General features: G+C 45.2%; 2 protein-coding genes across 8 annotated transcripts; both read right to left on the minus strand.

Annotated features, from left to right (window-relative positions):
* Positions 1-8,724: 8,724 nt before the first annotated feature.
* LOC119650697 (sodium/potassium-transporting ATPase subunit beta-2) lies at positions 8,725-49,068 on the minus strand. Of its 4 annotated transcripts, none has more exons than XM_038053682.1 (7): positions 48,547-49,068; positions 17,157-17,297; positions 16,846-16,965; positions 10,088-10,380; positions 9,855-10,023; positions 9,631-9,771; positions 8,725-9,562 (listed from the first exon to the last, which is right to left on the minus strand). In XM_038053682.1, the coding sequence occupies exons 1-6, from the start codon at positions 48,689-48,691 to the stop codon at positions 9,668-9,670; spliced, it is 972 nt and encodes a 323-aa protein (XP_037909610.1). In that variant the 5' UTR covers positions 48,692-49,068; the 3' UTR covers positions 8,725-9,562; positions 9,631-9,667. The 4 variants fall into 4 exon arrangements, with proteins under 4 accessions (XP_037909610.1, XP_037909609.1, XP_037909608.1 ...); XM_038053681.1 differs by having other exon boundaries at positions 8,725-9,559; positions 48,547-49,067; XM_038053680.1 differs by having other exon boundaries at positions 8,725-9,771.
* Positions 49,069-65,644: 16,576 nt separating this feature from the next.
* LOC119650696 (protein madd-4) lies at positions 65,645-341,765 on the minus strand. 4 transcript variants are annotated; one of them, XR_005249352.1, is made up of 20 exons: positions 340,419-341,765; positions 248,204-248,288; positions 208,266-208,382; positions 201,819-202,102; positions 194,063-194,234; positions 186,764-186,908; positions 167,179-167,308; positions 166,854-166,956; positions 166,218-166,313; positions 165,378-165,527; positions 164,803-164,969; positions 135,182-136,359; positions 135,017-135,080; positions 124,908-125,004; positions 124,389-124,508; positions 76,467-76,727; positions 76,079-76,408; positions 75,709-75,859; positions 74,684-74,823; positions 67,177-67,314 (listed from the first exon to the last, which is right to left on the minus strand). XR_005249352.1 is itself a non-coding variant. In XM_038053676.1 (19 exons), the coding sequence occupies exons 2-19, from the start codon at positions 248,249-248,251 to the stop codon at positions 67,196-67,198; spliced, it is 3,732 nt and encodes a 1,243-aa protein (XP_037909604.1). In that variant the 5' UTR covers positions 248,252-248,288; positions 340,419-341,765; the 3' UTR covers positions 65,645-67,195. The 4 variants fall into 4 exon arrangements, 3 of the variants coding, with proteins under 3 accessions (XP_037909604.1, XP_037909606.1, XP_037909605.1); XM_038053676.1 differs by lacking the exon at positions 74,684-74,823 and having other exon boundaries at positions 65,645-67,314; XM_038053678.1 differs by lacking the exons at positions 74,684-74,823; positions 165,378-165,527 and having other exon boundaries at positions 65,645-67,314.
* Between the last annotated feature and the right edge of the window lie 234,951 nt (positions 341,766-576,716).

Raw genomic sequence — 576,716 nt, forward strand, 5'->3', positions numbered from 1 at the left:
ACAGCCAATGACTTTAATTACGAACTCTTCGGGATTTTCACTAGTTCCTTCTATAAGGCTTTAGTTGCGTCTAACTGCTTGGTTGGAGGGGATCATAGTTTATCCTTCCGATTTCCTAACGTCTGACTTGGACGTTTTCGTTCCTGAGAACTTGCTAATCCAGAATTTCACATAATTGTTCATGGACTTATCTGTTTTCAGTTCTAATTGAAGGTATATACTATATGCCCACGTACATCACATATATTCAATAATAACAGAGTTTCCAAGCTGTTATGAATTACTTCGCTAATTCAAAGGGTAAACATCGGCTTAACTAAGAAGTTTCAGAAATTTTCTGTGAAACACTTGCCCTCATAGGCCCCATCCGTAATCAGTCACATTTTCCAAAAGCCAGTGTCCAACCAACAAGTGCTTTAGCTGGCTATTTTCGTCAATTTCAAGATATAATTATCGCAAACGTATTTCGAGTTATTTATTGAATAAAAATAGTACATGTGTACAGACATGACGCCATTGTTAGCATGGAAACATGTCGATACAAAAGGAACATCTTTTGGCATTCCTTTTTCCATCGAATCACGTTGCAAGAACAATAAGATGACGGCAGAGCTCAATTTCAAATCAACAGTGAACTAGGCAACTTTTATGTCATAGTAAACTGGACAAAATTATCACAGATATAATTTGTTTTATTCGGATAACTGCCATCGGATGATGTCAATTTGATACGCCAAGAGAGTCGAGCTCTACAGATAGCCAATAAAGGCAGATTAGGGGGTATTTGTTCAGTATATCGCCATTGCGAAGACGGTGCTTGACCTAATCATATAATAATGAATTAAACTGTTTTTTTTCTTTGATTAAAATCTTGATAAGATAAGGAATGAAATACCGCATTGAACCGCATTGAACTAATTTAAGTTTTATCTTATCTTTTTATTGATTTTCAGGATGATTGGCGTTGGTTACGTAACGTGAAGATAATGGAAAATTTTGGATTCCTTAAAGCAAGAACTTTAAATTTTTGGACGAATAGAGGTGGGGTTACTTAGGAGGCGTTCTTTTTGATGATCAGAGTGAAAGTGGCCCAATAATGGCCTGGTTCAAATCGGGACTGATGACCAACCTTATTGTAACGTGTGTTTCTTCGAGTGATGTTACTTGTTTCAATCTTGAAAGCACTTTAAAAAGTCGTTTATCTGGTTTCAGGGCCCTGCCAACGCGCTCACCATTCCTTTGCTCTGTTCCAGCAGTCTAAGTCTTCCTCTTTTATACCCTATAACATTTTGATTATCTCCTTTGTTTTAACTTCCAAACTGCATGGTCTTACTCCTTAGCTGATTCCACAATTGTTAAAAAAAAATCAAGATTTTATCCCATAATTCATATGAAAATTCTTCATGGTTACTACCACCAAAAGCCCATAAATTCTCAAGATACTATAACTAACGAGAGTTACCTACTCTTTCTTGTTGTTGTGCTATGTATTCTTGGCCTATGGACAATTAGATGGACGGTGGGTAATCGTAGTAGATGGCTATATTGCCATGAGATGGCTGAATTGGAAGACAAACAATAACAGACTGGTCAGGGTAGAAGGTGAATGCTTCAGATAAAGGAGGCCAATTTTCCAACGTGGGCATTGGAGGTCATGGATTGGATCGGATTAGAAAGAAAGAGTGCCAGAGAATGAAAGTAAAGTACCGACAAATAAAATCTCAAATTTCGTCGTAGTAGCAGGGGTTTGCCAGATTCGCAGACAAATGAACATTTATCAAGGGTGGTGACAAAAGGAGAGGATGTTGTGATCTAACTTTCTTTTCATTTTACCTGAATCGATTTAACTAAAATATAAGGTTAATGTAGTTTGTCGACTTAATATCTCTCCGACTTGGGGACTACTGCTACAGTCGTTTTCCTCTTTACTTTCCTTATTCCCAGATGAAGAGACGTCCTCTTCCTTGCCTCTCTAAAACTCAATACAGATGAAAGGACATTTAATATCAGATAGACTAGTAGATGTCTGTCTGAAGATATGAAGGAGCCAAAGCTAAAGCAACTGAAAGAGAAATGTTAGGTGAAGATTTTTCATTTAGTTTACTGGTCAAGTCTCCATTATGTTGTGTAGCAGTTTCTCTACTACTATTCTCCGTCCTTACGTAAGGCGAAGGAAAACCACACCTTGGAAGTGGACTGATTTATCAACCACAACCGTCTGCTATCATCAACGGAAACAAATCGGATTCTGGAATGATCATAGTTTCCTCGAAAAACTAACTTGAGGGAAAATTCGAGCAGTTCAGGTTGGACCTTCTGAGGTTAGCGCTTACTTATATCCTGAAAACCTCTGTCAAACAAAATATGGTGATTTCGGTCCAAAATAAGAAGTATCTCAATAATACAGTGCGACACCATAACACAGACTTCGGATATAATGGTAAGGTCCTTAGGATAACACTGCGATCGTGATGAGCGGTTTGAATGCCAAAATAGGTTTTGATATAGGGGAAACATAAATATGGTGGGCGTAAGGAAACATCTACAATTCCAGCAGCTTCCTACGCCACAATGTTCATCCAATCAAATCAACTGGATCATGATCAGTAGTCGATTTTTGAACCGTTTCTAAGGTATGCGTACTCAATCTGTCATAAATGACAATGATTTGCCAACTAAACTCCGCATCACCAAGGAACACACAAATCTCGTGGATTCAAATGAAAGCGAAACCATCTCAGCCATGAACCGACTCAAGCTTCAAAAGAGGGACAAAGACGGCTCCGGTTTCGTACCAGGGCAGAGGCAACTCATCCGACGCTACTTTTTATAATTCGCAAAACACGTTGAGGGTGCATTCGGAAAAGCTTGCCCTCACATGGAGAAAACAACCCGCCCCCAATTACGATCTTACCTTCAAACATTTCCCTGACTGAAAAAACGACCATTTTGGCAAACAACTCCTCCAAGCCACCCAAACCAAAATCTGCTAGTCCTTTGGAGAGATTGGTATCAGGAATCAGTGGCCTGATGAATACCCAAAAAGGAGGGTTAGCCTCAAACTCTTCAAGCTCCAAGACTTTCGGTACCTCTCAAATGACTCAAATGACAACAAGCCTATATACTCGTATGTACATCTGAAGATATCACGAACTTAAGCCATGAGCGACAGGACTCATTTCAAAGCAAACTTCTGCTAACGTTCAGCACCGCCAGAATTTGCAGTCCGTCATGTTAGGGGTAGAATTTTCGCCAGCGGTAGGACGTTCCTTCGTAACTGATAAGGTCAAAACTAACTAAGAAGTGTCACATTGTTAAGGACGTTGTCTTTTCTTGGGTCCAAGAAAATTATGGTAATGCAGATTTTAAAGGCCATAGACTGTATTAACCGTGGTAATATTTTGGGGACGCTAAAGTAGCCCCTGAGCCGAGAGTGTACTCGATTGTTGCCAAAAGAATTGTAGCATACAGCTGAAATTTTCAAATCTTATTTGGAGATCACGGCAAGGAAGTCGCTTTAAAACATGAATTCTACTTCGAAAGGTATCGGTCCCTATTATCAACTACAGAGCAAAAGTTGAGGATTCATTATAACACGACTCTCAAGACTGGTTTTGTTAAGAATAGGAAATAGAAGACGTATATTCTGGTGTACTCCAGTCCCGTCTAGTTTTCGCTACAACTAGGCACCCTTAGTGATGTATTTTCAACATTTTAGAGTCGATTCTTTTGTGTGCTGACCCACGTTGAGTAAGAGATGCAATAAAACAACGCTTAGTAGGATCCAAAGGACAACATTGCAGGCGCCAGTCGGACTCCGAAGTTCTTCTTAGCAGATGCCCTTAATAAACTCCTACATGGGTTATCTCTGGGATTTCATACTATCATAAATACGCCATATTGTGCAATGCTGTCGGATAGCGTGAGTTCTAGGCTTACTATATACATACAGGATTCGGGCTAACCAAACGGGGACCTCATTCTACAGCTTTAAAAGTCCCATAAAGGTCAAGTCGAAGGCTTCTGCAGCCAAGTCAAAAATCTACTAATGCCGTGTTTGCTTAAAAACATAATTCGCTATACAGTACAGTGACTTAAAAGAGGTCACTTCTAAGGTAGGAATCTGCACTGCCTTAGCTTCACGACTTAGAGGATCGATTCATGTTAAGCCTCAGAAAGAGAGGTACGGAAGTACGCCGATGGCACCCATTCGACTACCAGTAGAGGCATTGTGCATGCCTTAGAAAGCAGATCTCGTTGAAGAGATGGTTCGAGTGTCTCTTGCAAGGATATCTGGTGAGACTTTCCACAACGGTTTCATTATCCGGGAATGTGACAAGAAACCGATGGAAAAGAGGCCCTGATAGCAGGCGTACTGGCCGAACTTGCAAGTTCTCTGGTTTCATAAAGGCACTAATTGCGGTGAGAAAATAAGGATGCTATGCTGATCCAAGTCTGACTTTGGTTGACTTCCAGGATGATTGGAAGGAACATTGGCTTTCAATGCGGAAAAATGGAGACAAAAGTTCATTGCTAGCGACTTTAATGCATGTGTCATAGAATGGGAAAGTCTACTACCGAATGCAAGGGGACATTGGCACTTGGAGGCCTTGACACAGTAAGACAGCATATTGGCTAACGATCGTCATGTTAATGCTAATCAAAAGGGAGTGTTCAATTTGTTTGTGGACCTGACTTTTGTTAGTCTTTGACTAGCTCACGATCTGTCTTGGAATATCGGAGAACATTACACCCACAGTAAGCACCAGGCAATCGACTTTCCGTTGAGGAACAAGCCAGGTTGTTGGAGACCTGCTCATCCAAGAATGAGTAGAACGTCAACTTAGTGCGTGAAAACAATTGATGAGCCAATGGAGAGAATCATCCATACCACGGTTACAAATTTAACTGCTGGTGAAAATTTGAACTGTTTGATCTTGGGTCGGTATGTAATCGGGCCAAATAAGTGGTCAAAAGAGCAATGTATTGGACTGACCAGGTTGAAGCAGCGTGTATACATAGGAGCTCAAAGGAACCTTAAGCTAGCTATAAACTGAAGCAATAGGGATTAGTTCAAATAATTCTCTGCAGAGGCAGAGTCTTCAGTACGATACATACAATTGATTGAGAGAATATACTGTCTCTACGGGTATCCTAATAGGCTCTGTGCTGAGACCACTATTGTAGAACATCACGTTTAACGGTGTCCTCAAAGACAAGAGGATTTTTCCCGAAGCGCCGGGTAGAAACTGCGGCTGCTCGTTTTAGAAGGTGGAATTACATAATTAAAGTCCTAAACCAACAATCAAATACTTTGGAGTGATGATAGATGATGAATTGAACTTTAAGCAGCATTTACAACATCCTCGAATTAATTGGTTGAATATTAGCATGGCCTTACTAAGAATAATCCCAAATGGTGAGCGCGATGCCTTCGTAGGCTGTTTGTAGCTAGAGTGGTGAACTCTATTTTGCTTTATGCTGCGCCACTCCGGGGAATTCCACCGCACTGTCTTCTTCCTTGTTATGTCCCTTCCTCTCCTAAGTGCTTATGCTCTTACCCTGTTTGGTTCACCGCTGAAGTCCACAAAAAACTACATCAGAAGCACACTGCGAGGAAGAAGTTCCTGTCTTCTAGAACATATGCTGACTTCTTCAAATCTCCTGTCTTATTCGAATCTCTACGTTCCTCGGTCAAATCCCTAATACGTAAGTCCAGAAACGAATATTTGATCAGTGTTGAAGACTCACTAAAGCGCGGAAACCTCAAACCTTCCTGGTCCCACATACGCAACTCCCGCTGTCCTGCCCAGCTATCCCCTTCGTCCGTTAAATTCTAACTAACTCACCCCAACTATTTTGTGATTTACTCTGCCGCAACTTTTCCTCAGTCTATGTTCCCCTTCGTTCCTCCGAATCCCTCCCGCTAGTGGATGTATCCTGCCCCGCATTGCCTACCATTCTCCTTCTTACTCCTCTCCTTGGCGAATACCTTATTGGCAAACTTGATGGCAATATCGGACCTGACTACGGTGGTCTTCCAAACCTCTTTTTGCGCAAAACTGGTAAGTCCATCTGCCTTCCTCTATTTCTTATTTTCAACAAGAGCTTTGAACAGAATTACTTTCCCGGTTTGTAGAAAGAGGTTCTCATCATCCACATACACAAAAGTGGCGATCGTGCTCTTGTCGAGAATTGCCGGCCTATTTCTCTCCTCTCTTCCTGTTCCAAAATCTTGGAAAGAAATGTGAGCGACTGGTAGTCCGCCCACTTTAGTCACCACATAGTGAAAGAGCAACACGGCTTTGTTAAGCGTAGGTCCACTACCACCAACCTACTTGACTTTACCATCTTTGTCGCCAAATGTCTAAACTCACGGCAAGAAGTGCATACCATTTACATTGATTTAGCTAAAGCCTTTGACACTGTGAATTACAAGATACTTCTATCCAAACTCTCGTCTCTAAGCGTTCCCATGCCACTTGTTTTATGGCTTGCCTCTTACCTTTCTAACCGATCATGCCGCGTCTCTTTTGACGGTTGCACTTCCCGCTTCTTCTCCCCCTCTTCTGGTGCCCAACAGGGATCTATTCTGGGTCTTTTGTTATTTTCATTTTTTATCAACGATCTTCCCCGCCTCCTTACTTGTCCCTGTTTGCTCTATGTCGACGACTTTAAGCCAATGGATTATGTTTCCCTTCAACTTAACCGGGACACTCTGGTCCGTTCGTGCTCGACTAATGGTTTAGCGCTAAACGTTAGAAAGTGTCATTTTATTTGCGACTCGCTAAAATCCTCACTCACTTCTTTCTCCTACTCTCTTAACAGACATTCCTTATACTGCTTAAATTTCACTTAAGACCTCGGAGTCACTTTCGGCAATTAGTTCCGCTTTGACACCCATTATCTCGACGTGAGCAATCGAGCAGCAAAATTGTCAGGCTTTATACTTCGCTCCTCCTCTGATTTTGACTCCATCCAACCCTCCTTAGCTCTCTTTAATTCCCTCGTGAAGAATACCGTCGAGCACTGCTCCGTGATCTGGTCACCTTCCCGTAACTGTGATTGCCTAACCCTTGAAAATATGCAACGTAAATTCACCCGTTCTCTCTTCATTAAGAAAACCTTCCCTCGTCTGGGGGCCACCCCTCCCGCTTTCGCTTTCTGAACCTTCCCTTCCTACAACAGCATAGATCCTATCTGGATCTGGATTTTTTAAACTGGTCTTGGGTCTGATGGCATACTCCGCTGCTAACGATCTGCTGTCCTGCGTCTTATAACACACATAACGCATTTTCAACGTGCCCTTCGCAGAGCTCAAAGTCCCTTTTCATTCCCCGATTCCTAAGCATGGGATAAGATTATTGCTTTGTCCTCCACCTGAGGACAATAAGTATGTTAATTGGAGTTTACTGTGTTTGTTGTCCGTTAAATAAATAATTAGATAAGTATATCACATTCGATGCTCAAAAGATAAGTGCCTTTATAGGAAGACCACCTTAAGAGTGTGCTGTCGCTTTACAACCATTTGACGGTAGCCAGAATGGTGTCAATCGACATTGTGGCCAAAGAGATGACGTGTAACTACAATGGTCCTGGTTCTTTCCCTGTTCGGAGCGTGGAAAACGACGAAGGGAAGAAAGCGTTGAGAGAGGAGCATCAACAAAGGGAATAGAAAAGGGTTGATGGAACTATAGATTGATTCTCAGCATCAAGATATGAACACAGAAACCGCATGGTAAGGTAAATTATGAACTCATGCTTTTTTTTTAAAGATTGCGGGGTCCTAAGTCCGCATCTACTTGATATCGGACCGGACCAAATGCGGAGCAACTTAGTCCCTCATATCTTCTTCCATTGTCTCAGAGTCGTAAAGGAAGGAATCTAAAGGAGACATTTGAAGAACGATAGCAGCGCGAGAACTGTAGTTAACCACATGGTGTTTCGGATTCGACACACAATCGATAGACAAAGGGAAATGCTGGGGTCATGCAGTAGTTCCGCGGAGAAAGGCCTGTCCATTGGGTTTGTTTTAGGAGAGTAGAAATCCTACACGCCGGAACATATGTACCAGTGCCTTTGGAAGATTTTTGCCTCCAAAAAAAAAAAATAAAAGCCGGATAGATGGACAGACAGGCATTGAATCGACATATTACTGAGCAATCTACATCTGACAATTTGTAGTCGCGCTATTTTCAGGATAGAGGTAAGGCAACTTGTCAAGAGTTGCTTCAGTCTTGGATGAAACTGCGGTTCTTCCACTGGAGGAGGAGGCCAAAACCACCAGACTCGGCATACCCTAAAATTTGTATTGCCGAAGTGGCAGAGAGGAGAGAGAAGATCTGAGTCGACTAGATTCTAGCCCCTTGCCTTTTTCAAAACAGTCACCGTCTTAAGAGTATGTAGTATCAAAGCGGCGCACCACAAGGCTAATTGTGCTTCTAAGAGCGGTCACTTATATCTTCTAGTCGGTGACTTTGTCCCACGTTGACATGGATAAATATGACTTACTTAGTTGTGCGTCGACCTTTCGAGCCTTTCTGGTTGTGTCATAGACTTTTGTGCTTGTGCATCCAGGACACCATGGATACATTTCCACCCCTTGTAGCCATAAACCAAAGTGTGACCTAGCAACTGCCACTTCGGCTTTCTAATAAACATGAAGGCAGGAATGTGGTCTATGTGCGGAGTAACAGTCGCTGTCACAGTAATAAATCACACAAAATCTTTTAAAATAATTTATTTCAAAACTTTCATCTCTCCTAACGTGACTTCAAAACGTTTTCGAACGTATTTTAAATACCAAAACAAACAAAATAGCATACATATCTTCTCTACTAAATATACATACAAATCTTGAACAACAGAAAAAAAGGAATTTTCTCTCTCATGAAGTAAAATGTGATCGATTTAAGTGCAGCGAAATGTCCTTAAAAATTAACAATTAAACACAAATTACAAAAAAATAGACGATGAAGGAGCTAAAATTCTATGAAATTGAAACACATAATATTTAGCATAAAGAGATTCGGTACAATTTTCGAGAAAAATAAAAAGATTTAAGAAAAAGATACAGAGGCCCAGAAGAGGATTAATATTTTTTCGAATATAAAATTATTTAATTTCCTCTTTCGTTTAATTTTTTCTTTTTTTTTTTTAATTTATCGGAATGGAAAATTGTTAATGGCAGTCCATTTGGAATTAGTACTATTTCATTTGTCGAGGTGCAACAGTTATAATTCGTTTTAAATCCTTGTTTTCAAAAAGATGTTGACAATTCTCTTGGTTTGATAAAGCTTTTTGGAACTTCCTAAATTGTCAAAAATAGGCGCAAAGGAGCATTTCTATCCATATCTATATATCTTTTCTCTCATAAATAGATTCATTTTTTAGTAGTGTAAATTTTAAGGCAATATCTTTCGACTGTCTTTTTGATTTTAGAGATTTATTCGGTGAGGTTCATTTCATTACCCTATGTCCTTGTGGTTGGACATTTTTCTCGGTTTGTTTTACGGTCTTTGTGATGGTGGTCAATCGTCATCTTTTGATGTTTGTTTCTCTACTTTGTCAAGTAAATTATTGCTTAGTTTTTAAATTACTGTTAAATTTATTACAAATTTCTATACTAACTTTGTTTGCGTAATAGGCGTTTAGTTTTTATTTGGTATTAATCGATTAGCAACTCGAAATGTACAGATCCTATTCTATCTTTTCGGTCATGGATGATGTTTTTCGCCCACGCCTTGCATTCAATGTTGATTAAGATGCCCTCTGGAGAAAAGATACAAATTTATGTTAAAGATTTTACATTTTTCAAGTGAGATAGTATTTGTATCTATATCAACTGAACTTACGTGTTGGTCTCTCAAAATGAATAGCCACCAGTGGACTCAAATAGCCTTCCGAATTCTGATAAGGATAGAAATATCCAGGGAAACCTTGTGTTGGAATGTATCTGATTGGGCCGAGATTCTCTTCATCTGCAGGATTTTCACCTTCGCAGGATATCCAAATTGTGTTCATCTGAAAGTCAAAACTTAAAATAAGAAAATTTCAAATCTACAAAGGATTGGGTTATAGGACATACCCTTTCTTTTGCGGTGGTTTCCTCACTCTTAATGAACTTTTTCAACTGGTCAGGCATACCATCAGGTAGCGCCTGTGAATCGTTGTAGTATTCTGGCACCCAACCGTAGATTTTATTCAGTTTCAAGAACACACATGGTGAACTACGATGGTAGCTGTAGTTATTTTCTTGATTACATGGCGCCCAATTCTTTATATCCACATCACAAACCTGACCCTTGGGTGGAGGTTGATTATAATCACAGTTGAAAATATTTTGCCCTCGGCCAGGCGTTAGACCGGGAATTTTGTACACTGAAAGTAGATGGTGAGAATTGTTAGGGATACTTGTTCATTATTTGCACTGAACCTAAACCAAATTAAACATTTGACGGACATTTGGAAATGTAAGCCATAAAGGATGTTAGTTTTGAAACTAGGACTCATAAATTAACTGCTAGTGATTACTGAAAGTGGGTTTCTGTAAAGGGAAGGGGGTTTAAAAGGGTAAAACGCAGACATATCTATATCAATTTTGTTAGTGAGCATAAAAAGGATAGAAGGATCCATATCCAAATCAGTGGAAAATCTAAATCCAATGTCCATGGCGCCGTCAGCCAGAACGGACAGTACAGAAACTTCATTAATGAGAGGAACTGGAAACGTAACTAGGGCCGGCATGTCGGTGACCCTGTTGTCTAACTCTTCCAAAGGACGGGAGAGGAGGCCTCGTCAGAAGAAAACTTCACCCGCAAAGGAGAAGGGACTACAGGCTTGCTTGTCACAACCTTTTTTTCTGTCTCTACTAGAAAAAGGGGAAGAAAGTGAAGCTGTTGATGTGGACGGAATTGGTCTAATTCCGTGATATGAAAATAGATCAATGCAGCCCGAACACCATGACCCGCGGAGGGCTTTCAACCGACGACAATGGAAGGCACTGCGAAAGAAGGCGAAGTTTCTTGGGAAGGAGGACATGTGCGTTGTTACACCACCAAGTGTGGCGATATCCAGAGAAATTGGACGCAAGAAAGCGGAACTTTTGGTAGAAGGTGAGAAAAAACCGATAACCTCAATGAGATCCACACTGAACGCAGCAGGGTTTTCAGTTAGCGGCAGCTTTCATATTAGACTACAATTATGTCTACAAACTTAAGAATGCCAAAGCCTCTTCCTATCTACTGGAAGAAAGGCTGGCAAAAATGCAGGACCTTATACTTTTCTGGTACAAGAGCCATGGGTTCGTTTTCACCAAATCTGTGGTATTGGGTCAGTCAAGGGGACTAGGATCTTCTTCGATGAGAGATCCCCGAGATCAAGGGCCTGCGTCATAATATCAAAATTGTTAGAGGCAACCATGCTGAGACAATTCTGTTCCCAGGATCTTGCTGGGGTCAACTTACCATACCAGGTTGATGATAAGAGAAGAAACGTCATAGTTGCCTCTGCTTACTTACGCAATGATTATTTGTGTCCTCCGCCGACCCAAGAACTAAGATGTAGAATCAAGTGGCCTTGAACCTTTAATAGGTTGTGATGCGACGGCTCAGCATATTTGTTTTTCGATTTTATCATTTCGGCTGGTTTGATGACCGTGAACATAGGATGTGCCCCTACAACAAAGAGGAGCTCCCTAGGGGACGAAACACTCATTTGAAGCTGTTACCAATGGAAAGGCAAGAGCTGTTATACTATCAGCACTTCAAAGACCCTGGCATGGATGACATCTATCCACCGATGTCAAAGGAGGCTGTAGAGCACTTAGAACAGGTTCTAACAAATGTTTTCCCGAGGATCTCTTGCTCTGGGCTACGTGCCTTCCTCATGGCAGAAGGTGAAGGTAATCTTCATACCTAAATTTGGTAAAAATGACTATTGAAATCTAAAGAACTTCAAGCAAATCAGCTTACTCATTTCGCCGAAATGTCTGGAGAGACTGGTTGAATGTCACATTCGTGGGAAGGCGTTAAGGTCGCACCCCGTAAATGAAAATCAACATGCTTACCAACGTGGAAACTGTGAGTCTGCTCTTCACTCTTTGGTTTCAAAGATACAGGACGCAACTCTGAAAGGCGAGTACGCAATGGGAGTGTTTGTGGACATTAAAGGGGCGTTTGACTGTGCGCCCTTCCAAAAATTCAGTGATGCCGCCAAGGCTATGCTAACGCAGAGATTGCTGTGTGTTGAAGTGGGTATTAATCGCTTCCTAACAACGAAAGCAACGAAAGGCCACGTGGTAGTTTTATACTGTAATCAAGAAGTCAAAATATAGAATGCCAGGATAGCAACCTTCTGTTTGCTAACGAACCACCTTAAAGACGGGGCTTCGTGATACTCCGGTAACTGGCTTCGAGGACCGCAACAAGCGGCAGTAAAAGCTTAACGAAACATACAACTTCACGGACGGTATCCTCTATTCTTGAACGAAGTCGGTTTAAAAACGGATAAGCTGGGCCAAGTACCGGTTCAGAAGGCAACAAAATGTTTTAGATCTTGTCACGTACAATAACCCGACGCAGTGTACATAACAACTCAGAAAGAAAACTAGGAAATCATTCCAGGAGCTGTCTTTAGATGCTTTTAAATAAAAATATGTGGTGAAATTCAGTCGGATGAATCGGACCTGAATAATAAAGGAAAACAAGGATGACTTGATATGGGCAATAAATTCATCTGAATCCTCATCCTCCTGATTCAGATGAAATCTACTCTATGCTCCCATAGAAGGAGATATGAAGATCCAGGTTGGGTCTATCTGATTTCTTTCCTTGACAAAACTTTAGAGAAACTGATTGAGAAACTCATAAACGGTTACAGATTAGGGAAATCCTGTGAAAGAACTTTCACTGCCTAAACCTTCTTATTAAAGCAGGCTACAGCTGTCACTCTTGTATTTATAAGAAAGGGAGATGTGAGAAACATTGTAACAGACTCCAATAATATTATCCATGAAATCATAAACCCCGCCTTCCAGCAGTCAACCAAAGTCAGAACCACAGAGAGATAATCCGGGTCCGGAGTTAAAATTATGTGGGAAAATCGAGCCCGGGGTGAAAATTACACGGATCTGAGGTGAAAATTATGTAGTGCCCTTGTTATTCCCTTCTTCATTGAAATTTCTATTCTGGGCTCCCGGATGGGGGACTTTGACAAGTGTTACTTAATTTGGTGCTAGATGCCTAAAGTGCATTGTGTTCTGAGGAGTAGAGAAACTGTAGACCATGAACTGTGATTGTAACGACCTTTCCAGTTTTTAGCACTGGCCAGTGTTGTCATAGTTGTTATCATAGAGAACTCAGAGGATATAGAGGTCAACAAAGGATAATCCTTTCGAACTGAAAGGCCAAGAAGAGAGCAGGGACGCTTTTACATGGGCCAGAACTCTTTTGTGGAATCGGAAACGGTGTCATGGCTATGGCATTAAGAAATGAAGAGGGACGGTTGAGGGAACTATACTGGGCAGGCCTACCAGGGATGGAGCAGTCCAGGGTGGTTATTGACACATTACTTCGGGCTAGCCCTCCCGCTCTCCCGGCTTTGGGAGCTTTCAAGTCAGTCAGTCAGTCAGTCATTCCTTTCACCAACGGAAGGGGAGGGGAGGAAGGGAATTGTTAGTTCAGGGAACCCCTTACCGTCCGATCCCTCTGCTGGTCGAGTTCAATCTTCTTCGTAGTAGTAGAAGAACCCGAAGATAATGCGCAATACGATTCCAGCAAAGGATTGCTTAAACCTCACCAAAAAGAACCTCTGGGAATTCTCACTGGTCATTGTCGGCTGAACTATCACCTACGGAAACTAGGGATATCTACGGACACTGCCTGCAGGTTTTGTGCGGAGTGTGATAAAACTTCTATACACGTCCTGGGACAGTGTCCGACACTTGTGCAAAGTAGGTCGATCTGGGAGAACACTTAATACCAGATGCAAAGTTGAAAGATTTGGAAGTAGGGAACATACTAAAGTTCCTGACGGTTATAGGCTTGCTTGAGATACTATGATTAATAGGTACACTATAACCAGTAAAAGGGGCACAATAGTTATTTAAGATAATTCCGTTGAAGACAGTTTTAGGTAGAAAGAGGTGCGTAGCTGATTAGAAAATGGAAGCGGCCGAGATCATATGTCGAAGTGCAAGTTGGTCGGCATAGATATAATTATCTATGTGAAGTTAAGTATTGGCACCTCGAGAAAGCCTATCAAAAGAAGAAAGGAAAAAGAAAGAAGAAAAACGCTAACTTGCAAGGGCGTTGCCGAATACTGCTTGGAAATTGCTGGTGGGATCGATACAATTGCATCACTGGCTAACTGATCGATAATATTCCCTTCTATTTTACCGCTCCTCCTTTAATCTGACTCACGAAAAGCGTTTAATGTTGTTTTAAGGGAGCGCTCGTGAACAGTCGACTGAAATTTGGGAAAGGAGCATGAAAGTACTATAAAACTTTTTCGACGGGTTGGTCATGAAAGGGCACCGGGCCCTGAGATGTTTTCGGAAACTGTTACAATGAAGCAGACCTTACCTGTTTGAAAAATAATAGCCATATTCCTGGCGGAGATATATGGTATCTAACTGCGATTGTACCATTTCAACCTCTTTCAATATAGGAAATGGGTTTATTTGAACCAAATGGCAATGTCATTTCAAACCAGTTGGTATGGAACTATCCCCATATAATGCCTAAGCTCGTTCGACTCAATGAAATATTCCTGATTTGGCTATCAGGTACTTGAATTTCGCTGATGAAAAGGAGTCGACAGATGGGCTTGTCAGGAGACTGACTTCACAATAGTCGCATGTACTCGGTCTTTGGCAACAAGTCGTCCACTGTTAAGTTTGCTCAAAATAGTAAAGGTCAATGGAGAAATATTGGCTCATGCCATATGGTGAAAATCCTTGGGAAGAACTTGATTTCAGCAGAACAATATTTTGATTGCCCTTTACGAAACAGGACGCTGCTCTATATTATTATCTGGAAAAAATATGCCTGGTCAGCTTGGCCATAAATAACGAATATGAGGAAGAAAATATATGCATATTTCATTTACAGCTATCCGGTTTCCTCAGACCTCCTACATCGGAATGTCTTCGCCTTTGGGAAGTGTCCTTTGCTCTTCAAAATATTGCGAAAATAACAGGCTATTATCTGCCTGAATGGGATAGTAAAATAGATAAGCCTGAGTGCTTGGAGCTACGGTTTACCCCATTTCCTAACATAGCGCTCGGTGAAAAAGCTATTCGAGGTTGAAGGTTTTTGGATAGTAATCTGCCGAATACAGGGTATTCGTCTTCCTTCAATTTCAACCGCAAATCAAGTATGTTTTCCACCGGTAGTATCATGACCCTGGAATCCAAAATGCATTGAACCCTGAACAAGGTGAAGGACAGAGTGCGGTTGCGGACTTTGATGAAGTTGTCGAAGTTGTTTCTGTAGGTCCAGTATATCGTAAAATACTCATAATGCCTGACTGAGACGGTTTTATCGGTAAAGATTTTGGTTTTCACAAAATTTACCAGAAAGAACTTTGGCATAGAATAATTTAGTGAGAGTCATTGCCGGAAACACCCGGAGGAGGCAGATGTGTGATCCATTTATTTGGCAATGGAGTTCTGTTCTGGAAAAGACTAGAAAAAAGCATCAGCTCATGATCTGCTGAAAATCCTCAAGGTGTTGGCTTTAAGACATGGCTTTACATTGCCGAAAGGTGGAGCTATTGAAACCAATGGAGCCAGCTAAAATCAGATAGCGAAGTCACAGCCAAACCGGTTACGTATCATCTCATAACCAACAAGCCAGACTGAATAGCTTGCGAATTAATAGTTTGTATATACGCTATTTGGGGAAGGAGAACCATGTTGACTAGAAATTGGAATAAAAGCGATCCTTGACTGGAATCTTGGAAAGTTCCTGAAAGAGGTGAAAGAGGCGATGAGATGGAGATATTCAAGATGTGAAAATACCTTTCCCAAATAGTTGGGTATTGGATCAGGCTGTTCACTCCAATAGCAATGTCAGTAAGTCAGATTGTACCAGGGTTATCCTCGACATGATAGCGTGGAAGCATCACTTTTTCACTTGATATTGGGCCAGTGAACTTACTTATCCCCAGTTTTCATAACCACCGATATGGAGAGGTCTGTTGATGAAATACAAAATGAAGAAAGACTAGTATTGGATAGGGCCTCAAAGAAGGGGAAAGAGGATTAATTATCAGTTGGTACTTTCTTAGGGAATAGCTTTACTTCATAACAAGTATTGTATTCTAATATTAGTCAGGAATAATAATAATATTCGCTGGTACGACAATTCAATTGGATCCGGGCCTTGAAGCATGCTAGAACACTTAGTCCAGTCTTCTACCCACTAAGTCATCCGGATACGTGAGCAGGAATATGTCTTTTTATTTGAATAGAATTCCAGACCTTTTGCTATTATAGAACCAGTTGCACAAATGTCAAATATTCCTATTGTGACCTATTCCCTCTTCGCAACAAATTCCTTTTAAAGCTCTCATTTATTCCTATCAAACGTTACATAACTATTTTGTTATCCAAAAATAACTTCCATTAAAGGTTGAGGTAAAAACTTCCTACACCCGAAATTATCCTATACATTTTATATCTATTTCTAAACACAATATAAATCTTGCATGAAATGAAAAGAACGTACGGAGTTTTTTTTTGTGAACAACTACTGAGAGCCATTTTGATTGATGTACAAAAAAGACAACCAGGAATTTTCTTTAAATAGGAATTGTTTATATTGAGCTTTTTTGTCTACTTACCAGCAAGGAATTCATTTAATGATTCTGTCCAGTATTTGTAATTGTTGTAGTCAGTTCCTTGGTACCAAATTAACGTACTCTCGACATTGTCAGACGGAGGCATCGGTCGGAAGCCAAGACCTAAAAAGAAGTAGACCCACTTGAGTGATACTATATTAACAAAAGGACTTCCACTCCACATATAAATTCATACATAATTCAGAATAAACTGAATAAGTATAATGTAAGAAAGGACTCACATAATTGTGGGAAATGGGAGTCTATTATGCATAGTATGATTCCATGTAGGTATAAGTGTGCTCGGTACTTACCTGGATTTGTGCCTATTATAGATTTATTTAGTGTCCACTTTGGTATTCGAGGATCAAGCGTTTGGAAGAATACCCACATACATATTGCCACCAGTGCAGCTAATATTCCATAGAATACGGCGTAAAATATGCCAATTTTCGCTGAAAGATACAACAAATTGTTTAAGTTAATAATTTTTCGTCTCCACTTAAATTTATCTTGAATTCTAATATAAAATTTTGAATTCAATAGTAAATATACAGTAAAAGGAACAAGCGGGGCTGTCGCTCCCTTATTTGGAAGCATCTTCACTGCAGCAATGCAAAGCCTGAGAACTTTGTCCGGTCGTTATTCTTCATATAGCAAACAACGAAGAGGAGGGTGAATGTCATCATTGTCCTTGTTAATGGAGTTTGGTAGTCCTGAAGGTATCAACATAGCTTAACATATACCAAATATTTTAGATTCGAAAATCGAGAAACATTTCCTTCAATCCAAGGTGTCAATGTTTGTGTTTGAAGGGAACTTCAGTGACCTGTAATCATTCATCTAAGTAAGCCTGACCTTACCGTGCTACGGGGGTTACAAAACGGTGGACCTCATAGCCTCCACACTCATGGGATTCATATGAATCAAATGAATACAAAAAAAAAACAATAAGCAGAGGCAAACTGGTCCATTACGCTGAGGCACATCTCTGCAATACTCTTAACTAGGTGGTAACACTTAAGAAAGGAGAAGTTGTGAGATCGCGGAGCCGGCCCAAACTCAACGTTTGCCTGCTGGACTACAATCAACTAGGCTCCATGATGAGAAAGCAGGGACCAGACGTCAAAAACTGTCGCAGACGCTAAATGGTATATGCATTATTTAAAGGAAGGCCTGAAATTTGAAGAGAGGAGAATGCTCTCAAACCGAAACCCGAACTCAGGACGGAGGAAACCTTGGGTAGGTTAGCGGTGAAGGTAGAACTCAGGAGACCTGCCGTTAACTATGTTAATGTGGTGAACGACCTATATCCGGAAGTAAAGCAAATCATCGAGGACTTTATCGTCGGACAGATATATAAGGGAGGGAGTACCCTTAATCACTCAAAAGTAGGGTCTGCACATATGGCTGTGGAAAGTATTCAAAAGCAATCCGGAGGACAAAGCAAAACTCCTTGGGGAGGGTTATGAATCCCTGCAGGCAATCAAACGCAATAGGTTCCGCACCGATAAGAGGTCTGATAACATCCCAGTACTTGAGCATAAGGAGAAATCAAACAAGATACTATCGCCTATTCGGGAGGAGAGGCTGAACTATCTATCTAGACCATATCTCTAAAGGCTCAAAGCGGGCAGAGAGTCATAGGTAAACCTCCACCATACAAAAATTGCATCTGCAGTAAATGCAAGAGCAAGGAGTTCCTGAGTTCTGGAGATCTCGTGGTTGCCCAAGCTCCATTGAGGTTTGCTGTCCCTTCCTTCTTCTGTTGCCGGTACTCCAATCCCTCCATCCTTGCCATTCCTGCAGTATCTGCAAGTTGATTTACGCCTGCCGCTGGGCCTTCTCGCTACTGGCGTACTGCTGAACCAGAAATAGTGCCTTCCGTTCCAGTCGCCTCGTGACTTTCTATCTTTCTCTTGGCAGTCGCGAGACCGTTGTACATACCTCCGTTACTCTAGGCCGTACTTGAAGACGGACCCGGTACTCCACAAGAATAATTCCGTTCCGTCTGGTGTTTGCCGGAGTTGTTCTACTGCTTTCGGGGTCCTCGTTGGACTCGTTTTGTGGCAACTGGGAAGAGAATGATGGTGCACGTCCTGGACGACGAAAAGGTTTTTACGGTTCCCCGTTGGAAACGAAAGAAGAAGGATTGTGGCTCCTGTAGCCCGGGAGTGATCTTATACACTCCAATTCCTATTTAAGGTAAATGATTCTCTGTGTAAAAAAATACCAATGCTGAAGGATGACGTCATATTTCAAAGAATAATAATCCTGCCTGATCACGACGAGCTCACATCAGTGGTCTTCATTCCTAACGTGAGTAAAAATAACACTTGTCGAACAAACTCTTTCATTTTGTCTCAATCCTCCCTACTGAAAACAGTGCAGGAAGTCTTGGACAATTCCATTAGAACTAACGTTTGAAAAAGTAACCCCTTAAGTCTATGTCAACATGTTTGCCGGGCAGAATGATTAACTGAAAATTCCCTGTATCAGTTGACGAAGTATAATATGCCAAGAAAATAACTCTGGATATTGAAGGTACTTTTGATAAGTCATCGTATGCGGAAATACAGACTCTCGTAATCCAGAAGGGGTCAGGAATATCCTGACTCCGGAAGATGCACTTCGGTAACATACATATGTAATCACCGCGAAAACAAAGTCAATGATTACCAAGCGAACTTAACACAACAGCCAGTGAGGCGATGTCATTATGGTTTACTTTGAAAGTTTAACGCTACTCAAAGAGAGAGAGGAGAGGGTGAGTATACGTACTCTGTAACTCCGTTAAATTGCAAAACTCATTCTCCTTTGAAAAAGTATATCGTCCTAAAGTGAAACCATTTCCAAAGCCGTACGATATAACTCCGAACCCCTTCCCCGGAACGGTAAAGAAAGGTATGAAGCAGGAGGTCTTTTCTCTCAAACCGAGTTGAGATATCACCGTGGATTTGGTTACTCCGTCTTCTGGGTAATATTGGGCTAGAAGGAAATTAGGCAGTAGATAGGTGGACAAGAAAGGAGCAGTAACACCGCCATATGGACCAGAACCCTTCCGCCCATGGAAAATTATGACCCGAAGCATTCGCTCGATTATTTAAATCATCCCAAAAAGAGCCTTAGAATCATAGTGGGAATACTCACAGACCGCTGCAGGCTAAATTACCACCAAGAAAAGCTAGAGATATTTGCGGTACTCTTAGCAGGGTGGCGATGAACCTTAAATACATTTTCTGGGAAAATATCCGGCAATTGTGAAATTTATTTTAGCTTATACAACTAGGAGAATACATAACCTGCTCAACGATCGATAAGCTGCAATGAACGGAAGAATCTGCTCATCCTCCGCTCCTACAAGCACTACCGACATTTGGAGCAATTCCACTTATCAGCACCTCAGAATTGCAGGAAGCAATCAAATGAATGAAATAGGGTAAAGCAACAGGACAGCTGGGCCCAACACTCTGGCTCAGTAGGTTCATCCATGGAGTTACCGGCTTCAAAAAGTACTAACCGAGACCTTTAATTCGATACCCCACATGACTATATTTGATGAAAAAAAATTTATACCCCCGCTTTTGCATGTATGGGGACCCCCCCCCCCCCCTTAAATTCGATGTAAAAGTGTTTACACAAAACCTTAAAAATGAGACGAGAAAATTCAAATATGACTTCTAATTCAAGCCCCGCAGAATGGAGTGTAAAGCACCCTTTCAAACTATTACAACAAATTGAATATAAAAGGAACGATATAGGCTTCTGCTTCCTTATTTGGAAGAATCTTTTCTTCAGCAATGCAAAGCCAGGGTCGCTTGCCCATTCGTGTATTAGCAACTAGGAATGAATAAAATTTCAGGTCATTACCCTCCAAATAACGAAGAAGAGGTTGTATGTCATAATTGGCCTCGGCAATTGGTAAGTTTTCATGCTTCCTACAGGTATTACGCCAATATGTTCCCATTAAATGACAAATACCTAGTTTGAACCAAAATTTGAGGGTAGATATCAGTGGCCGCTCCGAGAAATCAAATTAGCGCTTTGGTGCACCATTTTGATGCCACAAATTGCTAAGACCATGACTGCTCTGGTAAGAGCAATTGGCCTACTGTGAAGACCACGTCTGAGGTTAGCATTTCAGACGTTAAAAAGAAAATAGGAACGGGCGCTAAGTCGTACCTGCATTATCTGAAGGGATGGCTAGAATTGGAATAGAGGAAATGCTTCTAAAAAACCAAACTATCCTAATCCAAGAAGGTGGGCTCAGGTAGGTCAGGGGTGAAGAGTGAGGCAGCAAACTCAGTGTTAGCTAAGCTAGCGTACTGAAGGGCAAACCACACTCTACTTTGATTATTTCCTGAGTAAATACTCACTTGTAGGAGAAAGAAACCATCGAGGAGCTTATCGCCGGGTAGATATGTAAGGGAAGGAGTATGAAGATTCTATTCAGTGGCTCGGAGGACACATTTGATGAAAAGACTACCGAGGTTGATGAAGGAAACGGGGAGGTTATGGAGGTGGAAAAGCAGGATTGTCAAAGCGAACCTGTTTTCTATTGAGGAAGAGAGGCTGGACGATCCAGACCTGCCCTATTAGAACTAAAGGCAGAAAACAAGTCATAGTAAAGTGCCATATTGAAGAAGGAAGCCGACACTTCGACAGTGGAAAAAAAATCTAACCATTACCGGAGTCAATGGTAAGCCTTAAGATAACTCTGGTAAAACTCTAACGTGCAAAAGCTTCATCTGAAGTGAATGAAGGCTCAATTCTAACGGGTGACATGAGGAAAGTGTTTGTTTAAAAACTCTGGATATACCGGGGCAGACTGGTGGTTTGCAAGGAGGAAGCATGTAGGTAATTTGCCGCTCTTTCTGGAAAAACTAAGAGCTTGCATCATTCTTAAATTCACATTAAAATATTTATATCTTTTAGAGTTTCTTATCTGAAATCTCTTGGCTGTCCAACGTCATGATATGGGGCTACTTCCTAGAAGATGACACCCGGATTCCACCGGGGCAAATTATTAGGCAGGCGAGGTATTGTGAGAGGAAGGGGTTACTACTACTTTTCAGTGGCGAAGCTGACGAATCCAATAAAATCTGGGGAAGAGGTGACACCAATTGAAGAGATGAGCGCTTCCTTAAATGTATTCTTAGCAATAGGTTAGACCTATCCAATGTAGAAAGTATGCCAACATTCCTGACTAGTTTCAAGTATTAAATCCTAAAGATAAACCTAGGGAAAAGTCTTATCAATGCGTTTGTCAAGAATTGAAGGGTTTTAGAGGTTTTTAGCGCTCCTTTTGAGATAGTAAGGATAATAAGAGATTCCGGGGAGAATGCACTGAGATTGCTATGTAAGGCATTTGAGCAGTAATGTCGGTCATCTTGAGGAAGTATCAGAAATAAACTGAAACAGGTAGAAAACCTCAACAGACTCATCATTGCCACGTATGAGGCAGTTTGTCCAGTTCGTAATCACAGCGTTGTAGCCAGAAATTTCGTTAGTCTGCTTCAAAAAAGCAGAGCTGGATGCATCTATTTCTCCTATTATATGCCCAAAGATAATAACATTCTATTGGAAAATAGCAAAATAGGTATGCTCGGAAACTTTAGTAAAGTAGGCGTCATCCGTGAATGGTATCTTTCCAGCACCAGAAAAGCCTAGAAATCACTATGGGTGGCAAAAAGGTAGTTTTGCCGTAGGACACGTACAAGGGTATGGAGGCAGGGGAAAGTGGATTTCTTTTCAAAAGCGCGTAAAAAGGATCCTTTTCACCTGACTACACCTGACCGCCTTTGTACTAAAAATAGTGACGAAGGTCGTAGACCACGAAGTTGGGACTAACATTGTAACGAATAATCGTTGACATCTATCTTATCTTAACATGCTTTTGAGGCAGGACGATCGACCAAAGCCGCTTTGTATCAGCTGACGGAGTATCACGAGATTCAATAGATACCAACCAAAGGGATCCTTGTTAGTTTTTGGATATCGAAGGTACTTCCGATAGTTCATTGCAGCAGAAATACAAAATGCCATAATACGTAGTGGAGACAGTCATGAATACCACTCAAGGTTGTCCACAGGATGGGTTGCTATTACTGATAATGTGGAATGTAGTAGTTGACGAACTCCTGCGACAGCTAACAACTGTTGAAATAAAGCTTCAAAGCTAGATTGTCCCATGAAACACACATTCGGCATTACATCATGGTGTAGTATTTGCTCATTTTAGCTAGGCCACCTTTATTCAATGCACGGCGTTCATAATTGCGCTTTCCTGACCTGGATAACCAATGAGAGAGTAGGTTATGCATTCTCCGAAGATGAACAGCCTCTGAAGTGTCCCATTATGATACTACTAGCGTTCCCCGTGGAATCTACATCCTTCTCCGAGCAGAACTGGGTAAAACATTGCCTATTACTCTGCTCGATGGTTTGAGGCTTTTATGGGCTTCTACATAGGCATGCTCTTTTTGTCCCTGATCGATTGCGCCTATTGGCCTTTGTTTTGATGGCAACTCATTCGAAGGCTGGTAAGTTCACTATTCTACCAGCCATTTGGGGAATATTACATGCTTTGCATTTCGGTACACGAATTCATTGTTTGCTCGTCCTTTATTTTAGCAGACCAACCTGATATTTTTCCGTTTTGTGGTTGCTCTGTGGTGGATGCCTTACTTGCACTTCTTAGCAATATGGCCTTTTCCCGCACACTTTCTACTTCGATCGGACTGATTAGTGTCATTGGTGCATGCCTTCGTGAAGTGTCCAAACATAAGGTTTTGAAGCACCTTTTTAATGAGATCTGTTCTTTTGGACGATGAACTTTTCCTGCACTGCCTCCACTGGCAGTCGTTTGAATACTTGTATAAGTTTTTCTCGGATTCACGGTGAATCCTTCTCCGAATTCCTTCAACTTAAACAGTTTTTTCATGGCAGTGAAGATTTCTTCCTTGGATGTCATCAAATCTTATGTTTTTGGGGTTTGGCTTCGAAAGCCAACCGTTTCTCCCACGTCGGAATTTTTCAACTCAAATATGGACCCCCTTTGAGGTCCTTTGGGTTTTGTCTCCTCTCCCTATTTCTCTTTCTGGAGATTACAATTGACTCTGGGCGAAATTTTCTTTTCATTTATTATGGGTTTCGCTAGAAGAGGTTCTCACTTGGGGGATATGTTTTCCCGTTTAATTTCGTTTGTTAGCACGCAGAATGTAGTTAGGAGCCTACTGACGCTCTAGAGATTCCCATTTATGTCGTATTCTTTTATTTGGCCACATGTCTATCGTAGTCCGATTTGGTGTTACTTGGACGGCCTGTAACACTGTTAGGGCAGCAGATTCCAGCTTATCTCTAATAGATTTCATTTCATATTTTCGATAGCTTGTCGTGATTATTCTTTATAAACTCGAACAGTTCAACTATTTTTGTTCCAAGCTCTCCACGTTCTTCTGAATCAGGCATGTTTCTTCGGTAAGTCTTGGCCGGATTATTTCTGTAACATACTGCTTAACATTTTTTTTGAGCTCCCCTTTTGCTATCTCTGGCATTGGAGGGAATCTTAACATTTATAAGCTTCCCCTGGAGTACCTCTTAAAGAGCCTTCGTCGACCAGCGATCTATATCAACTTTGGTGTTCTTTATAGACTCGTGCTTCGTTCAAACACCTTCTTCTCCAAATCTAAATCGCTTGTAGCATTAGACCAAGTTATCTACTACTGAGGCACTCCGGTTGAGGGATATCAACAGCCGAAAGGAAGCTTGCTCACTAGCAAAACCGCCGGTACTGAAGTTCTGAGCCCCTGCATGAAACTTTATGGGTGGGGCTATATATCAATCCAGTTAAAGCTGCCATTATACAGATTTTAAGTGGGGAACAGATGCCAAGTATTTAGGAATTACACTTGATCGAAAGCTACTCTAGAAGACACACCTCGGGAACATATTTAGGAAAGTTACCATATCTTTAATGATTTGCAGGGAAGAAATAGGGTTGGACCAATAGTAACGCCCCAGGAAACGGTAGAGAGTAACACAAATTTCAAAAATCGACTGTGGCGATGAAAATATAAGCCATGGTATCCTTGGAGTGACTCCTTCTCATCTTCAAATATAGGCACTGGCAAAAAAGGCAATCTGCAGAATGTCCGGGTTTATCAACGAGACGAAGAGCTGTCTAAATCGGAAAGAGATTACCATTATTTCTATGCAGTACGCCGAAGTATTGGTATTGAAGGATATTATGATGATAAAGTTTCACTTCCATATGAATTTAAAACACAATGAAGCAACAGGGCGGACTGAGAGAGCGTTGCAGTATTCTAGAGCTTATACCACAGGACTCTATAGGAAGCAATCAAACGAACGAAATCTGGGAAAGCAACAGGACTTAATGACGTCACAGGTGAGCTGGGACCAAACAGTCTTGCTCAGCAGGCTCTTACATCGTTTTATGAAGAAGGGCAAGATAGCACGCCCGTTCCAATATGGAAAAAGAAGGGCAGTCCAGCAAAATTTTCAAATTAGCACCCAATCCGAGTGCGGTACCATACCATGAAATCCAGATTTATGAAAGATTTTTTGACAACCCTATGAACGACAGCATTCGAAGAACTGTGAATCAGGTTAGATTTGTCAAGGACTACATAACTATTGACGCAGTACGTGATGCGAGGTTGCACTTGCACGTGAGAAGTATCGACCTTTCTACATTGTTTTTCTGGATCTAGAGAAGGTGTTTGGCGTTGGTTTGTTGGTAAGCTCTGCGGCAGCACCAAGTGATGTTTCTGCTGGTGTTCTTTAAGGAAGCGCGCCCGCACCGCTTCCCTTTGTTTTTTTTAAGGACACTATCATATGGGACTCCAACGTCCCAGGAGGACTATCCCAAAAACCTAAAAAATGGACGAAATTGACTGTGAACACCCGCCCGCCAACACTGATGTTCCACTGAAGTGCCCCGTCAACAACAGCTTGTTCTGTGCTAGCCATGTTCGGGATAGTGGGGGTTCTTTTGGATACTTGAGTCCCTCACGTGATATTTAGCAAAACTTGATCTGTCCTTAAACCGATGCGTCGGATCGCACCGGAACTTGACATATAAATAAAGGGAATATAACGCGAAGCTATCGGAAAACATGCAAGGCTGAAACATTTCGTCATCCGAATTTCACGAACGAAGGGAAGATCCAGACGGATCAGATCTTTAATGGATGCTTCTCTTGTCTGAGACCTTCATGAAATGTGGCCTTTGGGGGTTCCCACCCTTTTTTAGCATCCTTAGGCCATAAAAATGGAGGATAAAGCGGTGATATCAGGAGTTCCTGGGACACTTCAGTGAAGCTTCGGTATCTGCGAGTGGATCTTATGGGCAATTTCGCCAAGGTTTTTCCGATAGCTCTGCCCCGCTAGATGGATTCTCGCCAAGTAGGATGATCTGTTGAGTATTCTTCAATCTATCAAGCCATTAGATAAGTTAGGAACGACTTTCTGAGAAAAGGAGATTAAATTTTTGTACTGTTGCTGTTCCGGGGGATACTGTAAGTAACGCATTCACCCCTTTTGTGAGCTTAACGAAGATATATATATATATATGTACACATGGAGTATCTGCTAGACATATCGAAAATAGTTTACTCATTTATGAACTTCACTAGAATATTATCCCCGTATTCCTTGACTCCAAGCGGACCTTTCAAAAATACTATTTCAACCCTCTTTATTACAGTCTCTGAAAGTTTGTTTTCTGACGATGTTTACAGAAAAACTCTGCATGACTTTCTTAGATATAGATGACGAAAGTACAGATAAATCTTGGCCTGAGAGGTTAATAATAAAAGTGTCGCTAATTGGTTAGTCAACTACAAATTTGCCGTTGAAATACATAGTCCATTTTAAAGATATGTATGTTCTACAGCAAGTAAAAATAATGATTGAAAATGTTTTTGAACTTGAAAGCTCGTTCTGGGAAAAGATACAATAAACTAAATCGGAATTGCTATCGAACTTGGAATGCTGGAACGCAGCGCATCTGTTTTGAGTTTATGCATTATAAATGCATTTCGATGGAATGAAATCTGCATTTATGCCGGTTTGAAAAGAACCATACGAGGTATGCGCTATTTGCCTTTTACAATATTAAAGTTGATTGGAAAGATTCAAACCCAACCGACAATTATGTGCATGCCCGCCAGATAGTCTGCCAACAGCAATGCACATATGTAAATTCTAAGAATTGTTGCAATCTCGATTCGATTTGTATAATCTCCAACCCCCGGACCTCATTGGTTTTTCATCCCCTCAACGGCCATGATACCCGACAATGAGCTGTTTCGACAATTATTCACAAGAACACAAAGTCAAGCCTCCGACATTATTTGTAAATTGGCAACATCAGCGAATACCACTCGACAATTGCTGAAGAGGAAATCGATTCAATTAATGACTCACATGTGGAAGTTGTTAAATTGTCAGTGCGTTGGCTCCGCTCTCTGGCTTTGATGTGCTAACTCAGCGATTAAGACGGTCTCCGTCACATGGACTGAACTTTCAATTGGTTATGTGACATTGCTCCGAACTGGCGACAGTTTGGGTTAAGTGCATAATTTAATTCCTCTAGTTAAAGATTTAGATGGATCATGGAAGGCACAAGATTGAATGTGGGGCTATATGTTAATTGCATTAGGGGAATTGGCTGAGTGAGGTCTTATTATCTAATAGTCCGTTTTGATTTTTAATCTGCTTGGGATAATTGGCAATAGAGCATTTCTCCTATTGAAAGTGTTAAAACAGTTGGAGCGTGGATGACAAATGAAACTTTGTAGTAAATCTCTGGAAACAGGCTAAACAAACATTCTAGCATTACATTGAATACTTTAATCTACTTCCACCGTATCTTCACAAAGACGAACTTTTCAGAAACTTGACAAAAGAAGGAGTTAAAGCCGAGTTTTAAATAATATTTTGGTACCTCTTGACAAGCATTTTAGAAATTAGCTTCCTCACTGCTTTTGCTAACAGTGGCTGTTTCCTCGAGTAGGGACTAATCCCACGGCAACGACCTTTGCCTATCCAAAACGGACTATGGTTGGTTTTTGGAATGTGCGCACACTCCTCGACAACGTAAGTGACAGTCCTCAGAATCCTCGCTTTCTCCAACTTGAGCAGGAATTCCAGCGATATAAGCTGGACATTTTGGCCCTTGGCGGGACTCTGGAGAGTACTCCTTTCCCTTTTACGGCAACGCGCTTTTGTACTTTGGAAAGCCTAGGATTCCGCAAGGCGCATTCCCTGGGTGCCGGCTTCTGACAGACTTCTAACTTTTGGATATCGGTCCAGGTTAAGGAGCATCACAATTTTACAGTGCTCCACCGGAGACTTCAGATGTAGTGAAGGGGGATGCTTCCTGGGAGCAATTAAACGCGGTACAGGGGAAGCTTCCTAAAGGTGACATTGTGATTGTGATGGATGATCTGAATGCCAGGGTGGGATCTTTGGTTCGTACTTTTCTGCAGCTTTTAGTGATTGATGGTACACTATTTGAGAACAGGGCCTGCCATAAGGTTTCAATTGACCGACGCCGTGCGAGCAATCAGATCGACCACTTCGCGAACAGCGAGACAAGCGCTCATACTAGCCTCGAAAGGAATCACCATCTGATGGTCGCTTGTACGACCCAGCTATCGCTCGACAGTAGAACCTTGCTAGTACCTACTGAGTAATCCGTCTGAGAATATCGATGATCAAAAATGCGCTTTTCTCGGGTGCCGCACAGGTCGTCAACCGCGTCCCGATGGGGTGCCTTAAGATCTGGGTAACTGCAGATTCGTGGAAGCGGATCGATGAACGGAGGGGGTTGAAGGCTCTACTGATCGCGTGATGACGGGCGTGACGCCCTCGAACTCCGATACCCAGCAAAATCTCGAGAAGTTCAGCATAGTGTACTCCATGACAAGAGAAAATTTATTTATTTATTTAACACTTCACCTGCAGTTATTGCAGATCTACTGCTTCCATTCGTACGGAAATCTTAGGAATCCGAGACCTATCCCAGAGAGTGGAAGAAGGGGATGATCGTTAAGATTCCAAAAGAGAGAAATTCAATGGACGATGACATCTTTCCATAAAAACCTCGACTACGCTTATGGCATCTGCTTGCTCTCTCACGGGGTCATGGATTTTGGCCAAATTTCTTTGGATTTGGAAAGCGAGGCAAGTAAGCTCGGACTGAAGATAAACACAGCAAAACCAAGGTTTTCAGTCTGACGGGCCATTGTACTCTCCCCATCTGCATTAATGGGCAGGACATCGAATCTGTCGATCAATTTGTATGTCTAGGAAGCGTGGTTTCTGCTAACGGTCGCACCGAACTGGATGTTGCGTAATACATTAAACATGCTAGATCTGCTTGCGCTGTCCTGTCTGAAAATCTGGAAATGTAGTTATCTCAAAACCAAGATTAAGTTGAGAATGTTGCCATATGCTATATGGGAGTAGCGCATGGGAAGTGACCCCCACTCTTACTGGAGGGTTCCAGGCCTTCGTGAAAACCTGCCTGCATCATATGATCAGAGTGCTCTGGCCTGATACCATCTCAAACGAAAAACTTGGTCGCCGTGGGCTTGACCCTTGTTCACACTGTGATGGGAAGGCGAAAATGGCAGTGGATAGGTCACCCATTAACGAGGGACGACAATTGCATTGCGGACTATGCTATGTAGTGGAATCCACTCTCCCAAAATGGCCGACGATTGAGTCGTCCCAAGGGCACTTGATGCAGAACAGTAGAGGACGAATGTGAGGGTCTCGGGAAATCGTGGGGGGAGTTTTGCCATAGTGGAAGAAGGAGGAATGTAGGTGCAAAATGACTGCTAAAGTTTTTCAGGAGATAAATGGTTGAATATATTACGCAAAACCATAAACAAAACAAGAAGTTGCCCAAATGATATTTTGAGAAGCAAGAGCTTCTGCAATTGAATTGAGGAATGAGGATTACGGGTAAATTGCATACAATATATCCTAACATGACTTTAAGCATGCATACATACGTACATAGCTCCCTATTTTTACTAAAATAGATGATAGGCGAAAAGCTCTGTCGAGAAAACAGTTGCAGAGTCCAGCAGGCAAGGCCAATCGCTTGACGATGGAGGTATTGGGTTAACTCGGAAACTTCCTGAGGGTTGGCGCTTGGTATTCTCACTTACTCTAAATACTCTGGGTTCTTTATAATAGCACTCAACGTGCGGCCAAGCTTGGGACAATATTTTCTGTGACAACTGTCACCTCTTTAAAAATGAAGCTGACATTAGAATTGGCTATTTACCGCAGCTCCGAGGACTCAGGCCTTTGTCAGGCCTATTGTACTATCCCCGTAAATCGCCGCTTTTACAGAGAGTGCGCAGACTGTCCGTTGAAGAAAACCTTGCCGATATGTCTTCGCCTAAGATTTGAGGAGGCTGGGTAGCTGCATATAAAATGCAGGGTTGCCTGTTCCTCCTCACATTGGCTGTATACAGCGGAAGCGACCGTCCCATCGTTTTCTATATGGTAGTTCAGGAGGCAGAGTTCCGTTAAAAATCTTATTAAGGTTTTGATGTCCCACTTTTTAAGAGATAACAAAAATGCTAGCCCTGTGCTCCTTCAAAAGGATTTTCGTCTGCCGGCTAGAGGTCAAGTTTCACCACATGGCTGCGTAAATCCTTACAATTTCACCGTTCATTGTACACTGGACAGTGGATCATCGGATGCCAAAAACTGGTTCTGGCCTCACCACTGTGGATCCAGACCCTTCGCTAGCCAGTCTGTCAGCTTGATCATTACTAGCGATGTTTTAAGTGCTCTAGCCCCAACATCAGGAATGTTTCGTTTAGTCGGCCAAGTTTCAGCAGAAACTGACAGGAGCTCCACACCAATTGAGGTTATATGTTGTTCCTGTTTAATGCTGATAACGCTGCCCGATTGTCGCAACAGATTCGAATTCCACCCCCACCCCCGGTAGATTTAGGATAGCTCCGAATGCCGCGATGGGTGCTCATTGCTCCAGTAATACCAAGGCAACCGAGCCTTTGGATCGTTGCCAGCTTTTTCCTGCTGTTAGTAAAGTTCAGTCTCCGCAACCAGACGACGCGAGGGTACATCAAAATGGGCTTTATTATGAATGTATACATCCAATGAATCCGCTGCGATGAAAGTTCCCAGGTTTTAACCCTCGCAGTCCTACGTCACCAGAGCAATCTTAAAGATTTCTGATATTGTCCCTGGGTATGATACTTTCTCGTTAATACTTGACAGTTATGTAGATGATAATGGCTGCTGTTAGGAGCTTAAATTTAAAATGTGTAGCCCAGTGAATTGGAGTTTAAGAATACACTCAAACTATTCCCTGCTTGTCATAAAAATGTGACTAAAAGGCATTGAAATTTGTGGGCTAGGACCTCATGTGTCAGTATCAACAACGCCACCAATAGCCTCACGGTTGTGCCCTTTGGCTATCGAAAATTACTCGACAGTGCGCACACTCCTCGAACCTGGTATCGAAGGACCCCAGAATGTTCACTTCCTCCGATTTGAACGAGAATTGCAGACATATAAACTGGACATTTGGGTGGGATTACATAAGGTACTCCCCTCTCTCTTGTCACACTTGGGGCAATGCGCTTTTGTATTTTGGAAAGTCAAGTGATAGGAGACCAGAATCAGTCGTCGGATTGTTTCTAACGGCTACTGCAAGGGGCACTCTTTTGACCTGGGAGTCGCTTTCTGATGGGATCTCCACTGGCAGATTATGGTCCAGAGAGAAGGAAATCGCAAAGGTACAGTGTTATGCAATATAGGAAATTTTCAACATAGTGGAGAAGTTTGCTATAAGCAATTACATGCAGTACAGGAAAGGCTTCCTAAAGGTGACATTGTAATCGTGGTAGATAATTTGAATGCCAAGGTGGGCTTTGGCAACACTTTGCTCAGACATGTGATGGGGAAATACGATCTTCGAGACCATAACGATACTGGTGGGAAGTTTGTGAATATCTGCAGTTTCCAGTTCCACATCCGTGATTGCGGCCAGCAGTACATTTAGGAATTATCTGTTTGATCGTCATAGGGAGAAAGGTGTTGACACCGGTCTTGAAAGGTATCACCAACTAATGATCGCTTCCGTATTGTGTCCAGCACCTCTCGAGCGAGTGGAAAGCTGCGACCCCCATTAAAAATTAAATTACCTTTTTTTTTTCGCTGGTCCTGGTTGGCGGTGAAATTCCGCCTCTTGTGGATGAAGTGGCCTGTCACCCTAATATGCGGATAAACACTGTTCCTTCAAAGAGATTTCACTTCTCGCCCATTTATGCATGCCTACATCGCGGGCAGAGCTCCTCGGAGTTCAAGCGTGGAGTTGCGCTGTACAACTCGGGTGCCTTACCCGTTAGTTGCGGCAGAGGTGGTAGATAGGCCTCGCATCCACTGGTATGAATGCTGAGCCTGCACTCAGTATAAACCAGGACCGTTGTGCTTGCATGGCGGGGCTCTGATTGTAGTCCCAAAATCAATCCGTGTCCCAAGAGGACCGTGGGATTAAGCCTTCACGGCAGGTACTCATGTTAAACCCCCAAGACTTTCGCCCATCTATGCATTTCAAGGGAGCAAAGTAGCTTGGCTTGACTGTCTTCCCGGAGAGCTATTCATCGCTACTGCTGCACTCTCTTCATTTTTTTGTTTCCGAAAAATTTGAATTTTTTGCAGAAACATTTCATGGTAGGTGATCCATTAGCTATTCTGAGCAGGCTACTGTCAACCACGCGGACAAAGTTAAGCTTGGCCTTGCTTGGCTTGCAGCTAATTGTACCTCAATTGAAGCGCACGCGAAAAAAGTCTAGGAATATGAGCTGCATTATAACATCTAGACTTATATATACATCTAGACTTGCATATAGAATGGCCTTGAAACTAAAATAATAGTCTGGTCTGTGATAAAAACTCGAAATACCATGTCAAATCAAAAAAGGAAAAGCCAATAAGGGACTTGACAGAGCGCATCAAACAAAACATCTCACACCTGGGATGATTGCAATGGGGGCGAGTAACAAGAACGATAGGTTTGTTTCTCATCTAATATTACGGTTAGGCTCACCTAGATATCGCCCCTTTTTTATTATCACTAACGCAATTATCCGACCGTCGATAGAGTAGGGAACATAATATCTTATTGCCATGAGGCTAGGCCCCCCGCCATTTACAATTAATTAAAGCTTCATTCTTAAGGGTTGAAGCCCTTTAGTTGAGGAATTATTGAACCAGATAATCACTGGCTACCAAATAAGGACCGAAGAATACGACGTGAAAGTCGTCCGAATAGCGCTGGAAAAATCCAAAATCAATGTTTTTTTGGACCCTTTTCCTATTACTGATCTCTCTTAGTGACAGGTCCCGTGACAAACCAAACAAGAAAATGAATCTAATATCATTAAAAGCAACAAAGGATGGAGTAACTAGCATTGGAAAAATGATAGAGCGTCCACCTCAATGGACGCCCCAGGACGGGCCCCGGTTCTGTCGATAAATGAGCAAGGGTTCTTGACGCATGAACGGCGCCAGGACGTAAGTAAGTTGATCCAGCCAAAAGAAATACGAGTCTTCACCCTAAATATTGGTACCCTAATTGGAAAGACTGAGGAACTAGCAAGAGCCTTTCGAAAAAGGCGTATCGATATCAGAGCTCTGCAAAAAATACAAGTGATCTCGAGCGACTTGTCCAAAAATGGCCTCTGCAACACGGTCTCAGATTGAATCAGAATAGAACTGAGTTTTTGAAAACCGATTGACATGAACCAGGCATAATCACAGTCAGCGGAAGTAACTTGCCCGGAACTGAGCGATTCAAATATCTCGGCTCAGTGCTATCAGCCAATGGAGAACTGCGTTCACGCATTAACGTAATCTAGTGTTTTTTTATATCGACATATCAATAAACGTTTCAAATTTAAAATTTACCGCCATGTTGTCCGCCCTGTCGCACTTGATGGTTCTGAGTGTTGACCGACTATAAAAGACAATGAACGGCGTCTTGCGGTACGAGGATGTTGCGTTGGAATTGTAGCATGATACGTTTTGTTCACATCCGAAATGAGGATATCCGCGATCGATAGGGGGTTGCACCGATCATGGGAAAATTGCAGGAGAGGCGTTTTCGATGGTATGGTCAGGCAATTCACGCTAATGAGAATTCACTCCCCAAGATTGGTCGGAACCTCGAACTCGATAGTAAGCGACCAAAAGGGCGTCCGAAATACCGGTGGCTTGATATGCATGATGGGGATTTGAAAGCCGCGCGATTGGATCCAGATCAGGGTCTCAATGGTACAAAATAACGCAACCGGTCACTACGAACCGATGCCGCTTGTCAACGTGACAAAGGCTAAAACAGAAGAAAGAAGAAGAAGGGAACTCTTCATGTCTTTTGGGGTCAGGCCCCACGTTGGGCGCCATTTGCAATTTGTTGGAGATCAATGTCGTTTGATCACTCCAGAGCATCCGTATTCATTATCAGAGGGTGAAGTCCTGATTTTTTGGTCAAGGAATATTTCACCCTTAATAAGTAGTCATAAAATGAGGATGTAAGAAGACTAGGTGAAACTGAGTTGACAGTTGTCGTTTTTTTTTTGAGAGGTGAAGTAGAGAGGGTACTTTGAAAACCTACTGTTGAAAATAGTAAAATAATATTATCTGGTGCTGTGTGAGAAAATAGCGGGGACAATAGTTCCATATAACCACGAAATTCCCTTAATTTGGTCCTGCATGAGTTTTCTCTAGGTTTTTCCAAGGAAAAACTTCGGTCAAAATGCCACGAGGAAGCTGGAGGCTGCAGTTTTAACGGGTTATGAGCAGCGCTGGGCAGGATAGGTGAAGTGTTTGTGAATATATTTTGCTCATCAATCGAAAAGGGTTCGATTAGTGTTAAATTAAGTACTCAACAGAGAGGTATCGCTTCACTGGACGGGAGAGCTTCTGACTTCTTGGAAATGTCAATTTCCATTGAACTTATTACTGATCATATACTATGGTGACTTGTTCTTGGAAACGAGAAAAATATAGTACTAGCCTTGATTTCTCTGTTCACTTGAATAGATACTGTCAATGCTCAATTGATGTCATGCTTCAGATGCTCTCTTGTGGAGTACTGAGCTTATTGTTTTTGGTATAGGAAGTCGCTCTCCTTCCTAATAAATCCACATTCTACTAATTGTTACTATTGGATTTCGGGAGCTGAATTCCTGTCTCAATTAGCGATACCTTGTTTATGCTCCAACAACTACTTACTATCGTTGTACACATCTCCCTGCGTCAACGACCTAAACTGTGTATCTATGACTGTTTGACGCCACCGCCCAAACCATGGGACCAGGTCATTCCGCGTCACCCAACCGCAACTTGTGCTACGCCAGCAAATTGACTGAGAACTCACTATGATTGATGGTTTCAACCCCAAACTTTCCTGTCTTCATTATAAAGAATTTAATGCCAAATCGACTCCCAACTCTCAAATTGCATGCTTGGCTTGCACATGGGATTTTTCCAAATGTAAACACGGACCCACGCGAGGTAGAAATTGCACAGGTGGTAGGCATCGAAGGTGCATTTTACTCGGGCAGGTAAGAGTCAACAGGGACTGGTTTTGAGTCATAGACGGCGGTTAGAGCGAAGAAAGCACTTACGACTTTATATGAGTTAAAAACCTCCTACAACTACAGAGAGAAGGTTCCCCGCCTAAAATATACATACACAGGGTTTTCGTGGTGGTGGTGTTAACAGATAGAGGTAAGGTGTTGTTTGGTTAAAACGAAGAGTTTGCCGGGGTTGAAACTGAACAGAAATTCAACGGAATTATTCGAAAGGATGGGTCCTTGTTAGAGCTGCTGGCGTTTTCTTACCCCATGAAACTGTCGTGCGTCCTAGGTAGGTTCCTTCGTTGGGATTGTGAAGAAACCGTCGCAGATTGAACTTTTCGCGTTCGTATGCTTTGTAGTACTCATTATCCAAATCTAATTTTGAGTTCTTCTTCGACATGACTGCAACTGGACTTTAGGCTCCTTGAATGTTATCAGTGACAAGCGGGACCTCACAATTTCTCTGCTCTTCTCAGATTACAACAAAAAAACGTATAACTAATATTCACTTCACTTAAACAACTACAGAACTTGTCAGCAATCTGAAAATGTTGCTGAACATGTAAGAAAACAAGGTGTGTTAGCTACAGCTCGCCAAGTAACACGATCACTTTGAATGAAGATTCCACTTAATAACGCTTTCTTCCTTTCAACTGTTCACGTGTAACCACATCGTACTATCTGGCCAGGACCAAGGCTTTTACAGGACTCATTGATATTCGGAACGGGCAAGTAACCGGACGACTATTATGAATAATAGTAAGCAACACTTGGGGCTGAAATTCTGACCGTGCTGACGACGGGACCGCGTGCACTAACAATATTCCTCTCTGGGCTTGGTTTCGCTTGGTGACTCTTCCAACGCTACTGCTGGTCATTAACAATACAAAGCTACGAATTGCCTCGGTACGGCAATGAAGGGAAAATTGAGAAAAACATTGAAGGAAAACGCGGTGTTGGAAATGAAAATGCCGGTTAGGGTGCTTACCTGGAGAGGTGAGTCCCTAACAATAGAGCATTTGTTAGAGTGTGTTCTCATTTGGGTAATGAAGCCTTATCCAGGGAATATATCTCGGCTAGACAGTCCTTTATTATGTCTCAATGGAGTAGCGTTGGGACTATATGCATTCACCATTAAGATACAGTATCTTTCCAGGTTTAGTACGCAAATTAAAATTAAATTCCAAATACCAAATGAAGTCCTTTAAAAGACCATGGGGGCGAAAGGACTTCTTGACAGGTTGCAGTCATTTGAACTATTGAAAACTCATCAAAATATGTTACTAGATATACTCTACCTCCATTCTACCCTAGACTATCTTTTCCATTCAACATTCAACTCCTCTACAAACGAAATATCTGTTACTCCAATAAGCAACCATACACACTATTCATCTTATAAAAAATTCCAGTTCTACAAGATTCGCTGACAATTCAGAGAAGAATTCTTACGACAACTGAGTACACATATTGAGAAGTATCTGAAGATTTTATTGAGATCTTTAGAGTTCAATACACGTCCACTGTGCCCACGAAACAACTGGCATTCAGAGTATCTCTTATAAAAATTTGAGCCGAAGATGTTTAGATACACTACATCGAACTCAGATGAATCAAAGGCACAAATTTGTTGCTAGAGCGGATTATTGAGATGAAGAATGAGAACTTGATCTGAAAAGATGCTCTTCAGGTTTTTTGTGAGTGACTGACGGTTGGGTTCCCGGAAGAACCCCATGTACGAGCACTGTATGCAAATACGTCGTAATTAACATACTTGGAAAAGGTAAGTACCTCTGAATGGGGTTTTAAATTTGTGCACATTAAATGCGTATCGAAAAAGACTAGGTTTGCGTTTGCAGAGGGTAGAATTTGCATGTTAACTATGTAGACTGTTTGAGGAGGGTTGAATTAAAAACGGCGGAAATAAATTCCAATCAAACTAGTTTCTACCCTGTTGTCAAATATGATATAATAGTATCTGGGACTACGTATGAGTTGAAAATTTAACTTCCCTTGTAGCTGATTTTGGTGTACACTGACAATCTAATGAAGGGGTTCTGTTGAATTCCACTGTAAAATTCAAGGTTTCTTCTTAAGCAGCTATGACATATCTTGTAGGATTTAGTATCTGTACTTTTAATGTCAGATTGATATCCAGGATTCGGAAAAAAATCTAGGTGAATTGGAGACGAAGAATTTGAAATATCATTGCTGTCTTGCATGAGGACAGGTATTATTGGTAGTTGGCTGGCAGGACTTTGTATTCATCAATGATGACTGTCCAGCTGCGACACTATCACCTCCCGGAGCGCCCTCCAGCGCAGCCCTGCCTGCTTCAAGAGCTTTGATGAACTTCCCGATGTTCACCCTAGTGACATTCCGCAGGCAGTGGGAGCGTCACGTTGATGCTCCCCGGCAAGTAGCGTCAACCACTTCGAACGCAATGTACTGGTGATCACTTGCCGATAAGTCTTCTAGGACTCGCCACCCGTTCGCCGATGATGCCAATGATTCCGACGCAAAAGTGATGTCAGGAATGCTTCCTTCACAGCCTGGGTGCGAAAACGTTGGGCCGGATCCGGTGTTTAAAACTACGAGCCCGGGTCTAGCCGCCATTTCCAGAATCTGGAGTCTGACTGCGATATGCCCCATTCAAGGCCTGTGGCATTAAAATCAGCGCCTACCATGATTCGTCCCTCCGCGCTCGAAACAGCATCCTCTAGAGCATCAAGAGGGTCCCGAAAGCCCGGCATCGTCTCGTTCGGCATCAGGTAAACGCTAAAAAATGTTATCTCTATACACCGGGTCCAGACAAATCCGTTCCTTCAGCCTTCGCCAAGAACACGAAGTCGAACGTCGTCCCGAACCCAGCTAGTAGAGGTGCCCGATAAGTCGAGATGTCGTGAGGCCGGGTCTTTGTTTCGGTGTTGCTCGCTAGATCAGCATTTACTTCCGCAGCGAACTGTGCTAGCAACTGGCGAACGGTTGCACTCCGGTGCATGTTAATTTGTAAAATGCGGATCATGCCGTTCGCACCCTAGCCCTTTCCAATTCCGCCCTGAAGATTGGACACCGTCCCGAGCTCGCAGTGTGTGCGACACTCTCACCAGATGCGCCACGACCCCTGCAGAGAACGCAACTCCCGCTTCCATTGCAGGTCTTGGCTTGATGGCCTACTTGGCCGCATGCTGCTCTCTGGTCCCGTCCCTTATAGCACTTGGTGGGGACAATCCGCATTCGTACCTTGCATACTATCCATCCAATTTTGATTCTCCCGCTGCTAAGGAGTTTCCTCATATATTGCTCGGGGACTTCCACCACGGCGAGTTTTTAGCCTCGAGCATCTGCTCCTGGCTTTTGGTTGGCAGCCTCCTTGTCTTTGGACGGACGTGTCTCTCACAGCGTAGTCAGTTGTTTCTTTTTTTTTTCTTCTTCGCCTTCTTTTTTGGGCCCTGGAAACTACTTAGATAAAGTCTCCTTCAAGCTCGTCGTCCTCTTTCCGCTTTTTCCCGAGTTCGCTTTGCATTGGACTATCTGCAGCCCGTTTGGTGCTAGAAGCGTTCTGAGCGGGGAGTGCGGCTCTTTCTGCTCTCCAATCGTCTTCCGCTGCTTTCCACGTTCACTTATAGAAGGAGATGCGGTCCATTCAGCTTCTCCAGTTCCATCAGCCCGTTTTTGACGCCTTTGCTTACGTTCCTCTGGTTTGGGCTTACCAATCATCACGACCAAATCCCAATCTATATCCTTTAAGCGAAGCAGGGTCACACGCTTGCTCATTCACACGTTTGCTCATGTCAAGTCCATCACCTTCTTAGGCAGGAGATAACAAGGACTTGTTCGATCAGAGATCATTTGAACTCTTTTATCCCGAAAGTTTTTAAACTGATTATTTTTGCAACTGATTTTGCTTGGGGCATTACACTCCAGGAGACCATCAATCTCGATAGATCGATGGTAAGGCCTATTTTAGAGTATGCAGCTATGTCCACTATGAATCCGCCAAGACATATTGAAAATAAGCTTAACTCTATATCTGCTTGTATTCTGAGAAGATGCCTGAGGCTGATCAGAACCACCCCCTTGCACCAGATTTTTGCTTTGGCTACGGAGCCGCCGCTGCGTTTCAGAAGGCTTCTCTTGGCAGCCAAAGAACTTCTCAATCTAAACGAAAGGAATGCTAAAACCTATAATTTGGTGGTACAAAACCCGAATGCTGACAATGGTTTGTCTTCGATCAATAGGTTTTTCCGGAGTTTGTTTGACACTGCAGTTCCCAATGAAGTTCCGGTGATTTCAAATAAGGTTCAGGTCATCTTGTCTTACGATTTGGGACGAACTTGTGGCGGCTGCTTGTGATAGTTGAGCCGAAGGCGTTAGATCCAGAGGTTTTTCGGTCCTGGCGCCGGATGCTGCCTTCAGGCGTGATGGTTCGGCCTGTGAGGTTGTTGGTCCGGACCGGACCTAGGTCTTATGCTTTTCCTTCGATGTCAGTTTGGTTTTGGCGGCTGATCTTTTGCTGTAATTCCGGCCAGGTGCTCAGAGGTGGCGGGGAGAAAGGCGGGGTGGCAACCCTGTCGGCCAAACCAAAACCAAGTGGCCGAGGAGAACCTCCATAGTATTCACTTTGGTTTGCCGGCCGTGATTCGGTAGGCGCATGCTCCAAAGGCGTAATCAGAGCGATCAGACCCGAGTCTGCAAGGGGACTCATCTGAAGTGGCAAATTGGTCACGAAACCTTACCAGGGGTATACTGGTACCATAGGAACCGGGAAAGCCCCTCGACTCACATACTTCGGGTGAACTCCTGTTGTATGTGAGGACAGCTCGGTTATTTGCGGTTGGCCTCCCTAGTGGGAGTTTCATGGTGGTTGTGGTTATGCTCAAGCGAGAAGAGACCTTCGGGCCTTGACGTGGTGTTGCGTATCAACACAACTCCATAGTTCGGTAGAGATTTAGGTAATTCTTGCATCCACCAGTATGAATGCTAAGCCACGCACTTGGTATAGACTGGTACCGTTGTTGCTTTTCTCAGCGGGGCTCTGATTGTGGTCACAAAATCAATCCGTGTCTTAAGAGGACCGTAGGATTAAGTCTCACAACAGGTGGCTACGTAAAACACCATGGGCTTCACTGCCCTTGTAGCTGACTTTGGTGTACACTGACAATCTAATGAAGGGGTTGTGTGAGTTCCACTGTGACATTCAAGGTTCCTTCTTAAGCAGCTAAGACACAACATCTAGGATTTAGTATGTGTAGTGTTAATGGCAAGTAGATATCTAGGTTTCGGAAAAAATCTAGGTGACTTGAGACGAAGAATTTGAAATGTCATTGCTAACTACACGTCTTGCACGAGGACAGGTTTTGATGTCGGACTACCAACTAAACACCTCCCTGTCATCAGAGAACTAGCCTGGAAACGTTTGACACTTTACTTCGGGCTAGCCGTTCCGCTTTCCCGGCTTTGGGAGCCTTCAATTCAGGCAATCCCTTTCACCATCGGGAGGGGAGGGGGGGGGGGAAGTGAGTTGTTAGTTCAGGAAACCCCCTCCCCTCCGATCCGAATGCTATCTTCTTCGCAATAAGAAGAGTCAGCATATAATGCGCAACATGATTCCAGCTGCCAGCGCTCTGCTCACAAAAGCAGCTCATCACAATACTCAACCCATCGCTCCAACATGCCCACTCTGCCGGAACTCAGATTTCCCTCTTTGTCTCGGCAGGATGAGCATCGAGGTATGTAAGGCTTTATCCTGGTGACTTATTGGTAAAACTTCCGCACCTGGTGGAATCGCTCCCTCTATTTTTCGAGTTCCCAGACTTTATAAGCCAGTTCACTTCCGATATTCAACACGTGTCTGGAAAAGATAACGTGGTTGCTGACGCTTTGTTACATGTTGCAGAGGTCAAGATTCTCGCTACCGTCGATTTTCCGGGAATTGTCGCAGAAGGACGACGCAGTTCTTCAGACCTTGAGGACCAACTTCAAATACACATTCTATCCAGTTTTTTCATATCTTCGGCTCAACATCCAGTATATACTGCGAAACCTCAGACAGGGAACCAAGGTCATATATTCCGGTCAGTTTCCGAAAGGAAGTGTTTCATTCCGTTCACGATTTGGCGCAACTAGGCAATCGAGCAACGAATCGGTTAGCTACCGCGAAGAATTTGTGACCCTCCATGAACAAGGACATTAATTCTTCGGCCAGACAGTGCGTTGCATGTCAGAAATGCAAAACTAGGAAAGGGCTCCCTCGTTCCGCCAGGCGTTTTCGCACAATCCGCCTTGATATCAATGGTCCTTTCCGAGACTCGAACATTTTCAGGTATTGCCTCACAACCATCGATAGGTTCACGCTGTGGCCTGAGGCGATACCTCTGAAAGATATTACTGCACAATCTTGTGCCGGCAATTACAATCAGCGATCAGGAAATGCAGTTTTAATTCTCACTTTTCTCAGAGTTGGCCAAGCTCCTCGAATTTAAACACCACCGGACAACTGCGTACAACCTGCAATCCAATGGGATGCTCAAAAGGTGACACAGGGCGCTGAAGGCTGCTATAATGGCCCAAGATGATCCTTCTTGATCGCAAGTTGTGCCACTCGTTCTACTTGGCGTTTAGACAGCCAATCGGGAAGCCCCTAAGAGCCAATATATCTCAGCGACCATGTTCTGGACATCAGGTCAAGAATCAACCCTACCGATCTGTTGCGTCTGATCAAGGATATAATGCCAACAGTGAAACTAACACCACGCGAAAACCGTGGCTGACGTGTTCACATGTCCTAATTAGGACGGACGGTCAGTTCGTTCGAAGTCCTCCAGCAGGGCCGACATCATTATAGTCTCAAAATCGGGGGCATGGTCAAACAGGTCACCTTGGCTCGACTGAAGCCGAAAGGCGCGCAACGCGTCCGTTTTAATTTGCTGCAACCAAGTTGAGAGAGCCGTGCATCTGAACCCCCCCTTTGGTGTCAACTGGGGGTGGAGTGTTGTGGCGGAACGAGCAACTTGGGGTTCGGACGCACGCAAGTATGATTCGTGGCAGCCATGACATCGAAGAATAATTTTTGACATTGAAAACTGTTTATGGGGGAGCGAGTTGTATGGTTTGTAATTAATAGGGAAGAAGTTAGGAAGCCCATAGGGACTAGGCTCGACATTGGTGTCACATTTACCAGCAAAGGAACTCAACCAAGGAAGGAATTCGGAGAGGAACTGAGAGAGAGGACAGTTTGCACCCAGAAGAGGCGTATTCAGCGCAGCGGTCGAGGAGCTAACAGATAAAATAAGGTAGGTCGCATCATTGATGTGGGGGTTTGGCAGCAGAGCCAGCAAAATTAATGAAAGTGAGAAGAGATTGACTGGGGAATAGCGATTGTGGGAGTTAAATGGTTTCACTGTGAGTGAGAGTAGTCTCGACTTCATAGATTAATGAGTAGCCTTGAAGTGAGCAATGTTGGCGTCATTCTTTGAAACCTGACACTTCTGCCGCAGTATATATTTCAGGTTGATTTTTGAATGGATCTCCGCGGTGAACCAAGCTAAATTAGAGCACAGGCATGTAGGAGAACAAAAGATGTAACAGGTGAGGATATCAGAAAAGATATTGTCAAAATTACTAAGAGTTGGTTACCTGTCAGGGTAGGTAATATTCCATCCCAACTGATTAATATTATGGGTAAGTTGAGAGCGGCAAAGTTGGCTTTGCATAAATTGAAGTTTTCGCACAGATTTAGATTAGGACCGACAGAGTTCCATTTTAAATACAAATGCGGTATAGTGAGTGTCTATTTTGACTTAAGGGGATGTGCAAGGAAATATGTGGAAGTAACGTGCGGGTAGATTGAAAAAGTAGAGGTCGGGAGTGCCGTTTAAGAATTTTTTGGTGTTGTTGAATCGCAGTCCAGAAAAGGCATTCATAAAAGAACAGAATAGCAGTGAAGAAAAGGAGGGTTTGTTGGAAGAAATTAGAAATCTAAGCCAATTGTAAGTATAATATATATGATCACCTTTCACACCTACGCGTCATCGTTCGTGGTTACCGAAAATGCGCTCCAGCTCTCCTCACGAATTCCCGAGACGTTCGTAATCGCCCTCAACTGTTTTGCGCCAAGCGCCCTTGCAGCGACAGGTATTGCAATAGCTTGGAGCTTTCCATGTGCTGCCCCCATATGACAACACAGAACAGTCTCAAATTGATCTTGGTCTTGAGATAACTGCGTTTCTAGATTTTAGAGTGGGTAGCGAAAGCAGATCTAGCGCCGGGTAACATCCAATTTGGTGTCGCAGTCGGCAGAAACTAGTTTCCTAGCGATGTAAATTTATCGGCACTTTCGATGCTCTGCCCATTAATGCAGATGAGGAGAGTGAGTTGAGCCGTTAAACTGAGAACTTTGATTTTGTTGGTGTTTATCTTAAGTCTAACTCCACTTGCCTCCCCTTCCAAATCCGGAGCCATTTGATCAAGGTCCATGACCTGAAGAGAGGCCAAGCAGATGTCATCAGCGAAGTTGAGGTGTTTAAGGAAAGATGTCGTTGTCCATTGAACTCCTCCACGTCCTCCGGATAAGGCAGCACGAAAAATGTCACTTATTACAAGAAGAAATAATATCGGTGGCAAGATGCAACCCTGGCGGACTCTGCCTCAGACCTCAAAGTCCTCGCAGGTTTCACCTCGGTGCAGCATATGACACACGTGCTATCATATATCGCTCTGATAATTGCTATTAGTTTCTCCGGAATGTCCCTCCAACGTAGAGAGCTTTAGATACACTCTCTGTTCACGTTATTGAAAACTCTCCCGAAATCGATGAGGAACATGCGCAGTGAAGATCTAAATTCCACGCACTAATCCAAAATGACCGTTGGGTGTTGATGTGGTCAATGCCGGCGGGTCCCGAGTGGAAACCAGTGTGCTCTCTTCGATCAAGGTTTCGAGATGTTCTCTGATGCGTTCTAGAATTACTTTAGCTATTATCTTTTTAACGGCAGGGAGCCAAATGCCATACTCAAAACGGGTGCTTTTCTTTGGAATTTTAACGGTTATCCCTATCTTCTACTCTCTGGAAAAGTTCTCGGATTCCCAAGATTTCCGTGCGATTGGGAAAGGGTCATCACTCACAGCGGTCAATGGAGCATTCAACCCCTTCCGTTGATTGATCCGTTTCTACGATTCTGCAATCAGCCCGAAGGCTGGGTGTTTGCCATCAAAGTTTACACCTAGGAGCAGGAACAGGATGTTGAGGAGGGTTAGGAAAGTAGCACTTTGTGTGGCACTTGGTGTCATTTAGTCTCAGCTTGTTCACCGAGATACAAGACAGTACAAGTGAGCACAGTGCAGGGGGGACGAAACAGACGCAAATAATTTCAGATTGTCTGCATAAAATAAAGGCAATAAACTTCAAAGCAAAGAGAGAATGAGCGGAAAGGGTAACCATGAAAAGAAACTCTGCAAGAAGCGTTTGCTGGGCAGAAGGAGAGTTATTAGTTGATTAAGGAGTTGAGTTGAGCAGAGGGAGTTTGCCGAGCAGAATATTGTGGTTAATGGCATTAAAGCCTTTAGAAAAAAAAAACCGGCGTAAATAGCATGTACCTCCTAAAGCGAAGTAAGGCAATCATTGACGAAGTTAAGTCCAGAAGGTTTGAAGAAGTTTACTGATGTTTAACAAAGCCATGCTGCTTTTTGGCTTTGAGTGACTGAAGTGCGCGGGTAACGAATCGTCCATGTATCTTTCAGTTTTTTGGAGCAAGAAGAGAGGAGAGAGATAGAACGGTAGACCTCCGTTAAAGTAGGGTCTGCGCTTTTCAGGATAGGGATAATAAGGGCCTCTTTTCCGAGATGAAAAAAGGATCATTTTTTGAAACTTTGTTGATGATTATACAAAGGGCAAGGGAGATGTAATGTTCGCAGTTAATAGGAAATAGGTTAGGAAGTCCATCGGGATCAGGTCCGACATTGGTATCAACTTTACCAAAGAAGAAGTAAACGGAGAGGAACGGTCAGCGACTCGAAACAATCTGTACCTAGAAGAGGCATAGAGACCGCATTGGTCGAGTTGATAAACAGGAAGAGAAATATGAACAGAGTGGGTCGCAGAATTACTGTAGGTAGTTAGCAGTGGGATCACGAGATTGAACTAGGATGAGTAGACCGGTTGAACATGGGGAGGTTAAAATCCCCGCAGAGGAAAAGAAGGTAACAGTAACCAGTTCAAGCAAACTGTCAAACAAATCATCACACAGATAGGAGGGATAAGCACTGGGGAAAATGTATAGAATATATAATGAACGGAACGGTGTTGGACTTGGAGACACGTAAGGCAACACAATTACAAGGATAGCCAGAGAAAGGGGAGACCGGTTCGATGAGGAGTAAATGTTTAATTGCAATCAGAACTCCATCGCCAGTGGACTAGATGTGATGACATGATGCCGTTCGGTATCTGTCGCAGCGAAAATGGACTTCCCTTCGGGAGCTCAGAATTCGTTAATCAAGGCTCCTGAAATATAGGTGACATGATGTTGCTGAGACGGCCAGGATAAATGGAAGCCCCCTCAAGCTTGACTCTTAAACCTGGAGGTTTGATTTTTGTAAAACAAGAGGGCAGTGAAGACGGAGTCAGGGAAAGTGACTTTGAACGATGCCACTTTTCGGTGGAGGTGGTGTCTTTTGTAAATTTAATACATGTTTCGTTTGAAGTAGTAGCCTACGCTAGCCAGGAGAAAAGGAGCTATTGTGATCGAAGAGGGTGGGGGGGAGGGGTATCTTTAACTCGGAGGCACTGGATTTAGTGCAACGTTTACCACTGTATCTTCTGCCTGGGATTCGTGACCTAATGAGGAGCCTGCGAATATTGTCCTTTTTCAAGGAGCGCGGGGGTGAGCCAGGAGTGGAGACTTTTTCGGGATATCTCCTGAAGCTAGCTGTACAGAAGGGTATATTGTAGACTGAGCAACAGATTGGGCTGTCGCGGGTGTAGTACATATGAGGCTCCTGAACCAGGAGCGGATGGACGAAGAAGTTTCCAGCTTCTGTTGAAATAAGTCCTCGCTTTTCAGGTATTGGCAACGCACGAGTTTAGAAGGAGTTATAGGGTTGAACATTGATTGCCAGGATCGGTTCTTGGGATCAAGGAGTAGGAGTTTAGGATGTTGTTTCCTAGAAGAATATGGGAAACTGGAAAATCTACAAAAAAGGGAAGTTGCCACGTTGCCGGCGAGGAGAGCTGGCACTTCAAAGATGCAAACCAATTAGAAAATCAATCAATTGGAGGTGAAAGGATACAAGTGTTTCCGGGTCATAAAATCAGGATGTAGATTCGTTTTAGATGGACGTGAAAGGTTTGTTTTTAGTTGTAAGGTAGAGATTATTGGAGGCATATGGGTTTAATAAAGGATTGTAGAGGAACAAGGGAGGAGATAAGAAAATGGTTTAATAAATCAGAGATTTCATCCCTCAATAATTTCAGAAGTAAATTTGCTAAAATTTAAGAGAGTCCTATAAAATATGCAAAATAATATATTACAAGTTTCGACTAACAGGCAGGTCGCCAGGACTGAAAGTCCTGGGGGTTTAACGTGAGTACCTGCCGTGAAGGCATAATCCCACGGTCCTCTTCGGACACGGATTGATGGGACCACAATCAGAGCCCCGCCATGCAATCACAGCGGTCCTGGTCTATACTGAGTGCAGGCTCAGCATTCATACCAGTGGATGCGAGGCCTATCTAACACCTCTGCCGCAACTAAGGAGTACGGCACCCGAGTTGTATAGTGCAACTCCACGCTCGAGCTCCGAGGAGCTCTGCCCGCCATGTAGGCATGACCACAACCACCATGAAACTCCCACAAGGGGGCCAACCGCAAATAACCAGGCCGAGAACACATCCTCGAGGAATTCTCCTGGAGCATATGCTCTCAGAGGGCCATCCCAGTTCCCATGGTACCCTCCTCGAGTACGTGGGGACGGAACTCCCCAGGTCGCCAGGACTGTTGGAATTTGTTCGAAGTGGTCCGGGACCATGGGTTATATAAGGTCTTGTTAGATAAGTTTAAAGGACTACTTGGAAGTACCAAGCTGGAGTTAAGTTATAAAGTTATTCGCCAAAAATATTCTGTATTCTCTGACGTCTGACATAATTCACTTTCATGTATGACATCGTCGAAATTTTAATGACCAGGTCCTTGCTCATAAGGATGGAAAATATCCTGGAAATTGTGATCTTCTCATGTTCTACTCATGTTACATCGTGGAATCACTCGATTAACCACAACATGTCGTCCCTGAACAGCATTTCTTATCTCCAGGCATAGCTCTGCAACTAGGTCAAGATTATTTAACTTCTGCTAGTGAATATGTTTACAATAAATTCATTTACGCTCCCCAAAGGAGGAATGAACATATGCCTTCCTTTATGTCTTGTTAGACCCCTTTTTACACGCTTTATACATTTATTTCGTCGAGCGTGATATGGCGGTGACATGTCCTCATTTATGCATGTCTACGTGAATTGAGGGTTGGGCGCAAAAAACAGGAACTTATGTGGAACCGAGTCCTGACAATGATGTTTTCAAGGTTTATTGTAATCAAGTTTTCGCACAATGGGTATTCCTTTCTTCAATCGTGGAATCGTAGAGGGAAGGCTCTGCTAATTTGCATGCGTGCTCGTCATATTCACGTGTTTCGCTTATAGTTATTGTTCAGGATTATAAACAGGGTAAGCTGTTCGTGTAAACTGATTTTGTTCAAGGATTAATTTCGACACCGGGCCTAGTACGACATACGGTTTGAAGGTCGTCGGGAGTATGATTGTTGCTGATTGGAATGACAAGGGAAGGGTGTTGGGGGTATCTATTGAAGATTTCAAAACGCTGCTAGGAACGTATTGTACTGAGTCAAGGACTACAACAAATATCTAATAGAAATTAATGGCAAGTAGTCCTGTAGTCATGCTATTATAGATAACTCTCAAAGAAGGCGTCATTGTATTCATACTTGGCTGCAAATGGGTTGCTATTTATCATAATCTCATACTCACTCCAACTAGAAGCGGTCCGTCCGAGGACACTTTTCTCGTCCTTGTCCCAAATGGATTTCCATAGGGATTTTTTCTGTGCAATTATGACAGGATGAGTATAATAATGATGGAATGCATCAATTGATTGTTCTGCTTCGGTAGGCATTTCCGCGATGGTTTATTTTTAATGTAATCCTTTTGCTATATCAATTCACTGTACAACCACTTCATACACTCTACACTTTTTCCTCGAACTTTTCGGTTTCTCAAAGGATTCAATCTCACCGAAAACGACACATTAAATTCAGTATATTCAGCTTAACCGTACGAAGGACGAATCTTATAGCTAGCGAGGTTTCCGGGATATTTTCAAGAATCTTTTCTTAAGAAATTCCTATGGATCACTTTAGGGATCCTCGTGACGATTACAACTAGCAATAATCCCGTCCCGGGCCAGATCTGACGAATGTCTGAATAAAATCGCATCTGAAGATGAGAAAATCGGAGTCGTTTTCGTTAATAATGAAAATTGGTTCATCCAGTTGAATTGTGGCGTACGGATCAGAGAATGGGGCTTAATCAAATGTAATTCCCATTTAGTATCTACAACTGGAATTGTCGTAGTTGCGGTGAGGTATCTGAAAAGTCCCCCCGAAGATATGGACATGGAAGTGGATCGTTAGGGTACAGTGTGGGGGAGTATGATAATCACACTTTAGAGTGCGAAAGACCTGCGGACGGTGGCATTGAATTAATTTGGGCCCAAGTCCGGAATAGATAGTGCCTTTGAAGGGATGGGTTGCATAAGTTGGCCCTTCTTTCTCGTTTTGAGAGATGGAAGTTTTGCTCTTTTCCAGGATAACTACTTCCGAGCCCATGAAATGTGTATACAAACATTCACACCAGACTGTCTACCGTAGAATGACCATGACTCCACATTCCAGATAGAAGGGGCTGCATACGGTCCGGGCCTGTTCCTACTTCACTACAATCACTGCTAAGAGCACTAAATCCATGTCTGATGACGCAAAAATAGAATTCTCTCCACCATCATTATCACCGACTCTGAAAACAATTGCTCAGGCTGACGAAGACTAATTCCTCCACTTACCTACACTTGATTCTCTCAAATGAATGCCTGCCGCCACCTTGTAGGCGGATAATTAAGGCCACGGATAAGACAGCCCCTTCTCATCTCATAGGCTCTGCTTCACTCCTTCTTCCTATTCACCGAGTTATGATTTAAATGTGCCATTTGATGGCTGTAAATTAGCAAATTGTGTAAACGGATACGTCTGGAGCTCACGTCCCCACGTATATATCAATGAGATAACAAAAGATATTTGCCCTATGAAGTGATGATGCGTTTAAAGATGCAAAATTTTCCTTGCTAAATTGTTTCCGTCTTAGAAACCTCACATAGCGACCAGATGTCGGCACTTTGAACTGGTTAACCTGGTAAAGTCGAAAGGTGGAGGTGGTTCATGTTCAATGGAAATCTGTTGGGATTTTGCTAGATTGTTACGGTTTCTGTTTAAGTGTTTTGGGCTTGAATGAGTTTGGAATGGAAATTTTGGCAATTTCAGATAGTTGATGTATTCACAGAGGAGCCTTGAATTTATGAAGCCTTTGTTCATGAAAGGAAAGTAGTTGATTTATATTTGCCTCGTGTTAGGGGTTGAGAAATAATTTTGAGTACAGATGCACGAACATTTTTCGATTGATACCCAATCGTCAAGAAATTAGTATCAGAGTATCTGCTTACGAAAAATGGTAGCTCCCCACCCTACAACCATAGACATCTTTGAGTTCGCCAAGAAGAGATTACTTAATATTGGCGACCTGGCTGCCCGAGGGTTTCCCCCCCCCCCCTCTTTGGAAATTCTACAATGTGTATTCTACGATATGCCGAGTCGGGCGGTATGATCCCTTATAGGGTAGTACCGTGCCAAAAGGGGTAATCATATACGCATCTGCACGCGAATTTAGCTCTAGGAGAGCCAGGCCCTCCTTCATCTGGAGCTACCGACTGCGATTCGGCGCGAGCTAAGTCCACCATTCATGATTACTAGCGGAACGCAGACTACGCCTCCCGCCTCTCTGGCATGTTGGAAGGTCTACTCACCTTGCTCCTTTGAAAAGGAAACCAAAGGAGAATGACTTTGAGTGTGCCGCCCAGACTATCCAACGCGTCTCTTCATTACCTGTCCAGTTTGGGGGATATCGCCAATGAATACAATACCGGTTGGGTGGCAGTCAGAATGACCATATTGCACTTAGGGGGCTCGAATTATGCCCCAATCATCAACAGACCTCCAGTGTCGCCAGTACTTGCACTCGAAATACATTGACCCATCTTAGGAGACCGTACTATACAATTCAGTTACACTCTGAAAGAGTATATTGAAGACATCTAGCGGGCAGGACTGCAGAGTTTCACCTGCACGTTCGGTTCTTTGGTTTCTATAAACCTTAGTTCTATTGTATTTATTACTCTTGTTCACAGGCCTTTACCCAATAGAACGATACGTCAGGATCAGAAGAACCATGTCTGTATACATTAATCCTCGGTTGGAAACCAGCTTTGCTCACCGAGATCATTCTACAGGCGGGGAAGACTATACAACCCTCAGTCCTATATTCTATGCTTACCTATTCAGCCGCGTCAGGTGGAGTTCGGGTATCTTTCCGTTGGTAATAAATAGCATCAGCTCTGTTTTTATTGGAATTGTGCTAAGTCGCATCTCATAGTCTACAAACATACCTTTCATAACGCACCCTCCATTATCTCACTTATGACGAAGAGAAGTATCCTTAATACAAATATCACTAAGCCGTCGACAAACCCCACTACCTCACTATGTTTCTGTCGAGTTCCTGTCGAATTTCATCCAATATCAGCTAAAGAACCGATTAATGGCGTTAACCTGGGGAGTCCTTTTACTCGCAGCTTTGTTCAGATGGTCACTTCCCGGATCATATTGGATTATCCTCGCTCTTAGCATACTTACTATTTCTCTAACCCAATTTCAGTTAGGGCCTCCTTGATGGCCCTGGTATCTCCAGAAAGGCAAGTAAAGTATGTTGCTTGGAATGTAGTGCAGACCTCTGAACTGTGATAATTATCTCCTGAAGAGCGGTCTCTGTGTTTCAGATAGTCGTGCTGAAATTTGGAGAAGCGATCTCCCCATAATCGCCTTTTAGCGGATGTTGAGGATGCGTTCTTGGGTCTTCAATACTGGAGAGGCTGATTGGCGGAAAGTTGTTCACTGACTGATGGCTTCGACTGCCTTACATATCCCAACGAAATACAGCTTTGAAAAATCTCTACAAGTGACGATCTCGGGTGAGCGCAATGCTGATCACATTGCCTCCTATAAGGTACTGTAATCCTGTAGTGTATCGTTACGGTCGTGAATCAAGTGCTCTAACACACTTCAAGGCCCTCATCCAATTGGACTGTTGCGCCAACGATTATTATTATTAACCGACCACGTGATCCCGCCAATGTGAATACTGGGTGAACCTGATGCTTCGCAAGTGCTTTTTTGAAGCGTCCGGCGGCTCATCGAAGGCTTTTAATATCGATGAGGTGACCAACATGGGCCCGTCTTGAACGTCGAGCTTGAAGGATTGTTCCCTTCGCTCCAGAACTCTAAAGGTGTGTATGGTGGTTCCAGTGGCCTCTGAGGAGCGTCGACCTGAAGGAGAACCTGTGAGCTCGTCTCCAGGTTTCTGGGGGTGTCGGCCTCCGTTGTCGCGAGTCAGGAAGATGGAGTTGGCCGCAGCTTCGAAACCTCGTCTCTAAGCCGACGCAGCATGCCGGAGTCGCTTAACCCTGTTCTGATATCCAGCACAGGGTCGGCGGATTCTCTCCGTTCACTATCTCCGCGGGGCTGGCCGTGAGCTCTTCTCGGTGGGCTGTGTGAAGGCCGAAGAGGATGAAAGGCAAGGACCGCGAGATCCCCTCTCGAGATAGAGCCTCGGCACATGATTGTGCAGTAATGTCAGTCAAAGGTATTGCTTCAGGCCACCGTGTGACAGGTTCACGCCACCACGTTTCAGGCCACCACGTAACCTATCGATGATTATGAGATAATACTTGTAACCGTGGGAATCTCGCAAAGGACCAACGATGTCAATGTGTATGGTGTGGAAGCGCTTAGTCGACCTAGGGAATACGCCTACTTCCTTTCCTACTCGCTTGTGAATTTGTACTTTTGGCACGCGATGCACTGTCTGGCCCAAGAGTTTACGTCTTTGTTCATGTACGGCGAGGAGTATTTTCCGGTGGCTAACCGGTTTTTCGTCCTGATGCCTGAATGCGTAAGATTATGTACTGCGTGTAATACTTCCTCGCGAAAATCGGCTGGAATAAAAGGCCTGGGTCCCTTGTCTGAAGTCTCGCAGAGTAAGTGGGGGTTTGAGCCGAAGATAGAAAACTCCTTGAACTTATATTTGGAGGTTGTTTTTAGGCTCTGAAGCTCTGCATCTTCCTGTTCCTCGGTGATTGCCGTGTGATTGACCGCGGCGGAGACTGTGACCTACGAAATTTGAGACAATCCGTCAGCAACCACGTTGTCTTTTCAAGAGACGTGTAGGATGTCAGAAGTGAACTGGCTGATAAAGTTCAAATGCAAAACTTGGCGAAGGGACGAAGTGTTGCATCAAGAAGCTGTTTTTTGACCGATTCAAACGCCTGGATGGCCTCAGTAGACCACGTTACCTCGCGGGAGTCTTTTGCTTTCGGCCTGGAGAAGTAAGGGTTGAGGATCGCTTGGTGATGAGCCGCCTTTGTCAAGAAACAAGGATAGAAGTTTATCATGCCCAAGAACCTTCGCAGATCCTTGGTTGCTTGGATCCATGGTTGGCAGGGAAACGTTCTTAATCGCTTCAGGCTTGTCTGGGTCAGGTTGGATTCCGTCATGGGTAATCATGTGGCCGAGAAATTGCTTTTGTAGGAATCTACATTTTTCAACGTTTAGAAAGATTTCGGCCTCAAGGAGACGTTAAAAAATGGACTCGAGATGGTCCAAGTACTCAGATTCTGAAGAAGAAGAGACCAAAACATCATCCATATAGACGAAACAAAAGTTCAAGTTTCGCAGGATGCAGTGGGTGAACCTTTGGAAAGTCTGCGCATCGTTGCACAAGCCGAAAGTCATCTTGGTGAACTCGAAAAGTCCGATAGGTGTGCAGATAGTCCTTTTCGGTATATCTTTGGGAATGATGGAGATTCGGTGATAGGCATTGACCAGATCCAAGATCAAGAAAATACAGCAGTTTGTAAGGAAATGCGAGAAATCATGGATGAGAGAAATAAGCCACCGGTCACGAATTGTCTGAGCATGGCCGTCATTCGCTATTTGTGGAGAGGACAAGCAGATACCCTGTTTTATTAAATCATCAAACTCTTTCTTCGCAACAGCTTGCTTCTGGGGTGATAGTGGATGCACTTTTGAGAAGATTGAAGAGTTGTGCGCGAATGTGCTAGTTGGAAATGTCCTTGAAAACAGTTGAATGAGTGTCATTTGCGGAGTTGGAAATATTTTCCGACGTCTTCAAAAAGGCTGCAGAGTCTATGAAAGTTTTGTTCTGCAGGTCCACCAACACCGCATAGTGACATAATGCCTAAAATGTGGGTGATAATGTTCGCCAGAACGAATCGCCACGAAAACGTTTCGCGCAGTCCGAGACTCAGGTCCACCTGCCTCTAGCCATAGATGCGGATGGGAAAGAAGTTCACGGCAGGTAGTCGTAGGTTCTGCGGTATCAATGTATTTGAACGGGGTACAGGAAGAGCAAATACCTCAGCGCCCGTGTCGACCAGTAAGCAACGCCTGCTCAGACGGTTGAAGATTATAAGGCGAAGTGGTACTGCTTTTCGTCGCCGAGGCACTCAACGAGCCTAGTTTTTTGTTGCGTTGATTTCATTTAGTCGTTTGAGCTCCGTATTTGTAGTGGTACCAGCAAATCGTTGGGGTCCCGGCGTGCGACTACCCGAACGGTCTTTTGCGGGAAGCAGACCTCGATCGTGACTGCGATCGAGATCTACATCCCAAACGCAAGTACTTACCGTCGCTGTAAGTTTCGCCGGCAAGTTCGTCATCATCGTTTTTAGTTCGTCGATTTCTCGAGTTGCGTCTAAAGATGGGTGCATGCGGGTACTCTCCGGGTGCCGCTGCAACCAGAGGGACTTCAACAACTCAGAGCCGACCCTATCCCCACCCAGCTGTGTCATTTCTCGAAACAACTGGCTGGGTGTACGGTCACTCAGCGTCAGCTCATTCAGTAAGTGATTTAGCTTCACTTTTTCATTCACTGAAAGCTGTCGTATGAATTTCTCCTTCAGGCGGACGGAGGAGCAGACTAATCCGATGGTCTACTCGTCGATACCCATGAGGACGTCCGATGTGACTCCAACCAGTGCAAATTGCGCTATTAATTGGCAGAACCACGTCACCGGATTGCGTCTCCAAAAGGTGGGTACCCTGACTGCGACAACTGCCAACGAGGGAATAACGCCTCCCGCGGTTTTCTCCTCCTGCGACATGACAGCCAAACTAGCAGGCGACGTCTTCTGATGAGTTGAACTCAGTCTGCCCTGCTCTACGGTGCAGAGCGTCCCGTGCAAGTACAGAGACGGGGAACTTTGTGGGTGGCATCTGCATACCGCACTGTCTCTGAACCGGCCGTAATGGTGATCGCAGGAGTGATCCCCGTTGCCCTTCTTGCTAACGAGCGTTAAGCCATATATAAGCGCACGAGAGAAAAGCCAAGGGAGGTGGTTGCTCGTGAAGAACGGTAATGCACCCTAGATGTTAAAATGAAACTAGAGGCAGATGGATTGCGCGTCTCATCGGCAATTTAGGTGTGTAACTGAATCGGAAGCATGGTGAGACTGACTATTTCCTTCCCCAGTTCTTAAGTGGGCATGGTGGTTTTCAGTCTTACCTGGACAAGATTGGAAAGGCACTATCTCCGGATTGTGTGTTTTTTTTTCAATGAAGTTGCGGACGACGCCCACTACTTTTTTTTCTTATGTAAGGTGGGATGGAATTCGTCAGCAGCTCTATTTAAACACAGGAGATACCTCGCCAGACAACATTGTCGAGGGGATGCTAAGGAGTGGTGACAGGTGGAGCCGTGTTGTCCATTACTTTCAGGTCCTTCTCGTTGCAAAGAAGATAGAGCGTGACTGGTGGAGGAGCTGGATGACAGAGGGCTCTTGAATTGGCAGTTCCCTTTCTCCTCTCCCCTCCCGGTGGTGTAAGTAATTCCCTGATTTGAAGGCTCCGCAAGGCAGGAGAGTTCGGGGACTAGCCCGAAGTAATGTGGCAAACGGTTCCAGGCTAGCTCTCAGACGATGGGGGGGCGTTTAGTTGGTAGTCCGACAACGCACCGTTGTGGGAGCCTAACACTGTGTGCGTAAATGCATTCACCTACCCTACCCCCAAAAAACAAACTAGCAAATGAAGCAGAAGCGGAACATAGTGAACTTGCGCCCCATCGACGCAACAACCCCCGTAGCAACGCGGGAAACGATTTGGCGGAGACGAAGCGGAAAGAACAACTTTCAAATAACAAAGGCGCAATCACCACTGGAAAAGTGAAATAGCATTTCTGGATAAATCAAATAAAAGACCTAATTTCTCGAAGCTAGAGCGCCAGTACAATGACTGCCCACAAATAGCTCGATTACTTCCTAACTACCCTTCAGCGAAAATTCCTCCACACTAAGTGTGAGCCTATTATTCCAGACCAATCAACCAAGACAAGGCAGCAAATCGATAGCTCCATGTCGCACAAATACAGAACTGTTTAATTGAACGGAATATTGCCTAACAGACACTTCATTAAGCTAATTATTTTCCCTTGTCAGAAAGTTTGATTGATAATTTAGGAGTGAATTAATTTTTCTGAATTACCTGCCCCTCTGCAGAGATACTTAGACTAGCGATGACTCAAGACCCACATCCGACCTTGTTAGAGTGGAAAACTCTTCCTAATTAAGGCAGCCAAGAGCATATCCACGACAGTAATAGATTGCGGAAAGTGGTGGCACACGAATGGTCAGACTTTTTCAATTAGCCTCCAATTACCATTCACGTAATAGTTTTTCGTGTATCCAAAATTTAAGGTCTAGCACGAATCAGGCTCCGTAGAAGGCTGTGACGCTGCCTTAGTCTAGAATTTGAGTGTGTTCGTCTGTGGATACTCTGGCGTCAGCTTCTTTGCAAGTGGTGAGTTAGATCACTCTGCCATCGCGCTAGATTGATTGTATCTAAGCTGGTGGGCACTATCTGAATGCTTATTTGCAGGATGTGCTTCATATTGGCCGACACAAATGCGTTCAATGGATAATTTCCGGTCAACCTACAATGGAAGAATACCACACAGCTCGGCACACTAGTCGCTTGCAAACATAGAGTATCTTTGCTATTCCCGAACCACATGTGCATGTACTTGTCGACTGTTATCGAGGGGATGAATTTGCAACCACATCTAGTCCGCGAGTTATCTCGGTACGATCTGGATAATCGACTGGCCATCAATGTTGACACTGAACACATTACGTTACTTGCATAGTATCCGACAAATGGACCGTGAAGCCAATAGATACAATGCAGTAAAAGATACTGAGCCGCCTTTCATGGTTGTCCATTTGCACTAAATACTGGGCAGTAATAATGTTTTGACCTCAGATAGATTGGGCTGTATGCAGAATGGAGCACATCTATCGGATATGCATGATAAAAAAGCGTTCGTACCAGTCACATGTGCATGGAACCTTGATAATAGACTGTAATCACAGCTTGACATTACATTGCCAGCAGTGATAATGGATTGAAACGATTCTATCTATGCAATTCGAAGCGATGTCGGTATCTGGAAGCGTAACTTAATCGTTGGAATCTGAGAATGTTGTGGCAGATTTTTGGTTTTCGAGAGAGGGTGTGGGTGACCATGTAAATATTTCCAGGGATAGAAAGCCGAATGTTTCCCCAACAAAATGAATCTGTGGAAGTTCTGATGGTTGGATTGTACCCCTTTGGTTAGGTTATTTTTATTTTCGAGCCTTCGCTGTTCTTTATATTCCTTTCTTGACCGTTAACTACCCCTATCTATCTTGTTTAAGCAGCCTACCACGGTGCTCTATAATCCCCCTTCAGTGTTCGATTTTTTACTTATTATTTTTTCATGCTGGTCACGGCATAAACTTCCTAAAACGCCTAAAGCCCCCACCACACAATTTGAATGAACAAACAACATAAAAGCATGAAAGTACCTCCCCCGACCCAAATATGCATTCAAGTCCGAAGCACCAACAACAATACTCACCAGCTCTGAGTGGGTTGACTTTTAAGCGTGAAATAATTCCAGGGGTCATTGCTAAATCCTTCTCGCAACTGGACTTCCTGGTTCAAATGGTCCTTCCTCGGGCACAACTCTTTCACAGAAAATCACAAACAAGAGAATCCTTTCTACGTTACTACGTATAGCATCGTGAAATGTCTACGAATATTCTGAGGCGGGAAAATCGAAGGGCACAACGTTGCAAAGGACGAAAACCAGAAAACACTAATCCAACTCCAGAGTAACGTTCAACTCAACACGCGACTGACCTGCATGTAAATGCTCGCCCGCGGCTCATCAGCAACAAATCGAGTCCTAATGCTTTGCCGATCCTGAAATACTTTCGTTTTGGGACTATTGCGAGTAAAGCTGTGGAGAAATGAAGGAAAAACACACGAAAAGGATATAATAACTTCAAGCTAGAAACTACCAAACTTTAGTCCTAACTAGGAACGCAACTCCATGTCTATATGCTCCCTAGTTCGTACGAGGGGGGTGTTAATTTGATAGTCCTAGGGTGGCAGTTGTGAGTGTAGCTTCACCCGTAAAAAGACGCCACTCTAGCCAAAGACTGACCTAGGTATGGTTGCGTAGGTGTACATTGACCTGCAAGGATTGCTACTGAAATCCTCAAACGATGAAAGGACGCCAAATACATACCCCCTTCTAACAACCCCGGGGACTACAGGTAAAGCAATGAAATAGACAAATTACAGGTTATTAGTACGAAGCGCCAACTACTTACGAGCGAACCAAAGGCAACGTAGTAACTAAATTTTGGGCTATAACATCCATAATTGTAGGATCCGCATGGTACCACCGAGCTCGTGGACAGTCATTAGGGGATGGCTACTACCCTTTCCGAGGAATACTTCGCAAATTCTTGGAAACTTCTTTAATCGGATTCGTCATAGGAAACAGATTGTCATAGGGTTACCTTTTCATTGCGTGGTGCTTAGATTTTAGTGGGTTCGTCTCTTATCTAATATCTTCTGCGAGTCTGTGTGGCAGTTAAGATACGGTTTCTCAATCCGCTTGCCGTTTATATGCTTTAAGCCGGTTTGAGTATTCAGTGTGGAACGTGAATCGTTTTCAATTAAGTTGAAGCTTTCCATGGTTCATGTTTGCGCTGAAGTCGACATAAGGGTGTACATTTTTGAAATTTGGTATCGATTCAATACGGACTTCTGCCGAAAGAAGATGATTATATTAAGCAAGTACGAGAGAGAATCAAGTATAAATCAGAATTTCCTATTCACAAGTTTTATTTTAAAATTACATAAAAATTAAAAGTATTCAATTTTGCCTCATTATCACCTGATTTTTATAAGCAGGAGTAGCGACCCGACATGGCAACGACGTAAATATGGCAATGTCCTGCTTTTGATGTCAATCACAGTAGCGTCATAGTCGGATCTACTCAACGTACGCATTATTCAAATGCAGTCAGTTTTCGTATATCAACTTGTTAATGGGCTTTATTCAGTCTCTCAATAAAGATATTGTTTTTCCGTACTACAAGATATCATCCTCTCTTCATATTCCCGGCAATTCTCTATACGTCTTTTCACATTACAACATAAATAAAGTAGGAACGGGGAGAAGTCAATTGTATATCAAATCTCCTTTAGCTATTCTTGGTGTCCTTCAATCTGTTCTTTAAGGATATTAGGGGTATGGTTCTCATATAGAGACAAATGCATACAAAATAAAGGAATTTTCGAGGGCTGCCAAGGATAAATCTTCTCAATCTCCCCAAATTAAGAACGCGGAGTAGGGTACTGAATGGTCATAAAAAGGAATTGTTTCGCTACTTCGAAAAATTATCCCTTTCAGAAGATATTTACATGCCTTTGCATATATCGTTTGAATCTCATTTCAGAGTCTCCCAAACCATTCAGAGATCCTAGAAAGATTCACTGTAGGATGCTCGGTTAGGTTATTAGAGTTAAACTCCAAAATTTATGGAAAGATGCTCAATATATATCAAGATGTATGTAAGACCAGTAGGACTACAAAGAAGTGGTCTGGTTCGGAGTTTTCAGGTTGAGGTCCTTTAATTTGGCATAGCCACACACGAACTCCTCGCGGTGTCCGCAGAAAACCATCTTCGGCTGACCCAAAAGTGTGTACTGCTAGATTATGATTAGTTTCGTCCAACTGATGAGGATCGATTTACCTGCTGGTCATGTGTTAGGGGCGAGCGGATTCGACGGGGGATGAAGCGAAGCAATAGCCCGGGGATTGTCCTACTTGCACCGGAAAAGGCACTAATAGGACCTCAAGCTAAGGTGGAACAACTTAGTCTCTAGTATGTGGCCTCTGAATACCTTGGGCCGCTTCAGTTTCAAGTAAGATCCTTATTTTTGTAGTTTGACTACCCTGAGTGATCATTTTCCCAATTTGGGGGACCAAGACATGAACTCAACAAATGAGAGCAAAAAACGGCCAATAGATGAAGAACAGGTGGTGATGTTAGGCGCATCGTCAGAGGACAAGCTGGTGCTATCCAGCCAGGAAGCCCTAGCGGTGGAAGGCAGTACAGTCGGTGCCAGACGTGGCACCATGTGCAGAAAGTAACAACAGGGACCTGCAGAAGCGAGGCGGAAGGCTGACTAGCTGTCATTGAACTGGACAGAGCGAGTACCAACGCTAGTACTTTTAACCCGGAATGGTCGATATCGGGGAAAGTCCGAAAAGCAAGGGCTGACAAGGATATTGGCCACTAGAAATCAAGAGCCAGTACCAGGAGGCCATATATATTCTAAACAAGATTGCGAAGCTAACCGTACCACTTTCATGTGCAATCGACCTCAAGATTAGGTCGAACTACAAGAAAAGCAGACTGTGCGCTTGGGCGTCAGGTAACATCTGTCAATAGAGAATCAGCACCAGTGAACCGACGAGACACGTACTGCAGAAACCTTTAGCGATATGGCAACGAGTCACTTGCGTATGATGCCTGCGGATGGTAATCCCGCCATTGAAACTAATGCCGGAGCTGGGGACCAGTAGTGAGGCCTGGCTGTCGGAGATGGTTATTAAGCATCTCCTAGACGGTGAAGGGAAACAGGGAAATCCATCCTCTGATTTGATTCCTCCTAGTTCAGTTTAGTTTAAGGAGGGGGGGACGCCGCTCCCCGAAAATTGATTATTCAATAGTCTTCCGTCAGCATCGTTCGCAGGCTCTTTCAAGTCTGAAAACATTTTCTAAAGGTAGAGGGTGCGCAGATTCTTCATTGTAGAAAACCTCGTCATCTGAGATCTGAGAATTCCGGGCAGCTATTTATGAAATACCGGGTCTCCTCATACTGACTGCATATAGTGGAAACCACCAGATCAATTTTCGCCGTAAGGTAGTTTAAGAGGTGTCCCTTTAAAAGACTTACTAGAGTTTTCATGTTCCGCTTCCTAACGGACAAGAAAAATACTGCTCTAGCGGCTCCCGGCTCTTTCACAATGATTTTCACCTGGGCCCAAGAATTCACACTCTCTTGTCTCTGAATTCTCCTACTCGGTGGGTTCCAGGGAATTTCTCGATTCGTTCGTCGCTTTAACCAGCTACCCTTGGAAGGGCACAAAGCTCAAGGTTATCTTATAAGACTAGATTCACATGTCGGTTGTATCTGGTGTCCGAGGATCCACATGTGAAAAGAAAAGCTCTTCCAATTCTTGCGCCCTCAAAATCCCTGGATCCCAATGGGCGACTGGGTAGTTATCATGGAGAAGAAATCTTAGGTGAACAGTCAAACTTTTCTGCTCAGCATAAATGGAGAGTTTCTGGAGGCATTGCAAAAGGCGCTTTAGTGTGCAGTTCGGAATTAGGAACGCGGAGGTGAAGTGCAAAACTAGGGGAAAATATTAATACAGGAATCCTGGTTTGATTATACTTCAGGATAAAGCCACATAATTCAGCAAGGCCTCACTTGACCTCCCCGAGATGACCACTGGAAATAGCCTGTCGAGGATCTGTTTGTCTGCTGGTCATGTATTGAGGGCGACTGGATTTGACGGGGGGATGAACCGAAGCAACAGCCCGGAGATGTGGCTAACGGAGAGCTTGATCTCTAGTATGCAGTGTCTGAACTCCTTGGACACTGGTTTGAATTAAGATTCTTACCCTTCTAATTGGGGTAGTGGGGGTGCACATTTTTTCCAGATTACTGATGGAACCAAGACATGGACTTGTGGCGAGGCAGTTTTCGCGGCATTCGAAATTTAATGGAGAGGAGGAGGAGGAGGGAATCGAGAAATTCCCTGAAACCCACCGAGTGGGAGAATTCAGAGACAAGAGAATGTGAATCGTTGCGAATGCGAGTGGACAGATGACGCCACCGGCGCTCTCCACTCAGTTTAGACCTCGCCACAAAACAAGGGCTGCAAACTGCACAACCGCTCGGATTCCAACCAACCTCTGCAAACAGGAAAATAATCCCGTTAGCGTAAAACTAGTGCCGAAGCAGTGTACCAGTAGTGAGCCCGGGCTGTCGGAAACGGTGATCGAGCATCTCCTGGACGGTGAAGGGCTACGGGGAAATCCATCCTCAACTTTGATTCCTTCTAGTTTAGTTGAGTTTAGTGGCGGCTACTCCAAGTACTCAGGTCTTTATTGGACCCATTATACAATCCCTAGAAGTCGATATTCAAGGGCCTCCCGCGTTTGGCGATCGCAGGTTTTTTTGAATCAGAGAGCATCCTCCAGAGGCAGAGAGTGCCTAGATTCTTCATTGAGGAAGACCTTAGCGGGGCCGGGCAGCTGCATATGAAGTGCAGGGCCTTCTCTTCCTCACATTAGCTGCAAATAGTTGAAACTACCACCCCAATTGTGTGGTGCCAAACCATCAAAGGACTCCAAAGCAAATATTACAATTTGTTCCACAGTGCAAAAAACACTGATCCGGACAGACTCAGAGCATTTATCCCTGCTAGGAAGAGCTTGTACGCTTTTTTGTGTCCAGACCCTAGTTCCAGTTATCCTACCGAGGTCAGACTAGCACAAACAGGTGTGGAGAACGTATATATCTGATCGACTTGCATGGCTGACGACCGATTAGATCCACCCGAAGAACTGCAACACTTGACGTCCACCATTGTCGAAGGCCAACCTGTTGATAAACTGCGAAGTCAATGCGAGGCATTCGTTTTGAAGACGATCTAAAATCAACGGTGAGGTTTGTCTCACCTTGTCCTTTTTATTAATACAAACCTATTGGTATATATCAGAGGCAGTACACCAACTTTTCACATCTTCAACTCAGAGAACTATGGCGGTTGGAAGGAAATCCTTGATATCACTTTACTAATGGACAAAGGGACTTTCAGGATGGAGGTTTGGACAGCAGTGATCCTTCTTAGATCACAGTTGGATATTTTTATTCTAAATCGTGCTCTCGGACCACGTCTTTAAAAGGCCCCAGGAGGATCGACTGAATATCGTGACGGTCTCTCGGGGATTTAATGTGAGTATCTCCCATGTAGGCGGCACTCGGGAGCTTCTTCTGAAAGAGAGAAAAATTGTGAGCTTCAAAGTCTGTTTGAAGGTTATGCAGTTCTATTCGTTAGAGATCATCGCATCGACAATCACGAAGTAAAAAAATAGCTGGTCTATAAACAACCCCTTTAGCGTGTATATTTTCCAATCTAGAAGTCATAATAACACTCATACTAAACAGACCTTTTGCCCTCCAATAGTCATACCAAGGTGTCCATTACCAGGAACCAAAACAGAGGAGAGAGTATCCCTTCCTGTGGGCAATCACTAAGACACTCTGCCTCAATAGACTTCTGTTCGACCAATATGTGGATTTTTCTCCATTCTAGCATGTGAAGGATCCAACTGATTAATAGCGGATCGAGTCCATGTCGTCCTGGCGTGTTGCAAATCGCCGTGAATGAGCCATAACTGAAGGCGTCTTCGATGTCCATAAATGCGCCTAAGGCGTATTCTGTATCGACCATTGCCTTCTCAATTTTTGCCGTTAGATGGAGGAATACTGTCTTCGTGGATTTGCCTTTCTGGTAGGTATGTTGCCTATAGTAAAGTGGCCGCTTAGGGAGTTGTCTACCCCTTATGAACCGATCTACTAGTCTTTCCAGTCCCTTTAGCAGAAAGGAAGTTGGACTGATCGGACGGAAGCTTTTTGCGTCTGGGTAGATGGTTTTGCCTTCACATCACGCCCGCTGGTTGGAATAGAAACGTGTGGTAGGCAAGTGAGATTTATATTTCGAATGTGTACACCCAGGGCATCCATTCCTTCCATTACTAGAGCAGGAATAATGCCATCCGGACCTGCAGACTTGTATTTATGGAACGAGTTAAATTACCATTTCACTAGTTCCAGTGAAACTGCATTGCATACCAGACTCCAATCTTCTGGTTGAAGGCTGTATGTGTCTGTCAGCCACGAGATGAGATTTTGGATGTTGCCTGGGAAGTGCACTTCAAGCAAATGGTTTCCCGTTCTCTCATCGCTTTCTCATCTCTTGCTTCCAAATGCTCATGGTGACTTTATTTTAAAATTTCTACTGAAAACCCATTGATCTTCAAATGTCAGGCAATTCTACCTATTGTGGCGTCACCTGTCAGCACAAATGATTTTTAAACCTTCCCTTTACCGGTGGTCCTATCATCATCGGGCAAGCCTCGAGGTGTCTTTCATTTCGGATGTCGCCCACGTGTCGATATCGCCTACATATTCTTCTTCTCGTGAAAGCCAACACCGCTCCGGAGTACACAAACGTAATAAAACAAAATACATTATAGATGTAAAAAGAAAAGATACTGATAATTATTTGATCTGCGTTTGTTGGGAAACCGTCGTTATCCCCCAATAATCCTATTCAATAACCATATAATTATATTTCTTTGCAATGAAAAATAAGCATTGACTCTTTTCACCTGCCATTGATACAGCATACTATGTACCTACCCATGCTGGCATGCGATTACATGCATTTCGCCTAAGCAATATACGAATATTTGCCTAACACATGAACGACAGATCATTAAGGGTCTGGAAGTCGAAGGGGAAAGAGTTCCTTTCAAAGTTTTTGGGAACAATCGGTAAAGTGTGAGGGTTGCTTTTACTGCCAGCAAAGACTGATGTGAAGGGCATGTGCATAGGATAACTTTTCATGAAGTGTCGATTCGTGTTCCTCGTCATAAATATACTAGATCGTCCAGGGTCTTAAGCGTCAAAATCGCAGGCCGAGAAATCTCGGGGCCTCTCTCCCACTCCCACTTTCACGAGTCTAGTTAGAACAGACGCTTCAGTGGTGCTAAACTTAGGCTCTGAAGGGATCTGCACCACCAACGTTCTGCTATTGGGATAGCTTGGATAGCCTCGGGATTGGTGATTTCCAATTAGGATATTCTTTTTGGCCATCTCCTTAAATGAAATATCGAAACATCGAGCTTTTTATATTTTTTAAAAATAAGTAACATCTTCATTTTATTTTTCTTAATAATCATTTTTACATGAAATAATAAGAACCATTCAATAATTACTTTTTTAAAATAAACTTTTCATATTTTTTTTTTTGTAATTTAACTTTTGTTTTTTCTTGTTCAAAAGTGAGCTTAGCGCATATGCATTATAACTTATTCATTTAACTTCCTATAATTTTATTTTTATTTATTAAATTGTTCATTTTTGTGTTTTCATCTTTTTCCACCATTTATGGATGTTTTATTTTCATTTTGTTGCATTTAATATAGTTTTATTTACACTGAGACAACATTGTATATATGTATGTTATTGTAATACGTATAGCAGCGATAGAGAGATTATTGTTTGTTTATACCACTAGATCTGGATGAGTTCAACCCCTGTTGCTATTTTTCTGGTTATTCCATTTATATTTTGTTTAGGTATCTGTCAGTGAGCAGGGTGAGTGCATGGTTTTGATGTACAATTTTGTGTTAGTTTGTATATTTAACTTACATTTTATGGTAATACCGAGTTTTTGATATAATAATTATATTACAGAATACTTCTTGGGCTGGTAAACATAAGCCTGAATTGGAGAAGAATCCAAAACTGATTCGTTGATTTTCTAGAGTTTAAATAATCCAACATTTTTTTAGATAAAATTGAAAAAAAGCGAAGCAATAAATTAACACTTTTCAAAATACTTTTTAGTATCATATTTTTTCGCTTTTTATAACAATATTGAGTAATCAAACATTGGAATATAATAAATGGTTCAGTTATTTTTTGGATTTAGCTAGTTTCCATAAAACTTTGCATTGGTTTCTAACCAACATGGTTCAATATAATAAATAATTATTCAGTCAGTTTATTGCTCTATCAATACAGCATATTTCAATATTGTTATTTATTCTCTTTCGTCACTTTGGGATTTATATTTTCCATAGTACAGTTCATTTGTTTTATTCTGGTATTGTTTATTTATATATGATTTCATTGTTATATTCGCCTATCTTTTCCAATAAATTTATACAAAAATGTAAATTTGCTCTTTTCGTTTCGTTCTAAATACTTAGTCCGTGTTTTACTCCTTATTATTTAACATTAAGCCGAGTAGGGTTACAGTAGATTCATAGAGAAAAGGTAAATTTACATCTTTAGCTGGTTGTTCTGCTTCAAATTTAAGCATAGATACATATTGATATAACTCGTTAAAAATAATATATTTCCATCGGTACTGAGACAGACAGTTCTAAACTATTCAATTTAATTGTTAGTTTGTATCTTGGTTTAGATTTACAGTTTTGCGTAATGGTTTGAAACTGAAATAGTTAACAAAAGCCTCGAATTAATTTGTTTAATTGTCTTCTAATCTGAAGTGTCAGATATACAGAAATATTTATGTCACTTATTCGATACTGGTGAGATACTTTCATAACATACTTCGAGTATTGTTCATCAATTGTTCGGCGTCCTATCTTTTTTTTTATATAAAAATTTCCTTTATTCGTTACTTATGCCATTACCCTACGTTTGTTCTCAATTTGACCTATTTGTTTTGCAACGGTACATACCTAATTTCCCTATACGTATCTATAATTTCTCTAGATAATTGTTACAATTTAATTGAATTATGTTTGGTTTTACATTCAACTTGGTGTGGCGTTGTAAAATAATTAGTTGTTTTTTTTTTCATCATAATTTCTTCCAAATTCAATCAGTTCTAATTGAATCTGAAATTTTTTTTAGCGGTTTTTTTTACTGGAATAATTTTACAATTTATTATTTATATCCTAAAATATATTATTTCATTCAATTCTAAACTTTGCATAGTTTATAAACTAAAATACTATTTGGGCTTAAGACTATGACAATACTTTTAACTAATTATATATATTAAATTTACACGATTTGCAGCACTTTTGTTGGTAACGATGTAGCCGACAAAGACCCATTGAGCGAACGTTGCGACAGTAACGAGATGTATCTTTGCATTCAGATACTGAAATTGAAAATATAATTTTTAATATTTAACTATCTGGAATTAAATTGGAGGGTTAATAAAAGAATAAAGATTTTCAGGAGTATAGGTTGGGTTTTGTAGAAACGCCTTCGGGGAACGGGTTTGTGTGTCCATAAAGTGAAGGTATTAATCAGCCCAAATAATTGGGGAAACTTCGGAGTAACGCTCCAGGAACTTCGCTAAAATGTAGTCAAAAAGAAACACCATCAACTTAGCCCATTTCAGCCCAGCCCTTCCAACCTTCAACAAAATCCATTCCTACCAAGACAATTTCCTGATTAGCAGTAACTTAACTGTTATTCCCAACCCAAATACCTTTCCCTTCCTCGAAACAGTCCTTGGCATCAGCAACCATGATATCATAATCCTACACATCAAACTCCCAGACATAGTCATTCATTCCACCCCGCCTCAGTGCCCAACTTCCAGCGGGCAAACTGGAAACGCATCAACCTGGTCCTCAAAACTAAATTTCAGCCCTTCCTACTACTATTTAACAGTACAGTTCCCATGACACCATTAACCAAACATTTCGTCAATAGACTGAAGCAATTTGGCAAGTATCTCACGAACTGATCCCATCCCGTCCCATAAACTACTGCATTACCCTCTCCGATAACATCCTAAAAGATATCCAATATAAAAAGACCCTCAGGCGGAGACTATTGAGAAACAGATACTCCCCGCAATCCTCTCACCTTCTTTTCGAAATCCGCGAACTGGACAGGTCCATCCTCGAAAGAGTCCTAACTCTCTACACCCAATACCTCCACAACCGCTTCTCCAACACCGAATTAAACCCTAGTACATATAGAGAATTCATGAAAACCTGCCCGCGTTTAGGCACATCGGTCCAACAAAATGCGATCCTACCCTAAAACTCCCCCCCCCCCCCCACAGAAAAGGTGTACGTCCATGCTGACCACTTTCTCCAGACACATCACTGCACCCTCCATTTCCGTGAATCACGGTTCGACAACGAGGTAAATCCACATTCCTCAACCTACACAAAATCCCTTCACTCAAGGTCTCGCCGATCCAAAATATCCTCCCCATCCACTTTGTCAGTCCAGACTCCGTCAAGGCGTCCATCGCCTGCTCAAAAAACAAAAAATCGGTAGGACTTGACAAAATCCCCTCCATCGTCCTAAAGAAATGCACCCCTAGCATTGCTCATGTCTTCCATCATCAACCATTGCCTGATCAATGCTCGCTTCCCAACAGTTTGGAAGAGTGCTCGGATAGTTCTTACCCCAAAAAAGAATCAGAATCCTCTAAATGCCGATAGCTATAGGCCTATCTGGATCCTTTCACAATCCACCAAGATCTTCGAGCGGACCATGAAAACCACCATCGCAAACCAGCACTGTGAATCCAATCATACACTCACCGATTTTCAATTCGCCAACCGACCCAAACACTTGGTTGAGGAACGCGCCGACCATAGCCTGTCTCCTTGACATAAAGAAAGCTTTCGACTCCATATGGCAACGTGAAATCGCTTATAAGCTTTCCGAATTGCTCCCTTTTCATCCGCCTCCAAGAGCATCTCTCCTCTCCCTATTCAAATCCGGCTGGCATCCCTCAGGGATCAGTCCTCTCCGCCACCCATCCGTATCCATTTTTGGTCGCTTATAATAATTCGATGCAAAAATGACTTTCTTTTGTAGCGTTCGAGGTGCATTTCAGACATACATAGTCGCCTTTCGACATCTCTTGGCTTCAGTTCGAGTGGGACCCAATTTTCTACCTTGTGAATGAACCCCAAATGCTTTTAAACGTCTGGAAATGGTTAGCTGTGTCACGCCTAGTTCTGTTGCTGGCTCATCTTGCGTTCGGCACGTGTCTTCACTGAGGAGGGTCTCTAATTCTTTCTCTTCAAATGGCTTCTCTTGAGTAGGACGCTTTTTGCTGTTGATGTCGAAATCGCCACTTTTGAAGGGTTTAAACTGCGGCGCGCCATCTATTTGTTCTCGAGCTGGAAGAAATGTTCTCCCCGCTCGAGAACGCGGTACGGGCCCTCATATCGAGGCTGCAGTGGCTTCCGGACGGCATCCGTCCTGACCAGAACGTGCGTGCATGTGTCCAGTTCCTTGGGCGAACAGGCAGGTGTGGACGAGTGTCGGGTGGGTGGTGTGGCTTTTATGCTTCGGAGATTGTCTCTCAGCAGACGCACCAACCCCGACTCTGTGACACCCGATCTCTTGTCGAAGACCGGATCGCTTGGGAGCCGGGAAAACCGGCTCCGGGCAAACCGCCTTCAAGCAAACTGCTTCCCGGCTCACAATCGACGGGTTGTGCAAAGTTTAGGGGAAAGGATCGTTCAGGGAACCTGTGGCTAAGGGGAAACCGAAGCGGGTAGCGGTCCTCGAACTATCCCAACTCTTCGAGACAAAAGTCAGCAAAGGGGCTCGCCGGCGACGGCTAGGCCTCAATTTGCAACCAAGGCTATCGAAGCTGATGCATCTGGTTACGATACTGATCATTGCGAAGTTTAGGAGGAAACTCCTCTTAGCTGCAAAGTAACTTCTCTGGCTTCCAGAAGAGGAGCGGAATGGTGCTGAGGTTCTGGAACAACTTAGTGTCCACCTGGTCGCTGGTAGGCAGCAAAACAGGAGAGCTGATAGGCCGCAAACTTTTCTTAATATTGGCGTTCCCGAACCGGATGTTAAGGAGTTTCGGGAACAATCAGGCTGCCGGCTCTACTACCAGCTAGGGACTGTCACGTTACAAGTGTCGCCTCCTAAAACCATTGAAGGGAACGTGAAGCGCTCGGCATCTTCATCTGAAATCTAGATGAGGTGCCATATTTTCCAAATAAATTTGCAGCATTGTAAAGCGGCGACTGCAATTATTAGTACTCGGATCAATAGCTGCAAGACATTTATATACCTCATACAAGAACCGAGGGTTGCTGGTGGCGTAGTCAGGGGCCTAAATTTCCAACATGCTGACCTGTTGTATGTCAATGGAAGCGATCAGCCCCGCTCCTATATGGTAGTCTCAAAAGACTTCCAGGCTAATTAGGTTAATAACCTTTGTGATGGCGACATCACATCGGCTAAACTAACCATAAAAAGTCAACAGGGAGACAAAGTGATACTATGTTGCTCTGCATACTTCTCCTACGACGCAGAAGACGTTCCCACTGAAGCATTCATCAGAGCTATCCAATATGCCAAAAGTAAAAGCATGGGGGTAATAGCAGGATGTGATGTCGACGCTCATCACATATGCTGGGGAAGTTCCAACGTCAATGCAACATGATCGAGACTACTGGAGTATCTAGCAGGAACCGATCTGCGGATCCTTATTTTGGGTAATGAACTCACTTTGTTCAACGTGGTCAGGCGAGAGGTCATTGACATTACGGTGGCATCCCCTGACATCGCGGCTCTGTTCGGAGAGTGGAGAGTATCAAACCATATCACACTCTCGGATCACAGACCCGTTGATTTCCTAATAGGCGTGGATGCACCTCCACCCACTCCATTTCGGAATCCGCGGAAGACAGATTGGGCAACATATACAACAAAACTCAGCGCTCGAGCCATGATTGCTTAGAAGCGCATCAAATCCATTCCTGGAATTGAGAAGAGAACGCGGATGGTCACAACCAGTATTGGAGATGCTTTCGAAAAAAGCTGTCGACTCAAGATTCCAAAGAAGGGTAAAACACCATGTGGAACTCGGATTTGGCAAAACGGAGGGGAACCACAAACATGCTTCTCAATCGTGCTCTGAAGTGTGATCCAGGGGCTAGCTGGAATCGCTATAAAGAGGCACAGAAGGCTCTAAAGAAGAGCATAAGATCGGCTAAACGATCATCATGGAGACGCTTTTGAGAAGAGACTAACTTTCTTGAGGCTACCTCAGAGCTGAAGCCAATTCTGGTTAAAGAACGTAGTCAGAAACTGGGTTATTTACGTTTACAAGACGGGAGGTACACAGAAAGCGATGAAGAAACGGCAAACTATTTGCTTGAAGTACACTTCCCATGCAGTATCTAAAATCTCATCTCGGGGCGACAGGTGCAAACAGTCCTCAGCGCATCATGGAATCAAACCGCTGTTAATCTGTTGGATCCTTCACATGCTAGAGTGGTATTGGTCTCCTAGCCTATTGAGGTAGGATGTCTTAGGGGCTGCCCTTTTTCTGCTGTAATGGCTCCTGGAGGACAAAAAACTCATCGCGTTAGCATTTGCGGACGATCTAGCCGACAGTTTGCGGACACAGGATGTGACCGCATGAAATCCACAGTTTTTGTCTGGTGGCTAAGACTGAACTTTACTAACAACAAGAAGCTGCTAACGCAGATTCAGAGGCTTGGTTGTCTAAGTATTACTGGAGCGATGACTACTACGCCGTCTGCGGCACTTGAAGCTATTCTAAATCTATCCTCCCATTCACTTGGACGTAAAATGAAAAGCAGCCAACGACGCATATAGACTCGATATCATTGGAACGTGGAAAGACGGTCACCATCATACGGTCATGCGTCGATCTGGAAATTCCTTGACAAACATCTGGTAGCTCTGATGCTGGCCGATCATATAGTTTCTAGATTCCTCTTTGTGAGACATCCACTGTCGTAATCATCAAAAGAAGAGAATGGTCGATAAATGGCCATGAGTCTTTTCAGATTGCAGACTTAATAATCTTCACCGACCGGTCAGTCATGGAGGGCGGATCCGGTCTAGGAGTATTCTCGGGAATACGATTATAGAACTCGGAAAAATGATGACCATATCCCAGGGGGAGATATATGCCATTCCATTGGGAACAGAAGACCGGAGGGGTCACAATATTTTCCGACAGTTGGGCGGCATTATCAACACTAAAGAGCAACAACATATCAAGTCAGTTGGTGTGGAGTTTTAGGTGCTGCTAACATTTGGCCGACTGAACGAAATATTCCTGATGTGGGTGCCAGGGCACTAAAGCATCGATGAGGAGGCTGACAGGCTGGCTCACCGAGGGTCTGGATCCGCAATGGTGGGGCCAGAACCAGCTTATAAGACCCGCCCATCTACTGTCAAGTCTACTCTGAAGGGTGAAATTGCAAGGATTCAGGCAGCCGAGTGGGAAAATTTGAACTCTTCCCGGCAGGCGAAAATCCTTGTGAAAGGACCTGGGGTCGACAGATCGGTTGTTCCTTAAGAAGCAGGAATGGAAATTCTAGTAGGGCTTTTAACGGGATACTGCTCCTTAAATTATTATATGGAAAAGGTTGGGGTGGTGGTTTCAGCGATGTGCAGTCAATGTGAGGAGAAGGAGGAGACGGCCCTGCACTTTTTATGCAGCTGTCCGGCTTCCCCAGATCTCAGACGAAGACACCTTGGTAAGGTTTTCTTCAATGAACAATCTGCACGCTCTCTACCCATAAAGAATGTTCTGAGATTCGCTAAATCCTGCGAACGCCGTAAGTGTGGAGCCATTGAATAGGCGATTTACGGGGATAGTATAATGGACCTAACAATGGCCTGAGTGCTCGGAGCTGCGGCGTCCCCTAATAAACTAAAATAAACTCAGTAGAAGGAGGTTTATTTGAGCAGGCTCTTGTCCAGGAGGGATCGACTTCGATACGGTTTGAATTTACACAAAGGGGATGGACTTTTTTTTACTTATGTGGGTACCTGTAAGACACGTTCCATGGTCGCATCCCTCATATTCTTCTATATCATGCTCAGTGTGAGAATCGCATTGCTAATCTTTTTCAGTTCCGTTCGCTGCGTGGTATACCTTCTAAGATACTAGTATAACACTTCGAATTATTATTGTAGCTAGTTTACTTTAGATATACAAAATGCTCCGGTCTCAAACTCAGTGTTTCAATTTAGTGTTTAAAGTGAGGATCACCACTTCCGCTTATGTTGGTACATCGCAGATAATTCGCATTTTCTTCGTTATCTTTGGTTTGTAGATCCATAGGAGGTTTCCTTACAGTTCGCGTTAGGAGTGCAGCCCTTTGAAGATTCAGACCCAAAGCTATTTTTAAGTGGTCTTCCTTAGTTGGGAGGACATGGGACCATGAGGATCCCAGCATGCGAATTGGAAAACATGGCCAATCGATTGCTAATTTTGCTCAGAGACGTGCTGTGATTATCCTTCAACATGATCTTCTTCTTCTTTCTTTTTCTTCAGCCTTTGTCCCGTTCACAAGCGGGGTCGGCTCGTCGTGATCGGCTTCGCCATTTGACTTTATCGAATGCCTGATCTGGGTGCAATCTCGAGGCTTTCAAGTCCCCATCTAGCGTATCAAGCCACCGTTGTTTATGTCTGCCTTTTGGACGTTTACCATCGACTTCGATGCTCAGACCAATCTTGGCAAGTGAATTCTCTTTTGCACGAATTGCGTGACCATACCATCGAAGACGCCTCTCTCGCAACTTTTCCACGATGGGTGCAACCTCATAACGATCGCGAATATCCTTATTTCGGATGTGATCTAAACGTGTGACGCCACTAGTCCAACCTAGCATCTTCGTCTCCATTACCGCAAGACGCCGTTCATTGTCTTTTATAGTCGGTCAACACTCAGAACCATAGAGGGCGGCTGGACGGACGACATTGCGGTAAATTTTAGATTTCAGATGTTCGTTGATACGTCGATCACAAAGAACACTAGTTGTGGAACGCCACTTCATCCAGGTTGCGTTAATGCGTGAAGCAATTTCATAACGCAGTTCTCCATTGGCTGATAGCGTTGACCCGAGCTATTCAACATGATCTTCTACATTTTTCAATTCTGGAATGTGTCTTTCTGGTGTGCTCCTTATAGTGAGAGGTAGGAGGAACATAAAATATTTATGTTTGGCGTAAACTGGTGTTACTGTGCCGATTTTAGGCAATGCGCTGGCAATCTCCCAGGACCCCGGACTAATCTTCGATTGTTGTGCCTCATGGCCGATTTAGGCCCCGAGGCTGTCGGATATGAGGGAGCGGGCGTGATCAGAGAAGTTGCATCGGTTACTAAAGCTCAAATGGGGCATATTTTATTATCCTGATTGTAAGTGCTTCTGAAAAATATCCTTCCTTTTTATAGCTGTCATTTTGAAAGATACTAGATAACTAGTATCCCTAGGTTTCCTACGTTCATATCAGTTAAGTCAACACAGCCTGTCACTTTTGAAACCCTAGTTAGGAAGTCTAGATTTTTACACTGACAGGGAGTTAGGACCAACACGGCCGGTGTTCCTCAATCAAAGAAGCGCAGATTTATTTGTCACCTATTTGTATAGAAACGGAGAAAGAATAAGGAGCTCCTGCAGCAAACTAAAATGAGCCTTTAGAGAAATATTTCGTCTTACGCTGGCAAGTACATGGGCCTTAAATATTGGTAACTTACCATAGTTTAGTAGAACCGGGTGTTGGCTAGTCTTGGACCTACCCCCTAGTTTCAAATGCCTGCATACGATCGCACTACCACTCCACTTTGTTGAAAATAGGTCCGTGTCGGGGGACATTTGCTCTTAAGGACCATCAAATCTGGAAGAAAATATCCCACGGAAAATCAACCAAACATCCCGGATTTCTGGGAATATTCAATTAATCCAGGAATAATTGGATCGCATCCACAAAACACAAACATATGCGGCAACTAACAGCCAGAATAGTATTTGCTGGGGTGTTGGACGATTTAATTATTCGAACAATGGACATATTTGAATTGATCACTGCATGGATACCCCATAATCCACACGAATGAGATGAGTCCTGGGACGTATCTCTGGAAAGCCATTAATTACTCAATGAACGTTATGTTATCACTTGATGCCGCATATTCCGATATAATTTGCAAAGAAGCTTTAAACGCTTCCACTTGGCCAAATGGAGTGTGTGGATATAATATGCAAAATTAATTCGCTCTAATTTGAATTTAACATGTTGGACTCAAATATTCGTGTGGATATGAAGTGCACCCCATTATGACGGCAATCTCGACGGAGTCATTAACATATCATTTGCAATGAAGATTCTTTCATGGTAACATTTCGTGGATGTGTACATGCATTACAAACATGCATAAATGAGAGCTGGAGTTACTGCTGGGGGTGGATGAAGGGTGGTAACATGGCGAACTTGATACAGCGGGCTAGATCCTTCGATAGAATCAGTCGTTTGAAAACACCTTGTGCAGCAGTCCCTTGTGCCGTGTGTTTTGTTTGCATGAGTTGAAAAGAAAATGTTGCCCCGGGGGCTGTTTTGTTAGGTGCTTTTAAGGGTGCTGAGACTATGAGACATGGGTGGGGATGTTCAATGTTATGCTTGACATGAAATTAACCGGAGGTTATGAAACATCTGAAATGTGTAAATATAGACATTGTGGCGAACATGGAGCAGGGGTTGTAATGTGTATTTAGCTGTACTTACAATTTGACATACATGGAGCACCTTTACACACTTTCATCACAGCCGGCCGGGGTTGATTTCTGCAAGCGTTGCCGGCTGGCCTTCGTGTGCCATACCACACACACTGGAGGATTCTGTATTTGATACCTTGGGAACCGCATTGAGCATTGCACTGAAAAGAAAGATGGTTTTTGTTGAATGCGTGTTTGTTCATTTTAGGGGATTTATTATTAATAACAAGGGTTTGGTGTCGTGAGACTTTTGACGGCGTGTTTCAATGGACCGGCTCATTCAATAACTTGACTTTGAATCGTCCAGTGAATGGACACTGTATTTGCTCCAATTGGCTTCTGGAAGGTTGCCTTTTATGAGTGCTTACAAAGTTGCCTACCTGTGACCACGGCTCCACTCTCCAAACGCCTTTGCAAAGCTCGTTATAACACTCCTGCCGGTCGAGCGGGCGTTCTCCTTCATCACATTTATTACTATGTGTGTCGTTAGGAAATCTGCAGACAATATCCCGCTTTTGAATTGCCGTATTTCGACCAATACACCGAGATCGCTGACAAAGCGTCCAGGATCCTATTACCCATCGAGGACACTCTTCTTGTCCACACGACTCAAAGGCGTCGGGAATCTCAAGTCCTGCATCTTCACATAGAGCATTGTCAACACTTTGAGTTGTGTTGTGCAGTTTCACCATGCAGTAAATCGAACGTCTCTGAAATGGAAAAATAGATATGAAAGGACAATCCTATTATCCAATCCCATTAACTTACTCTTAGTCCTTCCTCGAGACCGCAAGTCTGTGAACATTCCGACCACGGTGTTGTCATCCATTCGAATTGAAGGTCCTTTTTATCACCACGTCCTAGGAGGACTGCATCTTCGGTGGTTGTTGAAAATATATCACTAATATTGAAAGCTTTTACTGGTTCGTCCTTTTCCAATTGTTCTAGTTCAATTCCGAAGTCGAGTCCTTTTTCAATGAGAACGTGATGTCCTGGTGAATTACTGAAGCTCTGTAATGGCCACAGATACTGGAAGTGAAAATATTTTTTTCAAATTAGTCCTTTCCCAGCAAGTTTGGTATTGACACTGTACTATATGTAACGTGTTCCTTTTGAATATCTGGGAACACGCATTGCAGTAATTTGTCCTTTGAAGCAACGAAAGCGGAATAAGCAGATAAAATTGATGAAGAAACATGCATGCAAAAGGAAGACACAATTTACCACACGACTAAGTGAAAAAGAAGACGCTACTGAAGAGAAAAACATAACAAAGTATCCTTCTCATTTCCAAAATAGGATTACGTCCTTATTATAGCCAACTTACATTCGTTGCCTGCGTCTTACTTGCAAGGATGTGAAACGCTTTTGATGTTACCACGTTGGTAGCTGGATGCGATACCGGCTCATTGATACTTCTTTGAAATTCGACTTGGAAAAACTGCATCTGTTCGGGAAACGTCCACCCCTCGCAGCACTATAGCTTGAATTGTCCCCTTTGTAACCCTTACCGATATTTGTGATGGGACTCATAGTACACGTACCTCCCAAATTTGTGAAGTAAATGAATCAGGACAACATATTCCCGGCACTCGGCAAGGATAACGGGGCAAGTGGAACCAACAAAGGCAACGAGGATTACATCGAAATTTCCTGAATTTCACGACGAATTATGACGGTCCACTGGCTGAAATTGGATTGCCAGCGTACACAGGCTCCATGTGATGCTGCATATCCAGCAACTGGACCGTGAACTTTAATTTAGTCGTCAGCTTGTTGAGTCCTTCCATTCATTGCCAGTTGACTGGGCAAAAGTACAGGATTGGATGGTAGCAGTTATGGTAGCAATATTTTCAGGATGCATTCGTAGTTTTCCGGGTACATATGACATGTGCGGATAAGCGTGGATGCTGCAGGAGCTTGGGGAGGATATGTTGTGCTTTTGTTTCAGAATTTGTATCATTTTAGGCGACTATTGCCGCATTGGATAAGGAGACTTTTTGATGGTTTATGATGGAACTTGTGGGGCGAAAAAACTTTGAGCTAAAACGGTGATAGGGCCTGCATTATGCGGGATTATAAAATGTTGCAAAGGACGTTGACTGTGTCGCAGTATCATAACAAAATATTTAGACTCGTCCCTCAAGTGTCATCCAAATTAATATGACCTTAGAATGCTTAGGTGCTCAGGGAGAGTGGGAACCCCAAAAGCCCCCTCCTAAAGATTTGAGGTAGGGCAAACTTCGATTAACGATGTCATTTGTCCTCGAATCTTCCTTCTCGATCGGTGTTCTCTGGTTCCACGCGACTGGTTTCCCAGCCCTACACATTGGTTAAATGATTTGTGGAATTTTGATAAATTACAAGTTAGGGACTGTCCAAAAGGGCCCTACATTCCTGAGCGTTGCTAGCACAGAGGCGGGAAAGCAAATGTCAATAGGATATTTCGATAAAGCTTCTGCATTTGCTGGAATACCTTAACGCCCAGTTTTGCCATCATATTAGGTTTTTGGGATAGCTCTGCCTTTTGGGGCGACTTTGACTAACCAGAAGGGCCTTTGGCTATCACCGAATCACTATTAGTCGTTAGAGTATTTTTAGGAACGCACTGAGTTACGTTCTTCAGGAGAACTTATCTATCAAAACCGCTTTTTGGCAAGCGTAATTGTCTAAGCCTGGCTCAGTTAAACCTACAGTACCTGCAGTAGAGAGCACTTTGGTCTACGATACGTTGATATTGCTAAAATTTACAAAACAATACTCGATCGTGTTCTGACGCAAACCAAGCTGTCAAAGAAGGTGTCTAGAGAAGCTATTAAAGAAACTGGTTTAAAAAGAGACCATGGAGTTCACCCACCCACTTCAGTAATTTCTTCGGTCGTGTGTGTCGTTTTTCCGACTTATTTTATAACGAAAAAGTTAAACTGGCCCTCGAAATACCAGTCATGAGGAATAAAAAACTCACTATTCGGTATCAAAAGGTAAAATTTGTCCTTTTTTGTTTCCAGTATTATTAATGTTACCACTCTTTGCTGCTTTAACAGTGAAGGTAGAGTTATTGTACAATTTTTCTGTGGTGTTTTGCGGTAAGAGAGAATCTCACTTTAAAGGCGAGATTCGGACTGCAAGCTAAGATGGAACAGCATTCCCCGATGGCTGCGCTGATAAAGCGGAGCTTGGTCTCTAATATACGAACGTTGAATACCTTGGACACCTTGGACAGTTTTATGTAACATCCTTTCTCTGGTGACCTGGCTAGCTAGGTTGAAACGAAGTCGTGGGCTCAACAAACAAAAATGAAAAACGGGCAATATACGAGGAAGAGGTGATAATGTCCGGCGTATCTTCAGAGGCTGAGCTACTGGCATTCAACCATGAAATAGTAGCCGCCAAGCACTGCACAGTCGATGCTAGCCATAGTACTACTGGACTTAAACCAATAACAGAAACATCTGGGAGCGAGGTGGCAGACGGAGTAGTGGTTTCCATCTTGGCAACCACTATCGTCGTACTAGGAATAGCCACTATCAGTCATGGTACTTCTTACCCGAAACCGTTAACGTTGGGGGTCCCCCCCCAAAATAAGGGCTGACAAGTATGTTGGAGGTCGGCAAAAAAGCGAAGGTTCACTGGAGTCCTGCTCAAGAACAAGACCACTAGAAGGCGATATAAATTCTGAGTAAGATTGGAGAGAATAAGGAGGTCGGTCTGTCCACGGACAGGATGAAAGGGGCTTCGCTAAATACCTGGCCATTTTCGAAGAATATAAAAACAAACGTCTAGCAAGTGGCGAAGTCTACCGCCTTTTAACACAACTGATTTTAGCAGAGTATGCATAGCTCGGACGTCAAGCATCCTCTGCAAATAGTTAAATAGCATGCCGATGGGGTACGAATGGTAAAACCTCCAGCAACATGGGTAGGAGTTACCTACGTGTGTCGTTAGTCGATGGTAATTTCGGTAGCTGCAAACTGTCGCGGGAGGTGTGGACCAGAGAGATGGATATGAATAACCAGTTTCTCTTGGTCGGTAAAGGCGAATAGAGGGGATTCACCCCCTGCTTTTATTCCTACCATGTTAACCGTGGGCCCCATGCCTGCCTTGATATTCACGGACCAAGTCCTCAGGCACTTTTTCGAATCGTACGTTATTAAGATCAGTGACACTTGTGAGGGCTTAAGCCCATAAGTCCCATAAGACGCTCGCATCTGTGCAGAAGGTCCGCACGGATAGGGACTAGCTTGTATTTTCAAAACTCCGTATCTCCATGGGCGGGTGGTTATCCAGAAGGAGCAACCCTAGGTGAACAGTCAACATTTTTTAGTTCGTATAACTAGAGAGTGCCTGGAGACACTGGGAAAAGCAAATGATAGGGTACGGTTTGGTGTCTCGAACGCAAAGGCGAAAGTGTTGCGCTTCGCGGAGTCGACCACCTGGATCCACTCGATGTCGCCAACAAGCTGTTGGAGTAGATCGAAATCGCCTTATCGACAGGGATTGACGAACTACGTATGCAAGTATATCCTGTTGAGGATAACATAAATATATCTGCAGCATTGGAAGTGCTCCTCAGCTAACCAGCCAGTCAGACATCGACGTCGTAATAATAGAGAAGCCTTGGATGAGTGGAGGTCGAACCATCAAGGACCTTCAAACCAAAAATGGGGGGGGGGGTTGAGTAGTCGACCCAGAGAATATATCCTAGCAAGAAGAGTTTCCACCTTTTTCTGTGTTCGAGTTCCAGCGGTTTAATCGTGGTTAAAATTAAAGGGGCAGGAGCGGAGAATGTCTATTTCTTCTTGACTTACATGGTTAACGACTGGTCGCCAGAAGAACTACAAAATTTAACATCTACCATCGTCGCAAAGAAGGCCAACCTGTTAATAAGTTGCACCACTAAAGCAGAATCATAACACCCAGCTCGGATAACTATCATGTTTGGGACGTTCTTGATATCAGTTCTAACGGGTAATGGGGCTTTTAAGGGGGAGAACTGGAGAAAATCTGACCAAAGGTCCTTATCATTTCTTAGTTGCATACTTTCCAATCTAACTCTCGGTGTAGAAGTCTCCCTTTCAGAAGATAAATGAGGATTGACTGAAGGAAACTCGATGAAGTTATCAAGATCAAAATCTCCGGTGCGCAAATTGACAACTGAAAGGAAAAGGTGTTCCAAACCACCCGCAAAGTCTCATGCCTTGCTAAATACAGCAACAAGACATTGACACCCTTTTGGAATAAAGATATATTCAATCTTAGGAAGCTGCCGTTATTTGTAGAGATTAAGCGGAGCTACATTTTTTTCGGATACTCTTGGAGACGCACACGCAGGTTCATATCGAAAGCGAGCAGCAGCGGCCATGAGTTCGTGAAGGAGTTTGGAACAATCAGCTTCATATCTTTCACGGTGAAAATCCTCGGGTGCATTCTGGACATCTCATTATACCGCATGCAGTATGCTCTAGTGGTCTTCCTGGATAAAAAGGAAGCAATTAACAATGTTAGTACCAAAGCCATCGAGGAAGCTACGTAACTTAGGTAGGGGACAGTCTCCATGCTAAGAACCAAGATAATCCAATCTGGTCTAGTGGATGGTCTATCTGAGGGGCAGTATGGGTTTTGGAGGGCCCATTGTACGGTCGATTCAATAGCAAAGCATCGTGCATATATCTCGCGAGGTGTCCGTTGGAAAGTGTTGCGCGGTGGTGACGGTGGATCTGAGGGATGCGTTTAACTGAGCCAAGTGAGGTTAGATTAATGGCACTCTGGCTAAGCTGGGTGTCACTGGCTATTGAGCTCGGATAATCTAGAGTTACCTCTCGAAAAAACTTCTTTAGGATGAGACGGATGACTTGGCAGAGATGGTATTTGCAAAGCACTCCAATGACGTGGAACTTGAGGGAAGCCATTCATGCCATCAAAGTATAGTGACAAATGGTTAAACTAGAGTCGGCGGATGAAAAAATGGATTATTACTAATCGTAGGAAAAACAATACTGTCAAAATCGGGGTTAGTAATCATGGGGACGTTTCGTCAATTAACTGGGTGTAATGATTAATGCCAAGTTGAGCTTCAAGGGGCGCCTGGACTATGAACTCCCTGCGAGGATAGCAAAAGTTGATCCATTTCTAGCAAGGATGATGTTTGATATTGGTAGACCAAACTATAGTTGCCGGGTGCATGTCACAATGGTGAAATCAATTTTGCTGGCTGGACCATTAGACAACGCCAAAAAAGAGTGAGCTCGCCATACATGTCAATCGTGCAGATTGTGTGCAGCGCATAGAAGAGAGTATGGGGTAAGGCAGTGTGTACCAGCTTGGGAAAATTCCCTTGGACCTTTGATCGAGTGAGGCATACTGTCTCTACCAGGGAAGGAAGGCGAATCCGGCTGTTGTGACTGCGGACTTTTGAAAAGTTACTAGGAAGGAGCTGTAGAGGAGATGTCAGCAATGGTGGGATAATTTCGACCGCTAAACTTACTTACTGATCCCGAGTATTGAGAGGTGAATTACCATCTAACAAAGTTCTTTACGGGAAACTCTTGACAGAGGAACTAATTGCATCGCTTTGACTGTTCCGAATACGCCACTATAGCCAAGGACTCGGAGCATGCTATGTTCCATTGTTTGATATTCGCGATTAAAAGGGGAAGGCTAAACGAGGTCCTCAATGTTGCTATCAAACTCTATAATCTTGCTGAGATCAGGAGCAAATTGGAGCGCGGTAAATGCAACAATAACTGGTGTGCAAAGGAAACTACAGTAACTGGATTGGAAAACTGGATGGAAAATGCGACCGATTCGTTACTTAATCATGCTAGTAAAAACCATAGCCCACCTCCCACCCCAGAACAATACTTCATGGTGGTCCCGAGGGGATATAGGCGACGAAGTGGGGGTGATTTTGGTATGTGAGAATCCCATAAGTTGCACACTTGGTGCAGGAGCAACTTTTTAAGATTTGAACCTCCACTAAAATAAAAAAAATCCAATCTGAATTGAATAGTAGTCACTTGACCAGATAAGAACTACATTCTAGGTTGGCGTCATTTCTCAGATGCTCTAGTTAACAGTAATGGACGAAATTCTACCCACATTGGACAGGAGTGGGGTGAAGATGATGGCATATTCCTATGACTTGGTGATATTGGTGTTAGGGGTCCTCCGTTTTCCCTCCGTTGCTAGTGAAATCATGGAGGTAGCCTTATAAAAAGTATGTCTTTTGGTTGCAAGATTCGGACACGGTATAAATTGCAAGATTTATTTCAAACGGGACTGATGTCATTTAGCGCCAAGTCAAGTTTACCCACAGTTCTTCTCTTGCCCCTAAATGGATAAAGAGCTCCAATGTAAAGTAACTGGGTGGAATCCTTGCACTTAAATTGAAGATTTAACATAAAACTGAGTGCTAAGAAGGCTTGTATCGTCTTCTACGCTGGCAAGATAGCCTAAGGACTTTTGTAAGGGAATGAGGGCTACGACCGAGGATGTTTGTCTGGATGTCCACAGTCGTGCTTCGTCCCATTCTAATGTGTGGTCCTATTGTGCGGTGGTTGGGCTGAGAAGTACTATACAACCAAGCTTAGTAGAATTCAAAGAACCGCGTATGCAGACGCTACCAGAGCTCTGCAATCCTGTCGGGTAGTTGACTTCAATTTACTCCAGCGCCCCTTCCTGTGGGCGTGTGTTCCAGATGTCGGATAGCGGCGGGACAGAACAACGTTCTAGACGAAGTAGTTCAGGAAGTTTGGATATTTTCAACGGACTATGGCACACGTAAATCGAGCTTCAAGGGGGCTCCGCTTTTGACCGCATCTAGGTAAGCGCATCTGCGGATTCTACTGAGGACTGTGAAGGGTGGTATTTACTCTTATTACTTGAAGATGATGACTTCAGATAGCGGAGGATTGCCACCTGCGCTACTTCAAAGAGGAGCTGGTGTTTCTATAGGGACACAAATGTTTCCAGGATTACGACAGTTTGCATGGAGCACTGGTATTGTCAAAGTGACGGAAAGAAGGGAGAAACCCTCAGGAGCTTTCTTTGGGATTGTCCAGCTTTAGCTAGAATCAAACTTCAGACACAAGCTGAAAAGTTGTCTGAGGACTTCAAAGAAATCTTTAGTTGCAGGCTGCTATCTTTGGTGAACACTACGGACAGGCTTGGAAGATCTGAGTTGGTTGGATTTGGTTTGCCTTCGTCCTTGCTGCAGCAGTCACAGTTTTAGGAGTTTGCGGTGTCGAAACGGCATAGTGAGCGCTACTTACCTATCTGGGTCGGAAATGTCGGTATAAGTTAGTGGCTGCGTGTAGAGTGAGGGAGTGGCTTAGACTCTGAGTACTCAGATCTAATGACCCATTATTCTCGATGCCATCTGATTCGACATTAGACACTTTGTGACCATCGAGAGGCCAATTCTCAATACATTTTTCTTCGAAAGTCTGGAACAAATACAAAGTCAAAAGGGAATTTTGAAATGGCGGTGTTCTGAGAAACTTTGTTTTTCATTTTATCGGATATTTATAGGACTAAACTTTGGAGGATTCAAGGTTGAATTTGCTTGCTTTCTTATGGAGTCGTGTTGCAGCTATGCCTCATCTTTGCAAGAGTTGAATATCATCCCCTGAAGTGGAGATACGACATAGTTGGACCACATCAACGGGGCTGTTGTCTAACCAAGTCTTATCTAAGGACATTTAGCAGCCATAAAGCTCTTAATTTTCTTCAATGTTCACCAATTAGTCGATTTAATGATTTCCCAATTCAATGATTCAATACAATTTAATAAAACCTACCACGAAAGCTTCCAAACTATCCAATGCCAAGAGCCCAATCATAAGTGATGGAGAGCCATTTACGAGGAATCGCTTTTCACATCATTTACCTGACACAAAAAGGGATCCTTGATTTTTTTATGGTTTTCGAAAATCGATTAAATGATTTGTGGTTGGTGCAGACATTCCTTTCGTATATTCTAAAATATGAGAGTGATTTCAGTCCGCAGGACCGCAATGGAAAAAAATAACTGATTGCGTTCGAAAATGAAATCCAGTCAGGAAGGAAGAGTGAGAAGACTTTTTTCCTATTCAGAAAATCCATTGATATGTGTAAAATAAAAAAAAAATTGGAAAATCATCAAAAGAGCTTCAACAACCCTCAGCGGTTAGATTGAATAAACGATCGCTATTGCATTGGTTCGGAGCTACAAAATCGAGTACATTCCGAGGTAATAAATGTTCAGGGTGGCACCCTCTCGCCCACATCTAAGCAACGCAAAACGCATTTGTTCCACTTATACGGACCGCTGGATCTGATGTTTTATTTTCCTTTTTTTTTTAAATGAAAATTTCCTGGTTTCATGGAAAATCGAATTAATAAACCTATTCAGGGAAGCTCATATTTATTTTTCACAATCCAAACTGATTCGCAGTCCATTCTATTCTCCTGGAAACAATTTCTAAATAGAAAAAGGGATTAAATAAATTTTCAAGTAGAAAAATGGCTGAAAAGGATAATTCCGGGAAACAGGTTTGTAACTTGTCGGGAATTGTGTTATGGATTAGAATTTCGGCCATTCGATAAGCTGTGGGTTTTTTGGAAGGATTGTTGGTGGGAAATTGCCTGTCCTGTCTTAGCTTCAACTCCAAGGATTGACGATGAAGTTAGTCCTGGATTTAGCCAATATTCACTGTTATTTAATTTTGAATAAAAATGGGGTTGAGTTGCACGAGGCTGTTTGTTTTGTCGAAATCCTTTCACTACTTGTCAGTTTCAAGTCCAAATAACACGTGTTGCTATTGGGGTTCTGCAGTCCTGCCCGGCGGACGCTCTCAACGTACTCATGCATCTTCTCCCTCAAAATTTCCACATTATATAGCGTGCAGTGCCGTCAGACTACGTAAGTCCAGATGCAAAACCATACGCCATAGAAATATTCTAGACGAAGTACCTCGAGAAATCTGGACATTCCCCACGAATTATGCAGAGCTCTTCTGACTGGCAGCCAAGAGGCCATTAAGGCCTTGTACTCAGTGACAACATCCTCCAGGTTATTGTGGCAATGCAGGAACGAGCTGAACAGTCTGGGCGGCAGGCTCAAGGTCCTCTAGGTTGCTGGTTATAGGAACATGGAGGGGAATGAGTGGGCTAAGGGATTGTCCAGGCGGCCCTCTGCTCTTGGCAGTCCTTCGGCGGGTACAGGTGCTGACAGCTATCAACGACGGAATCTACCCGCACTACTTAATAGCCCCAGACCTCAAATGGCGAAGGCTCACCACCCGTTCTCAGTCAAGGAGGATTTGCCTCTGATTCTGTGCCAGACGCGCATAAATGCGTACAAGCTTACGGAGGTCTGCACGGGCACTGGCCGGTAGAGGACCATGCCGCCAGGCTCGGCACTACAATTCGCATTGCCGAAGCTACTGAGAAGGGGAAACGTTCGGTCACTTTCTTTGCAATTACGCAGTTCTAGCTAGATTCAGGCTTTAGGAGATTCGAGACATTAGGTAAACCATCCTTTGGGGACCTCAGAGAGATACAGGGTGGGAGAGCTGCTTTCTTTTATGAGTGCTACTAGCTGGCTCTGAAGATCTGAGCCGGTTGGACTCTGCCTCCTTGCTCTCATAACAGCAACCTCGAGGTAATCTATACGCTCCAGCAAGTAGGAATGCTTTAAAGAACTTTCCGCGGAAGCAGATAAAAACTTTTGCGGAAGAGCGTTCAAGGGATGGGGCGTACACCGCAACTGACCTGCCCGCATTTTTTTCTCGATGTAGTGACGGCCCTTTTTCTTCCGTATAAAATGGAGCGCAAAAAATAACAACAACCGCTGGACGCCTTCACCATACCTGCGGTAACTGAGGGGCAACTTTTGGAGATGTATTGGAAAAGTGGTGATAGCAGAGGTCCTGGTTTGAATGTCGTTCCCAATAGAGTGCTTAATATGACTGCTAAAACCAGACTTGTCTCGTTTATTCGCGCATTTGAGACATGCATGGGGACGGAGTTTTCCCTTCGCTGAAGAGGCTAAAACTGGTTCTGCTATTGAAGCTCAATAAGCAACCGGGATTTCATGATCATACCGTCCGATTGCCTCACACGCAGAGTAGAAAAGATGCTCGAAAGGGCCCTCTACAATAGACTTCTTCTTACCATAGAATGTAGGCATGACCTATCTGAATGACGATCTGGCTGGCTTTTACAAAACTCACCGAACGATCGATGCCAAGGACGTGATTTTGAAGCTGGCACGAGATGCGATGTCCTTCAATAAATACTGCTCTCCATGGTAACATTTGACGTAAAAGACGCACTCGGTTCAGTAACCTGCGTATGGTTAAAAAGCTTATTGGCTAAAACCGGTGTCTCTAGGTACCTCTCGGAAATGAAACTTTGGTACGATCTGGGCGAGGGATCTAAGCAATATACCGACAAGGTGAGAGTAGGGCTCAATATTGGTTCCTTTTCAGTGGAAGGTCATGTAAGATTGTCCTTGTCCTTGTGCCGTTGGAGGTCGAGATAATCCGTTCCGCCGATGATCTAGCTGGGATTGTTATCGCGAAACAACCTGAAGATGTTGAAGTGACCAGCACCATAAAATCTTAGTTTAGTTCGACTGTGGGGAACGAAAAACGGAGGCGGTCTTAACTACTGATTAATATTCGTGTTGGGAATCATATCATCTCTTCAAAACCCACTATCAAATACCAGGAGGTGATCACAGACATGAAGATCAATTCTTAAGGACAGTGAAGTTCAGGTAGAGTCGGAAGGAAGATAATCAAATTATGCATTGTAACTTTACAGTCAATTTGGAGGAAGTAATAAATTCGACAATACACGGGGTGATATATGATAATTGATACCGACTTGCTTAGTTACCTGTAATTAATTTTCGTGTTATCTATGGTTGAGGGTGAGGTAAAACGACAATTAGTGGATCATTACGTTCGGGAATCACAATGGAAGCCAATTTGTTGAATGGACCTGCCAGTTTTTGCACGCAATACTACCCCCACTGGTGAACCCTGCATGAGCGAATTTGTAGGAGAAACACTCTGCATCCAGTAAGGACAGCATAGTGACTACCATAAAGAGAAACGCTGAAAATCTGGCTTGGGGAGCCTATCTGCAATACTCCAACCAGAATAGGGGAAAGGGAAGCATGACAGAAGAAAATTTCAACCGCTAAGCAGGAGGCTAAGAGGACTAAGACTAGGGCTAAGTTTTCTCTACCGAAACTTTCACCCTTCTACCAGCGAAAGGAGAACGAAGACAAATTGACATTGTGAACTACAGTAACTGGTTTGACACTAGGAGAGAGAATGAGAATGCATTTGAGAGGACCGCAAGCCGACTTAGGAAAGCAGTGCGTAAGAAAGTGGAGTGTTTTGTGGATAACTACAGGTACAATATTAATAATAATAATAATTAATAACTCCGCCGTAGCCGGTACCAAGCCCGGTTGTGAAAGGAAGAGGGATGGATAGCTTCAGTCTGAATGGCTGTACGCCATTGTAGCGTCTTAGGGGGGTCCGAAACTCTATCGAAGGGCTGCCAAGAGCAGAGCCCCGCCTGGCCGATCCGTCAACCCGGTCATTACTCCTATGTTGCTACAAGCGGGAACTCAGAGGAAGGTGACCTTCAGCATGCCACCCAGACTGTTCAGCGCGTCTCTACACTGCCCCACCAGCCTGTAGGATGACATCGCTGAGTACAAGACCTTGATGGTCGCTTGGTTGTCGGCTATGCTACTCTTGGGGCTTGGATCATGCTCCACCCATCGACAGACTTCCAACATCGCCAGTACTTCCACACTACACTGGTGAGACCTGAAAGATCATACGACTCGGATACACTGTATGTATCACTGTATGTATCCTATCCTATGCCTGTGAGGTGTGAACGTCAAAAACAAGCGTATGTTGAGCACGGGTGATATATTTGGAGGGCCAAAATGGCCGGAGTGGTTCACAGTACCTTATTATATGCAGGATCGGTCTGAGCAATGGGAAGATGCACTATGCGAGAGCAATCGGGGGAGGGTAAAGGTGACTTACCATTAAGTGGTCCTAAGAGCGTGTACCGTTTTCAGCACAATCTCAAGCGAGGCAGCGTGTGCTATTACGAACAGGGTCCCGATGGATATTTTGGTAAGTGAGGTACAGATACAGAGGACGGAAGGGCGGCAAGGCGGAAGTCGCTGGAAAAGTCCAGAAAACCGGGTACGACTGGCAGAACCCACATGATGATACCCCATTTTGAGGAGTAGATTAAGCGACGACTGTCTAGGTATGGTGGTTACAGGAAGTATCTGTACCGATTTTCCAAATGCATGTGACTTGACGCCCCGGAACGTGCTATGTTCTACTGTCCAATATGGGGATGAGGAGTCTGGAAGACTCACTGAGCATCAGCATTTGAAAATCAAAACTTTACTAAAACGGTCGAAATTCAGGCTTTGGTAATGAAAAGATTTAGGCCGAGCTTGGAAAAGCAAAATGCGCAAGGCAGACGCGAAGCGTGAAAGACTTAGTCGCTTAAAGCGCAGTTTCCCTCGGACGGTGGAGGAAAAAGAAGAAAGTGGATGGTTTTAGTGGTATCATTTTAGTGGATGGGAATCCTACATACTCCTGGAACTTGGTCCGGCAAGATCTTCCAATGATTTTCATTTCCAGTCATGTAAAATGAATACCTTTGAGGGGTTGCCTGGTGGAAGCATCAAGCGCGATCCTCGGTGAAGAAATGGGAGCAGGGATAACCACTGCATAAAGTCAACAGGGAAGAAGAAGAAAATGCAGAGGCTCTGAAGCTAAGTATTGGGTGTTTTTTAGAGTGAGCAAGGAAGCTATCGGTGGGGAATAACGTGGTAATCGGGGCATTTAATGCTAGAAATGATTTAGATTCAGATAAGGAGACCATCGAGCGAGGCACGACCTTATTAAGAACACCAATAGCGAAGGCAAAAAATGATAGGCTAAGATGGCTGGTCGACTGGTTTTGACTGAATTTGTCTAAGAGGGACAACCCAAATTGACACTACGCTTTCAGGAGAAACTCCTCAATTCTTGGGCCTCTGCCAATGTCCAAGTCGATAAAAAGTAAAACTCAGAAAAGTATCTTAAATGCTGTTTAAAAGGACTAATTTGGCCAAGGCTTATAGTGAACAGAGCCTCGACATGGAGGAACTGTTGTGCGAGTTTATCTAGGACAAGTGTAAGGTTTCACCAAGCTGTCAAAAGCATGCTAGGGGCTATTAGCGTCCTTTATAACAGGCCATTTGAAGAGGAAATAGATCCCGAAGAAAGGACGAAATTTGCTCTCCTAACAGTTTAAAAGGCTCATCCAAATAACAGTTTAGCGTAGTTCCATTGACCTGCAACCAAAGAAAGGAATGCAGGAAGAGAAACATGGAGATCATTTAGGGAATTAGCAGGTGCCAGGAGTTTGACAGGACGAAACTAAGAGTACCGAAGGAAGAAAGTGTGGACCTCTAGTGTGAGTGTGTTCAATCGATGTGAATGCTAAGGTGAACGAAAGGTTGTAAACAAAAAGGCGAAGAAGAAAGCAAGGGTGCGAATTCGATGAGAGCCAAATGTTGTCTCCAGCAACGGCAACCTATCGTCCGTGGAGATACTTAAAGTGGCTAAAGCTGATTCCGACCCCAAAACTGGAAATATCAGTAAGGTCCGAAGAATTCAGAAAGAGGATCATATGTTTAATCGGAAAAAAAAATAGCTTGGCAAAGCCGACGGTTATTGTAACCAAACTAAGAGCTCACTTGATGAGAATATTGTAGTACGGACCCAAAAATAAGATCTGTATAGACTGCAAGGATCTCAACGAGGTGATATCCAGAGCAGAAATTTGTATTGACTTGAAAAAACAATTTCAGCTGGAGGGACTGGGAGAAGAACCCATTGTAAGAAAAGCCACTGGTAGTTCTCAAACGGTTACAAAGGAAGTCAGAAAAGTTCGAAACAGATAGACTGTCTGTCATTTAAATGGGCGGATTTCAGAAAAAAGGTACTTCGAGTGCCTCAGGATAGACTTAGAGCATGTATCCTCCGAAGAAGAGTCTGCACGCTTTTCTGTGTGGGGACCTGGGTCCCTGCGACCTAGTCATAACCAAACTGAAGCAGGCAGGGGCAGAGAACGTGTATATTTCCTCGGATTACTTGGTTCACGACCGATCAGCTCCGCCAGAAGAACTACAACATTTGACGAGCATGATAGTAACAAAGGCGGCCAACCTGTTGATAGGGTGCGATGCCAATGCAAGGCATATGCTTTGGGGCAGCATCATCAAAAGTACCAGCCAATCCGCGAGGCTCATTAAGATTCTGTCCAAGGATCATTAAAGCCAATCCTTTCTTAAAAAGTCAGAAGGCTCCTGGACCGAATCTTCCAGTGAACCTTGGAGCTGCTGGTGCAGACACACTTTCTCGCTAGGATGATTTTGAGTCAGAAGCTTGTTTGGAGGGTTTGTGACCACCCCAGCCGTGCGAGAATATCAAATCGGTAACTACCGAGGATAAGATCGGCTGGGCTATAAACAGCTTCTTCGCATATACATCTTCGGACCCAGATAGCATAATGCCAGTTATGCTACAGAAGTAGCAGGAAAGGGCTGTGCCGTGGCTTGTTGAGATTTACCGGAGCTGTATCTCTTTAGGATGCTTACCACAGTCCTGGAGACGAGCACGAGTGGTTTTTACCCCGAAAGCCGGTTGGCGCGGCCAACAATTCGAGGGTTTTCGACCAATCGGCCTCACCTCTTTCGTGCTGAAGACCCTAGAGCGCGTCCGGGACATCCACTTAAGGGCGATTATGGAGAGAATGCTTTTCTCCAAGTAGCAGCATGTCAACCTCAAGGGAAGATCCACAAAAACCGCTTTCCACGGGGAACTGACATGGTTGAGTGGTCACAGCAGTACAAGCAGCATACCCTGGCTGTTTTCTTGGATGTAGAGGCAGCATTCAACAACCTTAGTATCAACACCATCAAGAAAGCCTTGACCAGAATTGGAATGAACATAGAACTGAGGGTTAAGAAGGCCTGCGTAGCCTTCTACGAGTATGCCTGCAAGAGAACCTATGCAAAGAAACGGGGTCTCTGGCCGAGGATAGTTCTCTGGATGTTGACCGCTGTGGTGCTTCCAATCCCAACGTACGGCTCCATTGTATGGAGGCAGACTTTGAGCAAAAAATACAATAGAACGAAGGTTAATAGGACTCAAAGAACCGCATGTGAAGGTGCTCCTGGGCTCTGCAGTCCTGCCCGGCAGGTGCTCTCAATATACTCCGGCATCTTCTCTCCCTAGACCTTCACATTTAATACGTTGTAGCGTGCAGTGCCGTCAAATTACTTGAGTCCGGATGCTGGACCCACTGTATTAACATCCTAGACGAAATCTGGGCATTCCTCAAAGACTACGCCACACTCGAGCGGAAATTCACGCGAAAATTTCTTTTAGACTTTCGAGCCAGGGCACAGTGGAAGACCAGCGACGTGTTGCGAGGTTATGACACATTATTCTTCATCGATTGATTAAAGATGATCTGTGCAGTTCGTGCAGGGGTTTTCTCGCATACACACAGTGCATCCAAGTCGTATGGCCTCCCAGGTTTCGCTGGTGTTTTCCAAGCAGAAGTTTGCCGATGGCTGGAGCATTATCAGAGCCCCAAGCTTTACAAAGCCATTCTGACCGGCAGCCAAGCGACGACATCCTCCAGGCTGGTAGGGTAGTGCAGAAACTCCTCTGGATTCCCGGGCATAGGAACATAGAGAGGAATGCGCGGGCTGATGGATTGGCCAGACAGGGCTCTGCTCGTGGCAGCACTTCGGGGGTACAGTTGGTGTCTCGCTGTCGAGGGTGGAATTTACTCAGACTACTTAGCAGCCGCAGGCCTTAGATGATGAAGGCTTACTGTACCAAGCCAAGGAGAATTTGGCCCTCTTATAACATATCCCGATCACGAGAGCTCTTGTGCCAGATGCGTGCACATGCATTCGGCGGTCTGCACGGGGCACAGGTCCATTGGATACATGCCGTCGGGCTCGGCACACCCTACAATTCGCGCTGCCAAAGCTGTGGAGAAGGGGGGGGGACCCTCAGGCATTTCCTCTACGATTGCCCAGCTCTAGCTGGAGTCAGGCTACAGACATTGGGTAAACCATTCTTTGGGGACCTTAGAGTGAACTGCTCTGAAGATCTGAGTCGGCTGGACTCTAGCTCTCTGCTCTCATAACACCAGTCACGGTCTTAGAAGTGTGTGGATAGTGCCTTTGAAATTGTGATGGGATAATTCAGAGGCTGTCCCCACAGATCACGTCCTCTACCCTCTTGTCGAAACTCATCCAGGAGCCATCGACTAAGTCATATACTTATGGACTGCGCGACAGAGGACACTGCAGAATGGCTTAGGACTATAGCCCTTTAATTGTTAGGCTCAGAAGGAGTAGAATTGTCGACATGTGCTGGAGATAATATGCACGGGGCACATACTGTGACAGTATTTCTTCCAAAAGCCAAAGCGCTATAGACGAAGGATCGTCATACACGATTGTGGAGAGTCTTCAGAACCAAAGTGGAGGGCAAAGGTAAACTCCTCCAGATCGGGGTAAATGACTGATCCGAGGAGGCAATCAAACGTCGAAATTGTCATATCAATTATTGATTTGGCAATATAAGTCGTTAAAAGATACTTCGGAAGAGACATTGGATGGAAAACCTATCGAGATCCCCAAAAGAATTTCGGAAATCATAAAGGTTGAAAGAGTAGGATTAACTAGGGAAGTTGACCTACTGGCCAGTGAAGAGTTAGACGACCTAAATCTGGATCTTTAAGAGTTTAGGGGGGACAGCGGCTCGCAAGAAAGCACCATATCGGAGGAAGAGGGTGATATTCCGACAGCGGGGAAGGGCTTTAAAAACTAATGAAACCAATGGTCCACGCTAGGATAGCCCAGGTAAACCTCCACGAGGCAAAAGCTGTATCTGCAGTAATTGCAATGGCAAATTCTAAGGATAATATTGGAATAATGTTGACTCAGGAGTTCTCGGTGTACCCGGGGCAGATTCGCAGTCTGCAAGGAAGAAACTTACCGGTAATTTGGGACTCCTCTTACGAAAAACCAAGCTAGCATCATTCATAAACGTAATTTGAAATGAATATGTCTTTCAGACTTCTTGACCGGAGATCTTGTCGCTGTCCAAGTCCCACTGGAAGCCAGGGGAGAACTAGAGAAGCAGTTGTGGTATCGGGCTACTTCTTAGGAAACGACATCCTGATCCCACCGGAACTAGTCGCTAGACTGGTGAAGTTCTACGAGAGAACGGTGCTACCACTTCTCCTCGGGGGCGATGCCAACACCCATCACGAAGTCTAGGGTGTGTCGCAGATTATGTAGCGTTTGTCATCTAGGAAATTATGCCGACTGATATCTCGGTTGATGGGATGACAATTGGATCTCTTTCTAACGTGGAGAAAGAACACCGAAAGGAAGAGATCTGTAAGTAAATGGAAAAATCATTGGGGACTCTTAGTTTTATTGGGCAAAATTTTCACACCTTGTTGTGCCCGGGCCTGGGTCTTTAACAGAAAGCCAGGCAATCAGGCAATGAATTGGTTTGAGTAAGATTAAGTTTTCAAGGTTTTTAGAAAAGTGAAACCCGCTTGACGAATCAAACTTTCCCCAAAACTTGCCTGGAGGCACTGGAAAGTTCGATCAAAACGTGCGGCCCGGAGTCAGGAACGCAAAGGTAAAAGTGGTTTGATCTACAAATCCGGACGACGATTTGGATCCAATCGACGGCGCCAACGGACTGTTGAGGAGATGAGGATCGAGGGTCCGACAAAGACTCACGAACCCCCTACACCAGCAGATCATGCAGAGAATAATGCACATAAATCTGTAGCATTCCAAGTTCGCCTCGGTTAATCTGCAGAACTCCAAGTTCACCTCGGTTAATTTGCTTGTCTTCCTTCTAGAAGGAGACATCCATATCGCACTAATAAAGGAGCCTTAAGGCGACCGAACCATCAAAGGGCTCCAATGCAAATATTTTAATTTATTGCAAAGCACGGGAGACGCCAATCAGGACAGACTTAGAGCATATATCCTTTCGGAGAAGAGTCTGCACGCTTTTCTGTATTCGGACCTGAGTCCCTGCGACCCAGTCGTAACCAAACTGAAGCAGGCAGAGCAGCGAACGTGTATATTTTCTCGGATTACATGGTTCACGACCGATCAGCTCCGCCGGAAGAACTACAATATTTAATGATCACCATAGCAACACGGAAGGACAACCTGTTGAAAGGGTGCTACGCCAATGCAAGGCATTCGCTTTGGGGCAGCTCGGAAATCGACGAGAGAGGTGAGTCATTGTTTGATTTTATTATTACTTCAAACCGGTATGTAACAGGGGCAATGCACCAACCTTCCATTTCCTCACCTCGAAGAACTGTGACGGTTGGGACAAGGTCCTTGATATCACTCTACTAACCGCCAATGAAATTCTTAGGATGGAGAATTGGAGAGTGTCTGACTAAAGATCATTCACAGATCATAGCTGGATATTTTTCAGTCTAGATCTCGCCACACAGGTCTCCAAACCCTTCGCAGACCCGACGAGGATCGGCTGGAGAAATTTTGGTCAAGTAATTCAGAACAAACTCTTTGGCGCGCATATTGGCAAGATTGCCATAACAGACGAACTGGAGTCAAAGGTCGGGGCTCTGGAAAAAGGATCCGATACCGCCTTTAAAATTGCGTGCCATACTAAGTGCAACAAGAAGACACTGCTACCGTGGTGGAATGAAGATCCTTTCAGTTTCAGGAAGTTGACCAGGGAAATCTTTAAGCCATAAAAATTGGCAAGCACACAAGAACTGCCTGGAAAAGTACAAGTCGGCCATCGACCGGCCGCCAGGAGGCGGAGGAGAACAATAATTATAAAGCAACAGCCAATCCACGGGGCTTAGTACAATTCTGTTGAAGGAACATCACGGCCTATCTTTTCTTGAAAAGTTGGAAGGTTCCTGAATGGAATCTTTTGGTAAAACATTGAAGCTACTGGTGTAAACGAACTTCCCTCCAGCGAGGAGGATTGTGAGTCAGCGGGTTTGTGACCATTCCAGCCATGCTAGACTATCAAATCGATAATTATCGAGGATAAGGTCGGTTGGGTTATAAACAGTTTCTTCGCATATAAATCTTCAGGCCCAGATGTCATGCCAGTCATGCTACAGAAGCAGCAAGGAAAGGTTGTTCCGTAGCTTGTCGAGATTTATCGGAGCAGTATCTGTTTAGGATACATACCGTAGTCCTGGAGACACACGAGTGGTTTTCATAGCGAAAGCGGGCAGGCGGGGCCATGAGTCAGCGAAGGACTTTCTACCAATAAGCCTTACCTCCTTCGTGCTGCTAAGGCCCTGGCCATCCACTTAAGTGCGATTATGGAGAGAACGCCTTTCTCTAACTCTCAGCAAGCCTACCTCAAAGGCAAATCCACAGAAACGCTCTCCCCGAGGTATGCCCTAGGATGACGCCATATCTCCGGTACTCTAGTTAATAGTGATGGATGAAATTTTGCAAATATTGGACAGCAGCGGGGTGAAGGTAGCGGCGTATGACTCCGTGATATGAGTGTCAGGGATGTTTCCGTCCATTGAGGGCGACATCATGGAAGGAGCGTTGCGAAAGTTGTGCCTGTGGGCCGCAAGTTGCGGACTTGGCATAAACCCAACCAAAACGGAACTGGTGCTATTCGCCACCAGGCCAAGGGTAACTAAATGCCACCTACCACGACTGAATGAACAAAAATTGGTTCTTTCCTCCAATGTAATATATCTGGGTATAATCCTGGATCCAAAACTAAATTGGAGATTGACCATAGAACTGAGTGTTAAGAAGGCCTATGCAAAGAAACGGGGTTTCCGGCCAAGGATGGTTCTCAGGATGTTGACCGCTGTGGTGCTTCCAATCCTAACGTACGGATCCATTGTATGGTGGCAGGCTTTGAGCGAAAAATACAATAGAAAGAAGTTTAATGGGATTAAAAGAACCGCATGTGAAGGTGCTGCTGGGCTCTGCAGTTTTGCCTGGCAGGTGCTCCCAATATACACCTCTCTCCCTAGACCTCCACATTTAATACGTTGTAGCATGCAGTGCCGTCAGATTACGTGGGTCCGAATGCTGGATCGTCCATATTAACATCCTAGCCGAAATCTGGGCATTTCTCACGGACTACGCCACACTTGAGCTAAACTTTACGCGAAAATTTCCTTTGGACTTTCCAGCCAGGGCAGAGTGGAAAACCGGTGGCGGGTTGCAAAGTTTTGACACATTATTCTTCACCGATTGATTAAAGATGATCTGTGCAGTTCGTGCAGGGGTTTTCTCGCATCCGAGTAGTATGGCCTCCCAGGTTTCGTCAGTATTTTCCAAGCAGAAGTCTGCCGATGGCTGGAGCATGATCCGAGCTCCAAGCTTTACAAAACCATTCCGACCGACAACCAAGCGACGACATTCTCCAGGCTGGTGGGGCAGTGCAGAAACTCCTCTGGGTTCCTGGGCATAGGAACATAGAGAAGAATGAGCGGGCTGATGGATTGGCCAGACAGGGCTCTGCTTGTGGCAGCACTTCGGGGGCACAGTTGGTGTCTCGCTGTCGAGGGTGGAATTGACTCAGACTACTTAGCAGCCGCGGGCCTTAGATGACGAAGGCTTACCACCTGTACCAAGCCAAGGAGAATTTGGCCCTCTTATAACATAGCCCGATCACGAGAGTTCTTGTGCCAGATGCGTCCAAATGCATTCAAGACTACGGTGGTCTGCACGGGGCACTGGTCCATTGGATACATGCCGTCAGGCTCGGCACACCCTACAATTCGCATGCTGAAGCTGTGAAGAAGGGGGGGGGGGGGACTCTCAGGCACTTCCTCCACGATTGCCGAGCTCTAGCTAGAGTCAGGCTACAGACATTGGGTAAACCATTCTTTGGGGACCTTAGAGTGAACTGCTTCCCTTCGTGAATGCTACGGGCAAGCTCTGAAGATCTGAGCTGGCTGGACTCTGGTTCTCTGCCCTCATAACAGCAGTCATGCTCTTAGGAGTTTTGTGGGATCAAAACAGGGCAGCACAGCCCAATTTGGTTCCTCGGAGAGGCCAATGATACCTACTCCGAAAAAGTCACCGAGTTGAGGGAAACTAAAAGGTGTGGTGAATAATGGCCTTGGGTTGCTCTCCCATCCTGATATCTTTAGACCAAATTGATAACCCCCCCCCCCCCCCTCTTCGCCAATTTTCAAAGTGATACGTGACTCCTCGTTGTTGAAAGAGTCAGTTGGTGGTGGGCATGGTCGAACCCCGAAAGATGAAGTCCATAACAAGGGACTAATCGATTTTTTTACAGGTTTCAAAATTGAAGCTACGGTTTCTGAGGGTAATTCAATATATGCCCCATTTTTCGGAATTCTTTAATGATGATGATGGGTTACATCGTATGTGAGATACTTGATTTAGTTGGTGTTGATGAAGGTTGACGATGTCCTCTTCTAATCCGTTTTTATGACATCAATTGAAAGGTTTTCCTGGAAGCTTTATTGTCTCAGCCAAGTATCTTTTCGCTCTTATTTCAGAAAACTCAAATTTTTGACGTAACTTATGCAAATGAACTCCTCCCCACGAAATACAAGTCTCGTTTCATCTTACGCTCAAATTATCACTAAAATATGCTCGAAAGGATAGAAATAATTTCAATTTACATCACGCCTGCAACTTAGTCCTTGTTTCCGCTCTACTTACTTCGAGTTCCAACATTTATTAATTTCAACTTAACAATTTCTTCAACCCTTGCATTACCGATTATCTCGGCTTTTCTTAATTTTCCAAGCAGGTTCGGCGACAAAGCAAGGACACCTTTCATCGAAATTCACTCCCGAGGAAAACTACCCATCCGCGAAATCTATTAATTATTCAAAATTAATTTAGAAATGTAGAGGTGTATCTGAGATAACTCTGATTCAAGGAGCTGATGAAACTTGCTCTTTTCATTGGAGGGCCCGGGTCCGCTGGATTTGCCCTCAGTCGAAACTTTTAAGTGCTGACGGGAAAGTTTTCCGTTGGCTGTCGCTATGGCGGATAAGACGGGAGGTGGTGGCCGAGAGGAAGCGGAAAAAAAAACAGGAAGATACGTACATTAGGTATGTGAGTGGATGCGGAAAAAAAACCTGGAGATAATTATGATTGAATAGATTGGATGCGATTTTGTGGGGAAAAAGCGGTCTGGAGGTGTGTAACGCTTGAGATTACTCATAGATCTGGAAGGGGTTGTAACTAGAACTGAAGCTACATTCCTGGTTACGCTCCGCAGGATACCCATGTCATATTTACACATTTAAAATTTTCATCTTTCATCCACAATGTCGTATCTTCTCGTGTGAGGATGAAGTCCGGACGTGCTTCTAGGAGCGGATCGTTTTCTAAACTGCTATGGTTTGGAAGCGTAACCTGCTTGCCTTGTTCCAATGTCTGCATCGTTTAGAGGATGCGTCCTTTTTTCCTTTCAATTAATTAAGAGGTGAATGATGTTGAGCGGATTTAGTACGAAACTGCATCATTAAAATTCTCGTAAAAGGTTGGAAGTTTACACAGAGCCATTTCCTGCATTTACGTTGGATGTTGGCATGCCTTTACCCACGTCGGGGTAGATATCCTGGTCACTGGTCTGTGAACGTAGTTGGAGTGCAGGTTGGAATGATCTTTTGGAAAGTGATGAACATGAGATTCAGGGGGAGTCTAATGCATATGTCGGGGATGTTGTTTAAGGAGGTAATTGCTGCGGGATTGATTATTTGCGGATGTGTGGGTGGGCGTACAAAGGATCTGTTTTAAGGCGATCTGTCGTTCCGTCCTCATTACATGGTTTTCATGGGAACCTAAATTCAGGAGAAGGAACATGCTGAATAGATAGGGATAACTCTGCAGGATAATCACTCCTTGAATCTTAAATTGCTTTCCCTCTGAGATAAAAATTGGGTCGTCCAAATTATGTCATGGGAGAGTTCCATTGTAGAAATGCAGGATTCATACACGAGTAGTTGTCCGCAGAATAGGGTCGGCTTCCTTTAACAACTGCTTTCTTCGGAGTTCTCGGTTTGCTCCTCAAAACGGTTCACTTATTTTATTTAAGGGTCGTACACACTCTATCCATATTAAGCAAGTGGTAGTCTACGGTAAGTTTAAAAATTCACTTAATTTGTTAATGATATGCAACCAAGCATTATCCTAGGAAGCAGAAACCAAAAGAAATAAAGTGAATTAAGCGTGGGGACGAAAAGCGTGAAATACAAATTTCATGCAATCCAAGCAAAATGTTAAATTAAGTAACCCTTTCCCTGCTTCGTTGGCTACATTTTTATGGTTCAAAAAAAGGATTACAATAGCTTCATGAATTCTGCAGGTTTTCTTTTTGCCATGCGGTTCTGCTACCCCCAATTTTCCAATAAAGAAGCGATGACAAATATGATGACGAAAACAACCCTGTTAAAAACGTATGACCCCCGTCTCTGCGAAAAAACGTAACGAAAGCTATGCAACTGCAGCGCAATGCAGCAAGGACTCTATTTATATAGCAAGTGTTGCCAGTGCAAGTGCAATTAATCAAACCAACCAATTTACCTAAGAAGAGTGCACTCCATGAATTTGTCATTGGTGTGTAGTGGCGTTGTTGTTGTCGTTGGATTTATTGTGAATGTGAATGTACAATGTATATAAATATATATTTCATATTTATATTATTTTGGTAATTTTTTTTTTTCATGATGTTTTTACGTGCAATACAATATATAGTTGCATGGGGGGGGTAAATATTGGGGATAGTAAAAAAAATTACATCATTTAATTAGCAAAATTAAAATGTAAAGTTGAAATTGTTTTTCTTGATTTTGCTTTGTTTATTCAACAAATTAAAATGTAAATTTAAATGTGTTTACATTGCATTGAAAATATTTTGCATTTTCCAATTATTTTAAGTATCTACTTGGAAGCGTAATAAGTCATTTTTTGAAGCAGAAACAGCCAGAGTAGGTTGTTGTGAAAAGTGCAGGCGAGATTGATATTTGTGCGCTTTTAAAAAAGGTTCTATGAAAAGGAGAAATCAAAATTATAGAGAAAAACATATGAAATGTTTTGACTGTTCAAAATGTAGCAAATTAAATGGAATTATTAGCTCAAGTACGGAGCAACAGTCAAATATTTTATGAGCAATCCAAATGAGGCAGGGGATGTCATAGCAAATAATGAATATGACTAGAATTGACTCTCAGGATATAATAGCTTATTTTTTGTAGAATATTTGGTTTTTCCCATTATTTAATGAAGTTCGTGGGTACATGATCCTCCTTTCCCTTACCCTTATTCCCAAGGCGTAAATGGCAATCATCAACCGCAACCATGCATCATCGTTCGCGCTTCAGCTCCCCACACGACTTTCCGAGACGCCCGCAATCCTTCTCTAATGTTCTGCGCGAAGGGCTTTTGGAAGAACCCACTCGGTCATCTTGGGAGTGCACTTCAAAGCGTGGCGTAGACTGCAATGTCTTTGCCGCCGACCAAGTTCTTCGTTCGATATAATATTAAGCTAGCGTCCTCCGATGATACCACCAAGACTTCGGGTGACAGTGATGATGGTCATTTTCCATGTCTTACTCCCATATAGCAACTCGGAAAGAATAGTCTCAACTTGATCTTGGTGTTGAGATAACTACATTTTCAGCGAAAGCGTTAATGTGTCAGGCAACATCTAGTTCAGCAACAGAGTCGGCAGAAATCACGCATTCTAGATATACAAACTGATCAACGCCTTCGTTGCTCTGCCCATTAATGCAGGTAGGGAGGTATCTTTAGTCCAACTCTTCTTAACTATTTCAACTATACTTACTTCTCTTTCCAAATCCAGATCCATCTGGCCCAGGTCCATGACCAAGTGAGAGAGCAAACAGATGTCATCAGCGTAGTCGAGGTGTTTGAGGAAAGATGTTATCGTCCATTGAATTTCTCTACGTGTTCTGGTGAAGAAATTCACCGATAGCAAGAATAAATAACATCGGAGACAAGTTGCAACCCTGGTGGAACCCGCTTTGGACCGCAAAATTCTTCGAACACGTGACATTTTGCGCCATCATATGTGGCTCTGGTATTTGCTATTTTTTTTCTTCGGAATATCCCTCCTGGCTAGCGTACTCCAGATACACACCATGTTCCCGCTATCGAATGTTTTCTCGAAATCGATGAAGAGCAGGTGAAGCGAAGATCTAAACTCAGGGCACTTCTCCCAAATGATCCGTAGGGTGTTGATGTCTTCAATAGGAGGATCCCGAGTGTAAAACAGCCTCCTCACTGTCGATCAAGCTTTCGAGATATTCTTTGATGCATTCCATGATTATTTTAACAATTATCTTTGCGACGGTAGGGTGCATGCTGATGCAGCTCCAATTGTCACACTCAAAACGGGTATCCTTTTTTGGAATCTTAATGATCATCCTCTTCTTCCGCTTTCTGGGAAAGTCGTGGATTCCCAATATTTCCGTACGAGTGGAAGTAGCAGATCTACGGTAACGTCAGTTGCAGTGATGAATCAGTCAATGGGGAGACCGTCAAACCCAGCGGTTTCACTCTGTTTGAGTGCATTCATGGCCGAAATGATTTCTCTTCCGTTTGGAAAAGCAGTCCGTACCCGCATGCTACGGTGATTAGCTATTTCATCCACAAGAGGGGGAACTTCACCGGATGTGATACGATTAGGAACTGTGGTAAAGCGACGTCTTTAGTTACTTGTAATTCTGGTTGAAAAGTCGACCGTTAACGTCTTTCACAGGGCCATCAAAAGATTTGTTACAACATGCAAGCCCTTTCAAGATATGGTATACACTTTTGAAATCATTGCGTTCTGCAGCGCAATAGCAAATTATCTCTTGTCAAGGCGCATACTGCGGGGTATCGGAATTATAGCTTGTCACGCCCGCCATCACTTGCAGCGGCCAACAAAAGCTTTCAACGCCTTGTGTTGATCAGTCCGGTTTCGCGATGCTGCAGTCAGCCAGATCTTATGACGCTCTGTGCGGCGGGAAAAGAGAATTTTTGATGGCAACACAATGCTCATCGATATTCTCAAACAGGTTACTCAGTATATCTGCCATCTGATCGGCAAGATAGCTCTCCCAATGTCAAGCGACAGCTGGATCATATAAGCGGTCAATATTGAACCGAAATTCTGCGAGAAGTGGCGGATGCTACCCGCAAGTGAACGTGATCGCTTTTGGAGCCGATGTCAGCCCTCTCTTGTTAACCTCATCTAGGAGACAATTTCTTTATCTACTGTTGATCGCGAAGTGGTCAATCTGATTGCTCGTATGGTGCCAGTCAGGTGAAATCACAACCCTGAACTGACCTTATGGCAGGCTCTGTGGTCGAACAATGGGCCACCAGTGGCGGGGCGGTGAAAGTTGCAGAAATTCACCGGCCTTCCACCATTATCGTTACTGTTTCCTCAGCACACTTCCGAGCAAGCTGTTATTTGAGCCCAACTTGGTATGCAGATCTCCCATCGCGATCAAAATGTTATCTTTAGAAAGTCTCCGCTAAATTGCTCGTGGAAAGAATCCGGCTCAACTATCTCGGAAGTATCTGCTAGTGCATAGCGGTGCGCATTTGTGATGATCCTTAACCTGAACCGGAATCTTGTCAGACATCGTATTCGCATATGCTATTACTTAGCTTTTCAAAATATAAAAATACATTGTCACAAGAGCGAAAGGGGTCCAGCGTCCAACCACTTTTCTCACTTGGGTCCAGCATGTCCAGATTACAATATATCGTTGGAATTATGGCTCAAGTCAAAGAACCCTTGCTATCGTTCTCGAGGAGCGGGCGCACATTCCAGAAACCAATCATAGTGCGTTTCCTATAGCTAAAGGTCTTCGACGTGAGGTAATCTGATGGGTCGTTGACGTTTTGGTAGCAATAAAGTCTCGAAATTTGCAAGGTAACTAGCCCACAAACTTCTATCCTTTTTAATGATGCTCTGAGGTAGCAGGGAGGAAGACGGGGTAAAAACCCTGTCGGCCAAATCAAAATTAAGTGGCTGCGGTGAATCTCTATGTGCTGATATCGGGAAAGGTTTTACTCATTATGGTTTGCTGGCCGTGATGCAGCAGACGAATGCTCCAAAGTTTAATCAGAACGATCAGACGCGAGTCTGCACGGGAACTCATTTGAAGTGGCTTCAGGTTATGCAACTTGTATACTGGTACCATGTGAACCGGAATAGCCCCTGAACTCATGTGTCACAGGAGAGTGAATGTAGCATCAACGTACAGCTCGGTTATAGAGGTTGGCCCCTAGTACATTGTGGCTGTGGTTCCTTTCAAGCGAACAGAGATCTTTGCCCCTCAAACGTGGTGTTGCGCCCCAAAGTTTGGTAGAGATTTAGGTAAATCTTGCATCAACCAGTATGAATAAACTGAGCCATGCACTCAGTGTAAACTGGTACTATTTTGCTTGTCTCAGCGGGGCCCTTACTGTGTGTCGAAAAACCTATCCGTGTCTGTGGGTATTCCGAAAGGTATTCTTTTTAGTCATCTTTTACAACAAGCAGGGAACATTTTGAGTGACTTCTTAAGCCCCAAAATACAGGGCAGAGGCAACTTTACTACGCAGATATTTTTGCTAAATCGCCGACTCGAGTGGACTTCTTACCCTAACCCCTCTGACTCACTACTGCTAGAAGCGTGGAAAAATATCAGTCTAATGGCATAGATACCATAATTCTAAGCAGCAAAGAGAGCCAGGACACCACTTTCCTGGGAGGCCCTCAGTAAGCTGCTCACCTGACTTCTGCCACCAAGGTAATCGCTAAAATAATCCTTTACCTGGAGAAGAACCACTCCGACGAAATGAATATCTATTGTTTGTTGAAGATGCGGGAAGTTCTGAGTCCGCATCTACTTGATGACGGATCGGGCCAATTGGGAAGCAACTTACTTCCTCACTTGTGGTCCACGGACTCCTCTTTTTGGGTTTAACGCCCAAGTTTATCAAAAAAAGTGGCTGACGGTTTCGTCCAGCGCAAAGGTAACTCATCAGATGCTGCCTCACCTCTGCCCTGGGAGTGTGACCGAAAACAGCGACTATTATCAGTGCATGTTGCTGACAGCTTCAAGTCTAGCCTGTTACATCGAGGCAACGATCTCTTGGACGAATCTAAAGGGCAGTCTGCCGGCTTGTGTTCTGTCATCGATATAATTTCGCCTGCCGATATCCTTTATACTGCCTTGCTTGAAGGTTGTGGAAGGTCTTAACAGACGACGATAGTTTTCCTGAAACTGCTCTAATAGCGTGATGCCCTATGTATGGGGCTCTATTTAGTTGACCGTGGTTTCGAGGCAAGAGGAGTCAAAATAAAGTTAGATGCGAATGAAACTAGTGTCCATAGTTCGACTAGCAACCGTGCATATTATAACTGCGCCAATAGACAAAGCATTGAAGGCATTGGACAATCTCCTAGCCCTTGTCAGTACTGCCCTCCCTAGTGTCGTCGGGGTATTCTGTTGAACCAATCTCGAAGGATGGACTACATCGGCGGTTTAGCCGATGAGGAGACCAATCTAATGCACGATCTAATCCCATTTGGAGGACTCATTACTTTCGGAAAGTTGGTTACGGGCTAATCCAATGTTGGAAGTTCAATTCATTTAAGGCCTTTAAAGGAATTTTTCTTCAGTAAACTATGGTACAAGGTCCAGAAGATGTGATCGGACTATCCTGGGATAATGAGATTGATATATTCTCCTTTCCGGGGGTATTTGGCCGATGAAAATTTGTACCAGCGGTTGCTTTATGGAACTTTCAAATTTTTGGGGCTAGGCACTTGCTTGCAGTGGTTTTCTCGCGGGGTATTGAGGGAATCACTCCCTATTAGATTGGGAATATACATATCTCGAATTCGTCGCAAGGTAAAGACGATGTCTTGGAAATATCATTGTGAGGAATGGGGAAGAGGTTGCCATTGCCAAATAAAAGTAAAATTTCCTGACATGACCTGATCGGATAAGGGAAACATGTGGACCAGTATAAGATAGGCCCGGTGGTTTCGACGATCCTTTTGAGGTTGTTGACAATTCTTTTCGAAGAGCGGCTCTATTCAATTTGATGGTCCTTTAATTGCAGACCGATATCCTCCTAAACCAAATCATTCTTTTTTTTAAATTGGAACCGAAAGCAGCCTGTTTCGTCGGCCAGTTTATTGCTGATATTGGTCGCGAATAAATTAGCACTACCATGGAGATATTATCATTGTCAAGTAGCCAATTTTTTCGACCCGATTTGATGAGCTCCGTGAATTGAGTATTCCTTTCTTGAAGAGGTGAGAAAGGTTCGGCACTTTCGATAAGTAATTTTACAAATTTAGACAATTTCCCTCTCTCCTTCAAAAATTGCCTACTCCATTCAAACTACGAAAATATGGGTCAAGATTCACTGAATATAGAGTAAGTGGCTCGATCTTGCCCTATGCAGTGCCAGTGCGGGAAGACGCACTGTAGATCTCATTTAACTCACATAAATAGACTGCAGCCTACAAAAGAATAGCCCTAGGATTGGGTTTCGCCTTTGGAAGTGTCACAGATGATGTAGCGTTTCTCATCTCGGAAATTATACCTCGGGGGATGGGATGACAAGTGCATCTCTTTTTTAACGTGGAGAAAGAACACCGAAAGGAAGAGATCTGTAAGTAAATGGAAAAATCATTGGGGACTCTTAGTTTTATTGGGCAAAATTTTCACACCTTGTTGTGCCCAGGCCTGGGTCTTTAACAAAAAGCCAGGCAATCAGGCAATGAATTGATTTGAGTAAGATTAAGTTTTCAAGGTTTTTAGAAAAGTGAAACCCGCTTGACGAATCAAACTTTCCCCAAAACTTGCCTGGAGGCACTGGAAAGTTCAATTAAAACGTGCGGCCCGGAGTCAGGAACGCAAAGGTAAAAGTGTTTCGATCTACAAATCCGGACGACGATTTGGATCCAATCGACGCCGCCAACGAGCTGTTGAGGAGATGAGGATCGAGGGTCCCACAAAGACTCACGAACCCCCTACACCAGCAGATCATGCTGAGAATAATGCACATAAATCTGTAGCACTCCAAGTTCGCCTCGGTTAATCTGCAGCACTCCAAGTTGACCATGGTTAATTTGCTTGTCTTCTTCTAGAAGGAGACATCCATATCGCACTAATAAAGGAGCCTTGGGTCGGAGGCGACCGAACCATCAAAGGACTCCAATGCAAATATTTTAATTTATTGCAAAGCACAGCAGACGCCAATCAGGACAGGCTTAGAGCATATATCCTTTCGGAGAAGAGTCTGCACGCTTTTCTGTATTCGGACCTGAGTCCCTGCGACCCAGTCGTAACCAAACTGAAGCAGGCAGAGCAGCGAACGTGTATATTTTCTCGGATTACATGGTTCACGACCGATCAGCTCCGCCGGAAGAACTACAACATTTAATGATCACCATAGCAACACGGAAGGACAACCTGTTGATAGGCTGCTACGCCAATGCAAGGCATTCGCTTTGGGGCAGCTCGGAAATCGACGAGAGAGGTGAGTCATTGTTTGATTTTATTATTACTTCAAACCGGTTTGTAACAGGGGCAATGCACCAACCTTCCATTTCCTCACCTCGAAGAACTGTGACGGTTGGGACAAGGTCCTTCATATCACTCTACTAACCGCCAATGAAATTCTTAGGGTGGAGAATTGGAGAGTGTCTGACTAAAGATCATTCTCAGATCATAGCTGGATATTTTTCAGTCTAGATCTCACCACAGAGGTCTCCAAACCCTTCACAGACCCGACGAGGATCGGCTGGAGAAATTTTGGTCAAGTAATTCAGAACAAACTCTTTGGCGCGCATATTGGCAAGATTGCCATAACAGACGAACTGGAGTCAAAGGTCGGGGCTCTGGAAAAAGCATTCGATACTGCCTTTACAACGCGTGCCATACTAAGTGCAACAAGAAGACACTGCTACCGTGGTGGAATGAAGATCCTTTCAGCTTCAGGAAGTTGACCAGGGAAATCTTTAAGCCATAAAAATTGGCAAGCATACAAGAACTGCCTGGAAAAGTACAAGTCGGCCATCAACCGGCCGCCAAGAGGCGGAGGAGAGCAATAATTATAAAGCAACAGCCAATCCATGGGGCTTAGTACAATTCTGTTGAAGGAACATTACGGCCTATCCTTTCTTGAAAAGTTAGAAGGTTCCTGAATGGAATCTTCTGGTGAAACGTTGAAGCTACTGGTGTAAACGCACTTCCCTCCAGCGAGGAGGATTGTGAATCAGCGGGTTTGTGACCATTCCAGCCGTGCTAGACTATCAAATCGATAATTAGCGAGGATAAGGTCGGCTGGGTTATAAACAGTTTCTCCGCATATAAATCTCCAGGCCCAGATGTCATGCCAGTCATGCTACAGAAGCAGCAAGAAAGGGTTGTCCCGTAGCTTGTCGAGATTTATCGGAGAAGTATCTCTTTAGGATACATACCACAGTCCTGGAGACACACGAGTGGTTTTCATAGTGAAAGCGGGCAGGCGCGGCCATGAGTCAGCCTTACCTCCTTCGTGCTGCTAAGGCCCTGGCCATCCACTTAAGTGCGATTATGGAGAGAACGCCTTTCTCTAACTCTCAGCAAGCCTACCTCAAAGGCAAATCCACAGAAATGCTCTCCCCGAGGTATGCCAAGGATTTGACAATTTCCCTCTCTCCTTCAAAAATTGCCTACTCCAATCAAACTACGAAAATATGGGTCAAGATTCACTGAATATACGTCATCTTCCCTTTCAGTTATTGCATTACTTTGCCCCTGTCAATTCATTTCACGTGGCAAGGACAATGAGCTTCCAACTAAGCACGAAATTCATCAGACTTCGTATGAATTCAAAGAAATTTACCTCCCTTGCCCGAAGTACGCTCTAAAAAATATTCAGATACAATCTCCACCCAGTTGATGATTTAATATACGGATGAAAAAAAAAGGACACCTTGGACTGTCCCTAGTGAAAAATAATCAACATTCTGATTAATTTCATGCTATTTCTCCTGGGGAGTCCAGGGTTGAGAAATGTGCTTTTTCCATCAGAACCGGTGTTACATTGGTCACCTGCTGCCAGTGGCTAGGAAGGGAAAAACAGCTCCAACGTCCTCCAATGTCCTGTTGGGGGAGGGGCGCGTATGGGGAAACCTTGCCCAGATATATGAATGTCATTTCCAGAGTCAGTTGTATGTCCAGTTTTGATGGAAAATTTGCTGTCGTTTGTCGGATCCCAGCTGAGATACCGATGACTTTTGAACGGTCCTTTCATGGCTATTTTGTGAGGATTAATTGTATCAATTTTCGACATACACCTGTTTGGAATAAGTGATAGGTTTGAGGGAGGGGGCGAACCAGGCGAGGCCATAGTTTCAAGGGAAACATATTGTTTCCCCTGCTCTAGTTTTGCTTGTATCCTTGTGTCCTTGTCCTGCTTCAACCTTCAACAATCTCGTAAAATTCCATGCATTAGAAACATGAAATAATATTTTAGTTGCGGAGCGCAGGACTCACTCACCACACCAAATATTTGGCAAAATGATGGACTTTCTGTCATTTAACTGAATGACCAAGTTTTGTAGAATCCTTGCTGAAAGTTTTGGTTCTGGTTTCCGCGCTAACCACATATGCAACCAGTCTGTTCGCAAATAGACTTAAACCACGTCTGGGAACTTTTAATGCTCGGCTCCATTTAATGAAAGCAAGGAACTTTTGCAATCGGAGCAATTAGCTGCAAAGTAAATTTTCTGTTTTCAAAAGGATGTCCATCCTCCGAAGTTTTTTTCTTTCGCTTCACCAGCTAAATCTCTTCCCATGTCCTGGATGCCCGAATGGTAGTTCCGCCCTCGCCTTTGTCTGGAAGACGGTCCCGCTTACACACATATTTGTCTTTCGCTACATTTAGAGAAACATTTCGAAAAGATTATGTCGAAGGATGTTGCAGTCATTGCTGTTGTTGTGAATGTTTTTTTGTTTGTTGCATGCTCTTTTCACAAGTCTAACTTGTGTGCTGAGCTGAGTGCTTACATCAGGCTTACAATTGCAATATTCAGAGCTTTTTAGCTCCCTTAATGCCTTCTCAGGAGGTTTCAGTCTGCTTTGCCATGCCTGTGTCCTTTGCTTTTCTTCGTCTTCTGTGTCCTGTTTCGCTCATTTGGCTGTTTTCTTTTTGTCTAGTTATCCTGACGTTTGAAGCAGGTCCTGCGACGGAGTGCCGCCTGGAATGTAAGCTGCTTTTCCTTCTTACTAGCGCTAGTAAGGATTTTATCTTCGTGTGTTGGATTCTTCCTTCCGGATAATTTTTCCTTGCATCCTGCAGTAACTTTTCCACTGTGCTTTGCAAGTATGTGTGGGAGTGGACGTGGAAAACGTGTTTATCCTTCTTGGTTCCGCTGGGTTTGCCTTCATTTTTCCGCCATAAGGATTTCCGAATGTTCCGCAAAAGGAACCTTGGCTAAGTCCTGTTTCTCGGGTTCCGAGCAGTTGGTGAATGCAATAATGGTGATTTACTAATTTTTTTGAATGACTCAATTTTTAATTTGTTCTTGCAAGCAATAAAGGTTGCTTCCATGCTTGGGTTGTGCAGCATATGCTCGGCGCTGTTTCTTGTATGCATTCGCGCGGGTTTGCCTCCCTTATTTGCCTCGTTGAATCATCGTCCTCTCGTTTTTTCCGTTTGTTATGTTTTAATGGTACTCGACATGTTGTTTTCCGGTAAATTGCTGGAAAATTGGCTGAGTTTAAATAGCCAGTCATTGTGAGTGTGCTACGTACAGGAATCGGTAGGTGGGTGGGAAATTGTAGCCCAGTCCGGGACAATCTTGCCCAAGAAATTTAATTTACGATGGAATTTCATAAGAAGGACGCGACTTGAACAGGCTGGGTGGTAACCTACTTTGGATTCTGTTGAGATGTGATTTTTGTTTTATTGCAGCTCAGGGTTGAAATGAAATGTAAAATAGTTGTTGTTGGTAAATTGAGTTGGAATTTTGAAGGCGCCGGTATTATTAGAGGAGAAGAAATTTGAATGGTTGGCTAGGGAACAGCTGGTGGACGGCAATATGAAATTTTAACCCAGTTTTCAGAGGAGTGGCCTACAACCTACCAAGGTTGTGGGGAATTGTTGAAGTTCCTTAAGTGACAATTAGATAGTAATTGTGGGGTCGGCATGTAACGTCAATTTGTGGGGAATTTCCAAGGGATAAGGTCGGAAAATTGAGATTGGCGATGCTTATGTGACCTCGCGATGTTTTGATGGTTTTATGGAAGAATAATCTGATTTTCTAACTTATTAGCAATCTAAAATTTGTTTGATTTCCTTTTCAATAAATTCTTGAGTTGTTTGTGTCCCGAAAAAAAAATTTGAACTACATTTCATTAATGGCGCCCAATGTGGGCTATCACCGATTCTTGCTAGGTCGATTGGTGCGGCCGACGTCTCTTCTCCCTGCGTAATTGCAGTATTATCGTTTATCTACTTCAAAATGGATGATCCAAACCTTTAAATCCTGAATAATTTTTCAACACAATTCGATGAAGTCACAAGCCATGCAATCTTTCTTAAGGCGAAATATAATCCTTAGACCCATGTCCCTCAAAGTCCCTTTGCTAGTGACAGAATAGTTTAGCTAGCAATGGAAAGACAGGTTACAGGTTATTGGATCTTCTTCTTCATGTCTAGCCTTTGTCACTTCCAGAAGTAGATAGGGGGCGTCTTGGTCGATTACGCCATTTTCTTCGGTCATAAGTTCTATCTGGATGGAGGGGAGGGAGGCTCTCAAATATCAGGAGATCGTTTTTCCAGCCGGCCTTTTGGTCGTTCCTCTTCGACTTCGGTGTTCAGACAGGTTCACTGACGCTTCAGTATTAAAATTGCTGGTGTATCCAGGAAGTCCTATTATAGGGATCTTATAGAAGTGTTGGGCCAGCTATCAAAGATGGAAAATTAAAGCGAGTACGTAGATTCAGAAGAAGCACTTTAAGTAACAAAGAAGGTCAAATCGTTGATCATTTTATTTCCAATAATCACCGGGTATGCAGGTATCTCTTTTTTACCAATCAAGGTTCCTTTTGTTGCCCTTTTGATGAACAAGAGGAAGTTAAAATTCCAAATTCCAATCCAAAATTCCATTCCAAAGAAAATTGCAACAGACTTATCTTTATTTTTCATAGGAAACAAAGCGGTGCCTAAAGGATTAGATGATATGCCAACACTTAGCGTTGTTACCGATGAAGGGTTACATGAGGCTTTCATTAAACTCGCGTTAACAAAGAGGTCAAATAAGACGTGAATCCAAAGAGGGACTGTGGGTTTAGTGTCAGATTTATTTCGGAGCTTTTGGCAAGCCCGACACTCTGAAACCTAATTTTGATATATAACTCATGAAAAACCTAAATGGCTTTGGACACTCCTTTACAGTAAGGAAATCGTTTTCCTTAGCAGATACAGACCAAGATTACCCCGAAGAGTCATCGCATCCATCAGAGAACGTTGTTCGATTGCATTGAAATAAACAAAAAAGAGAACGAAGTGATTTCCCACAGGATTACATGCCTGAGATCTAAGCTGGACAGAAACTCCGGAGGCATGTCACCTATATCTGAAATTGACCAATTCATACCCTGATGCACTCTCATTATTTCTCATCAAAGTGATCCACCGAACCGGGCCGAAAAAGTACAATGTGAGAGTAGGTGTTCCTGAATGTTTTATTTCAGGACCCCTGATGTGGAACATTGTGTATGATGAAGCGCTTAACCTTCGTGTGCCTGAGGAGACAACGTTGACTAGTTAGGTAGTCGCCCTGACGGTGGCTGTAATTGGAATTTATGTAAGCGAAGCTATTTATGACATAGGACTATGGTTTCGAATGGATCAATTCAACCTGGTGGGCAGAAGGAGGTCGTCCCTTTTATCAATGGTAGGAAAGACAGTATTGGCAACGTCGGGAGTCATTTCACCAGGAGATGATGATCGATGCCAAGTTAAGCTTAAAGGTTACTTGGACTATTAGCGAGACGAGGCAGCATAAGGTAGTGTATGAGGTGATAAAATCCTTGTCTGGATAACATCGGAAGAGTTCAGCATCATTGAGAGCGTCGCATTAAACAGTGTGTCTCATCGCGGAATGATAGGGAGCATCTATTTCTATTTACTAGAAAGGAAATGTCCACGAGGTCGAGCGGAACACAGAGAGCAGAATTTCCACCTGACGCGATTGCTTATTGGACACGGTAGCTATATGAAGTATTTTCACTGTTGCGGATTGGTAGAACCACCTGAATATCACCCAACAACGTGGTATGTCCGTTGTTCAAGATTTGTAGATGAAAGAAAGAGGTTGAGGGATACCCTCAACGTAGTTAGAAGACCTCATTATCTGATTGAGGAGATGCTGAAATCAGAAGCAATGAAGGGGATTTATTGGTCAGGTTTGGTTGGAAGCACAATATTCGGGAGTTATTATGGATGTCATTTACTGTCGTGGAAAGAGCAAGCAAAGAATTCGTCATTGGTGGGAAGGTAAGGAGGGTAAAATCCGGCTCAACAGGTTGGGGTGGGCAGGTCAATCGGTTAATCCGTATGAATGAGGATGATCCAGCCCGGAAAGTCTATAAGGGCAATATCTATGGTAGAAAAAGAAGACGAGGCTTACCTTGCCTGAGATGGAGTGATGACGTAGCTCAGGACACCAGACAGCTTTTAGTGATATCGAAGTGATGGACCGCGGCGCAAAACGGGGGTTTTGGAATTGCTTATTGACCGGATGCCGGTTGTTACGCCGTTGATGATATGATGAGGAAAGGATAGCACGATAATTTTCGGCTAGTTAGTGTCACCTTCTTTGCGTATGTGGATAACAGGTTTATATTTTTTAGGAACGGATTTGGAATGCCAACAACGTTTGAAATGACGTCAACATTGTCGAGAATTGGGTTGAAAAGAAGAATCCAAGATATACAAGCTGAAGAAGAATTCGCTGTGTCGGAAGCTGTATCAGCCAATTGGATAGAAGAACAAACTGAGGAAGAAGGACGAATTAGGAAAGCAAGAGATATGATAAGCAAATTTTATATATGTAAGCAGTCGAAGGAGTGATTTAGTAACAGAAATTGCGAACGGGTGGATAGAAAAATTTGAATTCCCTTCGAGTGGACCTTTGATTCTTTGAATGTGCACTTTTGAACCGAATTTCCGTAGTTGAACTTAGGGTTATAAAGTTTGCTCTATCTTCAACAACCGGAGCCTTGGAACCTCAGCTGAGTTTTGTGTTTCGCTTAAAGAGCCTTATAGACTTTTACAGTCTACCAGATATAAGATTTACGTAAGCTGGTATGAGAGAAAGGAGCAAAACGGGGAGGCTCTCTCTATTTAGTGATCTGAAATCAACATTGTGGAAGTCGAATTTGGGCCTCTTTTGAAGGACCTAGATGAGGTTACATCACTGGAGGTTATCTGAGTTGCGATAAGGGAAAAATTCAATCTTGGCGGAGCAGAAGAGAGTGCAATGAAGAGGATGGAGAGGGCTGCTATTACTAGCTTGTCGGTGGGATCAGCGGTTAAACTGTGTATCGCGGGTGAGATAGGAATAGGCTGGGTTATGTGCCGACTTGGTGAGCAAGTATTTCTCTAGAGATGCCTCAGATGCGTCGATTGCAGCCGTATGAATCAGTGTGCACGATAGGTTGAAAAGGTGCAGGAAGTGTGGAGAAGTGTCCGCACTGCAGATCCATGATACATGGTCTGCAAAGAGAAAGAGAGAGAGAGTGCAAGGCTGGTAAAAATAAACCTCAACAACAGGGAATGCTAGTGAGGTTGGTGTTGGACGCTAAAGACCTCAGCCCTAAAATTATTGCCGCCGATTTTGACGCGTGGAGGTTGGACTGCGGAAGTCAAGTGAAGATCATCAGATGCCAAATCATTCTTTACACCTCCGCGGAGCTGGATATTTTACTAGCCAACGTTGAATGTGTGCCCATCTTCGAAGCAGGGGGCTAGGTCCGATTGTCGATCTGATTTACTTCAGTATTTCGTTAGCGAGAAGATGATTTGGTGGGGTTGGGGGGGATGAGTCCAACACTTGCAGTGAATACTAAACCATCTTTCTCGATGTTAGAAACGGAGAAGACGAGAGACGAATGCGCATTAGAATTGAAAAAACCAGGATAGTTAGTTTGTCTACTATGGCTTTTGAAGAGAAGACATTCCTGACAACTTTAGAAGGGGGAAAAAGTGAGTCAGCTACATCAGCAGGTAATTAAGGCATCCGACTCTATAATGCCGCGACTGCGTTTCCACCACAGTAAGAAAGCAAAGTACTGGTGACACTAGGAAATTTCGAGGTTGCGACGATCGTGTTTGCGAGTGGCGAGGCTTTGCCAAAAGACAAGAGGGAAGACAGAGCATCAACAGATGAAGAAAGAATACCACAATATTGGAAGTAGCTTTAAGATGGCCACATCGGAAATCGCGTGGGGTGCTAACAAGGTTATAAGGATTTGTGGAAAAAAATTACTGCAAGTGATGTGCCGGCGACTTTTGCTCAAAATAATCACAATTCTTTTTCCCAACGGAAAAAAAGTGGACCTCAGCTAATGGTTCAACTGGACATCTTCTCGATTCCCTCCACGACCGAGATCTATGGACGAATTAGAGATAATAAGGCTCCGGAATTGGACGGGATTCCGAACAACGCCTGGAAATTTGTTCCAGCCCGCATGTTTCATTAACACGTTTGAATCGCGTATTTTGGAAGGAGTTTTCTTGTCCTGTTAAAGAAGCAGACATAGGTTCTACAACCCAAGCCCCAAAAACCACCTGCCGCACTTTCGTCATATTGCCGTACTTGTCTTATAGAAACTATGGGGAAAATGTTGGGGAAGATATGGATAGTATGGGTTTCGAAGGGCGTGTTTTACGGTCGATGCAATAGCACCGTTCCTGGATTGGCCGTCGTTAACCGCTAGACATTGGCCGTCGTTAACCGCTATGCGGTGGTGAAGTTTGATGTGAGGAATGGCTTCAAGTCGGCCAACTGGGATTGAATTAAAGCCATTCTGGCTAAATTGGGTGTTCCTGGTTACTTAGCTCATATAGTCGAGAATCATTTCTCGGAGTGACTTCTTTGGTACGAGGCGAACGACTGGCCCAAGGTATATGTTTTGACAGGAAATGTTCTTCAAGGAGTGCTTGATTTCCACATGCCAAAGCAGGCAATGCTGTTTGGATTTGCAGACGGCTAGGTGTTAGTTTTATTTGGGGATACAAACTCATGCGTACAAAGGATTGCTTAAACCTCACCAAAAAGAACCTCCGAATCATAGTGGGAATTCTCACTGGTCATTGTCGACTGAACTATCACCTAGGGAAGCTAGGGATATATACGGACACTGCCTGCAGGTTTTGTGAGGAGGAGCAGGAAACCTCTATGCACGTCGATACATCTGGGAGAACACTTAATATCAGATGCAAAGCTGAAACATCTGGAAGTGGGGAACATACTAAAGTTCCTAACGGTTACGGGCCTGCTTGAGATACTATGATCAATAGGTATACTATAACCAGTAAAAGGGGCACAATAGTTCTTCAAGGACGCGGTGCGACTTTCCCTTAACAGAATAATAATAATAATAGTTTTATTTGTGAAACACTCCGAGGACGTATAACTTTATGGAAGTGAAATCATTCATGCCTTCAAAGCATGGTCACGAATGGTTGAGCTGGATCTAGCGGACGAAAAGACGGAGGCGGTGCTTATTACCAATCACAGCAAAAACAATACTGTCAACATTTGTAATCACGAGCGAGTTGCCAAATCGATCATTAGATCTTGTGGGTAAAGGTTGAGCTTCAAAGGGTGTCTGGATAATCCTTAGATCCTGTGGGTTAAGATTGAGTTTCAAAGGGTATCTGGATAATCCATGAGAAAAGGCAGTAAAGGCTAGTTCATCTCTAGCAATCTATCCGCCGGGCGGGTGATTATTGCAGAGATCATGAAATTCATCCTCCTATCAGCGACTCCTATCTGGTCGGAAGCACTGGATAACACGATGAACCAGAGAATAGTGAATTCGGCATAGCGGACAATCCTGCTGAGGGAATGCAGCATCTTCTTCTATTGCTTCAGCCTTTGTCTTGTTCACAAACACGGCCGGGTCGTTTTGATCGATTTCGCCATTTGGCTCTAACAAATGCCTGATCTGGATGCAATCATGAGGCTTTTAAATCCCCATCAAGCGTATCAAGCCACTGTTGTTTCGGCCGGCCTTTTGGCCGCTTACCAATGACTTTGATGTTCAGACCAATCTTGGCAAGTCAGTTCTCGTTGGCGCCAATTACGTGACCATTCCATATATAGGACAATTTCCGGTGAAGCTGTGTATCATCACGGGAATGATTCCCCTGGATCTGTTAGCGAATTAGACACACCGTCTCTACCAGAGAAGAAGGGCGAACGCCCGATACGACTGCGGTTTCCCAAAAGGCCACCAAGAACGAACTGTACTGGAGAGAGCAGCAACAGTGGAATAATTCTGAAAGGTTGCTGGACCCACACATGTCTGCAAGCTGGCGCAGCAGGTTTTTTTCAACATTTCCACCTTGGTTCATGAAAAAAAAAACAATTCCAGAAAATTTAGCAACTGACCAGAAAAAAGCAAATCCGAAAAAAAGATGTAAGAACATGTCTAATGACCCCCTTTGTACACCACTTTTTCGTGGTGGGGGAGCTTGTGGTAGTTTACTACAACACTAAAAGTGTCCAAAAACAGATGAAGATGGAAACAAAGGATTGTAACTTTCAAAGTGCTAAGAAGTCACACACTTCGAATCCACCCGCGTCTCTGAGAAATCCGGTCGTGGCCGAGGCACGGATTTTGCAGGCCTCACCTAATTCGCGTTCCTCCACGGAGAAATCCGTGGAAGATAGGCTCTCCACTTCAGTGGGAAACCTACACCTGGTGTCTATGGCGCGCTCAGCCAAAAAGGATAGTTCAGCAACTCCCTTAATGAGAGGAACTGGAAATTTGACTACAGCCCGCCTGTCGGTGACACTGTTGCCTAACTCTTGTAAAATACGGGGGAGGAAGGCTCGGTCGAAGGAAACTTTAGCCGCAAAGGAGAAGGGACTGCAGGCTTGCCTGCCAGAACCTTCTTCTCCGCCTGTACCAGGAAAAACGGAAGAAAGGGAAGCTGGTGCTGTGGGCGCCGTCTAACGCCGGTAAGTGGAAGTAGATCTGTGCAGCCCGGACACCGTGAACCTGGGAGGGCTTCTAGTCAACGGCAATGGAAGGCATTGTGAAAGACGATGAAGTTTCTTGCGAATGAGGACATGGACTTCACCACCAAATGTGGCGATATCCAGAGAAATCAGACGCAAGAAAGCGGAACTCTTGGCGGAAGGTGAGGACAAGCTGATAATCCCCGTGAGATCCACACTGAATGCAGTAGACTTTTCAGTTAGCGGCGGTTTTCATATTAGACTGCACTTATGGCTACAAACACAAGAGTTAATTAAATTAACCTTCAGCAAGTCAAAGCTTCTTCCTATCAACTGACGACACGGCTGGCAAAGTTGCAGGATTGTGTTTATATATTTCTGGTTCAAGATCCATGGGTTCGTTTTACCAGAGTCTGTGGTATTGGATCAGTCAAGGGGACTAGAATCTTCTTCGATGAAGAACCTCGAGACCGAGGGCCTACGTTCTGATGTCAAAATCGTTAGAGGCAACCATGGCGAGACAATTCTGTTCCCAGAAACTTCTTGCGGTCAATTTACAATACCAGGATAATGGTAAGAGGAGAAACGTCATAGTTGTCTCTGCCTACTTACTCTGTGATTCTTTGTGCCCTCCGCCGACGCAAGAACTAAGGTAGTCGTAGTGTACGCAGAATCAAGTGACCTTGAAATTTTAATAGGTTGTGATGCGAATGCTTAGCATATTTGTTGGGGCAGTAGCAAATGCGATCCTAGAGGAGAAAACCTGTTTGATTTTATCACTTCAGCTGGTTTGATGACCGCGAGCGTAAGGTGCGCCCCTACGTTCGTAGACCTAAAAATTTGCACTTTGTTGTTAGAGTTGATTAGAAACTGGCGAGTGCTAGATGAAGTCTCTCTCTCAGATCACCGTTACTTAGAATTTAGTCTAACCATTCCAGCCGAACAACCTGTAATACAAAGACGGAATCCTAGGAAAATGGATTGGACGAAGTTCAATGAATTTTTTGGCGACAAAGTTGAGCTCCCTAGGCGACTAAACACTCCTTTGGCGATAGAAGATCAATTGAAAACTCAGAATGTTTGGTGGTCAAAGGGTAGTATAGGTCCCAGGGCGAAACGTGGATTGGTACCCACGATGGAGCATAAAACCTGGGAAATGCCTGCTGAACCAACACCAACAGCTCTACTACCAAACCCTATCTCCAGCTCCACGTGGTGACCGCTGGGAGCTCTTTCTTAACTGCAGACGGAGAAGGATGAAGGCGAGTCTCCCGCGCCTAAAAACGGGACAAATTGTACCAACTGGTCCTCCAGGTTGGGGTTTGGGTAGGGCTGACAACCCTACACGGAAAACAACTCGTTACGAAGCTACAACAGGAGCCTCGGACAGGACGGATTTTAAAACGACGGACCCGGCAACGAATACGGAATAAAGATTTGCGCATTTTCTCATGGAACGTACGCTCCCTGTACAGAGATGAAGCTGACCAGCAGCTAGCCGATACCCTGTCCCAATATAGGGCTGATATAACAGCGTTGCAAGAGATGCGATGGACAGGGACCAGTTTCCTGGAGAAGAGCCACTACACCATATATTATAGCGGTCATCCAGTAAACCATGTGCTCGGAGTAGGTTTCTTAGTCAGCCAAAAAATGAAACCTGCTGTTATCGGCTTTGAAAACATAAGCAAACGGCTATGCACTCTGCGCTTGCGAGGCAAGTTTAGAAATATAAGCCTCATTAACGTTCACGCCCCTACAGAGAAGACTGCAGAGTCGGAGAAGGATACCTTCTACGAGGCAGTCGAACGAACCCTCGAAGCCTGTCCCAGATATGATATCAAAATCGTACTTGGGGATTTTAACTGCCAAGTAGGGAAGGAGCCCGTATTCAGGCGATACGTTGGCTCCCATAGCTTACACGAAAAAACAAATGATAGCGGACTGCGGACTATTCAATTAGCAGGGTCACATGAAATGGTTGTTGGAAGTAGCTGGTTTGCGCGGAAAGCGGTCCACAAACATACGTGGGCCTCTCCAGACGGGACCACTTTCAACCAAATTGACCACGTGTTGATCGAACGCCGCCACCTCTCAGCCTTGATGAATGTCAGAACATATAGGGGGGCCAATATAGACTCGGATCACTATCTCGTTGGCATGGTGCTTCGAGCTCGAATAACAATACCACCTAGAATCCCCTCTGACAATCAGGTGAGAGTGAACACTGAAGCCATCCACAACACAGTCCTCCGCGACACCTATAAGAGGGAAATGGATGCCGCAATAACCGCAGTCAACAGAGGACCTGGAGATGAAGCATCAACAAATGATCTTCACAATCACCTGAAGAACGTTATCATGGATACGGCCACAAACATACTTGGACCCAGCCGCAAAAGGAGTCGGAACGGCTGGTTTGACGATGAATGTAAGCTAGCAACGGAACGGAAGAATGCCGCATACCGAGTAATGTTGCACTATCAAAGAACGCGGGCACGCGCAGAGACTTATCACGAACTCTGACGAGTGGAGAAGCGACTTCACAGACGGAAAAAGGAAGCCTTGGATGAACTAGAAAAGTATAGGGAGCAATAGCACCAGGCGCGCAAGTTTTATCAACAAGTCAGCAGGATGAAGCCTTATACACCTCGATGCTCATCCTGTCGATACAAAGAGGGAAATCTGATTTTCGACAAAATGGGCGTATTGAAGCGATGGGTTGAGTACTTTGATGAACTACTGCACAACCAGAACATCGGCGAGTTGGAGGTCCCGCCAACTGAAGACGACGGACAAATACTGCCACCATCAAGTTTAGGAGAAACAGTCCGTGCAATTCATCGGCCATAAGTCGCCAGGAGCCGATGGAATTACAGCCGAATTGGTTAAATATGGAGGCGACCAGTTACACCAATTGGTTTATCAACTTGTGCTCAAGGTATGGGACAGCGAATCAATGCCTGACGATTGGCAACGAGGCATTATCTGCCCCACACATAAAAAGGAAGATATCACGCAGTGTAGCAATTATAGAGGTATCACGTTGCTGAGTACCATTTATAAGATAATCTCCGCTATCTTATTGGATAGCCCCATACGCCCAGAACATCATTGGCCCATACAAAAGAGGCTTCACTCTAGGCAAATCAGCAACAGATCAGATTTTCTCTCTGCGGCAAGCGATGGAAAAACTGTTGGAATATGGACAACAGTTGCACCATCTGTTCATCGATTTTAAAGCCGCCTATGATAGCATAGCCAGGGTAAAACTGTACACGGCCATGAGAGAATTCGGTATCCCGACGAAATTAATAAGACTGACTAGGCTGACCCTGACCAATGTGCGAGGCCAGATAAAAGCAGCAGGATCACTCTCAAGGCCATTCGACATCAACAACGGTCTACGACAAGGGGATGCCCTATCATGCGTCTTCTTTCACCTGGCCCTCGAGAAAGTGATCCGTGATGCCGAGGTAAATGCAAGAGGTACGATCCTCTTCAAGTCCACCCAACTACTGGCCTATGCTGACGATATCGACATCATGGGAAGAAGGACCCGAGATGTACAAACTGCCTTCGCCCAAATCGAGCAGGCGGCGCGAGATCTTGGGCTGCACATCAATGAAGACAAGACAAAATATGTGGTGGCAACGTCAGCACCGAAGACGAATCAACCAACAACATCAAACCGCACTGGTCAAACACAAACACGAAGAAGAATAAGGATAGGAGAATACAACTTTGAGACCGTTGACAATTTCTCCTATCTAGGGTCGAAAATCACAACCGATAACAACTACGATGATGAAATCCGCGCACGGTTGTTGTCAGCCAACAGAGCCTACTTCAGCTTACAAAGACTGTTCCGCTCGAAACGTCTCACCCTAGGGTCAAAGCTCTTACTGTACAAGACTATGATCTTGCCAGTCCTCATGTATTCCTCGGAAACTTGGGTTCTTAGCAAGAAAAATTGCGAACTCTTGGCCGCGTTCGAGAGAAGAATCCTTCGAAGAATTTTTGGCCCCCTACATGAGGATGGACGATTCCGTAGCCTACACAATGACGAAATCTATGAGCGATACCATGACCGTCCGGTTGTGGATAAAATCCGGCTCAATGGGTCACTTAATCCGTATGGATGAGGATGATCCCGCCCGGAAAGTCTATAAGGGCAATATCTATGGTAGAAAAAGAAAACGAGGCAGACCCTGCCTAAGATGGAGCGATGGCGTGGGTCAGGACGCCAGACAGCTTTTAGGAATATCGAATTGGTGGACCTCGGCGCAAAACCGGGATGTCTGGAGTTCCTTATTAAGGCAGGCCTAGACCGGATACCGGTTGTTGCGCCGTTGATGATGATGATATGTTCAGAATAGAAATTATCCAAGATGATACGTGTCCATCCTCTAATGAGGAAGCGGAATCCACGGAACATTTGCTATGTGAGTGCCCCGCCTATAGACGCATCAGACATCAGACATAAGGTTTTTGGTGCTGATGTGCTCCAACTGCAGCGGGTAGCATACATCCACTAACGGAAATCCAGCGATACATTAACGAATCCGGGAGATTCCGGTAAACAGGGGAATCGAGTACAATGAACCACTAAGGTCTGAGTGCTCAGAGGCTTTGCCTCTCCCCCACCTAAAACACACACACACTCATGTCTAAGGTTACTCAACTGTCAAGGCATTGTTGAAGCTGAGCTGGTTGCTAACGCGGGGCTCGCTCGACCAAACGGTTGGAGGAAGTGGTTTGCTGGCACGCTCCCTTATTCGTCCATATTCTGTTCTTGGCGAGTGACTATAAGTAACCGAACTTTGCTCAAATGTCAAATATGCATACTAAGGGCGAAATGGTCAAAATAGGTCCCACTGGTTTTCCGGATAACAACAGGATAAATTGAAATTCTAAAAATGCATTGTCTGATTCGTCCTTTCTCCTCCATCTTACTGAATTGACAATCTCCGGGGTTTCTCGGACAGACGGTCGTCGAATTGATGTGCGGTTTGTTGTGTCTCGAACATGTTTATCGTTTTGGGAATACCATACTTACCAGTTTTCGCAACATTTATTACATAGTTGCTGTTATTGCCACTGCCTTGAGTTACGTTATTTTGAAAGCCTTTCCCTGACATTTTAACTCTGAATTTCAAAGTGAATATTTCTGAACCAGCAAAGCTATTGTCCTGGAAAAATTAGAATAAATTTCGTAGAATGGATTCAAAAGTTTCCGAGCTGTCAATGTTTTTCTCCCCTCTTAAATCAACTTTCCCAGAAAGATGCTATAAATTGTCGATAAATCCACTCGACTCCTTCTGCAGTTCCATTGAATTTCAAGAATTGATGCCAACTCAAGCATTTCATACTCGTTACGTAGCATTTTTGATAAGAACTTTGAGCTGTGCTTGTTAAAAACAGGAATTTCGATGAACATGCCCCCGTCCTTGCACTCAGCCTAGCTGTCAGCCAGTCTCTCAGTTCAAAACTCAGAAAGGAACGTTTTGCCCATAAAGTCACAAAGAAACATCAAACAACGAAAATTGGGATCAGCTATGTCTACTTTGTATGAACACGAATTCAATCGTCTCCTAATTGTTGTCTTTCTATAAAAATCAATCAACCATGAAAAGAAGAAAGAGAAGCGATCAAACAGTAAACATTCCAAATAAGAGGCAAACTGAATCCTGAAAAGCGTCTGAATGGAAAACAAAACTAAGCAGAAGCACATCAGCACAACATCCATCTATTGGCAAAAGACAGCCTGAAATTGATATGCCTCGTACAAGTATAGATTCATCAACACCAACTATGGAAAATAATGAGAGAAAACTACCCCCGGAACAGCGCCTCCTGCAGCACTTTCGGGGGGGTCGAAAAAGGATAAAGAACATAAAAGCAAACCAACATACTAACGAACACAGCAACAACAACGGAACTCGTGAAAACAAATTCGGAAAAACATAGAAAAATAAAGGGGAAAGGATTTTCCCTCGAAATAAAACGGAAATTTATCGATTATTGTGTTTTGTCTAGGATGGCTTCTATCTAAGGTGAGTATCTCGCAACTAGGACCACTACCCCCGACGCTATCAGCAGTGGCGAGTCCTACTTGCTCTGATCTGTATTCATCGAGTGGATATCGTGGGACTGAATGAGTTCGTGTTGTAAAGGTTTCTCCTTGAATTGGATTTATATCTGTTTTTATGTTGGTTGTCTGTTTGTTCTGTTGCGAGCTCGCTTCAATCCCAATCCCGAATCCAACGATTTTGATATTGTGGTGTTGATGTGCACTTCTTTATTCAGAATCTCTCACCTGTAAACTATTCAAGAGAGCCCGAAAATGAGGCATCGATGGTATCTTAACTGAACGACTTCCTGCACTACTTGCTGCTGTCTGTGGCAGACCATCTTTTAGACGTTCCGTTGGCTGTGACTGTGGAGAAATTGAAAATTCTATAAATGGATGGAATTCAGGAATACAGGAATGGTAGGTGTACATTCAAGAGTGAATTGTAAAACGGACAGAAAGCGTTGCTTCGGCACAGATGCCTTTCTTTCCTTATTTCGATTTCGAGCCTTTGTGTACTGCAGGATGGCAGATTGTCTGATCTGGCGTTTATCTCAGCGGAAGGAGGCAAGGTTTATTCCTATTTCCTGGCTTTCTTCAGTGCGGAGAGTAATTCAATTGATCTCAGATACCTCCCCGCGGGTACATAGGTACAAGGACTTCCCGGCTACTTACTCTATTTCTTGTAATCACAAATTGTGCATTGTACATTGCCAGCATTATTTATGTCTTTTCTATGTTTATGTTGCAGGATACGCTACATACCTCGTCGTCCATTATGCTGCTATCGGCATGCTGCATACCATCTGGCTTTTGTCGATTTCTGCTTCGTTCACGTAACTTTTTTCGGCTGTTAGTTGTGCTGGAAAAGTCAAGGATAAAAAGGATAAATTGTGCCAGGTCCACAATAAGGATATTATGTTGTTAGTATGTTTTGAAGCATATGTGGAAGTAACGAGAATGTGCAATATACCAGGGTTCAGACTGCAACGACATTATCGGTTCACAATGGCTGGGTTTATTCTTGGAGACATGTGCTACGTTGGAAGGAACTAGGATCATATTTCAGGGAGTTAAGCTATGACATGATTTCTGATATGGAAAATATTTTAGTGTTAACATGATATGTTTCGTGCGCCCTTTTACAGGGTCCTTTGTACATAAGAATATAATATACAGGATAAAGTTGAAAAATGATGTATTTACGAGTAGGGGAATTGTAAGGATCAATGTTAACTTTCTGAGTCCTAAGGTGCCCGCATACTTGCGTGGTCATAAAGTACTGTAGGTAGGTAGGTAGGTATCAGTGGCCGCTGCGAGGAGCCCAATTAGCGCTTTGGTGCGCCGTTTTGATGCCACAAACTCCTAAGACCGTGACTCTTGTTATAGGAACAGGGAAGCAGAGTCCAACTGGCTTGGATCTTCAGAGCCAGCCTGTAGTATTCACGAAGGAAAGCAGCTCTCCGACCCTGTAGCTAGAAATCTCACTGAGGTCCCCAAAGAATGGTTTACCCAGTGTCCGCAGCCTGACTCGAGCCAGAGCCGGGCAATCGCAGAGAAAGCGCATGAGGGTTTCCCTTCCTCCTCCGCAGCTTCGGCAATGCGAGTTGTAGGGAAAGCCGAGCCTAGCGGCATGGTCCCCTATGGGCCAGTGCCCCGTGCAGACTGCCGTAATCTTGAATGCATTTGCACGCGTCTGGCACAGGAGTTCTCGTGATCGGGCTATGTTATAAGCGGACCAAATTCTCCTTGATTTGGCACAGCTTGTAAGCCTTCGCCATCTCAGGCCCGCGGCTGCTAGGTAGTGCGAGTAGACTCGGCCCCCGACAGCCGCCAGCGGAACACCGACTGTATTTTCCGAGGGACTGCCAAGAGCAGAGCCTTGCCTGGCCAATCCGTCAGCCCGCTCATTCCCCTCTATGTTCCTATGCCCGGGAACCCAGAGGAGAGTGACCTTGAGCGTGCCGCCCAAATGATTGAGCGCGTCTCTGCACTGCCCCACCAACCGGGAAGATGACGTTGAGTACAAGGCCTTGATGGCCGCTTAGCTGTCAGTCAGAATGGCTATGTTACGCTTGGGGCTCGAATCACGCCCCAGCCATCGACAGACTTCCAATATCGCCAGAACTTCCGCCTGGAATACATTGGCGAAACCTGGGAGACCATATGACTTGGATACATTCGATGTGTATTCGAGAAAACCCCCGCGCCGACTCCATAGGCCATCTTTGATCCGTCCGTAAAGAATACCGTGTCATAGTCTTGCAACGCGCCGCCGGTCCAGTTTGCCCTGGTTGGAAGGTCCACAGCAAAGTTTCTCGTGAAGTTCAGCTTGCGTGTGACATAGTCCGTGGGGGATGCCTAGATTTCTCGAGGTATTTCATCTAGAATGTTGCTGTGGCCGTAGGACATCGCTGCCCAGCATCCGGACTCACGTAGTCTGACGGCACTGCACGCTGCAACATATTTGATGTGGAGGTCTAAGGGGAGGAGATGCAGGAGTACATTGAGAGCATCTGCCGGGCAGGACTGCAGAGACCCCGTAGCACCTGCGCACGCGGTTCTTTGAATCCTATTAAGCTTCGTTCTATTGTATTTCTTCTTCAAAGCCTGCCACCATACAATAGACCCGTACGTCAGGATCGGACGCACTACAGCGGTGTACATCCAGAGAACCATCCTCGGCCGGAGACCCCATTTCTTCGTAAAGGTTCTCTTACAGGCATAGAAGGCTATACAGGCCTTCTTAACCCTCAGTTCTATGTTCAACCTCCAATTTAGCTTAGGATCCAGGATTACACCCAGATACTTTACATTAGAGGAAAGAATCAATCTTTGTTCATTCAGTCGTGGTAGATGGAATTCAGGTATCCTTATCTTGGTGGTGAATAGCATCAGTTGCGTTTTGGTAGGGTTCGCATCTTGCGGCCCACAGGCACACCTTTCGCAACGCCCCTTCCATGATGTCGCTCATAATGGACAGAAAGATCCCTGATACTAATATCACCAAGTCGTCAGCATACGCCACCACCTTCACCCCGCTGCTGTCCAATGTACATAAAATTTTGTCCATTACTATTAACCAGAGCACCGGTGAGATAGCACCACCCTGGGGCGTGCCTCTGTTCACAGCTCTGGTCAAGTGGTTGCCTCCCAGATCGGACTGGATTATCCTGGTACTCAGCATGGATATAATCCAATGCGTGAGATACCCCTCCAATCCAATACCGGTCAAGGCTTCCTTGATGGCGTCCTGGACGTCGTTGAAAGCTCCTTCTATATCCAAGAAGGCAGGAAGGGTATACTGCTTGTATTGCAGCGACCGCTCAACCGTGCCAATTACCTCGTGGAGGGCGGTTTCTGTGGATTTTCCTTTGAGGTAGGCATGCTGGGACTTAGAGAAAGGCGTTCTCTCCATAATCGTCCTTATGTGAATGTCCAGGACACGTTCTAGGGTCTTCAGCACGAAAGAGGTCAGGCTGATTGGTCGAAAGTGCTTCGCGGACTCATGACCGCGCCTGCCCGCTTTCGGTATGAAAACCACCCGTGCGCACCTTCAGGACTGCGGTACGTATCCTAAACTGATGCAGCTCCGGTAAATCTCAACAAGCCACGGCACAACCCTTTCCTGCTGCTTCTGTAGCATGACTGGCATTATGCCATCTGGGCCTGGAGATTTGTATGCGGAGAAGCTGTTTATAGCCCAGCCGATCCTATCCCCGGTAATTATCGATTTGATAGTCTCGCACAGCTGGGGTTGCCGCAAACCCTCCAAGCGAGGTTCTGACTCACAGTCCTCCTCGCTGGAGGGAAAGTGCGTTTGCACCAGCAGCTCCAAGGTTTCGCTAGAAGATTCCGTCCAGGAGCCTTCCGACTTTTTAAGGAAGGATGGACTCTTATGTTCCTTGGACAGAATCTTATTGAGCCTCGCGGATTCACTAGTGCTTTCAATGTTCTGACAATAGTCTAGCCAAGACCGCCTCTTGGCGGTCCTGATGGCCGACTTGTACTTCTTTAGGCAGTCCTTGTAAGTACTGTAGCTGTGAGGGGTTATGACCAAACTACCCCACCCCAATTCTTGCAGTTTTCGCTGCTACAGGGTCTTTGGTTCGTCGAAGAAGTCGTGAGTTGAGTTGGAGCTGCTGTTGCTCAAGTTATCCCTGTTGAAGGCCGCATGGTGCTCAGAGGTCGCAAGGAAGCAGAGTGGCCAGCAACTTTGTCGACTGAGCTAACATCAAGTGATCAAGAGAACCTCCACGCAATGGCACCATAATGCTTCGAGAAATGAAGCAACTGGGTGGGAATAAGGTCGACTCTGAGCTCCTAAGGTCTCTCTAGCTGCAAAAACCCCCGGAGAGTACTCAAACCTCCTGGCCTGCGCGGACTCGAGATCGGTGGAGATGTTGTCCGCCACGGCTGACAAAGTACCCAAGGTGTATGCGAGCCCTGTGGTCGCGGAAGTTTCCCGAGACACAGCTCGGAAAACAAACGAGCTTAAGTCCATGGAGACAACAAAGCTCGCAGCGATGGTTGGTACTTCGCATTCGGGAAGTTGATCTCGATCGTAATCATGGTCGGGGTCTGCTTCCCGAAATGGCGTTCGGGTAATCGCACGCCGGAACCCTCGTCAGTCTCGACGATTTGCTGGTACCATTGGAAATACGGAGTTCAACATGTCCGCAGTACGAGGAGATGCTGCACCATTTGGTGCTGGACGCAAGGAGTCATACTTCGAAAATCATAGCGGGTGACTTCACGTATGTGAGCACCGCATTGGCAAGGAGAACTACCTGGTATGTCAGCGAGCATTATACCCACAGCGACCACCAGGTGATTTTAATAAAAGTCGCTGGTGGGCCAAGTGGCGGGTTGACTGTTCCCAGAAAGCGAGTAGGAATTCCGGGCTGGACTGCGAGGGCATTCGAGGAAGATACGTCCACTGAAGCTTTGGGAGGCCATGATGACCTGAATGGCACGATGACCGAAATGGCATCGAGAATCGTACAATGGGTGGCCGAGGCATGCGGCGCTGCTATGCTCCGGAGGCGAGAGCTTGCAAGTAAACAGCCAAACTATTGGAGGAATAGCGAATAGCGAAATCGCGGAACAAAATCGGCATGCCATCGAGCACGAAGGCAGTTCCAGCGATCCGGGGGAAAACCCGATCACGAGGAGCTCGAACGAGATTATAGGACGTTGCGTGGTAGAATAAAGGAGGCCATTCGTAGGAGGAAGAGAGATTGCTTTAGGCGACTTTGGCATGGCCTACAAACCTAGTTGCTAAGAGAAGCATGCGCAAGAAGAGCGCAAAGAAATGGAAAGGTTATACCCTAAAGACAGAATGGAGCTGCTGAAAGAAGCAAAGAAGCGGAAGACTGAAGAGCGACTAAGTGAACAACCGAATGCAATTTTAACGCAATGGAAAACTGGCCTCGCTGGGTACCTCGGCGACGGCTACCCGAAAAGCAGTATCACGTCGCCTTACAATCTTCGACCCCTTAAGCAGATGTTGCTTCCTGACCGACACAGATGCTGAGGTGGCGGTTTTCCCTGTATCCCGTCCGGACATCCTAATTCCGCAAAATCTACGACTGGCTGCCGCGAACTCTTCTTCCATCCGCTCCTATAGCTATAGGCAGGTGGAAGTGAGTCTCGGACTGCGCCGAACGTTTTCGTGGCGTTTCGTTCTCGCGGACATTAGAATCCCCATGTTAGGCACAGACTTCCTGCGTCACTATGGGCTGCGGGTGGACTTGCAAAATAAGGCTTTGATAGACACCGCAACCTCATTTCAGACGTCAGGGAAAATTTTTACCTGCAAAATGACAGTTTTTTGATCATTTTCGAGGATGTTGCCGACAACGACCGATCGCAACATGACTGCGGAACCTAATTTCTCCCAGCCGGTTAAGCACGATGTGCAACACCACATCAACACTACCGGCTATACAATCTTTTTAAAAGTGCGTCACTTTCACCCCAGAAGTTTTGCTGTTGCAAAGAAACAGTTTGAGGACTTGATGAAACATGATACCTGGCGACTCCACTTCATTTGGTCCCTCAAACAAATGGCGAATGGCGATCATGTGGATATTATAGGCGTCCGAATGCTCAGACAGTTCTAGACCGATATCCCGTTTCATCTATGATTAGGCACACTCACCTACGAACTGCCATGTTTTTACGACCTTGGATCTAGTCAAGGCGTTCCACCAAATTTCTGTTGCTCCCGAAGACATTCCAAAAACGCCTATCTGCACACCTCTCGGACTCTTCGAGTTTCCTAGGACGACTTTCGGCTTATGCAACGCTACGCAGACTTTCCAGAGGTTCATCCACTCTGTCTTGCGAAACTTGAATTTTAATTTCGTTTGCATGGATGATGCTTTGGTCGCTTCTTATTCAGAATCTGAGCACTTGCAACATCTTGAGTGCATTTTTCAAAGTCTTCTTCAGGCCGGACTTGTCCTGAACGTTGAGAAACGCAGATTCTCTTAGAGCCAGGTAACATTTCTTGACAACTTCATAACCCCTGACGATATACAACCTCACCCAGGCAAGGTTGAAGCGATAAAGAGCTTTCCTCTACCAACATACGGTAAAGGATCTGCGAAGGTTCTTGGGCATGCTAAACTTCTATTGTTGTTTCTTCCCCAAGCCCGCTCACCACCAAGCGATCCTGAACGCCTACTGGTCTATGCCCAAAACTAAATACTCCCTTGAGGTTGTGTGGTCTACTGTGGCCATCCATGCGTTTGAGTCGGTCAAACAACAGCTTGTTGATGCAACCCTGCTGGCATTTCCTCAGCCGGATGCACCCCTAGTTTTGTTCCTCGTTGCCTTAGGTACAGCGGTAATCGCCGCTCTTCCCCAACGGATGAATAAAATCTGGCAATAGTTGAGCTTCTTTACAAAGAAACCCGACTCAATGCAACTATAGCGCCTACGATCGTGAGCTACTCTCCGCGCCATAAAATACTTCCGTTTCTCTCTTGAGGGCAGGCCGTTTACAGTGTTCACGGACCACAAACCCCTTACTTTCGCGCTTAGACAAAAGCCCGATAAAGCGCCTCCTCGCCAACTTCGGCACTTGAGCTATATCAACCAGTTTACTTCTGATATCCAGCAGGTGCCTAGAAAAGACAATGTTGTTGTGGACGCTTTGTCTCGAATCTCGGAGGTGACAGTCCCCGCTGCGGTCGATTATACGGCAATCGTCGAGGCACAAAAAGACAACGCAGAGCTTCAGAACCTGAAGGCAAACTCCAAATACAAATGCAGGGAGTTTCCTATTTTCGGCTTAAACTCTTATTTAATCTGCAAGACCTCAGATAAGGGACCCATTCATTCCAGCCGATCCCAGGGAAGTATTTAAAGCAATGCACGATCTTGTTCACCCAGGCATCAGGACGACGAACCGATTAGCCACTGATAAATACTCCTGGTCGTCCATGAGCAACGACGTAAACTCTTGGGCCAGACAGTGCATCTAAAGGCACCTAAAAGGGATAGAGATTTGTAGGCTAGTACCCTGGAAATTTTGAGACTCTACTGCTAACGAAACATCAACAACGCTACGGTTAGGGACTGACCTGACGGCAACGATTTTTGGCTACCGAAAAGGAGTATGATTGGTTTTTGGGATGTACGCACGCTCCTTGACAACGGTAACGAGGGTCCCCAGAATGCTCGTTTTCTCTAACTTGAGTGGAAATTCCAGTGATATAAACTGGACACTTTGGGCCTAAGCGAAATAAGATGGTGGGACTCTGCAGAGTACTCCTCTCCTTCTTGGCAATGTACTTTTGCACTTTGAAAAGCAAAGTGATAGTATATACGAATCCGGTGTTGGGTTGCTTTTAACGGCTACCGCATGGTGTGCTCTCTTCACCTGTGCGCCGGTTTTTGCCTGACTTCTGACTGCAAGATTTCGGTCCAGATTAAGGAGCATCACAGTTATACAATGCTACATACCAGCGGAGACTTCCGATGTAGTGGAGGAGGATGCATTCTATGAGCAATTAACCACGATTCACGGAAAGCTTCCTAAAGGTGACATTGTCATCATGATGGGTGATCTGAATGCCAAGGGGGGGTCTGACAACATCTTGCTCGCACATGTGATGGGGAAGCACGGTCTTGACGACCGGAGCGGTAATGGTGGGAGGTTCGAGGATTTCTGCTACTTCCACTGCCTCGTTATCGGTGGTGCACGGTTCGAACACAGAATCTGCCATAAGGTCAGTTGGGTTTCATCGACCACTTCGCAATCAGCAGCAGATTTAGGAGTGTTCTTCTGGATGTATGTAATAAAAGAGGCGATGACATCCGTCTCGAACACTCACTATCTGATGGTCGCTTACGTTCGCTTGTGTGTTGCTTCCGTTACTTCTCCCAGGGATGGGGAGCTGCAACCCCCTAAGTTCAACATCAGCCGCTTGTACGACCCAACTGTGGCTCGACAGTGGGAGAGCTATCTCGCTGATCGAACGGCAGATCTTTTGAGTAACGCGCCTGAGAATATCGAGGTCGCTACCAAAAATGCTCTTTTCTCAGGTGCTGCACAGTTTGTCGGCACATCTCAAAAGGGCGTCATAAGATCCCGTTGACTGCTTGGAAGCGGATCGATGAACGAAAAGGGTTGAAGACTCTACTGACCGCTGCAGGTGGTGACTGGTTTGACGCGCTCGCACTCCTGTACCGACCGAAATCCCAGAAAGTTAGTGTACGCGGTGACAAAAGAGAATTTGCTATTTCGCTGGTCAGGGAAGCGACAGATGCTGCAGATCGCAACGATTTCAGAGCTGTGTACCGCATCATGAAAGAGCATGCGTTTGCCAATCTTTCGATGATCCTGTAAGGACGTTAACGGTTGGCTTCTCATTCACGATGATGAACAACTGAAGAGGTGGAAAAAACTTTTCACCAGGGTCCATAACCTTATTAAATTCGGTGAGGTTTCTCCTCTTGTGGTTGAAATGGCTGGTCACCCTAACATGTGGATACGGACTGCTCCTCCAAGTAAAAGAGAAACATTTTCGACCGTCAATGCACTCAAACGGATTAAAGCCGCTGGGTTTGACGGTCTTCCCGTAGAATTATTTATCGTTGAACCTGCTCTTTACTGCATCCACTCGTACGGAGAACTTGAGAATCAGAGGTCTTTTCCAGAGAGTGGAAGAAGGGGATAATCGTTAGGATTCCAAAAACAGGGCACCCGTTTTGAGTGTGACAATTGGAGCGGTGTCTGCATATTCCTTGCCGTCGCAAAGATAAAAGTCAAAACAATCCTGGAGCGTATCAAAGAACGTCTCGAACAGGGAGCAGACTGGTTTCCCCTCGGGATCTTCCTTCATCGACCTCATCAACACCCTACGGATCATTTCGGAACAGTGCGCGGAAATCGTCGCTGGACGTATTCTTCATTCTTTTCGAGGAAGTTTTCGATAGCGTGAGCAGAGGGAAATCTGGGGTCTCTACGTAGGAGGGGTATTCCAGAGGAACTAATAGCTATTACAAGTCACGTGCTGCACCGAGGTAAAATCCCAGATGACTTTGAGGTTCTAAGCGGAGTCCCCCAGGGTTGTATTCTGTCACCGATATTATTTCGTCATGTTGTTGGAGACGTTCTTGGTGCTGTCCTATCTGGACGTAAAGGAATTCAATGGACGATGACATCTTTCCTCAAACCCCTCGACTACTTTGATGACATCTGTTTGATCTCTCACCTGTTCGTGAATTTTGGCCAAATTGCTCTGGATTTGGAGGGAGGGGCAAGTAGAGTCGGACTGAAGATAAACACCAGCAAATTCAAGGTTTTCAGTTTGACGGGTCGTCGCACCCTCCCTATGTGCATTCATGGGAAGAGTATCAAATGTGTCGATCAATTTGTGCATCTAGGAAGCCTGGTTTCTGCCGACGGCGACACCACACTAGATGTTGCCTGATGAATTAGGACTACATCCGCTTTTGTTGCCCTGTCTGGGAATGCAGTTATCTACCCCCTGTTATTTCTGTGTTGCTATATGAGAGTAGCACATGGAAAGCGAACTCCACTGTTACTCAAAAGCTCCAAGCTTTTGTCAATACCTGTCTGCATCGTACCATCATGGTACACTGACCTGACACTATCTCAAACGAAGAACTTGGTCGGCGCACAGGCTTGGGACTCATATGTGATGTGATAGAAAGACGAAAGTGGCAGTGGATAGGTCACACATTAAGGAGGGGCGACAATTGCATTTCTGGCTACGCTACGCAGTAGAATCTACCCTCCTAAGGCGGCTGGCGAGGGCACTTGGCGCAGAAGAGTAGAGCGGGAGTGGGAGCGTCTCGAGAAGTCGTGGGGGGATCAGAAACGAATTTCAAGGAACCGCGAACGATGGCATGTAGGTGTGGTTTACGCGCTATACGTCACTAAGGGGTGAAGGCAATCATATACTCCCACTGGTACTTTTCCATTTGGGTTGATTTTCCATTTAGGTCGATGATCGTTATTCTTCAAGTTTGCTCTTGAAGACTGAAGCTCTTCAAAGTCCTTTTTTCAAGTTATCCCATTATCTGGCTGAAAGGGGCGACTATATCTACCCGCATATGGAATATCCGTAATTTTTTTTATAGGATTTTTCCTTCTTTAAAGTCCAATATAGACTACGTTCGAATATCTACATTGATGATTAGGAAACAGGACAACAAATCTTTCATTTTCTTTCACGGTTAAGTCGAATGCTGGGACCATATTCCTTTTTGTACGAGCAACAGAAGCCCATTAAATTACCAGGAAGTCGGTCAGTCAAATGAACACGAGCGTTCAAAATAGGCATTGCTAGGAACTCCAACATATGCATGGATACATAAATTTAACAAATACATACCTTTTTTCAGTGTTATCCGCCGAAGTGAGAAATTCCGTCCCACTTCTATCCCGAACTGAGCGGTCTGTAAAAGTACAAAAAGATTTCCATGAAGTTCAGTATCAGCCTCAAAGGACTTCACTATTCACAACATCATATTAAAGAGGAAAATCAAATAGGACTAACCCGAATCCTCCTTCAAGTTACTGTAATCCACGTCTGGTTGAACGCCTCCTGGTTTTGGCTTTACATCGATATTAATCTCGGCCGTACTTAGTCCTGCGTGGCACATATAAACGCCGGCATCGCGGAATGTTATTCCTAAAATTCGTAATGCTCCTTTCTTCGAAATTTTGATTTTCTTCGATTTCGTGAGAAACTTATGGTCCTTGCTCCAACGGATTTTCGTCCGATTGTATCGCTTGACAGGACATTTGATTTTGACCTGTGTCCCAAAAAAAACCTCAGCAGCGCCCCCGATTTTCAATGTGATTTTCGTCTTTTTCGGGTCATGCTGAATGTATGTGGAGTTGCTAACGGATATTGTGGGCCTAGGATCTTCCGGTGGGCAAGGTTTAACATTGCATGGTTTCTTATCTGGGGGTCGTGCACTAGGACACATCGATTCAGGCCGTTCGATTTTATGTTCCTGGGCCATAATCTGTTTGCATTCAACGCGACGCTCCTTGATCCCATAACCGCAGGACTGTGAGCATTTCGACCATTCGGAAACTTCCCATCGAACCGGACAATCAAGGACATTGCAGTATTGTCTATCAGCTGGAGGTGGTTGCGGGCACATTGTATTCGGGACAACCATTGTATTCTCCCCACCTCTTGTGACTTCGTGAATACAAGTCACCTCTCTGGTTCGAATTCCAATACCACAGGATTTCGAGCATGGCGTGAAGTCCGAGTAATTCCATCGAGGTGGACACGGTCGGTCATTACAGGTACGAACTCTTGCCTCTGGTTTTGTTTCGGGTGAGCATAAATACGGAGATACCCCTTTGCCGGTGTCTTCTCGAACACATTGAATAATTAATTCCTCGACACCTCCCAAACAGGATGCACTGCAACTTGTGTAACCTTGTTCTCGCCATACATAAGTTTTGCCTGGTTCGGAAACTCCAACACGTATTGAATCTTTTGGATAGGATTCATCGTAGCCGAAGGCAAGGGAGCAAGGCTCAACGATACATCGCTCGATTTCATCGGGTGGTTTTGGTCCTTCACATAAAGAGTCGTTTAATGTTGCCAGTGTTTTGGAGAATTCAAGAAGAATTTTGCAAACGTATTTACGCGTTCGGTATCCTTCGCCACAGGTTGCATTGCACGGTGACCATTCGGTTTCCTTCATGAATCTGGAAAATGGGAAAGCAATGGGGTTAATTTTTTGCTGAAATTTTAAATTTCACTGGAGGGAGGATGTGCCAAATTTAAAGTATCTTTTCTTCCTTCTTTTTATCCTTTAAAGGCAGTTTCCCTCAGGGATCGTCAACGATCCTTCACGGGTCGTTTACGATACGGGGAGTGGCGTCCCCGAGGTGCCCGAGCAAGTAGTTCTGACCCCCTAGCTGGCACAATACTTGCGTCCTAGGTAGTAGCCTCGAGAAAGTTTCTCGGTGAAGAGCGAACTGTTAATGACCGATACACGCCGGAGCACACTGGGAGTCCCCGGAGCCGTCGACAACTCCCTGTCGACGTCGATGGGGTGATGTGAGTCTGCCAAGGTGGTAGTTGTGGCGTGTATTAGGAGCCAGCCCCTTCGGGAGCCCGGTCGGGTAGTGTGCATTGAACCGGTGTTAGTAGCCCGCGTTGCCTCGAGCGAGCGCTGATCCGTCCGTGAATTCCGGGATCAGCTAAGCGTGGGTCAGGCCTCAGGGAACTGGGGTAGAGGCTGTGTCCCCGAGGGTATACTCGCTCCTGACTATTGCGGCCCGCTCCCTTGCACACGATGCGCTGGTAAACAACCCAAATGGAGAATAAAAACGAACGAAACGAGGAGATAGTGAAAATGGAGAGTGAGCTGGCTGCGTTTATTCGCAGCAGGAAAATGCGCCGTTCGCCCCAGCGCCCAGCGAAGGACGCAACAAGGGCTGGAATACCCGACGAGACATCGGGACCCGCAAACGGAGAGAAAGACTCGCAAAGTGATGCGGCACCTGCAACGTAGATAGGAACCCAGACCATACCGCACAGTGCTATAATTGGGGAAAGAGGCACAGTGGAAACTGCCGAAACTAATCAAATGGTTTCGAATATAAGCCGAGTGGGAGGACTGTTGACTACTCTGGCGCAAGCTGAAGAGGAAAGGCGTATTAAGAAATGCACCGCAGTTGTGAAGCACATGCGATCTGTGACGTTCCTCCAGAAAAACGTCGGCAAGGGGGTGAAAAACGGGCTAATGGAACTGGAAGAGCTCCTGGACAGGATTTCATACTATAGGCGAACATGGAAAGTAAGACAAAATCCGCAGGAAGCAGAAACAATCGCGCTTCCCGAGGAGAACACCACAAGTACCAAACGAAACGCTGACAGCCCATTGCAGAGCGAACTTGGTAAAAAACGAAAGGAGGAAGGGACATCTGAAGGAGACTTCACTCAGGTACTCTCCAGGGCTGAAAAGAAGAAGGCGAAGAGGAACAAAAGACAATAACACGTCGCGCCATCAGAAAAACCTCTGCCTAAAACTAAGGCGGACACGAAGGACGGAGTACCAAAAGAAAAGATGGGGAGACGAAGGATGACTAGACCGCCAGCTATGCTTATTAAACCGACGGAAGGCAAGACTTTTGCGGAAGTCCTCAGCGAAATCCGTTACAAGCTTAAACCCGAAGACAAACGAGCGGAAGTGTATTCCACACGTAAAACGAAGGGTGGTGGAGTCTTAGTCGAACTAGGCCCTAAGACTATAAATAAAGTCACGTTCTGTGATCAGTCGGCTTCTGGGAGAAAAACCGTTGGTTTCCAGCTTGGAACCCACGTGTGCTTTGGAAATCCGAGACCTTGGCTGTCTCACGGAAAAGAAAGAGGTAGAAGAGCCCATCACACGCGAATACCCGGAGGTAACAAGTATCTGGATTGGTATCACCTCCGCAAACTCCCGAGGCCAAAAACTCGCTGTGGTGGAAGTTGTCGAGCAATATGCGAGGAAGCTTTTAAACAGCGGGAAAATAAGAATTGGTTGGGTAGTGTGTAGGATACGAATTCGGGCCGCCCGAACCAAATGTTACAGATGTTTGGATTATGGGCACACATCTGCAAACTGTTGGGGACCTGACAGAAGGGCAACATGCCGTAAATGCGGTCAGGCAGGCCATAAAGCGAACTCTTGCAATAAAAAGGAAAGCTGCGTCCTATGCAGGGACCGTCGAGCGACTGATAAGAGCGTTGCGCACACTGCGGGACCGGGGCGGAGTCCAGTTGTCAGAGCAGAACTGGAAAGAGCTAGGACACGGTCAACATGATTTGCATCCTACAAATCAATATGCACCGGAGTGCAACCGCTCAAGAATTGCTAATGCAGTTCGCTGCGAAGACCAGAGCTGATTAAGTACTCATCAGTGCTCAGTTTCATGGCACCGAGACATATCAGGTACCGCTGTCATCTGGGTTCGGGACGGCACCCTCCTTAGGGTTCTTGCCCAAGGCCGAGGGGACGGCTTTGTCTGGATTCAGTGTTCAGGGATAACGTTTTTTAGTGTCTATCTTACGCCGAATGTGACAATGCCGGACTTTCGTCGGAGGCTTTATGCTTTGGAGGACGCTATCTTAAACACGGATGGGCGGATCCTGGTCGGGGGTGACTTCAATGCTAGGGCACTTGAATGGGGCATGCCTCACATAGATTCCAGAGGGAAACGAATTCTGGAAATGGCGGTGAGAACAGGACTGATAGTTCTAAACACCGGATCCACCCCAACGTTCCGGCGCCCGGGCTGCGAAGGAAGCATTGCAGACGTAACCTTCGCGTCGGAATCACTGGTGTCGCTGGTGGACGGGTGCCGAATTCTGGAAGACTTCTCGGCAAGTGACCACCAATACATTGCTTTCGAAGTGGTGAACACAAACTCTCGGTGTGCGCAACCCCAGCGATTTTTCTGTGCATGGAACGTCGCGAAAGTGAACACCGGTAAGTTTGTCGAAACTCTGCGAACAGGTGGGGCCGCGCTGGAGGGTACTCCTGGGGGCGGTGGCGCCGCAGCTGACATTGTCGTAAATTCAGATATGAACCTGATAACGACGGTCTCTCGGAGCCTCCATGACTAGGAGGACATCGAGGCGCGACAAACCTTTCATGTATTGGTGGACAGTGAAAATCGCAGAGCTCCGGAAGGAGTGTCACAGGCTCCGCCGCTTAACACAGCGTCTAGGCGACCGGGAGGAGTCATGTACCATAATGATGGAGTACAAATCAACCAAAAGGAGACTCCGCAGCGCAATAAACAAGAGCAAAGCTCGCTGCTGGCAAGATCTGGTCGACGAGGTGAATGAGGATCCGTGGGGACTCGGTTACAAACTGGTAACCCGAAAAATAGGGGCTCTGCGGAACCCTGTTCACTTAAGGCCGAGCAGATGGACCGCATTGTAAGAACACTCTTCCCTGCGCACTCCATATGGGATGATGACGTCGGCGCGGAGAGCGCAAAGGACTGTCCACTTTTCTCTATAAAAGGGTTGGAACAGGCAGTCCTCTCTATGAAAAACAAGAAGGCGCCAGGACCCGATGGTATTCCAGCAGAGATATACAAACTGGTATTCCAACACAGGCCAGACCTAATGTTCGGCGCATTCAACGCTTGCCTGAAAGGTGGATGGAGGTCACGTCGGGGGTAGCACAGGGATCCATCCTAGGGCCGCACCTCTGGGACGCTACCTATGACAGTCTGCTTCAACTCGACATGCCAGAAGAGTCGTGCCTGGTCGGCTATGAAGATGATGTCGCAGCGCTTGTTGCTGGATGCACTGTCGAACAGGCGCAAAGCAGACTCGGCATATTGATGGGACGGGTAAGCGGATGGATGACTACTCATGGTTTCAACCTTGCACTGGAAAAAACCGAAGTAGTCATCCTGACTAAAAAGAGAATTCCGACCCTGCGTCCTATATCGTTCGGCGAGTACAGAGACGGGGAGCTTTACGGGTGGCGTCTGCGTACCCCACTGTCTCTGAACCGGCCGTGATGGTGATCGCGGGAGTGATCCCCGTTGCCCTTCTTGCTAAGGAACGTGAGGCCATATACAAGCGGAAAGGAGATGAGCCAAGGGAGGTGGTTGCTCGCGAAGATCGGCAACAGGCTCTAGACGAGTGGCAGCTCTCTTGGCAAAATGAAACTAGAGTCAGATGGACTGCGCGGCTCATCGCCAACTTAGGTGCGTGGCTAAATTGGAAGCATGGTGAGACTGACTATTTCCTTACCCAATCCATCGAAGTTTTCAGCCTTACCTGCACAAGATTGAAAAAGCGTGTTCTCCGGATTGTGTGTTTTGCAATGGAGTTGTGGACGACGCCCACCACATTTTTTTTTCTTGTGGAAGGTGGGAGGGGGTTCGTCAGCACAGGGGATCTCTCTCCAAACAACATTGTCGAAGAGATGTTGAGGACTGCTGACAGGTGGAACCGTGTTGCCCATTACGTTCGGGCCCTTCTCGTTGCTAAGAAGATAGAACTCGTCCGGTGGAGGAGCCAGATGGCAGGGGGTTCCTTGAACTGACAGTTCCCTTCCTCCTCTCCCCTCCCGTTGGTGAAAGGAATTCCTTGATATGAAGGCTCCGCAAGGCGGGAGAGTTCGGGGACTAGCCCGAAGTAATGTGACAAACGGTTCCAGGCTAACTCTCTGACGATGGGGAGGTGTTTAGTTGGTAGTCCGACGACGTACGGAATCCGGAGTCCAACACTGTGTGCGTAAATGCATGCACCTACCCTACCCCCCCAAAAAAAGGCTGTTATAAAAGGAAGATGAAGCTTGTGGGACAGTCCTGATTTTGCTGCTGATATAAATGGGTCACCGATCTCAATAAAGTGAGAGGTTTGCCGAGTCCTTAACTCATCGAAACACTCTTATGTTTAGTTTTCACCACTTTTTCTCCTTCGAGTTTCCTTAAAGGACTCCTCTATGCGTCCTGAATTTTCCTGATGCAAGATCATTGATTACAAACTCAATTGGTTTCCACCTCAAACGCTCTCAAAGCGAGAGGCACATGGACCCGGCATATCCTTCTCTATGCAAGCCGCGCGTTTTCAATCAAACTTGAACTACTTCCAGCACTTTTGGTTCAACAATGTTACCAACAGTTCAGGATGCGCCCATGCATGTGTGTGTAAACTGTTTTATCTTTAAACTTGTAATATCCACTTAGCAAGTTCATCATCCTCCGTACAAAGTAAGCGCGATGCAGTACATTCTCTTGCTACGTTGGCATCTTCAGTCTCACTTTACATTTGCCGAAAACCTCAAGGATGAGTTGATAATGTGGAAACTTTCCACATTGCCTTCAACGCTTCACTTAACTTGTAAGTGTGTAATTTTGGAAAATTCGAATATATGCAAATGATTGTGCTGACATTAATTGAAATATTTTCCCAACTTGCTCCTGGAGTGAGCAACGAATGCCAGATGACGGAGGACGAGGGGATGAAATAGGCACGGCGATATCCCTTCTCGACAGGAAGGAATCTCTAGCCAGGTCCGCAAGCCTAGTTAAATCGCTGCTGACAGGCAATTTTCCGGGAAACATTTCCCTCTTAGAATTTTAAGTAGATTTTTTTCTATAATTAATGTTGCGCAAGGAAGCTTCGGGTAAATGGGGGAGAAGGAGCATCTGCAAGCTGAGCTGTATCCAATAGCTCACGATATGCTAGTCACATTATTGGAGATTTGTTCAAACGTGGATACGGCGAATTAGGGAGTGGTGATGCAGTGTTAGACGATACTGATACAAGCCAGGAGAATGGAGAATCCTTTTCACACCCACTCGCCTAAAAATCGATCCACTTAAAGTCAAGCATTAAAACTTTTTCCATCCTGAGTTTTACCAAACTCAAAAGTTAGGACAACAAAGGATTGAGGTCCTCTTCCTCAACCCGTTTTTGGATTATCCTTTTATTGGAAGACCAATTCAAAACGTTAGCTTCCCACTTTCTTAAAACTCTAAATTAGTCCTTAAATCAGAGGAAAAACTTTCCAATAAAAAACGGTATAAAAACAAATTAGCTTAATCGTAGAAACTTAGTCCCAATACGCCAATTGTAACTGAACACCCACAATCCTGTCGGGGCTGAATCCTGTCGGGGCTATGGTGAATGGCGAATGCTCCGCTCTGTCCCTACTTGAATAATTTCTTTGCGGACAAAAGGAGAAAGCAATTCAGAAATTAGCTTGAACAATATCCTGCGGCCAGGGAGTTTGCTATATAATGGCTTATCCATTGGAACGTTGAATCCTGCTTCGATCCATAGAGTCCTGTTGGACTTCATCGATTTCCGAAGCTAATAGTTGTAAGTTGTTTATGGTGTTTTAGCGAAAGAAATTTTTGCCGACGGTGAGGATGGATTTGTTTTGAAGGTATCGATCCTTTTTGCCGTGAAAGGTTAATTTGGAACGGGTTGTTTTAAAAAGGAGTTTCTGGGTGACTTGCAGTGTTTGGGGATAATTGGGTTTGTTGTTTTTAGCCCACCTAGTCTCGGTGTTTTTAGGTATTAGGTGACTCGCTTACTTCCCACATGCGTTTCACCACATCTATTTATACAGGCTTAGGTGATTTAGGAGTTAGGTCAGAGAGTTTGAGAGACCATTATTCCCTTAGGCAGGCGCCTAACTTTATTCGGCCTTTCGAAACCCACTGAAATGGAGAAGGGCTGGCGACAATCCAAAGGCTTCATAACATCACCACTGGGCAGTGGGAACTTTTCAATCAATGAAATCTCCCGGAGTAGATGACATTTTCCCAGCACTTATCCAGAGAGGCCTAGGAATTATCTTAGAGTCTCTTCTGAGGGTGGTAAGGGGGAGCATAGCACTGGGTTACATACCAAGGGCATGGAGACGGGCAAAAGTGGTCTTTATTCCGAAGGCGGGTAAAAAGGATCCTTTTCACCCTAAATCTTTCAGACCAATCTGCCTAACATCGTTCGTACTCAAAACGGTGGAGAAGGTCATAGACAACTATATTAGAACTGACGTTCTAAAGCGTAATCCCCTACATCACTGTCAACACGCTTACCGGGCAGGAAGGTCAACTGAAACTGCTCTGTATCAGCTGACAGAGGTACTACGGGACGCCATAGAAACAAAAGAAATTGCACTGTGCGCGTTTTTGGATATTGAAGGAGCATTCAACAACACATCGCACACGGAGATACAAGATGTCCTGAGCCGCAAAGGAGTGGGAAACACCCTGGCACTCTGGATGGGCAAAATGCTAGAAAGCAGACAAATAGAGGTACAAACAGGTACAAATTCTATTATCATGAGCACCACTCACGGCTGTCCACAGGGTGGAGTACAATCGCCGCTGATGTGGAGTATGGCAGTGGATGAACTCCTGGACGTGTTAACTAATACTGGAATACAAGTCCAGGGCTACGCGGACGACATTGTTCTAATCTGTAGGGGCAAATATGAAGATACCCTATGTGATAAAATCCAAACTGGATTAAGGGTTACTAGTGCCTGGTGCAGGAAGGTGGGACTGCGGATCAACTCAACCAAAACCACCATAGTACCATTCACTAGGAGGCGTAAGCTGGATCACCTGAAAGCCATAACATTACATGATATGGAGGTGAAACGAGAAACAGAGGTCAAATATTTGGGAATCACGCTAGACCAAAAATTACTCTGGAAGACACATGTCGGCAACACTTGTCGAAAAGCCACGAGGGCTCTGATGACTTGCAGATCCATAGCAGGAAAAAAATGCGGTTGTAGCCCGAAGATACTACTTTGGATATATACTGCAATAGTAAGGCCAATGATTACCTATGGAGCGGTAATCTGGGCAGAAAGAACCCAACTCAGCACACAAGCCAGGGAATTACATAAGCTCCAAAGGCTGGCTTGCGTGTGTATCAGTGGGGCAATGAGGACATGCCCAACGGAATCCCTGGAGGTCCTTCTGGGATTAACCCCTCTCCATCTGCACATACAAATGCAGGCAAGGAGATCAATATTCAGGATGGCCGGTAGCATGAGTGAGGCAGGGAGCTGCCTAAATCGAAGGAAGATTGATATCCTTTCTAGGCGGTATCCCGAATTACTGATACCGAGGGACAACATGACAACGAGGTTTCACTTCGATAAGAAGTTTGAAACACGTTGGAGTAACAAGGCAAACTGGGAGAGCGTGGCTGCGACATACGGCTTAAACCAGCGACTGATTACTTGGTACACTGAGGGATCCCTCACAGCAGAGGGAGCGGGTGCCGGTATCATTGGTCGAAGGAAAATGTACTTTGAGCCAATGGGCAGGTACACTACCATATTCCAGGCGGAAATTTACGCCATAGACAAATGTGCCTCCTTTAATCTGCAAAGGAACTACAAGGGGCAGAACATAGCTATTCTCACCGATAGCCAAGCAGCGATCAAGGCACTCAGGTCCAACCAGGTGAACTCTAAACTGGTATGGGAATGCCTTGAGAGACTGAATACACTCGGCTCATCCAACAAGGTCTGGATACTTTGGGTTCCAGGCCATGCTGGGTTGGAAGACAATGAGGCAGCGAATGAACTAGCCAAGAAGGGAGCAGGGATGCCTTTACACGGGCCAGAACCCTTCTGTGGAATCGGAAACGGTTTCATGGCTATGAATCTAAGAAACGAAGAGAAACGGTTGAGGGAACTATATTGGGCGGGCCTACCAGGGATGGAGCAGTCCAGGGTGCTTATTGGGGGATACCAACCCATGCGCACAAAGGATTTCCTAAACCTCACCAAAAAGAACCTCCGAATCATAGTGGGAATTCTCACTGGTCATTGTCGGCTGAACTATCACCTAGGGAAGCTAGGGATATCTACGGACACTGCCTGCAGGTTCTGTGAGGAGGAGGACGAAACTTCTATGCACGTCCTGGGACAGTGTCCGGCATTTGTGCAAAGTAGGTCGATACATCTGGGAGAACACTTAATACCAGATGCAAAGCTGAAACTTCTGGAAGTGGGGAACATACTAAAGTTCCTAACGATTACAGGCCTGCTTGAGATACTATGATCAACAGATACACTATAACCAGTAAAAGGGGCACAATAGTTCTTCAAAGACGCGGTGCGACTTTCCCTTAACAGAATAATAATAATAAACATCACCACTCCAAGGCTCTTAGGGACCAATTAAGCGCGAAATCAAATTTCCAATCATAATACTTTTTTTAATTGAGCCAAACCTGCACCGACCGTTTATCTGCCAGACTGAACTTAGTTTGATTATTATTTAATCTTAAAATCGTTGAAAAACGGATCGGGGCAGGGGTGTTTTCGGGGAATCCGACTATGAAACTGGTTCGACCTGTTAGAAAAATGACGACCGTATATAGGAGGAGATATATGTCATTTCATTGACCGCAGAAGTTTGTCTACGGCCGGGTCGCACAATTTGAATCTGTTTCGACAGTCGGGCAGCATTACCAGCACTAAACAGAAATGACATGTCAAGCCAGTTGGTGTGGAGTTATCGTCAGGTGCTGCTGAAACTTGGCCGACTGAACGAAACATTCCTGATGTGGGTGCCGGGGCGGTCAAACATTGCTGATAATGAGGAGGCTCATTTTGTCTGCTCGCCGCGGGTCTGGATCCACAGGCCATCTACCGTCAAGTCTACTCTGAAGGGTGAGATTGAAAGGGCTCACTGAGCTGAGTCAAGAAATTTGAACTCTTGTCGAAAGGTGAAAATCCTTGTGCAAGAACGTGCGGTCGCCAGAGCGTAATTTTTGTTGTCCCTTAAGAAGTGGGACATGAAAACACTAGTAGGGCTTTTAACAAGACACCACTCCTTAAAGTACCTATTGAAAGAATAGGAGTGCTGCTGTTTGTATTCAGCTGCCCGGCCTAGTCAGACCTCAGACGAAAATGCCTTGGTAAAGTTTTCTTGAGAGTCTGCGTATTCTCTGTTTCTGGAGAATGTTCTCAGATTCGCGAAAGTTGATAACAGAGGCACGATGCTTCACGCGAAGGAAATGTTCAAGTAGTTCAAGGCAACAGTAAGCCAAATGGAAGCTGCTAGTATGCAGAACATTGCAATGGGCTAACATAATTTCGAGCAGGTTGACCAATTCATCTACCAAGGAGTCCTACTCTAGAAGGACGGAAACCGAGAACACGAAATCCAAAGGCGGACTACTGCGGTTCATGTCCTCCCCATAATGAGGTCGAACAGAGTACGTAGACGAAAGAAAAGTCCTCCGAAAGATTTTCGGAGCCGTAAAGGAAGGAGATGCTTGGCGAATCAGATACAATGATGGATTATTCGACGACCCACCTGCATTGCCACATTCCACAAATTGCAGTGTGCTGGCCACATCGAAAGAATGCACGAGGGAAGGATTCCGAAACGAGTGCTGAAAGGTAGTCCTGATGGTAGCCGACCAAAAGAGCAGCCAAGGAAACTTTGGAAGGATTCAGTGGACTCAGATTTTAGATCAATTCTAAGATTTTATAACTGGAGGACGCGGTTGGAGGCGATGCATCCGGGATAGGAAGGCCCGAATTGGGTTGCCCTCTATTTCTTCAATGGCCCTGGAAGCAGTAGAGGGCAGATTTTGGAGTCAACAGTGGAGCGCAATGCTGATCACATTACCTCTTATAGGGTAGTCTAATCCTGTAGTGAGCCGTTATGGTCTTGAATGAAGTGCTCTAACACACTTCAAGGCCCTGATCTAACATGGTTGTTGCGCCAACGATTACTATTATTATAATTAGTGGAGGCTGGTATCTTAATTGACGGGAACCTAGGCAGCTCCAGCGATCCTGATGGCCCTGGAATGAGTTGAGGGCTCTGGAAAGGGACACCTGGTAATCCATGGTTAACATTTGTGGCATTTCTACTATCAAAAATGTTCCTGTCAGACGGTTGGTTAATGGTCCAAAGTAAGCCCTACCTTTAAAAAGTTTATCAATCCTATTCAAGGGTCAAGTAATTGAAAAATATAGCTTACTCATAGACAGCACTTCCAACAGCTTCTTATGAGATTCGAAAGTAACTAGCATTTCTGCGAAGTAATCGGGCGTCTTCCTAGGGAATCGGTCCTTATAATATGCGTTTTTACACATTCTCGAGATTTTTGACATTGTGCTTGACAACGGAGAATATTTAGGACGCGTCTTGTAAGTAGTATTCGAGATAGGCAGGAATGATCTTTGCCTTCAAGTAACCTGCGAAAATTCCTGTGGAACTAGATCCACATGGCAGGTACCCACTTTAAACCACCAGAATCTCCATGCCCAAAGCCCCGCTGTCAATATTTTGTGCCCTTCTCTTCAATGTTACCAACCGGTCAAATACTGAGGAAGCGCTCAATTTTTAGCCATTTATTTGATACCCGCAAAGTTAACAGATTTCTATATTTTGTAGGATGTAGCAATCAAGGGCCTAGAGATCTAGAGTGCCTGTCAATGCGACAAGGCACACATAGTATATACTGAGGCAGGTGCTATGAGCATCATGCAGATTTAAAATTTAAGTTCCGCTAAAAATAAACCTTTTCGCATTATTTTTCCAAAAGATTTAAAAAGGGAGGAAATATTGCAGATGTAGAGCCCCAATTAGGTGGACTCTGTAAGAACATCTTAGCCTAAATTTTATCTGTCATTTAGGCAAAACGAGGTGGGTTAGAATGGCCATAAAATCCAGCTTTTCCTCGTCTGTTGAGATAAAGGAGCAATTTTCTCCTTCCAACTGTTCTGAATATTTATGGCAATTCATATAAATTGAATTTTCTTTATCCTTTTTTCGTTCAGAAGCAGGGCGGCTCGTCTTGATCGGTTGTGACATTTTGCTCGGTCATGTACTTGCTCCGGAAGTAGTCGCGAGGTTTTCACGAAGACGACTCTCTCGGAACGGAACGATCAGTACAATCCCATTTCAGATATAATCCTAGCATAATACGCAACTAGTCCAACGAAACGTCTTCGTCTCCATTACTATTAGGCGCTGTTCATTGTCTTTTATAGCCGGCTAGCACTCCGAACTATAAAAGGGATACAGCGATAAATTTCCGATTTGAGAAGTTCGTTGATATTTCGACTACAAAGGAGGACAACTTTGGTCTGAGATGTTTAAATCGCTCAGTTTTCGGCAGGTCACTACCGGCGATAGGAATAGTGTCTGATCCATTAGGATTGGTCGACAAAAATGTTGTTTTATTCAGATTCAATCTGAGACCGTGTTGTATGAGGCTAACAATCCATTTTTAAACAAGTTACCCAATTTTCGTCTGACCCCAGTATTTCTTCGCCGGTATTATGGGTTGCGATAACCATCTTCCATTGCTTTATTTTATAAGTTCAGCCACTTTGCACGGATTTTATTTACTTGCTAGGCAATCTGTAGCGATCATTCCCGGGATGCATACAGTACCCAACCTGATGGTGTTCTAAATGCGTGGCATACTCTGTCGCTTAACCTTATTCATGTTTTTTAGTTAAAAGCGTTGAGAGCTGCTCCTGCCAAAATAAGAGCCCTGCGATAAGTAGCTTACGACTATTCTCTGTCCTTCAACAGTAGGTATCATAATCGAGATCAGAGATGAACCGAAGTGAAAGTGTCTTGTTACACTAGATGGGGATTTTAAAACTAGGTCAGGCCACGGGATTGCATCCTGATCAGGCTTTTGATGAAACAAAATAGTGGACCGATTATGACGAGCCTCCGACTCCGCTTGTGAATTGGACAAAGGTTAAAGAAAAAGAAGAAAGACTTGTCGACCAGGCAAGATATCTTAGGGGCTGCTTACAAGGAGGTCTTGCCTTTATTCTTCTTCTGTCTTCATTGCTATGGCCCCTAGCAATGGAAACATTGCTATGATTCCCGGAGTGCACAGAGATTTCTGCACCAGCATTAGTGGAAAATCTAGCTCCAATAATGAACGGACTGTTTGAATGCAGCTCTGCAGATTATACATAATTGGAAGATACGGACTTAAAGTGAACGCTAGAAAGATGGAAAAAGTGATGTTGAATAGGATCCTTAGGTGGGCAGCTACATGTTACTCACCTTATCGGAGGTGCGAATACAGCTGGTCAAGGAAATCAAGTATTTAGTTGGACGCTTCGGTTCCAAGATATCAACGGCGCAACAACCCATATCCGGTGTAGGCCTGCCTTAATAAGGAACTCCAGACGTCCCGGTTTTTGCGCCGAGGTCCATCAATTCGATATCCCTAAAAGCTGTCTGGCGGCCTCACCTACGCCATCGCTCCATCTTAGGCAGGGTCTGCCTCGTCTTCTTTTTCTACCATAGATATTGCCCTTTCTCCTATCTAGGGTCGAAAATCACAACCGATAACAGCCTATTTCAGCTTACAAAACCTGTTCCGCTCGAAACGTCTCATCGTAGCGTCAAAGCATTTACTTTACAAGACAATGATCTTGCCAGTTCTCATGGATTCCTCGGAGACTTGGGTTCTTAGCAACAAAAATTGTGAACTCTTGGCCGCGTTCGAGAGAAGAATCCTCCGAACAATTTTTCGCCCCCTACATGGACGGATGGACGATTCCGTAGCCTACATAACGACGAAATCTATGAGCGATACCATGACCGTCCGGTTGTGGATAAAATCCGGCTCAATAGGTTACGGTGGGCGGGTCACTTAATCCGTATGGATGAGGATGATCCCACCCGGAAAGTCTATAAGGGCAATATCTATGGTAGAAAAAGAAGACGAGGCAGACCCTGCCTAAGATGGAGCGATGGCGTAGGTCAGGAGGCCAGACAGCTTTTAGGGATATCGAATTGGTGGACCTCGGCGCAAAACCGGGATGTCTGGAGTTCCTTATTAAGGCAGGCCTAGACCGGATACCGGTTGTTGCGCCGTTGATGATGATGATGATGTAGATAAGTCCTGAGGACTTTCATAACTTCATGGGATATGCGCATCCAAATTAAAGCTCATTTTGATACAAGTGCGTAAGTTTCGTTTGGTGACCGTGTAAACTGCAGGCACAGATCAAAAGGCTCGGTTGTCTATGTACGGTCGCGATACTGGGGTCTCAGGCTATTCTCAATTCACCCCGATTCATTTGGAGGTGAAGCGGAAAGCGAGGAAAGACGAGCAAGGTCATGCGTCAATATGGAAAGCTCTCAAGTTAGGTCTGATCCCTGCTGATCATCTAGTTTCCAGATTTGTGGTTGGGAAGACATACTAACTACGTCGCAGTCATAAAAGGGAACAATGGTCGACAAACGGTCTAAAATTTCCTGAAAGTATAGACAGTAGTCCTTATCAACTGGTCAATTTTGAAAGAACAATCAGGCTTGCGGGTATTCTGGGAAAACTCGTTTACAGAACTGTTCCGTGTTCTTGGGAAAATGACGAATGTGGAGATGTATGACATTTCTCGGTAAAATGGCGAAGGTGGAAATATATATGCCGCTCTATTGGTAACAAAAATGGTACCGTTCGAATCAATTCCGATATTCAGGCAGGATTATCAGCACTAAATAGCAGCAACATATCAAACCAAGTGGTTTCGAATTGCCAATAGTTCCTGTCGAAACTCAGTCAACTGAGCCGAGGGCACCCAGTGTGTCCTGGCAATGAGAGAATCTTAGGAATTTTACCCATAATTGATCGAAGGTAAGAGCTAGACTAGTTTTACTGCCGATTAGTTGGTATTGGTCACATATTCGAAGCAACTGGACTTCCCCCCTGATCCAAGTCGATCTTATGACTCCCGGAAATTCTGCCAAGATCCTTCCTATTTGCATAAGTATGATTACCATTTTGACCATGGCATGACCAGATTTACTGTCGATCATCTGAGTTGCTTTGAAGTCTACCAAAAGATCACGTATTGAAAAAATGTCTGTAATAAGAGCTTTTAGTTCGACGGTTATCAACTAGCATATTGAGCTCTTCGCTCCTTTTCTACATAACTTGATAATTGTACTACTGGGAGCAAACAAGGTGTACACCTTCTAGTTGTGAGAGTCTGCCTTTTTTTTTTGCGAGTAGGGTAGGTGAATGCGTTTACGTACAGAGTGTTGGACTCCCGCAACAGCACGCTGGCGGACTACCAACTAAACACCTCGCTGTCATCAGAGAACTAGCCTGGAACCGTTTGACACATTACTTCGGGCTAGCTCTCCCGCTCTCCCGGCTTTGGGAGCCTTCCAGTCAGGGAATTCCTTTCACCAACGGGAGAAGAGGGGAGGAAGGGAGTTGTTGTTAGTTCAGGGAACGCCTTATCGTCCGATCCCTCCGCCGGTCTTGTTCAATCTTCTTCGCAATAAGAAGAGCCCGAACATAATGCGCAATACGATTCTAACTGCCAGCGCTCTTCAGCATCTCTCTGACAATGTTGTCTGGAGAGAGCTCCCCTGTGTCTGCATAAAGCTGCTGGCGGAGGCCATCCCACCTCTCGCAAGAGAAAAAGGTGTGTTCAGCGTCATCCGCCACTCCATTGCAGAACACACAATCAGGAGATCGCGCCTTCCCAACCATGTGCAGGTAAGACTGAAAACCTCCATGCCCACTTAGAAGTTGGGTAAGGAAGTAATCATTCTCACCGTGCTCTCTGTTCAACTACGGGTCTAATTTGTCGATGAGCCGCGCAGTCCACTTGCCCCTTGGCTCATTTTGCCAAGAAAGTTGCCACTCGTTAAGGGTGCGTTGACGTTCTTCACGGGCAACCACTTCTCTTAAGTTTTCGCTCTTACGGCGATAGATAGCTTTGCGCTCCTTGGCAAGGAGGGCAACGGATCACTCCCGCAATCACCATCACAGCCGGTTCGGAGACGGTGCGATAAGCAGACGCCACTCGCAAAGCTCCCCGCCTCTGCACTTGAGCGAGGCGTTTACGATGCACCTCCTTGTCAAGGGCATCAGCCCATACCTCCACACCATAGAGAAGGACGGACTGCGTTGCTCCTATGAGGAGACGTCTCCTAGTTGATATAGGGCCGCAGGCATTCGCCATTAGCCGACTCAAGGCCGCGACTCCTGCTGCAGCTCTGTCCGCGGCTGCTTTGATTTGCTCGAAGAAGCTCATCTTCGAGCCGAGCATTAAACCAAGGTATTTAATCGCTGGTTTTGACTCTGTAGTCAACTCGCCGATCGATATGGGACGCAGGGTCGGGATTCTCCTTCTGGTCAGGATGACTACTTCGGTTTTTTCCAGCGCAAGGTTGAAACCGTGAGCAGTCATCCATCCGCTTACCCGTCGCATCAATATGCCAAGTCTGCTTTGCGCCTGTTCAACATTGCGTCCGGCAACAAGTGCCGCAACGTCGTCTGCATAACCGACCAGGTGCGACTCTTCAGGCATATAGAGTCTCAGCAGACTATCGTAGGAAGCGTTCCAGAGGTCCGGCCCTAGGATGGATCCCTGCGCTACTCCCGACGTGATTTCCATCCTCCTCTGGCCCTCAAGCGTCTCATAGAACAGGAAGCGGTCTTTCAGATAATCCCTCAATATCCGCAAGAGATAACTTGGCACGTGAAAGGAGTTCTCTAGTGTGCCTAGCATATCTGTCCATCTTATAGAATTGAAGGCATTTCTGACATTAAGCGTTATGAGGAGCACTATTCGTCGGGATCGGCGGCTGTGTGCCCCAGCTCGATTAAACGCATCTACGACCTCCATAACAGAATCCACTGTAGATTTCCCTGTTCTAAACCCGAACTGCCTTGCGGATAAGTCCCCGGCAGCACGGATCGCTTCAGCGAGTCTACCCCTGATGAGCTTCTCGAGCACTTTTCCGGCCGTGTCAAGCATACACAGCGGTCGGTATGCAGACGGGAGCTCCGGGTCTCCTTTATCCTTACTGATCAACGCGAGTCTGGCCACTTTCCAGCGAGAAGGAAAAATGCCCTCCTTCAAGCACGCGTTGAACGCTTCGAGCAGCAATTCTGGCCGTTGGCGGAACACCAGTTTGTAAACTTCCGCCGGGGTGCCATCAAGACCTGGCGCCTTCCTGTTTTTCATAGTGAGAACCGCTTCTTCGAGTTCTCCCATTGTGAAAAGGGGGCAATCCACGACGCTTTCCGCGCTTTGCACATCAACCCGTACAGGGTGTCTGGGGAACAATGTCCGCACAATGCGGTCCATCTGGTCGGTGCTCAGTATGCAGGGCTTCCGCAGAGCCCCGATTTTCCGAGTGACAAGCTTATAGCCAAGTCCCCACGGGTCATCATTCAGCTCATTAACAAGATTTTGCCAGCCGCGAACTTTGCTTTTATTTATAGCGCTGCGGAGTCTCCTTTTTGCTGAGAGTCTGCCTTTGGAGTAGATAAATCTGGAAGTAGTTCTTACGTCGGAGTCCGAGCGCGTCACGCTCGCGGTCACTCGCAGCGGTCAATCGAGCCTTCCGCCCTTTTAGCGGAATACTACTCCTTAAACATCTACATGCGGATATTGGGCTTGGGATGCCCGAATCTGAGAAAAGGAGGAGAAGAATCGAAAACAGTTACCCGGTTTACTCCGCAACTAAGATACTTCGGGAAGGCTTTATTTAATGAAAGATTTGCTCATTCTCTACCTCTGGAAGCTGCTCTCAGATCCTTAAATGCCTGTGACCGCCGTAGGCCGGGGCCATTGTATAGGCAATTTTAAGGGGCAGTGCAATTGGCCTAATAAAGTGTCTGAGTGAGTTGTATATTATTGGAAATGAAGACCCTAAGGCTTTGGTTGAAGATGCTGGACTGCCATTCTATGTAGAATATTATAACGGTACGCATCCTTCCAAAGGGGAGGTCATCTGAATTGTTATCGGCTATCTGCAATTAATGTCAGAAAGCGGATGAAATGGTCTTGTATTTCACATGCAGATGACGGGCTTTCTTAGACTTTCGAAAGGTCATTTTCAACGAAGAATCTGCATACCCTTTGGCTTAGGAAGATGGCTTTAGAATGGCAATAACGTGTGCGGTTTCGTCTTGAAGAATCTAGACTTGTTTTCTTTTAAAATAAGCCCTTCGATATTAAGGGTCAGTATTGTAGGTTGAGTGCATGAAAATCCAGTTCCTCCCATTTTCCCACCATTCTAGTCGGAAAGTACCGAAAGAGGGTGGCGGACAGAGAGCGAATAAGTAATAAGCTCGGCTTTTTTAAGGATCTTTCAACAGCGCTCCTTAACATCTACTTCTGTGCAAATTTCGTTGGAACTCTATTAAGATCCTTTTCACTTTTTCCTTATTATTCCTTAAGAATGTAATCTACTACAACTTTGGTACCGGTATCGATGCTTTGGTTATCCTTCGTCCCTAGCAAGCCCCGTCACTCAGTCGAATCGACCGAATTCTCAGTTTTCAGTTCAATCCACTTTCAACCGCTTCGTAACGATGGTCCCACATTTGTGTGGTATTATTCGGCAACCGTCTAGTTCACAAAGTGCTTATTGTAAGCCAAAGGCGTGAATAATTAATGGCTTCAACTTTTTCTCCATTTCAAACCCCGACAAACGAAAAAGAAGTGTTTCGATAGACCGGCCAAGGGAATAGAGCCAATAAATGAATGAAAAAACACAACCACAAACCATCAGCGACAATAACAAAAACAATAGCGTCCACGGCTACAGATTGGTATAATGCAGAAACAATACCATCCCCTGGAACGTAGCCAGGGGAGCACGAGTGGATTCGTCGGGTCTCCACAGCACGAGAATTATATGGAGTTTGTTTTTGTTTTCGCAACCCTGAATCAGTCAAGCATTGAGTGAAGTTCTACTTCAGCATCCCTATGTTGTCCCTCGCTTGGAGCAATTGCTTTTCTTTGATACCGGGACTGAGTCCTTCCAGTCCTTCCAGTCCTCCCAGAGCGAGATGTTAATTTTGGGTGAAGCTAATTAAACATCAAGGTCCTTATGCTTCAATCAAGTTAAGTGGTGGCATGCCTGTAGTTTCTTGCGGTGAGAGGAGGGTAAACAGTGTCTTTCTTGTTTAGGTTTCGCCGTTGCAGATTCTTTGTTTCCGAGGAAAACACTTCAGGCGCGGAAATGATGAGAGAAAGTGGTTTGAAAGTGTTGTGACGACAAGCCTAAGCCCAGCTTAATATCCTGTCATTTTTCACTTGACATAATCACATTTCTGTCATGCCTGCGTGGAGACGGGGGGGGGGGGGGCTCCTTCAAGGTATTGTCAGTTCAGATGGGAAGCTTCGTACAGTAATTTTGGGTTAAATTTGGACTCTTCGAGTTTAGTGAACGGAAGGGTGCTGGAAAATGCGGAGGGTCTTCCTGGCGAAGAAATTCGAGGGCCCCTCAAAACTAAATATATGCAAAACTGACAACTTCCTGAAAGAATACGGGACGCTCCCAGAATAATTCCAGAATTATTATAAGAAGAGCTGAAATATCTGCGAAAGAAATTGAAGTATCTACGACGGAGATTGCTAGTCTCCCTATCCCGCTGTTACCGTAGATACCAGGAAAATCCCCCCGACTTCCTTCCCGCTCCACTGTCCTCTCCTCCTCCTCACTTGATCATTAAGCCTCGGAGTTAATTTCCATCCGAGTGTAATTGTGTTGGGAAACAAGCGTAAGCGCTGGAAAATCCAAGAAGTAAACCAACCGAACAAGCGGCCTAACAACCGAAGCAAGTGCGGCGCTAGTAAGGATTCGAATTTTTTCCGCAGCTTTAAATACACAAGCAAAATGGAAACATTCACTGCAGGCGGCCACTTCATATTTTCCACTTTTCCGTTTTCTTACGTGGAGCCCCTTGGCTGCAGGAGATTAGTGTACACAAGGTTTTTCGCCATGGAACGTTCGCCATTCGAACATTGGAGGTAATTATGAGAAAATTATTTAAATGCTTATGCTTTGCTACTGCTCCTGGGGGGGATGATGGCTGCATGAGGGTAGTATGGATGGTGGTGACGACAGCAGGCTTATGTGTAGTATGTGGTTTTCGGTATGTCGCCAAGTCATAAGCCCGACGCTGTTTGACTTACAGCCAGAGCTATTAGCTGCAGCTATTATCGCAGGATATGATTTCACTTGGCGCTCGTATCCGCGGGTGGTTCATTAAATTTTCGCAATTTATTAAGTTGAGTGAGGCGTATTTGGCTTTCCAGTGTATCGGGTTACTCGGACTTAGCTCCGCTATAAATGGATTATCATATTCTATTTGGAAGTAGCAACTGCGGTGCAGAAAGGTATGGTTGCTTCGTATTCTAATGAAGTCATCATGCGAGTTATGTACCTGTCCGACTTTAGATGGATTTAAAAGCTTAGGAACTTTCGTTTCGCCAGAAGCTGTTTTCAAATGCAAATCAGATGGAAGTGGATGGAGGTTCAACGTTCCAGAGTTGCGTGATGATGTTTGTGGTGACCTAATTCAGTTGAAACCTGGCGAAATCTGCTCGGTTTATCTGGATATTATGCTCGAGAGTGCACGCGGTTAGCTACGTAAATGAACTTGAGTTTATTTGTATGTAAATTGAATTACGGGAATTAGACGGGCGTATGTAGGGAAATTGACAGTGTCAAGTGTCCAAGCGGTCTCTGCATCATCCACTTATACTTGGTTGGTTAAACTTCTTAGTCTGGATTATCGTATTCAGCGACTTGAATAATCGTTTGCATAGTCACTAATTATCATCTGATTCCCTCAATGAGTAGAGAAGCTTTGGGAGAATCTTGTCTTCTATATTCAAGTCCTTCGATTCATTTTTGGATACTAACTTAACTCTGTAGAGTGTTTCCAAAATCTCTGTGATTTGATTGATGTTTTGGCTTAGTATATTCATTATCGGGTCGTAAAGTTCTCCCTCCACTTTACATCTCCAACTATGGTAAAAATCAAATGAATTTCTACGAAACTTTCCAGTATTATGCAGAATGGTATCCTCTGTGCTCCCCCCCCCCCTCTCTTGGATAACACCCTTTCATGGTGGAGGAACCTGTGGTACTTTACTACTACTCTAAGGGTGTTCAAAAATACATGAAGATGGAAACAAGTGATTGTTACTCTTGAAGCGGGAAGAAGTCACAGACTTCGAATCAACCCGCGACTTTGAGGAATCAGGTCGCGGTCGAGACATGGATTTTGGAGGCCTCACCAGATTCATGCTTCCCTATGGAGTAATCTGTGGAAAACACACCTCGATTTCAGCAGAAACTAGCACCCGAGGTGTATTGTGCTGTTAGTCTGAAAGGATAATACAGCAAGTCCCTTAAAGAGAGGCACTAGTAACCTCAATACGCCTATCTGTCAGTGGAACTGTTGCCTAACTCTTTCAAAAAAAAAAACGGGAGAGGAAGGTTCGCAGCAAAACAGGGACTGCAGGCTTGCCTGCCAGAACCTTCTCCTTCGCCTGTACCAGGAAAACCGGATGATATGTATGCAACTGGTCTAATTCCGGTGTATGGAAACAGATCCACGCAGTCCGAACAGGAAGGGCTCCTAGCCCACGACAACGGAAAGTACTACGAAAGAAGGAGAAGTTTCTTGGGAATGCGATGTTGGGTCAGTCAAGAGGACTAAGATCTTCTTCGAAGAATGATCCTCGCGACCGAGGGCTTGCGGTCTAATGTCAAAATTGTTAGAGGCAACCATGCTGACACAATTCTGTTCCTAGGACCATATTGCGGTCAACTTACAATTCCAGGTTAATGGTTACAAGGGAAACATTATAGTTACTTCTGCTTAGTTTCCCTATGATTCATTGTGTACTCCGCCGCCGGAAGAACTAAAGGATCTGACAGTGTATGCAGAATCAAGTTGCCTTGAACCCTCAATTAGCTGAAATCCCGTCGCGTTAATAGCAAATTAGTCCTAAAGTTAGGGCCACAACACGTCACCGTCACTCTTAATTCTCTGTACGCTAAACAGGGCTACGAGCATACAGCACTCCCCTCAAGATGACAAAAGAAGCCGCAGAACTGGGTCTGCCAATCGAGCAACTAATCGCGAAACTACACCGGGATTTTGAGTGTGAAATTATAGAGAGACGCCGCGTTCAAAATAGAAACTAATCCACCCTAAAAAACGAATCGAGTCCGTAATAAACTTAATAAACGAAACGAATATTGAACTGACCAATACTTTCTCAAGACGGACAAGGTTGACAACGTCGCCGTTATGGACAAAGGCAAGTATGACCAGACTGTTTTTCGGAAACTGGAGAATGGAAGCTTCTTCAGATTGCGGAACAACCCACTTCCCGAATGTATCAAAAGGGTCGATCGATCGTTGAAGGAAGCTAGTGGGGTATTCCCGAACATTGGGCGACTCTGAATGATTAATCCTGCACTTCTAAGAATCAGATGTCAACTGGTTGATCAATGAGTGTCAGGCCCTTGGGACGACGAATAGTAAGTATTCAGTGGCTACCTCCCTTGAACTAATACAGAAGCTGCAAGGCATTGAGACGATTGGTGAGGATGAGGTGATGGTGTCGTTCAACGTGAAAGCATTGTTTCCCAACACGCCAGTGAAAGAGTCAATTTTTGGACTCGAGTTTGGATCTGGCCCGAAATGAAGAAGGAAAATTCGAATCTATGCAAACCTTGCCAGGCTTCGCATGTACGAAAAATATTTTACGTTTGGGGATAGATTCTTCAAAACTACTTCAGGAATTGCAATGGGGAACCCCCTCCCGCCGTTACTCCCTGAAACGTTCATGTCATCAATGGAAGAATAAATTGATTCGAGGGGAATAATGCCTAAAGTATGGTTTAGGCATGTAGACGACGTATTTGCGATTGTTGCAATAGACGATATCGACATAGTCATCTTCCCTATAAACAGGATTCATCATAAAATCGAATTTACACTAGAGGTGGAAAAAAATGGGCTCTACCTTTCCTAGAACTGAGTATCGTCGACTCTAGTGGAAAGCTTAAGTTCAAGATATACCATAAGCCTACAGCAACGCAGAAGATGGTACCAACAACTTCATACCATTCATTTTTCCAAAAAACGGCAGCCTATAATTGCATGATTCACCAACTGATCCCCTACCCTCTTTCGGAATACGACTTCAATGAGGAACGATAGCATATTATTGATAACGCTATTAAGAATTGGTATAATCCTCAGACTATCGAGACGCTGATGGTACGGAAAATCAAGCAACACAACAGGCATGCCTATACAACACTTATTCTCACAGCATAAGGACAAACATCAGGAAAAAAGGAGGAAACTGATGTGCTACAACTGCAGCGAGTAGCTACACATCCACTAACGGAAATCCTACGTTACATAAATGAATCCCGGATATTCCATTAAACGGGGGATTCGAGTACCATGGACCACTAGAACCTGCGTGCTCAGAGAATTTGCCTCTCCCCTACCTCAAACCTCAAGTGGATTTGGACACGAATCGAATGGAAGTGCAGTGGACCGTCTTAGCTAGAGCCGAAGTGGAAAGGCCCATCAGGAAATGCGCAGCAGTCGGCAATGTTTCTCCAGAGGAACGCCAGCAAAGGCGTCAAAAACGGGCTGATGAAACTCGAGGACCTACTGGATCGCATCTCCTTCTACAGGCGAAAGTGGAGAGTAGCGAAAGCCGCATGGAAAGTAGAAACAGCTGCACTTCCCGCTGAGAACAATGCAATTGCCAAACAGATCGCGGAAAGAAGAAGAACTGCCTGAAGAAGACTTTATCCAAGTGATTTCCAGGGCCGAAAAAACGAGCGAAAGAAGGATAAAAGGAAACCACTGGCTACGCCGCCAGAGACCCGTCTGTCCAAAGGCAAGGAGGCTACAAACCAAAAACCAGTAACAGAAAAACGAGGAAACGAAGAAGACTGGTACGTTGGCTTTGCTCTTTAAGCCGATGGAAAGCAAGATATTTTGGGAAGTCCATAGTGAAATCTGCGAAGACAATGGAACAGAGGTGTCTTCCAGATGAAACATGAAAGGTGGTGCAGTCCTCGTCGAAAACGACCGGCAAGAATACGTTCTGCGAAGCGGTCAAGGGGTTACTGAGAGAGAAGGTACTAGTTTCTAGTCTAGAGCCTATGTGCTCCCTAGCAGCGGGAAAATCACAATTGGATGGGTGGAAAGCAGAGTACGATTGTAGATATTCCCTATCAAGTGGTATCAGTGTCTCGACTATGGACACACTTCAGCTTACAAGGCACCCGAAAGAAGCACATCATACCGAGGATGCAGTCAGGAAGGTCAGCCAAATTTGTGTTGCCTGCAGGGATCGTGGCGCATCTGGTGAGAGCGTCGCACACACTACGGGTTCGAGACGGTGTTCAATCTTTAGGGCAGATCTAGCAGGGGTTAGGTCGCGACTATCATGATCTGCATCTTACAAAATAACATGTACCGGATTGCAATCGTTCACTAGCTGCTAGTGCAGTTCGCTGCTGAGATAAAGGCTGATCTAGTGCTAATCCGCGAGAAATATCGGAACTGGGAACATGGCGTCCCGACTTTTCGGGTACCGCTGCTCTCAGGGTTTGGAACGACGTTCAACTTCTTCGTTCTTATCTAAGGCCGAGGAAATGGGTTTGTCTGGATTCGGTGTTTCAGGACAATTTTTGTAGCGTTCACCTAATGCCGAATAGGACGATGCCGGCGTCCTCCAGAGCATCAAACTAGCGCCGTTTTTAGGACGGAGGAGCCAATCCTGGAAGTCGGTGATTTTAATGCTAGGGCCCTTGGATGGGGCATGCATCAGTCTGATTCCAGAGGGGTACGGATCGTGGCTAGAACCGGACTCATAGTTTTAAACACCGGATTTACGCCAACGTTTCGGCGGCCAAGCTGCGAGAGAAGCATCTTTGACATCACTTTTGACAAGCTTTCTATTAACTGGTGGACGGAGGAGGGTCATAAGCTTCGCCGTTTGGCACAACGTTTACCAACCGCCAACAGGGAAGCATGCCCCAAAAAGGCAGAGTATAGATTTAAGATGCGATTTCATACCGACCATTGTGTATGCTTGACATGGTCTGGAAAGTGCTCATCAGGAGTAGATTCGCTGAAGTGATGTGCGTTGTCGGGGAATTATCCCCAAAGCGGTTCTGGTTCACAAGAGATCCACAGTGGATGGTGCTGATGAGATAGTGGATGCGGTTCATCGAGCCGAAAAACACTTCCGCCGATCTCGACGGATAGTGCTCTTCATAATGCTTGATGTCAGAAATGGCTTCAATTCTGTAAGATGGACAGATATGTTAGGCACATTTGAGAAATCATTCCACGTTTCAAGTTATCTCTTGCCGATATTGAGGGAGAGTAGCAAAGGGATCCATCCTAGGGCCGGACTTCTGGAATGTTTGCTACGATGGTATGCTAAGGCTTGATGTGCCAGAAGAGTCGCGCCTTGTCGGTTATTCAAACGAAGATGCAGTACTTGTTGCCGCACGCACTGTTGGTGAGCTGTCCTAATTAAAGGATGCAGCCACGAGTTGAAATGCATGCACTTGAAGTTGAATCCAGTGGAAGCTCTGCCCGTAATATCGGTGTAGGTAAAACCACCATAGAATTTTAAAATGTTAGAAATGCTGTTAATGAAGGGAGATGCAGCATCTGGAAAACCATCGTTTTCTCATTTGTTTGTCGGCTGGCTTGGGAAAACTAATAAAAGGCGTTCGATGCGATAGGCTGCTCCCGAATAAAAACCATACCAAACAAGGGTCAATGTAGCAATGTGGGTTTCATGCTTAGCGATCAATAGTACATGCCGTCACAACTGTAATTAGCATATCAGAAGAAGCAATAAGAGGTTAAGGCAAGAAGGTGGTAATAAGAAATCTCATCAACCTCGATGTGAATAAAGCCTTCAACTCTGGACAGTGGAAATGTATGAGTAAACAGTGAATTGGGGAAGTCGGATAGCGAACACCAGGGGCCAAATCCTGCTTGAAACCTTCGCCTAGCTAGACATCGTACAAGGCAACTTGGCCTACCTAGGCAAGATTGTCGATCTGACTAACTTCAGTACCTCGTCGGTGACAGGAGTGGCCTGGTGGGTGAGTGAACACTACTCCCAAAATGACCACTAGCTCATTTTTGTGGAGATCAGAGATGGGGGAGGCGACAGTCAAATGAGCAAACGATATGAAAAAAAAAACTGGAAGTCTGGTTGGTCCATTGGAGCTATCGAGGAAGAGACCCAAAGGGAACGGCGTTGGAAAAAGTGAGTCAGTTATATCAGCGGATGACTGAGGCATGCGACTCTAGCTGTGCCTTGAGGCAAACATGAACCTCTGTGACGTTGCCCACAAGGTTGCAATAAGCGAGATTCGTTAGCCAAAATCACCCCAAATGCCGTACCTATGACTCTTGTTCAAAATAATCGTAATTACTTCCCACAACAGGAAGAAATTGGACCTCAGCTCAACAGGACGTTTTGTCAATCCTTGAGGTGACCGAACTCCGAACTATGGAATTGGATTAGATTCCGAACAAATCCCTGAAGTTAGTTGCTAAATTCAGGCTCAAGTGGTTCAGAAGCACATTTGAATCGTACATGGTGGAAACAGTGTTTCCCACGCAGTGGAAAGGGCAGGGTTGGTTTTGCTATAGAAGCACAAAATAACATCTCGCGCACTTATCTGCCTTCTATGGAGAAGATGCTAGAGAGGATGATATACAACAGGCTACTTCCGTTCATCGAGGGGGCAGGTTATCCATCTGCTGGATGTTAAAAATATCTTTTATTCAGTCAATTGGGATGGGATTAAAGGCGTTCTATCTAAATTGGTGCTCCTGGTTACTTACTTCCGATAATCGAGAGTTATTTCTCGGAGAGACTTCTTTGTTACGAGACGGATGACTGACCAAAGGCAAATGTTTTGGCATTAGGTGTTCCCCAAGGCTCCGTACTGCTCTGATGCAAAACATAATGTATGACGGAGTGTTTTGCGTGCCAAAGGAATTAACGTTGACTTGTTTTGCAGGCGGCGTGACGGTGGTAGCAGTTGCAAAACACCTCGAGGACATTGAAGGGTATGGAAGTGAAACCATTAATGCCATCTAAGCATGGTTACACATGGGTAAACATGACCTGGGGGACCAGAAAATGGAGGCGGTCCTTATTACCAAGAAAATACAATATTGTCAAAATGTGGGTTAGAAATCACGAGGCCGTTTCAAAATCGATCATTGGATACTTGGGGGTAATGATTGATTGGAAAACCAAAATCTAGTCGCTGGCAGCTTCTCGTAAGGTTAAATCCATCCTGTGATTCGCCGCTCCTGTCTGAATAGGAACACGGACAACATGGTCAACCAGAGAAGGGTGAGTTCGGCATACTCGCTCATCACGGTGAGGATGTGCAATGCATATAGGACAGTATCAGGGGGGGGGGGCAGTGGATGCCACCACGGGAATGATTCCTTTGGATCTTGTAGTGAATGAGGCACACTGTCTTTACCGATGAATGAGGGCGAATCTGGTCGACGTGAATAGGGACTTCCGAAAGGCCTCAGGAAAGAGCTGTCAACATAGTTAGTGGACTCGATAATTTTGTGGGGGAAATGTTGAGGCCGGAAGCAAATTGGAGGGTGCTAAATGCAATAGTAACTGCGGCACATGAATAGCTACAGGAATTGGATCGAGCACGGAAAACGGGACTTACGCGTGACTTAATCGTCCTGGTGTAAACCTACGGGGGTATGGGGTAGAAGTCTGACTGAATTAAGTGGGTGAGAATCCCACACGGTGGCAGCTTTTTACTTGATATTATTATTATCCTGAACGTCGGAAGTATCGGGCAGGTATATTAAGGCTTGGCCGGTATCGCAAGGGCTTGAGCGGACTAAGTACAAGATGGAAACTTTACTACTTAGTAGTCGAAAACTGAGGAAAACTTACAGTTTTACGTATTAGAGCATAGGATTGAGTGTAAGCCATATGTCGCGGGACTTGGTGTTCGGTTACATCACCGCTTAGACTTGGACTGGGCGTGTAGTGGCGACATCAACAGGGATAATGCCTAATATCGGAGGAGTCAAACCATCAAGGAGCTGGTTGTTCACAAGAGGGTATACGCCGACCACATTGTAGGCAATCTCGAAGTAAGCAAGAGCTCTAGATGTACAAGCGAATATGTAGGCTCAAAGTATTGGCGGTGTACTATCCAAGGGCAAATAAAACATGGCACGTAGTCTCTAGTACTGGCACCAGTTGTTAGGAGAGCTTTATCACCGCAAGGTGGAGGATAATGGTAAGCTGTAGGACAACGTGAAGTGAAAAGGACGAATGCAATCAGGATGTGGCAGAAGCTTTGGGACGACTCTTATTAGGGTCGTTAATGCGCAAGTTGATATCGAGTATCTTGAGTTGGACTGGACGAGGTCATGGGGATGTGTACTATTATCTGAAGCGGTTTTGGACTGATTATGACGACTTTAACTTTAACAGCCATTTCGGGGCTTTTGATCTTCTTGGATAAAAATATGAGAAGGACAGAAAAGAGTGCCTATAAATCCTGAAAACCCAAAGGAAAAAAGAGGAGTGCATTGATTGGATGAAACAAAAAAAAACCTTCCAAAAACGTCGTCCAATATATCTGAAACCTGAGTCTCTTTTCGTCAAAATTATGACATAACTACGAATACGTAAGCAGAATGAACCATAAATGACTTCATCGTTACGTTCACCTATTTCAACGTGAGCTCTAACCAACGTCCTTTCTCTTCTTTCTTCTATTTGTAGTAAAAATAAGTTGAAATCTACTTACGATGGTTCACTTGATGACTTCTGCTCAGACATTGGGCGTCGTTCCGAGAGTGGTGGCATTTCCTCATGATGTGCCGCCTGCGACTGCCAGTGGGAGTAGTAAGGTTGATCGTTATAGGAAACCTGATCTGAATTCTCCTCTTCACTATGACTTGTGTCCTCGACATCCTGGATTAGAACAAAATAATGAATTAGATAAAAGATATTTGTGGAGATAATCAGATAAATTGAGAAGTAAAATTTTGTCATTGTTCGGTGTTATTTATAAGTGTTCTTCGATTATTTTAACGATGTCCTTGGGAGTCCACGAGATGTAGGTGGCTTAATTTGGTTCTCAAGTTCGTCTATAATTGTTTGATGGTTTTCTTGGGAAAAAGTTTGGTAAGTGTCCTTCCAGGGTTTGATGTATCCATTTTCGTGGAGGACTTGAATTAGTTCCTTTCTAGTAACTTCAGTCCCATCTCGAGTGTTCCTTAAAACTAAGACCGAAACTACTAACTCCGAAGAAATTTAGTAAAAGAGCAGGAAACGACTAAGATACTATGTACGGTATGAAATGAATAAAACAACACTCACATATAAACTGTGTTCACATGAAATCCCAGTCGTACAGACTTGTTCCGCTGGCGGTTTCGTATGCGGATTACATTGTGTACTTAGTTTTCCATGCGAATCCATGCATTCAACACCGCGTACTTGAATTCCGGTGCCACACGACACTGAACACTGGATGGTGTGCACACAAGAAGAGGTGTCATATAGATAAGAGGGAAAGACAAGAAAGAAAGTAGATATGCCCTTGGGGTAGGGTGAAAGTAAAGCAACATATGCTAATGCGGTTGAAAAGAAAGTTCTAAGACGTGCGGCAACTTCAGTGGAAAATGCTCCAATCCTCCTTGGGTGCGCAATCTTCAGAGGCGGATGCTGTGACCTTTTCTTAGTTGTAATTTCAAAATCCAATTTTTCAGATATCCATCAATCGCCCCTGGCAAGGGACGGCCACATTTTCCACTGAACTTGCACTTACTCCACGGAGCTAACAAGCTGAAAAACTACAAAATCTAGTCAGGTTGAGGAAACTAGATAAAACCAAGTGTCCTTAAACATTAAGAGAAACTTCCTCAAGGACTACATACGCTCTCGGTGGCGAACTAAAAGAATGGAAAAATGTTTCTTATGTGGAAAACTTGGGACAGTGAAAAGAAAAGTGAGAAAACAAACTAATAAAGAAGACAAAAAAAAGCTACTAACGGAAGACGAACAAGCAAAACTAAAGGACGAATATACTAAATGGTAGACGCATTCAAGAAGTACCACAAAACATATGTAAGCACTTAGGGGAAACATGAAAACGGGCGCACAGTGCAACATGACATAGGGTAATGTTTTGTGGTGTATAAAGATAAATGTACTTACCCCCGACCATTCAGTCGGTACCCACTTGGGGCATTCATGCAAATTGCAGCTTTCCCGGGTGGGTGGTTTCGGTGTTCGACATATATCGTCTGGAATCTTGGGAGAAAAGAAAATCTTAAGAATAAAACAAAACAGTTTTTTGTTTAGCAACGAGAATGTTTTTTCCTCGGTTTGAATGAGAAAAAGGATGTTGTTGGCGATGGCTTCCGCCAGTTGAGTGTTAGATACACATCCTTGGCTTTGGTTCAAAAAAAATGTGCAGAGCAGCAGAATTGTGGCAGAATGACACTAAGTGATACAAATTAGCTGATTCTGCAAACAGTTCGCTGGTTTTTCAGAGACACTATCATGTGTTGCTTCCTCATTTGGAATTCTGCACTTTTCAAGTACCCATGCCAAAGCGAAGGATGTACGACACTTTTATCTGTTACTTTGTGATACTGGATAGAGTCGGAGCTGAAAAAATTCAATCTGATTCGAGGATCAATTTGCATATTCCCATATTCCGGTTGGCCATTTTCTCTGAGTTTTAGATAACTCACAGCCAAAATCGTTTAGGATATTCGCCAAAAATATGTCCTTAGAGACTACAGACTACACGCTCAAGAGGATAAAAATGCAATTTCAAGAACATACTTTAGATTTAACGCCATTACTCTCCTCGGCACAGACAACTGCACGTTCACGATAACCGCCTCCACACGATTTAGTGCATGGTCCCCATTCTTCCACAATCCACCTGTATAAGGACATCATTTATTACAAAGTCATGAAAGCGGACGTAAATAGGTTAGTTAAATGAAACGAAAATTGAAGTAAGCAAAATGAGACATGAGCACTAGACGAGGCAAAAAATGAAAAAAATATCTAAATAATTCCCTGCAGTACTCATGGATTTTCTTGAAAACTGTTGAAAATGTTTAGACACGAAGGTCGTCTTGGGGGTTGAAAAATAGCTTACCTGGCAGGACACAAGTGGGTATTGCACTTGACGATAGCTGGCTCTGGTTGCACTACGGCACTGCAAAGTGAATCTTCAACATCTTCACCAGTTACACGATTTCGACATTTCGGTCGTGACATTTTATAACCTGAAAATATAAATATATATTTAGAGTGTAATAGGGGTAAGTTAGGGTGGAAATTGAGTTCAAGGTTTTTACACTTTAGTCAAGTGATGATGTTGAAATGTGGAATCTAAGGGGTAAAGTTGACACTTATGTGTTTGAGGGAATTGTTGTGGGGTTGTTAAAAAAGGTAAGTTTGCCGTTTTCGTTTGACTGGGAGATAATCAGAAAGTTATACTGAAGTGAGGGAAGAGATTTTGTATCATCATAAAAAACTGTTATTAAAAGGGGTTGGAAGATAAGGATTGTTAAGCTTTCCGGAAGGGTCTAAATGCGCAGTTGGCGCTATCACGATGAGGAACTGCATAACAGTGCCTCATCCAATAGTTCAAAAGGACATCATCTTTATCCCGGGGGTGACCGTTTGTCAAGCTAGCAGGCGGTCTATCGGAGCAAGAGTAAGGGTTTCACAGAGCGCGGTCCACGACCGACGCATTGCAACGGTCGTAGACTTGACCCAATAGGCACCGGGGGCTGGTAAGCGGTGTGTGGTGATGACTCTAGATGTCAGGAATGCCTTCATCGCAACCAATTGGGGTTGAATTAAGGGCACCCTGACTAAACTGGGTGTCCCTTGTTACTTAGCTCGGTTAATCGAGAGTAACCTCTCGGAGAAGCTTCTTTGGTACGAGACGAACGACGGGTTGAAAGAATATGTTGTGACAGCAGGTGCTCCCCGAGGCTCCGAATTGAGGGCTCTGTTGCTAACATATGATGAAGTGCTTGGTTTTCACTTGCCAAAGAAGCTGGCGTTGATTGGACTTGAAGACGGCCTGATAATGATGCCAGTTGCAAGGCACTTTGAGGACGCGGAACTTTATGGAAGTGAAACCATTCATGCCATCAAAGCATGGCTCCAAAGATAAGAAGGAGGCAATCCTTATTACCAATCCAAGGAATCAGGGTTGATAATCACGTCAATCATTAGATACCTGGGGTTCTTGGGCTATGCGCGCGAAATGCAGCAAGGGCTAACTCATGTCTAGCACGAATGATACCTAATATTGGAAGGCCAAAATCTATTCGCCGGCTACTTATCGCAGGGTTGGAGGAAGCCATCCTGTTATACGTGGCACATGTTTGGGCATGCGTACTGGATAACATAATGAAGGGTAAGGAACACAGGCAAGGGTAAGTTCCGCATACCGGTCAATCGCGGTGTGCAGCGCATATTGGATCTGGTGAGGCAGTGTGTGTAACTGCGAGGACTATTCCCTTGGATCTTCTAGCAAATGAGGTACACTGTCTCTACCGGAGAAGGATGGTGGATCCCACCGAAGTGAATGCGAGCTTCCGAAAAGCCACTAGGAGGTAGTTGTACAGGAAATGGCAGCAACGGCGGGATAATTCCTCAAAAGGCCGATGGACTCATACGCAGATCTCGTATATTGAGAGATGGGTCGAGCGAAAACATGGAGAATTGAATCACTACCTAACACAGTTCCTTACGAAATACGGTGGATACAGGAAGTACTTGCATCGCTTCGGATTGTATGAGTCCCCAAACTGTCCCAAAAGTGCCGCTACACCCGAGGACCTGGGACATGTTTTGTTTTGCTGTCCAAAATTCGCAATTGAAAGAGGAAGGTTAAATGACGCCCTCAATGGAGTTGTTGGACCCCAGAATTTCGTGGAGGAGTTGCTGATGTCCGCAACAAATTGGACTGCGATTAACTCAAAAGTAGCTGTGATATAGGAGCCAGAAAAGCGCGACAGACGCATGACTTCGTTGTGCTGGTGTAAATCATGATTTCCACGTTAAGTGCAAGCGGGCAAAGTCGACGCAACCTCAATATTCAGAGGCAATCCGCAGTACCCACAATGAGCAGCAGTTCTTCGACCCTGTTACTAGAGCACTCCTTACGGTCCTCAAAAATTGTTTACCTAGTCTTCGTAATCTGGTTCCACCTAGAGTTGCGTAATCGCAAAGTAAGTGCCTGAAGATGCCTCCCTCCTCTATGCAGCTTCGACAGTGTGAATCGTAGGTTATGCCGAGTCTGGCAGCATCGTCATGGACAGGCCAGTAACCCGTATCATCATTATCAACGGCACAACAGCGGGTATCCGGTCTACGTCTGCCTTAATAGGAAACTTCAGGCACCCCGATTTTGCGCAGAGGTCCACCAATTCGATGTTCCTAAAAGCTGTCTGGGGTCCTGACCTACACCATCCCTCTATTTCAGGCAGGATCTACCTCGTTTCCTTTTCCTGCCATAGATATTGCCCTTATAGACATTCCGGGAGAACCGTATAAATCCCCGTATGCATTTATACGTACTTGGCACAAGAGCTCTGGCGATCAGATCCTTTGGTGAAGGCTAGTAGTGCGAGTGGATTTCGCTCACCGTGACACAAGAAATTGGACATGGGATTAGCGACCTGGGTAAAGGTCTACTCTACCTTCCCTTTTGAATTGGTTTGGTGGAGCAAGCTTTCCTTGATTTCTAATCCCAGAGACTCAGAGATGAACGTGTTGGCGTATGAGAGACACCTTTCTAGCAATTTCATCGTTTATCTTGCCATGACAGCAGCGATACCCGATGCTTGGACCAAATCTTAAAGGACTTGTCAGGAAGTATGTTTCGCACTATTGTCATTTTTGATGCCAGTATAGCCCATCTTTGATCAGACTATACTAGAAAATGAATCCGATAGGGCTTCAGGTCCATCTAAAAATTTCTTTAGCGGTGCTGGTGTGAGTTGGTACGATACTAAGGGGCAAGCTCTTCTTATCGGAGTTATAATATTTTCATTCTATTTTATCGAAAAAATATTCCTTTGACACATTTGGGATTAAGCTAGCTTACGCAGGTGCGGGTTAGAAATTATGCATTGCCCATATTATTCTGAGCAAGACATCAGTTTTAAGGATAACAAGGATGACCGAATGACCTGATTGGTTGGAGAACTGAATATCTGGAATAGAATCTCCATCAAAATGCTCATCGATGATTGCTGAGAGAATGGGGATAGGCCTCTAGCTATCAGTAAAGAGAGAATTTCCGTTTTGCTTATAGACGGGTTTAGTTTGCGCACATTCTCAGATGTCCAGGTAATGAGTAGGGTGAGAGGTAGTGTCATACAATTATTAATGAGAGCGGACAAGAAAAGACTATTAGTTGCAAAGCATTTTTTCAGGAACAGGAACAGTTAACTTCTTGCTTTGCTTCGCATGACGGGGTTGATTGGCGAAATCAAGCTAGAGAGTCTGGTTGGGATAAGCAGTTGCTGGAATACTCTAGTACCACTGGTTCCTAGGGGACTATATTGCCGTGGATTTAAGAAAGGCAATGGATATATGGGAAGCTAACCTTCCTTTATACTTCGTCATCTGCAATTAAATCTTCTCTCTTACTGTCGTAATTTAAGGATCCCTGGGGATGTTTTCATTTTTATATACCAAGGTGCATCGGGGATCCTAGACTGGGCTCTCTGTATTTACTCGATATTAGATGTACACGCTGAACTCCGGCTAAGCTTCAGGACGCTGCTTTGAGGGACCCCACCTTGAATATTGTAATCGCAAGACGTGTAGCTTTTCCATCACACCCTGAATTTACTTTCCAAATAAAAGATTCCAAAATCCCATAAGACCGTATTGGAAGAAGCTAGTGGAAGCTTTGGTGAAATAAGTGAGACATAGGATTGCGTAGAATATGTGAGTCATGTGAGTAATTGCGATCCATGGAAGTTCCTTCAACGTTTTTCCCGTGATAAAGGTTATATCCTGGAGCTTTCTTTGGATGCACTTGTTCTGAAAAGACTTGAGCAATTTGTTTAGCTCTAAATGAGAAGCTTTCCTTTAGCGTGGCCATAGATATTTTTAGAAGTGTTGACTCCATCTGCGGTAAATTGGGGAGAAATACCTTTCCCAAGAGTTCTACAAATACCGCCCTTTTCTGGCACCATCCCTGGCCCAGCTGCCGTTAGATGATCTCAGCACCGATTTGTATCAAGCAGGTTTCTTCAACCATCTTAAAGCTTTCCTCAGAGTAAAGTTAGATTATGAAGTAGGCAGCAAGCCCCGCAACTAGCGTTGCAGCTCCTATTCTCATTGATCCTTGAGGGCTTCATGTAGCAATTGACTTGCTCTGGTTAATTGTTTTTTTTAGGCTTTTGTATAAATAAACATTGCCAATTCGTCGATTTGGCTGTTAGTTTCTTACATGTATTGTGGGTGGCGCACGAGTTTTGAATTACTTAAATGGGTCCTGATTATTGACGTGGCGCTGATTTTGATTTTTAGATGATAGTTTGTAAAGTTGGGTCCTCCGATCTGATTCTAATAGTAATGTAAGAGGCCTGTGTTAGAAATAGACACCATTTTATAAAGATTTTTTTTTATTTTTCAACATAGTCCCCTTTTAAAAAGATACGCTTCGCCGAATCTTCCTGCCATTTTTTAACCCATCCAAAAGATGGGATTTGTCTCTCTTCTTCACCTCTATCTCGGCGACAACTTCCTTGTTTTCCCGCGCGCTATTTCTTCATGTTGGGGAACAAGAAGTCGCAGGGAGCTGGATCAAGTGAATAGGTAGGGGTGGTCGGCAGCTATTTTTAATGCACTTCATGCAGTTTGAAGGCGACAACTTCGGATGAATATGTTGGTGTGTTATCGTGGTGATATAGCATCTTCTTTTTCGCCAAATTCGGCCGTGTTTCCTTCATTTTTTTTTTGAAGCGGTCCAATAGTTTACTGTAATATTGTCCAGAGATCGTTCTTCCTTTTTCTAAATAATCCATGAGGATGACGCCGACTGCATCCCAAAGAATCATCGCCACGACCTTTCCGGCCAATGGGACCGTCTTTGCCTTCTTTGGAGCAGATTCACCGCGGGAAATCCGTTGTTTTGATTGTTGCTTAGTTTCTGGTGTAACATGATGAATCGAGGTTTCTTTAACGGTGACAACTCAATGCAAAAATGCCTTCAGTTCTCGCTTAAATTGCTCCAAAAGCTGCGTCGAAGTTAAGAGCCGCATCCACCGGGAGCAATTGCGGGACACATCAGCCCGCTAATTTTTCATCGCCAACCTATCATCTAAACTATTAGTTGCCATTCCTGTCGACATACCTACGGCCTCTGTTACTTCGCGCACTTTCGTTCGTCGATCAGCATTTCCTCGGTAACCACATCTGCCATGCATCCTGGCCGCTCCTCATTAAAAATGGATGTTCGCCCAAGTTTAAATTCGTTGGAACAATATCTAACTGTGATCATAGATGGTGAAGTGTCCCCATAAACAGCATCCAACTTTGCGAATAATGGACCGATATTGCTCTTTTTCCATCTTAGTGAAAATGACGAAACAAGTCTTACTCGAATGGCTGCCAAATTCGAACTAATCTATCCATCAATCTGACGTTTATTTTGCCATCGTTTGATAGATGGCGGCACATGATGAACACCAACTTCCAAATAACCAGCGTCAAACATGGGTACTTATTGAACGGCGCTCGTCTTGTGATCTAAGCGATTCGAGTGATTTCAGAACTATAGGTCAGTTAGCCGAGGAGCTCCAAGGATTATTTAAACAAATGGTTAACTCGAATAACTATTTTCAAGCCACACTTCTTCCGATGTTCCAGTAAGATACCGTGGTAATTCATGATTCGTGTTTGATGGAGATGCAGGTGTAGTGTACGCTATAGAGTACATCGAGGGTCCTAGAATTGAATTGTGGATCCCTTGAAAAAAATTTGCTGAATTCAAAAGGGCGAGGGAAAAAGTTTCGTTACTTCGTCATAATAAGGGTATTGGAAGATAACCAATGCCAGAGAACAGTTGTAGTCCAAGTCATTATATAAAAAGGGGTGATATGGTGACCTAATAACCATTAAAATGCCAAGTTCATTATTTAAGGCAGTTCCATTATAACTTACATAAATCACACTATCTGTCCTCTGATTTATTCAGTTTTCTTTTCTACCTAGCAGCCACCACCGCACATTAAATCCTTCTACAAATTTAATTATCTCCCAACCATAAACAATTCAACTTCAAAGCCTACCAAACACAGTGTCCTTTCCAAATATCCTTGAAACAACACGCTCGATCACTCTCGTCCCCTAATAGGTACAAGGAAATTTAATTGCTTCGAAATACCATTTTCTCGGAGTCACCCCAAATCTGTTGAAGTTTCTCCCTTCCTGTGCCTATCAAGTAGTCTCGAAATTTTTCAGAATAAAAAACCTGGAGTTGGCCTACGACGAAAAAAAGCTGTTAGAGTGTCAAGTAAATAAGTGGCTGCCTAATACTTGGAAGTGTACAGACATTAACACGGCAAGCAATTAACTCAATTACACGGGGTGGGTAAGCCTTGATAGATGGAGAACAATTATATAACTACTCGAGGGTGAGTCCAGGATTGTGTAAGGGTTGCTGTAGTACGGCGGCAAGTAGGAAAGCCAATTCCGAGCTCGTGGCAAACACTTCAAAGGCTCTTCGAGTAATTGACATTTGAATTAAATTTGATGTGAACATACGCGGGGTGGGTGAATTTGATGGAGGGCTGCATGCGTCGAGCAACAGCGGTGACACCTGAAGGGCCTGTTGAAATGGTTCACCGTTGAAATTAGAATTCTTTCAAGTGGGAGAGCCCATACCCCAGACTTAGGACTTGCTTACTTCAACACGACAACCCCCATCCACTCTAATCTGAACAATATTGAAAATAGATTAGAATTTCCTTTCTCTTACACTCTCCAACTGTAATTCCCTCAGATGTGGCCAATTTTGGGGGAACTAGAATCCCTTCAAGCGAAGCTAATCAATACGTACGCAACGGAGTACGAAAAATTTATTTGATGTCACTGGAACACCATTGTTTTTGGTGTAATCTGCCGCCCTCGTGCACCCTCAACTCCTTTCCGCTCTGGGTTTCGACAACTTTCGTGTTGTTGCCACGGTTCTTATTATCACGTTTGAAATCTCCACTTTCGTAATTGCTACAAAATTGTCCCTGGTAATTCTTGACACCAGATTAGCACATCTTGGCGCAAGCGAGTGGCATTATCGTGACTTCCAATGGATTTTTCTGAACAGAATCTTGCTCCAGCGAACTTTATCGTCGTCACAAGGGGAGACCCCGTGGATAATATGAGAACGGAAGAATTTTCTTCGCGGCAAGAATAACGTCAACCATGTCAAAAGGATAACAGATGTAGAACAGTCAACTGTAAGTTCGCCGGTAGTGTATGTATGTTTGATTGTTCGGGGATGGGGTTAAGAATGTTCACGGTTCGATTGGGAATTCTCTGTCTTTTACGGTGACTGCTTTCGAAAAGTTTGCCGCAAGATATGTGGCAGGATTTCAAGTTGTTTGGATCTGTCAAGGATTTAGGAAAGCGGTTTGTTCAGTTTTGATTAAATTTAATGCTTTAGAGAAATTATGGGTTTAAAAATGTATAAACGGTTTATGCTCGTCAAACCAATACTAGAGAAAAGAGTTCACTAGACTATGATGACCATGACCAAAATCCAGTGCGAGGTTGACCCCTTGTTTCGCCATTGTGAAGTACAAATGTTATCCCCAAAAATAAAAAAAATGTTTAGCCCCCAAGTCTCAGTGCTCTATCTGTAGCAAGTAAAAAGGACAGAATCCACTGCTAAAAATGTTCCAGGCTCTCCCAGTTTACAGAACCATTGAGCGTGTGTATTATGCAGGATCTTCAGCGTTAGAGCCAAGAAGCCATTAATCTAAGCATTTTACTATTCGGATTCAATTTTTAATAAATATGCCCCAAAAAAGGGGGGGGCCAGCTCTGATATAATTTCCACTGGCCCCACTGCTTACTTCCTTCAACTCTGTAGCGATACACTTTACAGCTGCTTTTTTTGGGGGTACAGGTTTTCACCCGTTTTCCTTCTGCCTCTGACAGCGGCACGGACTACTCTGGGGATCTTTCCATCACGCCTCTTACTCCTTCCTTCTCTGGAATGGATCGTCTTCCGAACATTTACCTCCTGAATATTAAGGAGCGCAGAGGTATACCCCTTCAGCATCATTTTTAATAATGTCTCGAAAGGAATTATTTTCCAAGGTTTCCAAAGGAGGCCCTTATTATTCCCATACCCAAACGGTCCATGCTAGTCTTGCGGGGAATTTCCATTCAGTTCCACTTCATGTGCTTCGAAATCCTTGAGAGATGCCAACAACTGGTTGACCGCAGATTTTGGCCACATAATAGATCATATGGAACATGGTTTTGTGAAAGGTCGGTCCGCTTCCTCCGAAGTACTTGAATTCACTTACTTTGCGGCCAAATATCCAACAAGGCTGACGGAGTCTGTTTTCATTCCCCTATACCAAGGCTTACCTCTTTAGTCTCATTTCTGTCTTTCTCTTCTTGCTCAAAACGTAGGCTAGGTTTCTTACCATATCGTTGGTTGACGGATATTATATAATTGAAGTTATTGCGAGTCACACGCAATGGGGTATGCAGTAATCTGTCAACCATTTTTCGTTTGCGTTTTCGATTGATAAAGATCAATTTCTTAACCTGACCTGATGCATACAGGCTCCTTTCAAATGGTGGTCTACGGGTTATATTAAGACTGTCAACCCTCGGGTAGTAGATTGGCACGATATCCATGTCATGAGAAAGACAACCCAAGATGGGCTAACTGCCTCCATCCAGATCGAGTAGGTGGTGGCCTTTTTTTCCGAAGCAAGATTAGAATTAACCTCAACTCTAGTGGAACTTTCTCGCCAATGTCTTTAGTTGGAGACGAAGAACAGCGGGAGATCTGCGGGCGTAACATATTTGGGACAATGCGATTGAATTATGAACAGGTCGCCATAATTCGCAATCAGGACCAGGTTGTTCCAGTTTCAAAATCTTCTGGGAAGGATTTTGGAATGAGTGGAACAGAAAAGGCTAACCTAGTTCATCGAGAAAGCCAGTGGTTTATCAAAGTGATTACATGGGTTTCGGTATGGTTGGTCTGTGGTCGTTAAGAAAAGGTCGCGCATCTGACGCAAAATGCCCGAGGTTTCGATAAATGCGCCATGGCGTGAGACCAAGCATCAGAACGCAGTTAATTCTTCCAGCTGGTGTACTTAGGTGTACTAAGTTACTTCAGCATATTAGTTCGATCAACTGAGAATTATTATTTGTTTTTTGAGAGCTTCCTTTGCTATCAGGCGAACAAGGCCTGACAAATAGGTTGCTAAGGCTTAAACTCCTAACATTTTTAGAATTTAGTAAGGAATTAGAGCTCGTCCTGCGTGCGGTTGACCTAGTGGGGGTTAACATCGTAAAACATACCAAAGCCACCAAGCTTTATACAACAGAAACCGTTCATAACAAAGAATAGCAGGAATGGTAGAACTCGACCCAGTGGACAATAAAAACCAAACCAACTAATCTTGTTTCTAAGTCGATAGTTAAGCATCTGCGTGAAATGAGCAATAAATGGCTGAGTTTTTTTGGTTCCAGGAGAAAGTACAATTATCCAGTTCATATCTAGCGGCCATGATGTCTAACATCGGCGAAACAGAGTTCAAAGCCTGTTTGTGACCGGAGTGTGTACTCCTCTTTTACATGCCTCTTTTCGCCTAAGCGGAAGCACTGATTTTGAAGCCCTAAAGCTCTAAAGAGTCATACAGATCGTCTAGTGAAGAGACTTCGGCAACTTTCCAAGAAGCAAAGAACAAAAGATGGGTTTCCGAAAGCCACTAGTGTGGAGGCGATACAAAAAGCGGGTTACCTTCTGTATTGTGAGGTGGGTTGATTGATATAATTTTTGACAGGACACGACGATTATATAATAATTTGCAGCGCCTTCCATTGGATAATTCTCCTGATTATTAGGAACGCTCTGCTAAACATGAGAATCTGAAGTAAGTTATGATTCATTGTCTGAGGTCTATCAAGGATACAACGCCGGACGGAATTCGATTGATGCTATGTCAAAATTAAAGAGGAACTAGAGGGAACACAAAAACAATACAATTAGCCTGCCCAGTAGAGTAGCTGAGCATAAGTGTCGATGTGACGGCCTAAAGCAAAGTTCTTCCCTCAGTGGTTCAGTGGAGATAACACCAGGACGGAAATGTGGGTGGTTACAGTGACTTCAAATGTAGCCCAGTAGTGTCGACCGAAAATTTCGCGCACCCTTTTCTGACTATGCTTGGCGTAAACGTTTCTTTCTCTTACACTAGATAAGGTAAACTTTTCCGAATTTTGAGGCCCATCCCAAAGTCATCTGAACTATGATAAAGCCCATCCGGACTTTTCTTATTCCTCATCATGATTGCAAACAGTGAACCCTACCACCTTGATTTTCAGCACGAAGCAGTCTAAAAGCAAAGCATATCTTGCATTATGACCTCCAATTTAGGGAAAAATAAAAATATTGGCCTAGCGCCCTCGCCAGAGGTATGGACCAGATAGTCGGAGATGATCATGGAGCATCTCCTGGATGACAAGGGAAAGCAAGGCGATATACTTGCTGCTCTGATTCGTCCCAAGTAATCGATGAAGACCACGTTAGAGCAAGCGCGAATCAATTTTCCAGAAACTTTCTTGATTCGTGCTCCACTAATATCAGCGATGCTTGTGAGGATGTGAAGTTCAAGATTGTTCCATTCGACACGATTCTCCTAAGATCGGGGGCCGCATCTGATTGTCTGAGGTACGCATGGATAACGTGCGTCTTTACATTTAAACCATTCTCATGGACGACGGGTGGGCCCATGAAAATATAGCGTGCCTAGAGGCAATGGAATGGCGGACTACAAACGACAGTTTGGACTCAGGAACGCAAAGGTGAAAGCCTTCCGCTGCGCAAAATCAGACCATGATCTAACCCAGTCAACACCACCAACGAGCTCCCGGATGATACGAAGATGCACAATCTGACGGGGACTAGTGATCCCCGTACTCAAACATATAATACTGAGCGTAGCGCAGATAAATCTGCAGAACTCGAAGGGCACCACAGCTAATTTTCTGGTATTCCTCCCAGAGGAAAGTTTTGACGTCGAATTAATACAGGAGCGTTAAATCAGCAGAGGCCGGACTATCAAAGGTCTTCAGAGTAATCGGAACACACCTGGGCCATGTACTCTTGTGGGAAAGAGTCTGTACCTCATTTTGTGGGACAGGAGAATGTGCATATTTATTCCGCTTACACAACTCACAGCCCAGCAGGAATTAAGCAGCAGGAGGAAGTTTAGTCAAGTTATAAAGAACGTGCGTGCCCATAATAGCAACATAAGTACAGCAGACGAACCAGAGTTGAAGGTCGAGTATCTGGGAAGGTGTTCGAAATCACTTTTAGAGTCTCGTGCCCTGCAAAATACAACAAAATGATGATAACTTCACAATGGAACAAAAATCTCTTCAATCTCAGGAAGCCTATCAGGGTTTGCTATCGGCACAAATACTGGCTGCCATGCAAGGACTATCTTAAAAGGTAAAAACTGCCCATCAAGAATGCCAGGGAGCTGTCGTACCTGGACTGTTTCCAGAAGATTATGCACATGGGCGAGCGTTTGAGACGCTGGAAGATTCTGACCAAAGAACATAGGGATTCAATGGTGGAAGACTTAATGTGGAAAATTCTGGTCAGCTAGCGAGGAGGAGGGTATGCATTTGGTTCGTCGATTTGGACACATGAATGTCAAATCCCAGTACGCAAAAGCGGGTAGGAGAAGGAAAAGCAGTTTCTCTCAGTAAACAGCAACGATAATGAAGCATTGTTTCAGCACTATGCATCTTCTGTGATTCCTATAAGTACTGGCAAGGGGCAGAATTCCAAAGGTAAAGTTTGCGGTAAGCAGCATGAAACCGTGTTGCATCCCCGGAAAGAGCATCATGGAGGGACGGTCAGCCAAGGGAGCGATTCCCTTCACGTTGAGAATTCTACGGTGAGATTCCCTCACTTTTTCTCTCCTCCTCCTTAGCCCGTCAAAATTCTCACAACAAGGGACATTCTCCAATATAATGGCTTGAGGATGCCAAAGAAAGGCAGGAACCTCAAAGGCCGCCCTATTCCTATGATTATTATATCTTAATTATGCTTTTTTCTGCTAGTCCTTCCTAAAAATTCCACCAAGGTGGAAAAATTGGTGTCCGTGTTTAGTGGTGTTCAGAGGTGGCGGCGAGGAAGATGGGGCGGCAACCCTATCGGCCAAACCAAAATCAAGTGGTCGAGGAGAACCTCCATAGTGGTGGCACCGGGAGACGCTGTAATCACTTTGGTTTGCCGGCCGTGATTCAGTAGGCGAATGCTCCAAAGACCTAATCAGGGCGATCAGACCCGAGTCTCCACGGAGACTCATCTGAAGTGGCAAACTGGTCACGAAACCTTACCAGGGGTATACTGGTACCATGGGAACCGGGAAAGCCCCTGGGTCACATACTTCGGGTGAACTCCTGTCGTATATGAGTACAGCTCGGTTGTTTGCGATTGGTCCCCTAGTGGGAGCTTCATGAGGGCTGTTGGTGATGCTCAAGCGAGAAGAGACCTTCGAGCCTCGACGTGGTGTTGCGTTTCAACACGGGTGCCATACTTCTTAGTTCGGTAGAGATTTAGGTAGGTCTTGCATTCACCACTATGGATGTTAAGCCATGTACTTGCATTGTGATCCCAAAATCAATCCGTGTCTTAAGAAGACCGTAGGATTAAGTCTCCACGACAGGTACCTACGTTAAAACCCAAGGACTTAACTGCCTCTGACAACAGTACAGATTACCCTGTGCATCTTACCACTCCTCTGGAACGAATCGTCTTCTGAAAATTGGGCGGATGCGTAAACATATACCCTTTACGCATCATTTTTAACCATGTCTCGGAAGAAATTATTTTTCAAGACTGCCAAAGAGACCCTTATTGTTTTCATTCTCAAACAGTCGATGCTAGTCTTGCCATCCAGTTCCATTCCTTTGTTTCGTTTCGAAATCCTTGAAAGATGCCAACAACTAGCTGACCGCAGACTTTGGCCACCTTATAGAACATATGGAGCATGGTAATTTGTAAAAAGTCGGCCTGCTTCCTTTAAAGTACTTGGATTTTCTAACTTTGTGGCCAAATGTCCAACAGGGCTGACTAAGTTCCTTTTCATTCCCCCTATTCCGAGACTTAATTCTTTAGTCTCCTTTCTTTTTCCCCTTGCTCAAAGCATAGGCTTCATTTCTTACTTTATCCTTGGTCCGCGGATATTATATAATTGAAATTATTACCGAGAGACACACAATAGGGTACGCAAGGGTGTGTGAACCGTTTTTCTTTTGCGTTTTCGATTGGTAAAGCTCAATTTAAGGAAGTTTCTTAACCTGACCTGATACATACAGGTTCATTTTAAATGGTGGTCTGCGGGTTCTATTCAGACTGTCATCGTTCACTGACTGTGCCTCACTGGTGGTAGTAGCTTGAGACTACGAAAAACTACCCTTTATTTCGGGATGGCAATGGGTTTCACTGAGAGTGCACATATCCTTCCCAATCCGCGGGTCGTAGATTGGCACTTGAGATACTATTAGTCTGTGGACTGAATTGCATCCTTGAGTTGACATTAGACTATATATAAGGTTCATCTGAGTTTTTGGACACAACTCTGCACTTTTGTGCTAGCCAGGCTCGGTAAAACAGGAGGGTCCATGCGCGGTCTTGAAGGTTGGCAATCTTCTTTTTATGTCTGTGAATGCCAAGATTCAGAACACCCAAGGTCACCCTTTTGTATTTCGGGTTCAGATGCAGTCCCAAGCATCAACTTAGGGGAATGTGAAATTTTGACAGTGACGTTAGAAGGAATGTAGTATCCCATACTCCCTCCCCTAAGTCCGGTAGAAAACACTTTTGCTGGAAAATAGATGAGGTTATTAGTCAAGAAGTTGAGGTAAAAGATAAAAAACAGGAGATAGAAGACATTGATATAGTTGAGGCGACCTCACGGGATGATACTCTCATTGAATTTGCGGAGTAATTCGTCCTCAACAGCATGAACTAAATCAGCATAAAGAAGAGCATATGGAAGAGTGAATACAAGAAAGCATAGATGGCCATTCCCAGGAGGGGGAAAATCTATTCGGCAAGTTCGTGCACTTACGTATTACCGTGGCGGTAATTTGCAACCCGCATAGGAAAAATGGCAGGACTGCTCGGGCCACAATTATATTGACCAATCTTGTGATATGATCATGTTGGAAAAAGGTCTTTCAACCAAAATGGGAGCCAATTTTGCAATAGCAAACATCAACCTGGTCCACATATGTACCTGCTCTGCTCCTTCTAGGACAAGCATAATGATTAGCCAGGAATAGATCCACGCCACGTCGTCTAATAATTGATTGTAATATTTATGCGGTGAGCCATGGAGTAGGCGACTAGTAAGTAAAAAGAAAATCCTGGTGAAGGTTAGAAACCCAATTATCAACCTAAAGTACGTCGTGCGGTTTTGACGAGGTTATCTGGATTAGCGAAGGAAGGCTTCTCATGATAAAAAAAATTAGGGTGCTTGGCTGGACAATTAGAGAGATACACTTCTACTTGTTTTAGAGGGATGGGACAAATCGAGAAAAATTGTGCTAGAGAAACTGGGGCAGTTCTTTTAATGCCTAACTATGGCGTGCACATGACAGAAGCTAGAAAATCGCGATATTGAAATCTTCCTGCTTCCATTAAAATCCACCCCATCCCCACAGACTCTGTCAAAGAGTAAGAGCTAGATCGGATCACCGCTTCCAGGGAACATGAGCAACAACCCTATACTATATAATTTTGACACAGCTTGGAGTAAGCTACATGAAGGATCAAGGGGGAATTCGGTAGCACGATTAAGTTGCTAAGGTTAGCCAGGTTGACTCTGACAAATTTGCGAGGCCAAATAAAAGCAGCAGGATGTCTCTCGAGAGCTTTCACCATCAACAACTTTCCTTCCTGGTCCCGGGAAAAGTGAGCTGTTACCATCCTCTTTAAGTTCACTCAACTACTCACGATATCGACATCATGAGAAAGACAACCCATGATGTGCAAACTGCTTTCATCCTGATCGAGCAGATGACAATCGACATGAGATCTTGGACAGGATACGGTCTACGTGGCGTTGAATCGGGTCCCGACGAACGAAGAGCAGTGGGTTGATGGATGACTCATCAGGGGCGCACGGGAAACAGCGCTTGACTTCAGCTCGAAAACTCCGTCGACAGACGACACCTCACGAGGATCGAGTCCGGCAACCTATGTTAGAAGACCATACAATGTGACGCCAAAATGGCCGTTGGTACCGTATTTAGAAACCTGGTTGATGTCGAGGCTAAGCCTGTTTTGTGGTGCCAAGGAGGTGTTGAACGAGGGACAGCGCTCTTCCAGGCTTACAAACCCTCCGAAGATGGATCGACCCCCAGCCCCTGTGTCGCGTTAGTCGCTCTTACCTCCTTTTAAATCTCCCAGCCGTTCGACGGGTCGTGCTTGTGGCGTGATGTCTCCTGACGAAACATCCCATATCATAAAATCTTAGAGTTTAATATATGACGGGCCAGAGGGATCGCTGATCACTGGTAGCGGATCTGAAGCCGAACCCAAAACGACCGAAAATCCTTCGTGGAATTCTATATAGATATTCGATGGTTGGTGTCCAGACTCCAGCAACCACCCAAGGAGGTTGAACTGGTTGAGACCCTGCGACGCAGCTTGCGACTTGAAGTCGTGGAGACAATTTGCCCCATAGCTACAATTTGTGAGTTAAGTGGGTGGGTCGAACAATTTAAGAACCATCAAAATCGCTTAGTCGTGCATCAGATAGCTTAAGTTTAAGTCCAGAGAGCCACTAGTCAGAATTGGACATAGCGAGAAGGTACCAATGTTTAGTAAGGCGCGTCCTCTGAGGTTTCCTCACTTTTTGCCTCCTCCTCCTTAGCCCATCAAAACTCTCACAGCAAAGGACATTCTTCAATATAATTGCCTGAGGATGCCAAAGAAAGAGGGGAACCTCAGAGGCCGCACTATTCCTGTAATTATGATATCTTAATTATGCCTTTAGCCTTTTTTCGGGGGGGGGGGGGGGGGAGGCTCTGGTATGAGTCTAGTTTTCTAACGTCGTTCACTTCTTTCAAAATATAGGCGTTGTGCTCTATTATATGTTTGGCAACCGCGGACTTTATGTGTGGGTTATTCAGATTTTTAGCAGATTTGGCATCTTTTATGTGTTCCAACACCCTGGTGTGTGCATAAACCTTGTTGCAGTGATGACAGGAGATTTAATAATTACCGTTTTTTTCAATACACTCTTTTTTGTCCTTGACTGATTGTAACCGGGTCCTAAGTAGGTATCGTCTGCTGGTTGAGGTGGCTCAGAATTCAGGTTTGTGTAGCCGCCTTTTGATGTTCTACGTCCGATCCGAGTAGGTTAATATTATCCATTGCCTAGGGTCTGTGTTGGCCTCCTGGAGAAGTGTTGAAAGTTGCCGTCTTGAAGCCTGGCGTAGTCTTTTTTTGATTTGGTTTCGATGAGGTTCCTATTGTATCCGGTTTTCTTGGCTATTTCCAGGATGTAGTGCTTTTTACCTCGTTGAGCGGTGTTTAGACCATCCTGTGAATCATAAAGTTGCAAGCTGCCATCTTATGGTGGAAATCGTACTTTGAGGTGTATGTGATGGTTCATTGTATCTGGGTCGGTTTCCTGTAGATATCGGATTCAAAATCCCCACTTTCTCGAATTATTTTTAAGTGCAGGGACGGTATCTCCCCTTCCTTTTCAATCTCCATGGTAAACTCGATGTTCCTATCTGTTCGCTTCAGTTTCTCGAGGATTTTTCCTGCTTCTTCCATTTCGATGATTGCTAATTACATCGTCCATGTATCTGATGCAGAATATCGGTAGTGTCCCAGCATCCTCGAGTTCATTCTCCAGGTTCTCCATTAATACCTCGCATAGCAGCGGTGGGAAGGGTTCACCCATTGCTGCCCCAGAGTTTGCTTTATAGAATTTATTCCTGAATGTGAAATAGGATTCACCCGTGCTTGTGAAGGTCGGTTTCTTAAACAGTTTAGCCTTCTTCCTCCATTCAGATGAGTTCCTAATTTTCGTACGCGGTTTAACGGCTCCAAACGCGCGGTCGAGACGTCTTTTTTTATTCCAGGTTTAGCTCGCGTATGCTAATTTTTTTAGGTGCACGCGAATCCCCGCGCTTGTTAAAGTATTGGGTTAGGGAAAAAGTAATGTCGTATTCGTGATCGAATTTTAACGCTTTATTTAACATAGAATTATCCGATTTAAGTCAAATATACGCCGTTTTGTTGGCAAACTTGTTTCCATTTAGAAGGCAACTCAACAGAACACCATTCCTATTGACCAATTCCTGGCCGCTTCTGGTCAATCGCCTAGCCTACTTCAAATGGTCGAGTTGCTCACAGTAGAGGACCGAATTGAGGGTGTGGCCATAGTTGAGCAGCTCATAGTGGATGACTCCCTTCCAATCCCACCACACACACAGCAAAACCTTCCTGGCCGTCAATCCGGGCTTGGCAATGGTTTGGGCTGGCTCGCCGCGCTTCGACCACGATCTTTTTCGCTTGAGATTTTCGTACGTGATTAACTTTTCATCACCAGTCACCATCGACTACAAAAATGGGTCGAAATCGTTCCGTTTCAGCAGTGCATCGCGGACGTTGATTCGGTCCAAGAGATTTTTTCCGTCAACTCGTGTGGCACCCAAACATCCCGCTTTTTTGGAATCCAATCTTCTGCCAATGATTCCAAACTGTTTTATGGTTCTTACCCAGTTCCTGACCAATCTAGCGAATGCTCACATGCCGGTCTACTTGGATGATTTCGACGATTTTATCGATTTCTACAACGATTGGCCTACCAGGGGTTGTATCTTCGACATCCACTACACCAGAACGAAATCGATCGAACTAACGCTGTGCTGTGCGAATCGTCACAGTATCGGACCGATAAACTTCGCAAATTTTTTTGGCCGCCTTCATTGCATTTTTACTTCTCAGGTAATAAAAATGTAAAATATGACGAATTTCTTCCTTGGTGGACTCCATCTTTGACGCGCTATAACTTGAGACTGAAACGTACGATCATAAAACTTTCAAAGAGACACCTGTAGCCCAAATTGCCGTTTTCAAATCGCTGTATAGTATGACCCGATGTGATAAGTACAACACAAGATATGTTTATGTGTCGCCATCTATTGACAACATACGTGAAATTTTGTATAATGACAGGTGAGGGTTCAAAGTTTTCAAAGGCTAGCACAGATGCGTCCAAACACGTGTCGAAAGAACACTTCAATGGAACTTCAATGATTGCGGGCAGACCTTCACGGCAAATTTAGCTAATTTTTTCTAGGTTTTTGGGGATAGTTCTTCCCTTTTGGTCGTATCCAGACACTAAGGATGGTTTTTCAGCCATTGCAACCAATTATGTCACTACACAGGGTAAAAAGATCCTTTTGTAGATTTGAAAAATGCCGAGAGAGAATAAAAGACTCTGGGACTGTATTACAATCCGCGAAAGGATTATTTTCAGTACAGTATTAAAAAAAGCAAGACACAATCTTCATTAAACGAAAGATCCTTAGTGTCGTTCCATTTGATCCCATTGGCAGCCTGTTACCAGTCATTATGAAACTGAAAAAGATTCAGGGTGAAAATTATCCAGCAGGATCCAAGAAGGATCTCAGATTAGACACTCTCTAGTTCTCTGCCCTGAAAGTTAAACTGTCCATTGAAATGCCAAAGTTGAAAATTAAAGGACCCTGTAAGTAATAGCTTAATTTAAGCGTCCTTTCTGTCAAATATTAAAGATACTTTTAAAGATACTCCTCTAAGGATTTGAATTTCATGTCAGTATTTCCTCTATTGACAGATCTGCCCCAGAAACGTTACATCTAACTAGACTTCAAACCGAGATATAAAAGCCATCATCCCTTCTGAAAAACTAAACTGTACGCGCCAGGATATTCTCAGAAATATCTTTCGTTCCTGAAAACATTTCAGAAACTACATTTACGTTTACGGTTTGAAAAAAAAAATGGGAACACAATTTAGCATTTGAATTATTCATGGCTTCTAGTTATTTCTTTTCGACGATGATATGATGATCTGATTCAAATTCTTGTGCGTGCTCCTGTTTCCAGCCCAGGCGAACCAGGATGGGAGGAGAGCAAACGCAACTATGACACGAAAGTATTTTTTTCCGCAATAGACAAACGTTCCTATAAAATATCGCTTACAAAAATAGACATAAAATATTTTCATAGGCAGATAGGAAAAATCAGGACAGCATATTTATGAAGATACTATTCTCCTCGAATCTCCATCCCCCGGTGAGGATTCTACGGAAAATAACAAAGCATGTCCTGGAAAGAGTGGGCCTGGGGCATTAAGGGCGCGGAGTGTTTGTTGCGAGTGTAAGCTCGTTGCAGACAGGATAAATGCTTTTCCATGCGAAACTTACCTCCACCACATGTTACCGAACATAGTGACATCGCTGCCATCTCCCAATGATAGAGGGGTTGCGAACACGAACTCCCATCACCGCCGCACACTCCACACGCATCCACTTTTTTCGCTGAGCCAATTTTCAAATCGCAACCGACACGCTGAAATGAGAAGCATAAACAAATAATGTGAAAAAGTAGGAACACTGGATGGGAGGAAACATGCATAAAACAATAAGATCCTGGCAATATTTATAGTGAGAATAGGACGAAAAGCGAGCAGATAGGGAAGGGGGCGGGGAGAGCTGGAACCAGAGAATTCCGTAAGACAGCGTAACGAGGCGGATTTGAAATTCAAGAAGACAATTCCGACAAGGGGCAGGTGGGTGCAAAATAAGTGTCTAGGATTTATGAGACGACGGGCTATCGTCTCCTCCGCTTGGCGTCCTGCCGCCGCTGCTGGAACCCAGTTGCCTGCAACTTAACAATTCACGTTCTCTGCGTGATAAATGACTTTGGCCGACTTTCTACAGACCTCGTCATTTTTCTTGTCGAAGCTTTTTCTCGATTTCGGGGTGGTTAGTCGGTTAAATGCCAGTACATTCGCCAATAGATAATGTAATGCTCCTTCTTGGTGCTCTTCTTGTTCAAACATATTTTTCCTCTATTCAAATAGGGTTGTGGTGCCTTGCCTGACTTGAGCAGCTCCTTGCCGCTCTTTTGTTGTCCTGGCCCACTCGTTAGCTCCGTTTGACTTTGTTGGTGAATAACTTTTTCACTTCGAGGTAAATTCCTGCTTCCTGTTCTGTGTTCTCGCAGACGACAATTGTGAAGGACGGGAAAAACGTGACTGAAGTCCAGGTAGGGAAGGTGAGAAGGTGAAAGGTCCTGGCTGTCCTTATCGGTTTCGTTATTTCATTCGTTGTTATTACTTCTCGTCTCCTTCTCCGTTAATAATCTTAATAAGGGAAGCGAAACTTTCTCGGAGAATACCATATTATTTTTTGTACGTATTTAGTCCTTGTGCGTCCTTGTTTCTCAGTAATTAATTATTATGCCTTGAGTAATTTCTTCTGGAAGTGATTGATTTGAAAAGAAGTCAGAAATGTATGTCAAAGAGCTGTGCCGTGTTCTGTGTGCGATTGGCTTTTCAGTATTGATGAGCTCGATGGTATCTGGGCTACACGTGTCCTTGTTGAGGTTGTTTGTCTGCCCAAGCCATTTGGCATTTTTGGGAAACTTTATCTCAAGAATCGCTGAACATGCACACATGCCTTGATTAAGTTTTGCTCCTTAGCCTAGGAAGGTTCAGTGATCATGAATAATTTAGGAATGCATATCAAATTGAGGTTGGAGCAAATTACAAGGAGACGTTTTAATATGGCTGCCAAAAGTTAAAGAAGAATATATCGATTTATTGAAGCAATTAAGATAGGACTTTAACTCCAGATAGCTCACTGCACAGCGAAGTTAGGAAAAAGCGGAAAGAGGACGACGTACCTGAAGAAGACTTTATCAAAGTAGTTTCCAGGACCCAAAAAAAGAAGGCAAAGAGAGATAAAAGGAAACAACTGACTACGCCGCCAGAGACCCGTCTGTTCAAAGACAAGGAGGCTCCAAACCGAAAGCCGGTAGCAGAAAAGACGAGGAAACGTAGAAGGACCAGACCGTCTGCTCTGCTCATTAAGTCGAAAATTAGGGGTCGTGGAGTCCACGTCGAACTAGGCCAGAAGACGACTAGCAAGAGCACGTCCTGTGAAGTAGTCAAGGGGTTACTTGAAGAGAAGCTTCTCACTTCTAGTCTAGAGCCCAGGTGCTCTCTAGAAATCCCGGATCTTGAGTGCTTCACAGGAAAGATCGAAGTGGAAAAGGCGATAAAGCGTAGATGTCCAAAGTTAGCCAATCCCCGGATAGGTATCGCCTCTGTAAATGCTCGAGGCCAAAAACTCTCTGTGGTGGAAGTCCTCGAGTAATATGCGAGAAAACTCCTTAGAAGCGAAAAATCAAAATTGGATCTGTAATATGTAGGGTACGAACCCGGATAGTCCCCACCAAGTGCTACAGGTGTCTGGACTATGGAAACAGGTCAGCAACTTACAAGGGACCGGAGAGGAGGACAACATGCCCGAGATGCGGCCAGGTAGGTCATCAAGCGAAGACCTGCAATGGAAGCGAAAGTTGCGTTCTCTGCAGGGATCTTGGCGCGTCCGGTGAGAGCGTCGCACACACTCCAGTCTCAGAACGGTATCCACTCTTTAGGGCGGAACTGGAAAGGGCTAGGGTGCGAATGGCATGATTCGCATTTTACAAATAAACATGCACCGGAGTGCAACCGCTTACCACTTCTTAGTGTTGTCCACTGAGTACCAGTACATCGCGTTCGAAGTGGTTCACGCAACCTGCCGGCGAGCACCAACGCTCCCCCTGTTTGTGGAATGTTGCGAGGGTGGAACATCGGGAAGTTCGTCGAAGCTAAGCTCTTGGAGTAGGAAGTGCCGAGCTTGAGGGCGCTCTGGAGGGTGGTAGCGTCGCACCTGACATCGTCGTGAATTCAGTGATGAGCCTGATAACGACAGCGTGTGAGGCTTCCATGTCCGGGAGGGGCCCCAACCGCGACAAAACTTCTATGAACAGTTAGACGGCAGAAATTGCCGACCTACAGACGGAGTGTCATAAGCTCCGCCATTTGGCTCAATGTTTACACACAATCGAGAAGGCATGTGCCATGAAGTCACAGTAGAGTTCAGCGAAAAGGAGACTCCGCAGCGCGATAAATAAAAGCAAAGCTCGTGGTTGGCAGAACCTGGTTAACGAGGTGAATGAGGACCCGTGGGGACTTAGCGATAAGCTTATTACCCGGAAACTCGGGCCCCCCAGAAGCTCTGCATATTAAGTACCGACCAGAAGGACCGCATTTTAAGGTCATTATTACCCAGACATTTTGTACGGCTTGATGTCAATAGTGCAGAAGCGTCGGGGATAGCCCCTTTTTCACAATAATATAGTTCGAAGAAATGGTTCTCACCATGAAAACAAGAAGGCCGCAGGTTCTGACGGCATCCCGGTGGGAGTTTTCAAACTCGTGTTCCGCCAACGACCAGACTTGCTACTTGCAGTGTTCAGCGCTTGCATGTGGCAGGGCATTTTTTCTTGCTCCTGGGAAGTGGCCAGACTCGCGCTGATTGGCAAGAGGAAAGGAGATCCGAAGCTTCCGTCTGCATACTGACCGCTCGAAAAACTCATTAGGAATAGACTCGCTGAAGGGATGCGCGCCGCCGGGGATTATCCCCAAGACAAATCAGGTTCTGAACAACGATATCCACAGTAGATAATACGGAGGTCGCGGATGCGGTTCATGGAGCCGAGGCACAACCACCGATCTCGATGGATAGTGCTCCTCATAATGCTTGATGTTAGAAATGCTTCAATTCCGTAAGCTAAACAGATACGCTAGGCACATTAGAAAACTCATTTCACGTGCCAAGCTATCGATTTCGAGGGAGTATCTGAAAGACCGCCCCCGGATCTATGAAACGCTAGAAGGCCAGAGGATGATGGAACTCACGTTGGGAGCAGCAAAGGGATCCATCCTAGGGCCCGACCTCTGGAACGCTTTCTATGATAGACTACTGTGTCTCGATATGCCCGCAAAGTCGCGTCTGTTCGGTTGTGCAGACGACGTTGCGACACTTGCTGCCGGACGCACTGTTGAACAGGCGCAAAGCAGACTTAGCATATTGGTGCGACGGATGAATGGATGGAGGGTTGCTCATGGTTTTAGTCTTGCGCTGGAAAAAAAACGAAGTCCGTCTTAACCAGAAAGAGAATCCCGACCCGGAGACCCATATCGATTGGCAAGTTGACTATAAAGTCAAAACCAGCAGTTAAATACCTTAGTTTAATACCCGACTCGAAGATAAGCTTCTTAAAGCAAATCAAAGCAGCAGTGGACAGAGCTGCAGCTGCAGTCTCAACCTATATCTAATAGGAGACGTCTCCATATGGGAGCAACGTAGTTGGTTCTGCTCGATGGCGCGGAGGTATGGGCGGATGCCCTTGGTAATGAAGTGCATCGTAAGCCCTTTGCTCAAGTGCAAAGACAGGGAACTTGACGAGTGGCGTCGGCTTACCGCCATGTCTCAGAATTGGCTGTGATGGTTATCGCAGTAGTGATCCTCGTTGCCCTTCTTGCCAAGGAGCGTAAAACTCTCTATCGCCGTTAGGGTGAAAACTTTAGAAGGTTGGGTGTCTGTGAAGAACGTCAACGTACCTTTACCGAGTGGCCTGCGCGGCTTTTCAACAATTTAGACCCATGGCTGAACTGAACGCACGGTGAGATTGATTACTTCTTTACCCAACTTCTAAGAGGCATGGAGGTTTTCTATCTTACCTGCACAGGATTGGGAAGGTGCGATCTCCTGGTTGTGTGCTCTGCAATGGAATGGCGGACGACGTTGATTGTGTTCTCTTACTAGAGGTGGAACGGTTTTCGTCAGCAGCTTTATGTAGGCACAGGGGAGCTCCCTCCAGACAACATCATCAGAGAGATGCTGAAGAGCGCTGAAATCGTGCTGCGCATTATGTTCGGGCTCTTCTTATTGCGAGGAAAATTGAACTCGACCGGCGGAGGAATCGGGGTCAAGGGTTCCCTGAACTAACAACTCCCTTCCTCCCCTCCCCTCCCGGTGAACGGGATTCCTTGACTTGAAGGATCTCAAAGCCGGGAGAGCGGGAGGGTAAACCGGAAGTAATATGTCAAACGGTTTCAGGCTAGTTCTCTGATGACAAGGAGGTGTTTAGGTGGCAGTCTGACAGCGTACTGTTGCGGGAGTCCAACACTCTATGCGTAAACGCATTCACCTGTACTACTCCAAAAAAAAAGGGAACGAAAACCGGAGGCGATTGCCGGTGATTTTAATGCGTGGGCCTTGGAATGGGGAAGCAGATAGAATAACGCAAGAGGCTTTTGCCTAGTTAGATATTGTTCTAGTGAGCGAAGGTAACATAAGTACCTATCTCAAAGGAGGATTTGCTTTAATCGCAGATCTGTTCTTTGTTAGCCCTGCACTGACGCGTTTTATTACCTGGCGCATTAACGAGGACTACACCCACAGCGATCGCCAGGCAGTTATCTTCAAACTAAGAAGACAGCCACACGATAGGCAAATAACATACCCAAAACCGAGTGGAACATCAGGCTGATCCGCAAAAGCGCTCAATGGACAGAAGTTCATGGAAGTGTGACTGGATCAACCTACTAAGGCTGGCAGCCCTACGGAAAAGGCTATCCATGTCCCACAATGCATCTCTAAGGCATGTGGCAAAAGGAGGTGCACATTACCCACTATAAGACCCAACTTCTGGTGGAATAGTGGATTGGCCGGCCTTCGACCAGCCTGCCACCGGGCCAGATAAATGGCCTACATAATAAGCATGCTTGCACGGAGGTTCGCAAAAATATCAAGCTGGCTATCCAGCGGAGCGAAACGTTGAAAATAAACCAAGGGCTATTTCTTCAGGGGTGCTGAAACCATTCAGAAAACTCTGAATGTGGCGGCAATTACAGCAGTAATCACAGACGAGCTTTTGGAAATCTGCAGCAGAATAGGTGACAACGAAACTTAAACTGCTGAGTTGTTTGAAACCTATATGTCCGAGGGGATATTCCCTACAGTTGGAACTCTTGCCTAAGGGTGGTAAACTTCTAGATGAGCCATCGTCCTATAGACCCATATGTCTTTTAGAGACTATTGGAAAAATGTTGAAGCGGGTAGTCTACAAGTTATTGCTCCCGGTCGTTATCAGCCAACGAGGCCTCTCCGAACGACAGTATGGGTCCCGTAAATTCAGGTCAACCATTGATGCCATCACGGAAAGGGTTGTATCAGCAAATATTGCGAGTTACTAACTGGATGTGAAAAATGCATTCTAATAGGCCAATTGGAACCGTATATAAAAGTCTCTGGCGACGATTGGCGTTCCCATCTATCTCGCTGCCATGGCGGACAGCTACTTGCGAAACGGAAGTTCTTATGACGCCGATGGTGGACCCCAGGAGTACGTTGTCTCCGTGGGTGTCTCGTAGGGCTATGCAACATTATGTGCAATGATATTCTTAATCTTCCGGTTCCACAGGAGGCCACGGTTACGGCTACGCTGATGACATTGCAGTGGCTGTGGTTGGAAAACATTTTGAGGTTGCTGAGTTGTACTCATAGGGAGCAACCAGTGAAGCTAGGATTTGCTTGGCTAGCGCTTGGCTGGTACTCACGGAAGAAAAGATGGAAATGGGTCTTATCACCAAGCGCCGGAAGAGAAATTCAGTTCAATTTCAAGTCAGCCATCAAATACTTGGGAGTGATGATAGATGCAAAGCGCATATGAACTGAGTGCGGTATATAGAATAACAGCCCTAAAAGTGTGTTCTGCCTTCCGGTATGTCTCAGATGATACCACGCTCATCATCTCAGGAATGGTGCCAATTGATATCATGGCAAATTAGATGACGTACATATATAACATCAAGTCCATCTCTCCTTTATTGGAAACGAAACAAGCCGTAAGGGAGAGATCTACATTTAGATGGCAATAGTGATGGGATCACTCAAACAAGGGTCGTTGGACACACAAGTTGGTCCCAAACATCAGGGAGTGGTCTCTCCAGCCACAAATATGGGGAGATGAATTATAATCTTACACAGTGGATACCGACAATACCTGTATAGGTTTACATTGGACACCTCACCTGGTTGTCCAAACTGCAATGGTGTCCCGGAGGACGCAGCACACGTATTCTTCCAATGCCTGAGATTCCTAGAAGAAAAGGGGAACTTTCCGTGAAATGCTATCATCTGCGTGGTTGCGTCTGCCGCGGGTAGAAGACATAGCTAAATTAAGTCAACACCGTTCCGCGATGTGATATCTGAAGGTGCTTCCATGAGGTAGGGGGGGACGAATCCGCTGTGGTTTTAGTGAGTAAAAGTCCCACTCAATGGCGTGTAGAGGTCAATATCTTTCGAAGATTTTCATTTTCTCAAAAAAAGCCAGACAGACAAAGAATTATCTAGCGAACCCATTCGGTGTGTGAACTATGGTAAGTTTAGTTTTCATGGGAGGGTGATGATAGCCCATTTATAGCTCTAAGGCGCATTGCTCATTTGAACAAATGAAAGAAGGGAGAGATGATTTTGGTGATCAGACGTAGGCAGATATTTTTACGTCACAGATGCAGATAGTTGGTTCTGGGAAGGTTTTTTCTCTTAGCCATAAAACTGTAGGACTAAAAACGATTGACCCTTAGACCTTTAATTCCTTACCTGACACTTTCCCTGAATGCACATATCCAAACTTCCTGGTCGACATCTCGTCCCATCTTGCACCCTATTCGTAAGTTGCACTATAACACTTGGTTCATCAAAGGATTCCGATCCATCAGCACTGTCCGTCTCAACTACTGTCTCATCATCTGGCAAATGAGCTGGTCGTCCCCTGAAAAAAAAATTTTTTACAAATTATTACCAACATTACAAGAGGATTTCAAGGAAATAAAATAAAAGATCCTTGACAACAGTGGAATTTCAAGCTTTCCGGGGAAAATTTCATCTTACGACTAAATGGAACGTGCATAATTGAATGTTTCATTTCAACTTCTAAGCCATTGAGCTGCTGAATAAAGTTTGCTGATGCCGGATTTCTCAAGTTGAACAAGGATCCGTTTTCCTTGAATCCTTCGAAAAATAGCAGACGAGACAACAACATTTATTTATTATAGAATAATAATTATTTATTCCGACAGATTCTCATGAATATTTGATGAGGAAAACTCTAAATATGTTTTCCTTAATTTATGTATCTTTCACAGGATTCCAGGAAGGGAGGGTATGTGCTTACCCTGCGTCTTTGTGTAAGCGAAAACACCTACATCGGCTTCTGAACGGAAGATCTTGTTGTTTTTAGTTTGGGGAAATGTTTATGTAGACATCATTTTACACTTATCTGGTGATGCTGTTCAGCCGGAAAATGCATCACGAAAAGCCGCAAAATGCCTCGTTAGAACTACTCGGCTGGAAGGAAGGATATGGAGCGAAAGGTGTCTCGTATCGGGGGTTAATAGACGCTCCTGTTTTGCAGTAAGGGTTTTATGAGAAGACGATGCTGCTCTTAGCACCTTTCCGTCAGGGCAATTGCTTCCCCTAGATTTCCCGTGAAACATTAGAAATTACGACCCTCAATTCATTAAGGCGCGAAGGAAGTAAATTTATTCTATTAATTTAAAGCGACTGAGCAAAACCCGTAAATAAATATTACAAAATATTTAATGTGTACACTAATTGTAATTAAAATGGCTTCAGGCTCCTTCTAGAAGAAAAATGGCTACTGTTTCCATATTACGTTTAGAAGCCATTTCTGTTCAGGATATAGAACTTCTAGGAATTCTGGCTCCCAACAATTTCGCTCCCAACTTTTCCACTGTGAGTATATCCTGGAAAATCTGCTTCCACAAATGCTAGACTATCGATTGCTCTCGTTTTCCATGAAAGGGTTGAAACTGTACATTTTTATGGATAGAATCTATCTGAAATTTTACTATTGTATTGAGTACAGGATTTGTGTGCAAATAACGATATTTGCTCACTTTTTCATCTTCATATATTTCATGACTTTGAAAATGGTTTTTGCTCTCAAAGATACTACAATGATCCTAGGGAGAAGACAAAAAAATGCAAAATAGGATCCATTCGGGGAGAGAAAGCAGCCTGCATAAATTGTACAGGAGTTGATCGGATTCAGATAAATAATGAAATTGAATGTGGAATATTGTGCTGCACCTTGGGAAGCCGAATAAAGGTAAGGGTTAACATCTATTGTTGTATTGTTTGCTGGATTTGATTAAATTTATTCCTTTATGAGGATGAATAGTTGTGAGGAAAGTAAGGATTGGAGTTATGCCTTTCAAAAAAGGATACAATTGGATGAAGCCTTCCTTGGATGATTTAGGAAATATGAGATTCTTGATAATTGGATGGAAGCAAGAATGAATTCATAAATAAGTTCGTAGTTCCAATTCAGATTTCTAATACTTTTGCTCCATTTGATATCCTTTCAAATTTAGGTACCATGTTATGAAACAACCCACGACCTATGGACCTACCTAGACGCGAAAAAAATATATTGTTGCCCTTCACCACTTGGTGGGGTATAGCCAACAACGCAGCATCGCTCTGGTTACTTAAAACACTCTTCAGCTCCCCACACGACTTCCCGAGACGCTCGCACTTGTCCTCTACTTATCTTCGCCAAATGCCCTCCCCCACTCGTCGGCCATCTTGGGAGAGTGGATTCCACTGCATAGCATAGCATGGCAATGCAATTGTCGCCCTCCTTAATGTGTGACCTATCCACCCCCACTTCCGTCTTCCAAACGCGTACCAGTGCCAGGCCTGTGCACCCAGCAAGTTCTTCATTTGAGATAGTGTCAGGACAGCGTACTCCGATAATACGATGCAGACAGCAATTGACGAAAGCTTGGAGCTTTTGAATAACAGTGGATGTCACCCTCCATGTACTACTCTCTTGTATCAAAATGAAAAGGACGCGTTCACAGAAGACGCTCAAATTAGTCAATGATAACTACATTTCCAGATTTTAGACGGGGCAGCGAAAGCGGATCTAGCGCTGTTAATGCGTCCAGTTCGGTGTCATCGTTGGGAGAAACCATGCTCCATAGATATGCAAATTGATCGACAACTTCAATGTTCTGCACATTAATGCAGATACGGAGAGTGCAATGACGTGTCAGACTGATAACTTTGGTTTCGTTGGTGTTTATCTTCAGTCTAACTCTGCTTGCCTCTGTTTTCAAATCCAGAGCCATTTGGCCAAAATCCACGACCGGGTGAGATAGCACGCAGATGTCATCAGCATAGTCGAGGTGTTTGAGGAAAAATCTCATCGTCCATTGAATTCATCCACGTCCTCCGGACAACGCACCATGAGAAACGTCACCGATAACAAGAAGAAATAATATCGGTGATAGGATGCAGATTTTACCTCCGTGCAGCACGTCACATTTTACGCCATCATATGCCGCTTTGATATAAACTATTACTTTTTCCGGGAAGTCCCCCCCCCCTGTGTAGAGCACTCCAGATACACCCCCTCTCCACGCTATCGAAAGCTTTTTCGAAATCAATGAAGAGTAGGTGCAGCGAAGATCTAAATTCCGCGCACTATTCCAAAATGATTAGTAGGGTGTTGACGTGGTTATTGCTTGAGATTCCGGAGCGGAAACCAGCCTGCCCTCTATCACTTTTGAGATGTTCTTTGATGCATTCCAGGATTATTTTCGCTATTCCCTTTGCGACAATTGTCATACTCGAAACGGGTCCCCTTTTTTGAGATCTTGACGATCATTCTCTTCTTCCACTCTACGAGAAAGGGCTCGAATAAGAATAAGAACAAGATTTCAGTAGGAGTGGAAGCAGTAGAACTACGGTAACTGCAGGTGTAGCGATAAATAACTCTGCGGGGACACCGTCAAGGCTTTAATCCTTATGAGCGCATTGATGACCGACGTTATTTCTCTTCTCCAAAACAGTCCACATTCGCATGTTACGATGATCAGCTATGTCATTCAGAGGAGGAGGAACCTCACCGGATGTAATACGGTTAAGAACAATGTTGAAATATTTTTTCCACCTTTTCAGTTGTTTATCATCGTGGATGATAAGTCGACCATTAACGTCCTTCACAGGATCATCAAAAGATTTGTGGACACTAGCTATTTCGTGATGCGGTAAACAGTTTTGAAATCATTGCGTTCTGGGGTATCTTCCGCTTCCCTGACAAGCGCAATAACAAATTCTCTCTTGTTACGGTGCACACTATGCTATTAATTTTTGGGATTCTAAGCGAAATCGGAGTTCAAGCGCGTCATGCCCGTCATCACTCGCTGCGATCTTCCACGACTGCGCATTCAGCAAGATCGCATGACGTTCTTTTGAGATATGGCTGCCGACCTGTGTAGCATCTGAGAGAAGAGCATTTTTGATGGCGGCCGAACGCTTATCGATATTCTCAGAGGGGTTGCCCGGTAGATTTGCCATTCAATCAGAAAGATTGCTCTCCCACTGTGGAGTGACGACTGTGTCATACAAGTGGTCGATGTTGAATTTAGGGGGTCGTAGTTCCCCAAGCCTGCTAGAAGTGACGGACTCAACATGCAAGCGAAGGTGATCCCTTTCGAGGCCGATGTGAGCGCATCTCATGTTACGCACCCGAGAAAACAGCATTTTTGATGGTGGCCCAATGCTCATCGATATCCTCAAGGGAGTTGCTCGCTAGATCTACCATTCGATCAGCAAGATAAATCTCCCACTGTCGAGCGACGACTGGGTCATACAAACGGTCGATGTTGAATTTAAGGGGTAACAGTTCCCCAACCCTGCGAGAAGTGACAGATTCAACACGCAATCGAACGTAAGCGACCATCAAATGTTGATTCCCTTTCAGGCCGATGTCAACGCCTCTCTTGTTAGGCACATCCAGAAGACAACTCCTAAATCCACTCCTGATCTGGAAGGTGGCGATCTGATTGCACGTACGGAATTGTGGTGGCGGTGGAAGTTGTAAAAATCCACAAACCTCCCACAATTACTATTATGGTCGCCAAGACCGTGCTTACCCATCACGTGTCCGAGGAAGGAATCGTCAAATCCTACCTTGGCATTCAGATCCTCCATCATGATGACAATGTCACCTTTAGGAAGCTTCCCCTGAACCGCGTAGAAAGCACCCTTCTCCACTATATCGGAAGTCTCCGTTGGTGCGTAGCATTACACAAATGTCACGCTACTTAACCTGGACCGAAATCTTGCAGTTGGAGAAAGCGGGTATTCTGAGGACCCTCGTTACCCTTGTCGAGGAGCGTGCGCACATTCCAGAAATCAATCATAGTCTGTGAAGTCAGTCCCTATCCGAGGTGTTGTTAACGTTTCGGTAGGAAGGAAGTTTCAAAATTTGCAGGTTGCTAACCCACAGATTTCTATCTCTTTTAGTCGCCTCTTTTGACCAGCAGGAAAGGCCTTGGGTGTATTCTTAACCTCCAACTCACAGGGGCACAGACGTACAAGGAGCTATCTGCAGTGGACCAGTTTTGCGGGTTCAAGCTGCTTCTGTCCATCCAAGCACAACCTTTATCAACTCAGCCCCTGAGAAAAAAGCCTCAGCGGCACAATCGAAAGGTAGTTGCATATATTGCAAAGAGAAAGATACTATGTTTTCCTGCGATGAGTTCCGGAAGCTCCCTGTCGAGGAAAGAAACTACGATACTTCGTTAAGTAGTCTAAAGTATGCCGAAACCGAACTGTCACGTGCGACGTCTGGAGTGCAACAAAGAATACCATACCATGCTACACCTTCAAAAGGTAAAGATAGAGGAAGCTTTAATATACAATTACGTCCGATTGTAGGGTCCAAAAGCAGAGCAGAAACGAAGGAGAAGGCGTATGCTCTGGTGCATCAGGTGATGGAAATTATTGAAAGCTGGCGGTTTTGGCCTACATAAATGGGCGGCAAGCGATCCCGAGCAAGATCCCGAGAGATAATACAGAACGTATCGTTCGCCACGCTGGGATTTATTTGGAACCCAGTGGCTCATGATTTCCAATTCATCTAAAAAATTCACGAACAGCAGTATCCTATTAAATATTGCAGCCATAAACAAAACATTGCAGTGGTTAGCTCCGATGACCACTGGTGGTAACATCTTAATTCAAAGGATATGGAATTCGGAATAGGCTGGGATAATACCCCACGAAAAAGTTTCTGAACCAGTGGAAGCGCTTGCAAGCCGAACTGTCAACGCTGGAGTTTATTCGGATCACGCGATGTGTCTAATACTTAGGTATCAGAAGAAACGAGCTACATGGATAGTTCGACGCATCAGAGTCTGCGTATGCCGCTGTTGTCTACCTTAAGACAGTTGACACACAAGGGGGTGTAAATTTTACCCTGTTGTATTCCAAGACTCCTGTAAAGTCGCTGAAAGCAAAAATACCTCTGCTACGATTGCGCTTGATGGACGAAGCTCTTCTAGTAACCGAACTGATGAAAATGGAATCCTGAACGATGCAATTACAATTGTCAAAGGTACAACGCTGGTGCGACTCGACCATAGTCTTAGCATGGCTTGAAAAGGATGCGGCGTACCTGGAAAGTTATGTTGGTAATCAGGTAACTAAGATACGGAAAATGAGTGATGAATCCTGGTCTTGGGATACATAAAATCGAAGGACAATCCAGCAGACTGTCCTTCCAGAGAAATAAACCCCAACGGGCTCATAGTGCACGCACTATGGTGAAACTGTTCAAGACGCCTCAAAGGCGCTGGGGTAGCTCAAGATGTGATTTGTTTTTCGAACGTGGTCCAGGGACGCTTTTCATCATTTTCGCTGGTAAGGGTGACCGCAATGGCCCTACGGTTTGTGGCGAAAGAAAAAGGAATTACTTTTTCAAAAGAGTATGGAAGAAGTAGATTTCTGTTCTGTTCAGTTCAGTTCGATTGCTAAAAGACGCTGAATTTGGCAAACATATCGAGGACGTGGTCAAAAACAATCTGCTGCAGAAAAGTCTATAGATGCTGTAGTAAGTTATATAGAATGAACTGCATCGTTGCCTTACTTCTGCAAGCTACTCTAAAAGTCGCGGCCAGCAATTGATGGGCGATCTTTGTGTCGTCAGAATCACCCCAAGTCCACTGCTTTTGCATTGCTGGGTGGATTACGCAGGCCTATTCAAGACAAGGATGTGAACTACAACTGCATTGAAAGGATACGTCCAGGTATTTGTTTAATTGGTGACGGAGGTCGTACATCTCGAATTGATCAGTGATTTGTCAACCGAGGCATTTTTGGCTCGACTCAAATGACCAACAGCTCGGAAATATATAGTGACCATGGCAGTAATTTAATAGGAGCCAAGAAAATGGATGAGGAGATGCAGTAGGTAACAAATTTGGCAGCAAAGAAAATTGCATCCATTTCCGCGAAAGACGGTGTTATCTGGCAGTTTATTTCTGTGGAAACCCCATCTTTTGCGGTTTGTGGGAAGCTGCGGTAAAATCAACAAATCGGCAGCTTAAGTGTATAGCGAACGTAGTCCTGACCGTTGAAGAATTTTTGACAGTGTTATGCCAGATTTTGCTTGAATTCGAGGACTATAGTTCCATTACCTAGTAGTCCTGAGGACATCGAAGTATTGACAGCGGGGCACTTTTTGGTGAAGTAACCGCTATAGGCATTACCACAAATTGATAGATCTCAACAGAACATTTATGAGCGGTGGCATCAGTTGAAGGCACTTTACCAAAAGTTCTGGAGTTGATGGTCCCAGGGATATCTGTAATATCTCCAATCCAGAGCAAAGTGCACCAAGGAGATATCAAACGTGAAGGTGGGGCAAGTAGTACTCATTTCTGAGAGAAATACCCCGCCTGCATGATGGCTTTTGGTATGGATTCGTGTAGTACACCCTGGAAGCGATGGTAAAGTTCGTGCAGCTACAATGCAGTATCACTTCGTGTGAAAGAAACGAGTCGGAATTGTGAATTTATGTTTTCCATCAATAGAGGCGCCAAATGAACCTGATTCACCCCTTCTATCGAGAAAACTGACCTAAGCAGAGCGAAAGAAAGCAGTGACAAAGTTGACGATTACAAAATGCAGTGCGAATCTTTCGGAATGTATAGTAGGTATGGAGGGGGTAAAACGACCGAAGAGGCCACAAATCGTGTCATGTAGATAGGCACGCGGCTTCCTGAATGTGATGATTCTGTTCCTCACGTTTGGCGAAATATAATACTTTCTCAGGATATCCCCACGGAGGACTGCGAAATTTCAAAATCTCACGCCGGATATCACGTGGGTATACTAGGCCAGTCATGAATAGTTTATGGAAGCTTGAGAGTAAAGGTTGATTTTGCCGTCAATGCAACATATCCTTCCACCGATCATAAATATATCCCTATCCGCAAATATCCAATAGAAATAGATTTGTGTCTAATAAATCACTTACCTGCAAGTTAGCGCGCATGGCTCCAAATAATCATAGTGTGGTGTCCATTTGAACAACGTCCCGTCATAAGGGACATCATCGTACGCCATACATTGATGTGCTCGAAAATCTTGTGATTCAGGACATGGTTGCATATTACATATTTTAAATCGTATACTCTCACCCCGGCAACCATTGGGCGAGTGACATCTCCTTAGCTGTTGAGCAATACCACCATCACAGGATCTTGAACACGTTGACCAATCCGACCAGGCGGACCATGCTTGGTTTTTACTACGTTTTTGCTGAAATGAGAAAGGATAAGAAGATGTTATTAATGGAGAAGGGTTTTCTTACATAGCAAGCACAAGTTTTTCATAAAGTTTGACTAGTTAAATGGGGCGGTCAAAGGGTAGTATAGATCCCAGGGTGGAACGTGGATTTGTACCCACGATGGAGCATAAAACCTAGGAAACGCCTGCTGAATCAACACCAACAGCTCTACTATCAAACCGTATCTCCACCTCCACGTGGTAATCGCTGGGAGTTCTTTCTTCATGAAAAACTGCAGACGAGTCTCCCACGCCTAAAAACGGGACAAAATGTACCAACTGGTCCTCTAGGTTGGGGGTTGAGTAGGACTGACAACCCTACACGAGAAACCAATGTTACGAGGCCACGGAAGGAGTCTCTTATCTTACAACGACGAATCCGCCAGCGCGCACGGAACTCCGATTTGCGTATTTTTTTGTGCGCTCCCTGTACAGACGGAATGCTGCTGAGTAGCTAGACGGTACCCTGTCCCAATATAAGGCTGATGTAACAGCGTTGCAAAAGATGCTTTGGAGAGGGGCCGGTTTCCCGGAGAAGAGCCACTACACCATATATTATAGGTGTAGGGACAGCGAATCAATGCCTGACGACTGGTAACGAGGCATTATCTATCCCATGCATAAAAAGGAGGATATCACACAGTGCAGCAATTTTAGAGGTATCACGTTGCTGAGTACCACCTATAAGATATTCTCCGCTATTTTGCTAGACCGGATAGTCCTATACCAAGAAGACTTCACTCCGGGCAAATCAGCAACAGATTAGATTTTCTCTGTGCGGCAAGCAATGGAAAAACTGTTAGAATATGGACATCAGTTGCACCACATTTTCATCGAATTTAAAGCTGCCTATGATAGCATAGCCAGGGTAAAACTGTACACTGCGGGGCCAGATAAAATCAGCAGGATCACTCTCGGATCATTCAACATCAACAATGGACAAAGACAAGGGGATGCAATATCATGGGTCCTCTTTAGCCTGACCCTGGAAATGGATGCTGATATAAATGGGAGAGGCTCCATCCTCTTCAAGTCGACCCAACTACTGGCCTGTGCTGACGATATTGACATTATGGGGAGCACAGCCCGAGATGTACAGTCTACCTTCATCAAGATCGAGCAGGCGGCGCGAGATCTCGGACTGGACATTAATGAAGGCAAGACGAAGTACATGATGGCAATGTCAGCGCCAGAAACCAAAGAACGAACAACATCGAATCGCACTGGTCAAACGACAACAACTAAAATAGGAGACTAAAACTTTGAGACCGTTGAAAATTTCTCCTATCTAGGGTCGGAAATTACAACCAATTGTTAGTAGCCAACAGAGCTTACAAGAACTGTTTCGCTCGAAACGTCTCCCCATAAAGTCAAAACTCTTACTGTCCAAGACTATGATCTTGTCAGTCCTTATGTATCTCTCGGAGACTTGGGTTGTTAACAAGAAAAATTGCGAACTATTGGCCACATTCGAGAAAAGAATCCTCCGAATCCTAAAAATCTGCGGCTGGCTACACCTCTGCGCAAACTTTCTCATCTGTCTTACACTCAGGGTATCTTTCCATCGGTTTGGAAAATAGCTCATGTCTAGCCCATACCTACAAAAGGAGAGACCTGTGATCCCTCTTGCTACCGACCAGTAGAATTAACTTCAATTTTGTCAAAAATTTTTGAAAAACTTACCAACTCTAAATTAATGACCTATCGCGACTTAAACTACCTTATCAATGACAAGCAATACGGATTTCTTTCTATGCGCTCGACCAGCGACTTGATGACACTTGTCACGGAAAAATGGAATCAATTTCTTCGTAATCACATCGAGGCCAAAGTTGTCGCCTTTGATATTTTGAAGGCTTTTGACAGCCTAGCCGAATTTTGCGCACTAGCTCTTCATGACAAGCTAAACAAATGGATTGAAAGCGTCCTCATTGGCCATTGCATTCCAGTTGTATTGGACGGTGTTGAATCAGAACTTCATAGCCAAAATGCCGCGCTAGAACAGTACCTTATCTGTCACCCACACTCTTTCTCATCTTCATTAATGACCTCTTAAGTAGCACTTTCAATCTAATCCACAATTGTTGATGGCCCTTGACTTCACGCATTCGTTTGATTCGCTGGCTGATTCTCGTCGTAGTATTGTAGTATTGTCAAAGATTGTAAAGCGAGGTCGCCGAGGCACCCAGGGAATTTAGCTTTTTGTTAAGCCAAACGTACAACCTGTAGTACATTTAGTCGCATTAGCTCCGTATTTCCGTTGGTATCAACAAAATGTCGAGGCCGATGAGGCACCCGGTGATTAATTACGCCCTTTTCGGGAAGCAGGATCCAATCACTGGCCAACTGGCGCAGCGAGGTTGGTGACCGCGTCGGCTAATGTTGTCATAATTGATTTCAAGTTATTAACTCCCCGAGTGGAGTCGCATGTATCTTGTCCCCTGTGGCGGAGAACACCTCTAGCGATCCCGAGTCCACGTAGGCCAAAATAGCGTGGATGCTCTCCGGGAGTCGCTGAAGTCAGAGGGACATCAGCAGCTCTGAGTCAACTTTGTTCCATCCCAATTGCCTCATTTCGCGAAGCAACTGGCTGGGGGTACGATCACCTAGCGACAATTCCTTCAATAAGTGACTGAGCCTTGCCTCATCACGCACCGAAAGGCGTCTTGTCAGGTGCTCCTTTAGACGGACATAAGGGCACTCCTTAAGCACGTCAGAGACCAGGCCGATGATCTCCTCGGTGAGACCGACTAAGACGTGGTTAAACCACATAGTGTCCGTAGTAATGCCCGCCAGTCCAAATTGCGCCTTCAATTGACGGCACTACGCATCCGGATTGTGTCACCAAAATGGAGGCTCCCTGACAACGACCACTCTTCTTTTTTTCGGGTGATATATTTCAAGTCGATTCCAGGAGGGATGCTGAAATAAAGAGGACGAAGCGGCAGAACGCCGGAGCGAAAATGCTGTGGCTCCTAATGAATTTGTGTCTGCCGTCGCAGCAAACTTCGCAGCCACACGGACAAACGGTCTGGCAGAGATCGGAAAACTCAAATATAGGCCAGAGAAAAAAAAATTGTAAATTTAAATATAAGAAATAAGCAAAATAATAATGATAAATAAAAATAAATTAAACGTAATAAATAAATAAATGCCGACATTGTGACAACTCGGATAAATAAAAGAAAATAAAAGTAAATAAATTAAATTGAATTAAAAAGAAAAATTGAATAGAATTTCCTGCAGTTTAATTGGCTGTGAGTCGGCGTTTTACTGGGTCCCGATCGCAATGAATTGATATTAGCACAATTTGTGATGTAATATTGACGAAATGTGTGATGTTATCTTGGGAAACACATAATCCAAGCGACTTTTTTCCGTTCAACTCGGCTGCAATCTCACAAGAAGCTGCTTCCCAATTTCCTCGCTAAATCCGCTTCGCTTACAGGTTGCGAGCACGGAATAAGCGTTCTAATTCCGATTCAAAATTTTCCGCGCTGGACGCAAGTTGTTTTCAGTCGGAAAATGTTAGATTGCACTTGATGAGTGTACAGATGTTTTATGATGGATCGGCAAGTCATCCATAGCTCTCGAAAATTCCAATGCAAAAATGAATCCGTGCTTTGAAAAAGTCGATGACATAAAAAATCACTTATTTTCATTTTCCGCTAGAACTTTTTCGGGAAAAACTGTTCAAAAAGCTGTACGCCTTGGAAAACGCCTCCCCGAAAGGAAAACAGTTCGGAATCAACACATTTGGAGATGCTGTTTTCCTCAATGATCAAAGAGAACTACTTTTTTCAACGTTTACTTTTATTTTACCAAAATTTCTATTCAATATATAATTACTCAATATCACAATTTTCTATTCAATTAACTGAACAAAGCTCCTACTTGGCCTCCTCTCTGGCCGGCGGACGAGACCAGAGAGTTTATAAATTCGTTGGCAATCCTGTGGACAAATGTCATACTAGACATTTGCCCTCCAGCCGATGTCAGGCCATCTGTTGGACTTACTGCGGCCATTTATACAGCGGCGGAGGCGAATCCACAATGAGGTCACAATCAGGTTCGCGCCTTCGATGCACCGCCACACATTGCGCGTTAACCGGGACCTCATGTTTAAGTCATTGAATGAGGACATGCCGTCTATTATAGCTTCGGGCAAAGCAAACGGTGTTATAAAACCCAGTGCTGTCTCATTTCGAATAAACTATGTACTCCCAAATCCTCACAATCTATTCCTGTTGATTATCGGAATATTCCCGACTCACTCTCACTCTATACACTGGGTATTAACATCTCCAGTAAGCTCAGCTGAACCGATCACATCTTCGGCATTGCGAAAAATGAAGTGAAATCTTTGGGGTTTCTAAATCGTTGTAAAAAATATTTTTCACCATTCGATCTAGCGCAGATCTACAAAACCTAGAGTCGAATACAACTCTCGCATTTGGGCGGGTGCAGGTATAACTACACTCACATCACTTCATAAAGTTCAACGAAGAGCTTTTTAACTCATCGGTGGTGTGAACATTACATCAAAAATTGAGGCCTTTGAGCACAAATGAAATGTTGGAAATCTTTCCCTCCTCTATCGTTATTATAACGGCCACTGTTCCAAGGAAATATGAGATCGTATCTCTTGTAGAGCCTCTCCCAAACGCAACACCCAGCAAATTAGCCGCTCCCATCCCCATACCCAGGCCTAGTCGCATTGTGAAATACCACGAATCCTTCTTATCTCCAACTATACAAATGTAGAACAGATTACCATCTTCTTTCTTCCAGTCTGACTACAGCATACACATGTTTAGGCAAAGAGTGCATCGCCACTTCCTTCACGCTCAACCCCGTCTCCATTTCAACAACTAACTTCCTTCCTCCTCGCCAAGGCTGTGCTATGGCTTTATAGCATCAAAGGACATCCCCTGAGCTTTGGCATCATCATAAAAGAAAGTTGAATATGTTGTAAATGCGGCAATCACTGTGTGGCTCCTGTCTGACCCGAGCCGTGAAGCAAAGAAGAGCGAGTTTGGTATACCGATTATAACGATGAAGGTATGTAGTCCTTTTTGGGTGTAGGAGGTAATAATTGTAATGCAGTGTGTAGCGATTGAGCCACGCTTTCTTTACATGCGAAGGAGAAGACCCCATTCAATCAGTGCATTGAGGTGCGTATCATTACCTCCTACAGGCAAATGGACAACTGAACGAAGAAGGAGCCAGGTATAAGATCAAACGTATCAATGGGTGCAACTGCATTCAGATAAACCGCGAAAAGCAGGCAGATGGGGAGATAAACCAACAGACGGTAGTGACCCATGGTCCTATCACCTTATTTGTTTACAGGATAGCTTGGGAAATCACTTGGTGCAGACTATAAACGATAGGCTGCTCTGATTTGCAGAGGAAGCAGAAGACATGTCGAAGCACTGGCAGAGGAAGCAATTGTAAGTCTAAGGTGACAGGGGCTCAGAATTAGTTGAATATGACTCAAATCACCAGGGACTATTTCGAGGATAGAAAACTATTCTATGATACTGACATAGATCCAATTGAATATTTGGTAACCGTTGGAGAATAGTGAAGGAATCGCTGGTATCACATGGACTAAAACTGGTGGAACCCAAGGCTGACGCAGTTAGCAGTCGCAAGTTTTAAGGTTTTAAGGTAAGTATATAGTAAAGTCAAACACCCAGTTGTTATCCTGGATCATGTAGTAACATTTGACTTACATCAGTGACCATGCGGAGAAAGTTGCAGCTACGCTAATTGACATCATGCCCAACGTTGGAGGATCTAAACCATCACTTTGGCTAGCGAAAGTATATACCGATGTTCATTCTTCTATACGCAGCACCAGTTTTAACGAAAGCTAAAGCAGTACATCGTCTGAGCGCGTTAAGACCTGCTAATGGATTTTGAACTATATACCTCAGACGAACCAACATTCTCGGTGACCAAAATGCCCAAACGCGTTCGAATAATGCTCACAAAGACACGTGAGTCTGATGTTACTACACGAAATAAGTTGTAATGCATAACATAACATAATTTCCAAACCACATTTGAATATTGGTTGACTGTTTTCCTCCGTAAACATAATTAAAAATTTAAAATTTAGTCCACTTACCTCTAACTCATTTTCCAGTTCGTTTTCACTCGGCCACGTGTTGTCAAATGCTTCGCTGGCATTGAGTCTTTTAGCTGTTGTTGTCCTTACACTAAAAATTACTAGACTAATTGTAATCTGAAACGAGAGGACAAGGAAAACCATTTTCAATGCAATATTCAAGACGAAAATGAAGTCGGAAATATAAGGGACTGCGTCACACAATATCTAATAGAGCCATGCACTCAGAGAAACGAGCCACACCAAATCCAGTGCAGACAATCATAGTAGGGTAGGGTTTGGGCAATCCGGTAGAATCGAGGACTCTCCAGCTCATTTATTAATCACAGGAAAAAGTCCAATATTTTCATATTTCATGAGTTTATACTACGCTGTGTGTCCTGGCTGGAACTAGCCTAGAAAAGTTAGGGATGTTCAGGAGCTCGGGGGTGAGGGTGGGTCCGTGGAAATGGCATTCATTTGATATGTATGTACATTATGCTCATCTTTTTGTTTGTTTTATTTCTCATGTGAATACATTTTTACTAGGACGGAATCTATCTGACCTGGAGTATGCAAGGAATGGAAAAGTTGGTCCTGGAAAAAATCGACTTCTTAACGTTGTCTACGTGTGTGTGTTTCCATGCCTATAGTAAGTTTTGTTGTGCAAACCTTTCCTGGAAATAGAATTACGCTCGTATCTATGCACGTTTTCAGTCCTAATTATTAATTTATGAGCGAAAGAGCTTCTCTATAATTCATTGTCGTGTCGAAAGGGAAACGGGTCTGACAGGATATTTCAATGTAACCGAATGTTTTCCCGACTCATTGTCACATTTTCCGCTTGTCTTTTGACTCTCATCTCGTTTTCAACACCGCCTGCTCGCCCCGTTTTAGTGGGTTCGTAGGACTCTGATAACTGACAGGGTAACTACATGATTGGTTCAGTGATTCGCTATACGATACACGGACAAACGCAGAGGGCTGAAAGTCATCCTTTCAGATATCAGCAAATTGGCTGGATACAATGGAATCCTGAAAAGTACGAAGCCTTCAAAGTGTGTGGAATTACCGGGAAAAAGATAGAACAGGCATTCGTGAAAGTTAACAAAAGTCAGGGTGAATTTTCTGAATCTACGCTATGGCGTGCGTGTGTGAGTGTAAATGTCGGTAACAAAAAGTGACTGGGATGTATCTGTCACTATTTGCGAATCTGTCAGTTAGTCGGTCAAAAAAGTGAATTGAAATGGGGCTCTAAATATAGGGTTGCTGTTGTATTGCTTGGCTTTGTATCTGGAATTTTCCAGTGTTGGTTGCTAATCGATAAATTTTGTGGTGAACCAGAGACGAAGAAACTTTTTCGAAAACATTTGGTTTCTGGTTGAATAGAAAATGATAAATGCTGAGTAAAATGTATCTGACTAGGTTCACAAATATACATCAATATGTTTTTTAGAAATACTATGGCAACGCAGCTACTGGAGTAAAAAGTATTGAATAAGACCTTGGGGTCGGTCAATTCTAAATTCAAAAAGAATAGTTAAAATCAGTTCAGAATCTTTCAAAGTTAGTTTGCTTACCCCTTCGAAAATTTCGATTAATAATTTAATTATTATATTAATTAAATGCACTTTTCTAAGGGTTTTGTATCGTTGACATAAATCACCGGATAATCTGTTTGTTGTATGTTGTAGAGGGTTGAAAGCATTATTATTATACCTTAGGGGGGGGGGGGGGGCATTCGTTGACCATTTTTCTGTTGGGAGAAGTGGAAGGCAAATCGCTAATAATTAGCTGAATTATAGACAAAGCAAATGGGGCAAAGCGCACAGAAATTGTGAAGCCAAAGGTAATGTATTTTTAGTTGGTTATTTGAAGATTACGTTGAATCACATTTATCCGTAAGTAATTACCAATGTTTTTGGAGAAAATTCCTGGATATCAAGAGTCACCAATCTGGCTCGAAAAATGCCTTGGAAAGCGAAAAATATGCTATTTAAAGCTTAGTAAGTTGTATAGTTCGTAATAAAAGCAAAACCTTAAAATTGTTTAAAGTTGTTATTATATCTACCAGGAAACGTCTTCTTATAGGAGTGTGGCGGCACATCGGAGGCGCCATTGTGGATCGCCTCCCCCGCTGCATTCAATGGCCACAAAGAACAGCTGACGGCCTGACATGAGACTGAGGAACTGTCAACTGTCGACTGTGTTACAGGAACACAAGAAAGTCTCCTTTGCCGGCCAGAGAAGGCCAAGCTAAGTTTTATCTCGTCAAATTTCAGTCAGTATTTTCGTATTAGAATTCGTTATAGAAAGCTGTGATCAAATTGTGATAATTGATGTATTGGTTAGATAAATGGAAGCTCAAATAAACGAAGTTCTAGAAATTCAGAAAAAGATCTTGAATTATTGAGGATAACGTTCCCTAAGAAAGCAACACAGTCCGTTCGGCTCTACCGCGTGCAGACATGGACCGATGTCCTTGGCGAGGAGGTGTATCGTAAGCGCCTTGCCCAACTGCATGGATGGGGAGTTTTGCGAGAGGCATCTGTCAATCTTAAGCCATCTTTAGCCGCAAAATGCAACGACTTAGGAGAGGTAGTTGGCTATAAAGAACGGCAACGCACACTAGTCGAGTGGCAACTCTCTTGACTACACTAGTCAAGAGGCAGTAGACTGCGCGGTTCATTGACAACTTGGGTTCTTGGTTAGATTGACTATTATCTTACTCAATTTCTAAGTGAGCAACATCGTTTTCCGTCTTACCTATACCAGATTGGGAAGACAAGATCATCTGATAGTGTATTTTGCTATACGGTGGCGAACGATACCGATCACACCTCTCCCTCTTGCGGTAGGTATGATGGGTTTCATTAACAACTTTGTACGGACAAAGAGGAGCTCTCTCCAGACAACGGTGTCGGAGAGATGCTAAGGAGCGCTAGCAGATGGAGCCATGTTGCTCGGGTTCTCCTGGTTGCGAAGAAAATTGAGCGCAACCGGTGGAGGGGCCAGATGGCAAGGGGTTCTTTGAACTCACAATTCCCTTCCTCACCTCTTCTTCCCTTGGTGAAAGGAAGTCCCTGAATTTGTGGCTCCCTACGCCGGGAGAGCAGGTAAGGTAATGTATCAAACGGTTCTTGGCTAGTTCTCTATGGAGATATTTAATTGGTCATTCGGCGGCGTGCGTAGGGAGATTTGAACCATCGCAACCGAGCACACTAACCCTTGAACCGTTCAGACCCAGAATGTTGAGGATTCTAATTGCATGGAGCTTGTTTTCTCCAAACTCAACCAAAAATATTCCATCGATTCGGCTCTTCTTAAATAAAAAAGTCCATCCCATCCGTACCCCCAAAACAACAATAAAATTGAATAAATCCGCAGAGGATCTTATTTAGGAGATTTAAAGATAAAGATTTGACCAGCAGTCGAAAAGGGAGAGAGAGAAAGGGTGAAAAGGAAGCGAAAGAGCTCAGCGCGTTCGAGAGAAGTATCCTCCGAAGAATTTTTGGCCCCCTACATGAGAATAGACGATTCCGTAGCCTACACAATGACGAAATTTGTGAGCGATACCATGACCGTCCGGTTGTGGATAAAATCCGGCTCAATAGGTTACGGTGGGCGGGTCACTTAATCCGTATGGATGAGGATGATCCCACCCGGAAAGCCTATAAGGGCAATATCTATGGTAGAAAAAGAAGACGAGGCAGACCTTGCCTAAGATGGAGCGATGGCGTAGGTCAGGACGCCAGACAGCTTTTAGAGATATCGAGTTGGTGGACCTCGGCGCAAAACCGGGATGTCTGGAGTTCCTTATTAAGGCAGGCCTAGACCGGATACCAGTCGTTGCGCCGTTGATGATGATGACTAAAAGCTCAAAAAACGGTTTTTAGAAGTCTAAGATTGTACATATGGAAAATTGGCTTTGTAGTGTTAGCATTTCATCGTATGTATACTAACTCCGGATTCTGTTGCTTGGAAAAAGGGTTTACCATAGCCACTAGACTGAGTATTACAAAAAGTTGCCCTGATATGCTCATTACTTTTGGTAATGAAATGAACTCAATTTGACTTTCTTGACTGATTGAAACCCCTTGGAGAATACCAAACGCTATAGAATTTCCTCAAGTCCCTCCATTGTCGAATAATCTTCAATTTAATATGTATCTTCTCTTCGGAAGATCTTACTCCGAAAAAAGGATCAAATGGTTTGGGAATAACGAAGAAAGCTTGCCACTTCTTAACTTGAAAGTATAAATGCGGAGACAGCATGCAAATGTCTGCGCTATATATGTAATAAGTTCCAGTTAGTTTCCTCAGAAACAGTACAATCCATCAGGATATTGCAGAGTTTAGATGTTCTTGGAAATAAGTTACCCTCTGGTGGTTTTACGTGAGTTCCCGCAATGTAGGCCTAACCCCACGGCCATTTTAAGACACAGCGTCCCAGTTTATACTGAGTATTGGCTCACCATTCATACTGGTGAACGCGGGACCTACCTAACGTACTAACGAGTACGGCGAGTACCCGTAGGAATTCTCCTGAGACATGTGGACTCGGAGGGCTTGTTCCCATGGTACCAGATAACCCCTGTTTAGACTTCGTGCTCGAATCCATTTTAGGTGAGTCCCCGTGTAAACTTAGGTCTTATCGATTAAGGTCTTGAAGCATTCGCTTACTGCATCACGACCAGCTAGTCAATGTAAATACTGTGTTTCTCAGTGCCACTCAAAGAAGGTTTTCCTTGGCCCCTGGGGGTTGATTTGGTCGACAGAGTTGCTGTCTGGTACTCTGCTTACCAATCGGTGATCCGCGACGGACAAACATTCTTCTTCATCTTCACCCTCTGCTCCATTCAGGAGCGGGATCGTCTTGGCCGGTTGGGATATTCTGTTCTGTCAAAGGCCTGATCTGGATGGAGTCAAGCAGTTTTCAGATCAATATCCAGCGTATCAAGTCACCGTTACGTCGGCCGGCCTTTTGGTATTTTCTCATCGGCTTGTTCAGACAAATGTTGGCACGTGAATTCTCACTAGCGCGCATTACGTAACCATCATCCGCTGCTTTAACAAGCAATGTCGATATTTGGACCAATTCCATCTGTCTGCGTCAATTAAGTCGAGGAAGCAATCAAAGGAAAGAAATCGGGGAAAGCAACAGAACCTGACGAGCTCTAAAAAGAGAAGAGCTGGGATTCAATACTGTGGTTCAGTGAGATCTTCAATCTGGTTATTGAGGAAGCTAGATCACCATCTGACAGTTTGAATATGTAAAAACAATACAGTTCAGCAGAATGTTCAAATTACCGTCCAATTCGACTGCCATACCATACCATAAAGAATTTTGAATGCATTCTTGATAACCGCACTCGTGAACTTGTTCAAATAACCGCCAACTAGGCCGGGTTGTCAAGAACTCATGAGATATGCTTTGCGCCCCTATCGCCAGAGAAACTGGGGTGCTTTCTTAAATTCAGGGAATCGTGTTCTCGACACACCCTCTTTTTCATAAGGAGGTGGAAATCTTCAAAAGGCTCTGGCCTGGACACGGGAGAGCGTGGTATTTTTACCCACTAAAACCACCCCCGACTCTTGTTAGCATCCTCCTCACCAGATTTCTCGATATCAGTCCTTCACCTAAAGTTTCCTCTCGATATCTCCTCTCGTCCATGAATCTTGAACAGATATGTGCTCTGGGTCCTCGGGACTCGTAGTTTGGACAATTGAGCGAATTGTTCGATCTGTTAGTTCTCCCATGTTTCCTTTTCCAACTGTAAAGTCGCTTCTCCGCTCACCGAAGTTCGTGATAAGTCCTCTATCCGTGCCCGCGTTCTCTAAGAGTATAACATTACTTGGCATGTAGCATTCTTCTGTTCCATTGTTAGCTTACATTCACATTGCATCTGGAGCCAAATATGTTTGTGGCCGTATCAATTATAACGTTCTTCAGGTGATTGTCAAGATCATTTGTTGATGCTTCATCTCTAGGACATTTGTTAGCTGTGGTTATTGCAGCATCCATTTCCCTCTTATAAGTATTACGGAGGACTGTGTTGTGAATGGCTTCAGTATTCACTCTCACCTCATTGTCTGAGGAGATTGAAGGTGGTGTTGTTTTTCGAGCCCGGATAACTATGCCAACGAGATAATGATCCGAGTCTATATTGCCCCCTCCCCCATATGCCCTGACATTGATCAACGCTGGGAGGTAGCGGCGTTATCATTGGTACCCCTATGTAAGCTAGCTGGCCCATGTATCGTCTGGATACGGGCTCCGTCCCCACTTGACTGTTGAAATATTCAAGTATGATTTTGATATCATACCTGGGACAGGCTTCGAAAGTCCGCTCAACTGCCTCGTAGAAGGTATCCTTGTAGGTGCGTAAACGTTTATGAGGGTTATATTTCTAAATTTGCCTTGCAAACGCAGAGTGCTTGGCCTTTCGCTTATATTTGCAAAGCCAATAACAGCAGATCCCGTTTTTAGGCGCGGGGGACTTGCCTTCATCCTTTTCCGTCTGAAGTTTTTCATGAAGAAAGAACTCCCAGTGATCACCACGTGGAGGTGGAGATAGGGTTTGTTAGTAGAGCTGTTGGTGTTGGTTCAGCAGGCGTTTCCCAGGTTTTATGCCCCCCGATGGAGCATAGTCCACGTTTCGCTCTCTCTGGCACCTATACAACCCTGTGATCGCTCGGTCTGTGATAAAATCGCTTACGTACCGATAGAAGAAGTAGACTATGCCGCCAGAATCGTAACGACCATCGTTTGCTCCTATACATAGTGTGACCAACAAAGACAGTTGTATAGACTATACAGCGGACCAGTTATATCATGTTAGCCAAATAAAGGGAACTGCAATGGATTATAAGACGCTGTCGTTAGGCCGAGACAACTGCAGGAATCACCTCGAAGATGGAGGTTCAATTTAGGCTGTCGCATCGCTGACGGTGGCACCAAGGGGAAGGCAGTAGAAACTTATCTTTGTTATCAAAACAATATGCGGATGTTGAAATTGAGATAGATTCTTAGAAGGATTCGAGGTGTTAAGGAGGTTGGGCTAGGGACCTGGTCGTACGATGGTCTTGTATACGCGTAACTTGGTGTTTGTGTGCGCATGTTTCGACTTCATTATGGGAAGGACCGAGAAGAAAGTCCTTTTCGTTAACCAAATCCGTCGTTTGACCTCGTCAGTCTCATTGGTTATCCAGATATATAAAGCTGCCTACGAATTCAATGTTCAGGTTTCCTACATTGGTGGTCGAATGAGCTGGCGTGATACTTCTTGATCGCATCATTATTTTCATTTTGTCGTCATTGATGCGTGGTCCAACTTCTTTCGCAGTAGTGTCAAGAGCATGCAAAAGTTCCTCTCTAATGAGTAGCGTCCCGCTGGTGTTGGTATCCATTGCTCGGATAGTGTATCCGAGTGTTAGGTTGGAGAGCATCGGCTCTAGCCCATCGCTCTGTTACCAGCCAGTACGTGTTTCAAACGGATCAGTCAACCTGTTCTGAATCCTGACCTGTGAGATGGAGTTGGTCATAGTCATCTTCGTCAGTCGTACTTTCCCAGGGGAGAAGTGGACGAGTAGTGAGGGAGGAAATAGTACCATGGAAGGTTCTGATCGTCAAAAGGGGGTGGCACCATCGTGATCAGAAAAAGAGCCAACAGAAAATATAGCAAACTCCAAGCGATGTGACACTCCTTTGTCGGAGAGAAGGATCTCACGGGGAGGATTGAATTCATCTTAAAGGGAAAAAGCTGAAAGCTGCTTTCATTGTCCAGCGATGTTAAAAATAGCATAATAAAGTTGATAGAACTGCTAGTTCCTATCAAACCTGAGCCAAACTCCTGGAAGACCGCTAGAGGAGCTAATGAAAAGGCAGACTGTGCCCTTTTCCCCGTTTTAGAGGGAACAGCTAAGTAATGAAAGAAGATGGGGGAAAATAATGCAGATCAGCCGCCAAATAAAACTAGAAACTTCGCAGGTTGTATATCGACGGCAGTGAATCCACTGTTGCAAAGTCAAGTTCAACTACAACATCGGCGCCAAAGAAAAAAAACGCAAACCTTGATCAGAGGCCCTTCTCATCAAGCTGAAAGAAGAGGGAAAGTTCTTTGAGAAACCCGGAATAACGCCTAACCAGAAGACAGTGGAATAGACGTCAAATTTGTCCGGTGAACTGGAACAGCTGACAAGAAGAATAAGTTCTGCGAAACAATTCAGAGCATCCTAGACACGAAAGCAGTGGGTTTCATGGATTCTACCCATGTGCATCCTGGAAAGAAGGGATCTACAATATCTCGAAGAAAAGGTGGAAATAGTGATAAAAGAGGTATTACCCAATTATGAGCAAACTCTAAGTTGGAGTTTCACATTTATGTCGATCCCAGGACGACATTGGCCATTGTCACCGTCCCAAACACTGCAACGAACCAACTTCTTCATTGTGAGAAAACGAAGATCGAGTGAATCATCTGCAGTAAAACTGCTTTAAGTACTAGGCCTACAGGCTGGTAGTCGGGTCTACAAAGTGCAGAACCGAAGCACTTTGTGCTGCAGGTTAGGCGAACCCGGACGCAAAATGCATGTTGAGAAAATGATGCATTCTTTGCAACAATCGCGGTCTACTGAAAGAATACGTGACTCATGTTCTAGGTTCTGGGCGTTGCCAAGTCTTCGAAGAAATGTATCAAACATTCTGTAAGCGAACATGCGATAGATTGTGACTATTCCCAGTCTGGTGGCGCAGATGTGTAAGAAAGAAGAGCTGAGCTTGTCCTTCTCGAAGAGCAGTACCGAAATGGGAGATCACCATTGTGATATGCTGATATATCTGACACTCCTGCCATTCGGGTAAGAGGCAGGACTGACTTGCGAGTGAGAGGCAACGATCGAGGAGATGCGTTCCTTTGGGTCTATAGTGCAGAAATGATTTTTTTCATTATTCACCTAATATCGAACAGATAGGCTCAGCGGCTTGAAGGACGAGGGTTGGAACACCGAAGTGAAAATTCAAACCTACAAATACGTTCTGTCGGTTTTTACAATAGATGGCGTAGCTTGTTTTTTATTCCATTGATCCATATTCCAAATATCATCGGAAAGCTACTGTCAATAGGCACAAACGTCAATATAAATTATTTAATTGAAGTGCAAACAACAATACTTTTTTCATAAACGAAAATGGCCAATTTTGTACCAAATAATGTGTTTTTGCGGGGAGTTCCACTTCATTATTTCAGTATGAAGAAAAAAGCAACCGAAAGTCATCGCATTTTAGTGGAAGTTTATGGTGACCATGCTCTATCTGAGCGAACGTGTCAGAGGTGGTTTGGACGGTTTAAAAGTGGTAATTTCGACTTCGAAGACGAAGAGCGCGCCGGACGGCCAACAATTTTTGAAGATGAAGAATTAAAGGCATTGCCCGACCAAGATCCAACGCAAACGCAAGAAGAACTTGGAAAAACACTTGGACTCACTCAGCAAGCCATTTCCCACCGTTTAAAAGCAATGGGAATGATCCGAAAGGTCGAAAATTGGGTTCCGTATGAACTGAAGCCAAGAGACGTCGAATTGCCGTTTTTTCACGTGCGAACAACTGCTCCAACGACAAGAAAGGTAGGGTTTTCTGCATCGAATAGTTACTGGCGATGGAAAGTGGGGCCATTACGATAATCCCAAGCGTCGGGCAACGTGGGGATACCCCGGCCATGCCTCATCGTCGACGGCCAAAGCAAATATTCATGGTGAGAAGATCATGCTGTGTATATGGTGGGACCAGCTGGGTGTGGTATACAATGATCTGCTAAAACCGAACGAACCGAACGAATTCCTACCCCACCCGCCGTACTCTCCAGACATTGCTCCTTCTGATTACTATTTGTTCCGGTCGATGCAGCATGACCTGGCTGACCAGCACTTCTCCAATTACGACGAACTCAAAAATGGCTCGATGAGTGGATAACGGCCAAGCCGGCCAATTTTTGGCGCGATGGTATCTATGAATTGCCTGAAAGATGGAAGAAAGTTGTGGCTAGCGATGGGCAATACTTTGAACAATGAATGTATAACCAATTTTTCACAATAAAGCTTCAAATTTAAAAAAAAAAACCGACAGAACTTATTTTTAGGCCTTTCATTGGGAAAAACTTTAATACTGGAGTCCAGGAATGGGGCATAGCTCAATTAGATTTTCATAGCACACAGGGCGGGACTTATTGTCCTAAATATCGGTAGAACTCCGACATTCGAACTCCCTGGTTGCAAGGGCACTATCCTTGACATAATTCCTGCTACGGAGTCATCAGTATCAGCAATGCAACGATGGAGAGTATTGGATGTCTTCATGACAGTGATCATCAGAACATTTTGTTCGAAGTGACATACGGCTCTTCCCAATGGCTTGATGTCTGGCTAACGCCTACCACATGAAACATTGGGAAATCGACTTTGGCAAATTTTCCGAAGAGCTTTCTCAAGAGAGGTAAAGGAGGCACAACACTCGGACTGAACTCAAAAATGGGCCTTAATACCGCAACTTGCAATACATCGAAGCCGAAAAGGAAAGTTTCTCACGGAACGTCACTTGAGTACTGGTGGACGGCTGAAATTTCAACTCTACGATGGAACTGTATCGGACTACGGCGAATTGCGTAGCGAGCAAAAGGCCAAAATGTGCTAACACTTAGATCTATAGAAAACAAGGGAGCGGAAGAGGAGCTTCACCACGAAATCAACAGACGAAAAGCACACTTCTGGCAGGAACTCAATAATATTAACAAACCCAAGCCTCGTGTATAAGTTGGCTACCAAAAACAACAAGCTGATTGATCACCCTGGTCCATGAAAGCAGTTAAGATAGAAGAAATCCAGTAAGTAAGTAAGTACTTTTTCCCATCCATGCAATTCGAGTTGGCGTTCTCAGTGAGAGAGGGAGTACTGAGGAAAAGGAGTTGGAATAGGTGGCCTGATCCATGAAAGGCCTTAAAATCCCCGGGTCCGGATAGTATTCCTAGCAGGGCTTGGACAGTGTGTTCAACTCATGTTTAATAGCTTGTCCTCCTCCCTTTCCCTGAAAGATTGCGAAGTTCATCCTGATAAGCAAACTTAAGGGCTACCCCGAGAGACCACTTTCGGAAGTGGGGGTGGGGTTGAGAAGCCCCTCAAGCCAAGATTGATAGACGCAATACATGCAAGGGGAGACTTTTCGCCAGCTTTCAAATATCTCACAAATTTTGAATTCAGTATTTCAAATTACTACTAGTTAGTTAGGTTAGTTTAGTTAACTGGGGAGAGCCGCAGCTCCGAGCACTCAGACCATTATTAGACCCATTGCACTATCCCCGTAAGCTGCCTATTCAATGGCTTCCCGCCTACGGTGTTCGCAGGCTTTAGCGAATCTGAGAACATTCTCAAAAGGCAGAGAGTGTGTAGATTCTTCATTGAAGAAAACCTTGCCAAGGTGTCTTCGTCTGAGATCTGAGGATGCCGGGCAGCTGCATAAAAAGTGCAGGGCTGTCTCCTCCTCCTCCTCACATTGGCTGCACACAGCCGAAACCACTACCCCAATCTTTTCCATATAGTAGTTTAAGGGGCAGTGTCCCGTCAAAAGCCCTACTAGGGTTTTCATGTCCCACTTCTTAAGGGACAACAAAAATGTGGCTCTAGTGGCCCTAGGCTCCTTCACAAGGATTTTCGCTTGCCGGCAAGAGTCCAAATTTCTCCACTCGGTTGCGTGAATCCTTGCAATTTCACCCTTCAGAGTAGACTTGACAGTAGATGGTCGGATTCCAAGAGCTGGTTCTGGCCCCACCATTGTGGGTCTAGACCCTCGGCGAGCTAGTCTGTCAGCCTCCTCATTGCCGGCGATGTTAGAGTGCCCCGGCACCCACATCAGGAATGTTTCGTTCAGTCGGCCAAGTTTCAGCAGCACCTGACGACAACTCCACACCAACTGGCTTGATATGTTGTTGCCATTTAATGCTGATAATGCCGCCCGACTGTCGGAATAGATTCGAATGGTGCGACCCCTCCATTTTTGTCGCAGACATTCTTCTGTTGCCAATGAAATGGCATATATCTCCGCCTGGAATATGGTCGTCATTTTTCCGAGGGGTCGGGCCAGTTCTATAATCGGATTCTCCGAGAACACACCTGCACCCGATCCATCCTCCGTGACTGACCCGTGACTTGTCGACCATTCTTCTCTTTCGGTGATTACGACAGTGTATGTCTTTTCAAAGACGAATCTGGAAACCATATGATCGGTCGGCATCAGGGCTACCGGATGTTTTTCAAGGAATTTCCAGATAGACGCATGCCCATTGGATTGGCCGCCTTTCCACGCCCCAATGGTATCGAGCCTATATGCGTCGTTGGCTGCTTTCCGTTTCATCTCCAAGTGAATGGGGGGTAAATTTAGGCAACGAAGTCTCTGAATCTGCGTTAGCCAGCAGACGATGCATACATACATCAAATTGGGTTTTATTATGGATGTACACATCCAATATATCCGTTTAGGTGAAAGTCCCCAGGTCTTACCTATCGCATTCCTACAGCACCAGAGCAATCTGCAGGATTTCTGATATTGTTCCTGGATATGATGCTTCCACGTTAACTTGGAGTCGAAATGTACTCCTAAGTACTTGACTGTTTGTGCCAGTTGGATTTCCGCCCCTGCTAAGGTGGGTAGCGTATAGCTGCCCCACCTGACGTTCCTAGTGAACATAACTAGTCCAGTCTTTCTAGCGTTCACCGTGAGTCCATTGCGGAGGCACCAGCTGTGGATTACATGCAGAGTTTCAAGCGGTCACATACTGTGTCCGCAAACTTGCCGGTAATTATTACGGCTAGGCCGTCCGCAAATGCATCCATCACCAAGAGCCATAACAGTGGAGAGAGAACCCCTCCCTGTGGGCAGCCCCTGAGACATCCTGCTTCAGTAGACTTCTGGCCGACCGATATGTGGATTTTTCTCCACTCTAGCATGTGAAGGATCCAACTGATTAGCAGCGGTTCGATTCCATGCTGTCTTGCCGCATCACAGATTGCCGCGAATGAGGCATAATTGAAAGCACCTTCGATGTCCATGAATGCGCCTAAGGCGTATTCTCTTCGGACATCGCCTTTTCAATTTTTGCCGTAAGTTCATGGAGTGCTGTCTCCGTGGATTTACCTTTCTGGTAGGCGTGTTGCCTATGGTGAAGTGGCCACTTAGGAATGTGTGTGTCCCTTATGAACCGATCTACTAGTCTTTCTAGTCCTTTTAGCAGAAAGGACGTTAGACTGATCGGTCGAAAGCTTTTTGCGTGTGTGTAGGTGGGTTTTCCTGGTTTGGGAATGAACAACACCTTCACATCATGCCATTTAATTGGAATATAAGCGTGTGCTAGGCTTGCGCGATATATATTCCGAATGTGTAGACCTAGGGCATCCATTCCCTCTATTACTAGCGCGGGGATGATGCCATCGGGACCTGCAGACTTGTATCTATGGAACGAGTTAAATGCCCATTTCACTCACTCCAGTGATACTACTTTGCATGCCAGATTCCAATCTCTCGGTTGAGGGCTGTATGCACCTGTTGGCCCCGAGATTAGATTTTGGATGCTGCCTGGTAAGTGTACTTCAAGCAAATGATTTGCCGTTTCTTCATCGCTTTCTGTGTACTTCCCATTCTGTAAACGTAAATAATCCAGTTTCTGGCTACGTTAATTGACCAGAATCCGCTTCAGTTTTGAGGTTGCCTCAAGAGAGTTAGTCTCTTCGCAAAAGCGTCTCCAAGCCGATCTTATGCTCTTCTTTAGAGCCTTCTGTGCTTCTTTATAGCGATTCCAGCTAGTGCTTGATTCACCCTTCAGAGCACGATTAAGGAGCATCCTTGTCGTTCTCCTCTGTTTTGCCAAATCCGAGTTCCACCATGGTGTTTTACCCTTCTTTGGCATCTTGAGTGGACAGCTTTCTTCGAAAGCTTCTCTCACGCTAGTTGTGATCATCTGGGTTGTCTTCTCAATTCCAGCAATGGATTTGATGCGATTCCCAGGGATCGTGACTCGGGCGCTCAATTCTGTTTGATACATTACCCAATCTGTCTTCCTCGGATTCCGAAATAGAGTGGGTGGAGGTGGATCCATGCCAATAACGAAATCAATGCATCTGTGATCCGAGAGTGTGATATCGTTTTATACTCTCCACTCTCCGATCAGAGCCGCAACGTCAGGAGATGCGACCGTGATGTCGATGACCTCTCGCCTGACCACGTTGAATAAAGTGGGTTCATTACCCACATTTAGGATCTGCAAATCGGTTCCTACTAGATACTCCATTAGTCTCGATCCTATTGCATTGATGTTCGAACTTCCCCAGCATATGTGGTGAGCGTTGACATCACATCCTGCTATTACCTCCATGCCTCTACTTTTGGCATATTGGATAGCTCTGATGAATGGGAACGTCTTCTGCCTCGTAGGGGAAATATGCAGAGCACCATAGTATTTCTTTATCTCCCTGTTGACCTTTTATGGTTAGCTTAGCTGATGTGATGTCGCCATCACATCGGTCATTAACCAAGTTAGCCTGGAAGTCTTTGGAGACTACCATGCAGGTGCGGGGTCGATCGCTTCCATTGGCATACAATAGGTCATGTTGGAAGTTTAGGCCCCTGACTGCCCCACCAACTACCCACGGTTCTTGTATGAAGTATGTAAATGTTTTGCAGTTATTGATCCGACGACTGATAAGTGCAGTCGCCACTTTACAATGGTGCAAATTTACTTGGGAAATGTGGCATCTCATTTACGTTTCAGATGTAGATGCCGGGGGCTGCATGTCCCCTTCAATGGTTTTAGGAGCCGACACTTGTAACGTGACGGTCCCCAGCCCATAGTAGAGCCGGCAACCCGATTTTTCCCGAACTTTCTTAACATCAGGTTCGGGAACGCCGATAGTGAGAAAAGTTCCCGGCCTATCGGTTCTCTCTCCTGTTTTGCTGCCTAGCAGCAAGCAGGTGGAAGTGTTAAGGTTGTTCTGTACACCAAGTTGTTCCAGAACCCCGACACCATTTCGCACTTCTTCTGGAAGCCAGAGAAAGCACTTTTTGATCGATGGAAGCTCAGAGACCCTTTTCACGGTTAGTCGCGCATCCTCCCACACATCGTTAAGGGAGGAGCAGTACTGCCTGAGCCACTCGTTCGTGTCTTCGTCGGCAAAGTTCAGCCGTAACATGCCGCTTAATGCCTTGCGCGGACGCAGTCCTTACAGTTAGGAGGAGTTTCCTCCTAAGCTGTTCACACTGCTCAGTATCGTAGCCGGATGGATTAGAGTCGTCATACAGGACCCATCTATTGGCTTCGATAGCCTTGACTGCAAATGAAGGCCTAGCCGTTGCCGGCCGAGCCCTCTTTGCCGCCTTTTGTGTCGAAGAGTTAGGATCGTCCGAGGACCGCTGCCGCTTCGGTTTCCCCCTTAGCCGCAGGTGCCCCGAACGCTCCTTTCAAGGGGAAACTTTTCACCAAAAGACGCAGCACTGAAAGGAGCTTTCACATATTTCTAGAATTTTGAATTTTCAAATTGCTATGTTTTAAGGAATATGAATTCCTTCGCAACAATATTCAATTCCGACGGCTCCCAGTCAATCTACGAAGATCTATCACCGTCAATCCCATGACGAGCCCGACGAGTTAATACAAATCCAGTTGTCAGTTTGCAGGCAGTCAACCATGAGATCCAGCGGAGTCCTCAATGTTACAGAAAGGAAAAACTAAGGCGATCAGCACACTTGAATTTTTATCGGTGGAGTTATGGCTGACAGTAATAGGATTAAAGGTTCAACCCCTTGAGCCTGCTGAACTGTCCAGTTTACACTTGTGATAAAGTTTCTATGGTATTATCACGAATCACACAATCTCAGATTTGAAAATGTGGCTTGTAAACGAACTATTCAGGGCGCTTAATCAACATTGAGGGGGATTGAATGCAATGGATTCGATAGGATTGCATGAGATTGGATGCAATATGGCTTCGCATTCAAGAGAGGATATCGATTTTATAGAGCAGATACTAGAAAGACGTTGGGGAAAACGGATGGAGACAGCGGTTAGGGCATTGCACGCAAATGACAAGAAGTGCGGGAGGCACTGAGCCCTAAGCAAATCCTATTGCATATAGTGCAGAATAGCCACATGCAGCCACATTCTGTTTTGCATATGGAGTCAAGTGATTTACCCCGGGGTTGCCCTGTTCGACACATACCTATTCAACTCCTGAGAGCAATAGTTGCATCTAGGATAGCTCCACTTGATCCCCATTGATTGTGCTCAGCAACCCCCTGAAAGCCAATGCATAAATGTAGTTGTATTGAATATATGAGCACAAAGGATATTCTCGTTGAAGGAGCTCATTGCAAATGGAAGAGTATATTCGTTTTATGAGAAGAAAAGGATGCGGTGTGGGCTCAGTTGTCTTGCCCAATACATTCCTCACACTGATCCATTTTTCCAGAAGTGGTCACTCTGATTCTAAGCAACTCTTCCAGTCGTCACGTTTGTCTATCGTTTGTACTTTAAACTGAAAGGTCTGTTTGTTTGTATCTGCATTCGGTTGAATGACAACTTTGAGGATTTAGATGATATTATAAAAGTGGTTGCTGGTCGACCGATGTCGTGACTATTGTGGCTTAGCCGAATAGAATCTGGCACAGAGGAAGACTCCGACAGGTATTCGGAACGAAATTAGGCAATTCAAAAGTGAAAACTGATAGGCTAGTTCCGTCCATCAAGATTAGGTTGATTGATGTCAGAGACTAAGCCTGTCAGATATTCTAAGTGATATGTAAGTCAGCACCTTGGATCGGCAAAATGTTCTGATGAAGTTGATGCCTGAAGCTAAGGAATGTGATATGATGGATGCTATTTTACCTCCTTAATCTGGAGATTAGACGAATATTAATTTTTAAATGACGAGCTTTTGAGTAAGACATGAGAGTGATGACTTAGGTGCACTAGTTTGTGAGATTAAGTGATAGGTTCCCCTTGATTGGGACCGGTTTGAAGGTGGTATTTTTTCATGTACGACCAAAAAATTCTGATGTAATATCCTCGATACGAACTTGCATATCAATAGCTTAAAATCAATTTATGATTGCAACAAAGCAATTAATAAAATTTGCTATCTAATCTGTCTTAATGTCCTGATTCCATATAATTAACGTTAATGAGACGGAGGTACATATTGGTAGGGGGAGAGACTTTAGTATCACACAAACAAAAACCAACGAAAACGTGATATATAAGACGTGACGGGCAGACTCCAAATAAAAAGCTAGCCTGGAACCATTTGACACATTACTTCAGGCTTGCCCTCCTGCTCTCCTGGTTTTGGGAGCCTACAACTCAAGGAATCTCTTTCACCAATAGGAAGGAAGGGGAGGAACGGAATTGTTAGTTCAGGGAACCCCTTGCCTTCCGGTCCCTCCGCCGGTCGACATCAATCTTCTTCGAAATAAAAAGAGTCAGAACAGAATGTGCAACACGACATCAGCTGCCAGCGCTCTTCAGCATCTCTCTGATAATGTTGTCTGGAGAGAGTTCCCCTGTGTCTGCATAAAGCTGGTGACGAAAGCCGTCCCACCATTCGCAGGAGAAAAAGGTGTGTTCAGTGTTGTCCCCCACTCCATTGCAGAACACACAATCAGGAGATCCCACCTTCCCTAATAATCTTGTGCAGGTATCCCTAACAATCTTGTGCAGATAAGACTGAAAATGTCCATGCCCTCCATCGATCTCACCGTACGTTCGGTTCAGCCACGGGTGTAAATTGTGGATGAGCCGCGCAGTCCATCTGCCCCTTGGCTAATTTTGCCAAGAGAGTTGACAATCGGTAAGGGTGCGTTGACGGTCTTCATGGGCAACCACCTCTCTTAAGTATTCGCCCTTATGGCGGTACATAGCTTTACGCCCGTTGGTAAGCAGGGCAATGAGAATTACTCCCGCGATCACCGATCAGATGCCACTCGCAAAGCTCCCCGTCTCTGTACTTGAGCAAGGCGTTTACATACCTCCGCGCCACTTACCCATCGCATAAATATGACAAGTCTGCTTTGCGTTTGTTCAACAGTGCATCCAGCAACAAGTGCCGAAGCGTCGTCTGCATAACCGACCAGACGCGACTATTCGGGCATATCGAGTTTCAGCAGACTGTCGTAGGAAGTATTCCAGAGGTCCGGCCCTATAATGGATTCCCGTGCAACTCCCGACGTGATTTCCATCCTCCTCTAGCCCTCTAGCTTCTCATAGAGCAGGAAGCGGTCTTTCAGATAATATCCCAATATCCGGAAAAGGTCGCTTGGCACATGAAATGAGTTTTTCCTTGCTGATCAGTGCGAACCCGGCCACCTTCCAGCGACAAAGAAAAATACTTACCTTCAAGCAAACGTTGAACATCTCAAGCACCAAATCTGGTCGTTCGCGGAACACTAGTTAGAAAATTTCCTCCGAGATGTCATCAGGACATGGCGCTTTCTTGTTTTTCATGGCGCCCGCTTCTTCGAGCTCTCTCATTGTGACAAGAAGGCAATCCCCGACGCTTTCTGCGCTATTGACATCAACCCGTAAAGGATATCTGGGGAATAATGCCAGTACAATGCGATCCATCTGGTTGGTACTTAGTATGCAAGGCTTCCGCAGAGCTTTGATTTTCTAAGTGACAAGCTTATAGCCAAGCCCCATGGGTCCTTATTCACTTCGTTGACCAGGTTCTGCCAGCCGCGAGCATTGCTTTTATTTATCGCGCTGTGGAGTTTCCCTTTTGCTGATCTATACTGTGCCTTTATGGCGCATGCTTCCTGATTGACGTGAAAACATTGTGCCAAACGGCGGAGTATATGACACTTCCTCCGTATATCGGCGATTTCTGCAGTCCACCAGTACATAGAAGGCTTGTCATGGCGGGAGCCCCTCCTTGGTATGGCAACCTAACACGCTGTCGTTATCAGATTCATCACAGAATTTACGACGGTGTCAGCTGCCAAATTATCACCCCCCGGAGCAACCTCCAGCGCGACTCTGCCTGCTCCAAGAGCTTCGAAGAACTTCCGATGTTCACCCTCACGACATTTCACAGGCAATGGGACCGCTGGGTTGGTGCTCGCCGGTAAGTGGTGTCAACCACTTCCAACGCGACGTACTGGTGATAACTTGCCACGACCCCCCACCCGTTCACCGATGGTGCTAGAGATTCCGACGCAAAAGTGATGTCAGGAATTGAAGCCTGGGCTTCAAAATGTTGGCGTGGATCTGGTGTTTAAGCCTACGAGTGCGGTTCTTGCCGCCATTTCCAGGATCCATTTCACTCTGGAGTCTGGCTGAGGCATGCCCCATTCAAGGGCCCTAGCATTAAAATCACCAGCTACTAGGATTTGCCCTTCCGTCTCCGAAACGGCGTCCTGCAGAGCATCAAGCTGATGTCGAAAGTACGGCATCGTCTCATTCGGCGTCAGGTAATAGTTATCCCTAAACACCGAATCCATACGAACCCGTTCCCTCGGTCTTCGGCAAGAATACGAAGTCAAATGTCGTCCCAAACCCAGATGGCCGGGCTGCACGATAAGTCGAGATGCCATGAAACCGGGTCCGTGTCCGCTAACCAGCATTAGATCAACTGGTGAGCGGTTACACTCCGGTGCATGTTATTTGTTAAATACGGATCAATTCATTTGCACCTTAGCCATTTCTAGTTCCACCCTAAAGATTGGACACCGTCCCGGGCCCGCAGTATATGCAACGCTCTCACCGGACGCGCCACGACCACTGCAGAGAACGCAACTCTCGCTTTCATTGCAGGTCTTTGCTTGGTGATCTACCTGATCGCATCTCTGGCATGCTGTCCTAGCGCTTGGTAGGGACTATCCGCATTCGTACCTTGCATACTACCCATTTAATTTTTAATTTTCCCGCTGCTAAGGAGTTTCCTCGCATATTGCCCGGGGACTTCCACCACGCGAGTTTTTGGCCTCGAGCATTTGCAGAGGTGATGCCTATTCGGGCACTGGTTACCTCTGGACATTCACGCTTTATCGCCTCCTCCATTTCGATCTTTTCTGTGACGCAGTCAAGATTCCGGATTTCTAGAGAGCACATGGGCTCCACACTAGAATCAAGTGCCTTCTACCCCAATAAGCAATTGACTGCTTCTTAGAACGTACGCCAATTGTCTTTAGGCCCAGTTCGTTGACGACTCCACAAGACACTTCTGTTCCGTTCTCTTCGGGTTTTATTTTGTAGCGGATTTCACTGGATGTCTTGCCTTCCGTTGACGTAATGAGCAGAGCCGACGGCCCCCCGACGTCTTTACTGCTGCTGGATGTTGGTTTGCCAGCTTCTTGTCTTTGGACAGACGGGTCTCCGGCGTCATAGCCAGTTGTTTCCTTTTATCCTTCTTCCCCTTCTGCTTTTTGGCCCTGGAAACCATTTTGATAAAGTCCTTCAGGCACTTCGCCATTTTTCCGCTTTTTCCCCAGTTCGGTTTTCAGGGGGCTATCTGTGGTGCAAGCTTCTGCTGCTCTCCATGTCGCCTGTAGAAGGAGATGCGATCCAATAGCTCCTCCATCGGGTGCAAGGGAGCGTGTCGCAATAGTCAGGAACAGGTATACCTTCGGGGACACAGCCCCTACCCCAGTTCCCTGAGGCGTGACCTACGCTTAGCTGCTCCAGGAATTCACAGTCTACTAACACCGGTTCAATGCACACTACCCGACTAGGTTGGCAGAGCTAGGCTCACATCAACTGGGGTAGTTTTATTGAGTGGAAAACTAGCTAGACTGCAGCAGTGTCTTTCTAAGATTTTCATCTGCAGCCATAAAGAAATGGCAGTTCCAAACTAACTTCTATAGATGCCCTAGTCCTTATGGCCCTATACCAGCTTTGTAATATAGTTGATGTCCTCAGGATAATCTCTTGTCGAATTTTGAACATTAGGAAGAAGCTTCCGAGAAAGTAAGGGTTTCTTACGTTGAAAACTGTGCACTACCAAGGTAAAGCATATCAACTATGCGTAAGTCATTCATGCGGATAAGGAAACGCTTGGCGGATGCTTTATAAGCCAGCTAAAATGATTGCTGACGATTTTCAGGCGTTGGCCTTGGACTGGGGAAATCGAGTCATGAACACCAGGCGTCAAATCCTTTTTTGAACCCTTCGCGCAACTGGACATTGTACTAGCCAACGTTGGATGCGTACCTACCTTCCGAAGCAGAAGACTAGTCTCAAAGGTCGATCTAACCTAATTCATTAACTCGTTGGCGAGAAAGATGGCCTGGCGGGTTAGTGAATACTATACCCATAGTGACCACCAGACCATCAGCAGCGGAGGGGGCGACAGTCGAGTGAGCAGCAGAAGCGGAAAACCAGGATAGGTGGGTGGTCCATTGGAGCTTCCGAGGATGAGACATTCCTTCCGGTTTTAGAAAGCACGGCGCTCGAAAAAGTGAGTTAGTTATGTCAGCGGATAACTGAGGCATGCGACTCTACAATACAGTTGGAGAAGGAATACCGCGATCTTCGAAGTAGTCTTAAGAAGGCTATACGGGAAAGTATAAATGGGGCGCTGTTTTCAAGGTTGTAATGAACAAGATTCGTGGACAAAAATCACCCCAAGTGATGTGTTCGCGACTTTTGTTCAAAATAATCGCAATTCTTTCCCACAACAGGAAGAAGTGGACCTCAACCAACGGCGCAACAGGAAGTCTTCACAATCCCAGGGGCTACCGAGGAGGAACTACGGGAGATCTGCGGACGAATTGGGGATAATAAGGCTTCGGGATTGAATGGGATTTAGAACAAAGCTCTGAAGCTGGCAACTAAAATTAGGCCCACATGGTTCATAAATACGTTTGAATCATGGTGCATGGTGGAAGGGGTGTTTCCCGCGCCGTGGAAAAGGTAGAAGTTGGTTCTGCTACCGAGGCCCCAAAAACCACCTGGCGTATCCTCTTTATATCGATCTATCTTTTTTTATAAACTATGGGGAGGATATGATGTACAGTAGGCGGCTTCCGTTCGTCGAGCTAGCGGCTGGCCTATCGGAGTGGCAGTATGGACTTCGCAGAACGCTGTCCACAGTCGATGTCATTGCAATGATAGTAGACCTGGCTCGGGAGGTCTTGGCCACTGATAAGTGCTACGCGGTGGTGACGCTGGATGCCAGGAATGCTTTTAACTCAGCCAATCGGAGTTGGATTAAGGGCATCCTGGCTAAACTGGGTGTCCCTGGTCATTTAACTGAGATAATCGAGAGTTACCTACCTGATCGAAAGTTACCTACTTCTTTGGTACGAGACGGATGACGGGCGAAGGAATATATTGTGACAACAGGTGTTCCGCTAGGTTCTGTACTGGGGCCCTTACTGTGGCACATAATGTACGACGGAATGTTCGGTCTTTGCATGCTAAAGGAGGCAGCATTGATTGGTCTTGCAGATGACCTAGCAGTGATAGTACTTGCGAAACACTACCAGGACGTGGAACTATATACACGCGAAACTATTCATGCCATCAAAGCATAGCTCCAAATAGTGAAATTGGACCTGACGGAAGATAAGGCTAAGGCGGTCTGTATTACCAATCGCAGGAAAAACAACACTGTCAAAATCCTGATTGATAATCACGAAGTAATTTGAAAATCAATCATTAGGTAGGAGGTAATGATCGATGCCAAGTTGAGCTTCAAGGAGCACCTGAACTAAACATGTGAAATGCAGCAAAGGCTAGCTTATTTCTAGCAAGGATAATGCCTAATATTAGAGGGCCAAAATCTAGTCATCGGCTGCTTATCATAGGGGTTATGAAATCCATCCTGTTATATGCGGCTCCTGTACGGGCGTGCGTACTGGATAACACAGTAAACCAGGGAAGGGTAAGTTCGGCATACCGGCCAATCGGGCTGAGGGTATGAAGTGCATATAGGACGGTATCTGGCAAGGTAGTATGTGTTATCTCGGGAACGATTCCCTTGGATCTTCTGGCGAATGGGGCACACTCTCTTCAATGGAGAAGGAGAGCGATTCCGTCCGAAGTAACTGTGAGCTATCGAAAGACCACTAGGAAGGAGCTGTACAGGAGAAGCCAGCAACGGTGGAATAATTCCAAAAAAGACCGCTGGACCCATACACTGATCCCGTGTACTGAGAAATGGATCAAACCCAAACATGGAGAATTGAACTACCACCTAACGCAGTTTCTTACGGGACACGGTGGATATACGAAGTTAGACAATTAAATAATAAGACTGATTTTATTGCCGCGCTTGTGGTAAACTTGCAACCTTCAAATTCCTTGCATCCTTCCCCTCGCCATTGATGCATTCACCATCGCACTAGCTTGTTCAGTTCACCTGCTGTGTCGTATTGGGTAAACGTGTGTTGGTGGTGCCCGCCTCGAAAATGGATGAAGGAAATCTAGGGTAACGCGTCGCGATAAAATTTTGCGCCAGATTGGGCGAAACAGCTGTAAAAGGGCATGGTGATATTGCTCTTAGCAATAAAGAGGGGCATGAACGCGTGGAAGACGAGGCGCGGAGTGGGAGACCAATCGAGGTGCGAACTGACGCGAATGCGCAGCGTGTGCGCGCCCTTATCCGTGAAGATCGGGGTTTAGCAGTTCGAATGTTGGCCTCGGAACTGGGTATGAACCGTGAAATAGTCAGACAAATTTTAACAAGAGATTTCGGGATAAAAAGTTGTGCACGAAGATAGTTCCAAAGAACTTTTCTGAGGAGCAAAAGCAGCATCGAATGACCGTCGCAGAAGACTGTTTGGAACAAGTGGAAAACGATCCCACGCTGCTTGATCGAGTTATTACAGACGATAAGAGCTGGTTTTTCCAATACGACCCGGAATCGAAACGACGAAGCTCACAATAGTTATCTCCGCACGCCCCCCGCCCGAAAAAAGCTCGCATGAGCAAGTCGAAGGTGAAAATGATGATTATTACCTTTTCTGATAGCCGTGGAATCGTCGACAAAGAATTTGCTCCACCGAGGCAAACCGTAAATTAAGTCTACTATCGCCAAGTACTCGAAAGATTGTGCCCGCAGACACCGCTCGTAACTGGATCGTTCATCACGACAATCCGCCGTGCCACGCTGCCCTCAGTGTGTCCCAGTATTTAGCTTCTAAAGGGATCCAATTTACGACATCCGATGCGCACTGTGTAACGAGCCTGAATCCGCGCGCTCTAAGTTCCTCGATTGCGACGGATACTGCGGGAAATCTTACCACATCAAATGTCTAGGTATTCCTGCAGTATTCTTAGAGATTCGAGCAAAGTTCGCTAAAAACATATCTTATCGCTGCAACACTTGCCATGGCTCCACGCTGTCTGATGCAATACAGTTGCTCAATAAACAGTCCTCGACCTTGGCCCCCATTCAGCGTGCCGTTGAGACTTCCGCTTTGGTACCGAAGTCAAATGGATTCCCTCTACCGGCGGCTTCTTCTACTGTATCTACTGCACCTACAGCTGTGTCTACATCTCCTTCTGCCAAGAACGACCATACCAAGCCCCCCGATTCAGCCCAATCACTGAATTCCGCCGAAAACGTGAACCGCAACACTGGTGCAGTGCCAAAAATGCAGCGATCGACGTCGTCATCTGCATGTTCCCGACGGCTCAGGAATCCGTTAGACGAGACTGTGGCTTCCGAAAAGGCGCTTTCTACTGTGCATAACAATGTAGCCTCAACATCGTCTCAGGAGTCTATGCACCAGGCCTCTCATTCTGTATTGAATTCGCCTGTAATGCCCTCCTACATCACGGTTGCTTCCACTGGCTCTACACCCCTAATCCAGCGGCCTCCATGCGACGAGTTACGGTCCACCGAGCCTCCGATCCTGTCTCGCTCCATCGCGCCTACGAGGGGACAATATCCGCAGCCTCCTCAGGAAGTTTTGAGTTTTGAATGGGAACACAGCCGCCCCACTTTCTGACATCGTTCCAGTCGCCAACGAAGCTCCACTTCCCGCTACCGCCATATATCCTGGCACTTCAACCATCCATACCAGTGGCCCCAAGTTAAAGGTGGCGTCCCCACCTAAACAGCTCTTCATCTCCAGGCTAGCGTTCGCAACGTCTACGGACGATGTTCTGGAGTATATAAGAAGCAAAGTTGGTTTACTTTCTCCTCTGTCCTGCATTAAACTCACAAAAGACAACAGCACCGACCGGGGGATTGCATCTTTCAAGGTTACTTATCCACACGAAGTTGATGTCCTCGGCAACCCTTCTTTCTGGCCTGAAGGTGTATTCATAAAGCCCCAATTCGCGGGTAAATTTCAGGGCAACCCGCCTGCCTCGCCGAGCTATATAACTGGATCCATGTTCACTGTCCGTATGTTTTATCAGAACGTCAGGGGTTTAAGAACCAAGCTGGGGGCCTTCAATTTATCCGCGCTGGCTCATCAACACCATGCCATCTGTATTTCCGAAACCTGGCTAGACGATGCCATATTATACTCCGAGCTCCCCGAAAGGTACTCCACTTTCCGTTGTGACAGGGACCGGGATGCTTCTCGTAAGTCCACTGGCGGTGGAGTCCTAATTGCTATAAAAGATTCACTCCCCGCTGAACTCGTCTTCTCCTCCTCTGGCTTTCCTTTTGATTGTGTTGCTCTTCGTGTCTCCCCGCCCAACTTCCTCCCGTTCATTGTTTCTTGTGTTTATGTCCCCTGTGCTAGCCCTTCTCACCTGTATGAAGAATTGTTTGACAGTTTGTCTGAACTCCTTACCGTCAGATTCCCTTCCCTCCCTTTCTTCCTTTGTGGAGATTTCAACCTCCCCATGCTCAACTGGCCTAATCATCCTAGTCTTCCAATTCCTTCCAACAACCTATCCCACTCTTCCCTCCCACTTTCTTCCTTTATGTATACTTGCTCTGCCCTGAATTTCAACACCACCAAAAAATCCTTGGGCCGCACTCTCGATCTCTTCCTTTCCAACCTCCCTGAGCGCCACCTCTCTTTATTTCCTGGCACATCCCCGTATGTAAAAACCGACGCTCACCATCCCGCGGTTGAATTTGAAGCGGAGCTCCCTCGTTCAAAACCCAAAACCAAGCATAAACCCACTAAGTTCAACTTCCGCAAAGCCAATTTTGTCGGTCTGAACTCAGCTTTAGCGTCTTTCAACTGGGTTCATATATTAAGTAATTCATCGTGTGATCAAGCTCTTAACACCTTCTACAATATCCTGTCTGATCTCCTCTCCTGTTATGTCCCTTCTTCCCCTCCCTGCCTACGTTCTTTCCCAACTTGGTTCACAACGGAACTTCATATTAACATGCGCTTGAAACATACACTGAGGAAGAAGTTTCGGGCTTCTAAAAATGACGCCGACCTTGCTCAATTTAAAGCTATACGATCTACTGTGAAGTCAATGGTCAGAAAGGCGCGTAAAAGATACCTATTGAGCGTCGAAGCCGCCCTTGCCCGCGGTAACTTAAAACTCTTTTGGTCTCACGCTCGCAACTCTCGTAATCCAACTCATTCTGTCCCTTCTTCTATCAGCTTCGCTGACTCCACTGCCAACTCCCCACAACAATCCTGCGACCTTCTCTGCACCCACTTCTCTTCAGTGTTTTCTCCCTCGAGCCCTTCACCCTCTACACCTTTCATAACCACAGACTCCTCCGAATCACTAGCCATTCCTCTCCTTACGCCTTCCTTGGTTGAGTTCCTCATTGGTAACCTTGACCCCAAAGTCGGACCTGGCCCCGATGGGCTTCTTAATCTCTTCCTCCTTAACTGTAGAAAACACATTTCCCTCCCCCTGTGTATAATCTACAACAAAAGTCTAGACGAATGCCACTTTCCCCGTCTCTGGAAAGAGGCCCTTATCATTCCTATCCTCAAGAGCGGAGAGCCTTCCCTTGCTGTGAACTACCGCCCCATTTCCCTTCTCTCCTGTTGCTCCAAAATCCTAGAAAGATACGTCAACGACTGGTTGACCGCGCACTTCGGTGACCTCATTGTCAAAGAGCAGCATGGTTTCGTGAAACATAGCTCAACGGCTTCAAATCTTCTGGTCTTTACCAACTTTGTTGCTAAACGCTTGAATTCACGACAGGAGGTACATGCTGTTTATACTGATTTCTCCAAAGCCTTTGACACCGTTGACCATAACATTCTCCTCTCTAAACTTTCTTCGCTAGATTTCCCTCCCTCAGTCATCTCCTGGCTTTCCTCCTATCTCTCATACCGTTCCTGCAAAGTTTCTTTTCATGGTCACTCATCTCGTTCCTTCTCTCCTTCCTCTGGTGTTCCCCAAGGCTCTACACTTGGCCCCCTACTCTTCCTGTTTTTTATCAATGACCTCTCCTCCATCTTCACCTGTCCGTATTTGCTTTACGCAGACGACCTTAAATTGTTTGCCTCTGTTTCGTCTCCATTGGACTGTGCTCTCTTACAATCCAACCTTGATAATTTAGCTCGTTGGTGTTCGGTCAACAAGTTAACACTGAATGTCAACAAACGCCACTGGATGCGCTATTCCCTGAAACCCTCCCCATCATCCTTTTCCTATTCTCTCAGTGGTCAACCTCTTTCACTACTGACCTCCTTCAAAGACCTGGGTGTAATATTCGACGATAAACTTCGTTTCAATTCCCACTTCGTTGACATCATCAATAGAGCTTCCAAAATGTCTGGTTTTATCCTACGTTCCTCGTCCGACTTTACCTCAATCCGGCCCTCCTTAACACTCTTCAATTCCCTTGTCAAAAACATCCTTGAATACTGCTCTGTACTCTGGTCCCCCTACCGCATCCGTGACGGCCGCGCTCTTGAAGCTGTACAACGCAAATTCACCCGGACCCTCTTTTTCAAAAAGAACCTTCCACGGGTTGATTATCCGTCACGACTCCGCACCCTCAATCTCCCCTCCCTACAGCAACGCCGTATCTTCCTTGATATGTGTACTCTTTTCAAACTCTGCAATGGTCTGATGGACTGCTCCGCCAACTCGGGTATTACTCCCCGTATCGCCTCGTCTCATGACACACGTAATGCGGACATTTTTGATGTGCCCTTCGCCGAGCTCGAGATTTACTTTCACTCTCCGATCCCGAGGTTTTGCCGGTCCTACAATGCCCTACAGCTTGGTTCATTTGACTCTATGTCCCTCTCTAGCTTTAAGCGCAAAATATGCCATTTACTTCCTCCTCCCTCTGAGGACAATATGTAATAAGAAATTTGCTTTCTGTGTATTGTCCTCATTAAATAAATAAAATAAAATAAAAAATAAAATAAAATCATCGTGTTGCTACAGCCGCCTTATTCGCCCGACATGTCACCCTGTGGCCTTTTTTGTTCCCTACAACAAAATCGGTTGTCAAAGGAACCCATTTTGAGTCAATTGCGGACAGCCAGTCGAAGCGTTCCAGAAATGTTACGAAGAGTGGAAAATGCACTGGAATCGCTAGCTGCCCAAGAGGGATCTAAAATCGTAGGAACTTCTTGCTTTGCTTCGGATGGGATGAGTCTCCAGATTGTCCTTGAGAATATTATGTTCCATTGTCCGAGATTCGCGAATTGAAGAGGGACCCAATAATTTCGTGGATTAGATACTGAGGTCCGCAGCAAATTGGAGTGCAATGAAAGCAAGAGTAACTGCGATACAGGAAAAGCTTCAGGAACTGGAACTAGCCTGGAAAGCGCGACGGGCGCGTGACTTAGTTGGGCTGGTACCACGGGGATATGGGCGGAGAAATGAGGGTGGTTTTAATGGGTGAGAATCCTACACACTACTGCAACCTGCCGCGGCAGCGTCTTTTTGAGATTTCTACCTCAACCCATAAGAAAATAGCCACCAGACCATCCACTTTCCCCACATGAGAAACGCAGGAGGCGATAGTCCAATACACAACAGAAGTGCATAGCTGGTTTGTCTGCTGGAACTTTCAAGGAAGAGGCATTCCTGGCAACTTCAGAAAGAGGTCACCACCCGAAAGAAATGACGTTGGAAGAAGCTAGTCAGCTGTGCCGCGACGGAAGTTCCACCACAGTTGGAAAGTAAACTACTAGTTGTGTGGTTTTCGGGGGCTATGTTGTAACCTGACGCAGCGTATATGCGTATATAGTCCTTGCCAATTTTTTGTTGTTTTCATCGATTAAGGACAAAGCCAAACTAGAATATTCAGTAATGTCTAGGATATTGTGACATTTAGGAACGTCTCTTCCCCATATCAAGTTCGAATATCAACAATGAAGGCTACTTCCCTTACAAAGGGATGATTTGAATGCCAGCTTTTCAATAATAGATGGTTAACATTGCATACCGAGGGAAGGAATACAAATGCTTTCAAGGACTATTCAATAAATTCATACAGAATATGGTTGTTTCCGTCAATGGACTCCACTAAAATTCAGCAGATTATTCCTTCCCTCCAGACACGTTCTCTAAACTGAGAACTTCAAACTATAAACAGTGCTCTTCCTGATTCACATCCGATTCCTACGTCTCCACGTCCTGTGACCATTCCAAATAATCCGATTCACTACCAATTTCCATATCAACCATCCGCCATTCATTTAAATCGATTCCATCAAATATTCATGCACTGTAATGCCGTGCAGTAATCTGAATTTCATTATTGAAAAGTGGATAGGAACTGGTAGACACATTGATTCCACTTATCCCATAATTTATTCAGTCATTTCTACTGCCAGAGTCCTTTGTCCCTTATTTTTCCAATGTTTTTTTTTGTTCTGTTTGTCTCCTCCCTCATACTTTATTCTATGCATTTTTTCCCGTCCGGAATGGAATCAAGTGGAGGAACTTAGTATGTTGTAGGTAGGACACAAAAAAATGGATTTTCCAGTTATTTTCTTTCTTATCTGGTGCGAAGCTTCCAAGCGGAGTGGAAAAATAAGACATACTACCTCGGCTGACATTCAATTCGACCTCTAGAATCCTCCCAGTTTCTCGTATCCTAGGACAGTTGGGGTGGTGAGTAGTTGGACTATTATCTAAAGGTTGACGGATCTTTCAGAGCGATTTTCAAGATACTTTCCTAAGGGGTTGTGTATATATCGGTTGGCCGAACCGGGGGGAGTGGGAAATTGTTGGGATTCAGCTCAATTGGTGTGAGGGCAAAATAGGTTTGCCCTAAAAATTTTGATTTCAAGGAGAATGACATGCCAGTAAGAGAGCAATTGTACACATTGGGTGACAAAAATAAACCTATTATGCGCCGGTATCTAGTTACTTTAGGAAATTGGTGGGTTTCGACCAGGGAGGCAAAAACAAATCAAAGAAGTATCTGCTGAAATATTGGCACCCCCCGGTCTATTTGACTAATCAAATTATAAAGACCTGATCGATTTAGGCACTCACTTGACAAGTTCCCGAGTGAACCAAACGTCACCTGATTTTCCCAAAAGAGTTCCATTACCGAAACCTTATTGAAGTGCTTCAGTGTTGCTCGGGAATCGGAAATAACCACCGAACCCTCACTGCCTTGGAAACTAGCCTGAGGTGGCTATAGAATCGAAAACAATCGATAGCTTCAACTCGTTAATAATTCATAGCACATTTCGGTAGAGTGGATAAACCTTGGGTTTTAGCTACCACTATTGTAGGTACATTGTGTGAGGCAAGAAAGGACGGCACCGTGCCAAAATTTTATTGCTTTATGCAAAGGTAGCTCTGTACTGCATGGAGCAGCTTCGTAAGCGCTTTTTACTTGTCCTTCGCCGGCATATTGAATGCCGCTCTCCAAGGGTTGCTATTCGATAGTGGTGGCCAGGATACAGTGAAGCATGAATACCAATAATATATCCTGTGGCAAAAATAAAGGGTTGGTTGCGCTCCACCATGCCCCCGTACATTAAAAAGTCTCATCGGATCTCACGAGGACAAACGCAATTACGAAAACAGGCTATATTTCATGCCAGCACGAACCACCCTCTGACAATTAGGACTCATCCGGAAATCATAAAACAAGCATGGGTACTGATTGCGCGGATCTACTCCTGCCTGGAGAAGGTCAAACCGACAAGAAGGATTACATAATTTGGCGTCTCAAATCTCTCGACGACGACCGCCACATCATTCGCCTAATTCTACTCGACTTCCCCCTCGCCAACATGGATTTTACGAGATGGATTTTTTACGAGCATTCCATACGAAATCACTTCACACACTTCACGTCCTGAATAATTCATTGCAAACATCTAGGACGAGTGTACGCACAGATTTATAGTATTTTTCTGGTTCCAGACGTTCGGGCGTCAGACGCGACAGAATCTCGCTGTACCATCGAGGGTGGAAATCTGGAGGTAGCGCTGAAGCGTGTAACCATATTATAACGTGAAATTGGTGACATAGAGCATACCAATATCCTGTCGCTCATACTCTTCCCACGTATATATCTGAATTGCGGCATCACTTGCGAATTAAGATATGTGGAGGCTGTATCCTGGCGCCAGGTAAAATTGGGGTTGTAACTAAGAAAATAGAAAACATGCCTGTGTAATTACCGTTCCTGAAGGGTCTGAGTTTCAAGATTTATTACTAAGGAAACGGCTAGGGATTCTGAGGTAATCCTTCACCTTTAGCGAAACAGCTCGTTTTATTGAGGACAGAAGTGCTGAGAATAATAATTTTCAAAATGGAAAGGATAATGCTCGCTACTTGAAATTCTGACGAGATTTCGGATAGCTACTAGGCTGCATGTAGAAATGCCAATTATTTATTTCTGGTCTTATTTCACGAAAGGACGAAAACTGAAATTGTAAATCCCGGAGGAACTCGACTCTCGAGGCTATTTATGTCTCCGCCTTTGCGTTATGTACTCTAAGTCATTTCACGGGAAAGCGATTATTGCCATATTCAGCCATGGAGCCATGAATCCATATCTCAGGACAATAAAAAAAAAGTTTCAGCCTTTTATATTACAAACATTGGCCTCATTATTTGAAGCTGAATGATGCGGATAAATCTGAAAAGCTGAACTGTGAGAATGATCCTTGGGAACGTTTTAAAGGACGAGGATGAAATTTCGAATAATAAGGCGCCACGTTTTCTAAGTTTTCATATAAAAGATGGAGTTGAATGGGCATTGTTGGAAAAGTTTTGAAATCCTTCTGAGAAACTCTAAATCGAACTCGCCAATTTGTTGTCCCACTGGCATGATTTAACGGACATTCCACTTCTAATGCGGGAATTCAGAAAGTTTATGAAAGGAGTTCGCCTACCACCTAGTTTTCCAGGAAAGAAAGTGGCAGTGGAGAAACTATTTGTTGCTCTTAATCGTAACTTTTTGGGTAGAAAGGGGTCGAAGGATTCTATTTAAATATGGAGGAAGAAGCTCAAAAATCAACAATGGCTCACGAAATATAGCTCGCTTTTTCTGAAGAATTCGACTATCAGCGCTTTATTGAGGACAGTTTATTCAAGGAAGGACAATCTTTTAAAAGGGTCGGGAATAACTTCATTAAACTTCTTGGGATAGGTTTTTTCAATGGAAAATAAAAATCCGTATCCGTGACTCCGACCGCGCCGACTGTCATTCGAGATTTTTCTGGTCATCGTGACATCTCTCGCCTTGGTCTTCTGTCAGGCCGTCAGATGTTTCCTCGAAAGCCCTCAGCTTCGACAAGGATACCCACTTGGGCCCGCTTTGGGCGTCAAATTTGAATGAATGCTCGCCTTGTTACAGAACTAGAAAGGGGCCCATGTATGATGGTTGCAGCGGCCTCGGAGGAGCGTCCACCCGAACGAGTACCTATGAACACTTCTCGAGGTCCTTGGGAGTGTTGACTTCCGCTGTCGCGTGTCGGGAAAGTGGAGTCGGTCGCAGCTTCGAAACCGCGTCCCTGAGCAGACACAGCTTTCCCGAGTCACCTAGCTCTACTCTGATGTCTAGCACAGGGTCTTCGGGAAGGCGCAGATTCTCTCCGTACACCATCTCCGCGGGGCTGGTCGCGAACTACTCTCGTTGCGCTGTACAGAGCCCGAAGAGGACGAAAGGTAAGGACCGCGACCACGATGGATCGTCGTGAGCCATTAAAGCTACCTTCAGCATCCGGTACCAACATTGCAGCATACCATTGGACTATGGATGGTATGCAATAGTTCTATGCCCTTTGAAGCCCAGGAGCTTTCCTAACTCCGAGAAAAAAATAGATTCAAATTGCATTCCTTGGAACACCAAAGCGCGAAATCCACTCTCGACCGAGGGTTTCGGCACATGATTGTGCCATACTGTCAGACAGAGATACTTCTTCAGGATACCGCGTGAACCTCTCGATGATTGTGGGGAAAATACTTGAATCCGTGCGAGTTTGGCAAAAGCCCGATGATGTCGAGATAGATGGTGTAGATGCGTTTGGTTGACCTAGGGAATACACCTATTTCCTTTTAAAGGTTGTTGACCTCACACCTTCTGGCATGCGATGCACTGTCTGGATCAAGAATTTACGTCCTTGTTCATGGACGGCCAGAAGTATTTATCAGAGACTAACCGGTTCGTTTTCCTCATGCCTAGATGCACATGATCGTGCATCGCTTTAAATACTTCCCTGCGAAAATCGGCGGAATGATTTTCCTGGGTCCCTTATCTGAGGTCTTGTAAAGCAAATAAAAGTTTGAGCCGAAGATAGGAAAGTCCTTGAATTTGTATTTGGAATTTGCTTTCAGGGTCTGAAGGTCTGCGTTGTCTTATTGTGCTTCGGCACGCGACCGGCGACTGTAACCTTCGAGATTTCAGACAAAGCATCAGCAACCACATTGTCTTTACCAGACACGTGTTGAATATCAAAAGCAAACTAGCTGATCTAACTCAAGTGCCGAATTTGGCGAGGGGACATTTTGCCGGGCTTTTGTGCTTGCGCGAACATAAGGTGCTTGTAGTCCGTGAACACGGTGAACGGCCTGACCTCAAGGGATATACGGAAGTATCTCATAACGAAGTAAGCGGCGAATAGCTCACGATCATAGGCACTGTAGTTATTTTGAGCTCTTTTGAAAAGAAGGTCAATGGTTGCCGGGTTTGATTCAGCCATGCGTGAAGAGCAGTGCCTTCCGCTGTTACAGAGGCATCGACGAACACAGCCAGGGGCGCATCTGGCTGAGGAAATGCCAACAGTGTTGCGTCAACAGGCGATTATTTGACCGATGCAAACGCATGGACGGCCTTAGCAGACCACGCAATTTAGCGAAAGTTTTTAATTTTGGGCCCAGATATGTAGGTATTGAGAATCGCTTGATAATGAGCGGGCAAGAAACGACGAAAAAAATTTAACAAGAACCTTCGCAGATCCTTTACTGCTGTTGGTAGAGGAAAGCTCTTTCTCGCCTCAACCTGGTCTAAGTCAGGATGAATACCATCAGGGGTTAACAAGTTGCCTAGAAATTTCACCTGCTTCTGGGGGAATCTGCATTTTTCAACGTTTAGGACAAGTCCGGTCAGAAGAAGATGTTGAAAAATGCATTCGAGACGTTCCAAGTGCTCAGATTCTGAACAGGAAGGGACGAAAACATCATCCATGTAGACAAAACAAAAGTTCAAGTTTCGTAGGACAGAGTGGATGAACATATGGAAAGTCAGTGCAGCGTTGCACAAGCCGAAAGTCATCCTAGTAAACTCGAATGGTCCAATGGCTGTGCAGATAGTCGTCTTCGGAATGCCTTCGGAGGCGACAGGTATTTGGTGATTGAATGGGACGCCTATAATCTCCACATGGCCACCATTCGCCATTTGGCTTAGGGATCAAGCGATCGTTTAAGCACCTCCGAATTCAGCCCGATGGTCTCCTCGTCGAGACCGATTAAGGCGTGATTAAAGCGGGTGGCGTCCGTCGTAACACCCACTAGCGCAGACTGCGGCTCCAACTGCCGAAACCACGCCGCCAGATTGCACCGCCAAAAGGGAGGCACCCTGACAGCGACTGCCGCTAACGGGACTCTAAACGATCAAGAATGTTGCCCAGCTGCGACCCGGCTACAACCCAATCAATATAGCCCAGACAATGTCTGTGGGAATGCCCTTGGCAACAGGTCTGGCGTGGTCACCTTCGCGACGCTCCTAACAGGGTTTACATCGTTGAGCAGCGTAATGAGGAAGTCCCGGCTGGAGATACGGTTGAGGCATCTTTATTAACGGGCCACTAATTGAGATTATGCGCTATCGAATGTCGCGGAGCTAAATTAAATAAAAGACGCCCCGGAAAGTTATCTCAATTCGCCATGAGGTAGTCCGTCTCGCGGGCTCCATACAGGGCAACTGCAGGCGCCTACGAAGTTTCACCCTCAACCAACCTGACGTGCCTGAAACTTTCAAAATGCGACGTACATTCGGCTTCTCAAGTACGCCCGGCTATCCAATCAAAAGTCACTTTGGTGTAGCGGCCGTAATTTAATTAAAATTGTTGCTTATTGGGCGTTACTTTGCTTTTCCCGTAGGCAACTGCTCCTTTAGAAAAAAACTGTTCTGCCCGAACGTATGAGGTCACCTCCTTGAAGGAACCGTTTTCCCCCACAAATTAGAAGAGCGGAATTGCTAATTATAACGTCACCACCAAGTGGTGAGGGGGGTTCTTTCCTAATGAAAACCTCCAGACGGAGAAGGATGAAAACGAGTCTCCTGTGCCTGAAAAGGGACTTGTACCAACTGGTCCTCCAGGTTGGGGGTTGGGCAGGGCTGACAAGGAGAAGAAGCCTCGAACAGGATGGACTTTATAACAACCAATCCGGTAACGACAACGTAATAACGATTTATGTATTTTCTCATGGAACGTGCACTCCCTATATAGACTGAATGCTGCCCGCCCCCCCCCCCTTGTTAAGGCTGATGTTACAGCGTTGCAAGAGATGCGCAGGACAGGGACCGGTTATAGTGATAATTCAGTAAACCATGTGCTCGGAGTAGGCTTCTTAGTCAGCCAAAAAATGAAACCCGCTTTTATCGGTTCCTGAGCTCTATGGTAAAGCCTCCTGGCCCCGAAACATGCGATTCGCAGACTTGTGATTTCGCTGCTCCACCAGTAGTTGGGTTGTCTACTAGGCATCATCGCATGCTTCCGTCACCCACCGGGTGATTTGAGTGGCTTTCTCTTTAGCCACGCCATTTAGGGATATGTCGGATTTGCGCCTCGGAAAATATGTCACCTCAAAAGCTTTCGCCGTCCAGCCTAGCAAACCACCTGAATTTTCCAAGAACTCTTTTTCCAGCTCGATTCGCCCTTGGTTTTAATGTAGATCGGCTTATGGTCGCTGTGAGTATGGCCCTCACTGACATGCCTAGCGACTCTCCTGGCTAAAGTGGCACTAACGTATCCCAAGTCGACTACAGACCCCTGGCCCCTTCCTATGAAAGTGTTCGAGTGCTTCGAGGAGAATATATCTTCTCACATTCGTTGCCCCAGTTCTCTTGCATCCAAAACCAGAGCGTTCCGCATCTGCTCATACTCGGCAACCGCAGCGTTGAGTGGAGAACAGGAGCCATAGATTTCACTTTGTTCTGATGAAGCCTTCCTCCAGCTTGTTCTCCAGAACTCAGTAGCGCTGCTTGGCCTGCTTGGTCTTTGCCATTACCGTGGTTTCACTTCGGCTCACTAATTATGGCCATAATTTGGAAAAGTAGGTTCTGCGCTGCCTGGAAATTGTTGAGGTTGATTTTTATTTTATTATTATTTTTATCTAATCTGCCATTTGTGGTCAGAACTCTTCATTATTCCGGGTACAGACTGCTGCCTGTAATGTGCCCATGGTTCACACCCTCCTTCCGTTTACACAGTAAGCAATTAGTATCTGTTCCCCAGTACTTGTTGATTTGGTCTTTCCTGCATTATTTTGACGCATCCTTTGGACTGGTGCATACCTTCGCAATGGGATCGAAGTCAAGGCATCTAAAGTATTGCTTCAGTGCTACCTACTCCCTCAGTGGACACATAATCCAGCCTATTCTTACTCTCCCCGCTGCGAACGGTGTGTGGGCTGTCTCTACTGGTACGCTGATGATGGCGGTTTGTGTAGGTTTCCCTCAGCGTTTTCACTGCTGCCTCCTGTAATCCGATAAGATCTGCTTCTCCAAAGCTAAGCGAACTTCGTCCTTCGTGGCGACCTCATCTAGACCTCATCAGAATTCGACATCCTTGAATTCCTTGAGCTCAAACAGCTGATATTATCTCCCAAGTTGGTGAATTGGGTCTACCTTCATTCTCCTGAGAATGACCCCGTTTGGAAATGATAATTACCACCGATCGCTTTTTTTCGGGATGCGACTTTCCTCCATGCATGCGCATCCGCCTTTAGATATCTGTTCCCTTTTCTTTGCGGCTGCAACAATTTCGCCGTGTTTTGATTTGTTTCGATTTTTTGGGAGTTGGGTCCGTTTTTCTTTCCGGGGTTTGATGATTCGTTCAAATTTTCACGCAGCCCCTTCACCAGTTTTTCCCCTTTCGGATTTTACACGTTATTGGAATCGCATGGCTCATTTTTTAGGTTGACGCCTTTCCTCCTTTTTCGTCCTGGGCCTTGCCGTATGCCAAACGGATGCCTTTTATCGTGGCCTTTATATTTTAGTGAATGTTCCTGCATTTCTTTATAAATACACACAGCTCCACGATCTTTTTTTTTACTCATGGCAATGAAGGCAGCTCCTGATTGATCGGTGCCTCCAACATCACTTGAGTGATTCGGCACCAAGGATTCTTTCTCATCGAAGACTCCTACTACATACTTTGTACTGGGGGCAAGGATATGCGAAGAATTGAGCTTCTTCTGAACGTGTCCGTCAATGGAACCAGTTCCAGTCCCTCCTGTACGCTTGTAACATTAGAGGTCACAGCAGCCAAGGTTCCCATTACTGGAGCATTGTGGTCGTTGGATATCGACTGTCGGGAACACGCTTGCCTACTCTCAAAAATCGCCGGTACTGCGTTTCTGAAGCCATGCATCGTAACTTCCCCTTGTGTTCCTCCATGTTTACTTTCTTTTTCTGGGTATCCTTCCTGCAGTAAAATTTTGTGCATGCCCATAATACATTCACCGAGCATTCCCTGATCCGTACCAAGGGACATGCCTGATGGAAGAATTGGCAATTCCACACAGGAGTGGGACTGGAGGTGTGGCTTCACCTAGTCTCTCAACCTCACCTGAAATGCATAATTACTAGCTCTCTATGGAAGTCCTTTCACCTTCGTCCTTCTACAACTAGAAGCGGAGATTCTAACTCTAAGATTGCATTTTAAAATCTAGAGAACGAAACTGATTTGAAAAAATGAAAATCTTTAAGAACTGACATACTGTCATGCGTCTTTGTCACGAAGGGACTGATCGTGTCTGAAGTTGACATTCAAGTGGAGTCGAGTTTTGCCAAATATTTTGAAATGTGTCTTAATATTGTCTACTGTAAAAGAAAACATCTAAATGAAAGTGATGCACCTAAAATTGAAATTGACCTTTGAATAAAAATTCCAAGATAAAACTCGGATATAAATATTTTCTATATAAAGTCATATTGTCAATTCAGACATATGGGATCCGGAGTTCACCTAGTAAAACCGGCATGGAATTGCTCCAGCAAGAAGGCGAGCTGTCACATTTTAAGTTCTGTACTTTTTGGTTCTCACTCTCACATTTTTCAATCAATGTCAAAAGAAAGATTCACATTCTGGCTAAATTGTATCTGACAGGCAGATGGACAGACAGGCAGACAAAAAGATGAGCAAAAAGGTTGACAGTGATGCTTTTCTGGAGAGGCTTTATTTTGCACAAAACACATGGCATTTTAAGGATGTAGATAAGGATAATAGTGGAAATATTTGCCTATATTGCGGTGGCTGGTGGTAGTGGGAGGGTTGACACAGTCAGTCCTTTGATTCGTTCGACAATACTACTAACAATATGATCAGACGCGATTGTAATTATGAAGGAGGACTAATGCGAAGTTATATAAAAGGAAACTCAAATTATCTGCTTAAAATGAATGACTGATAGTTTCATAAATGCGAGAGGCAAGTCACCAGCTGGTATTCCATCTATATCCTGGAGGTTGTGTGAATTTAAATGGCAACCAGGTGTTAATTGGTTCCTTAATTAACAAAAATAGTTTATGCTAGAGTTTATTTTTCTTTTTAGACAACGTAAAACTGTAACCACTGGCGGATGATAGGGCTGATGTGCCGGCACATCATCGGAGGCGCGAACCTGAACGCCATAGTGAATTCGCCTCTGCCGCCGTATTGAATGGCAGCGTAAACAGCTGACGGCCTGACAGGAGACTGGGGTGACAAATGTCAAGAAAGACATTTTGTCACAAAGCCACTCTAATATTGTTCGCCGGCCAGCAAATAGCCGTTTTTTCAAAAGGTCAACAAGTAAACGTAATGAATTTAACATTTTGGTAATCTTAAATCTGCGATACTTTTTTACGGAGAATTGCGCAATAAAATGTATGGTCGACGAAGAAAACGGATCGTTTCATATATTGGGGAAAAATGGTTCTCCAAACTGGCATCAATTAACTTAATAATACTCGTAAACGTATTACAATATCTTCGATATCCAAATGTAGACATTAATACGATTTCATGTTGAACGATAAATTGCTACCGCATTTAACTCTGACCTTTAGACGAGCCTTTGGTGATTATTTCAAAAACCGAGCCAGACAGAGGACTAATTATATCGACATTTGCTAGACGAGAGCGTACGTAATATTCAAGCCTATCGGGTCGACTTGTGCCTGCTTTTATCCGAATATAATACTCCCTAGGCAACCTCCACGTTGTTGCACTTTTCCATGAACTTTTAATTCCGTCACATTTTCCTGGAACCAATTCGCAACAAATATCGACCACAGATAAAACCACAAAACATAAATCCCCTCTCATCTGTTTAAAATCACATTGTACACGAGCGTATGGACATCCTGGAAAAAGGACGAGAAGTTGAATATTTACTTACCAACAATATTGCTGCCGTTGTTGAGAAGATGGTTTTTCTGTCGTCCATGGTTTCTATCCAGATCTTCTGAGAATCATGATTTAGTCTATAAAGAGAGAGATAAAAACGGAGGATGTATAGTAGATGTGGAATACCAAAGCTAGTGGATGGATGCAATATCCTAGCTGGTACTCGAGGTTGCTCGTACTTGTATAATGTAAATTCATGTTTCTTGTGTCTACTCGTTTTTGCTGAGAAGGAGGAACTTTTGATATAATTTAATTTGAATCCTGTCGAATGCAGGAAAGCAGAACTGTAAGTGGTCTTATAGAAAATTTCAATTGGTTTGATACTGACGAAGCTAATTTTCATGTTTTCATTCGTTGGAAGTGTAAGTAACTTTTTTTTAATGAAAATTTCTTTGTAGCAAGGAAGAAATGTAGTTTGCAGAGAAAAAATAGGTTGTTTGAACCAAGTGGGAGCGTTCTAGGAGATTTCGTTATTGACGTCGACTTTAATTTTATGAAAAGTTTAATAAGTCCCGATGGCTTAATGGGTAAGGGACTGAGCATTTGCAGCAATGGAAGGTCGCGGATCAAATATAATTGGTAGCAAAGGGATTGGCATTGTAGGATGCATGTTATATGTCAGTCGACTCAAGCGCGAATTGGCACCCATTTCAAATCCAGGAGATAACCCTGAGTGATTGGAATATTAATCAAATTATTTCCCTTCCTTCTGTTATCATCTTAGTTCTAACAAGTTGAAAATACTACCAGAAATCGGAATGCCACTGGTTATTTTTATTATTCTAACATATTCTGAGTGACAATATCTTATTCTGCTTGAAGGGCCATCGAAGCCAATAAAAGTAATAGACATGTTGGGAGATGAAATAGCGACCGTCAATAATCGAAGGACCACTCCTGTAGTAGCAGATGACAATAGTGAAGGACACTTTAAAAAAAAGGGACCTACACGTTGGTCCATGCCATCAATGTCAGTAATTATTATCTCAGTTAGTTGCTCATGGCCATGGAGTTGCACCAGGAAATAAGTATCCCTGACTTAATTTACGAATGAAAGGAATACCCTCGAATGCGAGGAGGGTTGGGATATCAGCTCCATGAAAAGAAGCTGTCAACCTGGTTATTTTGTAGAAGCTCTTCTGTAGGTAAACAGCAACGCAATAACAGCTTCAGGCTCAGACGATCCCGCCTACCAAAAAGATAGAGGGGTTGTGGTGGTCGTGGCCGATGGGAGGTTCATGGAAGGATCCGTCAAAGACTCTCCGCTACATCGAACATGTATGCAGAATTATATATTTCTGCAAGGTTTAAACCAGACTGTGCCAGAGTCCCAGGACATCATGGGAAAGCCGCGAGGGATTCGGGTACAATGCATGCAACTGCCAATATTATGGAAACTACAACCACTTTCTCTAGACGCCAAATTTCCTTGATTTCCCGAGCCAGTGGTTCATACTTCACCTTCTTCTCCATGTATTTCCGTTCAATGTTGCTACTATGGGGATAGCAACATCTATAGAATACGCTGGGCGTCCCATCGTGTCAGCTAACAGTAGGTCGGGCTTGTTGTGTGGTATGTGCCAATTAGCAGAACTATTAAGCACTGCTTGCAGCCCGAATCGGTAAACCGGACATGTTTTCGTGATTAGCCCATGTGGTGACTATGCCATCTTGAATGGCACACATAAATCTCTCCGTCTCAGCAAAGGGCTCCCCAGCATCCAGCTATCTGTTCGACAGATGCAAATCGACTAATGGCTACCAAAGACAACTTACGTGTTTACTGTGCATTGTATTCGATTTTCATTTGTCAAGACGACTCCACTAAGAAGACTGAAAGATATTTTCTTCAACTTGAGAAGAGTCAGCCCGCAATCTGCCTTACAAACAGCCGCAAGCAAAGGACTCGCCTGCTCTTTTGCTGTAAAAATAAGCGCGCAGTGAGTCTACTTGACGATGATGTTATACCGCAACATCAACCACACCCCTGCCTCCGATCTCACAAGGCATCTGCATCCGCTCCACGGCAGGATTTGGATGATGCATTCGCAATTTGGACACAGTAATTTTCCAGATCAGTCTCTGCTCACGGCAATATTCTAAATGGATAAACCAGTGAAGCTATAGCGATCACATTCAGTGCGCATACTTTATTTTTCCTCGAGAGATGCGATTCCAGCACCAGCATCGCACGTTTCTGGAATTTGGAAAGCAGGGCTTCAGATCATCAACTCGAGCATGGGGTCCTTGCAGAATTCCTAGGTACTTCTAGAAGTTTCCAGAGCCAAATTCCACCAGAATATCACGGCTTAACATGTCTACCATTCACAAACGGCTTTCAAAGTGGTCGACAGTACCAGTATACACCAAATGTGCTAGTTCGCAGCTCGCCCTCTACCATCATTGAGTAGCCATGGAAAGTGTCGTGCAGAACCAAAAAGAGCTCAACGAATTCCCCTGTAAGATGGTCCTTCGTATACAGATTGGCTCTGGGGTATTGATACCCTTAGATGAACGCACCGATAAGGTGGTATGCCACCATTTCATGACCGTTGCCAAAAGACTTTATTAGTTTCGGATCAATGCAATGCAATGCAAGACCCTGTCAAAAGCCTTGACGTAATTGTCATAGCAACTAAAAAGATTTCTTTGGCTTCTGCTTGTTGCTTTTCCTACAACTAGCGAGTCGATAGTAAGTTGATTTTTGCAAACTCTTAATCAAACTCAGCAAACTTTCTGCTCCTCGGAGGGAATGTTATGGGCCTAATAGTGGGCATTGACCCTTCCACTAATAATAGACGTTTGTAGAGGGTTGGTAAGCAACCAATCGGTTCTGTGTCTTCGGGCTCCGGCACCTTGCCCTTTTTAGGGGCAAGGTTGGAAATTTTCCGCACCGAGGAAAGGTGAAAATTAGATCAGAAATTCTGCACTCGATCTAGATCGGAACCCGTATAGTTCTTCGAGCGTTCAGTACGCTCAGCGTACTAGCCGGGTAACCCCCAAAAGTCCACTCCAATATTCTCTCGACGCTTGGCCTAGATTCGTTCAGAGATCTGAAAAAACTCCGCCTGTTCCTCGCGTGCGTTGCATTCTGAACACATCTGGACACCACAATACAGACGTGATTGTAGTTGCAACAAGGGTACATCAGCAGACGGTCGAGTCGCAACCTCATCATTAATTTGAGACAGAACTTTTGGAGTTGTTGAAAAAGCATGGAGCCTTGGAATACCTGGTCCATCTAACGGATCCATTTCCGAGAATTCTATATACCCTCTTTGAAATTCGTCCGGAATCTCAGCGGAAACTTCAGCCGCACGATGAAGAAAAGTGCTCCGGCGAATACTAAAACTATTGCCTGTAGTGGGCGTGGTATTAACGACGCCGCCTCTGCCCTCATGGACTCTTGGTCACCAGTTTCGACGTTGACCTCAAATCGAACACGCTCTCTGAAGATGACCGATCAGCTTTTTCGACGTCGTGCTGTTCATTACGGGAGACCGACCCAGTCACTAGGTCAGATGTCTTCCGAAAATTATCTGTACCGGACCTTAAGTTGCTCATTTTTCCTAATTTTGGATTTGCATTTTATACCTAGTTGCTAGGTGTAGTGATAACTTTCTCAGTGACGCTGCGGTGGTGTACAGCTATTCAAATTGAAGCTATCCCTCTTCCCAAAAGAAACAATGGCTCCAGGACAAGAAAAAATCCTGCATTTAAAACACTACAATACTCCATCAAGGGACCAGGAAACTAAGGAAACAGCAGCATTCCTAGTTAGGGTTTTAGCAGGAACAAATTATAGTGTTGGCAACCGTCAAATGCTTGGGGTCGAAATTCAGATCAGTGATACCGATATTATATGACCAGACACTTGCAGCACAAACGACCTAAACCAGACCAATAACACCAATAGTCAACCAAAATTACAGCTGAAGCAGGCAACACAGAGGGAACCCCAGGCTTCACAGCACCTCGATGCTTATTCTGCCGAGACAAAGAGGGAAATCTGACTGAATGGGAGATCCCCAACTGAATACGACGGACATATGCTGCCACCCTCAAGCATGGAAGAAACAGTCCATGCAATCCTTCGACTTAAAAACCATAAGTCGCCAGGAGCTGATGGAATTACGGCCGAATTGGTTATAGATGCAACCAACTACACCAACCGGTTCATCAACTGATGGTGGAATACGGCCATCAGTTGCGCCATCTTTTCATCGACTTTAAGGCCGCCTATGACAGCAAAGCCAGGGTAAAATTGTACGCGGCCATGCGAGAATTCGGTATCCCGGCGAAATTGAAAAGACTGATTAGGGTGACCCTAACCAATGTGCGAGGCCAGATAAAAGCAAAGGCGGCCAATTGTCATGGGTTTATGCGGAAATTCCTTCACAAACGTCTGGCAGCCCTGATGTCAGCCGATCATATAGTTTCCAAATTTCTTTGAAAGAACCTGGGGTCACCAGAGCGGCATATTTGTTGTCCCTTAAGAAGCGGGACATGGAAAACTTAGTAGGGTTTTTAACGGGACACAACTCCTTAAACTATCATATGGAAAAAATGGGGTGGCAGTTTCGGCTATGTGCAGCCTGTGTGAGGAGGAGGAGGACATGATGACTCCGCACCTTATATGCAGTTGCCCGGCCTCCTCAGATCTTAGACAAAGACACCTCGGCAAGGTTTTATGCAATGAAAAATCTGTACACTCTCTGCCTCTGGAGAATGTTCTCAGATTCGCTTAAGCCTGCGAACGCCGTAGGCGGGAAGCCATTGAGCAAGCTATTTACGGGGATAGTACAATGGGCCAAAAAAATGGCCCGTATGCTCGAAGCTCCGGCTCCCCCCCCCCCCCAAACTAAATAAGTAACCACCCGGAATCCAATGGGATGCTGGAACGCTGGCAGAGGACTCTCAAGGCCGTTAGAATGGTACATGATGACTCTTTGTGGTCGCGTGACTTTCGTTTTACTTGGCCTACATACAGCCCACCGTGCGGAGTTTGCCGCCAGCTCGGTCGAGTTAGTATACGGGGAGAATTTGAGACTCCCCAGCGACCCTGTGTTCGATACCAGGTCAGCCCTTTCCGCCATTGGGCTTTTGCGCTCTCTCTGGGACACCGGGGTCAAATGCAAATCGCCTCCACCATCCCGTCATTCTACGATGAAGGCTAACACCGCCTAATGACTGGACGTCTGCACACACGTCTTGGTTCGCGTGGATGCTTCCCGGAAGTCCTTGCAATCATCATATGAGTGTCAACAGCAAACCAAAGTACGTGTCCGTGTCCAGGCTAAAGCCTTTTTTCCCGGGGGCTGATTACTCGGAGAAGGTTTTATCGCAGAAATCCAGTGTCAGCTCGGGGTGGGGTAGTGTGGAGCCGTTTAACGGACATTCGTCCTCCACACCAGGTTAACGAGACTCACCATGGGCGGAAACTCAGCCGCCTGAATGTCGTTGGAGCTCAGCTTCAGGCGCATCATTATTTTAGCATTAAGGGTAAGTTTTTATCTTGGTGACTCCATACAATGAGTTGTATGGCTGGTCGGTCTTCCCTTCCTTTGGGGCTCATAATTTGTATATTTGACTATACCAATTTGTCTGAGATTTACATCATTGCGTCGAAAATTGTTCACATTTCCTGGAACTACAGCCCATCGTCAATTATCATGTGGCCATAAAACTCAATTGCCCTTTCCCTAAGGACTCTCATTCAATTTTTCCCAGGGCAATGTCGCACGTATTCTCCATGTGGTCATCGTTAATGCAAAATTAATTACATCACAGGTTACAAGGGTAATGAACACAACCTGGTCGAATATATTATGGCAATTAGTGCATTCAACAAACAACCCATCCAGCAGGATTTCAATCCAATCTTGATACGACTCTCATTTATCACCGCCAATCTATCATAAAATCAAAGGCGACTTTCAATTAGCCCGGGGGAGAGATACGCTGATATTCACAATCATTCCGGCAACATCACGCCACTCTTACCGAATTCACTGGAGCTCGTCCTTTCTGCTCAGCATTGTTGCTGTCTATTGAATTCCATGTTGAGTTTTTGTAAGCGCACAGAGCATGACATATGATGGATGAATTTATTATTCCAAGTTGTCCTTACACCACCCTCGGAACAACAGAAACGTACCTAATACGTGTAACTTCTACATGAAGCCCTGCGACAACCCCCAGTTACGAAGTCGGTGTTCACGTCTCCTCGCTAGGCTCCTCTGAATATCCTGTGGCGCTACACGCTCGTTACTAGCGGGAGGCGGGCGGACAAAAAAAAAACAGGCGAAAAGGTCCTGTGTGAAGGCACCAGGCATTGTGACTAATGAAATTTTAATGGGATGTAGTTACACGTGAAAAGGCGAAGCAAAGGTCCCGCATTGTGACATATTTTTGTCGTGATTTGGTGAGAGTGAATTGAGAATGATTGTCTGGATGTAAAGGAAATGAATTAATTGAATATCGAATATGGGGTGAGGGGGAAGTGGAAACGAAAATAGTGGAAAATGTTAAGATAACAAATGGTTCTTTGTTGGAAGGACTAGCAATTAGCCTCACAGGGGACAATTACCATTGGTGCTGTATTTTTCCTTTGCCTTCCCATCTGCTCGGTTTGAATCATTGCCTCCGGTATCGACCTCATCGGGGTCAAGCAGTACACTGCAGGATAGACTGACGCGGAACATAGCTCCCTGAGGCCAACCTATCTCTCTCTGAGGATTAGCTGTCTGTCCGCTGGGACGGTGGTGCCTTTTCAGGGGCCAAGCCTCTCGTCTACCAAGACCGTTAGTGAGTGGTGATAGCCACACCCTGTACGAGGTGACCCTACTATTAACAAAACGCTACGGATCTAAACTGGGGAGTCGAAAAACCCCCATACTCGTGGGAATCAAATAAGTACAAAAAAAGAAAAGAAAACGAAAACCAAATAAGCGGGGCCCCGTACCGCACAAAAGCTGGTTAATCAGGCGGAGGCACGTCTCCGAATTACTGAGAGCCAGGTGATTACACCCAAGAAGGGAGAAGTTGGGACGTCAAACAGTGGATCCAAGGTTAACATTGGTATACTGCGTGGACACCAGCCAACGAACACCACTGCTCAGGGACCAGCAAAAGCACGTCTGAGATAAATATAACAGACGTCAGGAAGGAGACATGTCTCAGTGGCTCCGGTGCTAAATGGTACCTGCGCTATTTGAAGGAAGGCCTGAAACCAGAAGAGGCCCTCAAGAAGGCTCAGGACAGACCTAAGCCATCTCTACCGGACCCGAGAAAGCGGGGAGCAACAGAGATCAGCCCGCATAAAGGGAATGCTCCCCTAAAATCCAAACCTGAACCCAAGGGGGGGGAAAACCCGGGCAGGTCAGGAGTGAAGGCAGGACCCAGGAAGCCCGCCATTAGCTATGCTAGTGCGGTCAAGGGCATTCGACTGGCCATACTGCCAAAAAGGTTTCCCGAGCAAATACTCACTCGTGAGGAGCAGGAAATCATTGAGGACCTTGTCGTCAAGCAGATGATCAAGCTTTGGACGTCGAAACTGGTGTTCACCGGGATACCCTTTCGACCAGGCCTTATACTGTTGGACTGTGCGACGGAAGACACCGCAGAATGGGTTAGAACCATAGTTCCTAGATTGCCAATCTGGCAAGGGGTGGAACTGTCAATATGTGCTGGTGATGATATACCAAGAGCCCACACGGTGACAGTTTTTCTGCCAAAAGCCGCGGCAATAGAAACGGAAGGCCTTATGAGCCTCCTAATTGCTCAGAATGAAGATCTCCATACCCGACTATGGAGAGTCTTCAGAAGCAAGGTGGAGGGAAAGGGTAAACTCCTCACGATCGGGGTAGATGACCGATCCCTGGAGGCAATTAAACGTCGGAGTTGTCATATCAACTACCGAATTGACAACATACCCGTGCATGTGCACAAGGAAAAGCCAAGGAAAGAGATCTCGGAGGAGGCATCGGGTGGAAAACTTACCGAGGTCCCTGAAGAAGTCGCGGAAGCCATAGAGGCGGAAAGAACTGGATCAACCAGGGAAATAGACCTGCTGCCCAGAGAAGAGCAGAAGCTGGACGACGCAGACCTAGGACTCCTAAGGCTCGGGGTGGACAGCGACGCGCAGGAAAGCGCCATGTTGGAGGAGGAGGGTGACACTCCGACAGTGGAGAAGAGCTTCAAACAATAACGGAGCTAATAGCCAGCACTAAGGTAGCCCAGATAAACCTCCACCATGCGAGAGCTGCATCTGCAGTGATTGTAAGGGCAAATTCCAAGGAGAACATTGGAATAGTGCTGGCTCAGGAGCTCTGGGTGTACCGGGGGCAGATTCGCGCTCTGCAAGGAGGAAGCATGCAGGTAATTTGGGATTCCTCTTGTGAAAAACCAAGAGCTCGCATAATTCTCAAACGTAATTTAAAATACATATGTCTTCCAGAGTTCTTAACCGGGGACCTTGTGGCTATCCAAGTCTCATTGGAAGCCGGGAGGAGCACTCGAGAGGCAGTTGTGGCATCGGGATACTTCCCAGGAGACGAAATCTGGGCTCCACCGGAACAAGTCGCAAAACTGATGAAGTATTGCGGGGAGTGGGCGTTACCACTTCTTCTCGGCTGCGATGCCAACGCCCACCACGAAGCCTGGGGAAGCAGCGACAGCAATCGTAGAGGTTAGTACCTTCTTGAATTTATTCTTAGCAATAAGTTAGAAATATACAACGTAGGGAACACTCCAACATTTGTGACCAGCACCAGACAGGAGGTACTCGATATAACTTTAGGAAATACCATAATGAATGGAATGGTAAGGAATTGGAGGGTGTCGGACGAACCCTCAATGTCTGATCACAGGATAATCAGATTCAACTTTGAGAGTAACTCCCAAATAGAAAGAATAATAAGGAATCCCAAGAGAACGGATTGGGAATCCTATGGAACGCACTTGGGCAACAACTTTGCCCACCTTCAAGGGGGCGGTGACATCAGGAGCGAACTTGAATTAGAAACGGTGGTGGAAAACCTCAACACAATCGTCATTGACGCATATGAAGCCAGCTGTCCGGCTAAGCCAGTCAAGTTATCAAGGGATGTACTATGGTGGAACAAGAACCTAGCCAGAATGAGAACAGAGGCACGAAAACTCTTCAACCGGGCAAAACAAATTGGGGACTGGCAGAGGTATAAAAATGCAATGACTGCGTATAGCAACGCTATCAGGGAAGTGAAACGGAACAGCTTCAGGGAATTCTGTGAAGGGATCGAACAGATCACAGAAGCAACCAGGCTGTACAAGGCTGTAGCCAAAGACGGGGGAATATCCTCTGTCTGCTTGAAAAAGGAAGATGGGCATTCACCGAAAATAAGGAGGACAGGGTACACCTGCTTCTCAGAACTCATTTCCCGGGGTATTATTCCACATTGGCAGGCGACAATAGTCTGCCTGACACCCCAACAATGAATAAAAGGGGAAGGAAGGAGAGCTGGGAGCTGGTATGCTCAGAAGCTAGGCTAAGATGGGCAGTGGGAATTTTTAAACCACTGAAATCTCCCGGAGTAGATGGTATTTTCCCAGCACTTATCCAGAGAGGCCTAGGAATTATCTTAGAGTCTTTTCTGAGGGTGGTAAGGGGGAGCATAGCACTGGGATACATACCAAGGGCATGGAGACGGGCAAAAGTGGTCTTTATTCCGAAAGCGGGTAAAAGGGATCCTTTTCAATTTGCCTAACATCGTTCGTACTCAAAACGGTGGAGAAGGTCATAGACAACTATATTAGAACTAACGTTCTAAAGCGTAATCCCCTACATCACTGTCAGTACGCTTACCGGGCAGGACGGTCAACTGAAACTGCTCTGTATCAGCTGACAGAGGTACTACGGGATGTCATCGAAACAAAAGAAATTGTACTGTGCGCGTTTTTGGATATCGAAGGAGCATTCGACAACACATCGCACACAGAGGTACAAGATGCCCTGAGCCGCAAAGGAGTGGGAAACACACTGGCACTCTGGAAGGCCAAAATGCTAAAAAGCAGGCAAATAGAGGTACCGACAGGTATAAACTTTATTATCATGAACACCACTCAAGGCTGTCCACAGGGTGGGGTAGTATCGCCGCTGATGTGGAGTAAGGTAGTGGACGAACTCCTGGGCGTGGTAACAAATACTGGAATACAAGTCCAGGGTTACGCGGAGGACATTGTTTTAATCTGTAGAGGCAAATATGAAGATACCCTATGTGATAGAATCCAAACTGGATTAAGGGTTACTAGTGCCTGGTGCAGGAAGGTGGGATTGCGGATCAACCCGGTCAAAACCAACATAGTACCATTCACTAGGAGGCGTAAGCTGGATCACCTTAGAGCCGTGATATGGAGGTGAAACGAGAAATAGACATCAAATATTTGGGAATTACGCTAGACCAAAAATTACTCTGGAAGACACATGTCGGAAACACTTTTCAGAAAGCCACGAGGGCTCTGATGACTTGCAGATCCATAGCAGGAAAAAAAATGGGGTTGCAGCCCGAAGATACTACTTTGGATATATACTGCAATAGTAAGGCCAATGATTACCTATGAAGCGGTAATCTGGGCAGAAAGAACCCAACTCAGCACACAAGCCAGGGAATTACATAAGCTCCAAACGCTGGCTCGCCTGTGTATCAGTGGCGCAATGAGGGCATGCCCAACGGAATCCCTGGAGGTCCTTCTGGGATTAACCCTCTCCATCTGCACATACAGATGCAGGCAAGGAGATCAATATTCAGGATGGCCGGTAGTATGAGTGAGGCAGGGAGCTGCCTAAATCGATGGAAGATTGATATCCTTTCTAGGCGGTATCCCGAATTACTGATACCGGGGGACAACATGACAACGAGGTTTCACTTCGATAAGAAGTTTGAAACATGTTGGAGTAACAAGGCAAACTGGAAGAGCGTGGCTGCGACATACGGCTTAAACCAGCAACTGATTACTTGGTACACTGACGGATCCCTAACAGCAGAGGGAGCGGGTGCCGGTGTCATTGGTCTAAGGGAAATGTACTTTGAGCCAATGGGCAGGTACACTAGCATATTCCAGGCGGAAATATACGCCATAGACAAATGTGCCTCCTTTAATCTGCAAAGGAACTACAGGGGGCAGAACATAGCTATTCTCATCGATAGCCAAGCAGCGATCAAGGCATTTAGGTCCAACTAGGGGAACTCTAAACTAGTGTGGGAATGCCTTGAGAAACTGCGTTACGTGTGTCATAAGACGCAGGACGGCAGGTGATCTCGTCAGCGGCGGAGCAGTCCATCAGGCCCGAGGAAAGTTTAAAGAATGTGCATAGATCCAGATAGGATCTACGCTGTTGTAGGAAGGGAAGGTTTAGAAAGCGGGGGCGGGGGGGGGGGGGGGGGGTAATCCACACGAGGGAAGCTTTTCTTAAAGAAGATGGAACGGGTGAATTTACGTTGCACATTTTCAAGGGCAAGGCAATCACAGTTACGAGTGGGTGACCAGATCACGGAGCGATACTCGAGGGTATTCCTGACGAGGGAATTGAAGAGAGCTAAGGAGAGTAGGATGGAGTCAAAATCAGAGGAGGAGCGAAGTATAAAGCCTGACAATTTTGCTGCTCGGTTGATGACATCGAGGCAATGGGTGTCAAAGCGGAGCTTATTGTCGAAAGTGACTCCGAGGTTTTGAGTAGAATTTAAGCAGGATAAGGAATGTCCGTTAAGCGAGTAGGAGAAAGAAGTGGGTGAGAATTTTAGGGAGTAGCACATAGAGTGACACTTTCTGACTTTTAGCGCTAAAACATTAGTCGAGCACCAACGAACCAGAGTGTCCAGGTTATTCTGAAGGGAAACACAGTCCATAGGCGACGATATAGCGGAAAATAGCTTAAGGTCGTCTGCAAAGAGCAAACAGGGACAAGTAAGGAGGGGAGGAAGGTCGTTAATAAAAAATAAAAATAGCAAAGGACCCAGAATAGACCCCTGTGGCACGCCAGAAGAGGGGGGAGAAGGAGCGGGACGTACAGCCGTCAAAAGAGACGAGGCAGGATCGGTTGGAAAGGTAAGAGGTAAGCCATAAAACAAGTGGTATGGGAACGTTTAGGGACGAGAGTTTGGATAGAAACATCTTGTGATTTACAGTGTCGAAGGTTTTCGCGAAGTCAGTGGAAAAGGTATGCACTTCTTGCCGTGAATTTAGACATTTGGCGACAAAGTTGGTAAAGTCAAGCAGGTTGGAGGCAGTGGACCTACGTTTAACGAAGCCGTGTTGCTCTTTCACTATGTGTTGGCCAAAGTGGGCGGACAACCAGTCGCTGACATATCTTTCCAGGATTTTGGAACAGGAGGAGAGGAGGGAAATGGGACGGTAATTCTCGGCAAGCGAACGATCGCCACTTTTGTGAATGGGGTTAATGAGAGCCTCTTTCCACAAGCTGGGAAAATGATTCTCTTCAAGGCTTTTGTTGAAAATAAGAGATAGGGGAAGGGAGATGGACTTACCAGTTTTGATCAAAAAGAGGTTTGGAAGACCATCGTAGCCAGGTCCGACCTTGGCATCAAGTTCGCCAATGAGGTATTCGACAAGGATAGGAGTAAGAAGGGGAATGGTAGGCGATGCGGGGCAGGCTTCATCTACTATCGGGAGGGATTCGGAGGAAGGAGGAGGAACATAGACTGACGAAAAATAGCGGCAGAGTAAATCACAAGATCGTTGGGGGAGTTAGCTGAGAAGCCAGAGAATTTAATGGACGGAGGGGATAACTGGGCAGGGCAGCGGGAGTTGCGAATGTGGGACCAGAAAGGTTTCAGATTTCCGCACTTTAGTGAGTCTTCCACGCTGGACAAATATTCGTGTCTGGACTTACGTATTAAAGATTTGACCGAGGAACGAAGGGATTTGAAAAAAACTAAGTCAGCAACGTTTCTAGAAGACAGGAATTTCTTTCTCGCAGTCTGTTTTTGACGTAGCTTTTTGTGAATTTCAGTGGTGAACCAGACGGGGTAAGAGCGTAAGCACTTAGGAGAGGAGGGAACGTAACAAACAAGAAGATCAGATAAAATGGTATAGAAAGTGTTGAGTGCTTGGCCACATGTAAGTGGAGAGAGCAGGGGGACCCAGTTGATTGACGCCAGGGCTGAGTTCAAATCTTCGAAGTTCGCCTTACGAAAGTTGAACTTGGTAGGCTTGCGAGCGACAGGAGAGTGGAGTCGGGATATCTGAACATCGAACTCGAGAGCAGGATGATGGGCGTCAGGAGCAACGTAAGACGGAGCATGAAGGGATTGGGAAAGATAACGTACAGGAAGGTTAGAGAGGACAAGGTCAAGAGTGCGATTTAAGTGGTTTCTAGAAAGGTTAAATTGGAGGGCCCCACAGGTGTACATGAAAGTGGATAGAGGAAGGGAAGAGTGGGTCGAGTTATTAGGGAGGGAGGGAAGGCCAGGTGTAACGGGCCAGGAGAGCATAGGAAGATTAAAGTCACCACAGAAGATGAAAGGAAGTGAGGGAAACAAAACAGTTAGGGCCTCTGATAATCTGTCGAAGAAATCCTCGTACAGAGAAGGCGGGCTTAGGCAGGCAAAATATACACACGATATGATAAAGGGACATACGTTTGGCGGAAGGACACGTATGGTAACAGAATCGTAGGAGGAGGAGGAGGAGGAAAAGATGATTTCGGCACGGAGAGGGGACTTAACAGCTATTAGGGCACCTCCGTCAGTTATGATCAATAGGTACACAATAACCAGTAAAAGGGGCACAATAGTTCTTCAAGGACGCGGTGCGACTTTCCTTTAAAGGAATAATAATAATAATCGACCATATCGGATCAGGATCAACCCTCAACCCTGGATAATTCCGCCAATAATCGGATACAATAAAAAGTGTAAATAATCAATTGGTATGCCAATTCCTCTCCAGTGGCCCATAAATGAGTTATTCCACTCTACTTCCTCCGGCATAAACCACAGGCTCATCTTTTCCAGCCCAGCCTGGGAAAAATCCTGCCAACGTTATTCCCTTTTCTCTCCCCATTCGGCAACGGGAATCATTTGCTTTCGTGATTTTTAAGCAAATATTGACCCAATTACCATTACCTGTCGATATTGTTCTGGATATCGAGGGAAGCACTAAAGGCTGGGGTGGAAAATTTCATTCTTCCGCTGACTAATGAACGTCGACCCACCTCCCATTTACATACATACACACATACGACGCAGAGTTAATTGAGAAAAGATGTTAATCTGTGCCGGGGAATTGGTTGTTCATCTTGATTACAACGAAATGGAATGGCCATTTGGCGGTGATTAGATTCAGATTGGAGTCTGCAACAAAGTCCCGATGTTGGTCACCGTTGACTGGTCAAGATTAATGTCTTAAAGATTTGACCTATGCGTAAATTATGGTTTGAGAATGGACACTATCTGTTCTGGTTTATAGGAGCATGTAGGAAATCTGGTGGGTGTAATTAGTGCGCTTTCATGGGAAATTAATAGAAAGCAGCCCGTCGTGTGTTACACTGCTAGACAAAAGGAGCGGCGGGCACTGTTCAGTCTTCGGGAAGGAGAGGCGTCGTGGAGAGGTCAATCCAGTTTAGGTAGTAGATCGTCCACTAGATAGAATAGTGTTCACTGAGGCTACTAAATGTAGACTCATAAAAAATGTCCCAACTCTGCAAATCGCTCTCTCTAAATTGAGTTTTTAGATTGTTATCTGAACCTTCAAGCATACAAAAGGAGTGGTAACCACATTAGAGAACGATGACAATCGTTTCCTTTTGAATATTAAAGGTGACACTCCCTCTCATTAATTCCTGCCGGGGACAAAGTGGCCACCCTCATCTCGAGCCTAAATGGATCATTTTCATTGCGACTATCTGTACCGTCTTCTTCCCGTCCTCCAGAAAGCAGGAATTTGATGGTAAATTTTTATTGCCGACTCGACAATTTCGTCTGTTGGTCATGAATAAATTTACATGAAATTTGGCATTAGCTTCAACTGTTACAGCCACAAAATCTTCCCTCAAGTGTTCCTATGTCGGCCTTGTCGTACACAACCAGAATCTAATAGATTCCGTACGCTATGCGCTCCAACCGACAAACAGGGAAGATGGGGACGAAAAAAAATTACATGACCTCATTTCTGCTAGTAAGACATTCACGTTAGTCATAACGATGTAACTTGGGAGGCATTAAAGAGGATTCCCCGAGAAAAACATGGAAAAATTGTAGAGGAAACCGTCCGTGGACCCAGTGTCGGCTTTTAGGAGAAATGATCGACCATTAACAGATCATTAAACAAAAGATACGAATATTCTATTCGACGGAGCAGATACTTATGGACTGGATTTACGAAACGACACGTTTTGTATTGGAATGGGGATTTGTGCCTTCCGTTTTCATCCGATTAGTGCATTAAAGTCAGCCCCGTCCTGTTGGAGAAAGATTGATTCGAAATGAATTGGCAAGGGTTTATGGCTTTTCTTTACGACGGTACTATCGTTTCTGTAGATTTGATTTATAGTGAACTTACCAAACGCTGAGGAGCGACGAAGAAATCAGCGTCATGGGACAGCTGCCGGAACTGAGAAAATAGCCTATAAAAACTTGGAGATTTCCCTGATAGATATTCAAATTTTTGTCTTTTTTTAGGACGACTCCCATGTAAGCCTTGGCTTCCACTTTCTTGAGATATTTATGGGAAAATATCAGGAAAAGTAAGAAGCAATGCATCTGTTAGATAGAAAAGCATCTTCCCATGTGAATAGCAAAACAAATGCAGTGATAAGTGAATAGAAAATCGAAAATTGGCGGCTCAGATATTGAAAGGCTTTAAGGATTTCCTTGACCTACAAAAAAATGTATTATGGAAATTTTAATCTGCGCCACTTTATCTATTCTAGGATAGTTGAATCTAATTCAGAATTATTTGAGAAAAAAAAATGAGAAAATAAAAAAAAATTCCCATTGGTCCCCCATCTATATGCTACTCCCACCCAACAACACTTAACTTTACTGGTAGGAGGCAGATCATTTTTTTGTTTCTTTACGGTCCAGCTAATGACATTTTTGGGAATCATTAGAAATATAATTTGATTCGGCTTAAGACAAGAAGGTCAGTCACCGGAAACCGAATAAGAAGCGGAGGTCCACAGTAGAGTTCTGCTCAAGAGTCACTACCAGAAGGTCATACTTATTCTGAGCGGGATTGTGAAGAATAAGGAGGCAAGTACTATCAAGAGCGGGAAGGAAAAGACCTCGTTAAATTCCAGGTGATAATTGAAGAATATAAGAGCAAATGTGTAGAGGCGAGCAGAAGGCGGAACCTACCGGTTACAATCGATCTCAAGACGAAGTCGAACAAAAACAAAAGCAGAGCAGAGTGTGGAAGGGCTGGGACACTAAGCAACCTCTACGGAAAGATAAGCAGCAAAAGCTAGTCGACGAGCCATGAGTTGCGAAACCCTTCAAAGACGTGACCAGAAGTCACTTACGTGTGGAGCTCGAGGATGGCAAATCCGGAGATACACACCAGTGTTGAGGCCAGGCAGTTGAAAATGGCTATAGAGCATCTCCTGGATCCCAAAGGCAAACAAACAGGATTCATTTTCAGCTTCGACTCTTCTCAGGTGGTCCGTGCATTCCACGTTATAGCATGTGACGACCAATTTTCCAGAAACTTTCCCGGTTCGTGCATCGTTAAGTTCAGCGACGCCTGGGATTGCGTAAAGCTCAAAGTCATCCCCCACGCCAAGATCCCCAGGAGAATGGTCGCTCCGATCTGGTAGCCGAAGATCCGCATGGATAAATACAAACTTATCCAATCCATGCCCCTTCAAGACACATTTCCATGGACGACTGGGTAGTTATCAATCAGGGGCAATCCCATACGAATAGCCGACGTTTTTTCCTCCGTATAAACAGAGAGTAGCTAGAGACATCGGAAAAGGCAAAGTACAAAGTGCGGTTGGGAGTCAGAAATGAAAAGGGGAAAGTATTCCGCGCCCTGAAGTCGGACGACGACCGGGATCGAGTCGTCGCCGTCAACGAGTTGTTGGACGAGATGAAGATCGACTGTCCGCCGAGGATTGACGAATTCCCTAGGAAAGCAGATCATGCTGAGGCACTCGAAGTATGTCTCAGCTAATCTGCTTGTCTTTCCCCAGGAGGAATACATCGACGACGCACTAATACAGGAGCCCTGGATCGAAGGCGACGAACCACTAAAGGACTCCAAAGCAAACATTATAATTTATTTCACAGCGGAAAGAGAGAGAAGAGTCTGCACGATTTTCTGTGTTCAAGGACCTAGTCGTCGTCAAAAAGGAGCAGGCAGAAGCGGAGAAGGTGTATATCTCCTCAGTTAACGACCCATGAGCTCATAGAAGAACAGCAATATTTGACGCTCACCATGGCAGCGGAGAAGGCCACCTTATTGATAAGTTGTGACGCTAGTGCGTACGCTTCGGAGCAGCTGTGCAAACTACGAAAGTGGTGAGTCTCTCTTTGACTTAGCTATTAACATAATCCTACTGGTGTGTAACAGACGCAATACTTCCCAAATTCCTATTTTTCCTGTTCAGAGAACCGAGATGGTGGGGATAAAGTCCTTGATATCACCCCAAAAACAGACAGTGGAATTTTAGGCTACAAAAATTGAGAGCGTCTGATTCGAGGTCCTTCTCAGATTACAGTTGGATACTTTTCAGTCTAAATCTCGTTGCTGAAGTTTGCAACTCTCTCAGAGGTTTAACTTGAGGAAAATTGGTCAAGTTTTCAAGAACAAAGCACAAATATTGTCAACCATGCAAGGACCACCTGAAGAAGTATAGGTTGGCCATCAAGACTGCCAAGAAGCGGTCCTGGTTTAACTATTATCAGAATATTGAAAACACCAGCAAATCTGCGAGGATCAGTAAGATTGTCTCGAGGAACATAGGAGCAAATCTTTTCTTAAAAGTGGGAAAGTTCCTGGATGGAATCTTTTGGTGAAACGCCTGAAGCTACTGGTTCAGACCTACTTCCCCGCGTGGAGGACTGTGACTCAGAGCTTTGCTTGGAGGGTATGCAGCCCCAGTAGTGCGTGGCTATTGATTCGGTAATTAACAAGGATAAAATCGGCAGGGATATAAAGAGCTTCTCCGCAAATAAGTCTCCGGGCCAAGATGGCATAAGTCATACTACAGAAGCAGCGAGAAGCAGTTGTGCCGTGGCTTGCCCATATTTACCGGATCTTCTTCTCTTTGTGATACGTACTGCCATTTTGGAGACGTGCACGAGTGGGTTTCACACCAAAAACGGGCAATCAGGGCCATGATTCTGTGGAGGACCTTCAACCAATCAGTCTCACTTCTTTCGTGGTGAAAACTAGAGAGCGCGTCCCGCGCATCTACTTAAGAACGATTATGGAGAGAATGCCTTTCTCTAAGTCTCAGCATGTCTATCTTAAAGGCAAATCCACGGAGGTCGCTCTTCACGTATTGGTACGGTTGAACGCTCGCTACAGTACAAGCAGTATACTCCAGCTGTACTGTTAGTACCAAAGTCATCAAGGAAGCCTTGACCAGTATTTGATTGGAGGACTATTTTACGTATTGGATAATATCCATACTAATAACCAGGATAATCTAATTGGATCGCTTGACCGGAGCTGTGAAAAGAGGCACGCCGCCAGGTGGCATCATGTTTTCGGTGCTCTGGTTAATAATGATGGACAAAATTTTACGGTAGAGGTGGTGGCGTATACTGACAACTTGGTGATATTATTGTCAGGGATGTTTCCCTCTATTATGAGTTACATCATGGAAAGAGCGTTGGGAAGAGTGTGCCTGTTGGCCCCAAGATGCAAACTAGGAATGAATGCAACCAAAATGGAACAAATTCTATTCACCCCCAAACCAAGGGTATCCGAATTCCAACTGAAGCGGCTGAATGAGCAAAGATTAGTTCTTTACTCCAATGTTAAGTGGGCGTGTGGGCGCTAAATTGGAGATTGAACATAGAACTGCTGGTTAAGATGCCCCTATGACCATCTATGTCTGCTAGAGAAGCTTTACAAAGAAATTGCGTCTCCAGCTGAGGAAGGTTATCTGGACCTGGCCTGGCGGCCTGGTCTGATTATGCTTCAGGTTAAACTTGCATAATTAGGCAAGTCCTCACACGACCTCCGCGTGGTGGTCGCTGGAAACCGTCTTCGGGCGGGCCAAGAGTGTGTAGGGCCGGGCTGGGAGTAGGCTCATCCAACTGACGAGGATCTGCTTGTTTGCTGGTCATGTGTTAGGGGCAAGTAGATCTGGCGGGGGGATGGACTGAAGCAACAGCCCGGGGATCGTCCTCCCTGCACCGGAGAAGGTGCTAATAGGACCCCAAGCCAAGGTGGAACAGCATACGCCGAGGGCTGCGTGGCCAATGGGGAGCTTGGTCTTTAGTATGCGAACTCTGAATACCTTGGGCACCTTCAGTTTCAAATAAGACCTTTACCCTGGTGGCCGGGCCAGCCAGGGTGGACATTCTTCCCGGACTACTCGTGGGACCAAGACATGGACTCAATTAATAAAAAAACCAAAACGACGATAGAAGAGGAGGCGATGATGCCAGGCGCATCATCGGAGGACGAGCTGCTGGCCTCCAGCCAGGAGACAGTGGCCGTCGAGAGCAGTACACTCAGTGCCAGCCGTAGCACCGTTATGCTGAAACCAACCGCAGGGACCTCCCGGAGCGAGGCGTCAGACGGACTAGTGGCTTCCAGCCTGGAAGCCACTGCCGTCAGGCTGGGTGTAGCGAGTACCAGACATAGTACTCCTGACCCGAAGCCCTCAGCGTCGGGGAATCCCTCGAAAGCGAAAACCGACAAGAATGACGGTCGCCGGAAACCAGCTAAGAAGCGAAGGTCCACGGGTGTCCTGCTCAAGAGTCAGTACCAGAAGGCCATGCATATTCTCGGCAAGATTGCCAAGAATAAGGAGGCCGGTACTGTCGACGAGCGGGATGAAAAAGACCTCGCTAAATACCAGGCGATTGTTGATGAATACAACAGCAAACGCCGGGCTGACGAGCAGAAGGCGAAGCCCATCGCTCTAAAACGCAACCGATCTCAAGACGAGGTCGAACAAGATAAGAAGCGGAGCAGAGTGGGCAAGAGCGCAGACGCCAAGCAACATACGGAGGAAACTGTACAGCAACCGTCAGCCGGCGGGCCACGTACTGCGAAGCCCTTCAGCGATGTGGCCAGGGGTCACTTACGGGTGGCGCTGGCGGATGGCAATTCTGCTAGCGGCAAACTAACGCTGGAGGTGTGGACCAGTGTTGAGGCTAGGCTGTCGGGCATGGTCTATGAACATCTCGTGGAAACCGGAGACAAACACCCGGGACTCACTCCCCTCTTTGATTTTCTCAGGTGGTCCGTGGGTTCCACGTAATAGCTTGCATGGACCAGTTCTCTAAGGACTTTCTGCAGCACTCGAAGTGTGCCTCGGCTAATCTGCTCGTCTTCCTCTTAGAGGAAGACATCGACATCGCATTAATACAGGAGCCCTGGGTCGGAAGCGACCGAACCATCAAAGGGCTCCAAAGTAAATATTTTAATTTATTCCACAGCACAGGAGACGCTGATCAGGCTAAACCTAGAGCATGTATTCTTGCGAGGAAGAGTCTGCACGCTTTCCTGTGCCCGGACCTGAGTTCTAGTGACCTAGTTGTGGTCAAACTGGAGCAGGTGGGGGCAGAGAACGTGTATATTTCCTCGGCGTACATTCCTCACGACCGATCAGCTCCGCCAGAAGAACTACAACATCTGACGAACACCATAACACCAAAGAAAGCCAACCTGCTGATAGGCTGCGACGCAAATGCAAGACATGTGCTTTGGGGCAGCTCTGAAATCAACGAAAGAGGTGAGTCATTCTTTGATTTTATCATTACTTCAAATCTATCGGTGTGTAACAGGGGCAGTACACCAACCTTTCATTTCCCCGGCTCAGAGAACTGTGACGGTTGGGAGGAGGTCCTTGATATTACCCTAATAACCGACAACGGGATTCTTAGGGTGGAGGACTGGAGAGTGTCTGACCAGAGATCCTTCTCTGACCACAGTTGGATACTCTTCAGTCTAGATCTCGCCGCAGAGGTCTCCAAGCCCTTTAGAGACCCCAGGAGGATCGACTGGAGAAAGTTCGGTCAAGTAATTAAGAACAAACTCTCCGGTGCGCAAATTGGTAGGATTGGCACGACAGACGAACTGGAGTCAAAGGTCGGGGCTCTGGAGAAGGCTTTTGATACCGCCTTCAAAGTCTCGTGCCCTGCTAAGTACAGCAAAAAGACCCTGCCACGGTGGTGGAACGAAGATCTCTCTAGTCTCAGGAAGTTGACCAGAGAAATTTTCAACATCTGCTACAGGCAAAAATACTGGCAGCCATACAAGGACTGCCTAAAGAGGTACAAGTCGGCCGTCAGGACCGCCAAGAGGCGGTCTTGGCTAGACTATTGTCAGAACATTGAAAGCACTAGTGAATCCGCGAGGCTCAATAAGATTCTGTCCAAGGAACATAAGAGTCCATCCTTCCTTAAAAAGTCGGAAGGCTCCTGGACGGAATCTTCTAGTGAAACCTTGGAGCTGCTGGTGCAAACGCACTTTCCCTCCAGCGAGGAGGACTGTGAGTCAGAACCTCGCTTGGAGGGTTTGCGGCAACCCCAGCTGTGCGAGACTATCAAATCGGTAATTACCGGGGATAGGATCGGCTGGGCTATAAACAGCTTCTCCGCATACAAGTCTCCAGGCCCAGATGGCATAATGCCAGTCATGCTACAGAAGCAGCAGGAAAGGGTTGTGCCGTGGCTTGTTGAGATTTACCGGAGCTGCATCCCTTTAGGATACGTACCGCAGTCCTGGAGGCGCGCACGGGTGGTTTTCATACCGAAAGCGGGCAGGCGCGGTCATGAGTCCACGAAGGACTTTCGCCCAATCAGCCTGACCTCTTTCGTGTTGAAGACCCTAGAACGCGACCTGGACATTCACTTAAGGACGATTATGGAGATGACGCCTTTCTCTAAGTCCCAGCATGCCTACCTCAAAGGAAAATCCACAGAAACCGCCCTCCACGAGGTAATTGGCACGGTTAAGCGGTCGCTGCAGTACAAGCAGTATACTCTTGCTGCCTTCTTGGATATAGAAGGAGCTTTCAACAACGTCAGTACCAACGCCATCAAGGATGCCTTGACCGGTATTGGATTGGAGGGGTATCTCACGCATTGGATTATATCCATGCTGAGTACCAGGATAATCCAGTCCGATCTGGGAGGCAACCACTTGACCAGAGCTGTGAACAGAGGCACGCCCCAGGGTGGTGCTATCTCACCGGTGCTCTGGTTAATAGTAATGGACAAAATTTTACATACATTAGACAGCAGCGGGGTGAAGGTGGTGGCGTATGCCGACGACTTGGTGATATTAGTATCAGGGATGTTTCTGTCCATTATGAGCGACATCATGGAAGGAGCGTTGCGAAAGGTGTGCCTGTGGGCCGCAAGATGCGGACTCAGCATAAACCCAACCAAAACGCAACTGATGCTATTCACCACCAAGACAAGGATACCTGATATCCATCTACCACGGCTGAATGAACAAAGATTGGTTCTTTCCTCTAATGTGAAGTATCTGGGTGTAATCCTGGATCCTAAGCTAAATTGGAGGTTGAACATAGAACTGAGGGTTAAGAAGGCCTGTATAGCCTTCTATGCCTGTAAGAGAACCTTTGCCAAGAAATGGGGTCTCCGGCCGAGGATGGTTCTCTGGATGTACACCGCTGTAGTGCGTCCGATCCTGACGTACGGATCTATTGTATGGTGGCAGGCTTTGAAGAAGAAATACAATAGAACGAAGCTTAGTAGGATTCAAAGAACCGCGTGTGCAGGTGCTACGGGGGCCCTGCAGTCTTGCCCGCAGATGCTCTCAATGTACTCCTGCATCTCCTCCCCCTTGACTTCCACATCAAATATGTTGCAGCGTGCAGTGCCGTCAGACTACGTGAGTCCGGATGCTGGGCAGCGAAGTCCTACGACCACAGCAACATTCTAGATGAAATACCTCGAGAAATCTGGGCATCCCCCACGGACTATGTCACACGCAAGCTGAACTTCACGAGAAACTTTGCTGTGGACCTTCCAACCAGGGCAAAGTGGAAGACCGGCGGCGTGTTGCAAGACTATGACACAGTATTCTTTACGGACGGATCAAAGATGGCCTGTGGAGTCGGTGCGGGGGTTTTCTCGAATACACACGGTGTATCCAAGTCGTATGGTCTCCCAGGTTTCACCAGTGTATTCCAGGCGGAAGTACTGGCGATATTGGAAGTCTGTCGATGGCTGGAGCGTGCTTCCAGCCCCAAGCGTAACATAGCAATTCTGACCGACAGCCAAGCGGCCATCAAGGCCTTGTACTCAACGACGACATCTTCCCGGTTGGTGGGGCAGTGCAGAGACACGCTCAACCATCTGGGCGGCACGCTCAAGATCACTCTCCTCTGGGTTCCCGGGCATAGGAACATAGAAGGGAATGAGCGGGCTGACGGATTGGCCAGGCAAGGCTCTGCTCTTGGCAGTCCCTCGAGGAACACAGTCGGTGTTCCGCTGGCGGCTGTCGGGGGCCGAGTCTACTTGCACTACCTAGCAGCCGCGGGCCTGGGATGGCGAAGGCTTACAAGCTGTGCCAAATCAAGGAGAATTTGGCCCGCTTATAACATAGCCCGATCACGAGAGCTCCTGTGCCAGACGCGTGCAAATGCATTCAAGATTACGGCGGTCTGCACGGGGCACTGGCCCATAGGGGACCATGCCGCTAGGCTCGGCTTACCCTACAACTCGCATTGCCGAAGCTGCGGAGAAGGAAGGGAAACCCTCATGCACTTTCTCTGCGATTGCCCGGCTCTGGCTCGAGTCAGGCTGCGGACACTGGGTAAACCATTCTTTGGGGACCTCAGTGAGATTTCTAGTTACAGGGTCGGAGAGCTGCTTTCCTTCGTGAATGCTACGGGCTGGCTCTGAAGATCCGAGCCAGCTGGACTCCGCTTCCCTGTTCCTATAACAACAGTCACGGTCTTAGGAGTTTGTGGCATCAAAACGGCGCACCAAAGCGCTAATTGGGCTCCTCGGAGCGGCCACTGATACCTACCTACCCTACCTGGATGTATACAGCTGGAGCGCATCCCATTCTAACGTACGGCTCTATTATACGGTGGTGTAGGCTGTGCCCAAAAAGTACAATAGAGCGAAGCGTACCGGTGCTACCGGTGTTCTGCAGTCCTGCCCGGCAGATGCTCTCAATGTACTCGTACACCCCCTCCCCCTGACCTCATTAAATACGATGTAGCGCGCGATGCTTTCAGATTACGTCAGTCTGAGGATTCATCAGAACGAAAGCGAATGAATTAGCAGCGTTCCACTTGGTAATTGTAAGCAACTAGCAATCGCTCTAGCTTTGGATGGGGGAGGGCGTTGACTGAAAATTATAGCAGGTGATTTTAATGCAAGGGCTCTTGAATAGTTTGGTCATAAAACGTATGTCAGGGACTAGCAGGCAAGATACATGGAAACCTACCGTGAACAATCTTTTTCAAAAAGATCTCTGGTTGAGTTCCAGATAGGCTGTCGAAGTGGACCGCGAAAGTTTTCGAGGAAAACACTGAAACTTGCTGCATCCCTGAATGCTACGGTGATAGATAATGTCATCCAGATCACCCAATAGGTGGGGATAGCAAGCGATGCTACGCTACCTGGAAGTCGACTGTTCGATAGTTTGCGAGCTGCATGTTTCTGGCTGCTGCATTAATGGGGCAGTATGGCGACCCCACTCTACTATGGATGCAATGAGCATGGTGATAAGTCTGGCAAAAAAGACGAACTATATTCTGGTGGCTTTTATGCTGTGCAGACACTACATGTCAAACACGCCTTTAATTCTACCAATTGGTGCCGAATTAAGGGCGCATTGATTAAAATAGGTGTACCTGGATATTTGGCGAGTCTGACGGGGAATTATTTCTTAGAGATATGGCGTATGGGACGGATAAGTTCCCTAGAAGAAGCATTGTCATAGTTAAGGTGCCACAGCGCTCGGTGCTGAGTTCCCTTGTGTGGAATGTCATGTATGATGGAATGCTTGTGCTCCCTGCCATAGACGAAGCTACGATTTTCGATTGTGTGCGCCAGCGTAGTCATTACAGTAAAGTACGCAAATGAGACGGTAAAAGCGGTGAAGCCCTATTTGGAATAGGGCGTGTTAACTTTAGCGGATGAGAAAACGTAGGCAACCATTAGAAAAAAAAACACTGTGAAGATGGAAGTCTGTGGACACACGGTAGTATCTAACTCGGCTATCAAATACCTGAGAGAGAATTGACGCTAAACTGAGCTTTAGGTAGCGCTTAGGTTATACGTGTCCAAAGGCAGATAGTGCACCGTGGCACTTACAAGAGGATTGCTTTGGTGTTGGCGGGTATAATCACAGCCCACATGCTGCAGGACCAAGAACGCAGAGTCGTATGATCTCTGGGAAACCATATGAGGCGCGTGTTCGAAGGATCGGTGGAGGCACAGGCTTATTCCTAGGGTTTAACTTAAGGGGAACACTCTGATTGGGGTCAGGTCAGGTCACTCTCTTTGGGTCAGGAATCAGATGAACCTAGCAGCGCTATGGGCTGCAGAGAACAAGCCCTACAGGAAATAATGGAGCACCCAGAGGTGTGACGGTACGACTAATTTTTCCGAAGTCCTACCTCGCCGGACGTTAGGACTTTTAAAGAAGCATTCCGTCTCTTGGGGTTATGACTATTTTACACTGCAACTAGAGCGTCAAAATATGGGAGTTCCACCGATATTTAGGACAATAAGTCAAGTCCTGATGCCTTCTCTATAGTCGTCGTATGGTACGAGTCGGATTCATTCGTATTCCGCTCAATGATTCTGCCGTTGAAGTCGCCCGAATCATGTAGTGCTCTCTCCATTAATCAAGTGTGATTTAGACAGGTAAATGATCTTATTTTCGAGTTGTGTAAGATCAGGATCCTCCACGTTGATAACTTTCAGATACAAATATTTTAAACGAGTTTCTTTTTTCAAGCTTTGAGGACAAGTCACAGTCCCCAAACTTTCGACTAGAGGAAGGAATGGACGAAATTTATGGGAAATTGTTAGCATAAACTGGATCAAGTTTAATTTGATTTCTGATTCAGAAACACTAAAGAGTTGGATATACAGAAATGAGGGATAGAATTCGTTCAGATTCAAATGGAAAGAGAGTACGCTTCCCAATCAATCACACAATCGAAAAGGTTATCTCGCACTTCCATATCCTCCTAGTTTCTTTATCATCAATTTATCTCCAAGATTTATCTGTCAGATTAATGGACCATTAAGCCACATACAATAAATTTCCATTTCACCTTAATTTCTCTTCCTAGCCATCCGGTGGAGCATCATTCCGAATAATTTCCCACACAATTAAGAAGTCCCTATTTAAACACTACGCCCATGACCTCCCCGGAAAAACAAATGTTTGAATCTTTTACGACATTAATTTTCTTTAAATGTCCCTTAACCCATTATTATACTGCATTCGGGAGAATTATGGTTTTGTCCGGAAAACCAGAAGTTCTTTATAACCCTTTCCTTATCCCTGAACATCTTTGAGAAATGATTATCCCATCAAAGATAAACGAAATCGCAACAACTTAAAGAGGGAACTATTGACGCTGACATTCGTATTAAGGGATCCGCACAATCGAGGATAAAAGTCAATTCTTGTAGAAGGAAATGTGACCATATAAGTACGTAATTGCACCTTCCCCTTCCTTTCAAGGAGGTCAAATGTGTTCGTATTCCGAGTAACGAAATCACCAACATATTATTTCGCCCTTGATACCGTTTTTGTTGCAATTACGCACTGAACCGTAAGAATGAAGATGTGTAATCATCGGGATCGTCTGGTCATTACGAAAAGTCAACCTAATCTCGTAGAATAGGCACCCTCAAGAGATCCCTCAATTTGGTCCTGCAAGCATACTCTCACCGTAGACAGACCATTGATGTCACACATAACTCTACACACTCGTCACCAGAATTAATCTTTTCCAATATCCTTCCGGAGGGATGCTAGGAAAGCATATTATCCTAGTGTTACCGCATCGTTCCGCATCCTTTAATTCGTTTAGTTAGTGTGTTCACACAATTACATCCGAATAGACAACCTTTCGTTATTTCCTCCAATCGTCACAGTTCCTTGGATGGCCCCGAGGATGTTGCTAAGAAGGAAACCAGAAGATGTGTCCTAACATTGTCGTCATCATAAGGAACGACGACGAAAAGATGCGAAATTCAGGAGGGAGGATGGAGAAAAATCTCATAAAACCATTTGCTCCTAATGGTCTCCTTGCATTTCTTAGGAGGACGCCATCCTCCCCCTGATGGGTAGCGGGACACATGTCGTATACATGTGCATACCCAAAGAGTCGTCCTAGGAAGGAAGAGCTAAACAATAAACCGATGTACTTTCTTCTCGGACTATCACATATGAGGACGTGGTTTATCTTGGGAATGCGGACAAAGTATAACGACTTACCGAAATTGACTTTCTTGGACAAATTTTACTGCTCGTCGTTCATTGTTGGTTAATCTTCAAAAGTGCTAAGTTTGCTGTATACATTGACCGGAGAAAGTCTGCGTCCATGCAGTCACTTCATCTCGTAGAATTTCCAAGTGCTCCTTTCAAGAATTTCAATTAAAATTGAGATATTTGAAAAGTTGGGAGAGCTCGCTTCCTTATTGTCACTTCCCAATGAAGTTATTTCAGGAAGCGTCTCAAGATTCGTGACAAATCAGGGTTTGAGAAGGGAGTCACAAGCCCCTATTCAGGACGAATTTAGCTGGTTTGAAAAAGCACTGCCACTAGTGTTCCTATTTTTAGACAATCCAAAATGTGAGCGATATGATCTGGACAGATAATTTGGAAAATTGATGATATCCTGCCCTCGATCGTATTACAACATCAAATCGAAATTAATTGCCAACACTAAAGGGTCCGGACGTCCGCTTTTGTGACCATTCATCCCGTGGCTAACTCCAGCCCTATGCCGCTGCTTTGATGGGAATGTGACAGGAGCTTTTAGGGAAGTAATTAAGATGTATGAGATCCTTGTCGTGAGATCTCGATTCCGTCCACTTGACACACTCACTTCACTAAATCCTAATAGTTGTACTATACACACACATTACCCTCGTTCCCTAGTCAATGAGCCATTATTCCCGTCACGAGCGATTTTCCTTGTAAGGGAATAAGTTAGATATTTTTATGGGTTCTCTTGTGAGTGTCAAAGGACGAAAAGACCCGTAAATTTTCAGATTTTAGACGCAACGGGGCTGGTGTGTCAATACCACGAGGGGCATAAATAGTGAATGAATCGATGGATTTCTACCACATGAGGAGTACGGGATATGGCAGTCTATATTTCTCGTCGGAGATGAACGATATAGATAAGGATAATTGTGGTCTAAAGGACATCATGCCATCGCGCTGTGATAGATGCCTGTGACACGTGTCTCCACGATAGATAATGCTCGAAATTACTATGTCATTGGCTTTGTATCTGAGAAAACTTTCTGGGATTTCTACGATATGTTCGATTTTCTGGAGAAAAATGCGTATCTGATTGATAAACGCTCTTTATTGGACTTTTGAATGACAGACAAGTTTACGTTGAGTAAATTGAAAAAGATCGATTCCAGATTTATTTCTGGCAATAAGGTTACTTCCATTCTTTTCATATTGATTGAGTGCCGAATACATTTCCTGGTAAAACACGTTGGTGATTTCCGATTGACTTGGAGGAGATTATCAGATTCTATGCGTCAAACAAACAGGTTGTTGTCTATACTGCATTGTTTCATCATCATCACCATCAACGGCGCAACAACCGGTATCCGGTGTAGGCCTGCCTTAATAAGGAACTCCAGATATCCCGGTTTTGCGCCGAGGTTCACAAATTCGATATCCCTAAAAGCTGTCTGGCGTCCTGACCTACGCCATCGCTCCATCTTAGGCAGGGTCTGCCTCGTCTTCTTTTTCTACCATAGATATTGCCCTTATAAACTTTCCGGGTGGGATCATCCTCATCCACACGGATTAAGTGACCCGCCCACCGTAACCTATTAAGCCGGATTTTATCCACAACCGGACGGTCATGGTATCGCTCATAGATTTCGTCATTGTGTAGGCTACGTAATCGTCCATCCTCATGTAGGGGGCCAAAAATTCTTCGTAGGATTGCATTGTTTGACACCCTTTATTCCCTGATCAACAGTTTCGAATACGAATCAACAGTTACAACTACGAATCCTTGCTATTCTATGAGTTCAATGTGAGCACAAATTGAACCATCGCGTCGCCTTAAATCCTAGTTGTCCTTTTCAATACTCCAGTAGACCCCTTCTACTGCATTAACCCGACTAACAAAATTCGTCCTTTCCCAAATTATACTCATTCCAGCACAGTTTTTCTTGGAATTCCATTCACCACCGAAGCTGAAATCCCACCAATTCAATGATGGTGATAACAATGATAACGACAAGGACTTTGATGACTTTGTCTCCAAAACATTTACCATTTACTTCGGTTATAAAATGGATTGAAGGTATTTTCTCGAGTGGTGAATATTCCAAGACGGGAAAGGTCTTATAGTCGAGCATAAATACACTTGATGTGTCTGCTATTGGTCTGCTGCCTGGAAATTGCTTTTCATAGACTTCCTTTTCGTAGATTGTGGTCTCGTCCCGGTACAAGGATTCTATATTTCTTCCCTCAGTCCCAAATTGGGTATTTTCTGTTTGCCTTTTAGGTAATTTGTTCTATAGGATAATTTATGTATTTGTTGGGTAGTGTAGAGGTGTGTTCGATTAGCGGGACTTTTGGTATTTATTCTTTTCACTACCTTTTAGTCCTCGCTTTCTTACTACTTTTTACGTCAGTTGGAAGTTTCATAGTTAAATTAAACTCCAGCCGCAAGACGGTCAAGCCTAGGTACCATATGTATGGAAAACCAAAGAACGAGTCCTTGAAATAATTGATCCGTTTTGGACCCCCGCACTCCTCGACTTTCCAATGAATGTCAAAACTAATATTTGCTTCGAGAAGTGCTAATCGAGACCTTTTACTTGATACCCCACACGGCTATATTCGGTGAAAAAAAAAATTGTCACACCCCCCGTTTATCCGTTCAGGAACTCCCCGCCCCCTTAAACCCAACGTAGAACAATATGAATATGATTTACTGCAGTGGATTACACCTTTCCACTAAATTTTGTGTTAATAGGATTAACCGTTTCTAAGGAAATAGGTATGGTAGACAAATGAACAAACAGACAATGACCACCTGTGAGGAGTTATCTGATCTCCTATCAGGCACGCCCCTTCGTGCGGATAAAGGAATTCTCGATGGTGTACGAAGATACACTTATACTCATTTGAAAGTGTGCGTGCATGGGCATCTTTAAGCGCAAGCCGTATAGGTGGTGGGAAATCGCTCACCCGAAAACAAAACTGGCTATGGGAAGGACACCCAGGACAGAAAACCAAAAGTCGTTCGTATGTCAAGATTGGTTGGCAGTAACTACGTCCCAGGCACATATCCACACACCAGTTACTGACGCAAGCTGGCACAGTAACTATCTATATCTCCTTGTAAGCGGACTTCCCTCCCGCTTGTGTCAATAGGATGCCCATGTTCTTCCCCGCATGGGCGATACGGTGACCTGGATAGGGTTGTGACGGGTCGGCTGAGGTGAACGTTTTCTACAGGGTTGGAAATCTAACACACGCCGCTTTGTCACTATTCCGAGACGGATAAACCGTGGTTTAGTGGAGGAAGAACGCCTTAAACTAGTGGAAACGCCTGACTTAGCCCAGCTAATTCAGGAGACGCGCAGAGGGAACTATTACTGAAAGCCTATGGAACTTTCGGCAGCTGTCTACTGTTTGGTAGGTGGACAGTTCAAAGAAGAGAAAGGACGACTGGATGAATAGAACCTCCTATGGTGCACAGTGGTAGTGGAGGGCCACACCTCTGGAACGCTTCCTAAGATAGTGATCGCGGGCGTGACCCCCGTTGCCTTCCTTACCAAGGAGCGTAAAGCTAAATACCGCCGTAAGGGCGGAAACTCAATACAGGTGGTTTCCCGTGAAGAACGTCAACGCATCCTTACCGAGTGGCAACTCTCTTGGCAAAAAGAGCCAAGATGCAGATGAATTGCGTGGCTCACCGATAACTTAGACCCATGGCTGAACCGAGCGCACGGTGAGATGGATTACTTCCTTACCTAACTTCTAAGCGTTCATGGAGGTTGTCAGTCTTACCTGCACAGGATTGAGAAGGCGTAATTTCCTGATTGTGTGTTTTGGAATGGTGTCACGGATGACGCTGAACACGGCTGGGACGGCTTTCGTCAGCAGCTTTATGCAGAGACAGGGGAACTATCTCCAGACAACATTGTCAGAGAGATACCGAAGAGCGCTTGCAGCTGGAGTCGTGTTGTGCATTATGTGTGGGCTCTTCTTATTGCGAAAAAGATTAAATTCGACCGCGAAGGAACTGGATGCAAGAGCTTCCCTGAACTAACAACTTCTTTCCTCCCCTCCTCTCCCCTTGGTAAAAGGGATTCTTTGGCTTGAAGGTTCTCAAAGTCGAGAAAGTGGGAGGGCTAACCCAAAATAATGTGTCAAACGGTTCCAGGCTAGTTCTCTGATGACAGGGAGGTATATAGTTGGTAGTCTGACAGCGTATTGTTGCGGGAGTCCATCACTCTGTCCGCAAACGCCTCCACTTACCCTGAAAAGCTAGCGACGGCTACGGCTGTGGTCCGTGAACGCTTGCCTGTGCCTGAATTTGGATCAAATAACCAAACAAAAAAATGGACGAAGGAAATAAAATAGCATTAATACTGAAGGACAAAGAGGGTATTGACGCCATTCTTGTTGATTATTGGACTATTGAAGTTGATACTGCAACAAGGGATAAGGAGGAGGTGACAAACCAACAAACGAAATGGCAAAATGCTATGCCCTCCATCCAGGTCTGTGAAGACGGATGGACGAGGTATTTACTGCAAGGACTGCACCAGGCCCGGCAGGGAAGACGCGGTGCATGGCAACGACAAGAGAATTGATCCAGTCCTAGCAGAAGTGTTCAGAGTGAAGGAGGTGGGTAATGCCCTGAACACGCTCTACGTCGGGCCAAAGCATAACTTTCATGGCTTTATTAAGGTGGTTGATAGAAACATTAAAGACACCTGCGAAAAGGCCATAGGTGAGTTAGGCTCGATGGACCAGTGTACACCGAATATATGACAGTTACAAACTCCTGCGGTGACTCCATTGCGGAAGGTACCTATTGCTATCAAAAGGATGGAATGAGCCACTTAAACAAGTCCAAAGTAGAAAGTTGTAGCAGGCGTAAAGAGAAACAGAGAAAGAATGGAGGATACTGGCGTAAAGCTTCCAGTACCAAAGAAATGCCGAGGGTCCTAAGAACCAGTTACAGAGGGAGTGCAACGTTTGGACCTCAAATCGGGTCCACAAATGTAATCCCAGAAAATACGAGCAAATGTCTGGACAACTGTGAAGCCAAGGGAGCAGGAAAAGAGAAGCAAGTCCGTCCGGATGCATTTATCATTCAAAGCAGAGGTGATCTCTTTTACGCTGAGATTCTGCGTAAGGTGAAGGGATATCCGACGCTAAGCGGCCTGGTAGACAGAAGAACGCAGAAGGGAGAACTACTACTGGACCTGAACTACCCGAACTTGCTTGGTAGATACCTAGGTGAGGAAGCTACTGTGAGGTAGTTAACTCACAAGATAAGCGCTGGGGGCCACGAAGAAAATTGCTTATGTATTATCATAAATTAACAGATTGTATGCCGCCTAAAGCTTTCTAAGTGGCCGTAAGACAGTTCCCAATTGGTTCGGTCAAATATTTACGACGATTTTCCCCGCAAAATGGAAGCAACAGAAACTGGAGTTTATTCTGAAGCCAAGTAAGAATTTGGGTGACTTTTCGTATTATAGAATTACATGCCTACTTAACCCCATCGGCAAATTTTTCCAACTGGTCATTTACAATTGGTTTGTGCCGATCACAGAAAGCGAGGATGGTGTCTTAGAGAGCCTATTTTAGCTTACAAAAACTGTTCCGCTCGAAACGTCTCACCATAGGGTCAAAGCTCTTACTGTATAAGACAATGATCTTGCCAGTCCTCATGTATTCCTCGGAGACTTGGGTTCTTAGCAAGCAGAATTGCGAACTCTTTGCCGCGTTCGAGAGAAGAATCCTCCGAAAAATGTTTGGCCTCCTACATGAGAATGGACGATTCCGTAGCCTACTCAATGACGACATCTATGAGCGATACCATGACCGTCCGGTTGTGGATGCGATGGCGTAGGCCAGGACGCCAGACAGCTTTTAGGGATATCGAATTGGTGGACCCCGGCGCAAAACCGGGATGTCTTGAGTTCCTTATTAAGGCAGGCCTAGACCGAATACCGGTTGTTGCGCCGTTGATGATGATGATGAATCAAAAGAGGACAGGCATCGAGTAAAACAAAGCCAAAACTACTAACTAGCGCAGACTTGAAAATCAGGAAACAACGCCAAAGAGAAGGGAAGTTTGAAAGTTTGACAACAGTGGCAACTTCAACGTTTTCGAAGAGTTGCGATCGGAAGGTAGGGACGTTCGTCGTGTAGCAATAAAACCGATGTCAGTGATGCAGGTGGCAAATGGTACCTGCTCTATCTGAAGGAACTCAAAATGAAGGAAGCCTTTGGTAGGTCAGGTACAAAGCTAGTATTCAGCTACTCTAGCGAAGGCGAGGATATTAAACTAGCATTTTTTCCAACCATGTACTAGCGCAAAAACTATAGCTAGGATAAAGGTAGATTTTCGAGGACTTTCTAATTAGGGAAAGCAGACCAATGATAAGATAGAAAACCCTGAATGAGGAGTATCTGGTATACCCATTCCCCGCACGATTTCCTGAGACACTCGCAACCCTCCTCTACTGCTCTGTGCCCAGTGCCTATGGAACGACCCACCCGTCCGCCATCGTGAGAGAGTGGATTTCACTACATGGCGTAGTCCGCAATGTAATAATCACCTCCCCTTAATGTTTCCCCTATCCATTGCTACTTTCGCCTTCTAATCACAGTGCGTATGAGTACCAGGCTTATGCGTCGACCGAGTTCTTCGTTTAAGATAGTGTTAGGCCAGCGTCCATGGCAAGAGAGAAATGGCGATGGATACCAAAAATATTACGATGAATGTCTACTGCAATGATTTGACCAATAATTACCAATAGTGCGGTAATTTAATTGCACAGAATAGATCTCTGAACAGCAGTCAAACAAACGCCAAGGGCTAGCTGGGCTCGAGAACATGTCTAGCTCTATCTTTGGAATGAGTCTGAAAGCTGTTTGATCTGAGGGAAGAACAAGAGCGGATGAGCTAGCAAACCTCTTTTGCAGATAGACCCCTCTGTGGGCTAGAACTCCAGTGTCGAATTGGAATAGGTTTCGCGGTCATAAGGCTCAACAAGAAGCAGGAATGGGGAAGGGGTTTCCTATATTGGCCACAAATGGTACAGTTTTCGGTATTTTTGGGAAAATAGCAACCAAAATGCTCGTATGATTGTTTAAGCCTAACCAATAAGTACGGTAGAACTGATCACATGTAACATGGGTGCACTAAGGTCATTGAGGATGTATGATAAACACTGTAAGCTTCGACAAACTTATTTGAACTACAATGGAACTGTCGCCTTTTTTTTTATTTCCGCTTTCTAATCAACATGTCCATGGGTATCCAGTCCATAAGCCCGTAATCGTCTCAGGCCAGAATATCTCGATGACATTATGCAAAGTTGAAATGATGAAAGCATAAAGCTTCCAAGTAACAGTGGTGGTTGCAAACCGTCCCAGCAAAGAGGGAACGTTGGTGCGAAACTTGATGTTGCTGTTGACATAGTTGCATTTATAGATTTTGGACTTAATTGCGAAGGCGGATTTAGCGCTGTTAATACCAGGAGTGGCATTAACTTTGGCGCGGCCGTCGGCAGAAGCAAACTGTTCCACATCTTCAATGTTCTGCCCACTAACGCAGATAGTGAAGATGAGATAACCTATCAAACTAAGAACCTTGGTTTTGTTGCCGTTCATCTTATATCCGACTCTCCGTGCCTCTCTTTCCAAATTCAAAACTATTTCCCCAAGGTCCTGGTTTCAAGGTTTTTCATGATAAGCTCCAGATATATTTTTGCTATTATTTTTGGGATGGCAAGACCTGGAAATCTTAATGATCATCCCTTTCGTAGTTCAATACAAAGTCCGTAAGGAATCCGCCAAACCCGACGGCTTTGTTCAAGAGGGTTGATAGTAAGATAATTTTGCTCCTGTTAGAAGCAGCAGTCCGTATCCGCATGTTATGTATTATATGCTTGAGATATCATCCTTAAGGGCGGCTGTAACCGGGTTGAAAACCGTGGCAAAGTGCTTGTTCCACAGTGCATCACCGTGGATGCGAAGCTTACTGTTAGCATCCCTTACAGGACCATCAACCTCTTTCGTAATGCAGTATATGATATCGAAATCGATTCGAGAATACCTTCAGCAACGCAATGGCCGAGTTCCTCTTTTCAAGCGAACAGTATCCTACGCTTCTCTTACTTTTTAAAGTAGCGGAGTTCCAGTACATTGCGTAACTTGCTCGCATTCATCAATAGAGCTCGCAGGGTTCATCGATCCTCTTGCAGTTTTCCACTAGTTTCAACCAGGGTGTTGCGACATACCTTTCGAACGTGCCGACAACTTCACCCGCGCGAAAGATAGCTGATTTTAAGAAAGTCTTCCAGGCTCCTCCTCTCTGAGAAAAATCGTGGTCAGTGGAATATGACGTATTCCGAACTTTCAAGTGTCCGACCCCATTCAAAGCAAAAGGGTAAATCATCCAACCTGAATCGGTGTAGATACTTCCTTTAACCAACATTTCCTGACAAAAATGAGCCAGGTGGTAGCTACTTCCGCCGTGCAGTCGCTGAATCCACTCCTCAATACGGGGGATCAGAGTATGGATCCAGTGGCCCCTCTGCAAGTCATCCAACCATTGTTGCGACTCCCGCCTTGGCTGCTTTAGGTATTCTATATCCTTTTTTGGTAGATTCATTCCCCTTTTCTCATATAGACAGCGTACTTCGCTTGGCAGAATGTCCTTTGGGATCATGCCCGCAATGACACATGGAGCCTCGCCTGGGATTGCTCTAAGGCGCTCCACACCTTTTATGGCACTAAGCGGTAAGTTATGTTTACCCCCCTCCGATTGTTCTCACACGCTAGCGCTTCCTCCCAGACCAGTGACGCGGACAGCCACATATAATCTGCGGCTACATCTATGATCTAAAATGTTGAACATCATCCTTGCTGACTTTATGCCGGTGTTTGCCGTTTTCTCGTATGCATAATACAGGTGTCCCTTGAAATTGATCTTTGCGTCAACCATTAGCCCCAGGTATTTGATAACCGGCTTTAAAGTGATGATGCGATCACCAACACGGATACTAATCGTATTCCTTTTCCTTCGGTTGGCAATTAAAGGATCAAGCTGAACCATATCCAGCCACACTTCAATGGTCCTGACGGTTCCGTGAGCACACATTTCAACACTTTCAGGTTGTCTCGTGGGCTAGATCATCTGCAAAACCGATTATCGTGACCGTCCTTAGTACACGAAGAAAAAGGACCCCATTGTACATCACGTTCCACAGGAGAGGACCTAACCTTGAATTCTGTGGTTCTCCTGTTGTGAAGGCGTACTGCTTATATCCCTCAACCATATAGTACCAAAGTATTCTTTCCGAAGGGTATCTTTCGAGGAGCTTAGTCAAACAACTGGACACGCCCGTTTTACCCAATGACTTTTTTTATCCATTCCCAAGTGACTGAATTAAATGCATTTTTGTCGTCCAATATTATCACGGCACAACATTTATTAGAGGCCATCGCGTCTCCAGCCACCTGCGAAACCACGTCTACTCCGTTGATCGTTGAATGAGCTCGGCCAAAACCAAACTATCGCTCCAATATGCTATCTCGATAGTCTATTCTAGATGACCTTTTCAAGCACCTTTCCCACCGTTTCTATAAGGCGAATGGGGGGATATGATGATGGATGTCCTGGTTGCTTGTTGGGCTTCGGGAGCAAAACTAGTGTTTGCCATTTCCATCAATCGGGGAAAACTCCTTCTTCTACGCTTGCCCCAAATACGCTGATAAGCCAGTCGAATCTGGTTTCAATAGCGAAGGTGCTTTATTGGATGCTGGGATGGTTTCGATGCAAAACCATGAGCATTATTGTCACCGATGCTCCGGCAAATCTCTGCAAGTCTCTCCTCGGTAAGCGCACTTTTGGTAAAGATTTCTAACGCTTGTTTATATTTTTTGCGTTCTCCTTTATGCGGGGGAAGAGCGCCATCACTATGTCAAGAAGAAGATACAGGCAGGTCACTTCTGATATTATGTTTCTCATACCAACCCTTTACGCTGTTCCCCAGGGGTATTGGTCTGCCTCCGCGTAAAGTTCCTTCAAGCTTGCTGGTCCATGTAGCCTGCTTAAACCTACTCCGAAAGCCCGTGTTTCCCGTCAAAGTCTGGTTTTTTTCTAGGTCGTTGGTACATCTTACTTGTTCGGAATCATGCAGCCGGTAATCCCGGGAATAGTTTGACCAGCTATAGTTGAGGATTCGCTGGCTTGGCAGCATCACATGCTCGAGTTTTGCGTCTCATCATTTGTACCACCTTTTCTAAAGCCATTTCATCGGGATCATAGCCTCCCAGTAGCAACTCTCAGAATGCGTCAGCTTCAAAGCTTTCCAAGGACTAGCCCTAATTTCCAACTTCCCTGAAACGCACCTCGTTGAAAACAGCTAGCAAACCTAGCATTTCCTCGAATTCGTTGCGCTTGGTGGAGCATAGCAACTATATATGTAGATGCGAGCTATTTTTGCCCTGACTATTCTAACTTCTGGAAACTCCAGCACTTTTTTGGTGTCTTGATTTCCACATGCCCATATTGCCGCCTTGCTGGTTACACCTCTAGCCCAGGCACCACTCTTATTGTTGCGATAAGGCTAGGTGATTCTGGCCACCTGGACTTTCCTCTCAAAGATTGTCTGTGAGAGTAGGTCTTGCTTAGAGCGGTTGAGGTTGATTTGTATCAACCTCATTTCTTCATTGCATCCAAAGCTCTCCTAAATGCTGGGCATCTGCCGTTGCCTGCGACGTGCCAACAATCGACGTCCTTTTTCTTTTTGCAAAACATGCTTTCAGAGTTAGCTTTGCTTGGGCCTCTTCCTCCATATTTTCTGCATCTTTTTACCTATTGCGATGCAAAGATAAACTAAATTTAACTTGGTACATCTTAGAAGTTCCCCGACAGGGACGAATTTCTCACTTATAATGACTATCTCTCTTATGGCTAACAAAAAAACAAAACACCGTTTTCCAAGGTATCCGCTTTTCCTCTACTTTTCGCTTACAATTTACTGACAGTCAAGTGGTTATGAAAGATCGGGAATATAGGGTTACGCTTCTAAATAGCGAAGCGGTAAATATCCTTTCCATAGAAACCCTTTTTATTGATTCAGTGGTCTCTACAGGCGAGGCTCGTAAGGGAATCAGTTCCAGGTTTCAAGGGACTTTAGATTGCTGTGGACACATGCAACGTGACATAAAGTACGTCGGGAAAATTTACTCAACCGTGTTGAATTATGTCCTTCGGTATTTATTTTTCACCCCTACAAACATTCATGTAGCCAGCGTTTTTGAACAATCATCACAATTTCCCACTTTTCTTGTTTTCTCGGACATTGTTTACTGCAAGGTAGCAAAAGGATTGTCTTTCCATGGTCTTGTTTCTGGAAACAATCTGAAAACCTGATACTGTGTTGAACTTTTCTAGCTCGAGATAAGGGCCGGAAGCTAGATTTCTTTAGTTGGCGACAAATGCCTTAAGTTTTATTTTTCATCTCCTGGTAAGATGGAAACAACCGGTTTACTTGTGTGGCCAATTAACTCAAATGTTCCTTAGTTTGCTGGAAAACAAACAGAAATGAAATTCAACCCCAGGAATACAAAGCCAGGACAAAAGACAATTGTGTTACGCTTATAACGTCTACTCAAGCGAAAATTGCCTACAGAACTAAATTAAGGCATCTCGAGCTTTTATCCTTTCCTAGGCTGCCGTTGTTTTATCCTCTGTCACATTTTGTCTATTGCTGCCGGCCCCGCCCGGTCCAAAAAAGTTTAAGGTACTCCACAGACGACATTGTGGAATGAAGGATTTTTGGTTATCTTAACTTTTTTACGCGGATACTTCTTCCGCTGTTTCAGCATCTCCGGTTTTATCCTCTTTTCGTCCTGGGCTTTTTCTATATTTTTTTTTGCTGGGAAAGTCTTAATGACTTCTGAAAGAATGAAAGCAAGAAAACTTGCTGAAGGACGGGTACCAAGAGCGTTTATATTTCATCAGTGGAAATAGGGTGATTTTGCTATTTTTCTTTTTACAGAGTTTTATGAGGATAATGTCGATGATGGCGTACAGCGGTAGCGGTCGACACAGTATTGAATTACTTTATGAGTTTTTCACACGAAAAAGTTGCCTAATGATTTTATTCTCGGATTGGGGTAGGGAGAAGGGCAGTAAGGATGCTGGTAATGTCTACTTTTTGGTGGGCAAGATTTAAGTGGATCTGATAAGGAAAGTTTTGGAGAGAAAAGCATAGAGTCCAGGATTGCCTTCCGATGAAATTTAGACAAATAGAGAGAACTATTTCTGAGAAGTCTAAGTGCCTACTTAATGGGCTAAGAGTGCGATGATGGGGTTGAAAAATTTGGGCTTTCGTAGAATATGAATCGCCTTTTCGAATTTAAATTTGTGGTCACTGATTATTTTAGAGTAGGTGATGATCGAATGCACACCTAATTGTACCCTGTCATAAACAACATAGAGGGTTGCTTCGAAAACGCTTCGGTAATATTTAAAACTCACTATAGATGAGCATACTCATAGATGCTAAGGCTTGCATCAACCGGGAGATTTGGAACTCCATATTAAGGCAGGCTTAACCGGATAGCGTTGTTACGCCCTTGATGATAATAAGTAAACCAGAGTAACTAAGTTCAACTATAAAGAAGCTACAGAGCAAGGAGCTTACTGTCATCAGCGTGCAGCAAACGCGATACAGCGTAGTGGAGGACTTAGAATGGATCCTTATAAACAGTAGTGAGTTATCGGAGAAAATAAAAGAAATATCCAGATTGACGGCAGATCTGACCATCCCCAAAGGGATGCTGGAGCCGAAGCGCGTTGAAGCCACTTCAAAGTCAATAGTCAACGAGAGATGACGAGTTCGATTGACATCAACATTTAAGGTATCAGCGGAGTCGCGTCGACCAGATAAGGATGGGGGATTGGGATACCTACGTACGGCGTTAAAACTGACCTCAGCTTTCGCTGGGTGAACGCTGGTGACGGCGCCTCAATGTTTAACAAAACGCTTTTGCCTGATGAAGTAACCAACGAGGCAACGGACGAACTAGCCAAGAAGGGAGCAGGGACGCCTTTACCAGAACCCTTGTGTGGAATCGGAAACGGTTTGATGGCTATGAATCTAAAAAATGAAGAGGAACGGTTGAGGGAACTAACATATTCTCGGGCGGGCCTATCAGGGATGGAACAGTCCAGGGTGCTTATGGGGGGGGGGGGGGGGGGGGGTACGAATCCATACGCACAAAGGGTTGCTTAAACCTCACCAAAAGGAACCTCCGAATCATAGTGGGAATTCTCACTGGTCATTGTCGGCAAAACTATCACCTAGGGAATCTGGGGATATCTACGGACACTGCCTGCAGGTTTTGTGAGGAGAGTGACGAAACCTCTATACACGTCCTGGGACAGTGTCCGGCACTTGTGCAAAGTAGGTCGAGGCATCTGGAAGTAGGGAACATACTAAAGTTCCTAACGGTTATAGGCCTGCTTGAGATATTATGATCAATAGGTATACTATAACCAGTAAAAGGGGCACAATAGTTCTTCAAGGACGCGGTGCGACTTTCCCTTAGCAGAATAATAATAATCAAGAGAAGTAGCCCATCCGGTGAAGCCACTGAGACTGCAAAATGGAAGCGACCACGTCAACTGCCTGTTAGATCGTCACCAATGCCACAGTGTGTTGTTCAAACTACGGAGCCTCGTCGTTCCCCAACAAGGGCTGCAGTGGTAGTTGGTATTCAACGAAAGCATGACACGAATGTCAAGAATAGTGGCAGGGTGTCTAGGAACTCAGGGTGGAATGAATTTCCATAGTATTAATCGTAGTCAAGAAATTTTTCCGCAGATCGATTGCAACTGGTTACAAATAGCGCAATGGCGAATGTTCTAACTGCGAGACTGGGGTTTGAAGCCGGAGGGAGGCGAAATTATCGCAGGATTTTTTACTTTTTGAGCTTTTTAATAATATTCACAGATGTAATTGGGTATATCTTCTTAGGATCATCTGAAAATGAAGTTCTCCCATTAGATAAGGTTGGTTTCTTCCATTGGAGAACACAACTTCTAATTAAATTTCAGAGAAGTTAAAAGGTGCAAGTTCAAACGACCAGGTCGGATAAAGCTTCGTGGTTTCTGGAACCGAAAAAATGATCCATTTGAAAAATTTTTTACGTTATAGATCCTGATAGCCTTGTTAGAAATCAGCAACTATCAGCTGCCTCCATCCCTATTTTAGAACGCCCTGAGTAAATGGATAAAGCACGGATCATGTAACATTAATCTGGTCTTATCCTTAAAACTACTTTTGGGTCGCTGCTGGTCCACTCTCCCTGATTCGGAATCCCCTGGCATAGTTCTTTCTGAAGTCGAGCCGACTTAGCTATGTTGGCTCCTTGCTCTTCAATTTCCTCCCTTTTCGTTTCATCATTTTTTTTTTTTTTGCGTTGCATCCGTTCAACTTTGCCGTGGTGATCATGTATTCCTTCTCCTTGTTGAAGGCTTTCTTATTTAGCGAAACCATGCATATTCGTTGATTATTGGAATTGAAGAGAGCGTGGCGAGAAGTTATTTAAGTGGTTCGTTATGTTTGGTTGATCGAAGTATTAACGAACGTCTCAAATCTAAAATTTACCGCAATGTCGTCTGTCCTTACGCTCTTTATGCTTCTGAGTGTTGGCCGACTATAAAAGACAATGAACGGCGTCTTCCGGTAATGGAGACGAGGATGTTGCGTTGGACTAGTGGCGTGTCACGTTTTGATCACATCCGAAATGAGGATATCCGCGATGGATATGTGGTTGCACCGATCATGGAAAAATTGCGACAGCGTTGTCTTCGATGGTAAGGTGATGCCAAGATTGGTCTGAACATACAAGCTGGTAAGCGACCAAAGGCAGACCGAAATACCGCTGGCTTGGCAAGCTGGATAGGGATTTGAAATCCTCGTGATTGCATCTACACCAGGCACTACGACGAACCGACCCCGCTTGTGAACAGTACAAAGGCTGAAGGAAAAGGTGTTGTGTGTAGATGATTTTCCGCAGCTGTGAAACTCCACACTTTCACCATCATTATTTCAACGCTCAAAAAATGGAGGCTGTGATCCATTACATTGTGAGGACAATTTTCAAATTGCTCAAGTGGCATTTTCTTGTAAATGGTTTTTAGATCTATTAAATTGGAGTTTGCGCCCTGCCTCTTGACCGCAGTAAGGACATCATCTACATATGTATCTTATAAAGAATTTACGGATCATTCCCTATTTTTCCATAGAGGGATACTAACTGCGGCTTCTGAGGCTACTTTTTGAAATATCCTTCTGGAAGGGAAAGGGAAGGTAGGATAATATACGAACGTGGATGAAATTCTTTCTTCTACTCAGACGAGCCCTTTTTCCTCTTCAGTAGTTTTCCTTCTAGATCATCCACAGCGCCTCTTTTAGGGAGATGCAAAGGAGCAGAGCTTTCACGGCGAAGGATACTAGCATCTCGTCGTTCGATACTCCTTTTATATTCTTGCAGATCCTCCGGATGATGTCTTCTCCGTATTTCCTTGCATGTTTATTTTCAGGCCCCAGACCGCTTAGTTTTGCCATTAGGCATTTCGTCATTTTTTGGGTTGTCGCGTTTGTTACGGTGTTTGTATCTCTCATTTCGTTTCCAGGTTCCGGAAAGGTTAGATTAGGCATTGTTACTAGTGACTGGTTTACAATAATGCCTTCACATGCCTTGATTATATTTTCAACTCGTTTTATCGGCTCCAGTAGAGGAGTCTTTCCTCAGTGCATGCAAGTTTCCGTTTTCCAACTTGCCTATGACGGTTTTGGTTTACTCCTCCTTGTCCAAGATGACGCTCGGATTTTCCTTATCTACATTTACTTAGTAAACTGGGTTTTCCTTGAGGGTCTTGGCGATTACTGTTTCTGTACTGCTTGTTTTGGTTCTCTTATTCTTTGCATCGTCTAATCCATTTTTGGCTAAACTTGACCTCTCTCTTACATTTTCCTTTTCGACGCTGAATGGCTGCTTCGATGTTTATAATTCTGTCTTGTATTTGAAGGGAGGAGCACTTGTTCATCCTCTGAGAAAATTTCTTTGGATCTGTTTATTGCAAAACTGTTTATGTTCTCGAATTTGATGGTTCCCTTTTCTGTGCTGTCCTTGTTGGTGAATTTTAGTGCTTTTTTTCGGTGGTATACCGAAGGAGTTATATTCGCTAATATCCTAAAGAAAGAGAGGGGAGGGAAGATAATAACCCTTGGTGAACATAATAATTCCTAGTGTACAGTTACGGTCTCAAAATAGAAGTGATCTAACCCGCTTCAAAATCTAGATCCACAATCGCATTATCGCGCTATTGTCCTCCCTGTCATTCTTCTCCATAAACCTGACCTCTGAGAATGACAATAGTATCTTTAGAAATCTTGTTTAGATTTATAGCGTCCAACACATTTAGCCATCATAAGAGGGTGTATGTACCAGCCCGTACCCATTCTTTGCCCAAAGATGACTTAATAAGGTAAGGGTACTACCAAAAGCTTGAGGACTGAACGCAGGACCGAGTTGATAAACGACGGTTTGATATCCCATTCTGTATGGATGTGCTTAACTCTCTAGCAAGTTGGCAGATCGTTGAAAGCGGCAGGCATGAATTGTTACCTATTATAATCTGGAACCTTGAGGAGAAGGAACCGCGAACAAATCAAACCTCCTTCTCTCTCAGTGTTCAACCTATCAAGGCACTTGCGGTGAACTGTTTGACCGACTATACAGATGGAAAGACGTTAAAAGATCTGATCAGAGATAAAAGTTGGCACCATTTAGGTCGCAACACTTGGCTGGGTCTTCTGGCGTTATGCACAGTTTGCCATTTATAATCTAGGCTGTGACCTGTTAAATGACTTTAGGTGAATAGAACCATAATCAGGATGGCTCAAGTGGTTAGAGCTCTGGGAGTCGTAGTGAAAGGCCGCGGTTCAAATCTCACTGGTGGTAGAGGGGTTTATTATCATGACTGGATGTCCCGTACCAGTTGACTCAGCTGTGAATCACCTGTTTGGATTTTATTCTCAGTTTAGATTGGAGATTTAGGAGGATTCTTTTTTAAATGCCAAGCCGCGGTGACAGTGCAGTGCAGCGGCGACAGTACAGTATGCCGGTGGAGGCAGATTCACCACTGCAATGCGTTTGTGGTTCAAGCCTCTCAAGCCTCCGCCCCCAACTGATACCGCGCGGATTCAGCGGAGGAACCCAAGACATGATCTCGCCAATGGAGTTACCGGGTGAACCTGATGCTTTGCCGGCGCTTTCATGGAGCGTCTCTCGGTTCGGCGGAGGCATTCAACCTCGACGAAGAGACCCACTTGGGCCTGCCACGAACGTCCAGCTTGAAGGGGTGTTACCGTCGCTCCAGTACCTTAAAGGAACCTTCGTATGGCGGGTGCAGCGACCTCCGAGTAGGGTCCATCCTAATGAGGACTTGCGAACATATCTCGAGGTCCCCGGGGGTGTCGACATCCGGCGTCATGTGTCCTGAACGCGGAGTCGGTCGTAATTTCGAAATTGCGTCACTGAGCAGGCGCAGCATGCTGGCGTCGCTTAACCCTGCTCTGATGTCCAGCACAGCGTCAGCGGGGAGTCGCAGATTCTCCTCGTGCATCATCTCCACGGGCTGGTCATAAATTCTGCTCGTCGATCTATACTGAGGCCGAGGAGGACGAAACCTAACGATTGTGACCCATTAACGTGGCCTTTAGTGTCCGATGGCAATGTTCCAGTATCCCCTTGGACTATGGATAGAATGCAGCAGTCATGTGTCATTTGAAACCAATGAGCTTGCCTAACTCCGAGAAAAGAGCAAACTGCATTCCCTGGTCCGTGATGGTTATAGCTGGTACGCCAAAGCGCGGGATGCACTCTCCACAGAGGGCCTCGGCAAATGATTGTGCCATAATTTTAGTCAGAGGTATTGCTTCAGGCCACCGCGTGAACCTGTCGATGATTGTGAGGCAATACTTGAATCCGTGTGAGCCTCGCAAAGGACCGATTATGTCGAGGAGGGGGTTTGGAAGCGCTTGGTCGACCTAGGGAATATGCCTACTTCCTTCCTTACGTGCTTGTTGGTTTTGCACTTTTGCCACGCGGTGCACTGTCTGGTCCAAGAGTTTACGTCCTTGTTCATGGACGGCGAGAAGTATTTTCCAGTGACTGTGGCTGCGCAAGATCGTGTATTGCATGAAATAGTTCCCAGCGAAAATCGGCGAGAATGAATCGCCTGGGTCCCTTATCTGAGGTCATGTCCTTGAACTTTTATTTGAAGTTTGCCTTGAGGCTCTGAAGCTCTGCGTCGTCTTTTTGTGCCTCGGCGAATGTAACCTCTGAGTAAACATGAGCCTATTCTCTTGCCTGGAAGGAAATTTTCAGGTTGAACCTCTTTGAAGAAGATACGAGACGACGAAGTTCTGAAGGCAGCAAAGAAACTCATTGAAAATAAGACCTCAGGGCTGTATGCATCACAAATATTGCTTTGAAAGTGGCAGCCAGAGCGGCACCTAGTTTTTACGGTATGACTTAGAGAAGGAGTATTCCACGAGCAACGGAGGCTACAAAAGCTCATACTCATTCCGACGTCAAGAAAAACCATTAAGTGGCCCCTCCTCATATAGACCGATATGTCTGGTCAATACCATTGGCAAATTATTCGAATGAGGGATATAAAATAGGTTTTAGGTAATTTACTCCCAACCAAATAGAGGTGACCAAGCTGTTTTTCCACTTATGCTCAATCCTTGGTGAATAGCAACGAGGCCGTATCTGTCCACACATAGAAGCAAAGATACCACTCAGTGCTCTACTATTTTGCTACGCTGGACAGCCTTATTAGTCCAGAACGTCATCTACCCATACTAAAGAGGGTTCTCTTCAGACAAATCACCAACATCATCGGATTTTCCCACTGCATCAATGAGGTTCATCCTGACTACATGTATCTCTCAACTTTCTTCTTCATCTTCATTAGCTGTCCGCCCACACCAATAAGATACTAATCTGAAACTCAGATGAAAAGTTCTCAAGCAAAATTTCCCATGATTTCCAACTCCTCGAATTCTATCAATTAATTCTCCTGTTGCAGAAATCTCTCGAACATGAGCTTTAACTTTTCAATAAATTTAATTACACCTATCACGATCAATTTACAGCTGTAATAAGTTTTTGATTTGTCGATCGTGGTGCATCAATCATGCATCATTCATGCATCATTCGATCGTGAAATGTTCCACCCAAATGAATAGTCCCCAATTAGTGCTAATCGTGAAAATCAACACCTCGGAATTTCTTCATTTGGAGCCTACGTGCATCTTAAGATACCGCTACACCTTCTTTATATACATGAAAGTATCTTTTTTCGGTTGACTCAATTTATTTTCGTTCGCCCTTTATTTGCACTAATGTGTCGAGGCGTATTCGATTCTTGACCGATTTTTTCAAGAAGTTTGTTTGTACTTCCAAAGAGATGGTCATTTTTCTAATAGTTTTTATAAGAAAGATACAGATGAGATCTCTATTTAGTCTATATAGAATGTGTGGCGTAAGTTCCAGATACTAAAGGAATTCTTGGAATGCTTAGGATACTTGCATGGTATGCCCTGAATTTATTTTCATTTTCCAGAATGCAACAAACTTATTTTAGATTTCGAACGTTTCCATTCTTGCTTATTGGAAGTTCCTGAAATGAATTTTATTTCGTAGTTAATTCAAATATTTATAGTATTACCCGCAATAGAGCGGGCTATGTAAGTTATTTTGAAGGAATTTGGCTCTCAAAATTAAACTTCCACATATTCCTGTTGACGAGCTATACCCCACCAAGGGGTAAAAGGCAACCATGTTGCCTGGTTCTAACGTATAACCAGAATTTTCTGAGATACATATTAATTACTCACATAAGCAAACAGAAGCATCCTAGATAGGAAATTTTATGGGAGTTTGCTTCTAGGACGAAATAATTGCAAAAAGCATCTAATTTCTGTATTCTCGAAGCTTTTATGAAAGACAACAAGTTACAGGTCAGAAACATAGAACTTTACTTAGGAGCAAGGGAGCAAGCCACAACTCTAATGGAAAATTCATTCAAACTATTTCTGAGCTAGCCAGAAAAGATATTCGATCCGAACTATGTACTTCTTTGTAAATCACTTCATTTTATGATGGTACGAACTTTCTTATTTTACCTTAAAGTGAATTGCTGATTATAAACAAGTTTTCAATATACGGGACTTTTGTTAATAAGAGTTGGATTTGCATCAAAACTTTCAATTTGATTGAAAAGACCCTGAAGGAGGAAGAGCGAAAATTGACAGACTTTGATATTATGACACAAATTGATTGTACAATTTCCGGGGAATTGCATAATTAACTCCGAGCTTGGATGTTTTCTTAGGCGGAAAAGGGAAGGAGCGGAGCAGAAGATAAACTGGGTCGAAAGGAGCCCACATAATTTCCACGATGGGTTTTCCGCGAGCTACTTTGCCCGCGCCACCCAAGTGCTAGGTACAATGGCTTCAACCACTTTTTTTTGGGTAGATTTTCAGTTTAGGAAGATAAGTTTGACATACAGAACTTAAACTTCTTCTTAGAGAAGAAAAATATTTTGAAGCCTGGATACCATATAGAGGCAGCTCCATAATTTCTTTCAGATTTTTGGTTGGGTAGTTTCTGAGAACGAGTCCTTTAAAGAAATCATCACTTTCGATCCTGCATTTCCCGCCTTTCCAACAAATGTCAAAACTAAGACTTACAACGAAAAGTACTAATCGAGATCTTTCATTTGAAACCCAACTTGACTATATTCGGTGAAAAAAACTGTACACTCCTCCTTTACATGTGTGAGGACCCCTCCCTTAAACTCAACGTAGAAACGTATCAGTCACTGCATGTCTGGGCGTTCATAGTTCCCATCTCCTCACTAAATCTGGTGACAATAGTCGTTTCAGAGAAAAGTGCGTGTGACAGACAGACGGACAGACAGATAGAAAGAGCCTACAAAAAAGGAGCATCGAAGATCACTCGGCGAGCAAGCTAGCGTTAGTCGGACAATGGTTTGTCATAGAGTGCAGAAACCTTGACAAGGATGCCACCAAGAAGGAAATCTGCGAAGCGCTCAGAGACGAATTGAAACTGGAAGACGTCCAGGAAATGGATATGAAGAGCCTAAGACGAGCATACGGCGGAACATAGACAGCGACTCTTACTATGTCTGTTGCCTCAGCTATGAAAACTTTGTCTGCGGGTAAAGTCAGCGTAAGATGGGTCGTGTGCAGGCTACGCGAGTAAATTCCCCCAAAAAAGTGCTTTAAATGCCTCGGATTCGGACACCTCTCGAACGATTGCACTAGCATCATCGATAGATCGAAACTGTTTCAAAAATGTGGAGGAGAAAATCATCTGGCGGTTGGCTGCACCAAGGACGCTCACTGTCTTCTATGTAGGGAGACTAAACATCGCGATTATAACCATATAACAGATGCTACCAGTTGTCCAGCCTACAGGATTTCCTTAACTAGCTTACATAGATGATAATCATCCAGGTGAATTTAAATCACTGCCAAACTGCTCAGGACCTGCTATCACCAAAAGTCTTTGAAAAAAAATTGATGTTGCTATTGTCTGTAAGCAATACAAAAACGAAACCTCCATCAAGGCGTTTGAAAGAGGGACGGAAAAGGAAAAACTGCGATGTGGGCCTATGAAAACCGGACTTTGCAACCAGCAATGGAGTACGGCAAACATGACTTTGTGAGGGTCAATATTGATGACCTCTACATTTGCAGCTGTTATGCCTCACCAAGTATGACAACATCAGAATGTTGCAATATGTTAGGCAGGTTAGCGAGAGACACCAAAGAGAACAACCCCAAGATTTTTGCCAGTGAATTCAACGCCTGGGCAGAGGAGTCATAAAGTCGCGAAACAAATCCTACTTGAGGTGTTCTCCTGCCATAAATATGATTTTGGCTAATGAGACGAGAACCAGAAAGATCATCATGATCCCTTGATGAGGATACATTTCTGGAGGTATTATGGCGGCGTACTGGGTTTATAGAAACGACTGCAGCTCGCAGATCTCCCAATAGATATCTCGACCATACGATGCTTCCATCCCAAGAAGTATACGCTCTGATAAGTAGAATCCCCACTACAGGTGGAACGCTGAAGTAGCGAAATGCCGGACAGAATGTCTGAAGGCTAGAAGGTGAAGACAGACAACAAGACGGACAGATCCATAAATAGATGGCAAGAGCGGTGGGAATGCTCGGGAAAGGGTCGGTGGACTCACAGGCTCATTCCTGCCATCAGGGAGTGGTTGGAGAGACGACACGGTGAGGTTAATTATAATCTCACCCAGTTTCTCACGGGACATGGAGGATATCTCCAATACCTTCACAGGTTTAAATTGGAGACCTCACCCGACTGTCCAAATTGCGATGGAGTCCCAGAGGACCCAGAGCATGTATTCTTCCACTGTCCGAGATTTGTGGAAGAAAGGAGGAACCTAGAGGAGACTCTAGGAGAGGTGCTGGTACCAGAAAATCTGGTGCCGAAAATGCTAGCACATCAAGAGAATTGGGATGCGGTCAACTCCATGATCGCATCGATTCAAGATAAGTTGCGAAAGGCAGAGGAAAGCAGAAAAGCGCGGTCACGTGCGCCGCGTATAGAAGAAATGGGATTAAGCTAGAGTGAGCTGACTCCGCCCCGTGATGTAATACCTTATGGTGGTGCCGCGGGGCAGGGAGGGAGTCGGGGGTGGTTTTAGTGGGTAAAAATCCCACACGCTGGTGTGTCCAGACCAGTGTCTTTTGAAGATTTCCACCTCCTCAAAAAAAAAAAAAAGATAGACAGATGGACAGATGAACAGATAGGATAGACAGACAGACAGCAAATCGATTTTAATAAAGGTTCTTTTACACAAAACCTTAAAGATCAGTCTTCAAATGTGGCACGTCTCAGTCTGTTCTGGCCGAAGACATGTCCTCGAATAGGTTTCGACGAAACTTTATATTGAAGTTATTAGTGGTTATCAGAATGGAGTGAAAAGTGTCTTTTAAATCTTGGGCTCGCAATCTTTAACAGAATGAAATTTTATGCAGAAATTTCAGGGGTCAGTGGACAGAGACAGGGGAGAAGTTAACACGTTAAGATAAACACGAGTAATACCTTCTGAAAATTCAGGAATAAACTGCTTGTCAACAGGCTTGGTGCGCTCCGATTATTCCGTTCAATGGAGGCGATTCTAGGAATTACTTGAAGAGATTCCCCCCTTTCTCCTGCTTAACGCTTTCAAGCGCGTATCATCAATGAAGGGGAACAAAGGAAAGGAAAGGAATCATGCCTACTTTTCAGTTCAAATTTTCCAATTATTGCCAATGACCTCGCTGCCTATAAATCCGTGGCGGACTTTTGATCAATAACTTGCCCCTATATTACCTGAAGACCATATTTATTGTTGACAAAGCCCTTTGACTATTGCGACTTGGTCCGTTGCACATGATTAACTGGTAAAATTCCCATGTAGGCCAAAACAGAATAATTCAAAAAATTGATGAAATAGCGGGGAAGAAGGAAGCGTAGACTCCGTTAGGACGGAGTGCGAAAATACGTCTCTCGCCGCAGCATCCAGCGCAGGGGGCAGCCAGGGCTGAAAAATCCGGCTAGATACCCGGACGTCCAAATAAAGAGGAAGTCATGCAAACTGATGCGACTGGCGGTTCGGGGCGGTAATTCAAGTACGCTGCAGTGCTCCTGTCCTGGAAAAAAAGTCCAGACGTAACGGATAGATCTGATCAGAAGGTTTCGGACACCACCCGAATGGAAGCGCAGTCGACTGTTAAAAAATGCATGACATGGGTGAAGCGTATGCAACCGACAACGTTCCCCAGCAGAACGTAGGAAAATTCGTGAAAAACACGCTGGTGGAACTGGAGGATCCTCTGGACCTCTTGTCTTTCTTTGAGCAAATATGTGCAGCAGAGGAAAACTCATGAAAAGCAGAAACAGTCGTACTTCCCGCTGAGGACACTGTAAGCGCTAAACGGATCGCAGACAACCCACTGCAAACCGAACTGGGTGAAAAAGTCCTGTCGGAAGAAGACTTTATCTAAATAGTCTCCAGGACGCAAAATTGGACAAGACACTAAGCCGCCAGAAATCTGTCGAAAAACAAGGGGGCTACGAACAGCATATCACTAATAGAAAAGAAAACCAAACGAACAAGGACTAGACCGTAGGCTCTGCTCATTAAACTCACGGAAGGCAAAACATTTGCGGAAGTTCTCAGTGAAATCCGCTTCAAGATAAAGCCCCAAGACAGTGAAGTAGAAGTCTCCTTCATACGAAAAACTAACGGTGGTGGAATTCTTGCCGAATTAGATACGAGGATGGCAAACAAGGTACGTCAGGTAAAGCAAACAAGAAGCGGGGAAGCTTTGGTTTTTAGCCTAGAACCCACAGAAATCTGAAATCCCTAGAAATCTGAAATTGTTACTGTCTCAAAGAAATGATGGAAGCAGCGGAGGCCACCAGACGTGGATATACGGAGATAACCGATGCTTGAATTTCCATCCCTCGGCGGATTCTCCAGGCCAAAAAGCTCGCAGTGATGGAAGTTTCCGGGCAATATGCAAAGAAACAGAAGAAGCAGACGCATCTGAAGGAGACCTCGCCCAGATAGTTTCCAGGGTCTAAAGAAGAAGACAAATATGCACAAAAGGAAATAACATGCCATGCCGAATGGTGGTGGAGTCCTCGTAGAACTAGATTCGAAGGCAGCTAACAAGTGTACGCTTTATGAAGCTGTCAAGTGTTCTATGGAAACCTGAGGCCTTCACTGTCTTACAAAAAAAAAACGGAACATCAAATGTGAATGTCAAAAGCAACTAATGGCCAGATAGGCATTACCTCTGCAAATTCTAGAAACAAAATACTCTCTGTGGTGTAACTTGCCTAGCAATACATGAGGAACCTTCTTAACAGCCAAAAATTGGAAGTAGGTGGATAGTATGCAAGGCACGAATTTGGACGATCTCCACCAAGTGGTTCAGATGCTCAGACCTGACAGAAGGGTAGCACGCCGCAGAGGCGGGCAGGTAGGTTTTGAAGCGGATACCTGCAACGAAAAGGAAAGTGGCGTTCTATGCAGGGATCGTGAAGCGCTGGACATACTACAGGCTCGTGGCTGCGTCCGAAGCAGGAGTGGAAGGATCTAGGACACGTACCGGAGTGCAACCGCTCAGGAGTTGCGGGCGTAATTCACTGCGAATGTAGTGCTCATCAGTGGACAGTACCGGAACAGGGATCTAACTTCAAGGCAATCCTACTTATCAGGCACCATTACCATCTGATTCGAGACGAGAACCACCTTAGGTTTCTAGTCCAAGGCAAAAAGGAATAGATTTGTTCGGATTCGGTGTTTAGTGTTACGTTCTCCAGGGTTTATTTAAGACCGAATGAGTTGATACCGGACGTTCGACGCAGGCATGACATTGTGGAGGACGCTATCTTGGGCACGGAAAGGTGGGTCCTAGCTATAGGAGACTTCAATGGCAAGGCACTTGAATGGGGCATGCTTCACTCAGACTCCAGAGGAAAACGGATTCACCAAAGGACAGCACCAACAGGGAGGAGGCATGTAGCATAAGGACAGAGCCAAGATCCGTCAAAAGGGGACTCCACAGCACAATAAACAGGAGCTAGCAGGACCTGGTTGACGATGAAAATGGAGCTCGTGGGGATTTGGATGTAAACTGCTAACATCGAGGCTCTGGGGGACCTCTGTTACCTTATGACAAATGGAGTGTATTTGCTGTTTTCTGTACTTACAAGCGACCAACTAATGGCTCAGAAGGCGGTAAGTAGAGAGCACGGCCATAAGAAGCCCGCAAAACCTTCAAACACACCATCCAGGGGAGTACGGGGGATTTTGCACTGCCTCAAATCAGAACAGGATATTGGGGGATTATTAGGGAAAGCACTCGGTGATCTACTAGACGCTAGAGGGTTAGAGGAGGATGAAGGTACCGTCGGCGGTAGCGCTGGGATCCACGCTAGAGCCTCACCTTTGGAACGCTTCCAACGATTGTGTACTAAGACTCGGCATGCCAGAATGCACCTGGTCGGTTATGCAGATAATCTTGCGGCACATTTTGCTGGACACACCATGGAACAAGTGCAAAGCGGACTTGCACATATTAATGCGAAGGATGAGCGGATGGAAGACTGCTCGCGGTTTCAGCCTTGAGCTAGAACAAAAGAAGTAGTCAACCTGAGTAGAAAGTGAATTCCAATCCTGTGTGCCATATCGATTAGCGAGTGGATAATCGTGTCAAAACCAATGGTGAAGTACTTCGAATCAAGGATGACCTTTCTCGAGTAAACCAAAGCAAAAGTGGACAAGGCTGCAGTTGGAGTTTCAACCTTAAATTGGTTAGCGAGAAGGATGGGGGCTTCCAGATTTAGTAAGCGACGTCTTCTAATGAATCCAGCGCGTTCTGCTCTACGGAGCAGAGGCATGAAGTGATAATCTTGGCAAGGATATATATCGTATGTGCCTTGCGCAAGTACAGAGACGGGGGGCTTTGCGAGTGACGCCTGCTTATTGCATTATCTCCGAACCGTTACCCTTGTTGCTGAGGAGCATAAAGTCGTATACAAGTGCAAAGGAGAGAGAGACGACTCTTGGTAAAATGAAATAAGATGCAAGTGGTCTGCGCGACTATTTCCTCACCAGGCTTTTAAGTGAGCCCAATAGTTTTCAGTCTTAAATGTATAAGATTGGGAAGGCATTGTAGAAAGTGGGATGCGATTCATCACTAACAACATTTAAACATAGTCTAGATCTCCCCAGATAATGTTGCCGGAGAGGTGATAGGGAGTGCTGACAAGCACAGCCATATTGAGCATTACGTTCGGATTCTCCTTGTTGGAAATAAGATAGGGCCAGGCAATTGAAGGGGCTTAATGGCAGAACATTTCTTGAACTACCAGTTCCCTTCCTCCTCTCCCCTCTTTTTGGTGAAAGCAATTCCCTGACTTTAAGGTTCTCCAAGGTGAAAAAGCGGGAACGCAGGCCGAAATAATGTGACAAACGGTAGTTTTCTGACGACGGGAAGGTGTTTAGTTGATCGTACTTGGTGCACCCAAAAAACTCCAACCCCCACCCAAAAACTGCCTAAAGGTTCCGCTTATATCTTCGATATGAAATTCGACATTTGGTAATCGTTATGACTTTCTAGCCTTTTCAAGGCTACAATGAATATGTGCCTTTTTTTTGGGTTGGGTAGGTGAATGCATTTACGCACACAATATTGGACTCCCGGTTCGGTACGTCATCGGACTACCAACTAAACATCTCCCCATCGGGCTAATCCTCGAACTCTCTTGCCTTGCGGAGCCTTCAAATCAGGGAATTCCTTTCACCAATGGGAGGGGAGAGGAGGAAGGGAACTGTCAGTTCAAGGAACCCCCTGCCATCCGGCTCCTCCCCCGATTGAGTTCTATCTTCTTAGCAACGAGAAGGGCCCGAAAATAATGGGCAACACGGCTCCACCTGTCAGCAGTCCTCAGTATCTCTCCGACCATGTTGTCTGGAGAGAGATCCCCTCTGTTGAAATAGAGTTGCTGACGAACCCCATCCCACCTTCCACAAGAAAAAAAAGTATGGTGGGCGTCGTCACAACTCCATTGCAAAACGTACAATTCGGAGAACGCGCTCTTTCCAATCTTATGCAGATAAGACTGAAAACGTCCATATCCACTTAAAAATTGAGTAAGGAAATAGTCAGTCTCACCATGCTTCCGATTCAGCCACGCACCTAAGTTGCCGATGAGCCGCGCAGTCCATCTGCCTCTAGTTTCATTCTGCCACGGGAGCTGCCACTCGTCTAGAGAGCGTTGCCATTCTTCGCGAGCAACTACCTCCCTTGCGCTTGTATATGGCTTGACGCTCCCTAGTAAGAAGAGCAACGGTGATCACTCCCGCGATCACCATCACGGCTGGTTCAGAGACAGTGCGGTACGCAGACGTCACCCGCAAAGCTTCCCACCTCTGTACTTGCGCGAGGTGTTTACGATACACCTCCTTGCTAAGAGCGCCAGCCCATACTTCTGCGCCGTAGAGCAGGGCAGACTGTGTTGAACTCATCAGGAGATGTCGCCTGCTAGACGTAGTACCCCCAATGTTTGCCATTAGCCTAATTAACGCCGAAACTCCAGCTGTATCCTTGTTCGTTGCTGCTTTAATTTCCTCAAAAAAAGCTCATCTTTGGGTCAAGAGTCAGCCCGAGGTACTTTACCGCTGATTTTAACTGCTGATGCGACTCGCCGAAAGATATTTGACGCAAGGTCGGAATTCTCAGGATGACTACTTCCGTTTTTTTCCAGTGCAAGGTTGAAACCATGAGTAGTCATCCATCCGCTTACCCGTCGAATCAATATGCCGAGTCTGCTTTGCGCCTGTTCGACAGTGCATCTAGCAACAAGCGCTGCGACATCATCTGCATAGCCGACCAGGCGTGACTCTTCTGGCATGTCGAGTTTAAGTAGACTATCATAGGTAGCGTTCCAGAGGTCTGGCCCTAGGACGGATCCCTGTGCCACCCCGGACGTGACCTCCATCCTCCTTTGACCCGCTAGTGTTTCATAGAGCAGGCAGCGGTTCCTCAGATAGTCCCTCAATATCCGTAAGAGATAGTTCGGCATGTTGAAAGTGTTGCCTAGTGTGCCTAGAATGTCTTTCCATTTTACGGAATTAAAGGCATTTCTGACGTCAAGTGGTACGAGAAGCACGTACCGGCGAGTTTGGCGGCTATGTACCTCTGCTCGTCGAACGGCGTCCACGACTTGCATGACTGCTTGAGTTGTCGATCGCCCTGCTCTAAAACCAAACTGCCGGGGAGATAAATCGCCAGCAGCGCATATCGCTTCAGCGAGTCTAATTTTGATGAGCTTTTCGAGCACTTTTCTAGCAGTGTCAAGCATACATAGTGAGCGGTATGAAAACGGTAATTCGGTGTCGCCTTTTCCTTTATGGATGAGCACAAGCCTCGCAACCTTCCAACGAGTAGGGAAAATGCCCTCTTCCAGGCAAGCGTTAAATGCGCCGAGCAGTAGGTCTGGCCGGTGTTGGAATACCAGTTTGTATACCTCTGTTGGAATACCATCGGGTCCTGGCGCCCTCTTGTTTTTCATAGAGAGGACTGCCTGTTCCAACTCTTTTATAGAGAAAAGTGGACAGTCCTCTGCGCTCTCCGCGCCGACGTCATCATCCCATACGGGGTGCGCAGGGAAAAGTACCCTTACAATGCGGTCCATCTGCTCGGCCTTAAGTGAACAGGGTTTCCACAGAGGCCCTATTTTTCGGGTTACCAGTTTGTAACCGAGTCCCCACGGATCCCCATTCACCTCGTCGACCAGATCTTGCCAGCAGCGAGCTTTGCTTTTGTTTTTTGCGCTGCGGAGTCTCCTTTTGGTTGATTTGTACTCCGTCATTATGGTACATGCCTCCTCCCGGTCGCCTAGACGTTGTGTTAAGCGGCGGAGGCTGTGAAACTCTTTCCGGAGCTCTGCGATTTCCACTGCCTACCTATACATGGAAGGTTTGCTGCGCCTCGATGTCTTCCCGGGCATGGAGGGTCCGCAGACCGTCGTTATCAGGTTCATAATTGAATTTACGACAGTGTCAGCTGCGGCGCCCCCAGGAGTGCCCTCCAGCGTGGCCCCACCTGTACCCAGAATTTCGACAAACTTCCCGGACAGGAACATCACCGGGGTGGAGCACACCGAGAGTTTGTGTTCACCACTTCGAAAGCAATGTATTGGTGGTCACTTGCCGAGAAGTCTTCCGGGACTCCTGACTCGTCCAGCAGCGAAACCAGTGATTCCGACGTGAAGGTTACGTCTGGAATGCTTCCCTCCCAGCCCGGGCGCCGGAACGTTGGGATGGATCCGGTGTTTAGAACTACCAGTCCTGTTCTTGCCGCCATTTCCAGAATTCGTTTCCCTCTGGAATCTGTGTGAGGCATGCGTTGCATTAGCGTTGAATAGGTGCCTTGGCGACTACATTAAGCACTTAAACTCAAAATCTAGCCTTTTCTTCCAACTTGCTCCCTGAGATGTCCACATGTCTTCTGGCCTTTTAACAGCTCCTTTCTCAGCAGGGCCCAAGGCAAATGATTTGTGGATGGGCATAAGGTCATTTAAACAATTTCAAACCATTTTTGAATACTGACCGACACAAAGCCCTTAAAAACGGTTCAATATCTCCGATCATGACCTAATCCACCCGCAACATAGCGATAAACATCACTTACCACCGAAACAGTGGCTCATTTGAAAATCGGTTCCTACCAAGCATGACCTGAAAACATCTCCTTCAAACAAGATACAAAGATTCAAATACAAACCCAAATCTTTCTTAATTGGAATTTCGTAAGCGAGCAGGTTGTCTTCCACCACATTATTAGCCAAGAGGATATTTATCTTAAGCCAACCGAGGAATTGTTTGCCAAGCTCAAGTATTATAGATTTGTTTTTGATTAGCAGCTCGGGGGCAGACAAACAAGCGTCTGGATACCTTGAAATCCGGAAGCCCCACGTATGTGACCGACTTCTGTACCAGGTCCAACTTGTAGAGCTCATATGCACGCATGTTCGTATGCCACGGGGTGTATTTCCACGACGGTGCGTTACCGTGAAAATTGACTTTGTTTTCGTTAATCGAATTTTATTTAAAGTTTCGAAATTGAATTTTAGGTAAGTTAATACCGCGGCAAGGTAGTAAAGGTAACGACGATGGTGGTATACGGCCTCATATCAAATGACGCATATCCGTTAAATCGAGGCCTATATGGTGGTTAGTCGGAGTGTTGCCGTCTATTTGTTGGGTTTGGGCTGGTAGGTTCCTCGTGTGTACGAGCTGGTCTACTACTATCAGCCCCTTTTGATTAGAAGACGAGAGGCAAATAGCCCTCATGGGATACAGCACGAAATTCGTGTGAAGACAGAGGGAAGGCTAACAGGATTATCCAATCAATATATTCCTTGAAAAAGTTAATCCGACTGACAAAAACACGACAGACAGACGTTCCCTCCGTCCTTAATCGATAACCCCTGAAATTCCAGCCGTGGGACCTCAACGATATCATCAACAATCAAGTCAGATGCTGGCTGCAATTTATAAGACATGATATACAATTTCCGATCCTCCTCGTTCCTCTGCTACTTACCATGCCCAGTATATAGATGTATCTACATTTGGCTCCTCCACTGATGGCCATAACGATTAGGGAGAATTTAATAAGTTTTCGAATGGAACTTACTGTTCGGGTACCTCCTCATCCAATGTTACTGCATATGCTACTCTTACAGGGTTCACGTTCACGGGCCAAAGGACCAGATGGCAGATTGTCTTGTTGTTCCTTAAATGAGCATCATTACGATATGAATAAATCATTGGGGAATGAAGTTAAAGGCTAACTATGATGGGTACGTGCTGAGGTATGCGTGTGTAGTCTGGAAAAATTACAGGGAAAAAGGAATTAAGAAGATCCACCTAATTCAGTCAAATTGCTTTGTAGGCAGGTTGGCGTGTGTAGTCACGCATCGGTGCGCAATACTTGACAAGATTTTTTAGTTCATTTACGTATACTTTGAATATAGATAGTTTTAGGTTAAAATAGATTGAAAAGCTGGGAGAAAACCACCCAGGTGTCACCCCCATGTGAAATTCACCTTTGTTCTATGTTTTGACATTGTTGAGACCACTTTGTTTTGATTTTCTTCGTCACGGCAACCAAATATCTACCCAAATATAACAACTTTTTAAGGTATCTAAAATAATTGTTACTTTTCCATCTGAAAATTGGATATTCAATAAATACCACTAATTCCAAAGGAATGCGAGCAAGGGAGACCTGCCACTGTCCACTATTTCAGCAGCCATTTAAAAGTCACCACCCGCTTATGAAAGAGAGCTCTTTTCGACATCACCTTGACATGCAACCCGTGCATACAAAGCTCCTTTTTATCTCCGGACCATATCTGTCAGTTGATTCTTCGGTTGATCATTGAGGGTCGAAGATAGGTATTGATGCTCGAACTAGACTGACTCCTTCTAAAATAAAATTGCAGGGGTCTACCGGGGTAGATTTTCTTGTTGATTAGCTTAGCTTTCCTTGCAAGGTTACGTTTTCTGTTGCCTCTTTTGCATTGTAATGAACTTAAAAGAAATAAGGAGGATCAGCCTATCATCCTAAGTGGCTGAAAAAGACCTAGAAGGCAGAGTTATTCCAGAAACCTAAAAAGTTGGCGAAATTGACCGTGGAGGTCCGCCCGCAAAAATTGAAGCTCCATCAAAGTGCTTGGTAGGGTCAAGCAGTGCACTGCAGGATAGACTGATGCGGAACATAGCTCCCTGTGGCCAACCTATCTTCCTCTAAGGATGAGTTGTCTCTCCTCTGGGACGGTGTGTGCCTTTTCAGGGGCCAAGCCTCTCGTCTACCAAGACCGTTAGTGAGTGGTGATAGCCACACCCTGTACGAGGTGACCCTACTATTAACAAAACGCTACGGATCTAGACTGGGGAGTCGAAAAACACCTCCCCCAATCCAGGGTGTCATGTGAACCGTGCCCATTGGATAGTTTGCAGTCGGAGGTAACTGACTGTATTCGGACGGAGCCTCACTGATACCTGGTCGCCTCAGTGAGTAGGTTAGATCTTACCGTGCTACGGGGGGCTATGGCACGGCGGACCTCTTAACCCCCATACTCGTGGGAATCAAATGAGTACAAAACCAGAAAAGAAAACAAAAACCAAAAAAGCGGGGCACCGTACCGCACCAAAACTGGTTAATCAGGCGGAGGCACGTCTCCGAATTACTGAAAGCCAGGTGACTACACCCAAGAAGGGAGAAATTGGGACGTCAAGCAGTGGATCCAAGGTGAGTATTGGTATACTGCGTGGACTACAGCCAACGAACACCACTGCTCAAAGAGCAGGGACCAGCAAAAGCACGTCTGAGATAAATATAACAGACGTCAGGAAGGAAACAGGTCTCAGTGGCGCCGGGGTTAAATGGTACCTGCGCTATCTGAAGGAAGGCCTGAAACCAGAAGAGGCCCTTAAGAAGGCTCAGGACAGACCTAAGCCATCTCTACCGGAGCCGAGAAAGCGGGGAGCAGCAGAGATCAGCCCGCATGAAGGGAATGCTCCCAAAAAACCCAGACCTGAACCCACGGGAGGAGAAAACCCGGGCAGGTCAGGAGTGAAGGCAGGACCCAGGAAGCCCGGCATTAGCTATGCTAGTGCGGTCAAGGGCATTCGACTGGCCATACTGCCAAAAAGGTTTCCCGAGCAAATACTCACTCGGGAGGAACAGGAAATCATTGAGGAACTTGTCGCCAAACAGATGATCAAGGGTTGGACGTCGAAACTGGTATTCACCGGGATACACTTTCGACCAGGCCTTATAATGGTGGACTGCGCGACGGAAGGCACCGCAGAATGGGTTAGAACCATAATTCCTAGATTCCCAGGCTGGGAAAGGGTAGAACTGTCAACATGTGCTGGGGATGATATACCAGGAGCCCACATGGTGACAGTTTTTCTCCCAAAGGCCGCGGCAATAGTAACAGAAGACCTTATGAGACTCCTAATTGCTCAGAACGAAGATCTCCATACTCGACTATGGAGAGTCTTCAGAAGCAAGGTGGAGGGCAAGGGTAAACTCCTCACGATTGGGGTGGATGACCAATCCCTAGAGGCAATTAAACGTCGGAGTTGTCATATCAACTACCGATTTGGCAACATACCCGTGCATGTGCACAAGGAAAAGCCAAGGAAAGAGACCTCGGAGGAGGCATCGGGTGGAAAACTTACCGAGGTCCCTGAAGAAGTCGCGGAAACCATAGAGGCGGAAAGAACGGGATCAACCAGGGAAATAGACCTGCTGCCCAGTGAAGAGCAGAAGCTGGACGACCTAGACCTAGGACTCCTAGGGCTCGGGGTGGACAGCGACGCGCAGGAAAGCGCCATGTCGGAGGAGGAGGGTGACACTCCGACAGTGGAGAAGAGCTCCAAACAATAACGGAGCCAATGACCAGCACCCAGATAAACCTCCACCATGCGAGAGCTGCATCTGCAGTGATTGCAAGGGCGAATTCCAAGGAGAACATTGGAATAGTGCTGGCTCAGGAGCCCTGGGTGTACCGGGGGCAGATTCGCGGTCTGCAAGGAGGAGACATGCAGGTAATTTGGGACTCCTCTTGTGAAAAACCAAGAGCTTGCATAATTCTCAAACGTAATTTAAAATACATATGTCTTTCAGAGGTCTTAACCGGGGACCTTGTGGCTATCCAAGTCTCATTGGAAGCCGGGAGGAGCACTCGAGAGGCAGTTGTAGCATCGGGATACTTCCCAGGAGACGAGAACCGGGCTCCACCGGAACAAGTCGCAAAGCTGACGGAGTATTGCGAGGAGAGGGCGTTACCACTTCTTCTCGGCTGCGATGCCAACGCCCACCACGAAGTGTGGGGAAGCAGCGACACTAATCGTAGAGGTGAGTACCTTCTCGAATTTATTCTTAGTAATAAGTTAGAAATATACAACGTAGGGAACACTCCAACATTTGTGACCAGCACCAGACAAGAGGTACTAGATATAACTCGAGGAAATACCCTAATGAACGGGATGGTCAGCAATTGGAGGGTGTCGGATGAACCCTCAATGTCTGATCACAGGATAATCAGATTCGACATTGAGGGTAACTCCGAAATAAAAAGAATAATAAGGAATCCCAAGAGAACGGATTGGGAATCCTACACAATGCACCTGAGCAACAACATTGCCCACCTTCAAGGGGGCGGTGACATCAGGAGCGAATTGGAATTAGAAACGGTGGTGGAAGACCTCAACACAATCGTCATTGACGCATATGAGGCCAGCTGTCCGGCTAAGCCAGTCAAGTCATCAAGGGATGTACCATGGTGGAACACGAACTTAGCCAGAATGAGAACGGAGGTACGAAAACTCTTTAACCGGGCAAAACGAACCGGGGACTGGCTGAGGTATAAAAATGCACTGACTGCGTATAGCAACGCCATCAGGGAAGCGAAACGGAACAGCTTTAGGGAATTCTGTGAAAGGATTGAACAGATCACAGAAGCAACCAGGCTGTACAAGGCTGTAGCCAAAGTCGGGGGAATATCCTCTGTCTGCTTGAAAAAGGAAGATGGGACATTCACCGAGAATGAGGAGGACAGGGTACACCTGCTTCTCAGAACTCATTTCCCGGAGTCCTACCCCTCGGCGGTAGGCGACAATAATCTGCCTGACACCCCAACAACGAATAAAAGGGGAAGGAAACAGAGCTAAGATGGGCAGTAGGAACTTTCAAACCAATAAAATCTCCCGGAGCAGATGGCATTTTCCCAGCACTTATCCAGAGAGGCCTAGGAATTATCTTAGAGTCTCTTCTGAGGGTGGTAAGGGGGAGCATAGCACTGGGTTACATACCAAGGGCATGGAGACGGGCAAAAGTGGTCTTTATTCCGAAGGCGGGTAAAAAGGATCCTTTTCACCCTAAATCTTTCAGACCAATTTGCCTAACATCGTTTGTACTCAAAACGGTGGAGAAGGTCATAGACAACTATATTAGAACTAACGCTCTAAAGCGTAGTCCCCTACATCACTGTCAACACGCTTACCGGGCAGGAAGGTCAACTGAAACTGCTCTGTATCAGCTGACAGAGGTACTACGGGACGCCATAGAAACAAAAGAAATTGCACTGTGCGCGTTTTTGGATATCGAAGGAGCATTCGACAACACATCGCACACAGAGATACAGGATGCCCTGAGCCGCAAAGGAGTGGGGAAACACCCTGGCACTCTGGATGGGCAAAATGCTAGAAAGCAGACAAATAGAGGTACAAACAGGTACAAATTCTATTATCATGAACACCACTCAAGGCTGTCCACAGGGTGGAGTACTATCGCCGCTGATGTGGAGTATGGTAGTGGATGAACTCCTGGACGTGTTAACTAATACTGGAATACAAGTCCAGGGTTACGCGGACGACATTGTTCTAATCTGAAGGGGCAAATATGAAGATACCCTATGTGATAGAATCCGAACTGGATTAAGGGTTACTAGTGCCTGGTGCAGGGAGGTGGCACTGCGGATCAACCCAACCAAAACCACCATAGTACCATTCACTAGGAGGCGTAAGCTGGATCACCTGAAAGCCATAACATTACATGATATGGAGGGCAAACGAGAAACAGAGGTCAAATATTTGGGAATCACGCTAGACCAAAAATTACTCTGGAAGACACATGTCGGAAACACTTGTCAAAAAGCCACGAGGGCTCTGATGACTTGCAGATCCATAGCAGGAAAAAAATGGGGTTGCAGCCCGGAGATACTACTTTGGATATATACTGCAATAGTAAGACCAATGATTACCTATGGAGCGATAATCTGGGCAGAAAGAACCCAACTCAGCACACAAGCCAGGGAATTACATAAGCTCCAAAGGCTGGCTTGCGTGTGTATCAGTGGAGCAATGAGGACATGCCCAACGGCATCCCTGGAGGTCCTTCTGGGATTAACCCCTCTCCATCTGCACATACAGATGCAGGCAAGGAGCTCAATATTCAGGATGGCCGGTAGTATGAGTGAGGCGGGGAGCTGCCTAAATCGAAGGAAGATTGATATCCTTTCTAGGCGGTATCCCGAATTATTGATACCGAGGGACAACATGACAACGAGGTTTCACTTCGATAAGAAGTTTGAATCACGTTGGAGTAACAAGGCAAACTGGGAGAGCGTGGCTGCGACATACGGCTTAAACCAGCAACTGATTACTTGGTACACTGACGGATCCCTCACAGCAGAGGGAGCGGGTGCCGGTGTCATTGGTCCAAGGAAAATGTACTTTGAGCCAATGGGCAGGCACACTAGCATATTCCAGGCGAAAATTTACACCATAGACAAATGTGCCTTCTTTAATCTGCAAAGGAACTACAGGGGGCAGAACATAGCTATTCTCACCGATAGCCAAGCAGCGATCAAGGCACTTAGGACCAACCAGGTGAACTCTAAACTGGTATGGGAATGCCTTGAGAGACTGAATACACTCGGCTCGTCCAACAAGGTCTGGATACTTTGGGTTCCAGGCCATGTTGGGTTGGAAGGCAATGAGGCAGCGGATGAACTAGCCAAGAATGGAGCAGGGATGCTTTTACACGGGCCAGAACCCTTCTGTGGAATCGGAAACGGTTTCATGGCTATGAATCTAAGAAACGAAGAGAAAGGGTTGAAGGAACTATATTGGGCGGGCCTACCAGGGATGGAGCAGTCCAGGGTGCTTATTGGGGGTTAGGAACCCATGCGCACAAAGGATTGCTTAAACCTCACCAAAAAGAACCTCCGAATCATAGTGGGAATTCTCACTGGTCATTGTCTGCTGAACTATCACCTAGAGAAGCTAGGGATATCTACGGACACTGCCTGCAGGTTCTGTGAGGAGGAGGACGAAACCTCTATGCACGTCCTGGGACAGTGTCCGGCACTTGTGCAAAGTAGGTCGATACATCTGGGAGAACACTTAATACCAGATGCAAAACTGAAACTTCTGGAAGTGGGGAACATACAAAAGTTCCTAACGGTTACAGGCCTGCTTGAGATACTATGATCGACAGGTGCACTATAACCAGTAAAAGGGGCACAATAGTTCTTCAAGGACGCGGTGCGACTTTCCCTTAACAGAATAATAATAAAAAGTGCTTGGTGGACACGTTCTTGCATGCCTCTGTGCTAGCCAGGCTCGGGAACGTGGGGGTCCTTTGGGCGCTTTGATCCCCCACGCGTCATTACTACAAAATTAACGTGTCTTTTCCGATGCGTGGGACTGCACCGGATCTCAACAAAGACAATAAATGAAGGAATTCGCGACGGCCTAACGAATAAAACCAAAACGCGAGCTAAAATGCAAAAAAAAAACGGCTCGACCGCGCATGGAGCCGTAAGTTTTCCTCCTTGATCTCGTAAAACCTTTATAAGGGGCTGAGGATGTCAAGGAAGGGTGGGAACCTCAGGAGCCGGGCCTCAATCACGATCTGAGGCAGAAGAGGCAATGATTGGGATTGTCATCCGTCGTGGATCTTCCCCCTTGATCGCGGTACTCAGGCCCGGGGACTTACAGTTCCACTCGCGCGGTCGAGCTGTTTTTTTTTTCCATTTTAGCTCACGTTATTGTCTTTGTGGAGATCCGGCGTAGTCCCACGCATCGGAAAAGACACGTTAATTTTATAGTAATGACGCGTGAGGGATCAAAGCGCCCAAAAAACCCCGCCACATTCCCGAGCCTGGCCAGCATAGAGCCGTGCAAGAACGTGTCGACCGAGCACTTTGATAGAGCTTCAATCTTTGCGGGCGGACCTACACGGTCAACTTAGCCAATTTTTTTTAGGTTTCTGAGATAGCTCTGCCCTCTAGGTCATTTTCGGACTCTTAGGATGATCGTCTGGTCCTCCTATCCATCTAAGTTCATTACAGCATCTTTATTGGACATTGCTGATAGATAGATAAGTCAGGCAAGTAGAGTGCAGTTCAAAGAATTAATGATTTTAGGACCGTTTTCGAGAACAAGGTTGTTCTCTATGGATGTCAAGATGAGCGTCCTAGCATTTGAGTCTAAAAATTCTTATTGTGCTTAGGGCAGCATTCAATAAAACTGAATATAAGTTTCTTGGATAGCGAGCGTCCTGCCTCTGGCTGAAGTTTTTGCTGAGGTTTGGGATGAATTCCAAAGAGCTTTTTGGCAGCAATTTTGGAAATAGATCCTTTGCATATACCGGACATTACAAGGCTCTATGCATTTCCAGGAACTTCGTGAAATCTATCTTAAATTAATGATGATGATGATTGCACTTGGTCTTTGTGCTGATATGTCGCTAGTACAACTACTGCGACTGTCAGGTTTCGCTGTCAAAAGATTTGCTTTCGTGTTATTGGTTTGACTGACTGAAAAGAAACCACGGAAAAATCGCCTGGAACGTCAACGCAATTAATTAAGGGAGGATATTGTTAGATTGACTCAAATCAGCAACGGTAACGCCAGCAGACGGATGCCATCCCCAGTGAGATCCCCGTAGTTGAAATTTTGGACGCACAAACTTTCGGTCGTATGTAGTCGGTTGCGACAGTATGGCAAAAGTTCATCCAGACGTGTTTAGAGTGCAACGTGTGGCCGTATCCATGATAACGTTCTTCAGGTGATTATGAAGGTTATTTGTTGATGCTTCATTTGCAGAATGTCTATTCACTGCGGTTATTGCGGCATCCATTTGGCCCATATAGGTGTTGCAGAAGGCTGTGTTGTGAATGGCTTTAGTATTCAGTCGCACCTGATTGTCAGAGGAGATTGAAGGTAGTGGCCTAATTCGAGCTCAGAACACCATGCCAACGAGATAGTGATCCGAGTCTATATTGGCCCCCCTATATGTTCTGACATTCATCAAGGCTGAGAGGTGGCGGCGTACGATCTGCTCATGGTCAATTTGGTTGAAAGTGGTCCCATTTGGAGCGACCCACGTTTGTTTGTGGACCGCTTTGCGCGCAAACCAGGTACTTCCAACAACCATTTCGTGTGACACTGCTAATTGAATGATCCGCAGTCCGTTATCCTTTGTATTTTGGTGTAAGCTATGGGAGCCAATGTATCGCCTGAATACGGGCTCCTTCCCTACTTGGCTGTATGAGCTATATGGCTGTTTTGATATCATACTTGGGACAGGCTTCGAGGGTTCGTTCTACTGCCTCGTAGAAGGTATCCTTCTCCGACTCTGTAGTCTCCTCTGTAGGGGCGTGAACGTTAATGAGGCTTATATTTCTAAACTTGCCCCGCAAGCGCAGAGTGCATAGCCGTTCGCTTATATTTTAAAAGCTGATAACAGGAAGTTTCATTTTTTGGCTGCCTAAGAAACCTACACCAAGCACATGGTTTACTCAACGGCCACTATAAATATGCTGTAGTGACTTTTCTCCCAGGAAACCGGTCCCTGTCCCATGCATCTCCTGCAAAGCTGTTACATCAGCCTTATACTAGGACATGGGATCAGCTAGCTGCTTGGCAGCTCCATTTCTGTACAGGGAACGCACGTTCCGTGAGAAAATAGCTCAAATCGTTATTCCGTTGTTGATTGAAAAAATCGGAGTGGTGGTCTTGGCTATATGTAGAAAATGCGAGTAGGAAGGACTTCGTATGCAGCCGTCCGGCCTTCTTAGAAATCGGACGAAGATACCTTGGTAAAGTTTTCTTCAACGAAGTGTCGCGCATATTGGAGACCAGTAAACAAAATACTAGTCGCGATAAATGAACATGCTCAAGGAATCTAGTCGAGCCCGGAGAGCACACCGAACGCAGGGATTAAACGGGGCCCGGACGCCCTACGGTACACCAAACTTCCATTTTCCCAACTCGAAGAACTGTAACGGTTGGGAGGTGGACAAGAAGACACTGCCACCGTGGTGGAATCACGATCTGTCTAGCCTCAGGAAGCTGACAAGGGAGATTTTCAACATTTGCTTCAAAGACTGCCTGAAGAAATATAAGTCAGCCATTAAGACTGCCAAGAGGCGGTCCTAATTGGAATATTGTGAGAACATTAAAACCCCCAGAGAGCCTGCGAGGCTCAGTTAGAGACCTTTGCAGAAGTCCTCAGTGAGATCAAATATAGAATGAAGCCTGAAGGCAATGAAGCGGAAGTATCTTCATTCGAAAAACAAATAGTGGTTGAGTCCTCGTCGGATTAGGTCCAAAAATAACATACAAGGGTGCGTTCTTTTAAGCGGTCAAGAGGCTATTTAAAAAAAGCTTTGGTTTCTAGCTGAAACCCCATGTGCTCTCTGGAAATCTAAGATCTAAGAAGAAAAAAACCGGAAGAGACCATTAAAAGGGAATGTTCAGAAGTAACTAATGCCCACCTTTGCAAATTTTCGGAACCAAAAATTAGCTGTGGTGGAAGGTGCCGAGAAATACGCCAGGAAACTTCTTAATAAAAGAAAAATTAGACTTGGTTGGGTAGTATGCACCGCCTAAATTATGGACAAATGTCTATAACTTTCCGAGGACATGATAGAAGGCAGCATGTCGCAGATAAGGCCAGGTAGGTCATAAAACGAATACTTAAAGCGAAGAGGAGAGTTGCGTTCCATCCCGGTGCGTGGCTATCTGGTGCGTGCCTTGCATATACTGCGGGCTCAAGGCGGTGTCCAGGCTTGGAGAAAGCTAGGGCGGGGTTAACAGGATCCATGCTGCAGATTAATGTGCACCTGGTTAGGAGAAACTTCAAAACCAGGGCATTTGAATGGGGCATGCCTCACCCAGACTCCATAGTTTTAAACACCGGGTCCACACTAATGTTTCGACGCCGAGGTTGCGAAGGGAGCATTTCGTATAAGAATCGTTATTGTTAGAGATAGTGAGTTCTGGTGGCAAGCGAGCATCGACATATCTCGTTGGAACCGTTTACGCCATTTTTCGGTGTGCACAAGCCCTACACTCTTCTGTGCGTAGAACCTCGCAAAGGTGAACATCGGTAGATTTGTTTAAGTTCTTCGAGCAGGTGGAGCTACGCTGGAGAACGCTCCTGAGGGTGTTGCACTGTCATAGGTTCAGTATGAATCTGATAACGGCAGTCTACAGAGTTTCCATGTTTAGAGGGGCATTGTGACGTAGTAAACCTTTCGGGTATTGGTAGACGGCGGAAATTGCCGAGCTCTGGAAGAAGTGCCGCAAACTTCGTCATTTGAGATCACGCCTAAACGACCGGGGGGCTACATGTAGTAGAATAGGAGAATGCAGATTAGCCAAAAGGAGACCCCGCAGCTTAACAAACAGAAGCAAAGCTTGCTGCTGGCAGGACTTTGTCGACTAGCCGAATGAGGACCCGCGGGGGGGGGGGGGTCGGTTGTAAATATATAACTCCAAAAATCGCAGAACCGCTGATCACTTAAGGCCGAACAGATGGAACGTATTATACGACAGCAGCACGTAAAGCGCCGAGGACTGCCCATGCACTTTTCGGCCAGCGAGGAGGACTGGAAGTTCGAGCCATGCTTGGAGGGTTTGAAGACACCCTATCCATGGGAGACTACCAAATCGGTAATTATCAAGTAACGGCAGGGAAGGGTTATGCTGTGGCTTGTCAAGATTTACCGGAACTCTATCTCTATGGGGTTCGCACCATAGTCGTACAGACGCACACGGGCGGTTTTCATACCAAAAGTGGGCAGGCCCATTCATGATGCTGAGAAAAAGTTTCAATCAGTCAGCCTCATCTCTTTCGTGTTGAAGACACTAGAGATTGTCCTGGAGATACATTTAAGACTAATGTATGGAGAGAATACTTCTTTCAAAGTTCCAGCATGGCTATTTCAAAAGCAAATCCGCCGATACCTCTCTCCACAGTGCCTGCCTGCCTTTCTGGATAAAGAAGAAGCATTTAAAAATACTAGTACCGACGCCATCAAGGAAGCCCTATTGGATTGGTGGGCCGTTTTGCGCATTAGATTATAATCCATGCTAAGAAGTTGGATGATCCAGTTGGATCTGGGCGGCAACCACTTGACCAGAGCTGTGAACAGAAGCACGCCCCAAAGTGGCACCATCCCCCGGGTGTTCTGGTTCATAGTGAAGGACGAAATTTTGCGAATATTGAACAGGAGCATGATGAAGGTGGCAAAGTATGCCGATGACTTGGTGATATTGAAGTTAGGGATGCTTCTCTCCATTATGAGTGGTATCATGGAAGGAGCGTTAAGAAGGGTGCGCGTGTGAGCCACGAGATGCAGACTCGGCATAAACCCAACTAAAACGGAACTGATGCTATTCATTACCAAATCAAGGGTGCCTGGATTCCACCTACCGTGGCTGAATGAACAAAGATTGGTTTTTTCCATCAATATAAAGTATCTGGGTGTAATCTTGGATCAAAAACTAAATTGGAGACTGAACATAGTACTGAGGGTTAAAGGGGCCTGTATAGTCTTCTATAACTACAAGAGAACTGTTGTAAAGAAATGGGGTCTGCGACCGAGGATTGTTCACTGGATGTTTGCCGTTGCGGTACGTCTAATTCTGACGTACGGCTCTATTGTATAGTGGCAGGTTTTGAGCAAAAAACCGCATGTGCAGGTGCTACTGGGGCTCTGCAGTCCTGCTCGGCAGATGTTCTCAGTATAATCCTGCATCCCCTCTCCATAGACCTCCACATTAAATGCGTTGTAGCGTGCAGTGCAGTCAGACTACGTGGGTCCGGATGCTAGACAGCAAGCTCTACGCCATAGTAACATCCTAGACGAAGTACCTTGGGAAACCTGAACATGTCCCACGGACTATGCCACACGCAAGCTGAATTTCGCGATAAACTTTGCTGTGGACTTTCCAATTAGACAGAGTGGAAAGCCGGCGGCGTGTTTCAAAGTTACGACACAGTATTCTTCATCGCCGGATCAAAGATGGTCTGTACAGTTCATTCGTTAGTTTTCTCGAATAAACGCATTTTATCTGCGGCGTATGGTCGCCAGTGTACTCCAAGCGGAAGCACTGGCGATATTGGAAGCCTGTCAATGGCTGGGGCATGATCCGAGCCCGGAGGGTAACATAGCTATTCTGACCGACAGCCAAGAGGCCATAAAGAGCTTGTACTCAGTAACGACATCCTCCAGGTTGTTGGGGCAATGCAGGAACGCGCTGAACAGTCTGGGCGGCAAGCTCAAGATCACCATCCTCTGGGTTCCTGGCCATAGGAACATTGAAGGGAGTGAGTGAATTGACGGAGTTATCAGGCGGCTCTCTGCTCTTGGCAGATCTTCGGCGGGGACAGTCGCTGGCAGCTGTCAAGGGCGGAATCTAACTGCACTATTTAACAGCCCCAGACCTCAGATGGCGAAGACTAACCGCCTGTTCCAAGTGAAGGAGGATTTGCCCCGCTTCTGTGGCAGACGTGTACAAATGCTTACAAGATTACGGAGGTCTGCACGGGGCACTGGCCGATAGAGGACAATGGTGCCAGGCTCGGCATACCCTACAACTCGCATTGTCGAAGCTGTGGAGAAGAGGGGGAACCCTCAGTCAGTTTCTTCGCGATTGCCTAGCTGTAGCTAAAGTCAGGCTTTAGGAGTTTCAGGACATTAGGTAAACCATCCTTTGGCGACCTCAGAGAGAGTTAGAGCTTCACGGTGGGAGAGCTGCTTTCTTTTGTGAGTGCTACTAGCTGGCTTTGAAGATCTGAGCCAGTGGAACTCTGCCTCCTTGCTCTCATAATAGCAGTCATGGTGTTAGGAGTTTGTGGCATCAAAATGGCGCACGATAGCGCTAATTGCGCTCCTTGGAGTACCTACTGAAAACTACCTATCATCTCCCGACCATTAATACTTAATGGTCATCCCGCGGAGATATAGGTGGAAAAGTGCTGCAAATCTGGTACGACAGTGTCGTCTTCCGTCCACAATATATTGCGCCCATACGAATAGGCTGCCCTCCTTCAGTTCAAAACAAATCTCTCTCAGCTAGTCGAATGAGAGTTCCTGCATAAAAAATCTCTGAGATCTTTTCCTACCATCCCCCAATATTGTCCTTTCTTTATAATTCCATAACATCCCTAGTCAATTTATTATTCAATTTATATCACTTAAACACTTCAGACTCTAATGCCCTCGTCCACATGTCCTCTTTCACTATGACTATAAACCACACGAATCAGACCCATAAATCATTCTCCCTGGCTTGCTTCAACCATCGAATTCCTACTTCCGAAACTTCCAGCGGGACTTGATAAACAGAACGGACGAACTATGTGGGCGACCTCGTGGTTCTTTTCTAGTTAGAAAAGAAAATCCTAACGACAGCATGTCCTTACTTCCTTCCTTCACAAGTATAACGTTGCGGTCGGAAAAATGTAACCAAACGTTATAGGGAACCATAACCACGTATCACATTTCGCCATACGTACGATTTCCACGTACAAATATGTGACCATTATCGTTCTCCTTTGATAACTTCTATAAATTATGTGGTTGATGATTCTAATGAATGACGACCATAGGACAGGATGCGTGGTTCGTACTGAACATGGTTTCGATTATGCCCGAGGTGGATGGAATGGCTTGAAAGGGATCCTTGATCACTCTTCAGATGATTTGCTCCTTAATCAAATTTTCACATCAGGACCTAATGAACCGAGAAAAGGGTGTTTCGATTTCAAACAGTATTGAGTTGTCCGAAAGGACTTGGACCTGAATTGCCACTGGGAAATGCGAGGATTTGGGAGTAGGGCCAGCTGGCGCTAGCACTTGAATTATTTGGGAGAATTGAAAATTTCTGGAGGGGGTTGTTTTGTCCTGAATTTCGTGGATGATTTTTTTCTTAAACGGGGGCAAGCTGGTTACATAAATTCTGGAAACTCCTTTTCAGCGTTATGATCCTTGAAAGAAACTGAAACTGTGCCGACCATTACCACGTATTCCACCCGCATCACGGCGAGCCTTGAATTGAAGATTTTCAAAGGCGCTACTTTCAGGCTCTCTAGCTTACTCTCCTGAAAGGCCATTGTCGGGTGCACCACTCGCCTGTCAAATAAATAATCCTATTCAGGATGGCAAATTGCAACCGTGGTTGGTGCGAAAAAAATCGACAACCATTCGTCACGAGGCCCAACCATATCGTTTGACAATAAACGCTGTAATTGACTCTACACCAGGGAGTGTCGACTGTAACGCACTCCTCCTCCAGGTGATGTCGTTCATCTCCTTTTATTGTCTCGACCATTTACGTGGAGTGTCTACCTGCCTTTTTCCGCTTTTGAATTCTAAACAAAAACCACACTCAAGCGTTCGGGCACTCATCCTTATCCTTGCGGCTCTAACTGATTTATGGTCAAACGAAAAGTACAATTCCAGGATCATTCTTTTTCACCGCGAACCTCTTCAAGGGTATAGGGATAAGTTCGACAAAAAAACATGAGAGTAAAGTGAGAAGCGACTTAAGAGCCACGCCACCGCCGATAAGGACAATAAATTACTTTGTCGCCTCTCAATAGGATAAGACCGAAGAAGTAAAGAACTCCGAGGGAATGGATGACGACAATGGCGATGGCAATGACGACAACGACCGCACGACAGAGATTACCGTGACAATGATGAGGGGCGAAGTAACGACAGAAGGAGTGAGGCAGGGACATGCATATATTGTTGGGAGAAAGTTTTAGTCCGATTTTCCAATGGAATCATAAAAAGGACATTACAATTCAATCCAATTTAGGTATGACTGGCTTGGATGGCTTCGAGATTAGAGCCTTCAAGTGGTTTGGGTGAGTCTTCACACGGAACACAAAGGAGTACTCATCGAAATTGAAAGGATGCCTCGAGTTTTTCATTTTTTATTGAAATGGTGCAATTCCAGGTTAGCATATGTATGTTGGCGATAAAATTTTATATTCGGAATTTACTCCTTTATTGGCCTCCGACGCTTCGTACCCAACCAGGCGGCGTTCAACCGATTCCTGCAAAGCGCGTCTTCCACGCTTTACGCTCCTTCATAAATAAGACTTAAGAGAACACATCGTGCCTCGTATTTCAAAACTTCAATATCTTTTAATCTCGGCAACACCCCACACAATCCGCCAGGCAGGACAGAAAGCCCGTAATGACTTGCACGTTGTTCGGGGATTCACCAGGTGATATAATCACGTATGTTCATTTAGGCAGGAGCGTTGGTAAGTACGCGTTCCGCAGCTCCCTATCTTAAACGATGGCAATTCTTCACACACCTCGCCGACAGGATAGTCGCTCCGGGAAAGGAAACAAGAAAAGAAATATATTTTACGAGAACTTTCACTTCCTGGTGAAAGGAAGGACCAAAAAAAAGGAAATATTACACTGAACGCTATCAGTTCGGGGATCAGCTCTTTTTCGTCTATTGTCACATTTTGAATGCGACAATATCCTTTTCTGGCGATATACGAGCTCGCAATTTATGCGATGCCATTCGATTTGCATACAACTAACGTTACAGGATATCAGAAAGCCCCACGAACGATTCACCGACAAGACAGGAGTCAACCGCTTGATACGGGGTGTCAACTCGGGGATGATAGCGCGAGTGATGATAACGATGATGGAACGGATGCGCTGGGATATTGTTCTGCTTTTGTAGCAGCTCCGAAATATAGCGCTCGTGTTTCGTGTGTTTTGTGATCCCGATCCTAATCCTGTACACGACTCACCTCTCGTTCATGCCATATATCGGTTATGAATACAAAACCCTTCAGGTGAAACTGATACTCGTAGCGTCTCGTCTGCTTTTTGAAGGATAGACGTTTTCACTTGCCGAGGGCTGTGTTCTACGATGATATCATGGCACTGGTAACGTACCTGGGTCGCAGGAGATGGGGGACGCTTCAACGAAATTATGGTTCGGGACTTTGCATGGAACCTGGTGAAAATACCACCTGGTTGAAGTGGAGCTTCTCAATGAACCCATGTTTTTTCCTGGCCCTTTTCTGACTAGGAAGTGAGCAGACGACTACAACCCTATGCGGCCATGGTTATTCTCTAGCTCAACTCGCTTGCATGCATTCAAATCTCGGGGCTGGATTTCACCGTGGACGAGTGTTATGAAGCAATAAGTTTCCTATTCGCGAGACTTTTAGTGAAAATTCGATTTGCAATAAAGCAGGCAACCTCCCCATACATCCTTGTATATCCTCTTGTTTATTTGATCGTTTGGCCTTTGTTATTTGGTGCATTCCACGCCAACTTTTTGGGTGTTTGCCTTTATGGCTCCGCGGGTAAGGGTACATGGCTTTATTGCTAAATGAACGGGTGCAGGATGTTCATTTTACAGCAACGAGGAATGTACTCCATTTTTCGTTGAAATGTAAAACACTGGTCGAGTGAAAGTTGTTAAAGTTGGTGATCCTTTTTAATTCGACTTGATGGCGTGCTGATTACATGCAAGGATTATGTTAACTGATGAGGCCTCATATGGGAGCGAACGTCAAAGTTGGTGTGATTAAAGACTTAATAGCTCCAAGAGATGGAAATTTCATCACAAAGGAAAGGTTAGTCCACCCAGAAATATGAGAAGATAGAAGGACGAAGCAGGGAGAGGGTGAAGATTCTAGGGAAGTGGTGGCTCTGTTGACGTACTACAACTTACCAGGAGAGTTAAGGTCACGATATTTTTGGGAAAGAGAAACTTGATGGAAACGCTGTTACCTATATGCCTCAGGTGGCTTTTGAAGGCTTGGGTGGATTGTCAGTCTCTCCGGGGGCAGAATATATGACCTGAAGAATGCAAGTAATAACGATCCTAAAAACATCTAGAAATTGACGATGAAACCTTTCAAAAGAAAGAGCGGCTTGACCAGCCAATGCTGCCACCAAAGGTCAGGAAGCAACCAGGTTTGACTAGTTGAATTAAACCAGGAGTCGTGGGGAAGCTATGCAATGATTCATACCAATAACCCTGACTATAAGCGCCTAGAATGTATGGAAAGTTCCATGTCTTCGAGACTAGCTTTTTTTTGTATATTATCGCTTGAACAAGACTATGAGAGGTTGAAGAATGGACCCTCCTATCATGCTCTGGGTCTCTTACCAGTACTCCAGCAAATATTGTCAAGAGTCGATCCTAAAATCACGATCGCTTTCGATTGAGGAGACTACCAATTACAAAGCAGTGAGGCGTTGCAATAAACTTGACGAGTAAAACTGCGTATCACGTATTGGATTTACCTATCAGCTGCAACTAATCTACCACGACTAGATCCGCCACTAAATCTACCATAACTTTGAGATCTCAGTGAACAAACTGCAACAAAAATGTCAAATGGGCCTTTAAAGACAGGGTGTTGAGCTGTTTCGATGTCAAAAGGTCACTGGGGCAGTTTCTAGGTAGCATACTTGATAAGATTAAGGACCAAGTAGTTGAAAGAATACTTCCCTTTGGTATCAGCGGGAAACAAATCCCCAAATAGTGTTCCGCCAAGGATGAGCCTTAAGATCTTAAAAAGGCTTGAAGATCCAGATTTTAGATTTTTGACAGAGCAAAGGGAAAGCCTCAATAACGATGAAATTTATGAGCGATATCATGAATGTCTGGTTGTGGATAAAATCCCAGAGAAGGTAGCGGTGGGCGGCCCATTCAATCCGTGTGGGTAAGGATGATCTGATCCGCAAACTCTATAAGAGCAATATCTATTGTAGAAAAAGGGGATGTGACAGACCCTGCCTCAGACGGAACGATGGCGTAGGTCATGACGCCAGGGAACTTTTAGGGATATCGAATTAATGGACGCAAAACCGGGATGTCAGGAGTTTCTTACTAAGGCAGACCGAGACTGGATACCGGTACCGTTGATGATGACAAAAAAAAAATAGATATGGCATACAAACCTTCTTCTTCTTTTTCTTCAGCCTCTGTCCCGTTCAAGAGCGGGGTGGGCGCGTCGTGATTGGCTTCGCCATTTGGCTCTATTGAATGCCTAATCTGATTGCAATCTCGAGGCTTTTAAATCCCCATCCAGTGTGCCAAGCCATCGTTGTTTCGGCCGGACTTTTGGCCGCTTACCATCGACTTCGATGGTCAGACCAATCTTGGCAAGTGAATTCTCGAATTACCATATCATCGAAGATGCCCTTCTCGCAGTTTTTCCACGATCGGTTCAACTCCATCTCGATCGCGTATATTTTCGTTTCGGATGTGATTACACCGCTTGTCCAAAGCAACATCTTCGTCTCCATGATCGCAAGACGCCGTTCATTGTCTTTTATAGTCGGCCAACACTCAGAACCATAGAGAACGACAGGACAGACGACATTGCGGTAAATTTTAGATTTGAGACGTTCATTGATACATCGATCACAAAGAACACTATTTACGGAAATATCCGGCATAACCGGTGACATGATATATAGTGGAAATTTTGTGAATGTAATTGCAGGGAGCGTGATTAGCTTCTATGAAAGTCTGGAAGGGGCTTTCGATAAAAAGAAATGATAAAAGAGGGAGGCAACCGTGATGGTTGAAAATTGAATTGGTGTCCAGAAGGAGGGTCAGCCTTGACACATATTACATTCGTTTGCCGAATGAAACGCTTGGCAATATTTTAAATCATTGGATTAGGGTGGGACAATCACTTCTTCAGTATGTGACGAGTGACAGTTTGATCATATACAGGATTATGGAAGACAGCCCAGAAATGGTATAAAGAAGAGATTTTTTTATAATCTTAGATTTGGCCTCCTGTATCTACGCATGCAATTCCTAAGAATGGTCCTTTCAAAGCGTTGGAGGGCTTTAGCTACCTTGTGAGATATGGTAAGCTATGGACGGAAACCACAGGTGAAAATTGGTCGAACGACGGTTTTATGTAAGAGGATTTTAGTTGCAGGGAACAGGGCAACCAGAAGAAAGAAGGTTTTTTTTTATGGCAGTTGCGGCCTTAGAATCTTTTTCAATAGACGATCTCACATGAGGGTTGCATTTAAGTAGTTGAAGGTATTTGCTTTTTCTGTGCATCTGCGGTACTTCTCATTGGGTTCTCTGAAGCAAATACCATCAAACTTATGAGAATTAATGCTGAAGGCCCACCTGCTTAAATATACTATGACCGTAATGGCCAGAGATTCTAAACAGAGACAGTCTAAGGAGGGCCTAAGTCCATTCGCATACAGTTGTTATCCGTGGAGAGGATCCCCTGCGGATGCAGGAAGGTCATTGTCGTTGAGGGGAAATGGTGGACATATCGCAGCCTGGCCTACCGTTTGCGTAAAGGAAAAATTTGCAGGAGGCGGGAGTATTTCGTGGAGGAAGATGCTGAAAAGGTGAGGACTTAGGATGGAGCCTACAAGGAAGTCCTGCGTGACAGGTTTCTTTGGAGAGGAAATCTACAAATATTCTGAATAAGGTGAGGAGGCAATTAGTCTTGATTTGCTTGAAGAGTAGGTCCTTCTTCCAGACTGAATGGAATGCCTTTTTAAGGTCTAACGCGCAGGCTACAGCGCATTGTCTGGTCCCCAGATGATTGAGGATGTGGTCTTTGCAGATAGAGGATTACCTGTTCAGCGAATATGGAGTCTTTAAAAGGAAGTTGCCTTAATGAAATAAGAGAGGAGTGGTGCCTATTGATGTGGACTAGTAAAATACGTTCCATTTTTCCAATGCCGGACAGAAAAGCAATGTCATGCGATCATATCACTTTCCATACCAACCCTTTACCCTTTTTTCTTGCCAGCAGTGACGACCTCTGAGTACCAGATGGAGTCCACGGGTGACTTGGCTTTAAACAAGTGGTTGAAATGAGCTACGAAGGCGGATCTATTTTCCTCAAAGGGGTTAGGTTGCCTATTTTACCTATTTTTATAGAATGGATGTTAAGAGTCGACTAACTTTTGGAAAAACTTGAAGTCCTGGTTTAAAGAAGCTGCGGAATTTCCTGCAGAGAGCATTCTATTTGGCTCTAATAGAGCTAATCATTTTACTGGACAGGTTTTCAATGATCTCATAGAGGAGGTGGTAGTCAGTATCTGTTACGTTGTTGATAGAATAATGGTCTCCTTCGCTGCAGGAGTCTATTCTTGTCGCCGACTAAGAGGAAGTATTTGCAGTTGCTATACTCTTTCTCTGGAGCAGTGATTGTGAGATTGAAGGCAGAATCGAACTTCCTGATGTAAGTGGGTAGTCCATTAGTCCAGCATCCCAGTTTATCAGCTTAAAGAGGCTGCATTGTAAATGCATTAAGAAGCTGAAGGACGGCATGATGTCAAAGCCACTGGGGAAGAGCAAATGGCTAAGGAAGATGGTTCGGAGAAAGGAGGGAGGTTTAAACTTTCGGGAATAGACTTAACTGAAACCAATCGAAGAGAGCTTTGCCATTGTCATTATTAACAGAATTACCCCAAAGTTATATGCCTGGCGTTGAAGTCGCCTCCGAAGATGAAAGCGTTAAAACTGGCTGCGAGTCCCCAAAGTTCGGAGAGAACGGGGATGATACGGTGGCCTGTGCTACCCGGGAACCAGAGAGAGCCAATTAGCACTCGAAGGACGGCACCACCCCTGTTAGGTAGTCTAATGAATAACAACAGGCAGTTTAAAGCAAGTGAACCCATTGGGATGATATTTGCTCTTAGCCCCCATTCGGCAAGTTTGACTTGCATTTGTCAGCGTCATCGCGGGATGTAATGTATTCAGCGATGTCTAGTTTGACGTTTTTTCAAGCCTGGTTTCGTGTAGGAGAGCGATACTGGGGTCGGTATCTTCAAGGAATTTGTGAAAGGCTAAACGTTTGCTGTTTGAAATGATAGAGTTTGTGTTGAGTGTGAGCCCCTTCATTTTGGTTGTCTTACAATTTGAAGAGGAACTGTAAGCGCGCTTCGAGTTGGTCTTCAGACGGGAGGTGAAGGAAGTTCTCATAGAAGTCGGAGATTGCGATCTAAAGAGAGAAGAATGACATGTTGGGAAGCTAACTTACTCAAAAACATCTGGGGATGGGAGTCGAGTGTACGGGTGAAGGTGAGCTGTGGATTTCGTATCTTACTCGCTATTTGACAACTGCAGCGTAAGGGGTCAGTGTGAGAGGTAATCTGAGTGGAATGATGCAGGCGGTCTGGCGGTGAGTCGTACGCTAGGAAGTTTCTATCGTGGCGGGGGGGCAGTTATAGAAAGGAGAGTTGCCTTTAGCGTTCTTCATCTCTGCTGAGTTGATTCCATCCTACGGGGACATTTATAAAAATTGACGGAGTGACTCAGCTGGCTACAGTTGACGCATCTGAGATACACCACCGACTCCTTATCGACTTTGTCTTGAATAGCCGGGCGAGGGAATTTCCTAGAGGCATGTGGATCCGCGCATTTAACACATCTAGGATTGTAGTTACAATTTGCGAATCCGTGGGCAAATTATTGGCAATTGAAGCACTGGCGTCCCCTTTCCTGGGTTTCTCCAAGATGATCCGCTTATGCGTGACAGGACAGTTAAGCCTATCAGCCTTCGTCAGTTACGTCCGTGGTGACTGGATGAGGGTGGTTACCGATGTTATTCAATATGTTCTGTTCATGGACGAGGTGCTCAGATGTGGCGGCGAGGAAGATGCCCGAGGAGAACCTCCATAGTGATGGCACCGGGAAACGCTGTACTCACTTTGGTTTGCCGGCCGTGATGCAGTAGGCGAATGCTCCAAAGGCCTAATTAGGGCGATCAGACCCGAGTCTGCACGGGGACTCATCAAGTGGCAAATTGGTCACGAAACCTTACCAGGGGTATACTGGTACCATGGGAACCGGGAAAGCCCCTGGACTCACATACTTCGGGTGAACTCCTGTTGTATGTGAGGACAGCTCGGTTATTTGCGGTTGGCCCCCCTCGTGGGAGTTTCATGGTGGTTGTGGTTGTGCTCAAGCGAGAAGAGACCTTCGGGCCTCGACGTGGTGTTGCGTATCAACACGGGTGCCGTACTCCATACTTCGGTAGAGATTTAGGTAATTCTTGCATCCACCAGTATGAATGCTAAGCCATGCGCTTGGTATAGACTGGTACCGTTGCGCTTGTCTCAACGGGGCTCTGATTGTGGTCACAAAATCAATCCGTGCCTGAAGAAGGCCGTAGGATTAAGTCTCACGGCAGGTGCCTACGTACAACACTATGGGCTACACTGTCCATGGACGACGATGGTGCTTGCTGGTTCCTCGTCATTTTATAGCAATGGCTTAGCATTCCTCGTGTAGGGGTGGCTGCTACACCTGTGGTGAAAAGCCTGTTCTGATTTCACAAGGATTTCTGATAAAACACGTGTCTAAATGCTAGGGAGGTATGGCTTCAGGCTAGTTCTACCACTGACGTGTATTCCTCAATAAATTAAATAAGATATCCCCGGTTTTATCAACGCATACCCCAATATTCCAGGAAAAATTGTCGTTGTTAATGAAAATTTCACTAGTGATAGAAATGGTGCCTCTAATTTATTTTCTAACCAGTGTTCGTATTTAGGGGTAGCACGATACGTTCCCGCTGATTCCTAGCATAGTGATTGGAACTACTGCCCCACATTCCTTGATCAGTCAAATTAAGTAGGTTCTAAAAGGTGCTCGTTTTAATGGCTTAGAAGCACCGTATTTCGGGAACCAACTATCCCCTCCTTCAGTGTATTCTCTTCTAAATTTCAAAATAAAACAATTTAAAATTTACAACTTCCTAGCCAATAAAGGGTATCATGGGACCAAATACTTCTTCTATCTTCTGCATTGGACTCACCTGGTATGGTTTCGGAATCATAAGGGCTGTGGTTTGCCTCCCGTGTACTTGTCGGCACTCACTTTGGTTTCCGTTAAAATGGCACATCTGTGGCTTGAATTTCTTAAATCTCACGCCAGTTGTTGGCTGAACCTCTTCATAACCAACAAAGATGTCAGACAGAGGTTCCTGAAAAAAAATCCTTGTAGGCGGGTTTTGGTCTCAGTAAAAGTATTGCCAGACATCAGTGCTGCAGGTCAGACACTCTACGTCTCTTTTCTCCTAAAGCCCACAGTAAACAGTTGTCTTTAAGCTTGATGTGGCGGCATAGAGGGCAAACCACATCTACATATCATTACGGTCGCTTTCTGGAAATCTGCTTAAGCTTCCCATACGGGATGCTTGGGGCCAAAGTTGTGAGGTATAGTCACGGTCGTTATTAGAAACCGCAGCAACTACAATAAACAGTTTCACAGGAAGGCCTTGAAGGTTGGTGAGTTTACTCCTTGCAAATCGCGGTGATTTTATGATAGCCGACTATTTATTATAGCTCCTTTTGGGGCGCGGTAAGTTTGTAAGAAGGAGGGGCTGCTCCAATTCTTTCATGGGTCTAGAGTCCTTTTGAAGAGCCATAACTTTTCCAGGGAAAGTTACCGCAACGATTTAACAAGAAGAGAGAAGTCCTTCCGCTACCTTTGAGGGTGGAGTTCAAAGTGAAGCTATACCGTTCTGATATGGAGATAGATTTCGAGTTGCCAAATATGACTTTTCGATGGAGTTTAAACCGAAGCGTCTTCCTCGTCCTATCTTTCCCCTCCAGGAAACTTATGCTTTTTGAAAAATCATCTTTCAAGCACATTAACTTTTTTGGGGGGGATATTGATGAGTGAGACCTTCCCTTTCCCTCTTTAGAGGGATGGAGTTCCGGGGATGGGGTTTGAAAGTCAACCTATTCATTAAACGAAGCGGTGATTTGTAGTGGGGGGCCCGCTGTAGCCACAGCTTTTATGAGGCCAAACTGTTTTTCTAAGATTTTCCACCTTCTTGTACGAACAAGTGTAGTAACCGCCACGAGTCTTAATCGAGTTCGATGAGGGTGAACTTCCCTTTCCAACTGCATAGCCTTCTCACTATTTTCCGGGATGGAGTTCAAAATTCAACCTTTACCAAGCCATTCAGGTCAAGATTAATTGAAGGATGGATTGGATTCCCTCCAAGAAAGTCTGTTCTATTCCCTACATCTAATTTTTAACGGTTTTGTGCTTTTCCTTATTTCAGTGTTTTCTAAATCTACAAATTTACCTAAGCTCACGGTTGAGTTGAGAAAAAAACACCAAATACATCTTGAAAAATTCTATAAATTCTTCTACCACTTAATAAAAGGTAAAAAATAATATCAATTAAATTTCTCTTCAATATTCAAACGTCTTTAGATCACAAAAGAGGTGAAATTGTTTTTCCAACTCCTTGAACAGATTCGTTTTCCAATTTTTATGTTTTCGGAATTTTTCTTCAAGTTAAAGAACAAATGAACTTCCAGGAAACAGTGAAATGGCATTTTTGGTCGACGTAGCGTATAACTCCTCTGGAGTTGAAAATTATTTACAATTTGTGAGGATCAAAACATTTCAAAAGGCCAAGGAAAATGTGGGAAGGAAAATTAGATTTAAAATTTTCGGAAATTTCCTCGAATCTGGTTTTTTGTTCCTATTGTGATATGGCCTTGTATTAAATATTAATGTGGAACAAGGTGAGGTAAATACCAGATTTAAGCCTACTTAATATGTTTAAATTAACGAAGTTGGTTATAATCAAAAGTAAAAAGGTGGGATTCGAAGAACTCCTCAACAATCGTGTCTATTATGAGGTCGAGATATTTCACTGCAGACTTCGACAACTACTCCAAACTGATTTGGGAGGACTGCCAGAACCCTCCTCTTTGTCAGGAAAACGACTTCGGCTTTCTCCACAGCTAGGGAGAAACCACGTTTAGTCAGCCATCTGGTTACTTGCCGCATCATCATATCCAGTGTGCGCTGATCTTGCTCAACCGTCTGTGCGGTAACCAGTGCTGCAACGTTATCCGCATATCCCACCAGGTCCCACTATCAGGCATCTCGAGTCCTAGAAGACTATCGTATAAAGTCTTCTAAAGATCCGGGCCAAGGGTAGATCCTTGAGTCACCCCCGATGTGACCTTCAATTTGCGCTGTCCTTCCCAGGTCTCGTAGAACAGGGCAGGGTATTCCAAATAGTCCCTCAACGACATTGATTTCTGGTCCCCTGTTTCCCAGCCACGAACCGCGATTGGAAGAACCGAACGCGAGCATCCTCTGATTTGTCTCCTCAGTTTGAATTGACGGGACCAAAGAATAATAAGCCGACCTGACCTGACGAGATATCTACTGACGTTATAAAGAAATTAGTTATTGAATAACCATGGAGGAATTCTAGGGAATTTTACCAGAGGGTGAAAGTAACAGTTGCTCCTGGTTAGACAAAAGATAAAAGTGATTCCATACCAACATCCGCATAAGGAGCCCTGCGTAGATTAGGTATACATCGCTTGATATCCCGGGAAGTTTACTGAGGATGTCTGGAGGTTATCGAAAAGATCGTAAGCTTATATTTAAGATAAATGATGGGATGCGATTAAAAAGTCGACCCAAAATTATATTGTCTGCGCAATGTGCATATCGCAGTGATCATAAAGCGGCAACGTTGATTATTAGTGGAGCTAGTCCTACTGATCTACTTGCTGGAAAGTGAAAAGAGAATTTAGAATGCCCAAAAAGTGATACAATGTCTTGACCTTGTTGGTTGAACGTAAACCTCTCGATCTCATTGCCCGGGTTCGAATCCCGCCTGGTCATGGATACTTAAGTTGGTCTTTGTCAGGAGATTGCGAGAAAATTGACTGACGGCTTCGTCCAGCGCAGAGGCAACTCATCAGACACTGCCTCACCTCTGCCCTGGCCTGGTTTAGGTCTGGACTTATGGCGGCACTTGAATATAATTCCCATTCATTTCTTGCTTGCGATTATATTTGAATGGAGCGATTATCATCTGTTATTACTTTCGGTCACGTTGCTCCCAGGGCAGAGGTGAGACAGCCTCTGATGAGTTGCCTCTGCCCTGGACGAAACCGTCAGTCAACTTTTTTGTTCCTTTTTTTGAAAAACTTGAGTGTTTAACACAAAAAAGAGGAGTCGGTGGACTACACAAGAGGAAGTAAGTTACTTTCCAAGTGGTTCTATCTGTCACCAAGTGAGTGCGGACTTATGACTCCCAGCATCTTCAATGATAATTAAAAATTGCCTGAATTAACCGAAACATTTATCAAGATCAGACCACAACAACGGTCTAAAACAAGGGGATGCCCAATCATGCGTCCCCTTAAACCTGGCCCTGGAAGAAGTGATCCGTGATGCTGATGATATCTAAGGTCGAAAATCACAACCGATAACAGCTATGAGGATGAAATCCGCGCAAAATTGTTAGCTGTTAACAGAGCCTATTTTAGCTTGCAAAAACTGGTCTTCTCGAAAGATCTCACCATTGGGTCAAAACTCTTTCTGTACGAGGCAATGACCAGTCCTCATGTATTCCATGGAGACCTGGGTTCTTAGCAAGAAAAATTGTGAATTGTTAGCCGCGTTCGAGAGAAGAATCTTCCGAAGAATTTTTGGCCCCTACATGAGGATGGACGATTCCGTAGCCTACATAACGACGAAGTCAATGAGGGATACCACGACTGTCTGGTTGTGGATAAAATCCGGGTCAACAGGTTGCAGTGGGCGGGTCACTTAATCCGTATGGATGAGGATGATGCAGCCCGAAAAGTCTATAAAGACAATATCTATGGTAGAAAAGGAAGACGAGGCAGACCCTGCCTAAGATGGAACGATAGCGTAGGCCAGGACGCCAGGCAGCTTTTAGTGATGTGGAATTGGTTGAACTTGGCGCAAAACGGAGATATGTGGAGTTCCTTATTAAGGCAGGCCTAGACCGGATACCGGTTGTTGCACCGTTGATGAAGATGATGATCCTAAAGTTAATATTTCCGCTGTAGATCTCATAGTTATATTATTCCAAAAGTTATATTGTTCCAAACATCTAATTGGCGGTGCGTCTTTATTTTACGTATTTGTCTCGCTTTACTGCTCGACCGCTCCTGATAGCGTTTTTCTCATTGCAGGCACGCTGGTATGCCCCAATGTTCATGTGTGATGGTTTCCCTTCAAACCGTTTTGATTACGTTTTTCATCTGGGTCCACTTTATGTCAATTGTGCTTAGTATTTGTAGGAATTGTTACTTTAATGCTCCGTATTTTTTTCTTGGGACTTCTACAGCTGGGGTGAGCCTGATACAACCGATATTTCCTACCCGGTGCCAGCAATTTGCTCTGATGAGATAGTGGCCGTTATCACCATTTGCCGCGTTACATACAGGCTCAATTTCTCAATGAAGGCGGGATCAATCTGGTTGAACGTTATCTGCCAAGGCTCACGTCTCCTTATGGATGCTGTCGTGAGGAAAACAATTTGGTAAGACTGTCATGCTCCTTCTGCAAGCGAATTCTATATATAAAGTATCCTCCCTAGTTATATCGTGGCGACCATGGTCCCCGGTAATTCCATGGCGGATCAGTTCTTTCCAAATCTTGTATTGAATTCATTGAGCATCATCTCCTTCAGAAAATAGTGTGCGATAATCAGGACCTCATAATTTCATTTTTTGGGATGCCAGGGTATTTATCATGTACCTTTCGACCTGTTCAGTGAGTGAACAGGGAGCGCCTATTTCAGCGTCCAAACTTCTGGCGCTTTCCCCGTTGGGTAGCTGTCGTTGTATTTTCGATCCAATCCGAGGCTACAAGACTGTGGAACGGTTGTCCCCGCCCTGTCTCGTTTGCTGCTTTGCATTGTCGAAGAGTTACCAGCGTCTAGGTGATAGTAAGATTTGACAGTAGGGCTGTGGGAGTTGATCAAGCGTGTATGACTCAGTTTTTCGTTAAAAATGTTGTGCTAAATCTGGGAACTTCCTTGAGACACATCCTACCCTATACCACTCTTAGTCAACCGAACCGACCTTCCAATAGAGAAGAAACGGAAACTGCAGTCCTCAAATTGTTAAGGAAACGTGGACATTTAGTATTTCAAATGTGGCATCCGCAAGCTGGAATTGAGCAGCTCTTAAAAGTTTGGCTCTGAAAGCATGTCAGGATTCAGCTGGAAAGGGACCTACATCAGAGACGTGGGAGGTGATTTTTACGATGTCTGAAGCCGATTGGGACAGTTCTCAAAACACAGACGACGGGGACACAAATTACTTGAACATAAGCCTTTTGGCCTCATTACATCGGGTTTCCATCCCGGTTCGTCATGGGTCACCTAGGTTGCCTCGATTCTGTTGGCTTATCGACTGAAACTGAAGCAAAGTCCTATTGAAAATTACAAAAGAAAATTAGGAATTGGAAAGATAGTTGGGTGGGTGACCTATACTACGTAAAGAAATGATTACGAGACATATAAAGCACAGATGAGAGTATTTTTCAATACCAAGAACCAGAAACTTTTCCGTGAATCCACAACGAATCACAGCCTCAATCATCGTTTCCTGTGCCTCAGATTTCCAATGATGAATGGCGAGAACTGACGTTCACTGAACACAACAGTCACAATGCCAAAGGAAAATTGCTTAATTTTCTGGAAATTCAGTTCATGCACGCGCTACTCGCGGGTAGCCCGATTACAGGACCGAGTGATAGGATTCCTAAGTTTTTGAGTGAGCACGGAGTCGCTTAAATATTACATCCATTTACTACGATCGGCTAATGATGCAGTCCAGCCAATACTCCTTCGCGAGAAGAATTTCTCCGGAGTCGTACAACAATTGACAAAAATCAAAAAGAAAATCAACAAAAACACTTGAAGTCGAAAACTAGCATAGCGTTCCCTCTACGCCAAAAGCAAAACTCTTTGCAAACTATTACCAATTTCCCAAGTACCCGCCCCCGATGTCACACAATTTCAAGGGAAACTGACGCAGTAAAGAAACTCAAAACCATAAGTGGCCTTTTTGCGAATCAAATTTTCCGCTCGACAAAGACAAAATTTTATACTTTCACCACGCCCAGTGGCTAACCCTGCAAGTTGTCATCGGAAAACCAAAAGCAATTCTCTTTTTCGATGTGGCTTTGTTGCGATAAACTCCTGTTCTCCTTTCAATTGTCATATCCCTAGAAATAAGAGAGCTAAACTTCACAAAGGATGATGACCTAACTGTTTTTTACCGATCCAAAATAAATATTTGCGTTTACAGACATTTTTGCGATTTCAATCCGTCCGGACAATGTTCACCGAATCCCGCCAATCTTTCACCTCTCCGTTAATTTGTCTAAAAGAAATACGAGATGTTTACAAAATAGACACAAAAAATAAAATGCGCCCGAAATGGCAACCATTCAAGAAAATATCGTGATTTTAATCCACTTCCTTCATTTTCCATTTTGATTTCTCACAATCAAAAACCTCCTCCTCGTTTGTCGGCACAAAGAACAACAAAGAACAACTGTCAACGCACACTCACCTCCAGCAAGCCCGAAATCTGAGCCAAAAATGATCTCCTCTGCCCATCAGCTGTCTTACGATCACCCGGTCCCTTGAACTTCCCGGGTTCCTGTTGCCAGCAACATGCGCAGCAGCGTTGACGGATGCGGCAGATCATTTCCCTCTGTCACGATCAATTCGCTTGAATGCATTTAATAATGCTGCGAAATTTAAGGTAATTGTCCAATAAAGAGTGGATTATTTGATCAAATTAATCCCGAAAAAGGCGAATAAAATCCCGCTCCCGTCGCAAATCCGCAGACAGTACAAATTACAAGGTGGGAAATTCCAAGTAATGCACTTTCTAAATAAATCCCGCTGAAATTCCCTACGTAACCACTGAAGAAGTCCTGCAAACCGGGAAGAAGATTGCCGAAAATAAAGCCCCAGGCTTAGACGGCATACCGAATAAAGCACTGACAGTGGCCGCCAAAACAATTCCAAGGTGGTTCACTGAAACATTTACGACGTGCCTCAAAGATAGGATTTTCCCGAAAAAGTGGAGGAAGCAGAAGCCCGAAGTCAAATAAACCTCTGGGTGATCCTATGCCTGCTAAACGGCATCCGCAAACTTTCCGGACGAGTTATCTTCAATAGTCTTGTACCAATCACAGAAAAGGAGGATGATCTCTCAGATAGGCTTTTCGGATTCCGAAAGACAAGATCTACTGTCAATGCAATCAGTACGGTGACGAAAATTGCGGAAAAAGCAATGGAGGCCGATAAATCTTCCACGGTAGTTACTCCGGACGTTAAGAATGCCTTCAATATGGCAAAATGGAGCAAAATAATTTCGGTTTTAGCCAAATTGGGAGCTCCTAAATACCTGGTGCACATAGTCATGAAATTTCTCCGGGAGTGGCTATTGTGTTACGATTCGGACGATAGACCTAAGATGTATAGAACAATCTGCGGGGTTCCACAAGGATCAGTCCTCGGTCCTCTCCTGTGGATACTAATGTATGACGGAATTTGAAAGTTGCAACTGCCCAAAGAAGCGACAATCATTGGCTTCGCAGACGACATCGGAGTGACTATCGTGGCATAAGATATTGATGAAATCGAGGTGCTCACAAACGAGGTAATTTTTGAAATTAGATCTTGGCTTGAGGAAGCTGGTCTGATGCTCGCAGAGCATAAAACCAAAGTAGTTTTGATCACCAAGCGAAGGAAGCAAATGTCGATAAAGATCAGGATTGATGAACACATCATACACTCGTAGCCAACGCTTAAATACCAAGGAATCATAGTTGACCAAAGACTGAAATTTAAGTCCCATTTTGAAAATTTAGCAATGAAAGCTTCCGGGGTGGCTACATTGTTGGCAAGAATGTTACCAAATATAGGTGGTTGTAGGCAAAGCCGTCGGTTCTTTATCTCGAGAGTTGTCAGCTCCATTTTGTTTTATGCAGTTCCAGTCTGGGCATAGTTTTGAAGTTGGAAGCAAATATAAGGAAAATCGCAGCCCTATGTATTGTGAACGTCGTGCGCTTACCGTGCAATATTAGACGAAGCAGCCTGTGCGATAGCAGGCACGATCTCCATCGACATCTTGGCGAGTGAGGGTTGACGTCTCTATGATCCATCCAATGCAATCGGCGAGTCCTATACCTATCGTCGGCAATTAGTACGAAGTGAATCTATTTTGGAATGGCAAAAAAGATGGGATGATTAAGGGACGCTGGATACACAGGATTATTCCAGATGCCGCAAAATCGATCAAACGAGCAACGGTGAGGTTAGTTACGACCTAACTCAGTTCCTAAGTGGAGACGGAGGGTACCGTGCATACCTTTATCGCTTCGAGCGTGACGACTCCCTGTATTATTGTTGAGAATGTTGCTTTTAGCTGCCCGTGGTTCGCCGCACATAGAGCGAGGGCGGAAATTGACGCCGGGGCACGGTTGGCACCCGAGAATATCGTGGACCACATCCTAACCTCTGAAACATCTTGGAGGGCGGTGGAAAAATTGGCAACCCAAAATCTGCTGAGGAAGGAGGAGCTTCGGAGGAAGGTTACAAATAACGACACGAGGTGTAGTTCGTAACTGATCCAGCCCCCCGACGTGATAACGAAATTGGAGTCCCGCGGGAAGGCGAAAGAGGTGGTTTTAGTGAGTAGAAGTCTCATATAACCGTATGGCAGGAGCCAGCGGTAAGTTTTGAACCTTTTAACCTTCCAACGCATAAAAACAGACAGGCAGATGGACAGTGAACCGATTTTAATAAGGTTTTGCCTTACAAAAAATCTCAAAAAGGGTCCTCAATTTGACAATTCTGAAGAAGCTAAACGATGAAAGGAAACTGGGACTCACAAAACGACAAACATCTTCAAAATTTTCTTGAGTAAAAGGATCAGGCTGAGTCCCTGAAATTGAAATTCCGAAATTTTTTTGGATGTCTATTCTACTATGAATATTGAACGACCGCTTGTATGACCGATTAATGCGCTACACCCCATCTAGGAATGAACAGGAACCATCTATTTTGTCAGCACATCCTTTTAGCCTCAGTTGAACCATTTCTGTTAGGACTTCTTTCATACAGATGAGACAGACAAACCAGGAGTTCATTTTCTTGGGATTCTGAGTGCTATAGATAACCCATAAATTTCTCAATTGTCAATGTAGTGTCTGGTCACACAAAGGTCCTTACATTTGCTTCAGCTTCTAGATGCCATCTGTGAATGTCAGACAACAGCCTCAAAGGTATTTCGAAAGTCCTAGAATGGAAGCAATTTAGAGCTCTTTGCTTTGTGCAAGTTCAGTTCTTCTGATGGATATCGAATAAGGACATTTTTAAAACCTTATATTACGCTCACTTGATTTTGATTCTTTTCGCCTTCTTGTCTCTGAGGGAGATGTCTAATTCGTGTTAAACCCCAAGCAGTACTTATTAAATATAAAAGAGACACTCTCTCCTTGGTGACGTGAATTTGATCCACTTTTTTTAGGTATCTTCTACCGATGGGTATGCTCTTCTAATAGCATCTTTACGACTGATATTGCTTCAATTACAAAGTGCTTCCTGCGTAGTATTCGTGTGATACTGTAAGAGATTTACTGGGACGCAGTTATAAACGTTAGCAGTGAATTGATCGCAACCAATTGCACTCCATTGGCTATTAAAAAAGGACTAAAGCCTTTTCCTTGGAAAATAGAAGGCTGACTTCTATCTCTCTACCTTAGGTAGGTTTTGACACTTTCCCTTGTGGCATGCGATTCCTGCGAACCTCAAGCCATTCCAGAGTATAGTTGGGATTGGACTAAATTTTTTGAAGGATATGAGTTGGGGTCAAAGCATCCATTCCTACTGTCATAAATAGGAAACCTAAAAAGTATCTTCCAACCACTAGTTAGAAAGGACCTCTAGTACGCGAATGAATTGGAAATGAAATAGTATTAATATCCCTTTTGGGGATTCCTTCAAATGTTCTGAAAAAACGCATGGCTTGGAAAACAGTAAATGTTTTCTATAAAGTCCTTCCTCCCTTTCAACTTCTCAGCAAAAATCAAGCAGGATGCTTTCCCTTTAGTCGGAAGAGCCTTAAACGAATACCAAATCCTTACAACTTAATCGAAATTTTCTACTTACAACAAGCGAATAGGAATGAAAATCCGTTGCTGCCAATTACATTCATTAGTAATCCAATAACTTCCTGGGGAGTGAAAATCGCAATTTCCTATTCAGGACGTTCCCTGCCGGTCTGCGACTTAAGGTGAAACAGTTGCCGCAATATGCTTTCTCGAAGGAATGTATGGAAGAAATATGTATGTACACAGGGACAAAACCTACACCTCACATTCACTTGTCGTCCTTGCTACAACCATTAAAGGAGTAAAGCGAGTAATTGGAACACCAAAAAATATATATATCTGAAACACACGTCGCTTCGACTCTAAAACCTCTGACGTTGGATTATTAACGAAAATCTAATCTTCAACGGATAATTTCACACTTTCAAGACACTCGCTGAGATGATGCTTTCCCGGAACAGTAGGCAGAAGAAAAAACACTTGAATTTTCGCACATGCAGAAAATGTAGACACGTACGCACGCATCACCCACCACTTGTCGACACCTTCACACTGTTTGCCAACATCAAAACATTCTGGCATCCGTAAAGGAGCACGGAATCTCGTTAAGATTTCTTAATTGTGTCCCCACGCTGAGGATGGGCTTGTACGTATCCTCGAGGGAGCACTTTCACTTCAGAGCTTGCCTCCTTGTGTTATTCACTGCATTGCACACCTTGGCCACCCACTTGCACATATGATTCAATTGTGCCACCTTCCTGCACTTGGGGTCACGTAACCGATAAACGGCGAACGCCAGGCATGAAGGACATTATTGGCTTAGGGGGATGAGATATTCTGTCACGAATAGCCTTGCGGGCGATGAATGTACGACCACGATTGCCACTTCAAACAAACCGCTCCTTGACCGAGGTCCGGTACGGAATCGAATTTCCACCTACTATTGAAGGAGGACGTACTACCTAAACGCCTCTTCCTTGTTGTAAAAAAGTCGTTAAATTTTCGCGTTTCTTATGTTCCTTCCTTTCCGTTTGAGGACTTGAATTAGTCGAATCCGCACGCAAACACGCACTCACTCGCAATCGAATGCTGCAACTGACGACTGCTGATAGGACTCAGCAAGGACTCACTCGCCTGACCCTATACCGACCGGAATTCCTATGGAACGTGCGGACACAACCCCCTGCAGGCAACCGCCACTATCCAAGCTTGAAACGAATGACCGTTAGCAATGTACTCATAGCTCGTAGTCTCAAGGGAGATACTCAAAACGCCACACGTCTGGAGATGAAGACAGGCACAAACACCGAAGGCAAGACAGCGACTGGAATGCCAACCCAAATGTATCTGAGGCTGTAGACGGCTCGAGACTCCAACGTACGTCCGTGGAGCACCCCGGAATGAAGAAGCGAAACTCGTCTTGGAGTCACTCCACAATGATTTTCACGTCGTCGCTACCAAATGCGAATTTCCCCAATTTTCCACTCCAGTTCTGAATTCCCCGACGGCGATTGGTGCGCTCGATACGGAAAAGCATGGAATATTGCATGTTGTTGGGAAAGTGAAGAGTTTTGAGGAAAAGTGTCCGAGCGTTTTCCCGATTTGGGGTGTCGATGAAATTTTCCAGTTGAATGTAGGAAGGAAATGTTGCTAGTATAACAGTTGTGAGTGCATGGACACTGTTGCAAGTCAGTGGATATTCGCAAGGCTGTTGAAAAGGAAATATTTTCCTGGGGAAAGATGGAAAGTTTTCTGGAAATGTTGATAGGGAAATCATGTGGATAAGTTTTGTAATTAAATGTTAGCTATTGACTGAATTTCGAATCTAATTTTTGACTTAAAGTTGAAACAGGGGAGCACATAGGAGTTGATTGCTTTTGGAAATGTAATATGCAAACGAGTCCTTTTTGAAAGAAAATCTAGGTTTAGGGCAATTTTCAACTTGTAGCTATCTAGACAGTTTACAGTAGTATTATTTTGCAGATTTTTTCCAGTCAAAAATTCAATCAATATTTATTGAAATAGCAGAACAATTAGTTACAGAATACGACTACTGAATATAGTCCTTGGACCCCCATTTTTTTCAAATGAGGTTCATATTCATAAATGTACATAATTTCTTCACTCAAAATATTACGCTTCTGTCACACATCTATGTAATCATCCCACTTCATCCGGAGTCATCAACGATCCTTAAAGGGTCACTTACGATACGGAGAGTGGCTTCTCCGAGGTGCCCGGGCAAGTAGTTCTGACGATCTTGCTGGCATTTTACCTGAGTCCTTAGTATTAGAACAGACAAAAATATGTCCTGTGAAGGATTCAAGGGGCTAGTGGGAGAGAAAGCTTTGGTTTCTAGTCTAGAACACGTCTGCAACCTGCCGGAAACCTGACAGGAGGGCAAACTACCGCAAGTGCGGGAAGGTAGGCCTTAAAGCGAATACCTGCGAAAAGGAGAGTTGATGAGAGCATTGTGCACACTGCGGGGTCGGAGCAGTGTCCATTCTTCAGAGAAGAATTATGAGGAGTTAGAACGCATTTAACATGATCCGTATCTTACAAATTAATATGCACCGCAATCCAAACCCTCTTAGGTTGTTAGCGCACATCGTTGCGGAGATAAAAGCCTTGGTTCGGGACGGCAGCAACCTTAGGGTGGTTGCCCAAGGCTGAGAGGAAGACTTTGTTTGCATTCGGCGCTTAGGAGGTGATGTTCTTCAGTGTCTGTCTAACATTTAATGAGACACAAACTTGATGCTCTGGAGGACGTTATCATGGCCACGAAAGAGCGGATCCTGGTCGGGGACGACTTCAATACCGCAGAAGGGAAACGAATTTTCGAAATGGCGGCGAGAGGCAGTTTTAAATACTGCATATCAACGTTGCCTCACCCCAACGGCGGGGGAAGCATTCCCGACGTAACCTTTACGTCGGATTCATCGGTATTGCTGTTGGACGATTGATGAGTTCTAGAAGACTTCTCAGAGAGCAATCATCAATATATCGCCTTCGAAGCGGTTGATCCAAGCTCTGGGTGTGCGCAACCCCAATGCTCATCCTGTGCGTGGAACGTTGCGAAGGTGAACACCGGGAGATTTGTCGAAACTTTCGGTGGAGGCGAGCTCGCACAGGAGGGCACTCCTGTGAGTGGTTCAGCTGTAGCTGACACTATCGTAAATTGAGTTATGAACCTGGTAACGACGACCTGCGGAATTTCCATGCCCAGAAGGACATGGAGTCCTATCATCATCATCAATGGCGCAACAACCGGTATCCGGTCTAGGTCTGCTTTAATAAGGAACTCCAGACATCCCGGTTTTGCGCCGAGGTCCACCAATTCGATATCCCTAAAAGCTGTCTGGCGTCCTGGCCCACGCCATCGCTCCATCATAGGCAGGGTCTGCCTCGTCTTCTTTTCCTACCATAGATATTGCCCTTATAGACTTTCCGGGTGGGATCATCTTCATCCATACGGATTAAGTGACCCACCCACCGCAGCCTATTGAGCCGGATTTTATCCACAACCGGACGGTCATGGTACCGCTCATAGATTTCGTCATTGTGTAGGCTACGGAATCGTCCATCCTCATGTAGGGGGCCAAAAATTCTTCGGGGGATTCTTCTCTCGAACGCGGCCAAGAGTTCGCAATTTTTCTTGCTAAGAACCCAAGTTTCCGAGGAATACATGAGGACTGGCAAGATCATAGTCTTGTACAGTAAGAGCTTTGACCCTATGGTGAGACGTTTCGAGCGGAACAGTCTTTGTAAGCTGAAGTAGGCTCTGTTGGCTGACAACAACCGTGCGCGGATTTCATCATCGTAGTTGTTATCGGTTGTGATTTTCGACCCTAGATAGGAGAAATTGTCAACGGTCTCAAAGTTGTATTCCCCTATCCTTATTCTTGTTCGTGCTTGTGTTTGACCAGTGCGGTTTGATGTTGTTGGTTGATTCGTCTTCGGTGCTGACGTTGCCACCATGTATTTTGTCTTGCCTTCATTGATGTGCAGCCCAAGATCTCGCGCCGCCTGCTCGATCTGGATGAAGGCAGTTTGAACGTCTCGGGTGGTTCTTCCCATGATGTCGATATCGTCAGCATAGGCCAGTAGTTGGGTGGACTTGAAGAGGATCGTACCTCTTGCATTCACCTCAGCATCACGGATCACCTTCTCGAGGGCCAGGTTAAAGAGGACGCATGATAGGGCATCCCCTTGTCGTAGACCGTTGTTGATGTCGAATGGTCTTGAGAGTGATCCTGCTGCTTTTATCTAGCCTCGCACATTGGTCAGGGTCAGCCTAGTCAGTCTTATTAATTTCGTCGGGATACCGAATACTCTCATGGCCGTGTACAGTTTTACCCTGGCTATGCTATCATAGGCGGCTCTAAAGCCGATGAACAGATGGTGCAACTGTTGTCCATATTCCAACAGTTTTTCCATCGCCTGCCGCAGAGAGAAAATCTGATCCGTTGCTGATTTGCCTGGAGTGAAGCCTCTTTGGTATGGGCCAATGATGTTCTGGGCGTATGGGGCTATCCGGCCTAGCAAGATAGTGGAGAATATCTTATAGATGGTACTCAGCAACTTGATACCTCTATAATTGCTGCACTGTGTGATATCTCCCTTTTTATGTATGAGACAGATAATGCCTCGTTACCAATCGTCAGGCATTGATTCGCTGTCCCATACCTTGAGCACAAGTTGGTGAACCACTTGGTGTAACTGGTCGCCTCCATATTTAACCAATTCGGCTGTAATTCCATCGGCTCCTGGCGACTTATGATTTTTTAGCCGATGAATTGCACGGACTGTTTCTCCTAAACTTGGTGGTGGCAGTATTTGTCCGTCGTCTTCAGTTGGCGAGACCTCCAACTCGCCGATGTTCTGGTTGTTCAGTAGCTCATCAAAGTACTCAACCCATCGCTCTAATATGCCCATTCTGTCGGAAATCAGATTTCCCTCTTTGTCTCGGCAGGATGAGTATCGAGGTGTATAAGGCTTCATCCTGCTGACTTGTTGGTAAAACTTCCGCGCCTGGTGCGGTTGCTCCCTGTACTTTTCTAGTTCACAGACTTGTTGGTTCTCCCAGGCTTCCTTTTTCCGTCTGTGAAGTCGCTTCTCCACTCGTCGGAGTTCGTGATAAGTCTCTGCGCGTGCCCGCGTTCTTTGAGAATGCAACATTACTCGGTATGCGGCATTCTTTCGTTCCGTTGCTAGCTTACATTCATCGTCAAACCAGCCGTTCCGACTCCTTTTGCGGCTGGGGCCAAGTATGTTTGTGGCCGTATCCATGATAACGTTCTTCAGGTGATTGTGAAGATCATTTGTTGATGCTTCATCTCCAGGTCCTCTGTTGACTGCGGTTATTGCGGCATCCATTTCCCTCTTATAGGTGTCGCGGAGGGTTGTGTTGTGGATGGCTTCAGTGTTCACTCTCACCTGATTGTCAGAGGGGATTGTTATTCGAGCTCGGAGCATCATGCGAACGAGATAGTGATCCGAGTCTATATTGGCCCCCCTATATGTTCTGACATTCATCAAGGCTGAGAGGTGGCGGCGTTCGATCAACACGTGGTCAATTTGGTTGAAAGTGGTCCCGTCTGGAGAGGCCCACGTATGTTTGTGGAGTCCTATGCACTGGTGAAATTTCAGAGTTCCGGAAGGAGTGTCACAAACTCCATCACTTGGCACGATGTTTAAACGACCGGGAGATGGCATGTAAAACAATGACAGAGTACAGATTAGCCAAATGGTGATTCCGCAGCGCAATATGCATGAGCTAACCTTGCTGCTGGACAAAACTTTCGACTTGTTCAGCTATCTTTTACATATATTGGAAAATTAACAGAGAGATCGCTCCTTGCTCAATAAAACGCTGGAAAGTTAGAAATGGATGAAGGTCACGTCGGGAACCCATCCTGGGGCTGGATCTATAGAAAGCTTCTTGCGATAGTCTGCTTAGATTCGCCAAAGCAGAACAGTAGCGCCGACTTTCCCGACCCTGTGTCCCATATCGATTGACGAATCGATAATCGAATCAAAACCAGCATGAAGTACCTTGAAATGACGCGATCTCTTTCGAGCAAATTAAAGCAGCAACTGCCAAGTCAGCAGCTCGAGCTGGAGTTTCGGCCTTAAATCGAGTAATAGCAAACATTGGGGGTACTACATCCACCAGGCGATGATTACAACGCAGTCTGTTCTGCTCTACGTAGCAGAGTTACGGGCTGACGCTCTTGTCAAGAAGGTATATCTTAGCGCCTTGCGCAAGTACGGAGATGGGGGTATTTGCTTACCCCGCTGTCTGATGAGCCTAATGAACCGGCCGTGATGATGATTACGGGAGTGATGCCCGTTGTCCTTCTTCCTAAGGAGCATAAAGGAAGCGCAAAGGAGATGAGCATAGGGGAGTTCCTCGTGGAGAACAACAACACTTTTGGCAAAAGGACACAAAAGCCAGACTGAATCGGTAATGTGGTAAGACTGACTATTTCCTTACCCAGCTTTCAAGTGCGTATGAAATTTTTCAGTATTACCCATACAATATTGAGTAGGGACGATCTCGTGATTGTGTGTTTTGCAATGAGGTCGTGGACGACGTCCAACACACCTTGTTTTTCTTATGGAAGGTGGGATGGGATTCGTTAAAAAAGAAGGTAGACCCCGACCGGTGAAAAGGACGGTTAACAGGGGTTCCTCGAACTAACAATCCCCTTCCTCCTCTCCCCTCACGTTGACGAAATTAATTCCAAGATTTGAAGCCTCCCTAAGAGCTTGAGGGCTAGCCCGAAGTAATGTGACAAACAGTTCCACGCTAGCTCATTAACATAGGGGTGGTGTTAAGTTGATAATCCGACGACGTACTGTTGCGGGAGTCCAACACTCAGTGCACAAATGCGTGATTTAGCGAGTGGTGAAGTAAACGACGCAGTTCTGCCCTCGTTGTGGATAGAACGTCTACCACAGTCAGCGCAACTAATCCTGGCAGCACAGAAGGACGTGGATCTCGATAGAGTGTCAAAACTCGCCGATGCTATAGTGGAAACCGCCCAACCTAGTGCACACATAAGTGCAGCTCACCTTAAGCTTCCAGAGCGAGTTTCGGTCTATTCGTTTAGAATTTGACTCCCTGCGTCGTCGTCATTACGTTTGTGGCTCCAAGGGGACGAAGTGCAAGGGTGCTACGTGTAAGTTTGCGGAAAACGCGAGAAATTAGCGTGGCGTCCAAAGCGAAACTTCCCTCTACAGGCGATGCTCGTCAAGGATGCCAAAAAGTACACGTACGAACTCGCGGCAGCAAACGGCTTCTTGATACATACGTATGGCAGAGTTGAATTTTGCCTCGACCTTCGTCGCTACTTTAGCACTTCGCAGTGACTTACGGGACCAATCGTTGGGGCCATTTTCTCGCACATTGCAGCTTGTTGATAGAGCTGAAAAACAGCTTGTCGATGGAGAGACCAATTTTACACCGAGATGAATCGACTTACCACCAGCTTTTAGCCGAATTCCGTTGTTGAAATATGCAACGAAACATTACATTGAAACGACTCCTAGACCACGCGTTGGGAGGAACTTTCGACGTCTCGCACTCGATGCGTTTGACATCCAGAAACTCGTTATCTCCGCTTCACATGGTTTCCAAGGACAATAGATACTGGTGACTGTGTGAAGATTATCAAGTGCTCAACGTACGGACTATTCCCCACTGTTATCCGGTAGGATACATAGCTGCCTTCACAAAGGCCCTCTGTGGCAAGAAAATCTTCTCTAAATTATGTTTTTGGGGTACCTGAAGTACTTTTTGTTGGTCATCGTGCCAATGCTGACGGTGTTCGCCTATCACCCGAGAAATTCGAAGCCGTCCGCAGGTACCCTAAGTCCAAAACTGTCACGAAGTTACGTCAATTTCATAGCGTCATCTACTTTTACACAAGCTGCACGCCGGACTGTGTAAAAATAGAAGTACAATTTGACGGCCTTATCGTCGGCAACATCTAAGGAAAGGCCGAACTTCGTTGAACTGAGGTTGCTTTTCTGAAGGCAAAAGATGGCTTCGCCCAATGCCTGCCTACCCTCAGATTGGAGCGTCACTTGCGCTGCTCACGGACGCCTCTGATTTCAACACTGATGCCGCTTTTCAACAGGAAGCAAGCAACGGAGTGTGAGAGCCGCTGGCCTTCTTTATAAAGAAATCAAGCCCTGGACAGGCTCGCTACAGTGCCTTCGATCATGAGCTGCTCGTTGCTTATTTCGCTATTAAACTGTTTGGAAAACTAGATGCCTTCATCGCGCAGTTCTCCACGGACATTTTGATATCGGGTGGCGGATGCGGTCCTTCGCATCGAGGAAATGTCAACACTACTCGACTAAGTAGCGACTGCAAGACCACAACGAGATGACGAAAAGCCGAAAAATACTCACTTCTCCATATACACTTCAGCTAAAGGAAATAGACATTCAGGCGGGAACGCTGAGATATACTGCGATGTTTCCACACAAACTGTTCGACCATATGTTCTTCCAGCTTTCAAACAAGCGGTCTTCGACTTTATTCATTGCTTATGTCATCCTGACATGAAGGCGACTGCACAGACTGTCAGCAAACGCTTCATTTGACCATCCATCTGGGCCGACATACGCGGGTGGGCACAAGCATGGTTTTCCGGACTAGGATAGAAGACAATTCGACGAATCATCCAATCGAAAGCTGTTGCAGCCACCATATCCCGTGAGGAAGTGGGTGTTTTAGTAGTTGGTTTTCCGTGCGTTTGTTGAAGTAGGGTATGTTGGGAATGAGTATGTACCCCCATGGAGCCTCTGTACGCTTGTCCCTTCTACGTAGCTAGAGGTGACGCGACTCTAACCTTGCTGCATCCCTGCTTTCTGTGTACCCCTCCATAGGTCTTGCTTGGTATAACACACTCATTTCTTTTACCAGAATGTCGACTGTGATCATGCCCGCCACGGTACTAATCGCTTGATTTTGATGTGGTAAACCGTACTCACCTGCTTCCTTCGCTAAGAGTTTGCAACTGCCTTCAGCAGAGGTTGTGCGAAAAGCGGAATGGATGGCTCCACTCTGGTAGGGTTTTGGTGCGAAAACATTCAAAAATACTTCTACAAGTGCGGTGGCTACCTTTTGACAAGAATTTTGAAGGTTTTCTTTAAACCTCAGTTTGGTATCAATCGTCATCCGAGTTATTTAATAGCCTGCATCGAGACCAACCTCCACTTTCACAGTGTTCTTCTTTCAACGGATCGTTATTAGGACTGCTTCCGTTTTCCAATCCGTTAAATCAGCCCAGCTCTTTTTAGCCGGGATTTTACTGCTCTTACTGTCTCTGTTGCATAGACATCCACATTCTGTTGTTCAGTCTGAAGGTCGTTAAGTTTGAAGACTCATTTTTCCTAAGTCTTTGTATGAAGAGTATCTTAACCTTCTTGTCAAGAGGGGGTAGGAAGCCCAGAGGAAAACATACTAGAAAAATAGTCCTTAGAGATTATCATTGTACGATGCGGTTGCCGTTTCTAAACTGGGCAATGGCTGAAGAAGAACAGAGGGTCCAACTTGGCCGACTCATCCTTTCTAAGGACTCTGCATAGCCTGGAAATGTTTTTTCCGTCTTCCAAGCTAGTCTAGCTTCGATCGTTTTTCGCGCCTGTTATATTCACGCTGTCAGTTCCTGACATTTGGCCAGTCTTCCCTTTTATTGCTTTTATAAGCGTGATTTAGAAGTCGCTGGGATGATTTCGTGATTTTTGCAGTTCTCGGTTCAACTAGTGAATCTGGTAATTGGACAAGCCTCTTCAAAGTCCTTTAAAAGTGTACAATACAGAGTTCTCGATTTTACATCGCCAAAGTAGTCCTTAGCCCCATAGAGAGCTGCACTTTATTCTCAAGAAGTTAGTAGAAGTTTATTCAGTCCATTTACCCAGGATTTCAGGGTTCACCCCTATTTTCTTTATTCTAGGATCTGCTACTCTAGGATTTGCTACTCCTCCAACAAATACATATATTGTCGTTCGTGTCATAACCTGTTAAAAGTTCAAAATCACTTGATTCCATATACGCGAAAAGATCCCTTAGTTCTTGCCTTGGGGAAGATATAAGTGTTCAAATAGTAATCACACAGAGACATCTATGACATTTTCTCCCTTACGATTGATCTGGTATTGTACGATCACCATGACTAGTTTCTGAAAACAGAGTTGTCTCTACTTGGTTACCTCTAAAAATTTTGACATCAGGGCACAAACCCTGGGTCTTATGGATCCCCCCCCCCCCACATCTTCCACCGGAAGATCCACTTCCTTGTGTCCGAATCCTCTTGATTTTTCTAAAGACGGTGATGCCTCTTCGTCCTGCCCTCATTCTCAAGAAACCCTACCTTTAGCATTCTGTGCTGGCGTCGACTGAAAGCCTTCACAATGCCCGGTCTGCACAGATCCGCTTCTCAATGCCGCTTTCCTTTCTTCCCCTTTTCCTGAGAGGGATGGAAGGGATAGTTCTGACAGTGAAGATTTAGCGAGTAGGCGCCTCTCTTTTGCAAGGATTAGGGGACATCCGATTTTTTTAAGGATTAGGGGATAGTGCCACCTCTAGACTGGTCGTGGTCGGGTTTGCAATTTCTCATTTTATGGGGGTTGGTGTACTCTACTTTTTGGTTGACGGCAGTGAAGAAACGAAGTGGCTAAGGTATGTACATCTGATGAAGTCTCTAAAATCCGTGCTTCGATCGCGACTCGATTGCTCAAAATCGCGGGTGGATTCGGAGTCTGTGGCTTTTTACTCCTTGGAGAGTCGGAATGTATCTTAGCTCATGTGTAAATTATAGGCTAATGGAGATAAACGGAAAGGTACCCATATACACTCGTAGTTAAATGAAGGTCTAAGTTCAACTTTTTATCTGATTCGGCAAAGCAATCTTTAATTATGTATCATCTTCGTATTTGTGAGCAAAGCATGGAATACTTATATAAACTAAGAATTTGATCACCAATCTGCGCCTACCCCGAATCATATTTCACTGATTTCTAAAAGCAAAGAAATCACTGCTGGAATCTCTCCCCTTCTCCAAGCGTCTACGCGTAAATTACTCAACACCACATAATTTAACAACCAATTAAAATACCCAACAAATTAGTACTATCGCTTTCGAACCCTTTCCCAGCAAGAACTGCATCTTTGCCGCCCTATCTTCTGCCCATGTACCAAATGATCCAAAACATTTATGAGTACATTAGACGTCCGCCATAAATTAAATTTATTAACAACTCAGCAATTTAGCAGATAATAAAGCTGTTTTCCAGCACAAGCCCTTATGCGACTCAGAGAATGTGCTTGAGTCGATAAATAGATAAACACGAAATTAAACAATCAATTTCAATTGATCTATGGAGCCATTAACGCCCTGATGCCCACCATACGCAATTGAATTGATAGTGGAGCAGCAGATACTTTGCAATTTAACTCCTCCACTTGCATATTAATTCAGGGTGGGACCCACGTTGAGGACGAGGTTGTGAAAAAGCTATGGCGCCGCAGCTAGAGTTGCCGCGGTTTGAATAGTATCTTTGAGTTGGCTATTCAATCTGAGTAAATCCCATCTTTGAATGGCAATTGATCCAGGATCGTAACTTGATCCTTCATTAAATGCCCTCAAAGAGAAAGTCATCAACGAGCACCTGACACATGAACGTGCAAAACCACCTGAGGTTCGATTATCCATTCCAGATCGATTTGGTCTCGATTACAAAGCTCCCAAAGCGGATCCACCTGGAAAGTATGACGAATTGAATATCTCTCGCTTCAACAGGTAACCCCACTCGGATTCCGCATTCAACAGCTTCCACATAAATTACACACAAAGTACTTAGCATCGAGAGTCATTCAGTTGACCAGGCTTGGAGCTCAAGTGTTTGCCCCATCTCCTTTATGTGGAGCAGCGTAATTACGCCATTAATCTGATGAAAACATGTTTTCTTTGGCCAAGTGGCTAAATCCCATAACGACGAGCATTTATTGAGTTTGAACGACGACTTTTAATGACTCTCATTGCAGTGCCACATGCAAATCATGCAAGTCCAGGTTCAGGCGTATACGGAGGAGTGTGCGTGATTAAAGATAGATAGAGGGACGTCTATATTGGCGCGCTATTGGGGTGCCATTGATTATTTTGAATATTTTGAAATCATATCTCATAGACTCCTTTCGAAACCATTTTCAGATCGAGATCTATTGAGTAAGTCAACTGTTTGCATGCATTTAACGAGTGTCATCACTCGTTATTGCATTTTCCTTTCATTCCAAGGATACTGGCATTTCCGCGGAAATCAAGTGATCTATGATGTTTACTGAATACTCTGACTCTTCCTCAAATATTACGGTTTCACTTTTTTTAAAAAATATTTCATTTGAACATCGTTATTAGAACACTGTCAAAACTAAGGACTAATCTGAATTCTTCCAGGACTTCAGGGAAACATGCTTTCCAAGATACTTTCCAAGGACATTGACAATAGCCATTTAATTTTTTTCGTTAAAATCCTCCAACGAAATTATTTACTAGAAACAACGTATTTGTATTTTTTTGACATTAGCGAGACTTGCACCAAACTTTTCAGTATTGTCGCCAACCTTTTGTATAGAGCTCAAGGACAATTTCAATGTCTGAAACGAGTTTAAGGTATAACGAGGCTTTGTTAATGACTTCTGGAACCGTTAGCGTCGATAGAAAATAAAATAAAATTCAAGGGTATGCTACCTCTCTCTTTGGGTTGAATCGAATCATCTATTTGTAATGTTACGTGTTAAGCGTCTAACCTTTCACTTGTAATGATTAAAATAAAGCTATTTTGATTAGTAGTTAGTCTCACTTTGACCAATATGTTATCACTGGTACCACTTTTTTCTTAACTTCCAGCATCTCCTTCACCCATGCTAGGCTGTAGTAGTGAAAGATTCATATCGTGACTAGATCCCAGTAGGCTCAGTAGTACTGGTACGGTCTTGAATAAAGCTCTCTACCATGCTTGAAGGTCCTGATCCAATTGGGTTGTCGCACAAACAGTCTCCTTTACTGAAGATAGACATTTGTTCTATCATGGATTGCCCTCTTATAGTGTGCTTCCTCTTCACTCCGCTGACACTACCCCAGCAATTTTTTTTTGAAGTAGGGCAGGTGAATGCGTTTACGCACAGAGTGTTGGATTCCTGCAACAGTACGCTGTCGAACTACCAACTAAATACCTCCCTGTCATCAGAGAACCAGTCTGGAACCGTTTGACACATTACTTCGGGCTAGTCCTCCCGCTCTCCCGGCTTTGGGAGCCTTCAAGTCAGAGAATTCCTTCCAAAAACGGGAAGGCAGTTGTTAGTTTAGGGAACACCTTACCATCCAATCCTTCGGCCGATCGAGTTCAATCTTCTTCGCAATAAGAAGAGCCTAAACATAATGCGCAACAGGATTCCAGCTACCGGCGCTCTTCAGCATCTCTCTGCCAATGTTGTTTGGAGAGAACCCCCAGTGTCTGAAGAAAGCTGCTGACGAAAGCCGTCCCACCGCACGCAAGAAAAAAATGTCTGTTCAGCTTCGTCCACCACTCCATTGCATAACACACAATCAGGAGATCGCGCCTTCCCAATCTCGTGCAGGTAAAACTGAAGACCGTGGGTCCGGTTCAACTACGAATCTAAATTGTCGATGAGCAGGGCAGTCCATCTGCCTCTTGCCTTATTTTGCCAAGAAAGGGTGCGTTGACGTTCTTCACGGGCAAACACCTCAATTAAGTTCTCGGCCTTACGGCAGTCGATAGCTTTGCGCTCCTTGACAAGGAGGCAACGGGGATCACTCCCGCAATCAACATCACGTACGTTTCAGAGACGGTGAGATAAGCAGACACCACACGCACTCGCCCTGTGCACTTGAACAAGGCGATTACGTTGCACCTCCTTCTCAAGGGCATTAGCCCATACCTTCGCGCCATAGAGCAGAAGCGATTGCGTTGCTCCCATAAGGAGACGTCCGCTAGTAGATATAGGGTCCTCAACATTCGCCATTTGCGGACCCAAAGCGCGACTCCAGCTGCAGCCCTGCCCGCTGTTGCTTTGATTTGCTCGAAGAAGGTCATCTTCCAGCCGAGCATTAAACCAAGGTATTTAATCACTGGTTTTGACTCTATAGTCAACTCGCCAGTAGATATGGGACGCAGGGTCGGGAATCTCCTTCTGGTCAAGATGACTACTTCGGTTTTTTCCCAGTGCAAGGCTAAAACTGTGAGTAGTCATCCATTCGCTTACCCATCGCATCAATATGCCAAGTCTGTTTTGCGCCTGTTCAATAGTGCGCATATCGAGTCTCAGCAGTCTATCGTAGGAAGCGTTCCAGAGGTCTGGCACTAGGATGGATCCCTGTGCTATTCCCGACGTGGTTTCCATACTCCTCTGGTCCTCTAAAGTCTCATAGGGCAGGGAGCGGTCTTTCAGATAATCCCACAATATCCGCAATAGATAACTTGGCACGTGGAATCAGTTTTCTAATGTGCTTAGTATATCTGTCCATATTGCGGAATTGAAGGCATTTCTGACATCAAGCGCTATGAGGAGCACCATCCGTCGAGATCGGCGGCTGTGTGCCCCGGATTGATGAACCGCATCCACAACCTCCATAATAGCATCCCCTGTGGATATCCCCGTTCTGAACCAGAACTGCCTTGGGGATAAGGCCCTAGCAGCGCGGATTACTTCAGCGAGCTTCTCGAGCATATAAAACGGTCGGTATGCCCACGGCAGCCCCGGGTCTTCTTTACCCTTGCTGATCAGCACGAGTTTGGCCACTTTCCAGCGACAAGAAAAAATGCCCTCCTTCAAGCAAGCGTTGAATGCCCCAAGCAACAATTCTGGCCGTTCGCGGAACCCCAATTTGTAAACGTCCACCGGGGTGCCATCAGGACCTGGCGCCTTCTTGTTTTTCATAGTGAGAACCGCTTCTTCGAGCTCTCTCATTGCGAAAAGGGGGCAATCCACGACGTTTTCCGCGCTATTTACATCAACTCGTACAGGCAAGAATGCCCGTATAATGCGGTCCATCTGGTTGGTACTTGGTATGCAGGGCCTCCGCAGAGCTCCGATGTTCCGGGTGACAAGCTTATAGCTAACTCCCACGGGTCCTCATTCACCTCGTTGAACAGGTTCTGGTTCTACACTACAATTTATAACACTGCGGAGTCTCCTTTTTGCTGATCTATACTACGCCTTTATGCCTTCTCGTTGGCATTCAAACCTTGTGCCAAACCGCGGAGCTTATGACACTCCCTCCATAGGTCGGCGGTTCCGTCCATCAGTAAATAGAAAGCTTCTCACGGCTGAGGATCCTCCGGGACATGGAACCCTCACACGCCGTCGTTATCAGGTTCATCACTGAATATACGACAATGTCAGCTGCGACGCTGCCACCCCGGGAGTGCCCTCCAGCGCGGCTCTGCTTGCTCAAAGAGCTTCAACGAACTTCCCGATGTTCACCCCCGCGACATTCCACAAACAGATGGAGCGTCGCGTTGATGCTCGCCGCCAAGGCTCGCTACCTATCCACCGATGATGCCAGAGATTCCGATGCAAAAGTGATGTCAGCAACGCTTCCTTCGCAACCTGGGCGCCGAAATGTTGGCGTGGATCCGGTGTTTAAAACTATGAGCCCGCTTCTCGCTGCTATGTCCAGAATCCGTTTGGGTCTGGAGTCTCACTGAGGCATGCCCCATTCAAGGGCCCTGTCATTAAAATCACCGCCTACCAGGATTCGTCTCTTCGCGCTCGCAACGGCGTCCTCAAGAGCATCAAGCCGGCGCCAGAAGTCCTAAACACCGGATCCAGACAAATCCATTTCCTCGGCCTTCGGCAAGAAGGTGAGGTCGAACGTCTTCCCGAACTCAGATGGCAGCGGTGCCTGATAAATTGAGATGCCATAAGGGCGGGTCCTTGTTTCGGTATAGCTCGCTAATTAGCGCTAGATCAGTATTTATTTCCGCAGCCAATTGTGCTAGCAACTGATGAACAGTTGCACTCCGGTGCATGTTAATTTGTAAAATAGAGATTTGCACCTTAGCCTTTTCCGGTTCCGCCATGAAGACGCTCTCACCAAATGCGTCATGATCCCTGCAGAGAACGGAACTTTCGCTTTCATTGCAGGTCTTCGCTCGGTGACCTACTTGGCCACATCTCCGGCATGCTGCCCTCCTGTCCGCTCCCCTGTAGGCTGCTGACGTGTGTCCATAGTACAGACACTTTTAGCACTTGGTGGGGACTATCGGCATTCGTACCCTGCATACTATCTATCCGATTTTGATTTTCCCGCTGCTAAGGAGTTTCCTCGCATATTGGTCGGGGACTTCCACCAAGGTGAGTTTTTGGCCTCGACAATTTACAGAGGTAATACCTCTGGACATTCATGCTTTATCGCCTCCTCCACTTCGCCCTCTCTGTGAGACAGTCAAGATCCCGGATTTCTAGAGAGCACATGGGTTCTAGACTGGAAACAATAGCCTTCTCTTTCAATAATCCCTTGACTGCTTCGCAGAACGTACTCCACCAATCCTCGTTTCCCGTATGAAAGGCACCTATGTTCCATTGTCATCGGGTGTCATCCTGTGCGGATTTCACTAAGGACTTCCGCAAATGTCTTGCCTTCCGTCAGCTTAATGAGCAGTGCCGACGATCTAGTCCTTCTTTCTTTCCTCGTCTTTTCTGCTTGTGGCTTGTGGTGTGCAGCCTCCTTGTCTTTGGACAGACGGGTCTCCGGCAGCGTAACCAGTTGTTTCCTTTTTTCCTTCTTCGCCTTCTTTTTTTGGGCCCTGGAAACTACTGGCTTTTGGTTTACAGCCTCCTTGTCTTTGGGCAGACGGGTCTCTAGTGGCGCAGTCAGTTACTTCAGTTGTTTCCTTTTATTGGCCTTTGCCTTCTTTTTTTGGGCGCGGCAAACTTTTTTGATAAAGTCTCCTTCAGGCACGTCCTTCACTTTCCATTTTTTCTCCAGTTCGCTTTACAATGGGATATCAGCGGTCCGTTTGACGTAAGCAGCGTTCTCAGCGGGGAGTGCAGTCTTCCATTGCTCTCCACGTTTGCCTATAGAAGGAGATGCGGTCCAATATTTCCAGTTCCATCAGCCCGTTTTTGACGCGTTTGTTGACGCTCCTCTGGAGGAACGTTGCCACACGGTCAGTTGCATCACTTGATAAGGCTTCCTCTTTATTTGGGCGCTCCGATGTCACATCGGGTATGTCAGCCCTCGTTGCCACTTTCGCTGATCGCTGCGGTGAACGACGCATTTTTGTACTGCATCCGAACGCACTCAGCTCTTCTCCCTTCCCTGTTATTTCGTCAATCTTTTTTATGGGTTTCTATGTATTCTCCATGGAAAACTCAACAGTGCATCGTGTGTAAGGGAGCAAGCCGCAATAGTTAGGAACTGGTGTACTCTCTGGGACACAGCTCCTACCTCAGTTCCCTGAGGTCTTACCTGCGCTTAGCTGATCCCGGGATTCAAGGACGAATCAGCGCTCGCTCGAGGCAACGCGGTCTACTAACACCGGTTCAATGCTCCTGATAAACGCCACGACTACCATCTTGGCAGAACTAGGCTCATATCACCACATCGTAGTCGACAGCGAACTGTCGACGGCTCCGGAGATTCCTAGTGTGTTCCGGAGTGTATCCTTCACTAGCAGTTCGCTCTTCACTGAGAAACTGTCTCGATGTTACTACCTAGGATGCAGGTATACTGCGAGCTAGGGGTCAGAAATACTTACTCGGGCACCTCGGGGACGCCACTCTCTATATCCTAAGCGACCAGTTAAGGATCGGTGACGACCCCTGAGGGTAGTGATCAAGTTTACCATTGATTCATTCAATACTGTTTTTGTGAAATCTGTAACTCTTCGATGCCAAGGGTTCATAATAAGGTCAAATATTGACAACATATTTGAATTGACATGATTTACTCAATTCGTTCCTTGCCGTGATCAGACATCCTCAATGCTGTTCAACCCCTGTTTTCAGTAGGAGCGTGGCCGATTAATTCTAAGATCTGACCATCTGCCCATAACCATGTAATTGTACATGACATGATGTGGCTAGCTACCATAGTTCTACTAGCTACTGAGTTACTCAACAGTTGCTCATTCTCGCTCTCAGGGATGCAAGGCTTTGTCCATCGTGCTAGTTCAAGAGGAACCCTCTTATGCCTAATTTTGTCTTTGGAACTTCCCAAGATAATTTTCATCAACTCTCAAAAGGACAATTTCAGGGCGAATCCCAGTTAATTCAATACTTCTAAACTGGCAACTCAAACTCTACTAAGAGTAATCATGGAGATAACTTATTTCGACATGACCTTTCCCGCGATCCTTTTCTTAATAATTTGTTCATGTCCATGATACCTAAAAGGTGGACATAGATAGTCATCCATTTCGATTGTCCATGTAAATTGAAAATTAATCGAACGGAGAACAGCGAAAAGGTCAGTACATGACCCTTACCTTTGATATCTCCATCTGGCCAAATGGGAATAATTACACATCACATGTAGATATGGATGGATGAATGCATACGGTACCAGATGGTGGAGTCCACAGTTGAGAGAAGACCATTTACCATTTCTTGTGTGCGGTTCAGCGACCATGTCAATTTCAATTGGAAGGATTATGAATGGTATCTGTACACGCAGCGAATAAGTCGGACTGGGGACCACAGTGCCATTAACATAGGACTTGGTCTGCTCTCCGGTCGTATCCTTAATGAAACGTTTTGTTCCCAAGCGTCCTTTAATTCTGGTATTCCAACGAATACAAAACTCTGAGTATGAATGCGTGGCTTAGACATACATTGAATTGAATCCGCACAGACACTGCATTTAGAGTCGAGCGTAGGCATTGGTAATCATTCCTAGCTTTATCATCGCCTTGCACTGGCTCCTGTTTTGCATGAGATCATATGCGGAATTAATAGGTCAAGCGGTAAAGTTCTGAGGCACATCATTTTCGGAGCCTATAGGTCAGCTTAGAGATTTACATAGTGGCATTAGCGATAAGTCCTTTTCAGTGAGATCCTTGCTTTCCCTTGCATTTATATAAGAGGCTGAAAGATTTGGCTCCTGGGACCGAGCTAAACAAAGAGCGAAAATGAGTTCAATGATGGTCCTTATTTGCTGGTTTGTATGGAATCGACGGGCTTACGGCGATATTTGGATGAAACTGAGGAACCGAAAAGCTAAAGTGCACTCAGATTTGATGGAATAGGGGCATCTACAATTTTGGAGAAGGGTTGCGTCCATTTCCCTTCATATGAAACATCAAAAGATGTGATCGAACAAATCCGGGGCTGAAAAAGTCAAGCCTATATCGCCCCATATTTTCCCCCAAATTGCTTATTTGCATACTAACTCGCACGAATACTTAACCTTTAGGTTTTCCCTCGAATCTTCTCCCCTCGAGGCTATAATTTCCAGTCTCTGACAGAGAAACGAATCCAGATCCGAAAGATTACTTTTCAAAAACAAAAAAGTGATTGATACAAACAAACGTCTAATAAACAAAATCAGAACAGAATCATTTCTCTTCGGCATTGATTGCAGCTAATTTCCTATGAGATTGATGCGAACAGTGGAAAAGCCGGAAAAAATCAGGGAAATGAGAATGCAAAGCGAAGCCAGATAGATGTGTATTGGGACCGGGGGGAGAAAGAAATGCTGGAAACCTACATTGAATGAGATTCTTGTGAAATTCCTGAAGGGAGAAGAATTTTAAGCACCCACTCAACCACCCATCGTTGAGTCTACGAGGGGTGTATTGACGACAGCAGTCTTTATCTGGAGGAACCAGGTCACAATGGCATCGGGGAACGGGGCGTATTGGAGGATGTTGAAAGAGTTTCTTCCCGAGCTTGCTGAAGAACCACTGAGTGTGTTGAATCAAAGCCCTGGGGGGTTGTAGGAAGAAGGGACGACTTTAGCACTTCAAATGGCTCTAATTCCTGGAGGACTCCATACACAGGGGGTAGGAGCCGAGAAGCGGTTTGCAACGGCTACTCCAAACACTAATGGCTTTTGTTTCAACCCCCCCCAGCTTTGCAGGTGGAGAAAATGATTGTTTACACCCTAAAAGTATTTCAGGAAAATTGATCATTCATCATTTGCGACTATTTCATCGGTGGAGTGCAAAATTTCCAGAAACTTCAAACGCCATCCACTATGTGCAGCTTAGCCCATTAAATATTGCCACCTAAAATAGAACTAGCGACCTCATATTACGCTCTCGCTCTTATGGCTTACAATGTGTTAACATTCATCACAACAGTCACCCAAGAAGGTGAATTACGGGAAGCTATTTCTGGCCATTAGTCTATGCGTCCCTTCGGGGACAATTAAAAATTCCAGAGCATCACGTGAAATTATGTTATACCGTTTGCTAGTGAGAAGTGTGGGAGGAGACGAATGTTGTTAGCACGTTATAAATTCCCTTCGTATGCTCCCCCAAAAATTAATTGGCTCCTGAAAGCCGCTAAATGATGTAATTACCTTAGGGAGCACATATACATCATAAGAGTTGTTTGGAAAGGATGTTAAGTACAGGGTTCGCCTGGGAAAATTGTGTCATTTGACGTGGTAAGCTACTTTAAAATATTTCAAGGGACCTAGTTTGGAGTTTGGGAAATTTCGCACTGATAGAATTTTCTTGACAGATTTAACTTTTCTTTGAGGGGTTTAATATTTACTCATTAAGTTGTAGCAGTCTGAGGATTCCAGGAGGTATAATTGCGCCGTCTTTGCTACATTTTATACATGGGCACACTCGAAAATTGATAGGAAAAATGGAAGCTTACTCTCATTACATTGCCCCCTACTATGCGCCAGTAAAGTAAAAAGAAAAAATTTCAAGGACATTTTTCGTTCGTTATAAAGAGTCCCAAGCTAGACAAAGGAGGAGGGAAAAGTCAGCGAAAAGATGGATCATGCTTACTTTTAAACCGGGAAGAGGGTGGTCTGCTGAAGCGCTTTTCCCACCCTCTTTCAACCGGCCTACTAGCAAATTCGCATGTTCATCATTGAGCCTTTGAGAGCTTGAAAGTCATAATGAGGAACCAACCCCGTTCCTTTGTCTGCGTTCAAGTCTCAAGAGAAGCTCCGATAAAGGTGCCTCCTGCCGCAGAAACCGGTATACTTACAGTCACTGATTATTCTGAAAGCTTGTAGCTAAAAACTCTAGTCCAAGGATCAAGGATCATACTAGATCGCAGAAATGTAGAACGTACTTAATTGTCATGTTAGTGGGGCACGAAGGCTCACTCTCTAAAGTGTCTCCCCACAAGGACATATGACTCTGTATTTCAAACCGTCAGAGAACGAGACCTACCTCACAAAGCAGATTTCGCTAACCACTTGTGCGCTACAGGCAATGCCATAGTAGGAAAACCAGGACCCGGGATGTAAATTATGCTCCCTCCCTCCCCCCATTGAAATCGAACAGTCAATCTAATTTTATCAGTCTCTCTATTCCTGCCAGCGAGGAAACAAACTCCACTCCCATTCTCTCTGCCGCTTTCGGTGCATCTGGTTCCGAAAAATCCTTTCGATTTTTAAGGTTTCGTTTGCAAAACAAGACCTTATTAAAATTGATTCAATGTCTGCCTGTGTTTTTTTTTTAAGGAAGTCGAAATCTTCAAAAGACTCCGGCCTGGGCACGCTAGAGTGTGTGATTTTTACCCACTAAAACCACCCTCGGCTGCCTCCATGTCACATTACGGGGCGAAGTTACCCTATTTGAACTAGGTCTCCTTCTGTCTTCCTGCGGAGTTCGTAGTTGCGCCTTTCTCACTTCTCCTGCTTTTCACAATTTATCCTGGATTACTGCGATCATGGAATTTATCGCATCCCAGTCTTCCTGGTAAGCTACCATTCTGCGGAGAAAATTTTCTGGTGATAGCATTTCACCTAGAGTTTCCTCTAGGGTTCTCCTTTCTTCCACGAAGCTAGAACATTGGAAGAATACGTGCACTGGGTCCTCTGGGAACCCCTAATAGTGTGGACAATTAGGTGTTATGTCCAATTTAAACCTATAAAGGTATTGACGGTATCTTCCATGCCGGTGAGAAACTGGGTGAGATTATTATTGACCTATCCATGCTTTCTCTTCAGCCACTCCTCGATTGAAGGGATCAACCTGTAAGTCCAACGACCCTTTTCTGACTGTTCCCACCGCTGTTACCATCTACTTATGGATCTCCCCCTTTCGGCTTTTTTCACCCGCGATAAGGGAGAGATGGACCTGTTGTTATAAATGTTCATTACCTCGGTTGCCAGGGTGTCAATCGGCATCATTCCCGAGATAACGCACGTTGCATCATCTGAGACGGTCCTGAAGACAGCACAGCCTTAAGACTGTTTTTCTGTAGACGGTATTCAGTTTATTTGTATTGCCTGAAACATTCAACGCTTTCCCCCAAACTGGGACTTCATACAATAAGATAGAACTTAACCCCCCCCCCCCCCCCCTGGCTATGAGGAGCCTGAAAGTATGCCGCGGTCTTCCTAGGTTCATCACCATCCTTGTCAGAACCGTACTCGTGGTTTCACAAGTATACACTATGTGCTGCATAAAACTGAGTTTTCTGTTTATCGTCACTCCCAAGTATTTGACGGCCCCTTGGAAGTGATGATACGATTCCCGATTGTAATGCAGGCGTATTTTCTCTTGCGGCGCTTAGTGATGAGGACCGCTTCCGTCTTCCGCAAGTGCTAATCCAGCAGTTTTTCTCTATATCGTCTGCGTAACCCATCACCGTGGCCTCTTCCGGAACCAAAAGGTTAAGTGTATCATTATACATGATGTTCCACAGTAGTGCGCCCAGTACAGAGCCCTGTGGCACACCCGCGGAGACAACGTACCCCTTAGGTCCATCATCGGTATTATACCAGAGTGCCCGCTCTTGCAAGTAACTATCAATAATAGCGGCGAGATAAGTGGGAACACCAATCGTCGCCAGAGACTTTCGTATAAGGTTCCAATTGCCCGAGTTGAATGCATTTCTCACATCCAGGGTCACCACCACACAATATTTGCTGGTACAACCGCTTCCATGAATTGCATTTTCGGCCAAGCCAGTAACCATTTTGATGGCATCAATGGTTGATTTGGCTTTACGGAAACCATACTGCCTATCTGAAAGGCCCCCTTGACTCTCGACTACTGGGAGTAATCTATTATAACCAACCCGCCCCAACATTTTCCCCATAGTGCCTAGAATACATATGGGTCTACTGGAGGACGGCTCCCCTGGGGGTTTGTCAGTCTTAGGCAGCAGCACCAGCTTCTTCCACTTTCATGGTGCAGGAAAGATACCCTCAGGCATGCACGTTTCGAACAGTTCCGCGAACATATCCGGTCAACATTTGATGGCAAGTTTGAGGACCTTATTCGATATGTCGTCTAGACCCGGGGCTTTGCTGTCGCCTATTCGACTACAGATCTTCAGCAACTCGTCCCTGGCGACTGGGGGAATTTGCGTCACATTCAGGGGACGCTGGAAGGTATCAATACCCCCCTCTTCCTGGGGAAATATCCCCTGAATTATTTTCAACAAGAGCCTAGGGCACATGATCTGCGGCGATGATCGGCGTATGAATCGTCCTGTCACGATTTTATAGGCGCCACCCCACGGATTTATGTCCGCTTCCAAACAGGGCTTCTTAAGACTTTCCTTTTTACTCCGCTGGATGGCAAGCTTGAGGTTCTTGCGAGCTTCCCTATAGGCATGCACCTTTTGCCCTTGATCAATTCTACCTATTGCCGTTTGAGCCGTTCGTCTGTCTCTGTGGCAAATCGATCGATGGCTGGCAAGTTCACTATTCCACCAACAATTGGGTCTTCCAGTGGGGAATTAGCATCTCTTAGGCATCGACGCGTCACATACTTCAGAGATGCTTTGTGTAACATGGAGAGCTCTGCCCATGGAGGTGTCTGCTTTGCTAGGCAGACTTAGCCACACCTCAATGAATGTTTGCTCATCCATCGCTTTTTCAGACCATCCTGGTGTCCTTTTGGATTTCGCCATCTGGAATGCGGGTCTCCTGCTTTGTGGTTCCGTCCTTAGTTCAAAGGTGGTCGCTGTACGTGAAGTCCTCACTAACTTGCCAGGAGATGTCGCGTGGTAGCGCAGGGATGACAAAAGTCAGATCTACATTTGAACCAGTTCCCCCTTTCCGATAAGTGTTTAAATCGCTTTCGTTGGCCAGAACCATAACCAACTGGGCGAATACTTCTAATAAGCACTGCCTCCTTGTGTTAGTCTCTTTGCTGCCCCACTCGATAGCCCACGCATTAAAGTCATCGACTATCACCTTTGGACCTCGTCCCCTTGCGTCGTGAAGAAGATCGTCTAACAGGTCTCGAAACTCTGGCAGTGTGAGGTTCGGTGGGGGGTAGCAAGTGTATGCGAATATACCGCTCATTTTTGCCCACACAAAGCCACTAGCCGCCTGACCAATGCTATATTGTAAGGCTTGACGACCAGACGCCCATATCGCCGCTCCACCAGTCGAATCTGGGACCCATACACCACCGTCAAGATTTCTGTACGGTTCACTAATGCTAGCAATCTTGTGCGACCGTGCAATGATTGAGGTTTATTTGTATTAACCTAATTTTTTCACTGCAGTTAACGCCTTTCTAGATTCTGGACATTTACCACTTCCGGCAATATACTGGATATCCCGTCCCCCCTTTCCTTTGCATCAAATGCATTTGGGGTCTTTATTGCACTCCTTGGTAATATGTCCTTTCTCCGATCGGACCGACAGATGCCGCTAGTTCATGCCTTCGCGAAGTGTGCAAACATTAGGCATTTGAAGCACCTCTTTAGAGAGATCTGTTTCTTTAGTCGGCAAACAACCCATCCAATCCGAACCTTCCGCAAGGCCAGCAACTTCTGCGCTGACTCCACTGACAGTCGCGTTGTGGCCGTCTGAATACCGCTGTAAGCTTTTCTTATGCTCACGATAGACTCTGCGCTGAATTCCTCCTACTTGAATTGTTGCTTCAAGGTAGTGCAGATCTCTTCTCTGGATGTTATCTTATCGAGATCCTTGCACTGCTTATAGAACTCATATTTTTGGGAACGAACCGCGACATTCTCCCCAAGTGAGTTTATAACTTGGTTACGAAAGCCGTCAGTTTTCCCCACGCTGGATTTTTTCAACTCTCCTCATCTTTTTGGGTCCTCTGGAATTTGCTGACATTTCCGCCTAGGTCTTTTAGGTAAGGGTCAGATTTCACCTCCTTCAGTATCTCCGCATACGTTACATGTCCTCTGCTGGAGATTACAATTGCCTCTGGACGAATTCGCACCTTTGGTTTCTTGTTTCTTTTTTTATTCCCGACCTGAGTCAACCACCGTTCTTATTTTCCTTCAGTTTCGCTTCACAAGCCGGTATTCCTACTTTGGACACTTTGGGCCCTTTTGGTCTTTTAGTTGCATTTGTTGGACTGGTTTAGACCCCTTTTTTCCTTTTTGGTGCCTGTTGATTCCACAAAGCTCCCCCTCTTTGTCTCGCACTCTCTTAGTTGATCGAAGGTCGATGACCTTGTGCTTTGGTATCACTGTGCAACTGTTAGAGCTAGGATGTCCGGCTTTTCCTTAGACTTTCTTACACCTTCCTGCGACCTATTGTAAAGCACCGTGATGGCTCTCAGCATATTATTAATGGCTTGGTACACGTTGTGCTTATCCTTGATAAATTCAGACAGCTCAACTATTTTAGTCCCAACCTGCATAAAAGGTAGTTCTTCTGGGTCAGGGCTCTGTTATCGGCGAGTCTTGCCCAGATTACTACTTTTACTCACTCCTTCACCTTTTTCAATTGTTGAGTTCCCATGAGTTTTCTCTTTTGCCGTGTCGTACTCGTAAGATTGCTGAGCTTCTCCTGAATAGATTTGATTGCTGCTGCTGGAGTACCTCTTGATCAAATCCGATGGGTCTCCAAATCGCCTTTATTGCCCAGCTATCTGCTTTAGCCCATCATGGTCTGCCTTTGCAATTAGTGTTCTTGGCAGAGTTGTGCTTCGTTTGAACACCACCTTCTCTAAATCTAAAACACTTGTAGTATTAGATAACACGGTAGCTAGGTTGTCCACTAACGAGGCACTGCTGTCGAGAGATATCGACGGCCGGGAGCCCGCTTACTCACCCCCAAAAGCAGGTACTGGGGTTCCGAGACCCTGCACCGTAACTTTACTCCTTCTGAATTCGTGCATGTTCGTTTTATTTTCTCGGCGCCCTTCCCATAGCCATTTTGGTTCACGCACTAGAGATGAGCAAACACTAGCCCATGCACAGTCAGAAAAGGAAAGTACATGAACACATATTTACACATCAATAGGTATTCCCCTATCCGCCACCTGGGGTCGCGCCTGATGGGAGATCTAGCAACTCCTCACAGGTCTGCCTGCATGTCTGTCGATATGTCTGTCTGTTTGTCTGTCACACTCATTTTTCTTAGAGACACTAAATTCTGCAGGAAGGTGGGAACTGTGAAGATTTACGCATACAGTGAGTTACATCATTCTACGTCAAATTTAAGGGGGGAGGGGGTGAAATTTTTTTCACCAAATAAAGCCATATGGGGTATCAAATGAAAGGTCTCGGTTAGTACTTTTCGGAGCCAGTCTTAGTTTTGACATTTGATGAAAAGGTGGGGAGTGTGGGAGTCGAAAATGATCGTTTCTTTAACGGATTTTCAAAAACTGCTCAAACTCAAAAATCTGAAGCGTTCATCTTCCGGTTTCCCCACTTGTTTTTTTTTTTTTGTTACGTAGTAATCCAGAAAAACAATTCACTCAGGCTAGACCTGTCACGAGAGCAAAAGTCTTATTTAAAACCGAAGCTGCCGGAGGTATTCGAAGTCTGCGTACCTGAAGACCAATTCACCCTGACGGATGCTGTTCCACTTTAGTTTGGGGTCCCAGTAGCACATTTTGCATCGCTTATCTATTGAGTGCATCGCTTGAGGGCAGAATTCATATAAAAATCAGTTTAATTTTCGTTGACCGATATCGCTGAACAATTTTCATCGATTTCTTTGCAATCAGCAGTGGACTACGTAAATGCCATAGGTCTTCCCTTCAGTGTTGCGAACTGCCAAGATTATCATCTTAGAGTCGGGTTCCTTCTCCTATCTCCATACGACAAATTGTTTCTGTAATCTATCTCACCAAGAAACGTATGAGGAGAAAAACATGAGCATGACCATAAGTCAAAACTGAATGCCCCAAGCATCTTTAATATGATACTCAAGAAAAGATTCCCAAAAAGATACGAAGAGTCCTCTTCATTGCCTTATTATTAATCTGCACTCGACTCAATCAAAATCCACTTTGAATTAAGACCAAACATTTGTATTAACTTTTCCCCAACACCCTTCATATTCAAATCCACTGCTCCTATCACGTAACCTTAAGCCTATTCCCAAATAGAAGGAGGCAACAGAAACCGCTTCGGTGTGACCGTATCTTAAAATTCCAGTCATGTCCATCCGCTCGCATCCATCTGCCACCCCATCGCGATGGATATCTCCGATCGTCTAACCCGGGGACAAATAGAAACAAGTGGAAAACAAAATTAGAGGAAATAATGCTAGCTTGTCGGAAGGAAGGAAAAATGCTGTAACTCACTCCTGACGGGGGTGAATAGGAGTTGTGTTGGGCCCACGACGCACCCCGCCTCCGACCTATGGAGCGCCTGGAAGTCGTTATTATTCACGAGGCAGTTTCATAATGATCTGGAAATTTGTACCCTAAAGTCAGAAACATGATTTGCTTGGAAGCAGTGGTTTAACGGTTGGTAACAAGTTTTCAGCTATATTCAGGACATTTCGGGGAGAAACTTTAAAAGGAGTTTAAAAAAGGACAGCTTAAATTTGACGATATTTGTCATGTTGAATTTTTTGTGGAAATTTTACAGGACGCAGTGGAGAGCAGCACCTAAGTGTAATGGACAACGGATGAGAGACGAGAAAGTTTTCAGAATTATTTTGTATTTTAGATTCATGAAGCCCTTTTACATATATTCATACATTTCAGGCGAAAGTTTACAGTCACTCCTGCCTCAGGACCTATTTTACCGCAATAATCCAGCTCCTGTATTGAATCCTCCTTTTAAGAACATCCGATCTGATTAGACAGGACATATTATCCTTTAATTGGTCCAATCTTTATCCAATCCACAACCTTCCTTTTTTGTGGGTTTGGTTGTTAGGAGGCATTAAGGTCAGTATCACTATGGTCGGTACTTTGACTCGTTGCCTATCCTTTTTTTTTTGTGCGTACGCGGAGGTGGAAAATCTTAGAAACACACGTCCGCCGCCCAAACGCCGAAACTACAGCGGTTTGCCCTTAGGCACTCATCCTTCTCCTATTTGCAGCTTTCCTCCTTCTTTGTTCCTTCAGCAACTCCTACTGCATTTAGATGATTGCGGAGCCAACCGAAAGCCACTTCTCCTCGGACTCCAGCATCTCAATAACCAAGCTCTCCGGGGTCCCGCTCCTGCCCAACACCTGGTTTAAGCTCCTTCTCTCCATCGCAAATCGTGGGCAGTGAAACATCACATGCTCTGGATCCTCCGGTATGCCATCGCATCACAGTTCGGAGAATCATCCAACCCAAAGCGGTGCAGATACTGCCTGTAGCAACGACCGTGTCCCGTGAGGAACTGGGTAATGTGGTAGTTGGTCTCCCCATGTTTTCGCTCATGCCACACCCTAATGTTGGGAATGAGCTTGTGCGTCCACCGACCTTTCGTAGACTCGTCCCATCTGCGTTGCCAGAGATCAAGCGACTCTGACCTTGCCGCATTTCTACGCTGTGCATGCCCCTCCATACGTCTTGCATTGTACAGCACACTCATTTCTTTGGCCAGGATGTCAACCGGGATCATGCGTGCCACCACCAATACTGACTCATCTGATGTGGTTCTAAAAGCACTGCAAACCCTCAAAGCCATCCGCCGGTAAACCGAGTTCACCTGCTTCCGTCTCCGAGAGTTTGCAAGTGCCTCTGCCCACACAGGCGACGAGTAGAGCAGGATGGAGCGCACCACTCCGGCTAGCACCAACCTTCGGCAATGTTTCGGTCTACCAATATTCAACAACATTTTTGCAAGTGCCGTAGTGGCACCGGCTGCCTTTTGGCATGCATATTCTAGGTATTCCCTAAAACTCAATTTGGTGTCAATTATTACCCCCAGGTATTTAATAGCCGGCTTTGATACGACCGTATGTCCACCGACCTCCACTATCACAGTGCCTTTGCTAGCCAGGACTTTACCGCTCTCACTGTTTCCGTTGCGTAAACCTCCACATCTTCTGGGTGTTTTGCTGCAACAACCACAGCTAGGTCATCAGCAAAGCCGACAATCGTAGTTCCCTCTGGGACGGGAAGAGCAAGCACCCCATTATACATGATATTCCACAACAGGGGACCAAGTACCGATCCCTGTGGTACTCCGGCCGTAACATTGTACTCTTTGGGACCCTCATCCGTCCCGTACCAGAGAGTCCTCTCTGAGAGGTAGTTTTCCACCAAATTCGCTAAGTATCCGGGGACACTTATGTCAGCCAACGCCCCTTTAATTCGTTGCCTATCTTGTATTGTTCAGTGAAAGGGATTTTCATCTTATGACGTCCTGCCCATATCCCGGAAATTTTATTTGGCGCTAACTTTGAACGTCTACTCCATTTTAGCTTTAAGGGGACGTCACTTCTGTCGCCTGTTTAGATTATTTTACAGGACAGTGTTCGACGGGGAGTGTATGTTTTACTGCAATTAAAACCCCACTGCCGGTGGACTTACGGGATGCACCCGGGTCCTTATCACAGCAAAAAGTGGAGTACCCTTCGGGGTTCTGGAGCCGGAGTCTACCTCTCGAATAAAAACGAGAAGTGGGCTTTTCCTTTGGGACAATATGCAACGGTTTTTCAAGCCGAAGTTTATGCAATCCTAAGGGTGGCAAACTGGGTGATTGACGAGCGGTTGAAGGGCAGGCGCATCGCAATCTGCAGTGACAGTCAAGCTGCACTGAGGGCATTGAGCAGTCCTTTGATCACCTCGAAAATCGTTCAGGAATGCAGAAACCGTTTGAACTCTATATCTAGATTCAATACGGTGGAACTACTCTGGGTACCTGGTCACTGTGGCATAGAGGGAAATGAAATCTCGGACGCTTTGGCGAAAGAGGGGTCAATCTCCCCTATGCCGGGACCGGAGCCAGCAATTGGGGTATCAGTAGCATTGGCTAAATCTGTTTTCAAAAAGTGGGAATAAGTTTTCCATAATGACAGGTGGTAGAGCTTAAATGCTGCTCGACACACCAAACTTTTCCTGGCAGAACCGAACATACGTACCGCAAAGTTTATCCTGTCGAAAAGCAGGAGGACTTGCAGGGGTATTGTGGGCATTCTGACAGGCCATAATTCACTAGCTGGGCATATGTTCAGAATAGGAATTACTGAAGATGATACGTGTCCTTCCTGTAATGAGGAAGCGGAATCCACGGAGCATTTCCTATGTGAATGCCCCGCCTATGGACGCATCAGGCATCAGATCTTTGGTACCGATGTCCTCCAATTGCGACGGGTAGCATCACATCCACTAACGGAAATCCTGCGATACGTTAACGAATCCGGAATATTCCGTTAGACGGGGGGGGGGGGGGCGAGTACAATGGGCCAACACGGTCTGAGTGCTCAGAAGCTGTAGCTTCTCCCCCACCATACACACACACACACCCTTCGGGAAGCTCGGAGTTTAATATGGCATCGCCCAGTCACCCTGCGGAGACACAAATGTCATGGTGTTGCTGAGCCAGTGCGGATAAATTGAAGGTCGTCAGCTTGATTCTTGGAGGACCAATTCTTCAAGGACTTTCTCTAAGATCAGGGACGTCAAAGAGGGCGTAAAGTTTAAGATAGTATGATCCCCCCACCCCCCCTTCCTAATTATCGCATGGATCGAAAAGTTCGATGAACGTCTACATCCCGAAAACCCGTTGATGATTGATTGGTGAATAGACAACCTTTTCCACTCCCCATAACCGAAAGGGATCGATCAAAAACGGTTTATAGGGGGAAAGTATTCCTTTTATCGAAACTGGATATTTTTTCAGGCACGGTTGGATTTTCAGGTTCAGTTGGTGATAGGATGGCTCAACGCTCGAGTGGTTTGAATGGGTGTGAGGCAGGAAGATGGAAGCATTTGTCTTTCCCACCGCCCTAAAGAAACTTGGACAGTTCTGGTATTTTATCTGGTGGTTGTTGCTCCCGCAATTAAGGCACTTTGGTGCATGCTCTGATGTTTTCGGGTGCAGGATTTTCAGGCACGGTTTGCAAGGTTTAGCGCCTAGCCCTTAGCCCTTGTGCAGTTGGAGTCACATGGGTAGTCGATAATGGACTTCCTGTTCCGCTCAAAGATCCAGGTGGGGGAGGAAAGACTGGAGATAGGCCTATGACTATCGGGATCAAGAGGGTTTTCTTCTTTTTGGGTATGGGAGTCATTCTTCCAATCAGTGGGGAAATGAGCCTTAATGAGGCAGTGATTGACAATTGAGGGAAGGAAGTTGAAAATTTGTTTAGGACTCTGGATGGGTTTTTGTCGGGGCCTACCGATTTCTTGTTTTTAGACGTTACGATCGACACCGGTATAATGTTGGGTGTGACGAAATCGATGCCGAGCCGATTGGAGTCAGGAAATTGATTTGTTAGCGTCGGTTTGGAAAACCTGGTTGCAGATATGTAGGGTATATGTAGGGTACAATAGTGTGCTTTGAGGAAATGCTTTGTAGGTGTCAGCGGTTTCCGGTAGGGAGACGTTTTGAAGTGGAATTTGTGTTTGTTGGGTTGTTTTACCCAGTTGAGGGCAAGCTGACCATCTCCCTGAACGTGCCAGGGTTTAGTTCGATATTGGAGACGCGTTTGTGATGGTAGTCCATACATTTTTAAATAGTCTCCGCCGGAAGGTATTTTGGAATTTGATATCATTGACGATATCATTGGGGAGAGAAATGGAGTTACGGTAGTTGCAAAGACAAGCTGGAATCAGTTCGTTGCATACTTGCTGAATTACCTCAGCGTACTGACAAACTGTTCGGTTGATGGTATCATTGGATACCATTCAATTGGATGGGAGTAGGAGTGGCCGAAGGATTACAACATCATGGTCACTAATACCGGGGGCAGGTTCCAGGAGAAGATATCAATTATGATGGGGTTTACAATAATGTTACTGCTAATGATGACATGGTCCAGATGCGAGTTATAACAACCTTTATAGAAGTTGCAAACGGTTGAACTAAACTGGGAGGGATTTATGCTTGGATGATAGCTTCCTAGAAAACACTTAGTGTTCTCCGATTTTAGCTGAACGATGCATCAAACCGAGACTGGTACCTGACTTTGTTGGCTCCATCTGTCAGGTCAGGTGTCAGGTGTCAGGATTTACCTTGAGTTCTGGGTTGGGACGCGCAACAGGAGTGAATCCATTGAAAACCGTAGATATTGAGGACTGGTCAGGATATCAGACGCGAAAACAAAGCCGGGGGACGATTGAGTTGCAAAGGAAATTAGTGTAACTTGGAGTGAAGTTGTTGACAAGTAGGAAATTTTGGTAAAACAGTGGAATATGGTTTCGTGCAGGGCACTATGTGGGGCTTGTGTTCGTCAAGGAATAACTAGAGCTTATGCGTACTAGTTTGGCCGATGATGGAGTTGATGTTCAATTAGATGATTCTAACGTCCATTGAGGGATACCAGTCATCGCGTTGAACATTTCCTGGAATTGTTGAAATTTTATCTCGAATTCGAGGAAATCGGGATTTTGTACGTTAGGGGGGTTCGCTGCATGGGACTGGACGGATATTGTAATGTCGTTTCGCACGGCGTCTGCCATTGACAAGGATGGACATGTGAAAATAGGTTTGGTAATACAAGGGCTGGGCGATCGAGTGGTTTGAATGGGTGTGAGATAGGAAGATGATGCTCGCTTTTGAGCATTTCTTTTCGCCCCGGTCCTAACGAACCTTTTGATAGTTATATTGTGGTCGTTGTTCTCGCAATTAACGCACTTTGGTGCGTGCTTCGGTGCTTTGGAGTATTCGCCCAGAACATGAACCTAGTCGCACTTGACCCAGCAGTAGGTTCAACAGCAATTGATACCTCACCTTACCTGGTTGTCTTTAATTTTTTAGAAGCAGACAATGGTATGCTTAACGGCTGTAGTATTTTTGATAGGTTCTTTCGGAGAACTCTGAGTCAAAGGTCAGCCAGGGCTTCAATTGAATATTCATTGTTTTCGTCCAGGTCATGACGAAAGGCTTAGCACTGATAACGTTGTACGCTCCCTGCACCTTCACAGATTTCGTCGGCTGAGAAAGAGGAGTCAAGGCCTCGTAAGGTAACTAGACTGGCTGGCTTTTTGAAGGGAAAGTAAATGGAGAGCTTATTATTTTTCTCCAGTTGCTGGCGGTTATGTTGCTGACAACTGCGTCGTTACCTGCTCGGTCCATCTTGGCCTGGCTTGTGGTTGGCTTAATAAGAGCTAGTGCTGCCTGGTGGTGCTGTTGCTTTGACAGTGGTCCCTGCATAGGGTGCTTGCTCCGTCATATCCGGTTGTCTCCCCTATGTGGCACAGCAAGATTGCCTTGCGCACATCTTGCCACCGTGCTATACGTAGGGGGGAAGTATTGTCCGAAGTGTTGCTCAAGCACTATTTGTTTTGTCTGAATGTCCTGTCAAGTGTTTCTACATTTGAAAGCTCCAGGGGCGTCAGTGATATAGATTTCACTTGTGTAAACTTTGCAGCAAAGGCGTTTGTCCAGTCTTGGAGATTGTTGGATGGATGTAATGTTAGTGATCACACTCCTATTGAGGTCGTGCTGGTCAATAGGGATGCGAACGTGAGCGTTGCTCCCCCCCTTGCGCCGGCGCGTTGGAATACGCGTGGGTGTAACTGGGGTGAGTATGTCGCTCGGATGGAGGAGTTAGCCGGCCGCTCACTCCTCTCTGAGTTTGTCCTATTGTCTGTGGATGAGAAGGTTGCGTTGTTGAATGAATGGATGTGTAGTGTGAATGATGACATGCTGACGAAGCCCAAACTGAGGGCTCGGAAGCAGGTCACGTGGTGGACGAATGCTCTTCGTAATAAACGGAGGGAGGTCCGTCGCCTGAGGAAGAGATTCCAAAGGGCGCGTTGTCTAAGTGATGTTTCTGTTGTAGATGTTGATCAGCTTAGGCTCGCCTATAGGCGAGGTGTCTCGTCTTATAAGTTGATGTTAAGAGAGTCGAAAGAAGACGACTGGAGGCGATTCGTCGGTGAGCACTCTGATGACCCTTGGGGTACGGTCTACCGGATTTGCAGAGGGAAGCATAGTCACGACGTAGCTGGCATCATGGTGAACGGATAACCGATGCTGACTTGGCATGACAGTGTTTGTGCTCTGCTAGATGAACTTTTTCCGAGATCCGAGCCTTCGGTATCTCGGGACGGTCACGCTCAGGGAGGGGAAGAAATTCCTCCCCTGGCGAGTTGTGAGATCGCCTGGTCACCTGGCTGGGATGGGATGACAGGCGAGATGTGCAAAGCCGTCTGGCAGGCCATCCCATCTCATGTCCAGTGTCTGTTTGAGTGTTGTTTTCGGGAGGGCTATTTCCCTGCATTCAGGAAGACTGCCAGGGCGGTTGTGCTCCTGAAGTCGCCGGAGAAGGATAAGAGTAGTCCTCGGTCGTATAGGGCGATATCTCTTCTCCCGGCCCTTGGCAAGGTCCTGGAGAGGATTATGGTCCAGCGACTGGCGGTGAAATCATCCCATCAGATGTCTGATAGGCAGTATGGCTTCCGCACTGGGAAGTCCACCGACGATGCCTTGATGCATGTTAGGAATTTTGCTGTCCGTTGTCCCCGCAAATACGTCCTTGGAGTATTTGTTGATCTCAAAGGCGCATTTGACTACCTAAGTTGGTCCTCTGTGTTGTCAAAAATTCGTGAGTGTGACTGCCGGGAATTGGCTCTGTGGAAGAGCTACTTCCACGGTAGAAAGGCATTCGTCCAGGGTGTCAATGAGCGTGTGTGGGTGAATGTTGAGCGCGGCTGCCCGCAGGGATCTATCGCAGGTCCATTTATATGGAATCTGATGATGGTCGAACTGTTGGGTGAGTTTTCTTCCGTGGCTGAATGTGTTGCCTACGCGGATGATCTCCTCATTTTTGTTGAGGGGAGCACTCGCCGTTAGCTCGAGCAGCAGGCTGCCGAATACATGCGCATCGTTAACGCGTGGTCCAGTAAAGTCCGTGTCGCGATCTCAACGGAAAAGGCCGTCGGGATGATGCTTAAAGGCATCCTACGTCGTCCGCCTTGTGTAAAGTTGATCGGAGGGTCTTTAAAGATCCGGCAGAAAGTGACCTACTTGGGAGTCACGATCGCGGAACGCATGTCTTTGGTCGCGTACCTGCGCGAGCTCAGGCTGCGGGTTACAAATTTAGCGTTTATGTTGAGGCGTGTCATAAGGTGTGAGTGGTGTCTACGAAGGAGAGCTTCTAGATCCATTTATGTGGGGCTCTTCCTTGCATGTTCTGCGTATGGGTCCCCTATGTTGTATGATTTGGCGCTGACGATGAAGGGCAGGCAGCTGCTCTACGCTTGTCAACGAGTGACTTTGTTAGCGTGTCTTCCTGTGTGTCGTACGGTCTCGACCGACGTCATGCAGGTATTGTTGGGTGTTCCTCCTCATGATCTGGAGGTAGTCCGGCGTGCCACGGCCTATAGGATCAGGAGGGGCGTACTTTTGCTGCAAACAGACTTAGTAGCTGGTGATCAGGTCGAGGGGTTAGGACCGCTTGCGGTCAAGAAGTTGTTAGACGAGAGTGTAACATCTAAGTGGCAGCTTAGATGGAACGAATGTGGGAAAGGTCGGGTCACGTATAAGTACGTTAGGAATGTGTCTGCCAGAGGAAGTTCCGTTGTGGACTTCGGGCTTGAGATGGGCTTCCTCCTGACTGGGCATGGTAGCTTGAATGAGTTCCTCTTTAAGCGCAACCTTTCCTCCAGTTAGGGCTGTGTTTTGTGTGGGACTGACTCGGAGGACTGGTTACATGTTCTCTGTGTCTGTCCAGCGTACAGTGACATCCGCAATCTAGACGACATGGGCGTTCACGTATTGAACGGTATCTACGATGTTAGCCAGTGCCTTGCTAGCAGTGGGACGCTTAAACGCGCTAATGCATTCGCGAGTGCTGCCTTCCGACGAAGGAGGGAGCTCCTCGACGCTGCTGCGCTTGCAGTTGATGGGCGAATGGCCTAGTGGGCGTGGTGGTCAGCCACCAGTTTTGTGTGTTTGGTGTTAGTGTTGTCTTGTGATGTCCTTTGTGTTGTGTTGTACGCAGAGCGGTAGTTAGCTGGTTAAAGGTTCCGTTGCGGTTCTCCGCCTCGAGCTGATTCCAGTTAACCCGTTAGGGAGTTCCGTCCCCGCATTCTCGAGGAGGGCGATCAGACCCGAGTCTGCAAGGAACTTATCTGAAGTGGCTCTGCCACGAAGCCTCACCGGAGGTTATCTGGTACCATGGGAACCGGGATTGCCCTCTGAGAGCATATGCTCCAGGAGAAATCCTGGAGGATGTGCTCTCGGCCCGGTTATTTGCGGTTGGCCCCCTAGTGGGAGTTTCATGGTGGTTGTGGTTATGCCTACATCGCGGGCAGAGCTCCTCGGAGTTCAAGCGTGGAATTGCGCTGTACAACTCGGGTGCCGTACTCCTTAGTTGCGGCAGAGGTGTTCGATAGGCCTCGCGTCCACTGGTATGAATGCTGAGCCTGCACTCAGTATAAACCAGGACCGCTGTGCCTGCATGGCGGGGCTCTGATTGTAGTCCCAAAATCAATCCGTGTCCGAAGAGGACCGTGGGATTAAGCCTTCACGGCAGGTACTCACGTTAAACCCCCAGAGCTTTCGTCATTTCCGGTTGTTGTTGCTGAGCTGCTGATATCCTTTGCGTGGTTCGTGACGATAGTTGCTCGAAACCCCAGGATTAGGTCCTCCTAGAACTGGCTTTTTGAGAGGTCTTCCTCATGAGGCGGGAGTTCTGTTCCTTTATCAGGGCAAACTCTCTCTCCACCGCTGTGTATTCATTTAGGGTATTGTCGGAGTCTCGTAATGGCTCAGATTCCTTGTCTGACTCACGTGAGCGAGCTCCTTCTAGCTACTGTTTTTTCGGCGTTTCGTTAATTTCCTTGCTTGGATCTGCTGGGCGGGAACACTTTGATAAATATGGTTGATGTTACTTTTACTACACTCTCAGAATCCCACGGACTGAGGAACTAAAATAGGCCGTCTGAACGCTGGCAGGGGAATTGTTGAGATAAGTGTGGAGACTTCCTCCGTACCGATTCGGCCGATGGAGCTATGTGGCCCAAGCTCCTTAGATGCTCCCAATTCAAACGTTATCTTACTATACTAAAGTAAGGCCGAAAGGTGGATTTACGTAGCAAATGCAATTTATTACCTTCAAGTTGAAGAGTTGCTGGTGGCCAATGCGTAAAAAGTCTTCTTTAAAGCTATAAAGTTGAGATGAGCGCTGCAGTGCTCCGTGGGTTGGAAGATATCTCCACTCACTATTATGCTTAAAGCCTAGTCAAATTATCTCACCCCATAAAATTCGACATAAGATCATAAAAATACTTTTAGCTACGTCGCAAGGCCATATATCTACATTCGAGCCTGAGCAAGTAAGTCAAGCTCCCCACATCCTGCCTTGTGCTGATATTCTGGCTTTCAAAGTAAAAAATATGTTCCTTGAGGATTTAAGACGCTTATGCTTGTCGCATAATTTTCACAGAAGGCTTACTGCAATGGAACAGAGCATTTTACATCTTGTATACAAAGCCTTCCAACTGGAAATCTGGTGTATGAATCCTCATGGGACTCCATACAATCAACTGTATATGAATCCTTGCTCACTTCACTGGAGGCCCCACTCCCGGTATCTGAGGACATTTTTCAATCGATAAACTTATGGATCCTACTGGAACTAAGTATATATAGCTCCCGCTTCCATCGCCTCGGGAATCAAGTCATACAAATAGTAGACATGATGTCGCCATTATCTGCGTTTCATTGCGGATCCCAGCCTCATACGTGCTCTGCATCGATGGATGGCTAGATGAATAGGGTTTGGTGGTTGAATTTTTGTGGTTTGACTTCCAGATGAATCTTCCTAATGGAGACCAGCAATGGAATCTGGTTCATGGAAGATGGGTCATAAAAATTATTTAGTGCGAGGCATACTAATCAAAAGCTTAGATAAATGATTATTGGGGAACAATTTTGTACCAGATAGTTTTCATGGATACGGATTTAGATAGCAAATTATAAGCATTCGATAGTAGATACGTTCTTCAGGAAATGAACATGAGTATGAGAAGGATTAATGCGAGTGAAGGGGATGATTGAATTTCTACCTAAAGGTACAGCTTCGCCATTTAAAAAAGGGCCGGGAGGGTGTTGACTATCAGCGCTCTCCCATCATTAGGGAGGCAAGCCCACGGTAAGTGTAATCATATCTGTGGTTCCACGATGGCATTCATGTGGAAGAAAATGGGACTCCTCTACTTCGACCACAACGTCCTTGCTCCTTCTGATATTAACTGCATACAGGACAAAAAATCAACCAACCACAAATAGCTAGGCTGAAGATTGCATATACTTGCGAAATATCCCAGACACGTTCATATCCCCACTACCAGTGGATGGGGTGTTACCCGCTGCGATGGGAGCATATCAGCAACAAAGATCTGTGGTCTGATGCGTCCATAGGGATTCACATAGAAAATGCTCCATGGATCCCACTTCCTCATTACAGGAGATGCGACAATTCCGAATCAGAACATATCCCAGTTAGTTAACTCTCTCTCTCTCTCTCTCTGAGGTCACTTAGAATGCTCACAATACTTTTGCAAGTCTTCCTGCTTTTCTACAGGATAACCTTTGTACTATTTTTGTCTGGTTCTGACAGAAAAAGTTTGATGAGTCTGGTAGCATTTAGGTTCTGCCACCTTCTGTGGCAACAGTATCTGAAATTTCATTTCCATCTACGCAATAGTGCACTTTCAAAGCCTTTCACTGGCACGTCAATCACGGAGGTGGGTGCCCTTAGAATCGCTCATACTTCAGCCTGAAAGACCGTTTTATATCGCTCCAAGGGAAAATTCACTTCTCGTTTTTACTCCAGAGGTAATCTCCTGCTCCTGACCCCTGTTCTGTTTTGAGCCAGCACTATAGAAGGCTCCTACATACTCCGCCACGCATTCTTCTGAGACTTCCCAGTTCTTTTCAAGTTGCAGGATAACTGCCTATCTTCTACCAAACAGATATATGGGGACCCGAGAATCAGAAGGCATCGCAGGAGCTTGATTGAGTTCTCCCAATAATTCTTCCAATGTTCCGTGCTCCAAACTTTATTACCTTTCGATAAATTAAGAGGAATGACTCCAGGAAATTTCACTTCTTGGAGAATTGAAGGATTATACCACTCATTCCTGAAAGACAAGGACCATTTAGTTTCCTCCTTTTTGTAAATAAGCCAAACCTTTGGCTGGTGCGCCCAAGAGAAGAAGGGCTGCTGAGGCAAACCCTACGCCCGCTCAAAAAAAGATATACCCTGATACTGTCGTGGAAGCCCCAGCTTCCAACGTGGGTTCGGAGGTGGTACCCGGTGAGGAGGCTTCGTTCGTAGTGGAAGTGGATGTTTGATCCGTCAGCCCCTGGAAGGTTGCATGATAATCCTTCTATAATCTCTGATATTTCTACAAGCTTGATTACGGATAATACTCCGCGTGAAGGATTTGTTTCTTCACCTTTGAAACCAGTTCCTGGGAATGTATCCCTTCTGGCTCTCCAGAATTCGGTGTACCAGGCCAACATCAATAAAGTGGCAGTCCCGCTCTTGTCTGACGTTGCAACCCAGCATGCAACATGAAATCAAATCGTTCAATATTCAGAATATACTCCACTCTGTACAAGCTAGATGGGGGAGTGTGAAAGTGCTCTTCAAGAACCCTGTTAGCGCCAACAGGCTTTTCCAGGATGACCGTATGACATTCCTGGGCTTGAGAGCGTTCATACCCTTAAGATGCGTCCACAGATGTCTGAAGTTCCTTATTAAGGCAGGTCTAGACCTGATATCGGTTGTTGCACCGTTGATGATGATGACAGATATGTGGTGATCAAAAATATACCTCTCTGTTATGGAGGTGTAAGAATGCCCTACTGTCAGGGTAGCTTTCCTAGGGAATGACTTGCCCCATCATACCTTTCTTGCTTAGACTTGAGTGGAGGTTGCCTATTTCAAGTTAAGGGTGTTGTAGTGTTTTGACTGTGGTAGACCGGGCCACATACAAAAATTTTGTAAAGCCCGACTTTCGAGATGGCTGAACTGTACTCCTGAGAACTGCACTGGGAACTGTGAGTGCAGAAAATGACTACTGCGTGGGATCACTCTCACGATGACAGGGACATCAGATCCCCGAAGTGGATTGAATATACTAAAAATATAGAGATTTCTTCGATCATAAACATGCTGATTGATGAAGATCCTCGGGAGTCTAACAAATACTATAGCCCTCTGCTGAGTGCGGATAGCTATGATAGTGTGTTCCCGTCTCTTTGTAATAAAGGGAGCTCTGGTACCAAGAGTACCACTCTGGACTCAAATAAGGTTACCAGAGGCTCAGCCAAATATAGCAATATAGTGAAAAGGAGAAATCCAGGGAGGTGGTAAATTGTTCCATTGACGTTTTGCCATCCTTGGAGGAAACTCCCACGCAGCAGTCAGAAATGAGGTTTCAGCTTGCCCATAAGTCCTTTTCTTTCCTGTCTTTGTGTTGGTTTCCTATGGAAGAGCCAGCTTTATTGAGGTCTCTCTCGCCAATTTGATCACCTCCCCGCACACTGATCTGAGTCCTTGCTTGAAGCGTGGATGTAGGCCCCCTTTGCAGAGAACAATGAAGCATAGCCCACCACCGATGTGTTGGCATTACGCTCTTGCGGGCATCACCGCTGATAGAAGAGTCAGCTGCGTCCAGTGTGGGTCTCACCGGGTTTAAAATTTTCTCCCGCGGAAGATTTCGTTTCCTAGCGTCCAATTTCTCTGGATAATACCGGATCTGGTACCCCATAACTTTCCTCTGCCGTCAGCTGGAAGCCTTACAAGGAAACGGTATCCAGTTTGCTTGGCACCATTTCCGCATACCAGTGTTAAACCAGTACCGTCCACGTCATCATCTTCTCCTTCTTCCAGCATAGTGTCTGAAGGAGTGGCCCATGAGCTCTTTTTGTATGGTTTGCATGGATTTGGCGAGGAACTTAATGAGAGAATTGAAGACAAATTTATCAATACGGATGGAGTTGACATTGTTATAGAGGAACTGGTTGGATCGGAGATAGGAATAGGGCGTGGCTCAACGGAAGAATTACCTCTCGCAGAAATGTAATCGTTCCATTTAAGGCGAAACGAGGCCGTACGTGGTGTCGAAACCGTAAGCGATTAGTGGTCTCATCAGCTCTTTGCAGCAAAACATTGAGGAATTTCTGTTAAGGATGGGCCTTAGAGTAATTGGACCGGTACGATTGATGGACATGAAGGAGTTAACGTGGAAAATTGGTGATAAAGGGAAAGTTAGGTGCATCTTCAGGCATTTGATGGGTCGAACAGAGGAGATAGAAGCTACCTCAATATTAATATTTAGGTTTCGTATACCCGTTGTCATCTTCCGGGTAAAGTTGCCTCTACTTCGGAAAAGGATGGTTTCGCACTTCTTTTGGAGTGAAGGAATTTATTGAAGGTTTGGATAATAAGGTTAAGTCTAATTTGAGCAGCTGAAATGCTACGTTATGCGATATACAGGATCAGGTCGTCAGCGTATTGGATGATTTTAACAGCGTAAGGAAGGTTGGTAGGATATTTGAGAAGACTATCAACAATATAGAGGGAGAAAAAGGTGGATGACAAGACTGATCGCTGTGGGATGCCTGCAGGGGGAGGGTATTGGTCAGACAATGAGTCGGAAGTGCGGATATGAGGTTGGCGGTTGGAGATGTAACTTGGAATTAATCTTCAAAAGCGGGGGTGGAATTTGAAGGTCTGGCATAATTGGACGATCACGCTTTCTTGCCAGACGAAGTCAAAGGCTCTTTTTGAATGTCTGCCCGTAAATATTGCTGCTCCATCAAAGCACCCGATTGACACGTACTTGCACGCCTGTGTGCGGAGGCTTTTCTGCACACATGTGTAACACAATTTCTGGGGTTGGAAAGGCATTTTGGTCATTCGAGAGTTTTGCATAGGGAGACAAGGAGTCGAAAATTTATTAGGGAAGGAGTCCTTGAGATTTCGTTGTATTGAAATTTTGATTGAATTTTGGGACCTTTTGATAGATTAATTACTTATTTCTTGTCTTATTTATATTGTGGAGAACACATCTGATGGAGTTGTGGTTAGATTAGGAGTATTTCACTTGAACTGCTGGAACGACGACCCAGGTTTAAGGACCCTATGACATGACGCCAGAATCGCCGTCGATGTTGTGTCTGGAAGTCAGGTTTATGTCGAGGCTGAGTTTGTTTGTTAAGGAGGTGTTGGATGTGGAAGAGCGTTTTTACACGCTTAAACACTCTCCGAGGGTGGATCGTCCTTCGTGCTACTGTGTCGCCTTCGTCGTCATTACCCCTCCTAGCTTTCCCAGCTAGTTCGTCGGTTCAGCCTCCAGAAACGATGCATCCTGACAAAATGTTCCATATTCTGAACTCTTGGGGCCTACGATATGATGAGTCCGAGGGATCTTTGCCGATCGACAAGTTTCTTTTCAGGGTCGAATGTTTAACCCATTCAGCTCTGCAAGGGAACTCTTCGCTCTTACTGGAACATTCTTACATATTGTTTACCGGAGAAGCGGCAGATTGGTATTAGAATTTTCGGCAGGGCAACACAGACGCTCAGAATCCGAATCTGTGAGACGCTCTCCAGGATCAACCTCGGGAGCGTTTGTCAGACATGGATCTTTGGGAACGGATCTGAAGCCGAACCCAAAAAGATCGGGAACCTTTGGCCGAGTTTTATAAAGGATCTCCCCTCAAATAATGGCCTGAGGATATCGAAGAAGGAAGGGAACCTCAGGGGGCCGCGCCTCACTGAAAAATCAATGAATCAATGATCGAGGCTGTGATCCGTTGTGTATCTTTCACCCCTCGATCGCGGCAGTCAGGTCCGAAGGTTTACGGCTCCACGCGAGGTCGAGCTTTTTTTATTTTACAAGTTTAGCTCGCGCTCTATTGTAATTCGTTAGGCCGCCGCGAATTCCTTTCATTGTTTGGTGATTTTCAGATCCGGTGCGGACCCACGCATCGGTACAGACACGTTGATTTTATATAATGACACTCAAAGGACTCCCTCACATTTTCGAACCTGGCTAGCACAGAGACGTGCAAGAACGTTAAAGTACTCGGTTGGCTTTAATGGAACTTCAGTGTTTGCGTGCAGAGCTTCACGGTCCACCTTACTAAATTCTTTTTGGTTTTGGGATAGATCTTTTCTTTTAGTGATCTAGGGCACTCTGGACTTTGACCGTCTAAATCTCTGAAGTTCATTACAAGTCGGCGACGCAGTATGGCTGTCTCTTTGATGGGGTTTGGAGAAATGGGGATGGATTTGATTAAACCTTGGTTGGGCTGTTGACTGAGTAGGCTCCAATTAGTGGCGGTATAGTTAGGAAGGTTTTTGTTGAGTGGATAGTAGTTCTGAAAGGTTGATGAACAACACTACGGCATCGTAGTCACTGAGGCCCGTTTAGGAGATGGTTCGAAGATGTATAGGAGTAGTGCTGCCATAAGGCTGGATAGGAAGATTGTTACTTATCAAGGAGAGGTCGACATAGGATAGCATGTTCGGTGGTGGTAAGACGGTGTGTCGGTGGGAAGAAGGGTTAGTTGGACGGAAACAGAGTTTTGGCAGTACCAATTAGCCAACCTATTAGCGTTTGGGTTCGTGGTGGTATTGTACTGTGAACAATGCGGTTTAAGTCGCCAACTGCTGCGCGTTTGTGGAAGGCTAAGGGGCTGTTGTTTAGGTGGTGGGCTAGGTGCATAGTATCGGCTGGATTTAGGGATTGGTTAGGAAAATAGAGACTAGCGAGGAATATGACTGATGAGTGGATGTAGACTGAGACGAAAGTTGGCTCGAGGGAATTGGCGATTGTGTCGGAAATGAAAATTTGCTGGACAACCGAAATGCAGTTCCTCCACCTTCGCCAGCAATCCGGTCAGACCGGAATGTGATGTAATTGGGGATGTGAAATTTGTGCCTGGGATTAAGTTTAGTTTCGATAGTGAGTAGGAAGTTAGGTTTATGTCTGTGGAGAGGAAGCTGTTCATGTCGCTTTTGTCTGCTGAGAGCTGAGTTGTCCATCAGCAGAACAACATTAACATACATTGTCCAGTGACATTTTACAGAGGAAGAAGGGTAACGCTAAGCGCTTCTCCATTGTCGAAGAAACAATTTTGTATGTCGGAAGGAAGGAACTCAGTTGGGCGGCGAGTTGGGAAGTGGACGTCTTGAAGATGGCCTGGATTCCCTGGCCTTCCCTTTCGCTTACGGGTGGATTTAGACAGTTGTACCGCCGACGAATCGGCCTTTTTCAGACTTCCAGTTTTTCCTAAATGGGGAGCTGCCGTACTTTCCTTTCTGGCAGGCTGCACCGTGGGCAGGGCGGTATGACCTATGTGAGGCTTTTAAAATTGGAGGCCACATAGGTTTCGGGGCCGATTGAAAATGTGTGACTTCCTACGATTTGGAGAGTTCAAATTCAAAGCTGCTGTATTCATGTTGTGGAATCCCTTAGTGGAGTGGTAAACTACTACCGACTCCTCCACCACGGCAAGGTGGTATCCAAAGGGGAGAGGCTGAAGAGAGACTCTAGAGAAAGTTCGCATTCAGAACAGTGTAATAGTTTTCAGATCAAATCTCTGGGGCTGTACCAACTGACATCGACATCCACAATCACCTACCCCGTATGGTTGGAACTCCTGAAGACGAAAGACGAATAGAGACGAAATTCACTTGATAAATGGGGTTCAGTATGAAACAGTAATGGCTTATCCGTCACAAGAAGAGGTTTCCCCGCTATGTGATAATCAGGCATAATCCTTTGGGAGAAAAAAGTAAAGTTCCATAAAACTATCCCTTCATTTCGAAATCCACTTAAAATAGTCGCTCCAAGTTACCATTAAATATAATAAAAGGCCATGGAAACTAAACAATCCTGAAAAAAATTTAATTTATCAATTACAGTCAACGTAAGAGCATCTTCCTGGGCGCACTGCAAAAGGATTTTCTGTTGTTTCTAATTGTAGCAATTCATTCCACAGGCACATGGCCAACAAGTTTCCGGAAAGTTTTATTTCTCTCGTTATTCGAACGACAAAAGCGAGCAGAAAAGAATATACCACAATGGGTTCGTGTTGTTGGAAAAAGAAAGGACTAAGGGAAAGTTCTCATCGGGGCTGTCGAGTTGCATAGAATGCGTTGTGAAAGGAAAAATCCACCCACAAACACTTTAATGAGGATTTCCTTTTGTTCTCGTTTCTGTGGCATGAGCTTAGCGTCGGTTTAAAGGAATTTACTTTATGGGTCCCGACAAAAGATCCATAAACACGAAATGCTTCCGCTCAAGACAATGGGCTTCGGTTCGCGACGATAAACCAGAATCAAAGAAATATGTTTCCACTTTCACAATACGAATGCACCACCCCTAATATAACGCAATCACCATTCAAATGCTTGGCTCCTTTCACTCCCGGCCGCGATGTTAATTACATCTTCCGTTAAATTTCCATTCTCTTCTCAGCGAAAATTCTCGGGAAAACATCTTCTTTGACTTTTGCATTTTTCCACTCTATCTTGATGATGTCAATCAAATAATTTGCTAAGTGAATTAGTGCTTTCCGTTCTAATATAATAAGGCAATCTTAAATGGATCTTTAGTTGGAGACGTGGCGAAGCGAAGGGGGTTGATTGCAGTCAGCCAGGCAACAACTTAGACTTGTGCCTGTCACTTCAACAATGTAATTTTCAATAGGAGCAACAGAGCAATTTTCCCTGGAGGAAATGAAAAGTCTTTCGAAGGCAAATTGGGTAATTTGACTCTCTCGGCTAAGCTCTGGGTGATGGACTTTTGATAGGAAAATGGAATATCTATTTGACTCGTGGGTTAATCAGTGGAATTACTGGAAACATGTGAGTTTCCTGGTTCTGTATTTTCTATTCGTGTAAAATTGGAATTAAGTGGTTGCACACGTTAGTGTTCTTTTGATGATGAATCTGTTTTCTTAGCCAATTGATAAATATCTGTATCTTTTGCATAAAGATAAGTTTGAAAGTACTGAGAAATGCAAATGCTCTAGAGAGAGAATCTTCAGGAAAAACATTTACTTGCATTCCGACCGTCCAAACAACACCGAATAATCTAGCTTAATTGTTATTCAAAGAGGAAGCAAGATCCTTTAGAAAAGAAGATCCTGTAGAAAAGATTTCGACACAGGCCCATGTCGTTTTTGCGATTATATAAAGGGGAGCACCTACCACCTACCATTTGTTGCCACTTTCGGTCACGCTGCTCCCTGGGTAGAAGTCAGGCAGGGTCTAATGAGTTGGCTCTGTTCTGGGTGAAACCATCGTCTCTGTCATACACATTAGGTCTAAATTCGTTTAATACTAAATAAAGCCCCCCCCCCCTCAGGGTGTCAGTTTGTCATGGTGGGGTTGGCTGAAGTAACACGCTACTACACTGAGAGTGCCCAAACATGAAGATGGAAGTCATGCTGTCCATTTCAATAGAAAACTTCCATTTAGTGCCTACGGTACAATCAGCCACAAAGGGTAGTACAAAGACGCTCATGATGATAGGAACTTCCAATCCGAATACGGACGGCCCATCCGCGGCATTACTACCTACATCGTCCAGAAAGCGCTGATAGGAAGACTCGTAGAAGGAAACTTTTGCCACCAAGGACTGTGACTGCAGGCTAAATCCTGTTTGTCAAAATTCCTACCCCACCCACAGAAGAAAGGAAACTGAGGGTGTGGATGCATTTGGTTTGATGCTGGTATGGGAAAACAGAGCAGTGCGAATCGGAGACCGTGAATCTGGCAAGGCTTCATATCGGTAAAGCAGAGAAACGCCCAACGATACAAAATGAGGCTTCTTGGAAAAAAGGACATGGACGTGGTTGCACCACTAGGTGTGACAACGTTCAGAGAAGTTGGTCGCAAGGAAAGGGTATCTTCGGCGGAAAGTAGTGATAACGTGGTGATAAAGTGGTAACTCCGGTGAGACTTTTCGGCTAGAGGCAATGTGCGGAAGAAGCGAAAGATCAATACCTCTAACCTTCATAGTGGGCTGGACTAGGGCCTACTTCCGCGCTTTCCGCCAGGATGAGGACCGGTGTGGCAAAAGGTAATCCAATCAGAGAATGAGGTCTTAGTGAAGCTGTTACCTTCAACATTAATACTAGCGCGAAGGTGGGAAAGAAGAATTTGCTCATCCTCCACTTCCACAATCATTGCCGACATTTGGACCAATTCCACCAGTCAGCGCAACTGAAGTCGAGGAGGCAATAAAACAAATGAAATCGGGGAAAGCAACAGGACCTGACAACATTGCATCTGAGCTCTGGAAAGCGAAGAGCTGGGACCCAACACTGTGGCTCAGTGAATTCTTTAACCGGGTTATTCAGGAAGGAGGAACACCATCTGACTGGCAAGAAAGTACCATTGTTCCAATATGGAAAAAGAAAGGTAGTCCACCAGAATGTCGTCCGATCCGGTTACTTTCCCATACCATGAAGATTTTTGAACGCATTATTGGCAACCGTATTCGCGAAATCGTTGAAATAACCTTGAATCAAGCCGGATTTGTCAAAAACTGCGGAACTACTGACGCAATACACGCTGCGTTATTCATGAAGAAACACCGTGAGAAGCATCGCCCTCTTTACATTGCATTTTTGGATCTAGAAAAAGCGTTTGAACGTGCGCCACACGAACTCATCTGGTATGATTTACGACAACACTTCGTGGCGGAAGAACTCGTGCGCTGGGTTCCATTGCTCTACCGCAATCCGAAAAGTAAAGTTCGAAGTATGGCGTGTGTATCAAAACCGCTTCTTGCCTCTGTTGGTGGTCATCAAGGAACCGCCCTCTCACCACTCCTCCTTGTTCTTGTTATGGACACCGTCACACGGGATATCCAACGTCCAGCGCCCTACACACTGCTTTATGCAGATGATGTTTTCCTAGCATCTGATAGCAAAAATGATCTCGGGCAACTTGTTCAAAAATGGAATGATCGCCTCATGCAACACGGTCTCAGATTGAATTTAAACAAAACTGAATTTTTGACGACCGATCCCCATGAAACAGGCACAATCACTGTCAGCGGCAGTGATCTGCCCAGAACTGAGCGATTTAAATACCTCGGGTCAACGCTATCTGCCAATGGAGAACTGCGTTATGAAATTGCTTCACGCATTAACGCAACCTGGATGAAGTGGCGTTCCACAACTGGTGTCCTTTGTGATCGACGTATCAACGAACGTCTCAAATCTAAAATTTACCGCAATGTCGTCCGTCCAGGCGCGCTCTATGGTTCTGAGTGTTGGCCGAGCATAAAAGACAATGAATGGCGTCTTGCGGTAATGGAGGCGAAGATGCTTCGTTGGACTGATGGCGTCACACGTTTAGATCACATCCGAAATGAGGATATCCGCTCGTTATGGGGTTGCACCGATCGTGGAAAAATTGCGAGAGAGGCGTCTTTGATGGTATAGTCACGCAATTCGTGCCAACGAGAATTCACTTGCCAAGATTGGTCTGAACATCGAAGTCGATGGTAAACGACCAAAAGGCAGGCCTAAACAACGGTGGCTTGATACGTTGGATGGGGATTTCAGAGCCTCAAGATTGCACCCAGATCAGGCATTCGATAGAGCCAAATGGGGAAGCCGATCACGACGAGCCGACCCCGCTTGTGAACGGGACAAAGGCTGAAGAAAAGAAGAAGGTGGGAAAGAAGGGAACGTACCAACAAATGGTAAACCCAGAAACCAAAGTACCTCCACCAATATTAAGGGCACGATGATCCCTTGAACTCTAACTAGGCTGTGATGTGGACGATCAACATATGTACAAATTTGTTAAGGTATTGACAAATGCAATGTTAGAGGAGAGAGGCTATTTGGTTTCATCACTTCAGTTGCTTTTAGAACTGGAACTTGCGATCCATGTTCGTTGGACATTAAGAAAGAGAAGTAGTTGACCTAAAAATCCCCTCAGTTGATTAAAGACTGGCGGGTGCTAGACAAAACCTTTCTGTCAGACCGCGGCCACTTGGAATTTAGTTTGTCTATTTCAGGTGAACAGGTTGTAATACAAAAACGAAATCCTAGTAAGACAGATTAGGCATAATTCAATGTTACTTTTGGGAATAAAGTCCAGCTCCATGGACCACTGCTACTTTCATGATAGAAAATCAGTTGGTATTTCTGAAGTACCCCCTTCCCGAGAACTTTAAAGAGGCTTGTACAATTGTCTGAAGTCAAAGTGAAAAAGCGGTTCCATTGTGAGCTTGGAAATTGTAAAAACTCAGGAAACCAAGGGGATGACTTCCAGAGGGGTCTTATAAAAGCAATAAGAATGAATACTGGGTTAACTTCAGAAATACTCAGTATCAACATAAGAAGTGCGTAAAAACTTCAAACCAGGAGTAGGAGAACCAGAAGCAAGAAAGGAGACTTTCAGTCTATTCAGTATAGTTGTACAACGAGCCTTCTAGGCCGAAGCTAAAGACAGTCAGACTCTCTTGGCTGAAGGTTCAAATAGTCTACATGCCAAACCCAAAGAACTTCAAACAGATCATCTTAGCTTCACTCTTGTTGAAATATCTGGAAAATTGGTTGAGTATCACCATCGCGAGAAGGAGTCGAAAGATCACCCCCACTAAATGAAAACCAACATGTTTACCAGCGTTGAAGGTCCTTTGAATCTGCCTTTCGTTATTTGGTTTCCAAGATAAAGGACGAAACTCCGAAAGGTGAGTACGCAGTGGGGGTGTATCCATCGACATTAAAAGGACGAAGAAAATGCCGGAAATTTACTCTTCCGGAGGATCAGGATCCAATGATTTTTGAGTGGGTAGTCTACTTCGGGAGTCCACTGGCTACCCTTTGTGTAAAGCTAATAAGAAGGATAACAGAGTGACAATCAACGAGTCTCTATTAAGAACTGCAAGTCGGATTGGGCCAAAAAAGAACAAATCCAGACCGCTGGTAGGCCACTTAGAAGAAGAAGTGTTCAGACCAACCGGTGAAATACAAGGATGTTCCCCTTGAATAACATAAGATCGGAGCAGGAATTCTTCAGAGGAGGCTAATAACCGATGTCTAGTCAAGACCAAGCTTCATCACCCCTAACAACTGTCGGGCACCTTAGCCTTTGTCATCGCTATACTTGAGGCAGTGTTTCCCGCGCTGTATTTTTTCTTATCGAATCTCCGGGCTGGATGTGGATTAGGTGACCCTCCCACCAGAGCCTATTGAGCTGCATTTGATCCATTACCAGACGGTCGTGGCATCGCTCATAAATTGGGTCGTTATATAGGGTACGAAATCATCCATCATTCTGTAGCGTACTAAAACTTCTTCTCTCGAGCACGGCTAAGAGTTTTCACCTTTTCTACTGAGATCCCAAGTTTTTGAGGAATACATGAGGACTGGTGAGATTATTTTTTTGTTCAAAAAGAGCTTTGATCCTTGGTAAGACGCTTCGGGCGGATTCTTCCTAAAAATCGTCACTACCTCTGAACTGTTGGTTTTTTATTTGGTGTAACCGATCGCCTCCATATTTAACCAATTCGGCTGTAATAAAAAGTCGCTGACCAATAATCAAGTCGGACTTTGCAGAGATCCGGAAGTCATGCTATTCATTCCAATAGAAAGTTTCCATTTAGTGCCTACGATATAGCCAGATAGAGATAATAGTACAAACATGCTCATGATGACAGGAATTGGAAATCCCAATACAGTCGGCCTGTCTGCGGTATTACTGCGGAAATCAGAAGAAAACTTTGCCACTAAGGACGGGCGGCTGCAGGCTAAATCCTGCCTATCAGGATTCCCTCGCCCCTCAGCAGAAAAAGCAGAAGAAAGGAAACTTGGGAATAGGGACATATATATAGCTGCATCACTAGTTATGCCAATGTCCGGGGAAATTCGACGCAAGGAAACAGAATCTTCGGTGGGTAGTGGGAACAAAATAGTAACCCCGGATTCTTCGGCAGTGGTACTGCACTCAAAAGGATTAGATTAATACCTCTCTCATTTTCGCTCTACTTCGCATTTTCCGCGTTTTCCGCGGAGATTGCAACCAGTGTGCCGGGGGGTGATCCAACTAACGAAAGAGATCTGAATGAACCTGGCCCTCCCATAGAGATATTGGGTCGGCAAACCCAGCAATAAAAATAAATCCACAAACGTGTAAGGTACTTAGCCCATGACTGGTAGTGCAGAAGCAAGTGGTCTCAAACTCTTAGTAAGTTGTGATGCGAATGCTCCTGATAATTGTTAATGGATTTGCTGGTCTTACTGCTGCATTCGTAAAGAGACCGAGGTTATTTGATTTCATCACTTCTGCCGGTCTCAGGACTAGGAACGTTGGGTATGCCTCCGTGTTCATTAGACCTTAAACCTTAGACCATAGTAGTTGACCTAAGAATCTTAAACCTCAGACCTTACTAGATGAACTAACAATCTGCAATTCAAAAATCTTAGAGTGGATTAGAGACTGGCGAGTGCTAGATGAAGTCTCACTGGCAAACCACTTCGGGTGAAGAAGAATGATTTGCGCTAAATTCATTGAGCCTCTAGAGACCGAAGTGTAACTGTCTGGGCGAATGAGGAGTATTTGACAATGAAAGATTAATTCGGAAACTTTGAATCACACAGCTTGAGAGAGCTTTAAAGAAGCCTGGTCTATTACTCAAAGCAAAGGTGACCAGACTGTTTACTGGAGGAACCGGGAACTGCAAAAACTTATGAAAGCAAGCAGATGACTTCTAAAGTGTCCTTGTAAAAGCAATGAGAATATAGACTCAACGATTTAGACTTCAAGAACTCCTGGTATTAACATAAGAAGGGCTTAAAACCCCCTGTCCAGAGTCCTTGAAAGCGATGATTCGGCCAACTTGGATTCTCTTAGAAAACCAATTGGAACTTGTGAGAACTGGGTCAGCATAGATTCTTTCCAAAGTACAGCCTCCCCGGAGAACAGCTGGCTGAAATGAAAAGTTGGTGATTTTTGTAAACCTTTCAGCACGAAAGACTTGCAAGGGGTTTTCACAGCATTTCGCAGCATTTGGCATGGTATGCAGGATCTAGAGCGACTTCTGAAAGAAGTTTTCTTGTATGTTTGGCGTTGGACAACGAGCTCTCTTGACTGAAGCAAAATTATAGTCTTCATGCCGTACCCTAAGAAAGATCATCTTTACATCATTCTTGCTAAAATGTCTGGAGAATTGGTTGAGTGTCACCTTCGCGAGACGGTGCTATAGTGATCACCCTCACTAAATGAAAACAAACATGCTAACTAGGCTTGAAAGTCTTGTAAGCCTGCTCTTCATTCATTGGTTCCCAAGATAAGGGATGCAACTCTCAAAGGTGAGTATGCCAAGGAGGTGTTCATGGACATTGAAGGGACCTTTAATTCCGCAAACTGGCGAACAATAATATTCCATTGGACGTTCAATTAAAAAGTTTTTCCGAGTTGGGCGTTGGAACGAGGTTACACTGGAAGCCACCTATATGTCACCACCACGGTTTCCAAAAAGCGTCGGCCTCAAGGAACTCCATTCCCCCAAAATTTTGAGATTTTTACTTGATAATAAACGAGTACGGAGAAAATGGCATTTTCGTAGGTCTCCTTCTTCTTCTTCTTTTTCTTCAGCCTTTGTCCCGTTCACATGCGGGGTCGGCTCGTCGTGATCAGCTTCGCCATTTGGCTCTATCGAATGCCTGATCTGGGTGCAATCTCGAGGCTTTCAAATCCCCATCCAGCGTATCAAGCCACCGTTGCTTAGGTCTCCATTAGTTTGTAAGTAAGCAAACTCGATGAAACCAAAAAATTTCGGAAATCAACCCTCCCAGAAGATTAAGAGCCTAATATCCAACGACTTTTGGTCGGGTGGTCTATTTTGGGGGTCTACTGGCTATCCTTTGTATAAGGCCTGTAAGAAGGTCAACAGAGCAATAACTAACGAGTTTCTGTTAAGAACTAAGTCGAATTGGGCCAAAAAAGGACAAAGCCAGAGTGTTCGCAGCTCACTAAGGAGAAGAAGTTTTGGGAATTACCAGGTCAGGTTGATAGCAGGAGTTAAAGAAACAAAAGGAGTTTGCTGTTGGCTTCGCCTGCTGCCTTGGAACGTCTCTTTTTAGAAGCTTGCGATATAATGCCCCTGTGCCTATAGGCAGCCGCATTTTCGTGTTTCGGTTGGATATAGACAGTCGTCGTGAAGGGGATGAAAGGGGACCATTCGCATTCAACTTAGTCCAATTACAAGGTTTACCTTTCGGACGAAGGCTTTTGGGGCTGCTCTGTGTACATGACATGTCTGGATAAATTCAAGAGGTGACTTTGCGTAGGCTCGTTCGCAGATCTGCGAATTGGCTTAACAAAGTGTTTCTGCTGCTGAAGACGATGGTGTTTGTTTAGTTGCCGGTGTTTCCGCGAGGTGTGGTATCGAAAGAAGTGTGGCGTAGAACCTGCCAGCTAGGTCGCCTGCGGTTTGTAATGGTTTGCCATCAACCTTCGCCATAATCAGTTGAAGAGTAGATAGCAGGCAGACTACCCATTAGCGGCTCAGGAGTTTTGGTTTCGCCGAGAATTGCAAGTGGCAGAGGAACTGGAATGGTTCCGTTAAAATATGCGCGACACCCACCGTGTCTGCTTACGAATTGGGTAAGGACCGGGAGACATCTGCGATAATTCTGTAAGTCCTGCGTCCTTGAAGAGAATCGTCCCATATCTTCTGTCACTCTGGTATTGCTTCAGTGCGTGCTAATTCTCAACGAAAGGAGGACGATTTGCCGATGGCATATGTTGGATCAGAGAGGCGGAGACCATGGTTCTCAACAATGTTGACGGGGACCATACCCGCAGTTAATCGGTATGGATGTAGAATCCTTTTCCTATTAGCTCTATGTTTCAATGCTGAGAGTCAGAGAGGAACAGCAACTCTGGAAATAGGGAACCGACGGCTTTGCCTTGTGCAGCCTAAATTCGGCAACGTTTTCGACAACAATGTAATAACTTCAGATGATTTTCTTGCTAAACTCTTAAGATGTGGCTTGGAGTTAAATTTTCGGTCAATCATGAATCCCTTCCACTAGTTGGAAACGTATGGCTTATTCACTGGGAAAGCGTGGCTGCGACATACGGCTTAAACCAGCAACTGATTACTTGGTACACTAACGGATCCCTCACAGCAGAGGGAGCGGGTGCCGGTGTCATTGGTCCAAGGAAAATGTACTTTGAGCCAATGGGCAGGTACACTAGCATATTCCAGGCGGAAATTTACGCCATAGACAAATGTGCCTCCTTTAATCTGCAAAGGAACTACAGGGGGCAGAACATAGCTATTCTCACCGATAGCCAAGCAGCGATCAAGGCACTTCCAGCCAGGTGAACTCTAAACTGGTACGGGAATGCCTTGAGAGACTGAATACACTCGGCTCGTCCAACAAGGTCTGGATGGCAATGAGGCAGCGGATGAACTAGCCAAGAAGGGAGCAGGGATGCCTTTACACGGGCCAGAACCCTTCTGTGGAATCGGAAACGGTTTCATGGCTATGGATCTAAGAAACGAAGAGAAACGGTTGAAGGAACTATATTGGGCGGGCCTACCAGGGATGGAGCCGTCCAGGGTGCTTATTGAGGGATACGAACCCATGCGTACAAAGGATTGCTTAAACCTCACCAAAAAGAACCTCCAAATCATAGTGGGAATTCTCACTGGTCATTGTCTGCTGAACTATCACCTAGAGAAGCTAGGGATATCTACGGACCCTGCCTGCAGGTTTTGTGAGGAGGAGGACGAAACCTCTATGCACGTCCTGGGACAGTGTCCGGCACTTGTGCAAAGTAGGTCGATACATCTGGGAGAACACTTAATACCAGATGCTAAGCTGAAACATCTGGAAGTGGGGAACATACTAAAGTTCCTAACGGTTACAGGCCTGCTTGAGATACTATGATCAACAGGTACACTATAACCAGTAAAAGGAGCACAATAGTTCTTCAAGGACGCGGTGCAACTTTCCCTTAACAGAATGAAAAAAAATGGTTTATTCACCAATCCTAACCTTCATCGACGTTTGCTTCCTTCGTTTGGTGATTAGAACTAAATCCATTTTATGCTCGGCGAACGCCAGACTTTCTAGCCAGGATCTGATTTCCGTAAATGATTACTTTGTCAAAAACATTATTTCTCCGATATTATCTGCAAAAGCGCTAACGGCCACGCTTTTGGGGACATGTAGTCTCAAAGTTCCGTCATATATTATTTTCCACAGGACACAGGTCCACAGGAGCGAGGATCGATTATTGTGGAAACCCAGTCGGTATCCAGTGTGTCGTGGTCCATCGTCCGATTGTAACACAATTGCTTCTCCAGGAGAAGCTCTATGACGACGCGCACCAGGCATTTGAGAGTGCCTAATTTGGCTAAAACGTCAATTACTTTACAACCGTTTGATGAATTGAAAGCATTCTTAACATCGAAGGTAACTACGCGTAGGATTTGTTGACCTCCATCGCTGCTTATGTAATTTTCGTTACTCTACCGATCGTATTGACGCCTTTCGGAATGTTAACTGCTTATCCGAGAGACCACCAACCCTTGCTGTGATCGGTACAAGCCTTTTTTAGATCACCCGTCCAAGAAATTGCCGATACCATTTAATAAGACAAAGGATCGCTCAAGGGTCAGTTTGGAACTGTTTTGACTGCCACTAACAGCGCTTTATTCGGTGTGTCGTCTAAGGTTGGAGCTTTATTTTCGGGAAACCCATGAGCACAATCAAGAACTTCTTCCGTGGTTACCTTGCTAATTTCATCAGGATCTACCTGAACAATGGGCAGGTTCGATTCACTTAGAACTTATGTGAAAAGAACACTGACGATACCTCGCAGCAAATCAGGGTACGTGATCGGCGATGAGCGTTTATCTTTGATCAACCGGAGTGTTTCCTCACATAATTTTTGAAGTGTTCAATTCTCTACGGTCTCGAGGAGAATGGTCAAATCCCGGTGTACAATAGAACTTTTCTGGAGCAACTCCTACCACAAAGCCTCACCGGTGGTTATTTAGTATCCTGGGGAGTTTCATAATGGTTGTAGTTGTGCCCATGTTGCGGACAACGTTCCTAGTAGTCCGAAAAGAGTTGTACCTCTGAGTTGCGGCAGAGGTTTTAGGTAGACCTCGCATCCACTGGTATAAATGCTGAGCCTTCTAGTGACCGCGGGACTCTGATTGTGGTTTCAAAATCAATCCGTGTGCGTAGGGGACCTATATGGCAGGTACTCACTTTAAAATCACAGAAGTTCCAATATCAGGAAAGGGATTGGCAACAAGCTTGTTTGGGATATACCTGACAGCGTAGAGTCGCTAAGGATCAAGTTCTTGGAAGGAAATCACTTATGGAATTTAAGCCCAAGGGCAAATATATTTACTTAACTTAATTTTCTTTCAATAGGTGGCTCCTGGAGGGCTTTAAAATGGTAATAAGTAATCCTAATTAAGACGTTATTGACAGTGAAATATTTTCCTGATGGAGATCCTTGCTTTATTTACGTAGCCTAGCGTAATTTTAATTAATAGTGCTGCATGGTATAATCCGAAAGAATATCCTTAGTGTTCACTTCCCTGAGTGTTGGTGGGGTGCTTTTTTAGGCTTTCATCAGGACACACTTTTGGTGCATCTGCCTTGGATGTAGACTGCTGCGATTCCGGTAGCTGGAAACGGGTAGAAGATGTTGGCACTTGAACGTTGGCTACGAGCAGATTGAGACAGTACAAAGGAAAAGGCGTCTAGCCCAAAACTAGAAATTTTGTCGAACCCGAAAGCCAGTTTTAGAGGTCGAGTAAGCTGTTTTCCACGGTGTCATGCTGTGAAGCTTAACGAACATAAAGGCCCACGTTGGGCGCCATTGGCAAAATGAGTAAATTAAAGGCATGACCAAAATGATCATCTGGAAAAGCCACGTTATTCATCACGTGTCTTGATACACGGAGCGTTTAGCATTGGCACTGAGGAAAACCTCCCCCTGCAAAAGTAAGTTGTCACAGCCAAATTAGCCCTGGACAAAAGTGAAGCTAAAAATGGAGGAGGCTAATCTCGCTAGACATTCTGAAGGAGCTGAGTGTGCAACTACATTTATCAAAATTAATCGTTCTGCATTGAGTCCAATTCGTCAATAAGTATCCTTGGAAATACACCTCCTATATCATTGCACCCTTGAAATTTTGTTCAATATTCCATTTGATGTATTCCAATGATTACTATCTCCAAATTACTGGTTTCACCTTTTGCCGTCTAAGTCTGTAAACCACATGAAAAGGCGATAAATATCCACTTTACCATAGTTCCAGTCAAAAGAGGGAGCAGGAGACACCAATAACTAATAGTTCCAACCACGAGGGTACTATTAATTACCACTTGACCCACTTTCACAACTTATTAGTGTTAATCATCAATTTTTCAATACAAACTCTTCGCCGGCAGACAGACAGCCAACCACAGGCGCATAGCAAGCAGGATGAAATGCTATCCTTGTTTGTGTACGAAGGAGCACCGGCGAAGGTGGCCCGGGTGCTATTATTTTCGAATTAAGTGACCGGACAATATTATTGTTGGCGTTGGCACCCTTGGACGCAGCTACAACCACCCAGAGGTTGTTTCGTCCTGGCGAAATTATATCTGTTCATATATTGATGTCGTTATCCTTCGTCTGGACAGCCCCTGCTTCTCGCCGATTGTGGGTTCTATTGTTCGCAAATAAGGCTCCCGATGTAGGACATGTTGAGTGCTGGCTCGCATGGGTTAGTTTGGACAATGGATAATTGGTTTGTTTGCTCGCGGCAGAACAATTGTTGGAATTAACTAAGCAGGTCATACACTCAATTGATTGATGCTTGTTTGTTTGTCTTTCGCAAGTTTATCCTTTTTGGGAAATATAGGTTGGACAGTCTGGAAGAATTTATCACTAGAAAACATACTCGAAAATATGTATACGCATTATGGTACCAAGCTGTAAACCTAATCGTCAATGAGAAATCCTATTATCCACTGAAAACTCCATTAAAAATGACCCCTGGCCCGTTTAGAAAGGAAGACGGAATTAGGCGTCTCAATGAAAAGGCGGGGAATATCTCTCCTTGATATATGAGAAGAAGGGGGAGGGGGATTAACCCCTACTGGAAATAAGTAGGATACGACGATAGGAATGTTTGTGGATGGACTGATATTCCCAGTCATCAACATCTGTCACAAAACCGATGATGGCCCTAAGGAGTGTTTGAACTCGGGGATACCCCACAGGACTCTGTACTGCGTCCATTATTTAACATGTCATAGTTGTGATTGCAGTCACAAAACATCTTAAAGATGTCAGTTGTATTTATTCAAAGGCAAACTTGCTGAGCAGAAAATTCATCATTACAAAGTACACTAAACGTCCACCAATGTGGGCTCGTTCGCGATCTTTAACGGAGCACTCACGATAGGAGGTAATTATTCTGATCCCCTAAGTGGTAATATACCTGCGTCCTAGATAGTAGCCTTGAGAAAGCCTCTCGGTGATGAGCGAACCAATACACGTTGGGACATACTGGGAGTCCTAGGAGCTGTTGACAGCTCTCTGCTGACGTCGATATAGAGCCTATCTCTGCCAAGGTGGTATCAAGAGCCAGCTCCTTGGGGACCCTGGTCGAATAGTGTGCATTGAACCGATATTAGTACGCGTAGTAACGCGGCATACCCCGAGCGAGTGCTGATCCATCCGTGAGCTTCGTGGTCGGCTAAAAGTAGGCCAGGCCTAAGGAAGCTGGGGTAGGGATTTCGTCCTCGAAGATACATCCATTTGTGACTATTGCGGTCCGCTCCTTTACACATGATCCGGGGCTAAAATTCCTATGGAGACCAATAGCAAAACAACCCAAAAAGTATATGCAATAACTTGTATGGAAGGAGGAAGAGTTGACTGCGTTTGGGCGCAGTCCAAAAAAATATTGCTCACCGCAGCGCACAGTGAAAGAGGTAGCGAGGGCTGAAACACGACGAGACACCGAGACACCTAAAGAAACAGGAAGCCTCGCAAAGTAGTGCGTCTACTGATGCCGAGAAGGTTACTCTGGTAAATTGCAGTGTTCTTATTTCGGAAAAAAACCCAAACAAAATCCTTAGGCCTAAGCAGATGGATTCGGACACGAAGGTAGTGGAAGTGCAGTCCATTGTCCTAGCTAGAGTCAAAGGGGGAAGGCTCATCAGAAAATGCGTGGTAGTGGTGAAATGAATGCGTAGAACGTCAGCAAAGGCAGGCAAACCGGGCTAATGGAGCTGAAGCAACTACTGCAGAGAAACATGCGCGAGAAACACAAAGGAAAACAAAAAGAACCGCAGATCGCATTGTAACCGCCAAACGGATCACAGGCAACGCATTGCAAAGCGAACTGATGGAGAAGCGGAAAGAGGAAGATAGTCTTCAAAGCCCAAAAAAAGAAGGCAAAGACGGATAAAAGGAAATGATGGGCTACGTCTGCAAGGAGGCTGCAAATAGTCAATCACTAACCGGCATCCCGACTTATCTGGTACCGCTGCCACCTGGACCTGGGACGGCTTTTGGCTTTGAGTTCTTGCTCAAAGTCAAGGGAATGACTTTGTCTGGATTCGCTATTTAGGGGTTTTGAAGGGAGGATCCTGGTTGGAGATGAATTTAATGCTAGAGTCATTGAATGGGGCGTACCTCATCCAGCTTCCAGAAGGAAATGTATCCCGCAAATGATGCGAAAACCGGGTTTGTAGTTTTAAACACCGGATTCACACCAAAGTTCCGGCGCCCACACTACGGAGGAAGCAATACTTATGTAACATTTCGTCGGAGTCACTGGCATCGTCAGTGAAGGGGGTGACGACTTCATGAAGATTTCTCGGCAAGACACTTCAGGGAGAGGGCAATAACGTTACAGCTGTCACTTTCGGAAATTCAGTTATGAACCCGATTAGGACAGTCTGTGAGGTTCCATGCTCCGGCGAGGCCCCAGCCGTGAAAAGCCGTCTATCTAATGGTGGACTGCGGGAATTCCCTGCCTACTCAGGAGTATTATAAGCTCTCCTGTTTGGCACAAAGTTCACAAGCCTGCGAGAAGGCATTTGACACAATGGCAGAGTTTGGGACGTTCATCGCTTACCCAAAGGAAGGCATTTTTCCATGTTGCTGGAGGATAGCGCGATCAGTTAAGAAAAAGGAGAGCTAACGTTTGAATACCGACAGTTGTGTATACTTGACACGACCGGGAAAGTGCTTGAAATGCCCATTAGATTCCCTGAGGCGATCTATGCTGTTGAGGACTTATCAAAAGCAGATTGGGTTCAGAGCTGGGATATCCACGGTGGATACTCTTATCGACATCATGCATGCCGTTCATCGCGCCGAGGTATATATTATAGTTACCGATTTGAATCTCAAAACCCGGCAGGTAAAACGTTTGAAACGAGACTGTTTTAGAGCATACTGTGCGGAACTGGAAGGTGAAAGGGAGACTTCTGTGTACAGAGTCCTTAGTAAGGATGAATCGGCTAAGTTGGACTCACTTAAAAAACTGGATGGTGCTTTTACGGACTGAAGAATTGAGTCTATACAGACTCTCATGGAAGTACACCACCCAGGAGAACAGGTCTCAGAAGTGGGAGGAAGCGAATTGTCGATTTCTGCAAACGTTTGAACACGAAGGTTTTGCAAGGGGAATTAGGACACTCCGAGAGCGGTTGTTACCAATGAGAAGGCGAGAGCTGCTATGCTATCATTTGAGCACTTCAAAGTACTTCGTATGGATGGCATCTACCCAGCGGTGCTAAAGGAGGGTATAAAGAGCTTAGAGGAACTTCTAAGAAATATTTTCGTGGTTGTCTTGATCTGGGTGACATGCCTTCCTCTTGGCCAAAAGATAAGGTGGTGTTCATACCTAAGCCTGGGAAAGATGACTATCCAAAGATATTCAGGCAAATCATAATTTTCGCTGAAATGCCTGGAGAGACTGGTTGAGCATCACATTCGCGAGAAGGCGCTAAGGTATCACCCACTAAATGAAAACCGACATGTTTACGAACGTGGAAAGTCATGTAAGTCTGCTCTTCACTCTTTGGTCTCACAGATGGAGGACGCAACTCTTAAAAGCGAGTACGCCATGGAGGTGTTTGTGGACATTAAAGGGGCGTGTGACTGTGCGCGCTTCCAAAAGCTCTGTGATGCCGCCAGATCTTCATAGAAGTGTGACTAGACCAACCTTTCAAAGGAAACGCCTCTACGGAAAGAGCGGTCCATGTGGCCCAATGCATCGCCAAAGCGTGTGACGCGTCCATGTCGAGGAATTGCTCATTCTTCAGTAGAAGACCAAACTATACTGGTGGAATATTGAACTGGCCAGCCTTCGATCAGCCTGTCACCAAGCCGGAAGAGCGGCTCAGAGGGAAGTAGGCAAAATCGACCGAGGACGAAAAGAGCGCGCCTATAAGGAAGCCCGTAAAACCCTCTAATATGCCATGTTCGGAATTGGACGTAAACCGCCTATAGAATCGTGATGGGGCGCTTCAGAGGCTGTTTATCTCCGCAGATCATGTGCCCTTCACTCTTGTTAAAAATTATCAAGGGTTTATTAACGCCAGCAAGAGGAGGGCACTGACAGCTTGCAGCGACCTATGAATGTGACGGCAATGCCGCCAGTCACCAGTGACGAGCTGCTGGAATAGGAGATAACAATGCTCCGGGCGTGGATGGCTTGCCGAATAGGACCCTTAAGCTTGCCGTAAAATCCAGACCGGATATGTTCGAAGCGTGCATGTCCGAGGGAATATTTTCAGCATCATTGAAGCGACAGAAGTTAGTTCTACTTCCAAAGGCTTGTAAACCTCCAGGTGAGCCAACTCCCTACAGATCTATTTGTCTTTTGGACACTGTGGGCAAATTCGAGAGCGAGTATTCTACAATATATTACTCTCGGTTGTTGAGAGCCAGGGAGGCCTCTCAGATCTACAATATGGGTTCCGTAAAGCCAGATCAGCCATTTATTCAATCAAATTGGTTACTGGCTTGGCCGAAGAAGCAATTCACGGAAAGGGTGGTACCAGCAAATATTGCATGGTGGTGACCATAGATGTGAGAAATGCATTCATTTCGGCCAATTATAATAGAACCGAATATACGGGAATCTCTATCGAAGATAGGTATTCCTGCCTATCTTGCAGCTATTGTCGACAACAATTTACAAGAACGGGGCCTTTGGTATGACACTGACCACAGACCCCACTAGTACGTTGTTTCCGCGGGTGTCCCACAGGGCTCCATACTGGGTCCACTGCTGTAGAACATCATGTACAACGATGCACTTAATCTTCCTTTTTCCGGGGGAAGGCTAGAGAATTCTGGCCTGACACTTGCGGAGGAAAAAACGGACGCGGTCCTCATTACGAAACGCCGGAAGAGAAATTACGACTGTATTTGAATCGGAAATCATATTATCACGACCATCAAATACTTGGGGGTGGTGATAGACAAGAAGGTCAATTACAGGCAACACCTGCAGTATGTTTGCGATAAATCATCCAATGCTAGTATGACTCTGGCAAGGATGAAGCTGAACGTGAGAGGGCCACCGTAAATCTCCAGCTTGCTTATAGCCAGGGTCGTGACCTCAATCATGTTCTATGCCAGCCCAGTTTGAAGCGAGGCGTTGCGGATATCAGTTAACACGAACAAACTGAGTGCAGTCAGGAGAACGGCCCTGAGGGTATGCTCTGCATTCAGGACTGCCTCAGTTGATGCAGGGTTCGTCATCTCGTGAATGATCCCGATTGACATCTTGGCAGATGAGATGGCGAACATATTCAATGGTAGCGGATCGCATCTATCCAAAACAAACTGCGGAAAGCGGAGGGGAGAAGAAAAGCGCGGTGGCTAAGGTAGAATGAGCTGATGTAATACCTTATGGTGGTTCCGCGGAGCACGGAGGGAATCCCAGACACTGGTGTGTAAAGACCAGTGTCTTTTGAAAGTTTCCAGCTCCTCAAAAAAAAAGCAGCCAGACAGATAGACAGTAAGCCGATTTTAATAAGATTTTTTTTTTTGACAAAACCTTAAAAAATGGAAAATGCTGGAGGGCCTGTAATACCAGAGGACGTCTTCTAATGGGAGTAGCATAGCCTGTTCTACCCTACGTGGTGGAGGTATAAACTGGTGCCCTTGGTGAGAAGGTGTATCGTAAGCGCCTTGCCCAAGCGCAGAGATCAGAAGTTCTGCTTGTTGCGTCTGCCCAACGGACAGTCTCAAAACTGACCCCAATGGTGATCGCGGGAGTGTTCCCTGTTTGCCTTCTTCTGAAGGAATATAAACGAGAAAAGAAAGGTGGTTGCCCGTGCTTGCTGAAGTTGACTATTTCGTTACCCAAGCTCTAAGTGGGCATGCAGTATTAGCTACACATGGTTGGGAAGGCACAGTCCCCTGAATGTGTGTTTTGCAATGGAGTTACGCATACCTTTTATTCTTGTGAATGGTGGGTTTCCTCAGCAGCTTTATGCGGATATAGGGGAGTTTTTTCCAGACGATCTTGTCAAAGGGATACTGAAGAACTCAACCGGTGGAGAGACCCGATGGCAAGGAGTTCCTTCAACTAACAGCTCCTTCCCCCTTCCTTGGGTTTTGTTTTCGATGAGACAACGCTTTAATTATCGTTACTGTGGGAGAAGTAGAAACTGAAAAAGCACCCATGGATGACTCCAACAAGATTTGAATCCAGGACATGAACAAAGTGTACCGAAAATAGGATGGTTTGTACATACATATTTTTTTTTTTTTTTGTGCGTGCACGGAGGTGGAAAACCTTTTAAACACACGTCCGCCACAGCTCCGCCGCCCGAACGGCGGAACTACATCGGGTGCGTGTGGGATTCACACCCACTAAAAACACCCCCGGTCTCTCCAGCCCCAGCTCCGCGGGACCACAATTGAGGCATTACTTCGCGAGGTAGGTTTGCTCTTAGGCACTCATCCTTCTTTTATTTGCAGCTTTCCTCCTTCTTTGTTCCTTCAGCAACTCCTCCTGCATTTGGATGATTGCGGAGCCAACCGCAAGCCACTTCTCCTCGGACTCCAGCATCTCAGTAAACAAACTCTCCGGGGTCCCGCTCCTGCCCAACACCTGGTTTAAGCTCCTTCTCTCCATCGCAAATCGTGGGCAGTGAAACATCACATGCTCTGGATACTCCGGTATGCCATCGCATCACAGTTCGAAGAATCATCCAACCCAAAGCGCTCAAGCCACACCCTAATGTTGGAAATGAGCCTGTGCGTCCACCGACCTTTCATAGACTCGTCCCATCTGCGTTGCCAGAGATCAAGTGACTCTGACCTTCCCGCATTTCTACGCTGTGCATGCCCCTCCATTCGTCTTGCATTGTACAGGACACTCATTTCTTTGGCTAGGATGTCAACGGGGAACATGCCTGCCACCACCAATACTGCCTCATCTGATGTGGTTCTAAAAGCACTGCAAACCCTCAAAGCCATCCGCCGGTAAACCGAGTTCACCTCCTTCCGTCTCTGAGAGTTTGCAAGTGCCTCTCCCCACACAGGCGACGAGTAGAGCAGGATGGAGCGCACCACTCCGGCTAGCACCAATCTCCGGCAATGTTTCGGTCTACCAATATTTGGCAACATTTTTACAAGTGCGTGGTGGCACTGGCACTGGCACTGGCTTCAATTCTATTCCAATTGGCCGAGTTGAATGCGTTTTTCACATCCAACGCCACCACGGGACAGCAACCGCCAGAAATCAGTGCACCTTTTGCCAGGTTTACCACCATGTTAATTGCGTCCACCGTAGAGTGGGCGCGTCGGAAACCAAACTGGCGTTCCGACAAACCATTGCTGGCTTCGACGATGGGCAGGAGTCTGTTGTAGATGACTCTCTCCATCATCTTCCCAATTGTATCCAACAGGCAGATAGGACGATACGACGCTGGGTTTCCAAGTGGCTTGCCAGGCTTCGGAAGCAACACCAACTTTTGCTTGAATATTCCTTCTTTTAAGGACGCCTCGAAGGTCTTGGCGAAAAGGTCGGGCCTAGTCTTCACTGCCAGTTTCAAAGCTCGGTTGGGGATGCCATCCAAACCTGGGGCCTTGTTGTCACCGAACCTACCACATATTTCCCGCAGCTCCCCCACAGTTACAGGCGGTATTATGCCGTCATTTAGCTGGACAAAAATTTGCCTTCCCCTATTTTCGTGGTGAGGGAACAGAGTGGTAACAATCTGTTTCAAGAGGCGCGGACAGGTCACCTCCTGGGGTGATTTCCGCGGCCTTTTCATCACCACTCTGTAAGCCTCGCCCCAAGGGTTAATGTTGGCATGGTCGCACAGCTGTTTGAATCAGTTCTTTTTGCTCCTCCGAATGGCTTCCTTTAGGCGGCCACGCAATTGCTTGTGTGCTTCCTCTCGACCGTCGCCACCGGGTTTTTCCCTGAGCCTCTAGCAAAGCCTCCTTGCCCGAAAACATGCGGTTCGCAAACTTGCGATTTCGTTGTTTCACCAGTAGTTGGGTTGCCTACTGGGGAGCAATCGCCTTCTGGGCATAGTAGCATCGCATGCTTCCGTCACCCATCGAGTGATCTGGATGGCTTTCTCTCCAACCGTACCATTCAAGGATATGTCGGATTTGAGCACCGCGGAAAACGTGTCCCCCTCGAAAGCTTTCACTGTCCAGCCAAGCATACTACCCGGCATTCTGCAGAAACTCTTTTTCGAGCTCGATCCGCCATTGATCTCTATGCAGATTGCCTGGTGGTCGCTGTGAGTATAGTCCTCACTGACATGCCAAGCGATTCTACTGGCTAAAGTAGCACTCACGTATGTCAGGTCCACTATAGACCCCAGGCCCCTTCCCCGGAAAGTGTACGAAGACACTACATTCGCCAGTACGGCGTCCAGCTCCGCGAATGCTTCGAGGAGAACGCGTCCCCTGACATTAGTTATCCGGCTGCCCCATTCAAAAGCCCACGCATTGAAATCGCCTCCTATTATGATCGGCGAACGTTCTCTTGCATCCAAAACAAGAGCGGCAAGCATCCGCTCATACTCGACGTGTGTAGCGCTGGGTGGAGCATAGCAGCAGTAGATGTGGATGCCCTTCACATTCGCTCTGATGAAGCCCTCCTCCGGGTGCTCCATTCCATCCATCCATCCAGCCTTCCAGGAAATGGCTTGTTCTACACAAGTCCGCAGCGCTGCTTGGCCCGTTTGATCTTTGACCCAAACGCTACCACCGTGGTTTCGGTATGGTTCACTTAGTATGGCTACATCGATGTTTTTCTCGCGGATGGTTTGCGCGAGTAGATCCTGCGCCGCCTCGCAGTGGTTGAGGTTGATTTGTATCAACCTCATCTGCGATTTGTGCTAAGGGCTCTCCTGTATTCCGGGCACCTGCTGCTGCCCGCAATGTGCCGATGGTCTACACCCCCCATTCCTTTGCACAGTAGACAATTTGGGTCAGCTTCGCAGTCCTTGCTGATATGGCCTTCCACTCCGCATCTCCTGCATTGCTTTGACCTGTCATTTGGGTTAGTGCATGACTTCGCAACGTGACCAAAGCCAAGGCATCTAAAGCACCGTTTTAACGCCACCTGTTCCCTAAGACGACACATAACCCAGCCTCTCATTCTCCCTGCTGCTAACAGTTTGAGTGCTTCTCCACTGGTAGGCTGATGATGGCGGTTTGTGTTCCCCCATAGGCTTTCCTTAGCGTTTTCACCACTGACTTTTGAAGTCCGGCAAGATCGAACTGTTTCTCCAACGCTTCGCGAACCTCCTACTTTGTCGTGATTTCATCTATATCTTTGCAGATTATAGATATCTCCGGCCTGCTAGCTCTTATGTCGGCTTCCTGCCCTAAAGTCTTCCCGATTTGGCTTAAGAATTTGTCCGGGGTTACATCCTTGGATTTCTTAAGTTCCAACATAAGATCTCCCTTCTGGGACCGTCTAATGCGGCTGACGTTGTCTCCCAAATTGGTGAGTTCGGAGTCTGCCTTCTTTTTCCTGAGAATGTCGGCGTATGACCCTTCGCCCCGTTTAGAAATGAAAATCACCTCCGGTCTAATCTTCCTCCGATAATTGCTTTTCCGCGGTTCTACCTTCCTCCAAGCTTCCGCATCGGCCTTTGAAGGTTCGATCCCTTTTCTCGAGGTAGCCACTGCAGTATTTTCACCGGCAGCTTCAGACGTACTTTTCATGAACTCCGCCTTTTTGGGAGTTGAGTCCTTTTTTCTTTTCGGGGTTTGCTGGCCTGTTGAGTCATTCAGCTTGTCGCGCAGCCTCTTCCCCGGTTTCTCCCCTTTTGTGTTTTGAACCGGCGTTGCTTGAGTTGCCTGGTTCGCTTTTCCAATCGGCGACTTCCCTACTCGTTCATCCTGGGCCTTGCCGTACGTCAAACCGATGCCTCTTATCATGGCCCTTATATTTTGGTGAATGTTCCTGCGCTCCTTTATAAACTCACACAGCTCCATGATCTTTTTACCGAGGGCAATAAAGGCAGCTCCAGACTGATCCTCCTCATCGAAGACTCCCGCTATACGCTTCCCACTGGGGGTAGCGATCGTGGGGGCTTGTGCCCGTGTGGGAGGGGATCTGCGAAAAATCGAGCTCCTTCTGAACGGGTCCATCACTGGAGCCTGTTCAAGTTCCTCCCGTACGCTTGTAACATTAGATGCCACAGTAGCCAAGGTTCCCACTACTGAGGCACTGCGGTCGTTGGATATCGACGGCCGGGAGCCCGCTTGCTCACTCCCAAAAACCACCGGTACTGGGTTTCCGAAGCCCTGCACCGTAACTTCATTCTTCTTCTGCTCCTCCATGTTTGGTTTTATTTCTGGGTATCCTTCCCATAGCCAAAGTTAAGATCATCCCGATAAGCCGAAAAGCCTAATGTTTTCAATCTGATATCTGGTGAATTACCCAATATAGAGATGGGATGGTGACAGAGACACATGACCATGTTAAACAGATTTCTTGTGATAGTCCCAGAATAAGATTAACTGCATCAATAAAATGATTAAAAATAATTCTGAGACTTTGTTCCAAGCCGAACCCCCTAATTCTCACCTAAATCTCAGCAATTTATGTTCAGAAAAAAAAACACAAAATCACATAAAACAATGTTAAATCTCAGGAACAAATCCCCTATATCATCCGGGAAATGTGTTTTATTTATGATTTTCTTTTGGAACAACAAACTCTGTTGTTGTCTGCACAGTTTACATTGCGGGGCACAATGACGAACTACCTGAAATCACGCCATCCCTTCGCGTTATAGGCAAATAAACACAATAAAACAAGAAGAAAGGAGCCATAAGTTTAAGGACTCCTGAAAGGTGCTTGAAATCAATGAGATATTCCCCCGGACGGAATCTGGCAATCTTTTTTATGTTTCAGATTTTATGTCGTATCTTATTCTTACGTTGAAATCCAGACAGGTGTGTTGACATTCCCCTGAAGTGAAAGACACCTTCCTATTAGTCAAGTTTGCACCTAACACTATCGATAACATGACCATGGCGGCGGCAGCGGTAGCAACAAAAGTCGTCAGGACTCGCTTGTTTGTTTGTGTAGAGTTTCCTGTGTATGGAGATTGTGAAGCAGACCATGAAGGCGAAGGACATATTGTATAATTTGGGTTGACTTTATCTGAGATTGTAGTGTTGCTTTCAGGATGTTTTGCTCTGGTGGCAAATAGGATTCAATAAAGTCAGGGAAATTTGTCGAGTCCCTTTATAGGCTTGCCCTTTTTTTTTCTCCGTTTGTCCGAATAATGAACGTGTAATCAAGACAACCTCAAGTTGTTAAAGGTTCGTATTTGTCCCTGTTCAGACAATCTCTTGCGATAAGATCGGGCCGTGTCGTTTATTCTGACCCGGCAGACTGTAAAAAATAGACGGAGAGCATTTGCGGGCAAGGTCTGCCTTCAGAATGTTTTCTTTTAAATCGACTGTGGATGTGGATGGAAATTGATTTAGTCCTTAACTTGGTATCAATATGTTACAAGAGGGACGCTTGACCAAAACGATGATCTAAGATGTTATCGGTCTGCTTAACGGAGCCGAGACATTCAAGTGCTCGTGATGGCAGGATACGGTCCGACTTAAAGTTGATTGAAACTATCATACTTCTTTGGGGAATTGTTTTCGTTTCTTTTGGAGCGTAAACATCCTGGATTTGTTCATTGAAAAAGGAAAATATTTAGCCTAATCTTAAGTACTAATCGAATATCTACATTTACTGCTTGGCATTTAGATACTTTGTGTAACTAAAAACTAGCTAAAGAGCCCGTCGCAGCTCCTTTTCAAAGGGTTGACCTACAGCGTTACTATCAACTGAATGACATTTTCTCCTGGAATTTGTCAGTAAATCAACCCTCTGTTGTTTAAAAATGAGGGAGACTATCCCTTGAATGCATGCCTATAGCCAAACCTCCCCATTTGAATGAACTGGAATTCGAGGTATCGTAGGACTTAAAAACAGGTCTAGGCATTCTCAGCATTATACACATCATAGAATAATTCGAAGTGGAGTGGAAGTATTGGCACGTGGAGTCATTCAAATGAAGGTGGAGAGCGGTTGATTGATAGAAGGTATTTCTTGTCATCGGGTTGAATATCAATTTGTTCGTCATTCTGTCCTTGTTCAAGAGAGTTTCGTTAATATTGCGAGCCCTTTCCCGGGGAAACACAGTGGTAATGGCATTACCTAAAAATATCTGACTGCGGCATTTTTACCTTTCGTGAATTTTGTTGATCTAAATGGAACCGCATTTTAAGATACCTCTTGAAAACCAATCGATTTCATTCTATTTGCACATTCCAACCGCGAGTGAAAATTCCTTCGTATTCATTTTTTGCAGGCGTTTGAAATGTGTCTATTTATCGTAACACAATATCCGTCATAATGGACCTTCGGATAGAAAGGGGCTCCAAGTGAAATTTTATCAAAAGTCGGAGACAACAAGTACCTCCTTCAACAGGGGATACTACTGACCTCAATACAACCCAGGCTGCCCCTTATTGGAGCGGAAGCTGCACCCACCCAGGACTTCTGTGAGATAAAGGTGTCAATGCTTCAGCGCTACGAAACACAACTTCGCGAATTGAAGGAAAAATTTGAGGCCACCGCCACTGACCAGCACATTGCCTCTTACTCCACTGATGCGAAGGACAAGCGGATACAAACTGTCATCATCCGGCTCAAGCACATCCTGTGACAAGGGGAGAAACGAGACATAGATGGACTTGCAATTTATCTGCGAAACGAGGCCTAAGCTTCCCGAAATAAGGATTCCAAGATATAGAGATAGAGATTACTTAAAGTGGCCTCAGTTCCGCGACTTGTTCCCTACAACAGGATAAATACAATAACAAGCGCCTTCTGGCAACAACTTTCCTGAATCGCCTCTTATGCCAGCCAGCTTTTATTGTTGAGGCCCCCGCAAATTTAAAAACGCTTCACGATACGACCAAAGAATGTCTGCTAGGTCTGAAGGGCATAGGCGTATCGACTACTGCTTGAGACCCAATTCAGGTCCAGTTGTTCCTTCGCAAACTGGCCAAAAGAACGCGGAGCTTGTACGAGCAAGAGCTGACGAATTTTCGGGAATTACAACGTCTTCAGGAATTGCTAGCCTTCATTGGTGGCAGGTTTCTGACTTTGGACTACGCACGACAAAGCCAGGCCCTCGACACAACAGCAACTGGCACTGGCAGCCTGCTCTTTCAACTCAGGCGCAAAGGAAAGTTGCTCCATCCGCAGGTGTCAACGCAGGACTTACACTAGCACGAAACTATAGGAAGCAGCTTCCGTCGAACGACCTTATCTGGTAAAACAGCGTAAATTTTGTTTCAACTGTCTATCAAAAAAACATAAAAGCAACGCCTGCAGTAGCGATGGAAGGTGAAAACAGTGTGGTAAAAGGCACTATACGCTGCTCCACCTTTACCTTCCGACAACCACGCCCTCAGCGCCACCTGCACCCACTTCTATCACTCCGAACGCAAGTTCCTAAATAGGAACTCTCCAACCAGACGTAAGTCCGGGTACTGCAGCTAATCTGACTAATGACCACGTGTTACTAGCGGTACCATTTGTCCACATCCTTATGCCCAATGAAGAAGTTGCCCCTTGTCGAGCTTTGCTAGATTCCGGTTCGCAGGTAACCTAATCTCGGAAGAAATAACTACCTGTTTAGGCCTGAAGCGCCTCAACAAAAGGGTAAGCATCAGTGGAGTCCCTGGCAAGAAAGTAGTTATCTCACATAAGACCAAGCTGTCCATCCAGTCCCCCATCATTTGTCATAAAGTATCGATGGACGCTTTTGTGATAGATAGGGTCACATCGGCCCAACCTTCCTAGCCTTTGGATTCCATCAGCTGGCCAATACCTAGAAATATTCACATGGCCGGCCCAGACCGATCTCCCAATCGGCACAGAATATTACGCTGAAATTCTCTCTGTAGGTCAAATTAAACTCGGCAGCAACTTGCCGGCGCTTCAAAAGACGCTACTCGGATGGGTCATCACTGCTAGGGTAGCTTGCTCCGAAAATGTGGAAGTGGATCAAGAGCCGGCATGTGCTATTCACACCGAAGAACAGTCCTTAAGCGAGCAACTAACAAGATTCTGAGCACTCGAGAACTTCGACTATCAGCCAAGCCCCTTCACGGCTGCTGAACGCCCTGCGAAAAGCACTTCTTACGGGCCGCGACACGAGATAATGCACATCAGAACTAGGAGACTCTTTTGACATCGCCGTTAAGAGATTTACTTTCCTGGAAAGCAAGCTGAACAAATCGCTTGAACTCAAAGCTGAATACGCAGCCCTTATGGACGACTATACCCGACTGGGTCATATGGCAAAGGTTGACGTGAAGCAATCTTCGAAACTTAGTTAATACCTTACCACGCCATTCTCAAACCAACTAGTATAACCACCAAACTGCGCATGGTGTTTGACCCATCCTGGAAGACTACTTCAGGGATATCCCTGAACAACATATTGGCTACAGGATCAGCCATCCAGTCGAAACTGTTTTCCATTCTCCTTCGCTTCCGATTGCCTATGTTCGTATTCGTTGCCGACCTCGAAAAGATGTATAGGCAAATTTGGATTCACGAGGATGACAAACCCTTCCAAACCACCCTATGGAGAAACGACCCCAGCGAAAGTATCCGAACTTATCAGCTACGAACAGTCACTTATTACATCAGTATTATTTCAGGCGATGCCTTGAAAGTCTAAGTCAGGAAGAACCCCGTACCTACCCGCTCAGCTCTAAGGGCGTCAAAAGGAATTTCTAAGTGGACAACGCCATGACGGGCTCTGACACTATGAGTGAAGCAATCGAAACACAAAACCACCTAAAAAAAGTTGCTGAACACAGCAGCACTTCAAATTACGGAAATTGTCCGGAAACCATCCTCAGCTACTCGAAGGCTTCACTCTGGAAGATGTCGAGGTTCCCTTGGATTTTGACCAAGACGGCGATCAACAATGTAAAGGCTTTGGGCTTGGGATGGTTCCCCAAACTTGATGTGTTCTGCGTTCTTTCCTCATGGGACAATGCCAGCACCGTCCCAAAGCAAAGCGCTTGCTCAGACACGGGCGCCTATTCGATCGTCTCGGGATTATGGGCCCGGATATCGTCATTGCGCAGATATGGGATGAGTCCCTACCTCAACATCATCATCCTGAATGGATTGGTTTCAAAGAACAACTCAAGGCCCTCAACGATGTTAAATTTCCAAGGCATTTGCTCCCCATGCCAACCAGTAACCACCCAAATTCACGCATTTTCCGAAGCTTCTGAAAATGCATATGGGGCAGCGGTCTATATACGATCCACAGACCAACAAGGCATCATAAGGGTGAAGTTATTATGCGCCAAATCACGGATTGCACCGCTTAAACAAGTCACACTGCCTATACTCAAACTATATGCAGCCAAGCTTGCAACCAATTTACTGGTCTGAGTCAAACCAGATCTTGACCTTAATGAGACAGCGTCATATTTTTGGACGGACTAAGCATCATCCTCATCACTTCACACCAAACAAAATCCAGCTGACTTAATCTCGCGAGGCATTAAGCCGGCAAAGATCAAAGAATGCAGCTTAGAGTTTTATGGTCCAATTTTCTTATACGGGAAGGTGTCAAAATGGCCACCAACTATGCCCCCGCAGGAAAGCTGCGTCCTAGAAAAGCGAACAAAAGTGGTAACTAGTATTGCTGAGCAACAGCTCAACCACGCATACTGGACAATGTACGGCACCACAACTATATCATCGGCTGATGAGAATAGTAACCATTCGAAATTGCCAGGCACAATTTCGAAGAAAGGTCAAAATCTCTTTCCACCGATCATCGATCCCAGAGCTGCATGAAGCAACCGCCATCATCATTATGTGCATGCAGCAGGAGTATTTCCCCAAGGAATTGAAAAATCTCGCTCGTTATGATGAGTTAGCAAAAAATAGTCCATTGTCGACCCTAGCCCCGTTCATAGATGACGACGGGCTTATGCGCGTCGCATGGAGACTGGAGGGCGCCGAGAGACAATATGACGGGGAACATCCAATATTGTTGCCTCACTACCACGCTATCACCTTACAGATTATGACAGTTATTAAGCATCGAGAAACTACATATCGGCCCGCAAGCATTGATAGCCAAAACGCGACTACGCTACTGGCCGATAAAGGGCAAGTCGACGGCACGCGCAATCGTCCAGCGATGTATGAGATGCACTCGGGCTAAACTCAAGTTGTTATCTCAGACGATGGAGAACCTACCTCTATCTAAAATAAAACCCTCTTGTCCGTTCAACAATTCAGGAGTCGGCTTCTTCGCGCCTATTTGAACCCAATATAAGGCGCGCGAAAAGAAACCCCAAAACCGTACGCAGCCGTATTTTACTGCTTCGCCACCAAGGCTGTCCATCTGGAGGTTGTCACAGACCTACCTACTATAGCCTTCATAGGAGCTTTACATATTCTGCGATACTGCCACCAACTTCGTGGGGGCTAGTAATCAACTCCGCAAATTACATCATGATCAAATTGTTAATGCATGTCAACTCAAGGGCACCAAACTCCACTTCATTCGCCCTAGAGAACCTCATTTTTGAGGACTATGGGAGGTAGCTGTTAAGTCTGCGAAACACCTTTTACAACCAAGTCTCTCAGCTGCATCTTTAACTTACGAAGGGTTGGACATCATTGTCCGCGAACATAAACGATCTATCTGTTCTGACCCTGGGACACTTTCTCATAGGAGAACCCTTCACTTCGCCTCCTGATGGTGCTAGCGGTTCGACTCAACCTGGCCTTCTAACACAATGGAAGCTCCTGGCGCACAATTCTGGAAAAGATGGTCCCGCGAGTACCTGAACGAACTGCAGCAATGCTACAAATGGAAGGGAAGACTGGATTACATCCTGGAAGGATTGATGGTTTTATTAAAAGATGACAATATTCCCCCATTGCAATGACCGTGAGGCCGAACCATCAGGACGTTCCCAGGCGACGCCAGTTGAGGTCCGCACCGTCAAGCGACCTGTCCATTGGGTCAACCCACCTCCCATTGAATTCACGGTAGACACCACCGATCAAGATGGAGCCACTTCAGAAGCACGCAAAGAGGAAATGCCGGACCAAAAAACGCAAAGAGCCACCGAAAACAAACCCAGCCAACCACCACCGAAGAGACGAAAAGCCTGTTCAAGCGGACTAGCAACTCTTCTGCTAACCTGCCTTCTACTACCAATATCCAAATTGTTTCCCGTGATTCTGACCCCATTCAACACTACCACAACCCTCTACTTTGTCCCCAGGGAATAGTTCACATCATCTCGAGCAATTGGGATTTAGTGGTATATTACAACTTGCAGGGCTACAAACGAGAAATCTTATTATTCAAGCAAGGATTGCTCACCTCACGGCGACTATGCGTTCTACTTAAGAATCAGGACACCTGCATGACGTTTATCCAACAATTTGAGCAAAATAACACAGCCAAGCCGGTTATTAACACCCGGCGGTCACCATCACACAAGGTCAACTTCGCCGGAAACATACTCGTAGCAACTGGCCTGTTCGGGGTGCTAGATTTTGATCATGGCATGAACCATCAAGGAACTCAGGGACAACGAGAGTTTCTTAGATAGACAGGTGCAGATCAACCAGTGATCATTTGCGCCACCTTAAACGTCATCAAAGAGAGTGAGACAAGCTTACATAAACAATTTGCAGAGTTACAGGAATCCATCGAATTATGGAATAACAAGACTTTTAAATTGTCCAACGAGCTCCAGGAGCAACGACAGTTTGCTCCGGGTTCTCGAAGCGGAGAGACACCAGAAGCTGAAGTATATCGAGGACTGCCAAACAACTTCACAAAGAAGTATCTCTTGTGGACAGTGGCGCCAATAACAATTGGAAACGTCCAACACGGTAATTTTTTAAAAAAGGAGCAATTAATGTAAAAAGTTTTCTTTACATTTCAGAGCTGCTGCGTACAAAACCAAGTACGGGCTTGGAGACAGGATGTTCTCCAAGAGATGCAAAATGTTACTCCCTGAGGAGTTATCATCTGAAGAGGAAGGAAGCTCTTCAGAACTGCAAGTAGTGAATGTGACCCTTCTCGAAATTATCGAGGAGTTAAAACAGCTTCAACTCCTCGATCTTCGAGGAGGGTCACATTCACTACTTGCAGTTCTGATGAGCTTCCTTCCTCTTCAGATGATAACCCATGGCCGCCATGGCCCAGCAACTGGACTGCCAGCAGAGCGTAATAAAGCAGCTGAAGGAGCGCTTAGCATCTCTCGAAAGGAGAATGCACCCCCCCCCCCCAACTACCCACCCAAAAAAGACTAAAATTTCGCCCATCACTGCGTACAAGATCAATGAACTTCAACTCTTGAGGGCTCTCAAAGAAAAAGGGTTGAAAGCAACCCTAACGAATACGAAGGCAGATAGGACCTTAATTTTCGCACAAAGCGTTGAAAGATCATGCGGCGATCTTCTATCTCATTAAAGAAAAGGGACTAAATGCCACAACTAGAACCCGACCAGCTTTAAGGACTCAATCCTTAGTAATCCTTCCATCATGAGCATTCACTCAAATTAACTACCTTCTCCACCTTTAAGCCATCCTGCAAACCAACTGACCCAAAACCTTTTTGAGCTTATCCGAGCTCGCAGTTATCACAAACAGGCTTAACGGCAAAAAGTCAACCAGACCAGATGGCATAGCAAATATTGTCATCAAAAACGTCCCCAAGGAGGGCATCAATGAAGTTTCTTCTTGCAGCCTTCAACAACTGCATTAATAATGGTTACTTTCCCACTACTTGGAAGGTAGCGAAGGTAATCTCCATTAAGAAAAAAGGCGACTTTCACGAACCACAAAGGCTCGTCTCTCTCCTTTCCAAATTAGGCAAGCTTTTTGAGAAAACATGGACAGTGCGATTAGTCCAACATTGCGATCTGGAAAGCATCATTCCGAACCATCCCAGAGAGCTACACAGAACTATTACAGTTTGCTGACGATACGCTCATCTGCTCGTCGAGCCTCCGACCCGGTAAGGCAGCTGATGCTATTGAGAAATACTTATCAGATCTCTATATGTACTACCAGACCTGGGGGATAAAAATCAACGAGGCCAAAACGCAGGCCATCACTCTTCGGAGAAAGTCCAGATACTTGGGATCTAGATCTATCCAGAGAAAAGCTAAACGCTTAAAACTACACATCGGGAATACCGTAGTGAACAGTTCACAAAAAATTAAATACTTGGGAATGCTATTTCATGAGCACCTAGAATTCGATCCCCATCTCAAGCTTGCTCTCAGCAAAGTACGCGTTGCACTAAGTAATATCTACCCTTTTTTTCGTAAAAGAGCAGGACTTTGCACGAAATCTAAGCTATACAAAATCCTCATAAGACACATTCTTTCCTGCGAAGCCCCTAAATAGATCACTTGCTCGACCAATGACTATGAAGAAATGTGAGTCCTTCGAGCGCAGAATTTTGAGGCACTGCACCGGCTTGTCGTACAATTGGAAAACCAGAAAGTGCGGCCACAACGCCGAAGTGTATAGGCGAGCAATAGAAAGATAGAAACATTCTTCGAAAGAACGGAGAATCATTCCAACCCACTCATGAGGCAACTTTATCCGGAGAGTGACTCCACCCCATTGGCCACATTCTTAAGACCTTGCCAAATTGTGAACGCAGAATTAAAACCCGCCATTGTCTGCCTCTTCAACATTTCTTGCCTGGTAGGGGTGCGTAGAGGTTAAGCGCAGAGTTGAAAGCGCTGTTGCAAACATTAGATATAAGCATTAGATTTAAGTATCATTATTAGATTAAGTTAGAATAAGTAAGCAGATAAGCCTTCTCACGCTCGACTGCCAGCTAATCCGAAAAACATGGTGGAAATATACAAACTCACGGTGTAGGCGACTACCACCGAGAAATAAATAATATTTAGACTGCGGGTTCCGCTCTTGGTAACGACCGATTTCAACCTATTCAGGATCATCCCAATTCCAACAATTGAAAAATCAACTTCGTTCCTGGCCATCAATTTGCACGGAAGCGAGTATTACCAACTTTCAACCGAGGAACTTTCAGCATGTTCATCACGTGTTGACAATGTATACCTTAGGGATCGCCCAGTGCACCGTAAGGGTTCCAACATCGGCGCTTGTGACATACACGTCTTCAGCAGTGAAAACGGTAGAACGATGTGCAGAATTGAAGATTGGCAAACCACCCGGATTGGTTCCAGTTACACGACAGAAACCACCACTTATCAAAGTTATCTGTGGCAATGAGTTTAGCCAAATGACAATCAAAGAACACAGTATTGTCGAGATCCTGCCAGAATGCACAATAAGACAGGACCAGGTGCCAAAGACCTGGCAGGATCTTACAGTCAACAGGCGAAAACACAACCATCGCTTTCGGTTTCTTGGTGTTGCACCGAGGAAACATCCCTCTGGTAGGGGTCAACTAACCGCTCCCTTGCCCCGGCAAAAAACGCTAGCCTTATTGACTAATTGGGATAGGAAATCACAGCTCGGCTTTTTTGAAAACAAGGACGATATATCCGCCCCGGTGTGTCCTTTGAATCTTTCTTCTAAAGAATCATTAATTCTCTCTTACTCGTATCTACATAAGTAGTTCAAATGGAATTTTAAATGGTTTTCATCCCCGGAATGGGTTCATAAAAGCAAACAATAAAATGCTCCTTCTGATAATTTCACAATTGAGGGTCGATAAGTCGTGGTCAAAGCAACCTGTCTTACAAGTAGCACTGACTCTTGTGCATTAAAGATGAACCAGCGGAGCATGACTCAATAACAGAGAATGGAGACGATAATGGAACTATTTCAGTTGAGAATGTAGAAAGTGGGCCCGAATATGTTAATCACTGAATATATCAGACCTGGGACGTTGTGCATCACTCTGCCCGTCCTGGGGCTAAGAAACGAGAACATGGGTTAATCGATATTTATAGGTGTTAAATAACCGTGCAAGTGTTAAACACTGATGGATTCTGGCGGTTATGTTAATGAAGTTCGCGTTGCTTAAGCTTTTGAAGGATGCCGACTTGATACATTTAATGGATCTGAACAAGAGATGTGAAGATGTTTAGGGTAGTGGCAAAAACAAAAATTTTTTGAGACCACCTAACGAATTTTCAAATTATCATTCTCATTTTATGTTAACTAAAAAAGACAATAAATAAATGGTCTTTGATTGAGAGACAGGATGACTACCTTTTCTTTGCAAAAGAGGATCTGCATTTTTGCAAGCATTATTTTGAGTTAATTTTACTTTTGCAGTTTCACTTAACGAACCTGATGAGTTATTAATTTTTCCTTCCTTTCCTTATCCAAGCGGATCTTCGGCAACCAGATGCGAGCGACCGGTCTCCTGGGAATCTTGTCATAGGGGATGACTTTTAGCTTTTAGCTTTTCACCCTCCAACATCTCCGTCTCCATTAACGCAAGGCGGCGTTCATTGTCTTTTATAGTCAGTCAATACTCAGAACTATAGAGGATGATAAGGCGGACGACATTGCGACAAATTTGAGATTTGAGATATTCGTTGATGCGGAGATTATAAAGAACGCCAGCTGTGGAACGCTAATTCATCCAGTTTGCACTAATATTTGAAGTAATTTCATAGCGCAGCGTACCATTGGCTAATAGTATTTCCGAAATATTTGAATCGCCCAGCTCTGGGCAAATCACTGCCATTGACAGTGATAGTCAGTGTTTCATTAGGACGGGTCGTCCAAAATTCTGTTTAGTTTGAGACCGTTTGCATGAGGCGATCATTCCATTTTTGAATAAGTTGCTTGAAATCAGCTTCACTATGAGACACCACCATTAGGGAGCGTGTGACTAAGAGTCGATGGAGGCAGAGGTGGCGCCTTCATCAATACCACGAAATTTGTTTGTTAGCCACCCAGCATGCTGACTGGATTACCGACGAAAGCACCCGCCATGACGGGAAAGAATTTCGCAGATATTACCGAGGAGGAGGTTCGACGAGCCATAAGCAGCCTGAAAAACTGGAGAGGACTTGGTGTAAATTGGGTAAAGAATTTCTGCTATAAAAAAAAATCACCAAGTTGGTTGGTTGGTGCATAGCATAAAACAGCTCATTATTTGGGAGGAAGAATTTCCATCCAACCTTACTGCCAGGATTATCTACCTTGTCCCCAAAAAAAGGTCCATGCAGGACCCCGCTGGTACAAGAGCTTATTAACTCGGTACAAATCAAAGAATCAAAAGGGCTCCAATCAAATATAGTCTAAGTGTTAAATGCGACACCCTAATGACAACAAGCTGTATGTTGGCATTGATGACCGCCAATAGTCCCTTGCGAATAGTAGACTATTAAACAAGTTTCAAATCCAAGCCATTCACAAAAGTTTTCACGGGCCGTATCCCGAACTAAGTATGGCATAGCATGACCTATATATCCAAGCTGGAATTCTGCAAGGAACCAAAGCTCGAGTTAGTCATCTGAAGGATGCTCTATTGCTTGAATTTCTGTGATGTGTGAGGCTAGTGTTGAAATGACATCTTCCAGAGAAGAATGTATCCGTTATCCTTTCATTGGGTTATAAAGATCCTTGCATGCCGCTGATAAACTTATAACGGTACTAAATTTCATGCTTGAAGGATAAATTTAAGGGATGTTTTCGTGTAAATTTCTAGAATATGGTAATATATCGTTATTAACTCCATTTAAGAGGATATTGGAATGGAATATACTATTTTGGGGCTTAGATTTCGTATAGATGCAAATTTTTCAAATTTTTCGCTTGGGTAAGTTCTGAAATCGTGTAATGCTTTTCGGGGCACACATCTGGAGCCCTCACCCTCCTGTGCTTCACCTACAATCAGAAATAGATCAGTTTCTGAAAGTACTGATCGAGCCCTTTCTTTTCACAAGATCATATTCAGGGAAAAGAAAATTTTACAAACCCTCTCGCATGTACAGCGAGCTCCCTCTTAAGCCCAACGCAAGATGGTGCCACTGATTGGATGTAAGGGGATTTACATGTCCTCACCAAATTTCGTGATAATAGGTAAACAGAGTATAATAGACAGATGTACAGTCAAACAGACAGATCTCCTCCAATGCCAAAGACGGTGGAAAAGAAAGCAGCAAATGACAAGGATGAAGGAGATTGTAAAAGGAGTAGTCCAACCAAGATTCACCAAGCCTGATCCGGAAGAACTGCCTTTCATGTAGTTTGGAGGTAAATTAGTATAGCTGCCCAAATTCATCAAGGATAAGCATAACGTGCACCAAGCCATTAACAACATGGTGACAGCCATCAGGATGCTTTATAATAGGTCGCAACAAAAAGAAAGAAAGCCTAAGGACAAGTTGAAATTTCTATCCCATCAGTGTCACCCAAGTGACACCAAAGGGCTTGGTCATCGACCCCCGCCAAGCAACAGAGGCGGAAATAACAACAAAATCCGGAGTATCTAGAAAAATAATCTCAATTTGTGTTGAAAAAAAACCAGCATGGGAAAAACTGACGATATAAATTCACTTGGGGAGATTATCGTCTATATGCAGCGCAAGAATCCCCGTGGAGTGACATCCAGAGAAAAAATCTGCACTGCCTTGAAACTACAATTCAAGTTGGAGGAATTCGGAGAAAAATCTATCATGAATCTAAAAAAAGTTTATGGCGGCGGTCAATCAGCCGCAATGGGACTGCCAATGGAGGTAGCGCAGAGGTGGTTGGCCGCAGGGAAAGTTCGAATTGAATGGGTTGCTTGCCGTCTAAAAGAACTGATCTCTCTAAACGGGAGCTTCAAATGCATGATGTTTGGACACTTCATAAAGCCATGCACTTGCCGCATCGATTAGTCAAGGAGGAAAGGAAGGACGGCATAATCCGCGGGTTAATTGTGGATCTAACTTTTGTCAGCCCTGCTCTAACACAGGAAACCCGCAAGCCAAAAATCAAAGTCCAAAAGAACGACCACGTGGTCTGCAAAAGCAATGGATGAACAAACATTCATGGAAGTGTGGCTAGAACAGCATAGCAAAGCAGGCACCTCTACTGATAGAGCCCTTCATGCCACATAATGCATTACTAACGCATGTGGGGCATCCATGTCTAGGATGTACTCATTTCCCGTTAGAAGGCCCAATTACTGGTGGAATAGTGAACTGGTCAACCTTCGATCGACTTGCCAGACGAACGGCTCAGAGAGCGGTAGATAGGATCAATGTGGAGTAAAGAGAGCATAAGGAAGCAAAAGGAAACAAGGAGATTTATTCCTAAGTGGACATAGACCCATGGGGTAGTGACTATAAATTCGTGACATAACAATTCGGAGGTCATTCATCTCCGTAGATCACGTGCCTGCCTTCTTGTTAAAAATGTCGTCTAGAGGTTATTTTCCCATCAGGCCCCGAGTCTGGTATGAATACCGAACGAAGCCCTCAAGCTGGCCGCGAAATGTAGACCGGATATATCAGCGGAGTCGTTCGAAGCGTACATATCCGAGGAGATCTTTGCCTTCTAGACACAATGGGTAAAATGTTGGAGCGTTTAGTTTTGCATTAGTTACTCCGGAAAGCCAGATCAACCATTGATTCAATCAAAATGGTTATTGGTTTGGCTGAAAGTGTAATTCACGGAAAGATTGGTACCAGCAAATATTGCGTGGTGGTGACCCTGGACGTGAGGAATGCATTCAATTTGACCAATTGGAACCTTATTCGAAAGTCCCTGGGAACGAAGGTATTCCCACATATTTTACTGCTATCGACGATAACTACTTGCGAGAACACACGGTCTGGTATGACATCAATGACGGATCCCAGTAATACATTATCTCAGCCTTAGAAGTCTGCGTACAGGGCCAACTACTGTTTAACACTATGTATAATGATGCACTTAACTTTCCGGTTCCGGAGGAGGCCACGGTGGTGGGTTAAGCCAACGACATTACACTGGCTGTGGTTGAAGATGTTGAGCTGTACTCAAACGAAGCAATCTGTGCTGTTAAGGTTTGGTTAGAGAGCGCTGGACTGACACTTGCCCAGGAAAAAACGGAGGCGGTCGTATTACTTAGCGCTGCAAGTGAAATTACACGCCTGCATCATGACTTCCAAGCCAGACATCAAATATTTATGAGTGACCATAAATGCAAAGCTCAATTCTAATCAGCACATAGAGTATACTCGTGGAAAAGCATCCACCAGAAGTGTGGCTGCAGCAGGAGTGATAACGAATGTAGGAAGGAGCGGCATACTTACAGGCTGCTCATTGCAAGCAACATAAAGAGCATGGCTCCAGCAAGAAAGTCGCATAAGATCCCAGGGTAACGACATACTTATAGACTGCCTATATTCAGGTTGGTGAGTACCATCTTGATGCATGCAGTTCCGCTAAATGTTTTAGGAAATGCACATAAACTGAGCGTGCCCTTCGGTAGAGCAGCCCTAAGGATGTGCTCTGCCTTCAGGACCATTTGAAATAATGCGGCGTTGGTCATCTCAGGAATGATGCCAACGGGTATCTTGACAGACGAGATGATGAATATATATACAACACCAGGTCATCCCTCCTACCTACGATAAGCAGGTGAAAAAAGCCTAAAGGGAGAGATCCGTCAGCAAATGACATCAGCGATGGGGTCAGTCAGAAAAGGGTCATTGAACTTACAGGTTGGTCCCTTTCACAGGGGAGTGGCTGGAGAGATCAATTATAATTTCGCCCAGTTTCTCACCGGTCATGGAAGCTACCGTCATTAGTGGCATAAGTTTAAACTGGATATTCTCCTGATTGTCCCAACTGAGATGAGGTTCTGGATGACTCAGTGCATTTATGATATTCTCCCCAAGACTGAGGTCCGTGGGAAAAAGAAGGAACTTAGAGGAAACTTGAAAAAGCGAAAATTGCGTTGCTTGCGCACTGATCTTATATTTACGACTTTATACATACTTACAGGTTTGGATTCAGAAAGTAAAGGTATTCCGCCATCGACAAGGACCGATTAGCATCTATTGTAAAGGGTTATTATCAGCAGCAAATGCAGGTTCCTTAGTGCATTTAGTGGGCAGATTTATATCGAGAGATAGAGGGTGATAAGAATCAAAATGAAACCAATACAATTGCTACATTTTATAATTTTTGAGTTAAAAAAACCCAGGTCCCTTCTTAAGCTTAGAAAACCGAAGTCCATATCCTTCCTCATTTCTTGGGTTATATCTAGTTAACTCGGTTAATAGGCTAAATTCTTTTTCCCATCGTTTCCATGGCTAGACTTTCAATTCGGCTATAGTAACCAAACTTTGATAGAATATATAATATTTTTACACTATAAAACGCAACTTGTTTCGAACTCAATTTAGATACACGATAATCTCTCGTTAAAGCACAATTTTATTAAGTTAAAAGCCATTAAATTTGAGAACATATTTCTATTAAAATGCAAAACCCTGAAAAAAAAATCGTAAATTGAACTTACAATTTACGGTAACAATATCAGCATTATTTTAGCACGTTGGAAAAGCCTATCCTGTTATAGGTGTTGTGCTTCGGCAAGCGTGCTAAATCAATCCAGAAATTAATTTCTGAATTGGATTTTAAGAGGATTATACAGCGCTTGTACGAAATAAATTCCGCAAATTCCAAAGCGTGTGTAAGCGTACGAACACGAATGTATTGTACAAAGTATGTGAAGCTTCACAACCTGAAACAGGACTCCGACTCCATATCCTTATTGCAATACGTTGTATTGATGCAATATTGAATGGAACTGAGAAAGAATCAATTTATCCTCTGGCAGCGAATTAATCTGCAAGATATGATTTTTTATCAATTAAAATTTAATTAATTAAAAATATGGTTCAATAAAATAAGTAGAAAAGGCTGTCAAACCACTGAAGGCAGTGAAAAGGGAATGATTGGACAGTTTTTATCAGAGGTAGGAGAACTTCAAAATAGGAAAACGCCTTATTTCATCGGAAAAGTACGTTAGTAGTCATTTTTCGTTTACTAAACTTTCTGCAATGAATCTAAATATATTTTGATATCTCGTCTCTGAAAGCTGTAGATTTTATTGGCTAAATCGAATTCGTCGCTCTTTGCGAGGGTCTCAAGTCACCATCCAGCGTATCAAGCCATCGTTGTTTCGGTTGCCCTTTTGATCGTTTCCCATCAACTTCGCTGTCTAAGCCAATCTTAGATAGTTAGTTCCAGTTAGAACGAATTACCTGACCATATCGTCAAAGGCGCCTACCTCGTAATTTTGCCACGATGGATGCTAATCCATATTGATCGCGTATGTGCACTTTTCGGATGTAATTATAGCGTATTATTTCACTAATCCAACGTAACATCTTCGTCTTCATTTTGGCGAGGCGGCGGTCATTGCCTTTGCTTTTCAGCTGGATACACGGAGGGGACAGGGCAAACTGACTGATTGATTTCCATTCATATTTTGGTCACAAAGGACGTCAGTTAAATAAATTAAGGGTTTTCCTCTTATAGATCTCGACGTTCTGAGATTCGTCTTGTTAACAATTTGTACCATAAATTCAGGACAGCATGAAAGGCTATGATCATGATAGTTTCAAAGGTACTAGCCACTATTTCTCCGTAATCACCTCACGTGAAGACTATAAACCTATTTGCTGAAGATTCAAAAGCACACATTTTTGAGATGGTCAGGACGCCAGACAGCTTTTAGAGATATCGAATTTGTGGACCTCGGCGCGAAACCGGGATGTCTACAATTCCTTATTAACGCAAGGCTAGACCGGATACCGGTTGTTGCGCCATTGATGATGAAAGGTCTTAATCCTTGTAGGTGGAAGGGCTTCGATTTATAAAAAAAAAATGAAGGGAAAGAAACCCTGAGTTCAAAACGGGAGTAGATAGATAATGGAGGAAACTGAAAGAATCAAAGATTAAGCCGTGTAAAACAAATCGGAAGGCGCAAAAGGCGGTCGAACCCATCTACCTACTATTCCAGTCCGTATGGCTATAGGGTTAGAACCTAGTAATAAAGAGGAGGTGGCTGTCAAAATCCAATTAATTAAAATTCTATAGTCATTTTCTTGATATTTTGCGGTGAAGTTTGTAAGGGAAAAAACTGTCAGGATTCGAAAAGTTGGTCATGCTTTGATGGCCTAATCGAAGAATCTGCTAGAAGACCCTTTACTTAGGGCACCAGCTATCATATTTTATGTAGGAATATGACAGGAAGCCAATGCTCCATCTTTGTTTATAAATTAGATGGACCAATTTTATTGCTGGAGATTCTAGTCATTAGTTTTGTTTGAAGTCCAATTATCGTAGGAGTTTCTGCGTGGCTTGCGGGATCCATAAGTGCCTTGTATTCGTCGGTCGTCAATAAGACTTGGTGAATAATTTTCATTCCACAAGCAAATGCTGTGGTCGGAGTCTTCTGTCTGTTGGCAAGTCTAGGTCTGGCCCAGCAACTCCAATTACTGATAACTTATACCTATGTAGCTCCGGTGGGCGCTGGAGCCTCCTATTGACTCCTTCAAAATAACCAGCATTTCCTTTCACTCGTTTCATTCAGGGTTGACATTTTTCTTGGAGTCAATGTGTTTTTGCGGCACTTTTGGCAGTGCAATTTGTCTAATCAAACGAAATATCAACAGGTATCCACCTTGGATCAAATGTTATGGGTCATATCACGACGCCTTGGACGGCTTTTGACATTCAACCTAGATTAAGGTTGAATGTCATTTGACGAGATCATCCAAGTATAGAACAAAGCTAAAGCCTGATGTGACTAATCGCTAAGGAAAATCCAGGGACTCACTTCTTCAGTAGATTGGATTTATGTGAGATCGCCCGGATTTTCGGTCTATCAGCTGCGGAGCTTTCTGATCGTCTTTTCCGGTGGCAAAGCCCAGTTTGATATGAACATAGTGTCCTATTTCCCTTCGGATTTAAATTGGGCTTAATTTGAGGAGAAGCCTTCAGTCATTGACCGTTTCCGCGTACCCAGAAATCGAGAAGACAATCTCATTTCATTTTTGGATCAATTTATTCATGAATTAGGTACAAAATAAGGATTAGGTATTAGATCTCATCTCTCCTCAAGTTAAGCAATAAGGTGTATAAGGCTGAATCATGCTGACTTCTTGGTAAAACTTCCGCGCCTGGTGCGGTTGCTCCCTGTACTTTTTGAGCTCAAATTCCTTTTGGACCTGCTGCTTCTCCGCTCGACAGAATTCGTGATAAGTCTCCGGGCATGCCGCGTTCTTTGAGAATGCAATATTACTCATTATGCGGAATTCTACCGTTTCGTTGCTAGCTTACATTCAACGTCGAACCAAAGGTTTCGACTTTTTTCCGACTAGGGACATTAAGCAAACAGACCTTCCACTCAGGCACCACCTTGCCGTTGTGGGAGTGGTAGTTGACTACTACACTCAGGGTGTCCACAAACACTTGAAGATGGAGGAGGATTGTAACTCTCCAAGTGGTAAGTAGTCAAAGACTTCAAATCCTTCCGCAACTTTGAGAAATCAGGTCGTGGCCGAGACACGGATTTTGGAGGCCTCATTAGATTCATCTACGCAGAAATCTGAAACCTGCACCCGGTGTCTACGGCGTGGTCATTCAGAAAGGGTACTATAGCCACTTCCTTAATGGGAGGAAATGCAAATGTGACTATGGCTGGCCTATCGGTGACACTGTTGCCCAACTCTTTCAAAAAACGGGAGAGAAAGGCTCGGCAGAAGGACACTTCAGCTGCAAGGAAGAGGAGCTCCAGGCTAAATCTTGTCTGTCCGAACCTTCCCCTCCACCTCTATCAGGAAAAGCGGAAAAAGGGGAATCTGGGAATGTACTGACGGAACCGGTCTAATACCGGTATATGGGAACAGATCCATGCAGCCCGGACACCGTGACTCTGGAAAGGCTTCCATTCCACGCCAACAGTAGGCACTGTGAGAGAGGGCGAAGTTTCTTGGCAAGGAGGAGATAGGTTTTGCTACACCATTAATTGGGGTGATATCCAGAGAAATCGGACGCAAGAAAACGGAAATTTCAACGGAAGATAAGGACAAGCTGGTAACTCCATGGAGCTTCACATTGGTTGTAGCAGACTCTTCAGTTAGCGGCAGTTTTCACATTAGACTACGCTTATATGTTGAAAGATAAAGGTTGGCCAAATTAATCTGCAGCATGCCAAAGCTTTTTTCTATCTACTGGCAGGAAGACTGGCGAAGTTGCAGATCTGTCCTTATATATTTCTGGTATAAGAGTCTTTGGTTTGTTTTAACAGAATCTGTGGTATCGGAACCATAAAGGAAACTAAGGTCTTCTTCGATGAGAGATCCTCGAGACCAAGAGTCTGCACCCTGATATCAAAATTGTTAGGGGCAGCCATGCTGAGACAATTCTGTTTCCAGCACCTAGTTGCGGTCATCTTACTATACCAAACTAATGGCAAGAGTCCGCAGATACATCTGCTAACCTACTCTATGATTCTTTGTGTCCTTCGCCGACACAAGCTCTGCATTATCGCCAGAGAACATGGTGTTGATGAAACTTTAATTAAGTGGATCTACGATATGCTAATGCAGAGGTCGCTGTGTGCTGAAGTGGGTGTCGATCGTTATCTAACAACGGAAGCGACGAAAGGCTACCTTCAAGGAGGTGTGCTATCGAAACTTCTGTGGAGTATGTTGATCGACTTACTACTATGTGAATTGCAAAATCTGTCAATACAAGCTCGAGATGACGTGGCTGTGCTAGCTGTTGGTCGAGATCCCGGACCGGTGGGTAGAAATACATAACGCGCCGTTGATTTGATTGACAGTTGGTGAGTCAGGCAAGGACTTTCCGTAAATCCAAATAAAACCACAATGATATTATTTACAAAAAGGAGGAAGCTGAATGGTCTTTACCTTCCAGAGATAAGGGTTACAATCTTTCAACTCTCTTAAGAAGTCAAATATCTGGGAGTTATTTCAGACAACAAGCCTCTTTAGAACAAACATATAGAGGTAAAGATGAAGCGATCTCTCACAGCTTGTGAGCTGTGTAGGCAAACCTTTGCCTTGGCATGGGGTCCTAGACCTCAGGTAGTAATGTGGCTATCATTAGGCATATGTTCGCTTATGCATCCGTAGTGCAGTGGGTTTTTTTTTTATGGATGGAGGTGGAAATCTTAGAACCCTCCCCCCCACCGTGAAGTATTACTTCGCGGGGGAAGCTCTGGTTCGCTATACCAGCTCGTTCATGTCACGTCTCCGTCGCGCCGCCTTCCGAGCTCGATCCAACTCCAGGAGTTTTGTCTGCACCACGGCTACTGCCTCATTTACCGCCATCCAGTTTTCCTCCGACTTCAACATCTCTTCCACCAGGTTGGAGGGCTCGATGTCCGCCCCTAAGATGCTGTTCAACCTCCTTTTCTGCTGCAGAAATCTGGGACAATGGAACATAACGAGCTCCGAGTCCTCGTGTGTAGCACCGCATTCAGGACAGTTGGGAGACTCGTCCAACTCGAAGCGATGCAAGTACTTCCTATAGCCACCGTGTCCCGTAAGGAACTGTGTCAGGTGGTAATTCAATTCTCCGTGCTTTCGGTTGACCCATTTCTCGATACACGGGATCAATGTATGGGTCCACCTGCCCTTGTCGGTGTTATCCCATCGTTTTTGCCACTTACCACAAAACTCTCTCCTAATGGCTTTTCGGAAATCCGCATTCACCTCGGCTGGATTTGCCTTCCGTTTTTCGTAGAGCCAGTGTGCCTCGCTCGCTAGAAGATCTATAGGGATCATTCCTGCGATAACACACACTGCCTCCGTCGACGCCGTCCTAAATGCGCTGCACACCCTTAGCGAAATTGGCCGGTATGCCGAACATATCTTCCTCCGGTTGGCAGCGTGGTTCAACGCTCCCGCCCAGACAGGGGCCGTGTACAGCAGGATCGACCTCACCACTCCCGCGATGAGTAGCCTGCGACTATGCTTCGGCCCTCCCACGTTAGGCATCATCCTTGCAAGGGATGAGCTGGCATTTGCTGCCTTCTCTCGCGCATAATCCAAGTGTCCCTTGAAACTCAGCCTGGCATCGATCATCACCCCCAGGTATTTGACAACCGATTTTGAGACGACCTCACGATTACCAACCCGGATGGTAACCGTGTTGTTCTTCCTACGGTTGGTAATGAGGACCGCCTCTGTCTTTTCGTCCACCAGGTCCAGCTTGGCCATTCATAATCATGACTTGATGATATGAATGGCTTCATTTGCATAAAGCTCCACGTCCTCGGGATGCTTTGCAATTGCAACTACCGCCAAGTCGTCCGCAAAACCAATCAGCGGTCCGAATACAGAACCTTGAGGCACAATGTACTCCTTCGGCCCGTCGTCCGTCTCGTACCAGAGAAGTCTGTCCGAAAAGTAACTCTCGATGAGCCGAGCCAAGTAGCTAGGAACACCCAGTTTGGCCAAAGCGCCCTTCATCCAGCCCCAGTTGGCTGAGTTAAAAGCATTTTTGACGTCCAGCGTCACCAGAGCACAGCATTTGCCCATGGCCATTGCATTTTGAGCCAATTCCACGACCTTTGCTACTGCATCGACCGTAGAACGGGCTCGCCGAAACCCATATTGCCGCTCTGAAAGACCACCCGCAAGCTCGATGAACGCGAGCAGCCTGTTGTATATCACCCTCTCCAACATCTTCCCCATGGTGTCTAAGAGACAAATAGGGCGATATGAAGAGGGCACGCCGGGTGGTTTTCGGGGCTTCGGTAGCAAGACCAGCTTCTGCCTCTTCCACTGGGCGGGAAACCCTCCTTCCGCAATGCACGATTCGAATGTGCTTGCGAACCACTTTGGTCTGGCCTTGACCGCCACCTTCAGAGCCCTGTTCGGAATTCCGGTCAATCCCGGAGCCTTGCTGTCCCCAATACGTCTGCAGATTTCCCAAAGTTCCTCTTCGGTAACATTAGGGATCGAGAAGACGTCCGGCTGAGCTGCCAGTTGGGGTTCTCTTTCGTCCTGCTCCTGCTGCGCGAAACGAGTTGTAATTATTTGCAACAAGAGCCGTGGGCATGTCACCTGAGGTGATTTTCGCCCGCGGATCTTCTTCATTACAATTTGGTAGGCTGTACCCCACGGATTCGTATTAGCCTCCATGCAGAGCTTCTGGTAGCATTCCCGCTTGCTTCTCCGAATGACCTTCTTAAGGTTGCTTCGCAGATCCCTGTATTCCTCGTCACGCTCCTGGAGCTCCGGCCTTCCCCTTGTCCTGTGGGAAAGTCTCCTCGCTCGGAAACAAGAGGATCTCAAGGCAGCGATCTCCGTGTTTCACCAGTAGTTTGGCCTCTTACCGTGGTGCAAACGTCGTCGTGGCATCGTAGCGTCGCATGCTTCGGTTACACGCTGAGACAGCTGTGTGACCCTTTCCACCGCTGTTCCATCCGGATCATGGGCTCCCTCCAATGCGGCCAGGAATGTCTCCTCATCGAAAGCTCCGATAAACCAGCCAACCGCCTTAGCCTTTCCACCTCCAGAGCGTCGTTGACTGCTTCCTCGGTTCCCAATGCGGAGGAAGATGGCCTGGTGGTCACTAGTGTAGTGGCAATTAGGTGGAAAGTGTACTTGGAGGGCGGTGGGTTAAGGTACTGTAAAGAACTGTGTGTCTGGGTATTACCGGAGCCCTAAGCATGACATCTAGGGCAGCTCTGAATGCATTACTCATTTTGAAGCCCCTGGATTTGTTTATTCAGAGCACTGTAATGAGAACAGCTCATAGACTAATTCGATTAGATCTATGGGGAAACAATGGACGCGGGAAGCACAGAGCATTGGAAGAGTTACTGTGAGAACTGTGTTCAGTTTTCACACTGTGTTCCGATTCTCGGATCCCCACACATCTGTTTGGTCCAAGATATTAAGTTGTCTTGAAACGAAAGAAAATTGGGAGAAAACCAGAAGAATGCGTGTCAGGTAATACTGGCGTCTTCTGCACCGACGGCTCAAAAGTAGAAGAGGGTTCTGAAGCGGGAGTCTACCTCTCGAATAAAAACGAGAAGTGGGCTTTTCTCTTGGGACAATATAAAATGGTTTTTCAGGCTTAAGTGTATGCGATCCTAAGGACTGCAACCCAGCTGATTGACGGGCGGTTGAAGGGCAGCCGCATCGCATTCTGTAGCGATAATCAAACTGCATTGAGGGCGTTGAGTATTCCTTTGATCACTTCAAAAATCGTTCAGGAATGTAGAAATCGGTGGGACTTCCATTTCTAGATTCAATACGGAGAAACTACTCTGGGTACCCGGTCATTATCGTGTAGAGGGAAATGAAACCTCGAATGTTTCAGCAAAAGAGGGTTCAGCTTCCCCCATGCCCGGACCGGCACCAGCAATTGGGGTGTCAGTAGCATTGGCTAATGCTGCTATCAAAAACTGGGAGGAAGCTTCCTATAATGACATCAGACATGAGATTTTTGAAGTTAATGCGCTATAGCTGCAGCGACAGTTAGACACGGGAATCGGACACAATGGGCCACTAGTGTCTGAGTGCTCAGAGGTTTTACCTCTTCCCCACCTCAAACACACACACACATATAAACTTTTGGAACTGACAGCGTGAATATAGGGCATATTCTGAAGAGCTGGAAAGCGAATGAAAGATTTCAAGGCTGTTTAGAATCTTCAAAAGGGATGAGGTGGCCAAGTTTGACTCTCTCAGAAAGTCAGATGATATTTTTACGAATCTCAGACTGGAATCAGAACAGACTCTCTTGAAAGTACACCATCCAGGAGAAGAGGTGCCTGCCAGTAGTGCAAGAGGGAGAGTTGTGGGTTCCTACAAATCCTTCAACTCCTTCTAGTCATTAAGACATCGAAAATGTGTAGGACGATTTCAATTATCTACGCTTTCTATAATGTTCTATCATGGTTTCCGTTTGCATAACAATACATCTTGATTTTTCTGGCGCCAGCATACGGTCGATATCTACGGTAGACAAAGAAGACGAGGCAGACCCGAGCTCAGATGGAGCAATGGCATAGACCAGGACGCCAGACAGCTTTGAGGGATATCGAATTGAAGGACCTCAGCGCGAAGCCGGAATGTCCGCAGTTTCTTATTAAGGCAGGGCTAGAACAGCTACCGTTTGCTGCGATGTTGATGACGATAAGCGTACGAGGGCAACAGCGGTCACTTCCATGTTGTCTTTGTCCCACTTACGAGGGTAACATCTCTTAATGAGTCACTTCACGCAAGATGGATAACTTATATCTCAAACAGTCCTGTCGGTAGACTATTAGAACAGATGCTTTCCTGGTTTCGAAAGTACATAACGAAACTGATGCCGCATGTGGCTAATTGTTTGAAGAAAATCCAGGGACCCATCTCTTCCGTGGATTGGCGTATGTTCGTCTGCGGATCTCTCACTGCCTGCGCCAATCAAGACTATCAGCTACGGAGCTTTTCAACCATCTTTAGTGGCAAAGCCCAGTTTGGCCCGCGACATTGAAGGCACTTTTCGACATAAGCATAGAAGTGTGTTTCCTGCCTGATTTAAATCGATCTCAGTTTGGGGTCGAGTCCACGGTAATGCTGACAATAACAGCTATCACTCGCTGATCGTTTAGTGCTTGCTGGGAATCGTGATTTGTATTCATTGTTATACCTTTTCTCGACGAGATCTCTTTGATTATATATAAATGGAGCGATTATCACCTGTCGCTACTTTCGGTCAGGGCAGAGGTGAGGTAGCATGTGATGAGTTGTCTCTGCCCTGGACGAAACTGTCAGTCAACTTTTTTCGCTTTGAAAGTTTTTGATCAGCCCTCATGAACTGTTTCCCATCGGGCCAGGTTTTCTCCCTAAGGCCGTGTAAGCGCTCCACGGCTCTGCGAGTTGCTTGAGTCATCTCTAGTTGTCTGGTTTGACCTCATTTAGAATGCGGACTTGATGTCACACACAATATTGTTTTTCGCCTCAGGGATCGTAGTCCTGCAGGGAGGTAGACACGTGAGAATTTCAAGGGTGGGAGAGGAGTAGAGTTTATTTTCTCACTTGTGAGGAGCAGGAGATTAGAAAGTCTCCTTCGGAGTCCTGCTGTATTCCCAACAGAAGAAATGTGCCATCGGTTTCAGACCACGAAATTGGTTAGCATGGAGTCCCTTTCCTAAGTAAAAAGATGGTGTTGGAAGGCTCAGTACAAGGCAAGTAACAGTGGAACGTAGAATAATATAGCGCGGGCCGATTAACAAGATTGATGTTATTCGACATACCACCACCCCTCCTGGTCCAGTTCAACCTCTCTTCCCAATTTCCATTCTAAAAGATAATAAACGGCTCAGACTTCCAAATAATTCTATTTCACATTCTCTAATGACATCTAATTTTTCAAGTATCGCGAAGTCATTCATCACAACCCACTTATGGAGCGAAGTTTGTATAGTTGCAAATTTGTTGTCACCATTTTTCATCTACTTATTTCGCCGGCATCACTTTAGCGAACACAGAAGAACATACGTTCGTTCATGAGCTAAAAAAGCGAAGCATCCTCCGAGGTCCTTTTTTTCATAAATCAACGAGAAAAAACATCAACTGCCATTCCTCCGTGTCCTCGTCCTGCAGCGCTGCCTGTATATGGGCCGTCATTTACGTTTGCATTTCATCCTGCCATCCTGAGTAGCACTCGTTCGACAAGAACTTAGCAAATATTTGAAGAAATTATTAAATTTTCTCCAAAGTTTAGGAGCAACTTATGCCTTGTGCAGCTCTCAGTTGGTTTCCTAGTCTTTTGAAAATTTCGGGCTCGAGAGGAGGTAAAAAGGCACCAAAGTATTATTAGCTGTATTTGTCTGCAGGACATTTGCTGCAGCTCGGCTGATAGTGGGTCGGTATGTACTATCGTTACCCAAATTCCATGCAGCAATCTCTCATTCGGAAGAGAGTTGAAAAGTTTATCGGAAAGACGAAGGTGGAGGACAGAGGAACCTACTGCGAAGGACAACGATGAAAAGAGGCACAAAGAGGAGGATGCTAATAAATGTAGTAAACCATGTTTGCTTTGCAATAAGGATGCTATTTGACAATATGCTTTTTTAAATGGTGCACTTCAATTATGCAGATTCTGTAGGAGTCTATTGTAGGACAATATGATGCCAGGAAGTCTGGGTCGCCCAGAGAGCATTCGGATGGCAACAAAGATTTTTGTTTATTGTCATTATGTGGAGAGTGCATTCATAGTTTAAGTTCCCCCAGCATGTGATCCCACATTTAGGCCAGCACAACAAAGCTAACCGTTCTTTGATATTTGCTCTCGGAGCTGGTTCCTTTTCCACAGATATTGCGAGTTCCGAGATAACGAGCGTGTACCTGAAATCCTGGAATTTGTACGAGGCTAATTGGTCCAATTTCGTTGAGTAGAATGGCATGAATACTTTTTCGGGGGATGGGAACTTTTCAGTTGTATTGGTCCTGATGGTTTGGCATACCCCCCCCCCCCCCCTCGCTAAAAGCGTATTAATTTCGCAGAAAATGACTCACTAGTGGTGCTTAACGAAAAGAACAAGTCAAATCAATAATTCTGAACTCATTGTGGGCACTCTGAACTAAATAATTGATAGCCTCCCACTGACATTTTCAACATGTTGTCCAGCCGCATCGTTTGCTTGCGGTGACCTCTATTCACATCTGCTTTACGACCCCTAATGATGGCCTTTTGGGCGTGAAACGAACAATATGATGACCAAGTTAACCATTTATGTGTTTATCCTGAATTCGATATGGTTAACAACAGGGTACGCTGCCTACACGAAACACACAATGCTTGCTGTGAATAGGGAGCAGGGAGCCTCTATTTTGGGGAAGTTTCCGCGAAAGAACACCAAACGATATTAATAATACAAATCAATGAGAATATTCAACCACCAAACGTAATTGGTATTTAACTAGTGGAGTTAGGTACTTTTCGCGTGGGTTTGTTTATTGGCTGGAAAGAGAATCGAAACCGAGTTCAGGCGAAATTTTTAGAGGGAAATCTAGACCGGGGTTGAATTATTAATTCTGAAGCTTTTGTGAAAGGTACTTGGAGCGAGAATTTACCTTTCAGGTGGGTGCGTAGTTGGTGGAGGGTTTAGGGCTAATTTCCGTGACATTGGTTCAGATGAAAAGAGCTCCAACGGAGAGTAAGGATTCTTTTTTGGGAGAGGATAAGACATTGAAAACATAAACTCCAGTTGAATAGGGACGAAGCCTTGCTTGGGCACGCATTGTAAGCAATAAAGAACAGGGAGTATTTTCTAGAGTTATTTTCGGAGCAAGGATATATATGTTGTAAATGCCAACACTTGTGACAGCGATACTCAGAGCATCCTTTGAACTACTATACAATTTCATGTTGGTATCTTAAAGGTGTCTATGTTTATCCCTGAAGTCTGATAATGATCAGTTAGGACTTATAATCCATTAAAGTTTACCTAATTTAAAATGAACATTGATTCGATAGTCACTTATATAACGGATGGACTGCTTCACCTTTTCTATCTCTACCCCAGACATATCAAATTTCAAAAGGCTCAAAACCTGACCCTACGATTCTATCTATGATAATTCATCCAGATCGCTATCATTCAACTAAAGATCTTCAGTCGTTAAAAAAAGTGTGATCCTTTTCGAAGGCAAAAACAAATCCACTAAACATACATAAAAAAAATTAAGGGTTGATGATAGTTTGCTCTGAAATGTCTTTTTCTTGGTCCCGACAATCGATTTTGATTTTCGTGGTAGTTGAGTTGATAGTAATTATCCTTGTACGGTTTTGAGGAAAGGACAATAGAAAATCATATCATAGTAGGTGTGAGCGCTAAAGTAATTCAGCCAGGATGGGTCAATTTTTCCTAGCATGAGGGGCTGTAAAATTTCTTGGAATTTTAGTAAAGGTAAAACTGAGATGGATGTTCCAGAAAGAATACGGAGTTCAAAAGGTTACAGCAGGGACATGTCAGCCAGGAAGTTTAAATGCGGTGGTTACTGACTCAGATTGGTATCCCTAAATGTAGTTCAATTCGCCAATATAATGGCCAACGCCGGAAGTGTTATTTCTGAACCAAGTCGCCTCACATTTTGCAGTTGGTAGCCCTGGATAACCACCAGTCAACCTAGTGGTGAACTAACGTTAACGGCGATAATAACAACGACGATCCAGCATAACTCGGAGTTATGATTTGGCAAACGATTCAAAATAGATTTAACATGTGCTGACAGGTGAGGCAATCTGTTACCTAAGTACACGAAAGTGACATCTTATGTCAACAGCTTTCAGGTTAATTTTATAGCTGCCTCCGTCCAGATAATAATTTTCGTGGAGCTGCAAGTACGTTCAAAGCTATGACACCACTAAATTTGAAGTGCAGGCTCAGTTGAGATGGACTCTTGACTAGCGTCTGACCTCTGCTCTGAACATAAACTCTCACAAGGATTTTTGCCAAACCACGCGTGACCTAGCTGCCCGCATCATTTAGGGTGACTGTACTTTCTAGTGGAGTTAGGACCTGAATTACAAAGGCAATACTATCAACAACAATAGCAAAAACGCAGACGACGACAGCAGGCGATAGCCGGAATTTCTAGAAGGAGTAACAATACACCATATTCAAGGCTTCTGTCAGCTAAAATGGGGGATTCCACTATAAATTCTTTTGCAAGAAGTGCTAGATTATAACGTTCACCTACTGGAAAAGTAAAAAGGCCTATTGTCCCGCCGGTGAGGGCACTCACCGGAGGTAGTAAAAAAGAGAGTAACACCTTGAAGGCTAAGAGTCCTGGCGCCTAAAAACTAGAGATGCCATTAAATTTCGGAGTTCGGAAATAGGGCTACAAAAAAGATGGCATACTCTGAGTTGTATCCTTTTGTCGGGAAAAAGGGATTACGAACTCCACGACCAGGCAAAAACGCAAGTTATCTCATCGCGGAAGATGATCTCATCTGGAAGACAAGAGTAGAGGAATACAGGCTGCTCATGAAGTGCGGGGTGGTCCTATGGAAAATGGAGGCTGCTAATATCATTCAATGAAGCATCTTGATGGATATCAAAAAAGGCATAATGCAGATGAAAGAGCTGCTGAACCCTATTACACCCCAGCGGAACTGCCGGAAGACAGCCGGAGAAGAACTGAGGCAGAAAACACATCGCTAGCACAGGCCCTAGTTGCACAAAATGTAGTAGCTTCAGCTTGCCAGAGGGGCCAACAAATAATCGATAAAAAGAAGGCGAGGAAAAAACAGCGTAGATCTGCCGATAAGCACGCAGCAAGAAAAATTCCACGAGATGATAACCAATTCGACAACAATAACCTGTGGTGAATAGTGACGGCACTGGCTCCTTTGTAGCAAACCCCAAGCCAGCTAAGACGACGATAATAGCGCCAAAGAAAAAGAGGAAAAGAAAACAAGGATCAGAGGCCATTCTCATCTAATCAGATCTTTCGCCAAAGTTCTTCGAGAAATGCCCAAGAATGGCAAATCAAAAGACGCTGGAGTAAATGTTAAATTTATCCGACGGACTCGAACTGGTATATTGAAGAGCTTGGGTCTAAGACCGAAAAGAAGAGTACGTTTTGAGAGATAGTCCAGAACATTCTAGGCACGAAAACGGTGATTTCCAGCCTAGAACCCATGTGCAACCTTTAAATAAGAAATCTGGATTGTCTCACTGACAGGGAAGATGTTAAGAACTTATCAAAACGGATTACCTAAATGTGAGCAGCCTTAAAGTGGGAGTTACGTCTGTCAACTCCAGAGAGATTTTCCCATTCTCATTGCCAGTGGGAAGACAGCGAGCCAACTTCTCCATTGCGGAAAAATAAAGATCGGCGGAGGGTAGTTCCAACCTGTTTTAAATGTTCGACCTACGGACAGAAAGCAGGAAGTTGCAAAGGACAGGAAAGAAGCACTTTTTGTGTTCACAAAGCGAAGACTAGCGAATCGGCAAAATGCCGTGTCCTTTGCAAGAACCATGGTCTGCGAAAAGAAGATGTGGCTCAAGTTTCCGGTTTCGGGCGGTGCAGGTCCTAACTTAATGCACTTCCTGCAAATAAACATGCATATGAGTGCTACTACTCACGATCTGATGGAGCATATGCTACACGAAAGAAGAGGAGACTTGTTGTTCCTCAGCGAGCGGTACCAAAAATGGAGCTCACCATCGGGATATACTGGTATATCTGACATATATACTGTTAAATTGATAGTGCGGGTCCATGGTCGAAAAGATTGCTTCATTTGGGTTCGTTCTGCGGAAGTGACTTCTGAATCTGTCCGCTTTTCGGAATAGGCTCGGCTCCACAGAGGACGAGATTAGAAGCACGGAAGGGAGAGTTCTAGTTGGAGGAGACTTTGACGCCAGAACCCCGCAATGAGCCATGCTTTAACCAGATTCTTGAAGCACCCAGATTTTGGAGATTTTCCTAAATATCGATAGCACCTCAACATTCCGATGCCCTCGTTGCGAGGGCACTATGGCTGACATAATCTTTGCTACAGATTCCAACCAATGCATTTCCAGTGATCGGTATATTCTCTTCGAAGTGGCAACCGGCTCCCCCTAATGCTTTGCATTGGGCAAAAATCGTGAAAATCGGCTTTCGGAAATTTTTCGAAACTCTCTAAAGAGGGATAAATTAGCGACAGAACCCAGACGCAGACAAAAGGAACATAAGCTCCCAAAAGGAAACTCCGTGACGAGAAACTACCTGTGCACTGGTGAATGTCGGAAATTGGAAGCCTACGAAGTAACTGCTTCTGACTTTTGCGATCTGCTCAGCGTGTAAGAAGCCAAGATGAGGTAACCCTTAGATCCGCTAAATATAAAAGAAATTTCACCACAAAATCAAGAGGCACAAAACACGCTGTTTGGCAGGAGTTAATCAACAATGTCAAAAGAGAGTCATGGGACCTCTGGTGTAAACCGGTTACTAAAAAGTTCGATGCCCATCGATCACCCTGTTCCATGGAAGCAATAAAGTTTGAAGAAATTGTGGAGGACCTGTCCACCTCAACTGAGCTGCCCCTGCCGATGAGAGAATGAGTACAGATGAATGCTACCCTTCACTGTAAAGGAACTCGAGAAGACATTCATGAAGGACAAAAAAGCACCAGGATCGGATGGCATTTCCAGCGAAGTGCTGGAACTTCTATGTAAATATAAACCGAATTTGCTATTCAGTACTTTCAAGGCATGCTTGGTAGAGGATGTGTTTCCTTCCCGTTGAAAAGTTGCGAGGCCTTTGCTGCTAAGCAAGGGTATTATTTTTTGTTGAGGATCTTGGGAGTCCTGAGTCCGCACCCACTTAGTGATGGACCACACCACTTGGGAAGCAACCTACTTACTGTTTTGTAGTTCACGGACTCCTCTTTTTTGAGTTAACCCCAAGTTTTCAAAAAAGAACCAAAAAGTTGACTGATTTTTTGGTTCTCTCACCAATAGCCACGATCGTCCCTATTTAACTTGATGAAATCGTGCACTTGTCAAAGCCGGCAACATGATAGACACGAAGGTGAGCTTCTGAGTCGGTAAGTGTGATTCAGTCCATCAATGTTTGCCTCTCAGTGAGGGGATGTATCGCAAGTACCTAGAGGAAGTAAAACAGTGAGAAGTTTTTCGAGTTTCATCTGCCTCGGAGGTAGCAGTAATGACGAAAGCTAGAGTTATCCCGATCCCTCTCTATGCTGCCGAGTGGAGGTAAACGTTTCCCAGGATAGGAGAAGGAAATGAGGAAACCGCCGTCTGTAAGAAGGGAACATCAATTCTCAGCACATGATAGCAATCTTGGGAAATATAAACGAGGGGTCATCTCATCGCCCTGGTACAGTCAAAAGGACGGTGAGGTCGGCTATTACTTTACCCACCTGCTCAGCAGACATGGATATTTTCAATCATGCCTGCACACAAATTTGGGGAAATCATGGTCACCCGGCTGCATTTTCTGCAAGGATGTGGTGGATGATGTCTTCCACATCTACTTCTTCTGCAGATAGTGAGACCTCCATCGATGTCATCTGTCGGCAGAATGGTGTCAAGTGCCTTAGGACACCATAATTAAGGCAACGCTGCTGAGTGAGGATACCTGGAGCAGAGTGGTACGTTATGTTGGCATTCGTAAGCGGAAATAGAGGAAGATGGATAGGAAAGGTGGCAGGGTAACTGAAGCTCATTGAACCTCGGGGTGTCGTTCCTATCGGTCAGGCGGCTCCGGATAGGTATCTTATTATCCTAAATTAGCTTTCGAAGGACGTAATACGGTTACCCTATGTACTCCAATTATTTCAACACGGCGATAGCACTTTGTCAATATTCGACCCTTGAGCTGAAAATCTGTGTTTCTTGTGCCTTTTACCTATTTGCTTTCTTAATGATAAAATTTGGATCTTTAGATAGTCTAGCAAATCAGAAAATAATAAATCTTACTTCATCTCTATGCACCCAATATGTCATTGATTACTTTTGGTATTTTTTGAAAGCCGAGCAAATCATTAAATTGTGTAAGACCCTTGCATGCTGCCATACTATACGCATGTATACATTTTCTACCATTATTCAAATTCGGATCTAAGAAGCTGCATGAAAAGAGCTTTCCAGAAGGATTCCATCCCCTTTTGTTTGTTGAAAATTTACTATAAATTCTCATCGTTTTCAGGGAGCACAGTTTGCTTAAATTAAATTTTCGTCCCTTCAGTGGTATATTTACAAGTTTCATGACTTGAAAATTCAGAAAATTCTATGAAAGTTGAATAATAACTACAACAGCGATGAAGATTCAGTAGGATTCCAGTTCCTGGATTTGCCTTCCTAAGTGCTTAGTCCTTTCTCTGGTCGGCTCTTTTGATTATGTTATTGCTTAAAGATTCTTGCTTGTTGCTTTGCTGAGGCGGTAGAGGTTTTCATCAAGTCATTCTTGAGATTCATGGTAAAGTAAGAAGATGCTGGTTATATCGAATATCTAGAATACAAAACATGGATGTAATATGTGTGATATTTAAAGCCTTGAAAGAAGCTTCCGGTTGTAGTAGTCTGTAGGGTTTGCACTTATTAAAACTACCTTCTTCTTTTTCTTCAGCCTTTGTCCCGTTCACAAGCGGGGTCGGCTCGTCGTGATCGGCTTCGCCATTTGGCTCTATCGAATGCTTGATCTGGGTGCAATCTCGAGGCTTTCAAATCCCCATCTAGCGTATCAAGCCACCGTTGTTTAGGTCTGCCTTTTGGTCGTTTCCCATCGACTTCGATGTTCAGACCAATCTTGGCCAGTGAATTCTCGTTTGCACGAATTGCGTGACCATACCATCGAAGACGCCTCTCTCGCGATCCCATAACGATCGCGGATATCCTCATTTCGGATGTGATCTAAATGTGTGACGCCACTAGTCCAACGTACCATCTTCGTCTCCATTACCGCAAGACGCCGTTCGTTGTCTTTTGTAGTCGACCAACACTCAGAACCATAGAGAGTGACTGGACGGACGATATTGCGGTTAATTTTAGATTTGAGATGTTCGTTGATACGTCGATCACAAAGAACACCAGTTGTGGAACGTCACTTCATCCAGGTTGCGTTAATGCGTGAAACAATTTCATAACGCAGCTCTCCATTGGCTGATAGCGTTGACCCGAGGTATTTAAATCGCTCAGTTCTGGGCAGATCACTGCCGCTGACAGTGATTGTGCCTGTTTCATGGGGATCGGTCGTCAAAAATTCAGTTTTGTTTAAATTCAATCTGAGACCGTGTTGCATGAGGCGATCATTCCATTTTTGAACAAGTTGCTCGAGATCATTTTTGCTATCAGATGCTAGAAAAACATCATCTGCATAAAGCAGTGTGTAGGGCGCTGGACGTTGGATATCCCGTGTGACGGTGTCCATAACAAGGACAAAGAGGAGTGGTGAGAGGGCACTTCCTTGATGAACTCCAACAGAGACACGAAGCGGTTTTGATACACCCGCCATACTTCGAACTTTACTTTTCGGTTCGTGGTAGAGCAATTGAACCCAGCGCACGAGCTCTTCTGGCACGAAGTGTTGTCGTAAAGCATACCAGATGAGTTCCTGTGGTACACGGTCAAACGCTTTCTCTAGATCCAGAAAGGCAATGTAAAGAGGGCGATGCTTCTCACGGTGTTTCTCCATGAGTAACCGCGCAGCGTGTATTGCGTCAGTAGTTCCGCAGTTCTTGGCAAATCCGGCTTGGTTCACGGTTATTTCAACGATTTCGCGAATACGGTTGTCAAGAATGCGTTCAAAAATCTTCATGGTATGGGAAAGTAACCGGATCGGACGGTAATTTGAACATTCTGCTGGGCTACCTTTCTTTTTCCATATTGGAACAGTGGTACTTTCTTGCCAGTCAGATGGTGTTCTTCCTTCCTGAATAACCCGGTTAAAGAATTCACTGAGCCACAGTGTTGGGTCCCAGCTCTTCGCTTTCCAGAGCTCAGATGCGATGTCGTCAGGTCCTGTTGCTTTCCCCGATTTCATTTGTTTTATTGCTTCCTCGACTTCAGTTGCACTGACTGGTGGAACTGCTCCAAATGTCGGCAATGATTGCGGAAGTGGAGGATGAGCAAATTCTTCAGTTGAAATCTGCTCGAAGTATTCTCGCCATCTATCCGTTGCGGCTCGACGGTTGGTAAGCAAAGTACCGTTCTTGTCATTAACACAACAGAAGTGTTCGATATCCTGTGTGCGTTTATCACGGCTTTTAGCAAGTCGATACAGATCTCTCTCGCCATCCCGAGTGTCCAGTTTATCGTAAAGATTTTTTTTTCTTTGCTTCCCGTTGGCATTCTTATAAATTTGTCAATTAGCAGGTGTTTTATCGTCGAGAAATTTGTGGTAGAGGCGTTTCTTTTCACGGACCTTCATTTCAACATCATCATTCCAAAGCCAAGTATCTCGGTTGATGTACCGCTTACCCGGCTTGGTGACCCCGAGTGTTGCAGAGGCCGCTTTGTGGATCGTGTCTTTCATTTGGTTCCATGATTCTTCCACATTCGTAATGGTCGGCAATCGTATGAGTGAGATCGTTTCATCTTTCTTCTCACCAAATCGCCACGATTTAATGCGCGGCGGGCCAGTGCGTTCCTCACGCTGTTTTATCGGTGGCTTAATTCGCAGGCGATGTTGAGGTGCGATGGTCTCATAGGGAACGACTTTGCAATCAGTGACAGTGGTAAAATGTTGGCGTGTTATGAGAATATAGTCGATTTGCGTTTTACTGTTCCCACTATAAAATCTAGGAAGATGAGACAATCGTTTGATGAACCATGTATTCATACGTACATACATACGTACATGTATTCATACGTACATACGATTATACGCTCGCCACCCTCATTGCGCGCTCCGAACCCCTTTCCCCCATGGCACCTGTTACCGTCTGCCTTTTCACCCACATGACCATTAAGGTCTCCGGCAATGATTATATAATCATCAGCAGGCACGTGACAAGTCTTTCCATCGAGAAGTTGCCAGAAGGCATCTTTCTCGGCATCTGGTCGGCCTGTCTGTGGTGCATACGCGGTGAAGAAGTGAATAGTGCGATCAGCTGATATAATGGTGAGCTTCATCAGCCGATCATCAAATCGTTCGACTTCTTTAATGGCATCACGGAAACCCTCTGAGATGGCAATGCCAACACCATATTGAGTGTGTGGGCTACCAAAATAGAGAAGTTTGTAGCCATTTTTACCGCGTTCGCGTTCAATGTCGCAGCTTTTGGAACCAGACCATCGAGTTTCTTGCAGAGCGCAGATGTCAATGCACCTTTTCCGAAGGGCTCTTGCGAGTTCCTCGGTCTTTCCAGTTAGAGTACCAACATTTAGCGTGCAGACACGTATTTGTTTTGTTCGTTGTGTGCGGACTAACTTGCTTACGTCCTGACGCCGTCCATGCGTCAAGAACCCTTGCCCATTTCTCGACAGGACCGGGGTCCGTCCTGCCGCGTCGACTGAGGTGGACGCCCTAGCATTTCTCCGAGGCCTGTGACTTAATCCGATCATCATGTTTGTAACGACATTCTATGCATTTTCTTGGTCGACCTGTCGCGGGGCCTGTCACCAAGAGAGATCAGGTAGGATTTAGCATAGTAGAATAACTTCAACTATACTCTATTTATCTCTTTCCCTGATCTCAGCATTTTATTTTTGTTTTACTGAGGATAGTACAGAGTACGTTGCCTCATACCCTCCTCCTTTACCTGGGCTTGGGACCAGCATACTATGTTAATAGCATGGCGGAGAACTATTTGCTTAAATTAAATTTTCATCCCTTCAGTTGCGTATTTACAAGCTTTATTTCTTAGAAATTCGAAAGATTCTATGAAAGTAAAATAACAAGTTCAACAGCGACGGAGATTCAGCAAGATTTCTTGATATCGGGTCAGTTCCTGAATTTGCCTTCCTAAGTCTTCTTGCTTGCTGCTTTGTTGAGGTGGTAGAGGTTTCCATCAAGCTATTCCAGAAATTCATAGTAAGGCAACACAGTTCTCGTTAATCCATATCGAATGTCTATAGTACAAAACATACTATATATGAAGGTTAAAGTCTTGAAAGAAACTTCCGGCTGCAGTAGTCTGTGCGATTTGCGCTCATCAAAACGACCCTTCTTTATGAAAGACTACGTCTACCTCCAGAACATCTCTCACATTCCCCTTTTTGGTTTTCGAACTCGGACTCTCAATATGTTAAGGGAGAAATCACATGAAATAATGGAATGATACATCCAATGTGTACCATCATACCCGAAGTTATAAAAAGGATTCAACAATCTTTTGCAGGATAATGTCAATATGATCAAATTTTAAGGCTTTGTTTGTAAAGCAAAATTTTATTAAAATCGGTTCATTGTCAGTCTGACAGTCTGTCTTTTTTTGGCGTAAGAAGGTGGAAGGTTTCAAACCTACCGCTGGCTCCTACCATGAGACTTTTTGACTTTTTGACTCACTGCCGTGGTGGTGCCTTCGCTTATCCCAAGGGACCACCAACTCAGTATTAGGTCATGAGGTAGGATCAGTTACGAAATGTGGTCCATGTCGTTAGTTATTGCTTTTCTCCGAAGCTCCTCCTTCCTCAGCAATTTGTGAATCACCTGTAAAGATCTTAGGTGGGTAGGATGTTCAGAGCGATCATCCTAAGTGGCCGAAAATGACGTAGAGGACAGAACTATCCCAAAAACCTAAAGAACTAGCAAAGTTGACCGTGAAGGTCCGCCCAAAAATTCTTTCGGTTTCTGGGATAGCTCTGCCCTCTAAGTCGTTGTCGGCTACTTAGGATGATCGCTCTGAACATCCTCCCCACCTAAGATCAATAGATTCTCAACATTGTTCCCGGTTAGGCTCCACGTACACTTGCCTTCACATTTCTAGTTTTAGGTTTCACGCCTTTTTCCCCGGAAGCAAGTGTTCCTAAGCCTCAATTTCCTTTCCCCTCCTGTAACGTAGAGTTTCCTGCCCTATCCTTGGTAGAATACCATAAGAGCTAGTCGTTTGTTGTGTTTGTCTTGAGACTTAACGGCTCGTAGGTGATTGCCTTCCAGAAGCCCCTGGATCTACGGGACTTTGCGGCTATAAGCTGAAAGGGATTGCCGTCCGAGCTTCTGAGGAGTGTCCTTCCCTACCTTTATGTGAAACGGCTATCTCTTCGTTTCAGCATTTGAAAAAATTAAATATTCTTTCTTCTTCGTAGGGAAGAAGTGACGGTTGAGATGAATCCTCGATGGAATACGGAGGTAGTCCGCTATATGCTGTGCGAGAGTTTTGCGGGGATTAATTAAAGGAGTTGATAATCAAGCAGCTCAAGATCATTTTGAGGACAGACGTGACTATGGTCAGAATAAAGACAATTTTTACATATCATGCCATAGAAACGTTGATTTTGTAGTAATGAAGCCTGAGTGATCAAAGCGCTCCAAGGACCCCCCACATTCCCGAGCCTGGTTAGCACAGAGGCGTGCAAGAACGTGTCGACCAAGCACTTTGATGGAGCTTCAATCTTTGCGGGCGGACTTTCACGGTCAACTTCGCCAACTTTTTTTAATGGTTTCTGGGATAGCTCTGCTCTCTAGGTCGTTGTCGGCCACTTAGGATGATCGCTCTGATCATCCTACCCATTTGTAATAACTTCATTACACACCTTAATTAGTTTTTCCATCGCCCTCCAAGTTTTTTAGAGGCTAGGATGTGGTCTACGATGTTCTCGGGTGACAACAGTGGCCCGGCGTCAGTTTCTACCTGCACCCTTGGAGAGGCAAACCTCGGGCAGTTAAAAACAAAATCAACAGGCATGTCGGGGCATGTCGGGGGTGTCATCAAGCCCGAAGCGATAATGATATGCACGATATCCTCCGTGTCCGCTCATGAACTTGGGTGTTTAACCCAAAAAGAGGAAATAAGTTGTTTCCCAGGTGGTCCGGTCGGTCATTTAGTGGATGTGGACTCAGGACTGCCAGCATCCTCTAATAGAAACAACCAAAATCTTTAATACCTGAAGCGCCGAACTTGTTTTCTTTATGATTCTTAAGCCTCCTTTGTGATCTCCTCCGTTTGCTATAGGAATCATTTCTGCGGAAGTACATTTTCGCCCTCTTGATAGCAGCACATGTAAGGTAAGCTATGTGTCAAGTCTTCACTTGGTATTCGAGTAGGCGGGTCTTCCACTCCTCTTGGCCGATTTTTAGCCCTTGCATGGGTTGTACTATTAAGCGCCACGCGAATATATATATTCTGTCCGCCTACCTGCTGCAATTATTAACACTAGCACTTACCTGGAATAAATAAAATCGAAGATTTAATTTCCCCATTCTCAGGAGATTTACGAAAATGTTAGAAGATCTTAAATTAAAAAGTGAAATGAATGTTGAACGAAGAGATAAGAAATCAATTTGGGTTGTGTTCCCCCAAACTTTCTCTTCCGCTCATATGTACATAAAATATTATACGAACGCTATAAATTCTCTCAAAACTACCCATTTGACAGAGGACCCTCCCACCATTCAAGAAACCGCTTACATCCAATGCCACTCGAAGGACAGCCCAACAACCCAAAGAAGCATCAAGCAATTTTGGCCTGGAAAAGAATTGGTACCGAAAAAATCTTAATTGATCTAATAGCCAAGCAGAAGCAATAAACAATTTGATTTACTAGGCCTCCCTTATATGGCCCAATATAAATTAATTCTTTCCTTATTAAGAAAACGACCGAGCGCTACGACCATGCTCATCCTTTTCACGGCCAGTTAAAACCTTTTGTCCGAAATCCCATTTTAAAAGGCACCAATTATGTTTTGGTAATTTCGTTGGTCGAAGAAAGCCGCAACGGGGTTCAGAGCCTTTTATTGCCACACATTAAACAGACAATATCCACTCGGATCCATTCGATGGGCTCAAGGTATCTACGGTCTGGTTGGTTTTCCCCATGAAATAGCTCAGACAATCTTAATCTTTGAATTAGTCCATCAAATGACATTATTATTCGATTCAATCTTCTGATTACAGTCTCACGACCACAATATAACGATTTTGTCATCATAAGTGGAGTCTGTGATTGACAGGGCAGACCTCCGGCAAGATATTTTGGATGAGAGAACGGATTGGTTGAGTTATGTGACATTGTGTAATAGAATATGTTTGTAATAACGTGGCCTCGTCAGTTGTAATTGGGTTTTTGGTTAAGAGCTCCGGGGAACAAAGAAATATCATCAAAACATTTGGTTCAATTATATGATAATTTGCAGGATGGGGGTGATATTCAGCAGTCAATACAAGTATATTTCTACCACCCCCTTTTGGTGATACTCCATATTTATGAAAACAATGATTGGTGCTCTGACACCCTGCACCAATCGACTACGTTAGAATTTGGTGCTCTCAGACCCGAAGGATGAATACGTACTACCGTCCCCCTAACAAACGAGGGGAGACTCTTTTATGTTAGGTCCGTTTGACGTCCCTTGTCTTCATCATTAGGAACACAAGTTTCCTACTTTTGAATCATTCCCAACGGTTGAAATCCCTTGAAAATGTCTTGGAGAGTAACTCCTTTTGATACCGAAACAAGCTGTTCCTGCGTTTGGGATGGATCTTCATCAAGCAAATTCCTCCAATCTCGCATCTTGAAAGGTATTTGGCCTTTCTTCACATAGACAGTTATCAACATCGAAATCACCGTCTTTAAAACGACGGAACCAATCACGGTACGTCGTTTCACTTAGAGAAACATTTCCGTGAACTTTTTTCAACTCTCGATGGGCTTCAGCCGCCGCTTTCCAAGAATGAAATAAGAGAAGTAAAACTTCCCACAAATGACGATTATTTGACACCGAATCAGAGGTTTTCACACAACTAAAAGTCAAAGGGGTGTGTGCATCATATGTCTCAGTTTGATTCATGACGTTTAAGATATGTCAAAATCGACTAGCACTTACCACTGGAGCCATCTATTCACAAACAGCGAGAAACTCGACCGTTAAAAGACCGACTCGTGGTCAGTGGAGCCTCCCCGTGAGATAAAATGAATTTTCCTTCGCTGAATCGGGCGCTCTGAGTGCGCGTCGTTGCAAACAAATCTTACGCAGTGACAGGTTCCATTACAGCAGTCTCCACAGCACTCCACTCCCAGCTAAAACCAAGGGGCTTCAGCGAACGTCCGAGGCGTAGCTCCCTCAGCTCGGCAACTCGAATCAGACACCCGCGCTTTTCCCTGGGAGTATCTGTCTCCCGGAAGGAAAGTTTCAGGCGAGAAATCGGGACATTTTGGGCACGCCTCCGACGTCGAGGATAAAATGATGTGGACCTCGCGCTATGACTTTGTGTGGTCCGTCGTATGGTGGCTGCAACGGCCTCCGGCAGGTGTCAGTCCTTATCAAGACGTGCGGGCACGACGTCTCTGAGCAGACGAAACAGGTCGGTTGGATTTATGCTCGACCGCACGTCCAGAGCTGGGTCGCTGGGGAGCTCTCCCCGTACACAAGCTCCACGGGGCTTGCAGCAAACTCTCGCGTTTAATTGTCCGTAGAGCAAGTAGGATGACATGAAGTACCAGGAAGAATCAAGCAATCCGTTGGGCTTAGGATGGTAAGCAGTTGTCCGATGGATTTTGAAGCCTAGAAGCCTAATTCCGAGAAAGGAGACGATTCAAACTGCATTCTCTAGTCAGTGATGATGATAGGCACCACACCAAAAAGTAGAAACCACTTTCGACAGTGCCGTACTGTCTTTTAAAGGAATCACCTCAAGCTACCGCGTGAACCCCCGTGAAATCGGTAATTGTGACGCAATACCTGAAACTTTCTGACACGCAATGCATTGTCTGACCCAAGAATTGATGTCCTTGTACATGGGCGGCCAGGAATATTTCGCAGTGACTAACCGGTTCGTTGTCCGGATGCCTGGGTGTGCCAGATCGTGAACTACATTAATACTCGCTTACGAAAAGCGGCCAGAATGGTCCCTTTTCTGAGCTCTCGCGGAATAATGTGGAGATCAAGCCGAAAATGGGGAACTCCCTGAAAGTGTATTTGCAGTTACTCCTTAGGCTGTCAACAACTGTTTCCTCCTTCTGCGCCTCCCCGATTCCCGGAAAATCGATTGTGACGGGGACGTTGAACTCCTCAATGCGTGACAAAGCGCCAGTAGCTACGTTGTCAGGAAAGACTAAGACCCTGATAAATGTTGCATTTCAGAGGTATTCTGGCTTATGAAGCTCAAGTGCCTAAGTTGACGAGGGGAGCTTTCTCGGGTTTTCGTTTTAAGGCAAATGTAAGAGGCTTCCGATCCCTTAACACTGTGAACGGTGTGCCTTCCAGGGAATAAGTGTTTTATTGCGAAGCTAGTAACTCACGATACTAGGTACTGTAGTTTCGTTGGGCGGGGTTCAACTGTTTAGATTTGGTTCACCTATGGCGATGTCTAGGTCATGGAAAAAAATAGCTGGGGTGCATGTTGTTGAGGAAATGGCGCGTGGCGTCCACCAGCTGTTGCTTGGTTGACTCAAATGCCTGGATAGCCACTGTGGACCACTCAATTAGTCGGGTGTCTTTGTTTATCGGCCCTGACAGATAATTGTTAAGGATCGATTGATGATGAGCGGCCCTGTACAGGAAACGACGGTAGAAGTTTAGCATGTTCAAGACCCTTCTCAGATCGTTAATAGTTTTGGGAAGCGGGAAGCTTGCAGTTGGTTGCACCTTGCCCCGATCCGAATGAATGCCATCAGGAGAAATATTTTAGTCGAGAAATCTTACCTGCTGTTGCAGGAATTTGCACCAGATCAGCGCAAATTGCGCCCTGAGCTGGCAGAACCACTCCTCGGGGCGGATAAGGGAATGCTCGGCGAATGTATCATGGGCATGCACATGCAAGCATCCGGAAATGTACGTGTATGGTCGAACTTATCCGCAGGCCGAGTAGGTGGAACAAAAAGCCCATCCGTGTATAAAAATTTGCTATGGGAAGGATACTCAGAAATAAAACCAAACATGAAGGAACAGAAGGAGAATAAAGTTAGGGTGTAGGATTTCGGAAACTCAGTACCGGCGGTTTTTGGCAGTCGGTATATCCAACGACCGCAGTCCCTCAGTAGTGGGAACTTTGGCTATTGTGGCATCCGATATTACAAGAACAGGGCAGGTACTGAAACTGGCTCTATTGACAGACCCGTTCAGAAGGAGCTCGATTCTTGGCAGATCCCCTGTCATACGAGCACACACCTCCTCGATGGCTACCCCCAGTGGGAAGTGTGTAGCAGAAATCCTCGATAAGGAAGAATCCTTGGCGCCGAATTACCTGAACGATGCTTTTGGCAACGATCAGTGTGGAACTGCCTTTACTGCCCTTGGTAAAAAGATCATGGAGCTATGTGAGTTCATAAAGGAGCGCAGAAACATTGACCAGAATATAAGGGCAATGATAAGAGGCATCCGTTTAGCGTACAGCAAGGTCTGGGACGAACGAGGGGAAAAGCCGTCGATTGAGAAGCAGGCGACTCAAGTAAAGCTTATTCAAAATATAAAAGGGAAGATACCGGGGAAGAGGCTGCGCGAAAAGCTGAAGGACTCAACAGGCCACCAAACCCGGAAAATAAAAAAGAATTCAACTCCCGAAAAGACTGAGCGCATTATAACTACGACTGAAGCTGCCAGCGAAATTGTTGCAGCGGGAACCTCGAGAAAAGGAACTGGACCTTCAAAGGCGGATGCGGAATCCTGGAAGAAAGTGGAACCGCGGAGAAGAAACAATCGAAGGAAGATAAGACCGGAAGTGATTTTTATTTCCAAACAAGGTGAAGGGTCATATGCCGACATTCTTAGGAGAGTAAAGGCAGACTCCGAACTCATCAACTTGGGCGACAATGTCAACTGCATTAGACGGTCCGAGAAAGCAAACCTCATGTTGGGACTTAAGAAATCCAAGGATGCAACCGTGGACAAATTCCTGAGTCATATCGGAAAGTTGTTAGGACGGGAAGCCAATATAGGCGTCCACATCCACAGCTGCTGTGCTCCACGCGGCACTACACTCGCCAAGTATGCGCATATGTGCAATGCAGTGGCGCTTTGGTTTTGGATATAAGAGGACGTTATCCGACCACAATAGCAGGAGACTTTAATGCGTGGGCTCTTGAATGGGACAGTCGGGCAACTAATGTGAGGGGACGTGTTTTCTTCGAAGCATTCGCGAAGCTAGACGTGGTACTGGCGAATGTTGGGGCCAAGAAGCCATTCGGAGGAGCAAAAAGAACTGGTTCAAACAGCTGCGTGATCATCCGGACATAAACCCTTGGGGCGGGGCTTACAGAGTGGTAATAAAAAGGCTGTGGAGATCACCCCAAGTGACTTGTCCGCACCTCCTGAAACAGATTGTTACCACTCTCAGCACGAAAATAGGGAAAGGCGAATGGTTGTCCAGCTAAATGGGTATCAAACCTGTAGTAACTGTGGAGGAACGGCGGGAAATTTGTGGTAGGATTGGTAACAATAAGGCCCCAGGTTTGGATGGTATCCCCAATCGAGGTTTGAAACTGGCAGACTAGGCCCGAACTTTGCGCCAACATCTTCGAGATGTGCCTAAAAGAAGAAATATTCCCTGCCAAGTGGAAAAAGCAAAAATTGGTGTTCCTTCCTAAACCATGCATGCCACCTGAAAATCCAGCGTCGTATCGAACTATCTCCCTGCTGGAAACAATGGGGAGGATGATAAAGAGAGTCATCTGCAGCAGACTGCTACTCATCGTCGGTTTCCGGCGTGCCCCGTCTACGGTGGACACAATTAGCGTGGTGGTAAACCAGGCAAAAGGCGCACTGATTTCTGGCGGCTGCTGGGCCATGCATGGCTAACTGCAACAGAATTAAAGGGTCGTTGGCTGACATAGGTGTCCCCGAGCATTTAGTGAATTTGGTGGAAAAATACCTCTCAGAGAGGACCCTCTGGTACGCGGCTGATGAGGGTGCCAAAGAGTATATTATCATAGCCCGGGTACCACAGTGATCGGTATTTGGTAGCCTGTTGTGGAATATCATGTATAATGGGGTGCTTGTTCTTCCCATCCCAGAGGGAACTACGATAGTCGGCTTCGCTGATGACCTAGCTGTGGTTTTTACTGAATGAAAGCCAGGGCGGAACCGGGATAGCCCGTTTCCCATGGTACCAATATACTCCTGGTAAGGTTTCGTTACTATTGCCACTTCAGATGTGTCCCCGGGTAGACTCGGGTCTGATCACCCTAATTAGGCCATTGGAGCATTTGCCTACTGCATCTCGGCTGGCAAGCCAATATGATACAGCGTTTCCCGGTGCCTCCACAATGGAGGTTCTCCTCGGCCACTTGTTTTTGGTTGTTACTGCAAAACACCCAGAAAAAGTGGAGGTCTACTCGACGGAAATATTGTGTGCGGTAAATTCCTGGCTAGAAAGAGCCGAGCTCGATTTGGCGGGCGCGAAAGCGGAAGTGATCTTAATAACGAACCGTAGGAAAAATAACACAGTGAGAGTGGAAGTTGGCGGATATATGGTTGCTTCAAAGCTGGCTATCAAAAACCTGGGTGGTGGCAGGCATAATCCCTATCGACATCTCGGCTAAAAAAATGAGTGTCCTGTATATTGCAAGACGCATGGATGGGCACACAGATCGAAGAAATGCGACAAGGTCAGAGTCGCATAATATCTTGAAATGCAAATGGGGCGAGTCTACGAAGGGTCGGTGAACACACAGCCTCATTCCCAACATTAGGGTATGGTTTGAGCCTAAGGGCAAACCTACCCCGCAAAGTAGTACCTAAATGGTGGTCCCACGGGCCTGAGGTTGGAGAGAACAGGGGTGATTTTTAGTGGGTGCGAATCACACACGCACGTGCTGTAGCTCCGGTGTTTGGGCGACGAAGCTGGGGCAGACGTGTTTTTTCTAAGATTTTCCACCTCCGTGTACGAACAAAAAAAAAAAACCTTGGCTTCAAAAGTTCCCTGCTCGCTCTGACATCAAGATAGAGTTCTTAGTCAGATGGCATCGCTGTTTTTTTAAGAGTTCAATGCTTGTCTGCGTCATGTCCTTCGGGTTCTCTGGCTTGAGACAATTTTGAATGAAAGGGTCGCTCCAGAACTACCTAGGGCAGATCAGCGCGGGGGAGTACATGCTTCATGCTCCTTTGGACATTCTGGACGGAGCGGAAAACGATCATTTAGTAGGTAACAGTAACCACATACCCTTTTTTGGCTCCGTCCCTGCCGTTCTTTACTTTAGAGTTGGTTAAAGGACAAAAGATTTCACTATATTAAGGGAGATTGCAAAACTTGCATCTATCTCATGCCCACAATCTATTCAAATACTGCAACAAGCAAACCCCAGTAAGGAGCAAGAGTAACAGAAACTTTAGACATTGACTTGTTATTGAATACTCACTTCTAACTAAGGAACTTCTCCCTGATCCTTTCACCTTCTCTTTTATCGAAAAACTTCCCACTGAGTATACATTTGATTAGGAAATTCGGTCACGTCTTATCACCTGGATTTGTCTGCTCGTCCCCGGGCTCGTAGCACCTGTACCCGGGCCAGGCCTCTTTGTTTCTCGACTCACTTGCACTCGTCTAACCAAAAAGACGTAAATTGACTTAAAAGATTTACGTCAAGTTTACAAACAAACTTCCCTGAAAGGACCAAGAGAATATCGTTTCTGATTTATGAAGCAACTGAAGCTGAATGCGAACAAGGACTCATACATTCATTCATACGTATCGGGTGAAAAGTGAAGTTATAAAAGGACGAGGAAGTGGAGCACGTAGAAAATGCAATATGTATGCATGCCTGAGACAGTAAATGGAGTTTAAAAGGGAGACGTTTCATTTTTCGCTAACAAATGTTATAGCCAAGCCAAGTATCTCAAGATGTAGCCGAATTTCGACAAAGTACAAAGTTGGGAAGAGGTTCGTAGTGAGCTCAAATGAATGGAGCACGTCATGTTTGCCGGAGGAAGCTGTTAAATCTGCGATGTAAATGAGGTTCCTATAGTGAGTGGCATTTGCATTACGGGGCGTAATGAAATAATTCAATTTAGGAAGTACCAGGCATTTCGAGCAGGATGTTATCTGGAGGAACGTGTTACTTAGCATGGCTGCTCGGCGTAATGGAAGGCAAGGCCGAGTCAACTAGATGCGGTCGGAATATAATAGACACCAAATGAATTTAGGCATGAATTTAAAGGTATCCTAAGTGGTGCTTTCATTGGAGTTGATTTCAATGGATGTATCCTTTGGTAAGGATGCTTTTATTACTACGCACCCACAGAGATGATGGGGGCTGGAAATATAGCCAATAATTGGTGAAATGTTGAGGGCAATTTTAAGGGTAATAAAAGAGGCAGAATATTAGCATAAGATAAAATGTTCGCCACGAGCAGGATCATAGGGTGATTTTGTTTTGAAGTCCACTTGATGAGAGGCTGGAACGGGTTGGAGATTCCAAAAAACTTGTCCCCTATTGACTATGGTCCACAGATTCTTCCTTTTGTACAAAGCATGCGCTTTTTGGAAACAGCGACTTCAGAGGTAACCCGCCTTACGCTTCCTTGCGCGAGTACTCGATAAAAATTATTTTACTGGGATGGGGGCAGGATTCGCAGTGATGTGATTGCACGGCTTGGAGCCTTATTGATTTGGGGACCCTAGGATAGGTTTGAGCTTATAGTGAGGTCAAGGTAACTTGAGGATTGAGTTGGTTGAGGAAGTGGTCCAAGCTGAGGACCTGGCTGAGGGACAGAACCACCAATATCGGAGGGTGGTGCTCCTTGTGACCCTAGACGCCTCTAATTCTGCGCGGTGGTGCGACCAGCTTGAAGTTCTGGAAAATCGTTTCCTTATTCCAGTCTTTCTTTTGGGGATATTGATGGACGATTTAATGAACTGTGCCATGCTCTACGAAACCCAGGAATGACAGTGCAGAATGAAGGTCATATCGAAGGTGGTCGAGGGGTCTATCCTTGGCTCCTTTGTAGCACTTTATACGATAGTCTTCTACTACTTGAGATTCCTGATTAATCGCATCTGGTCGGATACGTGGATGATGTTGCCGCTGCGTTGGTTACCGCACACACGGTTAAGTAACATCAGTGCACACTGGGAATAGTTCTATGGCTGAACGTGGATACTCGCTAGCCCTGGCGAATTTTGAAGTCGTTGTCCTGACCAAGGAGGGGATTTCCACAAGCGTCTCCATTCAGGTCGGTGAAACCATGGTCTTGTGGAAATCGGCGATGACATACTTCGGCATCATGATAGACACGAAGGTGAACTTCTTCAAGCAGATGCGCAATACTGCAGGCAAGGCTGCGGCTAGAATGTTTAAGATTTGCCGGTTGATGTCTAATGGCGGGGGTCTCTTATCCAGCAGGTATCGCTTACTGATGAGTATTTTCACTCTTACCACAATTGAAAAAATCACGATCACCCGACTGCATTGATTGCAAGAATGTGGTGGATAACGCCTACCACACCTTTTCCTTCGGCAGAACGTGGGAGCAGAACAGCATACCAACAACCGAGGACACATGCTATAAAGGCACTCAAGGTATCCTTCAAAGAGAGAGAGAGAGAGGTTGGTAGGAGAGATGCCAGAATAGCTGAGGCACCCTAAACCACGAGATTTCGCCTCTCCACTGTATAGCTTTGACCTGAGGTAATATGTCAGAAGGTTCCGGGTTAGAGTCCTAAGAGTTCCAGGGGGTTTTTAGCCGATAGTCTACCGGAGACAGGAGTTCCCCACTTTGAACGTAAATTTACTTCATTTCTTTACCCAAAAAAATTAGAAAAGTTAGGTAAATGTGAAGATGGTAGACATATGCACTCTTACGGAAATATTTTCGATGTCAGAGATTCTCGGTATCACCTTCATTATTGCTTCAGGCACGATTGTTCTTGGTGAAATATCCAAAGAACTCATTGAAATTGAATATTGAATATTGACTCGGAAAAATCGCGCCGCGTACTATCCCCTGATATGGTTAACGATGCTGTTATTGCTATATTGAATGATCTCGATTGGTTTGGATGTGGAACCATTTTTCTAGGATATACCCCGGAAAAGGGGAGAAAGAGGTTGCAGTAAGAAAACTCTCTCTCCCTTTTGAAAAACTTTAAACACTCGTATCTCCGTTAATATTGAGAATTTCGAGAAAATGTATAGAGGAGAATTAGACCTTTGAAATGGTATATGGATCCGAGATAAGCTTTGTCTAGATCAGGCCTGCGGGAACTGTGGTAGGCCGTGAGGGTACACCTGTTCTTGATTATTGCAGCCCGCTCCATTGCACGCAATGCTGAAGTGAAATTTTCACAGAGAATAAATCAAATTACCCAAAAAACAACTCGACGAAATACCAGGGAAGGACGAAAAGCTGACTGTATTTGGCAGTAACATAAAATTCGTCGCTCACAGCAGTTACCAGCGAAAGAGGTAGCGAGGGCTGAAATACCCAATGTGACACGGAGGAAGCCTTATTAAGTGCTGCGACTGGCAGTGCGGGTACGGCAACTCCAATACACTGTAGTGTCTCTGATCCGGAAAAAAAGCCCAGTCAGAATCGTTAGTCCTGAACAGGTAGATTCAAACCCGAACCCAGTAAAAGTGCAGTCGACCATCGTAGCTAGAGCCAAAGAGAAGGTTCATCAGGATATACGCGGCAGTGGTGAACCACAATCAGTCGGCAACGATCCATAAGAGGAATGTCAACAAAGGCGTCAAAAACGGGCTGATGGAACTGGAGACACTACTGTATTGCATCTCTTTCTACAGGCTAACGTGGAGGGCAGCGGAAAACGATTGGAAAGCAAAATCAACTACACTTGCCGCAGAGAATACTGCTAGCATGTGCGCAGTGATCAAAATAGATCACAGATAGCCTACTGCAAAGCGACCTGGGAAAGAGGAAAACGTGTCTGAAGGAGACTTTATCCAAGTAGTTTCCAGGGCCTAAAAAAAGAAGGCAAAGAAGGACGAAAGAAAACAACTGGCTACGTCGCCAGGAACTCGTCTCTGCAAGGACCGGAGGGCACAAACCAAAAGCCAGTAATATAAAAGATGAAGAAACGAAGAAGGACTAGACCGTCGACTCTGCTTATTCAGCCAACGGACGGCAAGACATTTGCGGAAGTCCTTAGTGAAATCTGCCACTTACATACGTAAAACGAAGGTTGGTGGAGTACTCGTCAAACTAGAGAGTACGTTTTGCGATGTAGTCAAGGGGTTACTGTTACTCTGTCCTCCTGTCGAGTCCATGCCGCAGATGCGGTCCAGTAGATCACCAAGCGATTACCTGCAATGAAAGCGAAATTAAAGTTGCGTTCTCTACAAAGATCATGGTACGTCTGATGAAGGGGTCGCCCACACTGCGGGTTCGAGACAGTGTCCAATCTTTAGGGTGGAGCTAGAAAATGCTAATGCGTAACTGGCATGATCCGCATTTTACAAATTAACATTACACCGAAGTACAACCGCTAACCAGTCGCTAGCGCAGTTTCCTGCGGAGTTAAAGGCTGATCTAGTGCTAACCAGCGAACAATACCCAAATAGGGACCCGGCTTCATGGCATTTCGACTTATCGGGTACCGTTGCCATCTGGGTTCGGGACGACGTACGGCTTCGTGTTCTTGCCCAAGGCCGAGGGAATGGGTTTTTCTGAATTTGATGTTTAGGGCAACGGGTTTTAGCGTTTACCTAATGCCGAATGGGGCGATGCCGGACTTTCGACGCCGGCTTGATGCTCTGGAGAACGCCGTTTCGGGCATGGAGGGGCGAATCCAGGCAGGGGGTGAGTTTAATTCGGAGGCCCTTGATTCGGACATGCCTCAGCTAGACTCCAGAGGGAGACGGATCATGAAAATGGCGGCGTCAACCGACTTCGTGGTTTAAAAAATGGATACACGCTAACGCTAAGGCTGTAAAGGAAGTATCTCTGACATCATTTTTGCGTTAGAATCTCTGGTACGCGGTTTGTGGAATGAAGAAGGCGCCAAATTCTGATAGGATACCCTCGGAAATTCACAACCTGGTGTTCCGCCAAGACTTGCTGCTCGGGAAGCTCAACGCTTGCTTGAACATGCGGCATTTTTCCTTGTCGTTGGAAGGTAGCGAGGCTCGCGCTGATCAGCAAGGGAAACGGAGACCCGGAGCTGCCGTCTGCATACCGACCGCTGTGAACGCTTAACACGGCCGAGAAAGTACTCAAAGAGCTTATCAGGAGTAGGCTCACTGAAGCGATCTGCGCTGCCGAAGACTTATCCCCAAAGCAGGTCGAGTCCAGAACGGGGAGATCTTCGGTGGCTGCTGGTATGGAGGTCGTGGATGCGGTTCATCGAGCCCAGGCACACAGCCAGCGACCTCGGGGATAGTACGGCTAATGGAGTCGTGTTGCGCATTATGTTCGGGCTCTTTTTATCGCGAAGAAAATTGAGCTCGACTAGTTGGAGGTCCGAATGGCAAGGGGTTTCCTGAATCAATTCCCTGCCCCCGCCACAGTTCCCGTTGATGAAAGGACTTCCCTGACTGCAAGACTCCCAAAGGCGGGAGCGCGGGAGGGCTAGCCCGAAGTTATGTATCAAACGGTCCCAGACTGGTTGTCTGTTGACAGGAAGGTGCTTAGTTGGTAGTCCTGCGGCGTACTGTTACGGGAGTCCAACACTCTGTGCGTGAACGCATTCACCTAGTCTACTCCCAAACAAGGTAGAAAGCGAGAGGGTTACCCCAAAGTAATGCGTCATATAGTTCTAAGCTAGTTCTCTGATAATGGGGTGATGTTTAGTTAATACTCCAACGGCTTGCGGGAGTCCAAACTTCACCCACCCTATCAAAAGGAAGTGAATCAAAACGGATAACCCATTTCCTTTCCCTAAACGAAATTCCAAGTGAATGAAGAATACAAGCCTGAATGAAAGTAAATATATTACATGTAAAAAACCGACCCTAAGAAGCATCGCTAAAGGACTCCACCTAACCCAGTTAATTTAAATTCGAAAACTATTTCAAAAACTTGAAATAAAGCAGCAATATATGCGCCCCATTACCATCCTCTGAATATTTCGAAACTTACCCCAAGCACTGCAAGTAGCTTCCAACTAATGAGCAAACTATAAAGGTTTATTACCGACTCAAGTGCTCTTCCATATACCCTTACTTTGTAGCTTCGAACTGACGTAAAATGTTCCCGCTGATGAAGGGGTTAGCATTGCACAACTGCATCTATCATATGCATTCCAAGGATACCGGGGATATTCGATATTGTCGCTTCCACGTTGTTATCCAATCTAGGTGGGTATATTGTTATCCGAGCGTCATTAGAAATTCATGAATGCACCTGAGCGCAATCCACATTATACGCGCGAGAAAGGAGCCACAGTAATGTGGAAGCAACATCGCTGGAATGATCTGAACGCTTCCAATTATGTGAAGCAACAGACAGGAAACGGGTAGTTTTGTCGCAAGGAATTCCTTAATCCCAATTGAATTTAAATGCAAGTCTACGCCATACGGAGGCGAGTTTGCTAACCTAAATGTATTCATCAGCAGCGAAATTTTGGTTATTGTTGGGGAAAACACCGAATGCTATCAAAGGATTAACATCGACTAACAGTTAGGGATTGGAAAACCCAACTTGCATATGCATAGCTCGTTAAACCAAAAAGGATTCTGGTATTCCAAACCACTACCCTTGATCTTTACTACTAACCTACAGGAGAGAAACTGCCAAAAGAGCACTAAACAAACCACTCCATCCAGAAGGAGATGCCTTTTAATCTTTCACTCCCCAACCTAAGTAATCCAAGGTGTTGAAAATTCATATCCTTCCTAACATATGTACACATAGGCAGTAGGCACGACGTAGAGCACAAGACAAAATCATATGAATAATTCATGGTAGAACCGTTCGTTCCTGGTATCATTCATTATTGGCACTGCTACCCACGGACACCATAACTAATGTTGACGTGCGTCAACTCAGCATAAGATCCTGACATGGAAAATTAGAACAACACCAGACATTTTCCATCCTTTGAAACGCACCCAGACAGGCACTACTGAAAATTTTGAGGAACATTACGAACAGTCCGGCTGACAAGAAGGAACTCTGCAGTAGGACAATGGTCAAACCTACGGGCCACGTGGAGGACATGAGATGTCAAACTTCCCGGAAAGGTAATATTGATGTGTGCTTATACACTATGGATCTACCACTCTCTGTATGTATCTGAAAATCACATTATTCAGATACTCTTAGCAACATTTCGTATTACACATGGATACGGAATTATGCTAAGGACATTTCGCGCTTTCATAGGTCCATATGTGCTCAAGGAAAAGTTTCCTAAGAAGTTTTTATTGGGCTTGAGTGATAGCCGGCGGGAATCCTCGCTTTTGTTGTGTGGTTGATATTCATTGGAGGTCATATGTTATCTGAAAAATGAGGTCACCTTAGGTGTTGTGCTGGTTGGGTTGATGATATATTACGAATCTGAAGGGAGCGCTATTCAAAGTAAGTGGTTGTAGGAATCTAAGAAGGGAGAGGATTGGAAATAAAGGCTGACATAGGAATAAGATGACGAGATGAATTGTACATTACTGAAAAAAATGTCAAACAACTTTTTATAAATCTGTCTTTTTTGTGAGTACTGCGCTAAATCATAGAATACGACCCTCTCTCCGGGCTTAGTGGGACGGTGGATTTATGTTGCCAATTATAAAAGGGAGCGTATAATATCCGCGAGCCGCTTCGGTCACGCTGCTCCCAGGGCAGAGGTGAGGCAGCATCTGATGAGTTGCCTCTGCCCTGGTACGAAACCATAGGCGTTTTCGTCCCTCTTTTACTGCACTGTTAAATTAAGGGCTCATTCCCGGATAGTACTCAGATTCAAAAATTGTGGAAAGTCTTAACGATATCTACTGGTGCTGTTGACCCTGATCAGATATATCCCCGAATATTAGCTCCCGGTTTAAGAGATAGCAACAAACGAGGGCATCTTCGGCCGTTCTGAATTGTGGTTTTGCGAAATGCACATCACCGGCTCCGGAAAAAAGGATCCAATCGAAATAGCTCTACAAATAGCGTATGACGCATTGCCTTCGAAGGACATAACATCAGCATTAGGTGATTTAAAGCTGGGTATGAGGAGACGCACAGAAACACGACAGGAAGGCACAGTCTACATGAATCAGATGATGACGATTATCAGCGATTGGTTGACTTTGCAATCCGCAAAAATTTAGTTAGAACCTTCGAGACATGCGCATCAACTCCCGCCAGGACCTCCCGAGATACCCGCCCTCCTCTACTCTTCGTTCTTTCATCATCTTGGGAGAATGTATTCCACTGTGTGGGGTAGCCAGCAATGCAGTGGTCACCTCTCCTTAGTGTGTGACCTACCGACTGCCATCTCCGCATTCCAATCATATCACGTACGGGTGCCAGACCTGTTCCCCGAGCAAGTTTTTCGTTTGGAATGGTATCAGCCTAGTGTACTCCGACGATGTGATGCAGACAGGTGTTAACGAAGGCTTGCAGTCTTGAAGTGACAATGGAGGTTACTTTCAATGTGCCACTCCCAAATATGATGGCAAAACAGAAAAGACACTTGCACAGAACAATCTGGACTTGATCTTGGTGTTAAGATAGCTGCATTTCCAGATTTTGGATAAGGCGAATCAGCGTCGGGCACCATCCAGTTCGATGTCACTGTCAGCAGATATCACCAAACTGACCAGCGCCGTTGATGCTCGCTCTGCTATTAATGCAGATAGGGAGAATATGATGACCCGTCAAATCTTCGTATTGTTGATATTTATCTTCAGTCCAAATCTAATTTATCCTCTTTCCAAGTAGAAAGCCATTTGCTCGAACTTCCTGACCCTCTGCTCTCTTACCGCAAACAGATATTATTAAAGTAGATTGCCATAGTCCATTGAACTCCTCAACGTCCTCTCAAGAAGGCAGCATGAAGAACGTGACCGCCAACAAGAAGAAATAATATCGCGACAACATGCAAACCTGGTGGACGAATTCCCCTCCTGCGTAAAGGACGCCAGGCAGCCTTCCTGTTGACGCTGCCGAGAGCTTTCTTGAAATCGTTGAAAAGCACCTGAAAGTCTAAACTCCGCGCACTGTTCCAAAATGATTCGAAAGGTATGATATGGTCAATTCAAGAGGATCCGAAGCGGAAACCACCTGCTTTCTATCGATTAAGCTTTCGAGATGTTCTTTGATGCTTTCCTGGAATATTTAGCTAACTTTGGAAGGGGGGGGGGGCCGCAGATACCCTTGCAATTGTCACACTCAAAACGCGTGACCTTCTTTGGATTCTTAACGATCATCCACTTCTTCTACTTTCTGGGAGAGGTCTCGGATTACCACGACTTGGTATGAGTGAAAGTAACATATCTACAGTAACTGCAGATGCAGCGATAAATAACTCTGCGGAGAGACCGCCAAGTCCAACGGTTTTACTCCGTTTCAGGGCATTGTTGCCCAAAATGAACTCCTCTCTGCTTGAAGGAACAGTCCGCACCCACATGCTGTGATGACTGGCCATTCCATGCACCAGAGGAAGAACTTCACGGCATATGATACCATAAAAAAGCGTGGGAAAGTGTTCTCCTCACCCCCCCCCCCCCCCCACCTCCCCAAACCCTGCGAGAAGTGGCGGGCGCTACGTTAAAGCGAACGGAAGCGATCATCAGTCGGTGACCTTTTTCAGCTCCGATGTCAGCCCCTATATTGTTAAGCTCATCTAGGAGATAACTCCTTAATCTACTGCAGATCGCGGTCGATCTAATTGCACGTACAGCTTCAGTCAGATGAAACCCAACTGGCTTTAAAGCAGGCTCTTTAATCGAACAATGTGCCACTAACGACAAGGTAGTGGAAGTTGCAGAATACTCTAAACCCGCCACAAACCAGGAGAAAAACACCAACCAATGCAATTGGAATCCAGTTTTGAAGGAAAACCCAAAGCAGGTCCGCTCTGTCAGCACGTCTGGGCTCCATTTAGCGCCACCTGTTGAGGCTAAAGTCTTGCCCACGGGAAAGCCAATTGCGTCCGGGTAAGCACCCTCTGAGCAAACCGCAATCCACAAATTGTGCAAAGGTGAAGGTGAAGGTGCGTCCGGCGTACCTGCGGCCAAGGCCAAACCGAAGCGATAGTCGCCCTCTGGCAATACCAACTCTTCGGACCATTAGAAAGCAAAGACAGCTCTGCCAGCAACGAAGAGGGTCTCTGACCTGCCATCGTTCAAAAGGCGATACTTTTGGCTTGCAGTGGTACGTGAAAGTACCAGGACTGTGTAACAACTTGGTATTAAAAATAATCGCAACAACTGCACCTGGATGCAGCTAGGCGGTAGGAGGCAAAGCCGACAGGTCGCGAAATTTCGTTTCTATAGGCATTCCTGAATCAGAAGGTTAGGGAATAAATGACATCCAGCTCTGCTACGGGCTTGGGATGGTCACGTACTGGGCATGGGTCCGCCTTCAACCAATCCAGGGAGAACAAACTAGGCACGACACAAAATAGAGCTGAGCACCCGAAGTACGATCCCTGGAAAACGCATCAAATCTCTTGATGGAATTGAAAAGTTTCCGAAGAGAGTTGTTCACACAACACGATAAAGAGAGGTCAAACACGACTGTCAAACTCAGATTTGGCAAAACAGGCGAACAAAAAAGATACTCATTACCCGATTTCCAAAAGTCTGATTCAGCCGCTAGCTTGAATCGGTATGAAAAGGCTCAGAAACCACTAAAGAGGAACATAAGGTCAACTAAACGATCATCATGAAAACGCCTTTGTGAAGCGGATCAGAGCCGAAGAAAATAGCCAATTGCTGGGTTATCTATGCTTACAGAGCAGGGAATATACAGAAAGGGATAAACAAATGCCAAACCATTTGCTTGAAATGCGCTTTCTAGGCAGCCTCCAGCATCTCATCTGCATAGAGCTGGGGGGGGGGGGCTTCTCCCTCCTCTGTAATGTTTTATGGTAATGGATATCTTTTTATGACTCTTGGAGGACACAAAGCCCTTCGCACAAGCATTTGGAGACGATTTAGCCGTAATAAACAACAGGTCTCAGAAGTGGGAAGAAGAGAATTGGCGGTTCCTGCAAACCCTTCAACACGAAGGTGTTGTAAGAGGAATTGAGACGCTGCGAGAGAGTTTGTAACCAATGAAAAGGCGAGAGCTGCTATACTATCATTCGAAAACTTCCTAGCACCTGACATGGATGGTATCTACCCAGCGATGATAAAGGGTGTATAGAACACTTCGAGCAACTTCTAAGAAATATTTTTGGAGAATGTCTTGCTCTGGCCTACGAGCCTTGGTCTTGGTAGAAGGTACTTTAGTCTTCATACCTAAGCCTGTGAAAGATGACTGACCAAATCCAAAAAAACTTCAGGCAAACCAGAGTAACATCATTTTCGCTAAAATGTCTGGAGAGACTGATTGAGCGTCACATTCGCGAGAAGGCGTTAAGGTCGCACCCACTAAATGAAAACCAAGATGCTTACCAGTATGGAAACTCTTGTGAGTCTGCCCTTCACTATTTGGTTTAAAAGGTAGAGGACGCAACTCTGAAAGGCGAGTATGCGATGGGGACATTCGTGGACATTGAAGGGGCGTTTGACTGTTCGCCCTTTCAAAAGCTCTATGATTCCGCCAGAGAGCATGGTGTTGATAAAACTTTAACTAAGTTGGCCCTACGCCATGGTAACGCAAAGTTTGCTGTGTGCTGATCGCTACCGACGAAAGGCTACCTCCAAAGGAGTGTGCTATGGTCACTTCTCTGGACTATGCTGATTGACTCACTTCTATGCGACCTGCAATATCTGCCAATACATGTTCGTGTATACGATGGTCCCTACCTTCCAGAGATGAGGAGTACAACCCTTCAACCGCTCTCCGAAGAAGTGAAATTTGTGGGAGTTATGCTGGACAAGAAGCCTCTTTGGAAAAAACTTGCAGAGATAAAGATTAAACCAGCTCTCTCAGCATATGGAATGTGTAGGTTGACCTTTGCCTCGACATGTGGACTTAGGCATCAGTTAGTAATGTGGATATACTCGTATGTTGCTATCATTAGACCGATGTTCGCTTCGACGGAGTTTTCGCTGTAAACTAACCACACTATAAAGAACTGTGTGATTGGGTATCACCGGTGTCATGAGCATAACTCAATTTGAAGCCCTTGGATTTGTTTATTCAAAGTATTGCAATGAGAGCAGCTCATAGGCTAGTTCGATTAGATCTATGGGGAAACAATGTACGTGGGGGAGATAGGGCTTTGGAAGAGTCATTGGGAGAACTGAATCCAGTTTTCGTAATGCCTACGGAAACTAATCACTTCTTTAACGGCCAGGTCCCAAAATAATCTCCATATTGATATCTTCTCAAATCAAGTTAATAGTAGTAAATTACTATGAATTTTGGAAATTGAGTAGCAACCCCCCTTGAGTTCGTCGGTGAGCTTCTGGTTTTCTACTTTTTATAGCCTTGGGATGCCAAAGATTGAAGTGTAGAAACCGCAAATCGTGCGTCTCCTATCTGAGGCAGGTGAAGTATTGATTGAGGGAGTGATCCGCTGTAGATTTTCCTTCTAGATTACGGCATTCGAGTTTTGAGTTTTCCCATGGTCACAATTTAATTCGATTTTTGTTCCTATTTTTAAGTTTGCATCCCCTCCGGTGTTAGGTTTACGCGGTATTGTGTTCAGGTTCTGCTGGGGTCTCAGACATTCGAATAAACGACAGATGATTTCTTAGCTAACGACCTGAGAAGGAATGAAGTCTTCAAATGAGCTTTCAGCACTCTCGCCCCCAATCCGAACAAGGCTATCGCAGAGAGATCCAAGCGCATGTCAATAGGGTAACTTAGTGGAACTGTAGTATATGCATGTGGACCATCTTTCTCTATTTGAGGTCGCTCTATTGTATTGGGTTGGGGAAAAAGAAATGTCGTATTTGTGATCGAAATTTGACGCTTTATTTAACATGCTTGGAATTATCTGATTTAGGTCAAATATGTGCTTTTTTTGTTCGCAAATTTGTTGCCATTGAGAAGGCAACTTCATTATCCCCCCCTTCCCTTATAAACCCCCCCCCCCCCCCCCCTCCTTAATTGTAAAAAACTCAGACAGCCAGTTTTCTCAAGCCTCTTTTGAGACCAACTTAGTAGCACCAAGAGTACTTTACATGGACCGGAAGAGATGGCAATCACTTGGTGCCAGGTGCAGACTATACGGTGGGTGCGATATGACATCCTATCCGAGCTTCCATAGCTTCTGGCGGGTCATTAAAAATGTGTGAGGCCGAGCGTTCTGCTGGTGGAACACTACAACATTCCCATTGACCAATTCTGGCCGCTTCTGGTCAATCACCTGCTTGAAACGGTCGAGTTGCTCACAGTAGAGGACCGAATTGAGGGTCTGGCCATAGTTAAGCAGCTCGTAGTGGATGATTCCCCTCCAATCCCACCAAACACCCAGTAAAATCTTCCTGGCCGTCAATCCGGGGTTGGCGATGGTTTGGGCCGGCTCGCCGCGCTTCGACCATGATCTTTTTCGTTTGAGGTTGTCGTACGTGATCCACACATACCAGTCACCATCCGCTTCAAAAATGGGTCGAATTCGTTTCGTTTCAGCAATGCATCGCAGCCGTTGATTCGGTTCAAGAGATTTTTTTACGTCAACTCGTGTGGCACCCAAATATCCAGCTTTTTTTGGAATCAAATCTTCTGTAAATGGTTCCAAACGGTTTTATGGTCTATACCAAGTTCCTGGCCAATGGAGCGAATGCTCACATGCCGGTCTACTTGGATGATTCCGACGATTTTATTGATTTCTACGACAATTGGCCTACCAGTATGGGATCTATCTTCGACATCCACTACACCAGTGCTGTGCGAATCATTACAGTATCGGGCCCATAAACTTCACAAATTTTTTCAGCCGCATTCGTTGCATTTTTATCTCTCAGGTAGTAAAAACGTAAAATATGACAAATTTCTTGTTTGGTGGACTCCATCTTTGACGCGTTATAACTTGAGACTGAAACGTACGATCCCAACACTGTCAACGAGACACTTGTAGCTCAGATTGTCGTCTTCAAACCGCCGTATAGTATGACCCGATGCGATAAGTATAACACAAGATATGCTTAGGTGTCGCCATCTATTGACAAAATACGATATTTATTTTTCCCCAACCCTATATATTGATGATATACAACCAAAACAGCTTTAATTGTTTGAAGTCGACCATTTAAATTTACTAAGAAAATGGATTACCCCTCTTGAGTTGGAAAGTGTGAAATTTCATATTATTATCTTGACTTAAATTTCATCAAGTTGATTTTCACCCTAGCATGAAAGACTCGAAAATTTCAAGAAATCCTTTCCCATCATAGTACAGCCATTTACAATTTACATCCCACGTCTCATTTATTCTCCTTAGAATCCTGACATTTTTCATTTTCTCAAGATGGAATAAAAACACCGTTGTTTGTTCCTGAAATAAGTCAATGGGTTGTATTACTTGAGTCCTGATCCCAAATATCGGTAGGATATCCTCGCTACCCACTTAGTAAAGGTTTAAATTAGGGTCCTTCGAATTCCGTAAAGTCGTCAATTGATGCGAATTTCAAGTGGTTTATTACATAAAATTAAGTATGAATTCGGAGAATCTACATAACCACGATTCTGAAAAAGTGCTACTTGCGTATCTGATCGAACAAGCGCTAAATGGGTCAAAAAGGACGAAAATATTCCAAAGTGCTTAGCGGCAAAAATCGATTTCTTAAAAACCAATCGGATCCTCCCACCAACTCGTTATCATTTTAACATCAAATTTATTGAAAAATTATTAGCTCACGTTATCGTTAATCTTACATCCGAACTATAACTTTGTATCCATCCGTCTGCGCTACTTCTATTAAATCAATAAAAGCAATGAAACTACTGCACATTCCTCCTCGGCAGCCAAAGAAAACAAAGACGACAGAAAGCAATGAATGGAAACATCCCCATCCCCATCCCCCAACCACGTCACCCAGTCATCCACTATCCTTCCACCAAACACCTATGTCGTCTACCAACTCCGAAAACTAAAGAATTTATTAGTCCTGACAAAAATGAAAACCAGCACGGAATCCATAATAGTTGAGAGAGAGTGGCAGGAGAGAGGCCCTACAAAAGCTACGAACTTTCACCTGGCTTAGTCCTTCTAATTTCCTCCATTGTCTGGCTTAAGTGTTTTGCCATATGTGAGCATAGTTATGCCGGAGTGTGTATGTGGTTTTAGGTAGAATAAACATTTTAGGAATGTCACAGATTCTATTTGTTGTACATTTGCTTCGAATTTAAGTTTCGTTGATTACTTTTTTCCCATCGTAAACGGATTTCGTTTGCGTTTGGCATGCAATTTCGCAATAAACGAGTAATAGGGAATGAAGAGGAATATATAATGTGTAGTACGGCAAGGATATGTGAAACTCAAGTAGCACGAGGTGCAATGGTGATAAAAGGTTCAAGCGACTCATGAAGGGATAGGGACGATATTGATTCAAGGAGTTCGTACCTACTCGTCCTATTTATGATCCTGCATTATAAATATTTATCGATTCGAGTTAGAAGATAGAAACGTATCTTATTTTCATTGCATAGATGAATCAAACCATTGTCTATGAAATAGTAGTTTTTCGTTTGAAGATTAAGGGTCCTTGCACTTCTCGAAATTCTAACATCCTTTGGTTAACTCCAGCAATGTCCCCATGGACCTTCTTCCTGTTTTCGATGACTAAATCTTCTCTTAAGTTCGACTACTAAATTTTTTTCTACCACATCGGTGGCCCATCTGGAGGTCATTGCCCATTCTCGGGTCACTTGCCAACTGGCTTCGAATTCCTTATGAGTATGTTCCTCGTGGATTTTCGGCCAATGTGTTTATCCCATCACTTCTCCTTCATTCGGATGAATTTATTGATTTCAATAATGTTGTCCCCACTTCCACTTACATATGTCCTCGCTTCTGAAGTGGTCACAGCTTGCTAGGCTTTACTTGGAGATCTGTATCCTAACAGAAGGTGAATGTCCGCTTTATACTTGTATGCTTATGAGGACTTTTTCTTGCGTCCTTTATTTTCTATTGGAATGGTCTCATTGTTTTTCTACCCTTTGGGGAGTATTGTTATTCCTTAGAATCACATTAACGGTTATTAAATATGTGAGATGATAATTATAAGATTATTATATGTGCATTACATAAAACCCACAGATGCAACCACTTTGGTGTTTCTTTGCGGAGGGCATCTGCTTCTTCAAGCTTTCCTCCTCCCTGTTTCCAACTATTCTCTTCAGGCTCAAGCTACTCTCCACCCCTGATTCAGATTCCCTTCCTCAATCACGGCTCTTTTGCAGTTAAAATTCACTTGCTCCATATCTATGCAGGACAATTCAGAGATTTGTGCAGATACTATCTGTGGTTGGCCTCTCCATGATTGCGGTCAAGTCACGGCCTTATCTTCTAAATGCACCTATATATCCCTAGTCTCACCCAGCGCTACACTCGTCGAGTATAAGCGGATGCTTGCTGCTCTTGTTTTGGATGCAAGAGGACTTTGGCCGATCGTAATAGGAGGCGATTTAAATGCGTGGGCTCTTGAATGGGGCAGCCGGATAACTAATGTCAGGGGACGTGTTCTTCTCGAAGCATTCGCGGAGCTGGACGTGGTACTGGCGAATGTTGGGTCTTCGTACACTTTCCGGGGAAGGGGCCTGGGATCTATAGTGGACCTGACATACGTGAGTGCCACTTTAGCCAGTAGAATCGCTTGGCATGTCCGTAAGGACTATACTCACGGCGACCACCAGGCAATCTGCATAGACATCAAGGGCGGATCGAGCTCGAAAAAGAGTTTTCGCAGAATGCCGGGTGGTATGCTTGGCTGGACAGTGAAAGCTTTCGAGGGGGCACGTTTTCCGAGGTGCTCAAATCCGACATATCCCTGAATGGTACGGCTGGAGAGAAAACCACCCAGATCACTCGATGGGTGACGGAAGCATGCGATGCTACTATGCCCAGAAGTCGATTGCTCCCCAGTAGGCAACCCACCCACTGGTGGAACAACGAAATCGCCAGTTTGCGAGCAGCATGTTTTCGGACAAGGAGGCTTTGCCAGAGGCTCAGGGGAAAACCCGGTGGCGACGGTCGAGAGGAGGCACACAAGCAATTGCGTGGCCGCCTAAAGGAAGCCATTCGGAGGAGCAAAAAGAACTGCTTCAAACAGCTGTGCGACCATGCCGACATAAACCCTTGGGGCGAGGCTTACAGAGTGATGATGAAAAGGCTGCGGAAATCACCCCAGGTGACCTGTCCGCGCCTCCTGAAACAGATTGTTACCACTCTGTTCCCTCACCACGAAAATAGGGGAAGGCAAATTTTTGTCCAGCTAAATGACGGCATAATACCGCCTGTAACTGTGGAGGAGCTGCGGGAAATATGTGGTAGGTTCGGTGACAATAAGGCCCCAGGTTTGGATGGCATCCCCTACCGAGCTTTGAAACTGGAAGTGAAGACTAGGCCCGACCTTTTCGCCAACACCTTCGAGGCGTGCCTAAAAGGAGGAATATTCTCTGCCCAGTGGAAAAAGCAAAAGTTGGTGTTGCTTCCGAACCCTGGCAAGCCACCTGGAAACCCAGCGTCGTATCGTCCTATCTGCCTGTTGGATACAATAGAGAAGATGATGGAGAGAGTCATCTACAACAGACTCCTGCCCATCATCGAAGCCAGCAATAGTATGTCGGAACGCCAGTTTGGTTTCCGACGCGCCCACTCTACGGTGGACGCAATTGGCATGGTGGTAAACCTGGCAAAAGTTGCACTGATTTCTGGCGGCTGCTGTGCCGTGGTGGCGTTGGATCTCAAAAACGCATTCCATTCGGCCAACTGGAATAGAATTGAAGGGGCGTTGGCTGACATAGGTGTCCCCGGATACTTAGTGAATTTGGTTGAAAACTACCTCTCAGAGAGGACTCTCTGGTACGGGACGGATGAGGGCCCCAAAGAGTATATTGTCACAGCCGGGGTACCACAGGGATCGGTACTTGGTCCCCTGTTGTGGAATATCATGTATAATCTGGTGCTTGCTCTTCCCGTCCCAGAGGGGACTACGGTTGTCGGCTTTGCTGATAACCTAGCTGTGGTTGTTGCAGCAAAACACCCAGAAGATGTGGAGGTTTACGCAACGAAAACAGTGAGAGCGGTAAAGTCCTGGCTAGAAAAGGCCGGGCTGACCTTGGCCGACGCGAAAACGGAAGCGATCTTAATAACGAAACGCAGGAAAAATAACACTGTAAAAGTGGAGGTCGGTGGACATACGGTCGTATCAAAGTCGGCTATCAAATACCTGGGGGTAATAATTGGCACCAAATTGAGTTTTAGGGAACACCTAGAGTATGCATGCCAAAAGGCAGCCAGTGCCACCACGGCATTTACAAAAATGTTGCCAAATATTGGTGGACCGAAACATTGCCGGAGGTTGGTGCTAGCCGGAGTGGTGCGCTCCATCCTCCTCTACTCGTCGCCTGTGTGGGCAGAGGCGCTTGCAAACTCTCAGAGACGGAAGCAGGTGAACTCGGTTTACCGGCGGATGGCTTTGAGGGTTTGCAGTGCTTTTAGAATCACATCAGATGAGGCAGTATTGGTGGTGGCAGGCATGATCCCGGTCGACATTTTGGCCAAAGAAATGAGTGTCCTGTACAATGCAAGGCATATGGAGGGGTGTGCACAGTGTAGAAATGCGGCAAGGTCAGAGTCGCTTGATCTCTGGCAACGCAGATGGGACGAGTCTACGAAAGGTCGGTGGACGCACAGGCTCATTCCCAACATTAGGGTGTGGCTTGAGCGAAAACATGGGGAGACCAACTCCCACATTACCCAGTTCCTCACGGGGCACGGTGGTTGCTACAGGCAGTGTCTGCACCGCTTTGGGTTGGATGATTCTCCGAACTGTCCCAGATGCAATGGCATGCCGGAGGATCCAGAGCATGTGATGTTTCACTGCGCACGATTTGCGGTGGAGAGAAGAAGCTTAAACCAGGTGCTGGGCAGGAGCGGGACCCCGGAGAGCTTGGTTACTGAGATGCTGGAGTCCGAGGAGAAGTGGCTTTCGGTTGGCTCCGCTATCATCCAAATGCAGGAGGAGTTGCTGAAGGAACAAAGAAGGAGGAAAGCTGCAAATAGGAGAAGGATGAGTGCCTAAGAGCAAACCTACCCCGCGAAGTAATACCTCAATGATGGTCCCACGGGGCTGGGGCTGGAGAGACCGGGGGTGGCTTTTAGTGGGTGTGAATCCCACACGCGCCCGCTGTAGTTCGGGCCGTTCGGGCGGCGGAACTGCCTTCCTAAGATTTTCCACCTCCGTGTACGCACAAAAAAAAAATATCCCTAGTCCCACCGAAATCACAAGCCATTTACATTGCCAGAGATCATGCATCTCCCGTATGGCACAACAACTAACTAATTTTTGGTCGCAAAATATTAACTGGCCTCATACCACTAGAGCCATCAGACTGAAATCCGAACTCTGATGTTCTGGTATCTGCGAATTTACAAGTGTCTTCGCCCAAATAACAGATCGTACGACACCAGCTAGAAGCGCCAAAATTCGACAACATTTTATGCCTAAGCTTAGTTCGGCGTTCATCACTACCTCCAGGTATTTGACACCCGATATATAGGCAAGTGTATCACAACCGACTGGTCTGGACACACCAGTGTGTGGAATTTTTACCCACTAAAACCACCCCCGACTCCCTACCTCCCGAAACCACCATAAGGTATTACATCACGGGACGGAGTCAGCCCACTCTAGCTCAGTCATCTTTCTTCTGTACGCGGCGTACGTGACCGCGCTCTTCTCCTCTCCTCTGCCTTTCGCAGTTTGTTTTGGATAGATGGGATAATGGAGTTCACCCCATCTCAATTCCCTTTATGTGGTACCATTTTCGGCACCAGATTTCCAGGTACCAGCACCTCTCCTGGAGTCTCCTCTAGATTCCTGCTTTCTTCCACAAATCTCGGACAGTGGAAGAATATATGCTCTGGATCCTCTGGGACTCTATCGCAATTTTGGCAGTCGGGTGAGGTTCTCAATTTAAACCTGTGCAGGTATTGGAGGACTTCTCAGACTAGGTAAGACCGGGTAAGATTGTAATTAATATCACCGTGTCGTCTCTCCAACCACTCCTTGATAGCATAAATGAACCTGTTAGTCCACCAACCCTTCACCACCGCTCTTGCCATCTATTTTTGGATCTCTTCCTCTCAACGTTCTTCGTCTGCAGTAAGGAAAAGATTGGTTTCGCATTGTGAACGTTCGCCATCTTATCTGCCAAGATCTCAATGGACATCTTTCCAGAAATGACGAATGCTGCATCATCTGAGATGTGCTGCAGGCAGGCCCTGGCTGAGAAGTCCTGAAGGCACAGCATACTCTCGGGGCTATCTTCCTATCGACTGCGCTCAGTTGGTAAGTATTAACCGACATCCGTAACGTTTCCCTCCACACTGGGGTCGCATAGAGCATGATTTAGGTCACTGGCCTGGCTATAAGCAACTTAGAGGTATACCAGGGACATATTTACAGTGGATGGTCTGTTGCAAACATATTCTACATGTTGCCTATAAGTGAGCTTCCTGTCTATCACCACCCCAAGTATTTGATGGGCGGCTTGGAAATGATGATTTGATGTCCAATTCTGATACATGCGCAATTTCTTTTCCGGTGCTTAAGGATGAGGACCGCTTCAGACTAGAGCTCTCTAGCCAAGCACTAATTATCTCGCCTGAATGTAACTCAGCGTCTTCGAGATACTTTGCGCTATGTCCCTCCGGAAGGGGGAATTAAGTACATCGTTGAACATGATGTTCTACAGTAGTAGACCGAATACGGAGCCCTGCGGGACACCCGCGGAAACAACGTACTCCTAAGATCCGTCATTGATGTCATACCAGAGCTTCCTTTTAGCTAAACAACTACCGACCATAACAGCAAGATAGGCGGGAATAGCAAGGTTCGCAAAGGGTTTGCGTATTAGATTCCAATTGGCCGATTGGAATACATTTTTCACGTCCGGGGTTACTACCACGCAATATTTGCTGGTACTATCCTTACCGTCACATTCAGAGGCGGTGGGAATGTCTCGATGCCCTCCTCTTGCTGGGGGAATAACCCCTGGATGACGTTCAGAAAGAGGGTAGGACACGTGATCTGCGGGAATGAACGGCGTCCCATAGTCCCATCATGACTCTACAAGCATTCCCCCACGGGTTTACGTCCGCTTCTGAGCAGAGCTGCTTAAAGCATTTCCTTTTGTTTCGCTGGATGGTGAGCTTGAGGTTTATGGGCGCACTCTTTTGCCCATGAGCGGCTCTACCTACCGCCCTCTGAGCCGTTCTTCTGGCTCGGTGGCAGGCTGATTGAAGGCTGGCCAGCTCACCATTATACCAGTAGTTGGGTCTTCTACTGGGGAAAGAGCACCTCCTAAGCATGGACGCGTCGCATGCTTTGACGATGCATTGAGAGAGTAGAGTCGTCTGCGTTATCAGGTTGATATAACCACAACTCTATAAGGTCTGTTCATCCAAAGCTTTGGTAGACCAGCCTAAAATCTTTCTCGGTTTCGGGTATGATGGGCTTTTGCTCTGTGGCTCGACACATGTCTCAAAGAAGATTGCCTGATAATAGCTGTGGGTGTACCTTTCGCTGACACACCAGGACATACCACGTGCCAGCACAGGGCTGATAAAGGTCAGGTCTACAGTCCAACCAGACCCCCCTTCCTGCAAAGTGTTTACAGCACCTTCGTTAGCCAAAATTATGTCTATCTGCGCAAAAGCTTCTAATAAACTGCGCTGCCTGGCATTTGATTCTCTGCTACCCCACTTAAGGGGATCTGCTAAAGTAAATCCTGAGCGACCCTGCAATGATTGAGGTTCATTTGAATAAACTTCATTTTTTCATTGCAGTCAACGTCTTCCTAAATTTCGATATTTACCACTTGTGGCAATCTGCCAGCTATCCTGCCCTTCTTGTACTTCGCACAATTTGCATTTGGGGTCCCTATTGCACTCCCTGGCCATATTTTCTTCAAACAAGAGGCATTTAAAGCACTTCTTTAGTAAAGTTTGTTCTCTTAGACGGCAGACAACTCATCCAATCCGAACTTTTCTGGCCGCCAACAACATCTGCGCTACCTCTACTGATACTATTATAGTAATGTAGCCGTTTGGGTACCGCCATAGGCTTTTCGTTAACCCAGCCGCCCCCTCAACATTGGCTGTGTCCTTTCCTCCTTGTGAACTATTAGTACCGATTTTCTGAATTGATTGTCTGCCTTTTTGTCTCTTAGATGCCTGCTGATTATTTAGAGGATCTCCCCCTTTTTCTCGTACTCGGACGTACTCGTGTATTTCGCCGTGATTCGATGGCAGTACGGTTAGGCGTTGCTTGGGTCATTTGTGACACTATTGGCGCAGCAGGTTTCGGCGTATCCTTAGTGATCTTTTCCTCTATCTGTGATCTATTAGAAAGGACTCTAATAACCCGCAACATATCTTTGATGGGTTGTCCTTTATGAAATTGGGCAGCTCAACTATTTTTGCCCCAAACTACTGAAGGATGATTCCTCTGGATCGGGACTCTGCTCTCGATGAGCCCCGACATGGTTACTTCTTTTATACGCTCCTTCACTTTTGACGTTTATTGACCATGCTTGTACCTTATCCTTTACAGTCTTTGACATTGGTGGAGATCTCATAGCCAACGAGTTTAATTTAATGGTTCCCTTTCTTGATCCTGAAGTACCCCCTGTTGTCGCGCATCTTCAGCATATGTGGTGGGTATTATCACGGTTTTTATTGTCCAACGATCTGCCTTCGTTCATCTTTGTTTGGTCCTGTTACCGGTGTTTTCGGTAAGGTCGTACTTCGCTTGAACACCTCCTTTTCCAGATCCAAATCACTTGTAGCATTATATACAAAGGTGGCCAAGTTGTCCACCACCGAGGCACTGCGGTCGAGGGATATTGATGATCGACCAAATTTGGTGGAAAGGTGGGAACTTTGAAGACTCGCGCATACAGTGAATTGCATTCCTTTGAGTCGAATTTCAAGGAGTCCCCATACATGCAAAAGGGGGGTGTAATCTTTTTCACCAAATATTGTCATGTGGGATATCAAATGAAAGGTCTCGATTAGCACTTTCCGAAGCCGGCCTTCCATTTGAAATTTGTTGAAAAAGTGGGGAGTCTGGGGGGTCTAAAGTCATCATTTCTTTCACGAACTCATTCTCATAAACTACAGAACCCAAAAATCTGAAAAAAATCAAGAGGCTGCCACTATATGGTGCCTACCCTCCGAAATACCCTCCATACCGATATCTCTTGAAATGGAGTTTATAACGGTACATTACTATAATTTTCAGTAATTGACAACAGAACCCCTCTTAAGTTCATCCTAGCACCACGAGTAGCAATGTACACTGTAATATAGAGCATGATACTACCAAGTTTGGTGGAAATCGCACTATTACTAACAAAGTTCTAATAGATTAAATTTGTCCCCAACTTGGGTTAAGTTCTCCTGAAACCAATCGAAGCTTCCACGAAAGTATCATAAATCGGGTGTATTTTGGTGATCGTGATTCCACATCCTAATTACTAGATAATGCGGAAGATACGTCCTTGCCGTCCCCAACAAAAGCCGATGTATTCCTGCATTGCCTCCTTCTTTTAATTCAACATCCTTTTAAAGTCATTTTCCCAATTTTCTTAGCCGTATCAAGGACCTGCTTCCATAATTCCTTAGCGGCGCTAACTTCGGATCTTCCTTCAATCGTAACGTAACCGCGTACCTTTTATCTGTCTCGTGCTTGACCGTGCTTTCGTAAATCACGTCGCATTCATTCGGAACCGGTACTTCATCCTGAGCTACTCCTGCTTCAAAAAACCGTAAGAGCACCGTATGTAACTCCATTGTGGATATATTAGATATCAAAGCTCTGAATTTAAATAACCCGATAAGGACTTTCCCTAGACAACTCAGCCCAATTTCGACTTCTGGACCAGTAATGGGTCCCCTTTCTTGATCCGTGGTCCGACTAGGACTTGAAATATATAAGTTCTCAACACGTCAACCCTTGCTTTAACGTTACATTTTGGGTTTGCAAGTTGTAACTTTCTCATCCATCTAACTCCGTTTTCGCATGTTTTCATTCGGTTGTAAAGTTGTTAGCACCAGTAACACACCAACCTCAATGGTCTGTTCAGAAGAGTTGGACGCAGAATTTGGTTCAATCTTCAGCCTCATGGTTTTTTGAACAGTTGCAACATGAACGCAACCAATGTCTGGTACTGACGCCTACAGCGCAGCCCCAACGGTGAGTGACATCTGTTAACCAGGATCGAACAGATTTCGAAGTGGCTCCTTCTTGGTTTCTAGTAGTACCGATGCCGTGCCTGATTTCCCCATCGGCTGACAGAATGAATTCGCGCTTATTGCCTTTTGAGAGAGTAGCATGGTTTTTTGGCCTCTATTGCACTCCAAACATAGCACTTACTTTTGTACTCCGTGGCCTAGTATGTGGTAGATAGTTTCGACATACTTTGGACTGCTCCACGAAGAAGTTTCTTCCCTCAAATGGGGGGGGGGGGATTACATGAAAACATCGAATATTTCCGTTTGCAATATATGCAACCATCTTTAGGTTGTGCTGCACATGCTTTTTCTTGGGGGCTGAGTTGATGAAGGTTGGGCGTGGATGCACAGAAACAGCTTCAAGAGGAACTCGCAATCTTGCCCACAGGAGATAGCTCCTTTCTATCCTTGATGCATTCTTCAAAACACCTAAGGGTATCCTTACAGAACTTCCTCATTATATGTTGCTATCACATCGTTAGCAGATTTGTGCTCACAGGTAGTTTGGAGATTACCAGAAAACCGTTCTTCCAATATAAGGAGCACGGACTCCCAGTTGCTGCTTGACAACTGCAAGTGCGAGATGGCTTCTTTCGCTTCCCCTCCCCGCATTTCCAATTTCGCCTCTATCTCCTCTTGCATGCCAAAGTACGGATCGGCTGACTTAAGGAGATCGACCAGCTTCTGATGATTTGCCCTGAACATCCTCATCAGAGCTTCTATTTTTCCCCGTTTTTCGGGAAGGAACTCAATAAATCCCATTGGGAAATGCCCTCCGTATGCAGTTAGGCTCTGAGTTGCTGCTCCCCTGAGATGAGTTTGGAGGAATTGAAGCATATTGGAGAGAATGGGTCAAGAGAAGGCGTAGGTATGGGCGACGCAATAAACAACTGGCATCTCCAAACAATGCAGCAGGCCTCGAAGATAGCAGAAAGCATCGGAAGGTCAAACTACTCTAAGGGTAAATAAGGTGTTTCAGAACTTTAAGCATGATAAACGGAGCAGCCTTCTCTGGAGTGAAATCCATAACTTCCCATTCTGCCTTCCCATTGTTCAGTAAACGCTTTTGAGTTCAATTTCGTCATAGAAACGCAGCTTCTTCCAAAAAAGTTGGGCTGACACCTTTTAAATGTCATCTGCACAACATTCCTCTCAATAAGGGATTCCACTATCAGAAGCAAGCAAGTGATGAATTATTGATGAAACCCCGCGCCACCAGTGCTATAAAACCAGTCTGAGGACTATTTGATGCCTAAAACTATCTGAAATTCTCTTTAAAGGAGAACTATTACCGTTCGATATACTCTATGAATACCAATGGCAAAGTACATCCCTTTCAAATTAACTCAACACTCTCGAAGACGCGCCTTCCCTCACCCCGACGACCTGAAAATCCTTGGGTATCGCGTCAAGTTATGAATATGAAATGGACCTATTGCCTGCCTACATATCCTAGACGTTTTCAATTATTGGATTTAAATTTCATGGCGATGCGGTTCGTTCCATCCGCTCGGCGTGACGGTGGTCGAACTTAGATACAAGCAAATCGATTTTCCACACATTTTCATCTTCGCTCGTTTTCCGCTTTTCCCATTTTAACGTCTTTTTTTCGGTCTACCGCCACATACACGATTAGCCTTCGAATCTAATAAAAAATATTTCCAAAGGTGGGAAGATTGTGACGTGCATTGTTGGCGTTCTGTTGAGGGAGGGCCTCTGAATGGGATAGCTTTAGTGGTAGTTATACGTAGCTAACATCTAAATGATGAAGGTTGACATTTATTAGGAAAAATACTCTTCTCACCTTTCAAATAATGATTTGAAATGACATTAAAAGCAAAAGGGAATATGCGAAGAATGGTGTCTTTCACGGAAGAGACATTCATTGTTGATATGAGGTTATTCCGGTAGTCGGAGTTAGGGTAAAATCAATATATGGATTCAGAGGGATTTGGTGGGCTTGAAAGGAAAGCCCGGCACACAAAAGAATACAAAATCAGAAATCCACTTTAGAACAGAAGTGATATTGTAGTTCAGAAGGAAGTTTTCAAAATGAGGGACTCTTCCTGCACGGAAGACATCGCTCTTCATCCACCAAAGCCACCATTCCTTGTTCTTCTCACCCTTTCGAGCTACACAGGATAGGTGCACGTGTTAGAATAGATTAAGGCTCAAAAGGCTTTGGATAGGCTGTGCGAAGACCGACATCTTAAGTGATAGGGACGCTTGAGCAAAGGTGTCCCTTGAACTCTTTCAAACGAGAAACTATAGGTACAATGCTGTCTACAAAGCTTGATGCACACTGCACTGGAAGAATCAGAATACCTATATTTCGGAACTAAAATTAGGAAATAGCAACTGAGTGGGAGCGACATTCACGAAGCTTCTGAAAGAGGGTGAAGGATTTCCATATTACTGTCATCAAAGCACGTTTTTAACTAAAGGGGGTGAAGGGGTTTCAAAGAACGACCGATACTAAAAAATTGCAGGTGACAATTTCATCCCCGGTAAAACGCTTACACATTTTCATTACGGTTTTCTGAGTATGGAAAAATTCAGAAATTAATATGACACCTAAAAGCGGAAGGATAACACCTAACCGATATCCTTCAGAATCATGAGTTCATTCCCTACTCCCTTGAGGATCGTTGAAAAAGTTCCGGTTTCTACAGTCACACTAAATTTATTGGAAGATCAGGTAACCTTCTAGCACTAGTTTCGCTTTCCAGGAGTCATCATTTCCGAAGTAACGACTACACCAAACACTGGAGAATTTTACTCATCAGTTTTTGAGTATAGCGCAGGCGTTGGTGTTGTGGAAAGATTTGATCTTCAAAATTAGGAAGCTGCTAACAGAGCACATGCAGGTAGGAACTGCCCAAAGTGTCATCCTAAGATCAAAAGCCGAAGGGGGGAGGGGGGGATGCGGGCGGTTGCTGTCCATGGCTGCAGTTGTTTAGGCGGTAGGGGCCGATGATTCTTGGGATATTTCCTAATGCAGAACGAACATTTCTCTGAGGAGTCACTTACGCACTCCCCACCAAGTGACCATATCGATAAATATGAGAGCAAAAGTCAGTGAAATCCATCCAGTGTAGCATTAACGTAACTTCGCCTTTGAATTTTGACAGCTGACCTTGACTAAGGGCTAAATTTTCTTGAATATAAGGCGGATACTGATCCTGAGGTGTCGCCACTTTGGCGTTAAAGTCTAAGTTAAAAACTTAATCGACAATTCGTGAAACTGCTGATATTACATAGAGACTGGATATTCCAGAATTAAGCGACATTACATTCTGGGACTTTGAAGTGTATTACCCTTGCCTGATACGGCGGTAGTACTCTTCAAAGGGTCTGACAGAAATAAGCACAAATCTGATGTAGGAGTGATGAATATAGCAACCGCAAGGTACACTCTCATAGCTTGGGAGCGAACTTAGGGCAGGAAAATGTTTCCGAAATATGATGATCCAGAATATACAGTGCAATAGTACAGTGGTATGCAGGAATGCAAACTTTCTATACAAAGGAGGGGGAGGCTTTCGATTTGTAGCCTAATTTCGTCCAGAAGAGATTTTCTGATTGTATCATATAGTGACGATGGTGTCAACCATCGTCAACAACGGCGCAGCAACAACAACTCCAGGCACCTCGGTTTTGAGCCGAGGTCTACCAATTCAATATCCGTAAAAATTGTCTGCCGTCTTGACCTACGCCATCGTTTCATCTAATGCAGGGTCTGAAACGTCTTTTTTTTTTCTACCATAGATATAACTCGTATAGACTTTCCGGGTTGGATCATCCTCATCCATATGGATTAGGTGACCCTTCCACAGCAACCAGTTGAACCGGATTTTATCCACAACCTGACAGTCATGATAGATTTCTTCATTATAGAGGTGTAAGAAGCCAGGTCTCAGAAGAGCACATAAGGACTGGCAAGATCATTGCCATGTACAGTAAGAGTGGGACGTTTCGAGCGGAATAATTTTTGGTGAGCTGGAATAGGCTCTGTTGGCTGCAAACAACTGTGCGCGGACTTCATCTTCGTATCTGTTATTGGTTGTGATTTTCGACCCTTGATAGGAGAAATTTGCAGCGCTAAACAAATTGTGGTCTCCTCTTCATTCTTCCCGTTTGACCGGTGCGATTTGATGTTGGTTGGTTGGTTTTTGGGACTGACGTTACCACCATTGCCAATTAGATTTCCCTCGTGAACGTGAACGATAATGGGGCTTATATTTCTAAATTTGCGATCCAAACTCAGAGTGCCTAACCTTTCACTCATGTTTTCAAAGCCGATAAAAGAAGGTTTTATTTTTCGGCTGGCTAAGAAACCTACTCCGAGGACATGGTTTACTGGATGGCCACTATAATATATGGTGTAGTGGTTCTTCTCTAGAAAAGCGGTCTCTGTCCAGCGTATCTGTGCGTCTATTGGGACAGGGTATCGGTTAGCTGCTTCGCATGGATGGTATTAATGGCCTGCCAACAGATGAGTAACCGGATCACCACACAATTTTGCAGGTGGACAGTATATAATCGACTCTTCAAGGATCCCCTGGTCCGGCGCAGTTAATCTGCCTGATGTGATTCATGGTAGCAACCTCCTACCTCTTTCTAAGACTGGACATTGCCCCGGGTCCTGCAGAGAATACAAATTCTTTCCTTCGTCGCAGATCTTTGCTATATAGGGTACAAAGGTCGCATCTGTGGAACACTGCTTTTCTGTATCATCCCCGGGATGTTTGATGGCCTCTTCTACTTCGGTATTTTCTATAAGATAACCAAGATTTCTAATTTCCAGAGAGCCTTCTGTCCCAGTAGTTCTTTAACCGCCCCACACAAGGTACCCTTGTTTCATGCCTCCGAACTGTATTAAACGAGGACTCCACGATCCTGCGCTTTTCGTATAAAACACTCTTGCTCCACCGCCTTTGCTTGATCTTTCAGCGGACCTCGCTGAAGACTTCCGCAAAAGTCTTGACTTTCGTCGGTTTAAAGAACAGAGCTGGCGATTCAGTCTTCTTCCTTCGTTCCCTGACATTTTATTTTGGTACTCCACCATTCGTATCTCCCTTGACTTTAGGCAGATTGTCTTTTAACGGCGCGATGTGCTCTTTCCTATTGTTCCTTTTTTCCTTCTTCTTTTGAGCCATGGAGGCTCTCTGGGTGAAGTCTCCTTTAGACGTATTTTTCTCTTTTCAGCTTTTAGCCAGTACGATCGGGTGGTAGTTCTCAATGGTTACCTGTAGAAGGAAATGCTATCCAGAAGTTTCTCAAGCTCACCCAAGCGTTGTTTCACGGCTTTGGTGACGTTTTTCTGGAGGTTGGTAGCGCGGTCGCGGTTCAACTCTTAGTGGTGGCAGCGGGATTTGATGTCAGATATCAGTCGACTCAACTGTGAATGGGCCTTACTCAAATCAGGGTAATAATCTCGAGCGGGTGCGATGCTGACGACATTCCCTTCTATAGGTACTATAATCCTGTTGTGTACGATTACGGTTTTGAATGAAGTGCTCTAACACACTTCAAGGCCCTGATCTAATTAGATGCTTGCGCCAACGATTATTATTATTATGTGAGCCAAGGTATCTCCTGAATACGGGTTCCATTCCTACTTGGCGAGCCTTATATATCGAAATTTGGTTCACAAACACTGAGAGCGTAACCCTTCACTTATTTTTTAAATGCCAATAAAAGCGCTTGTTATTTTCTGGCTGACTAGGAAATCTACTCCGAACATATGTCCTTGTGTAGCCAATCCAATGCGAAGCTCCTTTCTTTGCTCGAAATTTTGATTTTTCATGTAGGGTTGTTAGCCATACCCAACCTCGAACCTGGAAGATCAATTAGTACAATTTGTCTTGCTTTTAGGTTTGGAAGACTCACCTTTATCCTTCTTCTTCTGCAGTTTTTCATTAATAAACAATTCCCCCTGGTGGTGTTGGCTCAACAAACTTTTGCAGGTTTTAAACTCAATCGTGGGTGTAACTCCGCCCTAGGACCTATCGTTTACTTAAGGAATGTAGCTTGTAAATTGGTCTCTGTGATATCGCCATCACACACGCTATGAACCAAGATAATGTCGAAGTGGAACCACATTGGAAAAAAAGGATCTAACCCTTCCTTTGCTATACAAATGCGCATCGGAAGTTGAAGATCATCATTCTCCACTAACAACCTAGAGTTCTTCAATGAGATATATAAAAATCTTGCAGCAATTTATCTAGTAATGCTGAAATTATTTGCGAGATAATGCACCTAGTCTAGACTTTCAGGTGAAGATGCGGTGGGGCACGAATCCCCTCCACTGTCTTTGGAGGCGATACACGTAATTTGACAGTACCAAGCCCGTAATAGAGTTATCAGCCCGTTCGTTCCAGAAACTTGATAATATCCGTTACAGGAATACCAATAGTAAGATTCCATCCCGCTATAATTCTCCGTTCCGCATTTCTTGCTTCCACCGGTCTTACGACACGGTATACAACTTTGTCGTACGACCAAACAGTCGCTTGAATGCCACTCGTTCCTCGGCCTGTCAGTTATTTCTCCTACTCTGTCGCCTCGCATCATTTAGTTGCTAGTTTAGGAGTTGTTCTGGGCATCAAGTTATTCTAAAACTTCTATGTTTATGATCCTCATCTGACAGCCAAAGAAAGCAACTAACGAACAAAAGCAACTCAGAGACTCCCTTGAGGGATAGTCGGTCATTTCTGTTTGCCATTTTTTCTGGGAGTGGGGCATAAATGCATTTACGCGCAGAGTGTTGGGCTCTCGCAACGGTACCCCATCGGACAACCAACTAAATATCTCGCTATCGTCGGAGAGCTTGCCGGGAACCGATTGTCGCATTACTTCGGGCTAGCCCCGAGCTCTCCTGCCTTACGAAGCCTTAAAGTCAGGGAATTCCATGCACCAAATAGGAGGGAAGAGGACGAAGGGAACTGTTAGTTCAAAGAACCCCCTACCATTCGCCCTCTCCACCGGTCGAGCTTTATCTTCTTTGTAACGAGAAGAACGCGAACGCATCTCCTCGACAATGTTGTCTGGAGAGAGATCCTCTGTGTTTAAATAGAGCTGTCGACGAATCCCGTCCCACCCTCCACAACAAAAAAGATGTGATAGGCGTCGTCCATAATTTCATTGCAAAAAACACACAGTCAGGAGTTCGCACCTTTGCAATCTTGTGCAGGTAAGACTGAAAACCTCAACTCAAGGCTAATTCGACTAGGACTCTGCCATCCATCTTTTTCGGAATGGAAGACACTTCTACTCCGCTATTTTTGAGCTTGATTCTTTAAGGGATATCGCTGAGGAGTTCCGTAAAAACCTTGCCTTCCGTCGGCTTAATAAGCTGAGCTGATGATCTAGTCCTCCTTCGTCTCCCTCATGATCGGCATCGGCCTTTGCTGTTTTCTTTTTGGGGGGAGGGGATACCATAGACCGGATGAGCTTCAACACTACCGCACCCTTCCTCTTCGACTTTGGCAGAAGCAGCCGTCTGCGCTCCCACTCGGCTTATATTCGAGGCTATCTAGTCAATTTTAGTAATTTTCACTACGCCTCTTTCCATAACAACAGCACTGCGGTGCTCTGAGGTGGCGGGGAGGAAGACGGGGCGGCAACCCTGTCGTCTGAACCAAAACCAAGTGGCCGAGGAGAACCTCCACGTGGTGGCACCGGGAACCGCTGTATCGCATTGGCTTGCCGGCGTGATGCAGTAGGCGAATGCTCCAAGGCCTAGCAAGGGCGATCAGACCCGAGTCTGCACGGGGACTCATCTGAAGTGGCTTCGGTCACGAAACCTTACCAGGGGTATACTGTTACCATGGGAACCGAGGTAGCCCCTGGACTCTTATACTTCAGGAGAATTTCTGTCGTATCTGAGTACAGCTCGGTTGGTTGCGGTTGGCCCCCTTGTGGAAGTTTCATGGCGGCTGTGGTTGTGCTCAAGCGAGAAGAGACCTTCGGGCCTCGACGTGGTGTTGCGTATCAACACGGGTGCCGTACTCCATAGTTCGGTAGAGATTTAGGTAATTCTTGCATTCACCAGTATGAATGCTAAGCCATGCACTTGATATAGACTGGTACCGTTGCGCGTGTCTCAGCGGGACTCTGATTGTGGCCACAAAATCAATCCGTGTCTTAAGAGGACCGTAGGATTAAGTCTCAAGACAGGTACCTACGTTAAACACCGAGGACTTCACAACAGCACTGCGTGGTACTGACGGGATTGCCGTATTCGTCCCGAGTGCCACATCACTTTGCGAACCTTCTTCCTTATTTGTGCATCTCGATGTCTCATCGGGTATTTCAGCACTTGTTGCGTCCTTCGCGAAGCGCTGAGGCACATTTTCGTGCTGAGTACAAACGCAGCCAACTCTTTCTCAATTTCCACTATCTCTCCTTTTTTTTTTCTTTTGAGAATTGCGGGGTCCTAAGTCCGCATCAATCTGATGCCGGACCAGACCAAATGGAGAGCAACTTACTCCCTCCTATGTCGTTTTTATTCTTCACTGAAGTTTTTACTAACGCATCGTGTGCAAAGGAGCAGGTCGCAATAGTCAGGAACGGGTATATCCTCGGGGAAACCGCGGCCGGATCAGCGCTCGCCTTGGGGAACGCACTATTCTAATACCTGGTTCAATGTATACAACTCGACCAGGGTTCCTAAGGGAGTGGCTCCGAGAAATTTATTTGGGGCTACTTCCTAGGTTGTAGGGATAATGCCAACTAGGGGTTAGAGCCACTCGCTACTAAACCTTGCCCTGGGATTTGATAACCTACTTTCACGTTTCTCCTCCAGCCTTCCAAGGGTTCTTCCTTGTAGAGCTATGGAAGTGGAAGTGGTCAGCGGTGACTGGGCCATAAAATTCATCTGAGAATTTAGAAATTATGGTCTTCATTTGTAAATGCTTTTTCAAAGGCGCAGTTTCGGTCCATTTATTCGCATTTGTTTGCCAGATACATATATTCTAAAAAAAGATATAAGGACTTATGGTACAGTCAAACACCAATGAATATATGTAGACTCAAAGTACCTATGCGGCAAACATAAGCACAGTTAATGGGATAATCGGTACTCCCCCGATTCTATGTTGGTAGACTGTACCATTTTCAACTTATGGAAAACCTTTTATCTAGGGACATCCCCACACTAAGTAGAGACTGAGGAGAACAACTTACAAAAACGTCCCAGATACTTCCTTTCCGCGTGAAAAAATGCAATCTCGCAATCTGCCAGAGTAACTTATGCAAATTGCAACCTACAATCCACCAAAGGAGTTTAAAATGAGGCTGTCTCCATGATATCAGTTACATATCCTTTTTGCTAGAAACTGCATTCATTATCACGTTATAAAGAGACAGCGACAGCGGCTACGCTGAATAATTAAGCGAAGTCGTTTATCGATTCCCGACGAGTTTTCAATTTAAACCGACATTTTCCAGCGCGTCTTTCCATCCCTATGCAGCCAGTCTCGCAAATACAACAACACTTGCCAGGAAAATATAGGGCTTCGTCGGGTAAACCACTGAACGACATGGAACAACGGCGAACGAACAAAAGATATTCACTCACAGTCAACATAAAAGGATGATATCGTCTCTTTAGAACATTCCCCCGGAGATAGACAAGTCCTGTATGGAGTTTTCATAGGATTTTGAAATGTTCATTATCTGCATTTGTGTGTTCCAGAGAATAGCACACATTTACCGGAGATTGCCCAAGAGTTAATTTGCAGCTTTTAAATAATTAATAGACATGCGGATGATAGGCTGGCGGCAGGTTATCGAGTTATCCGCTTTTTTCATGTCCCAGGACACGCCTGGCTGGCTTTGAATAAAGTTTTATTGCAGATTGCATGTTGCCTTTTGTGACTTCATTAGTATTTAGCGAGGAGCTGGGGAGCTTTTCGTCGGAATGTGTTACGGAATGCAGACGGTGTAGGCGAAGGTAGCTGGGGAGTTAGCGCGACCCGTCTTTAATGAACCTTTCATTGGATCAGTTCTAAGAGCCCCTTTGTATGCCTGAATGCCCGTCGACATCGCACATACACAGAGATTTATGCAGATACTAAGTCTTTTCAGTGAACATAAACACGCTCCAAACATCCTTCAACATAATAAGTCCTTCGTCTGAAATGCTGCTAGAATATCCGGATTAAATGTGCTCCCTTTTCTCCTAGTTCTGTCAGCCCCCATCATCCCCTTTTTTTTACTTCGGACATCATCAAATGTTATCCCATTTCCCATCTCCTGGGCCCGGGTAGTGTGAATATTTGATAAATCCCGCTAAAGTGCATAGCATGGTTGCATTTTATGGTACTCTCAATCTGCTACACGGTCAAGTGATGAAAGCGCAGGGGTACAGCCCGGATCTTAGGATTACATATTTCCGGCAACTGCATTAACGTCTAAACTGAGCTCAGCGGAATTTCGTGCAAAATGATTTTCAAGTAAATTGGATTTAGTTGATGCAAGGACCAGATAGAAGTGCACAAATTAAAAATTCATTCAAAATACCCTTTGACAGGATAAATGTTATAAAATTTGAATGGGGATTGGTGGCATTCCAGGGCTGGTATCCTAGTAAAGTGGGTTAATCGGTTTATAAACCTATTTGGTACTCATTCGGAAATTTCAGGTAACCATATATCATGTAGTAATGGTCTTCCAGGGAGTTCCAGGAATAACTACTCGCATTTGTGGTACATTCATCCGTCCGTTCCCTAAATCTCAGGTAACATGAAAGGTGTCGAGTGTGTAGAGTTTTAGGATAATCGTATGAGATGGTCTCTATGCAAACCTCCAACTACTTTAGGTGTCCATGTGGTCAATGAACCACAGGATAGACTGACGCTTAATACGCCCTTCTGGGTGTCAACCTATCTCTCCAGGAGCCAAACCTCTCGTCTACCAAGATCGTTAGTGGGTGGTGATTGCCATATCCCCGTGCGAGGTGTCCCTCGGGGGTAACCGGCTGTCTTCGAACAGAGCCTCACTGATACCTTTTTTTTTGAGGATGTGGAGATCTTCAAAAGACACTGGTCTGGACACACCAGCGTGTGGAATTTTTACCCACTAAAACCACCCCCGACTCCTTCCCTGCCTCGCGGAACCACCATAAGGTATTTTTTTTTTTTTTTGGGGTAGGGTAGGTGAATGCATTTACGCACACAGTGTTGGACTCCCGATTCGGTACGTCGTCGGACTACCAGCTAAACACCTCCCCATCGTCAGAGGGCTAGCCTGGAACCGTTTGTCACATTACTTCGGACTAGTCCCCGAACTCTCTCGCTTTGCGGAGCCTTCAAATCAGGGAATTCCTTTCACCAACGGAAGGGGAGAGGAGGAAGGGAACTGTCAGTTCAAGGAACCCCCTGCTATCCGGCTCCTCCACCGATCGAGTTCTATCTTCTTAGCAACGAGAAGAGCCCGAACATAATGGGCAACACCGCTCAACCTGTCAGCAGTCCTCAGCATCTCTTCGACAGTGTTGTCTAGAGAGAGATTCCCCTGTGTTTAAATAGAGCTGCTGACGAACCCTATCCCACCTTCCACAAGAATAAAAAAGTGTGGTGGGCCTCGTCCACAACTCCATTGCGAAACATACAATCCGGAGAACGCGCCTTTCCAATCTTATGCAGGTAAGACTGAAAACTTCCATGCCCACTTAAAAATTGGGTAAGGAAATAGTCAGTCTCACCATGCTTCCGATTCAGCCACGCACCTAAGTTGCCGATGGGCCGTGCAGTCCATCTGCCTCTAGTTTCATTTTGCCAAGAGAGCTGCCACACGTCTAGAGTGTGTTGCCTTTCTTCGCGAGCAACCACCTTCCTTGGCTCATCTCCCCCGCGCTTGTATATGGCCTGGCGCTCCTTAGGAAGAAGGGCAACGAGGATAACTCCCGCGATCACCATCACGGCCGGTTAAGAGACAGTGCGGTACGCAAACGCCACCCGTAAAGCTCCCTGTCTCTGTACTTGCGTGAGGTGTTTACAACATACCTCCTTTTTAAGAGCGCCAGCCCATACCTCTGCGCCGTAGAGCAGGACAGACTGCGTTGAGCTCATCAGGAGACGTCGCCTACTAGACGTAGGACCCCCAATGTTTGCCATTAGCCTACTTAACGCCGAAAATCCAGCGACAGCCTTGTTCGCTGCTGCTTGGATTTGCTCAGAAAAGCTCATCTTTGAGTCAAGAGTCAACCCGAGGTACTTTACCGCTGATTTTGACTCGATGGTCGACTCGCCGAGCGATATGGGGCGCAGAGTCGGAATTCTCTTTTTAGTCAGGATGACTACTTCGGTTTTTTCCAGTGCAAGGTTGAAATCATGAGTAGTCATCCATCCGCTTACCCGTCGCATCAATATGCCGAGTCTGCTTTGCGCCTGTTCGACAGTGCGTCCAGCAACAAGCGCTGCGACATCATCTGCGTAGCCGACCAGGCGAGACTCCTCTGGCATGTCGAGTTTAAGTAGACTGTCATAGGTAGCGTTCCAGAGGTCCGGCCCTAGGATGGATCCCTGTGCTACCCCCGACGTAACCTCCATCCACCTTTGACCCTCTAGTGTTTCATAGAGCAGGGAGCGGTTCCTCAGATAGTCTCTCAAAATCCGTAAGAGATAGTTCGGCACGTTGAAGAGGTATTACATCACTGGAAGGAGTCAGCTTAATCCCATTTCTTCTATACGCGGCGCACGTGACCGCGCTTGTTTCCTTTCCTCTGCCTTTCGCAATTTATCTTGAATAGATGTGATCATATCATATCTTGAATAGATGCGACCATGAAGTTGACCGCATCCCAATTCTCTTGATGTGCTAGCATTTTCGGCATCAGATTTTCTGGTACCAGCACCTCTCCTAGAGTCTCCTCTAAATTCCTCCTTTCTTCAACAAATCGCGGTCAGTGGGAGAATACATGCTCTGGATCCTCTGGGACGCCATTGCAATTTGGACAGTCGGGTGAGGTCTCCAATTTAAACCTGTGAAGGTATTGTAGATATCCTCCATGTCCTGTGAGAAACTGGGTGAGGTTATAATTAATCTCATCGTGTCGTCTCTCCAACCGCTCCTTAATGGCAGGAATAAGCATGTGAGTCCACCGACCCTTTCCCGAGCATTCCTACCGCTCTTGCCATCTATTTATGGATCTCTCCCTCGCAGCGTTCTTCGTCTACAATAAGGAAGAGATTGGCTTCATATGGTATATATTCGCCATCTCACCTGGCAAGATGTCAATAGACATCATTCCAGAGATGACGAATGCTGCATCATCTGAGACAGTCCTGAAGGCAGAGCATACCTTCAAGGCTGTCATCCTGTAGACTGAATTCAGTTTGCTAGTATTAACTGACATCTGCAACGCCTCGCTCCAAACTGGGCTCGCATAGAGCATGATTGAGGTCACCACCCTGGCTATAAGCAACCTAGAGGTATGCCTTTGCCCTCCCACGTTCGGCATCATCCTCGCCAGGGCCATACTATTAGTGGATGATTTATCACAAACATACTGTATGTGTTGCTTATAGCTAAGCTTCCTGTTTCTCACCACCCCCAAGTATTTGATGGTCGGCTTGGAAGTGATGATATGATTCTCGATTCTAACACAGGCGTAATTTCGCTTCCGGCGCTTAGTGATGAGGATCGCTTCTGTTTTTTCCTCCGCAAGCGTTAGACCAGGTTAGAGAGCTACCAGCATTTGACAGCACTGATTGCCTCGTTTGGGTATAACTCAGTATCTTCGAGATGCTTTCCGACAACAACCAGCGCTATGTCGTCAGCGTAACCCACCACTGTGGCGGAAGGGGAGGATTAAGTACATCGTTGAAAATGATGCTCCACAGTAGTGGACCCAATATGGAGCCCTGTGGGACACCCGCGGAAACAACTTACTCCTGGGGTCCGTCATCAGTGTCATACCAGAGCCTCCTTTCAGTTAAGTAACTATCGACGATAGCAGCGAAATAGGCGGGAAAATCAACCTTCGCCAGATATTTCCGTATTGGATTCCAATTGGCCGAATTGAATCCATTTTTCAAATCCAGGGTTATTACCACGCAATATTTGCTGGTACTACCCTTTTCGTGGATTGCATCTTCGGCCAAGCCATTAACGAATTTGATGGCATCAATGGTTGATCTGGCTTTTCGGATCCCATACTGTCGATTTGAAAGGCCGCCTTGGCTCTCAACAACCGGCAGTAATCTATTATCTATTATCTATGTCCAAAAGACATATGGGTCGGTATGACGATGGAGGTTTACCAGGCTTAGGCAGAAGTAGCAACTTCTGTCGTTTCCATGCCGGTGGAAATATTCCTTCGGACATGCACGCTTCGAACAACTCAGCGAACATGTCCGGCTTGGATTTCATGGCAAGCTTAAGCTTATTCGGTACTCCAGGCCCGGCGCTTTATTGTCTCCTCTTCTACCGCAGATCTCCGGCAGCTCGTCTCTGGTGAGTGGCGGGAATGCCGTCAGAGGTGGTTGGAATGTTTCGGTGCTTTCCTCTTGCTGGGGGAATAACCCCTGGATGATTTTCAGCAAGAGGGTGGGACACGTGATCTGCGGAGATGAACGTCCTCTGAATCGTCCCATCACAATTCCATAAGCTCTCCACCACGGGTTTACGTCCGCTTCTGAGCAGAGCTACTTGAAGCATTTCCTCTTGCTTCGTTGGATGGCGAAGCTTGAGGGTTTGCAGGCTGCCTTGTAGGCGCACTCTTTCTGCCCTTGATCAACTCTACCTACCGCCCTCTGAGCCGCTCTTCTGGCTCGGTGACAGGCTGATCGAAGACCGGTCAGTTCATCGTTCTTCCAGTAGCTTGGTCTTCTACGGGGGAATGAGCACCTCCTAGGCATGGACGCGTCACATGCTTTGGCGATGCATTGAGCCAGATGGACGGCTCTTCCCGTAGAGGCGCCTGCTTTATCAGGTTGATCTAACCACACCTTTATGTTGATCCAAAGATTTTGCAGTTTTGGGCATGATAGCCTCACTGATACCTGATCGCCTCAGTGCTACGGGAGCCCCTCACCCCCATACTTGCAGGATTCAAATAAGTACAGTAGTAACTGCAAACATACAAAAGTAACAACAAACAAGCGGAACCATGGACCGCACATAAACTGGTCCATCGGGCGGAGGCACATCTTCGAAACACTGAGAACCACGTGATTACACCCAAGAAAGGAGAAGTTGGGATATCAACCAGTGGAGCCAAGGTCAACATTGGCCTACTGTGAAGACCGTAACCAATAGAGTTCCAAGTTCAAAAAGCAATTAAAAGCCAGGGTACGTCAGAGGACATCAGGAAGGAGACAGATCTCAGCGGCGCAGGAACTAAATGGTATTTACGCTATCTGAAGGAAGGCCTGAAACTAGAGGTGTTCCTTAATAAATTTCTGAACAGACCTAATCCTTTATTATCGGAGCCAAGAAGGCAGGAAGCAGCGGAAACCAGCCCGCCAGACGGAAATAGTTTCAAGAAGCCTAAACCCGAGCCCAAGAAACGAAAAATCTCAGAGCCGTCAGGTGTGAAAGCAAGAGTGGGGAGACCCGCCATTAGTTATGCTAGAGCAGTAAAGACCATTCGAAAGCCTATACTGTCAAAAGTATTGCCGGAGCAAATACTCACTCGTGGGGAGCAGGAAATAGTTAATGACCTCATCGTCATGGAGAAGTGTGGCTTATAGGGTCAAAAGATCGTGTACACTGACAGACGCTTTCGACCAAGTCTACCAGGATAAGGGTAGACTGCGCGGCGAAGGACACGACGATATTGCTTAGAACTATAGTCCCTAAACTGTCAGGATGGAATGAATGAGACTGTCGACATGTGCTGGGGATGGTATACCAGGGGCACACATAGTAACGGTCCTCCCGAAGCAGCAGCGATGGCCACGGGCAAGCCTCTACGCCTCTTCATCAGTCAAAACATGGAATCCGACGATTTTGCATCTTTGGTCATTTTTCCGACCCGGGTATCGTGGAAATTTTCAATTTTGCTCGATTTCGGTCAGACTCTCCAGCGGCCGATTTTCTTCAATATCTCGCGTTCCAAATGCCGTAGCGTGGAAATTCTTGGATTTCCTGAATCTGGAGCGTCTCCCAGTTCGAAAGAGGTATCTTGCGTACGAATCCGACGATTTTGCATTTTGGACCATTTTCCCGACCCGGGTATTGTGGAAATTTTCAATTTTTCTCGATTTCGACGAGGCTCTCCAGCGGCCGATTTTCTCGTCTATCTCGCATTCCAGATGCCGTAGCGTGGAAATTCTTGGATTTCCTGAATCTGGGGCGCCCCCCTCCGAAAGAGGTATCTTGCGTACGAATCCGACGATTTGGCATTTTTGGCCATTTTCTTGACCCGGCATCGTGAAAATTTTCAATCTCCCTACTTCGGTGTGGCGCTTGGCCGAATCTTCACTAATTGAGTCCACACTGTAGCGCCTTCACATACTCGACATTAGTTCAAACCTTAGCACTCTTGGATTTTTGAGTCTACTCAAGGATGCAGCGCGAAAACTTTAGCCATCACTACCCACCATGCAAAAGACGAGGCTGACGTGCCAAGCGATCTCGACTCCTGAACGGACGTTCTAATTAAGGCTTACGCTTTTTGAAGGCCGCTGGAATCCTTTTATGAGGGCTCCTTCTAGGTTTTCGAGTGACATCCACACCATTTCAAGCTCGACGTCGCGTGGAAGTAATAGGGTACAGAGAAAGAGGAGGATCTAGAGAGCAAGGAAGCGCTTAAAAGAGAAAAACATATTGGCCGCTCTTAGAACCGGACCTAAGAACCCTCAAGTTAAATAATTAGTGCTGGAAGGGAAGTATCAGAGATGATGATGACACCTCCAGTTTTGAGCCCACACACATGTTGCTGAGATAACTAAATACTTGGAAAGGCGTTAATTGCAATGAGAGAATGAAGTTAAATTGATCTCCGCTATTGCAGACTTCATTCAGGATTTGCTCATCAATACCATGGTGCGTCAGGGAGACTGACACGTTGGTGAGGACTACACTCATAACGACCATCAAATAATCATCATTTACGGTGAGGAGACTATACACTGGAAAAGCCCCACGATCGGAACGAATATGTGCAAACCTTGTTGGAGATATGGCTGGACAACCAAACGTAGCAAGTACACAATTCGTTGCCAGCAAACATTCGATTCAAGGAAGCGTGGAAAGCCTACCTCCTATTAGTACACTGAAGTGCTTAGCTGTCATCTTGTGACCACCATACCAGATGAATTGAACCGGGGCGGTAAATAGACTTGATCTGAAAGAAGAAGAATAAGCTTATGAGGCGACATGCCAACATTTCAAGTGGGTGATCCAACGAGGGGACTCTCAGAGGAAGATAGGGCAGCATTTCTACATATCCTGTAGCAGTATCCCCTAGTGCTTTTTCCCTGGTTCCCCTTGCTTCCACGTTGGGTTTGTGCATTTGCAAATTGTCCTACCCATGCCTTCTTTCCAACCAGTCCGGCATGGCAGGGATCAATTTTTTGGGTGGTACCATCGCTGCTGCCATCGTTATATTTTTTCGCCATCTCTACTGCCAAAATGTCAATCGGAATCATTCCCGAGACAACAAATACCGCATACAGCCAAACAAGGAACCAAGAAACAACATCGGTAATACACGGTATGAGTTGCCCCACCTAGTTTCTTTTAGAGCAGAACATCCTGCGAAAATCTAGGCAGATGTACTGCCAAATTGTGATATTTGGGGTCATTACAGGACTGCCAAAAGTACAAGGGTAATTTTGAAGATTTGTTCCTGATAGTTGTGTTGAACCATACTTTTCACCCATCTGTGTCTGTCAGAAGTCGACATTAGAACCAATCCACCTTGTTTTCCTGGTCCTGCCTTAAAAATGTATAATAAACAATAAAAATTGATGAATTCACCTGATCCTCCGCTTGCATAGACCGAGTCACTTTTTTACCCATAACTATTCATCGCATAGGCCATCCGAATAAAGCAACTTTCTCTCCAACCGCAACGTTCTCCATCTTAATTCGCTCCATTTGCGTCACGATTGCTACAACAATCACGTTTTATTTTCCAGGATATGAAAAGATATTTCGTCCTTTTTCTTGAGAAAAAAAAAAGACCATTACGATTACACCTTCCATCCGACGATGTCTATTTATTCAACTAAAATATTTCAGTTAGCGTGGATAAATCGTAAGGAAATGCCAGTTCCGGCTCTCACTGCTATCCTTGCGTTTTACAGAAGGATAAAGTTGGAAAATATCTTAATGCTGCACACTTTGCCCGATATTATCCAATGATGATATTTTTAGTGCTTAAAAGCATTTCGTGGTTTAGACTCTTTGACGATTTTTATTGCTTCGAGAATTCTTTTATTGTTTTAGGACGTAGGAGATGGGAAGTGCCCTGTGGTTAAGTAAAAAGTTCTATTTACATGATTTAAGTAGAGTTGAAGCTACGCTGAAAATTTAAGCCAGCTATGGATTTTCCTGCCAGGGTATTTGTTCCAAAAATTTTGCTAAGTACATAGTGTGATTTTCGTCTTTGGATACAAAGAATGGCTTTCCACTTGCCCCATCATTCATCCTCATAAATCTGGAAGCTTTTGCCTGTTACATCCCCACAGTAATCACACCAACACTGCTCTATGCTTCTATCTAAAAAAGGCTAGTGACTTTGTTCTAAAAAATGTGGTGGGTTACGAAAGAGTGGACCTACTCCCTCTTGCTGAAACTACAAGAAGAAAAACGTACCATCTGATGTAGACTCCTGCACCATGCACTTCCTGGAATACAGGGAGCTGAAGCTGGATGAATAGTCGTGCTCGGCAGTGGCCTACCCCAAAGAAGCATTTTAAGCCTTCTAGTTTTCAATCTGTGCAAAGCCTCGCTTCACTCTAAACTCAATGCATCAGCTGACATCTGCCAATACGCTGATGAGCTTATCATCCTTGCTATGGATACAGGAGATGATCAGGTAGATAGGCTACAAAAGGCAGGTTGAACTCTTTGTGAACAAATGTAACACCCTGAAACTCCCAGTGAAGAGAGATAAGTCTAGCGTCATTGAGGAGAAATAATGAAAAACCAAGTAAAATTTTGGCACATCAGTCCCTTCTAAAATAGCTACCGGGGATAGCATTTCTGGGCAGGACAATTACGAAATCCCTATCCTTGAAAGATCACATCAATAATATAATCATAAAGCTGAAACAGGCTTCGAAACTAGTAAACTTTGTCACAGATTTCTCATGGGGATTAAGACCTGAGAGGGCTATAAAACTTTTTAGGACCAGTGCTTGATTATGGTGTTGTCTCCACGCTTTGATGCCCAAATACCTGGAACAACAAAGTAGCCACGATTGTGACGTCTCAGTTGGAAAGATGCTTAGGTTTAACTAAGTCTTCACCACATCATGTGGCCTGTGCTCTGGCCAGTGAACCCGAGGCCAGCCCTAACCAGCGGAAGAACCATGATTTCATCCTTTGAAGCTGAGGATGTACTATGGGTGGTGCAAAATAAAATTAAGAAGGACTGACAAGATGAATACCAGCAGCTGAAATGAGTAAAAGTGTTCAAATATTTGCGAATCACACTAGACTAAAAACTACTCTGGAAAAATTGGGATGCACCGCGAAAATGTTGCACTGGATATAGACTGAAATAGTAAAGCCACTGATTGTCTATGGAGAAGTAACCAAGGCAGACAGAACTAAACTCAGCACAATAGCCAAAGAGTTATGCAAACTTCAAAGATTGACTTACGTGTGCATCAACGGGGTAATGTCCAATGGTATCCCTAAGGGACCTTTTGGGGGTACATTATTGTTATGTTTACTGACAGCCAAGCGACTAATACATCGCTTGAGTCCTATGGGCACCTATGGCACGGAGGACCTCCAAACATCAACACCCGTTGGAATCAAATGAACGAGCAATTTAAGAAATATAAAAAACAAAAAAAAACAACAAAAAATGGGGACCCCGTATCATTAGAGCAAGGCACATCTCCACGATAGTGAGAACCAGGTGATTACCCCTGAGAAGCGATAGGTTGGAGAGTCAAGTGGCGCACTCAAGGTCAACATTATCCTATCTCGAACACGCCAGCCAAAAAAAGCAGTGAACAGCAAAAGTGAGCCTGAAGTCAGTCTATCAGACGTGAGAAAGGAGACAGGCCTCGGTGGTGCAGGAACTAAACGGTATCTGTAATGTTTGAAGGAAGGCCTGAAACCAGGAGGGATCCTTAAGAAGGGTTAGGATACACCAACGTTTTCAAAAACGGAACTAAAGATGATGGGGGAAGCATAGATCAGTCTGCAAAGGGGGAATGCTCCCAAAAACGCCAAATCCGAAGTTCAGGAAGAAGAAAGTCCCCGGTAGGTCAGGGGTGAAAGTGGCGGCCAGGAGACCTGCCGTTAATGCGCTATAACAACGGGTAATCAGAATATGGTGAACGGTATTACTAAATGTCCTTCTGAAGGCAGAAAATTGCTATTTTAACTGACAGCCAAGAAGCTTCTAAGGTATTTAAGTCCAAATGGGTGAATTCTAAAATGGTATGGGAATGCCTTAATAGGCTGAAGTTTGTTTCGATCAATTTGGTCTGGATACTCTGGATTCCATATTAAGCTTGAAGTAATAAGGCAGCGGGCGAGCTAGTCAGGACCACCACTCCGAGCTCCTTTTTTCCAGTGCTCGAAGTTGCTGCACCACCAATGCCAGTGCCGATGCAGGAGCGAATTGATCCTAAAGAAATTCATCTGGCCGTACGTAAAAAAAAACATCATGTAATGCGTGCGAACATGCCTATCATGTCAAACCAGCAAAGCCAAAGTCAAAGTTTCTGGTACCAGAGCGCTAATTCCAACAAAAGTTCGCCAGGACATAGTGGGCCCCCTGCCACAATCCAACGGGTATCGCTTCTTGCTCACCATAATAGACTGGTTAACATGCTGGCCAGAGGCAGTCCCTCTTCAATCCGCCGATGAATATGCCGTTTCGGATTCCCGGAGGTCATCACCACCGACCAAGGCAGCCAGTTCGAGGGTCAAGTATTTGTGGCCTTCACATGTTTGATCGGCTGCACAAGAGCAAGGACCAGGATAGCACAGATCACGCAACTCAGCATTAATGTGAAAAGAAAAAAACAAAGGAATAGAAATCTTCAACTCAGTCTTATTCGGATTACGAACGACCACCAAGGAAGATATAGGATGTGCCCCAGGAGAACTAATGTATGGAACGTCCCCGGGCATCCTCGAAAAATGTATATTCACATATATCGACGCACCCGACCCCCCACGCACTTCGCCAGAGCCTTGCTTGGAGGGTGTGCGCTCCCAGTCGTGTGAGGATAAAATAGGCTGGGCTATAACCAGCTACTCCCCCCCCCCCTCTTAGAAACTTCCCGGCCAGACGGATTAATACCAGTCATAGTATAAAGGAAACAACAAAGGGTTGCGCAGTGGCATTTCGAGATTTACCAGAGCTGTATATCTTTTTGGGATACATACCACACTCTTGAAGATGAGCATGGTATTCATATCGAAAGCGGGCAAATACGACTATATATCCGCGAAGAAGTTTCGACGAAACTGCCTCACTTCTTTCGTAGTGAAGGCCTTAGAGGGCATCTTGGATATCCAAGGACGATTATGGAAAGAATGCCCTTCTCTATGCTCGAACATGCCTACCTCAAAGGCAAATTCACAGAAACCGCTCTCTGCGAGGTCATTACATGCTAGTTGGCTTCTTGAGGAATCCTTAACCAGTATTAAATTGGGGGGTGTCTTACGCATTGTATAATATTGATACTAAAAACCAGGATAATAATTCCCCAAACGAGGGATCCGTGGACCAAAAAGCCGTGAGAGTAAGCTGCCCTCCATTTGGTCCGGTCCAACAGCAAGTGATTGTGGACTTAGGATCCCTCACTTATCCTTAACAGGATAATCTAGTTTGATCTGTGAGAAAGCTACTTGACCAGAAGTGCTCCTACTAGGGAATTGCCGTCTCTCCAGTGCTCTGGTGGATAGTAAAATTCTACGTATATTGCATAAAAGCGGGGTGAAAGTGACTTGGTGATATCGGCGTCAGGGATGTTCCGCTCTATTAAGAGGGATATCATGGAGGGAGCGTTGAGAAGCCATGCGGTGGGCCACAAAACCTGGACTCGGAATAAATCCGAACTCCGGTCGAGGATTTTTCTCTGCATGTACACAGCGGTGGTACGTCCACCTTGACATATGGTTCTATTGTGTGATAGCAGGCGTTGGGCAAAAGGTGCAATAGGACAAAAATAAAACACTGAAGAAGAGGAAGAGGAGGAAGAGGAAGGAATACTGTATTTGTATCTATTTCGTTAAATCTTTTACCTATATAAATAGAACAAATCTTAATAGGATTTAAAGAACCGCATCTGCAGGTGCTTTGCTGGCCTGCCCAGCAAATTCTCCCAATGTACTCCTACATACCCACGCCCTAGAACTCCATGTTAAATACATTGTTGGACTCAGTGCTATCAGACTAAGTCAGACCGAATTCTAGATAGCGAAGCCCAACGACTATACTAATATCCTGGAAGGAGTACCTCGGGAACACTGCGCATTTCAAACGGACTACGCCATGCGCAAGATGAACTTCACGAGCAACTTTGCTGTGGACTTTCCAACCAGGGCAGAGTAGATGACCGGCGTGGTGTTGCGAGGCTTTGACATAGTATTCTTCACCGATGGATCAAAGATGGTCTGTGGAGTTTGTGCGGAAGTTTCCGCGAATATACACAGTGTGTCCGGCACGGTTTCCCAGTATACGCCAGTGTATTCCAACTAGAAGTGCTGGCGGCATTAATAGTCTGTCGTTCCCCAACATAATATAGCCATTCTGACCGACAGCCAAACAGTCATTAAGGCCTTGTGCTGAACGGCAAGATCCTCCAGTTTGTTAGGGCAGTGCAGCAACGTGCTGAACAGTCTGAGCTGCACGCACGAGTTCACCTTACCCTGAGTTCCCGGTCATACAGGGGAATAAGCGGACCGACAAACTGACCAAGCGGGGCAGTCCTTCGGTTAGCAGCTGACCGCAGACGACGAAGACCTGCAAACTTCACCAAATCAAGGAGGATTTGGCCCACTTATAACAAAGCTCGATCGCGGGAACTCTTGTGAGAACTACGGAGAAGAGAGAGAAGTCTTCAGAAGCTTGTTTTTGGATTGCCCAGCACTGGCTATGGACACTAGCTAAGCGATTCTTTGAGGACCTCAGAGAAATCTCTAGTTGCCAGGTGGGAGGACTACTTTCCTTAGTGAATGATGCTAGCTTACTCTGAAAATTTGAGCAGGTTGGACTCTAACCTCTTGTCATGGTTGTAGGAGTTTGTGGCATCAGAACAGCGCAAGATGGCGCTAATTGGGCTCCAAGGAGCTGTCACTAATACCTACCCTACCTGCAATTGTGTTTTTTAAGGATTGAAACAATCCGGAATCAGGATTTAAATGAAAAAATATGAAGGCAGACTGATTCAATGAAGTAAATGAGGTAATTCTCCATAGACCGGTAGAGCCGAACTGTCAACGGGAGCAGTCAATTTGTGGTTACCATTTATGGACACCTTACTTTTGGAGCATCTAACGAGTTATCCATAGTTTTTGGTTTTCCTGACCTATACGGATTGATTCAAAGGGGTGACCCCATGTCCTGCTCACCATATCAAAAATTTCCTTACTTTAAATCAAATGTTCAACCATTTCTTTTTCACTTTACGATAAATCCAACTGATAAGTTGATAACAAACATGCCCGAAAAATAAAGGATTCATTCATTTCAATAAAAATTATTTACAAGCGCTCTCTTTTCCTCGACAAAGCAGGGAAAGGTGCAAAAATACAACATCCCCGAAAGAAATTGCTTGTCAAGAGCACGTGTAATATACAAATGATGTCAGGATGAATTCAATGGCAAATCTGATTTAGGTTTTGCCATTTCTACTGATAGTCTGCCAGTATGCCACCCTCACTCTATGTCGATTGCGATTCACACAAAAGCATGAACTCGTTGATAAAAATGTTTACAAATAGCATCCCCTACGTACTGTACTCACTGGAAACCATTTTTTCGTTGGAAAGGAAAGAAAAAAAAATGAAATCGAGCGAATGTCATAGTAAATTTATTTTTCGGATCAAGTGAAAACAGAGAATCGTCTGTTTTACAGGAGATTCAGGGAGTATGAGGAGATGAGTGTGGAGGGTGGGTAGGGATAGGGGAAGTACTGTAAATAGATAAATATCAGGAATTTCGGTTGTGAAAAGCGTTCATTCTCCGAATTAATGAGAGTATATTTATGTGATGGGAAAAAAAGCATTTCTATCACGTGCTGCTGACCCATTTGAATATGCATCACGTATGCGAATTTGTTTTTCAATCGGAGAATATTGTTCGTCATAATTGACGCCTCATGGAGGATGAGGATTGATAGCCTCCGGTTGATAGGGACTTCTTGGATATATGGTTCGCATTGGCTCCTTGGTGGAGTAAAGAGCATAAACCACACCTCTGCACCATCATTTGCGACTCAGCCCCCCAACCCCCCACGACTTCATGGGACACCCCCACTCCTTCTCTACTGTTCAGCGTGAAGTGCCCTTGGGGCGAACCACTCGTCGACCACCTTAAGATAGTGGATTCAAGTGTATGGCGTAGACAACGTTGGAATTGTCGACCCTCCTTAATAAGTGACCTATCTACTGCCACCTCTGCCTTCCCATAACATCAAGTTAGAGGTACCAAGGGAACCAAGTTCATCGTTTCAGATAATATCAGGGTAGCATACTTCGACGATACATCACAGGTGAGTGTTGATGAAAACTTGGAGTTAAACTCGCTGCTCACATTATCGAAAGCTTCCCTCAAATCGATAAATAGCAATTAAATTCCGAAATAATCCTTATGGTGTTGATGTGGCCAATAGAGAAGGATCTGGAGCGGAAACCAGTTACACCGGATGTGCTAGGGTTGAGAACCTTCAGTTGCCCGTAATCGAAGGATTTGTGATCACATACCATCTCTTTTGTGATGTGGTACACACTTCAGAAATCACAGTATTCTGCGGCATTTTCTCCTTTCCTGGCCAGCACAATAAGAAATCCCCTTTTGTTACGGCGCACTCTACATTGAACCTCCTCGGATTATACTCGGTATCGGAGTTCGAGCGCACCACACCCGCCCTCACTCGCAGCGATCAATGAAGCCTTCCAACTATTTTGTTCATCGATCCGCTTATACGATTCCGTAGTCACCGCGGTCCCTCGGCACATGGCCGACGACCTGTGTAGCACCCGAAAAAAAAGCAATTCTGATGGTGGCCCAATGCTCATCGATATTGTCAAGCGGGTTACTCAGTATATTCGCCGTTCGATCAACAAGATAGCACTGGAGCCGGCTCATACAAGCAGTCGATATTGAATATTCATCTGATTCCTCGTGTGGTGTCGATCTGTAGAAATCCAACTGACCTTATGGCAGGCTCTGTGCTCGAACAATGTGCCACCAATGGCGTCTGCTACGACTCGATTTCCCAGAGTAAAAGAGCAATTTCTATAAGTTTGAAAAGAAAGAGGGAGGGGAAGAGAGAGTAGTGAGCAATTTGTATTAAATTTTACCAGAAGTGTCAGTTCGTCCAATATGGTCATCTCAGCCATCTTTCTTGAGAGTTTTGACTGACTATCCCTTTCCGATTGAAAAGAACAATTCTAATCTAAGGAATGGCGTTTCTGATCCCCGTTTCTCTCGAGCGCCTTCTGCTTTGTCATCAAGGCAAAATCTCTTGATATCAGTGAAAAATGTAGATCCTCTCTCGATAGATAACTAGTATTGTGACTCTCTCCCACGGTCAGCATTCTGCAGGCTACCTTTCTTGCCAATATCTGTTGTTCTATATATTATATAAGTCAAAAAGGACCTCTAAGGGGTTCCGAATAACTTGTTACCTATATTGCTAGAGTTAATTCTTTCTGCCCATATTACATCAAAGGTGATCCATTGGGCCTAGAAATACTTCCGAATAGTTGATATCATCTTCTTCTTCTTCTTTAACGTCTGGCCCATGTAACTTAATGGTCCTCACATTTTTAGCTTAAGCTTCCTGGTGGAAAGAAGCTTTGTTCAATTGTTTTTTGGTCAACGGATACCTGACGATTTTCTCGCGGAAATGTTGATTGTAACTCCTGCGGTCTCTACAGGGCTGCCTCTTCCACTCACAATAAATTGTAGAGAGCAGGCTGATTTCCGCTTTGGATCATCCTGCTCTTCATTGATTTCGAGAAGTCTTTTCGATATTGTGAGGAAGGAATGTATTTGCAATGCATTTCAGATAAGTATTATCAGAGGAAGATGTGATCCGCATACGTGGTCCCCCACGCCAACGAACTGTCACCTCGTCACTCAAACACCTTGACTGCGCCGATGACATTTGCTTACTATCATATTGAGTAATTTATCTTGGCCAAATCAATTTGGAGAAAGAAGCTGGCAGAGTCAGATTGAAAGCAAATATCAACAAAACCATGGTCTCTGGAATAATGGGTAACCGCATCCTTCCTTTAGGCACAATATCAAGGAGGACGATCAATTTGTCTATTTTGGTAGCTTTGTTTCTGCAGGCAATGGCACCCAACTTGATGTCATCCGACATGCTAACAGCGCAAGATCCGTCTTCTCTTTTTGTCTAAAAGCTGCAGATACTTCAATAACGACAGCAAGTTGAGGGTTTTCGGCACACATGTATTCTCTGTGCAGTTATATTGAAGCAGTACAGGTAAAGTGACCCCTACTGCTACTCAAAACCTGCAAGCCTCCATTAATATCTGTTTCCGTAATTTTATTGGTGTACTCTGCGTACCGGCCAGGCCCCGTAAATCTGCTAAATAGACGACGAAATTGGCCGTGGTAAAATCTCACTTTAAGAGAGGATGACGTATGCATTGATTAATCAGAGTGGATCGCCCTAGAAGCGCATGGTACAGGACAATTGAAGAGCAATATAGGCTTTTTCACAAGACGTAGAGAGAGAGAGAGCTAAATCGCATATCGTATCAACAATGAAGCATAAAACCTGGGAACGCCTGCTGAAGTAACACCAACAGCTCTACTCCCAAACTCTATCTTTCCCTCCACGTGGTGACGACTGGAAGCGCTTTCTTACCGAAAAGCTGCAGACGAAGAAGGATGAAGGCGAGTCCCCCGCACGTAAAAGTGAGACAAATCGTATCAAGTGGCTCTCCAGGTTAGGTGAGGTTGACAACCCTACGTGGAAAACAACTTGTTACGAAGCCACAAAAGGAATCTCGGACTGGATTGACAACACAATGACGAAAACGAAAACGGAATAACGATTTACGCGTTTTCTCATGGAACGTACGGCTTGTGGGAGAAAAGCTACTACACCACATATTATAGTGGCCATTAAGTAAACCATGCGCCCTGAGTAGGTTTCTTATTCAGTCAAAAAATGAAACATATATCGAAAGCGCAATCGCCGAGGCGCAGAAAGACGACGCAGAGCTTCAGAGGCTGAAAACAAACTCCAAATACAAGTTCGAGGAGTTTCCTATCTTCGACTCAAACTCTTAATTAGAGAGTCTCTTCGATGCCTAAGACATTGGACCTTGGCTATTCATTCCGGTCATTTTTGCAAAGAAGTATTTCACGAAGTACATGATCTTGTACACCCAAGGCAGCAAAGCGACAAACCGCTTAGTTACTGGAAAATACTACGTCCATGAACAAGAACGTAAACTCTTGGGCCATACTGTGCATTGCATGCCAGAAGTGTAAAATCAACAAGCACGTAAGAAAAGAAGTAGGCGTATATCCTTGGTCGACCAAACGCTTCCACAACATCCATCTCGACATCATTGGCCCTTTGCGAAACTTGCACGGATACAACTATTTCCTCATAATCATCGACAGGTTTACACGGTGGGCCGTAGCAATATCTGAGAATGATATTGCTGCACAATTATATGCCGAGGTCCTCTGTCGAGAGTGAAGGAGGTAGGCAAGCTCCTTGGGTTTAAACGTCATTAGGGCGGACGCTCCCCGGAGGTAGCTGCACACACCATTCGAGGGTCCCTTTAAAATCCTGGGAAGATTACGTTGACAGCACATAGACACAGGTCAGCGGAGGAACTCGCACAATTTCAACCACAACGATCCTTAGGGTCAGTCCAACAGCACATTATGGACATGGCGATGAAAAGGGAGCCATAAAAAGGACAAGACAATGTGGCCTTACGAAAAAGTGAAAGGAAACCAATATGGACAAGGGAAGATACCCACTTGAGAAAATAGTCATAACACATGGTACATACAAACTGAAAAGGGTTCAAACCTATAGTTTCGTTACCCCGGGTTCGAATCACGGTCGTCATGGCTATCTCTGCTCATTTTTAAGCTTTGCCGCTGCCTCACATTACCTGAAGTATTTCATGCTAGAGGCAAGCGGATGTTTCATCGTCGCAGGATATTTTAACTTATGGTCTACCGAGTGGGGAGGCAAAGTTTTAAACGACTCCAGGTTGATATTGCTGAAAGCTTTTTCTTTGCTGTTCTTGGTAATGTCGGCAATGGTATACCAGAGAAACATAGAATAATATCTGATGAAGCAGTGGAGACCGAAAATGTTTGGAGGTCTAACTAGCATATTTAGGGAAAACTCTGGGTTGAAGAAAAACCTGGACAAATTGTCAACAATATATATATAGTTAAAAAAGCTCGCGGACCCTCTTCCCGCCCAACCGGACCGAGGGGCGACCTACCTAAGGATGGGCTGAAGGCAACATCCAAAGGCCCGCATCACAGCGATGATGCGTTTTAACGCAAAGTGTGTGCGACCATGCGAAAATGTATTACTACATCCCGATTGTCGCAAACACTTCAGCCAATGACGCGGAGGTTCTACACTACAGAGACATGGATCTTATATCGAAGACAGTGCGGATCAAGACTGAAACCCATTAGGTCAGATTGTTACCGGACAGGACTCTTCGGACTATAGCAAAGGTTGCAAGGATAACCGCTTTTTGCATCTCCATGTATAGTCCAGCCCTAAGATCGAGCGTTTTCAGCGCTTTATGTAAGTTCTGCGGGACTAATCCCGTCGCTGAAATTATCACTGGGACTACTTCGATCTTTTGTAGTCTCCAAGTCTGCTTCATATCGTCTGCCAAGGGGCCGTAGTTTCGGATTTTTTCGTGCTGTTTTTCAACAGTGTTCCGGTCCAACGGTACGGCTACATCGATTATAAAGCACGCTAGGTCTTCCGAAGCAGAACTAGATCGGGTATGTTATGATTAACACTGTGGTCGGTGGCAATAGTGTGATCCCACAGTAGTTTAACCCGATCATTTTCCAAGATTCTCTGCGGAGTATACTTATAGTAAGGATGGTAGGTTGCCACTAAGTTATACTTCAACGTAAGGTTTTGATGGAGAATCTTGCAGACGGAGTTATGACGATTGGTGTACTCGGTACTGCTCAACATCCTGCACGCAGATGTTATGTGCTGGATGGTCTCCTCTTCACAGTTGCATAACCTACAACTGGAGTTGGTAATTGAGGAGTCGTGAAGAATGTACCGTTTATAATTTTTTGTTGGGAGCGAAGCATCCTGAATTGAAGTTAGGAATGCTTCGGTCTCATAGAACAGTACACCGTTTGTCAACCATTTGTTGGAGGCTTCGATGTCAATGCCTGACAACAACAAATTTTTTATATGACCTCCGTGAATGGGTTTCTCTTTCCACATGTCGATCTTCTGTTGGACTGAAGTAACATTCGACATGGGATCCCATTCTCTGCTTCTTAAGTTCAAAGGAGATAATTTATTATCTGCCATGACGGTAGCCTGGTGTATTTGGCTAGAGGATTGTTTCTCATAGAAAAAATCACGAAGAGAATGCACTTGATTGCAGTGCAACGTTTTTAAATCAAGTACCCCCCTTCCTCCCTGATAACGTGGGATAGTGATCCTCAATTTTTCGGCAGCTCTATTGTGCATGTTGTTGTTTGCAAGAACTACCCTTACCCGTCTATTGACGGTAGCCTCGCATGAACGCATAAGGTGTGGGAGCCACGCTGCTTCTAAATTGCAACGACTGGATTCGCTCCAAACACTTCTCCAGGAGTCTTCTGCCTGATCCAGATTGAGGTTACTTTCCCTATCTGAGCTGGTGAGATTTTTGTAGAATCCCCGTTGGTTCTGGAAGAACAAGGTGTTGTCTGTCCTTCGCTGAAAGCTTTTCTGATACCTACGGATGCGATTGGAGCATACCGCAAGTTTCTGCTTTAGCACCTCGAGGATTTCTGCGATTGGCATATCATTGGACAGATGGTAGTTTCCAATGATGTTCGCAACGCATCTGTGCACTCTTGGTGATGGATTTCCAAGGAGTGCTTGCGTCACACGACCAATCTCCTTTGTCAACTTTTCGACTCTTTGTTGAGTCGAAACACCCAGAACGGTAAAGTCCTTCTGCGCATACCTCTGTTATTCGCTCTAAGATGTTGGTTATGGAGACGAATAATCGTGGCAGCTGCAGCGTAGATCAGGCTGTGAACCTCTGTAGCAGTAATCTCGCTAGCCAAACGATCAGCCAAAATTCTGTCAACGGCAGCAATGATGTTAGTAGTTGCCGAAATAAACTTCAGTTTTGGGATCTTTGGCCTAGCGTCTGGGAGAATCTCAGCATACTCTGTGAATGCGACCTGGAATGCGGTCAATGCCTCATTATAAATTGGGTCGACATCCCCAGTTACTAAGCTTCTCCTGACTACTGGATTCATGGAGTGCCTTACAGGTGGAGTACTTGTGTTACTCCTTTGACTAGTCCGGTAATTTGATGACTCCAGCCCGAGCTCAAGTGAAACCTCTTGGAAGATTTGTTGCCTAGTTCGTAAGGCAACTCGGTTGTTATTCACGATCACCCGGTACTGGTTGACGACATTCTGTTCCGGAACATGACTTAGCTCCGGAAATCGGGTTATGAACGCGTCATGTAGTCGATGTCTGTACCCTGTAATAGGCGCGGACGATAAATTCGTTGAGTTGGTTCGTCTAAACCATACGACGCCTAGGTCTCCCGTCCCTGGTGGTTGACGGCATAACCGCCAAAACATCCAAGGGCGAAGAGCCGCTCTGATATTGTTGAACGACCCTTAACCGTGTTGGGTACTGTCTTCGTGTCCCTGGGGTCCCATTAAAAGAATTTAAATTGTTTTCCCCAATTTTATTCCCACGAGTATTGGGGAGGCAGTCAACCCTGCAACAGAGCCCCAATGTTGCAATGCCCCATGGTTACCTCCAAAGGTAGGGAAGGTATTTGAAGGGGAGCCGCTGAAATACAGTGTAACGTCACTGCAATTCATCCGATAGGCGCGTCGATCCCTTCACCCCGGATTACGGATTTGTTAAGGAGGTTTACTCTCCCTAAACCGGAAGAATCGGTAAGGGAGGACGAACACAAAGGGAAACGTTCTGCTTGTCCGCGGCTACTTATTTACAAGAATAACTTGCGATATTCGTAGCTGACCCGGTGGGTCATGTCATTATCCGCAACCCATGACACGCGCCTGGTCGCATGCAGCTCTGCGTTTGCAACTCAGGTGAGGATAAACCTGATACGCCATATATTTATATATATATGCGACGGTGCAGAAATAATGTCCACAGACTACACAAACCTGGTTTAATGAGAAATTAAAGCAACTACGTAGGAGGCGGATTATGTAGACAAGAAGAAATTAACAGCATGCAAATAATAAGCTGGTTATTTCACAAAAAAGGGCGATACATAAAGCTTGTCGGAGAAACTTGCGAAAAGCGCTTTGTGAAACCGAACTAAATTCAATAAGGGGACTGTGTGAAGTGGAGAGAAAGGGTCCTGTAGATCAAGTGCCTAATTTTATTACAATATATAGAAACGAAGTTGATGTCCTTAGAAAACACCCACCAGAGGATATTCGAGTTCAGACAGAAGATAAGCTTACCATTACTTGCTCAAAGTTAGGGGTTGACAAAGCTTCTGGTCTGAGCAGAGTACCGTGCGTGGCTGTGAAAGCCGCAAGCAAGAGCGTAGTCACACATTTCCGCTTTGAATATCTGACTGAAGGAGAATGGTTTCCTGAGTTAATGGGAGAAGCACACACTAATGCTGTTGCCAACCAGTGTCAAACCACCCCGAGAGCCATTCTTGTTCCATTTTCTTTACTGGATAGCATGGGAGCTGCTGGAGTGCCTTCTACGCTACAGACTACTTCCAATTGTAGAGGAAACTGGAGGCATGTCACAGTGACAGAGTTAATCAAAATCCTGGAAATTTTGCAACCACTTCCATCCATAACAACATTCCCGAGAATTAACTGTCTTCCAGTTCAAGAAATCCCCAAAAACTACTTTAATTTCTGGTTCCTCAAATAATTTCCCTTTAAATGCAAATGTCTTTCCACCCAGTTTCCAAGCATCTTAAAATCAATCTGACTTAATTTAAAATCAATTCAGCGCCCACTTAAACCGTTCCACAACTCCTCAAGGTCCCAAGGGAAGATTACAGGAACAAGAATAATAGCCACATCAGTAGTCGCACTAAAAGCGATTCAATCGGTTCAGCGTTCAATGTTTTAAGGAAGCACATTACCATACAACTTGAGGGCGCCTACCCTAGTCCCGACGGCGATATTGTACATGGACCAACTCTCGACGTCCTCAGAGGATAATAACAATGGCGGAACAATTCATTGTCGTAATGAGAATAATAAAGCCTTCAGCCCCGATTGCTTCAACCAAATCCAACTGATTCTGAGTGACTGAGTCAATCGAAGTGGTCGTCATTCGAATCAATTCATTTGAAATTTAAATGTAATTGAGTCGTACGGACTGCATTCAAGCCGGCTCCAAAAACGATTCAATCTTTTGAGGGGGATTTCCATAAAAACGCTATTAAGTAGTCATTTCGCTGGATAATATGGCCCCCGAAAATGTTAAAGGAAAGGTGCCATAAATTATCCGATGCCATGACGTCAATCCGCGCGACCAATCCAATTAGGTCGTTGTTAAGTCACAAAAGCGTAATTCTCCCAAAGAGGAGCGCATCGCATTGTCTGGAAAGTTACTACAGACGTAAGGAGACTTTTCGTAAGTTCCCATGGGGGTCTTAAGGGCCACGCGTACTTCTTGTCTCCATTCGCATACTTTCCCGGGAAAATTGATTTGAACGTTTCGAGCTCTTTTCGTTACGAATATGGCTCCTTGTATGTGGCCCATTCACTGAACAGTGCGATCCTTGGGGTAATATCAGACAATAATCCCAGCAACAGTCGCTAAATGAACTCTCGCCTTTATCCTTGCTCCACACAGACGATAGCATAAAACTGTTACAGAATTTTTGATATCAAGCATAGATAAAAACGCTTATTGCCCCGGCCCCTTGGCTTGCTGGTCTTCTGGAGCTGGAGAATCGATAAACCGATTAAAAATAATTACAAGATGCTCGGGGCGAATCTTTGATGTGTGTCTTTTGGGGCCATCTCACATGATTTTGTGGCATTCTGGGTCGCAGTGATTACGGAAAAATGCCAAGTGACGGAAGTTTAGCATGTAAAGCGTTTTAATGAGATTAAAGTATCTTTCATGCTGAAGGAGTGACACTAAAGGATACCGGCGGCTTGACAAAAGGATTTCAATTACCAATAGGAAGTACCGAGCTCTTGCAGAGGCTTCCGGAAAGTAATGGAATTCAATTTCCAGGAAGATGATGAATTGGGAGTATCTGAAGTGTTCCAAATTTTCGGTTATTACTTATCTTGAAGCCAGTACTAAAGTGAGCCACGAATTTTGAAGAACTTCACTCCCCCAATGCCTGCCTTGTATCCAAGTTTTATTGCATCCCAGTTGTGTCGTGAGCGCTAACTAACGCGCTCGTAATGAACATCTAACAAAGATGTATGGCCACGACATTTACAACTATTCCATTTCATCTTGTTCAGGTGATAGATACTCAGATGTCACCGCTGGGTTGGTTTCATACTTCGACAGATCCACGTAGGGATGTCTCACTGGTGGTCTGCTGGTGGTCTCCAAGAACTAGCTGGGACCAGTTAACGAGACCATAACAAGGCATCATTTAGAGGTCGTTCGTGCCTTTACGGGGCTATGTAATTGGATGAATGCGACGTGTGCAAGGTGACATGACGATAATTTTCCATAGAACATCAATTAGTGTCCACTTGCGGGCGAGAAGATACTGCGAACTCGTATATGAAGTTGTTGGCGGTGATGGCACTGACTAGCGCACTAATTGCTGTCTATTGGCGACAATAAGTCTTCATCAGACAACGATAAAGGTGACATGAATGCATTTTACGTGTCATGAACATATTCTTATTTATCTGAAATTCACTATGGGTTAGTGAAATTAAGATGAGTTTATGGAGAAGATGACATGGTAAAAATTAACTTCTTTCGTGCGGAGGAAATAAGTGAGCAGTAAATGTTGAGGATTTCAAATTCGAGCAAATACTAGCTGTCTTCAGCCCAAACTCGGAAGTTGGTGAAGATTTCATTCATTAGATATGCATAGGCATAGCCGTCTATTTTCCTCTTATTTCTAATAAATCGACAGTGTCAAACTCCGGGTTGGGCAAATTTTAAAGCTGGCCTCTGGGAGTTTGCTGATACTGGGCTTCAACGACAAAACCCGCGACTCCTTACCCGCCAGATCTAGGGACGCAGATGGAATTTGACGCGCCGTGCACCTCTCTTCATCGAGACCTTAGCGCCGGAGAAAAAGGTTTTAGCCTGAACACGGAGACATTCTTGGGCCTGTCGTCGATAACAAGCCTAAAGAAGTGCTCCCCTCTGTTTAGTACTTCATATGGCCCTCATAAGCGGGTTACAGGGACTTCCGGAAACATCCACGGGGGGCGTTAACCATCGTCGACAAATGACGGGATGGCGGGGGTGATTTTACCTTGGTTACCGTGTACCGGAGCAAGTGTAAAACCCTAGTGGTGGAAAAGGCTGACCTGGAATCGAACACACGACCGCTAGGCTGTCTCTCCACCGTATACTAGCTCGGCGAAGCTGGCAACTATTCACGATAGGCTATACGTAGACCAAGTAGCGGATTGCGGGTGGTACACAGCCGTTCGATTATGAGAACAGGATAAACTCAAACTGCATTCCCAGGTCAATAATGACTTCGACTGGAGTTCCAAAGCAAGAGACCCCTTCCGGACAAAGGGCCTCGTCGCACGATTGTGCAGAAATGTCAGTCAGATATATTGCCTTAGACCAGCGCGTGAACTTATCGATGATTGTGAGGCAATACTTAAAGTCATGCGAGTCTCGCAAGGGCCCAATGATGTCGATGTGGATCGTCTGAAAACGCTTGGTAGACCGAGGGAATGAGCCTACTTCTTTCTGTACGTGCTTGGTAACTTTACACTTTTGATATGCAATGCACTGTCCCCCCAGGAGTTAACATCCTAATTCATTGAAGACCAAAAATATTTGCTAGTGACCAACCGATTCATTGCCCGAATGCCTGGGTGCGCAACATCGTGTACTGCATGGAATACTTCCTTGCAAAAAGCGGCCCGAATATATGGCCTAGGTCCCTTTCCAGAGGTCCTGCAAGTATTTCGAAGCCGAAAAGAGGGGTTGTCCATAAGGCTCTAAAATACTGCATCATCCTTCTGTGTCTCGGCGATTGCCGAAAAATCGACCGTAGCAAGGAGTTTGACCTCTGAAATGTATGACAAAGCGTCTGCAACTACGTTGCCCTTGCCGGACACGTACTGGATGTGCGAAGTAAACTGGCTAATGATATTCAGGCACTGAAGTTGCCAAGGGGACGCTTTCTCGGGCTTTCGCTTAACAGCGAAGGTTTGGAAGTATTTGATTGCCATGTAGGCGGTTGTTAGCTCACAATCCTAGGTGCTATAGTTCTGTTGAGCTGAATCCAATTTCTTGGAAAGAAGTTCATCGCTTTTTGCTGAAGAGTAGCATCTACTGCGATGTTTGAGGCATCAGCGAAGACGGCTTGGAGCGCATCTAATGACGGAACGCCAGGAATGTACTGCCCGCCAGCTGTCGTTTGGCTAGCTTCTTGGGTCCACACAAATAGGCGTTGATGATCGCTTGATGCGGCTTTGGGCAAGAAACGACGATAGAAATTTAACATGCCCAAAAAACTCCCCTGATCCTTGCTTGTTTTAGGTTGTGAGAAGTCTTTGATGGCCTGAACCTTCTCTGGATGGAACCTTGGTGGATTCTGGGGAAAACGTGTGGCCTAAACACTTCACCTGCTATTGAAGAAATTTGCATTTTCCATCGTTAAGTACAAGACCAGTCTCAAAGAGATGTTGAACAATGCATTCGAGCTGTTCCAAATGCTCAGATTTACAGGAAGGAGCAACCAAAACATCATCCAAGTACACGAAACAAAAGTTAAGGTTTCGGAGGACAGAGTGGATAAACCTCTGAAAAGTTTGCGCCGCATTGCACTGACCGAAACGCATGCGTGTCACCTCGAAGAGTCCGAAAGGTGTGCATATTGCTGTTTTCGGAATATTTTCGGGAGCTACAGGGGCTTGATGGTACGCCTTGGCCAGGGTCTTGAAAACACGTATTCCTCATATGGTCTCCATTCACCCTTAGGCTTTGGGACCATGTGCAGAGGAGAAGACCAACAAACAATTTTTTAGCAACAGCGAGCATTTGAGGTGGCACCATCGAGAAGATATGGGAGCAAATAGTGCAGATGTGGTGCTGAACACTATGCTTAGCTGGCGGCGAGAGACTACTTTCGCTAGCTATGTTGCTGTATTTTTGAAGCAGAGCTTGAATGCGAGGGTCGGATACGTCTTTACTGCAGGTGGTAGATTTTTCTGAAGACCTGAGCGAGGTTACAGGTCTATAAGAGACCTGTTTTGCAGATCCACTAGCAATCCATAGATGCCTGGAAATTCTCCCCCTAATATGGGACTGCCGATGTCCGCTATAACAAATCGCCATTGAAACTTTTGTCGAAGTCCCAGACTTACGTCCACTTGTTTATATCCGTAAGTGTATATGGTAGAGGAGTTTGCTGGAGCTAGTTTTAGTTGTTCCGGGATCAATTTGTGATTTCGCGATTCCGGGAGGCCTGAGAAGCTTGCGGCCGTGTCGATTAGGTAATGGCGCTTCCCCAAAGGATCGTAGATAGTTAAGTGCGTGGAGGTGCGTTTTGGATAACGCTGCCAGAACTCCCAACGAGCTTAGTTTTTTGATGCCGTGAATTTGCGCGATCTAGTACACTTCACACTGTAGGGATCGCTGAGGTCCCCGACGAGCGAATACTCGATCGCACGTTTCGAACCGCGGACCGCGAACTAGTTCGGGACCTAACTCCCGAACGCAAAGCTCCACTATCTTAGCCGCGAGGATGGTCACCCTTTTCTGAAGCTCGGTATTTTCGCCCGCGACACCTCACTGACCACGGGGCCTTCACGCACCTCATGAATCTTATACGCGATATCTGCTAACATCTCCAAAGACCCGGAGTCCGCACAGACCAAAATGGCTTGAGTAATTTCTGGGAGTCGCTGAAACCATAACAACTTCAGACAACGCATAGTATAGATCCACAGAGGGCATCACAGAACTTTTGGAAAGGCGCACAGTCTCATCCACTTTTATGTCCACTAACACTCCCATTGCTTACTCGCTTTTCCGAGTTGCTTCTTCTGTATTTGAAACCAAAAAGTGAAGAACATGAAATCTCGCTTTCACCTTCCAGTTCCTCAATGTAAGTTTTTGTTTCGAACATTCACGCTGTGAGTTTCGGAAATTTAAACAGTTTTCATCCTTATTGCTTTTGCAAGCACGATTTGGTTGATTTCCCGAGTCCTTGCAGTCCTTGCAAAATGGAACCGTTCTACCGCGTTGGCTTCGGAAAATTAGATAAGCCTCTTCAATGCGCTCTAAAAGAGTAGGATTCAGAGTTTGCCATTGATCTTCTATCGGCAGGTGCACCTTACTCTCAAGAATTTCATTGGACTTTGTCTAATCCCTTTTCCTAGGATTCCCTCTGTATGTTACAGACTGTTCGCCTGCAAAAGTCAGACTAACTTCAAGTTCACCGCAACTAGGTCTTCGGAACAAAGCTACCTCAGCATGAGTGCCTCTAACAACTTTGACATAAGCAGGCAAGCTCTAGGTCTCGCAGAAGATCCTTGTTCCCTTTACTGATCCAATACTTTAGATTTTGTTAGAATGAACTCATGGTTCTTGTACCTGAAATATGTAAGGATAGGCTTGTGACCAGACACCATTGCTGCCAGTAGATAGGGAAAGGGCTTTGGCATGCTGCATTTAATTTGGCTAACCTTCCAGTTTGTAGACATAAGTGTAGTCTAAAGTGAAATCCGCCGCTAACTAAAGAGTCTGCTGCAACCAGTGTTGGTCTGAACGGGGTTACTAACTTCTCCTCACCTTCTACTGAAAGTTCTGTTCCCTTGGATCCAATTTCCCTGGATATCGCCACTTGGTGGTTTAGCACCGCCCATGTCCGCATTCCTAACTTCACTTTCTTTCACTGTGCCCCCTCCCCCCTTATGGTCGACTAAGAACCCTCCCAGGTTCACGGTGTTCGGGCTACATGGTTATGTTTCGACATATAGGTATTACACCAGTTGCATCCTCATCACCACCTCGTCCTTTCTTTGCTTTTCTTGGAAGAGGCGGAAAAGAAGGTTCTCATAGGCAAGCCTGTAGCCCCGTCTCCTTTCAGGCTGAAGTTTCCTTCTACCGAGAATTCTTGTCCTGTTTTCTGGAAGAATTTGGCAACAGTGTCAGTGATTGGCCGGCCATAGTCAGGTTTCCAGTTACTCTCACTAAGGGAGTTACTATACTATCCTTTTTGACTGACCATGGTAGTTTTAAAGGGTTATCTGCGCACGCTCATCAGGTAGCAATGAAGCCCCGGTTATAAAATGGACTTGCTGACTTGAACCAGAACTTGACGCCATCATAATCCTCTGCTCATACCGCTCTCAATAGTATCCTGGATCCATTCATTGCCTACAATATACTTATCTACAAAGTGAACTCTTATCCTTTACGGGTCGAAAATGACTATTCTTGAAGGCGGCCTACTGGAAGATAATTTTCCCGAAGGCGTTTTGCCTAAATCGTTATTCGGCTAGCCATTCGTTCCTTCTGGTTTGTCCGATGTATATTTTCCTGCAATCACCGCAGAAAATTTTGTATACCTCAGACTTGCCGATTTGATCGATTGGATCTTGTGTCGATCCCAGAAGGGGTTTGAGTTGGTGGTTGCTGCTGCTGAAGGCGACATCCAAACCGAATCTCGCCAGTTTTCTTTTAAGCAACAGGAAAATTTCGCTGAACCGCAAAATTATTCCTCGTCTGGGCTGTTCATCCGCAGTCAACTTGGTGAGCAATTGCCGTGGGAGCGCCCCCTTCCGCTAATCAAGCTACTGATGGAATTTTCGGAATAACCATTCAGTCCATTCAGTAATTCAGCTTCCTTTTCATGTCCAGGGTGAACTTGACACGGGTATGCAGTTTATTGAAGAATTCGAGCGTTCTCTTCACATTGGTTTTTCTTTATCACAGCGCAGACGTCGTTTACATACCTCCTCCTTCAGTATCTAATCTGCTTCCAGGTTGGTCATGAAAATTTCGCTGATGGACGGGAAGAGGAGGTTCCCCATTGGGACTCCTTCTAGCTATTTATAATACTCACCGCTGAAAGTGAAATAGTTTTTCACCATACATACTTTTACTGGCTTCATGTATTGCTTTATCTTTGTTGAAAAACCCAGTCTTCAGCAGAAGCGGTCGCTTGAACATTTGGAAAAAATAACTTGACGTCGGAAGATATCAAGGCTTCATCTTCACCAATTTCCCTAGTCAATTGAAGAGTGACAGGCGTGTTTTCTTTGCCCCCTCAGCACATCTCAAATAGCATTTTCAAGATCCTGTGAGAAACTGCAACCTGATCTTCTGATGAATGTCAAACCATCCTCTTTGAAACTTTCCCGTTATTATTGCTGTAGAGCCTTACCTTTCATCTACGATGGTGAAGAATGAAAGTAATAATCCCATTGGAAATTATAATGTGAGCAAGATTTTTATTCGCGGTGCTTACCTTAGGTATGCTCAACATCCTTGAGGTAGAAGCACCCTTTAGGGATTTTAAGCCTCAACAAAAAAACGTTTGGGACGCCTTGCATCCAAAACTCTATAGTTTGCGTAAGCAAGCCGCTAATGTCAAGGGCATCAACCCATACGCCCCGCCATAGAGCAAAACCGATTGCGTTACTCCCAATGGGAGATGTCTCCTAGTAAATGTAGGGCCCCCAACATTCGCCATTAGCCGATTCGCGACTCCAGCTGCAGTTCTGTTCGCTGCTGCTTTGATTTGCTCGAAGAAGTTCATCTTCGAGTCGAGCATTAAACCAACGTATTTAACCGCTGTTTTTGACTCTATAGCCAACTGGCCGATCGGTATGAGAAGCAAGGTCGGGATTCTCTTTCTCATCAAGATGACTACTTCGGTTTCTTCCCAGAGCAAGGTTGAAACCATGAGCAATCATCCTTCCGCTTACCAGTTCCATCACTATGCCAAGTTCGCTTCGCGCCTGTTGAACAGTGAGTCCGGAAACAAGTGCCGCAACGTAATCTGCATAACAGACCAGGCATGACTTTTCCCGCTGCTAGGGAGTTTCCTCGCATATTGCTCGTGGACTTTCAACACGGCGAGTCTGTGGCCTCGAGCATTTACAGAAGTAATACCTATCCGAGCATTGGTTGTTTCTGGACCTTCACACTTTATGACTTCCTCCACTTCGACCTCTCCTGTGAGGCAATCAAGGTTTCGAATTTCTAGAGAGCACGTGGGCTCCAGACTAAAAACAAAAGCCTTATCCCTCAATAACCCCTTGACCGCTTCGCAGAACATACTCTTCCGAGTCATTTTCGAGCGCGTTAATCGAGGACTCCGCCCCTCTTAATTTTTCGTATGGAAGAGACCTCTGTTCCGCTGTCTACTCCTTCTTCATTTCTTCGTCTTTTCTGCTATTGGCTTTTGGTTTGTAGCCTCTTTTTCTTTGGACAGAGGGGTCTCTGTTGGCGTAATCAGTTGTTTCCTTTTATCCGTTTTCGCCGCCTTTTTCTCGGCCCTGGAAACTACTTTGATAAATATTAGGCGAAGACAGCATTACGGCAAATCGTCAGACGCTGCCTCACCTCTGCCCTGGGAGCAGCGTGACTGAAGCGGATCGCAGATAATAAATGCATCTTTTTGAAATTCGCAGAACACAATATGACTGCGAATTATATTGAGCGTCTATTCGCCCCTACTCTGGGCCAAAAATAGGTCGAGATAGGTCGCTGACGACCCCTAAGCGGCTTCACAGTATATTAGGAATCTCGTTTCTTACATTTAACGCCCATTTTATATTCACACTCTGAGAAAATTTAACTAGTCTTTATTGTTATTGCTTTTACAAGGACAATTCCGATGTTGTCTGGTTGATTTCCTGAATCTTTGCAGTCCTTGACTCTACCATGGAACCGTTTTACCACGTTAGCCTCGAGAAATAAGCCAGGCCTCCCCAAAGTAATCTAAAAGTGTGCAATTCAGAATTTGCAATTGATCTTCTATAGCCAAAGGGGTCCTTAGTCGAAAAGGGAGTTTCACTTTGTTGTCAAGAGATTCAATGGACTTTGTCCAATCCCTTTTTCTAAGATTCTCTCTTTCTGTTACAGACTGATCGCTTGCACTAGCCAGAGTAAATCCAAAGTCACCGTAACTAGGTCCTCGAAACAGAACTGCAGGCTGTCGAACTCGAGGATCTCCCACCGAAGAAGATCCTAGTTCCTTTTACTGAAGCAATGCCGTAGATTTTGTTGAAATAAACTCATGACTCTTGCACCTGAAATATATAAGAACAGGCCTGCAACTTTGACAGCGTTGCTGCCAGTAGATAGAAAGAGGCTTTGGTATGCTGCAGGTTAATTTTACTAACTTTTCTGACATAAGTGTAGTCTAATGTGAAAACCGCATGCGTCTAGTGTCGATCTGAGCAGGGTTATCAACCTATCTCTACTGAAAGTTCCGCTCCCTTGGATCCAATTTTTGTGGATATCGCCACATTTGGTGGGTGTAATGACACCCATGTCCTCATTACCAAAAAATTTCACTTTCTTTCGCTGTGCCCTTCGTTGTGGTCGGCTAGTAACACTCCCAGGTTAACGGTATTCGGGCTGCATGGTTATGTTTCGACATATAGGTATTACAGCAGTTGTGTCCTCATCAGCAGCCTCTTTTTTTTTTGCAATTTCCTGGAAGGGCGGAAAAGAAGGTTCAAGCGTTTAGTCTCCTCTTCTTTGCGGCTAAAGTTTCCTTATACCGAGGATTCGTCTCCCCCGTTTTCTGGAAGAATTAGGCACCAGTGGTAGCGGCTGGCCGGCCGTAGTCAGGTTTCCAGTTACTCTCACTAAGGAAGTTGCTATACTATCCTTTTTGACTGACCAAGTCGTCGACACTGGCTAAAGTGTGAAGTAGAAAGCATGTCTGCCACAGATTTTTCTCTGCGGGAATATGAATCTGGTGAGGCTTCCAAAATCCATGACGGATTTCTCAAAGTCGAGAGTGGATTCGAAGTCCTTGACTCCTTACCACTGGAGAGTTACAATTCATTACTTCTTTTGGATATCCTTGGTGTAGCAGTAAACTATCGCAGGCTCCCTGATCACGTCGAGGGGATGTTTTAGGTGCAGCGCCGAGGAATAATACAGAAGGGGACTACCGAAGGCTTCGTATAGAGAGAAGGCAATTCATAAGATGCTACATCATCCTAAACTGAAAGTGGCTCTGAGATGTTGATCCCCGTTCCAGGCCGAAAACTCCATGATCAGGCTTTAGCTGGGCCCAGGAATTTGTTTTTTTTTGCTGCAGACTGAACCAATTTGAGAAAAGGTTCTCTCATTTTTTATGACAGATCCCCTTTTTTGGGCTAAAATCACATAGGAAACAAATGACAGTTTAGTTCAATTAGTACTTAAAGGAGCTGAAATTTTTGAATTGCAAGTTAATAAATTTAGATCCCATTGTCCCCGATGATAGCTAATTAGATCCTGAGTAAATTCAAAATTCTCGGACCGGAAGGATACTTGAAAGTTGGTGAAATACAGCAAAGGAATCATCAAAGACAATATTGGCGGCACCACCTTTCGACTAGGAAACAGATATTGATTTTGATACTTCTAAAGGTGGAATCAGGTTGGACAACTCTATAAAGACACTTCATTGAGGAAGGTTGAAGTAACAATAAAATCCGAACAGAAACGTGGAACGTTCATGCAAGGACTAGATCCTGTACGTAGTGTGAATTCAAATTCGAGAGGAATTTCGCAGACTTCAAAACTTGACCTACTTAAGCTCGATTCTAAATGCAGCACGCTTCCCCGGTTTGCAGCTTTCCCTTGACGGGTATTTTGAAACATCATTAGTGGGTAAACTCTATACACTTCAGACTCTTTCAAAAATTATGACCTTTAGGCTCGTTAGTTCAATGACAAAGTATTTTCGCTCCTTTTGTCATTTTCTTGCTGGAGACGATTCATTGAATTTTAATGGACCCTGACTTTCATCACGTACCCTGGCTGATACCAGGGAGCTTTGTGAGAGACTGGAGCACGTACAGTGTGGACTTTACTACCCTCCAAGGTGTATTGCAGCGTTCACGACAGTCTGAAAACATCCATAAAAAGTTCTTTGTCTCCAGGATGTATTTTGATCCTGCTTGCTTTAAGTTTTTTTGCCGTTGTCTAGCGAGGAAGCCAGTAACATTGTTGTCATTTTATTGTCGTTTAAAACCTCGTGTACTCAATTAATTACATGCTCGTTAATTATTCCTCAGTCTTTTCTGCATTAAAACTGCTCTAATGAAGCGTGCAGGGAGGAGGCGATAGTGCTGTTGTCGATGTTGTGTGTGTAGTTAACACTTCCCGATCCAGTCCTGCTCATGATAGCACTTACTCTTTGGGGTAATACAACTTGCCAGCCATTGGCATAGGTACCTTGGGCGGGTGGCGAAGGTGTGCTGCATTTGGGATTTCATGTTAATGTCGCCATTAAAATGTCTCGAGATGCAATGGTTCGTGTGTGGCTGCATTTATATTACTCAATAACAGAAAAATTTACGAGTTTCAGTAATTGATTGAATTAGTGGAGGAAAAGATATTTCTTTGTAATGGCTAAGGTTTCAGTGGTTAGTAGACGCAACAAAGGGTTGAATTTCAGGCGGAGTTGTTCCGTGCGTCAGTTTAAGGTTGTTGTTTGGTCGGTCCAGTGGGTAATTTTCTTGCTAATAATTGGAATTCCAACTTTTATGGATAATAAATTGCAGGAAATTTCGAATCCGTAAAGATTTTTCGTACTGCTTTCAATTTGTTAGCAAAAGATACTGTTGACTTTTCTAAAAATTCAAACTGAATATGGCCAAGTGCTTAGGCAGTCTCACCTAAGCTTTAAACAAATTAAAGGCTTGTGTGCTTGAACCATATTGAAATTTTATTGCATATGAACACTTATTATATACGCAATTTTTGCTTACAGGTAAAATTCTTAGTAGACTAAAAAACCACAGGTACGAATATTACAAAAGAAACCGCTATGTCAACCAATTTCTCATGCAATGTACAGGGTGCGGCAGCATAACTTCCTTTTTTAAAATGCGCGCCACTCAGTTAGTTGATGTCATAGCGGAGCGCTAGTGGTCTCGTCCAAGAGGGGATACTGTAAAGTTTTGTTCTGATACGGTTCAGTCGCCATCATGCGTTGGAATAGTGAGGAGCGTGCCTTTGCCGTTGAGGTTTACTTTTCAAGCGGATGTTCGGTTATTGCAACACAGCGTGCATTTCGGAGTCGCTTTAATTTGGCCCCGTTGGCTCCCGTCCCAGACCACAAATCAATTGTTACATGGGTCACTACATTCAGACAAACTGCAAGTACGACAAAAGGAAGAACTGGAGTCCCTCGACCCGTTAGATCACCTGAGAACATTGAAGCAGTGAGAGCGTCAATGTTGCGATCGCCACGGCGTTCTGCGCGCAAACACGCAACTGCCCTTGGACTATCTGATCGTTCTGTGAAAGAATTCTTCGTGATGATCTTCATTTTCATCCCTATCCCGATAGTGCAGGAACTTTCAGAACGTGACTTCAATTCTCGGATGAACGCGTGTGAGTTTCTTCTTGATGTCGTTCCCGAGGGTGCTATTGTTTTTTTTAGCGATGAAGCCCATTTTCATTTGTGTGGGTCGGTTAACAATCAAAACATGCGCTACTGGGCTGACACCAACCCTCGAGAATTGCATCAAAAGCCTCTGCAATTTCCTCAGCTGGAATTTGAGGAAAATGAGGTTACAGTGACAGTGAATTCGGGCCGGTATGTAAACATGCTACAGAATTTTTTTTTCCCACGGCTAGAAAATTTGGATTTGGGGGACACTTGGTTCCAACAAGACGGTGCAACAGCACACACTTCAAGAGCATGGCTGTTTTGAGGGAACACTTTCCAGAGCGCGTTATCTCAATTAGAGGCAATTTGGAATGGCCGGGACGCTCTCCCGATCTGTCCCCTTGTGATTTTTTTCTATGGGGTTTTTTGAAATCCCGTGTTTATGTGAACCGTCCAAGAACCCTACAAGATTTGAAGACCAACATCCAAGAAGAAATTGCCAACATAACACCTGCTATGCTAACAAGAGTCATGACAAACGCCAGAAATCGGTTTACGCAATGTATGGAGAATGGGGGACGTCACCTAACGAGTTAACATTATACTCTAGATAAAGCGTTAAATAGTGTACAATGTGTTATATTTCTTAAAAAAACTTATTCTGATTATATTCTAAACATTCCGCCGACGCCAAGAACCACTGGTTCTTCTATTTATCGTGGTCGTACCACTGGACCGTGGATTCTTGTTTCCTTTTCTGCTGATTTGGGTGGATACCAATGGCTCTACTGTACATTCCCCGTTGTTTGGCAAAGGACAAATCTTCGAAATAGGTCGTTTGATTATGTTATTTTCGGTCTTCTGGGTGACTACTCTAGTTAGTCCATCGTTTCCAGGATGAACTGCCACAATTCTTCCTAGAGGCCATCGGCCAGGCGGTTGATTTTCGCATTTAATGAGGACTAGATCATCCACGTTTATTTTTCGATTCTCACTAAACCACTTTGTTCGTTGCTGCAACTGTGCCAAATATTCCAAACTCCATCGATGCCACAACTGTTGTTTGAGCCTTTGTACTAGTTACCACTTTTTTGTCACATTGTCTCTCTGTATTTCCGTCCGGCAGTTCAAACAGATGTTCCCCCGTCAAGAAGTGTCCAGGAGTCAAAGCGGTAAGGTCATGTGGATCAGTGCTCAATGGTGTCAAGGGCCTCGAGTTCATACATGCTTCGATCTGTGCTAACATCGTGGACATTTCTTCCACGTTTAACAAGTGTGCACCGATGGTTTCGATCAAATGGCGTTTCATACTTTTGACTGCTGCCTCCCAAATCCCTCCAAAGTGAGGACTTCCCGGTGGAATAAACTACCAGTTGATGTTGTTTACAGCTAGTTTTCCTTGTGCTTCCTCAATCATCTTTCGTGCCGTCTCACGCAACAGTTTGTCAGCTCCTTCAAAATTGGTGCCGTTGTCACTTATCAAGGTGTGACACATACCTCTCCTTGCAATGAACCGTCTTATTGCTGCAATACATGTTTTCGCTGTTAGATCGCTAGCGAACTCAAGATGTACAGCCTTTGTAGATAGACATACGAACACAACTATGTATGCTTTGGTGGTCCTGGTCCCTCTACCATTACTCTATTAATTGTGATTGGCCCAGCGTAATCAATTCCTGTCCGAGTAAAAGGTTTTCCTGGCCGTACTCGTTCCTGAGGCAGTATTCCCATCAGTTGTTGGCTCGGTTTGGCGTTCATTCTGAAACAATGGGTACATTTCCTCCCGAATTGTTTCACGGCCGTGAGCCCGTCAATGATCCAGTACTTCGTACGAATCGTCAAGTGTACTAGCTGAGCGGGATCATGCAGCATTAGATGTTGGTAATGTTTTATGACCAGATTAGCCATATGTCCTCGGGGTAGTAGTATAGGATGTTTTGTATCGAAATTTACAGCACTCTGCTGTATCCTTCCACCAACCTGCAAGATCTGGTCTAAATCGAGGAACGGTGTTAACCTAATCAGCGAACTAGGGTTTGTTGGCGTTGAGTAGATTGATATCATCTGCAAATGCCTCTCGCTGAATCATCCTAATGAGAGCGGTTTTCGCTTGTCGAAGCTCATCTGACTTTGAAAATGCGCTGTGAGAGCTAGACCTCCATCTTCTGCAGTAAGCGATGACTCTTACGAGTTTCGTGAATGATGAGAATCGCTGCGTTAAATTCTCCTTTTCTTCTGCCTTTATAGTTGTGAAGCATGCTGCCTTTTGTCGTACTTCTAAATTGGTGACTGCTTTGTTGCATAAGAATCTGGATTTCGGCCATTTGTCTTGATGTTCCTTTAACCAGTCCGGGCCGTTCCACCACAGTACATGATTCTTCAAAAAGTTTCGGAAAATTCCATGAGATGCGACATCTGCCGGGTTTGCTTTGTCATTTTTTTGGAATCGAACGAGGAGTGAATGTGACTGACTCTATTGGCGATAAACACTTTCCATTTAGCTGCTGGACTTTGGAGCCATTGTAGTACGATCATCGAATCGGTCCAATAATAGGGAATGACATCTTTCCAACCATGGGCTTCTAACGTAGTTGACATCAGGTCGCCCAAGAGCGCAGCGCTGCACAGCTCCAACCATGGAATCGATTGGACCTTTAACGGTGCGATTTTGGATTTCGACGTTATGAGTTGAACAGTTGTGGAGCCGTCACGTTCCTCAATGCGTACGTAGATGACTGCCGCATATGCTGCTTCTGAGGCGTCACAAAATCCATGGACTTGAATAGCTGCAGTATCACTACAGTATAGCTACCTTGGAATAGTAATTTCCTGGAGAACCGGCAACTGTGAACTGAAGTTTCGCCATTTCGCATCAAGTTCTTCTGTGATTGGTTTATCCCAGGTTCTGAGTTGTAACCACAGCTGCTGCATCATTATTTTCCCTACGACAATACACGGCTGCAACCATCCCATTGGATCGAATAATTTTGCTACTTCAGAAAGCAATTGTCGTTTCGTGAGCACAGTACCTGTGATCTCCTCTAAGGTAACCTTGAAGAAGAAGCAATCCCTTGCTGGATGCCACCGCAGTCGTAGCGTCTTAATGTGATCTTCCTCGTCGATGCTAAACGGTGGGTTCGCTTCTCTATCGGAAACAGGAATTGACTCCAACAGACTATCGTGATTTGCTCCCCATTTCCGTAATTTAAACCCTCCCTTTTGTAGTGCTTTGATACAGTCTTGCTTTAAGATCTGCGCTTCCTTGATTATATCTCCGCCTGTTAGGACATCATCCACATAAAAGTCTTTTTTAATGGCTCGACATGCTTTTGGATAGTGCACCCTTTGTCATCCGATAGCTGATGCAAAGTGGGCATCGCCAAGTAGCCTAGCTCAAGGTATTCCTCCATGAATGCTACATATTGGTTCCTTAAGTCATCGTCGTTGTTTAATCGTTTTTCCAATTGCGAGAAGCGAATATACGCCTTTTGCTGCGAGTTGCACACGGTTTTTCCGGGATCCGCATTTTGCTTAAACGGGAGCCGAACAATGTATCTGCCAGACTCGTCCTTCCTGGTGGTCTGCTGATACCATTCCATAGCTACCTGCTCGTCCCTCGTTACCGGCGCTCGATATCTCGTTGATTTCCCAAAACCTCTTGACCAGCCTATCCGTGCTGTCTTCAGTAGCGATAAATGTCAATATGCCCTCTTGATTGTTTCGAGCAGAAGTCGAACCGAGTAAAATCCAGCCAAATCTGGTATTCACTGCACAAGAAGATCCCTTTTTGAATCCTGCTAACACGATCTCGTTGTAGGTGTCTGCTCCAAGCAGAATGTCGATTCGCCCTGGAGTTCCGTATTGGAGATCAGCTAATTTTTTGACTGATAGTCCCGCTGGTAGCTTGACTGACTTCGGTTGACGAATGCAAGTTCGTTATAGTCGGTAGTACTAAAGTTGACACGTTGGTTGTGAAGTCTCCATACTTTGCCTTGATCACTAACTCCACATTGCCTCTACTCTGCATTCTTGTACCTGCTCCGACTCCGCATATATGTATCTTTGAGAACCGCTTTCGTAGACCAAGCAATTGAACCGCTGATTCCGTGATGAAACTCCTTTGCGATCCAGAATCTATTAAAGCTCTCAAAATCAAATATTCGCCCGAAAAACTCTGTACATCAACTCGAGCGGTTCCCAGTAGTAATGTTTGATCCTGCGTTCCGTCCCCAGTCAACAATGCTTGGGTAGTCGGGATGAACGGTTTAGCATCGACTGTCAATTTTTTTGAAATGCTTGTGATTTCACTGTTATGTAGTAACGAATGGTGCTTCTTCGAACATGAGGGCATTGGTTGACGCCATGTCCCTTCCTCAAGCAGTTAAAGCACAAGTTTTGATTCCTTGCTTCATTTTTCCGTTGTTGCTCGTTCATCTCTCTGAACTTGTCGCACTGATTCACGTAGTGGTCCTTGGTGCAAATGCTGCATGCCTTTGTCGTTGTATTCGTCAGTTGTCAACGTTAGAAGTTTTCTGAGGAATGTTCAACGCCTCGAGTGTCCTGGACCGACTCGTCAGGAACTCCAAAAACGATTTCAAGGTGGGTAACTCTGCGTTAGCACCCAGTGATGCTTCCCATAATCGTCGAGATTGTTGGTCCAATTTCTGAGTTGTTTCGAAAATGACCAATAAGTCCCAATGCTCAGTGTTGACGCCGATACTGTTCATATTAGCGATGAACTCTGCGGTGGCGTCCATTACTCGTTTGATAGAGGAATCAGAATCTTCCTTTGCCATTGGCAAGTTGTGGAGCTTGTGCAAGTAATTCCATGCCATGGCTCGCTTGTTGTCATACCGTTCTCGCAGCATGTGCCTTGCTGCCTCGTAATTTTCGTTGTTCACATCGAGATGTTTAATGACTCTTGCAGCATCACCTTGAACATGCGTTTTCAAGTACTGCATCTTTTCAACCGCAGACAGCGAACATTGAACATGCGCCACTGACTGTATTTCCCATCAAACTTCGGGATAGTCAATCTTTCCAATTGCACCCGGTTCGTCGCCGCTGAACCGCTGCTGTTCGTATGTTGAGTGATTGGCTGGCATGCCGCCAAGCCCGACTTGAAACGAGTGAGCAAATCCAAATATGTTTCTTCGGCGCTCTCATATTCTTCCAAGTAGGACTTCTGTTTACTGGAATCTCCTGAAAGGTCATCCAGGACTGCTCCATGTCGTTCCTGGCAAGCCTGCCACAGTTCCTCCAGTCATTGCGTTTTGGCTTGGAAATAGCCAAGGGAATGCCTCTCCTTGCTGTCCTTCAAATGATTTCGGCTCAGTCTGTTCAGACTGGCGAAATTATCCCGCTGTACTAAGATCACCTACTTGGTTATCTTGTGACGTCATGGATCTACAAGGATACTGACGGATGAGTACTTTTAAGCTCTCTAGCACCGGAGTCTTGCCACACTTTTGCACCAAATTGAATTGTTCAATTTACACGGTGGAAAATATTGAGTGCAAAGATTGCGGCAGAGAACAATTTCTCCAACTCATTCAGTATCCGGCTCGACAGACCAGAAAATGTTGGCTTTTCTAAAAATTCAAACTCAACATGGCCAAGTGCTTAGGCAGTCGCACCTAAGTGGCATCCCTTGCTTCCCAAGAAGTTCTGAGCAGGTACATTGGTATGGTGACGCATATGTGTCGTAAACCGCGGAATGGGGTTTATCTTTATCAATGTAATGCAGTACAAATAATCCTGCAGAAAACTCCCAAGTGAAAAGGATATATTTGTACACGGATAACGTCCAGACCGTCTCTATGCACGTATCTTAAACCGTCTCTATGGACCACATGCAAGGGACGTGCAGTTCCAATCAATCCATCCAAATCGGTCACTATCCCGTCTAGTCCCATTCATAACACTCAACTGAACTATTACCCACCCTTTCACATAAAAACTCCAGTTGAGGTTGATCCAAATTGGAAATGAAATCTAAACGAGAATTAGAGAATTTTCCAGATGCTTTCACTTTCCCGTTTGATTTTCCTCGACGTGATAGAATTTCGAATTCCCTGAATACATGTGTTAACACGAGAATTGAAATTTATGATGGCCACATTTCGTTGAAGGGTTGAAGAAAAGACACCTTCGTACGTGGATGTTTATTTACGGATCATTATCTGCGATGATTATGTGAGAATAGGAGGCTATTAATGTAAATTAGGAGACGTATTTTATGGAGTATTGTATTAAAATAGAATTGATGCTATTTTCCGGTTCAGAACGATGCGCTTTCCCACTAGTCCCGGAAAAATTAAATTCCAATAAACTCCTCAACAGTTTTTCTGTCTCCAATTTTAGAATTTTATCTGATCAAAACCAAATTAGAATGAACCCAGACAACCTTTGAGTATGTTTTCAATTATGAATTAAATTTTCATGATTATACCCCCAAAGGGATACAATTCATCCAGCCATAAAATGTTGCCTTCTTAAGGGCAACTGAATGTCTAGTTATCTCCAACAAGGCCAGCTCCAAATTCTATACACAGATAAAGACTAAAGTTTCAAAACAATCTAAGAAAAAATCATCAAATTTCTGTAAGATTTTTAAGAAAACTTTCCCCAGGATAAATGTATGGTTGGCATATCCAGTTTTTGCTGCTGGTTTTTACCAAGCATCTGTGCATTCCTGGAACTTTGCTTATAATAATGAAAAGTTCTTTTATATACTTTAAACATAAAGTCGTTACTGAGAACTGAAAAGTTTTAGATAAATTTTGAGGCTAGAGGCTACTACAGGAAAGTCATTTTTTGCCATACTCCATCCTGAATATTGAAAGTTTTGAGTAGTTTTTATATGGACTTGTTGAAAATGTTTCCGGATAGCAGTTGGTTATCTTTTCTGGAAATATGAAAAGATAGTTTGGAAGAAATTTAGATGTTTTGCTATTAGTAAGTTGTAATTAATCTTAGATTGGTCTGAATGTGAATAATAGTTCCAATTTAAGTGAGATTCTGGAAAAGGACCAAAGATAAAGTAATGACTGTGGCGATTAGGAATACTCAAAATGAGGGACAACTCCAGGTTTACTATTTTCAAACGCGAGAGCTGTTGCGTCCAGGAAACTGGCCCGGATTCGTTCGATACATTACCTGAGGACAGGCCTGTTCAATGTACAAGCACAACCTCGTTTTGTAACCACGTGTCTTCGCTTTGAAACCTGCCCTCAATTATGGTCTCTGGAGACGGCTGCCACCTTTTTGGATGACAGACGATGACGCTCCTGGCAGGGAGCATCCACCATATTAGTGCAGTAAATGCAGTCAGAAGCCTTTAATTTTCCAAACTGGTGCATATAAGGCTGAAAATATCCGTGCCCGCTGAGCAGCTGGGATAGATGATAGTCAACCTGCTATCTATTAAACCACAGCCGCACGTTTTTCATGAGATACGTGGTCTATCGTTTCTCTTCCCCAGAATTGCTTCCATGCGCCGAGAGTGCAGATTTTCTTTACAACCGTTGGCTTTCTGATTCCCTCCCCCCTTTTTCTGAGGTACATAGGATGATTCTGTCGCCAATACTGTCAGTTCGGAGACGGTACTATAGGCGGATGCAAATATCAAAGCTCCTCGTCGTAGTATTGGCGCGATTCGCTGCGGGTACATCTGGATACTTCGGAACCGTAAAGAAGGACGGACTGAACCGCATTCATTGGCAAATGATACCTACAGGATAAGAAACCTGCGATATTGGCCATCATCCAACAAGTCGCAAACATTTCAGCTGCAGCCTTGTCTGCGGTGTCCCAGATCTGCTCGAAGGAGCTCATCTTCGTCCCTATCATGATGATGGGGCATTTCACTGCCTATTTCGACAACACCTTGATTTCACCAATGTGAATAGGGGAACCCTCTCCTTGCTTAGCTTCGATCTCCTCCAGAATTAGGGAGAATCCATGCTCAGATATCCATTTGTTGAGATGCCCCATCCCCATTCCAAGTGTGCGCTGAACTTGTTCAATCGCCAGTGCGGTGACCGGCCCACAACATCATCCACTTCCCCAGGCAAGTGCGATTCATTAGGAATCTCGAGCTGTAACTGGCTATCGGAAGGAGGGATCCAAACAGCCGCTCCTGATATGAGCCTCATACTATGCTATCCTTCCTTCAAATAGTCCCTCAATATCCGCAAAAGGTAGCATGAAATATTTAAACCATTCTCCAGTGCCTTCAACATGTCGCATCACCTCGCAAAATTGGGAACGATTCTTAGATTCGCTTGGACCACTTTCTCAATCGTATCAGTTGTTGATCGCTTCGCTGTAAAACCACATTAGTTTGGTGAAAGCAGTATTTCCCCCACTGAGTCCAACATACTGAGACGGCTGATATGCTGGCTATGTCTCCGGGTCGCCTTTGCTTATCAGCGCGAATCTCGAAAATTTGGGTGGGAGAGAAATCCCTCGTTGTCAAACATTCATTGAGCGTTCCTGTCCAACACTTTGCAAACCTCGATCCTGTGCCTGTACACACAGCACTTAAACCAGTAGGTCGGAACTGCCCTTCGCCTTATCCTGCAAATGATCTACCCGATCTTTATTTTCTTACCATTATGAAGCTGACGGAAACTTATATGATATCTTGAAGAACTTTTGCAAAAAATCTCTTTTATTAGGCCTACTGAGAAGTTTCTCTGACCGTAGTTGGGTACTTTCTCTTTTAGTTAGTTAGCCTCGACTTTGCTACAATGGAGTTTTCCATATCCGACTTGTGCTATTATTCCTGAGTTTTCGACGCTTGATGTTCTGTTGTGTTACCGGTTCACGAGATTCCCCTTATTGCGTCATTGGTGACAGATCTAAACTCTTCTTCGCCTATCTCCTTTTATTAGTCTGAACCCCTTTGGACAGGTTGTGTTCAGCTCACCTGTCCCTGCCTACCACGAGTCTCGCTGGTATTTGATAAAGTTCACGAATTCCTCCATCTCCATTACGCCATTTCTGACATCCGTATCTTCTGTTGGGTTGGTGCTTAAGAGTACACCCAAAAACTTCCCAGATTGATAGAAATTTATTGGTTGCCAAATTTTTAAACTTTATTGCTAACGAAACGTCAATAACGCCTCAGATAGAGACTAATCCCACGCCAAAGATCTTGGTGGTATGAAGAATACTTTTCCCCATTTTGCGGCAATGTAGTTTTCTACTCTGAAAAGCTAAGTGGTCCGGCTTAAGGAGGATCATAATTGACCAGAGCTATGCACCAAAGAGAATTCCCTGTGATCGTGATAGATGACCTGACGACACCTTGCTTGGGCATGTTATAGTGAAGCCCAATTAAAAAGCATTACAACTGCACAGGGCTACGCACTAGAGGTGACTTCCGATATAATGAAGAAAGATTCTTGCTTCGAGCAATTACATGCAGTTCAGAGGAGACTTCCTGATTGATCTGAATGCCATTGCAGGTTTTCAGAACACCTTGTTCAGATGTGCAGTGGGAACGCACAGTTTTCACGACAGCAAGGGGGTTTGTGGATTTCTGCAGCTTAAACCGCCCCGTCATTGGTGACACATTGTTCGAGCACAGAGCCTGCCATAAGTTCAGTTGGGTTTCAACTGAGCGACACCGCACAACCAATCAGATCGCACACTTGAGATCAGCCGCAGATTTAGAAATTGTCTACTGGAGGTTCGTAGACAGGGAGGCACAGACGTCGGCTTCGAAAGAGATCAAAGCTGCCAATACATTAAGAGCCTGCCTGAGATTATGAATGAGCATTGTGTTGTCATCAGAATTGCTCTCTTCTCGGATGCTACACAGGTCGTTGGCTACGTCCCGAAGGGGCATCATAAGATCCGACTGACTGCGGAATCGCGAAACAGGATCGCGAAACCCAAGGGGTTGAAGGTTCCAGCGACCGCTGCGTGGAGGCGGGCTTAACGCGTTCGAACTCCGGTGCTGAGTGAAATCCCGGGAAGCTGAGCATAGTATGTGCCATGACAAAAGGGAATTTGCTGTCATCTCATGGAAATCCGAGACCTTTCCCAGAGAGTGAAAGAAGGGGATGGTCGTTAAGATTCCAAAGAAGGGCACACGTTTGAGTGTGACAATTGCATGGGTATCTGCGTGCCCCCTGCCGTCGCGAAAATACTAGCTAAAATAATCTTGGAGCGCACCAACGAATATCTCAAAAGCATGATCAACAGAGAGCAGGCTGGTTTCCGTTCCGACTCGTCCTGCATTGGCCACATTAGCACTCTACGGAATATGTTTATCTGGCCTGCTCTAAGCTGGAGGGGGGGGGGGCACCTCAGAAAAACTAACAGCTGCTATCTCTCTGCTATTTCACGTGTTGTACCTAGGTTGCCAGGATTACATCTTAACTCCGATATTATTTCTTCTTGTTATTTATGATGTTCGTCATCTTGCCTTGTCCGGAGAATGTGGAAGAGTTGCTGATGACAAATGCTACGCTACTACAATGATGATATATGTTTGTAAGGGCCATGGACATCGGTCAAATGAAAAGAGAGGTAAGCGAAGTTGGACTGAAAATAAACTCTAACAAAACCGAAATTCTCAGCCTGACAGCTCATCATACTCTCGCTGTCTGCATTAAAGGGCTGAGCATCGAAGGCATTGATCAATTTACATATCTAGAACGCATGGTTTCTACCGACGCGAATGTGGCACCGAACTACGTGTTGTCCGACACATTTGCAGCGCTAGATCTGCTTTCAATACCTTAACTAAAATCTTCGCACCAAGATGAAGTGAAAACTTTTCTGTAAATGTATCTTTCTTAGTTGGCAATGGTAATATCATGCGGAAGGTGATCCTCGCTGTCACTCAAAGGTTCCAAGCCTTCGTCTGTGTCGTATCATCGGGGTTCGCTGGCCATATACTATTACAAAGGAAAAACTTGTTCGGCGTGCAGACCGCGTTGTGATCGGAAGGCAAAAGTGGCAGTGGATAGGTTTCACATTAAGAGGAGCGATAATTTCATAGCTACCAGAATTATCACCCGCCTTCATCCGTCATTTACAATTCGTAATCATGATTTGATGATATGAATAGTTGGGGTTGCCTTGCAAATAGCACCACTGTCAGGTCGTCTACAAAGTGTATCGATCATGGCTTCTCTAGCACTCGAAGGCACTCTTTCATACAGACCCTGTTCCAGTGGTGTGTATTGAATTGTTATTAGCAGACCGGGTTGACCCAAGGGATTCCCTCGTGTATTCTGAGATCAGCTAAGCCAGGCCTCAGGCAACTGAGGTAAGGGCTTTATTTCAGAGGGTACATCTATGCCCGTTCCTTTGCACAGGTTGCCTTAGTAAAGCTTTTAAGTAGACAAGAAATTATAAAATTAAGGAGAAAAGCATGGAGAAGCAGTTGACTGCACGAAAATGCGTCGCCCGCTGGAGCGCATACGCCCAGACACCTGGATGTGCACTACCAAATAAAGAAGACTCGCAAAATGATGCAACTCCACGGCTGAGATAGCAACCCTAGTACCATGTAGAGCTGCTGTTGCGAAAAGAGGCATATATTAAACCGCTGGAATTGGGCGCGTCTCCGGTGAGAGCACCGTAAGCCCCATACGGATCACAGATAGTCCGTTGCTGAGTAAATTCAGGAAAAGCAAAAGAAGCAAGGTCAACCTGAAGGAATTTCACCCAGGTATTTTCCTGGGCTCGATAGACCAAGGCGGTAAGAGGAAGAGACAACAACACATAGTGTCGTCAGAAAATGGACACGGACACGGATAATGGTACCAAAAGAAAAAGTAGGAAGACGAAAAAGGATTTGACCGCTTGCTCTGCTTATTAAACCGACGGAAGGCAAGACTTTTGCAGAACTCCTCAGTGAGCTCTGTTAATCGATCAAACCTTAAAACAGCGCAGCAGAAGTTTCTTCCATTCTGAAAACAAAGGGTGCTGGAGTCCTCATCGGTACGTCCGGTGATGCGGTCAAGTGGCTATTGGCTATGAACCTAGAATCCGCGCGCTCTCTGAAAATCGGAGATTTTGACTGGTAATCGGAAAAGCACGAAGAGGCCATCAAACGCGAATCTCCGGAAGTAATCAATGCCCGGATTGGTATCACTTTTACGAATTCACGAGGCCAAAAACTGAAATATACGAGCGAATTTCTTAAGGGTGGGAAAGTTAGAATAGATCGTATTCGAAGTGGTTGACGCCACCTTTTCGGCGAGTGCCAGTCTGCACTCTTCTTATGCGTGGAATGCCGTGGAAGCTCGCAGCTAGCAGATGCATCCGTACTAGAGGACACGCTGGTTCTGATGCTGTCGAAGATTCAATTATAAACTTGATACCGGTACCGACGAGGTGAATGAGCACTCATGAAGACTCGGTTTTAAACTGGTAACCCGAAAAATTAGGGCATTGCGATATCCGCGTTCACTTAAGGCCGAGTAGATGACCGTATTGTACGAGCATTGTTTCTTATAGTTTCCTTATCGGTTGACGACAGCAGCATGGAAGGCGCCAATGATCACCCAGTATTTTCTATAGAACAGTTAGAAAGGGAAGTCATTTCTTTGAAGAACATTCCAGCAAAGGTATATACATGAATATTCTACGCTTGCCAGAAGAAGGGCAGTTTTCCTTCCTGCTTCAAGGTGGCGAGGCTTTTTCTGATCACCAAAGAAAAAAGTAACCCTGAGCTCACATCTGCATACCGGTCACTTTGTAAACTTCACATGGGCGAGGAAGCGTTCAAAAACCATTTTAGGAGTAGATTCGGTGAAGGGACACTTGCCGCGAAGATTTATCCCCAAAACAGTTCGGTTTTAGAGCAGCGAGATTCAAAGTAGATGCGGCCATGTAAGCTGTGAATGTCAAACCGGGCAGGTAGTCGCCGAGCTCTACAGGTAGTGCTTCCCGTAAGTTTCGACGTCAGAAATCTCTTTAATTTCGTAAGATCCTAAGCATATATAGATACTGCAATCCATGTGCCAAAATATTTCTTACCGATATTAGGAGATTATCTGGGAAACTTTTTCTGCTCTATGGGACGCTAAGGGGTTAGATGGGGATGGAGACAACATTGGGAATATTACAGGGGTGCATCCAATGGCCGGAGCTCTGGAATGTTTCTTGCGATAGTCTGCTAAGACTCGATCTGCCAGAAAGTTACACCTGATCGGTTATGGAGATGATGGTGTGGCCTTGTTGCCGGACCCACTTTTAAACAGGCTTAGGTAGACATGACAAATTGATCCGACGAGTAAGCGGATGGAGGGCTGCTCACGGTTTCAGCCTTGTACTGGAAACAGTCGAAGTGGTTATCCTGAACAAAAGAGGATCCTGATCCGGCACCGAATTGCGAGTCGATAATCGATGATTAAGTACTTGAGGTTGACGCTTGACGGGAGGGTGAGGTTTTTCAAGCAAATCAAAGCAGGACAAGGCTGTTGCAGGATTTTCGGTCTGAAGTCGGCTGATGAAACACATTTGGGGACCCACACCTACTAGGCGACGTTTTCTGATGAGTTTGGAGTAGCCTGTTCTGCTCTACGGGGCGGAGGTAGGGGCAAGAATGTATATCGTCAGCGCTTTGCACAAGTACAGAGTCGGGAATTCATCTGGATGATGTCTACCTATCGCATTGTCTCCGGACCCAATGTAATGATGATCGTAGGTGCGATCGCTGTTGTTCTTTTTGTTAAGGATTGTCAGACCATATACAAATACAAAGGAGAAGACTCACGGGAGGTGGTTCCTCGTGAAGCACGACAAGGGTACATTAAATGAGTGGTAACTCTCTTGGTGAAGCGAGACAAGAGGTAGGTGGGTGGCTGCATCGAAAGCATGGTTAGACTGATTGTTTCCTTACCCAGCTTTTAAGTGGGCACGGAAGTTTTCAGTCCTACCTGCACAAGATTGAGAAAGCACGATCAGCTGGTTGTTTATTCTGCAATAGGGACGACTCCGGACACATGTTTTTATTCTGCGGAAGGTGGGATAGGCTCGTGGGAGCTGCTTCTAGATAATATTTTCGGGGTGTGCTGGCAGGTGGAACTATGCTGGGTATTACGCTGGGGTTGTCTCTGTTGCAAAGGACCGTGGAAGGACCGGATAGCAGAGGGTTCCTTGACCCAAATAAAAAATATTCTGGTTGGAGAGGATCAAGCATCGACCATTCTAATAGTAGAGCAACCCACGTTATTAGAAAGATCTCTGCCCAAAATACACCATCCTAACAGAGTGAAGCTGAGTTTCTGAAAAAACAGGTAGCAACTTTAATGCAGTACACATTCTCTTCTATCTTCCGCTTTCTACTGTAAATAAATTAGATACCAGCAATACCTCGGAAGTATCTGCTCATGTAACACACAAATACTTTAGTCCTCCATCTCAACAATACTAAAAACTACTCAAATTCACGGAAAATCTCCCGTATGTTCGCCAAAGACCCAAATGCCAAAGCTGTTTCGAAACTACACACCCGAGGACCAACATAGGAAAATTAGGTATGCAAAGTGGTGAATTCATTTGCCATAATTAAAAGCCCTCCAAGTTCTCTTCGCAACCTTGCTAGAGTATCTATTTTCCCGGTGTTACACGATGCTTTTAACGAACTCTCCTTGGTCCTTGTCGAAAATTGTTTGGGAGCTGTTCTCGTGATTTCCGGGGGTGAGTTATCGGGCATTTACCTTGGTCTAGCCAAATGAATGAGCAAAGGAACAGGAGAATGGATGAACTGTATTTCCAATTTAAACAAACAAATAAATTTTTCGTTGATGAGTTTGTTGAAACGGTCGGAATGATGTGAAATCGTTTCAAGTTAATGTCCGTGCACGATAGTAAAACTTCCGAGTTTACCTGAGTGGTTTGAGCAGTGTTTTATGAACCTTTTGTATGATGGCAGTAAGGAGGTTTCCTGGCATTAACCCCCAGGAAATTTTCGTGAAAATGGAATTTAGCTTGAAACTTTTGTGAATCCACAGGAAGCTTAGAAAGTAATAAACCTCCAGTGGGATACCTTGTGAAAGGTTATTGTGTGTGAGCTTCTTCATTTCAAAGGTTAAATTGTAGCCATGGTGATGCTGGAAACTCTTCAGCAAATTAGGTCACTTTGAAGGGGATGCAATAATACAAGGAACATCCATCATAATTGAAACCATTCATTAGAAAACTTTGAAATTTTCTCATATGAGTATGTATAAGCTGTTCCAGGAAGAAGCTCAGTTCAGGGAAAAGAAAAATGGGTGGAAAATCCACATGGAAAATTCGTTCCTGATTAACTGAGTGCAGCATTTGCTGTTCTTTCTATGAGTTTCACTCTCTTTTGAACTTAAGATACTTTTTCGCATCACCAGTATCTATATTTAACGTAAAATCCTTATTACCTCCGCCGATTCCATACACCGGAGCAATTGTGTTGAAAATACACATGAAATGTCATTTCCCTGAGGCCTTAACCTGCGATGACCCGCGAGCTATTCATGGAAAATTGTCCTGGGATCTATTTGGTTTTGAGTGCACACACAAATCAGGAATAAATCCTTCTATAGCCTGTAATAGATGGGAATCTTCCACTCTGAACTTTATGGTGGCCATTGAACGGACTTTGGAGCTTGCACAATATTATTGACAATAATATTGACAAATTGTGATTGGAGGATTCGCCCTTCCATAGCCTGAAATTGCTGAAGCCATTTAAAGTGAAAGAGCAGACGAATCAGGGTAATAGCCTCTATGAATGTATTTTATCGGCAGGCATAACTTGCTCTTGTGATTGCAAGTCATATATCGAGACAGAAATCATTCTATGGATCATGAAGGATCCTTAGAAGAGGATGTAGAGTAGAGGGTAGTATTTTGGATATGCGGGGCATGGTTCATAGTTGTTCCGCTAAATTGGCAAAGCTCTCTTTCCGAACAGAAGAACTAAAGGATAAACTCTCAGCTAACCTCCTAGCTAAGATATTTTGCTCCTGAAATTTATCTTTTACGAAAAAACTTTATTGGGCTATCACTGGCAACATACTAATATCATCGTTGACATTTTGTCAGTCTATTAATTGCGGAGACAAAACCCCCAAACCTTGCGCAACCCCTCACTGCCGCAGCATTCCTCCTCAAACTTCTCTATTTTTTCAGCTTTCATCCTTAGGTCACCGCTCTCCGTATGGGCTATAAAAATATGCCTTCAAAATGGCCACGAGATAATCTTTAGCCAATTCCTTGGTTTTATTGCTTGACCTCTGTTACGATGGCGTGGTGAACGCCGCACTATTACATTTATTTCATTTCATTCGAAAGCCTATTTGGTGGCTCAATGTTGCCCGAATAGGATATTATGGTTATGTTATGATTTGTCATCAAATTTCCTTTTCCTTGTCTAGTTCCGTAAGTTCCTTTTCCGCTTCATGGATACATGTTTGTTAGGAAGACTGTTGAAGTTAGCTCTTATAGGGTTAGTTGAGGTGGAAGAACGTTTGATATGTTTCCTTAGAGTGACAATATGTGACAATATAAAAACAGAGGACGAAAAGGCTAATAGGAAAAGAGATCCGTGAATTTAAGGTTGAAGGATTTCAAAATGGAACCACCTGTCACCGCCAGGAGCAAGTTTGACATTCAGATCGGTCATAGATGAACTAGGCAAGGCGGTGGAAGAAGTTATGGCCATGGGACAATTTTTTATGCACTGGAAGCGATGCTAATAGTACTCCTGACTAAGGCCAAGCAGCATACGCCGAGGGCTTGATCTCTACTATGCGAATTTTGATACCTTGGACACCCTCAAGTCAAGTAAGACCCTTACCCTGATGACTGAAGCAGCCACACATTTTCTCACATCACTCGTTTGACCAGGACATGAGTTCCAATGTAAAACTAATAAATTGACGATAGAAGAAGAGGTGCCGGGGCATCATAGTGAAACGTGCTACTGGCATTTGTGAGGAGACAATTGTCGCCGAAGACAGTACAGCCGATGTTAGCCGTCCGGTTTCGCAAAGTGGAAGACTCTCATCTTTGCTTTCCTAACTCCGAACCGCACTTTAGACGTAGTTCGCTTTTTCTAGTACCTTCAGGCACTCTCCGTTGATGCAGAGCAGAAAATATTGGTAGTTCACACGGGGTTCTTCCTCCTTAAACACCACCCAGCCGTCGGTGGGATCCTGAAGTTTTGAAGGTACAAGGATAGAAGACGAGCAACCAGATGCGACAACCGACAATTTTCGCCGAAGACAGTGCAGCCGATGTTAGCCGTAACACCGCTTTACTGGAGCAATAACATTAATGTAGGTAGACAACAAAGAAGGTGAGGTAGGCTGGAGCCCTGCTCAGAAGCCAATAGTAGAAGACTATCTGCATTCTGAGGAAGATTGCGAAAAACAAGGGGACCGATACTTTCAACGAGTGGAATGAAAAGGACCTCGCTAAAGCGATTATGGTAAAAAGTAATAGCAAACGCCTAGCAAACCAGCAGAAGTTGAAAACCACCGCCAACAAACTTCTGTAAGCAAAAAGCAACAAAAACTGGCCGACGGAGCACGCATTGCGAAACTCTTCAATGACGTGAGCAGGGGTCACCTACTGGGTACCGCTCCCCCCCCCCCCCTCCAACACCACATTGTCGTGAGGGGGGGGGGAGCCTGTGGTAGTTTAGTGGTACACTAAGGGTGTCCAAAAACAAATGAAGATGATGGCAAGAGATTGTATCTTTCCAAGTGGTAAGAAGTCACATACTTCGAATCCATCCGCGACTTAGAAAAGAAATCAGGTCGTGGCCGAGGCATAGATTTTGGAAGTCTCATCAGATTCATGCTCCTACACGGAGAAATCTGTGGAAGGCAGGCTTCTGGCGCCGCAGGGTTAAAAACACGCTCTCCGTGGCTTATTCGAACTCGCCACGAGAGGAGGAAGCCAGCGGTGAAAAAGTTACGTTGGTTGGAAGCAAAACCGGTCTCTTCTGCTCCAATCGTCATGGAAAACACACGTAGTTCGGTGGTTACAATTTAGTAAAAATAAAGTAAAGTTTTTGATCTTCTGACTCGCTCTCGTGGAAAGGAAAGCGCCCACGGTCCGAGCTGTCAAAGTGCCACCGGCGGACATTTTCGTTGCCCCTTCCTCGAATTCATGGCCCTACCTAACGGCCTCGCACGCTGGTGTGTCTGCAATTTCTGCAGAAGTTTACTACCTTCCCGGTGATATTTGGATATTCTTTTTCCACGAATCCTGAGTGTGACCAGCGGCGCCGGGAGCACGAACAAGGGGTGACTGTCCGGTCGTTGGCATCACATACTTTCACAGCAAATTGACTGCAGCCAGTTCGGCGTTCCAAACTCAACAACCAGCTGACTTCGACGACAGGGAGCCGGAGTCGTCATCAAGGATCAATCGCGTTTGCGGACTTTTTCATCGGTGGATTTCCGCTCTTTTGGCGAGTTAGCTTTTATTTTTTTCGGTCTTCGCATTAAGCGTCCGCTTCGTGGTTCAACGTTGGTGTTTCCGTTTCGCTCGTGCGGGCATTGGTGGGTTCAGCCTGCCGCGGTCAAATAGGGCCTAGTAGAATTCGGTATCGCCGCGTCTTCGACAAAAACTCGCGTCGTGAAATCAGCTTTTTGAGATGTTGGTTGACAATAAAGACCTGGCAGGCTCATTGGGCCCTCAGGTGACCACCCTCGCTGTGCGCGTCCCTCTATTTTGACGACGGAATCCGGAGCTGTGGTGCGTCCATCTGTTCCAGATGTTCGGTATCACGGCGGACGCGACGAAGTTTAACTGCGCGATCGTAGGTTTAGATGAGGAGTCCATCCTACTGGTGGTCGACATAGTAAAGTCGGCCTCTTATACCCTGTTAAAGACCGAGTTGATCAAGCGCCTGTCGGTAAGTGAGTCAGCAAAACTGGAACACTTGCTGGCAGGTTTGACGTTGTTCGATCGAACTTCCAGCCAATTGTTTCGCGAAATGAGGCAATTGGTTGGGAGGAAGATCAACGATGACTTGCTGAAATCGCTCTGGCTGCGTCGACTCTCGGAGGGCACCCAGGCGGACCTCGATTTCTGTTTCGTATATTTGGATGAAGTCTTGGTGGCTTCTTCCACCGAGTCTGAGCACTTAGCCTATCTCGAGCGCATCTTTCAACGTCTCCTTGAGGCTGGATTGTCCTAAACGTTGAGAAATGCAATTTCCTTCAAACACAGGTGAGATTCCTCGGCCACTCCATTTCCCTTGAAGGAATACAACCCGATCCAGACAAGGTGCGAGCGATTACAAGCTTCCCGCGTCTGAAAACAGTGAAGGAGTTGAGGAGGTTCTTGGACATGCTAAACTTCTATCGTCGTTTCCTGTCCAAGCCCGCCAACACCAGTCCGTTTTGAACGCGTACTTGTCTCGCCCCAAAACAAAAGACACACGAGTGGTTATGTTATCTGAAGAGGCTGTCCGTGCATTTGATAAATCCCCTCGACAGCCGGCTGACGCTACACTCTTGGCATTTCCTCTACAAGATGCATCCCTAGCCGTTTTTGTTGATGCCTCTGACACCGCAGTAGATGCTGTCTTTCACCAAAATATGGATCAGGTCTGGCAGCCGTTGAGCTTTTTCTCTAAGCAGTTGAACCCCGCTCAACGGAACTGCAGTATCTACGATCGAGAACTGCTAGCCGCGTACTTGAGCATCAAATACTTCTGCTTTTCCCTAGAAGGCAGGCCATTCACAGTGTTCACGGACCATAAGCCTCTCATGTATGCTTTGAAACAAAAGCCTGACAAAGCATCCCCTTGTCAGCTTCGACACCTGAGCTTTTGTAAGCCAGTCAGACATACAGCACGTGTCCGGCAAGGACAACATAGTTGCTGACGCTTTATCACGTGTCTCCGAGGTTAACATCCTCGCTGCACTCGACTTCTCGTCTAACGCCAAGGCGCAGGAGGATTATGCAGCACTTCAGAGCCTCTGATCCAACCCCAAAGACAAATTTCCTAAGTTGGCCATCTTCGGCTCGAACCTCTCTCTCTGCTGCGAAGACTCGGAAAAGGGGCCCCGGTCATACATTCCGGCCACCTTTCGCAAGGAAGTTTTCCACGCGGTTAACGACCTAACGCATCCAGCCATCAGGACAACAAATCGGCTAGTCCACGAAAAATAATTCTGGCCCTCCATTAACAAGGATGCCAATTCCTGGGCCAGAGAGTGCATAGCATGTCAGAAGTATAAAGTCACCAGGCATGTAAGGAAAGAAGTGGGTTCATTCCCCCGAACTACCAAGCGGTTCCACACCATACACCTCGACATAGTAGGCCCTTTGCGAGACTCGCACGGTTTCAAGTATTGCCTTGCAATCATTGACAGGTTTATGCGGTGGCCTGAGGCAATACCTCTGAAGCACATTACGGCGCATTTATGTGCCGAAGCCCTCTGTTGAGAGTGGATCCCTCGTTTTGGCGTCCCTGCAGTGGTCTTCACTGACCAGGGAACGCAATTTGAGTCCACCCTTTTCTCGGAGTTAGGTGAACCTAACGGAGTTAGGTTTTAAACGCCATCGGACTACGGCATACCACCCGCAATCCAATGAGATGCTAGAACGTTGGCATCGAACGCTGACAGCCGCCATTATGGCACGCGACGATCTGTCCTGGACTCAAGCCTTGCCTCTCGTCCTACTCGGCCTACGAAGAACCCGCCGAGAGGAATTTGCGTCCCGCGGAGCTGGTTTATGGGGGAAACCCAAGACTACCAAGTGATCCGGTCTTCGACAAGAGATCGAGTCTGACAGAATCGGTGTTGGTGCGTTTGCTGAGGAACAATCTTCGACGCGTCAAAATCACACCTCCCACCCGACACTCCACAGACGCACGTCCTGGTCAGGACGGATGCCGTCCGGAGGCCGCTGTAGCCTCCATATGAAGGCCCGCACCGTGTTCTCGAGCGGGGATAGTGTTTCTTTCAGCTCGAGACCGGAGGACACAAAAAGGCGGTCTCCCTATCCAGACTTAAGCCCGTGTGCGCCCCAAAACAACGTTGCGTTCGCTTCGCGGAATGATGGAGACCGCAGTTCTGGGTTTAGTCGCTAAAACCCCTAGGTTTCATCTGGGGACTATGAAGCAGCTATGAAGGGAGTAGATATTTTAATTTAGATTTAATGATTATGCAAGCTCCTCGTCTTTGGCAAGAAGAGTCCCAAATTACTTGAATATTGCCTCCTTGCCGGCCATAAACGTGCTCCCAGTATATGCAGGGCTCGTGAGTCAGCAGTATTCCTATGTCGTTCCTGAAAATCCCCTTGGGAATTATTGAAGTTCAGCTTTTTCATGGAGAGGTTTACTTGGTTATTTTAGTGGTATTTAGTGGATCCATTAAGCCTTGGAGTTTTCCTCTAATGTTGGAGAATCGCCCTCCTTCTCCGACACGGTGCTTTGCTGCAACTCCCTGTTCGCCTTGAGCCTTAAGGGATCTAGGTCTAGATCGTCCAGCTTCTCCTCCACAATTGACAGCAGCTACATATCCTTCACAATTCCTTCAAGGATGTAGATGATCTTTCCTCCCGGTATGTCTTCCGAAGTATGCTTCAGCAGTTTCTCACTGAGCGCGTACATCGGGATGTTATCAAATCTATAGCTCATATGGCACTTAGCGCTTTTAATTGTCATTCACTCCCATCGTGAGAAGTTTGTCATTTCTCTCCGCTTTGCTTCTGAATACTGTCCATAAGCCTGTATAAAGACCCTCATTTTGGGTGATTAAAAGTTTGAAAAACTAGTTACCTTCCTCGCTACAGAGTGTCGAAGGATACACTGTGACCATGACTCCGCCAGCTATGTCACCCCCTACTTCTGTCGACGGTCCATACAGCAGTGTTCTCCGTGGCACAATCTATCAGTATCAGACGGGATTGAAAGTGTATGCCAGTGAGGACGAGTTTTTCATTCGTCTTTAAGGATTTCCTGCTCTTTACTAGTGAGAATTTGCTATGGAAATGGTTTAAGTAGAATAACCAGTCACTGCGCTAGTATCTTGAACGTCAGGTTTTCTGGCTCTTACCGGCATTCCTGACCTTCCCGAGATTTTCTTCTTCTTGGATTCGGATTTGGGTCTTCCGGGAGCAGTTTTAAATATGCATAAACTTCTATTTTCTATCTTCAAGCATGGAATATTAAGACTTATCATCCAAATTTCCAAAGTTCTTTAGACGAACCTTAATTGTTATGACTCTGTTTCCAAAAGCGAAGGTGTCTTTTGACTGTTTGACAAGAAAACATGCACCAGCAGCCTTCAAAGCAAACCGCCCTCTTCGGGAATAATTTCGTAGGCCATCCTATTTAACAAGTCACATAATCAATGGGCCTCATGTTGAAAGAGATCAAACAGCATAGAATCAACCAAACCGGGGGGTAAGGAGTAGGAAATTCGATTCAATGCGATTGTTCACTTGACTGGATTGACATCCGTACAGTTTTCGCTTTCTGTTCCAGTCAGTTGATCAGTCTGGGTCTCCACCATCACTGAGTATTTAATGTCCCTACCGCTCATCTGGTGTTCCATAATGCCAGCAATAGCATAATTATGAATTGCAATGGGGATATCATTTTTTCAATTTGAGTGGAAGTTGACTTACCCAGTTCCTTCCTGGCAGACTCCTGACATATTTTTCATGAAAATCATATATGCTCAGCAATCCACCATTAAAACTAAGACCATTTTTACACCTCCGCCAGGAAAGACCAATGAACTATCGTAAACCATCATATTAGCTCCACAAAGTATTTCCGCGTAACACAGTGGAACTGTTACTTCTGAAAATCTATTATTTGAGAAGGAACAGCACTGAGGGCTCTTAAAAGTGTTCCATTTAAAACTACACCCTTACCCTCCATTCATGCCTGCTTCCAGATCTCTTGATGATCCATTCAAATCCATCCGATAAGGACCATTATGTATAGTATGTGCGCTCCACATTTGCAGCAGGGAAGCTCACAAAAGACTTTCGATAAGGGAAGCTTGTTCGAGTAACTTCTTTTTTTCTCGGCAGCATGGGGGATGGAAAAAAATTGAAGTGTTCCCTTAACCAGGAATACAGGAATGTGTATTCTGATGAAAGCCCACTTTCTGGGAATATTGCACCCTTTGTTGTGTTGCCGCTCCTCTTGAGCTCAATGTGGTGTGTTGGGCTTATGTTTCATGAAACATTTTTGTTTGCAGCCCCTTTGGAAAGTGGGTTTTAGCTTCGAGTTTTTATTTGCTTTGCAATTAAAGGCAGAAACTAAAATCGAAAGTTTCAGTTTACTATTCCTTGGCTGTGAAGCAGAAGGATGAAAGCGGCAGGAACAATAGGAAGAATGGGGGAGCAGATGATTCTACCGTTTGCGAACTGCACAAAACATGGCGAATTTAGCTTGGAATGGTAAAGGGATGCTAACTTTATCTTTCCTTTATTGTGCTCAAACTTTATGAAAATTAAATTGTGGAGGGTGCGTACGATTGCTGACAGATAAAAGGATTATAAGTGGCCAAGGAGAGCATTTTCAGTGAACAGAAACAAAATAGTACGCAGACAACCGAGAAAATTTGTTAAAGGGTAGAAGGGGGATGAAATTTTAACTTCCACTATGAATCCTGGAAATCAATATTTTTCCAGTCCCTCCATAAATCTGATTTCTCTTTTCATAAAATTGCTAAAAAACCGTTTCAGCGGCAAGAACCTCCTCTCTCAATCATTTGAAATATAAACTGCTCGGAGCCGCTGAATCCAGGCTGTGACCCACTTCCATACAAATCTCACATCGTCACTGTGACAAAATGGCAGGCAAATGTCCTGCCTGGCGCCGCTGAAACCACCGCAAACCGCGATCTCAACATAATTCTAATATCAGCCCCCATTTAAATTGTTACAGCAAACATTTCACCATGTCGCCAGCTATCCTCCGCCGGGATGAAAACTATCTGTCGCCGCCATTCAGTCCATGTAGTTCTAGCCGAGCTGAAATCATAGCTAGAAATGGATTAGGATAGTCATCCTTTTATCCTTTCCAGAAAGGAAGAATAAAAAAAATACAACTTTTTTTATGATGATTGTAGCCAAAAGGCTGAAGCGAAGAGCTGAAAGGATGAAGGAGGAGAATTTTCATGGATGTAATCCCGCGGAGTTTGTCTTTATGGATTGTTATTAATGGTGGAAGTATCTCCTTGAAATGGATGAATAAATGTTTGATGGATTGTAAGAGAATCACAAATGAAGAAGAAAAATATTTTTAAGCTTTAAAGGAGCGACTGGGGAGGTTGACTAAAATTTGCAAGGAGATAAGGGCTTTTAGGCACCGGCGGGACTGAGGGGTTAGGATAAAGCGCAGTCCTTTCCCATTGGTAACAGCGCCCCGAGAAAGGGCTACCTTTTGCTCGATTTGGGCCTGTGCGAGGACAGTGACCAAAGGCGAGAGGGATGAAGAGCACTGGGAGATTGCGGACACATAGATTGGAAGGCCTTATTGGCGAAAGTAGTGATCTTAATTCTTGGGAGAAGTTAATGGTTAGAGAGATCTTTTATTATACAAGCTAAGCCAGCCATCAAGGCTTAATCTAGACTAGGCAATATATGATATAATGAATAAATGATGTCATCTGCGTGAGGATTGACTGCCGAAGTGTTAGCCTGACGGGGTTTGCCACTGTGGAAGTCCGGGGAAGAGCTTTGGCAAGGGGAGGATAAAAGAGGGAGAGGAGGCATGATGATTGAGGAGAGCCATCCTTGGCACGTAGTATCTTCGCTCGACCAGCGAGACGTTACGGATAGCAAGATTTCTTATTAGTGAATTAGGGTTGGACAGGCATTTCTTCAGTCTAACGCATGACAGTTTGATCATATGCGGGATTATGGGACAAACCCTGAAGAGGGCATACACAAGAGAATTTTGGGGAATTTTAGGTTCGGCCTTCTGTATTTGGTAATGCATTTTCTGAGGATCGTCCGTTCGAAGCGTTGAAAGCTTCAGCTACGTTAGGCGACATGGCGACATTAGTAGAATTAGGATTTTGTATTGGGTGTGCCAATTAATTCGGTCCGTTTTTAAGAGAGGGCTCTAGTGGTCCTTAAGGTTTCATATTAACAGCTGATTGCGGTTATGTCAGAGGTATTAGATATCTGTCAATAGTAGACAGTGGATATTGCTTTAAGTTTTACCGAAAATACTAGTTATTTTATGTCAAAAATATCGAATTTTGTGGTAACTAGGCAGCATTTGCGGGAGGTTTTACTTTTCTGCTCCAATTAGAAAAAAAAATGCAACTAAAGCGCATAGAATGCCTGTGGAAATGTATGGCGACAATGCTGCAAGTGATAAATCATGTCGAGCGGGGGTTTCGACGATCCAAGCATGGTGATTTGAGCGTTGATGACAAGCCTCGTCCTGGACAACGGAAAAATTCGAAGACCAAGAATTGGATGCATTACTCGAAGAAGGTGCGAGTCAAACGCAAGATGAGTTTGCAAAGTCATTGGGAGCAAGACAGTAAGCAATTTTAGTACGATTAAAATCCATGGAATTGATCCACAAGCAAGGAAACTGGTACTTTATGAGCTCAAACCGAGAGGTGTGGAAAGGCGATTGTGCATTTGCGAGCAGCTGCTTCAAAGGCAAAAAGGAAAGAGGTTTTGCATCGGTTTGTGACTTGTGATAAGAAGAAAAAATACTACGCTAGGCCGGGTCAATCATCGCCATCGACCTCAAAGTCAACACCAAAGCCGAATATTCATGGTTTGAAGGTCATGTTGTGTATCTGGTAAGACCAGAAGGGAATTGTGTGTTATGAGCTTTTGAAACCGGGTGATCCCATTACTGGTAACCGGTATAGACGGCAGTTGATTAGTTTGAACCCAGTCTTATTAGAAAAAAGGCCAGAATACGAGGTCGTCTTTCTTTTGCATGATAAAGCTAGGTTTCATGTCGCAAACCTCATAAAAAATTATTTGCAAACACTTAAGTTGGAGCTTTTACCACACCCACCGTATTCCCCAGACATTGCTCCTTCCGATTTGACACGACACCGGTTCACTTCTTTCCAAGAAGTCGAAAGATTTCCAGATATTTGATGTTTCATTTTTGTTTGAGAGTGTGACGGACAATGTACATTTGTAGGCTTTTACTTTATACCACTGTATTCCAGTGGCACTCTCCGCTGGAGTTGCTGAAGCAAATAACCTCAAACTGGTGAGCATTAACGGTGACAGCTCAGCGATTGAAATAAGCAATGACCCTATTGGTTAGGTGTTTGAGAGAGAGAGGCTAGGGTGGACCTGGGTCCACTCGCGTAAAGAATGGTGTCGTCCTCGAAGATGATTCCACCTGACGCGGGAGGACCATTGTCGTTGGGGGGAAGAGGCGGACGTGGGTCAGCTTGAGCTGCCATTAGTCAAAGGAGAAGTTTATGGGGGCAGGGAAATGTTGTGGAGGAAGATGCTAAAAAGTTCGGAACCTAGGATGGATCCCTAAGGGGCTCCTGAGTCTACAGAGAAGTCGATATAGCGAAGTCCGTTGAAGGGCAGATGACTAGTTCTCATCTCCAAGAGAACTATTCTAAATTAGTCTAGATTAGCTTGAAAAGCACGCCCTCTCTCCAGTCTGAATTGAACGCCTTTTTAACGTGAATTGCCTATCTTCCAGGTGATTGGGGATGTGGGCCTTGCAAGTAAAGGATTGCCTGTTCGGTGGATCTGAGATTTTCCATGCCGAATTGATTAAGTGAAATTATAGAGGAGTAGTTCCTGTTGAGCTGAATTAGTAAAATACGTCCGATAATTTTTCCAATATTGGATAGAAGAGAGATAGGCCTCATATCTTTGGGATCACCAGAACGAGCCATCTTAGGACAACCGGACTAGACACCTGGAGGAAAAAAGGCAAAGTTAAGACCCTACCAAACTCAACCTTTTATCATTGGAATTAATGGCAACTACCGGGTTCAAGATGGGGTCCATGGCCGGTTCAGAATAATTGCCTGAAGCAGTCTAAGCAGGCAAATATTTTTCCTCAGGGGAGTGGAACTGGAGGTTTCCAAATTTTATCAGGGAGTAGTTCACGTTGAGAGAAAACTTTCGATTCCAGCCAGTCGAATAATTATCGAGAAAACTTTAGGGCCAGGTTTGAGGGGCTTGAAAAGTTTCTTGTGGGAAGCATTTAGTTTGGATTTAATAGCTCCATTAATTTTTCTGGACAGGTTTTTAATGATCTCGGAGAGGAGACGGTAGTCAGCGTTGCATCTGTTACGTAGTCGGTGAAATAATCGTTTACTTCGCTGTACTAGTCTGTTCCTCTGGCGAACTAAGAGGAGGGTTGAGGGGGAGAGGCATCCATATTTCCAGTAGTCAGGCTCTTTGGCGAGATCATGTTTGTCAACTGTGGTTTCGAAGGAAGAGTTGAATTTCCTAATGCAAGTCGCTAGCTACTCATTGGAGTGAATGCACGATTTGTTCTGAGGAGGATTCAGCGCACTGGATAAGTCGCACTGAAAATCGACCCAGTTTATTAAATTTAAATATCTGCTTTTGCGCGGACGAGAGAGGGAGCGAGGGGAGAATTTGCTCTAAATGCGTAGACAGACTAACGGCATGGTGGTCGAAGTGAGCTGTAGCGAGGCGCAGCGAGTGGCACATTGGTCGAGATTATAAAGCCGTATAGGAAGTAATACCCTCGTGGAAAGGTTGGTCCTTCCGCCGTAATGATGTCCCCGCTAAGGAATGGGCCTTACTGGAATCAATCCCAAGTAACATGCCATCTCATATTATACAAGCTAATTGACGCCGACAAACTTAATCTAGTCTAGCCAATACAATGATTGGGTGATCGACATCTGCGGGAGGATCGACCGCCGGAGCATTGGCCCGACGAGGTAGCCACTGCGAAAGTCCGGGGAAGATGTTTCGTAAAAGGAGGAGATTAAATAGGGCGGGAAGGCTTGGTGGTTTAGGGGAGGTTTACTGTCCGAGACGAGGGCCATCCTTTGCACGTAGTACCTCCGCTTGCTTAGCGAGACGTTATGCATGGCAACATTTTTTATCAATGGATTAGGATGGAGCAGTCACTTCGTCGGTCTGACGAGTGACAGATGAGAGAGATCATATGCGGAATTATGGGGCAACACCTGAAGAGGACGTACAGGAGAGAATGTTTGTGGAATTTTAGGTTCGGCCTTCTGTATTTGGTCTTGCATTTCCAAAGAGCCGTCTTTTCGAGGCGTTGAAGGGTTTCAGCTACATTCGACTACATGGCAGGCGATGCTGGGAAACCATAGATCTGGATCGGTCGAATGTGGGTTTTGTATAAGAGGGCCCAGGAGTAGAGGAGTTTTTTATGGTGGCTGAAACCTTAGAAGTTTTGGATATAGATAATCTCACGGGGATTGGATTTAAGTTTGTTGTTGAAGGAGATTGTCAAGTATTTAATGTTTCATTTTGTTTCGAGAGCGTGATTCGCAATGCATAGTTGTAGGCTTTTAACTTCTGGCATTGTACACCAGTGGCCTTTCCCGCTGAAGAAAATAACCTCAGACTTATAAATATTAACGGTGAGAGCCAGCCGGTTAAGATAAGGAATAAGTACCCTATTGGTTAGGTGTTTGAGAAAGGGCTGGAATGGGCTTGGGCCCACTCCCGTACAAGATGGTGTCCTCCGCGAAGAGGATCCCACGTTACGCGGGAGGACCATGGTCGTTGGAGGAAAGAACGGGCGTGGAGCACTGGGCTATCGTTAGCTTAGGGAGAAATGTACGGGGCCGGGGGGATATCTTAGAGGAAGATGTTAAAGAGTTTGAGACCTAGGATGAAGCCCTAAGGGGCTCCTGAGTTTGAGTCATAAGTGGCCACTTCACTCTAGGGAACATACCTACCAGAAAGGCAAATCTATGGAGACAGCACTCCATGAACGTTTATGGACAGTTGGTGTGGAGTTGTCATCAGTTGACGCTGAAAATTGACTGATTGAACGAAGCACTCGCGATATGATTGCCAGAGTACTCAAAAATCGCTGATAATAAAGAAGCTGACAGACAGGCTCGCCAAAGTTCTGAACTCACAATGGTGGGGCCAGGACCAGCTTTCAACATCTGGCCATCTTCTCTCAAATCTACCCTGAAGTGTGAAATTGCAAGAATTCACGTAGGCAAATGGAGAAATCTTTATCTAGGAACCCGAGGCCTCTAGAGCGGTAATTCTGTTGTCCCTTAAGAAATGGGATATGAAAACCCAAGTAGGGTTTTTGGCAGAACATTGTCCGTTAAACTACCAAATGGAAAAAATCGGAGTAGTGGTCTCGGTCAGCCAATGCGAGGCTGAAGAAGACACGGCTCTGTACTTCGTATGCTGCTCAGACTTCAGAAGGAGATACCTTGGCAAGGTTTTCTTCAGCAAAGAGTCTGCGCATTCTCTGCCTCTGGAGAATGTTCTCAGTTTTGCGAAAATATGCGAACACCGTCGGTGAGAGGTCGATGAATAGGCGATCTCTGGGGATAGTACAATGGGCCTAGCAAAGGTCTGAGTGCCTGAAGTTGCGGCTCCCCCGTTAAACTAAACTAACTAAACTAACTCTGTTGGAGATGAAGTCTACAATTATTCTAAATAACTCTACAAATATTCTAAATTAGTCTGGATTAGCTTGAAAAGCAACTCTTCCCAGACTGAATCGAATGCCTTTTCAATATCTAGGGCGCAGGATTTGGTGCATCTTCCAAGTAATTGAGGATGTGATATTGCAGTTAAAGGATTGCCTGTTCGGAGGATCTGAGGTTTTCGAAGCAGAATGGATTAAGTGAAATGATAGAGGAGCAGTTCCTGTCAAGCTAAATTAGTAGGATACGTCCGATAATTTTTCCAATATTGGATAGAAGAGAGATAGGCCTCATATCTTTGGGATCGCCAGAACGAACCATCTTAGGACAACCGGACTGAACAACTGGAGGAAAAAAGGTAAAGTTAACATCCTACCAAACTCAACCTTGGAATCATTGGAATTAATGGCAACTACCGAGTTCAAGATGGGGTCCATGGGCAGTTCTGAATAAGTGTCTGAAACAGTCTAAGCAAGCAAATATTTTTCCTCGGGGGAGTGGAGGTTTCCTAATTTTATTAGGGAGTAGTTCACGTTGAGAGAAGACTTTAAACTTTAGGGCCAGGTTTGAGGGGCTTGAAAAGTTTCTTGTAGGAAGCATTTAATTTGGATTTAATAGCTCCATTAATTTTTCTGGACAGGGTTTTTAATGATCTCGGAGAGGAGACGGTAGTCAGCGTTGCATCTGTTACCTAGTCGGTGAAATAATCGTTTACTTCGCTGTACTAGTCTGTTCCTCTGGCGGACTAAGAGGCGGGTTGAGGGGGAGAGGTACCCATATTTCTAGTAATCAGGCTCTTTGCCGAGATCATGTTTGTCAACTGTGGTTTCGAAGGAAGAGTTGAATTTCCTAATTTAAGTCGCTAGTTATTCATTGGAGTAAATGCACGATTTGTCCTGGGGAGGATTCAGCACTCTGGATAAGTCACACTGAAAATCGTCCCAGTTTATTAGATTGAAGTATCTGCTTTTGCGCGGACGAGGGAGGGAGGGAGCGGAGAATTTGCTCTAAATGCATAGACAGACTAGGAAGTAATACCCTTGTGGGTAGGTTGATGCTTCCGCCGTAATGATGTCCCCGCTAAGGAATGGGCCTTACTGGAATCAATCAAAGAGAAATTTGCCGTTTTCGTTATTAACTGAGTCGTCCCAAGTAACATGCCTGGCGTTGTGGTCACCGCCGCGGAGGAAAGCGTCAAAACAGGCCGCAATTTTCCATAGTTCGGACAGAATTGGAGTGAGAGGCGCCCCGTACGTTGCGGAATGTGATGTATCTGGGAATGTGCACCAAAGAAGACTCCCGGAATAGTGCAGAACTTACTTGTGATAAAAGTCAGAGATTATGTTCTAGAGAGAGGGGAATGACATGTTGAAAGGGGGTCTGGCTTTCATGTAGAATCCCCTAGGAAGGAAAGAGTGTAGGGTGGTGGAGAGCTGAGAGTTTCGGGTCTTATTCGACCCCTGCCAACTGCGGCGAAAGAAGGGATCAGTGAGAGAAAGGCGGTAGATTTGGAATGAGGCAGAAATCCCAGCTCTGAGTTATGAACAGCGGAGAGGCTGTCTAGGAGGGGGGGGGGGGAGAACGGAGCAGGGCGGGAGTACGGGACACTTTTAGCTCTCTCTTTACGTTGGATTGATTCGAACCTGTGAGGACATCTGGAGAAATTGTGTGATCTAATTGTCCACCATTTGTGCATTAGAGGTGTGCAGTCTCGCACATTTGACGCATTTGGGGGTATAGCCGCAATTTGAAGAAACGTGGCCAAATTGTTGGCAGTTAAAGCACCGGGTAACATTCGCTTTTCAAGGGTTCTCCCACCTGATCCGGTGATCAAAAAAGTCAAGCGATGACGGCTTTACGGTTTCTTACCAGGGCAGAGGTAAATCGTCAGACACTGCCTCACCTCTGCCCTGGGAGCAGCGTGACCGTAGCGGCTCGCAAATGTTGAGTGCTCCTTTATATAATTCGTAGAAGAGGACATGCCTACGAATTATATTGAGCGCAAATCCGCCAGACCTTGGCCAGAGCTGAAAATATTCGTTTTGAGAATGATGGAGTCCTAAGTCCGCATCAATTTAATGCTGGATCGGACCAAATGGGGAGCAACTTACTCCCTCTTTCCTGGTTCCCGGACCCCTCGCTTAGGGCTTGCACTCAAACTTTTCAAAAATGATCCGCTGATGTAGTGGCGTTTTTAGTTTAGAAAATGTGGTAGCATCTGCCTCGGAATTGAGCGTCATATGAAAAAGTTATTAGTATCGTTAGCCTGAGACCATGGAATGGAAAGCCTTGAAACGCGAATCGGCGTAACCAGTTCTAATTCCTTGATTTCTGTTGCTACATTATCAGAAGTTTATTTGTGAACGGGAATTCCTCTGAGAATGAGGCTTGGCTTTCTCTTCTCCTGAGTGGTGAAGGTATGACCTACCAATTTGGAAGCATTCGTTAATTAGAAGAGTTTCTTGTGAGTTCTAATACAATTGAGCCGGACTTTAAGCCTGTCGGTGGCAGATTAGCAGTCGCCGGGAGAGAATGAATATCCTCAACTATCGACATGCTGGCCGAATCAGAATATCTTGAAGTGAAGACATGTGCGTGATTCGCTTCGGGGCAATGCTCGTTGTCTGGGGGAAAGTGGTAACGTTTTTTGTTCGCTGTGACCTCGGTGTCCGAGATGCCCAACGCCGTTTGTTCGTTTCGAGTATGGGAGTTCATTCGTTATTATTCATGCCTTCGACCATAGCAGTCTTAGCTACGGAGTACGAAAAGTCCAGACATCAATTTTCCGTAGCAATTCAAAACGAAATTTATCATATTATTACTCGAAGCGCATGGCGAGAGCTGATCGGTGGGGTTTAGCTGGGCGTGTTCGGAGGGAAGCAGCATGGGAGATTCATTCGCTCTCTTTGCTAACTCGTTTTAGGATAGTGTTTTCCTGGTGCTACGTACCAAAAGTGTCTGCAGCTTTTGGCGATGACCTTCGACATCATAACAATCACCGCAGGAGCGCATGAACAAATGAGTAAAGCTCGGTTTAAACGGGTCCTTATCTTCTGGTGTCCGGGGCATAGTGGCAATTTTTACAGTGAAAATGCAAATGAAACGATTAAACTATTCGGTGTGACTGGCCTCCGCCTCCGCGCAACACCATTCGTACTGAATGGAACGAAGAATACGATCTGACTTCCATGGGTAAAAGCAAGTCCTTACTGAAGTCGGTCAAAACTAGAAAGTTCTGGTTCCAGGAAATATCCTTCAGTGCGGAGGATGCGAAGACTCTGAATAGATTTTCTACCAACTCTTCCTATAGCAAAACGTTGCTCGCCAAGGGGGGAGCAATTTTTTGGCCCGGATGTGACCGACAAATGATCATATGATCTTTCAGTGTGATAGTTCTCGAGGCAGAGGAGTACTTTCAACAGAACTAAAATGTAAAAATCTTTATTAGTCCTCTTCAGGGCCGTCGAATGGACGACAATAAGAAACTTAGTCTCCTGACTGCTCCTCTCCAGGACGCTAAACCTCCAACATATCGTAACCACTGGCATCGTAGACATCAGCCTGTCGGTTTGTTCTCTTTGGGAGTCATCATAAGCAGGGCTGGTGTAATTAGCCCTAAATCATTAGGATACCCGGGCTAACCACATCCTAATCGGACCGTTCCTTCACTTTTTGACCAGCTTATGGTTAGCTGACTTTCAACGTAGTAATCGTTTGTGCTGGATTGCCGAAGTTGATTTACCCTATCTTCCTTCAGCGGCACGCAGAAGTTGTTTCTAATTAAGTTATGACCTGAGCTGTCTGCATTGCTATTGTTTTTCATTTGGGTTTTTCGGATGATCTCGAAAAGGGTGTTAACTTAAGACACTAATGCCTAGAGTACAAACACCATCAAACCTTCTTTGTTCTGGGAGACGAAAATAAATTTAAAGCTCCACTTAGGAAGATGCCTTGTGAATGTTTGTAGAACCTGCACCTGCTGTTGACAATTCATTCCCGATTTGGTTTCTCTGTTCACTCCCGGGACTTTTTTTTGAATGATGCCAATTATTTAAAATTTACAAGAACAGTACAACGATTATCCATCGAACCAGGACGACCTTGCGGGGGTAATCGTTTTTGCATTTTTTTTTTGTAATGACGTTTTTTTGATAAGGCATGGGAAGAGTAAAAGTATTCAGTGACCCCGATGCAAAGGCTACTAACGACAGACACCATACACTGCCTTGGCAATAACTCTCCCATGAAGGCGCTCAAATACTTACTCTCAGAAAATCAAGCTAGTATTTAGCTTGGGTTTTTTTCGACATATCTATTTCTGCCTATGCCTCCCCTCCCTTGCTTCTTATACTAGCTGGCTCCATCTCTAAATCCAAAAGCCCATTAAAGAACAAAAATAAAATCACATGACGCACCAAAGACAATTCTCAGCCCTGACATTAAACCACCCCCTTAGTCGCTAATTATTACCTGCCAAGTCACTTTGCCTTTTGCATAAGGCAAGGAAAACTTTTCGAATTAATCACTCAAATGGGGCAGGAGAAAAATCACTTTGCATACTCCATGCTTTCAATTCTCTCCTTGCTACCACAGGTGCTATTTGAAACCAAAACAATTATTAATGGCATCAATATTGTCGACATTAATGTCAGCCGTAATTAAATACAGCCGAACCCCACGATATTTCATCGGCTCTAATGATGTAGGTCATAAATTTTGGACTGTTCCACACATCGAGTATGTAAAACTTCCATAAATAAAGTAGAATTGAAGAATTTGGTGAGGGAGGGAGGGAGTTTCATAGAAATAAGGGTCATGTTTTATTGTAAAATGATGTTTATGGTAAGGACACCTTTTCCTATTTTCAAGACATAACAACAATTGGAATCGTTTCTATGTCACTGCAAATTGGAGAGTGGTTTTCCTACATGCGTCATTGGCAAAGACTTGACTTTGAGGAAGGGAATGGGAAAGAAGGTCAAACCAAAGCTGCAATATAAAGGAACGATAAGGCTCCTTCTCTCACTTGTATTTATCAAGCCTTCCAACAACCCAGTTCTACTCTGACTCTTACATCTAAGTAAATTAAGATAAGCACAATATGTACCAAGCAATTAAAAACATGGTCAACGCTATCAGCCAATGGAGAACTGCGTTATGAAATTGCTTCACGCATTAACGTAACCTGGATGAAGTGGCGTTCCACAACTGGTGTTCTTTGTGATCGATGTATCAACGAACATCTCAAATCTAAAATTTACCGCAATATCGTCCGTCCAGTCGCTCTCTATGGTTCTGAGTGTTGGCCGGCTACAAAAGACAATGAACGGCGTCTTGCGGTAATGGAGACGAAGATGCTATGTTGGACTAATGGCGTCACACGTTTAGATCACATCCGAAATGAGGATATCCGCGATCGTTATGGGGTTGCACCGATCGTGGAAAAGTTGCGAGAGAGGCGTCTTCGATGGTATGGTCACGCAATTCGTGCAAACGAGAATTCACTTGCCAAGATTGGTCTGAACATCGAAGTCGATGGTAAACGACCAAAAGGCAGACCTAAACAACGGTGGCTTCATACGCTGGATGGGGATTTGAAAGCCTCGAGATTGCACCCAGATCAGGCATTCGATTGAGCCAAATGGCGAAGCCGATCACGACGAGCCGACCCTGCTTGTGAACGGGACAAAGGCTGAAGAAAAAGAAGAAGAATTAAAAACATGGTCAGAAGCAGAGGCAACTCATCAGAGGCTGTCTCACCTCTGTTCTGAGAACAATATGGTCAAAAGTGGTTCCAAGCGCTGATCGCTCCCTAATACACATTCACAAATACGGTACTAGTGTGTATGATAACCAGTCCAAAAACCGCCTTGTTCAGATCTAAGCTTCACCGAAGTAAATTTTTCATCTTAGGATTGAGGGAAGACGTGACTCAAGATGTTTTGTAACAAGGAAGGCCAACAAAGGAGCAGAAATGGAACTAACGAACTTCCTCATTCCCCCGATTGTAAAAAAAGGGCCGGAAACCGAGCGACTTAACTCTTAAGGGTGCAAAGCCGGCTTCAACGACGGAAAAATTAGAAAGGCAGCGACGGCGCGCTCCTAGATTATACATTGACGAATTCTCGATGAACGAGGGTGTTGACTCTGGAAAATAAAGCGATGAACGATTTATTAGCCAAGGGAACTAGGCGTGTTTCAGATACCTTGAGGGTATGCACAACAGCAGTATCTGTGTGGCTGCGACAAGTCAAAAGAATGCAGGAGATCTGAAAGAAGGACATCAAAGTGGCCATGGACTAAAGCAATCGAATTGCAAACACCCGCGGCTGAGCCCTGCTTAAAGTAAGGGCTAAATGCTCGCATTACTAGGGGGGAGGGGTCTAGCGGTAGTCTCCATATAGATGAAAAATGCGTCATGCAGACGTAAAACACTTAGGGGTGGCACACCGGGTCTTTATGGAGAAATTGAGGCAGTGGAAACCACAGAGGTGTGTCTTCATTATACTATCAATGTAGAGAGAGAGAGAGCTTAAAATTTGTAAGGATATCGTGGATAAGAAAGCTCTCAGCGGCCTAATAGGAGATGTCCGGTAAACCTCTGGGGAGATTATTCTACAGTCTGTTGAAAATATGCGGCATTTGATAAGCAGGGCAAAGATTGGGTGCCGGTGACATTCCCCCCTATCCAGTATATCCATCGCACAAATCTAATTTTCCCATTTTGATTTGGAAATATTTCCGCAAACAAAATGTTAGGGACTTTTTACGTTAATAACCCAACATATTTTGTATATTGAAAAGCATGCTCCACGGTCGGTGGCTGCTTAGAATCGAATCTCGATCCGCCCCAGCTGAAATCCAGGGTTTCTCGCGAAGAACCCCGTGGCGTGGTTACTTGGACGCAGAAGCAAACTAACAGAAATTTACACGGATGTGGCACCCACACTTCCTCCCAGTGACGCCTTTTGTATTCTATTGGGAATACCTCCAATGCCCAGTCGAAGCAAGTGCTCTCCACGTTCGAAGAACTTATAGGGCCCCTCAAACGGAGGATGCAGCGGCCTCCAGGTGGCATCAGTCTTTACCAAGATGTGGGTGTAGACTTCGAGGTTCCTAGAGGTGGTAACCACTAGCAATTTAGTAACCGATAAATCCAGTTCCCCAAGACCATCTTTGTTATTGAGCACCAGGACACCAGTGAGTCGTAGATTCTTTTCGTACGCCAGATCAGCCTTGCAAACTCTTTGTAAGCAGCTGTACAGAGGCCAAAACGAAAAACAAGGCTTGCGTAGAGGATGGATCGTCACGTGCTATAATAGTGGCGTTCGGTGTCCGATGACAACGTTCCAGCATTCCATGGGACTGCGGACTGAGCTTCAGGAAAAAATCAAATTCGAACTGCATTTCCTGGCAAGTGATTATTACGGCTCACAAAAGCGTGGAATCCACTCTTAGGAGAGCGCCTCAGCATAAGAGTGTGTTTAGTGTCCTTCATAGCTATTGCCTCACGTCAGTGTTAGCAGTGATTAATAACTGTGAGGCTATGTTTGTAGACGTCCGGGTGACCCAAATTGATTAACAGGTATGGAAACGGTTTGATGACATAGGAAATACACTTGCTTCCTTATTAACTTGTCTAGCGACCCTTCAGGCATGGACCGTCTCTGGCCTGAGAATTAAGGTCCATTTTCATGGAACACCAGAAATATTTGTTAGTGACTTCCTTATGAAAAGCAGCCCGAATATATGGCCCAGACTCCTAAGCGGTAAGCGGAATGTTGGGAACCCTTGGAACATGTATTTTCAGCTCGACTGCTAGCCCTAAAAAACTGCGTCATCCTTCTGGATCGCAGCGATTGTCGAAAAATCAAATGCATCTGGAATATTGATTTCAGAGATCCCGTATTGTAAGTACAGCGATACAAGTGCTTCGAAAAGAAACTCATGGGCTGACAGCTTTGGCTGATGAAGAGCAGCGGCTAATTCGATAGCTGAAGCATCGACGAAAGGAGCGTATCCTGCTGAAGGAATGTGATAAGTTTAGTGTCTATCAGCTGTTGTTTTAATGGTTTTTCACACTAGGATGGCGCCTGAAGACCACGCAACCTCTCTCGATTCCTTGATTTTAGGCGTAGACAGGAAGGGATATAGACGGGCTGGTGATGAGAGGCTTGGCCAGGAAACGGTGGTAGTAGCTTACCATGGCCAAAAACCTTCTGAGGTCTTTTACCGTCTTGGGCAGCGGAAAAGTGACGATCGCTTGTACCTTGTCAGCCCGTTGGAGAGTTCCGTCTGCACGTACTCGAGGAGGTCGATCAGACCCGAGTCTGCAAGGGGTTCATCTGGAGTGGCTTCGGCCACGAAGCCTCACCGGAGGTTATCAGGTACCATGGAAACCGGGACGGCCCTCTGAGAGCATTTGCTCCAGGAGAATTCCTGGAGGATGTGTTCTCGGCCCGGTTATTTGCGGTTGGCCGCCTAGTGGGAGTTTCATGGTGGTTGTGGTTATGCCTACATCGCGGGCAGAGCTCCTCGGAGCTCGAACGTGGAGTTGCGCTGTACAACTCGGGTGCCGTACCCCTTAGTTGCGGCAAAGGTGTTAGATAGGCCTCGCATCCACTGGTATGAATGCTGAGCCTGCACTCAGTATAAACCAAGACCACTGTGCTTGCATGGCGGGGCTTTGATTGTGGTCACAAATTCAATCCGCGTCCGAAGAGGACCGTAGGATTATGCCTACACGGCAGGTACTCACGTTAAACCCCCAGGACTTTCATGTACCTTGTCAGGGCTGACCAAACGGGCTAAAAATTTTACCCATGGTTGGAAAAATTTGCATTTTTTGGCGCCCGCAATTCATGAGAGCCCTCAACACAAACCGCTGATGAGGTTGATACAAATCATTCTCAAAAACTACCAGGCGGCGCAAGATTTACTCTCACAAACCTTCCACGAAAGGAACATCGATGTATAGCTACAACTAGTAAGCCATAACGACGCGTGTGCCCTTGAATGCGGCAGATAGACAATGAATGTGAGATTACGCATTCTCCTGGAAGCATTCATTGAGCTAGACATGGCAATTTCAGGACGTCATACACTTTCAGAAAAATTGGGCTGAGGTTTACATTTTTTTTTTTTTTTTTTTTTTTTTTTTTTTTTTTTTTTTGGGAGTAGGGTAGGTGAATGCGTTTACGCACAGAGTGTTGGACTCCCGCAACAGCACGCTGGCGGACTACCAACTAAACACCTCCCTGTCATCAGAGAACTAGCCTGGAACCGTTTGACACATTACTTCGGGCTAGCCCTCCCGCTCTCCCGGCTTTGGGAGCCATCAAGTCAGGGAATTCCTTTCACCAACGGGAGGGGAGGGGAGCAAGGGAGTTGTTAGTTCAGGGAACCCCTTACCGTCCGATCCCTCCGCCGGTCGAGTTCAATCTTCTTCGTAGTAAGAAGAGCCCGAACATAATGCGCAATACGATTCCAGCTGCCAGCGCTCTTCAGCATCTCTCTGACAATGTTGTCTGGAGAGAGCTCCCCTGTGTCTGCATAAAGCTGCTGGCGGAGGCCGTCCCACCTCTCGCAAGAGAAAAAGGTGTGTTCAGCGTCATCCGCCACTCTATTGCAGAACACACAGTCAGGAGATCGCGCCTTCCCAACCCTGTGCAGGTAAGACTGAAAACCTCCATGCCCACTTAGAAGTTGGGTAAGGAAGTAATCAATCTCACCGTGCTTTCTGTTCAGCCACGGGTCTAATTTGTCGATGAGCCGCGCAGTCCACTTGCTCCTTGGCTCATTTTGCCAAGAAAGTTGCCACTCGTTAAGGGTGCGTTGACGTTCCTCACGGGCAACCACTTCTCTTAAGTTTTCGCCCTTACGGCGATAGATAGCTTTGCGCTCCTTGGCAAGGAGGGCAACGGGGATCACTCCCGCAATCACCATCACAGCCGGTTCGGAGACAGTGCGATAAGCAGACGCCACTCGCAAAGCTCCCCGCCTCTGCACTTGAGCGAGGCGTTTACGATGCACCTCCTTGTCAAGGGCATCAGCCCATACCTCCGCACCATAGAGAAGGACGGACTGCGTTGCTCCCATGAGGAGACGTCTCCTAGTTGATATAGGGCCGCCGACATTCGCCATTAGCCGACTCAAGGCCGCGACTCCTGCTGCAGCCCTGTCCGCTGCTGCTTTGATTTGCTCGAAGAAGCTCATCTTCGAGTCGAGCATTAAACCAAGGTATTTAACCGTTGGTTTTGACTCTATAGTCAACTCGCCGATCGATATGGGACGCAAGGTCGGGATTCTTCTTCTGGTCAGGATGACTACTTCGGTTTTTTCCAGCGCAAGGTTGAAACCGTGAGCAGTCATCCATCCGCTTACCCGTCGCATCAATATGCCAAGTCTGCTTTGCGCCTGTTCAACAGTGCGTCCGGCAACAAGTGCCGCAACGTCGTCTGCATAACCGACCAGGCGCGACTCTTCAGGCATATCGAGTCTCAGCAGACTATCGTAGGAAGCGTTCCAGAGGTCCGGCCCTAGGATGGATCCCTGCGCTACTCCCGACGTGATTTCCATCCTCCTCTGGCCCTCTAGCGTCTCATAGAACAGGGAGCGGTCTTTCAGATAATCCCTCAATATCCGCAAGAGATAGCTTGGCACGTGAAAGGAGTTCTCTAGTGTGCCCAGCATATCTGTCCATCTTACGGAATTGAAGGCATTTCTGACATCAAGCGTTATGAGGAGCACTATCCGTCGAGATCGGCGGCTGTGTGCCCCGGCTCGATTAAACGCATCTACGACCTCCATAACAGCATCCACTGTAGATTTCCCTGTTCTAAACCCGAACTGCCTTGCGGATAAGTCCCCGGCAGCACGGATCGCTTCAGCGAGTCTACCCCTGATGAGCTTCTCGAGCACTTTTCCGGCCGTGTCAAGCATACACAGCGGTCGGTATGCAGACGGGAGCTCCGGATCTCCTTTACCCTTACGGATCAACGCGAGTCTGGCCACTTTCCAGCGAGAAGGAAAAATGCCCTCCTTCAAGCACGCGTTGAACGCTTCGAGCAGCAATTCTGGCCGTTGGCGGAACACCAGTTTGTAAACTTCCGCCGGGATGCCATCAGGACCTGGCGCCTTCCTGTTTTTCATAGTGAGAACCGCTTCTTCGAGTTCTCCCATTGTGAAAAGGGGGCAATCCACGACGCTTTCCGCGCTGTTTACATCAAGTCGTACAGGGTGTCTGGGGAACAATGCCCGCACAATGCGGTCCATCTGGTCGGTGCTCAGTATGCAGGGCTTCCGCAGAGCCCCGATTTTCCGAGTGACAAGCTTATAGCCAAGTCCCCACGGGTCATCATTTACCTCATTTATAAGATTTTGCCAGCCGCGAGCTTTGCTTTTATTTATAGCGCTGCGGAGTCTCCTTTTTGCTGATCTATATTGTGCCTTTATGGCACATGCCTCCTCGTTGGCGTACAAACGTTGTGCCAAACGGCGGAGCTTATGACACTCCTTCCGTAGGTCGGCAATTTCCGCCGTCCACCAGTACATAGAAGGCTTGTCGCGCCTGGGGCCTCTCCGGGGCATGGAAGCCTCACACGCCGTCGTTATCAGATTCATCACTGAATTTACGACGGTGTCAGCTGCGACACCACCACCCCCCGGAGTGCCCCCCAGTGCGGCCCTACCTGCTCCAAGAGCTTCGACGAACCTTCCGATGTTCACCTTCGCGACATTCCACACGCAGGGGGAACGTCGTGTTGGTGCTCGCCGGCAAGTAGCGTCAAACACTTCGAACGCAATGTACTGATGATCACTTGCCGAGAAGTCTTCTAGGACTCGCCACCCGTCCACCGATGATGCCAGAGATTCCGACGCAAAAGTTATGTCGGGAATGCTTCCTTCACAACCTGAGCGCCGAAACGTTGGCGTGGATCCGGTGTTTAAAATTACGAGCCCGGTTCTCGCCGCCATTTCCAGAATCCGTTTCCCTCTGGAGTCTGATTGAGGCATGCCCCATTCAAGAGCCCTGGCATTAAAATCACCGCCAACCAGGATTCGTCCCTCCGTGCTCGAAACGGCGTCCTCCAGAGCATCAAGCCGGCGTTGAAAGTCCGGAATCGACTCATTCGGCGTCAGGTAAACGCTAAAAAACGTTATCCCTAAACACCGGATCCAGGCAAATCCGTCCCCCCGGCCTTCGGCAAGAACACGAAGTCGAACGTCGTCCCGAACCCAGATGGCAGCGGTGCCCGATAAGTCGAGATACCATGAGGACGGGTCCTTGTTTCGGTATTGCTCGCTAATCAGCACTAGATCAGCATTTACTTCCGCAGCGAACTGCGCTAGCAACTGGTGAGCGGTTGCACTCCGGTGCATGTTAATTTGCAAAATGCGGATCATGGCGTTCGCACCCTAGCCCTCTCCAATTCCGCCCTGAAGATCGGACACCGTCCCGAGCCCGCAGTGTGTGCGACGCTTTCGCCAGATGCGCCACGATCCCTGCAGAGAACACAACTCTCGCTTTCCTTGCAAGTCTTCGCTTGATGACCCGCTTGGCCGCATCTCCGGCATGCTGTCCTCCTGTCCGGACCCTTGCAAGCTGCTGCTGTGTGTCCATAGTCCAGACACCTGTAGCACTTGGTGGGGACTATCCGCATTCGTACCCTGCATACTACCCATCCGATTTTGATTCTCCCGCTGTTAAGGAGTTTCCTCGCATATTGCTCGGGGACATCCACCACGGCAAGCTTCTGGCCTCGAGCATTTACAGAGGTAATACTTACCCGGGCATTGGTTACCTCTGGACATTCAAGCTTTAGCGCCTCCTCTACTTCGACCTTTTCTGTGAGGCAGTCAAGATCCCGTATTTCCAGAGAGCACATGGGTTCTAGGCTGGAAACAAGGGCCTTCTCCCCCAATAGCCCCTTGACCGCTTCGCAGAACGTGCTCTTGTTGGTCGTCTTTGGGCCCAGTTCGACGAGAACTCCACCACTCCTCGTTTTCCGTATCGAAGACACCTCTGCTCCGTTCTCCTCGGGTTTCATCCTGTAGCGGATTTCACTAAGGACTTCCGCAAATGTCTTGCCTTCCGTCGGCTTAATGAGCAGAGCCGACGGTCTAGTCCTTCTTCGTTTCCTCGTTTTTTCCGCTACTGGCTTTGGGTTGGCAGCCTCCTTGTTTTTGGACAGACGTGTCTCTGGCGCCGGAGTCCGTTGTTTCTTTTTATCCTTTTTCGCCTTTTTTTTTTGGGCCTTGGAGACTACTTCGATAAAGTCTCCTTCAGGCACGTCGTCCTCTTTCCGCTTTTTCCCCTGTTCACTTTGCAGAGGGCTATCTGCGATCCGTTTGACGCAAGCAGCATTCTCAGCGGGGAGTGCGACTGTTTCTGCTCTACAATCGTCTTCCGCTGCTCTCCACGCGCGTCTATAAAAGGAAATGCGGTCCAGTAGTTCCTCCAGTTCCATCAGCCCGTTTTTGACGCCTTTGCTGACGTTTCTCTGAAGGAACGTTGCCGACCGCATACGTTTCACCACTGCTGCGCACTTTCGGATGAGCCTTTCCTCTTCGGCTCTAGCGAGGACGGTCGAATGCATTTCCACTCGATTTGTGTCCAAATCCATCTGCTCAGGACTAGCGTTTCTCACTGAGCTTACTTCCAGGACAGGGTCACTGCAAGGTAATGGAGTTGCCATCCCCGCACGGTCAGTCGCACCACTTGATGAGGCTTCCTCTTTATTTGGGCGCCCCGGTGTCTCATCGGGTATATCAGCCCTCGTTGCCTCTTTCACTGGTCGCTGCGGTGAACGACGCATCTTTGTGCTCCGCCCAAACGCACCCAGCTCTTCCTCCTTGTCTGTTGTTTCGTCGTTTTTTTTTATAGTTTTCAGAATGTTCTCCATGAAAAAGGTACCATAGACCTGATATTCGTGAGCACCGCTTTAGCCAGTAGAATCGCCTGACAAGTCAGTAAGGAGGCAAGCTGCATGCAATCAAGGGGGAATCGAGGTTGAAAAAGAGCTCTCACTGAATGCTGAATAGTTTGCCCGGGTGGACGGCGCAAGCTTTTGACCGGGGACGTTTTCGCAACACTCAAGCATGATACATCCCAAGATGGGAGCCTGAGAAAAAGGCACCCAAATCGCCCAATGGACGACTATGCCTAGAAGAAAACTCCTCCCCAGTAGGAAACCTGACTCCGAACTGCAATTTATAGTCAATCTTTTCCAGTGCTTCCAGGCACTCTCCGTTCATGCGGAGCAGAAGTTTGGCTGCTTGTCTGGTGTTCCATCTCCGTCATAACTACATAGCCGTCCATGGGAATCATGCGGTCTGAAGAATTGCAGATCTTTGGCAAGCAGCGGTCGATCTCCTGAAAATCTCGTCGTTGGGATGACTTTGAGCTTTACACCCGCCCAGGCGTCGCTGATGTTAGCAACGCCCGAACCGAGAATGTATGTAGAATTGATTCAAGCCAGCTATAACCTCCGACGATAGTTTGCCGCTAGCGAAATTGCCATCGGCCAGAGCCATACTTAATTGGCTCCTTTTTTTTTTGTTTTATGGATGGAGGTGGAAATCTTAGAAAGACGCTGCTGCGCCAGGTTGCAGCAGTGTATGGGATTCGCACCCACTAAAGCCACCCCCACTCTTCCGCCCCTCCCCGCGGGACCACCGTGAAGTATTACTTCGCGGGGGAGGCTCTGGTTCGCTATACCAACTCGTCCATGTCACGTCTCCGTTGCGCCGCCTTCCGAACTCGATCCAACTCCAGGAGTTTTGTCTGCACCACGGCTACTGCCTCATTTACTGCCATCCAGTTTTCCTCCGACTTCAGCATCTGTTCCACCAGGTTCGAGGGCTCGATGTCCGTGTAGCACCGCATTCGGGACAGTTGGGAGGCTCGTCCAACTCGAAGCGATGCAAGTACCTCCTATAGCCACCGTGTCCAGTAAGGAACTGTGTCAGGTGGTAATTCAATTCTGCGTGCTTTCGGTTGACCCATTTCTCGATACACGGGATCAATGTATGGGTCCACCGGCCCTTGTCGGGGTTATCCCATCGTTGTTGGCACTCGCCACACAACTCTCTCCTGATGGCTTTTCGGAAATCCGCATTCACCTCGGCTGGATTTGCCTTCCGTTTCTCGTAGAGCCAGTGTGCCTCGCTTGCTAGAAGATCTATAGGGATCATTCCTACGATGACACACACTGCTTCCGTCGACGCCGTCCTAAATGCGCTGCACACCCTTAGCGCAATTGGCCGGTATGCCGAACTTATCTTCCTCCGGTTGACAGCGTGGTTCAACCTCCCGCTCAGACAGGGGCCGCGTATAGCAGGATCGACCTCACCACTCCCGCGATGAGTAGCCCGCGACTATACTTCGGCCCTCCCACGTTAGGCATCATCCTTGCAAGGGATGAACTGGCATTTCCTGCCTTCTCTCGCGCATAGTCCAAGTGTCCCTTGAAACTCACCTTGGCATCGATTGGCAGGTATTTGACAACCGATTTTGAGACGACCTCACGATTACCAACCCGGATGGTAACCGTGTTGTTCTTCCTACGGTTGGTAATGAGGACCGCCTCCGTCTTTTCGTCCACCAGGTCCAGCTTGGCCACTCGTAACCATGACTTGATGGTATGAATGGCTTCATTTGCATAAAGCTCCACGTCCTCAGGATGCTTTGCAATTGCAACTACCACCAGGTCGTCCGCAAAACCAATCAGCGTTGTCTCCTCCGGCACGCGAAGGCCAAACACTCCGTCGTACATTATGTTCCCCAGCAGCGATCCCAATACAGAACCTTGAGGCTCCTGGCCACGTCATTGAAGGGTTTCGTAGTTCCGGGCTCCTGGGCTGGCTGTTGCTGCTTAATTTTCTGCAGAGACTGCTCAGCGTCCGAGCTGTTGCCCACTCCGTTCCGCTTGCGTTTTTATTCAACCTCGTCTTGGGATCAATTACGTTTGAAAGCGGCTTCACCTTCAGCTCGACTGCCAGGCGTTTGCTGTTGTATTCCTCAACAATCCCCTCCATCGAAATTACCGGCTTACTTATTCTTAGAAATCTTCCTGAAAATGTGCATGCCTTCTGGTACTTGCTATTGAGGAGGACTCCAATGGACTTTCGCTTCTTAGCTGGTTTTGCCGTGACCGACTTTCTTGTCGCTCTTTAGTTTTGAGGGATCCCCCGACGTCTACGGTTTTGAGTTAGGAGTAGTATATCTGGTACTCCCTACACCCAGCTTGCCCGCACGGTTCCACGAGTAGTCCCTAGCTAGCCCGGCTACTAGGGTAAGGGTCTTTTGTGAAACTGAAGATGTCCAAGGTATTCTGAGTTTGCTTATTGAAGACCAAACTCCCCATTGGCCACGCAGCCCTTGGTGTATGCTATTTCACCTTGAGTTGATGTCCTGATACCAGTGCAGGGAGGACGATCCCCGGGCTATTGCTTCAGCTTATCCCCTCACAAGATCCACTTGCCTGTAACACATGACCAGTAGGTAAACATATTCTCGTCAGTTTGGTGAGCCTGCTCCCAGCCTGACCTTACACGCTCTTGGCCCGCCCGAAAACGGTTTGCAGCGCGAGGAGGTCGTGTGAGAACTTGCCGAATTATGCGACTTTAACCTGAAGTATAATCAGGCCAGAGTGCCGAGTGCGTAATTCTCCTTCTTCTTCTGGCAAGGAACTGGTAGAAATATGTGGTAAGATTGATGACAGCAAAGTCCCAGGTTTAGATGCCATCCCTAACGTAGCTTTAAAGCTAACGATGCCAACTAAGTCGACCTTTTCACCAACACTTTCGAGGCGTGTCTTAAAGAAGATCGACCATCGTATCTCCCGATCAACTTACGATGGGGAAGATGATGGAATGAGTCATCCACAACAGGCTGCTACCTATCGTCAAAAGTAGTGGTGGCTTGCCCGAACACCAGTATCTTTTTCAACGTACAGACTCTGCGGTGGATGCAATAAGCATGACGATGTATCTAGCGAAAGACATGCTGGTTTCTGGTAGCTGCTGTGCCGTGTTGGTGTTGGATATCAACAATGCATTCGTCCGCAGCGTATACCGGAGAATCCAGAGCATGTTATGTTTCACTGTCTAAGGTTCGCAATGGAGAGGAGGAATCTGAACCTAGCACTGAGCAGGATCGATCAACGAACAGTCGACATGCCTTACAATTCACATTATCCAAGTAGTGAAAAGGAGAGATGGACCTTTAGGCATTTGTTCTGTGATTTCTCAGCTCTAGCTAGAACCACGCCGCGAACAGGTAAGGTAAGCAATATTTTCAAGACATCAAGGAGGTCTCCGGTTGTAAAGGGAGAAAGAGGGGCTGCTATCCTTTATTAATGTTGCGTCCTGATCCTAGAGGTCTGGGCCGGTTAGTTTCTGCGACTCTTGTCCTTCCAGAAGCAGTTATGGCCTTAAAAGTTTGTGGCATCGAAACGGCGAAACAAAGCATTAATTGGGCTTCTGGCAGTGGCCGCTTATGCTTGCCTGTCCTATCTACTTCAGCCTAAAATTTGGGGATGTTGATGAGCTCGAATTTTCCATTAATTATGGTTAATGAATTAACATTGAATGAAGCAGGTTCAAGAGGTCGGGATTCAAGGAAGTGGGAAGCTCTTGTTGTTGATGGGCTAACTTGATATCTGGATAAAGAGTTAAGTTTTTCACAAAGGTACAATTTATCCGGCCCTCTCTAGAGTATTCACAAGATTTTATTATTTCAAATCTTGAGAACTACTTAAATCAACTGCAGACCATCAAATCTAGATATTCCTTTATTACCTTTCACTCCGGAGTCAGAAAGTATTCCTCACAATTTGAATCGTTGTCTCCATATTCGATTTGAACCCCGATGAGTATCCAATCGACCCTTATCAAAAAATACTATGAACTATTGCATCACTTTCTACTCCCCTGTTGAGACTTGTCCCACTTAAAATGTTCATACATGGACCCTTGAAAACTAATTTTCAAGAAAGCGATAAGGGTCGAAGTGCTGTCAATATTTATCATTGAATTTAGTGTAAGAAACTGAATAACTTCATCCTGGTCCCGTCTATGATGTGTTCATTGTTGTCATTATGGTGCATGTGAATCCTTTATTCGTACGTCAGGAGCAGGATTCATTAACATGAACATAATGTGAGATTCAAGTTTTCCCGATAACAAGGAGCACTTCGGTGAACTCTCCTTCACTTTGAAACTATACCATCTTGGCTTGACGTGGTGGTGCACAGACAGGTTTGCTCCCTTTCGCCATAGTGTGTGGTTTGAAATTTCCTTTTTGGTGAATATATAAAATGAAAACTTCCTTCTGTCAATGTTTAAATTGCCAAGTAATAAACTATTTTCTTCTGTTTCTTGATTGCCACTCGTCGAGTCAACTACAATGAAGAGGCACAGGGAAAAGGATTCGGTTTCCTAACGTCCTTAAAATCAAAGTCAACAGTTGTTCGAATTGTTAACTGCCAGGCAAATGAATAAGTCAGATAGCCCTCGAGGTTTGCACGGTTTGCTCTGTACGTTCACTCGTAGCGCCCCTAATAGGTCCTTGAGTTCCTATTTGTACAGAGCTGGGAGTAGAGGACGAGCCATCCCGAGCATGAATTTGTTAGGCCATTAGACCATCTCTAGTCGACAACTATGTAGTGTGCCGTACGGTTTTTCCTCCATCCCATTTCTCAACCCCATTCGGGCTTTCCTCCGTTACTCCTTTACAAGCTTTTCTTATCCGTAGATGAAATCTAAATTAGTGCAAGCAGTTGGACTTATGAATTTTTAACCAGCAAACTGTACTTCAGGATGCCTCGTTTATTCAAAAGTAGAATAATGGTGGATAGAATGGAATTCTCTGTGGAGAAAACCGAAACTTCTGGAGAGATGGCCCTGAGCGTAGTTGGAGTTTGAACGTAATGGAAAAGGGTATGAGGTGATCCTAACAATTCATTGAATGTTGTCGTGAGGAAGGATAGTACCAAAGTACATTGGCGGGCGTATAAGTACCATCGGAGTCGCTTAGGTTTGAGTTATATCGACCGTTTGCTGTCCTTTTTGACTCCAGTTAAATTTAAAGGAAATCAGACAAGCTATCTTCAATTCACAAAAGATGCAAAAAGGACTATCTGCAAGGATTATATATTTTTATGCGTGCAACATAGCCCCAAGTCAAAAGGGACTGCTTTCGTGATATTACAATTGTTCCCAACAAATGGAAGTAATGCTGCAGAGCTCCCCCCTCGGACTCACAGACTTCGAATCCACCCGCGACCATGAGCAATCATGTCGCGGCCGAGGCGCGGATTTTGGAGGCCTCACCACATTCATATTTGCCTATAGAGCAATCTGTAGAAGGCATGCTTTCCGACTCAGTGGAAAGTTTGCATTTAGTGCCTACGGCGAAGTTAGCCAGAAAGGAAAGTACGGAAACTCTCAAATGGGGAGAAACTGGAAATCCGACTACGGCCGGCCCGTCCGCGGTACTACAGCCCAAATCTACCCGCAAGCGGAAGAGGAAGGCCCGGCAGAAGGGAACTTCGGCCACTAAGGAGGGGGGACTACAGGCTGAATCTTGCCTGTCAGAACCTTCTCCGCCATCCTTACTGGGAAGAGTGGAAGAACGGGAAGCTGGTGACATGGACGCTACTGGTTCAACGCTAGTATGTGGAAATGGATCCAAGCAGTCCGAACACCGTGAATCTGGAAAGGCCCTAAGCCTACGACAGAAGAGAGCACTGCGAAGGAAGATGAGGCACCTTGGGAATGAGGACATGGACGTGGCTGTACCACTAGGCGCGGTAACGCCCAGAGAAATCGAACGCAAGGAAGCGGAATCTCCGGCGGAAGGTGGGGACAAACTGGAAACCCCGGTAAGATCCACACTGGACGCACCAGACTCTTCAGTCAGCGGTAATGCGCGCAAGCAACGTAAGACCAACACATCTGCTGTGGCCGACGCTTTATTGTGCTCCGCACCAGAGCTTACATCCACGCGTCTCGCGGGGACTAGGACCGGTGTGCCGGGAGGTGATCAAATCAGCGAGAGAGATCTCAATGAAGCTGGTCCCTCCCACAAGAATACGAACACGAAGGCGGGAAGGAAGAGGACGTATGCGCAAGCTGCTGGCTCTGTTCTGACTGCTGCCCTGGGAGTTTCCTCCAAGGATGGCAAAATGTCAGAGGGACAATTTACCATCCTCCAGGAATGCCTGTGGAAGAAAATGATGGAGCCTGGAACGAAGCCACGATTTAACGATCAAGGTTTTCGTGATGGGCTTCTCCATTTGGAGTGCGCTAAGGAGCCTGCCTTAAAGTGGTTCCAGCAGGTAATCCCAACTTTGAGTTACGGCGGTCGGCCCAAGTTCACTATTGTGAACACTGAGCTACGCAGGACAGAACATGTCGGATGTTGGCTACCGGGCCCTCGAAGGAAGGCAGAGGACATCATCCGCTTTCTGGGTGAACAGAACCCGGCCATCGACTTTGGGCACTGGAGGGTAAAGTTCATGAATGCCAGGAAGGACCAATCTACAAACGTGGAGGGCTTCAACCTGGTATTCGAACTGGACCAACCGAGTCTGAATGTGCTCAGGGGAAGTCACCATATGGTGCTCCACTTTTTCCTATATAGACTGAAATTCGGTCATATCAGGAAACTGTAGGGCAGCATCTCCATTTTGAGAGCGAAGAACAATGACGGTCTTCGACTCAAACAACATAGAGCAAATTGCAGCATCTTCGGTGCGCTCTCCCACAATGGAGACGTGCGCGGAGGATAGTGCATATAGGGGCGGAACCCCCGTATGGGGGCTCGCACTGGGGTAGTCCCTTCCCCCCAGAGTGAATCCTACCTGCTAGTAACTTCTCCTACACCTTCCAAGGAACAGGCGGAAGGAAGGGAAGCCAGAGACGTGAATGAAACTGACTTGATGCTAGTTCGAGTGATCGAATCTATGCAACCCGGACACCGCAAACCTAGTAAGGTAGAAAACAGACGAATGCTCTGCGGGATGAGATGAGATCTTTCGTGGATGAGAACATGGGAATTGCGGTACTCCCAAGTACGGCTCTTCTCAGAGAAATCAATCACGAGGGGATCGAGACTCTGGCGGTACGGTGTGGGGGAAACCCCGTCATACGCGGACTGCCGCATACGCTTCTAACTGTTTTCCATAAGACAATAGACTAAGTTTATGTCGAAAAACATAAAGATTGGTCAAATCAACCTGCAGCATGCCAAAGCTCCCCCCTACCTGTTGGCAGCGAGAATGACAACGCTACAGGATTTCCCCTATATCTTTTTGGTGCAAGAACCGTGGGTTCGATTTAACAGAATCTATGGCATTGGATCAGTAAAAGGGGCTAGGATCTTCTACGACGAAAGATCCATAAGACCGAGAGCTTGCGTCCTGATGTCAAGACGGTTAGAGGCAACTATGCTGAGACAATATTGTTCCCAGGGCTTAGCTACGGTCATCATACAATACCAGATAAATGGCGAAAGGAAAAACATCATAGTTGCCTCCGCTTATTTACCCTATGATTCTTTGTATCCTTCACCGACGGAAGAACTTAGGGACCTGGTGGCGTATGCAGAATCAAGTGGTCTCGAACTCTTAATAGGTTGCGATGCGAATGCTCAACATATTTGTTGGGGCAGTAGCAAATGCAACCCAAGAGGAGAGAAGCTATTTGATTTCATCACTTCAGCTGGTCTTATGACTGCAAACGTAGGGTGCGCCCCTACTTTCGTGGGACCGAGAAGAAGCGAAGTAATTGACCTAACAATCTGTACCCCAAAATTGTTAGAGTTGATTACACGCTGGCGAGTGCTAGACGAGGTCTCGCTGTCAGATCACCGATATCTAGAATTCAATCTGACTATTGCGGGCGAACAGTCTGCAGTACAAAGACGGAACCCTAGGAAAACGGATTAGGCAAAGTTCAATGAACTTTTTGGCAATAAAGTACAGTTCCCTAGGCGACTAAGGACTCCTTTGCTGCTGGAAGATGAATTGAAAACTCTGAACTGCACACTTTTAGAGTGCTATGAAGAGGCTTGTCCTATTTCCCGAAGCCAAAGCGGTAAAACGGTTCCTTGGTGGAACCGAGAACTGCAAAAGTTCAGGAAATCAACCAGGCGACTTCTAAATCGTGCTTGCAAAAGCAACAAGGACGAAGACTGGTTAAATTTCAGGAACTCACAACGTGAATATAAGAGGCTCGTGAGGTGCTCGAAACGAGACTCCTTTAGAGCGTACTGTGAGGAACTGGAAGGCGAAAGGGAGACTTCAAGGCTGTGCAGAGTCCTCAAAAGGGATG

The sequence above is a fragment of the Hermetia illucens genome, chromosome 3 (assembly GCF_905115235.1).
Source record: "Hermetia illucens chromosome 3, iHerIll2.2.curated.20191125, whole genome shotgun sequence".
NCBI classification, from domain to species: Eukaryota; Metazoa; Arthropoda; class Insecta; order Diptera; family Stratiomyidae; genus Hermetia; species Hermetia illucens.

What these genes read in the sequence shown, in the direction of transcription:
- LOC119650697 (XM_038053682.1), bottom strand. Translation starts at nt 48,691, where the DNA reads ATGCCTACCGAAGCAGAACAATCAATTGATGCATTCCATCATTATTAT. An exon ending in ACGGACCGCTTCTAGTTGGA is followed by an intron (nt 17,298 to 48,546) that starts GTGAGTATGAGA and finishes TGTATCTTTCAG; the next exon opens with CGAAAATTGGCATATTTTAC. An exon ending in TATAATAGGCACAAATCCAG is followed by an intron (nt 16,966 to 17,156) that starts GTAAGTACCGAG and finishes ACTTCTTTTTAG; the next exon opens with GTCTTGGCTTCCGACCGATG.
- LOC119650696 (XM_038053676.1), bottom strand. Translation starts at nt 248,251, where the DNA reads ATGGACGACAGAAAAACCATCTTCTCAACAACGGCAGCAATATTGTTG. An exon ending in GCATTCAGGGAAAGTGTCAG is followed by an intron (nt 186,909 to 194,062) that starts GTAAGGAATTAA and finishes TTCTCATTTCAG; the next exon opens with CGTGTCGGTTGCGATTTGAA. An exon ending in AAGTCATCAAGTGAACCATC is followed by an intron (nt 136,360 to 164,802) that starts GTAAGTAGATTT and finishes CCCATTTTCCAG; the next exon opens with ATTCATGAAGGAAACCGAAT.